Source organism: Halictus rubicundus, chromosome 10 (genome assembly GCF_050948215.1).
Source record: "Halictus rubicundus isolate RS-2024b chromosome 10, iyHalRubi1_principal, whole genome shotgun sequence".
Lineage (NCBI taxonomy): Eukaryota > Metazoa > Arthropoda > Insecta > Hymenoptera > Halictidae > Halictus > Halictus rubicundus.
This window is the reverse complement of record NC_135158.1, coordinates 15,025,737-15,524,214: the sequence shown is the minus strand read 5'-3', so window position 1 is coordinate 15,524,214 and position 498,478 is coordinate 15,025,737. Positions and strand designations below refer to the sequence as shown.

General features: G+C 41.0%; 5 protein-coding genes and 1 long non-coding RNA gene across 12 annotated transcripts; 3 read left to right on the top strand and 3 right to left on the bottom strand.

Annotated features, from left to right (window-relative positions):
- The first annotated feature begins 24,567 nt into the window (after positions 1-24,567).
- On the top strand, positions 24,568-39,033 carry LOC143358318 (diacylglycerol lipase-beta). Of its 3 annotated transcripts, none has more exons than XM_076795368.1 (14): positions 24,568-24,787; positions 28,304-28,402; positions 30,107-30,319; positions 32,920-33,236; positions 34,611-34,754; positions 35,173-35,341; positions 35,603-35,726; positions 35,797-35,940; positions 36,159-36,270; positions 36,629-36,721; positions 36,803-36,957; positions 37,579-37,728; positions 38,004-38,128; positions 38,619-39,033. In XM_076795368.1, exons 2-14 carry the CDS (start codon positions 28,308-28,310, stop codon positions 38,794-38,796), a joined length of 2,019 nt encoding a protein of 672 aa, XP_076651483.1. In that variant the 5' UTR covers positions 24,568-24,787; positions 28,304-28,307; the 3' UTR covers positions 38,797-39,033. The 3 variants fall into 3 exon arrangements, with proteins under 3 accessions (XP_076651483.1, XP_076651482.1, XP_076651484.1); XM_076795367.1 differs by having other exon boundaries at positions 24,568-25,243; XM_076795369.1 differs by lacking the exon at positions 24,568-24,787 and adding an exon at positions 26,857-27,384.
- Positions 39,034-58,331: 19,298 nt separating this feature from the next.
- On the top strand, positions 58,332-476,665 carry LOC143358319 (uncharacterized). Of its 4 annotated transcripts, XM_076795370.1 has the most exons (6): positions 58,333-59,300; positions 180,398-180,460; positions 366,586-366,669; positions 393,496-393,516; positions 422,119-422,184; positions 474,988-476,665. In XM_076795370.1, exons 1-6 carry the CDS (start codon positions 59,208-59,210, stop codon positions 476,650-476,652), a joined length of 1,992 nt encoding a protein of 663 aa, XP_076651485.1. In that variant the 5' UTR covers positions 58,333-59,207; the 3' UTR covers positions 476,653-476,665. The 4 variants fall into 4 exon arrangements, with proteins under 4 accessions (XP_076651486.1, XP_076651485.1, XP_076651487.1 ...); XM_076795371.1 differs by lacking the exon at positions 393,496-393,516 and having other exon boundaries at positions 58,332-59,300; XM_076795372.1 differs by lacking the exons at positions 58,333-59,300; positions 180,398-180,460 and adding an exon at positions 291,126-291,461.
- Positions 139,271-141,703, bottom strand: LOC143358336 (uncharacterized). The gene is made up of 3 exons (XR_013082943.1): positions 141,558-141,703; positions 139,698-140,024; positions 139,271-139,318 (listed from the first exon to the last, which is right to left on the bottom strand). It is a non-coding gene; the product is annotated as an uncharacterized LOC143358336 (long non-coding RNA).
- Positions 476,666-476,763: 98 nt separating the features above from the next.
- On the top strand, positions 476,764-481,112 carry LOC143358329 (uncharacterized). Its single transcript, XM_076795390.1, has one exon. It carries the CDS (start codon positions 476,764-476,766, stop codon positions 477,292-477,294), a length of 531 nt encoding a protein of 176 aa, XP_076651505.1. The 3' UTR covers positions 477,295-481,112.
- Positions 481,113-488,968: 7,856 nt separating this feature from the next.
- On the bottom strand, positions 488,969-492,191 carry Fis1 (Mitochondrial fission 1 protein). The gene is made up of 4 exons (XM_076795391.1): positions 492,002-492,191; positions 491,424-491,633; positions 491,247-491,352; positions 488,969-489,495 (listed from the first exon to the last, which is right to left on the bottom strand). The coding sequence occupies exons 1-4, from the start codon at positions 492,044-492,046 to the stop codon at positions 489,401-489,403; spliced, it is 456 nt and encodes a 151-aa protein (XP_076651506.1). The 5' UTR covers positions 492,047-492,191; the 3' UTR covers positions 488,969-489,400.
- Positions 492,192-492,508: 317 nt separating this feature from the next.
- On the bottom strand, positions 492,509-493,719 carry LOC143358328 (dTTP/UTP pyrophosphatase). 2 transcript variants are annotated; one of them, XM_076795388.1, is made up of 5 exons: positions 493,680-493,719; positions 493,470-493,596; positions 493,022-493,263; positions 492,801-492,947; positions 492,509-492,719 (listed from the first exon to the last, which is right to left on the bottom strand). In XM_076795388.1, exons 2-5 carry the CDS (start codon positions 493,557-493,559, stop codon positions 492,581-492,583), a joined length of 618 nt encoding a protein of 205 aa, XP_076651503.1. In that variant the 5' UTR covers positions 493,560-493,596; positions 493,680-493,719; the 3' UTR covers positions 492,509-492,580. The 2 variants fall into 2 exon arrangements, with proteins under 2 accessions (XP_076651503.1, XP_076651504.1); XM_076795389.1 differs by lacking the exon at positions 493,680-493,719 and having other exon boundaries at positions 493,470-493,632.
- Positions 493,720-498,478: the final 4,759 nt, after the last annotated feature.

Sequence of the window (498,478 nt, the reverse complement as noted above, 5' to 3'; positions counted from 1 at the left end):
GTCTCCCCCACCCCTCCCCCAACCCCCTCCCCCTCCCCTCAGACCCCGGCCAACCCGCCCACTCCTCCTTCCACGAAACTCTGTTCCGTTAGCAGGGAATCGACAAACGAGACGGATTTCCCTGCATTCACGTGCATTTTACTTCCAGTGGGTCCTGCAATTACGCAGCGCGGAAGCATTTTTAAATTTTAAAGGGGAGAAAGCGGTATTAAAAATGCAGGAACGACGACAAGAGCCACTCCTCCTCTCTCCGCCCTCTTTCTCTTTTCACCTCTCTCCCCCTCCCCCCTTTCCCTCTTGCTTCTTTCTTTTCCTCGCCTCTCTTTTTTTTTGTCTTAATCATTAAATCGCGGGAAAGACGGACCAATGGCAAATCTGAATTACTTACAAAGAAGTGCCGATCTCGGATGTTCTTAAAACTTGTATTGAAAGGCAGGAGTTATTAGAGATACGAGTGGAGGACGCCTCTCTTCTCTCTTGGCTCGTTCAATTACATAAATTAAAGTTCATTTACGCCGGAACGGTGTATGATATAATTCATGTACAGCAGGAACCGCTGAAAACGCTTCCCGCTGAGACAGGGCTCTGTCCTCGTAATCGTGTGTCTTCCTTGCAGCGTCGCGAGATCCTCTAACGACCATGATTCGCCGTTGATAAAATGTTCACGCGACGACACTGAAATTGATGATCAATTGAAATGCTACCGAGACCGGACAGCGATTCCGGTTAATACAACAAAAATTTCGTTGTCTTAGAAACGATAACATTTCTCGATTTACCTGTTCATTTCAGTTCGAATGCACAAAACCCGCGGTCTAATTATAAATTATGCCTTTGGCTTAGTTTAGCCCTGTAGCTCGAAGAAGAAATATGTTTGCAACGCCACAAGCGGCACTAATTGACTATGAATTGTAGATTAGGCCCAACCCAGGCGCTAGTCCAAATTTGACTGCTCTCCCCTAATTCAAGCGACTGCAAATTGCTTAAAAATGTTTTTCGAAATCCAAATCGTCATGACTTTGAAAATTAAGCTCTCTTCTGGAAGCTGTCAACGCATTGAATGCTCTTTAGTGTTACTGTATTGCGTAGCAAATGTTTGTATTGTTAAAATAAAAATAAATAAAAAATATGTCGATTGCGGGAAGCAGAAAAACTGCATAAAAAGATTTTTCTTTCTTCAACAATATGAAAACGTTGAAAATAATACTGTATCAATGTTTCCCCTGTTGTACCTGCTCTTTTTTGTTATAAACGAATAAAATCCGCAGTCTAGCTATAAAATTAATACCCCCGAATATCAGTTTATCAATACTGAAATTGACTACATCGTTATCAAGTAACTGACACAATTGTTATTGACAAAGCTGGTGGTCTCTACGGATGAAATAACTGAAACTTGTGCTAATAAATATGATTTTTGATTAACTAGAATCGGCGTCCGGCCCGTAGCGCATAACAGAAAAAATAAACGCCGGCGACTGTCGCGATTCAAATCTTTCGATTCGTTAATACTTTTCATGCGTTTTTGTCCAGCCACACAAACGTGAAACGTGTGCACGCGACACGTGTACGATTTCGCAGCGTAACGCTAATTAATTGCGTTGAGCAAAACCGAAAAAAAAATTCGGTGAAAATAAAATCTCGTGGGCCTCGACCCTCTAGTCGCAAGTAAGATTACGACTGAACTCCGGCGGAAGGGTTGGAACCCCATCGCTTGATTTTATTGCCCGCCCTCTCTTCCTTATCCACTCTAGCTTCGTCCTCCTGCTTTCCTTCCTTTCCAAGTCGGAGTCCCTCGTTTCTTTTTCTTCCTTTCCCTTTCGTCGAGTACACCGGTTACCGGCGGTAGGAAAGTTTCCTCTTCGTATTCGGTTATGTGAATCTCCGGTGTACGTACGCTCGCGTCTACGTGTTGGTGTCTCCGATCAACTGACCCGCGCAAGACTGACCGAAAGAAAGTGTTCCCGCGCCAAAGGTCAAGGCGCTGCACGGCCGAAATTAAATGGTATTAGGAGCAGTTCCACCGACGAGAATATTCGTCGATCAATTTCCACTTGATCGCTATCCAGATTTCGTTGAGATCCATCTCTTAGCAGAATCGTTACCGGAGATGGAAAATGGATTCTTTATCATAACATAAAGCGTTCGAAGCAATGGTTTTCTGCAAATCAAACCGCAATATCAACCCCTAAACCTAGCTTATCGCTTAGGAAGGTGTTACTGTGCATTTGGCGGGACTGTCCTGGCATAATTCACTTTGAGTCGTTGAAACCTGGAGGAACAGTTACTGCTCAGTTGTATTGTCAGCAATTACAACGGCTGTATTCAGAACTATCGAAAAAGAGGGCATAGAGAAGGTCCACAGAAAAGGTGTAACACTGCAAATTGACAATGCCCGGCTTCATACAGCGAAACTCACTCAGGAAAAAATCAAAGATATTGCTCCCTCCGACTATCATCTTTCCAGATCTCTGGAGCATGATACAAGAAATAAAACATTCTGTAGAAGATGTAAGGGGGCACCTCGAGTCATATTTTGCTTGACGAACCCTAGACTTCTATAAGAGGGGTTTTAACTACTTCTATAAGATTGTATAATAAATGAAGAAATAAAAGCTTGAATTTACTACAAAGTTTGTTTTAGATTCCAAAATAATTGATCACTTACGGGCCCCCCTAATATTTTCGCGCAGGGCGGGCTTCCTTTAGCGTGCAATGAGCAGGAAAGATGGCAAACTGTCCTCGATAATGATGGGAATTATATAATAAATTACAAAATAAAAGCTTGAATTTACTACAAAGTTTCGTTTTAGATTCGAAAATAATTGATCACATATGGGCCCCCCTAATATTTTATATTCGGCTTCCTTTAGCGTGCAATGAGTCGAAAAGCAAATGAACTGGTCCCAGCTCGGAGTATATACGAGCCATGATCCTGCAACGTGAACTGACCACCACTAGATTGCGCTGGTCATGGTTGTTTCGACTCCTTCTGGTTCCCCCTTCACACTATCTCCCTCTCTCTCTCTCTCTCTCTCTCTCTCTCTCTCTCTCTCTCTCTCTCTCGGGTCGGTATCCCAGCTTTTTCTCTTATTTTACGGCGGTCTTTCTCTCTCGCCGCTGCCCTCTTGCTCTCGCAGACTATAAACCCCCTTGTTCCCCCTTTTCACAGAACAGATTCTGGGTTGAAAAAGGAGGAGACCACGGGGGATAACGAGGGAGAGGGAGAAGGTGGACGACCCGAGAAAAGAGGGAAAACGAGAACGAGGTCCGAGAGGGAAAGTTGTGAGGGTGGGTGATAAATTGATAGTGGACGTGCGCCACGCGCCCTTCTCCAGGCCAACAGACCGACAGACCAGCAGACCGAATGACACCCTCACCCCAATGAACTGCCCCCGACTGTTGATACTCTTCCTGAACTGGAATTAAATGATCTCCACGGTCGTTCGGTCACGTAAGCTATCGCTTTACCCGCAGAATCGGGTATATTTGATTGAGAGCATCGTACCCGATAAGCTCGGTCCGTTTTCTTTCAATTGTTGCACGCCCAGCCATCGGATACCGTTCCGGAGTCAATCATATGCATTTATTAACATACCACGTGTTGAATGCCACGTCACCCGTATGTGGCTGACGGAATTATTTGTGCAGGTTTTCAAATGAATTTTTACGTTGATATATTCATTCTACTAAACTTGATTAGGGTCTGTAACATGAAAGCAAGTTGGAGGATTACTCAGTATCATACACAAATAACTTACTTTGATTTTATGGAATTTTTCGGGTTTCTAGTTTGGCGTTCAAAGTGTTAACGTGTCGACTGACACACCAGTGTTCGTAAAAGTCGCGCGATATCACAGCAATTTATTTGACACGTTGAACGCTGCAGGGGTCACTGGTAACCGGCACTGTTAAATCGGCAAATATGATTCTAAACAATTCTGTTACAGAATTATTTTAGCTTTTTGCCCAAGTTACCATTCGATGTAACTGGTGTCTAGTTGATTAATAAGATCCGTGATGTAGAGATACGACAAACTTCTATAAACACGTCTCGCTTGCGCTCTTTTTAGGGAGGAACGCACGCGGTGAATTCTATTCGATCGATAAATCGAAAACTTGATCCACCGTAATGGTGCTCGAGACGCGCTGGATTAATCGACCGTGGAAGATCGTAAAATTATGTCGTAAGATGCGTTACGCGTAGAACCAACGAAAGCTGAAGTTTATAGTCAGAAGCAAAGAGGGGTGAACGGGGCTGGAAAGGGAGAGAGAGAAAGTGGATAGTAAATCCGAGCCCAAGTTTCCGACCTTGTTCAGCTTATTTACATAAAGTATCTTCGAACAGGTGTATTGTTCACTGGGAAATGATTATCGCGAACGCAAAACGAAAAAGGCTATCGATTATTTACGACAGCTGTAGAACCAAAAAATGTAACGTACGGTAAAATAAAATTTGCTTGCCTTTCGTCAAGGAAATAGTAAAAATGGGACGTTGAATTTACTTCGCAAGCCATTTCAGAAACTTATTGCGAAATTACTGTGCATCTACGATCACAGACTGCCCACGTTTTCATCTGATCGAACAAAATATCCCGTTACGTTGTTCGTGTCATTAGAGCTGAAATTTCATATACCTGTGGCAATGTCACTTGTCCGATATGCTTGACTTCTCCTCGCAAACAAGTGTAATAACAATAATTATAATCATCTCTTTAACAATTGCTCGACATTCCTAATCCGACAATTGCAAACATTCCTAAACATTCTCGATTATATATTTGGAAGAATAGTCCACCGTCCTAGGGTTAACCCTTAGAATGGCGACTGTAAGACGTCACTAAAAATGGCTGTACCATTATTCTAAATATTTTTTACATTATTAATTTTTTGTTTTCGTGTTTAACAAATTACTAAACACGAGAAAAATATATAGAAGGAAAATATTCTAGGTCAGAAGAACTGTTTTGGAGTTAAATAAGCTGCGAGTGCAAACATTCCTAAACATTCTCGATTATATATTCAGAAGAATAGTCCACCGTCCGAGGGTTAACCCTTAGAATGGCGACTGTAAGACGTCATTAAAAATGGCTGTATCATTATTCTAAATATCTTTTACATTATTAATTTCTTTTTTCGTATTTAACAAATTACTAAACACGAGAAAAATATATAGATGGAAAATATTCTAGGTCAGAAGAAATGTTTTGGAGTTAAATAAGCTGCGAGTGCAAACATTCCTAAACATTCTCGATTATATATTCAAAAGAATAGTCCACCGTCCGAGGGTTAACCCTTAGAATGGCGACTGTAAGACGTCACTAAAAATGGCTGTATCAGTATTCTAAATATCTTTTACATTATTAATTTCTTTTTTCGTATTTAACAAATTACTAAACACGAGAAAAATATATAGAAGGAGAATATTCTAGGTCAGAAGAACTGTTTTGGAGTTGAAAAAGCTGCGAGTGCAAAGGGTTAAATTGTGCCGCCCACATATGGCCGACGTATTACTCGACAAGTTAGTTCGACTATACATGCAAACAGAACGAAAATGGCGAGAAAGTGTTGCAGCACATGATCCCGCCGTCTCTCTCGGCCGCCGCAGACGAGGAGTATAAATTAAAAAGGAATAAATACACAGCGGTGAAATATTGAAGTAACCGTGGCCGTAGCCGTAGCGGCCGAACGGAAGACGCGACTTCCGTTTTAATCAGTACGAATCCAAGTTATTAAAATTCCAGCGGAAATTTTCACGGTTGAATAGAGTCGGGGCCAGAGGGCGAAAACGGGGGCGGCCCGTGGACGCAGAGCCGCGTCGCGGCGCGCGGCGTCCAAACGAAAAAGAATCCCATTCATTCGAATCGACGAAAGATACAGAACGGCCGTCTTGGCCGCATCGGACAGAATATCGGCAAAACTAAAAACGTTAATTTATTCAATGGCAAAGGGGCATAAAGACATGAGAGTACTGCACCCTAAGAGATGAGCTCGAGAACGAGGAAGAACAGAGAGAACTCCAGAGGAAGGCTGACTGAGGAAGGACTTTCCCGAGGGTGGAACGAGAGGCGGGGAAGGGTGACTTAAGGGAGAGGGCGAACGGGGGGAGTGGGAGCCGATGAAGGGGTGAAGGGACTTTAGAGTCAAACGAAAGCCTCCGGCAGTTTTTCTACTGGCTTCGCCCGAACTCTTGAATTTCGCAAGTTTTTTCTTTCTGATTTTTCTAATTAATTATCGGTATTGATTGGTTCTCGATTTGACTGTGGAACGCCTTTGGCTACAGACCGAAGAGATGGAAATGACCGCATAGAATAACCGTAAAAGGGAGGAGAAGCCAAGCGAATTAACTGTCCATGATTTTCCCGGACTCTTGATTAAAGAGTGGCTTTACACTGAAAGCTAAGGAAAGGATTTTCGATATCCCAGCCTTTCTTTCTTCGTCGTCGTCCCTGCTACTTCGGCCAGAATCGTTCCACGGCTGCGTACACCCCTACAGATTTATGACTTTGCTTTTCACGTGGCCAATGCCGCATGTATCATTTATTCTCGTTACGCTCCTGCAGGGATACGTACAAACAGATTTTTATAAATATCTCTCATGTTTGATTTCGCAACGTAAGAAGATTGCATTAAACAGCATTAAATTGCATGAAAGCAGATCGTTGTTCTTCAAATTTACCAGAAAAAAATGTCGTTGACACTGGACGAAACTTTGATGGTCACTCCTGCAAGACACACATGTGGAGGAATTCTAACACTAAACCTACGAAGCATGAACAGTATCTGGTAAATATTGCCTTGGAAAAGTGGCAACCCTAAATTTATTGAATTTGTCCGTAATTTTCAATATAACAAATGCTTGGACAAGGAAATTTACAAGTGAAATACAAAATTGGTAATTTTGACCATGGTAGGTTTAGCGTTGAGTGTCAACAATATATAAAGAGGACTGGTAATAACAGAGTAATCTCTACTGGACACGTGGTTCACCCTGTACATGTGATTTTATCACAAATATCCTTCTTCAAATATTGTCAATCATTTTAACGATTGGTCAGTACTTGCTGACAGTTCCTTCGTTGCAAGAAACAACAACTTATTCACATGGATTATCAATTTCCATTCTTAAACTCCACAAAAATCAATTTCCTCAATCTATTGAATACCAGTTAACCTACAATAGGTTTTCGAAATTTTGATCAACTCCAACCGAGGGTAGGAGCAGAAAGACAGAGCTGTCGGTGCTGGGTGGTGACTCTCCCCCAATTATCTTGGAAATACAAAAGATGTTGAACATCTGACTGGACGAATGGAGACGAGAGATCAAAGAAATCGCGTCGTTGTAAAAGTGGAGCGGTCACTTTCCACGACGCACGGGGACTCTTCCCTTTCGATCGGTCATCGTCGGGACAACGTCGAAACGGAGGAAAATCCAGCGCACGCTACCCGGAGAACCGACGATTAACCATTCACGACTTTTTCCTCAAATCCATCTGGCCGCGAGAGCCCGGTGGAAGTTTCTCGGAAGGTGGTCAGTACGTTGTAAGACAGAGGATTGATTGCCTCCGAGGTTTCACGATGAAGCGGCAGGAAGAGAGAACGAAGAGAACGACGGAAGAACCGTGATGGAAAGCAAGAGAGATAACAACAGAGTTAAGCAGAGGGTGGGGAGAGGGTGTAAGGAAGGTGTGTGTGCCAGAGCGAGAGGAGGATAGGTGAAACGGTTGAAGGGGTGAGTCAAGGGTGAACCATCGGGCTGAGAATGCGGCCAAAGTACGTGAGCAGGGGAATGACTTGTGGTTGTGTGTCGCAAGATAGGGTTGCTATATACCACGTGCTCTGTTCCTGCGTCCGTTGGTCCGTTCGTTTCTCGCCGTACCGTCCGTTCCTAACCACTTCTCTTCTATCCTCTTCCTTTAAGGTCCTTTCCAAGACTGCCCTAGGAGAGGATGGACGAGGCGGTCGAGGGTGGCTTGCAGGGACCAGCGAGATGTTCTTGCACTTCGGACGGTTTACTTGTATGTGTGTGTGTGGGTGTGTGCGTGTGCGCGCGCGGCCGCTACCGTCCCGGTGAAATTGTGTGTGAACCCGCACGTGCTTCGTGTGAGTAGCCATACGTATGCACATGTGCACGTGCGCACGTGGCTTCACCTTAGGCCCCCGTACCGCGCGAACGTCTGCAAGAAGGACCAAACGCCGGCCAAGGAATTACGTACCACTACATAGCTCCGCCATTTATTTCGAACAAGAACATTAGCGGCGGCGGATCTATCAGGTGGCACGGACTGCTTAAACGCAACCCGCCGACACGGACAGGTACATATTGCACGGGCATACGCGGCCTATCCGTCTTGACCTATTCGAGCCGTTGAATTCTTACCCGCGAAGCCCGTCTTCGCCAGTGTCCTAAATCGATCGTTTCAAAACTGTTCGAGCTGGCTAATTCGAAAGGTAATTAACCGTTGACTTTCGATTCCGCGCGCTTTTAATTATAGAATGTTCAACGCGCTCTCCGTGTCGTTGCTCACGAAGAAGAGGATATAGATATGTCCTGGTGATCGACGAAGAGTTCACGGAATAATCTCCATTCACACGGAACGCGGATCGTAGAAAAGCTTTCTCGGTGGACGGACTCGCGGTCGCGGCTCCGCAACAATAACTTATTCGTATCTGTTCGAGGAGGTATAGAAGTTCACTTTACAGGATGACACCCGTTAAATGCCGTGCCTCGCTATAGGGACTATCGGACAAAGCATGTAAGGAACTCGGATATACACGTACAGGATCTTTCGAGGCGTGTATGCGCATTCGCACGCATACCACCGTCCGCGAAATCTCACGACAAATACACACATGTGAGAAGCACAATAATTACTATAGGTAGTAAGGAGGGTACCCCGCGGGGTAGCTTGGCCAGCAATCGATATATACACACACGCATAGGGGACACGCATACACACACACAGTACGCTCACGGTAGTGTGAACACACGCAGCAGAGTCGAGTGCGCACACCTTTACACGGTTTACATAAGTGAAGTTCCTTGGCCACCACCCTCAGTCACCACCTCTTATATACCCCCTTCCAGCCAGTACCACCCTCTCTATCCTCCCACGCTACCCTGGCCCTCTTCCTCCTGCTTTCTGCCCAAGCGTTTCTAATTTGCATTCCCCTCCGTTTGCACTCCTCACCCCTTCTCTCGCTTTCTCTCGCACTCTTACCGGCCGGTTCTCTCTCCCTCCCTCGGCTCCCTCTCTATCCATCTCGCTCTGCGTCCCCCTTGCAACCACCCCCGCCTTCTTCTCATCCTACACCTTCAAGCCATCCACCCAACAACCCCGTTGTCCGTCTTGCGAGGTTTCACGCACACGCGTGCTTTCGTTCGTGTACCACGCATACGATGGGAACTCCGGAGGGTGAGAAGTGCGGGGGCGAGGGGAAGGGGGAGGAGGAGGAGGAGGAGGAGGAGGAGGAGGCGAGACAAAGAGACCACCCTTAACTTCGGGCCAGGGAGTAAGACGGCCAGGGAGTGCGGGCAAGGAGGATGAGGATCGGTCCAGGGCTGCTGCAGTTAGGTTAGGGCTGCCGGTACCTTCTTAATTCCTTTCGTCGGGCTAGCCTGTATACCTATACGCTTTGGATCTTGATCGTTAAAGGTGCCGGGACGAGCCGCGTGTCTTCTATAATTTCCTGGACCGATCCTCTTCGTCTAATCATATTTTTCACAGATACACAATCTCCCTTTCGAGACGAGATCCTCCCACCCGGTTAATTCGTCGGATACCAAGATTGTATCGATCATTGTGTCGGACGTGTGCCACAACGGCCATACTCGCCGAGCTCTCGTCACTCGACAACACGGGTCGGTCTACCAGATTCTTCGCGCGCGCGACCCTCTAATATTTCTGATTTCTAATTAGCAAGTCAATTAGCGGTCCGCGAATCGCGTCCTCGCAAATTTATCGCGCACCCCCTTTTTTGCGGTAACTTCGCTCCCCGGATTATGAATACATAGATGGCGAATTTAATAGTAAGAGTTGCATCGCGCGCTGTCCTGCAGCAGTTCTTGATCCGGAGTTGAGATTTATGTTTGCATAAATTAGAAGTTGGCGATTCGAATTATCGCGACAATACCAATCGCGAGTCACGGAACACCGCCGAGCAGCATTCTTGAGCGACGCTATCTGCGCCGACCTCGCGTACAGACAAATATTTATGCACGCGTGGCTGCTCGTTACGCACCGAACCAATTAAAACCTGTTAATATCTGTGTGGTCGTATTGCCGGCAAATTACAATTTTCTCCGTTCGCGTATTCGAAGTATTTCTGAAAGTCTATTGTCGGAAACAAGTTGTTCGAAGCTAGATACCCTGTAATAAATTATTCGAATGAGTACAATGGTACATGTAATACGACGCTTAGAAAATGCCACAGAAACCCCTTGCTGTATAATAATGAGTTAGACTCGTGATTCTTTCGGGGCGAAATAAAACTGTTCTTTTCGAACAAATATGTAAACGTTGAAGCGTAAATTTAGGCGTGCAACAAATATAAATCTTGCTTTCTCTTCCGTGAAATGATTGATGAGGAATTTGTAATCGCTGCAGCCTTCGGCGAGTGGTTAATAATAACAACCCTTAAGATGGCCGACCACTGGCCTCAACTCTTCGAAGACGGTCGATCGTTGGTTTCTTTCTGTACGATTAACGTTGCACGATGTTTAGGGACGTTGCCGTAATCCGTTGGTGATTTGGATTTTTCAATATTTCTCATAGCTATTTTCAAATTCTACGAAGTAGCCACCAGTTGACCGACTGTAAACAATTCTTCTCAAATTTTTCTTCCGTCTTGGAATATTTCCATATTATTCGTACGAAACTGATCCGATTTCCACGTATAATATTTAAATATTTAGTAATCTGTTAAATACAAATTTTCTTAAATTCTTTGAAATAATGCCACGGCCATTTCTAGTGCCGCTTCAGAGTCACTTTGCACTCGAGTGCAAAGGATTAAATATTCATCGGAGGAACACGATTACCTTGGTCGAAGGAAAACGAAAAAATATCGAGGAAGAGCCGATAATTAAAGTAAAAGTGATACACGCGGCATTGGGCGAATACGGAAGGCCTTCGGATAGGACAATGGCAGCAATGAAGATAAAGAAGGGTCGTGGCGGGCATAATTCCGAAGTGCGTTAAGAGATCCAACTGACTGACGTATCTGTTAGGGATGGATGGCAGTAAGGGTTACGAGCATCACTCATCAGTAGCGGCCATATTGCCTGCCGGTACCCCCAACCCTTCGCGGGGAGCGCGAGCCCTGATAATTCCCCAACCCCGTTGCGCGTTCTATCTCCGTTTCTTGGGGCTGTTCTTCTCGCTCGCTCGGCTGTTCGCTCGCCTGCTCACCCTTATCGCCTTAGTCTTACCGGTTTCTTCTCCTTTTCTCCCTTCTTCTTCCAGCAACGCTTCTTCTTCTTATTTAAACCCCAGCGCGCGGTGCCCGGGCTGCTTAATGAGAACCTCCACCTCTTCGTACCACCACCACCACCACCACCATCGTCGTCGCCACCACCACCGCTACCACCGCCTCCACCACCGCCGCTCGCCACTCTTGTCCCCTTTCGGCCCCTTTCACCCCCGTTTCAACCCCCGGCAGCCAGCCTTCTCGTTTTCCACCACGGTCTCGTTTCAACCAGTAACGCGGGGTTCACCCAACTCCCGACGTCGAGCTACGACCCTTACACGCGGCCAGCCTGCCACACACGCGAGACACATTTTACACTTTTAATATTGATTATACGATGAAGATGAACGCTTCGGCTCGCCAACGATCATGATACGCCACCCGGACGCGATCATTCCGCGCGGCCTCTCTGCGGACCGACTACTCGGAAACCACCGGTCAGCCGACGCGGATGACAGCCACCCAAAGCCGATCGATGCTCGATCGAAATTCTAGTGCGCCGATACCACCGAATTCTTCGGAGATAGATCGCCGATCTCTTTCGAGAACGTCCTCGAGAGGCAGCAAGATTTTTCATTTCGCACCATCCTGGACGTTGAATTGGTGCGGGAATTGATGAGTAGAGTAATGTAAGATTTCGTTTTGTTGTTGATCAGTTTTGTCATTTTGTTTGCTTTACAACCCGCTTTTGTTAAGTATTCGTTGCTATCACCTTGCTGGAATGCATTGTTTTTTCGCTAATGTATCTCGATCTTCGACTTCACGAGCACGATAGGCTAAAGTAACTTTTACTTAGTAATCAGATTGACTTGTCGTGGCTTTTGTTTGTCTGGTGAACCAGGTAGCTTTTCAAAATCGTATAGCTATTAATACTCACCTGTTAGTCAAACTTTAATCAAACTAAATCGGAAAAATGTGATATTCCATAGAGTAGCCTTGAATATTTATTATGATGACTTATAATGAATTCAATCACAAGAATACTATATTTTAGGTTTTTAGGATGTAACGAACCTTGTCACTTTGTCAGAGAGAAAATTTGCAAAATCTTTGTCTCGTTTTCTTAATGTGCAATAAAACATCGCTTAAAAATTTATGCTGAATTTATCGGACGTAAAGTAATTTTTCTATCACTTGAAAATTCCCTTTCAAAATCAATTATTATCTTTGCTCCATTCTAATATGTACATATATGTAAATGCTAGGGAAAGTTCAGCAAGTTTTAGAAGTCAAGCTTTAGGCTCGTATCGCATTACATTTATGTCAATAACGACCCCATTGCTATATACAGCCGAGTGACGCGTATTTTAAAGAGCCAGGATCGTTGACTTTCGGCTTTCGTGACGTATACGGCCCCCCACCCCGTCCCCTTACGTTGAATTTGGTCTAGGAGGAGTTATTACCGTTTCGTGTGTAGTTAACCAAATCAGAGTTTCAATCTGATTTGTACGTCCTGACCATTGATTACATTTGAACGAATTAGGTCACATGTAAATGAAAGACATAAATCTTTCCTTTCCCTTTCTTGACTCTTTTCGAATTGTTTGGAAGCACACCGTACGGCACCGGCAGACACGACCAAAGTCATTCGCGTTCAACCATTCATTAAGCGCCACATGATAATGGTCATTCGATTTCAATCGCGCATTGCCTTTTACAACAGAACACGGGCTTCGGTCTACACGTTATATTAAGAATGTCTATCACCTTGCATGCATTGTTGCACACGAGCATAATGCAATATTCTTACGGTATAATCTTTTTAAACTTGTGAACAGATGAAATCCAAAATGAGAATAACTTTAGAAAAATTCGTGGATGCTGCTACGTAATTTTGAAATCGATGAAATAATTAAGAGAAGAGGAGAACGAACGTCGAGAAAATTTTCATTTCTTATAGATAGCCTACTCATCAATAATTAACTTTCGTTCTAATCCTGTTTATTTTGTCGATACGTTTGACATAAAGTTTACTATAGCGAAACGCAAACCCAAGTAATAAATGAACAAGTAAAATTTGATTTTATTTTCAGCAAATCATGAGCTGTCGCGTAACCTAATTGTCAGGCACACTATATATGTATATTTATAACACAGTTTTTATCAGTCGTTACACGTGACGCTAAGTGTATGGTTACCATTGTAGAGAAGAGTATAAAATAAGTACTAATCGATTCTCGAAGTATAAATATATACTCATATTATCTTATTGTATAACCTTTTTTGAAAATATCGCAAGTTCTAAATCCTTTTGATGTGCGCAGCATTTAATGCAAATTATATTTCATTTGTACGTTTCAAAGAAATAAATCGTAGATCGCAAACAGAAACGGTGTTTAAAACACGAAAATAAGTGAATATTTTAGCCTGAGGAACGTATGAGAGTTATGTTCCTCACAGGATTAGCAAAGCACACATTTTTGGTATTACTTTTGGTGAGGCAAACGTATGCAATATCACGTTCATCTTCGCTTGGTCGATCAACAAAATCTGAAGAGTATTAATGCCTGTTACATGGACACAGGGAAAAATGATACAGTTATGGGGGGAGATAATAGAATAATGTACACAGAATAAAAGTTTGACACAGATCTACAGATACAAGAGTCACGAGGAATATCTTTCTCTGTCCACCTACTTGCATAGCACAATATATCTAGGACATATTTACGACTGTTTTCTCTGTTGGCAATTGATCAGCAGGCTAACGGTTCATTGTATAGCATACCAATAAATAACTAACGTTTTTCCTTGGCTCAGGATCTACCTCTACAGTCGTACGAGAAGATTTTCGCTGCAGGAATGTGATCGATGACACGGACGAACAGTATGAAAGCAGTTATCAGACTTTCGACACGAAAATTTCTGCGAACTGCTTGCTGCCCATAAATCTACTCTCAATTGCTCTAATATGAATCCATCCTACAGAAACAATTCGATTAGGCTACTGCTCTTGACGGTAAGTACATGATTTAACTTGGAATCACTATAACGGTGATGTATTAGATAGCGATACAACATAATTTTATTGGTAATTCTTGCGCTAAGCGATTCGACAACTTACAATTCTTCATATACTAAATTCTATGGATTAAATAATAATATTTCTTTATTTCTATTTTAATTATTAATTTAATTTATCAGTTGAACGTATTTGTATTTACGTTTTGTTTTCAATATTATATTGGGGCGAAATTAAATATATACATTAATTATTTTCTTAATTTAATTTATCGGTGGAACGTATGTATATTTAAATTTTGCTTTCAATATTATGTAGGAGCAAAGTTAAATATGTAAATGCATAATTTTCTGGTCATTAACACAACGAAATAAATTCTCCTACACTTCTTAATTATTCAATTCAGCTATTTTTTTAATTTCATTTACCAGTGCGACGTATATTCATGTTACCGTTTACAATATTATATCAGAATAAAGTTAAACAGATAAATGAATGAAAGGTGGATAAAATCATGGAAATTTCTGCAGAGAAAGCAACAATTGCACGAGAGAGAACGTTTTAAGATATTATTGGTTGTTTATGGTAACGCGATAACAAAAGAAATTATGCTACATTCGTCAAACAGACACATTCTTTGTAGCTGCACTAACACGTTCATTGTAGCTCGCGTCGCTTCTGCGAAGAAACTATTTTCCCCGCTGTACATAGACAACAACTTTTCCCGCAGTTATGTTAATGTTCATTGATTCGCCATGTTACCCGGACAATGGTTACCGTCAGCAACAATGGCATGCGATTCAAACGTCTAATTCGACTGCGTCGCCAAGAAGAAAAATATAAACGATACAGAAAGATAATACAAGAGAGGCGATGGGCACGTACAAAGGATCGTTTGATATGGAGTTCGGCCGATCGATTCGGATGCAAGATTCAAAAGCCGGAACGGGGAAATCGTTCGCGAAACTGGTCGGGACGCGGAAAAATCGCTAACAAGCAACGGCCGTTTCGCAACGGTCCGCCAAAACCGCGGGAAAACGGTCTGGCCTGACTATAAGCGAGCAATTTACCGTATTAAAATCTGCGTAGCAACATCGGTCTACGTTCGCTTCCGGTCTAATCGCGACGCTAAGGCATCTCTCCCTTCCGTTCCCCCCTCCCAACCCCCACCCCGTCCGACGGTCCGCTAAAAGCCGGTCTCTGCATATATACATACATTCGCAGGCTATTACAGGGACGACATTTGTATTTCTTTGTGTCGGGCAAAGCGAATAATAGAATGAACGTGGATTAAGACTGTACGGATAAGATCGTTTCAAGGATCCACTCGAAAGGCAGGACCATTGTCCCGATCGAAACGATCTACTAACCGATCGTCTCCTCCTCGCTCGTCAACCCTCTCTCCGTTTCCCTCCCCCGGCGCAACTCTTTCGCTGTCCTTCTCTCTAGATACCGATAACCACCGTATCCCTCTGCCTATGGTCTCATCTCAGCCGTGCAGTCACGTCTTCGAGGGAGCACGACGAAGAGGGACCGAGAGAGAATCTGAGCCGAGATGAGGAAAAAGAGGGAGTAAGAGAGAAAAATGGAGGGAGATGAAGGGGGCGAGGGAGAGAGAGAGAGAGGGAAAAGGAGAAAGAGCCGGCGAAAGCTTAAAGGACAGAAAGAAAGAGAAAAGAAGACAGAGGGATAGACAGAGGATAGTGGACGGGGGTGGTAAGGAGCGAAGACAGAGGGGAAAGAAGCGAACCGGAGCGAGAAAGAAGGAAAGGGGGGAGTCGCGTTCGGAAGGAGAAGGAAAGACGAACGGCCGGTGGGTCGTTATTTTTGTGCCTGCTTCGTCTTTAATTTCTCCCCTCCTTTTGCGCCACGGCGCGGACGCCGCCGCGACGCCGAGCAGAGGAGCCGTGGCTGGTTGGTGTGCGGTTGTCTTAGTTCGTATGCATATCTCAGTGCCTCACATATTGATTCAGGGCGTCATTACGCGTCTTAGCTCGGCCCACTCCCACCACCGCCTAAACCACCCTCCTCCTCATCCACCTACTCCACAAACCTCCACCTTCACCTCTTCCTCCTTCTTCACCTCCAGTCCTCCTGTGGCTCTCCTTCGCCGACCCAACCACCCACCTACCCTTGCTCGAACCTTTACTACCCCCAGCTGGAAGAATCTTCTTGCAGACCGGTCCTTCCTCCCTCTTGCCCCTCCTTGCTTAACGACACGCAAATCTCTCTGTCTCCCTCTCTCTTTCTTTCTTTATTCTCCGCGTCTACGTGTCTTTGGCCCTCCGTTTCTCCCTCCCCTTCTCTCTCTCTCTCTCTCTCTCTCTCTCCCTCTTTCAACCCCCACCCCCGTCTCTCGCATGTTTGCGTGTTGTATTGTTCTCGCGTACACGTGTCCACGTACACACATGTGTTGCCCCCCCCCACCCCCTCTTACCAGCGACACACGTATCCCGTAAAGGACACGCGGAGCACGAAACGTGTAACCATAATCGATATCCGATTAATTTGGGTCGAGAGGAAATCTCTTAGCCGGATTTCTTTTTCGTGTGCAAAGACAGGCGGTACGTCTTTGGCGACCAGCGAGAAACTCGATCGCTTCTTGGGGCCGCGGATGCATTAGAACAGCGACGACAGATTGTTGCGCGCTTTTAATATCCGAGGACGACGATGATTACGTATACTAGACACTGCCATAGGCTCCCTCCGCTTTTTAGCGATAGATTGGACCTTCTGTTGCGGCCGGCTTTGAGGGCTGTGTCAGGTCGGATCGATCGGTGATCCAAGCCGAGCGAAAATCTGCTACCGTGTCGTGATCTTCCAGACAGTAGTTCGAACCTGTAAATGATCAGACCGGGAAAATCGGGACAGTAGATTGGGACGCTAACGGTGTTGCTGTTCCGGTTACTTGTCATTGTTTAAGGGTTCTAACAGCAACGAATTTATTGTAATTATATGTGCATAGTGAATAGACTGCGAATTTTCTGCATTAAATGATGAAAATGTGTAGCCGCTATTTGAGACAGTAGGAAGATTAAAAGAATTGATAAGTGTCGATATATAACTTTCAACGTACTAAAGTTATTGAAGAAAGAAAGAAAAAATGTTCTATGTGGTTAATAATGCCTTGAAATTTACACAGCTAATTTTTATTTTCTATAAATTCACAGTCTAGTATTTATATGCATATAGTAAGTTGACAGATTTTATGCATTTATGACAAGAATGGGTAGGAGAAACACAGAACAATAAAAACATTCGAAAATTAGTTTGTATTTTACTTTAGTTTTCTGCAAGCAAGCAGAGAATAATATAATAAGCGATAATAATAAAACAAAGTTTTAATTAAAGTAGACATTTTTAATAGCGTTGGAATTATATTTTGAAAAATAGATTCATTCATTCATTTTATTATTCATTAACAAACATTAATTGTGTATTAGCTAGAGTTATTTTGTACCAAGTTAGTAGTTAATATTCTTGATCTGTTGTTGTGACTACCTACGAGATAATTATGCGTTAATTATATAAGATTGATTATAAATGAATGCAGAAAACAGTACTTTGAGATCGATTTGTATAGATTTACATAACTGTTTTAATATTTGTCCGTTAAATTTAATTTCATCTCCTACGTTTCAATTTAAAATTGTTACTGGTCTCCGACGCGTTGTTTACTATGCAAACGTAAACGATATTCTAATTTATGTTATTTCCGTTTACGCGAACTTTCCGCCGACATTTTATAATAGCTAGCAACGTACAAAAGTGGGTATTTTAATATAAATAAATGATTTACATGTACCATGCACATAACGCCATCTACTAGCAATTCCTGCAGTGAAAATACCGTTCACAGAATCGGTATTGTCAGTAATGCAAATTTTTAAAAATGTCTACGAAAATAGTGTTTCTGATATTTGCAAATTTAAAAAAAATCATCAGAAATCATATTAATTCTATAACGATAAAATTTTGTTTCTTTATTATCATTCGAGCGTAAGCAACGTCACTTATCTTCTGGGAAACCTGCCACTTATCCCGTGCGTTAAAACTTTCAGAAGATCTATAGTACCGACAGCTTAAACAGATAGTGATTTTAACGACCTCTACGAATAACAATGCTAGTTCTTGAATTAAATTCCTAATGATCAGAAGCTACTCTAATTTTTTTCCTTAATTCCATAAGGTCACTGGCGTACTCCCACATATCGTCTGTGATATTAGTTCCACATTATTAGTTCTGACCGATACGGTAGGATGACACAGGAATGGTAAGGGAGCTCTAGTGCCCCGCGGCACCGACGAGAATATCTCGTCGGTAATTGGAGCCGTTACCGACCGCTCCCAGTACCCACCTGGGACCCACTTTGAGACTCGCAGTTTAACACGGGGGCTGGCAGCCTTTATATATATCTCGTCGGTGGCAGCTTTTAGCATCGAACAGAACCGAACAGCTTTTAGCATGGAACAGAACCGAGCAGCTTTTAGCATGGAACAGAACCGAACATCTTCTAGCATGGTTCTAGCTTGGATCTACTTTGCTCAGACCGGCTCTAGTATGCTTTAGCCCTCTCTCTTACACTCTGTCTCTCCCTCTCTCTCTCTTGACTACTTTAATCTGTTTCAGTTTATTCGAACTCGTCCTATCAAGCTTGCTATTTGCTCGAACCCGTTTCTACTCGCTTTAGTCACTTCAAATCTATGCGAGTCCGCTGTGGTTCGCTCGGACACGAACAAATGTTTCTAGAATGAGATTTCAATATAATTCGACGGTGGGAGTCTGGTGGCACACAGGTACAAAGATCTATGAAACCAAGTTTTAGTGATGAGAGCATGCTTTCTCCCACTCTAGCCTACTTTGACTTATTCGGACCTGGTTCGGTCAGCTCTAGTCCTTCTGCCCACGTCTTCGTGCTCTAAACACTTTGGACTTTGGACAAGGAGTATGATCGAAATGAATAACCACTCTACGTCTACCGACAGTTCTTAAAATTCCTGATTTAAAGAGTACCACCAATGTTAGACACGAAAGACATTACAAAAACATGAATCCTCTTGCTTCCACGAGTCCATTACTTATGATTAACGTCCACACACACAAAATTCAACACTTCAAGAAACTCATGGTAAACCCAGTTCGTGGTACTAAAAAGTGCGGCTTGCCTGCTGAAGTTCAAAAACCAATGAAAGACACAGTCGCTACCCGTGGAACAGAAAAATGGCCTAGACACGAGAATGGTACACAGTGACTGAAATCGTTGGTGTCCCGCCAACTTTAACTGTTTTTTTATGTTTCATAGTTCGAAGGAAGGTATGCACGTGCATACATACACGTTTATTATGGTAACGCAAAATGAACCTGATTTCAAATGAACCAACCTAAATTCATTCATTTCCCCGGAATAATATGCGCCTTTTGAACTGCGAAATAAAACACGGACTTCTGTTTACAAAATCGAAGACATGAAGATAGTCAAGTGTAAAATTGTGGACACATTTCAAAGGATTTAAGAATACTGTTGCGTTGTTTTCAACTCTAGCTCTAGCTCGTGTATCTGGCAATTATTTGTCATTTGCGTTTGTTTAAACTGTGGTAAACTTTTCTCGATTTACACGTTAGTTCCTCCTCTCCCCCGACCACCTTTTATTAGTCTTTGGTATGTTTTCTTTTTTTTACTGTATCTTTCACTCTTACAATTTTATTTTGTGTCGTCCTACATTCTTCTACCCGATGCTTCATATTTCCTAAATAGGAAGGTTGCAGTATTCGTATGGAGATACTAACACCACCACCACCAACCCTGTCCTGCTCTGCAATCCTGTTTTGCCTCTTCTCTTCTGCACTATGTACGGTTGTTGGCCATGGAATTATAAATACATGTGAATATATAGTGAAAGAAAAAGAAAACGTGCAATTCTTTTTATTGGATTCGCCTTTTCTCCGAACTCACCAAACAAGTTTTACTCTTCAACTTTGGGTAGAAAGATTACTCTTGATGCAAATATTGACAATTCCCCATGCACCATTAATTGCAAAAGAGGTGTTACAGTATGTTCATCAAACTGTATTTATTAGATTGTTTCTGAAGTTCCCTAATAATCAGAAATAAGAGAAGAGCAGGAAACATGAGAGATTCAAAAAAGAAAACATTGTGAATTAACAGAGGATGCAAAAATGTGTAATGTAAGCAAGCGAAAATCCTGCCGCTAGAAGAGTGCGTCACGTCGCACAGAGAAGCAAAAATGCAATAACAAATTTGCGGTCATTGCAGAGATAATACCTGTAGCCAATGAATATGTATCCAATTAAAATTTTTGTGTTATTAGTTGCAACTATTGTAACAATATTTTATATTATCTTTCTACATATCGTCGTTTCCTTATAAACAACATTTCGAAAATTGAGAGCGTTCTTACCAGAAATGATTCGTCTTAGAAGAAGTACACCATCCGAGTAGAGTCCATTGGACTCTGATTTCACATTCCCGTTATGTGAAAAGACTAGGCCGAAGACTTTCAGGCTAAGGGTTAAAAAGAGCAGCTTATCAGCTAACTAATTAAAATCTCTGATGAACGACCATAGACCTGAAACATCAACAGGAAACATTGTTACAGTGAAACTTCACACGACTCTGTTCATGACTCTCAACTTCAGCGAAATTTTCATTGCAGGCTCAAATTGTAATGATAATTTAAAATATAATTCTTCTAATTGCTCAAAAAAAAAAAGTCAGGTCGTTTGGACCAATTTAAAAAAAGTTGTACCGCTTTAAAGGGAGTTCGAATACTTTTGTGAGCCTGTGCAGTTGTTCACGTCACTCACCTGAATAATGTAATTATTCCTTGAAATCTACTTGTTTACACATGCGCCGCGTCGCAGCCTATACTTTGACCTAACGCGCGGACAAATAGACGTCATCAGCACGCCTATAAAACGAACATTGAAATATGTAAAGAAATATATGAAAAGCTTATGAGTGATTCATGCTCAGAGAGGTTAAAGGATCTCCTAATTTTACAACCAAATTATTTCATGCAAGTTGCGTCCTTTTTTTGCGGAATAATTAAAATGCCGTTAAACTGATCGCTCGATTGAGACAAGAAAATTGTACTGGAGGAAGATTATTTCTTCCTTAATCGTCCGTTTCGTTCTTAGAATGTTTAATATCCTTTTGTGCACGGTGCATGCACATTTCCATTTCAAACACAACGCAACCTTCAAATGAGCTTGAACAGCTTCACTTATGCAATTTAATCGTCACCAGATCTACAGAACTGTAAAAATGATTTCAGTCAAACCTGTTCTTGTGCGGTTCTTTTCTATGCGATTTGTTTTGTGCGATTTTTGATTTTTGTTTATGCGGTACATTAATGCCAACGGTGTTGATTAATAAATGCGATTATTTAATCTGTTTTTAGTAAAACATTAGACGATTTTTATTAGGTAAAATAAGCGTTTAGAATATGCATACTTTCACTGAAATATTCTCAAAATTGGTTCAACTATTGTTGATAGTGTACTGTATTCCAAAAGTGCTTAATAAAATTTTAGATTCAACAAATTTAGATTTGTCATAGATCACCAGATTTAGATTAATATTTTATCAGATAACAATTAGTGGGAAATTGTCTATTTCCTGGTGGGCCAGACTGCCTACAGCCTAAGGCGCTTTTAACATGTTTTTTCCAGCTCGTTAACGCCACATACGAAACCTCGACTTTGACCTTCCACGACCTTGATTTTGAGACGTCCTGCACATCGCGACGATTTAGAAAGGTGGCGATGACCTTGATAACTTTGGAAATTCGAGGAATTCGTTTTTTACTACACTTTTTCTTGTATCAACCTTATCTCACGGGAAATTAAAAACTTGTGCAAAACTTGTGCCTTGTGCAAAACTTGAGGTCAACAAAGATTAATTTATACACTTCACCAAGAAATAATTATAGTAAAAATTAAAGTCAGTTGTCATTCTTTTTTCATTTATGTATATTGATGTTATATTGTGATAATAAGTGTGTGTGTGTGTGTGTGTGTAAGTGTTCTATAAGTGTGGTTCGAAGATCAATTAAACATTAATGATAGAAATATGTAACTAAGTAACAACACGTAATCTACACTGAACTTAAAGGTTATTTTATTAACTAGTATCTATATATAGTATAGTATAGTTATTTTATAAACTATCGTGCACGTGTACATATGCTATCCATTTATATTATATATCGACCATTAACAGCGTAATTAAACATAGCTAGAGAACAGGTAGACGAAATCTTTAAATATTAAACAGGTTCGAATGTTACTGAGGAGTTTAAATACCTTCCTACAGTTGAAAACTGAGAAAAATTTCATGAATTATTTATGTAAAAAATTGTATTTTTGTTTAATCAATATGTACATGTTATTATATGACATTTAAAAATTGAACTAAATATCGTAAACTAGCAGGGCGTATAAATTGTCAAGATACAGTGGAAGGAATAGATAACAAAAGTATAGTAACATGATTAAGGGTGTTAGAGGAACAGGCTTAGGTATGTGAAAGGGAATAAAAAACATTCGCATACTGAGAATCGTGAGGAGAAATCTTTCACGAGAGTGGGGTAAACATTGTTTAGCAGAAATTAGAAGAACGGGTAAACGACAAGTTGTCTTTTGTTTCTACAGGCAAGGTTAGTATACTATAGTATGTTATAGAATGTAGAACTTATTCAATTTCATCATGACTTGAGTCAACTGCAATTAAAGTGTATATACATATAATGCACGTGTATAGCATTATATGTATTGTGTATATATAATAGTTTGCAAAAGCTGTATACGATCTGTTGTTTGTTGTCAACACATTAAACGATGCGTAGGAATCTGTTATGCTGACGATGTTCTTTTTGAAAAAAAGGCATATGATTGGATAGGTCAAGGATATTTCATTGACGATGAAAACTATTTCAATGAAACACACGATTACATATTGCCTTGTAACGATACCGCGGAAAATTCTTGTGCGAGCAATGAATCACATCAGTTAACAAAGTTGTCTACGTTCCAGAGGTCATATGAAAATTATATGCATTTATATGATAGCTTTAAGCAGGTTTTTATCTATTCCTCCTTGGAAACTACTGTCACGCTGTTAAATGGTAAATGCAGCAATTTAATTAAAAAAATAACGTCCTCCTGGAAAAATCGTTGGCAACGCCAAATGCAAAAACATTGTTGTCGCTGCAAAACGTTACTCTTCCAACAGGTTCTACATACTATCAAAACAGACTTCCAATTTGATACTAGAGGTTCATTCTCTTTACAAGAATTTAATCATTTAGAAGTATTAAAGCACGTACGCAGAGAATAATGATTACAAGTCTCTGTTGTACAAAACATTAATAAAGTTTCAAATTCATCAAATTTTAAGAAGCCTCACATTCGTGCGCTAAAATATGTCCTCATAAATTTTGACTTTCATCTTTCTCTTAATTATCTCATTCCGCTTACGCGACACGTATACGACATGTGAATATATTAAAAAATTGTTCGAACCGAAAGCACTATTTTAAAACCTTATCAGGAAACACAGGGTTAAAGATAACAAACGACATTTCAATCCATTATTTCGTATGAGAGTTCGTTAAACCTGAGTCGGCACACGCATATACTAACTCAATTTACGTAATCTGTCTGTAAAGTAATAAGGAAAACCTTGAGAGCTACTGATATTGTATATTCCTTTAAGATAACGACAGGACTTTTATTTTAACAGACACTCGAACAAACTAAGAGGTTTCTCGAGGAAACATTTCTACAATTTCATTTCCGTAATTGTAAGATAAAAATCCGTCAATCTGCCGGGCTTAATAATTCTTGATAACGGATTGATAGCGCCACCTGAATTGTTATCATAACCCAGCAGGATAAGATCGTAGGTGCAGGAAAGATTTTCCGGGTGACGCGTTCGCCGCGACGGTGAGATGAGCCTCGGGCGCACGTAATTAAATGAAAAATCTCGGTCCGCGGTTGAGTGGTAGCGGTGGCAACGAGGAGCAACCGTGACCAACGACGCAACGATAATCATCAGCGGCCAATCTCTTTTCACAATTATCGTCGTAAAGCGCGGAGCCGCGGAGGTTGGTGCAACGCGGCGGCGATGCGACGGAGTGCAGACGACGACAGGGGGCACCTAACCGGCTGGTTGCTCCTACCATTGGTTTTTATCCCCGCGAGGAGTCATTACTTTTTTCGTGAGTGGAGGAACGTGTTATCGAGAGGAACGACGAAGGGAAAGTTCTGCCGGCGCTGGACAGTCGCTGGCAACCAGTTCATAAGATTCGACGCAGGGTGCCCCGCGAAACAAGGTGAACGGGTTTTACGATCGCATTGTATGTATGTGGCAGACCTGCTGATTCGCGTGCGCGAGCCGATGCAATTTTTCCGTACACGCTCTCTCGGCGACCGGCAATTTCCGACAGACCGTCCGGGCATTCGCGAAAAATCAGTCACCAGTCTCGAGCTGTGTGCGTGTGCCGCTCGCCGCATTCCTCGCGAACTTTTCTTCCTCAGCGGTTTTTCGGCGCTGACACCGGTCCCAGTGCAATCGGCGACGTCGATCGTCGCGATTATCAGTGTCGGCGCTTCATGATACCGCAACACCTGCCCCCGCCGTAGCCGAAACGGTAAATACCGGGCCAGCATCCTAATACCGGGTCTGTCCGGCGACCATCCTCGGGCCTAGGGATCCTGCACGCAGAAAACTGGTATTCTCGCGAGTGGTTCAGAGCTCCGCCGGGACGCTGGGACGCCTCACCGATCAGGTAAATTCCTCGGACGTGGCCGTGCAAGCTGAACCGATTCGTTAACTATAATCGCGCACCACAGAAAACAGACTCCTTCGATCCAATAGATCAATCGGCTGAGAAGCGTCTGAATAGAGTACTCGATTTCGGTCATTTTCGCGCCCATTTTGTCCGGTGGTTGACTATACTAATTTGCTAGAGCGCGGGTCTTCGTGGAAAGTGTTCGATTCTCGAGAGACTCTCTTTTATAATTTTTATAATAAACAGTTTCTACTGTTTTAAATTACTCAATTTTCCCATAAATGTATTGAGTCCACAGTCTACTCATTTACAAGTGTGGTGATTCATTAGACATTTCACACGTTTACTAGATTCGACGGTAGGAACTGTCATAACTTTGACAGGCACTACCGCGACCTTTCTACGACGTTTTAAAGATTACGCTAATGAATAGACTGCGAATTGTACGAATTTACGGCAACAACGGTGCAATTAACAATAGTGGAAAAATTAAGAGAGTCTTTTACGATTGATAAGTGGAACACTGAAGTCGTGCTTTCTCTCGAAAATGCTACCAGTGGAGCGTTCCCAAAATATCAAAAAATTTCTTTCATATATAAATTTGAAGCTTGAAGTCTCCCCTTTGCAGTGACACAAAAAACCTTGACTTACGACTTTTTTTGAGTTGTTTTATTACGGTTTAAACGAAAGATGTGCAGCGAACTTGACAGTGACATAAGGGCTTACACCACCGAACATGGTCCTCGTGTTTGTTCGATGAAACAGTGAAAATATATTGTTTTTAATGTGTTTGCGGAGGTTTCTATTTATAGCATTTTTGAGGAAAAATGGCTCTTCAGTTTCTCATCTGCTGCATCGTGTAAAAATAGCTTAGAGGAAAATGAATAATGGTGTGCGAAAGTAGAATGTTCAAGCTTTAAATTAAGTCCAGTCTTGTCGCTGTATGAATGTTTTTTACGTAATTACAACAGGTTAAATGTCGTCAATTAAATACTTTTCGGATGCACCGTAGTTGTGCGAAATAGAAAAATTAAAACAAAAAACTTTCAACAGAATTTCAATAGAGCACAATATTTTAGAACAACATAAACATTTGTAGCTACAAATAGAGCGACAGTTATCTGTAGCAAAAATGACACGTACCGGTCAAACACCTGTTGCAATGAACGCTACATTGGTTCAACATGACGTGTCAGCATAAAGCTGTCCTTAACTTTATACGGAAAAACGTCTGCATATAAATTCGTGCGACCAATAACGCATTCTTCAAATAAACTATAAAATTAATAAAATCAAAGTCCCACGCCCTCTTCAATTTTTATAACAAATTATAAATCGCTAGACCGAAGTGAGAAAAATGTGTGCAGCATCGAAGAAACGGTTTCCATTCTATAAATGATCAGATCGTATATTAATTTTGCAAAAATCAAAATTGCACACGGCAGAACAAAGTTGAAATGTCTAGCAAGGCAATGATTCACGTTCCGACAGTGACTATTACAAATTGCAACGCTTATAACGATATTATTGTATATTACAACGAGATAGCTAATCTTCTCGCGATAGAAACGATGACGGTGTCTCCTATGCGCAAGACGCGTCTAATGCGAGCAAACGTAATCGTCTCGGCATGAAATTTCATACTGGCCTGTAAAACATTACTATGGAATCGTCAATAAACGTTCTCGACTACCGAGCCGCGGTATCTCGGAAGGGAAGCAACGAGAGCATACAACAAACACTCGATTAGCTCGGGGGACCAACGTAAGATTAATTGAAAGATACTTTTGTCGATTGGCAACGACGACCATTCAAGCAGTTTCGTTTATGAAACCAGCGAGCACACGATTCATGGGAAACGAGAAACGGGAAAGAGTAATGCCGGAAGAATGTAGGCCCTCGTAATAACGAGAGATGTGGCCGCGCGTGAAAGTAATTGTAGAATTCGGTGCAAAAACCGAATCTTCAACGTGGTCAGGTCCAGTTATGCGCAATTGCTCGGTCGGCGTGTTATGTCAATACGCCGAGATGTAGGATAGACAAAGACTTTCTCTCTCCCAGCGCTTTCTCTGGTCCGTAGTTCACGATCAAAGAACTGCGTTCGCAGGAACGGAGACCGAGGCGTTAAAAATCTTTTGGTAAGACAAAGTCTTATGGCAAGTGAAAACAAAAAATATCCGAATACTTGACCATTGTACCGTTAAAAACACTCCATCGTCCGTCATCGATTGGTCGCTGCTATGTGCTAGATACTCGTGAGAAAACGTCTGCCGATTCTGACATATAGAAAGTCAGATTCCGTTATTTGTTTATTATAAATGCAAACAGCTGCTGTGTCACTAAACTGAGATGAAACGGTTGGCTTCATCTGCATACATTGGAAATTCTTGGTACGAAACAACAATTTTGGTATTTTGGTATGATTGTTTGCAGGGCTTACTGTAAACAAAAAATACGTGTTAGCCTATTAATTATTTCCGCCGCTTCCTGTTACGCATTAGCGTGCTTCAAATTGCTTATCACCGCTGGACTGTTGATTGCATGTGTTACTATACAAATAGTAGCTTTAGCACAGTGCACCACAAAATTAAATCTAAGCAACATCTCTTTTGTTAGTTAAAATTTCCCAAGGTTAAAACTAGTGATTTGACTATTTTTTATATATATTTTTACATTCATTCACTTTTTACACTTCATATTTTATTCAATCCATTTTACTTTACGAGATCTTACATACGAGCATAATTTATGAGTGTATAATAACCTTTATTATACATGTCTATGTAGTAAACTTTAATATATTATTACAATATTACTATTATGTATTATCAATACATAATAGAGTTTAGTATATGATCAAGTATTAAACTGGTTACTACAAAAAGTAAATTTTTATACTGAAACTAATTAAACATACAATTTTTCTTATTTTTCATACTAATTTCTCTTTGATTCGTTGAATTTCCAAAAAATGTGTAGAATGATTTTTCTGTTGAATTCCGTTGACGTGTCGTTCGAATGTTACTGAAAGTACATATTCGGTTCTATTTATTACAGGGAAATGCCTGCGATAAAACTTTTCGGAAGGAAATGGCTAGCCGCGACCGATGACCTTGTTTATCCGGGCTTATTCGAAATTTTCATTCGCACAGTATGGTAAGTACCATTTCTTCTTACTTGCGCGTTTCAATTAGGATGCATTGAATCGCTATGTTTGTGTGTTTAACGCGAGCAAGATGAGAGGATACAGAGGAGAAAGATAAAAAATCATATCTTGCATTTTTCTCTCCTTCTTTAATAATTCAAAAGGTTCGGATATTACGACGGTGTTAAGTTCATTTATCCTTTTTGCTGTTTCTAATTACAACTACCCAGTTTTGTCATACACGTGTGCATAAAATCTACAGTCTGCCGGCGAAGACATGGCATGACGCTAATCTTACGTAAATTAAGTATTAATTTTATAATCTAAAATACAATTAAACGTAATTTAATTTTTATGGCGTGGCATTAGCAATCATAATTTCACGGAATTCCCTTACTTTTTACGTTCTTTTGCACGCAATGTTGGAATATGCTCGTGCATGTTGACATGTCTCGTCGAGTCAGTAATCTATTTTTCTAGAACATGCTATTGGTGTTGATTGATTGACAAATTAACGACGTTTATTCTATTCGTGCACGCGTAGGGAGTGAACATTTCTGCTGTTCATATAGCACTTCAAAGCAAGCGAACGATGATGCGTGAACCAGGAAGTGGTGTCTCTATCCCTAATTGAAATAGTGTCAGCAACAATTTGAACAATGCTGACAGAGACATTTATTGTACAGAATTACTTATCAAGTAACTTGAACATTTATCAAATATGTGTTTCGTCGTCTTTCTTCACTAAAACAGTGAAAAAAAATCGTACGTCAAAAATTTTTGAAAGTTTTTGGAAACGTTTGAAGTTACTTTTTTTTAGGAAAAATGAGGCTTCAATTTTTCACCTGTTTGTTTTTACGAAATTATCACAATTTGTATATCTGTCAATTTTCTAGAATCGGAAATGCAGTGTTTAGATAGTTTGTAGGTACACTGTATACAGTATTTGATAAAATAAAAATGATGCAGAACAAAAATTAATTCCTCTAGCATTCTCAACATCGACGCAACGATTGGGTTTGTTATAAATTTTGTCGGATATAATCAACGACTAGAAAGCAAGAGGGGAAAGTTGCTTGTAGACCAGAAACAATAATTTCGCAAGTCGAACTGCAATTATTCCGAACTTGAACTCCGCATTGATACTTTTTTTGTTATATATTCAAACAAAACCGACAAGTTGAAAAGTTTATAAAGGAAACATTCGTCACATCCATCTTCAGAACGATTCATGACTAACTTTCTCGGTATTATTCGGCGATATCAATTTTTCGAACGGACACTTATTTCATTTCTTGGGCGATCGAGACTTATGTCATTTCCATACATAATTGCTTCGAAGCTAATGTGACGTGATATGTCTAACAGTTGTCTGACTCTGATGCGTTTAAATGCAAATCAAATCTCCGACATTGTAAATACTATTGCAATTTCTTTAGATACATACTTGCTTCAGGAAAATGATTTATTGCTCACAGTGATCATCGGTGGAATCTATTTGCTAATTTCATAGTTTTTAATTCAATTTCATATTTTCGAATCTATTATATTTACCGATTTCTTATTTCCCAATTTACTTTTCTATTTTCGAATCTGTAAGCTCGCGTTCACTTTTCGGATCTATCTTATTTTCTAATTGAATGTCTCATCTGCGAATCTAATCGTGGTGCCTGAAAGTTTAATCTAATTTGCTGTAATCGATTCTGTTTACACAGGTTTATCCTAATTGGCACTGCCTGCGCTCGATACTATCAGTACACATGGAACTGTCGGTTGGGCGGCGATTTGGTTCGCGTGTTCCTTCTGGGACAACTGACATATCTTGTCCTGACCATACTTTTCATGCTTCTAATCGCCATACACAGTGCGAAAGGATCTATTATGGAAACGCAGGCGCGCAAATACGTGGAACCGCTTCTGACAGTTAAGTGAGTACAAGATTTTAATATGACACGGTAATTACCTCATCGAAGACAACGCGAACACATTACCATACTACACACGCCGGATATTTACTTAAATTGCTTATTGATTCGTGCAATTTGTCCGTGGATTAAACGCTGTGTGTGTGTCTAGCATTTTCGTTTCACCGGAGCACAGTTGACGAACGATTCGTTAAAATTCTCTTTACCCTCCTCCCTTTTTTTGTTTCAGTTTTAATTACACGTTCCAGTGACGTAAATTCCTCTTCGTGTTGCACAAATCATATTGGGTCGTTGCATAGGAAATTTCCGATTCATTAGTGGCTTTAAACACACACAATTTTCTCGAAATAAAGCTTATCGATTAACAGTAAGCATCATTGTAACAGTCGTAATGTTCTGTCAAAAAATGACGAGTTTTTTTTTATTATACTACGTTAAGTATTCCTTTTTTTAGTCGTTGAGACGATGTTGTCAACATGTTAATTTTCTCATTCGTAAAAAGAATACACGACTGATATTGAAATAAACTTTATTTAAAAATAAAGTTGGATTTAATAAGGGACCCAATTACCATGGGGGTACCAATTACTGTGCCTATGTTTAAAGCATAATAAATAAAAAAAAAGAGATGTATATGACATATATACCAACTGATTTGAATGAAAAAATGTAATATCTCTTTTTTAACATCCACTATGCTTTAAAAATACGTATAATTAATATAGGCACAGTAATTGATACCCCCACAGTAATTGAGTCCCTGATACTATGTAAATAGAAACTGAATATTAATAATTTGTTCTATACGAGGTGTTACCGTTCCGCGCATGCCTGGGTTTTTTCTCTCGATGTTTTCTTTTAGTTTTCTTTTCTAAATTACGCACGACTTTCCGCCTACGGCTAAACAATTTTAATCTTTTGTATTTAACTGTTACTTAACTGGTGTTACGGTCTTCTACGCTTAACGCATGAGATATACGTAATACGATTAAACAACTATTGAATACATTATGCTGTGAGCAGTTGCAAAACACATGGTTGATTTTAAAAGGAATACATGTAGAGCGTATCATGTAACAATGACTGACCATTTACTATAGCGAAATTGCCTCAATATGAAAAGAATTAATTTTACTTTTTTTTTAATTTTTATCTGTCACTAATATGCTGTATCGAAACTGTTGTTCAACCAAATTTGAAATAATAATATAAAAAAAGTTTAATAATATAAATTTGATAGTATTATGTAATATGCTACTTTGTTACGTGCATTATTGCATATTTTAATAAAACTTTGTCTTGTGCTTAAAAAGCCACCTAGTTCTTGAAAAGAAAATGTAGGAACCTATCAACGCCTTTGGAAAAACGGTAATTCAGCATACAGTAATATTTATGTAATAATTCTTACGCAAGATTTTATGAAAGAATGTTACAACCATTCTCATGCGCATAGATACGTATCGTATGCGTAACAGAATGTGAAACGCAGTTCACAATCGAACAGTACCGGTTAGCTTATGTTTCCTTAAATGTGTCTAAACTATTTTCACAAAAGAGGAAGAGAAAGAGGGAAAATATGCAAAAATGGCATTTTATATGGTAAGTATGTAAAAGCAACAGTGAAAGGTTTAGTCCGCACTTCGCAATAACCATTATTCTGTAAACGGGGACGGTTGGTAAATGGTGCCGAACTTTTTACCGACAATGTAGCTAATATTAGGTTGATGCAAAGATTATTGCGGTTTTTGTTCTTGAATGTTAAATTCACATATGTTGCGTTATTAGCCAATTTGAGCTAAACGTCGAATGACCGTTGCAAGATCAACTTTTCGTTCTTTCACAATCTCTCGAGATGTTTCTCGAGAATCTGCTTCGTTAATAGACCTTGGTTCATCATTATCAATTGCAGAAGGACGTCCACGAGCCTCTTCGAGACTTTCATCTCTGTCACGGTGTTTTCAAAACCAGTTCTGTGTTGCATTCATTAATAGTCCCTCGGCCAAACGCGTTGTTAATGTTAACGTTAACGTTGTTAACTACTAATCTGAATTCGGGTGATAACCATTTTCACTTTGACAGCAACATATCCTAATAATAAACAGTTATTAGGAAAAAGAGAACACAAATCGATAGATGATGCTTCACGCTTCCCATTGTGATGTACTATATCAGACCTGTTCAGCGTCTGCCCGTACGGGCAGCGATTATCTTGCCCTGGGCATGCACAGAACGAAGGGCACGAGGCCACGCCCCTACGAGCACGAAGCCACGCCCCTGCGGGCAACGCTGCATGGATTTGTGACACGCATTGCTCAGCTGTGCTGCGGCCTACCCCCACTCTGCTAAGTCAGTTCCCCGTAGGGTTGCTCGTAGCTGTGCCCAAGGGCATGTTTATCACCTCTGTACTAAAACACGTTACTTCAGAAAGATCGCTGACGTTTAAACTGATGAGAACAAAATGATTTTTGCACCAACCTAATACGGTAAAATATACATTATTCCGAACGTTGCTATTGCACTTTCGCTGATAAGATATTTAGAAAGTAAATAAAAAGACTTTTTTAAAATGTCTAAATGTCTATTTTATTTTCACGATTCCACAGGATATTGCTGCTTCTGCCGGAGATATCATGGAACGTTTTAGGAAGTATTTGGATGTTCGGCGGTAGCGTAGAATGCGGATATGATCATTACACCATGACCGTTGTTCAAGGACTGGTGCTATTCGACTGGATCCTGATAGGTCTGACTATATTTGGCCTGGCGTTGATCTTCGATCCGCTGGGCTCGATTGGGAACAAAAACCTCGAAAGTTTGGCTGAACACAGTAAGGTGTCGAGCATTTGGTTGCGCAGATTCAAGTTTCTCTGGTGGATGCGAAAAGACGAGAGCGCTAATGAGACCTTTCAACATATCGCTGGTGAGACATAGGTACGGCTGGCCTGGAAAGAGTCCTGCCGCATTGGAGTTGTAACATTGTTGCTTCTTGAACACCCTATGACTCCTCTCGGAATTTCTGGGACTCGAAATGTTACTAACCCTCGGGTGGCGATGCCTGAATTTGTTCGAATGCAATATCTCAAAGAGTATATCTAGAGTTAGTGAAAACAGACGTATGGAATAGATTCAATCGTAGCGTCCGCTACAACATAAACAGAAGTCTATTAAAAGTATTCCACAACGAGCCACGCCTAATCAAGTTTGAGTTTCTGTCTTACAATGTAGAGTTAATGTTTATTACATGATTCTCGGTATGGCAACTTCCGACGAATCCGACTATGCGTAAACAAAGACCTTGTCCTTATTAGAAGTTGAGGATCAGAGAAATTTGCATTCAACTTCCGACAACATGTTGCTTTCAGCATGTGCTTTTAACAATTGCTTACGGATCACCTACACTCTACTTTACACATTTTACTGTCTGTTTTAACAGAAACATGTAACGGCGGGAATAATGGTGACGGTTCCTCTGTTGACCACTCACAGTGATAGTGTATGTATTAGAAATTCATTCTAACCTGTTGCATTTTGATACCTCGAACTTTATCGTGTAATCGCTTCTGATGCTTGTTCGTCAGGGAATTCCTGAATAATCTAATTAATTCATGAACGACTTACTACCCACGTATAGAAATTCCATGCAAATCACTTCTGAACGATTTCTGAATTTAATCATATGCAAAACTAGCCATTTCTGTCTTTAGACACATCGATCATTTGCATTCGGAAGAAACGTTAAGCAATAAATCTGGTAGACAGTGAAAGAATTAATTGAGAAATCGAAATAGCATTTGTATATTCTCTTGATAGACTCTTGCATACCACGCTCTCAAATATGCAATAGTTTTCAGACAAACAGTTCGAACTTCAACGATGATTCACTATGATGGTATTTCCTTGCTGTTTTAAACTGTAAATTCCTCGTGCGTACCATGATCTAACATGTAAATTAATACACGAACTATATAGCACTCTCTTCCTTTAACTATCTTTATATTTCCTTTAAGGCTAGTATACATATATAAAACTAATGTTATGTGATTAATATATGCATGAAATTAAAAGAAATATCGATTTAATATTAAAAATGGCTCTACTACCTAACTCTGACAGACTCTTCTTAATGTATGTTCTTTAGTACAAACTCGTTAAAACGTTGTTCTCCTTAAATAACTAAATTTCGTTCGTTTTTGTATAAATTGTAAGTGTGAACTTTCACGTTAAAATTTTCTTCCATTACGAAAATTAATGATACGCCCTACTGATTAATATAATAATGAGTTCATTCTTTCAGGTATGGTTAGTGCTCTGTTCCGCGGAACAGACTTGGTTCCTTCGGACGTAGTGGCAGGATTCATTTTGCTAAGGATACGTCATAAACGAGAAATCCATGAATTACGTCGACTGAATCTCTTAGTCAATCCAGTAACCACGCCAGGTACGCATGCGTCGACATTCTCACTATGCTATACAGTGTTTTCTCGATATATGTCCAAAACACGGCTCTTGCCACCGACATATATCGTTCAGAAGATACTATTCTTTGATTCACGCCGAACGTAGAAAAGGACGATAATTCTGCGACTTTTATCAACCAGGTATTTGCGACAAAAATCGAGAAAAGACTGTACTTTTTATCACAGAACGTATAAATAAATTGAATACCAATGAATTTGATAATTTGTTAACCCTTGCGGTCCAAGGGTTAAATTTTAGACCACTAAAAAAATGCGGAAAGTTTTACTATCAGAAAGTTTGACTGTATGCCTTGAACATTTCTTTACGTGCGACAACATCGAACAAATGTACATGTTTAGTAGGAAGTGATGACGGTAATTTATATTTTTTTACTATAGATGAGTCTGTCATCTTCGCCGATACACCTAGTTGGATGTCCTTGGAGACCGCTTTTCATTACATAAAGCTATCAACAGCTTGTTACGGATGGTTATATGTGCTTTATAAACACGTATGCACCGGATGTTTTCATGTTATACAGAACTTAACCTGTTGCGCCTGTTTTCGGTAAATATGCGAAACGTTAACAACGTTTTTTATATGCCCAAAATCTCTTTTTACACGCAGCATTTCAAACGACCGCAAAAGAATGAGCACATTCGAAGCTAATTTCACTACTTTGAAATTTTTAATTTTCTTAAATTTTAATGAAAAATTTGTTCTATCCAATATATCGACATATGTTAAAAGTGCGGAGCTTAACGGCAGAAAAAATTGATTACAAAACAGTTGATTGGATACTTGTGTTAACTAACAATTCGATTACAGACGGAAACGAACGGCGATCATCGGCGATAATTGTTGCTACTGCTACTTAGCCGGTCTGAAATACTTGTCAGACTTATCCGTAGATGACATTTTGTACGCGTCATTTAAAAATCATTTATGCGAGGTTGGTATTTACTTTCTTCGATTGTAATACTTCGGCTGAAAGGTGTCTCTATCTGTTGAAATGTTTCCAGATACCATTCTGTGTCATCGTAGATCATAAAACAAACAATATCGTCATTGTTATACGAGGCACACTGTCATTACGTGATTTACTGACGGATATTGCCGCGGACTCCGACATTTTCGAATGCGAAGGCCTTCCACCGGGATCGATGGTAAATATTGTATTAAGAAAATCAAATATTTATTATTTGAAACAGTTCTCGTAAATCCATAGTTTTTTTCTAATACTATTTACTCGAATCATCGACGTATAGTCGATTCATTGGACAAAAACATTCATTGGAAATTGAGCAGGTGTAACTTTTTCTGTTTAATTTCGAGAATTTCAAATTTTTATTATATTTTCATATCGAAAAATGTTTATGCGTAGGCACACAGAGCTATGATAATAGGAGCGAAGGTAATTTTGAAGCAACTGAAAGAACATAAGATTTTGGAACGAGCATTCAACACGCACCCTAACTATGATTTAATGATTACAGGTAACTTTAAATATTACTTAGCGACCTTTCGTTACATTTTTCTTCCCTATCCAAATTATTATCAATATTAATAATTTTACGATCCTAAATGCACCAAGTCGAATATTTAAAAAAGAACTGTCACGTTTATATTGCGCATTGTTAACCTCATTATTAGCCAGCACTTTTACGATAAGTATAATATATAGTAAATTTTTGCTTCGTCATACGTTTCGTATTCTTACTGTATAGAGTGCGTTGACTCCTAATAAAGCAGGATGTGTTTCTCGTAAAATAAGTAATTATGCAACAACAGTTTTATGACAACATAGTTACCTACAATTGTACTTTTGTTTTAAGCACAGTAAAAACTTTTCAGGTCATAGCCTAGGCGCTGGTTTAGGCATTCTCTTAGCGTTTTTGTTGAGGCCTCAGTATCCAAGCTTGAAGGTCTACGCATTCGCTACACCCGGTAATTATTAAATTATTATTACAAATTCCTCGTTGGTTTTGTGAATTTTTTAACTAGAACGAAACGATATTTTCTGCCCAGCCGGCCTCCTCTCCCGAGAAGTTGCAAAAATCTCGGAAGAATTTGTCCTGACAATAGGAGTCGGTGACGATTTCGTGATGAGACTCAGCGTTGACAGTACAGAAAACTTGAGGACATCTTTACTCGCGACGCTCCGAGCATGCCGATTACCCAAAGTAATTAATTAGATTGTACAGTCACAACTAAACCGCGAATCTTTCTACACAAAAATTGTTTGCATCCGTTCTAATGAACACGAAAACATGTCATCAAGTAATAGCGTTGCTTCGGTTATAAAAATTTATTGATATTCATATTTGCAAAATAGTGATCGTGTATAAAATTCTTGTTGGTTTTTTCCGATGAATCAGGCGATGTAAATCTCATTTTTATGCAGATTTTTTACAAGCAAATTCATAGCACATAAAAAGAACAGTAAAGCTGTTTCGTGGGTACGCTTTTCTCAAAAAAAAAAAAAAAATGATGAATTGATGAAGACTAATTGACGCGATAATACATTGATGAAGACGTTTTTGCTATCATGACGTCTTTTATGCACGCGGAACGCGACAATTTACATTTACATGCACGTAATCTTGCTGAATATATCAACGACACAATAAGTAAAGGGTACAATCAGACATTATTGTAAGTTCTTACGTGAACGAGGTCAGATTATGTGAATTTTGTTACGTTTTGTTGATATGTAACGTTATGAAATATCGAGCTTTAACATTAATCTATAAATCTGAATAAATTCTCAGAATTAACACATCATGGAACACTTGGTTTTTCAGTACAGAGTGGTCCTGAATGGATTAGGCTATATGTTGTTTGGAATCCCTGAAAAGGATCTTGACAAAACTTGGAGTACATGCAACGTAATAACTCCGTCAGCCGGACAATCGCCGTTGCTCAGTGAACGGGCGGATACCATCAGAGTCGAGGTGAATATTTGCCCGCCATTTTTCCAGTATTTTTCAATATTATACTGTCCAGCGTATTCAGAAAACATAAGAGAAAAGTTGCCAATATAGAAAAGTTATTAAAAGTCTCCCACAAAATATGATTTCGGTGTCATAACGGCATGGAACAACAACATTTAGTTCGGGGATAATAAAACACAAATAAATATTTTTAAAATCTTGATCAGAAGGCTTAACTGCCCTCTATGCATATTTTCATTATTCCACCGACCATAAATTCTTTTCGACATGTGCAGGAACATAATATATACGATCCAGACATTACGAAGAGAAGGTTCTCGAAGGTGAGACTGTATATCGGAGGAAAAATACTTCACGTCACTAGGGTCAAGTCAGAAGAAAAAGAGTCGGAAGGAAAAAGGTTTGTCATTGACTTAATTTTCTGATCTGTAGTTCTGTTCATTTCTTTTTTGACATGCTGATTGCAGCAGTGGTAATCTGTAACCTTCGTCTGCCTCGTCATTGAGATCATGGTGATCAACATCATTCATTATCATAACACAGGGTGTCACCGATTAAACAATTTCGAATAACGCGAAAAGATCACCGTGTAGTATAAGAAAGTCACTAGTCGATAATTAATAATTTTTGCTTATCAATGAATAGAAACTATATGGAAATTAAAACTTTCATAGTTCACTGGATGTTAAAGTTTAGACCTTTATAAATTACAAAAATTAGATTTTGTAGAAAGCTTAACAGAAGATATAATTTTTAACAGATAGAAGATAGTTAAAGGGAAAACATAAATTATCTATTTAGAACTTATAAATATCCATACTGTAACTAACACAAAACTGTAACTAACTAACAATGTCTACATTTATATATCGCTTATTTTTTTGTTACAGCAAAAAGGACAGTTCAAAAGAAAAAAAATATGAAATGCGATGGGCGCAACCGGAAGAATTTAATGATTTGATTGTAATGCCACGGATGTTGCTAGATCATTTGCCAGACGCCATAGAACACGCTATCGAGACCTTATTGAAACAACAAAATGATCTGCCATACTACTTTGATCCATGATCGAATCCAAAGAATTAAGTTCTTATAACATTGACGAAAGAGACATGAAGTATTACATGCTCAAAGATCAACAAAATTTATTTAATTTCATCTAACTTACTTATTTAATTTTTATACGCGTATGTTGTCGATGTATTATAATGTAAGCGTCCAATATTTTGCCTTCAAAAGGATTTATGTATGTTGTAATTTATTTTACTTCTTAGACTGCGACGAAATAAAGTTTACATTTCTGTATTTACACTTCCATGTTTTGTTTGCAAATATTTCCTGACTATCCCTTCTATTTTAATCTAATTATTTCATATTTCACTTCAATTTAAATGTATTTTTTAAAATATAGTTCAGAAATACTGCACGTAGCAAAAATTTATACAATGCATAAAAATAAAAATTCATTTTCTTCTTTCTGCTACCGAATAGTTAAAACTATGAAATATTTTTCCAAAATCGTTATGCAAATCAACTTTCCCCAATTTTTTCTAACAGAATAATAAAACAAAATATTTTCATGTTTTAAATATTCTCTATTTAGATGTAAATGAAGAAGAATGTGAATACCTAGTAAAGTTTGTAATAAGTAACAATTGTAAACCGATAAATGTTTGTATTTTGATACCTTACATTTAATAGAAAATCATCAAGTTTTAAATACTTTATATGTATATATAATCAAGTAATGTGATAATCATAATCAATAACAAAAGATACAGGAGAGAGACATAGAGGTAGTAGTCGAATAATAAAAAATAAGTTTCCGCAAGACTTACTGTGACAGGCATAAGAAAATATTTTATATTTTGAAAAAATTTTACTTGTTAACCAATTGCTAGAGACTTAAATAAAAACTCTGCGTTGAAAAGTATTTTAAAATATGAAAAATACACGTTACCATTCATAGGTATAATATTTACCTACTGTCAATACATTCGCCAGATAAATACCACCGACGAGATGTAGTGATTTTAGTGTCTCCATTTTACTTACCATTTTTGTGTCACATCCTACCGTATCGGTCGGAACTAATGTTGTGGAACTGATATCACAGACGAGATGATTTTATAACAGGAGTTGAGGTTTATACAAACGGCGAGATGATAAGGCGGTAGATCAAGCGAGCTAAGAACGATGGTTAGCGATTTTGATATTTTGGAATATGGGATACGATGGGCCACGCGACAAGTATGACACCAGACATAAACAAAAGGTTTACGTCTCCGTTCGTTCACCCGAGGTCGGCCTCGAACTCGACCGGCTGAGCTATTGCCAACGCCGGGACACGGTCTCACCGAGACAGTTCATATATGGATGCCATAAACTTTTTGTTTGGTAATCCACATAAGAACTGTGGTCTCCCGAAATGATTTTTGCGTTACCGGAGTTACCAGTATGATAAATTAATGATTACGAATATTAATAGCTTAAAATTTATTCTATATCTCGGTTTCTATAATTTATTTTTATTAAATAATTAAATGGCATGATGGTCAAGCGAGTGCTTGTCGACATCATTGGCGAAAGCAATTGTTATAAACATTAAACAGCCAGAAATAATAAATTTAACAGTGAATTTCGTACGATAAATTAATGCGTGCGAATATTCATGGCTTAAAAGTTATTCTATATCTCGGTTTCTATAATTTATTTTTACTAAATAATTAGTTGGCAAGATGGTCAAAGGAGTGCTTGTCGACATCATTGGTGGGAGGAATTGTTATAAACATTAAACAGCCAGGAATAATAAATTTTACAATGAATTGCGTACGATATATTAATGCGTGCGAATATTCATGGCTTAAAAGTTATTTTATATCTCGGTTTCTTTAATTTATTTTTACTAAATAATTAGATGGCGTGATGGTCAAGCGAGTGCTTGTCGACATCATTGGCGAAAGCAATTGTTATAAACATTAAACAGCCAGAAATAATAAATTTAACAGTGAATTTCGTACGATAAATTAATGCGTGCGAATATTCATGGCTTAAAAAATATTCTGTATCTCGGTTTCTATAATTTATTTTTACTACATAATTAGATGGCGTGATGGTCAAGGGAGTGCTTGTCGACATCATTGCCGAAAGGAATTGTTATAAACATTAAACAGCCAGAATTAATAAATTTTACAGTGAATTGTATACGATTAATTACAGCGTGTGAATATTCGTGAATTAAATGTTACTCTGTATTTCGAGTTCTATAATTTATTTTTACTAAATAATTAGTTGGCAAGATGGTCAAGGGAGTGCTTGTCGACATCATTGGTGAGAGGCATTGTTATAAACATTAAACAGCCAGAAATAATAAATTTAACAGTGAATTTCGTACGATAAAGTAATGCGTGCGAATATTCATGGCTTAAAAGTTATTCTATATCTCGGTTTCTATAATTTATTTTTACTAAATAATTAGATGGCATGATGGTCAAGGGAGTGCTTGTCGACATCATTGCCGAAAGAAATTGTTATAAACATTAAACAGCCAGAATTAATAAATTTTACAGTGAATTGTATACGATTAATTACAGCGTGCGAATATTCGTGAATTAAATGTTACTCTGTATTTCGAGTTCTATAATTTATTTTTACTAAATAATTAAATGCCAAGATGGTCAAGGGAGTGCTTGTTGATACCATTAGCAAAAGAAATTGTTATAAACATTAAACAGCCAGAAATAATAAATTTATCAGTGAATTGTGTTCGATAAATTAATACGTGCGAATATTCATGGTTTAAAAGTTACTCTGTATCTCGAGTTCTATTAAGTATTTTTACTAAAAAATTAGGTGGCAAGATGGTCAAGGGAGCGCTTGTTGATACCATTACAAAAAGAAATTGTTATAAACATTAAACAGCCAGAAATAACAAATTTATCAATAATTACTATCGCGGCGATCGAGATCTGGCGAAGCTAGTTTGGGGTGGGGGAGTTGCGCACCGCGCACCGCGCACCCCACCACGGCGTCCGCGCTCAGTCAGTCAGTCGTAGTGCGCACTCAGGAGTGAGCGGAGGTGCTCCGGGACCAGAAGGGCTACCGACCTTGGAGTTTACCAGAGGTTCTCCAGAGCTACCCTGGCCCACCCTGGCCTACCCTCGCCTACCTTCGAGTTGACCAGGGATCCTCCAGAGCTGCAGTGGACATCACTGGTCAACCCTGGTCCACCTTGCGGTCAGCCCGCGGTTCCTGGAAGCCGTCTCCGCTGACCTTGGTCAACTTTCAGCAACTGGTAAGTGACAATACAAATATACATTTTCTATTTTGGAATACGTGTTTACTCAACAAACGCCGTCAATTGTTATTTCTGTATTTTTAATTCGAATTTGCCCCGGAATTTTTCAAGTTTCTTTTCTTGAAATTACATTATATTATATTTTTGACATAAAATTAGTACTCTGAAATTTGATTATATTATATTATATTTTTGACATAAAACTGGTATTTTGAAATTATATTATATTATATTATATTTTTGACATAAAATGGGTATTTTGAAGTTATATTATATGATATTATATTTTTAACATAAAATTGGTATTCCTCCGATCGGAGGTCCCTCAGGGGCTCACTCACGGGCCGGGCCGTGAGTGAGTACGGGTATTAGCGAACCCGGAGCGACCCTAGCTTGTTGTTTGTTGCGTCCCAATCTCGCTGTATTTATTTTTGATTAAAATTGTTCAACTTTCCAATTAAAAATTACTTCTGAACTTCCAAAAGTTCCTATTCTCAAATTTATATATCTGATTTAAAATTGGTATTCCTCCGAATGGAGGTCCCTCAGGGACTCACTCACGGGTGCGTCCTGTGGGTGAGTACGGGTATTAGCGAACCCGGAGCGACCCAAGCTTGTAGGTTGTTGCGTTCTAATTTCCCTATATTTATACCTGATACAAATTGTTCAACTTTCAAATTAAAAATAATTTCTGAACTTTCAAAAGTTCTTCTAAAATTTATTTATCTGATTTAAAATTGGTATTCCTCCGAATGGAGGTCCCTCAGGGACTCACTCACGGGTGCGTCCTGTGGGTGAGTGCGGGTATTAGCGAACCCGGAGCGATCCAAGCTTGTAGGTTGTTGCGTTCTAATTTCCCTATATTTATACCTGATAAAAATTGTTCAACTTTCAAATTAAAAATTATTTCTGAACTTTCAAAAGTTCTTCTAAAATTTATTTATCTGATTTAAAATTGGTATTCCTCCGAATGGAGGTCCCTCAGGGACTCACTCACGGGTGCGTCCTGTGGGTGAGTGCGGGTATTAGCGAACCCGGAGCGATCCAAGCTTGTAGGTTGTTGCGTTCTAATTTCCCTATATTTATACCTGATAAAAATTGTTCAACTTTCAAATTAAAAATTATTTCTGAACTTTCAAAAGTTCTTCTAAAATTTATTTATCTGATTTAAAATTGGTATTCCTCCGAACGGAGGTCCCTCAGGGGGCTCACTCACGGATGGGGCCGTGGGTGAGTACGGGTATTGGCGAAACCGGGGCGACCCTAGCCCTTATGTTGTTGCGTCCCAATTTCGTTTGATTTATTTAGGATTGGAATTGTTCATCTTTCCAATTGAAATTTATTTCTGAACTTTTTAAAAGTTCTGTTTCTTAAAATTGCTATGACCCTAACCTTTATGTCGTTGCGTCCCCATTTCGTTTGATTTATTTCCTATTGGAATTGTTCATGTTTCCAATTGAAATTTATTTCTGAACTTTCAAAAGTTCTTATTCTAAAATTTATATATCTGGTTTTAAATTGGTATTCCTCCGAACGGAGGTCCCTCAGGGACTCACTGCTGTGGGTGAGTACGGGTATTGGCGAACCCGGGGCGCCCCGAAGCGCCACCTCAGTAGATGGAAGTTCTGACTTCATCTACTCTTAGTTTCTTGTCGGGTAGGCCGTACTTGTGTACGGGGTTTGTTTGGCTCTCGTGAGCCTGTTAGATTTGCACTCTTGTGCATGTTAGGTAGGCCGTACTCGTGTACGGGGTTAGTTTGACTCTCGTGAGCCGGGTAGATTCGCACTCTTGTGCATGTTAGGTAGGCCGCACTCGTGTGCGGGGTTAGCTTGGCTCTCGTGAGCTGGTGTTAGGTTTGGCTCTCGTGAGCTGGTAGATTTGCACTCGTGTGCATGTTAGGTAGGCCGTACTCGTGTACGGGGTTAGTTTGGCTCTCGTGAGCTGGTAGATTTGCACTCTTGTGCATATTAGGTAGGCCGTACTCGTGTACGGGGTCATCATTTCTTCATCGAATACCTCGGTGTTCCTTCATTTTGTGTCTAATTATTATTAGTCTGTTTTAGTTCAATTACAACAGTTCAGCATGTTCATCGTCGAACGAAAAAAAGGAATCGTATGAAGACTCCTCGTTATTAATAAGTTAGTATTAGTTGTCGAGCAATTATTGTGTTCGATTTATTTTGTTAGTTTCGCTTGTTGATTTGGGTCACAGCCTTCTGCTGTGACCAGTTGGTAGCGTCACTCTCGAACCAGAGGCTACCACTCTGGTTCGCTTCTTTTATTTTTCTTTCTCGTAAATCTGAGCCTTCTGCTCCATTTTTATTTTCTCTGGAATTGTTCAGAGACTTGTCAGATTTAGTTTTTTTTTGGCTCACAATAATTGCTCGATTCGATTGCGTGCGTTAGTTATTAAGCTTGTTTATCAGTATTGTATAAATGTCGAGTAATTATTGCCGTAACTTCAGTTTGCTCGGTTCGATTTTTGATTCCGACACAGCCTTATGCTGTGTCGGACCTTGCTTGTATGTACCAGACCGGTTGGTACCGGTGCTCGGCGTAGATCCATTGAGAGGGATGGTTGAGAGACCTGTTCACTCGTGTAAAATCCTCTCTGCTGTAAGGCCACCCGAGTCGCCTCAACGCTAGTCGTTGCCTGGCGACAGGTGGGTGGGGGAAATGGGTATCGTTTGAACGCTTCTCTCGGCCATCGCTCTTCGTGAGGACACGTCGGGTATCGGTGCTGGCTGGAGTTGGTTCTGCAAGCATTGTACGCGTCGCGTCACCCTCGAACCAGAGCCTTCTGCTCTGGTTCGGTTTTGTTTCACTCTTCGAAAGAATCAGAGCCTTCTGCCTGATTCGTTCTTCACCCACCGTGGATCGGAGACTTCTTCTCCGACTCACACATTTTTTATCCGCAATAATTACTCGACATACGTTGCGAAATTTAGTTTGTAAAACTCGAAAGCGTCGTTGTAAGAAAGGGAGTCAGAAGGAAGCGTATTGAATTCCTTCTGGCTTCCTTTCGGGTCTCTCGTGCAGCAACCTCCTCGTGGTGAGACCCGGGCAATCGATAATATTCTCTATTTGTTAGATCTTCTATTATCTTGCAAATAAAGAATAATATCGAGCTAATGGCTGCTCATTTATAATTTGCGATAACATTGTGAAATAAAATTTAAGACGTACTGATAATAAAAACTTGTGTATTTAATTGAATTGTGTGTCTGAATTTATTTTAAACCTGCATGGGGTGGGCCAAGGGTCCTTCCTGCTTTCCTTCGCGCTATCCTTGTTTACCTTTGGCCCACCTACGCCTTCTTGGCACCTCCTATTAATTATTAATCGAAACACACACTTCTTGTTTCGGAATACTTTTTCATTCAATAAACATCGTACATTTTTTCTGGATTTCTAATTGAAATTTGCTTCTGAACTTTTTAAAAGTTCTGTTTCTTAAAATTGCTATGACCCTAACCTTTATGTCGTTGCGTCCCCATTTCGTTTGATTTATTTCCTATTGGAATTGTTCATGTTTCCAATTGAAATTTATTTCTGAACTTTCAAAAGTTCTTATTCTAAAATTTATATATCTGGTTTTAAGTTGGTATTCCTCCGATCGGAGGTCCCTCAGGGACTCACTGCTGTGGGTGAGTACGGGTATTGGCGAACCCGGGGCGCCCCGAAGCGCCACCTCAGTAGATGGAAGTTCTGACTTCATCTACTCTTAGTTTCTTGTCGGGTAGGCCGTACTTGTGTACGGGGTTTGTTTGGCTCTCGTGAGCCTGTTAGATTTGCACTCTTGTGCATGTTAGGTAGGCCGTACTCGTGTACGGGGTTAGTTTGGCTCTCGTGAGCTGGTAGATTTGCACTCTTGTGCATGTAGGTAGGCCGTACTCGTGTACGGGGTTAGTTTGGCTCTCGTGAGCTGGTAGATTTGCACTCTTGTGCATGTAGGTAGGCCGTACTCGTGTACGGGGTTAGTTTGGCTCTCGTGAGCTGGTAGATTTGCACTCTTGTGCATGTTAGGTAGGCCGTACTCGTGTACGGGGTTAGTTTGGCTCTCGTGAGCTGGTAGATTTGCACTCTTGTGCATGTAGGTAGGCCGTACTCGTGTACGGGGTTAGTTTGGCTCTCGTGAGCTGGTAGATTTGCACTCTTGTGCATGTCAGGTAGGCCGTACTCGTGTACGGGGTCATCGTCTCATCTTTGTTTCGTCGTCTTTTTTTACTTCGGTTCCTCCATCGTATCCTGTCTAATTATTATTAGTCTGTTTCAGAGTGAGTATTGCAGTCGGAGAAAATTGATCGTCGAACGAAGACAACATGAAGACTTCTTATTATTTGTAAGTTAGTATTAGTCGTCGAGCAATTATTGTGTTAGATTCACTTTCTTAAACGTGCTTGCTCATTTGGGCCACAGCCTTCTGCTGTGACCAGTCGGTAGCGTCAACCTCGAACCAGAGCCTTCTGCTCTGGTTCGCGTCTTTCATTTTTCATTTTCACAAATCTCAGCCTTCTGCTTTGATTGTTTCATTGTTGCCTCGCGACTCGGAGCCTTCTGCTCCACTTTCATTTGGTCTCACATTGTTCAGAGACTTGTCTGATTTAGTTTCCTTTGTTTTTTGTCCACAATAATTGCTCGACTTGCGTGCGTGCGTTAGTTATTAAGATTTATGTATCGTCGTTGTAATTATGTCGAGTAATTTTTGCCATAACTTCACTTTGCTCGGCACGATTTTTGACTCCGACACAGCCTTCTGCTGTGTCGGACCTTGCTTGTATGTACCAGACCGGTTGGTACCGGTGCTCGGCGTAGAACCATTGAGAGGGATGTCCGAGAGACCTGTTCACTCGTGTAAAATCCTCCCTGCCGTAAGTCCACCCGAGTCGCCTCAACGCTAGTCGTTGCCTGGCGACAGGTGGGTGGGGGAAACTTAGGGTATCGTTTGAACGCTTCTCTCGGCCATCGCTCTTCGTGAGGACACGTCGGGTATCGGTGCTGGCTGGAGTTGGTTCTGCAAGCATTGTACGCGTCGCGTCACCCAGTTTCTCTTTTTGAAAGAATCAGAGCCTTCTGCCTGATTCGCTTTTGATACCTTGTGGATCGGAGACTTCTTCTCCGATTCACACCTTTTGCCCCGCAACAATTACTCGACATACGCTAAATGGTAAAGTGACCTTTTCCGTCTGTGGAAAAGTAATCTTTCCCATTTAGCGATCTGCGAAATTTAGTTTATAAGATCGTACATCGCCGTTGTAAGAAAGGGAGTCAGAAGGAAGCGTGTTGAATTCCTTCTGGCTTCCTTTCGGGTCTCTCGTGCAGCAACCTCCTCGTGGTGAGACCCGGGCAATCGGTGTTATTCTCTATTTGTAAGAACTTCTTGTAATCTTACAAATAGAGAATAATATCGAGCTAATAGCTGCTTATTTATAATCTGCGATTACATTGTGACATAGAATTTAAGACTGACTAACAATAAAAACTTGTGTATTTAATTGAATTGTGTCTGAATTTAATTTAAACTTGCTCGGGGTGGGCCAAGGGTCCTTCCTGCTTTCCTTCATGCTTTCCTTGTTTACCCTTGGCCCACCTTCACCTTCTTGGCAAGCTCCTTTCAATCATTAACCGAAACACACAGTTTTTGTTTCGGATTGCCTTGTCAAAATTTGCTTCTGAACTTTTCAAAAGTTCCTGTTTTTGAAATTGATATTTTTTGCTTAAAATTGGTATTCCTCCGATCGGGGGTCCCCCAGGGGCTCACTCACGGGTGGGGCCCGTGGGTCGTTGCGTTCCAATTTTACTACATTTATTTTTGATTGAGCTTTTTCGTCTTTCGAATTGAAATTTACTTCTGAACTTTCAAGAGTTCCTATTATAAAATTGATAAATGTGGTTTAAAATTGGTATCCCTCCGATCGGAAGGTATATGGTCTAAGCTTCTCGTGGATCTAGTTGCAACATCTATCGTTGGTCAGCGTAGAGGGCGTAAGAAATCTAGTTGTAGTCAACGATGTCGGTATTTCAGATCGTGAAACACTATACCTCGTCTGTGTATTTAGCAAATCTACGAACTATCGGTAAAGTGGAATGCTACTTAACTCTGCACGGGCATAGACGAAATCCGTCTATGCTCATAAGGTTCTAGAACTTCGTTATCAATCGTGTGTAATATTCGATCATACCGATTGTAATTAACATTGCACCCGTGCCCTATTGATAATCAGAATTGAAATAAATAATTGTTGTTATAAATACACTTTCCGCGCGACTGAGAATGAATCGATTCACTAGCAACCGCGTTTTGACACCCAATGGTGTATTGTTAACGCAGTGTCAATATCGTAGTCACAATCTTATAAATAATTTATGTCCTACATCTGCTATCTGACCAACTGTGATCATTTTGCTTGATGTAATTTCCGAATTCTATGTTCTTCGACATAGAGGGCGCAAGATGATAAATTTTTAGCAACAAATTGACATTCCACATGGTGTAATGCAAAGCCTCGCGAGCTGATTGCGGTCCACTCTATGCTATTGTATTGAATTTGTTCTGAAAGCGATACTTCGAGGCGAATGGGGCCACAGAGAAAGAGGAAAGATTTTCTTCAGATTTTTTCTGAGTAGAGTTCTCTGAATAGTCATAGTTTCGTTACTCTCGACTTCAACGGAACCACAATAGGGTAATCACTCCTTATATTGTCTACTTCTACATCTCGTCAGTGTAACGAGACACCAAGCACAGACATAAAGCGCGAACTACGGACACGAATTACGAGAGACGAAGCGCTCATGAAATACCAAAACATCTAGCACGCGCAGATACCACGAAACAAGGAACGTAGAACACGATTCGTTAAAAACAAAGGGATGATTAATTCACGTTCACAAGATATTCTTTAGATAACAACTACACTGCGGATTTTTAAGCAAAGTAAAAGTTGCCTAGATTGATCGTATGACACACAGGATCTGCACAGACATTTAATTATTTCCTTAATAATCTTAACGGATTGAAAATAGTACAACAGCATCCGTCCCCAACGCGCAACTCTTGAAAAGTTTTTACTCAATCTTTTTACAATCTACTTATTTCTATCATAAATGCAGAAAATCCGCAGTCTCGTAATAAGATTTCTTCGGTAGAATATCGAATAAGTTATACAACGGGGTGTTTGATAACAATAATTTCATGAGCTCTCTTCCCTCGATGTTGAAAAGATATTCTTATAACATTTATTCAGATAAGAATACATTCTAAAAGTAGTATAATATTATTTGTGTAACAAAGTAGGATTTTTCTTTATATTTACAAATCAATTTGAAATAGTAGATTATTTTGAATAACGGAGACGTTAAAATAGTAGTTACTAATTGGGAATTAGTGTAGTGTTTGGTGTCATTTTAAGTAGAAAACTGTCACAAATGAAACAAAAGAGTTTTGTCGTTGGACTGCCTCGTCAATTTCTCAATTCAATAACCCCATTATTCTCAGGGATTTAAACAAATTCTTTTGCAGACATATTTTCGAAGACATGAGCTTTGAGATAATACAAAAATTCCATTTTTTCAAGTTTTCTGATTAGGAGACTCACTGAATGCATTGCAGGCGACGAAAGGTGCGATGACGGTTCACGTGGGCGAATCGTTTGCGAACTATCCTTTCGGAGGTTTACTTAGGAGTAGAAATGGTATCGGTATCGGTATCGGTATCGGTATCGGTATCACGCGATTAAACGCGTTGTTACGAAGTTCCGACACTCGGGGGGAACACGCGAAGCCCCGGTCTATCGGATCGATTGGAAACCTCCAGCCAAATTATATATCGTCCGAAATATTGGACAGTTGGAACGACTATTTGGGTCACTTGATTCGCGACCTGATCATTTTAAAGGGTTCACCGTCGATTGACACATTTCACTGGCACCGCGCGATCTCTGTTTGCTCTGCGCGGTGGGCGGCCGTACGGACCAGAACAGTTAATACTTTTTCTGTTCCTCCTCGCGACTCGGTATTCTGATGAAACGAAGACGATCGATAAGAGTCTCCTTTGAACACACAATCACAGAAATGCTTTCAGTAACCTCACACCGTCCATACATTTCTGAGATTGAATTTTTTCGCGGACCGCCCCGGAGTTCGAAATAAAACCTCCCTGTCCATCGAACAATAGTTAAAACGATTTTCTCGGAGCCAGACCAGATCGCCAGTGTCTCTCGAGTGGAAAGTTCAACCAATCTAATGTTTATGAATGCACTGCAATGAAAAATCTTAATTTTCTCCGTTAATTGGAAAAATAGGGGGCGAGCATCTTTCTTCCTTTGGTAATTTTTATAGCTTGAAAATAACATTCTTATAATCTTTGCACTACTTTGAAGTTCATATTTTCATATTTGTCGTAAGTGTATAAAATCCAACAGTCTGCTTGCGACAAGAACATATTGAAATCTGAACGGGCATGGATTAATTGTGTGCCAGCTGAATATTGATAATTAGACTAAGGATCTTGGTGCGAAATAAAAATTGCCGACCTAGAATTAAATAGAAGATTACCTTTACATAAATGTTGAATATTATCAGTATTCGATGCCGTTGTTTATTTGCTTATATTATGCAATTTCAGCATATTCTCCGTAGGAAACTACCGAAAATAATTTCATTAAAAAAGCGTTCGTTGCGCGAGTACACCAAATTAATTTTCGAGCTACATAATAAACATTAGCCGTGTCGCGATAAGTACTTCATTTATTAGTGGTTTCAGTGGTTTATATTTCCATTATTCGACGAATTATTGAATTTGGTGCGCCTGTTAACGCACACAAATCCTAGCCCCCGATAAATCAGGGAGTTGCGAATTGTTGCAACGACGCTTCGGTGCTTTAATTGCTCGGAAACTCGTATGAAAGTAAATTACATGTTGTCTTCTGTAGAAACAAAAATGGTTAATGATGCTATCAGTCTCAGCATTACAAGAACTTCCTTGTAATTAGACTGCGGATCTTCATGCAAAATAAAAACTTTTTACCTGAACTGCAACGAACTGAAGTGAATTAGACATTTATTTTTTTTCTTTCTTATTACGTTCAGCAGTTTGAAAACAATATAATAGCTACTTAAAATTGGACCTGCTAATTTTCGTGATAAACGCATAAAATCTGCAGTCTACTTATAACGATGGTATTAGAAATGGACGCTGAAACAATTGTTCCCTTCGCGGCACCTCGTCCGAACAAGCCGAGCATGATCGCGGGAACGATCGTGCATTCACCTCAACGAATTTCAGAAAATATTTCATAACGATACCGGGCTCCTTTCTTATCGCGTGTTTTACCACATCGCCGGATCCGCTGGTTCTAATTAAACCGCGTTGAATATATTTCGGCGAACATGAACGAATCATTAATTTCGTTGATTGCAAGAAGCACGGTAGGCAAAGACAGTTCATATTTCTCTGTGCTAGCCGGCCGGTCGTATCCCCCGTGGTGCGCGATACTGGCAAGTGACGAAGAAAACCAGTCGTTAAGAGTGTTCGCGTTTCTTTCGTACTCTTCCCGAGAACGAGCTGGCTACAAAAGCTGAGAATAGGTGGAAGAAGAAGAATAGGCGGAGGAGAAAGAAGAAGAGGAAGAAGAAGAGGCGAAGAAGTCGTAAGGGCGGTGGATGAAACAGCAAGTAGGGCGAGTAGTGAAACGTGTCTATGTGCGTGGGATACTTATTTAGCAGAAACTCCACCTCGCCGGTCCGTTCACGTCTCTCGTGCTGCCCCTCTTTGTCTCAATGGCTCCGTATATATCTCGGAATACTAATGACGTAGCAAGAAAATCCTGCTGGCGGGTAACCTTCGGGATATCCGGGCATCAGTGCCCAGCGGCAGGGCAGGGCAGGGCAGGGCAGGGCTTGGCAGGGCAGGTAACCTGGAAAGTTTTCCCTTCACGTGCCAACTCCCGAGGTCTTCGTAGTCGCTTCGAACGCGTCTCCGTAAACGGCGTAACGTCCGTAGCGTTTCATAAATTAGAAGGAACATTCCTCCAGAGAGACAAACCCTGGGCCGAAACTCGCCGCGGAAACAGAAGACGTACTCGCCTTACCCTCGGACCGGTTATGGCCGTAGGGGGAATACGATTGTTTCGCGATGGCATACGTAAAACCGGCTACGAACGAACCGCAGAAACATCGCGGACGCGTATACGCGATCCCCCTCGTAACGATACACCAAATTGCACGGGCCATCACGACCGCCCGCTTTGTATGAGCGGTTCGACCTGCGAATTAATTAACCGCGATACATTTTGCGGGCACGGATGAGAATCGGGATATGAGAAATACAACTTGACCCGGGAAACGTATCTATTGTTCTACCGGGATCCCAGGCTGTGCCGGTTAAACACTCTGCCAGGAAATATTGCAAAATATGCAGTGAAGATTAACCTTCTGTCGGATGGAATTGAAAGGGCAGCTTAAATATAGGTACGGATCCACTTTCCGGTAATTTTAGCAATAAAAGCCTATTGAAAATCAAGTACTCGATATAAACTTGTAAACAGATATTCGTGTCAACCAACTTCCGTGCTGTTTCGATAAATAAAATTTTAATATTGGAGCTACATACCCTTCGTGCCAAAGTAAAAAGGTAATAGCAAGTAATCATTAGAGAGATTAAAATGAGAATCATTCCTGTTGCTCTCAGTTATATATTTTGAAAATATAAACCTAAAGTATTAAGTATATTTGTGAAATTATTAACAATCTGCGACACTGTATGCACGTTACGCACGGAATTATTATACATCGTCTCTGTGCAATTCGGAAACATTTACTTAACGATCGACTGTTGCGCTGTGAATTTCACTCTGATGACTTATGTTCACGAACGTACTTTAATTTTAATGTTTATGATAGGGTTTATGGCGCAATTTCTGTTCTATGCGAGTTTCATGTTAATAAGTTCGGCCGTGTTCGCAACCCTTACCCGCTATGTACGTAGCAATAAAATATACATTATTTAGGTGTAGGGCCTCGCTGTACGTATAAATATTGCAAAATCACTGTTCCATGCCAAAGAATAACGTGATCACTCCTCGATACCGACCACCATCGTTAAAAAAAAAAAGAAAGAGTTGATAGGGTGTACATAAAAGTTTTCTAAAATAAAATGAAACGAAATCATCGAAATGGGTTAAAAATATGGCAGACAAAAACGGCACGCATCGACAGATGTTAGAATCGATGGACCTGTCGATCAATTGATTTCATATGCAATTTAAATATCGTATTTTTCATTTGAAATATGCATATTTTAAATTTTCATTACAGGCTCGAAAAGTTTTGGAAAGTGCCATTTTGATTTGCTCTTGTAATTCCTAGCAATTGCAATTTTTTCAAAATCTTTTTTCCGCGTCATTCGGTGAACCAATTCTTCTCATTGCTGAAAAAATGTCAAATCGTTCAAAATGACGGGTTCTAACGTTCTTAATTTAGGACGATTATTCAGATCCATCTACGTGCAATTATTCAACAAACTTATTTCGTTAGGTATATATTATTTAAAAAATGGCTGCAAACTTGGACAGGCACATTCTTCTTATTTTTATAAAGTAATATAAAATACTCGCTTTCAATGCTCCGTAAACCTAGTGTTAAGAATGGTGGTACCGTTTTGAAGGGCGTTCGAATGGTTTCGCGAGCCTGTGTATATTTGTCGCAAGAAGTTCGGCGGTATAGTCGCTGAAAATTAATGCCGTTTGGAAAGTTCCCTAAACCGGACTTAAGAAACGAATTCCGGCGATTCGTTCGAAAGGAAAGAAAAAGCGTATCTGTTCGGCGTAGCCCTTCGCGATTCCGCGTAAGTCGAGTTAACGAAACTATTCGGCCCGGGCGTAGTTAGAAAGTACATGCAGTTCGACATTCAATTTCTGTCCCCAAGACGATTTGTCCATCACCGGGAAAGGATGGAACGACGACTTCCTCGCTCGGATTCCATATCGTGCCCAACGACTCGTATCTGTTAGGTAAGTTTCGCTTGCCGCGAAAACTAAGTACGAAGTATAAGCGGGCTTTAAAAGCGAGGAATTGAACTCGAGTTGCGATGGGAACCTCTTTCGCCTAGCTTCAGGAAATCTGATACGGTTCTCGCGGTATCGCAAAAACTTCTCTCCTCTCCAAGTTTTCTACTTGCCCCCACCACCACCACCACCACCACCACCACCACGGCGAAATACTTTCTATCATCCGAACAAACGTTTCGGGATAGAATCCTGCACAGAGGCACACCGTAGATAAGCTACCCGCGCTCACCTATTATCTACATTGCTTATTGTCCGAAGCTTCCGCGAAATTCACTGAGAACTCTCGCCATTCACTCGATTGATAGCGTAATTGTTTTCCCATTCTTCCTTTCCGACAAGCACTCTCCCATTTCCTGTTTCGTTTTCGTCCTTTTTTTTTTTTCACGCGATTGATAAAAAACGGGACAGAGAAACAGATTGCCGCCGATTAAAGTTTGTCTTCCACGAAATCTGCTACGGTACACGCGATAAATCTCATTCGATCAAGTTCAGCCGTTTGACGAATCTCTATTGTGACCCCGTCGGACGGAGGATTGTTCATAAATCATCGCGAAACTTTCGAATTCCACTGGATCACCGAGATGTCCGAGGAGCGATCCTCGAATGAGAAAAGTTCCCGTTTCCTTTCGAGAAAATTATAGCGCAGTTATCCGGGATGCCGGGTAGTTGCTCGGCTCCCTTCCTGGATTCGTGTATCTTCCCGGATTCCCGGTTTCCCCTGTAGCCCTCGTCGCGTCAGCCGAATCATTTCGCCCTACTTAGGGCGCAAACACAAAGGGCGAGATGCAGGTCGTTAAAGTTGCACGCGCGGAGATGCATATTCCGTCGCAGGCAGCCACAGCACTGATCTAACACGCGCGAAATGCATACACGCTCGTTTCTTTTTTAACGATGAAGAATCGATCGGACATTCGCCTCGGCTCCGGCAAGTGACGAACGCAAAGAAAAGACGAGAATGCTGAACCGTAATAACGAGCAACAACGTGATAGAGGATCCAAAATTAAAGATACAGAACGCGCGCGCGCATGCATACCAACATCAAGACCGGAGATCGGGAGGATATTGCTCTGTCTTGTTTGCTGGAAATCGCTAATCAGAGCTGTCCCATGTAAGTGCGTTACCGGGAGGTCAAAGCAGTTTTAATTAAAACACGCCGTACGTTTTCATTAAAGCACCGCGTTCTGCGTGACACGTACGTGGTTTATGCGAGGAAAAAAATGAATATCGCGCAGCGGCTACGGTATCCTGTTCGTGATACCGGAATACTGAAAAACGAGGTGAAATTGAGAAATACCTGGAGGGATGATACGTATACGTCAACGTGTTTATTTATGTGTTAGGTCGCGCAATAAGTCGCTCGAATTTTCGTGACATACACACACACGAACACACGCGAGCGCCGAATACGAAAGCTAGAAAGCGCCGCTTATTGCTGCTCAATTTTCAAAAAGCAAACTGAAATTGCTAGTAGTAAAAATATCGCCACCGTGACGTTAAAATAATGTAGCAATCAAGGAAGTCAGATGTGTTTCGGTTAAAGTGTTCTCTAAATTATTAATTATGAACTATATATACACTGCAATATCCTTGGCATGCGTCATGTGAAAAGTGATCTCTCGTTGAAGCGAGTGGAATAAATCAGTTTCTCCAAATTTAAAAAATCTAAAATAACGAAAAGTATATTAAATAAATATTCAGTTCGTGTTAAGATACAGACTATTCGTTCTCGCTGGGCTCGGTTGAGAATTCGTATATAGGAAGGTTAGCATTAATTGATTCGTACAAAGGAGGTTCTACTGCAGTTAAGATTTTTCATTGAGAAACAGTGTTCTTGTAAAAATTTCGTCCCCCCGTACGAGCCGCGATTTATGAGGCCGTGTGACCCGAGCAGTTATGGCTGGGAGCCGAGAAGAACTGTAAAATACTATGGTTATTTGTGGAAGCGTGCACTCTCGTGCGATTTTTGCCTTCGCCTCTCTGTATACGATTCTTTTTCGCGAAGCCCTCAAAGGCGAAGGGGCTATACGTCTGCCGACGATAGCACGGGATCTGTTCTGTCGGGAACTCTCGGCCGTTCCTCTCCGCCCCCGAAGTGTATCCCGGCCTCTTTCCGCTTTCGCGTTAACCCTCCGTCCGCTATCACCTAACCGTACCCACCTATACTGCAAACCCTCGCCGACCCAAACACCATAGCGCTACGCCGCGCTATCCAAGGCCAGCCAGGGTCGCCTAGCTAAGTCGCCAAAAGCTTCGGCTCCCCGTGGAATTTAGCTTCCGTCATGCCGAAGACCCGGCGTATTGCGTGGCATCCCCTAGTGTCGGCGTTGCACTTCGATCCGGTGGGATTCAGCCTCGTAAAATTCGATTTGCCTAGACAGTGTGACACTTCACCGTAACTCTATGGCATTTAAGAACGCGCGAATCGTCCAACCATCATTAGACCAGTGGTCCTCAACCTTTTTTGTTTTCCTTTAACACTAGATTTACGAGACCCGTCAAAATGACGGACTCGATATTTTTAAATTTACAATTATCAAGAGTGCGAGGACGCATTTGAGAAGAATTGTTCAATAGATTCGTTTCTATCAGCACATATTACAATAAAAATGGCCGAAAATCTAAATAACTACAATTTTGTTATTTTTACAACGCAATCTAATGTTCCGTAAATGTAGTGTTCACTGTCCCCATCTGATGGCTTCAGTCACTTAACTGTACCATCTCAATTTCCTACGCGTTCCATAAAATGACATCTTAAAGGAGAGTCGTTTGACATCGAAGAAGGCATTGAATATGAATTTATTAACGTTTCGCGGTTTTATCGAAGTTTGAAGGTAATCTTGAGTTTTTACGTTTTCGTGAAAATCGAGTCTGAACATTCGGCGAACACGCGCGCCATTGAATAGTAATCGTGCGACGCGTCTGTTCATGACCTACCGATTCTACTTCGCATAAATGCTAAGCAGGCGAACTTCACGCATTCTCAAAGTCGATTTTCTCGAAAACAAAGCGTTGTATGAGCAAATGTTATTCCACATTTTCGACTCATTTGTTTGTGTAGAGTCGCCTTCTTTTCGGCCGTACCACTGGCAATACTGACAACACTCGAAAACCTACACTGCGCGGTGTACGTGAACCTCCGGACTTACAACTGATAAAAATTCGTGAAATATATTAACATTTCTTCGTAGATCAGAGCGTTCGAATAGAAACGTCCACGGTATCTCTGTTCCCGGCGCGGCGTTGGATATCGTGAAAACAGTGTTAACTCGGATTTGGGAATTCGTGGTTGGGACCATTAACTCGAAACTCTCCGGTTATTTTATTCATCGTGCGACAAAACTAGCCTGTTGTTAGTTGCTAATCGCAGCAACAGTCCCCGACGCAGAGTGCTCCAGGTCCGCTCTCGTTTCGGGCGCTTAATCCGAAGACGATTTTGCAACTTTCGCGGTGCTGCGGGGCACGGGGAAGAGGGGTTGGGGGGTGGGTGAGAGGGTGGACATTCGCAGTTTCAAAAGTTATAACGAGGACGCTTTGACTTTTGATGAGAATCGCTCGGACAACGCTCCGACCCTGGCCCCCGTTACGAAAATTGAAACGGGCTTTCCGCTAATTTCCATCGTTCCCCGTTCGATCGAATCTTATCATTTTATTCCGGTTACCGCCGTCGCCTATGTGTCGCCGCTAATTAACTCCCTACGTATGCTGTTCGCAAGTGGCACGGCGAAAAGGGAGGCCGACGGTTCGCGCGACATGCTCTTAGCGTCAGGGGCGACAGAAGTCCCGTAAAGCTGGCTGGTCTAAGCTACCTTCATCTATTACACGTCACCGGTTTTATCATCTTTCGATCGACCCGGGACAAAAAGATGACGACCAACAACGTCGCTAAAAACAAAAAAAGAGAAAATGCAAAAGCGATACGCCGCGATACAAATGGTCGGGTATGGGGTCGAGAGCCGGCGTGTGTGCGCGCTGCGTAAACTCATTTACATGAAAAGAATGTAGATCGTTCAGGACAGAGCAATTTAGACGATCGCTATACATAACTCCGGCGCGGCGTATCGGGCCGCGTTTTAAAAGTAGACAGCTCGCTCGACTTCCGTTAAATCGCGCTCACAATCAGTCGTTGCAATCGACGAATTGCGGTTGTGCCGCCCCTGGGATACTTTCGGCCCCGGGGGTGCAGAGGGGAGTAACCGGTGACTCCCCCTCCTCTACAGGCGAGCCAGCTTGTCGGACGGGCAAGTTCGCGAAGTTGTATACGTGCATACATCTATGCGAGCTGTCGGCTGTGGAAGTCGAGTGGTCGGTCGGTGGAGGGGGGCTGTGTGGGTGTGCATCTTCGAATAACCGTAATCAGTGTGCAGAATATACGAATAGAACGTTCGAACGTGTGTGTGCTCGCGTAGGCGTATAGTGCGACGATCGGTCGACGGCGGCGTTGCGATCGGCCCCATGCGTCTGACGACACAGACTCCGCGCATCCGTAGCGCCATCGCGTTTCGCTCTCGGCTACTTTCTCGGCACGGTGCGGTGCGGTGCAGCCCGTGATCAGGCGACGGCGACAGTTTGCCCTCCGTGCCTGGACGGGGCGGGTGTGATATTACATTCGTCGTTGCGCCGGACCACGTTCCCGAGGCTCTGTCGCGTGAAAAATATACAAAGTGACTTTTGACAGTTTCCGCGTTGCCGTTCCGTTCGTTACCGATCCTCGTTCTCCCTTGATCCTCCCGTGCTCGAACTCGACACATGAGGAGAGGAAAGTCGTCCAAGCCGGATCGGAAGAGGACGACGAAACAACCAGCAGCAGGACCGGCAGCCGATCGAGGAATGCGACCGCGCGACACCGCTGTCCGTAATCGCACGTCGGTACGCGCGACACATATCACGCGATGATCCCCGAGGTGTTCCTCCCATCCGTCTTGACTACGTTACACGTGAATTCTCGCCGTCCCCTGTCCGATAGCTGTTAGTGTGTATTGTATACGGTGGTGAGAGCGAAGTGTTTCGCGAGTCCCCGGTTGCCTGAAATCAAAATATTACCAACCCCCGGGCGAAGGGAAGAGAGTTAGTTGTTTTGGTTGTTTTGTCACGCGCGATCCTCGCACGGATGTCATGGGTGATGTGTGCAAGCTAGTTAGTGACCAGCTCGTGGAGGATACACCCGCGGACAGAAGAAAAATCGACCTGACCACACCGCTCGCCGAGGTAAGTCTCTCTCGACTTATCTTCTCGTTAGTTACGTTCACGTTGCCCTGTGTTTGTCATTCGTTCATGTACTTACCGCGTTCCGTGTCCCCTCTTCTTCTTCTTCTTCTGCTGCTGCTGCTGCTGCTGCTGCTGGAGCCAGTCTCTCGAAGGTTAAGGATTGGATCACGGCCGCAGGCATAGTGAGAGAGAGAGAAAGGGAGAGGGGGTATCATAACGGAGGATGAGAGAACGAGAGGAAAAGAGATGAACGCCATTGTGGCGTATCAATGCTTTTCGTTTTCTTCCTATTCTTCGTCGCTGGCTGTCCTTGTCTGGACCGTGCCCGCGCTTTCTCCTCGGCTTTGTAGCTATTTCTTCCTTTCACCTAGTTACACTGGATAAAGAACTTGCTGTCATTTCACTCGTTTTTCTTCGTACTATTTGTCTATAGCTCTTTCGTTCTCTTACTCCGTCTCTGTCCCCGTCTCCGCGGGGAAGATGACACCACGGAACTAGCGGTGAATAGAAACGACTAGCGTGTTTGGATGATACAATCATAGACTACATTTTCTTGGTGTTCCATTTAATGGATGCAAACAATTTTAATGTGGACGGACCAAGCAGGTTTCGACTACTATCTCCGTGGTTTACGGAAAGAAACTCAATTATTAAGAAAAATGGCTAAAAATTTGGGCAGCACATTCTTGATTATTTTAGAACGTAATGTAAAATAGTCACTTTTAGTGCTCCGTAAACCTAGTGTTAACCCTTAGCACTCGAATGGCGACTGTAAGGCGTCACTAAAAATTGCTGCATCATTATTCAAAATATTCTTTACATTACTGAATTTGTTTGTATTTAATGAATTACTAAACATTTCAGTATTGTACAAGTAAATTGCACCAGGTTCGTACGTATAACATGAAAAAAAAAATATATAGAAGGGAAATATTCTAAGCTGGAAGGAATGTTTCGTTTTGGAGTTAAAATAGCTTCGAGTGCAAAGGGTTAAGACAAATGCGTGGTAGAAACGTTATGATTTGGGACGGTATAATAGTCAGATAGTCAGATATATTTGGACACTGTTAAAGAGCGAATAAATAAACTTGCCACTAGAATTATTGGTACAAATTTCATATTTTAACGCGATGTGTATACAAGAAATTCCATTTGTGCATACTAAATGAAAATTACCAAATTAAGGGCTCGGTCTTCGTAGATTCGCGATAAGGCAGACTGACTACATTACCGTCAAAAAATGGTTTTACGTGGCTCAAGTTTTCGTCCTTACATAGGAATATTTTGTCGCTGGTAAAGGGCTCATTCAAAAGAGGAAGGTTCACTATAGTGCGCGCTGGTCAGGAGCTGCCGAGATTATGCAGATATTTGCTAACATAAGCGTTAGAAGTAGGCCAAAAATTGAATCCAAGCATTTTTCTGCCATTGGATGAGTTTTCTGGATGAAATCGAGAGCAGCGCGCTAGAAAATATCTCCAGCAGCAAATTGAGCTATATTTTGTCTTTGAATTCATAACACTAGATTTACGGGACCCGTTAAAATGACTGAATCTAATATTTTTAAATTGCGAATATTCAGATTGTAAAAATGCATCCATGAGCAATTATTTAACAAATTGATTTTTTCTTTGGGTATATATTATTTAAAAAATGGCTACAAACTTTATCGATACATTCATGTTATTTTTATAAAGTAATGTAAAATAGGTCATTTTTAGTGCTCCGTAAACCTAGTGATAATATCGATAATACAGAGGAAAAAATCTGACAAGTATAGTCAGAGACTTGAGACCCGTCGGATCAGGACCAAGACGGATCTTAAGTCTGTGTCTGAAGGCTGCGAATGGAAATTATTAATTAAAAAGTCGCGTGGCTATCTAGGGGCCCTTAATAGGGTGTCCTATATTTTTGTTCTCGACTGCGATAACGGTCGCGTTTAAATGTTGCGTTCGACTCGCGTGCACAGGGGTCAGAGATTAAGCCGGGATCGTCTTTTTTTTGGCGCGATCGAATTGTCAGTCGCGACGACGCGGCGGAGAGCGGATCCGTCGGTAAAAAGACTGCTCGAAAGTGTCAAACTCAGCTGACGTAGAGCGTGCTCGAGATATTCGATACGATTCATCGATCATCGAAACGGGCGATGTTTCGTAGCTTCGAACGAGGGAACGCTCTCTCCGTTCTTAACTTATTTTTCAAATTGCTTTTCTCCGATGGTTTTCTTTGTAAATGTGTTTTTCTTTTCTCACAAGTTGAAATGTTTAACCCTTTGCACTCGAGTGGTGACTCTGAAGCACCACTGGAAATCGTTGTGGCATTATTTCAAAGAAATTACAAAAAATATTACGAAATATTTTTTACATTACAAAATTTCAATTCAACAGATTACTAAACATTTCAATATTATACGTAGAAATCAGATCGGTTTCGTATGAATAAAATGAAAATATTGTAAGACGGAAGAAAAATTTAGTTTTAGATTGAAACTAGCGCCGAGTGCAAAGGGTTAATAAAAGGTTATGGAATTGTTATGATTTTCGAATTGTTGCCGCGGGCGAGTCCAAGAACGTTCTTTAAATTTGTTGATCGTGCGGTACAATATACAGTTACATATTAAATGAAACATTTATTTGTTCACTTATAATACGAAATAAAATTCATTGTTTTATTTCGGAATTAAACTTACCATCGACAATTGTTTAATACATGATGGAGTTTAATAGAGTTCAATAAATAAAAACAAATATATACGTTTTTATATTTGCTCCACGTATTCGACGAGCTTTATCATTGCATTTGTCTTCATGTTCCGGACTGAAAATGCGAATAACAATTACAGACGATTGATTTGTTTGATCGACTAATTTCTGCCGGGGAAGTAGATTCACAGTTACATCCGTAAGGAGCCCTCGAATCTATCTGGAACGCTTAATAAAAATGTCTGCATCCACCGTAAAAAGAACGTCGGCCTAACCGTAATTCGGTGTATTTATCGGCACTAATTTAGCAGAATAACAGCGTCGAGGCAATTCGTATCGCGGTAGTGTCGTTTCTCGTATTTTCACGGGGACGGCGATATCATTTACGTCTCCTAATCGTTCATTATACGACATTACTCCTCGATCCTTGATTCCCCACAATAGAGTACGTAGATCCCGGCACGCGGTGTACGTTCGTGACCGGTCGTTCAAAAAGCGATAACTCTCCGGGCAGAGCGTAAAAAGGCATAGTATAATAGTTTGCGCTAAGCGATCCGAGATTGCGAGGAAGCATGCGAAGTATCTCAAGTGGCCGGAGTTATTCGAGGCTTACGATTACGTTTTCAAATTACTGTACTCCGTTTCCTCTGGGGTGGTTGTCGCGCGAGAACAGAATGCGAGAGAAGAGAAGAGCGGAGCCGTCGGGGGCGGGTGGCAGGGGGTGGTGGTGGTCCGGGGGAGAGAGATCTTGTTTCTTAACGGCGCATAATAATTATCGCGTTGTCGCATACCGGCGTAGCTTCAAGAAGTTTATTATACCGGCGGAACGGAACAGCCCGGGACTCTCGTTGAATATTCGACCAGGATGGGGCGGGGGCGGGGGCGGGGGCGGGGGTTGCATTGTGAATTCCGCGGAGCGATCGTCAAAAATTGGACGGGCAGGAACAACGCTTCTCGCCCGTCACTCGGGGAACAACCCCCGTAATCCTGCCGATCATATATTAATCTGGATGATGTTCGGTGTTCGGTTAACAATAGCGCGGGATTCGTCTTGCGTTATATCAATATTAATTGCCTCATCACCGTGTTATCGGCACCGCGGAGAGTTCCGCCACGCGGTAGGAAAACGTGTACTCGAAACCTCGGGGCCACCCCGGCGAAGAATGTTAATTACAGGGAGGACGATAAGCATATTCAATCAGCCTCTGTGTGTGTGCTCGCTCCTCTTCTTTCCTCTTTATTTATTTCTTTTTTTTTTTTCTTTTTTTGCCCTCGTATTCCGAATTAACGAGAGCGCCGCGCGGACCGTTTGATCAACGCGAATCGAATATTCTCGGAGGTGTTCGCGTCGAGTGCCTTGTAAAAATACAACCGGGCGAAATTTGCGAAGTGCAAATACGTGATCCGTATCTGCGCTACGCCGGCAGCGGCCATTTATTCGGCAGAAGTGAACGAGAGCACCGTGTATCGCTTAGCTCGGTGATAAACACGTACGCGCGGTTCTGTTGGACCGTATACAGTGACCAGATAACGATTCACCCGGTACACGTACGTATCGTATTACCGAGTCCGATACAACTTTTCGGACAGTGATAATATGATCCACGCTTATTAAGCCACGTCCCCACCGACTGACTCTTTCGCGCGACGCAGGCTGCGTTGAAATACCGTTTTTTCTTTTCTGGACGTAATTCTACATACTCAACAATTATAGGTGGTACGAAAAAATGTTTCAGACGAAAGTGGTAGGATATGAAAGAGGAGTACATGATGATTATAATTGCTTGACATTGCAGTAACCTTGAGAAGCTCCGTGGAGATTACAATTGACATTTTGAGCGGACACCTGTATTTTTAATTATAAAATAGTTGGCAAATTTACAGAATTTGTGAACGTTGATTTATTATTTTCAAATTACATAACACAGGAATATTTCTGTTTGGCTTCTGTTTCTTATGAACAGATGTAGGACATTTTTACTTTGCATAACAACCTGCAGTTCAGTTATTTGTCGTTGCACTTTCGTACAAAGGATTCTTAACGAAAAATAAATTTTAACCAATATGGTTGCATGTATTTAAAAGGTAGAACTAGCTTTCCGTGATTCTGTCTGCGTTTCCAAATAAAAACGAGCTTTTTCAATTGAAACCGTAGTTCGAGTAAAATAAATACAAATCGTTCTTTTATTTAAATAAAAATTGATTTCTATTCCAATTCTGGCGGAACTAACGGGAGAGAGAGAAAAAAACACTCGCACGACGTTCGCGTAATTAAAAGTAGAAAAAATATACCATGACGTACGACTTCAATAGTTTCGACTTACGAGGGAACAACAGGAATTGATAAATCGATATCGCTGAACAAGCCACGGCATGTTATAGCACTTGAGGTACTAAGTAAGGACATAAACATTTTACGCGCGCTACCTCTCGGGTACAACAGAGAAAACCATCCCCTTAAGCTGACGTTAATCAGTCCTATATTGGCGTACACCTTCCTGAAGAGGTAATTAGAAAAAGATAATAGACTTTCTAAAAATTATTTGCATTTATCGACTTTCTCTATTGTCACATAACAAATTTTCAAGAAATTAACGTTCCTCTAACATAGAGCATTAAACTCAATGTGAAAAAAATAATCCGCTAAAAACATTTTACATTTGTCCTGCTTATACTCTGTTCATAGAATAAAATGTGTCTATATTTTAACTTTTTTCCATATTTGTATTTGAATGTCTTTTATTTTGCGATGTTCTTTTTATCTTCAGATCTATATACAGCCATTTTTATTTGCAAATTAAACAAATCAAATTATTTCCGCTGGTCTGACGCGAACTCTCTGAAAGGAACACATACACGAGGATTTAAAACATTTAAATTGAAAAAATTCATGTTCTTTTCGCTGAAAAATAGCCGCAGCAAAGAGATAGTATCGCAGCAGAGTAAAAGCTGTAATATACACGTGGTGATAAAAAAAGCAGAATGTGTCCGTATCTTTTACTGTTTCGTTAGAGGCGCTTAGATGGATTAAATTTACCACACCCTTCTCGGAAAGTATCGCAAAGAGAAGTGGAACTATCAACGTGTGTTCATAATTTAATTAAAAATACAGAAACAGCTAACATTTATGAGATCGTTCGAAAGGAAGAACCTATATCAAACTCATATCATAAAGAATTATAGTGCCAAATTGCCTTTCATGTATTCTGTGGATTGCTCTATCCGATAACACGCTGACAAAATGGTTCTTGTCTCGCTCATTACTTCCAGTACGATAACATTACCATCGACGTGTCAATACGCGAGGTTCCCTTGTTACTATAATTTTTTACAAAAATTTCTCATTTTAACACTACGTTTCCGAAGCACTAAAACTATTTTCCATTACTATATAAAAATAACAAGAACGTGCCACCCACATTTTTGGCAATATTTTAAAAATGATATATACCCAAAGAAATAAATTTGCTAAATGATTTCTCACGTATGCAGCCTTAGAATCTTAATAATTTTAAATTAAAAATACTAGAACCCGTCATTTTCACGGCTCCGGTAAACCTAGTATTATATGGTGTTTAAATAAAAGAAAATTGAAGGAAAGCCTAAAACTTTCGCGCACACCTAACATATCTAAAATCTGATAATCCATTCAGATATACATTCGTTCTCATGCTTTTCTGTGGACCATCCGATTACGACGCGCGCAAAGCAGCAGAGCGATAGAACGAACATCTGTCCTTTTTCCGCTTCATTTTCCTTCGTAGATCGGCAGCTGCATAGTTCTCGACTTTTTCTAAACACTTGTGTGCTCTGTTCAGCCAACAGCATGGTATTAATTCATTTGACAGTGACTGGCACAGAGTGAGTACGCGTGTATCAAACAATTTGACAACTTCTCTGCACTCTTATTGTCAATCTAGATTATGCTGCCAATCGATCTGTGGGCCGAATTAAAAAAAAAGTCTTTGGCTAAAATACGTGTTACCCTTAGCAATTGTACACGTTGATAGGGATCTATAATTTTTTCTATTCGGTATTACAAGATTCTAGACGTTCCAAAAGTTTGAAGTCGATAGCTGCCGTAGACTCCGAGAAAAAGGAACACAAAGTTTGCTTGTTTTCTGTGTACTGAAAAAAAAATGGCTTCTCCCCTAAAGCTCGCCGGTAATTACTCCATAATACGTATAATTAGTCGAAATTCCTGGGCAGCAGCCACGCAACTTTCAAACCCGTTGAAATCAGCTGCATGATACGAGAGGTCGTTGGAAAAAGTCGCATGATCAGAAAATCCAGTGGGGCTCGCCTCCGCACGAAAGCGGCGCGGTATGAACGCGGCTTTAGATTTCGAGACGTTTTCTTATCAGCTGCCGAAGGCCTCGCGCTTAACCGTGAATTAGGTTAACTGGGACTAATTTCTGCCCCCCTACACGCTAACACCGGGGATAATAGAATTAACGCATGGGAAGGGCTCCCTTCTTCTTTTTTTTTTCTTCCCTCGACCCGTTCCCTCCCGGGGGAAAATTACACCTGAACCTCAGGGGTAAATAGAAATGAAATGGAACGAAATGATGGCGTATTATCTCGCATTAACGCACGCAGTGGCACCCCACGGGGACGGGGTTGGTGCGTATGCCGCGCGCATATGTCGTTTATAAGCTTTCCGCATTGAAGATTCCACGTTTAAGACCGCACATGGCGCTCTCGTGATTGTCACTCGCGGGACCTTTGTAACGCCGGAATCGTAATTTTCGTAACGCGCAATTAGCGACCGAGAGCCGGCAGGTTGCCGCCCATCTGTTTAAAGGACGTTGAAAAATTACTCTGCGTTCGCATTTTTATACGAGGAAACCTATTACATTAATAACCAACGGCTAGCCTATTATGTAGTAGAAACCTTTAATCGCGTACACCTTACCATTAAAGCGACACCGAAAATTAACTGATCAATTTGTATTCACTTGTAAGAATGACAAGACCGAATTTATCGAGAAGTTATACTATTCTTTTTATAAAATACGTCGGAAGAAACGAGCCCATTTATTTTTCGATAATCCCGTTTGTCGCGATTAGTTCAACGATTCAGTGATGCGCCGTTGTAATTTACGGTTTCAAATGGTAATATAGATGCGTTAATAACATGTGTACACAACACGGTTATTCGACAGCATCGCTACTATTCATCGTCGAAACGTTGCCTGGGGAAGATTACCGATAGTGTATTACGGAGCAGTTTATTACGAAGTGGCAGTTTAATCGTAAGACTAATTAAATTATCTTACGTTAGTTGTTCGTCAACCTACACTCTGATAATCATTCGCATGTGGGTTATAAAAGTGGGTGTGTAAAGCGGGGATACAGAACGCGTTGATATTACTCGCCGAATATTAATTTGTAATGTTTTTTCCACTCGTACTTACATATGTTGCAAACAGATATATTAATGATATTGGAAAGCTTTTTTTCCAAACCTTATCGTATGAAGCTGCGTTTATAACCAGTAATTAACAAAATTTAATACTGTATCAGATTCGGGACATTGAGATTGGTTTCAATTTTTTCAATGAAATGCAAAGAAAATGACTGTGCAAGTAATTAGTTATTTCTGGCTGTAAAAGAATCTCAAAAAATCCTGAGATACTTATTGAAGTCTCTAATTCAGCGTACAAGTTAAACGAAATGTTTTCGAAATGTTGAAGGAAGAAATTAAACAAAGAAATTCTTGATCCTAAACGACCCATAATCTTAGCGGCGGGTTAAATTTGTAAATTTTTATTTTTTCCATGCTTGATAACTGGATCTTGTTTATTTATACAATTATAACAAGGTGTCCCCACGTAATGGAGTTTCAAGAAATCCTTCGAAAATTGTAAATCTCCCAATTTATGAGGTATCTTTTAATAAACAATACCTCTGCTTACTCAGTACATTTTACAGGCTTTCTATGTTATTGCAATCATTATATGTACACCTACCAGCGGTAAATATTTTGTTTGGTGAAAATTGTAACCTCGAATCGATTACAAAGAAAACGTTGACCATTTTGAAATACAATACCGGAAAGCGGCAACGAATAAAATTCAACGGGGCTTTTCGAATCTCCATTGTTATTGTTTTTCTGTCAACACGTGAAACGAATGTTTTTATATCATACATGAGGTTTTCTCTTACATATTTTTTTTCTCTCTGGCAGACTTCGCTCACGCAGTTTTCGACCACGCAAAAAAAAAAACATCGAATGAAGATAATGCTTGAATGGACAGACAAATACATTTGCAAAATTACTGTGCCTTATAGACGTGGAGTAGTACAAAAATATGAGCAAAGCTTGTTGAAACGAATTCATTAACAACCGACTGTTGTTCAAGTTGTTTTTTCCTTCAGTAATTACAATTCTATTGAAAAATCGATTTTTCATTCTATACCGATTCATGTCTGCCAATTTATCTCTCAATTCTGTACAAATAAAAAATAGTATTATACATTATATTTCAATCAAAATTATACATCGATAATGTACTTTTGAATTTGTCTTACAGAAAAAAACAAATGAAGTTTTCTTGAACGCAGTGAAAGAGATTGTATATTAAAATTTCAAAAATTGGCGTAGCTATGGTGCAGCGAATTGCAAAATTCAAGCTTCTTGGTACCTATCGAATGACGCCGTATGAATATTCTATCCCGAAATTTTTAAGTACTGATCATTGAAAGTACTTTCATAAGAGATTCGGTGCTCTTACGCCAAGATAAAGCCTGCAGAAGACATATTGCCTGCTTTGCTTAAATTTAGTCCAAATATTCAAAATACCTGATTACATTTCCTGAATTACTTACGGTATAATTATATAAATCTAATTGTAACAGAATCTAAATGTTCACTTTGGCGACCTCACCATTTGCTTGCTTAGAATACTATGCCGAACTGTGTGCAATCAGTCAAAAACTGTGCAATCAGTTACAAATATAAAGTTTGCATTTCAAATGTCCTTTTTCTTGACAAAGCTATGTGATTTGAGATAAACATAGTTCGATTACATACTCAGTGTTCCGATTCCCACGCACGAGAGTTCAGTTATCTAGGATCGACCTTGCGGCTACCAGGAATTCCTGAAAAAAAGGTACGTTCTGTTTCAAGTGAATGACCGCGCATGACCCCTTAAATGATACAATTACGCGGTCATTGAACAATCCACTCGGCAGGAAGCTTACCTTTCCCTTTGGTGTAGCTTTCCATAAATTAGGTGAAAATAGGCAAGCAGGGAATACTACGGTATCCGCGGCTACCGGCAGCGTGCATGCGAGAGTCAGCCTACCTACGCTACGTGTCGAAGTGCTTGCCGAGGACAAGCTAGACCGGTACTACCGCTTTTTCTCCTCCTTCCTCGTTCCACGGTCTCTGTTCTCTCGCGCATACACGGTGCTCTTCGCATACGTATCCATACGTCGTATACGGAGAAAAGGCCCCGTCCATTCTTTCTTCGGCAGCTCGGTCTCTTTTTCAATGGTTGCTCAGCCAGTGTGCAGAAGCTCCCTCGCTCCGTTCGCCCGCTTTCCTGCAACACCCGGGGCATAATAATTATCGCGGAACGATGATTTCGTTATGAGTTCGATATCGCGGATGCACTCCGCTGCACGCGCAACCAATATCGTTGTCCTCGAAGGGTAACGTCAAGATTGTACGCGCTTGCTTTCGCTGGTACGCTTAAACTTCGTCTTATCGACTTTGAACGTATCGTCTTTGACCCGTATTCGGAATGCCGAGGCCGAGGATGCTGCAACTTTTGAAACTGTGGCATTATTGCGGTTACCATTTCAACTAGACGCTATCTTGATTCCGCTCCAATCGCGATTTGACCTTGAACTTTTTCTTCGACTGGATCAGTCCGATCTCGGGCACCAGGGGAATGAAGTTGAAATTATTAACGCGGTTAGATGGTATTCAAATTAGATCCTGCCAAATCGCGCTATAGACACCTTTGTATGTATGTATTGTACGTATTCATATTTTTCGCCGTTCTTTTGATCACAACAATACGCGAAGAAATTGTTGAGTGATTTCTCGTAGATGTATTTTTCGAATCTCAGTGATCGTAAATCAAGAACGTTAAAACCCGTCGTTTTCACGGGCGCCGTTTTAACCTAATGTTAAAAAATTAGACGTAACTTGCGAAACAACTGTTTAATAACCGAGGCTCCGAGATACACCGCGCGGAATCAAATCCGAGGCAAGTTTCCCGAAGAACTTATGTTTCTTGTATTCCCGGTGGTTACGATAAACTTCGCTAATGGGGAAGCCAATACCGAATGAAGATTTATTGTCGGTGAGTACGAGCCGTCGCGTTTATGTACGTGCATACATATATACATACTTGGTGCCAGCGAGTCTGGAGACGTCGTCGAACGCCGATGAAAAAAGGAGAATTCGAAAATTTCAGATGGAAGTTATTAGACTTCATCAATATCGAATCCGTTCGTCTGTGTAAAGACTTTGCTTTCTCCCATTTCTATATTGGTTTCTCCCCAGACCCGGCCATTGGCCCGGGGTCTGAGGGCTCTGCGCGGTCTCATAGCGAGTAGGCAAGAAAGAGCAGTTGAAAAATTTGAATAGCTGAACTCCTGGAGCTCATAAATCTGGAACAATTTCACGATAAAGGAATTCCTCTCTTTTCTTCCTTTTCCCATCGATTCGCCTTTTTCCTTGCTCCACGGCCGGTTTAAGTATGATTCTGGCCGTGCGGACGCGAGAGGGGCATTCAATGCGAGAACTTTCGTTTGTTTTATAATGAACGATTGATTTCCGAACCCTCCGTTCCCGGTGGTGGTGATGGTGGTGGCATTTCAATTCCTACTTTCGCTAGGATCTTAATCCCGCCATGAAAATATTTAGTGGCACCTCCTCCTCCTTCTCCCTCCCCTGGATCAATATTCAGTCGAATAGCCTGACAGTTATCTGTCTCTTTGTTCCGTTTTAATTTTTGGCACGGACGGGCCGTCTGAAAAATAAAACACCGGATATATCTTCGAGCAGTTAATATAGATTCGGAAGGATATTCGATAACGCGGTGGCATTCGCGCCACGCGAGAAGACATAAATTCTGAACGCGCGGGAGCACCCCTCCCGGCGCAATCCCATTCGCGACATCATGAAGAGTATTCACTTTCTGCGCGGACATAAATTCTCCGGCCGAATATTTTCCTATTTACACCAATTCTCTGGCCTTCCGTCGGTTTAAACGCGCCGTATCTACAGCTCTTTCGAATAATCCCGCTGTGCGAGGGGCGAGGACGCCATAGGAACGCCGACTGTGCGCAGCTGCCTGCCGGAGCCGGTGCATCTACACGGATCATTGTAATCTCGGATAAACTGCGTTTTGATAAACGAGTGTCCATCAGGGAACGAAATACCGTGGCCTTGTAAACGCGCCGGGATTTACGGCGAGTCGCGGAAGCAAGTCTAAGCACCCACCATGACTCCTCGATTAAATCCCTCGATGAGAGACCGTGATCAATGTTGCACGAGAAACGGAAATCGACCGATCGGATATCGCGCTCCGGTGATCGTGGATTTTTCGATTGTCCGCTGACCGATTTCACCATCCTATACCGGGCGGCGCGTCGGTGAATCGGTAACAGTTATACAGGGTGGTCCACGCAATTGTTTCAAATCATAACTCCGTTATTATTGCATTTACGAGAGAATGATAAAGGAGAAAGATAAATGGTTCGAAGAGCACTAAAATATCTCGAGATCTAATCATTTCTTTGCCATGGTACCCTAATCATTTTTTACGTAGAATGAACGGAAGAATCGATCTGTGCAACAAAAAATATGCATTTCAATTTAAAGAAATGATGCAATTGTTAATTGCACATGCACTGCTGCATCTAAACAAAGATTTAAAGGCCTACAGATGTAGTGCTCTTCGAACCATTTATCTTTCTCCGTTATCATTTTTTCGTAAATGCAATAATAACGGAGTTATGAGCTGAAACAATTGCGTGGACCACCCTGTGGAAATAATTGTGAAAGTATAATCGATAGCAGTTCAAAAATTCATTTTATGGGATCACAGTATTACTGCTATACTTCCCTTTAACTCTATCTCATCTAGTAACCGGTTTTAGATTGTTTTATATAATTTGTTTGTTGGATTCCGACTTAAATGTCTCGAATTTTTATTTGTACTTTCTCTGAAATCGGTTTGCATTATCTTGGGTCCTGAAAAATACAGGGTGCGTGCATTTCCTATCTACAAAGACGATATGAAACACATAAGTAAAAAGCACTGTGATGCAAATTCAAACACGCGATACACGCTTATAGTGTGGCCAGCTTATGACACAACGCGGCTGTTCTTGACTACACATAAATTCCCGTAGTGCAAATAGTACGAAGATAATCAGAAAGGTAATCGTAGAGGTAATCGTAAAGGCAGTCACAAAGGCAAATACGAGGATGGATATTGTAGGCATAAGGGCGAATTCCATTTCTGCTTTCTACGAGAACGATTGAAATCACTTAAGATTAGATGGTTTTCATAAAAATCGGATAAACCATATAAACTCTTGTTATAGTTTCATTTTTAAGGGATTCATTTCATTCCTACACGAATAAAGACATGCAACACGTGTTGTATTTTCAATTTGTAATTGTTTTCAACGAATATGCAGGATACAAAAAATTCCTGTTCAACTAGTACTGTTTTCTGCTTTTCAGAAAATGAAAGCCTCTTACTCGCACGAAAAGGTGCGAAATAAAACGTTCGGTTAATACATTGTATATTATAACAGCTTTTTTCGAACAGAAATTGTTCACATTAGTTACGAAATAACTACTATAACAGTTTCATTCCACCGAATTATAATTTTATTAAACCGAACAGTTCTTGATTTCAACATGGTCTAATTGTTCAAATCTGCTTGTCCCAACTTTTCCAAAACAGAGTAAACATCACTGTTTAACTATAAAATTATATTCTACTTCCAACGAAAATGTCTGGGGCAAAAGTTTCGGTTAAAACGTTGCATTTTAGAACAGATTGCTCGGAACAGAAAACGTGGTAGTCATAAAATTGCAGTTATTTCCTGACTAATTGAACATTTGAGCAGTTTCGTTCGATCGTTGTTTTCCACGGTGAAAATACAGAATGTAGAAAGGTAGAACTTATTGAAGTTTCGATGTCGGGAAGAAAATTGGCACGTTCAATTATGACGCGGAGGCGGCTGTCGATGCGTCTAGTCTGGACGACACGTTTTTTCGGACTACAGCTTCTCTTTTAGCTCACCTTCTCCTTCCCCCCCTCCCCCTCCCCCTTCTTCTTTCATTTCACCCTTTTCCGGGCAGTGCGGCGCATGGAAGCGCACCTACATACGTACATACAGTGCGTGCACGTCGTTCTGGGAGCTCATTAATGTTTTCAAGATGGGGACGTGGCCCCTTTGACCTTTTAGAAAACGACTATACAGACGAAAAAGCAAAGCACGAGCAAGTGGAGCCCGAGGAGAAAAGTAAAAGCATGTCTGAAATCTCTGAAGGACACTACACGCCGCACTTTGACCCCGGCGCGCACGCAATGAAAGGGTACGTTTCCTGAAAATACTAATGACTGATGTTGCCTCCTTAATTAAGATGTGTCTCGTTACTGTTTTCCGGCTCCTGTCTGATAATATTTCGTGGGAAAGTATTGTGTTCAAAGTTCCTGGAACAACCCTGCCGCGCGCAACAACGTCATGCTCGTTTCAGTATAATGTCACGTGTAGATATTCATTTCTTCTTTTACTGAAACTAGTTTTATGTAATAATAAACCTAAATGTAATATGTAATACCACTAAAAATGGCCATTTTGGCCATTATAACATGAATATATTTAGTCAGATTTGTAGCGGCTTTTACCATAACATTTGCTCCATGTATCGAATAAATTTCCTACAAACGCATCGTTAAAATCCCAATGATCGCAAATTAAAAAATTTGAAACCCGTCAATTTGCTGGCACCCACAACTCTATCGTTAAATGTGAAAAGCTTCGAGTTGTTAAAAGAAACGTCAATAAAACAAAATGGATACCTCCGGCCCGTGCACTGGAGGGTGAATAGATTGCAGTAAAAATTGATTTTCAAGTTTGGTAAAAAAATGGTGTTGGTCATACATGACCTACGTTGCAATCAAAGCGTTTAAAAAATACGCAATAAAATTGTATGTACCGTGTTAAAAAGTCCCGGAACTTTTTCTCGCCGTGATTCCTCCGTCTAATAATTGAAATTTATCGTCCGCAGGGGGTTCGTCGTATTTTCCGTGCGATTTGTAAAGTAATCTGCGACGCGCGTTCCGCAACCGGGATTCGTTCGTCTTACGTAACGTGTTCTGAAGATACGGCGGGAATTCCGTGGAAACACATTTTTCTGCGGCCCCGTGCCCGCGATATTAAAGTTCGACAGGATACGGACGAGTTTTTCGCATCTTTGAATGCCACCCGCTGCGACCGCGCCATCCAGGTACTCTGTCGCCGGGACACGTTTATTTGGCCCGTCTGCAAACGAATTTCTCGAATATCTCCTCGCTGATGTCACCCCCTTGTGTCTGGATGGCTCGTTCTGTAACCCTGCTTTATGCGCCGGAACCTGGCGTGAGATATCTCGTATTTCGATCTCGAGCGACCGCAAATGTCCCGCAGCGTTGTTATTCCGTTTTCTCGTACCTTCAGTGTTAGTGCCTGGCCGCTCGCGAACACCGGGACCGCGGGATGTCTCGAAAGGATTGTGCCGGGCTCCGATTTTCTTCGGCGTACGAAAATAAAGACAACACGAAGCGTTTGTCCGATCCCCTCCCCTCGCGCGTCCCGGATATTTCTTCTGCACCGGGGAATGACAATACGCGCTTAATTCGGTTATTCGAGCACTTCGTACGGTGCTCTATACCCCCCGTGCCATATATCGATTTTTCGCTTAACCGGTGCTGCCTCTCTCGCTTTTCTCTCCTCCTCTTTCTCTCTTTCTCTCTCCCTCTCTCTCTCTCTCTCCCTCTTTGTCAGATAAGTCGTGTTTCATGCGCGACGTTCCCTCGATTGCGACGACTGTCGCGTTCCAGCGCGGATTTCCGTGTTGTCGGACGTATATCGCACAAATTAAGCGGTCCATTCGGTGCGCGGATCTTTGAACGTCCGAACAACAGCGTTCCCGGATCGATTATCCAGTCCGCGAGCGGTAACAACCACTGCCAGTTTGCATCTATCGTCATAACCACGGGCTCTATTGGAAAGCTCTATACCGGCCGGGAAATCGGTGATTCCGTACGAAAAAAGTAAGCCGGAAATGTAGGCTGCTCGTTTCCGTCCTCGTCCTCGAGGAAATCAAATTTTTCGTCGAAGGAGATTCCCAGAAATTGTTTCAACCCTTTGCACTCGAAGCCATTTTAACTCTAAAACGAAACATTTCTTCCGACCTAGAATATTTCCCTTCTATACACAGGGTCATCCGTTTTTAAACGGCCAAACGTCAACCAGCTATAGAGGACCCGAAATGGAACAACTTTCACCCCTAACACTTTTTTTGATTCGAAGTTATTTCGTTCAGTCTCCACGGCGTGCCCCATGTCAAAAAAACCAAGATCCAAAGGTTATACAAAAAAGTTGACTTAATAAAAAAGATGCCCCTATTTATTTTAAACCAAACAAAGGAAAAATCATCAAGATACATAATTGCAGTCCTAATATATTTAATTTAATAAGTGAACGCAAAAAATGACGGGTTTTTGCAATTATCTAAAAATCAAGAACGAATCAAAAAAAGTGTTAGGGGTGAAAGTTGTTTCATTTGGGGTCCTCTATAGCTGGTTGACGTTTGGCCGTTTAAAAACGGATGACCCTGTATATATTTTTTTTCATGCTATACATACGAAAATGGTGCGATTTACTCGTACAGTACTGAAATGCTTACTAATTTATTAAATACAAACAAATTGAATAATGATGCAGGAATTTTTAGTGCCGCTTTACAGTCGCCATTCGAGTGCTAAGAGTTAAAACGTACGGTGAACGATCAATTTCAACACCGCGTGTTTCTGTATTTTCCAGACTGTTCATTCAAATTATTTACCCAAAAGCAACGGTAACACGATAATTTCTACGTTTTGAACTTGATGCTTAGTTTGATGTTCACTGTAAAATATATCGTTACGCAAGAACCGATTCCGAGTGGAGACTACGCGACGCAATCGAGAGACGTCATTCTTTATTTCTGACTGCACCAATCGTTAGCGATTCCTCACAGCAAAGAAAACGAACAAAGTTAATGTTATCGTCCGACTAACGAAGTTAATGTTATCTTCAGTCCAACACTAGGCTCTGCACCGAGCGAACAGTCGTAAATCGTGTTCTCAAGCTGACGTGTTTCAGTGTTTCCGATATATTTTGCAATAAGCATTTTCTGGATATTCTAAAACGAAATTCAGTTGTACAAGTTGTTTTAGCAAGTTCTGAAATAGAAGATCAGCTGAACGAGAATGAATGATTAACACTAGGTTTACGGAGCACTAAAAGTGACTATTTTACCATTACTTTACAAAAATAACACGATCGTATCTATCAAAATTTGTGGCCATCTTTTTAATAATATACAGGGTGAGGCATTTAAATGGGAACACCTAAATATCTCGGTTGTTATTAGTCGTACAAAAAATCTCCACAGAATAAAGTTGTACTGTTTCGAGGGGCGAATTTGATGATGGTAAAAATTTTTTCTCGAGGTCATTTTTTGACAAGATTTCAAGGTCATTGTTATTTTTTTAAACGGGATCATATATTTTTATTATCGCTATGTGATAGCCGACGTCAAGACGAATCCAATGATCTGTAATATTATGACCTTCGTGTGACCTTATATCCAAAGAAATCAGTTTGTTAAATAATTCCTCATGGATGCATCTTTGCAATCTCAATATTCGTCAATTGAAAATACCAGAATCCGTCACGGTTCCTTTGGTACTTATCACGGAGAGAGCAATCAGTGCTGGGGAATTTCTTGCTGGGGAAGTCGACGGCATTGGCGGAGCAACAATCGCAGTCGGAGGCATCGGAGGTCGTCGTCGTCTATGCACTATTATCCGGCGTGAATGGTGTAACGGTTTCAGGTTCGTGATCGGTATCTCAGGTAAGGCAGGCGATTGTCTCCGCCTCTTTTTCGCCTCTGCCGGCGTTCTTTGCTCCCGCTCATTCCACGACTGATTGGGAGCACATGCCACCTATAACACGGCTGTCTCGGCTGTTAACAATTTTGGCACGACTCCCTGGAGGCGGCCCTCGTGTCCAGCTTCTGGCCAGACCTCCCTTTTCGTTCATTCGTTTCATCCGCCTCCACTGTTGCGGTCCGACGTCTACCTCGCTACCCAAGTTTCTCTCTTTCGGCCGGCAATACAAACGTTTGATACGTGCGCAGGTATGCTGTCTGTGTGCACACGTGTGTATGCGCGCGCGTGCGTGTTTGTGTGTGTTCCCAGTGTTTACGAGGTGGCTGGGGATGTTTCGAGTAATTTCATGTGTTGTTTCTGGACGTCATCGGGCAGTACGTGAGGAAAATGTTCGAGAAAGGTTATTAACGCTTTCGCAGCTATAAAGAGCAGAAAGGGAAAGAGAGAGAGAAAGGGTTGGTGTATCGCGATATCAAGGGACACATTTGCGCAAACATTCTGACGTTGTTCAATTAAGGCATTAACCGAACAAGCTCGGCGCCGTTAAAACTTGAACGCGTTTAAAAATGCCGTGTAGTTGTTTACGGAGGAGAGGAGACGTGCACTTACGCGCGAGCATTGCACCGTGTATATGCATAACGAATGTGAAACCTGGCCGGAGTTATGACTCCTTTTTATGCAAACATGAATACACGACAATCCGCGTTCATACATTTGCAAGACTCGGCTGTTCATCTTTTTTAATAGAACTATTTGTTTCCTTTGCATCGACTAATTAGTTCCAGACCCGCGTGCAAAGGGATTTCTATTTTTGAAAGTGCTTGGTCAGAGCCGAGAATTTTGCAACAAGCAGAGGTATCGCAGAAGTTTTACTAGGCGGACATGTCTATGGTCAGCATTACGTTATGTATCATGTATATTTTTGTGTGTACACGCGACGATGAATTTTTTCCTTTAATAATTTTCAAAAAGTCGAAAATACCGTAGGAACGTTCTCGAATTTTTCTGTTCGCCCGTTTTCCTCGTGAATGCATAAACTAAGCATGAAATAGCAGTCCACTAATTAGCTTTGCTTCCGTTTTTTCTAACGTTGGAAAATTGTTTCGAGCAATTAGTTGCGGTGTCGGAGGAAATCGAACCGTTTTGCGAAAACTATGGAACGAAGTTGTACCGTTTACAGGACCGTTGAATTTGTCCTCGTTAATAGCTTCGAAAAATCTCCGCGAACTTATAAAATGCGGGATGCGATGAAGTTTAGCGTAGTTTTTCTCTCTGCCCTCGAATCGCTGAAACCAATAACGGAGGAAACGAAGTTCCGTTTAATTTCAGTTTCTCTAAACTGCTCTATAAAAATGTAAATTTTTCGAAAGTCCCGCGATCCACGAATCAAAGATATCAGCGTGGGTTACGAAGTTAACAAAGATAAATTAAATAAGATAACGCAATCACGCCGAGGAATGTATGACTTACACCATGCCTTGCGCAACCCGTTTGCTCGCCCGTGACCGATCTTCGCGTTACGATTCGGTGTAGCAAACTGGATTAGCATAATGATCGTTATCGCGAAACAAATAGGAATTTCTGGTGGTCGAATCAATAAAATTTATATTGTAGAGCATCCGCTTCTGCAACGCGGATTCGCACGGTTCGTTGCACGTCGTTGGAAAGTGTTTCCCCTATAGTTTTTGTTTTTCGATTCGAGTTTCCACACGCGTGCGCGCGCGCATTTTCCGCGGGCCTTGCGAATCGCTCTGACGCGATTACCGTTTATTCCCAACAAATGCGAACAGTATTATTTACGGTTTGATTAATCATAGTCGCGGCAAATATATAAGCCGATAAGATAATTACGGGCACGTCTGCAATATCCCGCGTGTTGTTTCGATACCTATCCTCGGTATAGTAATTGGAGGGCGTGTTTCTAGGCCGTCGAAATTCACTCGCGCTCCCCGCAACGGCACGCTTCGCGATCGCGTTATAAATTAGTTAGCGAAACAATGGAGCCGCGTTTCCAACGGTTCGATCGTTCTTCGCTCGCGCGTGCTTCTGTTTCTGTGTGCTTTCTGTGTGTTTTTTTTTGTTCTTGTCGTTTTTGGAAATTGCGAGCTCGGCGGATCCGCCTCGTAACGCGAAATTAAATGGCCGGGGAACGGCAGGTTTTACCGTAACTCGCAGTCGACCAAAGTTTCGAGTGATTCATGTTACGGTTCCACAGATAATGCGACTCAAAACCGTCACGTCCATGCATTCCGACGCGTTGATACTCTCAGCTCCCGAGCTACTTTCCATAAGCACGCGAATGCTCTCTCTCTCTCTCTCTCTTTCTCTCTCCGAAAAACTTTTTACTCTTCGTCCCCCGGAGTTGAATTTAGTTAAAACTTTGAGACATTAGTCCGGTTTTTGCCGGTGACCCCGCCACCCAATAACTCGTGCGTTTCCAATTCTCTGGCTGGAACATTTCATCTTGAAGTAATTTTGTTTAACGATCTCTCCCGCCAGCGGGAATCCCCAAATTTTCGAGTATTCTTTCGTTCTCTTTCGTTCGTTCTTACTTATCATTCGTCGTTCTCTCGGAAACATCGATCTTCACTTCGGCGAAGAACAGTCGTTAACCTTTCGTGGCCACCGAGCGTTTTCGATCTCTTATTCGAAGATCTCCGCTGGAAAATATGTAGTTTCATTACCGCAGGAACTCGGCACTGCTGCGGACTCTTATGGAAAATGAAAATGATCTGCGTTCGTTGCGAGATACAGGAGTTACATGGACATTCGCTTCTTTTTCGAATAATTTCAGTCGGTTGAAAGTAATATTATTTCATCTCAAATGTTTTCACTGTTCTCTGCAGTTGATCTACTCGTTTTTGTTGTAAACGCGTAACATTCCCATTACTATTTTTTAATTCGGGAACATGTTTAACACTAGAACGACCGGAGCAGTCAAAACGACTGGTTCCTAATTTTTTCTTTTACAATTACTGAAATGAACCTCTTCGTTGAAGCACATATTACAATAAAAGTTGTATCAAGTCTGAATGGGCACAGTCTTGTCACTGTTACAAAGCAATATACGTCAATCAATTTATTGCTCGGTCGTTCTAGTGTTAAAGTGTTTTGTGCGACATTAGGATTGTATTCGTATTCGATGCAATTGTAAAATCAGTGTTACACGTTTTGAAGATTGTTAGGACATTTAATTTAACATTTAATAAATCACTATTTGTGATTTACATTTACATTTAATAAAGTAAGGACATTTAATAATGTAATATGTTAAAAATTGATAATGGACGTCGTTGCGAGCCTCCGACTCAGGATTTTAAGCATTTACGTAATCCGAGGCGAGAAAGGATCGAAAGGATCGCGACTACCCTTGAGCGGAGCTTAGTTTCGAAATGGGAAATCGTTTTTCGGGCCGTTTGATTAAAAAGTATTGGATTAAAAAGTTTCTTCTCACTTAGCCCCGGTATCGATGGAGCGTGCACTAAGCCACCGGGCGATATAAAGTTGGTGCGTGACCCGATGCAACCGATTCTCCCCCGTTATCTTCCGATACCCTCCTTCTCGGCGTTCTCGAGGTTAGCTGTGATATAACCGTGCACCATCTACATAGTAGGTCACTGCCTCTTGTTTTCCACGAATGATATTCGGCGTTACCGTGTCGCTAACCTCGGCCGAAACTGCACGGAATTAGACATTGGCATTGTTCCAGCGTAACGACTTCATCGTTCAGCCGCCGCGCCGCGCCGCGCAAGAAAATATTAACGGCATTACTCTTAACAAGATGACAGTAACTCGACGACGACTATTTGATCGGTTTTTATCCTGCGACGGACCTTATTCCACTTCCAGAAAAAGATTGACCCCGGGATTCTACCACGTAGACATTTATAACCGAACTACGGTGCTTTATGGAAATCACCGTTTTCGTGGATTGTTTTGCAAAGGATGGTACCGAGGAAACGCTTATTTCGGTGGCTGGAACGTTTCTTGGATCGCGGTCAAGTGAAAATGCTCTTGACTTTTCATCACGTGTATTTTTCTGGTATTTTATAATCAGTTCTGCGCTCTTAGCACAGTGTTTACTCGATACATGTCCGAAACACGGGTCCAGCCAGAGACATAGATCGGCCAGGAGGATTCTGGGACACTCACGGGGCATGCCCCGCCGCAGTGGGACTTTTATCGGCTAGGCATTTCGGACATATACACGGCGAATCACCTGAACGTTCGCAACCAAAGAAGCTTTGTTGTTTTTCAAGATACGTCAAATGTCTTAAAGACGCGACGCCATAAAAATAATTGTTTTTGGGACACCCTGTAGCATGTGCAAATTGAATAGCACGTGCTATCTGATGTTCGGAAGATATGCAGTATATTCGTTAAAAAGACGAGCGAATATACGAGCGGCAATAGTTTACAATTGCCTATAAATGACACAAACGTTCCTCTTGAAATAAAGAATGCTTTGCACGCACACACACGCTCGTGTTTCCTCCGACATTACATTACACGCAACAAGTGTAGGTATGACATAAAGAATAGTTTGGTACCGGAGCATGCACACATCTGCAAACGATAAAATCTAGTGATCTATTTTTTGGCTTCGCTTCAAAGAGTTCATTTTGTTGCAGGCAAAATATCGCGAATACCGACGTAATATTTCTTAAGTGATACGCGTCGAGGAAATACGATTCGTTCGAGTTCTATTGCACGCCGATTACGAAGAATTCGATTAAAAATAATCAGGTTGGAATTAATGCATAGACGATTTTTCCAGCGTGTAGAATTTTGTTTTATAAAATACGCGTACGTGTGGGAGATAGAGAGCTAGCAAACACACACAGGTCAATATTTCCACGGGCGACTAGCGAATGATGATATTCAGTAGGACGATAAGCTAGATTGTTATAAGCCACTTTGTGCCAGTAATTGATGTCGACTGTCACGAGGACGTATGTATGTTATATCAAGATAATCCGAAAGCCAACTTTTTAACAGCTTGCAGAGCGCGAACGGTAACTGTACACCTACCTCGCTCTCGTTAATCCCCGGATATATGGTTTTTATTCGTTTAATCGAGTAATAACGTAGCCGCTTTAACTTTATATCATTAAATCGTCAAATTTAAGTACTATATCACATTCTGAATTTAGTGTTTATACTGTTTATACTTAATATTTTCATACTCGTGAGGAAATATAAGTATTGGATTGTAACAGAAATACGCTGGGCTACTCGTGTTACGACCATACGCGGCGCATTCTCTTGAAACTTCATTTTGCATCTAATGAGAATCTTGGAACCTAAAAGACACAACCGAGTATGCTCGTACGTTTTTCAATCAAATTTTTACTTTCTCAACTTGAACCAGCATTGAAACACCATCCCGGTTAGGTTACGGGGACTAACCTAATTCGGTGACGGCGTAGTTGAGAGCAATAAAATTAGCGTGGTCGGAAGAAATCCTTTAACGAAACTATGATAAGGATACTTTAATGAAGAAGCTTAAAACGAGGTCAAAATAGTGATTTGAGAAATTAAAAAATACTGTCGCACTATTTCCAGCCCGTTAACATTACGAGGAAGAAAAGCAAATGTCTATTATATGTCGAAATTAATACAGACAATTTTTATTAAAGATCCGCAGTCTACTAATAAAAGATGGACACACGCATACGTGCACACTGAACGAATTAACTTTTTCACGAAGGAACGAAAGTGGCTAGAAATGTTCATCAGCGCAAACAGTCTAATCGGGACAATGATTCGACCGATTCAAACGTGGAAACGATGATCCATTGTAGACGGTAATGAACAAACATTACCCCCGCGTAATACATACTAATCGAAACCGTAGGCTAAAGAGGTCGAGTTCTCGTCGGCTAATTCAGCCGCGTTTCCGTAAATTTTCTCGGAAGCTTTTCCGCTATAATGATCGCCGTCGAGGAACATTCCGTGCCCGTTTTTTTCGGAACGCGTTCCCAGCAGTTAATCGCGATAGAAAGCAAATTTGATGAAGACACGGAAAGAGACACCAGGGCTGGTATGAGAGGGGGCAAGAATGCAACGTATTAAACGACGCTTGCAACGAGCAAAAGCCGTGCCCCGCCAGTATTGCGACGTTGTTTTTCTTTTTTTGCTATATTTCATTTTCCGGCGCAAAAAGGAAGCGCGAGAAAGGAAAGTCGGAAGCGGGCTGACATTGTTAGCAGGCGTTGTAGCGACGCGCGTTTCCCCTGGCAAAAATAATACCGACGCGTGTTCTATTCCATTTGCGTGTCACTGTGAACTTCTCGTTTCAAGGTTTCTATCTCCGCCAGTGCCGTACAGGGTGAGGCACTAACTATTGCCGCCTACAATAACTCCGAAAGTACGATAGTAGCAGAAAAGTTTTCGAAACAATAGATGCATGGGACAACAGTGGAGTCGCTTCGGAGATGCGAAGGTCACCTTTGTTTCTTCAAATGGAGTGCTATATTTTGGTACCTGTTTTCCGATGACCATTGCTGACCTTCAAAGACCTTAATGTTGCACCCCGTTGAACTTGTCTCAATAGCCGCTGTTAGAAAACAGGTACCAAGACATGGCATTCTATTTAACCCTTAAATGCATGACTGGGGTCTGCAAAGGACCCCAGTGTTGGATTTTCTGTTAACATTTTTAGCCGCGCCATTTGTGAACCGAGAGTTCAACTATTTGCTTCTGTCAATATTTAGGTTATCTTAAATGTGTTTACAGAAATAAATTGTTGCTGTAATCAAAGTTAGCAAGGAATTAGGTAAGTGGGGTCTCCTCAATGGACTCCGTGTATGCATTCATGTTTCTAATATTTAGTTTACCTATGCACTTAAGGGTTAAAAAAAAACAAAGATGACCTTCACATCTCCGAAGCGACTCCACCCAGCAGAAAAAGATTAACGCCATATTACAGGCCCTGCTGTCCCACGTATCTTTTGCTTCGATAAACTTTTCCGTTACTAACATACTTTCGGAGTTATCGTAGGTGGCAATAGTTAGTGCTTCACCCAGTATAGCGTATCGAAAACTTCCGACTGTGTACTAGCACTCTTCCACCGCTGCTCCTCGCGTCCTCTCGCAGTTTTGCTCGCGTGTGCGCGCCTTCGGTCTTGCTCATTATGCACCAATTCTCTCTCGGTTTGCAATCCGGCCGGCAAACCCTTCGCCTCCACGCGCTCGCTCCCTCCCGCGGGGGGTTGAAGAGGGGTGCGTGTGTCTCTCTTTGCATTTTTCATTCCCCCTACCGCCCAGTGCGGTGGTGCTCCCAGCCATCGGACCGCGTGCAAGCTCGTTCTTCTTCCTTTGTTTTCAACTTTCTCTGACTTTTCAGCCCCTTCCGCGGCACGCCCCCGCTGCTCTTCAGTCGGCTTCTCTTTCTCTGTCGTTGGCGTTCTTTGTGGAAAACCGGCATTAATTACGACTGTGCGGGAGAGCCGTAGACGAAAGTCCGTTACGTTGCGAGTCGGCGTCTGCGTCGGCGTCGGCGTCGGCGTCGGCATTCCTGTATCCGAAAGTTTGTGCTTCCTGTGCCAGCAATTAACAACACGTCTACGCGGGCAGACTCCGACCGGCCGAGACCAGGAACAAGCAAAGGGTGCGACCGGCAAAAGGGGGTTTGTGCACGCAGCCAGAGTGCGGCCGTTTTTCTTTTTTTTTTTTCTTCTTCTTCGAAATAGGATGTTCACGCTCGTTTACGTGCTCATTTTTCTTTTCTGTTACTACTGGCGCGCTTCGCTGCTCCGTTGTAATTTGACGACTCGAAACGTACACGCGGCTACCGTCTCGTCGAGAGCCTCTTCGGGCGATTGGTAGATCGAGCTGGAAGCAGGGGTGCGTTCGAATTTGACCGACAGGGACTTCCTCGACAATGTTTTCGTCGACGCTGTGTCCTAGATACAGTGGTTACTGGATATATGTCCACAACAAGGGTCTACCCAGGAACGTACAGCCTTTTCTCGATATGTGTCGCGAACACCTGGCGGATTAAAGTCGCTCAACTATCCCCACTACCGCGGGGTATACCCCGAGAGAGTCCTCGGAGTACTATTTGTTTTTATGTTATTTTGTTTTAGAGATCTCAAGGTCACCTTCACGTTCTTGTACACAAATATACTCGATTATGCATGTAAAAGAAATACGATAGAGGTTATGTAAATTTATCGTATTCCTGTTAAAACTCATTTTGAATTGGATACGTGTTGACAGTTGATAAGAGTAGAGACAAAAGAGAGAAAAGCGACGCGCATTGCAAAATCTAATTGATTAGGATTGTCACTTTCTTACATAAATCTTTGTGGAATAATAGCTTTTAATGTCGTTTCTTGTGTTTACAGGTAAGAGTGTAACCAATGTAAACAATGTAAATAATTGTAAATAGCGAATAAAACTTTAATCTTGTGTTTACAGTGAAACTCAGTTTGGTTATTATTTCCTCAAGATAAATTAAAGAACGAAAGGATAAACTTATTATATGCATAAATACTTCCAACTCTTTTCTTACACGGCAGATATGTTTCTCAAAAATCCGTGCAAAAAGAATAATAAGATTCGAAAAGTATTTGACCGTAAACTTTCTGATTCTCGAGAAATTGATATTTCGCACCATCCCGCCAAAATCAAAATGGATCTTCCACAGAAGTACAAGCTTTCGTAATGTCCTGCTGCGTGCACGTTTGTGTGTCCGAGTCAGAATATTTCTAATGCTAATGCGATAAAGCGATAAAATAATATTTTCAATACAATGTTTCCCGTACAACGTAATAATCTGTTTATTTTTTATTGCGTATTGCAGGACGAGGCGCAATCGGGGTCACCAACCGCGTGTCGTTTCCCTTAAGTTACCTGGAAACTGTTACACGCAGGATGTATCATTCGAATAAAATTACTTGAAAACATTTATGCGATAGTTTTACTAAACAGACAAGCCAACCGACGAAATAAAGAAACGTTTTATTCGAACACCCCGTGCATTATCCTTTCTTTTTGTTTTTTCGCTTATTTTCTCGCATCTCGAATACCACCCGTTTCTTGCCCGGCGAACCGAGACTACCCCGTTCGAGCAATTTCTTGAAATTAATGGAACGCCTATTTCCGACGAAATCGTTCTTGCACACCGCGGGTAGAACAAGGTTACGCTTTCAAGTTATCTAATAATAGGGAACCTGTGGTCGGGTGTTTTGCTTTTTACGATTCGACGATATCGTTGGTTGCGGGGAACACGTGTCGGCGTTCCTTTGAGCACCTCGAAAAAGCCCAGCGCGCGAAGTCGGTCCGTGGTGTCTGGGGCGTTTATATGGATAGAAAGCGCGAAAAACAAGAACCACGTCGTCCGCGTTTCACTCCCGTCGTCGTCCCCCCCCCCCACCCTCATCCCTCTCCGAAATGCACTTTCCTCCTATTACTTCTTGTTCCCTTTTTGCGTGACTGCGTTCTCGTAATTTGTGCTCGTGCCGGGATATAAACCGTCGTCTCTTTGACTGCTCTGTCGAACGAAACACAGGAAACCGTCGCAGCGACGAGGCCTTCAAGTGACGAAAAGTGGAATTCTCGTCTGTCCTGGAGAACGATACGCCTCGAACGCGGATTCTTAAACCTCCACGAGCGGAAAACACGCTCGCAGGCTACGGGCGAGCCGCGCCGCGTCGCGCTTCGCCTCGCGGTGCAACAAGCATTCCCCTTCCAGCTTTCGAAACTGAAACATCGCTGTAATCTTCGTTCCACGGCAGACGGGATAAAAACGAACGCGCACTGTCTTGCCATCGCCATTTTGCCGGCCAACCCCCTTCCCTCTCCAACCCTCGCGCAATTATAAATTCCTCACGGTGCTCCCGGTCTACTTAGGATTCGCCGACTCCTCCTTTTGTTTACCGGCATTGCATCGCTCTCCTTTTGCGCGATCGCAGCGTTGCGATTTTTAAGTATCCCGGAGAAATTGTAAGCAAACCGGATTCCCGTGCTGATTGATGCTGAATCTTTTTACTTCTGTTTACTTCTGTTCTGTTTGTCTTGAGTACGGCGAATTCTCGATATATGTCAACAACACGAGTCTTGCTAGCGTCATCTATCGTCCAGGAGACATACCCGAGCCGTGTTATGTCTCCTCGGCGTCCGAGGTCTCTCGGGGTATAGCTCGCGGTAGTGGGGACAGTTCCGCGACGTTTATCATCCAGGCCTTGGCGACATATATAGAGAAATCACTGTATTCTGGTCTAGAATTCTATTTTCCTTTCTCGTTTCATCACCGATCTCCGAAATGAACGGTGTTGGTTACGTCGGTATGAGTTATAACTAGAATGGAATACGAAACAGTGAAAGTATCTGTTGCGTTGTCTTTCTTTTGTTAAAATTATTAAGGGAAAAAATATACTGTTATTGAAGCCCTGCTCCTCGTAACTGATGGAGACAATTTTTATTTTGCACGAAGATCCGCGGTCTAGTTATAACCGATATTGTATTAGTCATATCGGACATTCGTGTCTTGCAGTAAATGAATGACTCGGATTCTTTAACACGTTCGTTAGCAGCATTCGCTTCGCTGCTTGCCTTGTTAAAATGTTTCATTGAATGCTCCATTTGAAATATTAAAACAATTTAAGGAATGTCGAGCATTCTCTGATTATCATGCTGCGCACTGTGACTGTAAACAACAAAGTGTGTAAAATTAATTTCGCTATGTTTAAGTAAAACTGCGACTTGTCAATTTTATCACCTCCGTATAAATCGAATTCAGTTACTTGTAAACGTGGGAAATACGTATGATTGATAAAACATTTCCGAATTTAACACACACAGTAAGGTTTGCATGTTTCACAGTGCAGAGAATCGTGTAATGAATATTTCTTATTACCGTTAAGTTTCCCGGGGATGAATATTTATTTGCTAATCTAGGTTTGCGGATATTAATGGAAGGTAGTATATTTCGTTGAGTCCACTGACACAGTGGACCACGGAATGCCTCTCATTCTTTCCAAGAGTTAATTTTGAGTCTGTAAAAAACCGCCGCTAGTTTATCACTCGACACAATGCAATATTGTAAATTACATGCAAACCCCCTCCACTTCCCTCTCCTCGGAAAATGAAAAGAAAATACTGAGGAAGGTTACGGTGACTGAGGGTTTGGGCCGTAATCCAGTTTATGGATTCGGTCTTGTTTGCAGAGGCAAGCTGCCTCTCGCGGAACAATACTCACGGGATGCAAAGTTCTTATGCATCATGCTGAAAGAAAACAGAAAGTTATTCGCCCATATGAATATTCATGGGGTTTCGTGAGAATAGGAATCTCCGGCGGGAGAGGCGAGAGGCGAGAGGCGAGCAGTAGTTGGAAACATTCTGACATTAAAAGCTGAAATTAGCTGCGGGGACCGCGTACCTCGAACGTAACGTTCAGAAGTAAATAGTGCATGCAGTCTGTAGAATCGCATAAGAACAAGCATCACCCGAAGACTGCAGTAAATCATCAAACAGCTTAAGGACTGGCTTCCCTCGGCTGCTGTACATATGAATATAAATTGCTGCACAGACGCAGGACCCGACCCCTCTTATGCTAGTTCGCGGCATTATTTTCGTACTTTCGGCGACAACGTGTAATCACAATAGCTCCGAATGAAAATATTACTTCTCCGACAACCCCTTAACATCGCTAATTTCTAAATCAGAAACTTACTCGCGTTGAATATAAACTTAACCCCTTGCACTTTATCGTCGAGCTAGGTCCACCAAATATGGATGTTACTAATTCGCTTTAATGCCAAATATAATTCCACTTTGTCGCTGTTGCTATACAATAAATATAAACTGACTTCTTCTTTTAAGAAATCAACTTAGTAAAGTAATAAAATTAATCGTAGTGTAAGAGGCAGAGCTGTCTGCAACCTAAATAATCATTTTTTAAATAGACTTTGTATAAACTTAAATTACAAGATGATAATCTTTGTAACATAATGATAATTTTGAGAAAATAATAAAAATATCGAGATTTTTGATTATCATGCAGTTAGAACGCAAAATGTGTTTGATCCAAGAGAATAACATTTTTGAGGAAACCCAATGAAGCTTTTAGTTTGCGTTCAAGCGAGTGGAATATAATATGTGTAACGAGGGAGTTGAATATTCATACAATTTTCTTCTTTGTAGATAGTTATTCGACAACATGAATTTACATAAGCATCCGTGGTCTAGGTGTGGTAGTTGATAATGGAAATAAAAAGCCATCCATTAATAACATTTATTTAGCATCGTGACTGTCGTATAATTGTTTGAAGATCAATTTTTACAATTTATTAAATAACCCGAATTTGATTAGGATTTACAAGATGTTAAAAAAATAATTCTTATAATTGCGGATTGTCGTGTAAAATAAAAATTGTCTAGATTGCTGGTAACATGCCAGATCAAGAAGAATATTCTTTCCTGTTTTTAATAATTCTATTAATTTAAAAATAATACAGCAGTAGAGCAGTTTTGATTTTCTGCGGCTTCTATAGGCATTGGTGTGACAGATAACGAGTGAAAAAGTGTTGGACGTAGTTCACTTGCTGCAATCATTGAGAATAAAGCATATCGAACCTCGTTCGCTACATTTATTGAAAACGGAGGATATCGAACTTTCCGTGTTTTTGGAATTTGTTAACGGACCCGTGGAGCAGCATATTTTTTCGCGTTTCGTAAACGTACCGCGGAAATATCGAAGGGTACTGCAGTCCGCGCGATCGGCCCTCCGATGCAGTATTATCCTTCTGTTTGCAATGCGCACGAATTGTTGTTGTACGCGCATTGTACGTAATATTGCATAATACCGCGGCACGGCCAAGGACGGCCGATAGAGAAGGTTTTTCCGAGCAGATTGTATCGGTTTCTTCTTAGCATATTCCGGTTACGCTTCTCGCTACAGTGCACTTCGGTAATTTGCGCGGCGGCGCGAAATCAATAAGAAACAGGAAACTCGAATAGACGACGACTTACCGGGTGTTTTCAACTGTAGCAGTAAGTTCCATTCACGCGCGCGCGCTTTTTACCCGATGTATATACATATACATATATATATATATACATCCCCCTCATAGATTTCATATTCCATCGCGGAAAGCTAGCGGGCGGCAAGAAAGAATTCGGAGCGAACTACATTTTTGCGCCCAACCCCCTCGCCGACACGGATGAAATATATTCCATGCCCATATCGGCACGATTCTATTCATATTCGATTCCTTCCCGTTCGAGTTTTATCAATTATAGACTGTAGTTGGAGCCGCGTTACTGTCATTACGCAACGCCGCCGACGTTTGTTTCTATTCTCGTCGCGATCGAGTCCTGAACACACGAACGGTCGATCGGTCGAAATTTAAAACCACATCTTGGCGTCGATCATAATTAAAATCAGTACGAAGTTGCTTTGCTTTTAATCAACCGCTTGGCACGTAATATCGTGACAGACTCGTCCTAACTCGTGGAGTTAGTGGGCAGCCCCACGTATCCCCGTCTCTCCCCCCAGGGATTACCACCACGTAAAAAATAAATTCAGGATTTTGAACACTTTTTACCGAGGCTAGTATAAAACTGTGAAGACGTTGAAACAATTTCAGGACCGCGTTGTAAACAAAAGCGAACAACCAATGGCAAAAATAGAGGCTTCAATATTGGGAATAAGACGGATTTAGATGGAACGTTTGTAAATGTGGGTCAGAATGGACCCAGATCGCGAGGGACAACGTCGCCTGCGTTCGAAAATCGAAAGAACCGATCTTCACGTTTTTCACGTATTATCGTACACAGAAACGCTTGGGGGTTGTGGTGCTCGAATTTGAGAAGAGCCAGTGTGAGGCACGGGGGGAGGAAATACAGATATTTCAGAAGCGGGGTCCTCCATTTTATTGAACGGTGAACGGAAATGTCTACGGATGCAGCTATTAGAGCCCGCGGCGCGATTTCCTGAATCTCTTCTGTCCCATTCCGTTCGCAGTTCGAGCGAGGCTCTGTCAGTGTCTCGTTTACAGATCGCGGCAACAAGACACGTCGAAACTTCTAACCGCCATCCGTTCAGAGGAAATAACATTAATTACTCGACAGACAAAACTCTCCGCGGCGCGGCGCGGCGCGGCGCGACGCACGCAACACCACGGGAGGCGGCGGCAGATAGTTTGCGCTTTCTGTTTAGCAATTAACAACATTCGCGCTGGATTCGGTCGCGAGAGGTGAACGAGAGGGTGAAAGGGTTGGAACCGGGGGTGGTGTGCGACGGATAACGCGGCCGGGGGTGGTTGTCGCAGCCCGACACATACCTCTCTTCCTTCAAACACGTTTTTATCCTCGTTACTTTTTCTTTTCACGCTTCTTTTCGCCGCGGCGTCTCCGAACCCAGTCCAGAGGCCGCCAACCACCCCCCTCCCCCCGTCTCACCCCTTTAGCGCCAGTAATTTACCCGTAGCACGAAATAAACCGCCGTTACCTTGACTACTCCCTTGCCGGGTATTTCCGTGAGTTTCCACGGTTGCGTTTTTATCGCATTGTATCGCGCCGTGCCATCGCGACGACGACGACGACGACGACGACGCCGACGACTTCTACTACCACGTCGAAAACACCGACCAACAGAGGGTGGTTTTCGTTCGTTTGTTTGTTCGCTTGTTTGTTTTGGTTCCCTTCCATCGCGACGCACCACCTTTTTGGTGCTCAGCTGAGACGGAGGTGCGCGCGCTCCATTGTACTCCACGATCCACGGAAGTTTTCATGTTTCCATCCAACCGGAGTTTCGAATATAGTTCACGTCTCCGTTCGAACCAACGATTTCCTCCTATGATAATGGTCGCGCTCGTTATCGTTGTCGATAACGGACGAACCGCTTCGGAACAATTAAAAGAGGCTCGATGCGCGCGGGTCGCGTGCGATACAGATTTTATTACGGAGTATAAATGGCTTCTTAACTCGATGAAAGCGGCGAGGGTGTTTGAAAAATAAGGGCAAATTAGGGCAAACGTGTAGGTACAGGGCGTCCCGCATACCGTGGATCACCAACTTATTTTTATCGTGAAGTCATTAAATCCGCAGTTTGATAATAACATTTGTAAGAACAATCGCCACGCGTTTTCTGTGAAATTCTATAAGTAATATCTCTTCAGTATTGAGAATTCAGTAGCTTTTTCCGTCGTTCCAACGTTTTTATTTCGGTGAGAAAAACTGTTCGTTAGAGCACGCCATATTGGATATAAATGGTAGCGTAATAATGAGGAATAATAAATAAAGTTCATGCATAATCACGATAAAACCTTAATAGCCACGGCGGTCATTAGCATAAACTAAAGTACACCACTTCAGATAATCTTGAAGAAGAGGTGTTTCCGAATGCACTAAAAATTTCAGTTAACTTTCTTAATATAGCTTGCGAAACGACGCTCTATACTTACTCTTTTATTCTCGATTAATGCAGCAAATTTTCGAGTTTGATAGAAAACTAAACAAAATTATAGCTGCACTTCGTTAATAATCAACGCATCGATTCCAGTTTGTTAAGATCGATCGAGAAAGAAATTTTAATTTTTTTATTCCTATGTAGAAATAATGCTCGCGACACGGTACCCATAGAACATGCGAATTGAAACAGGTTCCAGCTGTTTAACGTAAAAGCAGCAGCTTTCCCGGCGAGTTTCGACACTCGAAGCACAAAGAGACCGCAACAATGGCGAGTGAGGCGTTGTAACAAAATCTCGGGTTTAATCTGCGCGTTAAAAAACTGAATTCAGGCATCGCTCGCGCACAGTTGAACGCGTTATCTCGTTAGGGAGAGCTCGGCAACGCTCCCGCAAGATGGTTTCCATTGTCATATTCGTCCGCCGCGCCGGCAGGATGTACCGCGTTCCATTCTTAATCCATTAGCCGCTTAATCTCGCCTCGCAACATTTACATGTTTCCGCGGGACGGCCGAATGTAAAGTTTCGGCGGGACGCTATCGTATTTTCATCAGGCCTGGAAGTAGTCAGGGCTGTCTGTGTCTATCTGTTCCCCTCTGTCTCTGCGAGAGGGACCACGAAGAGGACAACGAGGACAACGAGGACAATCTCGCGACGTCGAGCTTCGCATTCGCGCGACACATAAATATGTAATTCAAACTGGAGAGACCAGCCTTTAGGCTCTACTTTTGTTATTTCCATCACGGTCTGCGACGCTCCTCCGACCGGGAAAACATCGCGATACCGCGGATAGCATGTGCACGAACGCATGATCGTTCGCTGCGAATCATTTTAATTTCCTTGATGGAGACGATTTATCGGACGGTAAGAATTTTCATTCTTTCGTAGACCGCGGATTTTATGCGTTCACGACAGAAACGAGTGAAGCGAATGCAAGGCAGTAAAACATTTAAATAATCTAGAAATAGTATTGTATTATGTCAAAATTTTCAACACTATCTAGAACACAAGTTAACGTCTATGTTCATCAATTTTTCTCAAACGAGCCTTTCAGTGTTTCATAAATATCTTATATGTATGGAAAATATTTCAAAACTGCAAGGTGTTAATAGTGTATACTATAGTCGATGTTTTTCTATGAAACGGTAGACACGGATAAACTGGTAAACTCATTTTTATTGGCTATATTGCGGTTTACTGCGTTCGCGTTTTTCTGAGTTTCGTGTGTTCGTGATCCGAGTATCTTATACTTCTCGTGATCTCGTGAGTTATGTCTTTCGCATCATTGTGGCTTGTGCGTCACTAAGTAAGATCTAGCAGCGTCGCCTTTATTATTAATTTAGTACTGTTCTGATTGGTTATGTTTGTGTTTACGTATCATATAAACAGAAACATAACCAATCCGAACAATGCTAAATATGAAATAAAAGTAGCTGCAAGGATGAGCATTTAGTTGATAAAGCTAAAAAATGGGTTCTAATATGTCTCCGATAAACACAGAGTAATTAAATTTTTAAATTATTTTATAAAATGTTTTCATCTGTTGCATTTGCACGCAACAACCTATCCTTAAACAACGAACACCGGGAAACCATTTGCCGATGAAAGTAACAGTGGCGAACGAACAGAGCGGTGGAACAGAGCTTATTAATGCCTCGAAATAATTATCCTGATAAGATTTTGCGATTCGCGTGCGTAAATGCGATTAGGGGAGTTAAATCGGCACTAATTCAGACAAATCCCTGGTAGCGTGATCAGCTTATTGCCTCTCGAATCACACGGTTTTCACGTGGAGGACAAACAGGCAAACGTACCAGAGTGATATATCCTGGTGTACGTGGAACTTGTGTCTGATCAAAGGCCGGAAGGTCGACAGTGGTACTTCGTTTGTTCGATTTAACGACGCGCCGTTAATTAATTCAGTCTCTTCGATGCTAACAAGTACAGAATGTTTGGAGGAACTGTCAGAGAAGAGAGAGAGAGAGAAAGGGAGAGGGAGATAGAGAGAGGAGTCCTGACACATCGGTGGCAAAACTACAATAAAGGTGAAACTACGACGTGAGACCGGAATCGAAAACTGCGGTGGAAATTCAACCCGCCACGGACTGCCGCTGATGCTTTCACTATGACGAGTCCGGAATAAACCGAGTTTCCGTCCCCACTCTTGTCCTCTACCGTTAATGTCGTACGCAAACTATGGCACTCGAAGACGGAACGCTTGCCATGGTTTCTTGTTAGGAAACAGGTGAATGGAACTGGTTATAATCCGAACGCCTGCCTTTCACACGAGCGCGGTCTTCAGATCGGGAATTTATTAATTAATGACTCTCGCAATAAACGTCTCTAAGAAACAAAAATCATTTTTCTTCTCGTCAGTTTAGGGCTCCGACGTCCGAAGTCTTCAGCATCCCAAACTGCTTCAGATGCGAACTGCTCAATCTGAGACAATCCGTACGCAGTATTTATTCCACAAATTGCTGGACAATGCTAGACAATGTGGTTTCTTTGTTTAAATCGCCAATTTTCTCCGTTTTCGAATTCGATCAGTTTCAAATCGAACACATCTTCAACGAACTGCATTCTCGCTGTTGCACTTCCACTGCAGTGTTCCCCTTTCCGTGCAACTATGCAGACCGTTTTGCGATGCGTGTTAGAAACCTAATGAAGATGTTGAGATGATTTTTTTCCAAGCTTCATGACACGAAGGGATCTTTTGTAACGCGTCAACGAAAAGTCGAGTGGCACTCCACGCGTCAGGAACGGCAACTTCAATGTTTTGCACTGAAACGTGGAGCGAAATTCAGAAACGGAAAGTGACTTTTTTTTTAGCTGGAGCATAATACTTCTTGCATCAAGCTCTTGCTGAATTCAGTAGGTACTTCTTGCGTTAGGTAGCGACAGCTTTGCTGGTATCCGAGGGTTGTCACTAAACTTTCTTGTTGCACTTCACACGATTTTACACGCCACGAGTACATCGAATTTTCAGTCCGGCCAAAACTCTGATCGAAGCGCCTAAAAATCTTTAAATAATTCTGAAAATACGCGTCGTAGTTTTATTTTGTTCCTATTTCAGTTGAAAGCGCTTCCAAGTTCTGCGCACATAATTGTCGTATCTCACAATTTCGAGGGATAATACCAGGAAAAAAATGGAAAGTCGAAAAATACCACCCTAATACCCATTCGGGAACTTTGTGATCCCGCGTCCCGAAAACGCCGAAGTTAAACATGCAAAGTGATTCTCACGCGTCGATTATAGCAATCGACGAGTACCTACCGAACAGAAAAGCATACGGTATGAATGGACGGTTGCATTGTTTCCCTCGCAAGCATCTATGACCGTAAACGATCGCGGCCAGCCTCGCAATGGATTGGCGTGTACAAGGCTCGCTGTAGGTGTACAGGTTAACGCTTGTGTAGAAGCGTTACTTGCGCCCAGAATGGCACTGGGAAGCGTGTCGGGTATTAGGTGGAAAAAATCGGCAATTCCGTAACGCGTGGAACGACGGTGACTGTTCCGGCGATAACAATTTGCCTGGCCGTGACAAGAATTGGCGTTGGCTGATGCCGGTGCTGCTGCAACAGGACGGCCAGGACACGAATCACACGGGCACTTGAGTGCGAATTGTTATCACCCGGGCAGTTACCGCGGTTGTTATCCAGCTGGGCAACAAATCTTTTTCGTCCTCTCCTGGTCGTCTATGTCGTCTTGGTCCGTCGTCTTCGTGGTCGTCGTCCTTGGCGTAGACGCAGCCACGTTGCGGCAAACCGCTTCGAAGCGATACGTATCTGAAAACGAGCGGGGGCAAGACGTGAGTCGAAAATCGTGTACGGCATAACTCTTCGTATTTACCGTGGAGGATGCAGATATTCACGAGCAAACATACATCAGTTGCGCATACAGAGGAGCACACAGACCTGTGTACGTACAAATATGCACGGGAATCGCCGGTGTTCCGTGGAAATCGGCATCCAGCCTGTATTCTTGACGACTCGATCATTCACCGAAATTCTCGTCGTCGTTGTCTGCGTTTCCCGCGATAGCTTAAGGGCACGTTCCAGTTTAGACCGCCATATTTTCAGCCGACCTCCTCCAGCTTTCTTACCGTGTAAAAACTGTAAAATTTTAGTATCGGACTCTGCTGCCCGTTGTCGTTCGCATCTTCATAAAATCCGCAGGCTTTTAGGCGTAGCGAAAATAACATGTGGAGCTTGTTATCGGCGGGTTTTATTCGTTTATGAGCAAAATTGGTAGGTCTAATTTGAAACAGTAAAAACATTAGTAAAAATACTATTACACCATTTTCGACCATCAGTCAATTTTTGAATTGTAAAACAGAGGACCAAGCTAAAGTTAATAAGCACCATGAAAAAGCAACGTTATTAAAATTTCGTTTATAATAAACGTGTGTTGGTAAAAATTATCATTTCTATAAAACAGATCGTCAAATTCAAACTTCAATTTCTAGAATCAGAATTGGGCACTCAGAAATAACACATTCGTTTTTGTTAAATAAGAAAGAAAATACGATCTGCCGTATATGTAAAGTAGCAATTAACATAAACCACCTAATAATAGAATGCAAAAAATATGAGAATGAAAGGAAAAATGCTAAGTTGCCTAGGTATCCTTACCCATTCTGTTAAGTTCTAAGGAGTATATCGCCGGTCTTGCCAAGTATATCAAGGATACAAATATGTATAATATATTGTAAGAAAATGTACCGTGTTGCTAATGACCTTTGATGTTGAAGCAACATTAAACAATTAAATTATATATATGTTATGGGATTCCAGAGATCCTACCTCGCTGGTCGAGGATTAAATAGAATTAATTTGTCCCGACACTGGTAGCGAGCGTGTTAATTGCACGGTTTAAATGAAATAAAGTGAAACAAAGAAGAGATAAGAAAAAAAAAAGAAGATGCTCCCCGTAAATAGAGGGTAACTGTCGCGAGTCTGGCGTTAATTTTTCCAAGCGGCGGTAGCGTTGTCTCGCGAATTTAAGAATTGTTAAGCAATCCTCGATAACTCGAGCCAGCGTGCCTCGTTGACCCCCCGAACCAGGCAATAAACGTTGACCGTTACCAGCCGACGACATATGAACGTAGCCGCGGTCATTTCGTACCGTAATTTCCAGGAACCGCAGCCTCGTCCACTCCCAACAGTAATTTCAAATCTCGACCAATATGTTCAGACCTCCCGACTGGCAGCGTCAATAATTCGCGAATTCTCACCGGCAACCCCTTCGCCGAACCACACTTTTTCAGATTTTAAGCGAATGCTCGTGCGCGACGATCAGTATGCCGCGTATCGTGCAAAACGTGCGAACTCGTAACTTGTACAAGGTTGTTGCGTAGGAAATGCTCGATTGTTAACGTTCAACAAACTTCGAAGAGAACTGATTAAAGCAAACGCACCATTGCAATTAACGCATTCGGGACCGGCGAATTTTTTTCCGTTTCTAACTTCTGAAATTCTGAAGCTGGTTGCCGCAAACTTGTATCGCTAAAGCAATAATTTAAATTTGAATCCAATCCCATTAGCGCGCCTAATGTTGCCTCATTCGGAAACAAAAATCGCAGGACGTGAATTCGTTGAAGAAACGAGCGATGTGATTATTTTAGTAAGTATAGTTTTCCAAAGTATCAGTCTCTAAAAAGTTTAGAAAACTTTCCGAATACTTGTGAAAAGGGAAGTGAAATGTTGTGTTGCGTGAGAATGCCGAGCCTCTAGATAATCAAAGTATCGTTCCCTTTAATTTCGACGTAGAGCAGATCCGGAGCGGCCGGGATGCGATACAATATCAGTGTCTACGTCAAGGAGAAAAAATATGTTTGGTAGACACGAGATGAAAATCGTGTACGACGCAAGTTTCCGTATCTAGCACGGAAGTACGGATATTCCGGCGTTCACATCGCTGCACATGGGACATTAGGTACATAGAAAATATACAGGTAGATCCGCGGAACACGCTCCAAGTTCATCCCTACGGCGTATGTTTCCTAACATGATCATTCTCTTACTGCGAGTGCACCTTCCCCGTCCGCCTTTCCATGCATTTTCTTTGTGCCAGACCGTACGGTTTTCATTCGGATGTTTCCTCTTATCAATGCACATCGATGATACACAGACACCAATGCCTTCAATTTACATTCGAATCGAGTTCGAACAGCATCTTGGTAAAATCTTTTCCATGTACGTACTCAGTCGACTGCCTGTTTAATAGTCGCCATTGTTATTCAGGCAAATCGGGTGTTTACAATCCTTGTAAAATGCAATTTACAGTGTCCGATCAAATTATTAAAACTGCGTAAGTGGATTTTACACGAAACAGACGATTCTGTATGGAAACAATCAATTTTTCAATGCGAGTATTAACGGTTGAAAATTACGAACGCACGTTTAGCTGCACTGTAGTATCCGAGGTGTTCCTTATGACGAGAAAATATATTAAAAATGTCATTAATAGACTGCGGATCTTTAGTAATATCTTTCACTCTATAAAAATTGTACAGAGTTGAAAATAATGTAACGACCCACTCATTTTACCCGCTTATAAATGTTGAAAATGTTAAAAATGTTCATTCATATGAATATTTTTTATTAATATAAAAAGTATTAATATTTATGAATCCGCAAATTCTATAAATGTATAAAAGTCTCATTATTATATTAACGCTCATACATTTCGCGGGATAGAAATTCTACCATTTACTATTTCTACATACTGCAAAAATTTGAAGAGTATTATTGAAGTATTTCCTCGAAATGTGACGTGACGAAAGAAGCATAATTTGTTGATTCAAAGTGTAGAACAAAGACGGATTGTTGTCCTAGTCTCATTTATGCAACTGTTATTGAAGAAGGTATTTAAGCAGCGCGTACATTATTGAAAATAATAAATAAATGACTTGATGCAGCGCGAAGTAATTTCAAGGGAAGTTTCGATGTAACATCGTGGAAAGTGAAAACCGCAGACCGCGAGACCTGTTTTTCCTATCGTTTGAAGCGACGCTGCCTAATTGATATGGGTAGTTGCACTTTTGTGTCAAAGATACAGTGCTTGTTCCGTCGGACAACGGAACGACGCGACGCGACGCAGGGAAGCATTCGAGAGCATGCAATTTAGGGGGACACATAAGGTGCTCGGCAAACAAGTTGCAAACTGCATCACATCGAGTTCGCGCGGTATTTACCATTGAGATGCAGATACCCGTATGCAAACACGCAGAACCTGTAAACAAGGTGGAGACACATGAGCGAGACTTCGAATTACTGGGTTGGTGACTAGCCCCCATGATGTACTTTTCCTAACTTCGTTATCCCCATTCTCATTGCGTCGCTGCACGGCTAACTTCTTCCTACTGATTACGTGATCCGAGGGATTCTGATGCGGCCGCGGACCAATAACCTAGCAATCGCATAATCATTTCCAGCTTGGTATCAACCTACATTATATTCACTCTACCTTAGTCAATCGTTCGTTCTAAATGCAAACCATAATGTTAATGACGCTGTCGTCCACCGTGATTCACTAATTTTCATTTTATTGACACTTGTCGATATTAAGTCATTTTTGACATACTTCAAATTAAATTTATTAACAATGTCGCTGGTTATTTATTGTATACGGAATAATCGTTTTGTTTAACCGATTCAACAATATTGTTTTGGCGACTGAGATTTAGGACACATGTTATTAAAGTTGTTCGACAATATTGCGAGAGTTAATAGTTTTAATGAAAAATCAGTTGTGCCAACAGTAATATGAAACGTTCGTACATACTTTTCCATGACGAGGTAAAATGTAAAGTTTTTGTGTGAATAATTGTAATTATTCGACGGTGCGTAATTTTGTCGTTGAAATAGGTTTAATGTCGACCTTCGGTTGCACTATAACCTCTTCTAACTTTGTTATGTATTTTTCTACTATACGTACATTTTTCACTCGCTTATAATATTTTTCGTCCTTTTCACTTGGAAATTAAAAAAACCATCAAATTGGATATTTCGTCACTGTTTCCTTCCTTTTTAACGAACAAAGGTGCACGTATAAGTTCCTGTTCGATCAAACTCCGAGGGTAGTACAAGGCAATATTGGGTAACATGATTTTCAGCCTAATTGAATTCCAGGTAAAGTGGGACTATGCGCTCGGAAATTCTGTAACCCTTATTTGTGAAATATTCGCGAACGTATCAATCCGATCACTTAAATCGAGTTTAATAATTAGGTCGTTTATTCTGATAACCTAAATAACTAAAAGATATCTCAGTAATAATGAAGGTAAATTTTACAATTTTACCTTATATCGAAAATATCGAATGCAGAACCAAATTAATAATGAGTCTGCAGCTTTCAGTCATTTTATTTTTCTAGATCCCAAAATAACTTCTTCAGCGTTCATTTTATCGTTTGATCTTAATTGCGAGCTCATTTCGAGAATATCGATTATAATTTTAAATATAACAACATACCTTTCCATGTACGTTCAACTGCATTGTTATACAATTTCTGTTTTCTCGTATAATCAAAAGTTCATATATTACTTGTCAAGATTTTACAACACCGATACCATAAAGCGTAAATGGTCTACTCTATTTTCGTAGTTGCACTTTTTCTAGCAGAGAGCATTTCGCAATATCCTTTAACAGCAGCTCTGGAACTTCCGGCATACTAACCGCACACGAAATGTATATCTGCATACCCATGATTCAGAAATTGTTTCGACATTTTCAAGATGGCGAACAATCATTTCACAAACCAGAGCAAAACTGAAATTAACTTCGTAGTGTATTGTGTAGTTTGCGGTTGTGCTGAATCATGTGCAAAAATAGCAAACATTCCTCATGTCAACACATAGCATAAACATTATGTGTCTCGCCTTATCAGATGTTGAACTCGCAATCAGAGAGACAGTGTTATGCTGCTCTCGTCGCGTATTATATTTTCGTTTCAACACACTCGTGAACTATTTGTGGGCTTTTCATTTAATTTAGGCGTTCACGACAATACTGAACGGGCGTGAAATCTAAGACAGTAGGGTTTTTTTTTAATGTACGTATATATTACCTTCAATCTGTTAACCCTTTGCACTCGGCGCTATTTTCATTGTAAAACTAGATTTTTCTTCCGTCTTGGAATATTTTCATTTTATTCGTACGAAACTGATCCGATTTCCACATATAATATTTAAATGTTTAGTAATCTATTGAATACAAATCTTGTAATGTAACAAATATTTTGCAATATTTTTTGTAATTTCTTTGAAATAATGCCACAACAATTTCTAGTGGTGCTTCAGAGTCACCACTCGAGTGCAAAGGGTTAAGATCGATAAAGAAGGAAATAATTGCTTATTTAGTTTCTTTTTTTTTTTGCGGGGGTGAAATCTAAGACAGTAGAGTTTTTTTGTAAACGTACGTATATATTACCTTCAATCTGTTAAGATCGATAAAGAAGCAAGTAATTGCATATTTAGTTTCTTTTTTTCGCAATTGATGCAGAAAATGCTTATTTTGCCTGAAGATTCAGTCATCCTCAAAATCAGAGGGTTTAAACCGTTGGATAAATTGAAAACATGCGTGCTTTGACATTTTTATAGCTGCAAAACCGAGAAATCTGTGTAGTTTGAAAAAGAGGTTGTTCCAGCACGTGGTCTTTCCCCGAGGAACATTTGCATGTGTCGTAACAAAGGGGGTTAATCCGCGGCGCAAATAAATCCGTAGCGGCAGATTGCGGGACGCGAAATTCGACGACTCACCCGTGCAATAATTAGGCGTGTCCGTTGTGTTAAGAAGACCACGTGATACTTGTACGTAACGGTGCGCTCAGTTTCCCCCGTATTTACCCTCGAGATGCAGATACCCTTCCGTGCAAACATGCATCACCGCGGAAACACGGCGAGGGCGAGGGGTGTGTGCACGTACATCCCCGGGATCCTTTCGAGTTTTCGAATCGCGTTGAAGAGCAGACTCCGCGGTGTACTTTTCCTAACTTCATTATACCGCGTCGCGGGCACCGGCGTGCTTGTTTGTGCACTCGTTACATCGGTTTGCTTGCACCTTTATCCACCCCACTCACGATTCTCGCTCTCTCGTCAGTATGCTAACGCATTCCGCCGTTCGTTCCGCGGCCGAAGAGAATGGTTGTAAGGGACGCGCGGGGGGGGGGGTGGTTTGGGTGGGACAGAAAAAAGAAAAAAATTTTTGCCGAATCGAAGCAGCCCCGGCGGCCTGGTATACATAATACATGCGAATAATATTAGTCTGCGCCGACGAAACGACGCTTTTTGACGAGGTCGTTGTTGCGCCGGCGCTACCGTGCGCGCATTTTCATGGGGCTTCTTTCCTTTCCGCCTTATTTTCGCAACGCAGCGCCGCGCCGATTTTTTTCCCCTTTTCCCGCGACCGTCAAGCGTATTAATTTTCGCGTCCGCGTCGCATGCGAACTTCTACCCTCGAGCACGCGATCTATGCCGCGCTCGCGCGAGCTTATCGTTATCACGGCCTCGCGACTCCCGGCGTCCACTCGGATAGCCGAGCATGGAGATCAAGGGAACTTGTAACTGAAATTACTTTTCATGCTCTCGATACTTGTCGCACGATAGAATCGCGATTATCGGAACGGTGCACGGTGTTCGCGGCTGTAGGGGATTTCGGGACAAAATTAATGACTCCTCAACTCGTTCATTTTTGATCTAATACTTTTTTCAAGAAGATCTATCAATCGATGAAAAAATTACAATAAAACGTTTAACCCTTTGCACTCGGCGCTATTCTCAATCTAAAACTAAATTTTTCTTCCGTCTTAGAATATTTTCATTTTATTCGTACGAAACTGATCCGATTTCTACATATAATATTTAAATGTTTGGTAATCTATTGAATACAAATTTTGTAATATTTTTTTCTATGATAATTTCTTTGAAATAATGCCACAACAATTTCTGGTGGTGCTTCAGAGTCACCACTCGAGTGCAAAGGGTTAAATGAACGTACCGTCAGTCAATGATAATCGAAAAACTCGTGATTGTTTCAATTCAGCAAGTTTTATTCAGAGAAAATTATGTTTCTTTGAAGTTACTGTTATGAATCATAGTATTTGCATATTTTCTACTCGTACGTCGGAGGAACTTGAGAAGTTTCAATGATAGCAATGGGAACATAATTTTATTCTAGGTATTCGTAAAATTTTGTTAAACTATGTCCCAGTTCGAGTCGTCTTTAAACTTCCGGTCGTCTTGCAAGCGCTATGCCGGCGTGGAAAGTGTGCATTACTTCGCGAAGCTCTCCATTTTGTCCGGATAGAGGCGGATGAATGCGAGGAATCGTTTTGCCAGTCGTTACAGTATGAATGGATCGGTAGTTATGATATTACCGCGAAGAAAGATTTCTCGGGAACGGTGCTCCCGAGAAATTTTATTGGACGATAGCGTTTATTGCTCCGCGCGTTATTGACAGTGTTATGAAACGAGTCACTGTAACTTAGCGTTTCTTTACGAAGAATTCGGTCTGAACGCATGATCGCGCCGGATACGTTTTTTACGTTCGCTTATTGAATAGCGTGGGATTTTGTTATTTCAGAGGGAACTGTGTCATTTTCGAAAAATCTGACTGACACGAGATTGATGCGGGCCATTAATTTGTCAGATCAGTGAACCGCATGGTGAAATGAAAAATAGAGAAAATTGATAAAATATTTTTATTTAATTGATCGATAATTAAACCTCATTTAGTTTAAATAGAAGAAGTCTAGGTTACACGGAAGCAGCATTAACCGAGTGCTTTAGCAGTGAAATGCATAAAATCTGGAAAGGTGATTAATCGTTTTGACCTGTGCATGGCTCATATCCGGCCGTATCATTAAAATTAGTCGATTAATATTCGTCATATTAGTCGTTTGTGTCTACTTGCAGTAAACAGACGACTCTAGTTTCTCTAGATCGAAATCGAAATAATCCACGAATATTGACGAAAGATGGAATCATAATTTATCAGATAAATATGAGAAAGAACAAACAGAGCAAAAATGTCAGTCGGATTTCTGCTAACATTTCAGATAGTTTCATTAGGGGTTGACACATACATATGTATACTATGTGTTCGAATATAATACTATGCTATTAGTGAATGCTGTAGCGTATAATTATGTATAACTGCCACTAATTGTACATGTTAATAATAGGAAACATAGTTGAACGCTCGAAATCGCAACATGGTGTCCGAATTAGAAGTATAATAATCAGATTGCGGAATTTTATACAAATCGGTATCGTTATCGAATAATTTGGGGAAACCAAATTAATGTCCTCTTTTATCGAATAATAAGGTAAATATCAAAATTATAAATATTGTTTAAACATAGCAATATTTCACACTTAAGTAAAGGAACCACTATGTTAATCATTCTTTTCGTAAAGGAGAAATTTTTCACAGAAACAGTAGCAGTCCTTTTTCTGGACAAAACAACGGATTTCGATCTAAAGTGACTGGGTTCACAAGGACCGAACTTATTGTGAAACTTGGCATTAATTACGATACGATCAAATACCCGTGTACGTTCTACATTAGATTCCAAGCTAGCATAGAATTACAGTTGGTCACGAACGTGTGCAAACACTTGCAATCAAACACGATAATGAACATCGCCTGCGACTGAACTTTTTAACATATAAACCTTGTGTTACGTTACCTGAACGACAATCAAAGTGATTTCATTAAACACCAACGATTATCGTAATTGGATGGTGTGTTCGCATTGGATGTGCAATTTCTCAGTTATTCACAGAAAAGAAACGGTCTTCTTGGTGGAATACTAAAATGTTAATTACATATGTATAACCTTCTCGTAATTCTTGATACCTTTGAACAGTAGGATATAATAATTAAAAATATATACACATTAATCTAGCAAATATATTAGGTTATTTCGACTGACACCTATTCGAATCTTGTTTGGTTTTCACATGAAATAACTAATTTTGTTTTTTCACAATAATCATTGCCGTCACGATACTTATTCCATAAGTGTACTCTGTTATGTTTACACTCCTCGGCGTATACCCCGCGGTAGTGGGGATAATTCCGCGACGTTTATCGTCCAAGCCTTGGCGACATATATAGAGAAACCACTGTACCGAGAAAATGAGAACCTCGGTAGAAATAACAAACACAAATTAATTACTAGTAATCGAAAGAGCGTGGAAAATTCTTATAAAACCGGAATGTTTAAGTTTTTAAAGTAAAGGAAAGTATTGTACAGTGAAAATCGACTATTAGTTTTTTCATTTTTTTTTTAAACGTTTAAATTTGACGCGTTTGCTCCGAATTATTTTTTATATCGTTAGCATTTCCCAAGGAAAACCAGTTCGACGAGTGAAACTGTTTGAAGGATACAGTAAACATTTCCGCGAGCACCGCACGCCAAATGCATCACTGTCTTTGCAGAATCTGATCAATTAAGGCTTCCGTATGCGCATCTCGGAACGAAGGAGGAAGGTGGAATCTGATGACGCGGCGCGTTAGGCTCTTTGTTACGAAACAGATCGTTCTCATTCTGCTCGCTAACGAGCCTTGGATCCACGTTTCAAGAACGAAACAGCAATACGACCGCGATTGCCGGCCGATATTTCCGAGCGTTGCGTTCTAATCGAACACGTTTTGCATCCCGTGGCATTCTTGCGTAACGATCGTTTGAATCTTTCATCAAAGACTTGGCACCCACGTTTTCCCTCCCTTTGACTGGGACAGTTTTACGTGCCATCACTCGCAAAACTGTCAGTCCTTTGCCTTGGCGTTAATATCCTGATTTTTATTACGGTAGCGTCTTGCAAATGGAATTTCTGCCATTTCCGATGGCAGTTCGACTGAATCGCATTTTCGCATTTTCGCTGATCGAACGCTTCGTTAAATCATAGCATACCTATGTAGACGTTTGATGAAATATTACATATTATTTATGAACTTTTTACATTTTCTCTTATATTTTTCCTTAGCTTTATTTTAATTTTCTTTAGTTCACACGCTCCGTGTTTTGCTTAAAACGAAAAAGTTCATTTTTAATCGTCGTGGTGTCTATCACTTTGAAACATGATAATGTAGTCCTGTGAATCGATATTATTGCAATTTTGTCAACGAAATTGCAGCAATCGTTTCCGGAATGTCTATAAAGCCATCAAATGAAATTCATGCCTGCATAGATGACGGCAATCTATCAATGTTCGCGGTACCGTATTTGGAGATTTTCGCCGATTCTGGTATTAAAGAGAGTATGGAATTACACATTAAACGCGAGTTGGCGCCGGACGAGCTGCGGCCGATGTCACGGCTAAATTAATATTATAAAAGACAAATCGAACGAACGCCGATTGTCTGTATCATGAATGCATGCAAATTCCTTCAATATTAAAACGGTACTTTCGACCGTTGCACTTGCAGCGAATCGAATTCCCGGATAGTAATAGTATGGTTACCAATTAACCTTCTACTGGGCGCAGCTATACCAAATTTACACATATCTGTAGATTAATCAAGTTTAGAATATTCTAAAGAATTTGTAATGAAACAAAACCGACGTTAATCCATACTGTATTGTCACTATTAGACTGTGGACGTTTGTGCAAAATAAAAATGTTCTGCGTAATTTCAATACGTGGGAAATAATGCAAAAATATTCTATCTTTATACGAAATAAAAATATTTTGTATAAATTGTAAAATACAGGAGATAAATATAAATTTACTTTTTTCGTTAAAAATTTGTATATATTGAAAATAGCATATCAGTATTGGTGAATTCATTGACTCTTTTTACTGTTTTGAACGTTCCCTACTCAATTTCACGTAAATTCAGTCTAGTAATAACCAAAAAATAATCCTAAACATTTGGACATGCTCCATATTGCATATTCTACGGGAAATTTCAAATTTTACCGAGCAAATTAAAATTCAACCAGGATAAATATATTAATACCGTATCTTGCTTGCGGTCTAATTGCACGGTTATTTAATTCACGTTTCGGGAGCATTTTGCACACAATGAAGACTAAAAACCATGCGCACGCGATTACCTTCTGAGTCGCATCTCTATCGAGATTTCACGGCGTGTCCCAGATTACGCGTCGCTCCATATTGCCCGCAGTTATCCTACGCTTGGCTAAGATATTCATCGCGTTTTTGCCGCTCGTTTGAATCGCGCTGAAGTGCAGGAAAATTTCATAAACAAACGTCGTCAGGTTTTGAAAACCGCGGGGCAACCTTGTCCCGGTTTCGCGCGAGTTCGTCGCGAATTGAATGGCCACGAAGAAATCCGAGCGGGCCGTCGGCTCGTCGACGGTAATGAATAGCTTCTTCGTGTTTCCCGGCGATGAATTAAAAATTAATCCCCCCCCCCCACCCCGCCTCGGACTCCAGTTACTTCCAATGAGGAGGATTATATTTACTGCGAGCGATTATTAACGCGGTAACGATGTTGCGAAACGACCCGGCACGCCGGACAGGCAAACTTTTATTCCCCCGCTGAAACCTATTCTTCATCCGGTAATATATCGAGGACCGAATAGAATCTTAATTTCACCAGCGTAAATTTTCCCATCGCGCGACTCAGTAACTTATCATTTTCCGGTAAGCTCTCCCGTTGTCGTCCGCCCCACCTCCCCCTCCCCCGTCCCCCTGTCGTTTCTTCGGGCACTTGATGCCGCTAATAACATTCTAACAGGCCTCGGTTACGTATCATAAGAACTTACCTTATCGCTCCACTCCACGTTTCTAATCCCGTAACACCGAACCTATTCTCGTAACTTCTAATCTCCACCTTTATTGTCATAGCCCGAGGCTCCGGCCCCAGCCGCAATATATTTTAATAAATTGCCGTTCTCCCTCCCGAAAGCCTTTTCAAATCCGCAGCCCCCCCGGTTCGGCGATATCGCCAGTTTTGCGAAGGGTTTGCCAACGTTTCCCCCTACCCCCGACAGAAAACAATAGTTAATTCGCCCTTTTGTACATGTTCCATTGTAATTTGACATGCACGGGGTGGGTCACTTCATTCTACCATCTTAATTTACTCATGCATCTACTTCAGAACACCGCTTTTGTTGCGTACAGAAACTTTTTCAATGAAAATCATTTGACCTCAAATATGGTAAATACACGAAAAAGATGGTAAAGAATAGAATTTAATAGGATATCTGTCATATAAAATTTAATAGGATATAGTGAAAGATATTTGTAGTTATTCTTTAATTAATCGTTTATGTAAATAATGAGCAAAATGCTGTTCACTACATTCAATAAAATATTCTTCGATGCATTGTTGTAAAGTCTATAATTTTGAAATATCGATACATCATTTCGAATTTATTAAAATTATTAAAGGAAGACTTCTGTTTCCTGCAACCGATGTAGAAAATTTGTATTATGCCCAAAATTCTGCAGTCTACTCATCGCACTGATGGGCCATTGTTTACCTATGAACATCTATCGGTAAAAATGCTAATTTGAATAATGCAGTCTTGTGCATGTTTTCGTTAAATAATGTCGGAAAATGTATGCATGTTCCAGTCAAATTTCAATTTTGAATGGATTTGAATGCGTTTATTAATGAAATTAGTATCTGCATATATTGATTATTAGGTGTACACATTTACAGGATTGACACGTCTTCTGTAACGTAGTACATATTAAATCGTTGCGATCAACGTAATGCGTTTAGACACGCTTGATATGTGTTTGACCGTGATTATACAAATTGGAGTTAACATGACACTAATCCAGCAACAAATTTAGCTAATCTGCAAGGTGTCAATTTAATTTTGGAGGTTTCGAGAAACCATTATCTAAGTATAAAGAAGTATGAAATGTTCTTTACTGTTAACTATTCGGGTCTATGAATGTCTATAAATATTCTCAAACAGTATTATGTGGTAGTATAAATATCCGTAATTTTTTAGAAATTTTATGGCAGTTATTTGTGCCCGTTTTCATTTCTCTAAAATTTCTCTAAAGATATGAAGCAAAGACGACTGTAACTATTAAAAAACGAAAATATTACAATATTTAACAATTCAATTTTCTTTAAAATTTGTTAGTCTTCTAACATTTACCCGTATACAATTCTACAAATTTTGTACTTTGAAAAACATGGATGAAAAATATTTTTAAATGTAGATTAATTATCTACACATAGCAATCGAGCTCATTAAAATGATTCATACGGTGTTATACTAACAAAGAGAGTGTAAGCAAAATTAATTAATTAAACTGTTAGTTTATAGACCTACTTTATCAGGAAGTGTTTTAGGACTTTCGATTCAGAAAATTTGATGCGCATGAATCTCGTATGCGTGCTGGCTACGTTCTCAGTATTTTCACTCTATTTAATTAATTATAATTTCTGTGTAGCTCCGACGGCACTGCTCTCTCTTTTCCGACATTTGTGTAAAGTAGAAGTATTTAGCCAGTTCGTTGAGATCTCTCTAATTAAATTGATTAAATAATTATTAATATAAAATTAATATAAAATAATTTATTAATAAATTTATTAAATTTTTTTTATAATGCAATTTGCTCACTATGGATTTCAGAGTTCAAAGCTCCATCGTCAATTAAACAATTTAATATCTCCTTCAGGCGTCCGTATAGAAATATACTGAATGCACCAAATTTCTGTCCTTCGAAATGAAACAACTTGTATTTCTGGAATATCAGATAATTACATTTATACATTGAAACTGGGGCACCCAGTATGCATGAAGTATGACAGGAAACGGCACGACTTCAGTATGCGATGACCTAATGTTTCTGGGAAGCGCACAAGAGCCAAACAGAGATATGAAACGTCTTTGCGACAAGATTTCTATTTATTTACACGTACCCTACAGTCGTGCGCGAACCATTTGTATCAAATTAAAAAAATGAACAAAAATTAATTTAAACGTTTTACCACTTTTCATCGCCATACTACGAGCACCCGCAATGTTGCGAGCCACCAATTAGGCTGCTGAACATTCTGCGAGACACAGGAATCGTTAAATAAAGAAAGACAATTGTACGTGGTTTCTGTTTCTCGCAATTGGCGTCGACAATTTTTGAAGATGCAGAAAGTCTGCTCGTTGCCATCCTCCGATGAAGTATCGTCTTCCAGCTGACTAGCAAAGTCACCGGAACAATCAGGAAAAAGTGTCAGCACATAGTTCACTCAAAAGTTTTTCACTGCCCGCTTGGAACTTTCGCCGTACCGAAAGATGGATGGAACGAATCAGAGGTATTGCACATCACGTTTCTGGAGATACTGACTGAACAATTGAGGAAAATTGTTGGCGCCTGGAATAACAGCCGGGTTGCAAAGTGACTCTAATCTCGCACCTTTTATAATCCGACCCTAAGATAACCGAGAAAATAATCTAGAGCGCGCTTTTAATACCCGGCGTTACTTCCAGGCCGAAAATTAGAAAACTTGAAATGGTCGCCAGAATTACTTCAGTTCGGCTATATATTAGGGGGCCCATAATCAATTATTTTGAAATCTGAAACAAACTTTGTAGTGAATTCAAGTAATTCGACATGACATGGTATTGTCTACAATGATCAACAGGCGTGTATCTCTTTGATAGATTTCTGTAAACCCTTCACAGTGTTCGGTTGTCAACGTTGTATGTGTTTCGTTATCAACGTCGATCCGTAGCGTCTCCGGTGACTGAGCAGACCACTTTGTGACGTTCAATTCTCCTTTTTCGAAAAATGTGTGCACAACATGCTGCATGCTTTCGGTCGCTATCTATCTGGTAGATTCAATCCCTAGGCATTTTGTTTTCAGCGAATGGAAGAAAAACTGGTGTTATTGAAATATAGATAACTCCCATGCAGCACGGTGAAAATTGCAATGTTACACGAAACTAAAAATTCTCACAGACAGCACCGGCCCGGTAGCCCTAACAGACATATGTTTATTAAATGTATCGGTAATTGTCGAAGCTTTACAATACCGTTAATTAATGCAGCTTCGCCACATGTGTCGTGCTATACCGGCTGTGTCCTCGATTCTCTAACCACGTTAGAATGAAATCGTGTTGTAGGTTGTAGATTTCGGTAGCTTTGCTGTTCCAGTATTAAAAATTCTTCGAAGCATTTTCTAAATAATAAATAAATAGCATGCAATGATGTTTCTTGGACAATGAAACGTGGTTATAGTCGCGTGTAATTCACAATTTCGCTGGAAAATGGCTAGAGAATTAGGGAAATCCTGCGTATAACGCCGCATTCGTATGGAGAGGATCATAAAATTCAAGGGAGAGCTCCACAAAAGTGCGTCGGTGGTCCATAGCACGAAATTTATAAAGATCTTTCTCGAAAAAGTAGAGAAGCAAGTGTAGCAACCTTCTCGAAAAATATGGAGCACAGAAATAAAGATGCTGCGGAGATAAGCTCGGAAGATGAATATTTTGCTTCGCAGAACATAGTTCCGCGCGCAGAAGTGTTCACAAATGCTGAGGAAGAACAAAATTTTAACATTTTTAAAAAACATCTTCCTAACCTAACCTCGATGTTGTAATGGTTCCCAGTTTCGTAGAACAGAAATTCACATAAAATAAAATTTTCAGAAACACGACGATCCGTATTCTACTGACAATACCGAACATTTTTCATATTTTTCATTCACGTGCAACTAGACCAAAAAATTAACCGGCTCGTAGAGAATTGTTAACTCACAGAAGGGAGCTGCTAATATTTGTTGGGTTATTCCGAATGAAATAAAAATTCTACACGAAATTGAAAGAAAATTCGATGGAAAATAAAAATTCTGTATTGATCGATCAAGATTGAAGCACCAAATGAGAGTGTACGAATGTAAATTGCAAACGGTCTACAATACTTAAGGATTATGTTTGGTACCAACTTAGTGGCGAGATACTACAACTTCGCGAAGACTGTTGGTAGAAGAAACGCCGGCAGCAAACCGGTTAAACCGCTGCATCGTTTCCGAGGCGTAGTATCGCCGATAGAGAATGTTCAAAGTTGCGCGGAGAAGCGACTATTTTTCGTTTCCCGTGGTTCGATCGATTTAAGTGCACTCCGGGTAACGTGCACGGGCACAGTGTGTCTTCTCCGTTGGCTGCACTCGGCCGTTCTCGACAACGAAGCGCATAGGCGGTGCACTGCTGTTACGAGGAAACTATTTAAACGAGAGAAATATTCGGCAGTTCATCGCGTCGTTGCGCGTACATTTTCGCGTTCGATCTGACCGGCCACGGGCGTAGCTCGTGGTCAAGATAAACTGCCGCGTATATTCGTAAGGGCCGACTGCCGACGTCTTCTGCTAACGACTCCGCGGCCCTTTCAACGCGCAGCCGTTTCTTAGAATTATTGACTCTTCGGCATCCGCGGCGCGGCGCCGGGAACTAATGCATCGGGCCAACTGTTTCTTCAATCGAAGATATACGATTCGAAAGGGTTAAATGGGACTTGGGGATTTGTGTGTAATCGCCGGACAGCAGAGAGAGAGAGAGAGAGAGAGAGAGAGAGAGCAGTCGCGAGAGACCGGGGGCCGGCCGAAAAGTTTCCGGGGGTTACTGCCGACAACTTTTCTATTTCCGCGTCTAATAGCTTCGAGGAAGAATTCCGCCTGGCCGGTGAACCTGCGATCCGCTCCGACTCTGACGCGAGACGGTATCGACGCGCGCCTCTGCGATCCCCGAATTGATTTTCGCTTGTTAGTGTCACCGTGAAACGCGATACCCGCCCGCCGTTGTTCCCGCTGCTAACAGAAACTGGATAAACCTTTCCGTCCGCTTGTCGGCCGGAAACGTTTGCGACAGGCTTTTAAAAATATTTGATTCCTAGACGCTTTGAATTTCAGTCTCCGCGTGCGACAACAGGCATATCATTTATACAGTGACCTCTCTGTACAGGGTGTTCCTTTAGAAAACTATCAGAGATATTAGAAAAGTGTAAAACACCTGTCCGAGGATTTCGAGGGGGAAAGAGGTATCAGTTTTTCATTTTGCGTTCATAGGATCTTATTGCACGCAAAAAGTCCAGCAATTTTTGTAGAATACTTTTTCTTTTGTCCGCGCACTAGGTTCGGAGATATCGTAATCGTTTGTAATTCATTTTGCTAAATAAATTGCTCCGATTTTGCCGAGTTTTTCTGGTGACCGAGCGTGCGACGAACGTGTTAACCGATTCGCGTAATGTCCCAGCTTTTTGTGCTACATTCTACGATCAGAGTTTAACTTCAGGTGTATACGGTGCTTATCCTCCGTCGCATTTAGCCCCGCAAGTGTAGGTACACGTAACTTGTAGAATTTGTAGTACCTAATGGTGTTGTACCTTCATTAGAAATGCAGCCAACAACAAAAGCCAGCATTTCAACTGTCGGAGTGCCGCCGCGCATTACTTTCCCAGCAATTTTCCAAATTAAGTTATTCAAGTTCTCGTTATAATTTTGGTTCAACATAGCAACACATCCCCGTAACAATCCTTCTGCACCGTGCCCCTCCTAAATAGTCGTTGTATTACACGGAAAATTTGCAAAGTCCGAACATCCCTCATCAGCACTTGGCAACGCGCGAGCAATACTCGCCGAGCATACTTCGCGCTTCTGGTACGTATAATGTCCCGTATTTTCGATATTCCTGCGAATTTCCATTCGAAATTTTAGGACGATACTCTCGACATTGTTACACGCGTGCGCATATTATATGTTCGTCTAGTACCATCGAAATTGGTTCAGGTAGAAAAAAAAAAAAAAATCCAGCTGCAATAGAAATATGCCGTTTTGCAAAATGTTGCCCGCTTTATTCATATATTCTGTTCCATGTAATTGAATATCTTGACTGGGAAAGTGTATGCAAATTTATATTTTCGTCGGCAAATTTGCAAAACGCGGAGTTCGATGAAATTCGATTTTCCCGCTGAAATGGTACCGGTAAATCGAATATTGCACGGAGGCTGCATTAAACGCGGTTCAAGTGTCGACTTGGTCATCTCGATTTTTCATATTTTGACACTATGAATAGACAAAGTCCCGCGGTCCCGTGGCTCCTTCGCCGGAAGTACCGGCAACAAATTAAAACCACCGAGTCTCTGGAACTATTTCGAATTACACACGAATCACTTTCGAGCTCTGTAAGCCAACTATTCAGCAAAATTAAATGAAGTCCAGACGAAGTCACGCGGAATTATTCACGCCCGAGTACTGTCTAATTAGTGCAATTAAACGAGCTTTTCATGTTAACGAAACTCCCGCTTCCGCCCCTCTCTATCTTCTTTTATTCTAACTAAATTATACAGTAATTAGAAGAACGATCCTTTTCGTAGCAGGCTACGCGTACCTAACACGCGCACTACTTCAAAGTAAAAATGACCGAAACACTGGTATAGGTACACACGAACGTGTATAACGCGGAAGGTACTTCCGTAAGGAGGAAATTTTCACTCATTATTTCCCCTTGTCCACCCACCCGTCTATACTCCCACGCGGACCAAACTCATGTTTACAAAGTGCATACTTATATTTCGGGTATCCCTTTCGATCCCCAGCCGCTTAACAACATATTTCCCGGAGAGCTAAATCGATACCGGACACTTGGCCAACGGCGTCGTTTAGTACCAGAAGAAGTGTCGTAACTCCTAATTCCGAGCAGCCATGAGCTGAAACGCACGTACGTCGTATTTTGCGTGGCGCAGATGCGTTGCCTCTTCTAGGTGACCCGGCCTCTGCACATGATCCAGCGAAAGTGGGATCCAGCAGAACGGGCCAAGTTTTGCGGCGTGTGTCTATCGTGCGTCCTCCCGACGCCCCCCGCGAGAGAGTACTATAATTGGTCCACGATGGCGCGTGTTATACCGAATATTAGCGCAAAAGTTAGCCCGGGTTTACAATGCCTTCTGCTGCTCTCCGCTATCTTCGGGATTCTGTTTTCGGTGCATGCATTTTGCACATCTCGTTATATCCTTTAGCTACTTCGCAGACCCATTCTCGACGACCGAACTATTTGTCCAGGTTTCGAAATTAATTTTTACGTTAATACATTCACTGTGCCAAATTCGAATAGGATCTGTGAAATGCAAGAAAGTTGTAGGACTCAATATTTTTTTCAATTTTTACTTCATTAACCCTTTGCACTCGGCGCTATTTTCATTCTGAAACTAAATTTTTCTTCCGTCTTGGAATATTTTCATTTTATTCGTACGAAACTGATGTCCACATATAATATTTAAATGTTTAGTAATCTATTGAATACAAATATTGTAATGTAACAAATTTTTTGTAATTTCCTTGAAATATTGCCACAACAATTTCTAGTGGTGCTTCAGAGTCACCGCTCGAGTGCTAAGGGTTAAATAACCTCCTTTGATTTTATGGAATTTTTTAGCATAAGCATACATTTGAAGAGAACAGACTGTATTTTTCGTTCATCCACACGAATCTCTTCATAAAAATTCCATGAAATCTAAATAAATTCAATCTCGTCACTCTAATGAAGCAATCAGTCGCTTTAAGTGCTCGGCGTGTTAAAGTCTGATAAACATGCCTTTTCTACTAGAAAACGATTGAGAATAATCAAGTTCTAATCGCATTAGCTCCGAGGAAAATAACACGGCGAAAGGTTAAGAATTTTTTCGCGTATAGTTATAGCAGAATCACATTCTCCCATGATCGGAAAATTGGCCAATTCAGCTTACAAGCTTCTACGCACAATCGCGCGAGCCAAGCCACTCGAGCTCGAGCATTCTTACAGATATTAATAAACGCTCGAAAGGCCATAGTTCTCCATAATATATCGAGTGGTCCTCGAAGTAACCGACAGCACCTTGTGCAATATTCTGCATCCAGGAGAGAGAGAGAGAGAGAGAGAGAGAGAGAGAGAGAGAAGTTTGCAGCTGCCGATCGGATCCACGAAATCTTTTTCGCTTCTCTCACCTGGCTCGGCGACGTAATTGCTGGGGCGCGATGCTTTGATGAATGAATCATTCGTTCGGTGCAGTCGCGCGCAACTGCAGCCTCAGCAATTCAAACGAGAGTTTTCTTGAGACGCGTGTCACAACGCGACGCGACGGCTATACTCGCGCGGAGGTCAGGTCGCTCTGTGGAATCATTAACTCGCGCGACATCGATACACACGAACACACGGACGCACGCGCACACAGAGGGACGCACACGAGTCTCGATAAAGCGAGTTCCCGTTATCACGCAGCACGTTTCAGCACGGCGTCTATTAGCGACAAGCTAGAAGCTTCAATTTATGCCATTAACGCTTCTTTTTCGCGCGCCGTTACGACCCGGCAAGCATTTCAGGCAGCCGCCCCTCCCGACCCGAGAGTTTACCCTCTGTTGTTGCGAATCATTTATTCTGTTTCAATGGCGAGCGCTCGATGCATCGAATTAACTAGGCGAAACGCGGCGACAAAAAGGATTTTAGAGCCGGGCCCCGTGACACCAGTCTTTTGCCATTTTCGATAAAAGCCCGGCCGTGCGCGCGCACCGGTTCGAAAAAATCATTTCGAGACAAATTGTCCGGCGACGAGAGAGCGCCGGCGAAATTCGATTTCAAGACGCGTAATGGCCGACGCGTGTGAAATGCGATTTTTACACGCGCCGGTACTTTCGCTGCGTAAGGAGAGAAGTTTTTAACGATGTCCATTTGTTTGCGTTGTCTGTGTCGCGTTGTAGAGGGGGAACAAGAATTTAGTGGATCAATGGAAAATTCGTGTTGCTGCGCCGTGATGCGCCGTCTCGTGCCTGCAGAATGATTGCTGTAAAAAATGGCAGGGGGTGTAAAGATTTATAGCAACCTGGTGCACTTCGGCTTGTTACTACTCGAGATAGAGTAACTCGGAAATAATTTACTAGAAATATTTGCAAATAATTAACCAAACCTTAACGCACCAATTAACAATTCTGAGGTGGTCGTTTTTCCACCAACTTTTTTCTTCCCTATATTCTTAAAATACAAAAGAACGTTAACAAATCTGGAAAAATACGCGAAAAAATCGTCGTTTTTAGACTAAAGTAATTGCACCTACTTCGCTCAACTTTTTTCGGGTGAGAGGAAATAAAGTAAAATAAAACTGTCCAACGAGTTTTTCCAATATTGTTCTATGGAAAAGGGGAAATAATTGAAAATATAAGGTACGCGCATTCGTGGCTTACGTGAAAAGCACAGAAAAATGATTTGGACGAAAGTTCTAAGCCATGACCGAGGACCTAAAAGCGTCACCTACCTGTGCCTTTTGCACGAGCCATTCTCAAGATACGAACTGTCAAAGTTCATGTACAAAGTTCGGCCGAACAGCCTTCCTCCGATGTACACGGGGTAATGTTAATGCCTGCGGCGTGTCAACTTTGACACTTTATATCTGGAGAATGGGTTGCGCGAAAGATGTAGATTGGTAGTATTTCGAAAACGTTTTAATGGCGACCGCAGAACTATGCAATAAGTATTAAAAGTTGAACCGAAACCTTTCCAAAACTTTCCAGATCCGTCGCAGGATCGAATGAACTTCGGCCTGATCTTCTCCGCGACTATAATTTTCCTGTAAAACATTTTTTAGATATTTAATTATTATTATTCGACTGCGGATTTGACGCATTTATCACGAAAATTGGCGAGCACAATTTAAAGCAGTGGACATATCGGAAAGATTTCAGTTTTTAGCTTACTGAAATAATTAAAAGGATAAAGAAATATTTTTTATTTTGCATAAAGATCCGCAGTTCAATTATTATTAAAGCACTACTTCTAACAGGACAATAAATACTCTTTGAGGAACGCTTAAGATCGCGTAACAAATATACACAGGTATATAAATCGCAATACTGTTATTCAGAAACCCAATAACTGGATCTAAACATGAATATAAGTAATTAAAACGGGTTTTGCGTGTGAGGTAACGCGTTAGACCACTCTCCGTTCGCAGGAGCTTATTATTAGACACGACATATTGTGTTTCATTGCGAGGAATCTGTTTTACGACTTCGAGCGTAATTCCATTTCACTCTGAACATTATCTGATACACTGGTCATTATTTACGTTCGTACAGTTTCCCGCAGATCCGTTCCTTTAAGTCTTTTTCGGAAACGAACGAACGGGAGAACACAATTTATCTTGAGTAATTTCCCGAACTAAAACATAAAGTATTTCTTGAAATATTACCGTTGTGGCGAACACGCAACTTTCTATACGCGGGAAGACGAAGTGACTTACCTTTCAAAAAAGAAAAAAAAAGAGAAAGGTTCGCAAAAAATGTAGTTTCATTTTGAGAAAGACTCGTACAGCTGCAATTTCGAGATATTTCGTTGCAGAGCGAATTTATCGAGAAAATAGCTGAATAAAACGACATTTCTTAGATTGTACGTTGTAATATCAAACTTTTCTCTTTCGTACACATTTCTGTCCAACTTCAATTTGGAGTTGGCTCATGTTGTGGATTTATCTACGTTCTATCGAATACTTTATAAAAACGTTGTATTTTTCATAAAAACTCTGAGCTCAGTTTTAATGGAAACGCTATTAAAATATTCTGAATTTTGCATATTTGCAAAATCGGGAATCTTAAAAGTTTTAATAATATCAGTACTCTGTAGTTTGCAAGCATATTATGCTAAGAAGATTTACATAAATAGGTATTACTTATTCTTCTTTCTATTATTTTACATTTACTTTTAGTTAGCGGTCAGTACAATACATTATTTCTTATTGTTACTAGAAATGAATTATCCAATAGTCAAATATACCAAAAATAGATAAACTTACAAGAATAATAGATTTTCATAGAATTTTAATAGAATAATTGATTTTCTATAAGAATTTCTAGAAAAAACAGTCCACAGAATCCTTAAGATAATAAGTGACACACAGTTGAAGTAGATTAATATTATAAATAGGAGTTTCTTAAAAATGTCGGTAAAGAAACCAATTTTTATTTTAACAATCTTATACATAAGATGAAATATTAATATGATGTAACAACTCGTTCTGATATAAGTATATAAAACAGAATTACATATTGAACTTCTGTTAGGTTCAGATCAGTCATCAAAAGACCGATCGGTAGGCTAAAAAGTGAAAATATTACTGCAAAAATTTGATCCGAGCTGATCCCCCAGCAGCCTCTCAAATATTTCCGGTACCGATCGAGGAAACTTCATGTCAAGAAAACCTCGATGAAACTTTCAATTATACGTTACCGCGAAAGGTACGTACCTGATAACAGGAACCGAGCTCTCCGAATCATTGTCGCAGAACCAGCCGAGTTAGCTGTTCGCCTAAAGCACGTATCGGATGATAAAGTTACGCGAAACAGCTCCCATAACGTAACCTTCGCCGCGCGCGTTAAGAGCGGAGTCGAATACCATTATGACAGCCGGTGCCATCAGTCGCAATTACGTGACACACCCTCTACACGCCACTTATCTTCCTCATAACTCAATATCTCGGCGCTGAGCGGTGTCTCGCTGTCATCGTGTAAGACGATTACAGGCTCATCCGGGGTTCTCCCAGCGGAGTCGCAGAACGTCGGCTCCAAAAAAAGAAAAAAAGAAGAAGAAAAAAGAAAAGAAGAGAAAAAGATCGACTCGATCAAAACTATTCCCACCCGAGTGTATATTCTACCCGATGGTGGTGCAGAGGGGGGGGGGGGTGCAGAGAGTTCCGTTCGTCTTGTGCATCTCTAATGCGACGTTACTTCCGAAGTGGGCGTTGCACACGTACGACAAAATTTATGGTGTAAGCTCCTTCGAATCGACGTGCGCTTTGCTGAAATTCTCAAGTGATCAGCGCGTAGGAAGTTCGCCGGATATTCCCGAATCTCTAATGCAATTCACGTAGAGACTAGTGCGCCTGTGGGAAATGTAGCTGGCCGGGGGGCCGGTGCTCTGTGTGCGTGCTCGTCGGTATGTTCTGGAGAGGGAGAGAGAGAGAGAGAGAGGGTTGGTTCACGGCAACCCCAGGCAAGAAAGCTGTAAAGCGAGGAATAATCATTTTCGCGGTAGTGATAGTCCGGGATCCCGCAGTAAAAAAGTTAACCGCGCCAGGACCGAGTTTCCCTCGTTGTTACGATCCCGTGCTGTACCTTGCCCGCGGAGTTATCGTCGCGAGGCAGTTCCAGAATAAAATACGGGTGGGATCCTGACGAGCTTCCGGGGCGCGATTCGGTAATAGGGTGCTGAAATATTGCTGAACCACTCGAACGAGATAGCGTGCGCACGGCTGCTCCGATAAGCGGAACACTTTTCCTCCTGGAAAACGAAAGAGAGAACGAACACGCAATTTGAAACGATCAAAACCCCGGGTTTCGACCCATACCTATCGTTCCTGAATCAAGACGAACGTTTGTGTTAACGGGAAAAACGCGATTCCATTGTCGGAGTCGTAAACATCGAATTTCTCTATGGTAACTCTTTAATAGGTTCGTTCATCGCGGCTGTTTATGGGTGCGCCTCTTTGCCCTCTTCGGAGCTCCCGTATAACTATGCTCCGCGCACCCTCTTTGCCAACGGGAGACGATATTCCCGTTTCAGTATAGAGCGCGAACACACGCGGGAGACGTCTATCATCGACTATTAAACTTCGGGCACAGAGTCGCAGCGACGTTTGCAGTAAAGTCGGGATCAGTGCAACTCAACCGAGTCTTACTCGTATAATTTTCTTGCTCGCTGCCTCGTCTTCGGCATTGTCGGTGTATCCGGGTGTCTCCCCTCTTACCTAACAAACGTTGAGGTACGTTTCGCGAATCCCCGGATTTCCTAGTTATCGCTAACAACGAGTTTGTTTCGGTGCACCGCACCGGGCGATCGGGACAATAGAAAAGTCAAATTTTCGATGTATCAAATCGAAAATAATTTCTCTTGCGAAACGAACGCTGAACATACGAAATTTACTAAACGTATGAATTTATTGTTGAAATTGAACATGGTCGAATATAAAACGACAGATTTTCTGGAACACCGTGTTACTTGCTGAGTGTTTAACTAGAGTTTGCTGAACAATTGTCTTCGTATATATCGTTTAACAAAAGTCCCCGAATTATGAAACTCGATCCTTGGGAACGTGAATAAACTGCGTGCGCGTACATAAAATTAGACGCTCGGTGTTCAACTCCTCGTTTCTCATATGGTCCAGACATCTTTCCTTATTTATGACGAAACGAGAGGCTGTTAACAGGATTTTTTGTACGCTCTGCCACACAGGAAACAGATGGGTGCCCGAGAAGTACTACTTACGTGAGAATTCGTTCCTTCCTCCACTTTGACACGGACGGTTTCGTATCACAGGAAACTGGCAGCTAATGAGAAACATTTGCCAAGTGTCCGTAGCACTACTTTCGTCAGGTTTCAATTTGTGGTACCATACTTTATAAAATCAGTGCGCTTTATTGTACTAACGAACACCCCTTCTGTGTCGGGTTGTTTAAGTCCTCTGCAGCGTTTCATTACAAAGTATTCCATTAACACTAGATTTACCCGTCAAAATGACGGATTCTAATATTTTTAAACTGCGAATATTGAGATTGTAAGAATGCATCTGTGAGTAATTATTTAACAAACTTTGATAGATACATTCATGTTATTTTTATAAAGTAATGTAAAATAGTCATTTTTAGTGCTCCGTAAACCTAGCGTTAAGTTGGAAATAATTCTCATCACGCGATCAAATTTCTTCCCATCTACTCGACAGCGACTGAACCAAAAAATCATGTAGTTTTTGCAAAACGTTTCGACAAACTCTTCGTTACTCTTCTCATTTATAAAATTGTAATAGTGGAATTTACACTGGAGTGCTCGTAGTCGAGGGGTTGAGAAAACAATTTTCAAAAACTCCGCGAAAGCGTTTCGAATTGTCCTGTTCCGACTGCTGAATGAAAAGGGCGCGACACCGTAAAACGATAACGAGGATCCGTTCAAAGTATCTAGTAAGACAAGACCCGGCTGAAACGAAACAAAACCGTTCGGGTCCTTTAAGGATACCCGGTCGTTAGTTAAACTGAAAGCACTCGGTGCGTTTCCTGTCGGTTTACTCTCGGAACAGAGGATTTACGGATGCTTTAAGTGGACGATCCGGAGGATTCCTTCCGTATCGATTCCCGCGGCTATCATAAAGGATCGAAGAGAAGAGAGGAAAGCAAGAGAGAGAGAGAGAGAGAGATACTCCTGGTGCACACGTATCCGCCGGACGTCGCTCTTGGAACAATCTGTTTGACTGACACGCGGCGGAATTGAGCTTAATGGATTTCGGGTAATTACTTTTCCCTTTGAAAGACGCTGCCTCGTAGGAGAAGGAAAAAAATGGCGCATAAAGGTCGGTTTACCCGCAAGCGGTGCGAGTGTTATAAAAGCCGTCGAAAGGCAAAAGAGATAGAGATAGAGAGAGGGGGGAGGGAGAGAGTAAAAGAAACAGGGAAGAGGTTCCATTGGGGCGTGTCTGAAACCGCGAGAACTGGATCCCGTCCCTAGTTACCCTAAAACATCGTATGATGGCGGCTTTCAGATGACTAGCCGGGGCCCAGGCAGGCGTCGCGACGGGAGTAAAAGGGATCGGCCGCGATGGCCAGGCTCGCGCACCCCGCAGAGTGGATATAAAGCGGGAGCACTCAGTGCGTTTCCTGTCGGAGCGCTCCGGAAGCGCAAGACACACATGTCGGGCCGAATACCGGCGCGGATATCTCGCACGTGTTAGTACCGCGTGGCCGCATAAAAGGCCGCGCGCGTTCGTCCTGGAGCCGTTTGAAAAGTCCTTAAATTTTAATGTACAGCTCTCTCTCTAAGTCTCGCTGTTGTGCCCGCTATAAGGGGATAAATGGGCGGGCAAGAGACGAGGGGCGAGGGCAGGCCCAGGGGAGGGGAGGAGGGTGAATGGATACCTCGAAGCATTATCCCCGCGCGCTGTGTCGGGTTTGCATTAAACGAGCAATAGTGAATACGACGCAACGAAAAAAAGAAAAACATAAAGGCCCCCGTCGACGGGAAGGTTGTAAAGCCGGAGGAGATGGGATACTGCTATTGCTATTGCCACTGTCGCGGCCGAGGAAGGGTCGTGCCGGCGAAGATGAGAACGCTATGAATGGCGATGAGTGGCGGATAAAAGTTCGGGATCTTGTAAAACGAAGCCTTGGAAACAGTCCAGACAATTCCTGACCGCGGATTCAGATTTTCACCGGAGATGCGTGGAGAGCACCGTTTGCGAAAACAGCTCTACGAACAGACACACACACGCACACATACACACAGAGCTCCGACTCGCGATTGCCGGGCTCCTCCCTTTAGTTTCGCGGGTACGCTTTTGATTTCACTTTTCCAGACCTTCCGGCCAATTATCGAACATTTCAGTCCTCTCTAATTAAGTTGCTCTCTCGTCGGCTACTACTTTTGTCCGTCGGTGTGCTCGACTTTTAGATCCCGCGTTTCGCTTGTTGTTAGTTGGACACGATATCGGGGAGAGAGATCGGCCGAGTTTCAGTGATACGAATCGTGCACGCTTCGTCCGGTCCCAGTCTCGGGAGAAGTCGAACGATAGCGAAATATCGTATTCGAACGGGGTCATATCCACCTTTCGCCGTCCCGATAAAATTAAATCCAATGCCAGGACGATTCCGAGCTGGATCCAAGTCGCTCGAATTCACCGTCCATAAAAATCGCATTCCCGCTAATTCTTACGGATCGAGGGTAGCGGAACGGCCGGGGAGAGAATCCTGAACGAGAAAGAAGCGATTCTCGCGACATTTAGCTCGCGTTTACGCTCGTTTATGGAGGCGTCTCGGCCCGGGGGCGCAGCCAGCCGAGGTATAAAAACTGGGACTTATCTTTATATGGTCTCTGATATCAACACCTCCGCCCCGGCCCGTCCGTATAAACCGATTACGTCCAGCTTTCGCATTCCGCTGCTCAGTTCCATCAATTCTCATTGTCGGCCCGGACTCGGAACTCTCGTACGCTCGATGGAAACGCAACTCGCGAAACACCGAAAGCTTTGCCCGTTCCCATGGACATTTACAGTAGTTTCGCGTTACGTGTACACAAATCTCCGTCCGTATTATTCCTTTGGAAACGAGCTCGGATAACTCGGCCGGAAGCTTCTTCAACGGTGTTTGAAACCCGCGGAACTTGACTGATCTACTGACTTAGAATTTTCATTTTTACGCCACGAAACATAGAAACGCTCTTTGGGCCTTGAGGACCGTTGGAAACTACTTAAATATAATTGAATATAATTTATTTAGTTTTTAGAATTAATTTTTGTTGTGGATATCGCGTGGGAAACACTCTGCATAATATTATATTAATTCGAACCGTAAGTAACGTCGTCTCTCATTTTAAGTGATTTTGTTCAGAGGAATCATCCTAGTTCTTTTTTCAATTTTCAACGAAATGTTTTACCCGAAGCAAATTAATATAGACACCGTTTGAAAAGTTGGGATAGTATCCAAGATGGTTCGTGTTTTTGATCTTTCCGGCGAACTTTGCAATATATTTATAATATATATCTAATATATTTTTATGATACTCCAACACGTAATATTTCAACAAAGTTTTTCTTTTTTTCCAGGTATGCCTACTGTGATCCAATTCTACTCTTGCGTGGTCAACCAAGTACCTGGGTAACCGTTAGTACACCTTCACATACAGAGTTAAGATCCGTCTTGGTCTTGATCCGACGTGTCTCAAGTCTCTGACTAAACTTGTCACATTTTTTCAATCTTTTGAAACGTGCTTCAAGTTTTTTCGGCTTTATTCCGCAGAGAATCAAGACAAAATATAGCTGAATTTCTAGCTGGAGCTATTTCCTAGTGCGCGCTGCTCTCGATTTCATCCAGAAAACTCATCCAATGGCAGAACAATGCTTGGATTCCACGGCACGCGCATCGTCAATTTTTCGCCTACTTCTAACGCTTATGTTACCAAATATCTGCATAATCTCGTTAGCTCATGACCAGTGCGCGCTAGATTGAACCTTCCCCTTTCGAACGAGCCCTTTACCAACGACAAAATATTCTTACATAAGGACGAAAACTTGAGACACGTGAAACCATATTTCGTCGGTAATGTAGTCACTCTACCTTATCGCGAATCTACGAAGACCGGGCCCTTAATCTCTCAGCGGCAGCCATCTTGTGACGTCATACTTGCTTCAGAATTCGAATATTCTGCCGAATATTACAAATTACTCCACGATGAGGTAGAAATTCGCAATTTGGGCTCCATACAGACGTATATTGGACTTTTAGGAAACACAATTGACCACTTCTAAACTGCTCGTTGCAATATTGAAGCGGCAGTTTGTCTAGATTTTGACCCTTGCATACGTATATGGATTTCAAACCATGCCGGCCCCCTTAAGTTGGATCAAGCCTACTTCTAACGCTTATAGTACCAAATATCTGCATAATCTCGTTAGCTCATGACCAGTGCGCGCTAGATTGAACCTTCCCCTTTCGAACGAGCCCTTTACCAACGACAAAATATTCTTACATAAGGACGAAAACTTGAGACACGTGAAACCATATTTCGTCGGTAATGTAGTCACTCTACCTTATCGCGAATCTACGAAGACCGGGCCCTCGCGAACCGCGCGGCGTATCTCGCCTATCCGCGTCTGGAATCCTTTGTTTCTTGATAGCGGCATATCCGCGCGTATATCTGTGCTACTAGCTTTTGTTGCGAAAATGTTAGGCGTCCACCTGCAGGTCTTTTATTTTCTTTTACGAGGATTTCCTGTAGCGTAACGAGCACGGACGGTTGACGTACGCCACCCTCTCCGCACCGTTTCGTCGGTTTATCCAGCGGGATTTTCGTCGGCCCGGCTACGCATCGCAACTCTTTCGCTCATATCTGCTGAAATGGGAACACTAGCAGCGCCGGCCCGACCCGACCCGGCTCTCCTCTGTACGAATATGCCTGCGTTCGTTTTTAATTTACTGTTCCATCGCCGACCGCCCTGACCTATCCTCTCGCCCACACATCCCTGCCTCCCTCCCTCTACCTCCCGACGGGCCCTCGACGTTATCGTTTCGGTTAGTTTTTAATTTGGAGAGGATAAGCGGTCTGTTTCATTCGGCAAATTTTGTTATCTCCCCCGACACAAACTATGTATAAATTGTTCCGCTGCCGCAACGGGCGTTTCGTACCAGTAATTGCTGTATTAAGCAATCGAGTTTCATCATACCGACTGCTGACGATAATTATTCACTTTGGCGCAGTGTTACCCGTACGCGCGTGCGTCGAACAGTCTCGAGTCGCATCCTGTCCTGTCAACCGAGTTTACCAGACGCTTCCGAAATTAGGGATCGAAGTATGTAGGTGTGACGTAGGAATTACAGTCTGCCCCCCCCCCCCCACAAAAAGCGCAATGGTCCCCGGATATATTAATTCCTCGCACGTATTATAATTGAGTCAGTCATTCCCCGTGAATGAATCTTTGTAATTTATATAATCGTAGAATAAAAAATCCGGAACCGTTATCTGACGGGCGTGTTGATTGGTTTAGCGTTACAAAAACGAAATCATAAATTAATCTTGATAGATTTGATGTCATCGATGACGCGGATCATTTGCGTAACATTGAATGCATTCTCCTCGAAACTTAGTTATTCAACCTTGTCCCGTGATTTTCTCAGAAGCCACGAGCTTCATCGGTCTGCCAATGACTATGCTACCTTGAAACATATCTGTCACTATAAGTAGAACCAAAATTATTCGAAAAGTTTACCATTAAGAAAAGGGAAGTGAAAATTACAGTGTCTTCAGACTGCGGATTTTTGTGCAAAATAAAAGTATTCTACTTGAATTGCAACAAACTGGAGTGAAATAGAAATTGACTTTCTTTCTTAAAATACTTAATAAGTTGAAAATAATGTAGTAGTATTTTACATTTCGTCTCCTCGAACTGATGCAGAAAATGTTTATTTTGCACGAAGATCCACGGTCCGCTAATTACGTTTCCCAATCGTGTAATAATTTTCCTTTTTTAATACGCAGATTTTGTTTCTGAAGCACAGTTGTGCGTTTATGAGTCACGCTGTATAAATTAGTTCTCGACCAGGACTAACCGGAGTTGGGTAGATGAGGGATGGACTGATGCGAGGAATTTGATTTCCTGGAAGTGATGATCCGTTGGGATTTCTCGAAAAGAGGACCCAGTCATTAAGGAATGCTCCACGGTCGAGACTATCAAATGCAGATACGTTGGATTTATGAGAGCCGTGCCGGGACCGACCAGCTTTATAAATTAGTCTCTTTGTTACAAATTATTCCAGTGCGTGTACACAGTCAAACAACAATCACTTAACCGGTTTAGCAAGGATTTAAATTCGACCGTCGAGTTATATTTGATAACATTTGATCAATTTTATTTACGTGCACCGCGTGCTGTAATTATTTTACTAAATGCAATTGTAAATTGAAAGCCAGCGATACAATTATAACGAAAAGAGCATTTCCGTTATCATGTACATATGCTCCGGATCAATAATTTTTAATCAAGAAATCATTCCCGAAGTTTGAATCTCAGCAAAGCTGTTTGTGTTTCGTTGATTCAATTATGACATTAAATAATATAAACGTCTATGAATTTTTCCTTATTCCTACGAATGAGGATCGATTAATTTCGTCAACGAGAAAGTTTGAACTGCGCAGGAGAACTGATTTTTAAAAAATCGCCCTTTCCAAAAACCCAGATTTTTTAGAAACGAAATAAATGCACTCGTTCCTAGGCGAAAGAGGCTCGTTAATTACGGTGGATCATATCTCCATTAGTACACGTTACATTTGATAAAAACACAGTCGCTTAACATCAAAGGACATTTCACATGCATCAACCTATCACACTTATTGGCATATTCAATCGGCAGCTGGGTCGAACTAATCAACAGGAAATTCCTTCTTGTAAATGTCATTTGCGAACCGATATTATCAAGTTTTCATCATAGAGACTATCGATAGGCAGTTGAACGCATGCATACGAGTGAACGTCAGCACCGAGGGACAGAGAGAGAGAGAGAGAGAGAGAGAGAGAGAGAGAGAGAGAGAGAGAGAGAGAGAGAGAGAGAGGGAGAGAGAGTCACGATATCAGGATCAAGTAGCGCCCGTAAAATCGTTGAGTATGTCGATGATCGTGCCGACGCAAAAATATGCTTCCGTTGCCGGTGACTGCAGTCGACACCTGTACGGAAGCGTACATTGAATGCCTCGCTATTAATATGCAGTCGTACGGACGATTAAACGTGGGTTCACGGCGACCCAGCCAATAATTATTTGCGGCATAGTTGCGTTGCTCCGATGCCCAAAACCGCATTCGACGCTCCATCGTCAGCTGCATCGGTAGCGTCGACGCGCGATTCGACAGGTATTATTCTCTGCGAAATATTCCGATTGCTCTTCTTCGCGCGATCAACCAACTCAAAATACACCGGTGAACTAAATTATAAAACATCCTCCGAATCTCCAGACTACTTGACATTTTCGATTTCGATCGAATTTCCAATCGAATTCTTAACATCACGAACTTCATGCGATCTTGATTCCACAGTCTTGACTCAACGTCGCATTTAACCCCGGATAACAAACACAGTGAAATAGTCATTGTAAAATTTAACACTAGGTTTACCCGTCAAAATGGCGGGTTCTAATATTTTTAATGCACGATTATTGAGATTGTGAAGATTCATCTACGTGCAATTACTCAACAAACTTATTTCTTGGATAGGCGCATTCTTCTTATTTTTATAAAGTAATGTAAAATACTCGCTTTTAATGCTCCTTAAACCTAGTGTTAAACTTTTTCTTGTTTCGCATTATGCAAGCCCAATTGTATTATTTTTGTTCAAACTGGAAGCTTGCTATACTGCATTCGATTTACGAGAAGCTCGATAACAAAATAAACGGTTTCGTTTCGCACAGAATGCTGTTTAATATGAACGCCATATTAAGCGGCCGCTCCGTTAATGTCCCGAATGTCTTATAATATCGTAGTCCCATTATGTCAGCGAATGATCGCAGTCGGTCGGTGTTTTTGTTCCCGTTCGATTGGTCGCGAGCAGTCGGCTTTATTTAGTTTCAAATATCTATATCGGCGAGCAAACGCGGAACACCGCCGCTTGATAACTATCTGATTCGATTACTTGGGAACGCGGTCGGCCGCGCAAGCCTGCGAGCGCGATTATTCTAAATGACGCGGCCGTCCCGTCGATTTCCATGATAATCGCGCGCGCGTGTCCGAATGCCGGGGACACGGCGAAACCAGAGAAATACGGCGAACGAGGACAATCATAAAAGCTTTTAATGATCAGTGCCCCTCATTGAAATGCTGGTTTTTTTTTTTTTGTCACGTGTTCAGAAATATCGGACGAGGTTCGACGAATTAAAACCGTCCCGGCCTCCGTGCTCCACCGACGTTGTTACAATTTCTTTCCGCGTAACAAATTATTTTTATCGCCACCAAGCTCTCCCGACGACGCGTGCCGTACACAAGAACTTTATAATCAATCGTTCAAGTATGTTCAACAATCCTTAACACGTTGATCCGCAGCTCACGACCTGCAGAAAATCCAACAGAACCGAAGTAATTTGGTTGATGAAACTGAAACCGGCAAAAATTTACCGAACCTCATGTGAAATAATATTGTTGTTCTTTGAACAATAATTTGTGTAAGATGGGAGTACTGCGTCGATGTTCCGAGCTTTCTGAAATACGTTAATATTTCATCACTGGATTGCGAATGTTTATGCAATTTTCCATTTTCGTAGAGAAAACTAGAACTGCCGAGCCCTAAACGTGACTTAGATTTATCCCTTTATAGTAACAGCAAGATTGAGTTTGCTCAAGTTTCATACGATTTTTATGGTAACACGTACTCCAAAGAAGAGATATATTAAAAAATTTCACAGTTTCACTAATCGTGAAAGAAAAAATCATCCACCAGTCATTTTGACTGGTTCGGTAGTTCTAGTGTTAAGAACCCGAAATCACATGAAATTTTACTTTCAGTGTGAACAGCCATTGTAGATCCAAAACACACAGAAATCGTACCAAATTCTACTGTATTTTATGTTCTCGGATTTTCTGAAAATGTTTACAAGTCACAAATGCATAAAGTCCCGCACTCTGTTCGTCACAAATCATAACGTCCGCCGGTAATCTGACCTTGTCTAATCAATTTCGAAATATTCGGCAGAGTCAGCGCAGCGCGCGGACGTTCACGAAGGGCTAATAAGTGGTCCGCGTTGTCGAGGTTCCGGTACTTCGGATTCGCAAATTCTCCGGCATTATGCCCGCTCTCGGGCCAGTTCTCATCATCTCGTCTAATAGATGTACAATTTCGAGCCACGCCGGGCCGCATCGCTCGGACAAAGGCTCATCAACTGCGCGTCCCGCCGCACGATTTGCATACAAGGGTTGCAAAAATGACTTCAAAGGGTGACGGCCGTTTCGCAGGCGGGCAGGCAGGCAGGCAGCCAATCTCCGGCATTACAAGTCCGCGCGCGCGGGGCTAATCCGCCCTTAACACATCCCGAAAAAAGGCTTACACTGTAAACGAGGCAATTAACAAACACCGTCCTCTAATTAGAAGGACTTTAAACCAGTACAGCCCCCCTCTTTCTCGTCGGTCGCGCGATACGGGCATTTCATAAACTGCCGGCGTTACTCGATTTAACCGGAAGACTTCGTTTACCCTTTCCAACCGGGCCGAGTTCACAATTGCAAACCCTCACCGATACACCCTCGGCTGGTCCGGCAGCGGGTGTCTCCTCGGCGACGGAGAGGAGCGCCGGCAAAAAATTTCTTTAAACGCTCGCTCATTGGTTATGCGCCAATGAGCACTCAAAGAACGGAGAGGCAATCCAGCAGACACTCGTTTCTTCGGGGGGAGACGGTCCCCGCGCCGCGCCCTCGTCGTCGTCGTCGTCTGTCACCTAAAAGAGGACGGAGAGGAAGAGAAATCTCCCGCGGAATGTCTCCCGCAGCGAGTTCGACGACGAGGTTTCCACCTCTCCTCGTCGCGGCTGCACTCCAGGCAACCATTCCGCGTGTTCTCCCACGGCTTCACGGTGCCGACGACACGCGGTGCGGCGCACCCTGGCTTCCTCGAAGGGATGCTGCCAATGATATCGCCCCTGGTTCCTCCTGTGTGTGCGTGCGTTCGCCACCGTCGACGCGGTGCGGCGCGGCCAGAGGAGGAGAAGAGGGCAAACGTGGCACGTACTAATGCCCCGACCGGCGACTAAAACGAATGATTTGTGAGGGTGGCTTAAGCTTCGTTACCGCCGCGGCTCGCCCTCGCGGAGAGGTAAATGGAGGTGCGCTGCTAGGTGGTTGCTTTAAAAGCTACCCGCGAGAGCGAGACGGTGAGCTGCGGCCCAACTACGTTCGGTATAATCGAGGAAGCGAGATACACGGGAACAGTGAACCATGGGGAGTGGGAGAGAGAGAGAGAGGAGAGGAGGAAAGTCGAGTCGTCGGAAGAAAGATTGGAGGGGAGCGGGTACACCGGTGAACGGGTATACGCGATAAAAGAGAGATCTGACGATTTTAAACCGAGGAGAGACGGAGACGGTTTTAAAGCCTGATAGGGGGCCACGGGGCTCCAGAGGGAGGGAGAGAGAAAGGGGTAGGGTTAGAGCGAGAAGCGAAAGGTGACGCGCGGAGGGAGGGAAGGTTACAGTCCCGTCTCATCTACTTGATTGCATCGCCCGGATTACAGCCAGGCTTTAACGCATCCCCCTCGGGACGCCTAGCGTGAAAACAAAAAGAGAACCCGACCGAGACACGAAAGGAGAAGGTCGGAAAAAAGAGGAGAGGCCGACGAACGGCTTCTTCTTCTTCTTCTTCTTCTTCTTCTTCTTCCCTAGGCTCTCCGCGCCACGGCAGCGGCGGCGGCGGCGGCTGCTTCGGGTGAAATTCCCCGAGAATAATTTTCACTTCCACCTTCAACGCCATCCCTACCCACCTTTGCCCCTCTTCGTCTTTTTTCCTGACTCCCCCGCGCTCCCCTCGCTCATTCGGTTCTTCTTCTTGTCCGCTGGTGTCGTTATCCCCTTTGAATCTCGGGGCTAAACCTTTTTCCCCGAACGGTAAGCAAAATCAGCTGCACGCGAAATCTTGCGGGCGATGCTAATATAATATGCGCGTCCCCGAGAAAGCTCCTTTCTTCTCGCCCTTTCCCCTCGCGAGATGAAAGCCATCTTCTTCGTCTCTCTCTCTCTCTCTCTCCCCTTTTCTCTCTGTGTGGCCATCGGCTCGAGCCCGAGGAAGTTTCGAAGTGAATTAATTTTTACTGACCAGCCCCGGCCAGCCGACTACCATCAGTTCACTCTCGAACTTCTCCGCGCCACGAGCCTGTTTAAATACCCCCGAATTTCAATTTATCTGTCACGGCCATATGTTTTAATTGTTCTCCTGTTCTCTCCATCGAACTGTTAGTTGACAGACACGCGTTCGGTTAACTTTCCGCGATTTAACGGGTCGAATGCGCACCAAGCAGCTGGTGTGAACAGGTTAAATTACACGTTGTTTCAATTATCGCGGCTCGCGTTCTTAGCGGCGACGACTCGCCGGGGAAATATTGAATAATAGAGTCGCGCGCGCGCGTGTGTGTTATTTTTATTTGTTCGCAAGCGCGCGAACGTTCCGAGGGAATCTAAATTAAATTTGCCGGTTTTAGTGTTGCTCTCTTGCTGGAGCAAAATTATTCTGACTATTCCGGGTTTGTTAAATTTTGTCCGAATTCCTATTAATGCGTGGTTCGTACAGCGTTTATCAGACTGGGGATTTTTATGCAAAACTGTCAGCTGTATTTATTTTCATTCTTAATCATTTTTCTCTGAAATTCTCGGAATCTTTCCTCGGTTTCATGTTTGTCGCAAGTTTGTATAGATCCGCAGTCTAGTGACCATTGAATAAATACACAATGGATTACACAATTCCGACAACGGACTTGGACAATTCTTATTTTACACAAAGATCCGCAGTCTACCGATTGTTTCAACCTGCGCCACGTTTGCATTGAACGACTATAAGATTATAAGTGATTATGCACGATTGATTGAACAAGACTAAAACTTTTCCGTACACCGAGTAGATGGTTATTGCGCGTATCAATTAAGTAATCATCGTGTACAGTCGGACACGCCGGACGCGAATGGAACAAGGCAGCAGAGAATCGACATTTTCACGTTCCCATTCTAGATTCATGCATTCGACCATTCGCGGAATTATAACCGAAGTGTTTCCAGCGTGTGCTCCGGTTCGTGCAAATCTGCCCTCTGTTTACGATCAGGAGCAAAGATTAAAACATTGTGTCCGTGCCAAGTAGGACGACATGCGCCGCACAATGTCGCACATGCGAGCAACAGTCTTGCTCGTTCTCCTTCGGATTCCGATGATAACAAGAGTTCGATTGTCGTAGCAGACAGACTCTCGCAATTGTATCGCAATATATATATATATCTGCGCATTCATTTGCGTGCAACAAATTAATTCGATTAGCATTACACGCGTCGACTGTGTTAACTAGGAATAAATAAGAGCGAACCAGGTGTGCGAACTGTACGTACGTGTACAACCGCTAATAGAATATCAGTGCGCAACGGTAACATGATTAGAGTACATACACGGTTCACTAAATGGTTACATACATCAAAGATGGAAGATTAAAATGTACAACTGTACGTTCGATTCGAAACGTAGAATTTTTTCAAATATTCTTTCCTTCGTCAAGCCTTAAACAAACTGTATTTTCTGTAACGTCGTGGGACTGTTGTTGGAAACAATTTTGTACAAGCAAAATGTCATAGTCTGCTAGTTATTAATATGCGATGCTAGTTGGAATTATTCAATCAATACATTCGATACCAAATATAACTTTTAATTCATCCAGGTCTCGGCGACATATATAGAGAAATCACTGTGCAACCGTTTGTGTACGGCGAATGCATGGCAGACTGCGTCTCCAACACATCGGTGGGTAAAATCGTGTTAAGGTCGTCGAGTTCGGTGAATGATTGACCTGTATAATTTGTACGAGAGGCGGCCAGTATTCTCTGGTCGATAACCCGATACACCATTCCTCGATGTCATTCTGTAAGCGAGTTCGAATTCCGAAGGAAATGCCAAGGATCGGTCGTTGCAAGTTTAGGAACAGCTGCGCCTGCAACCAACCTAACAACTGGATGAAAGCTTCTGCCAGAACTTAAATACATATATCATGTTCTAACGGGATGATGCACGCGCTTAATTTTATATAAGTGTCTGCCATCGTTCGATTTTACGAGGGCCGTTGAATTTTATACGCCGTGTGTTGTTTGTTCGAACTTACAAGGAAAGTTGAGGAAAGTCGTACAAAAAATCTCGAAACTGTGCGTACCATCGACCCCGTAATGCAACCCTATTTTTCGTTGGTGCCACAATTCGGTTTTAAAGACACGCCGAATTTTCTTTTACGCGAAATATCGAAAACAAAGTGAAAGCTTAACAAATGTATGGTTTTTGAGGCGTCTCTCACCACCCAATTTTTTAAATGTGTTATTCAATAATAAAGTGTTCTTCCCAATACTGAAATTTTCTGAAATTTCAAAGTAGTATTTGAGTAGTATTGATGTATTGCTTTATCGTGGACAACCGGTTAATTGATTGTAAACCAATGGCAAAGAAAGTAACATTTTTAATTAAAAACTTTGGTAAGACTTACTGTAAGAAGCATCCATCGATTTTCTTTACATCACAGAAAGATTAACTATTTCTGGTAAAGAATTGTTGCACGTGAACAGTATTTATGAGCAAAATTGAGCGTTCGGTCAAAGTGCTCGTTTAATTTAAATGATTAATTTCAACATTTTCAATCGCGTCGTTTATTTTCTCCTAGAAATCAATTTTCGTTTTAATATAACGGTAAACAAACCATTAGAGCGCCGTCGTGTGTGCAGAACTATAATAACAGCTTGTAAACGCCAAATTGAAGTTAAATATACCTCTAAGCGGTTCATGTTCGCGGAACTCTTCTCAAACAAGGAAGGCTCTAACGGCAAGCGTTTTCCATGATAACCACTTATTTTGGGATAAATCATTGCGGTTTCAACTTTTACACCACGAATTTTAATCGTGTGAAACTTTCAGTTGCGCCGACTGAAACTTCATTTAGCTTGCCACCACGTTTAATTCCTTTGGAAAAGTGTGCCTCGACGAACGGTGTACTGTATTATTACTATAAAATTATAGAACATTATTATTTGACATTTATAATCACCTGCTTTAACCCTTTGGACTTGTTCTTTCTGACGCACAACTAAAAATTACTATAATTCACAGAATTTCTACGTTACTAAATATGGAAGAAGAAAAATATAGAGAGAATAGAAAAGGTCGTATGTAACGAAAACATTCGAAATTAATAACGAATGGACAGGTGTAGAATGCTGAACTTCTGTAGTCAAAATGGCTACGAGCGCATACGGTTAAAATTTCATTATCATTTGGTGGGCTGGCAGGATGGGTCAGCTGCTAGGTCACCGCACTAGCAAGTCTCGATCAGCCCCTCGACAGACCTTTTCAACAAGGCTCACTTACACAATGCCACTCTCCTCACTCTTTTATAGCTTTGACTCCTCGCATGAATCGCAAACTTCGAAGTTTAGCTCGTGCTCGCGGAAGACCTACTTGGACTCGACTGACCTAGCACGGTCACTGTGAGAGACCTTGTGTCCTCTTCGCTAGATGCTGTTGGGTATTTTTTAAAACTCGAATAACACCTGCTGTACCGATCAAAGTAGCAAAGGATATCAATTCAACGCTCCATACAATTCTAATGTTTAATTGCCGAGGTGGATTCTGATATAACTGTTTTCTTTAGAATGCAGTAAAATGGCAAATGTAGAACTGTCACATTTTCTTAAGACCTGAATATTTAAATTCATTTCGATTTAGGTAATTAATGCTTTACTTAAAGCTACCCCGAAAGTCCAGGTTGTATGGTTGAATATTCAAAAAGTTGAAAACTGTCCGAATATTACTGTCCATCAATGGTCCATCATTAGCACAAGCCTAATTTTTCTAGGCAGACAAATCGGCAAGAAGGACGCCGAAAGGCGAGCAGAGATATGGCGGCGCGCATAACGCCCGGTTGTTGTGGCCACCATTGCAGAGCAATTCGAGGAGCTCGTTCGCCGGCTCTATTCATAGCTGAAATCACAGGGAGCGAAGGTGGCATTATGCGCGCAACAACGCGTATAATCATTCCTCGGAATCAGTACGTTTCTGTGTGTTGAATGTCCTGTGATAAAAATGCGAGGGATCGATCGGTCGCAGGTTCAGCAACAGCTGTGGCTTCGTTTCAGGCTGCCCTAACAGCTGGTGCCGAACCTCTCGCGTGTAGGCACGTGCACGACCGTGTTCGGCTCCTTATGCGCGTTTATGGCAGATGGCGAGCCGATCGTCGTGAAATGCTCCCAGCTCGATGCTTTCGCCGGGTTCGATGTCTTGCCGGTGGTAACGCGAACCGGCATAAAGTACAAACCACGTTACGATACATAATTCGGTCCCGATGCATAATTCGGCAAGCATATTCGGCTACCGCGCTTCCAACCAGTAGCCTGCTGCAACATTTTCACGGGACCGCCACATGTCGCCGCGATCATGTTACCACATTCCCGAAACGTTTTTTCGTCAGGACAACGCGCCGTTAACATTTGCGCTCCGTTCGGCTAGAATCGATCGGCCACGAAGAGTCAGCGTTCGTGACCACCCTTAAGGGCCCGGGATAGTCACGTCACTTTTTAATTAATCATTTCCATTCACAGCCTTCCAGATATTTTCTAGCGCGCGCTGCTCTCGATTTCATCCAGAAAACTCATCCAATGGCAGAAAAATGCTTGGATTCCACGGCACGCGCATCGTCAATTTTTGGCCTACTTCTTTTCGCTTATGTTACCAAATATCTGCATAATCTCGGCAGCTCCTGACCAGCGCGCGCTAGATTGAACCTTCCTCTTTCGAACGAGCCCTTTACCAACGACAAAATATTCTTACATAAGGACGAAAACTTGAGCCACGTGAAACCATTTTTTTACGGTAATGTAGTCACTCTACCTTATCGCGGATCTACGAAGACCTTAACGCTGCAACGCACTACTAATGATCTAGCGGGGAAAAAATCATGACTGAACTGTGGATCATTGTACAAAAGAACCTGTACAAAATATCTGTTTAATATGTCCACTGCTTTAATTAATCAATCATAAATGCATAAAATCCGCAGCCTAATCGTGACATCATATTTCACAAAAATGGCTAAACTAAAAATTATTATGATATTAACACTAGGTTTACGGAGCATTAAAAGTGAGTATTTTACATTACTTTATAAAAATAAGAAGAATGTGTCTATCCATTTTTTAAATAATATATACCTAAGGAAATAAGTTTGTTGAGTAATTTCACGTAGATGGATCTTCGCAATCTCAATAATCGTAAATTAAAAATACTAGAACCCGTCATTTTGACGGGTCCCGTAAACTTAGTGTTAAATATCAGACATACTTGGTTATATCGCTGTTTAAATTATTGGTGTTTTGAATAATGGATTGTCGACGCAAAGGTAAATAATAAATTAAGCTCCGTCCGTGAATATTTTAATTTCAAAATGAATAATAAAGAAGGGACGGACGGAATTTTGAAGAAATTTTCTTGGAAAATAGACTTGTTTTGTTGTGTAAATTTTTAATGAATTTTCCTTATTGTTCCCCGGTGAACATTGAACACATCATTAATTTTACAGTCTCCTGAAACGTTCTTTATTAAAACTGTCCGTTCTAATTTAGGAAAACTTGTTTGTAAAAAGTACAACAATATAGCGTGTGTACGTAAAAGAAATTGAATGGAATAAAAAATTCTTATGACACGCGGTTGGAGAAAGCAATTTGCTCAACATCTGGACGAAATATGGAGTGAACTCTTTTTTTCGGGCGGACACATTCGACTTGTACCAACAAAGAGTTACTTGTTCAGCCAAGATGTGTGGCTAAAAATTGAGTTTCATAAATTTCTATAACAAACGTACGAAGTTGGAACGATAAGACACAAGCGCCGGGTAGAGTAAATTTTATACCGAACGAGTTTCGACTGAGCTTACAAATTTTTATTCTACTAAGTTTTCATTCCTATTAATCTTTCGTCTCTTTTCAGTTCTAGGCATTTTGGAACGAACCTTTCACCCACTTAAACTTTCTTGCCAACTGTGTCGCAAAACTTTACAAGTGAAAGAAGTCAGAAGAGCCTGCAATAAATATCGGTTTTTAAAACATTTCTTTCTTTTAAAGTATAAATTCGAACTACCTTTGTAAATCCCTAAGGTACAGGTACGGAAAGCACAGTGGTACTTGCCCTTATATTTCTTTTATTGTGCACGTTTAGCTATCTGTGGAAATGTTTACCAACTAAATTAACGTTTAAGATAAAAGCTACAGTTTTAATAAGATCTGTTTAGACTTATCTTTGTCTAGAAAACAACTTAATCTTGAATCTGTTCTGACCAAGGATAAAAAAAATAACGTAATCAAAATGTCCATTTACTTATTCTTTAATATTGTTGTAGTACTGATCACGTAACAGTCTTCGGTATTCGTTACAACGACTTTGTTACAAACTGAATGCCTGCTATCGTTATAGAAAATTCTTTTTTCTCTGCTCAGCTTCGATAAGCTTGCAATGCGAGCAGATTTTTTGAAAAAAGTTCCTCGGTCCATCCTGTAAATAGAACGTATTAAAAGGTTCCATAGCTTTTTCGTTGCGAGGCTTTCGACCCGTAAGTCGTAAAACCGCGTAAATAAATCGGCAAACGCAGGGCAACGTAACCGTAAGTGGAAGCAATCACATCAACTATCAAAATCCGTTTGGGGTGCGAGCGGTTCTTTCATTTTTAAACCAACCGGCGAACAATTCGTTCCGGTAACCGGGCCAATTAAAATACCCCGGCCGTAATTGAAACTGGAGTGCCAGGAAAATTTCGTAAAACAAAGACATCAAACGTATTACCGTGCCCGGCGTGTAACACTTTTCCATTTAAAAGAGATAATCGCCGTCCGCGCTTTCACGAGCCCGTTTAAATATTTATATTGATCTCAACCTATTTCCCCAACAGCTGTGATGTTCCTGGGCCATGTTCACCGGCGGGCAGAGCCTATTTCCGTTGAAAAGGGCTATTGCATTTTAAATCCTCCGCGGATCTGTCGGCTTGTATAATTCAAGCACCAAAACCTACGGCTCTCGTGTCGATGATTGTACTTTCTGCAATTCGTTTAACCCTCTCACAGTTTTGTCCGACGGGTGGAAAGGTCGCGCATCTGATGTTTATCACACAATTCCGTTCGACACTGGTTAAACAAAGTTTCACCGAGTCATAAGAAGAAAAAATGTTCAGTCGATACAAAATATATTTGAACATTAACGCCAACTATAAATTGTTATATCAATATTAGTAAATAGGGTTTAAAAAACTGGGTAGGGCTGATAGGACTTTTATCGATCTCATTTCTTCTTAAATATGTACCTCGTATTATTTTCCCTACAATTATATCTTCCTAGAAGCTAATCGTTCCAATAGTTATTATTAGTACACTAAAATTTTATTATTAGCATATTAGTTTAGTTTTAGTATACGATTTTCCAAACGATTTATAATATAGGGTCATTCAAGTTGAAAATATCGAATAACGTTTTTTCACACGAGACTTTGTTTTCACAATCTTTTGTACCCTGTATAAATTGTGAACTGTATTTAGTAGTGCATATTTGTGCATGCAACATTATGACTGCGTCGTGTAACAAACTCTGTGAACATATTTCGTGGGTCTGTTTTACATGTACGTACATAATTGCAGCTGGTGCAGAAACATCGGCCCCATGCGGTCCCTTTCACTTATATCGTGAGCGAAAGTAATTTGGGGAATTGGGAAACAAACAACTTCTTTAATTGGTTCAAGGGCACAAGCGTTCACAAAATATTCTTTTTTCACTGTAAAAACTCGATTTTGTTCAATAATCTGTACTCGTCGAATTTTACTATACCAATTCGGTTTAAAGCAATAGTAAATAAATAAATAATTCTACTCGTTCAGTTTTTTTTATACATATTTTTATATTTTCATTTCGGGAACTCTGAAGTCCACTTTAAAATTGAACTATAAAACTTGGAGAAAACTTCGAAGAAATGTATTAAATAATCTTTGCCAATGATATCTATGCAATAGAATGTTTAAAAAATATGTTAAAAACTGCTTATTGATTGCTTCATTCAATGCTGCTCGGAATAAGTTAAATTGCAAATTCGGGAAATTATTCGTTTTCAGAGTGTAAGGAAAAGGCAAATAATATGCAGAAACTGTGTCGAAATTTACAGTTTAATCAAATCTCGCAGTGCAGTCTGGGACGGCGCTTCGACGGAATGTGGACATAAGGTGTGAGACTTAGTTGAAGATTCATTTATAGCATAACACTTCATGTGTCTATAATTTAAACAGTAGTTCGGAAACATAGAATTTCTTAGCGCCGTGAAACGGTAACGTGGCCAGCTTTAAGTTGAATCGATTATCAAAATAGGATAAAGTAGTATGTGCATGTGTGCGGCACTTATTCCAAATCGTAAAAAGGGGCTCCAAAGACATTCACCGCGAATTAAAAAGAATAATATTTCTCTTCATTTCGTTGCACGTTATATTCTTAGTGGACACATAGAAACCGTAATGAAAGTATTAACAATCAACGAAAAGAATGCTCTTCAATTAAAAAGCAACAAGGAGGACACGGAACAAGCGAAATAGGGTCAACAGGACATCTCGAAGAAGCAGTCTTCATCTTTCAAAGAATAATACCTTTAAAATGTCCAATTAATTTCTCCATCTTCGAGTTTCATATACATTTAAAGAACAATGCATGGAAACAACGGCAGAAGGAAAATGACTTCTTCAACAAAATCTTCTTTACTAACCCCTGTTTTGGGTAAAGATCGCTAGTGTAAAAAAAGGTGCCATAGTAAAAAATAGAATTTTTTTATTTTTCAATCTTTTTATTTTTTCAATTTGTTCTTCTTGTTTCTTATATTTCACTTACTTCGTTAAATCGCCGCTGCAACGTCCCATTCCTGCATCAGAAAATAGTATATTAATAATAACTGTATTTAACAGCTTAAAATGACTGACTACCACAGTTACCAAATACATTTAGTACAAATACACAGTAGGCAACATTATCCGTAACCTGGACAATAATTACCTTCCATCTTGGCTCGGACATGTGCATATACAGTCAGTCCCATAAGTATTCGTACGCTCTTAAAAATCGCATAACTTTGTCAATATTGGATTATACTACTTGAATTTTGTTGACAAGTTAGAACAATTGGATCACTACATAACGTGAGAAAAATGTTTGATTAAAATTGCAATTGGTCGAAATTCCAGAGAAAGTACTAAAAGTTGTATTTTGCAACTTTTTCATGCGGGCTTATATTAAAAATGTAAAAAGTACGTTTTCTACATCTGTATCAATTATACATATTCTGAATGTTTCATCTAAATCGGTCAACATTGCGCTGAGCTACAAACATTCAACGATGAAAACTTAAAAAAACATGGAAAAAGTTGCAAAATACAACTATTACTATTTTCTCTGCAGTTTCGACCAATTTTTGCAAAATATTTTGTTCACTTTATGTAGTGATCCAATTGTTCTAACTTCTAAAAAAAAAATTCAAGTGGTATAGTCCGATATTGAGAAAGTCATGCGATTTTTAAGAGCGTACGAATACGTATGGGACTGACTGTAGTTGCGTGCAAATAAACCTCACTAGACTGACATCACGTATGGATACCTAACGACCAACGGATACGGTCATCCGCATCGTTGTTTCGTAGGTTTGCGCAGATTGATTAGAGTTCACCGTGAGTTAACCAGTTGGTTGCAATTCGGATAGAAAATTTTTCGTCGCATGGATATCTGTCGCAATAAGTATCTCTGGTACTGTGACTCGAAAAATTCCACTGTACTAAATGGCGAAAGGCAGGAAAACCAGGTATTCTCGGACGATTTGGTCAGGAAGTGTCCTTAAATGGCGAAATCCTTCGGGGCGTCGCGTCGGTCCGGGGTGGCCACTCGGAGGAACGTACTGTTATAGCAAGCCTGTGAGATAATCAGTCGAACGTGTATTTACGATCAGACAAGGGGATCTTAACCCATTTTTCCGTCGATCGGGACGAGCTTACGGTAGCATGTACGTACGGTACGTAGAGTACGTAGGTGTGCGGGGGATAGCGTACGCGTGTTCGTAAGAAAGCAGCAGCAACCAGTCGTAGTCGAGAAAGCAGCGATTCGGTCTTCGAGGCTTGGTTCGAGGATCCGTCCGCTCCGGTGGAAGATCTTATCGACTAATTGGAGCACCATGCGACCGGCAATAGAGAGTCTCCTCCTCTCCCATCCTCTCCCGCCCCTCGACCCCACCGATTCTCTTTCGAGAACGGTGTCTCCTCAACTTTAATACAACACAGGAGGCGGCGTCTTCGTCCATCCTCGCGAGAAGCGACAGCTACCTAATTACGATCTCTTCTTTTCGTCGGAATTACCGGTCTAGCCGGATTTACGAGAGAGATAAAGGTATTCGGGCGAGTCGCATCACCGAAGCATATATGCGGGAACATGTCCTTGGTTTATCGTTACTGACGAACCTCTCTCTCTCTCTCTCTCTCTCTCTCTCTCTCTCTCTCTCTCTCTCTCTCTCTCTCTCTCTCTCTCTCTCTCTGTCTTCTTGTCCGTCTTCTGCCCGTGTGCTGGATACGAACGGCTTCCTGCGAGATCGTATCGACTAATTAGGGAGTCGGGCAAAGTGTCAGGCGGCTCTGCTCTGAAGAAAACGATACCGAAAGAGTAATTATACCACGGCGCCGCGCCGATGCCGATGCATTCTACTATTTCTGGTTCTTCTTCGGATCATCGAGCCAGGTTTTTGTTATAATAATTATTACATTTGGGCTCGTGCAAATGTAACCGAGCTTTCGAACGGTTCGGCGATTTTTCTGCAAGGACGCTTCAATGTCGGGAACAAAATTAAGTGGACACCCTTCAGAAACTAATTACCTTCCTAAAATCGAACCAAACGACTTGACCTTTTTCGAGATGCTAGCAGGATTGGTTTACTAGGTGATGTACGGAAAGATTAATTAGAAATTACCATAGGTCAAGATTCTCAATCTTTTTATCTGTGCCCATCATGACAATTTAAAATATGCCTTTAATACAGGGTGACCCATGATATGATATCATTTTGGATAGTAAAAACATTTTTTTTTAAATAATTTGAAAAGAGACTGATCGATTCGCATCGTTGAAGGTGTTGATTCCCCACATTCGTTGCAGCATACCTCATTCATCGCTATCATGATAACAACAACGTATTGCAATAATAGCATATTAATACAACCTACATTTTTTGCTACATAGTTCACTGCTATCAAATTCGGTCTTTATATACAAGTGTTAATAACTTAGATTTAAGAAGCTCCTAACTCGTTAAATGCTAGGTATTAAATTAGCTCAGTCTTCCTAATGACTGCTATAACGTCTTGTATCTTTTAATCTCTTTTTTATAATCCGGCTCAGTCTTAACCTCTCGCCTTTTAATAACGAGTTGCGTTCGTGATTGCGATCGCAATCAAAACTTAATTCACTGCTGTTAAGTCGTGTGGTTTACTTTCCTTCTGTGAAATTAGTAACGATAAAAAGATAACTGTTGCCCGTGCGGGTATCAAGAATACCGCGAGAGATTTTTAATAACATTGCTTCTTACATTTATGGTTTCCAAATTACTTCTTGGCGAGCGTATAGCTGTGATAATTGCTGGATAATTGCTGGATAATTGCTGGTAACATGTTTTTTATCAGAAGCAATATCAATGGTGGGTATCGGGCACTTTTAAGTTAAACAACGTTTTTATTTTCGAAAAACCACTTACAATCATTTGATAAATAGAATAATAATTTGTTCAGCGAACTATTAATTTCACATAAAAACTTGCACGTCGATGAGATACTTTGTATACTCGTTACAGACAAAAATAATATGCTTGTGTAAAAAACGTACTGATAATTCATTTAATTTTTAATCAACCAGAAACATGGACAAAGGAAATCGAATTTCTCTTAACTGTCTCTTGACCGAAACAGTTTTTCTTCATCGATAATAGTTATCGAGGAGGATCGAATGTTTTGGATACTAATAACCGTTATTTGTAACCAGAAAATTAGGATAACGAAATTAGGATTAGGTAGAAAATTTTAGGATAACCGTTATTTTCGGTCGCTGTGTTTGGCACGTAAAAAGAAGTCGGTTGTATTATCTCTGTGTCATGTCGACCAGTTTCATTGTTCCATAGGAGGGAAAAGAGTAATCGGTTTATCGCAACTGAATTTTCCCGCGCAAAACAGAGGGGCTTCGTTAATGAACAACGTGGTAAGCATGAAATTCGCCTCGGCACTGTTACCCACCTTTTTTCATTCTTTTCGCTTGCTCGTGCCTGTTCCTCTCGGTGCTCCTTGAATGCAAAAACTCCCTCTACTCGTTCAGGTATTACGAACCGCTTCTTTGCGCGCTTTCCGGAGTAACTTCGTGCATCGGTTTCATTGCCGTAAGTAAACAAACCCGAGGATTATCTCGGGGACTCGGGGAATTTGCACGTCGCTGCTTCTAATTCCGTGCGCTTCTTGGATCGGACATAGTTGCGTGCAAATAAACCTCACGCTAGACTGGCATCACGTATGGATACCTAACGACCAACGATACGGTCATCCACATCGTTGTTCCGTAGGTTTGCGCAAAGGATTCATTAGGGTTTACCGTGAATTAACCAGTTTGCAGAGAAGACTTCTATACTTCCCTCTGTAATTCGTACTGCGACCCACTATGACACAGATTAACAAATCACCGTGCACGGGGAACCACGTTCTCTGAACAAACTTCTGCGCAAGGCATATCGCTCATTACGCTAAATGTCGACTAGATTGTTGTTGTCGTGTCAAATGTCCGACTTTTCAACTTTTCTCTTAATAACATTCATCGATTAAACATGTTTATGGATCATTCGAATTCGTTTCGATTTGAATAATCTAGAGTCATTTGTGTTTACAACGACTCAGGAAATGAATAATTTACAAAAGAAATTTAATTGCTGTGTCTAGCAAATAGCATGGTTAGTAAACTGTATTACTGTACAGGGTGTTTTAAGTTATAGTAAAATAGTGATAAGTTCACACTGTTAGCAAATGCCGTACGAGGTTTAAAGCGTTTAAGGAAGTTGCAACAATTGGATTCAAACGACAGCCACGGTGGTCATTGATGTTGGGGTGTGCCATGATCTGTGAAGGGAATCTCTGATCTCTGTGTGCTCTTGTCATTTGGTGGTCAGCAACAGCTGATTGCGTCTACCCCAATCAGGTGCACCGCTCATGTTCTTTGACTCCTGCCCTCATGTTCCTCTCAGTTTCACCGATGTAGATTTTTCCGCATGAGCAGATTATCTTATAAACTCCTGCTGTTGATAGCTGCAGCTGCGGTCCACAGCCTGTGGGTCTTTCGCGGCGATCAGCATCTGTCCAATTTCGTGTCGACAGGTAGGCTTCTGTCCTGTTTTAGAATTGCATTGATCCTGGTCAACGATGCTCTTCAATTCTCTTCTCAAAGAGGCGTGTGAAAAGCACTCTTGGCAAAGTTCGATTTCAAAGTTATATTAATACATTCATTGAATTTATCAATCTATGAATTTTTCAAATGGATAAAAGAACCGTGAGGCAAAAGAATAGTATCTCCTGGCCGATATATGTCCGTGACTAGACCCGTGTTCTGGACATTTATCGAGCATTCTCTTCTCAAAGAGGGGCGTGAAAAGCACTCTTGGCAAAGTTCGATTTCAAAGTAATATTAATACATTCGTTGAATTTATCAATCTATGGATTTGTCAAGTGGATAAAAGAAAAGTATCTCCTGGCCGATATGTGTCTCTGACTAGACTCGTGTTCTGGACATATATCGAGAAAACAGCAGGATCGTTCGAAAGTCGTTCGAACACTTGTCGATATGATTTTTGAACGTTTTGGACACCGCGGGCTCATTCAAGGAACGTTTGGTTCCCCGGTGTGTGGAGCATGACTGAGAAAAGTGAGTGACATTCGGTCAGACTGTCATGGCCGACGATTCCGAAGCGCGGACACGTGCGCTCATAAGTCTCAATGCGGCATAAGTACCAATCTACCAGCGATCTTGCTGACCACCATGGAATTCCAGGGAGAGCCTGATATCTCACCCTCGAACATACCTGGAAGGTACATGTAGCCCAGGGAACGATATATGTACACGAGCACACGCGCCCATATATATATATATGTATATATATCTGCCCTACACTCATATAGATTTTTCTCGGCCGTTTCGGAACCGACGGAAAGAGCTCGTGCGAGGCCACCGTGAATTATCCGAGCTATCATAATTTTTCTGTGGTTTTTCCTGTGTTCGCGCCGTATCGACGAGACCATCACCCCCGATAATTTACAATTACGGCCGGAAGCGAAGCGAATAAAAACTTTTTCATAAACTCAGTTTCTTAGGCGGCGGAACCGATGAATTATTCGCTCGTCATAAATTCTGCTCGAATATTTCAACATGTGGCCATACGTTTTATCTTGAAATATCTGATAAATGTTATCGTTAAATAACAAACACTTCTTTTCGATCAGAATTAGTGGGGATAATTCCGCGACGTTTATCATCCAGGCAACACATACAGAGAAATCGCTTTAGATTTGCAACTGAACGAGTTTATGTTACCACCTAATATTTGAACAAGAATTTTATTAATGGTTGATTTTATCAATGCCCTGTAACTATTTTCCTTTCGTCATCCGACTTTGCGCGGCTAAATTTGTTGATCATACAATTTAAAGAATTCATAACATTTTCATTAACATGTGTTATTTTTCACCTGTCGCCTACATATATAAATAAAAGACCACTGGCAACGATTTATTGAACAAAATAAAATAAACAGAAATGGAATACGATGAAAAATGTGATTAACTGTTCAAGTGACAGCTCAATTTGCGGCTGACCCGGTATTTAAAGCGAACGGGATGTGAACTAACGAGTAAAACTGTTTGGATAATAAACCAGTCGTTTTCATTTTTCAGATGTTAAGCGAAAATGCAAACGAAATTACGATTATGGCACAATTAAACTAATATAATCAACCGTGTTACGTTCCTAATGTAACGACTGCAAGGAACCGCGTGTTAAATACTCGTAAAAACGTTAGAAACACGTGAAAATGTTGGAAACCCTCGGAAAGAGTATTCAGCGGTTACGACATGCGAAAAATAAACAGGAAATACGCGGAATGCTTTTCGCTAATGTAGTTTTTATGAAGAAACGAATTGTGAGAAACGGAGTAAACAATGAAAGGGCCGTGTGCTTTTCTCTGAAATTATTTTCTGCTTTCCCGAAAGTGAATTTGTACACCTACATTTTATAGTGTGTTTATGCAGCAGATTGCATTCTGATTACCGAATGTAAACATAAACCGTTTTTTCTCAGATCTTCGTATTTTCAACATTTCAGTGTTCCACATGTCTCTTTCTTATACTAATTTAATAAAAGTTAATTTACTTATAAAATGTACGATCTACAATAATAGTTACATTGGTACAAAGAAAACAAGAATTGTAAATTTTACAATAATGGACTCCAGTAAAATGTAGATATATTTTGATGAATAAGTGTATATAAAAATCCATTTGCACAGGAGTCAGTTACAAAGTTGGGTACATTTCGAATAAAGAGTATTGAAGATAGTAAGTGAAACACTTTTATTCAAATAAGATAATATTTCAAATCGCTTTCCAGTTTCACATACAAGAACATTTGCAAATGTTAAACATATATGAAATAATATGTTCTATAGATTCTATTAAATACATTTATTTGGAATAATATTCTGTTGGAATGAAGAGAAAATAAATTTTACAAAAATTTCATTATACGAAGAGCAGAAATATCTATTTCAATCGAAATAAAATCAAATATTCCAAACAGTATAAAAGTAAATAATTATGTAAAATTAACCAACGTAACGACAGTTTAGAAAATAATTTCTGAAATTATATTGACTTTTTAATTCAAACACCATTTTTTAGCCTACTAGGCAGTTATTACATTTTAGCATTACTTTACTTACTGTTCATCGACGAAGCGTTAACATAAAAATAAATCTATCGCGTGTAAACGATTTTCGTTCTTTTTATTCACGCATAAAAATTTATTGCAATTTTATATATAACACGCAATGTTTAAAAGCTTTTCTACCATAAACCGTTTTCATCTGTATTGCGCATAGTAGAAAATACGTATTCAAACCTTTTAACAGACAAATATGTGTAAAACCAATGCTGTTAAAGCCAATTGGGATTGTTTGATTCTGCGTAAACTGTAAAAAATCGTGACGAAAATATGAATGAAAAACACACGTTCTAATCCATTATATTATAAATACAATATGGAATAAAATTTGGATTTCATAGATTACTAAACATTTAAATATTATATGCGCAAATCTGATCAGTTTCGTATGAATAAAATTAAAATATTGTAAGAGGGAAGAAAAATTTAGTTACTAAGTAGTATATTCAAGTATATTCTTGTATATTTTGGTCTAGTCTGGTAAATTATTGTACATTCTGGTATATTCTAGTGTGTTCTGCTATATGCATGTATATTCTGCTTTATTCTAGTGTATTCTGCTATATTTTGGTATGTTCAAGTATATTCTGGTATATTCTAGTGTATTCTGCTATATTCTGGTATATTCCAGTGTATTCTGCTATATTTTAGTATATTCAAGTATATTCTGTTATATCCTAGGCTATTCTGCTATATACTAGTTTATTCAAGTATACTCTGGTATATTCTAGTGTATTCTCCTATATTCGATTATATTCAAGTATACTCTGTTATATCCTAGGCTATTCTGCTATATACTAGTATATTCAAGTATACTCTGGTATGTTCTAGTGTATTCTGCTATATTCTAGTATATTCAAGTATATTCTGGTATATCCTAGGCTATTCTGCTATATACTAGTTTATTCAAGTATACTCTGGTATATTCTAGTGTATTCTCCTATATTCGATTATATTCAAGTATACTCTGCTATATCCTAGGCTATTCTGCTATATACTAGTATATTCAAGTATACTCTGGTATGTTCTAATGTATTCTGCTATAATCTAGTATATTCAAGTATATTCTGGTATATCCTAGGCTATTTTGCTATATACTAGTATATTCAAGTATACTCTGATATGTTCTAGTGTATTCTGCTATATTCAAGTGCATTTCGGGTATATTCCAGTGTATTCTGCTATATTCTATTATATTCAAGTAAGTTTCGTTTAGTTTTGTTTATATTTAGTTTCCGAATGAAAATAGCGCCGCGTGCGAACAGTTAAAAAACGTTCGTAATTTCTCCATTTGTCCCTTGTTCCGCAATACTTCAACTTTAATCGAACAAAACATCATCTGATCTCTACGAAAAGTTCTTTGATATTGACAGAAACTATGTCAGTTTGTCGGACCGTGCGGCGCATCGTCGGAAAACCTGCGCGGCGGCGCCCGTTTCAAAACAGCTCTCGCCCGTTAAGTACTCGAAAGAAGTGAACGACGCCCCCAGCATTGTGTCAGCGACAAAGAGGTGCGAATATCGGGCCTGAACTGCCACGGAAATTCCTCAAAGCCGTAAGAAAAGGCGTCTGCCCCGAGTGCACCGGTGGCATGGCGGAGCCTCGAGTAAGTAACTGGCGCGCGTGCGGCCGAGCTCATGCGTCGAGCGAGCGAGCGCACGTCAGTTCAGAATGACAAAAGAGGCATTGTGCTCGCACGTGAGATTTCTGCGAGTCGGGGTAACGCCCCAATCACTATACGTATAACCCGCACGTATAGTTCCACCTAAGAGCGTGGAGCGAGTCAGTGAGAGAAGGAGAGAGAGAGAGAGAGAGAGAGAGAGAGAGAGAGAGAGAGAGCAAGATAGACATATATGTATAAGGTACGTAGGTCTCTTGCTTATCGTATCGGGCCACGACATCCAAGCCGGTGCTCACGTCGCAGCACCTTCGCTCTCCTTCCCGAAATTCTGAAACCTGTTTCTGGCTGATGTCGTCGGCTTGACCCGCCGCTCCTCCCGAAGAGGAACGCGTGATTCGTCGGGATCACTGTTCGAATCAAGTTATTCGAAGGCGAGTCGGCCGTCCCACCTGCGGGACCCCCATCGCGCCTTGGAATGCAACGATCGGGCTTCGTAATTACTTGGCGACACTTGACCCGGCACGCCGCTGCACCGTTGCTCCGCTGCAACGACGCAACGGTGCGCAACTTCGAAAAGTCCGATTCCTCGCGAGCGAGAAAGAGAGAAAGAGAGAGAGAGAGAGAGAGAGAGAGAGAGAGAGCAGAGCCGCCCCCGTCTTTCGGTTACGTCTCGATTACGGCCGCGGGAACGATATTTCTGCTGTCCCGCCGTGCTCCAGTCACGTGTACCGACGTTAAAAGCGACCAGGGATATTGAAAGACGCTCCGGAGCCCGTACCGTGCTAACGGTACCCAACCCGGCAGACCGTAGTTGTTGATAATTGAAGTTTTCTTGATAAATGCTCCCTGCGAGTCGCGATTTTTCAACGGCCAGGTCATCGGCGCTGTTCGCTCGGCCGATGCCCAGTCAATGAAACTGCGGGGAAAGATACCGGCTCTTCAGGGCTAGAAATCACTCGCCCGGAATGCAAACGTTATTACAGTCGAACCTGTTTTTCCGCGGTCGTTTTCTATGCGACTTGTTTTGCGCGGTACATGAATGCCAACGGTGTTGGCATTATAACACCCTTGTAATGTTCTCGTCACGTATTAGGTTGTGGATCTGTACGGGACATACAACTTTTCTGACTCACTAAATAGACTTCCCTTCTTCTAATAATTCTGATATATTAAATATATTCTTCAATGCCTTCTGTCTTTTTACGGTATTCACTCACTGTTGGAATTTATCTCATAAATAGAACAAAATGAATCTGTTATTTCTTTAGAAGGAAGGATCGTGCGAATCGGCTTTTGATGTACATTGTATCTGCAGTTAATATACATTGTATCTTGTCCCCGGCATGGAACCCTCGATCCCATTGTTGTTCATATTGGACTGTTGCCCCTCTGTTTTCGATTTCTTGTTTCATTCGCGACGTTCCTCTCAAACCGTAAAGACGTGTCTGACAACGCGCTTTTGGAGAATCTATTGAAATATAAATTCTATTTCGTATACAGATAAAGAGTGTGATTTTATTATACATACCTGTATCCCAATACTCACTCGTTTAACATCATTGGTCACCGTTCGTTGCGTCGCAGGGTTCGTCACGGATCGGAACAGATCTCGAACTTCGATCGATATTAATATCCCCGGATCTAATTGTGCTCGTTTACGTTCATAGAAAAGCAGTTAAGCAATACGCGGAGCAGACAAAGACCAGTTCCACGAACCAGATATGCAGTTCATCTTAATTATATGTTACTCGACCAAGTACGTGACGTATAACGGAAGGATGCCGCGCAGCATTAAGTTCTAATTCGGTCTAATACTCCCCTTACCCGAATTCCAGCACCGGCAAGCAACTGCCGCTTCGAGTTTACGAGAGCGGGTACAGAAGCAATAGTCCCCTGTAATCCTCTGTCTAAAGCTTCTTCAGTCAATATTCTCAATGGTTGGTTAAATAATAAGATTCCATGCCGAACAATAACGTTTCGTAAGTGAGCTCTTGCTATTCGCTCGTAGCGACGAGATTGGCAACCGCGTTGCCATGAGCCGGCGAGCCGCGGCGGGCCATCCGGTCTCCTGTTCCCCGACATTAAGGATCACACTTCACGGTACACTCAAAGTAGAGCTTAAAGTGTCCCTAGCCCCGGGCAAACCGCAACCGGTTACCAGGGGCGACGGTAAATCTCCGCGAAGAACTCGCAACAATGGTCCCCCGAACTGATTCACGCGTGTCGAATGATTCAAGGACGAACTTTCGATACACCGCTCCGCAAGATTGATCCTTCCGCGATTGCTCGGCTCGATTTCGCCCGGAAATAGGCCTTTGCCTCCAATCGTAATCATTCTTTCCGCAGGGTGGACCACCTAAATTAGTTTCGATATCAGCGGTCTGATCCAAACTTTTGCTGTCACAGTCCTCCTTCCATTTCCACTTGACGTTTCTCCACGAACCATTTCACGCACTCGACTAACTGAACTATTCGCGTTAAATACTATGCACCGGAGATATTGCTAATGATAAGCTATTTTAATATTTCCTGCGCTGTCGCGGGGTATACCCCGAGGAGTGTAAACATAATAAGAGTAGTATCTCCTGGACGATATTTGTCGCTGGCAAGACCCGTGTTGTTGACAAGTATCGAGGAAAACGCAACGCGTGTCCTATCGTTTCGTCCCACTCGAGGACTGTGATGTTACTATAGATGTCTTTCTTCGTAACATTTCTTAGAAACGGACAACGCGTGTAATATTACGTGGATATATCTACAGGTACGGGTACGATACAAGTGATTTATTATAATTTTCTTCCGATACGGTAGCAGAAAGTATACTATCCAGAATCCAGAAGAATACCGAGTCCTTTCGGCAGAAAAGCGCGCGATCGAAACAGGTCGTGCTGCGGGGGCGGGGAGGGGGTGAACAAAAAAAAAATTGGCGTGCTATTTGTTCGGCAGAGAGTTGCGTCACGTCCAGGCGTAATATTTGCCCGCGGCCGCCGAAAACTCGTCGCTGTTACGTCGTCGAACGTGTTTTATCCCCCCGCGTGGCGATAAATCACGGCGAATTTAACAAACTTCACCGCGCGGTCCGCAATAATACACATATTCCACGGGAAAATTTATATCCGCGTGTTGCGCTGCGCCCTGCCTCGACGGGCGGCGCGTATTCTTTTTTCTTTTTTTCTCTCTTTTTTTGTTTTTTTGTATTTTAACATGCAACGCCGACCCGCGTTCTCTTCTGGCCTTTAATTATTGTTTATCGCAGTTACGCGCGTGACATTCGACGCGCGATCTCTTCCCGCGGTTTTTCCATCTGCTGCTCTCGCCGTTGTTCCCGGCCGAGTCGATCATTCGACGATCGTAAAACAGAGATCACGAAGACATGACGCCGGATCGCTATCATCGAGGACGCTCCCGCCGCCATTTAAATTTCCATTCCCGCGATTCCCGCAATGTTTGTCCCCGTTTTACGGCGGCGATATTAGCCGACACACGTCACTCGAAACTTAAACAATTTCCCTGCTCCGTGAACATTCGACCGGTAGAACCCGTCCCATTGTCCGGCGCAAGTGACAGGCCCGCGTCTGTCGAATAATATTAACCCTTTACCAAGGTAATTCCAGCATATCACTCGGATGTCCCCTCTCATGGGACATCAAAGTTTATTAGCGATTACGGGGAATTAAGTTATTTCAGCGCAACTTTTCGAGACGTGCATGGTTCCCTGAAGTTTTCTCTTGTAATGGCGCAAGAAATCAAATCAAAATATAGTAAAATTACTAGGATATATAAAAAAAATGTCAGCGGGTTTTGTGTCAGAAGAGAACGCGAGAAGAGCGATAAGGAGAGTTTGTATAGAGGGTTTTATAGATATAAATAAACAAGTCTAAAACTGGAGGAAACGACTGTTGTGACAGTCAATAAGCCTGAAATGGATCGTGCGGATCAATACGCTTCGACGCGTATTGTTTTCTCCGTAAGTCGCTGAAATGGTGGAGGAAGTTACCTTTTTGGGGGTTGGAAATGTGTGTGATTAACTCCTACATTATTTACCGCGTCTCAAAAGAAACAAATAATCAAACGCCAACGACGCACCACAAGTTTGTCGAGGCACTCGTTGACCAGTCGAGAGGTGATTTTCGCGAATCGAGAACGCGTCCATCCACATCTTCTGCGGACAATAGATTAGATAATAAACTACGTATTCCCGATGTGAGACCAAGAAAACGGGATCGCATTGTTTGTTCTGACAGGAGAACACCTGGTGGCAGGCGTCAAACGACTTATTATTGTCAAACGTGCACAAATCAGCCTGCAATGCATATTGGGGAGTGTTTTAACCCTTTGCACTCGAGTGGTGACTCTAAAGCACCACTGGAAATGGTTGTGGCATTATTTCAAAGAAATTACAACAAATATTACAAAATATTTGTTACATTACAAAATTTGTATTCAATAGATTACTAAACATTTAAATATTATATGTGGAAATCGGATCGGTTTCGTACGAATAAAATGAAAATATTCCAAGACGGAAGAAAAATGTAGTTTTAGAATGAAAATAGCGCCGAGTGCAAAGGGTTAAGGTTTATTGCACTGTACAAAACTATAAGAAATAAAATATTGATTTATTTGCAAATATACATTTCTCGATGTCAACCAATTCTTGGTTCCAGAACTATACTAAATAATACGAGGGTCTGTAAATGCAAGTTTCTGCCACAAAGTAGCGCTGAGTAGCTGATAGTTAACGTCCAGAATGGTTCGGAGTGCAAAGGGTTAATAATAGTTCGTGATCAATCGTTATCGCGTTTTTGTTACCGGGCAATTCGCCGGATCGTAGGTGTATCCCATGAAAATACGCGCGGTTGGTGATGGCGAGACCCGATGCAACGCGACGCGACGCGACGGGTGCATCCAGAAACGTGCAATCCGCGCGGCGTATTTCACCCGTCCCGTTTTGCGAGCGTTCGCAGCGCTGCTGCTCGGGCGGCCAGGTTTTTTCGTTTTGTTCGCGTTAGTGCGGTTTAAGTGGAAGGCAATTCTCACGTGTCAGTTTTTAGGGTCACGGTCCAATTAGTTGAACGAATTTCAGAACTACGCTTGTGCCCTTTTTCCCCTGTCTTTGTTCCGCGCCGGCTATGCCGTCCGGAAACGCACCGGCGCGCACGCCTCTATTTTTAATCCCGTTTTGTGCTCGTTCCGCGCTCGTTTTCGATCCTCTTTCGGAGCTTTAATCGGTTTAATTGCTTTGCTTAAAACGTTCGCGGACCCCCAGGACTCTCTGTATCGGACTCCGCGCACCACGGTTCGGGATATTACGCTTGATTAGGAGATGTCCATTCGCCGCGGATTTTGTTTCCATTTGCGGAGTCGCGGCTCCGCGCGAAACTCTCCGGTTAATTCTCCGCTCGCGTTTATTAATTACCTATCGGGAAGACAGGTCCGTTGAAGCACATCGATATCGGTGAGACACGCGATCGATTGTCCGATGAATAACTCGACTCGATTCTTTCGAGTTTGTTGTACGGTGGCCAGGGATGATCGATAATGTTAGGAAACTCGGTGCATCGACCTTCGCTCGGTTAAAACTGCATCGTTGCATATTCAACAAGTTAATTCTATTTCCAGTGGCTCCGGTCGATGCGCACCAACTATTTCCCCGGGTAAAAATAATCTCCTCTCGGCGTCACAAGCTGTTATAGAAATCAATTGATCAATTCTCGAAGATCACGGTAAAGCCGCCTGCTGCGGCCACTTCGCTTTCGATCATTCTATTTTACGAGTACGTGTAGCATGCGAACGTACTGTGCATAGCTACATTATATGCGATGCACACGGTAAGATTCTCGTAAAATTAGATCAGATTAGAAATTAGATAATAATCAGTAATCTGCGTATCGTGTATCGAGCAGAAGATCGTTTATTTTGTTAAGAAGTCAAGTGATTTAATCTTATTTGTTTCAAAAGATTCACGGAGGTCTCCAAAGTTTGATCTACTTGGGAAAAAGAGAAGTATAATGTTGCACCAGATTATGTAGCGAAATTAACACTAGATTTACGGGACCCGTGAAAATGACGGATTCTAATATTTTTAATTCATGAATATTGAGATTGCAAACATGGATCCATGAGGAATTATTTAACAAATTGATTTCTCTAGGTATATATCCTTAACAAAATGCCTACAGATTTTGATAGATATGTTCATGTTATTTTTATAAGGAAATGTAAAATAGTCATTTTTAGTGCTCCGTAAACCTAGTGTTAAAATACCACGCTAAAACGTGGTTGAATGTGTTCTATTCATTGAAGAAGGGAACAGGAGGTAGTTCTAATTGGGAAACCGTGCATATCATTAGCCAGTACCGCAGGTGTTGAACTTCTTCTTATTAGTATGATGGGAAACCGACATTAGGTTTCTGTCGAATCAATAATTTCCTGGATGCGTCTCCTTACGGCCCACCGGCACACGTAGTCGCGTGTCTAATTAGAGTACACGCGTATGATTGCACGAACGGCACACATTGAATCAGTTCCGCGAATGATGCATGCTCACTCGGCCCGTTTGTCGAGGCGCATCGCGTCGCATAACATCGCATCGCGGCGACACGAGCCAAGTAATGCCGCATCCTGTTACACGTTTGATGCACTTTCAAAACAACCTCTTTGGTATCTCCGTCGGCGGCTCTTGCCGGTAACTCTTCGATTATGCTCCCCAAGGAGCAATCCACGAAATAGCTCTCGGTCGAGATGGTCGAAGTAGCTTGAACGACGGTTAACGGGCTCGTTTGCTCGCATTTAAATCGGGCAAAGCATCGTCCGATGACTCGGTAAAGTTCGAGGCCACCGTCGCCGCCGCTACATGTGTTCTGCTTGCCCACGATTTCACCGCTCGGAAGAGTGCATCCATCCGATCAAATTAAATTAACACTTTCGAGACCCTTGAAGCCCGCCAACCGTGATTTCGGGTTCCACGACGATCGCAGTTCAGATCTCGGAGACCTGGCCGCCGCGATCTCTACTTCCAGGGGTCATCTCTGATTTCGGCCAGTGGAACGAACCTATCACCGATCACTCCGAGCAACCACCTGACATAACAGCTCGACGCGATCACACATTCTCGCGCAACTATTCGAACCAGTCTCTGTTAAGAGCATGGAAATCGTACATGTATAGAAATTATACTGCGGTTACCGACCTGCTGACTCTGCGAAAGTCACGTGACTACCCTTGGCTTTTAAATACCACGCCCGCGCTATAATCAGTTAGTTCAGCGGAAATAAAAATTGGCCACGTGAATTGATACAAATTTTCTACATCACGAGGGTATTCAAACGCAATTTAAAACTGTATAAATCTTTTTAGAAGCGGACCAAACGACCTGACTTTTTTGTTTTAGCGATTCGAAGAAGTGGTTTACCAAATGACGCGCAAAAAGGATTTTGAAAAAATTATAAGAGCAAATAAGAAAGGCACCTTCCAAAACTTTTTTATTTGAGCCTGCAATACAAATTTAAAATGTTGGTTATTCACATACTGAAAATTTCATCGAAACGGCACACGCTAGTCGGTGGAAGGAATTATTTGTCAATATTGATTTTTATGAAATGATCCACGAACACATAAGAATTTGAATAAACATCAGTGATTTTCTAAATTTACTCGACTATGTAATTCGTCATTCTGCCATCTTCTCTTTTCATTTTTTATTTCCATTTCATATAGAAAGTGTCGGACCCTGATCTCGATCGTATAAAAAAGGTCGCTTCAATTTTGCTGACGATGAGAATAGGGAAACCGAGTAATAAGCGAGTGGGAGAGAACAAGCGAACCGACCGCCACTAAAATGATCGCAGAATTGTATCCACTATCCTCTGTAATCACCGGACCGTGAATTTTTATGCAAACATCAAGTTCACACCAGCTGACAAAAATGGTTACATACGGACTCATTTCTTTTACATCGTAACATACTTATATGTGCTACGTTATAGCAAAAGAAACATTGGTGCGTAAATAATGACCGAATACTTTCGCCTCGAGTTTTACAAACAGTATTTCGAATAAATCTTACTGCTTGTTATATTCATATTAGATATATTATAACATATAATATGCATGGGTGTTCATGCTATTACTGGCCAGCGTTTTTCTTCTAAATAGCAAATCTCGGAAAAAAGAATGAAAGAGGAAAAAGTAGAATAAATAAATTATATACAGGGTAATAAATTCTGGAAATTGACCTTTTCTTGCAGACGTGCATATATCCAAGGTTCGTTTCGGAATTCGAGTTTCACACTCGGTACAGTTAGAGGAATTCCTGCTGGAATTAACAATCATGCTTCGCAGAAGTCGGTGAAGGGTTCCGCCTTCCTGAACGAATGAACAAAGCTTACGTATAGCTATCGCGTATTACGAGAAGGTTGAATGAACGTGCCGTGACGGCGAATACGGATCAGCTTTAATACCCAAACGATTCTTCGTTAGTCGCTGTTGGAATCGGCACGCGCGTGCTCGTTCGGCTGCATTGTTTTTTTTTTGTTCTCGATCGGCTTGCTAACGAAACACCATTCAAACAGTTTTTATTTGACTGGTTCTAAGCGCATTATCGAACGTTTATGTAAGGTATTTCTGGGAGATTACCTTGATTTCTTTATAGAGCTTTCAATTTTTAAGGATTTCCATGGCGACAGGTTTTACCATACCGCGCGATCGTTCCCTATTCATCGTTATGCTTCGCTTCGATACTTCTGTTTATTTCCATGTAGCGTAGTTTGAAACGATTGTCATTGTCAAATAATTATTAACACTTGTCTACAAAAATAGCAAAACTCAATAAAAAGAAAAAAAAAGAAAAGAAAACATGTTAAGAGTCGAGTTTGCTCGTGGAACTATATTATATTTATATGATTAATAGCATTCATAATGTTAACTACAAAAAAAAAAAAAGATTTGAAAAATTTTCTCATATTTATAAATTCAATATTTCTAAAAGAAAAAATTAGGAGCAAGTCGTTTTGACTCATGCGGTGGTTCCAGTGTTAACCGGAAGCCGATAACAGGTTTATTGTAGGATTTCGAAACTTCAACGTTTTCTGAATAGTTTTCCTGAGAATCATGCTGAGGAAGCAGATCTTGTAACTTTACAACAATGTTTGATATGTATCCTTGGAATCGATCGCAACATTTCTTGCCCGAACACATCGACCTCTCGAACAGCCCGAGAAATAATGGCAAGCCTTCTGAATGGCACGGTCATAAAACCGTTTCATCTTTCTTTATCATACGTCTACGTACGTACGATCACTCGGGGGAGATTTAATAATGCAGCATCACCCCTTTTGTGCTAGGATCTTCGACACCAGACGTTAGGCAGCTATATGCAAAGCACCGGCGCGGCCGTAACAGCTGGTCGTGTTTGCTGATCACCTGTATGCATTTGCATGCACGCATACGTGGAACCACATTGAAAGATTTTGGCAAGGGTCAAGCCACTTGCTACCCGAAGAGGAGATTGCATGACGTTGTTCCTATAAAACTTTAATCGTATTGCCACATCTGGTATACTTTTCGGGCTGATTACGTCCTCGAGAGGAAACGGTATTGCAATGAACAGCTAACTAAAATTTGCATATTCCTCGTGCAACTTACAACAATAGACAAATTTAAAGTTTCATCGTGTGAATGAACGATTTTCGAAGTCACGAATTCGATGTTATAAATCACCTATGAGTAGACTACGGATTTTATGAATTTTTGCACCAATCCAATAACTATGCTCCGGTGGTTAGGGTTCTCTCGAAAATTGTCTGAACCTGCATTGTCTCAGTAGTGCACCGTAATTTTTCACTCCAGCAACGTAGGGGTCGTCGAACTGCGGAAGTTCGCACACTTCTTATCGGTTCCGGATTGATTACAGCACATATGTTGCAATCATTCTTTGTAGGGTTGTCGGCTTTTCCTGATACACAATATCACTCACTGTCCCCCCCCCCCCCCGGAAAAAAAAGAAACGAAGCGGCGCGAACGAGTTGGCCAGAGAATTGGCTCGCACAACCTAGCCACAGCCATCGATTCGGGAAGATTCTAGGAAGATCATGCTAGGACCGTACTACTCGGCGAATATTCAGTCGTCTTTTAATTAAATGCTGAGATTGTTCTACGCGTGATTCTCATATTCTCCACCGGAGTGTCGTGGCTTGTGAAATATCGTCCGATTATTTTTGTCACCTACGATACTGTGACACGAGTTTATTGGTCTGTAATCAATCCGAATGTGATAAGGAACGTGGCAGACGCCAGCAGCTTGCCGATCCCAGTCTTACGTCAACGCAAATGGACACCGGTCCAAGCACTTTTTGTAACAAGATTACTGTTTCACATCTACAGTGAGTCACCGAAGTCCGCATACACACGCTTCATACATTTTATGAAATCCGAGTAACAAGTCGGTTGAAATTCGGATGTAATCAAATACCGTTTGAAATGTCAATATAGTACTTTTCTAAAAAAAAAAGAAATGGATCTTGTTAGGTGGAGCATATTAATGGATGGAATGTTTACGAATGAAGTTCTTTCGTATCCGTGAGAACGATGAAGATATCGCAAGCAGTCAAAGTTAGTATTACACTGCGCAGTCCTTTAAACCAAAGGACGGCCGCGAGGTATTAAATGGGTAATTAATACCGGTTTCATTCCCGCTCGCTTCGCCACGACTGTCGTCTAACGACGAGTCACTCGTCGCCAGTGACTGCTATTAAACTCGGATCATGCAATCTTATCCTGATAAGCATTTACACCCGCGCAAGACACGCTTGGAACCACGTATCCCTCGGTCTCGCACGTCGCTTGCATTCTCCGAATCTCAGTCACCCGAAAATCCACCCTAAACCGTCACACGAAACTCTTCCGCCATGGTCCAAACACATATGTACATATCATTCGCACACAACATCCTGATATCTCCTTCACGCGCCGACAATCGCTCCTCTCCTACGGATGTTATCCGTTCGCGCTTCTCTATGGCGTCGGAATATTTTTTCAGCAATGTTTGCAATGTCAATACCGTGTAACGTTCGTTGATACTCGATCGGAACACCGAGCGATTGAAACATTCTGCCTATCTCGTCTGTCGTCTTATCGGCGTTCGATTGAACGACAACTCTGTTCAACCCCTGGCGACACTTCTCTCCTAAGAATCGTTTAAACCGGCCTTTCTTTAACGCTAGGTTCACGGAGCATTACAAGTGAGTATTTTACATTACTTTATAAAAATAAGAAGAACGTGTCTGTCCAAGTTTCCAGCCATTTTTTAAATAATATATACCTAAGGAAATAAGTTTGTCGAGTAATTACACGTAAATTTTTAGAGAGAAAGGAACCCGTTACTTTAAAGCAAACGAGTATAATTTAGCTAACTTTGAGAAGGGTGTAGACATGTGGTCTTTAACGGGTGACGGAAAAATAGAGCAAGCTAAAATTTTTAAAGAGTAATTCCACGCAGATGGATCTTCACAATCTCAATAATCGTAAATTAGAAATATTAGAACCCGTCATTTTGACGGGTCCCGTAAACCTTGTGTTAAATCCGTTTCTACCCACCAACATTTATAATAGGACACATGGAAAATAAATGTTTCCTCCGTGTCTGACCTTGTGTGATCTTGAAGGTCATCGTGTAGTCTAGACACACGCTTTCGCATGATATAAAAAAATATATATTCCAGTTGAAAAATTGTAGGTCACCTTCATTTCTAGAAGAGAAAGTACAAACACACAAAAAAAAAACGATCTATTCCTTTTTCCTCTTTCAACATCTATTATCTAGTAATGGCGCAAACACCCCGTATATCATGCTACTTTTTCATCCAGAAGTATACAATGGAACATGGAAATAACGTAACAGGAAACTCTGATCGATCCGAGCGTACACAGCGCGGCAAAAATTCGAAATTGTTTGCAGAAGGTTAGATTATTCGTTTCCGTGCATTATTGTTCGCTGTCCGGAGTTCGAACTACGAAAAACTCTAAATCATCGGAAGATTATTGCGACGTCATACAACATCGATCGTACAGAAAAAAAAAAAAAAAAAGAAGTGACACCGTCGTTCCCGAAGGGTTTAAATAACAATGCGTGCGCGAGATCGATCCAGGTTTTTGCTCGGAAGTATATGTGCGACGATTGCAGAGCCGGCTCGTCGAACACGTACCTTACAGCAGGGCGATTGATAAAAAGCTCGGGAATGCTGTACGCGCGAGTTCCTCGCGAGCGTATTAGTGTCTGCCGCCGCCGGCTCCATTGAGAATTGTTATTTGTTCGTGGAACCGGAAAAGGGATATCCCTTCCTAGAATCAGCGCTGCTCGATCTTTCGGGTATTTTTCCGGAGAAAATTGGGAAGGAATCATCGAGTCGACGGCGGCGTTACCCTTTGTGTGTCGCAACTGGAATATCGCGAAAGTAGTCGAATTATTCATCGCGCTTTCATCCTGCCTCGAACGTGAAGGGTCGCGGCGCTTGTCCGTCCTCCTGTAGGTTCACAGGGGGTTCTCACACGTTTACGGCGTCTGTCATCGGTATTCGGGAATTCAAACAGAAAGAGAAGCGAGACGTCGACGACTGCGACGACTGCGACGACGACGGGCGGAAAGTTTTATTTACTTCAAAAACGCGGCGCCAGGGATCCTTGAGCCAACGCGAAGGGAAAATAAAGTTTTGGCCCGGGCTAGCGAGAGGACGCGGTAAGATGAAGAATCAGAAAAACTGGAGGGAAGAGAGTGGTCTCGGGGCGGTTACCGTTCTCGGTCGGCGAGAAGAGGAATGGCAAAAAATCGGGAAGAGTTGAAAAAGTCAATTATCGTGGCGATCCGAGTTACTACTCCGGCTCGTAGAAGCTTGCCAGCTTAGCCAGAGCCGTCGAGACGTGTCGCCTCGGCGTGCGACGGCGCGTGCCACATGAAACCTGCAAAACCCGACATAACTCGTCGTTTGCGCACAGCTGAACGTTAAATTATTTCGCCAGTGGTTTATCCACCGGAGAAGAAGAAGGAGAAGCAGAAGAGATAGAGAGAGAGAGAGAGAGAAAAATGCAGCAACGAAGCTAAAAGTGACTTCACCCTTTCTGGGGCATATACGGCCGCGAAGCGTTACGAATCTCCATGAAAATTAAGTACCACTCTCTTCCCGTATCTATAATTTAGCCCCGAGGCGCAGAGGGCCGGTGAGATTCTCCCCGGTGTCGACCAGACGAGCAGTTCCTCTTCCGGCGAGAGCCTTTCGAATTTCGCAACCGGACCAGCTCTACCAGCGACATTCCTCGGTACGCGCTTTTCGCGCATTACCGCTCCCGGACACGGTTTAACCGGTGTAATCCTATTAACAGGGCCATTCCGGCGTGAAACCTTCGAAAATTCAAATTCCTTCACACATTTTTTTCGGAAACGGAAAGTACCTTCGTTAACACGTCCGCCGTGCACTGTCACCCATATTTGCCCGGCGGAAATATTTGTTCCGAAGTCTCTCGTTGTCTGCCGCGAGGATTCTCTGCGTTTCGCGAAACTTTCGTTCGTCTCGTTCACGGAAACGATCAACGTTATAATGTTATAACGTAGGTGCTTTCAGTTTTAATAAATTGATATTCAGCGGGATTAATTTCATGAAAATGATTTTGTTCGTACCGCGTGTTTGCTTTTGCAAAAATTGAAAAGTCTGGGTTCATTTATCTACGTACAATTACAAATGTATAACAGTAATAACCGTGGCTGACGGAATTATTTGTGCAGGTTTTAAAATGAATTTTTACGTTGATATGTTCATTGTACTAAACTTAATTAGGATCTGTAACATGCAAGAAAGTTGGAGGATTACTCAGTATCGCACATTTAGTTTTTTGCAATTTTTATTTCATTAACCCTTAAATGCATGAGTGGGGTCTGCAACGGACCCCAGTGTTGGATTTTGTGTTAACATTTTTAGCCGCGCCATTTGTCAACTGAGAGTTCAACTATTTGCTTCTGTGTCAATATTTAGGTTATCTTTAATGTGTTTACAGAAATAAATTGTTGCTGTGATCAAAGTTAGCAAGGAATTAGGTAAGTGGGGTCTCCTCAATGGACCCCATGTATGCATTCATGTTCCTAATATTTAGTTTACCTATGCGCTTAAGGGTCAAATAACTTACTTTGATTTTATGGAATTTTTCGGGTTTCTAGTTTGGCGTTCAAAGTGTTTATAGAATTCATCGTGAAGTATTTCAAGTCTACTTCCCACCAAGCTATTTTTCATACCAAGAGAAACTGTGGACCCAACATTTTTATTTTTCAAGCATAGAAAGGAAAATATTTATACTTCAGCGAAAATTTATTAACAAACTAAGATATAATAAACTCTGCCGTGTAAAGTAACTCCGGGAACGCTCACGATTCCTTGCGAGATCAAAACAGGAATTTGCATGCGAAGGGGACCAAAAGTGCACCTGGACAAAAACGGCACAATGCTTAACGCGTTCATTGTGTGATAAAAATAATAAAATGATTTCTGCCGCCATATTCGCGGGATTGGAACCAGTAAGTAAAAGTTCCATGTCCCTTATACGACGTCATTGGTCCGTTAATATTTGTGACAAGGATTGAGTGGCTCGCAGGAAGGAAACCGAGTTTCTCTAATCGCGGACAGACACAAAACTGATGCTACCGGTGCTCGCACTTTCGCAGGGGGTGAAGTATACTCGAGACGCGTTGGCAACTGGATCCAAGGAAGTTGGCAACTGGACATCTGGAAGTTTACGACACGTCAATCGCTATTAAGCTGGAAGTTGGGACGCTAAAAGCGCACGTGTTTACCGATATCGTGCGGCAATAAATTAGCTTTCGGGGGTCCGAGTCCGATATTAAGTTGACGAAAGTTGGAATCACCCGCTTCGGACGTGTTATCTCGGCGACACCGGGTTTTCCAGTTGTCGGTATCATAAACTCGGCAGTGTAAAATCTCCGAAGAGGTCGTGTTTGCACCGCAAGCAAGCGGTGCAAGTTTCGATACCGAGACCGGTGTTTATTGCGCAACGATAAATATTACACTGTTTCGATGAAAATGTTTTGCTGGCCGAACTACGGGCGGCGGCAGACAGTTCTCGGCTAACAATCGAAACGAAGAGGGAATTTTATTAAAACGCGTTAGAACGCGTATCGAGTGCGCCGAGCGAAACCTGCCGGTGGCGGGAGAAATGCATTGAATCGCGTGCACGAAACTCGCGATAAACCATTTTCCAATTTTCCGCTCGAATCTACCGGAACGCTTTCTCTTCCACGGCTGCTCGGAAAAATTCCTTTCCCTAAGTTGCAGTCCGCGGTATCGGCGGGTTTCGCTCCGCTATACCGCGCTGCACCGCGCTGCACCGCGGTGCACCGCGCTTGTAATGCACCAGATGCCACCCCGCCGTAGACGCGTTCGATTTTCCACACAATTTTCGTTGCAACGCGCGGACAGATGGCCCGCGAATCGTATCCATTGTCGTTCAACAATATCGGCCGTCTTCCATCGTCTTCCCCTTACGAGTCCCATACTCTCGAAATCCACTATCATCGGCTGTGGCAACACAAACCCCCCATTCACCTACCCGCGACTCGCATTATACCTTGTATACCGTGCAACTGGCTATGTAGAAGCCGGCGCAAATATTTTGCCTGCACGTGCATACACTTATCCACCCCTCCCCAGTGCAAGGTGATTACATACATATGTAGATGCCGCGGATCTAATAATGGAAATTATGTCCGGCGTATACCTGCCACGTAACATGGCGATCTACTTGCGCATACAGGCCCACGGGACACAATGGAAGTCGCTTCGGAGATTCTGTTTTTCCGAACTGGTTTTTCATCGAGGCCGGCTCGTCAAGGGAACGCAGCTTCTTCTCATTTGGTTTTAATTGGAGAAACGAGTGTTTTGGCACGCGCGTGTGTACAAATTTTGTCGAGAGGAAATAACCGAAATTACCGTCTCTGTACTTGATCGTCGTTAGTTGTTATTATTACTCGAGTGCCAGCTTTCGAATCGCTTCAGCGCGAACGACGTTTCATCGATTGTGCGTTTCCAATGAAATCGGTGCTGCCGGTCTCGTTTATGGTTGCGAACAGAAGACTGGTCTTATGAATTCTTTTATCCCTTTCTGGAGAGGATTTCAAACGTGATCTATTGAGCATGTTAACACAAGGTTTACGGGATAATATTTTTAATTTACAATTGCTAAGACTCTAAAGATACATCCATGAGAAATTATTCAACAAATTTATTTCGTTGGGTATGTTATTAAACAAAAAATGTCTAAAAATTTGGGCAGCACATTCTTGTTTATTTTATAACGTAATGTAAAATAGTCACTTTTAGCGCTCCGTAAACCTAGTATTAACCGAAAATAAAATCCTATTTTTCTGTTATCAATGTCTAGCCATCATTGTCAGCATCGAATTTTCCGTTTCCCATAGGAAATTACGGCTAACGAAGTAGTTCGAATCACTGCAACTGCAAAACAAATCCTAAGACAAGGGATTAAATGTCGGCCGTCCGCTTGTCAGGGAGGTACGCTAATCTGCCGCAAGAGCGTAAAGTCACGCGATCCCCTAATGACAACAGTTGAACGCCACACCGCCGCCGTTCAGCGTGCAACCATACCGGCCAAAACACATTCGTACGCACCCGGACGCGTATTAACATACTAACCCAGTTATGTATATATTACAATTATGCAATATATATATTATACATTATATAAACGCAATACATATGTATACACGTATCTACACAGGCAAGGAGACGCTGTCATACACGCGCGAGATCGTGGTCCACGAGTATATAAGCATCGGTGTATCTAATATTCAAGCCTCCGTAAATACATGCATAGCTATACGCGCGCGCGCGCGGGCAACGGTATTACGTGCAACCCACGACCGATATAGGTCGGTTATAGGTGGTGGGTAATATTCGAGGATGCCGAAAGCACGTTCGAGCGATCGATCTCTTAGTCTGGCCTTCCCTCTTAGCGAGTCTTAGTCCAACACAAGCTCTTTCGGCTCGCGGTGCCGCGCAGCGCGCCGGTTGCATTCGGTGCTACAGACTTCAACGTCGCCCAGGAGAGAAGCACGACTTGCTTCTGAGGGAAGGAGAGCGAGAGAGAGCGAGAGAGGGAAATAGGGGTAAGACAGAGTGACAGGGGTTCAGAACGAGGGTGAGAAGGATGGCAAAAGGGGACGTCGGCGCGACGAAGCGAGGGTGAAACGAGGGAAAGGAGAGGGCCAGCTCTCTGAGTAGGTATCTCAACTCACGATTGCCCCGGGGGCGTGCACAGAAGTGCAAAGCAATCGTCTCCTAGCCCCGACCTCGTGGCGGCGGCGGTGGCGTCGGCTATACGTTCTTCTGGAAACGGTAACGTATCGAAATACATGCACCGGAAACGTTCGGCCCGGCGTTACTCTTTACTTTCCGCGGAGCTCCGGTTACGCCGACGGAATCCTCAACTCGACGCGAATTCTAGCGTTTCTTTTTCTGCACCCTCTCTCTCTCTCTCTCTTTCTCTCTTTCTTTCCCCGTCGGGTAACGTTTAACAGCCGCTTCGCGAGCACCAGACGCCGGGCGTCTCTCTCTTGTTTACCGGCACGATGGATGCACGCGCAATTATGGCGGAAGAAATTGAAATTGCCCGCTCATTCCCCCCCCCCCCCCCTCCCAACCTTCTCTACAGATGCTTCAGCCGTTCGTCTGCCTCCGGGGGATTTAGGTGCGGGAAGGTGCGAAACAGTTGTTCACTGTGGATTTATGATCGGAGATCTGCTGCGGGGGCCGGTTTCCTGGTTGATATATTGCCCATCGGAAGAAGAGGGCGGCGACAGAAATTAGAAAGGAAAATCGGCGCACTTCGACTGTTTCTCGAACATTCATTTTTCGAAACACTTGTCGCAACAGAAAATCAATTTGCGTGTTGCGGTTTCCGAAAACTATTTCTATTTTCCACCGCAGCATCTTAAACTTCCGTCAGACTCCTCGTCGGTTATCTTTCTCTGTACATTTTTTAACGGTTCGCGCCACTTGGGACGGGCCGAGAAAAGTTTTCTGCTGAACGGATGATCTTTTGTGTCGCCTTTCGAAAACGTTGTGTACGGACAATGTTTAGAATATCGTTTCCGGAAATGTAGAGAAAGATCGGCGAGGTCGTAAATGTTCTCACGCGAGTAAGATCTCCTTTAACATCTTGTCTCGTAATTCTCTCATTGTCTCGAATTTGTTATGAGAAACAAGAATTCTACATTTACCGTAATGCACAGACGGCAACTTCTGTAACCTCCAATTTATTTTCAATTTATTATTTATTTTCTGATCAATTCCAGGGCTAAAAGTGCCGACAGTTGTAAAAGTAACGATTTTAACCCTTTGCACTCGAGTGGCGACTCTGAAGCACCACTAGAAATTATTGTGGTATTATTTCAAAGAAATTACGAGAAATTTTACAAAATTTGTATGTAACAGATTACTAAACATTTAAATATTATATGTGGAAATCGGATCAGTATCGTATGGATACAATGAAAATATTCTCAGACGGAAGAAAAATTTAGTTTTACAATGAAAATAGCGCCGAGTGCAAAGGGTTAACAATTCCGACGCGGGAATTGAAAGTTTTCTATTTATTTCGGGTTCGTGTCTTGTCGTAAATAATCTACGTACCTCTGATTACGAAAAAATTCACACATTTCCACATTTTCTAGTAAATTATGATCTTATCTTTCGTCAATGTTGAATCGTTGTTGGATCATTTCAATTCGTTTCGACGCAAAGACGATAAATTCATTCATTCACTACGCGACACAAATGACTAATATATTACAATTTTATCAATACCTAAAATTTAATATAGAAACTCCAAGAACATGTTCTGAAGATACAGTATTATTCATTTCCGCAGAAAAGCTCGACTTTTGAACCAATTGCACATTCGCGAGGTTGAATATAATAAAAAAAGAAAATAAATATGTTAGTTGGGATTACCGAAGGGTGGAGGTGGTGTTCAGACTTCTCGAAGTCTGCTTAAAATCTTGAGCACGAGTCTGGCACGATATTGTAAAGTGGTTAAAAGTGTCAAACTGGGGGAACACGAGGTTAGCCACGAGAGTAACTTGTGTCGCAATGTCGTCGAAGTGGATTCAGAGCGCCGGTAACCAGACTTGAGACGGTCGAATTCTCCGGGGAATTGGAATATCCATTGAATTTAATCTTATTACGGTTACCTTAGTTCGGTCGCAGTAGATACTCGCTGGAAAACAAAGTAATTGTCTGTCGACACGACCCCTTGGACTGTACGTTCTTCTCGTAACGTATCCGGATACATGGTTGGCAAAGGGGGGAGGGGAGCACCATTCTGCTACAGTTTCGGACTCGAATTACAGCCGGTGGATCCACAACTCACGGAATTTACGCGGAAGGGCTGCTGCTGGCTGCTTTCTTTCGATCGGCCGTTGTTTACAGGATATTTCGTTGCACATTACGCCGGGCGGGCCGGGGGCCGCTAGATTTACAACAATAAACTGGGTTAAGTTCAGTTAAATCGAGTTTACCGGCCTTGTAAAGGAAACGCTGACTAAACGGTAAAGCACCATGCCCGAAACTTGTAAACTATTCTTGATAGTTGCGTCGCGAGCACTGTTAACCGAGTTGCATTCCTTCCTCGAGAATATTTGAACGCTGAAAAATCAGCCTCGAAACTTTTATTCTTTAAACATTCGTATTTGTTCTCCTTGCCGGCCCGAAATTATACAATATGGAATTTAGCTTGTGCGCGATTTTTATCATCGCATCTTTCTGAATGAAGATTATTTATTCAATTATTTTACACGAAAGCGTATCTATAATTTGAATAACTGAAACAACTGACGTAGGTTGTTTCTCTCTCTATGTCCGAATTTTTAACCTAAAATTAATTATTGCAACGATTTTTCGTTCGCAATTAATTTCCAACGTTTCATCATCCCTGTTTCGTAACATATTTTATAATTTGCAAATTCTGAATAATAACCGCGAGCAGACACACGAATTAATTGTAATACGGAGATGGGTCCGCGGTAACGTGTACATGTATTATTAACGCGATACTGACGTCAGAGAATTTTGCAAGACAGACGTGTTGCGGTGGCAATTTATTTGTTGGTTTCTTGCAGAGAAATTTAATGGTTCGAGGTTTTCGAGGTTTTCGTCGTAGAATACATTTGACGGATGATTAATGTTGCGTAGTTCACTGCGGACACCCACTATGGCTGTTTTTTATGGCTGATACAATCTCAAGGCTTGTTTACTGTCAGGTTTGTCACATGTGCTACCGACATTAACTATCCGTTCCAATTGAACAAGCGACACGCCGCGGCACAGTAACGAAGAGTATACAGATACGGTTCTTGCATTAGGAGCATGCAGCGATAATGCATGGAAATGCATCTGTTGCGGTGCCGCTATTATCGCGAACGATATCTTAATCGTCGTCATCCGGATACGCAAGTCATTACAATAGCTAAAATAGCTGGTTGATTACTGTCACTTGTTATGTTCCGCCGTATGCCTGTACAAATCTGAAAAGCAAATTAACGAGAGCCATCGGTCAGGTGCATTCGACTGATTTTCAAAGCTTAGGGGCACGATGCAATTTTGTTACTCTTGATTTTGCCCACGTTTTGGACCTTTAAATAAAGACAAATTTAAATTTGTAGTTGAAAAATTATACAATGACCGAATACGTACTATTGTACTGCACTGTACTAAACAATTCTATTCTGGACAATTAACCTCATAGCGGTAGACCTAGTACCGCATAGTACAGCCGATAATATTATTAGGTAAACAAATACGTATTTAACAACATGAACAGCGTAATAACGATTTTCGCATCGAATATTAATTGGTTAACAAAGTTGACCTGTTTCCTAAGCAGAAAAGAAGGGATAGATAAAGTAGACCGTAAATAGAACTGTGAGGGTACCGATTACTGTGCCTATATTAATTATACTAAAAAAGAGATAACATGGATTGGATCTCTCTTTTAATATTCATTATGCTTAAAAAATAATTATAATTGATATAGGCAGAGTAGTTGGTACCCCCACAGTAATTGGGTCTGTTACCCTAATATAAAATGCCTTGAAGCATGCTCGTAGCTGCGTATTATGCTCTGTAAAAGATAGACGTTTCGCAGAATCCTTTTAGCTGAACCAGCTTCCGGAAGTTTAGTTGTACTGCATAAATAGAGAGAACGGGAATTTCGTTGACATGAGTTACGGGAATTTCCTTCAGGCAAATGGTTTAAATGCGAGCAATATAATTCAAGAGGAATAAACATTTAATTCGCTCGTAAATAAGTTCATTTACGTTGCACCTGAAACTTGGACTCCCGCAATGCAACGAGTCTCGCGGTTTTACCCCGTGGCTGTTGATCTTCTTACGAACGCTAATCTTACGGTATATATTAATTCGGGTAATTTCCCGTAGCCGAACAGTAGCCGAAACAGCAAACGTCAACTTCACGATGATTAAATCGTGAGCTGACGATAAGAATTTATTCCCCCGCCCTGTAACTTATTGCGTTTTAATTGAACCATCTTACTTTACTCGAAACTCCACCGCCTGTCCACACCATACGCAAAATTGCCGGATCATTTTACAACTAGACTGTGCGGATTTTTATGCAAATGTAAAATTGCACGCAGTAATTTCAAAATGCATGAACCACTCGGACATTCGTTTCCTTTCTCACTCATTTCAAAGAGTTGCAAATAATAAATTCTTAAATTCTCATTTCAGTTTACTTAGAACACATTGCCAGACACACAATTCAATTTGTAATTAACTAACAGCAAATCCACAGTTCTGTACAAATATTTTCTGCATTATGTTATTACAAACAAAATTAAATCGTTGTTACTGTTATTTTACGTTTAAAATTTGATTAACACTCCGCTTTCCACGAGGTAATTAACTTTCTTGTTGCTGTTGATCTGTCGCTTTTCAGACTACAAACAATCTGCCGAAATTGATTCGAATAATTATTAGTACCGTTGATATTAAACGATTTGGCAATTGTTTCAATGGAAGACATTTCCTGCAACGAAATTTCGATTTTGTTAGAAACATTTGTTTCGAGTTACGATTTAATGGAAAGCACCTTTCCCCGAAAATACCTATTCGCAATGGCTTTCGCCGAAGGAACAATTGTCGCGTGATCTTTGATACACTAAACGGTTTTAAAACGTAATCCTGCGAGAACAGATTATCCTGGAAACCTTAGATGCAGAGATACGTAGGACAATAGGAGGGGTACTCTCGTTACTTTCCACCCTCTTGCTCGAATTACGGGAAGAAAACATACAATTCGGGGAATCTCTAGAACTTCAGTGTCTTCATTCTTTGATTTCTATTTGTCTGTATGTGCGCTTTAACGTGCTGATTAATGAGGGACTAATGATTTCATGATCCGCACGAACGTACAATATTTATTTTCTACAGAGCCCACAAGTCATATTCATTATGAGTTTTCTTTTTCCTCATTAATTTCCGAAATATGTGTCAACGAAATGGACTCGATGTTAATGTTTCTCAAATTTTAACTAAGGGAGAAATAATTTTGATCTTGTATCATGCTCATATTGTTTATTTTTATACAAATGTAATGCAATGTCGCACGATGTAGTTTTTAATTAAATCTACAAAACGTGCTCTAACTATTTTGCTGGGAAGCGAAAAAGACAACTAAAATGTACATAATTTAATTATAAAAATATACGTAATGTTACTATACATTTATTATGCAAATATCTGGAATTTCTCAACCGAAAAGATACGTGATCCACAAATACTCACGTGAACTATGGGCACACAATTTTTTACAACGATAATGACAACTATCATGACAATAAAGTTTTGTGAATTTTAATACATTTCTGAATTATCAATTAGGTCGATGCAGGAATAAATACCGTTCCCATTGCTTTCACATTTGGCGTCTATTTAAAGCCGAATTGTCATTCGAATATGCTCGTGTTCTACACCAACGTAAAGTGCTGTTCACTCTATGGATTTGTGCAAATGGTTTCTGCTTTCATTGTTTCTTGATGTCCATTCGAAACTGTTCAACTGCAGATATAAAAATGCCATTTCGAGTGGTTTTATTGAATGCGTTGGAAATCTGTTATAAAATCATAAAAACTGCTTTCACCATTGATCGAAGCATTACGATAGGTTCTCGTGAAAGCGGATTTTGACTAAAAGAAGTATCTAAAAATATTGTTCAAGATTTCATTTGGTGCATAAACGATCATCCTCGAAACTCCAAAAATTCTATAGCTAACCCGGAAATACTTTATTCGAGGTTGTAGCACGTCCGAAACTTTTCATGGCTAACACGCCGCGAGCACAGTAACAAAGAATACACGTACACGATGGTTTAGAACAAAACGTCGCCCCGGTGGATCAACAGCGTATTTTCACGAGGACATACGTATGTATTGGAAGTAGTTCAACGATCGAACCGTTTCCGGGACACGCGAGTAATGCGCTTTCGAGACAAGAGCACAGGCGACGTTCCCCCGTTCAATCTTTCGGAGCGATTCGCTGGCAACGAATAGACACTAATAGTCGAAGAGGTTTGGTAAATTCACGGGAATCGGAATCGATCGAATGCCAGTCAGAGGGGAGAGATCGCCACACCAAAAATCCTCAGATCGTGACTGCCGCCACGCTCTACCTCTCTTTCTCACCCCCTAACTCTCTCTCTCTCTCTCTCTCTCCCTCCCCCCTCTCTCCCTTAGCCTCTGCCACCCTATATACCGAATACTTCGAATAGAATTCCGGAACATTCTTGACGTCCGTGACGTAGCTACCGAATTAACAGTGTGTACAAGCCCGGTGAAACGGCGGTTCCCTTCCGTTCACCGTAGTTGTCGGTTTCTCTGCGGCAGTTCGCTCCTACATACCTGCGGTGGTGTCAGTTTTGCAGGTTTCTTCGCCAACTATTCCGAACTCCCCCGACTCGAACAGACTTCGCTTCTCGTCGATTGTATCGGCTGCGCATCGGTCCCCGTGCTTTCTTTGCCCGTGGATTCCGTTGTCAGCGATACGTCCCTGCGCGATGCCACCAATCAGCAAGGGCGAAGTGGCCGAAACCACAGTGGGCGAAAATGCCAATCTAGGCGGACAAAATTATTTCAGCATTATTTCAAGACTCGAGGGGGCCGGCAGGCATTTGGTCTTGACTGTCACGCTATGTTACGCTGTGCCTTTTTTTCTAGACATTTTACGTCTTAAATAAGTAAGTAATCAATTAAAAATGCATACCACCGTGTTTGTACATGTCTTTGCTACGTCTGTATGGAGCCTTTTTTTCGATACGAACACTAAATCTCTCGAAATTAAGAGAATCTCTCAGCGGCAGCCATCTTGTGATGTCATAGTTGCTTCAGAATTCGAATTTTCTGCCGAATATTACAAATTACTCCACGATCAGGTAGAAATTCGCAATTTGGGCTCCATACAGACGTAGATTGGACATTTAGGAAACACAATTGACCACTTCTAAACTGCTCATTGCAATATTGAAGCGGCAGTTTGTCTAGATTTTGACCCTTGCCGGGCCCGGTCTTCGTAGATGCGCGATAAGGTAGAGTGACCACGTTACCGACAAAAGTACGCGAAAAATGGTTTTACGTGCCTCAAGTTTTCGTCCTTAAATAAGAATATTTCGTCGCTGGTGAAGGGCTCGTTCGAAAGAGGAAGGTTCGATCTAGCGCGCGCTGGTCAGGAGCTGCCGAGATTATGCGGATATTTGGTAACATAAGCGTTCGAAGTAGGCCAAAAATTGACGCTGCGCATGCCGTGGAATCCAAGCATTTTTCTGCCATTGGATGAGTTTTCTGGATGAAATCGAGAGCAGCGCGCGCTAGAAAATATCTCCAACTAGAAATTCAGCTATATTTTGTCTTGATTCTCTGCGAAACGAAGCCGAAAACTTGAGGCACGTTTCAGAATTCATAATATCGATAATACAGAGGAAAAAATGTGACAAGTTTAGTCAGAGACTTAAGACCCGTCGGATCAAGATCAAGACTGATCTTAAGTCTGTGTCTGAAGGCTGTGAATGGAAATGATTAATTAAAAAGTCACGTGACTATCCCGGGCCCTTAATAGACGAGGAAACACTTGAAAATTTCAAATGTTTACAAAGCAAATGGAACCTTCCGATCTCTTATCAGGAACACATAAGCTTGTCGAGAACATCAATTCTAAGTTATTTCGTGAACCGAAAATTTTTCAATTAATTTCTCCTATATCGAGGATATAGACCACTGTGCGCCACGCGGCTGTTCGTTGAATGCGTGCGCGTTGCACGCTGATACGCACGCAATAATACCTATATTCCAATGGTATAATATCGACAATATAATCCATTGACTACGTGGCAATGTCGCCGCTGTATAATGCGACAGTAAACGGCAGCATCTTAATAATGCGCTGTATAGTGGCTGACGTAATTCCGATGATTTGACGTCGCGCGTCGGCCCGAGTGAACCCGATCAACTGTTGCTACGCCCAGGCAAATTGTTTTTACCTTTGTTGGCAGTAGACAGCGGTTTGTTTATGCAAAATGAACATTTTCTACCTGAATTTCAACAAATTGGAGTGAAGTAGATATTTATTTTCTTTCTTAATATGTTTAATAGGTTGGAAATAATATAGAAGTACAGTATTTACTCGATACGTGTCCTCAAGACGGGTCTATTCACGGACATATATCGGCTAGAAGATTTACTAGTCTTTGATATACCGCCGAACGTAGAAAAGGACAGCGAATAGGTCGGGGACTTTTATCGGCTAGATATTTGGGACATGTATCGAGTCAGACCGAGAGATAGAGTGTATTCGGGAAAAATGGCGAGAAATGATATTTTGAAAAATTAAAGATAGCACAAGTGTTATTGTTATTGCACATAATCTGCAAACTACTGGTACAAGACAAATTCAGATTGAATTGTCGCATTTGTTTGATTCATGTTGAGCGCTTCTATTTATTTTAACGTGTTACTGGCCGCGGACATATCAATTCGTCTTTTGTTATCCGAAGGTTATTGATCGGGCACGTATTCAGAGGATTTTAGTGAGTGGTATAATTAAAATTACTACGCGAGGTTGTTACAGCTGAAAACTTGATACAGTGTTAATTAATTTTTATTATAACTGGCTACTTCCCCTATCATAAATAATATGCTAAATTAGGCCGAATCTTGGTAATCCCGGTCCGTATAAAAGAGAATTTCCATTAATTGTGTGCTTCCGAATGGAGAATTAAATTGGAAAAAACCTATAGAGAATTAAGATATAAAACGTGTATATTAAAGTGCAGTATGTATCCACTCGTAGAGTGGAAAACCTAATACCAATACTGTTTGATTATGTAACTTCTGTATGTATGTATTTTATGTATAAAGAAATCAGATTTCAATATCGTTACGATAAAAATAGGAAAGAATGAATGAAACTAATCTACAATTTATATATTTTTAAGCATTTCCGTATCAATAATAAACCTGTTCACAAAATGAACATTGTGTACAGTCGGAAAATGTTAATAATTCACAAGGTGATCAAATGTACAAATATTTGTCGATACGTTCGTTCGTTGAATTAATTTCATGGGTCTTTTGAATCTCAAAATTAGTTGTTTCTTTTGCGTATCAACATTCGAATTATTATCAGGTACTAACTACTATTATCGACTAATACCGTATCATGAACATAGTAAAAGGGAGAAATAAAAGAGAAAATGATAAAAAGAAATATAAAGGAAAGATGAAACAAATGAAATAAATGAAAAATAGACAAACAAATTAATAAATAATATGGTTTATAGGGAAATGAATTTGGGCTCCTACTTTATATTTCCAATGATTACAGTTACAAAAAATAATCTAAAATAATAAAATAATAAAAAGTTGCTTTCGGAAACACATTTTTTAATTTTTCCAGCTCAATCGCTCACTCTGTTACTCGTAATAGAAAATAATCAGGAAGACTTTATTGTGGATCTCGTCTGTTAATTCGAAGATCTTTGTCGCTCTCGCTTTTAATGTTTAACTTCTTTAATCAAACTCGTAACTTTCGAAAACAATCGTAAATTTTTCAACTTCTCGTTTCTATTAGTTACTTTCTTCACCGGGAGGAGGCAAATGTATCGATCGTCGAAACTTCGGTTCGGTTTAAACTTTCCTTCCCGGCGTTCGAAAAAAAATTTCCATCGCCCCGGCCATTGAAGTGCAATCTTTGTTGACTATGGACATTCGAAGAAGTTCGGGCAACTTCTTCAGCCTGTTCTCAGTTCGAAACAATAAATAAACGATAGGAGAAAAAAAAACGAAGTTTCGTATAGCCGTTATCCGCGCGCGCGTTTCATCTTCCCTCTTCCATTTTTTTTTTTCTAGCTCTACCGAGTTTCAACAGATCATTTGAAATCCCCCAGAGTAGTCAGGAGTCGTTGAAACATGATTCGTAGCACGACGAGTGTTTCTTTGCGCAGAAATTCGACCCTCGAAACGGGGACTCGGCTACAGGAAAAGAGACGACAACATCGTCCTGCAGATGTCATAAGAATGATTGGTCCGTGGCGTTTTGTTCCTCACGATTTTGCGTTCAATTCTTTTTTTTTTCGCCGAGTATTCTTGTAGTGGTAATCCTCCGCTGTTAATCGAGCAGCTTGCACTCCTCAAAGTGCCCCGCCCCTTTGCAAACCTGACAACCACTTCTTCTTTTTTAACATGCTAACTGCGCGAAATTAATGGTCATCACTTCCCCAAACTTGAAAATTAATTTGTCTGCTAATGTTACTAAATTAATCAAATTTAATAAATTTAAATGATTTGATCTGTAGGAATTATTTAAACTTTATGTTGAACAATAGCACGCAGAAAGATTTAACAGCGTATCACATGTACGCATGATCCATAATTCACTAGTGGAAACGGTGCCGATTCAAGCCATTATTACATATCTCATGAGAAGTATGTTCAAATGTTCAACTTTGATTGTCAAGGTTTTCATTAACTGCAACATGGAACTTCTAGACGACTAATTAAATGTACAATTTCCAACGATCGAAAGATAGATTGGCCACTCCTGGAGCAATTACTCTAGCAATATTCTGCAAATTATTGAAATATTATATCGATGACACATTTCATGCAAATAATTGAAATTGACGTGAAAGAAGTATCGATGAAAATTGCGTTCGATTGAATCAGCGGCGAGTTGAATACGAGTATTGTAATGGACGTTGAACTATGTATCTATTGTAAGATACCTTTTTCGTTCATTCGATCAAATTGTAAAGAGTTCGGAAAATCGATTATCATTTAGAAATGTCAAAGAACGATAATCGAGACCCAAAGAAAAAAATGGCTAACTATTCTTTTCAATAATAGTATACTTTCACCTAACTTTTTACGGTCGTAATTAATTTATTGTTAAGTATGGGTACCGCACTGGACTAAACGAGGACGAATATAACCCTGTAATACGAAAAAGATTTTTTCAATTTTATGCAATTTATATTTTCCTTGGTTTTGTTGATTAAGAATAGCCATAAGACTGCAAAATTATTCAATAATTGATTAAGAACAGCCATAAGACTGCAAAATTATTACGATTACTTTTTTCAGTCGTATGTCTTCTTTCATTCGTTTTTTTCATCTAAAATACTTTTCACATTAATCGTACACCACTAACCTCTTAAGCATCTAGCTCGTGAATCATGGACTACCGTGGCTCACTTATGTCACCTCCATGGAGTGACATATAGCTTCGCAGCTATTCTAAATTTATAGTTCTAAACCTGTAATACTAAACGTTGCTTCCAATAAGAGAAATCTTATCCTTCACATACAATTTCATTATTACTTTCTTCATCTCGAATTAAATAGCCGAAATAAAAACAAAGTGACTAAAATAAAATCACGGTATTGCGAGAATAACAATAACCATGCGAAGAGTAGAATGCCAGAATAATTTCTTTCAGTACATTCTTTTCACATCCGTGAAAAATATTTTTATTATTGATAATTCGCTCTCATTCGGCGGTTTTGAACATAACTCGTTCATGGACCGGAAGGACACTGTGTAATCATAATTCTTTTCTATTTAACCTTTCTCTACGTTGATGTTGAAAATATACCATTTGCGTTCAACAAACAGCTGCCTTCGAACAAATTTCGTGTAGCTTTCGTTACCCCAGCCGGTTGATTCTCTTGAGCTTTTCGATTTCATGATTATCGAAATTAAAAAGGTGTCTCCAGAATCGCGAGGATTCTAAATAAAAATTAAAGTCTTGTCATTTTCATAAGCCAACCCGTACCAGACACATTTTATGCTCGGTACGGTTAGTGTTAAAACTGATTACAGTGAATCCTCTATATATGTCAACAAAACACCTGCCAACGACATACATCGTCGAGGACATATACCCTAGCCGTGTTATGTTTAAACTCCTCGGCGCCGGAGACCTCTTGATCTTCACGGCCCCTAACGGCGTATACCTCGCGTTAGTGGGGATAATTCCGCGACGTTTATCATGCAGGCCTTGGCGACATATATAGAGAAATCACTGGTAGCAGTCGCAGAAGGGTGAAATGCTTGTCAGCAGGCACACGTCCGTGAAGGGTTAACACCGGGTGTGGTGCCCGAGGGGTTGAGGGCCAAAAAATTGTGGGATATCGAGAAACACGGCAGAAGGAGACGCGAATACCGTCGAAAACCGTAATTGCCTTGCGCTCCCCTCGCGGAGGGGTCACGTGCTCCCACTTGGGCGTACGCAACGCCTCGACATCCCTCAGGCACGAGATCCAGCTAACAAGCGCGGCCGTGGTTTTGTTTCAGATGAATCACCGGGACTCATTGGCTCAGCTCTCGTCGACCGATTCGTTGGCGATCTCGGCACGGGTAAGTTTCTATTTTGATCTTCGCGGCGGCTATTTGAGTGCGCGTCAGGCACGAAGGGAAGTTTCGGAAGACTGTGGATACCGGGGGGCGACGCAAAAGGGGGAGCGGCCAGCGGCGACGAGGGGTCGAGTTAGTTGACCCCTTAGCGTCTAGCGACCCCATCTCGTGGCTCGTGTGTCGGATATCTTGAAAATCGCGTGGGTCAGGGCGTGGTGGCGGAGGCAGGTCCGCAATCAGACCGGCTGGCTACCATGCTGCACGACCAACTTCCCTCCTCCTATCCACCGAATGCATCCACTGGCCAGACTCGCTCTTCTCTCTCTCTCTCTCTCTCTCTCTCTCTCTCTCTCTCTGCTTCTCTCTCCGTTAGCCCCTTCCACTCGTTGCCCGTCACGTACGCTCTCAGCCATTCTGATTAGTGGCAAATAATACCCGCAACAATAGCTACTGCTCGATACAGCTTGTTCGTCACACTTATGCCCAACGTTTGTGGTCGCAGCGCGGCGGCCGTGTGCCCATGTGCTTAAAACACGCGTCTGCGTGCGAGTACGTGTGTCCGGTTTATCGCGTAGTATGTCCTCACACGCCTGATACAACGTCGCGCGCACGGCTACAGGCTGTTAAGAAAGTAATGGCCGCCTGCGCTGGGGGCTGATTCCACACGGTGCACGGTGGCTCTATCACAGCCGGATGAACAGTTTCAAGGACAAGGTTGCACATCTGCGAGAACAGATTTAATTAAAAATATTGTGCAACATTTTTTGTCGAATGAGCCCGTTGCACTCGAAAGCATATGAAGTTCTTGGCCGTTTTAGTGCGACGGATGTCTGCACAAATCCTTCTCCTCTGCTCCTTTTGTCGTGCGCCGAGAATCCCAGGAAGCGTTGGCAACGTTTCTCTAATTGGCTATCTGACGCTCTAACTGAGATAGAAAGCTTACGAGAGTACAAACGGATTAATATAACTCGAGACCGTAAGACTGAAGACACGCTTTGACAAAATCCAAAATCCAGGTAGAGATGGGCTGGCACTTTGAAGCGTTCAACCAGGAGAAGCACGATAAATGCAACGACTTCTCGGAGCGAACAGAGTTGAAATCTTGTAGAATTTTAGAGATTTACAGATACCTTGTCCTGCAGATCCTGCAGCATTGATATAGTATGAAGGACCTACTGGTGGACGAGATCCATCGCGCAAAGGACACTGCAATAAGGAAATCAGCAGCTTCCATCTGTCAGTGCTAAAGCGTGTTGCTATCTCTTGGCTTCATAACCCAGTCCCGCGATGCCCAACACGCGTTCGCAGTTCTCACTGGGTCATTGACCACAGTGTCCCTAGATGATGGGCTCCTTTATCGGCGGATCCCTTTATGGCGTTTCAACCTTGCAGATCCGAGGGGAGGTAGTATCTCGCAACTGAAACCACCAAATCTTGATTATTTTGTTTTTAGTAACAGTACGTTTTCGGCAGCTGTTCCAGGACTCTCCCTCTTAGTCATTTTTCATTGTCGTTGCTGTTGAGACCCATAGTTTTGTGAGTATCGACGGCGTACCGCACAAGTTGCCGAACACCTGAAAGAAATATTAACGTACTATTCAAAACAATCTGGTCGATGGTGATATAATCTGTGTTATTATAAACAATCTAGCAGACGAAGCTCCCTAGAGGAGATCCCTGTTACTAACAGCGTAGAAGAAACAATTCAAGCCACATGGTTGTAAACCAAATATTTCCAATAAAACTTACTTTGTTTCGGGGAAGATGTCTTATGGTGGTCACGCATCTTTTCTAGGTGGACGTGCTTCCGAGAGTTCAAGGTGTGAATTTTGAACGGCACCGAATGACCTTGAATGACCTTGGAGGGAAAAAGTGTTATAGGTTCTTGAATCCATCTTAGGAAAGCCTACACACTTATTTATTTATTTTTTATTTTACCTAAAATAAAAACATACAGTTTCGTATGAGAAACAGAGGTCACCTTGAAATCTCGGATGCACGGCGACCTAGAGAAGACTTGCGACCGCCATAAGCAAACTTATGGGCCTGACCAGCGCGCACTAGACTGAACGAGCCCTTTACCAGCGACAAAATATTCTCATATAAGGACGAAAACTTGATGCACGTGAAATCATTATTTGCCGGTAATGTAGTCACTCTACCTTATCGCGAATCTACGAAGACCGGGCCCTTAATCTCTCGGCGGCAGCCATCTTGTGACGTCATACTTGCTTCAGAATTCGAATTTTCTGCCGAATATTACAAATTACTCCACGATGAGGTAGAAATTCGCAATTTGGGCTTCATACAGACGTAGATTGGACTTTTAGGAAACTCAATTGACCACTTCTAAACTGCTCGTTGCAATATTGAAGCGACAGTTTGTCTAGATTTTGACCCTTGCATACGTATATGGATTTCAAACCATGCCGGCCCCCTTAAGTTGGATCAAGCCTACTTCTAACGCGTATAGTACCAAATATCTGCATAATCTCGGCAGTTCCTGACCAGCGCGCACTAGATTGACCATTTCCCTTTCGAACGAGCCCTTCACAAGCGACAAAATATTCTGATATAAGGACGAAAACTTGATGCACGTGAAACCATTATTTGCCGGTAACGTAGTCACTCTACCTTATCGCGAATCTACGAAAACCGGGTCCTTGTGGACGGATCTTTCGGATGTTCGTCAAGTTTCCGACATCCCGTAGATCCGGCGCGAGAATGTGCGCAACGGATCAAGGGGGCTACGGGTTACGCGTGAATTACCATGCGTGGAACGTGCAGCCGGTATCTGCGTACTGGTCCGTGGCCGTGTCCCGCAGAAACGGAACGCACGTTGGTCTCTGTGTGTACCCGCGCTGTGTACTTTTGCACGTGACTTACTAAACGGCTGCGTTATGTGTGCGCGCGAGCGCGACGCTCGGTGCGCAAACCGCGCACGCATACGCACACGCGCCGTACGTATACGCGAGGGGAAAGGGGAAAGGGGACTCGGTGTGCGTAAGGATACGCGCGTGACCCGGGCGTACGGACGATATATCGACGCGACAAGTAAGCGAGCAGCACGGCGCGGTGCGACGACCGCGTGTTTACCCGCGCCGCGCGTCGTACGACCCGACCCGCACGGACTCGCGAGGGCGCGTTCGACGTGTGCGTGATTGCGTGCGCGCGTGCATAAGACCCTTTGTACTCGGGACCCGGACGAGACTGCCTTTGCACTGGCGCCGGAGACACGAGCCAATCAATCCCCATCTGCTTTCGGTTTCCCCATCTGCCTACGTGCCTGCTCGCCGCCCCGCCGCATCTACGTCTTTGGAATTTCGATGATCTTCGCCTGGAAACAGATTTATCTCGCCTGCTTTCCTTTCTCTTCGCCAACGGTAGCTTCTCGAGTCCGCCTCCACTCGTCGACCCTACATCGATTCCGTGGGGTTGCGTTCCCCGATTGCAACCCTATCCCTCCCCCCTCACCCTATTTCTCTCTTTTCCTTTCCTCGTTTCCACCCCCTTGCTCTCGCACCCAACCTCCCGGCGTGTATCTATCCCGAGGCTGTTCCGTGTGCAGGTAATTTTATTCCACTTGCACCGGATGCCTCGCGAGTTCCGCACCCGCTACTCTTCGCTCCGACGCTCTCCTCGAAGAAACTGTGCCACGTTCGATTATCGGTTGACGGGCCATTCCCAGTGCAACCGTCGGCGTCGCTCGCTGAAATAAGGATGCGTCTCTCCCGGTGATATGAACGTTGATACACTCGCCGTTCGATAAGTACGCGAGTTCGGGGCTCCACCGAGCGTATTCGAATCGCGGACACGGAAACGAAACTTCCATCGGGATCTCGAATGCTCGTGCCGCCGAATTGGGTTGTCTCTTCGTGTACGATATACACAGACACGTCGTTTCAGCTTCTTTGAACTCATGTTTTCAACGCCGTTTCATCGCGACGCGGATCGCTGCGATATTTGAAACGCGATATAGTGGGAAACAGTACGATTTCAATCGTAAACCAATAATTCACAGCCAGCAACGTAATCTAATCATTCCATTTGGAAGTGTTATGTATAGACTGTGGATTTTATGCTTTTATGACAAAAATTAGTACTTAGGTGTAATTCGAAACAGTGAAAAGATTAATGATGTCGATTTACCAGTTTTAACATGTAGAAGTTATTACTGAGCAAAATTAATTTTTACTTCGCTCCTATAGATTGCAATTGATGTGTAAACATTTTATTTTGCATAAAGATCCGCATGCTAAGTATGTGAAACAAGAATTTTGAACTTTCGTTTGGTACGAAAAAAGCTATTGAAAATCCTAATAGACACTCTGCCAGATACAGTCTTTTCTCGATATTTGTCGCAAATGCCTGGCTGATATGTGTCGCTGACAAGACCCGTGTTGCTGGCATATATCGAGAAAACGTATTGTGATATATGTAACGGAATGTTCAATTTTTACAGCTATTTTGCACGAGTGTATCAGGAAATTTGAATAATAAAACGCAAATATTCTTGTAACACGTCAGTCGTGCTTCTTAGCTCGTATAAATAATTTTGAGATTGTGGTCATGCTGTACTTTGTGTATGGATTTGTGTGACTGTATTCGTAACGGAACAATTGCACACTGGAAATTGGCTATCGAAAAATACTTCTGTCCTTTGTTTCGTGGCACTTTATCGATGCGCCATAAAATGTAGAAACCTCATTGCCGGACTAGCTGCCTAGTCTAGAAAATGGCGCTGCGTGCCGCATGATCATTGCTTTGTCATTCGCCCTGCGTTGGGGTCATAGTAGACGATGAGAAGGCAACATAGAAAATGGCCAGGGCGAGCGGCTGTAAGATATAATCTAGGACTTTCGGTTTGATTACCAATCCTGTTTTCGAGCCAAGAAAAGCCACAGTTGAACACGCCCGTTCTAGAAATGGTTATTGCCAGAAACCAGCTAGTTATCGAACGACCAATCACACGCTTGTTGTTCCCGTCTGCTAGTCTCCTCCCTAAAAACTTCCGATTAAAATAAGACCAAGCATATTTGCTTATACAATCGCCTCGATAGAGCCTCGATTATCCGATCCGAAGATGTCTCAGTTCTCTATTATCCACTATATAAACAGTTCGATCTAAAACGATTCATATTGTGGAACACTATCTATTATAGAAATAAATAAACATTTAATCTAGCACTGTAGCTGGGTAACTGAAATACGATCCAAATCGTGACGTGTTCGGCGTCATTTCACAAAAATGTCACAAGTACGTTGTTAAACGTTTCATAAACAAAGAATTAAGAATAAAAAAGTCTTGTCACTGAATTAGTATCGAATTATACGTACATACAGTGAATTCTCGATATATGTCAACACCACGCGTCGTGTATCGTCCAGGAGATATACCCGAGTCGTGTTATGTTTACATCGAGCTTCGCGGCCCCTCGCGGTGTATTCTCCGCGGTAGTGGGGATAATTCCGCGACGTTTATCCTCGAGGCCTTGGCGACATATACAGAGAACTCCCTGTATATCGAGACATCACTGTAATCCATGCAGGCGTGAAGTATTCTCGAGATTTCTTTTCTGGCTGTTAATCAAGTCGCCCAATATCGAGGGACCTCTATCGCGCAGCGATCTTTCGTTTGTCATCGCGTCAACAGCCGATAGATCCGCCGGTGGCAAACCCCGGTGGCTACTTTTCGAAAAAGTTAAATAGCTTTTTTGCTACTCGACTGTATTATCGGGCTTATCTCGGCGAGGATTTCGAGTTCAAAGGGAAGGGCGTCGTTAATCTTGGGGAAGCCGGATTGGGGTTAGCCGCGGGATGAAGGTGAAGGTCGAAATCTCGGATCGACGGTGGAACACACCGTTCACGGAAAATCGCCTAATTTTCACGGGATACCGGCGGTCTCCGATCCCTCCCTTATCTTATCTCTGGTTCGATGGGACGCGACGGGGTCCTTCCGTCCTCGTGGAAAACGTTACCGCCTCTGCGCGGTCGTCTTCAAAGACCAGAGATAATCACTGAAATTACAAGAGATGTCTGCGTGACCGCGCAGGTGTCTAATTGTCTGCGGTCGCGGCCAACTTGCAGACTGATGCGCGGTGCGCTCGAGTAAACCTGTCACCTGCAGCTTCGTCAGCCGCACAGATTCCCGGGAAAAATTAGACCTGGCTACGTCGACGTCCCTCCCGAGGGAATGCACGGTTTTTGTGGTCCCACGATCTGATTTTACCCCCTCGTGGATTTAAGTCGCGTTTGTTGCCGCTGAACGTTCCTCGACGCCATTATCGCGCAGCCTTTGTGCTCGAATCACGGCTGTGTGCTAAAAGTTAATACATCCGGTGGCGAACACAAAAAGATTAAGAATGCTACTAACGATACCGTCCACAGTTTTCGCAAACTGGGATTTTATTTCAAAGCATCTAATTTGTTTTATTTCAAAACTGTCATCTTTTTCTCGCTTCCATAGCTTCGTGACTTCATATAAAAATTTTAGAAGATTAACGCTGACTAATGGAACAGTGACCTTAAATATCTACATCCCACAAAATAATTGAAACAAGAGAATTGCGAAAGGGGATAGAAAATTGAAACAAGTGAGATAACTAGGTAGGCAAAGAAGTAAGTTCAGTTTAACATTTTCGTGATTGCAATTTTTATATCGAAAAATTTGATTAAATCCGATACTTTATGGGAGGTCCGTTATTAATTTGTGCACATGTTGTGTCAACACATTAAAATCTTCTCTTTGATTTCTCTTCTTGAATATTGGGCTGTACCAATTCGTGTTTGCGTAAACATCGTCTATCTACTTGTCAGTCACATGTACAGAATCAATGAATTATTCGACCGCCTGATGACTTTCACCGGAATACTGAATGCATCGATCTGTCATTCAATGACGTTTGCAATTGACGAACATGATACAGTGGAGCCTACAAAATCAGTTCTCCGAAGATCGACGGTTGCTGGGGACGCGGAACTCGATCGGGTCTTAAAATGTAAATTGCACGGACATATTTGATTCGTTCACCATTCCAGTTTCCGGTCGAAAGGCGGTCATACCTGGTTAACAATCTGAAAAAGCAGGCGAAACTAATTTCAAAGTGGAACCGATAGAAGTCGAAATTGAGGCAGAGAGCCGGGAGGAGCCGCAGATTTACGTTGGCTTCGCATTACCCCGAACTGCGAGCGGAGGTGTAAATTTCGCGGCGTCCGAAAAAATGTTGCAAATTCGCCATGTTTTCTGGAGAAACTGTACCCGGCGCGGAATGGAATGTTCGCATTATCTCCCGTGACTTCTCTCGAGTTGGAGTTCACAGTTTCCCGGAGGTTTCACTCTGTGCCGGTGCTAATGCCAGTCCGTGGCGAGTATTTAACGAGTCTGAACTCCACATTGTTTTGCGGATGTCTGAAAGCATTAATTATCATACTTTACGGGATCTCTGCGAAAATGTCGTCCATTCGGTCGCGGTTGAATTGTTTGTTCGAAACGGCTACGGTTCGGTTGCACCGGCCTGTCGATCCGATCGACGCGCTTAATATTCGAACCGAGTGGGGACGCTTCGAGGATCAGAAGCGTGCAAAATTTTTAATAAATGTCGCGGTTGATTGGCAACGACCACGCGATCCCCCGCGTCTCTTGTTAACCTCGTCGCGCGGGCCGAAAGGATAGAGAAAAGCGACGCGCGAACGTCGAACGCGTCAGAAGCGATTCAATTGAAATTTTTCGCATATAGAGGTAAAGTACGTCTTTCGCGGTTTCTCGGAGATATTGACGGGGGAAGAAGCTTAAGTCGTCAAGTTTCGAAAGGATCAATAACGTTTGGCACGTGAGCAGATGATATTCGGGATTTTTGACGGTATTCTTTCGCCTGGCCTAGATTCCACTCGTCTTTCACTTTATTATCCACACTTCGATTGTACAAGTGACGTCTGAGGCTGCTATGTTGGAGACCGGGAGGCATTAAGGTGCATTTGGCCTTATTAAATGCACTGGGTATATCATGCTTCACCTCTGTGCTCACTTTACCAAACGAGGTATCGAATGGATGTTGATATCACTGGAGGGATATCTTTATTGACATTCGATCACAATGACAACTCGCGGATCTCTGTGGAAACGCAGCGGCCGTGCAAGATACCTGGCAAGTCATATTAGCAGGTAATAATTGATTCCTCGGTTAGCAACAAATTCGGCTCGGTCTGCAGTGTGCAATATTATCTGTGGAACAGATGATGGAAATTATATAGCTTTCACTCATTCATTTAGAACGATGTATTAATTGATACAAATTACGTACGAGTATAGAACAAGTGTAGTACTATAGTCTATACAATAGTATGATAATATATAGAACTGTTTTACTGAATTCTGAAAGTTAGTAGAAATTTCTTTCGGTTCAATTTCAGTTTCCTGGAATGAAATCTTGAAAACGAAAATTCATCCAACTCTACACGCAACTGCGTCATTACGGGGTTCTATGATTTTCCAAAAAATAAAACTGTCTTTTTTTATACCTTGCAACAGTTGTATCAATATGCAGGGTGGAGCACCAGAAAATCGAAACAATCGAACGCTCGCATCCAAATCAATCACGAACAATTTCATACGTATTTTGCATAGGATCGTTTATCAAGTGTACCTACATTTAGCTAAATCCCGACAAAACATGCTCGAACATTCGTTCGAAAACAACGCGTCATATTTCAACATTATATCGTACAGTTTTCGTCTACCGCCTCTTTTTATATATATTTTAGTTAGTCGAGAGCGCGGATACTCGACAAACATTCGAGCTCGATTTAACAAGGTTCTAGCCGAACAAATTTTAAAATTTCCAACTGATTTTTTCGCTTTCAGCTTGCGCCACGGTTCCCGATGAAACCTCGTATGTATATGTATGTAGATATCAGAAAATATATGGCATTAATAATGTCCACCGACGGAGAGTTATGGGGTTCAAAGAGATAGCAGATTTGCATATAAATAGTACTTTCTTGGTAACAAATTTTAAGTAAATGGACACCGAATGAAATAATTGCATTCGAAAGAGTTACTGCAAAACCGTCCAAGCTACAGTGTCATCCTCAATAAGAAAAATATACGACAGAAATGATCTAATCAGTTTTCATTTTTAAGAAACTGTAATTAATCAATCTGTACTAAATGTTAAGCATCATAAAGTTCTGTACAAATATCAAGAAACCACATTACTTATGGGTACTTCTAATAAGTGGGTTTATTAACATTTAAATGACGAAACTAAATTTTTGAATTATTCCGTCTGAACGATTATGTGCTTCGTTCGTCGTATTTCATGGCAGGGAAGCTGTTGAACCATTGTGCGAAAGATGAAAATATATGTACAACGAGAAAGTTACACAATGTAACCTCAAATGTACAATCATACCGAATCATCAATATCGAGCTTATGGTAGGAAAACAGGCAAGCAGATTCTGACATCGGGCAGCAGAGCTACACGGTAACCTAGATTTCGCGTGATCACGCCGCAAAAACTTTCCGTGTTTAATCTACCATCGTTTTGTTTGCGTCTGTAATAATAAATATTAATACATTCGGCAAATAACAGATTACGGATGAATAATTTACTGTGCCCCAGATAGAGAACGGTGACGTAGAATAGATCAATGCTGCGATAAATGATCCAGAGAACATTCGGGATATCCCGAATTCCAAATGTGAAATAACAAAAAAAGAGCGAAACTTTTATGAAAGTTTTATTCGGACGTGTTTCGGAGAAAATGTATTTCGTTAGGAGCATATATACCACAAGCATATATACTAAGCGTAAGTACAAAGCGAAGTATATACTTCGTTATAGCATACATCTACATATATGCTTACAGAAAAAAAAATATTCATAACTTCTTTCAGGCGAATTGAACTCTAGCATCACTTTGTTACTCGTGTAAAATTTAATTCATTTACTTAATTTAATTATCAATGAAATGAATTAATTTCAAAATTTTGAGAAGCGTTAGTCTTGTTAGGCCCGGTTTTCGATTAATTATCGTTTCGTTTACTGTGAAAGACATTGTCGCTATAATAAACTGTCACAAAATAAAATGGAATAAAAATATTCTGACCGAAAGTTTCAGGAGTGAAACTCGATTCATGTTTCAACTTTAATTTTTAATGAAAAGGTAGCATCGAGTATTTCCACTAGGACAATTACGCCGTCTAAGTAATTGTGCGCGCAACTAATTAGCTCCGTTGCATTTCATTCTTCTGGCTTATTTTATATCGAAAGAGTTGCTTCATAAATCTTTATTTTCTATTAATTTGCACGCGTCCATCAGTCATTTCAGTTCTTTTACGGTATTATTAAGAAGGTAATAAATGGGGTAACAGCTGGTAAACATTGCATAAAATTATAATTAGATTATTATAATGCTGCCTAGAGTTTGTCATAATCTTGTTTCATCTGACACAGGTGATGAATATATAGAATGGGTGAAGATTAAAAATTTCCTAATTCGTTCAATAAAATTCTCTAGTTCCCAAGTATTACCAAATCATATAATGCTGCGTAAATTTTTAAGATACTTTTAAATTCCAAAATGTCAGGAAAATATTGAAATGAAAAATTTCAATAATTTCGTAATCGATTCAACGAAGACGCATCGAATTCATTTCTACAGTTAACGATTGAAAAATTGAGAAAGAGATCGACGCGAAAGAATAAGTTGCAATATTGCTTATCCAGGATAACCGAAAGCCATTAAGCGATCCGTTCACAAAGGAAGAACATTTCACCGAAGAAGAAATCCCGTCAATCAAACGGGGGCTTTCGGTCTACAAATTTTCCATAAATACATCCAGTCGCATATTCGAAAGCTATTTTTCACGCGAACACACTGCAGGCCATCCATTATATTTTCCCCGAGCTTTCAAGAAGCATCAAAGAATTTTTAGAAAATCGACTGGGCGGTGTGGGACGGTGCTCACGGTCGATGGAATCGATTGTATGGCGTCCGGGCCTGATGTAATAACCAACCGGAAACGATAACGCCCGTAAACTTATAACGGGCGAGCTGCGTGTTTTCTTCGATGTCATCCTGCGGGTTTAACTTTTTGAGGCAGCAAACAACCCATATTTCCCAACTAAAAGCACGTTCACAACTTTTTCCTCCTTTTTGTTTCGCCAGCTCTCCAAGTAGGGACCAATCGAATCGGCTACATTAGAAACAACATGGCTTAACTTGTTTGTTACATTCAAACGTTAACCGAACTGTTTCCTTTTTTCTTAGGCCTTTCAAAGTCCCGTTGCTTGCATGCAAATATGTACAACAAACGGAGAAAAATAAAGGAACACAATCGGAATTGATAAAGGGAATTTTAGGGCGACGATAGTTCGATTGTTAACACGCTACAAAAATTCACTTTGCCATTGAAATCCGACTAAAATAAACGACAGACTGCAAATCTCTTGACACATCACTTGACAATAACGCTTTCCAATTTTCACCTACTCATTTTTCTTCGCAAATGCATTAATTATTATTCGATTAACATATTTACGTGTTTAACAAGCTTATTACGAAACAATCCTTTTCTTATTCAAACAAGCAAAGTGATCACAGAAAAAATGGAAGAAGATAAACGGAGTTAACGAAGAAAATTTTTAGCAAAAAATATTTTGATTTTAAATCTGTTGTGCAATTCTCTTTGAACCTTATATGGCCTATAAACAAATAACAATAATAATACAATTCGCTTTGACATTGAAAGCTGCACGAACTGAGAAAGTAGAGATATTAATGATGTCAGTAATTATTATCCGATTAACGTATTTGCGTGTAAGCAATGCTCGTTATGCAGTAATCATTTTCTTATACTGTAGGAAAAACCGAACCCTGAAATGATGGATGATGTAGAACGAATGCAGAATTCGGTTGACCCGCAGTAGAATTTCTGTTTTATCAAGTTCCCACATAACACAATACACGTCATAAACATGCCAATGTATCATCCGAGTTTCAATACAGTGAATTCTCGATATATGTCAACAACACGGGTCTTGCCAACGACATATATCGTCCAGGAGACATACCCAAGCTGTGTTTAGGTTACTCTCGTGCTTTGCGGCCCCTCGGAGGGTATACTCCATGGTAGTGGGGATAATTCCGCGACGTTTATCATCCGGGCCTTGGCGACATATATAGAGAAATCACTGTATTTCGATCGTTTATTTAATAGAAGTAACTAAAGATAGTTTTGCAGCATACGTGTAAACAGTACTTTAGTTTCTGTAAAAATAGAAAAGTACCACACGTGCCACGTACAAGATAAATCTAAATATATGAAATAAATAACACGCGTCAGTCAGGTCCAGTGCTCGGTAGCTTTGGCGTTGAAAATGTGTCAGGTGATTGGCTCGAGCGTGTGTATTCCATTAGCAGAAGCGTGGTCTCAGTTGACACCACGCGCTATTCAAGTCTGCACGCAGTCTGAAACGTCAGCCAAGCGAGCGATTAGGATCGCGGTAGATCGATCTGACACTCCTGACCGAGTTTTCCTCTTTACGGGCTGGAAGGCTGCCGGGACGAAGAAATGTGAAAGCTGATTCCGCCCCCTGCGCCGTAAATCACCACCGGCGGATATATAAAAGCGATTATTGAAAGTTCGCTAATGCGATTTTCCTGCCCGTCTGCCCCGGGAATTGCTGCACTGGGCATCAGTCGGCGGCTGGCCAGATATAATGGATTGATTAGCGAAACACCCTAATTACACGGATGCCATTATTTACATACACGCCGCTATCAAATTCTACGCTACGTGATGTTGACAGGGACGCCCGTACAGTCTGTTTAGCGAATACCTGTGCGCCAAAATTTCCACCTGGCCAACTGTACAACAGTTGAAGCAAATGCGAAAAATGATTCTTTTCAATTGCTGAAAAGGAAATTATAGAAATCGTGTAATTTGAATACCGTGTTACTCGAGGATTAGCTTTCTTAACACTAGATTTACGGGACCCGTCAGAATATTATGTTCTTCAATTTACAATTATTATGGCTGTAAAAATGCATTTATAGGAAATTTATTTAACACGTTTCTTCCTTGGTACGTATATTATAGTACAAGCCGGCTAAAAATCTGCCTGAATATATTCTTGGTATTTTTATAAAATAATCCAAACTAGCCACTTTCAGTGCTCCGTAAATCTAGTGTTAATCATGTTATACGCGTGATCTTGATATCGTGTTTATCCTCCTTTTGCGATATGGGAATTAATAGTGACAACTTTCAAAGCATTGTTTAGAATTTAATCCTTCTCGCTGTAACCTGCTGTAAGATTTAACAGCCTCGTTATTTAATGATTTACTTCATCGTTGGATTACATCTCATTATTTATTCGTGCCATACTGAATTAAGATCGCTGAAACTTTTATACAAACGATATTAAATATTTTATCATTAGACTGCGGAAGTTCATGCAGGCACCACATGCAGCGCATACGCGAAGTGCATGCAACATGTATGGGAAGTATGCAACGCAAGACAGAAAACGTGCAGTTTGGCGAACTAGGAAAAATTCGTATAATTCTGTTTAATTTGTGCGTTCAACAGTAAAATAACGCAAGATAACGCGTAAATTTTAACTTATAAAATTGTAACATTGATAAAGTGCAGTGTACTTTTTTTAGTTAAAACTTCTGAATAATTGTATTAGTGTGGTGTATAAACTATTTTACCATGACACATTTATTATTAATAATTAACTGATTCCAGGAGAGCTGTTACTTAGTCAACGACGCACTGAATTGCAGCTCGTAACAATTTTATTGCATGAGAAAAATGGTTAATCGAAAAGGTTTCACTGAAAGCACCACAATCAAATTCACCTGATGCTTCGACTTTTTCGCTTAGAGTAACCTTCGATGACGCGAAACATCACGAACGTCAGTGTGCTCTGCAGCCGGCTATCGGTGGATATAAAAGTGATCACTGAAACTTCACTAACGCGATTTTTTGTATCGCCTCACTGGATTTTCCATTTCGCAATAAGCTAACTGTAGGATCAATTCTCTATTGAGATATAGTAGATTCAATTACCGCTCTGTTTGTTTCACTTGTTGTTGCGCTTATATTCTCTTCTAAATTAAAAACTCACGTTCGCGATACTTCTATTATCGAATATGACATTATTCTATTAATAACAACGCTGATTGCTCTCTCGCAAAAATTGGACGAAGTCGATGCGATTCATTTGATAAAACTGAAATCGAGAGGATGAGATTTCAGGTGTTCATTACTTTCTCAATCGTGTTACATTTCACAGACCACGAGGAATTTCGACACACTCTATGCATCTGTCACCGCAGAAATGAATTTTTAAATTCGATAAATAATTCGATTATCCAAATATGGATGATGTGGCAGTGAACGTGTGAAACACTATTTCGTGTAAATGTAGTGTATCTGTGTCTATTTCCAATTCAATATATTGATGTCATTTATGTATTTTTAATTACTCGTTCGAATTTCTGACTCTTATGCCAACTTTCACCTGCATGAGCGTTACGTTCCCTTCAAAGCTTTAATTTTTCTATTTGTCATTCCTATTTTCGCGATATTAGCTTTAAAAATATCGAGCAGCCAGAAGTTAATTAACTCCGTGTCCGCTGTGCCACAATTCCGTGTACACGTTGTATAGAAATATGTACGTTCGTTTATTACATTTCTTCCACTTGAGGTATCCATATCTGCGAGACTTTTTCGTTGTTCGGCAATGTCGGAAAAGTATTGTATGCAGCGCTGCATAAAACTGCATTCACGCAACGCGGTTGGATTCTAACACGGGCACAGAATCGGGGAAACCCGGTGCACAACAAGTGCATGTTCACCGAAAGAAGTAAAGTGTAAGGGAGGACTCCGCAAAAATGCGTCGGTCTATTATTACGAAATGCATAAAGATCTCTCGAGAATGAGTAAACGAGCAAAAATAGCAGACATCTTGAAAAGAAGTATAGCAGAAAAATAAGGATGCCGCAGAGAGAATCTCGAGATGGATAAGTTCGCGACGAACAAAACGATCCCGCTTAATTGTGCTCGACGGTAACAAAAACTGGCCCACTGACAAACCCTTTTCCATTTCGAATGATTTCTTTTGCGAAACTCTGTTACGAAACTTGAAAAGTGACGCTTTTAAATAAGCAATGAGAGAAGGAAGAGATTTCAATAAGCAATTAAACTATGCCTGCCTATACTTTCAATTGTGTTCGGTAAAATTTTTATAAGCAGAAAACAAAATGTGGAGGCATCTCTCGCAAAATTACCCTAATTCGGAGCAAGCTGAGAAGATCTGATCCACGTAAGGGTGAAATCCCTCGATGCGAACATCAGACGGTCTATTAGGTTGGCAAGAAAGTAATTTCGGTATTTTTAGGTGGGATAAAATCCGATTTTTTTATCAAAGCAATGAATTTTAATCAATAAAATATTTTCCATCTTGTTCTATGATCTTTTGCCATCTTTCTGGTAGCTTCATAATTCCGCGCTCATAACACTTCTGATCCTTTTCGGTGAAAAACTGATCCAATTCAGACCATCATCATTAGTGAAAGTTTTACCATTCAAAGAGTTTTGTAAACTTCGGAATAAATGATAATCTGGTGGTGGAATGTCAGGGCTATATGGTGGACGTGACATCATTTCCCAACCAAGCTCCAATAACTTTTCACGTGTTACCAAATATGTGTGTGGCCTAGCGTTATCATGGTGGTACACGATTCCTTTGCGATTTGCCAATTCTGGCCGTTTTTCTTTAATTGCTATGTCCAGTTTTGATAGTTGTCGATGATAAACATCTGAATTGATGGTTTGGTTCCTTGGGAGCAGCTCAACATACACAATACCTTTGTAATCCCACCAATTTGACAACATGATCTTCTTTCGGTGCAATTCAGCTTTCGGCGTGGTTTGGGCTGATTCATCACGCTTCGACCATGATCGTTTTCGAGTTGTGTTATTGCAATCAACCCATTTCTCGTCACCAGTGATGATTCGCTTCAGAAAAGGGTCGATTTCATTTCGTTTGAGATGCATATCGCATGTGTTGATGCGTTGCGTGAAGTGAATTTCTTTCAATTCGCGTGGAACCCAAATATCGAGCTTCTTAACGATTCCGAGACTTTTTAAACGATATTCTATAGTTGTATGCGAGACATTTAACCTGTCTGCAATCTCTCGGACAATAATGGCTTCCATTTGGTCATCGTCAACTTCAGATGGTCGACCAGAACGTTGGTCGTCTTCAAGTGAGAAATTTCCAGAACGGAATTTTTTAAACCAATTCTGGCACGTGTGTTCTGTTAATCAATCCACGCCATGAACTTCGCATATATCTTTGTGAGCCTCGGCAGCTTTTTTACCTCTACGGAAATAAAAAAGCAATATGTGCCTATAATGTTCGTTTTTGCACTCCACGTTCAAATTGGCAACTAACAATTTTAATCAAAATTACGTGCAATTCGCTACAAAAGTAACCTAAAAGATGCAGTTATGAAATGTCAGAAGGAAAACAAACGCAACGTTAACAGAAATCAATCGAACGAAACGTAAAGCTGTCTATTAGTGAAAACCGAAATTACTTTCTTGCCAACCTAATATTTTCGAGGCTGACGGATAGACGATGAAAATTCAACGTGGAGCTTCCGGGGAAAATTGAAGGCGACGAAAGAGTCCGAGGGAAAGCGCGGCATCCGGTTGATCAGAATCGGTTCGATTGATTTGTTATTCGCCCTCTAATTTCTCTGGCAGGATGCGGTATCTTGGTGCGACACGGAACACCGGGAGAAAACCCGATTGGCGTCGACGCCGTCAATCACGTCGCGTCGCGTCGCCGTGCGCCGGGTCAAATAAAAATGCGATTGTTCAGACTTGGGCTAACGTAATTTCGCGAACCGAGGCGATACCTGGACCCGTTATCTCCGCTTCGATTACCTGTCAACGATGACCTCTCAATAAAGGTGATAATGGCGAACGGTTATCGTGAAAGGATGGCGAACGCGTCGACGAAATGCACGAGTCTATTCGACGTGGCGTGGCGTGGCGTGGCATGGCGGCGAACGAGGAGGAACGCTGTGCTCAGCCATAAGTACGCGGAAGACGGAAGATGAGGGTTATAGCCTGCATTAAACATACATATTCATGCATTCTTCGGGCCGAGTTCAAAGCGATGAAAAAGTTCGGCGTTGAATTAAACATATTGTTTCCTTTGCAGAGAAGCGTCAAAGACCACACGAAATACTCGCATTGGGAAAATTGATCGTGAACGGTGCTATTACGTGTCATTTTTTTATGAGCCATAGCACCGCTCTCCTTTGTTACGTTCGAGAATTGCCGATCGCTCCGAGGAAGTAAGATAATTCAATCTTTTGCATTAGAAGCACCGGATGAGAATAGAATGTTTGCCGTTTATCGGAAACACGGGTAGTGTTAGAGCGTTTTTTTGCGTAGAACGAGTCGTACGAGTACTTGGGAGAAACATTGTTTATGGTAATTATATCTTCAGTTTGCGTTATCAATTGGTTAAGACTCATTACGAGAACATCCGTAACAGAACCATGCTTCGTTTATCAGGAGAAACTGACGTAAAATCTTTGACAAAGTGTGCCACCAATGCCAGTAATCTCCTTTCGCTTTAATCAATTAAATGTCTGCTATAAAAACGTGAACATTGTTCTAAATAACCTGACACATTTTCCCGATCACAACTGTCTCACTGGACCGCTACTGATTTGATGGAAAAGAGATGATGAATAAGAATATTGCAAAGTGGAAATTAATTTGGAAAGAATGAGAATATTTAACCGAGTTAATAAATGATTGGGGAACGATCCGATGATAACTGCATCCGGCGAAAACAAAAGTTAAGTTCAACTGTAGAAAGGTTGCACAGTTTCACACTTGAGATTTCAAAAAAGACGCAGAGTAAAGAGAGCACTGCGCGTTTTCTATAAAATCTAATTAAATTTTGCCAAGAGTACTTCATCAAACGAAGTGGCTTCGTTTCAGAAATAGGCCGCCAAATAGTTTTGCGGGAAATTGATAGGCAGAGGAACGGCTTAACTCCTCCATACTAATAATTTCCGCAAGCTCGCGAAGATAGAATTTGCACTGCGATAAAGTTCTGCCTCCACGGAAATAGCACCACCTTGAACTGTATTTACTTGCAAATTATGAGGAAAACAGAGAACTGAAAATTTAATTTCCCTCGTAATAAATAATTCTTGCTCGTAGACCGGAATATTGGCACGTTCGTTGTATAATTACTTACCGAAAAATTTGCCCGTTCTAATTTTAACCACTTCTTAGTTTCCCTGAATCAATATTTTCGAGCATCTATTTATTTCTGTTCTAACAACAGATTGCTTACTTTCAATCATTACAAAATTTTTCAAAGTTTTCACAAAAATTACGAAACTACAGGCTCCTACCTCTAAAATAAGTCCAATTTTTCGAGTTTCGCGGTAGTGGGGACAATTCCGCGACGTTTATCATCCAGGCCTCGGCGACATATATAGAGAAATCACTATATAAATATTCAAAAACCCCATAAAATCACTCTTTATAAAATCTCTATTCGAAATCACTATATAAATATTCTTTCGGAATTGCAGTTACAAATTTGAGAAGATAAATAAAGGCGGTGACTAACAAAGAGTGAAATTCCTTGTTGGAACGACATTTCCGAATAAAACCAAAACGTCTTTTCTTTGATCAAGAAATTTCTTCATTTTGGTAGGAATAGTTAATTCGATAAGTGTTGAACGAAGCAGAATCTGTTTCGCCGCAGAGATCGATGCTCGAGCAATGTCGCGCCGAATTGAATATCGAACTGAACAGTCGATCGGTGGCTATGGCGGTATCAATTTTTCTCTGGCAGGCACGGGAGTCGCCGTTTCCCGCGCTACAACGCGGAAAAACTGATTGTGTCGCAGCTGTCAATCACGAGCGGCGGACATAAAAGCGATTACCGAAACATCACTAATGTAATTTTCCCGGCGAGCAATCTAGCCTTTACGGTGTATCAGCGCCGCCGCTGACTCTTGCTTCGCTTTGCTCAAACGGTGTTTGAGGATACATTGAAGTTCGTCGTATCAGAACGCGAGACAGACGAGCCAGAAAGTCAAAAGGAGGATACAAATCAATTGATTTCTGTTTCCGATGCGAACGACACCGCGAGCCACGTATCCCGTGCGGATATACGTGCGTGCAACCTTCCGTTCAATCGCTGCCGCAGGGAAAACATTTTCCAGTGGATATCAATCACCCGTCACACGACAATTTTAATTAAATTTATATACGAAGCAGCTTTAAATAAGCATTCGACATTTATCTCTTCGAAATACACTTTAGAAAAACATATTCTCTTTGATGTTTCAAAGACTGCTAGATGAAACAGTGTTTCTATAAAAATTGCGCATTCTTTAAGCACAGTGTTAGTTCGTTTCAAACGTATTACATTATTTACATATTTTAATAAAAATTTCAACAGTCCGTTCACTGGGCAGGTCAGTCTATATGATCACCGTGCGAAAAATGGCCGCTGTGTGGACACTTAAGCGATGCTATTGCACAAACCCCAAGTTCTTTGTCTCGCGTTAGAGGTAAGTCAGTTATACGATGATATAATCTTACTTGTAGAGGCGAGTAAGCTAGTTACAGGTAACAACGGGTGTTGCTATAGATTTTCCGAAAATAAATGAGACATTGCCACGTGTCGCCGTAAGGTTGTCTACCTGCGTAAACCGTTCGATATCGCAGCGCGAAGATGATAGTTGACGGCTGCGTCGCGAGCTACATCCCCCGTTTAATAATTTCTCAGGTTTTGTGTACCTACCTTCAATATCAATTGTCACGGTGCACAGGTGAGCGTATTTTTTCAGGGAACGCAAGCCGGCGGTGACGTGCACAACGGAAACCGCTTCGCGCGGTTTCGATTATACATTAAACGGAAAAGTTCCGAGTTATTCGCAGACCGGTAAACTGTTTTTTCGAAACGTGCCGCGGCTTTTTTTTCCGGATGGAGTTTTAGCTATGGAAAAACACAGCTTTGAATTGCAAATGTCGTACATTTCAGACTGAACGTCGGGCTAACGTAGCAATAAAAGTTAGTTCGCTGCGTATTATTTTCACGTTGCCGTTGATGCCGCGCAAATCACGCTTATTCATATGTACGAATGGTATTGCATAATAATAAATTATGTCCTGCTTCGTACATGATTAGCTAATTTGTTGACAAAGTTTTTAAACATTTTATCTCGTTCACCACGAATGAGAATCATCGTTGGAGCGAAGTTGCCGATGCATACGTGAAACTTTCTAACACCGGTGATCAAACACAATACGCCTTATTTAATCGCCTCCCTGTAATTAGCGCGAGCATCGTTAATTGAAAGCGAGAGCAGCAAATATTACACCGTTACAGTGCCGAGTTTCGAGCGTAACATCCTGTAAATGACATTTACAGAGAATCCCCGATTTGCGCCGGATATACGAGGATTTCGAAAGTAATCATTTAATTATCGTTATCGGTCGCGTCGATTGCCGCTTGTCGCAGTAATAATCATAATAGTGGCGGAAGTGTGCGCGGGCATGAAAACTCCTACGCGTGCGAACCGCTCTTGAGCTTATTATTGAGCTTATCGGTGTATTACGCGACGCTTTTATGCCCGTAATTATAATTAATTGCAAACGAAGGCAGGGACGGTCGTCATTTGGAAGAGTGGCCATTATTATGGGCGCAAACCAGTGTCACTGTCAGTGCGTGCTCGTTGGTAATTGCGCGGCGTTGATAAGCGCCGTCCCGTGCCATTAGGTGATAGATTTTATTACCCGTCAGGACCCACCCCGGTTGATGATAATCATCGCGATCAACCGATCTTACCTTGCACGCTCCCCGCTGAAACTTCGGTGCGCGTGAACGCCTTGAAATCGACGCCAACAACCGCTGCATACACACACCTGTATCGTGTGCAGGTTGCTGGACTATACATTACATATATGTTCACCTTTTTAATACCGTTCAGTGCATATGTCAGCTTCGTAGGTTTTCCGAAAGATACCTCGAGTCTAATACTACGAAAAAGTTTGAAAGGAACCATACGTTGCGAACAAACAGTTATCGAGATATAAGCTGTTAAAGTTATATATTTGAAGTTGCAAAGTATTAAAGAAAACCGTTTATCAAATGTTCTACATACGAATACTGATCCTACGTTATAAAATAGTAATGTAAAGGTCACGACTTCGTAGAGAGTGTTGTGTAGTGTTTTCTCATTTTTTAAGTATAACTTTGTTTTCTGTTTTGCTAACTACCGACTATGACGGAGAAAAACGTATTAATTGGTTTCGATCCAACGTGGAGTTCGAAGCACGCATAATTTCGAAAGAATACGAAAATCAGCAACGACGAAATTCTGGTGGACGCTTCGTTTTCAAATCACTAACTATTGAAATCCTTCAATAGCGGCGCGTGAATTGGGTCAGTGCCTCTATCTCGCATGCGGTGACTGTCCTCACTCTTTTCGACCTAATTTCCACACACCACTACCGGTGAATTCGACATATTTTTAAAGGATTTCTTTAGGGTGATAGTCAGAATTTGTGACATTTGAAAATTTTTTAAATTCGTCACCCTTAATTCTTGGCTTACCTTGACTTTTAGAACCGCACCCTAAAACGAGTAATCAATCGATTGAACGCACGATTGATCTCAAAGTAGAAAATTGTTTCTTCCTAGTGGCTTAACATCACGCTTCATGCGGGGAGTGTCACGCAACTGCGACCAACTATATCCTTAACACGTTATCGACGTCACGCACGTGTGACGATCACGATCTTGCATAAAGAAAGTCAAATTAATTTTACGCTTGTTGTTATTTCAAGTCGCAATTTTGTAAAGTTGTATTTACGAAGATTTCTCGCAACATGGATGACGATGTGCATTGTGTTCGAAATTTTAAACACGGTTAGAGACATCTTTACGCACGCATAACTTTTCAACTAGTGATCTCCTGGGACTGAAACTTGCATTTACGGCATTTTCCCGCCAAAATTTACAGGATTACTTCAAAAAGAAGTTGAAAATTACTGGTTTCCTCAGGTGAAGTTTAACCGGTGTAAGTGTTAGTTCCTTCGAATCATTAGAAATTGAAAGAAGTGGCCCCTGTAACCTGCAATTCTAGTAACTGTGTAATTTTTATTTTGCATAAAAATCCACACTCTGTCTAGTTCGTCTTCTCTGCGACTTACATAATTATCGTTTTTGTAAAACTGTCAGCTTCGCATTCGTTCCGACATCGGATCATAATTCTTCGCATGGACAATGAACGCGTCGGTCGGTGAAAAATTCTACATATATAGCAGGACAAAGAAATCGAGTTCTGTATTTTGAGGAACGCATTGAAAGGAAGAAATGTTGTTTCGTCGGCCAACCCATAGTCCACCGGACAGGGACTCTAACTGAAACCTTTCGCTCGCTGGACGTCTGCTCTATCCAATTGAGCTCGCTCAGACGGATTCCTTTCCTCTGAGTCTAATATCGAAATGGCGCCGCCCACGCAACGTCTGCGACATTTATCTTTTTAAATGGTACAGCGTGTCTTTGTCAACGTGACGTCCCAGCCGACAAAAAGAAAAGGCTAACAAATTTGACAGTCTCGGCCCGCGCAAAGGATGGATAAGAAAATCGGGTTACCAGCTTCCAGTACCGGTATATCATGAATAATATTGCTCTTGCATGGCCACCGATACATCTGTTTTTTATTAATCCTTATGACTTTCTTAAGAGCGACTACATCTGCTCGGTTGATGTACGAGATATCACAAAAACACAGGTTCGTTGCAATATATTCGCCGTTCGAGAACATTATGTATGTATGTATGTGCCATTTTGCTATACAAAAGCGCGTAGTTATGCAAAAGAGTTATTGATGTATTGTACTGTTCGGAATATACGGTGTTCTTTCTAGGCTTTATTGCGGACAGACTAACGTCCTGGTAACCTCTTTACGCTCACTATGCCTACGTCTAATTCGACTTAAACACGCATAACTTTTGAGCCAGTGAATTGCTCGTCTTGAATCTTCGATTTCTGGCATTTTTTCGTCAAGAGGTGCAGGATTATGTAGAAAAAAGTTGAAAACTTCTGGGTTGCCAAGGTGAAGTTTGACCAAATAGAGTATTAGTGAACGTTTTAATTTTGTAAAAATTCAGAAGTTACTTTATCAAGACCGAATACCATTTGGGTGAACGTAAAGCTTCGATAACGAGCAGGCTAATAAATGTTTATACCGGCTTGGATATATCGTCCCTCGCTCTTGCGTTAAATTGTTGTTTAGCGAGAGTGGAACAAGGAACGGGTTTTCCGGTGGCAATTTACGATTATTCAGCACGAATTATGTACAATTTCGTGAGTCTAAGACAGGAGAGCTCCTTCGTAAATGGCAAGCTTGATTATTCGAGAGGGTTTTAGGATTTCCTAATCGAGGGTGCCTATGCATGTAAGCCTCCGTGTGCGTGTTCCGAGTGATTTATTACATCCTTCTCCGAATTAGGGAGGGTTAGCTATGGGATATGGACATTGGAAACAATTGTGAAATTTTTTTGCGTTATCCGCACGAAGAACTATATTAATACAGTTTTGATGCCGCGACCCAACTGTACAAAAGACAAGAAAATGCCTATATTAATAAAAATAAATATGTTTATTTGTACACACTCTGTTTTGCAAGCAATATTGTATACTGGTGTCCGTAATTTTTGTATTACTTTTTGTTGAAATGCAAGGTCACACAAGGTCAGAAACGGATTTCGTTTAAAGAATTGAAGGTCACCTTCATTTCTAAATAAACAACACGGATAAAAAGAAGTACAGACACCATTACATTGCTTGCAAAAAAATAACTTTTGCATTCTTTTCCAATGTTTACTATTTGCAAGAAAAACGCTGTGTTAGCGTTGACACCTCGTATGTAACGAAAATATTCTGGATCAGATGAAATGTTCGGATTCCGGAGTCAAAATATCTTCGAGTGCCGAAGGGTTAAATAATTGATTCTATATTATATGTTGTAGTCATTCCATTGTAAAGAGTGTGCGAACATGTCGTGCAGCGTTGGCATACTTTTTCCCGCGGTTCGAATCGAAAATTTTTCAGCTGCTTCGTTATGTATTTAGAGTGATATGTGGTTATGTTGACGCGGTCGATTTCTCATTATGCGCACGTAAGACAATACGTCGCGAAACGTTTCGGAGCGTTAAATATGGCGGCGGCTCGAATCCAATTATGATAATGTTTCGGTAAATATAAGGAACGTAATTACTACTCAGAGGCATTCAACAGAGTGGAAAGTACATTGCAGTTCATATTTACCCTTATCGTGTCCACGGTTGCCCATTAATCATAGGGTCAGGATCGATCATTACCGCTGCAGGAGCGAGGGTTATCACGCATTTCTAATTATAGCCTCCTAATATCTTCCTCATCAGGATAGTAATCATGGTTGCCAAATGTCTCCAGTTGATCGAGATTGTCTCCAATTTCGATACTCCCGTGTGTACGCGCGCGCGCGCGCGTGCGTGTGGGCGACAGAAGTAGAGCGACTCTAAGAAGATAAATGATTCGAAAAACGCAGCGATCGTGGAATCAATACGTGAACAAGTGTCGTAAATCCTTATCTCAGTTTCTTATTTCCGAGGACAATGGAAGATAAATCAATTTATTGCGATAATATTATAGATTATAGATTATATTATAGATTCGTCATTTTTCATGCCCGAGATTCTAATATCGGGTCAAGCTTGAGTAGAAATAAAGTTAATGAATTTAGTAAAGTTTGTAAATGTAGGACTATGGCGCAAGAACTATGCCACTCCACTTTTCACCGAAATTGTACTTGTCGAAGTTGTATACATTCTTATAAATGATTCCGAGACAAATTCAGAGAATTTTCAAAATTTAGATCGATTTCATTTTTTCCAATTGGAGGTCTCCAATTATGCGTATACGTAAAGGTAAATTTTTTATCGACAAACATTTCTGTTTCTGAACCAACATCGAATCTCGTGGCGTTGAATATTGTTCGAATAAATCGATACTCATTACTAATGAGTTACTAAGAATAATATAAATGTAACGCAATACATCATTACACATTCATATTTCCATAAATACAGAAATGTTATCAGATATCGGGCCCTCGAATTTTCATCTGCAGTTTTAACAGAATTGTATTATTATTTATTGATTACGATTTAAATATGTAGAAAATGCATTAAAAAGTTTCGTGTATTTTATACCAAAATTGAACAGGACTTTCTGTCGATAGAATTGTTAATTACTTTTGTTGTTTGTTTACACTCCTCGGCGTTCGAGGCCTCTCGAGTTTTTTGCAGTGGGGATAGTTCTGCGACTTTTATCAGCCAGACATTTGCGACATATATCGAGAAAAAAGTGTAGTAGCCCGTCAACCTTTTTCCATGTTTCAGATATTAACCGTTAACAATAGATATATTAGATTAAAGATTCATTTTCAAATGGAGAAATAATTACGTCACCCATACATGGATGACGTGACAGTCAACGTGATGGACGAGTTGTAATTTCGTTACATACTCGAATACGTTTCTAAAATTTTAGCAGCACGTATTTCAAACGCTGTACTTTCGATGTACACGGAGAAAAAAAAAATTGATTTTTTGAACCTGTCACGTCAGACTACCCCCTTAAAGGAATTGCGTTTTATCGCAGAGAAAGGAGAAGACGTCGCTCGTTCTTCTCGGCCCTGACACCGTCGTTCGAAATCCTACCGTAAATACATCGGGGCTGGTAAACACCCCCATATATCGTTAAGCAAAGGCCTTCGCCACTTTTTCCCCCCCGAGGGACAAAGTGCACGGCCTAGAAAACGATTGTGTGCGCGTGTCCCTGCTCCACACCCGTATGCTGAACCCAGCCACCGCGGCTGATCCGTGACGTCACTTCCGCCGCTCGCGGTGGTTCCCTCTTTCAAGATCTGACATAGATTGGGGAGCGAGAACCAGCTATTCGTGCACGGAGTTTTACGGTTCGTCTTTGTTTGCCGTTCTAACGGCCCCAAACGACCCACAAGGAAAGAAGCACACGAGAAGTGGATACACGAGAAAACAGAGACGCACAGAAACGAATTTCATTTCCGAAAATGAATAGCACTCGTTTCAACTTTCTGACGGTAGCCAGCTCGGTCCCGCGATTTTACACCGATTTCTCTATATATGTCGCCAAGACCTGGATGATAAATCTCGCGGAATTCTCCCCACTACCGCGTGGTATACCCCGTGAGGACTGAAGAACTCTCTGAATTGTATTTACCTAAAGATGAAATCAATAGTATGCGAAGCGAAGTATTTGCATAGGTGGTATTCGTGTATGTGAATTATTAGACTTACATATTAAATTGTAGATTTGCTTACGAGCGAATTAAGTGTTTTTTCCTCTTTTTCTTAATTCTTAATTCCTCTTTTTCATTCTTAAATATTCGATATTTCACACGCGCACGTAAATGTTTATGATCGTATAGAATAATAGAATTTTCCTATTTTTCGATTTCATTTCATACGCAGCCAGCGGATCTTTTTCATTTAATTACGCCATCTGGTTGAGAATTCGGAATAATAAAACATCCGATGCGGTTAAACGAGATTTTTATTTTATTTCAGCTGTGATAAAACTCTTGTTGCGATTGTTATATATGCCAGATTGTTATTTAATGCCAATTCTATAGCTTGATACATAGGTCCTTACATTATTTTACCTAATTGCTCGATGAGGTTCCACGCAGTGATACGTATCAACGCAATTATTAATCATCCTTTTTCTTGCGTAGTCCTCCCCGAGCGTATTGTTACGTCTTCGCTTCTCTTGCCAGTGACTATATCATCGACCCTTGCAATCCCTTCTGACGTAGACAACAAGCACTCTTTGCTCTGGTAGCGCCCTGGATTGCTTCAGGGGTTGATGCTTCGGGGCAAATATGTGATCAAGGAAAGAGACTCAATCTTGTCAGTTCGACATCGATGGCGACAGAACGCTATCTATCTTGCTCCCTCCCCCCTCTCTTTCTCTTATTTTCTCTCGTACTGCAGATTGCTTTCAGTAGGCGTGACTTTTTCTGACGTGGCCATTGGCCGTGCCCCGCAAAGCAACGTAATCTAACTTTTTACATTCCTGTACCATGACACAAAATACAATAACCTGTTAATATACTGGGCGAGTCGTCTAACTGTGCCACCTAAATTTGCCAACAATTTGTCGTACGTTCTAACAATTGGTTTGTTGATTTCTTGCCTTTTTATCGTGATACTTTATCCGAAAAATCCGCTGAACAATATGATTTACAGTAATACAGGTAAAAGAACTCTTTAACACGTTGAACGCCACGTCACCCGTACGTGGGTGACGGAATTATTTGTGCAGGCTTTGAAATGAATTTTTACGTTGATATATTCATTGTACTAAACTTGATTAGGATCTGTAACATGCAAGAAAGTTGGAGGATTACTCAGTATCGTACATTTAATTTTTCGCAATTTTTATTTCATTACCACTAGGTTTACGGAGCATTAAAAGCGAGTATTTTACATTACTTTATAAAAATAAGAAGAATGTGTCTGTCCAAGTTTTCAGCCATTTTTGAAATAATATATACCTAAGGAAATAAGTTTGTTGAGTAATTCCACGTAAATTTTTAAAGAGAAAGGAACCCGTTACTTTAAAGCAACCGAGTATAATTTAGCTAACTTTGAGAAGGGTGTAGAAATGTGGTCTTTAACGGGTGACGGAAAAATAGAACAAAGCTAAAATTTTTAAAGAGTAATTCCACGTAGATGGATCTTCGCAATCTGAATAATCGTAAATTAATAACATTAGAACCCGTCATTTCGACGGGTCCCGTAAACCTAGTGTCAAATAACTTACTTTGATTTTATGGAATTTTTCCGGGTTTCTAGTTTCGGCGTTCAAAGCGTTAATAGTTTAGTAGAGTTTCGACGGGATCATTTTGGGGAACAAAAGCTAACTATACTTACCGATCCCTGGATCCGAGTGAACGTCTAAATTCCAGGTCCACGACCGAGACAATTTTCCATTTACATTGGAAACTGTGTCGCTCGGTGATCGATACGTACTCGCCGCGATTAAATCGAGAGCCCTTAAACGTTGGCCCATAGTCCGCCATTTATTTCCTTCCGATGGCCGGGTATCGAGCCATTCGAACGTTCCCGCGAACTTCACGGAAACACGTACAGCAATACGTTCTATCGGGATAATAAAAGAACGGAGTAAAACGCGCGTCCTGCACAGCCGGCGCGGCGCGGCGCGGCGCGGCGCGGCGCGGAAACGCAACGATTTTATATCCGCATCTCGAGGTCTAGAAACTTTCCGGTTCCCGTAATAAAACATCGGGAATCGGATAGCGCGAGCGCTAGCTGTTGAATCCGACGATAAAAGTTTTCGGCGCGGCGCTGTTGCCGCGGGATGGCGCGACGGCCGAAAAAATTGGCGAAGAGTCCTCCGAGAGCAAATTGGCGTAGATCGCGTCGATTATTCGCCGCGAAACTTCTTCCGCCGAGCACGGCGCCCGTTGTTCCTGGAGCTGTTTCCCTTCGTTTCCCTCCCCGTTTCCCTGTTTCCCTTCGTGCAGACACCGAAACGCCGGCGAGTCGTTGCGGATGTTACGTACGTTTCTCGTTCTGACGTTTCACCCTTTCCGGGAGATATGTCCCGGAACAAAGGGCTTCGAAAATTGGAAGGAACCGGCGATCCTTCGACGATGAGTTACATCACTCCTAATAAAGAGCATCATAGCCCGGATGATCGAAGATGCCACTCGACAAACTTTAGAGTAACATTTTAACCCGATATCTCTGTCGGAGGGTACCTATTCGGTAAAACGGAACGATCAGTTTTTCACCTATATTCTCTGTCCAGTCGGATGTGAAAATTCGGAAAAATCGCACATGCGTCGTACGTACAGAGTTGCGCAGAATCACAATTGAATCACTCCAGAAATTACAATTACACAGTAATTGAATTACATTGTAATTTATCATTCGGATCTTCGTTCAATTGTGTAAGTGAATTACATTGTAATTTATAATTCAGATCTTCGTTCAATTGTGTAATTGAATTACATTCTAATTTATAATTCAGATCTTCGTTCAATTGTGTAATTGACTTACATTCTAATTTATAATTCAGATCTTCGTTCAATTGTGTAATTGAATTACATTGTAATTTATAATTCAGAACTTCGTTCAATTGTGTAATTGACTTACATTCTAATTTATAATTCAGAACTTCGTTCAATTGTGTAATTGAATTACATTCTAATTTATAATTCAGATCTTCGTTCAATTGTGTAATTGACTTACATTCTAATTTATAATTCAGATCTTCGTTCAATTGTGTAATTGAATTACATTCTAATTTATAATTCACAACTTCGTTCAATTGTGTAATTGACTTACATTCTAATTTATAATTCAGATCTTCGTTCAATTGTGTAATTGAATTACATTCTAATTTATAATTCAGATCTTCGTTCAATTGTGTAATTGACTTACATTCTAATTTATAATTCAGAACTTCGTTCAATTGTGTAATTGACTTACATTCTAATTTATAATTCAGATCTTCGTTCAATTGTGTAATTGACTGACATTCCAATTTATAATTCAGATCTTCGTTCAATTGTGTATTTGACTTACATTCCAATTTATAATTCAGAACTTCGTTCAATTGTGTAATCGAATTACAATGGAAATGAATCAGCACAACGAAAAGAGTTGCTGCAAAATCATCCTTGACCTTGAGTTTCACTTGAATTTCATTTGTCATGACGCGTAATGCAACGGCATGGCTGGAGACGATAAAATATCGGTCTAAATTACGCGCGACATTACGGACAACAAACGACGACCACTCTCCGCGCGCATTGTCCCTGGACATTGTATACAGACTGACTACAAACTGTCTGCAGACGATGTCTGTGAGTTTGTACAGGGTTTAACAGACTGGCGAAACAGCCGGTCCTCGGTCGCGTCCACCAGAGGTTGGCCCACGTAACATGGAAATACGTGGCCGGTAAATATTTTAAAGGTCTCCAGCGAAAGAATTGCGTAATGGCGGCTGGTGGCCCGGTGGAAAATCGGCCGGCCGACGTCGACGGCGTCGCCGACGTTGTCGACGTTTTCACGATACCTTCGCGTCGTTAAACATTTATCGGGGCCTGACTCTCGGAGGAGCTCGGTTCCCGTATTAGCGACGGTGAACAATTACGCGCCGCTGTTACTATTTGATTATCGTCTCGGGGTACGTTAGCGGGCCGATTTTCCTCCGCACGATGGCTCGGGGGCTGGTATCCCTCCGCTAAACGCGGAACGAAGAGCCCCTTCGAGCGCCGGCATTATTCACCGGAGGTAAAGAGTTTAGTCGATCGACCCAATTCCCTGTTTTTCTGAGGCTGCGAGATTTGCTTTGCCTCTCTCTGTGCTTTTATCCGGGTAAGAGCATCTCTCTATTCACGGATTAGCGTGGCTTATCGATGTAATTTGTTTGAGGAGAACGGTAATCAGTCGGTGGTAGCGCTCGTTCCACGCTGGTTCTTCTTTTTTTTTTTTTTTTTCTTTATCCGGCCAATAGTTCACGATGCGGCATAACGGTTCGGTCGGCTCTGTATGCAGATAGCTTAAACGCGCGCGCTCTTGTTGTTCCGCGATAGGAAAAACATCGGATACCCGAAGAAATCCTTCAGCTGGAATTCCAACTCCACTCGTTCGCGTTCAACCACTTTCCGGACGACCTTCTTCGCGGCTACGGTAATTGCGGCTTCTCCGTTTTTAATAGTTTCCTCCCGGGAAAAGGGAATTTATATTTTCGCGGTAGACGCGGTCAATTCGATGCTTAACACTAGATTTGCCGGACCCGTCAAAATGACAGGTTCTAATATTTTTAATTTAATATTATTAAGATTCTAAGGATTATTTAGCAAATTTATTTCTGTGGGTATGTATTATTTTTAAAATATTGCTAAAAATGTGGGTAGCACGTTCTTGCTGTTTTCATGAAGTAATGCAAAATAGTCGCTTTTAGTGCTCCGTAAACCTAGTGTTAAAGCCAAAATCGGGGAAACTTCAAACTGAACTTTACTATTGGAAACGTTTTAGATCGGTATGAATTTTTAAGAAAAGTATACGCACTTTGTCTGTCATCTTGCAGGTATTGTTTGTAACAGTAGGATTTACGTAATAGCGAATCCTTCTTTCACAGTGACGGTTGCCCGCAGCGAACAGCTCTTTATCGATATGGAGGATCAAAAGCGTTCGTACCGGGGAAAATGTTGATAGGTTCAGAAATTTCTTTCTTATCTTTATAGAATCGCTGTCAACGTATTGATAAATGGCCTATTCTTCTGCCACGCTAATCCTTAATTAAAGGAGGCGAAGGTGAAACGCTGCTGATTCATTTCTGGGCAGTAAACTACGTTCGGAATCTATTATTCACGTCGAGGAAATCAATTTTCAGGTGTTCTCAATTGTTACCATGCTCCAATAACGGTACAAACGATTGGCAGATTAACACTAGATTCGCGAGACACGTCAGAACGACGGATTCGAAATTTTTTAATTTACAATTATTAAGAGCGCATGGACGCACTTGCGAAGAATTGAAAAATAGTCACTCTTAGTGCTCCGTAAAACTCTTCTCGAGATTCTTCATTCGTATTGATATTTCACAAATTGTTGGAAATTTCGACTGAACTTTTAATTTACGAACAATAAGATTCACGAGGCAATATATTCTGCAACAAGAGATTTAACTCGAAGTTTCATTGGTTAGTTGTCTGTTATTCGATAAAAGTCAAAGAACGTGTTCATTCTTTTGCTTTCAATGTGACCCTACATTTTCAATTTTTCAGGTTCTACCGATAAGTTAGAAAGTAGCCCGTGCAGGGAAGAAACGTGTGTATTCGTAGAAGTGTTCTAACGACGATCAAGGGTATAATAAATTTAGTTTAGATTCAATCTGAAGGAAGACCTGTCGAGCCGGCCGAGACACGAAAATCGGCGTTCGCCGTAATTGGTACGATTTCACACCTGTCGAATTGATCTCGGAAACACGTAATATCAATGGGTTAATCGTTCGATGGCAGTTCTACAAGCGGGACGAACGATATTCCACTTACAGTTTCGTTCGCGCCGTGCCCCGCCTTATCGGGACAATTTATCAGCCCGTTCCCGGGCAGTACAATCGCCCCTGGCTCTCCCGCGCAATCGGCATAATTTACTCGCTTATTTTACTATTGGCCCGATACCGCGGCTCGCAATTACACTTTTCCTGGAGGCCGGATTAATACGTACACTTTATCGAGAATGATTTATCGGCCGGGGACGATTTGATCGCTGCCGGAGCCAGTCACGGTGTTCTCGGGACAATCAATTTTGATCGGGATCTAACCGCGACTGGTCGTCCATCCTTGTCAGACGGTAATTAACGTAAGCAAAGATCGTTATCTCCTTTGAAGCCGGCCTTCTTCTCTCCGCCTAAGCCCACCCCCCTTCGCAACACCCCTTCTCTCTTTTCTTCCTTGCCCTCGGTTCTTTTCGCCCTCTTGCATACACCACCGAAGGCCACCCTTCTCTACCGTTCTGCTTACCATCGCGCCCCATCCCCTTTTGCGCCTTTACACCCCAACCAGCCGACACTCTCCGGGCCCTTTTAGGCGCCCTCTTGCATCGGTCTTCTTCGAACAGTCAACGTCCGTCTGCCCCTTTTCCAATGCACCCCCTCACTCTGCACCGTCTTTAGTTCGCGTACCCGTCTACCCCCCCTATTTACTTCGTTTCTCGCACGCTCCCCGTATCTCTTCGCCTCTATTCGACCCACCCTCTTCCCTCGCGCCCTCTTCCTCTCGAAGCGGTCCCTGTACCAAATTTTTCTGGCATAACACGATACGATATAAACGAGAATCTTATGGTAACGTTAAATTGGTCTAATACAATTTATTAGACATGCCCTTATTTTATTATCTACTGAAAAATAGCCAACAATTCAAGTCCACTCGGGCTCACCCTTGTACAGGGTGTCAAAAAATTATATCTCACGGCCACCATAGCGTGGTTCTACACCTACGATTTGGTGGAAATTGACATAAAAAACTCCCCGGAAAATTGACCTTGACCTTGAAAATCAAGGTCAAAGAACTACAATTTTTTTGTTCAGTCGTGTTCTACTGGTCATAACGATCAACTTTGTGAAAGAAACCATGGCTCAACCGTTCTCTTAAAAAACGATGTTGCATTTCTTATAATTTTTGCAACTTCTTTCTTTCATTCTGTGGTTAGGGAAATAGGAGAATCACGATTATGATAATTTCATACCCAACGAGATAGCTTACTGATGGTACCCGCTGTACGATGGTACGCTATTTACTTATATAATGGCGCTGGATGTAAAAAATTTGCAAACAAAGAAGCTGCAAAAATTATAAGAAATGCAACGTCATTTATGAAGAGAACGGTTGAGATGCGACCCATGGTTTCTTTCACAAAGTTGATCCTTATGATCGGTAGAACACGATTAATAAAAAAAAAAATATATTTTTGTTTCTTTGACCTTGATTTTCAAGGTCAAGGTCAATTTTCGGGGGAGTTTTTTATGTCAATTTCCACCAAATCGTAGGTGTAGAATCACGCTATGGTGGCCGTGACATATAATCTTTCGACACCCTGTACAACGTGCGGAAATAAATGTAGAAGAGCAACATTAATTCCGGTGCGCGCTCAACACTGCTAGAAACATAAAAATGTGTCTGTTTATCGGTAGCTGATGGGAAGCGAATTTTGCGAATTTCGTCAGGTTTCCGCGAAGCTGCTGTACCGTTGCACGCGATCTCGAATTCATTCCGATGACGCGACCGGGAGCAATTTCCCGAGCATCGTGATTTTCATTGGACCGCGGCGAACGCCGCGTGCCGTGCGGTTCAACGCGCGGAAAAGTGAACGCAAGTATGCCGGTATTCGGCGGGGGTGGGACCACGCCAAGGATGTTTTCGAAATTTTTACGTACGCCGGTCCAAGCTTCGTTTCGAACGTCCGCTGCAGAAATTAACCGCATTCGTTGCCGTGTTGTTCCTATCGGTCGGACACGCATACGCGCAACCGCCGGATCGCATGATTTTTCGTTTGCGGGCATCGCGGCTGCTCGTGAAATGTTCGCGGACAACAATGGCCGTCGCGTGAAACGCGATTTCAACTGCAGATTTCTATGCGAAAAAATAAAATATCCTTGCTGCCAACCAGAAATATTTGGACGTGTTCTAACCTTCCGGCTTTATCGGGCTTCTTGAAATCGGGGACCAAAAGTAGCGGTTGTTCTAACATTTTCTACGATAAAAATCATTAATAAGATTTCAGATAATCTTCAGAAAATATAAAGAAACTCGCTTCCCTTGTTTGTACAGCCAGAAAGAGCAATATTTATTCATGAAAATGATGAAAAAGATTTGACATGTAGTCATCGTGAGGAGTTCTGTTCACCCGTGAACTGAAGGGTCAATGAAAAGTTTATTGACCTTCCAGCGCACGAGGCAGAAGTACTCAATTTGTCAATAATATTTCATGTGTAATGGCGATACGCAGAAATTCGTATTGTCGATCGTTACAGTCTGTGAAACCACTGCGAATAAAAGAAACCTTCAGCGAGGAATGCCAAGATAACTGAGAGACAATTAAAACCGAATTCAATTCATTGATCTCGCATACCGAACCCGTGCACTGAAGCATTTAATTCGAGTAGAGGTAACATTACATTTATCTTTATTTTGTGCTTCATTCGATTATTCCATTTCATTAATTTGTGTTTGATAGAAATATTAATACGGACATTGACAAAAATCTTTCTGACAGTATTATAGGAAAATAGATAATAATTGAACGATATTGCAATATTAACTTTTGGTTATCAGATTGCTGATCTAACCGTTGAAAATCACGTTTCCTGGGAAGATATTATGCACGTAGAGGACTTCCATTATTCCGCGCCGAATTCTGATATAATATCACGAGATAATGTGTAGTTTCCTGGTGCTTCGGCACTAGTGCCCTATTTATTATAATTTCTCGCTGTAATTATAAACACGTTCTAGATAAAGTCGTTTTAATCACTATTGACGGTTTAACAGCAAACTTACCGAAACTGTTCAGATAGAAGGTGTAGAATTACGCTACAGTGGTTTTTACCAACATTATTTCTACACCCTGTAGATAATTGTGAAGAGCGAGTAACAGATACTAACAAGATTAAAGTTCAAACTGGCGGTTTCAGATGCTTTCGCACGTGTGAATGCTTGCCCTTTTGTCAAGGGCCATTGGAACATTCCCAAAATGGCGTTGGTAGCGATGTAAATCAAATCTTGTTTTCGCTCCAGACGTCAACATCTGCGAAATTTCCAGTTTAGCGCAAAATATGCGAGACTGCGGCTCATATTTTGTGCAGTAGATGCGCAATTGAATATACCCCATTTGCGACTTATGTTCATGAAGAACGTACATTCAGTTTGATTTATACGCTTCCTGTTTACTTGTTGAGTACATTTTTGCGCATGTGCTTGAAAACGGAATGAAAATTCTTCCACATTTCAAGAACAAAGGCGGTAGCCTTAATAAATACGTTTGCGTTATTGAAAATTGTAAAATTGTAGAATGTTCATATCCGTTTCGCATCGTTCCTCCATTTCTGCCAACGCACATTTTGTGTTGCGTCGAAGTAAACTGTTTCATTATCACCTTTATGGTTTCGCCTCTATCGAAACAAATCCCCGTTTGATTTTGATAATTGTTTCGACGCTGTTGAAATCTACAAAATCCCACATATTCACGTTAGGTTAGAAAAAGTCTGAACGACACATCATCTACTAAAATTAGTGGACCACAGAATATATGCAAATTCCCAAATTTCGAGGCTAACTAATAAAAACTAAGGAGCAGCATTCCGTTTCCCAGACTGGGGGGTTCGGCCGTGTTATTATTAACGTCCGCGCGGTGTTAAACTTGATTAAAATCTTCATTTGACTGGGTTCCGCAGATTAGAAGTCGTTATAAATGCATGCAAGTCCCGGCAACCTAGAAATTAATAATGTTAGTGGTAGAGCACGACGCGTACGGGACAGAAGCGAGGAGAAAGCCCGTAGTTGAATACGGCCGTCCATTTTTTCCACCCCCGTCGGACGAGCAATTACCACCTAGCTGCGCATACAGCGTTGAAACCTGATTGCACGTACGCTCGTGTACACAAGAAGGGTGCGCGCAGGGTGTAATGCGTATAAATACAAACAGTCGGGGCCGTCCGCGGCCAGGACGAATCCAATGAATCCATAACGGATATGACAGAAGGGTTACCGTTTTTCCCATTACTCTCCCCCTGTATCAGAATCCGGAAATTACCTGCCGTCGTATTATCATACGAGGGTCAAATCGAGACCTCCTCCTCCCTTCCCTCCCCTCGTCGCCCCTCTTTTTCTCTCTCCCTCTCTCTTTCTCTCTATCTCTCTCCGTGGTACAGTCTTCTCCGGTGCACACACGCGAAATACGAGCTCGTCGTTCGCCAATCAATAGCTTACGTGCCCCGCAATCCGAATTTTCGCTGTTGCTACCGGCAATGAAACAGCCACGGAATGTATCCGCTTGCGTTTAAAATATCTGCCCATCCAGCCGAATCGTTCTCGAGATCTTGACTATAGCTTTCACTCAACCGCGACCAATCCTGCGTAATTTCGGCTTACTCCCGGTCGAGAAATCAATCGGCACTTGTGATGCCTCGATATACGGCAAGCAAAAGTCTATACAGTTAATTCTCGATACATGTCAACACAACACGGGTCTTGCCAACGACATATATCGTCCAGGAGACGTACCCGAGCCGTGTTATGTTTGCACTCACTGGGTATACCCCCGTGGTAGTGGGGATAATTCCGCGACGTTTATCCTTCACGCCTTGGCGACATATTAATTTGTGCCTTGGGTCACATAAGTAATCAATTATTTGGAAATCTGGAACAAACTTTGTAGTAAATTCAGGTTTTTATTTCTTCATTTATTATGTAATCGCCATCATTATCAAGGACAGTTTGCCATCTTGGATAGTCGAGGTTCTGCGGAACCGTCAATGGAACAAGCAAATATGCTCCGAATGATGTCATGTTTCGTCTGACTTTAATCAGAAGAATGCCACAAATATGTTAGTGAAAGTTTCATAAATAAATAGTTAGAACCAAAAAGGTTTTGTCTTCGCAGTGATATATCCCGTGTCATAATTACACTTCTCGGCGATTGAATTAGTAGGCATCCCAAGGCTGTAGTGGAGATAAATTCGTCAGGAATATTGCGTACATCCTTGTCACATGTATCGAGGCATTACTGCAGTTGACTCGAGGCTCGGTCGAATACTGATGTTCGGGTCACTCTTCTCCCCACTGGCTTCCATTAACACGTATCTGTGACCGAGGCGACAGGTGCAATAGGAACGTGAGGTCATCTCATGCACTTCTCGAGAATATTGGCTCAACGAACCAACAATCCACCATTAACACCTCGACTCCCGAAACAGCCACCATCAAATTCCGCAAACTCAAAGTAATTTGCAAAAACTGAAATGTTCAGATGCAATTCTCTCGCGTCTCTGAAATTCTAGCCTTTAGTACACTCGTTATACTAGCACAGAAATTAATTATGACAAATATTAAATCAGCTATGTGTACGTGGACAGGAAAAAAGAAAAAGAGAAAAGGGTATCAGATCGACGAATATTTCAAAATCAGTCATTGCAGTTCTATTCAAATAAATGTTCATTACCAGAAAAGTCATTCCCACATTATCAAATCATCTCTTTGAGCATTTTTAAGGTTTGGGAATGATACAATCTTCTGAAATCCAGCATAGTCACCACTTAGTTGCGCTCATCCTTGAACCCTGAAAATTCTCATAATTAGTTTCTCGTACCCACACCCTTCTCGCGTTACATGACTCACGACATCCTTTTTATGCTGCGTTTCAGTCACACTTCACACAGATGTAAAAGCAAACGGAATTGCACGCGAAGCTTTTTAAGGTTGTTGTCAAATTGATCGATGCGGTTACCCGAGATAGTATTGCGAAGCAGAAACATAGTCTTTATCGTGCTCAGTCTTCCGAGAAACTGGATCAATCTCTGGTCCCGGAGCTCCACCTTTCTCTGATTAGTATTCATAACTAGTCCCGATTAGATATACAGCGAGTCACGGTACTCTGCGCCGATAAGAAAAGTGGAAACACCTTTATCCACGGAATCGCGCTCAGGAAAGAGGAAGGAAAAGATTATGTGTGTGTGTGTGGTTAGTCGAAGAACAACTGCCAACAACGAAATGGCTCCTAAGACGTTCTGTACGATTAATTGACAGTATTAATTAAAAATTCTATCAACTGCCATCGAGACTACTCTCGCGTTTTATGCGCAGAGACGCGAATCCTGTAAAACGTGAAATATTCTTGCAGCGGGTACCATTCAGCGTTCAATAAACACGCGGTCATTGATATAATCATTTCCGAGAGATTCTCGGATCACTAATATTTAATAAAACGTATCCGCTTATTTCTCGAAACGTTCGTTTCAGCCGCGCAACGATAGAAGGCTTCAAACGCAACGCCTCGTGGTCTTTGAATATTTCGAATATCGAGGCGTTACGGGGCACCGAGCATGCTCAAAGCGAGTATTTCGCGAAGGATGAATCTTCCTCTTCCTCCTCTTCCTCTTCTGCCGCCCCTCTGTTCAGATACTAACAAATAGCAGCACGACCGGCACATCGGTTGCTCCTTACATGCTCGCGGATGCAGTTGCATTTCGACAGTTGCAAGAAATTCAGGCTGAAAATCCATGCAACTGTCGCGGCTCGTGCAATTAACGAGGTAACTCACCCAGCCGCATGAAATCTCTCGCTTCTTGTTACCGTGTCGCAATGAGACCGTCAGACAAGTATGATTGTACGAACGCAGCACCACTCGCTGATTTTTAGGCAACTTTGCGTAATTAACACGTCGAACGCCACGTCAGCCATACGTGGCTGACGGAATTATTTGTGCAGGTTTTTAAATGAATTTTTACGTTGATATATTCATTCTACTAAACTTAACTAGGATCTGTAACATGCTTACTCAGTATCGTACATTTAATTTTTTGCAATTTTTATTTTATTGAATAACTTACTTTGATTTTATGGAATTTTTCGGGTTTCTAGTTTGGCGTTCAAAGTGTTAATTACCGAAAGGGCCAAAAGTTTCACACGTTTCGTTAATTCTATTTTTTTTTTTTACTGTAGAAAATTAAGCCCAAAAATCATTCAGTCATGCCACTACAACGTTAGAGTGACGAACGACATGCAAAATTGTTTATATTAACCGAATTATTTTATTCTCGCGTTCGTAGCTCTATTTTCCGAAAAATGGCACCTGAAATAAGTTATGCAAAATCGAAATTTTCTAGCTTGCAACAAATTGGAGTGAATAGAAAGTTATGTTCTTTTGGTCAACTGTTAGGAAACTGAGAACCTTTTTTTTATTTTTCATCAGAACATGTCAAATAGAATGTACGGCCAGTGGAGTGATGAGAATCTGCAACAGGCAATTAAAGCCTGCCGTAATAAAGTATACGGGTTTAACACTTTGATTGCTATGTCACCCGAATTCGGGTGATGCATGAAGTTTCTAATGGACCGTGTCGCTCGAATCCGGGGGATTGGCATGATGGCTGGACAGAAATGATCTAGCAATAAGGTGGTATTGGAGAGAGTGTCGGCAGGATGTGGCAAATGGAGTAATAAAATATGAACACTGCAGATTACATTCGGTACAATACATGAAAAAATATTTTATCAGTTACAGGTTTAGTCTCTCGGTACAGGAATTAGGTAAAATTCAGTATGACCTAAAGTACCATTTACCATTTATCAACTGCGTAAGCTCGAATAGATTTGGTAGAATGTTTGAAAGGATATTTTAAGAGTTAAGGGTTAAGGGTTCGATACACGAATTAAATGAAATTCAATATGACCAAAAGTACCATTTACCGGTTATCAATTGCGTAAGCACGAGTAGGTTTGGTACAATGTGTGAAAAAATATTTTAACAGTTAAAGGTTTAATCCCTCGATACACGAATTAAGTGAAATTCAATGTGTCCAAAAGTACCATTTACCATTTATCAATTGCGTAAGCTCGAATAGATTTGGTAGAATGTATGAAAAAATATTTTAACAGTTAAGGGTTTAATCCCTCGATACACGTATTAAGTGAAATTCAATATGACCAAATGTACCGTTTACCATTTGTTGATTGCGTAAGCTCGACAATAAATTTTTCAATATTTCCTCGTAATATTAAACAATATTTGATGTCATCTTTATACATCAAGGGCTCGAACACGGAATAAACAAGTTCCATCTCGATCTATTTACAACGAAATGTAATGTGCCATTTGCTACAAAATCGACCTATTTTTCGAACATCCGTATCGGAACTATCGCGTTAGCCTTTCCCGAAAACACCGTGAAAAGCATCGCGCGCATACTCTTTGCCCCATCCGTGGCCCGTGAAACGCTTAATTGTTCGAGCTGATAATTTTTCACAGGAGCCGCGACGGGTTGCAGGCGCGTGCGCGCGCGCGCGCTTTTGTTGCGTTCTTTTGACGCCACCGCACGAGGGAAAAGCATCGGCATCGAGATACGCGCTGGCACCGCGATAAATAACGCGGTTAAGAATGAACGGCGGGAAGGATCGCGGAGAATTTAAGAAATGAGAGCGTTTTAGACCGGAGAGGAATTGAGCCGGCACGGCGCCACTTTTAGCCGGGAAGAATCGGGGATACGGTGTTTAGGCGCACTCAACCTAACGTCCCGTTACCGCTGCACCGTGTTGCGCTTATGCCACGACATACAGTTCGCGGGAAAAAATTTTCCTATTTTTTTCTTCCCTTCTTGGAACGGCATTCGTCCTCGTTGGAAAAGTGAAAAGTGTTTTTAATTTTTCAAAGCTGGAAAATGATATTTTTTGTAGGACCTGGAAACAAATTTATTTCAAATTGTGATCAACTATAGTTGTTAAGAAATCATTTCTTTTTATCATTTGTTTTTGTAGCAAGTCTTATAGTTTTGGAGCCAGTCTTATAAGAAAAATAATGTATGATTCGTTTAAATAATATACAGTATTGGTAATACAATGAAATTTACGGGATTGTCTAAGGCGGATGAAAAATATTAACAAAAGAGATGTGTTGGACAGTTACCAAATATAGCGATTTTTTTAATGAACTTTTCTAGTTTTGACAGAACGTGTAAATTCAGACTAAATTTACTGTCTTCCATAAGGGTGATAAGTAAGGTTAAGATTGTTTGCAGTGGAAAATATAGTTTTCCTTCCTTCTGTAAGATAATAATACTTGTTCTATGTTTATCGACTGAAGTGTCGGGTGACTTATGAACGTGAGTGTACACGAGGAACATCGATATAATAACGTGAGAATAGGCGTCTGGTCAGGCGCAACAAAGACCCTTCTCAAAGTAAACAAGGGATCGTTGTAGTGGATGATTTTATAGAATCTTTGAAGTATTAAGTTTGATGGGAAGATCAGGTATATAAACTTTATACTGCTAGTGATTTGCACGAACAGTGTATTATAATTATAATTGTTTGATAGAGTATTTTAAAGAAGTGACAAGATTCGGTGGGAACTTTTATGAAATTCTATAAGATTTTTCATTCCATTCGACAAAATTATGAATTAATTCTATTTCTGTTCATTTCTCACCTTTCAATGGACGTAATTGCTATATTCGGCAACGAATTCAATTTTTTTATCCATATATCTTTGACTTATTTAGTAAGAATTATTTAGTGGAAACTCCAAGAAATGTAATATGAAAGTTGAATATTACTGAATACTATTCAATAAATAGAACTGCAACAATATCAGGTAATTATCAAAATTAAACTGATATTCTGAATAGGTTATTTGTTCGCAATAATTTTGTAGACAATTTACAGTCGAAAGCACGTTTCTCGTATGAAACCATTCTTAACATGTTCACAAGTCCATGCGGACCAAACGACATCCACAATTTCCAGGTTAATTAAAGGTAGCCGAGTTAATTTTATACACTTTGTTGTTCAAAGTCATGGTACTAAATTGTTTTAATATTCCGTGAGGAATAGAACCTTGATAAAACATTTTAACGGGGAGGGTCAGCAGTAAAATGAGTGCTGGTAGCGAACGTATTAATAAACGTTCTAAAATAACCAGTTTCCATGGAACTTTTTTCAAAAAGTGTTCTCATGAAACAGACACTTCAGAATCTTCGTAACAAAAATTCCTAGGAGTGACATTTCTTACCACAAAAATGTCACAAAAAAGCTACAGTCTTTTCTCGATACGTGTCGCAAGTGCCTGGCTGATAAAAGTCGCACAACTATCCCCACTACCGCAGGCTATACCCCGCGGCAGTGGGGATAATTCCGCGACGTTTATCATCCAGACCTTGGCGACATACATAGTGCTTTGTAATTAATGGAGAAGATTTTTATTTTGCATAAAGACCCGCAGTCTGTTAATTACCAGTCTTAATCTGCGAGAATCTCCTCCGAAATAAGAAGAATGAAGTAGCGCACGTGGTTCGCACGGAATTTCAGAAACGGCGGAAACTCTCCGATACTGGAATGTGTGAAGAGGACGTAAAAATCGATAGTCGACGTACTCGATAGAGCCCGTATCTGTCCGGTGGCTAAGGATAAAGCTCCTTCAAAACGTATCCACTGGGAGGTTAAAATATCTGCGCGTCTACCCTACATCCCTGTTGACGGCCCTTCTGACATCGCTGCATTTTCCTACTCCCTTCGATCCACGTGTATTGCTCATACGTTCCGCCCCTTCTGTACAGTGTCCGGTGCTGAAGAAAAATTTCTATGGGGCCAAATGTCTCGGTGTAAGTCTCTTAACAAATTGGATTTCTTTACGTACTGTACCATCCGTAAATATTCCGACACATAGTTATAACTATTTTATGATGAAATTTCTGTTGGACGAACGATTTTTTATCTTTGATTTGATACAGAACTGTGATTAACCATCTCACAATAGAACCGAATTTATAGGCGTTCGAAAAATTGTTTTACCCGTTCAGGAGTTGATGTTAGGACTCCGTATGTTTCAAAATTACAACACACACTGCTTCTAAAAAACTGCTTCTATTGTCGCGATTCATAGTAGCCCACGAACAATAAAAATTGATTTCAATATCACGCAAAATTCAAATACACCGAATCGAATGATTCAAGGGTGTTACGAACGCATTGAAAAATATGAAGGTGGACGATGTTGTAACCAGGAGACGTAGAGGAATTAGAAAATCATATATTAGAGGAAGTGACATGGATAAGTACGGTTTAAGTGTCCGTGTTGAGACCGGGGCTAGGGGTTCGAAGCCTTTGTACTGTTTCTCAACATTTTCCGAAATTGATCTACTGGAAGTAATTCGAGAGGCTTTGTACGACCTTAAATAAGGGCCCCGGTCCTTTTCTCGTTCGTCTTTCTTCTTAACCGCTGATCCCAACAATCAAAACACGCTTCCGCTTATGGCTTCGTCGAATTTACTTCTTGACGGTTTCTCCGCGGTCGATTATGGGATCGTATTCTCTCTACCATCTACGAGAACCTCGAAACGTGGAAGCACTGGCCCCAACTACTTGAACCAACTGACAAGTTTTGATCCTTTCGTGAAACCTTCCGTGCCCATTTAGGATAACCTTCTACTTCCGTTGTACAGCCTCGTGCTACAATACGCGCACGATTTTCGGTGATCGAGTACTACCACTACTTCGAAAGGACGCGCGCGGTTCCTTTGAACTGTTATATTCATTGATTTCGATTAAGCTTTTTCTAAAGGCAGAAGTGCAATAGAAGAATTTCTAGTACAGTGATTTCTCTGTATATGTCGCCGAGGCTTGTATGATAAACGTCGCGGAATTATCCCCACCGCAGCGGGCTATACCTCGTCAGGTGTAACACGGCTCGGGTATATCTTCTGCGCGATACAAGACGCTGGCAAGACCCGCGTTGGTGACATATATCGAGAATTCACTGCAACCAAAATTAAGGAAGCGAAGCTTTAATTTTTCATTTCTCATTGTATTTTACATTACTTTATAAAAGTAAGAAGAATGTGTCTGTGCAAGTATTTAGCCATTTTTTAACTAATACATACCTAAAGAAATAAATTTGAGTCGGTAACGTGGTCACTCTACCTTACCGCGAATCTACGAAAACCGGGCGGTTACATGAGAATACTGAATGTATCGGAATAAATGAGGCACCGGCCGCAAGTGGTGGAGCCACCGTATTTCCGAAAGACAAATGTTCTTCTCGCCGTCTAATTTGGAAGAATTTTGGACAGCTGTTCGCGAAACCTGACACGGCTAATTATCCTCGGAACGTGGCAGGGCTCGTTCGCGCGTTAAAGCAGGCAGCGACGTCTCTGGTTAACAAGCTCGCCGTAACCTAACGTTCGCGATATTTCTCGTTGCGTTCAACCACTCGCGAATTTATCGTTCCGCGGTGCGTTTCGCAACGAAGGGGAATGATTCTATCGCGGAACAAACAGGCGGCCGGCGCGGCGTGCTCTCTCGCGCAGCCTCGCTCAACTCGCGCGTACTCGCCGAGCGTAATCTACGTGGAAACGGTGTTAATTATACCAAAGCGCATTTACGGCGCTCAAAGCTCGTTCGAACATTAGCGAATATCCGCTAATGCTGCGCATCGATAGCAAACCAGCTGGTACTCGAATGCGATCAAAAAATCGTAAACGTACCTGTACAACTAAGCCGCTGAACGTTAAGTACAGTATTCGGGTCTACTAAACTCTACCTATTTCCGTAGGATAGGTGCATGCTCGAGCAAAGTGCAATTAAAAAGCCCGAGGGCTGCGTCGCGAGACCGCTTCGAAGTAGGTGGAAACGTTCGATGCTCGACAGTTTCACCTGCTCGTCTTCTCTCTCTCTCTCTCTCTCTCTCTCTCTCTCTCTCTCTCTGATCTTTAATGTCTCCTTTCTCTCTAAACAGCAAGCAAACACAATTCAATATTTCACATTTGCCTGCATGCGCATTTGGAGGGCTCAGAAGCCAATCAGCACAAGTCTCTGAGCACGGAAACTAAATAATGAAGCGTTTTAAATTCTAACTCGCTGCTTACTACAACTCGTTCAATAAGTGTTTGGGTTATTAGTTGCACTGGTGTTTCGTATAAATAAAATGTTTAAATTTGCAATAAAATGTTTTGGACGAAGGTAACGTGGCAGATTTGAGGTAATTTATTTGTTATTACTTTAGATTTTGATCGTTCTGCGGCGCTGAGAAAATATTAAAAGTATCACTACACGTGTATGTAATCTCTGCGTTACAAATATGATACAGAACTAATAATTACCCAGATATTTACAAGTAGATTATTCCGTGTTTACAATCAGACTCGGTTAACTCGACTGTTAACATAGCGAGCACAACAACTGTGTTTACGAAGGTAGGTCATGTTTGTAAACACAATTCTCGTTAGATGTTAGACATTATCAATTTGAGATAGCCATTAATCTCAGTAAACGGCGCAGAAGAGGAAGGTACTGCATATGAAGATTCCGCGCGATATTCATTAACAGTGTAAAACGCGATAATCGTTCATTGTGTGTAAAACAATTCAAAGGAAACGCATTGAATTGCCTAACCGGTTACATCTTGAATTTTAATAAAAATAGAACGTTCCATTAATATATGGATTACTGTTCCCATTAAGTCCAATTGAATGCAACAGACTTTTATGCAGCATTTGATATTTCATCGAAATTTGAAAAGCAATATTTTCATTTAGAAAATTGAGGCCAATGAAAACCCATTATTTCATCTTTTATATTGCAAACTTCTGTGCACTCACTGCACGTAAAAATTATCAAAAAGTGTCGTGTGAAAAATTAAAATTGTCGTAGTCAACGGGAAAAATGTTACCCTTATTCTAATTTCCATAAAATAGTTAAAGAGTTTGGAATTTGCATAAAAGTCCGCAGTACATTTGTTCAAAACACGTTTTCGCACAGCGAATAATTTACAAGTAATTTGAAGTTGTCAAGGTAGGTGCCTCCGCCCTCTACACTTTACGACAAAAGTTAAGGAAGAAAACAATTAATCACGGACTGTACAACGTGTATTTTGTGTGTCCCTTGGGTGTATAATTATTTGATTGAATTGCAAAGTGTGTGTAGTAGTGGGAGGTTACTATTATACTTCCTACCCTGCAGCAACGATGACCTCCATCGCAACTGTTTTATGTTCTTAGCTTCTGCCAGGATCATGCACTATTGTCCATACATGTATTTTTTACAATAAAATATTTTAACATTTTACCAGCCGGATGTTCCTTTTTTTTTTAGAAAAAGCGTTTTTTAGCCAGAGATCCTTTCACATATAGTAAATACTTATATAAATTTTCAGACTATATACATCAATTTCAAGAAAATAAGACGAAATAGTTATAAATAATTATTGGCAGGATACAAACCGACAATGCAAGGATGCAAATTAGACGAATGTTATTTATTAAATATTCTACGCCGTCCAGAATTTTGAAACTGCAAATTATTTTTGGTTCAACCTAATATTCGTACTTTTTGTGACAATAAAAATAAAAGTAAGGAATAGCCTGGAGCTACACGTAAAATTGTAGTGACCTTTTCCTTTACTGCTTCTTGAATTTTTTGTTCGTGGTATATAAAGCCAGAATTTTGCAATCTATTTATACTTTGAGCCTCTTAATTTCTGTTTAAATGAATCAAATTTAACAACACTTCCGTCATTCGCCATTATTTTTTTGTTTTCTTTGAACACTTCTGTCGCAGTATTGATTCAAATACGCGAGGGCATACTTGATGAACGTCAACGTTGTTATCGCCGCACGCAGATCAGTTGAACGAGACTTGTGCTCCATTCATTCTCGTTATTTTCTTTTATAGCCGACTCCACCGGCAATCTTGATCTAAATTAGTATCACAGTCAGGTATCGTTGTATACGCTCTTTTAGTTCGTGTTGTGCATACAAAGCATTCCTTATCGCTAACACAAGGATCCCTAACATCGCTTATCTTCCTCGCTGAGTTGACTGACAGTAATCATCGAGGCAATGACAGTTAATAAAATGGCCGCAGAATCGTAACCGCTGCCTGTTGTAGCGACTGTGCTCGGAATCCTTATGCAAAGCATATTCAGTAGTCATTTCACAAAAATCAGAATGAGTGAAATGAAATGAACGAAATTTTTAAATAAAAATTCTCTCCATTCATGGCAAGATACAGACATCTATTTCTTTGTTCAATTATTTCACAGAGTTGAAAATAACGTAATATTACTATTTTTGGTCTCTTTGGAAATTATTTTGCATTCGATCGAGACCAATATTCATTCCATTGGATTTTGATCAACGCGTATAGATAATGCTCTGTAAGATCGTGCAGAAAGTTGATAATAATTGTTCAACTGTCGGTAACGTCGCGTTTATGTAAAATGTTGTGTAGAGCAGAAAATTGGTCGCGTCTCGTTTCACGTTTCGATGAAAAAATATTAACGAACAATGGCCGAGTGAATAGATGGCAGAGAAAAATAGAGCAGAAATTGAGAGACAGTGTAATATGGAGGACGAGAGAGAAATGATATGTGCTAGCCGAGACAGTCGGGGAAAGATTGAAAGAGAAAAATTGTGTGTGCGACTTATGGCTTACCTCCAGAGCAGTGTGTTTGTCGTTCCACTGTGCATTACGGTAGACCAGGCTTTTAATAACTACTCGTGGTCACGAGCTACGAAATAAAGTATCTCGCGGTCGGTTCCAATCAATCCGCGGTCGATTACAATCTGGTGAATATTATTCACACGCGCCAGAAAGTATCGCACGTGGCATAATCGCTTCGTCTCCCATCACTCAATTTTCACGAACCGCAGGATAATTTATTAAAACTATTTTCCAGTTTCCGCCTCGACGGTTTGATAAACCAAAGCTCGGTGACAAACGGCATTTTCTGGAACGAACTAACGGCCCGACACTTTTACAACGACTGGTAACTCTGCGCGCAGAAAACTGTCACATTCATTTAATTAAACTATGTCGCAATTAAGGGAATTGTGTCACAGGGCAGTTCCACAAATATAATAATGGCGCGCGGAAGAGGAGTCACAAAACGATATGAACTCGTAATTGCTAAACTTAAAATGAACAGCGTAACGCAATAGTCGTCCGAGTGAATGAACTTTTCTATGCCGCGCGTGTGCAGCGTTAATTTAGAATAAATCCGAGACGTGAGCATAAACAATCACGATTGCAGGAACTTGAACAGGTCGCAGCTGGTCCTGAGCGAACACGGGGACAGTTTTTCCTATAACGTAGTATTTCTCGATTCTAGTGGGACAACCACGGTACGGAATTGCGCGTTCTTTTAATGGAATAGTCGCGTCTTTAAGGTGAATCGCTTCGCCACTTATTCTGCATACGGAAGCGTCGGTATTTTGAAAGTTGTCGAGGAAACTTTTATGCTAGCAATTATCGTAAATCGATGGAACACTTCAATTTCGTTTCTGCTCGCTTCAGTTAAAAGAAATCTCCAAGAAATCGCCAAGGCCTGGGTGATAAACGTCGCGGAATTATCCCCACTACCGCGGGGCCCGTGAGTGGCCCAGGTATGTCTCCTGTACGATACACGACGCTGGCAAGGCCCGTGTTGTTGACGTATATCGAGAATTCACGCTAACTTTTTCTGCACACTAATTTTTGCCACTGTATTGCACGATAATTGCAAACATGACGTTTCTTTAACTTCTTTGGAACATTTGGGGCTTTCGATCTTAAAGTAGAAAATTTTAGGAACACCCCAGTGCGATACTTTGTAGTCTGAGCAAACGTGACTGCGGGTCTTGATGCATTTATGACAAAAATGAGTAGGTGTAATTTAAAACAGTAGAAACATTAATCAAACGATGCTTTTGAAAAATATGTCGACGGATTCGCGTGGTCCATTCCAGTGTTCGGTTTCATTAAAATCAGCGTGTCAGACTTCAATGATGCCCATTGTGTGGACTCGGACTATTGCATCGACTATGCTAATTCAAACAGGACGAAAACGCTTCAGGATACACGTTTAACACGTTGACTATCTCGAGGGCTGCCAACGCGTTACCACAATCATTTCCAGCGACGTCCGCGCGGTCATCGTTGTCCACCCCCATCGTGTAAACGAACCCTGTGTTACCGCCGGACGTATGGGCGATATTAATAAACCGCAAAGTGAATGCAAAGTAATTTGCTCGCATAATCTACATAACAAAAAGCCTCGAATCGTTCTTGCCAATCGAGGCGTGTTCTACCGAATATAAAAACCGTTATTTACAATAAATTAACGTAAATACATGATAAGTATTCACTTGCACGGTCCACACTTTGTTAATAATATAAACTTTTACGAGCTGAACGGCGGCTTGTCAAGCATTTAAAGCGTTACACGAGAGCAACTTCGAATAACTATGAGTAACTGTACTCACGTAAAAAGAAGCTGAAAGTTATGACTAAACTGCGGAACTTTACAAATTCATAACATCTTTAAAAGTTTCAACAAAATACAAACTTCAGAAACATTTCATACAACCTCGCCTGAATTTTATTCACTCTAAACATTTATAAATGGTATTTTTAACAGTTTCCTTAGCTGGTTGGCTGTCGCATTGGTCTTGTACGGTTGAAGCTATTTTTGGATCAGATTTAGCAATTAATTTTTACTGCAATGTATATATTCTATAATTTTATTACATCGCTTCTTTCCAAATTTCGATTGTAATCATTTTAATGTGGAATCTTCCATATTGTTGAAAATATCGACTTTTTCGCCAGCTTTGTAACAAATTTAAATTACTGAAAATAGTCACCCGTACTAAGTGCACGCTTGACGAATCGTTAACAAGAACTGTTAATTCGAACGAAAAAAAAAAATAAATAAATAAAAGGTTCAGGACGATATGAGCAAATCCTGGAAAATTCGACCGGTTGCGTCGGTGTTGACATGCGTTTGTGAACGATCTAAAGGCACCGGAAACCAATAGGACACTGCATTCGACAAACGGCTAGACAGCGAGAGCGTATCGTTTCGAAATTAGTTTTGTAGGGGGTGAGTTCCGAGTGTCGCGGCATGAAAATAACGATTGAATACAGAGACAATGCCGCGGACGGAGTTACGTGGCCGATACCCCGGGAAAGTGGTGAAATTGATTTCGATGCTTACTTTATTAAATACGCCGCGCGGCCAGGAAATCGTCGACTAACTAAATAACATCCCGGCGCTTCGTATCGATTATCCGCCATCGTTCATTCTCAGAGCTCATCGTCTCCGTTATTATCTTCTGGAATTAGTTTAAACGGGAGGAAGAGTTCGGCGGGCGCCTGTTACCCACGAGAGAGGACAATAATTTATGAACAGCTCCTGCGAAATTGGCTGTCGATGGAAATTAAATATGGCGACAACTTTATGAGATTAACAAATAAAGCCGTTCATCACCTATCCGAGAACAAACAGGTACGTGGAAGGGGATTCGGAAATTCCTGTCGCAAAATTTTCAAGTGATTTAGTCGCCAGTTGAAACAGGCCTTCGTAACTTCTAAACATTTATTTAGCGTTTAAGCATTCGTAGCTTCCGAAAATATTCGCGAACCGGTAAAACTGGCGATAAAATGAATTTTTCGCGTAATTATAAAACGGCTGCGTTCTCTGTTTCTCTCTGTTCGATGGTGACCACCGAAATTCACCAGCCAGTAATCCAACGAAACAAGAAGAACCGGCGCAACAAAGGAAAGAGTTTACCGGCGTCGGGAACAACGCAAGAATCTCGAAGGAAGGGGTCGCCAGCGAAATCGTTCGAGGAAATTCTCCCCCATAGTACACGGCGCGCGTTTCGACTCCCCAAGTACGCACATCGAATAAAGGTATTCATACGCCGGTGAATATATAATGTGCCCGCATTTCGAGTCGAGTTATGTCCTGTAATAAAATGTGTTTCGCCGTTCGAGAAGTCCGGGAGCAAGGAGAACCGGAACGCAGAAGAAAGACACGAGCAGAAGGTTTGCTGGTAAAAACTGACGGAAAAAGGAGAGAGAGAGAAAAGGGAGGGACAATTCGCGAAAGGGCCACGCGGATGCCACCCGAATTTCGACCGAACGAGTGTCGTTCTTTGTAAACGCGACGTCCACGCCCTCGCCTCACGATTCCTACGGGAGGCAGGGCCAAGGGCTAGAGAACTGAGGACAGAATGAATTAAATATTGGGTTGGGCCATCAATTTTATCAAACGAAAATAATTGACTGTTCTTCGTTTAAATATTCATTTGAATGTGGACCGATCAGGCATTGATCTATAATGTACGGTAGAACCTCGCTACTTCGTTTACTAGCGATTCCTGCCAGGAGGTGTTCGAGGTCCTTGATCTCGTGGTGGGGATTGTGGTCTACGTGGAAACAAAAGAAGACCAATATTACAGTCAGAGACAAAAGAATAGGACTATGTTAGGAGAATAATATAGGAGAATTTCGCAATTTATCATGGAATAATCAATGTACAAAGTATACAGGGTGAGTCACCTAACGTTTGCACCTCAACTATCTTTGTTGTTTCAAAAGATACGTAAAATATCTGTCTGTGACCTTGAACGACCTTGGAATAATTATTGTCACTGAATCCGTAATGAAAGGAACTATCATTGCAGGTGTTTAAAAAAGGGTGGTTCCATTTAAAAAAAGGTCGCCTTGATATCTCTACAAAAATTACATAAAAACAAATTTTTTTTGGCATCGTGTCACAGCCCCATTGTACCATTCAACGTTGTCTCTCCTTACCATATTTTACGTATCTTTAGAAACAACAAAGATGTTTGAGGTGCAAACGTTCGGTGACTCACCCTGTATTTAAGATACAAATATTGACTCTATATGTTTTATCAACCTGAGCGTATCTCCGTCGTTGCGATAATTTTTGTATTGCGGTGTACTTTTGAAGGACGAGACAGTTCGCGGAAGAGAGGATGGCACGCGTCCCGAAGTTCGAGGGGACGCGTGCCGTTCTTTGTAAACGCGACGGCATCCACGCCCTCGCCTTTCGATTCCTACGGGATGCAGGGCCGAGGGCTAGAGAAGGGCGAGGGGCTGGCGGGGTGAAGGGGCCAGAGGGCGCGGAAAGCGAATCGGAATAAAGAAAGGTACGTGTTCTCGCAGACGACGAAGGGGTTGGCACGAAAGGAATATATTGTTCGGTCTCTCGCGCGACACACGAGTTATCGATACCATAACTCGAAGAAGTTGGATGCAGCCGCCGGGCCGCGCCGCGCCGCGCCGCGTCCTCCGGATCGTTGTCGTCGCCCTGTTGTCCTCTCGCCTCTCCTTCGGCGCTCGCCCCTTGACTGTATAATACTCAAAGCTGAGCAACTTTTTTATTTATCGGCTTCCTTGGAAAATCTCTTGCCTGCCGTTTACTCGTTCGCGCCCTCGACCTCTCCGCACACTTCCGCGTTTTCCCCGAGCCACGTTTCCTGTTCTGTCGCAGCCAGCCTCCTCTCTTCCCTCGAACCTTTTTCCCCCGAGCTGAGCGACAACCTCTCCTTTTGTTCTCCCTGTTTTCACATCTTCATCCCTTTCCTCTTGTTTCCTTTCTCCGGCTTTATTGCCACACTTACCGACTCCCTACTCTCTCTCTCTCTCTCTCTCTCTCCCTCTGCTGTTGCCCTCTATTTGTCCCTCTTCAGGTTCTCCCTTTCTCCGGCCCGGCTGCTGGTCTTTGCTCTTGTTTTTCCGAGTCATTCTCCGCGCCACCTCCTCCATGTCCCACGCTGACTCTGACGCTGTCTCTTTCCCCGTGAAAGCTAATTGTACTCGTTGCTTCTTGTCGTCGCAGCGAAACTCCACGTCGTTCTTAGTTTCCGACCTGGAAACTGGGTCTCTCTCTTAACCGGGTGGGAGAGTGCAGGGTGCTCCTGTCCGTGTGAGTGCTGCTCGCTGTTTCCCTCGTGGGTGAGGCGTGTCGCAGCACGCGCTCCCATACTTGCTCGCGATTGTGTACACCCGAACGGGGAGAGGATGGGGCATTTAATCCAAGAGAGACAGAGAGAGAGAGAGAGAGAGAGAGTGGCGGGGTTCAAAGCGGCCGAAGACGCAACGCGAAGGACCCCAAGCTTCCCGTGAATTTAAGCTAACGTCTTCGACTGGAACGCCGCGTGAATTAATCGAGTTAATTGTTGTGTACTCTGCTCCCCGCTTGGCCGCTTCTTTGCGCTTAATTAGACGCGTTCGACTACGCGTGGAGAGCAAGTTAAACGGCGTTTAATACGATTTGACAGGGGGGAGGGGGGGGGGAGGAGGCAAGACCGTGTTTGACTTTCGGTATCGTTCCCGACGTTGATTAAAAATCGGTCACTCGCCCGCGAGAATGCTCGGCGATCTTGTCGCGACGACGAAGACGAAGACGAAGACGAAGACGAAGACCCGACGCTCCCGCGATGTCCGGCCCCTCGGAAATAAAGGGATGAAAGGGAATTACTTTGCCGATTTTAATTCCGACGAAGACGAAGTGGGCTTTCCGCCGAAGCTAATTTAGTTGGAAAGGCTGCAAACACTCCTCCGCGGCACCCTTTTAAATTCCCAATCTCGCGCCTACGACGGAAATACCGCAGACGCGTCGGAATTTATGTTCCCTTACGATATTCTTATATTATGCTCTGGACGCACGCGGAATCGTTGCTACTCCTCGGAGGATCTTCCTTCCTCCTCCTTTCGAAAAGTCGAACTTTTCTGTTTGTATTTTCTTGCGGTTTTAAGCTTGCGAGATACAACCCCGAAATACAACGGACAAACTACGACTGGAAAATTTAGTAGATTTTGAAATGGTGCAACTCTCGTATACTTTGCAACAGCGTATGAAACATTCAGGGATGGAGGGATGAAGTTTGCGCGCCACACCGACTCCGATGAACATTTCAAATTTAATTACACGAGATCAGAATTCTTGGCGCGATAGACTTTCGTGCATTATTATTCGCATTCTAGGATTTCAAGATGGCTGTGAGATATTCCTTTCTTAAAACCAGTTTTATGCTATTTTCGGAGCAGTATAGTCTTCTCTGTGCAGAGTATAAATGGTGTGGGCAGCCTTAATGGCTTTCGGACCACAATAAAACTATATTATATTAAATAATTTATATAATTTACTAACCACTTGACAGTTTTGTATTTATAACCAATCCATTCTTGTCACAAGTGTATAAAATCCACAGTCTATACACGCACGCACATTATGACAAGAAACCACGAATTTTGGTTTAACAAGAGAAGTTGAAAAATTCCGGGAAAGTTTGAAACTTTGCGCGAACGGAATTCGTGCGGTGCTAAAAAATCGGATTGATTTTTTTCTGCTGAAAAATGAACCTGGATATGAAAACAGCTTCCCGAAAGAAATCCTGACTTTTCATATTACCATGAATATCTAGGAAACTGTATAAGCTAGGGTGGGAAAGTTCACTTAAAAGTTGCAGTGTTTTCTGCAATCGTCGATGTCAGAAATACAAAAGAAAATTCTTTCCCCAAAATCTGCCCTCGCCGTCAATTCTTTCGAAGCTTTATTTTTCGCCACGTAGTCCATAAAAAGCCGTTGCAACGTTTAATTTAACTTTGTCGCTGTGTCTTATACAGCTTCCTAAATATTCTCGATAATATGAAAAGTTAAGATTTCTTTTTGGGGGGGGGGGTGTTCTCACCCGTAGGACCGGTTTTCTGCAGGAAAAAAATTGTTTCGAAAGTTCGTTACTTCCTTGTCGAGATTTTACGATGTTCCATATTACGTAGTATTCCGTATTACCCGCATTCGCCGTGATTCCTGTTTTTCCCCGCCGTGAAACGTCCAACAATAAACTAACTCTAACAAGCTCAGCGCTGAAAATATCATAAGGTAATAGATCGTCCTGTGATAAAGTGAATATACAATTCGCAATAATTAGCGATTTCGTGACTTTTTCCGGACGGGAACTTTTAAACTCCTCTAGACGTCCCGCGCTCACCCGAACTTCGGCCATAAATTTCCCTGGAGAAGGTATATGAGAATGAGTAAATCAAAAGCCGGTTAGTTATTCCCGCGCTGCTGGAAGAAAGTGGATTTCCTCGTGTCAGCGAACGTCAATAAAGATTGCCCTTTTAATCTTCGCCGTAAGCTGCGACGATACATCGTTATTAGCTTGTTCTCTCCGAGGTCTCTCCTTGCTTCTCTGCCACGGGATCGTCCAGATAAATCCGAAAAAGTCATTGTGCAACAATTCCAGGAAAATGTCAATGTAACACATCACTCAATAAGTCTCCGGTCTAAGAAGAACCAATTTTTTTATAACAAAGAATGGTCACGATCATTTCAAAGGTCCAGGTCCAGGTCCTCCTTGTCCATTTTCGTCACCACCTCCGTGACCTTTAGGGTATCTTTCACAGTAAAGGGGGTAATAGTAAAGGTAGTAACAGTAATAGTATAGGTAATAGTAAAGTAAAGGGGGTTGCCGTCGGGAGAAAGAGAAAGTGACAGGCAAAAGGCGTGCAAAGAGAGAGAGAGAGAGAGAGAGAGAGAGAGCACAGAAACGAGCAACGACACCGGCACACAGGGAACGCTTTAGCCGGCTATTAATTTTGTATTTCGCTTAAACATGCGACGATGGAACTGCACCAGACGTAAATTCATTTCCAACCTTCCCCCCCTCTCTCTCTCTCTCTCTCTCTCTCTCTCTCTCTCTGCATCTCTCTATATTTCTCTTCCTGTATCCCTTCGTTTCTCACTCGCTCTCACAATTAGTGCACCGAAGCGACCGCGACTCTTATTGGATTCCCGAGCCGAGAGGCCTCGGCCTGCTCTCTCGGTTACAGAAGCGGTTTATCGAAAGTTTAAATTATTTCGCTGCGCAACGTCGAACCACCGAGAACCGAGTGTTTGATTCGCTGTCAGGTTCAGAGCAATAGGCTGGAGCCTCGCGAAACGCCGGAGACAGAAGGATGGAAGGAGAAAGAGATGATTAAAGACTGTGATTCGTGTGCAAATCGAAGAGAAACAGTAGTACGTCTGGACATTTACTGCGCAGTTTCTGTCGCGAGTTTGTGCAGATGGAAATTAACACTTTCAACGTCAAACTACAAACCCCCAAAATTCCATAAAATCGAAGTAAGTTATCGAATGAAATAAAAATTGCAAAAAATTAAATGTACGATACTGAGTAATCCCCCAACTTTCTTGCATGTTACAGATCCTAATTAGGTTTAGCAGAACGAACATATCAACGTAAAAATTCATTTTAAAACCTGCACAAATAATTCCGTCACCCACATATGGCTCACGTGGCTGGAATATTTTGACACTAAACCTGCTAAGCATATTAACACTAGAACTATCGGACGCCTCCTTACCCGAATCTTGTCCTTAAAGGAAAGATTTTTTTCGTTGCATATTCTTTTTATTAAATTTGCTTATTCCAGTCATACCTATCTGCTTTATAATTTGATTGCGAAAGGTTCTGATTTTGCTTGCAAAGGATTTCGATATGTTTGCTGGTATCTTTTTCTGCTGGCAGTTTTTCCATATCATTTACATCGATATTTGTTCGTACTTACGACTTCGGTGATGGGAAAAATTGTGTGGAATTGTTCCATCAAAGACACATTTACATTCTTCTATAACGTTGTTACAAAAGTACACGATGTTCGTTCTTCTGATCCGTCCGTATCCGTACAAATGAAATAAATTATGCAAAATGCTTGATCGCGTGTCAGATGCACTTACTATAACATTCACGAAGGAACTTGTATCGGCAAAAAGACAACGAAGAGGTGGTTCAGATCGTTCGCAAAAAGATAATACAAATCGTTCGAAAACACGTCAGTTTCGAGCTATCCGTGTGCGATCAAGAATTGCATAAACTCGTAGATCAGAAATCTACGCGAGAGATGCACCGCGGTAACAACACAATTTCAAAGCACCTAATTCGCAACGAGGAAGGCGACTCTGCTCGTTCAGCCTTCGCGAGAACCTCCACGAAGAAATATGCCACAACATCCGACGAAGAATAATAAATCCGTGCAAATCTTTCGCCGCAACGTAATACCAAAAATTGTTTATAAAAAGTCTGGGTACAAACGAAGCCTTAGCGAATTAGTCCTGGAGGAGAACAAATGAAAGTGGAGAGTCGAGGGAAAGAAATGGGGGAGAGAAGAAAGAATTTTCAAGATAATAAGGAGTAGCATTAAGAAAAAGGGAAATCAAAAGTTAAGAGAGCCTACGGGAACCGGGGGGTAGTCGTCGGGAAGAGAAAGAAGGGGAGAAAGAGAGGGAGAGTAAAAGCAGGGGTGGCTGCAATAGAGAATTGGAAGAAACAACTGAGGAACACGGAAGGATGCAGAAGAAGGAAGGGGGCGTAGCGGAAGAAGGGTGGCCGCGCGGGAGAGAGACTTTCATCAAACGAGCGCGGTTGGTTTCTGCTTTATGTATGCCTCTCTCTGTCTCCCATCTCGGAAAATCGATGTTCTACGACCTGGAACGAAATTCCACGGCAGATTCCAGACGAAAGACCGTTTTCGCAGAAATTCTCGTGAGTTAATCGCGAATAACACTCGCGTTGCCAGGGATGCTGCTCGCTCAGCTATTTCGCGGACGAACCAGTGACTCGACGTATCGTAGGCCAGGCTCGGGGATCCGATAACGAGAAAAATTAAAAAGATTCTCGAGTGAGGGACGGGGACGGGGCATCGGACGTACGTGCAAACAAAAGGATCGAGTCCGTAGGGCAGGCACAATTATGCCCGTGTTCGATCGGCGGAATTATTGACGTTCGATGCGATTCCGACGACCGGATTCGTAGCAACGAGGACTTGCGCGCGCGCGCGAAAACGGAAATTGAATTTTCTCGCTTGACGAATTCGTCGCGGAAATTCTCTTGGAGGTTTTTACGCGCCGGGACAAAGGGACAGCGGAGCGTGGCGCGCACCGATGCATCGGCCGATGCCGACTTGGCCAGACGTTTAATTGATCATTTTCTGCCCGCTGAATGACGTGGAAATTGTTTGTCCGCCCCGGCCGGCCGGGAGTCGGTCCTCGTTATTGCCCCGGGAATATTGTTATACCCTTGGAACGCGGTCAGCTAATGCGATCTTGATCGTCGTCGCTTTGAACTCGCACCGGCGTTTGTCCGGCCAAGCCCGTTCAACTGCGGAACAACGCACCGACACTCGTAGGAATTCGCGTGCTTTCGGCCTTTGCGCGCTCGGCAGTGGGAGCAAGGTTTGTTTAAATCAATTCTACGGACTGCCGGCAATCGATAAAGATACTGCGATTATAGAATTACTCTGCGCTGCGCGCCGCACGGACATTGTTTTTGTACCAATCGCATTGTTTCCATATTTCTATAAACGAAAACTATCCTTGATACTTGGGCGTAGTATTATTTCAACCCTTTGCACTCGAGTGGTGACTCTGATGCACCACTAGAAATTGTTGTGGCATTATTTCAAAGGAATTACAAAAAATATTACAAAATATTTGTTACATTACAAAATTTCTATTTAATTTCTATTACTAAACATTTAATTATTATATGTGGTAATCGGATTAGTTTCGTATGAATAAAATGAAAATATTCCAAGACGGAAGAAAAATTTAGTTTTTGAGTGAAAATAGCGCCGAGTGCAGAGGGTTAATAAATATTTGTCCTTACGTCAGCTGCAGAATTGATTATTGCATTGTGGAGTAAATGGTGCTTTCATTCGCATTATTGACTAGATTTAATCTGTCGATTTGCGAAGATTGAATTGAAACAGTGATTTGTTGACAATAGCAAGAATTCTCTCTTTAAAATTCAAACGAAAGTATTATCAATCCTTTTTAAAATGTTTACCGTACTGATTTTAAACAATGATAATGTATGCTGTACACGCATAAAATCCGCAGTTTAATCATAACGTAAATGGAAAGTTATTTATCATATTCGTAATTACGTGTGGTCATAATTATGATATGATTAATGTATATTTACTTTATCTAATATCTCACCGAGCAGTTCTATCTTCTGAAATCATTGCACAGGTTTTTTTTCAAGATGTATAATTGTTTAGACATTCTGGTATCGTATATTTTACTTCTGTTATACAGTTGGCACAGTCATTTGGTTTTACTAATTACGAAAAGTTATGTTTCGACTGCCTCAACTTTGTGTTTCCCTCTATGCGAGGAAAATGTAGAATTTTTGGGAAAATATTACCTCTTGTGACATGTAGTTTTGTCTGTCTCGACCTTTGCCACTCTTGGTTCCACGTTTCTTGAATTTTCCAGTGCATGGTTGTATGCTTTCTTGTGACTATTGTGAAATGCTCTGAATTTTCTTCACGTATCATTATATGCATTTGCATTTCTGGCACTAAATTTAGATTGCTTGTTGAAAATTATTAGAGAAATAAATTACCGATTGCTCTTTGTCTGGATTGCAGAATTATTTGGAAAATAACCGATTTCGGTTTATCTTGTAAATAAATTATTTCTGGTTTTTCGAAATTTTTTAAATAAACTTCTCGATTCAAGCACATATTAATAAATCCAATCTTATCATTATTTTCAAGCAATATGCAATTTTAACTCTGTAGTTCCAGTGTTAACTAAAACATATCAAATTTGTAAAGATCTATCTTTACAACAATGTTGACCTTACAATTTTTTTTTTTCGTGTACTTTATCGATTTCGTTGTATGGAAGGGCCTATGCAAATTTACGTCGGATTAAATATTTTTCACTGGCAAATAAATCTGGACTTTATTTGACTTTACCCAGGGAAATATTAAACGCAAACTGAACTTTCTTGTTCAAAGTGTAGAATCGTTTTAAAACCATTTTACCGATTTATTTAATCGATTTGTAGGTTTAAACTACATACAAAAAGGTTTATGCAAAATAAAAAGTTTGTTCATTGATTGCAAGATCCAGAAGCCATATAGACTTCCATATAATACTTTCTTTAATACTATATAATTCTTTCCTTAATAATTTTAACAAATTGAAAATAGTGTATCGACGTTGTCCAGTTATTTTAATATTTCTACCGTTTTAAATTGCACCTACTCGTTTCGATTCTATTAATGGAAAAACCATTCGTATTCTAAGCAAGCCTGAGAGGTCTAAGTCTTTTTGCTTTACAGGATCTTCGTTGTTGATATATGCAGAACCAATATACATATATTTAAGACCGTCCCAAAGCGATGAATATTTCTCGGGTCAGTTGTCTTCTGAACTTGAAGTCCGCTTCCAGCTCTGCTGACGTTTATTGAGAATCAATTACTATCATGCATTCGCAACGCCAATTACAGCAGGCACTTGCTAGCATGCATTGCATTTGAAAGAAAAATGTTCAACTACAATTTTCCCAGCAAAACAGACAGAGAACACTTCAAACAGGTCGACCCATGTACATGCACATTAACCATGCACTTATTGTACACGGGAAAAATATTGATAAAATCACCTAATCCTCTTCTCTTCTAGAAATCATAAAGAAAAAAAATCTTGACAAATAGTGGGCGAAACCATGGTAATATTTACAATTATTCAAAAGAATACAAGCTTCGACAAAACCAGTTATAATATTTGTTCAATCAGTTTGCTTATTTACCGAAATATTATCATATTTACCCATTCAACATTTCATCAGAGACAAACACGGTGGATCCAAGATGTATTTAAACACTAAATTTCCGATTATCGAGAAAATATCAATATTTGAATTATGATAATATTATTAAAAAAAATAGTGCAACAATAAAGGACTCATTTTAAACCATCATTCATGTTTTGCTAGGATAATTGTGCATGGTAAAGCAGGTGAAAAACTGAGGACAGGTTTTTGGTCCAATTATATCGTACTGCTTCCTTACCGAAATGATCGCCGTTTAAATATCAAAAATGTCTCGAGAATGGGAAATTTAGTGTTGAAATACTATTTTGGAACCACTGTATCCACGTTCCTGTGTTAAAAACTGATTAACCTTGATTCGATCGGCTTTCTTCTCCCGTACGAAAATATTGTATGCTATGGATTTCACGAAAAAAAAAAATTTAATTCCGCAAAAACTGCCTGATCGGAACAGCAGCAAAATTTCATAGAACAACACCGACATGAGCAATTTTATACAAAACAAATCGAACTTGTTCCGCAGCGCGTGAAGCTAGTGCGCTCCACTACACTATCCGTGGGAAACGGTTAAATTAAGTTAACTTTCATTCAACTCGTGTGATCCAATAGATTCTTTTTTTTTTTTTGCCGAGACCAGCAGAGAATCCGCTTTGAACGGAACATCGGGTAAATCAAGCAGAATCTCGGCACGTGCCTAATAGAAACGTATTCGTTGTCTAGTGGCACGGAGTTTCGACGACTGGTTTTCCGCGAAGGGGGCAAATTACAATTTTTGTTTCTTTTCCCCTTTTGTGTTTTTCGTTTGAAATTGTTCCATTATTCGGAGGAAAATCAATCAACGCCGAATCTAGGGTGCAAGCGGTTCCGGGGTGCGTTTGCCGGCTCGTTCAATCGCACCGGACCCCTAATCGATATTTACACGCGTATCGGTCGAGCTGCCAACCAGGGGTACACGCGTGTCGCACGAAATTTCAATGAATAAAGTGACCAGTGTCACCCTAAATTTTCACACTGCGAGGCCGCGAGAAAGGGAAACCACCCGGTGACGTATCCCCTCTGCCCCTGCGAATTATCCCCGTTAGACTTTATGGCTTTAACCCTAATCCCCGGGAAGGTGACACAATATCGTTGTTGGAACAGAATCGCTCGCTGACAAAGGGGATCCGTTCAACCCTCGGATCACGGGATTTGGGTCCACCTTGACCCATTCCTGCAAATGTATCATATTACCTCTCATCGTTTAGCAGGCGTCTCTCGAGGGGGTTGAACGCTTGAAAAATTACAGAAATTCCACCATTTTTATTACATATAATAAAAGATGCGTGCGTCTCGTTGACCGATACTTGAGTAGTATTTCCTGGAAAATTGATTTAACACTAAACCTACTTAACCCTTTGCACTCGGCGCTAGTTTCAATCTAAAACTAAATTTTTCTTCCGTCTTACAATATTTTCATTTTATTCATACGAAACTGATCTGATTTCTACGTATAATATTTAAATGTTTAGTAATCTATTAAATTCAAATTTTGTAATGTAACAAATATTTTGTAATATTTTTTCTTTTTTCTTTGAAATAATGCCACAACAATTTCTAGTGGTGATTCAGAGTCGCCACTCGAGTTCAAAGGGTTAAAAGTATCTGATACATGTCGTCTTATAAAAATGACCAGATTGAATTTATTTCAATTTTGTCCGGTTCGTGTTATAAATTATACTATAACTTGTAATACATGCTCCACTAAACGCAGTCTTTTCTCGATATTTGTCGCAAATACCTGGCAGATAAAAGTCGCAGAACTATCGGACGTCGAGGAGAGCAAACATAATACGGGGCGGGTACGACCTTCAGCGTGGATCAAAGGATAATATCTCCTGGACGATATATGTCGCTGGCAAAACCTGTGTTGTTGACATATATCGAGGAAACACTGTATATTCATTTCCCACGAAAGCATCGGTAGAATTTCAGTAATTGTAAAATAAAAACTCAGGAACCGGTCATTTTCCGGCAAAACCATGTTTCCGGTGGAAAATTGATTTCCCCTGTGCTCGCTATCTTTGTTACGTCCAATGAAGAGAAAAGCTTTGAAAAAATAGTTTTTTCGGAACAACACTTTGCCCACCGGAAGCCTGTTAACACTAGGTTTACAGAGCACTAGAAATGACTATTTTACATTTCCTTATAAAAATAACACGAATATATCACTCAAAATCTGTAGGCATTTTTTAAATAACATATACCTGGAGAAATCAATTTGTTAAATAATCCCTCATGGATCCATGTTTGCAATCTGAATATTCGTGAATTAGAAATATTAGAATCCGTCATTTTGACGGGTCCCGTAAATCTAGTGTTAATAGGATTTTCAAGAGACGAACTATCTGGTGGACGCAATATCTTCCGCTGTCGACATGACGCCGTTGTCCTAATCGCTGGAAGGATCATTTCGGACGTGTTCCATGTCAAATGTCGAGCCCCATATTTCTTCTAATGCCGGGCTTGATCCTTGTCGTTTAAGGATTTCAGGAGAAGCCCGCATCCTCTTTAACCGAGCATTTTCGAAAGATGCTCTCTGTACGAAGGGACGCCTATAAATCAGGGACACTTAATGACGGCGCGCAGCAGGGTAATTGTCCGCCGTCATGGCGACGTCCATGAAAAAAAAAAAAAAAAAAAAAGAAATCCCTCCCGCCCGGCGATATGCGATCAAATTAATAGAACTCGGCCACGTTGATATCGTATTGTATAATACGAGGCCGGCATGAATTATGGTAACCGATATACGGTTATGCACGCATACAATTTCTTAATAAGCGGTTGATAACACCGGACGCGAATAAATCATCGCCGGTAATTGCCGCGTAGCAGCCCGGCTCTGTGTACTTAACCGAGCGGAGGAGATTGAAAAGCACGTTTTGTTTTCCGACGCTACGTAAGTGGATCGTGAATCGAGCGAGCGTAAAGAAAATTGTTTGTTTCCCTTTTTAACTCCCCCTCCCCCATGTCCCCCGCCTTTCCCCTTTTTGCTTGTTTCGCGTTAGGTCAGTCGCCGTGTTTGTACACTTTCGCCGATTTGATGGAAGTTTCCATAAGTCATGAGCAGACTTCGAAAGTTTACGCGAGACTCGCATACTTGCGCCCGGAGGAGGAGCTGAAATGAAAATGAAATTCTATTTTCTTCGCGAGCGGTTTCGGTAAATTGTATATAACCCGAAACCGTGTTACATTCCGCATTCCGTCAAATCTTCAGTTTATGCTTCGAAGATTCTTTTTGGCGGCGTTAATCGTATAAACTGTACAGATGAAATTTTGGCCCCTTTGGTCCGCCATGCTTGACGGGAAATGCAGCGTTTACACGATGCGTGTCCGAAACATGGGTCTAGCCAGTGACAAATATCGGACAGGAGATACTATTCTTTGATCCACGCCGAACGTAGAGAAGGACTGCAGTGAAAATAGGAAATAATGAAAATAAAGTCTGGGACTTTTATCGGCTAGGCATTTGGGACATATATAGAGTAAACACTGTATACTATAAAGCCACGCGGTCTGATTATGTCGAATTTCCTGCGGATAACTGAGAATTTTAATGGAAATTGACAGTTATGAAAATGAAATATAATTTTTGATCAAATGAAATACTATATTAGTAATTTTAATAGATTAATAATAATGTAAAAGTGCAAATTATATCGTGTTTAGTGTCATTTTACTCAGAAAAATTCCAGGAATAAGTTGGTGAAGGCAGCTTATGTGCATGTGCATCCACAGACAGTCAGTCGAATGATACTGGTTGTTCTCGGAAGATATAAATCAAAAATTATATGAACCGTACAGAAAGGGGTATTTCATTGTTCCTTCCGCATACTAAACCTCGGTGTTGAATTGAGCACCGCAGCTGGGCCCGCATGGATCATTTAAAAAAATGTATTTATTAAATTACGACAACGTATATTTGTCTGTATCAATTATACGGTTCGTATCATTTTACAAAGAACGATCGTGCATAAAGTATAAAAATGGCTTGCATTTCCCGTAACTTGTCGAGTTAAATTAATATTCTGTGAACATAAATTTTTCAATTGCATGCTAGATTGTGTTGTACGATGAAGAAAAAAGTAAAATCATTTGTTTGGCCAACATTTTGGTTTATAACAACATGTATTCACAAATGCTTTGTTTACGTGTGGTTTCTAATGAATAAAATGATTTGGAACTATAGCGACGGCTAATAGAATTGCAGCACTCCCTAAGAATACATTATTGTTCAACAAGAGAAGTTTCCACTCCAAACTAACAAAAGTCAACGATTTATGATCATAAATTGCTTGGAAATTTGGTAAAATTTATGTACAAAATTGATCTATATAAAAAATGTATGGAGGCTTGAATACATTTCTTTCGAGCAAACTGTTAAGTAAGCTTTGCAGCGTAGAATTGGCAGAGGGTTTTATAAATGTCCGAAAGAATAACGGGTCATACGTTTATGTAGAAAATTAGTTTTATGTGCGAGAATATGTGTAAAGCGTTTCATGAATCTTCATCATCGGGAATCGTTGAGATTTTGGAAATGGCGCAATTCCCGTGGTCGTTGTTCCACGCTTTTAATCGAAATGCCAGCGAAATTATGTTATCGGGACAGCACAGAGTGTTCATTTTACAATAGCGGATGAAAGTATTTTTGCGTACGGCCCGGAGAGCATAAGCAACAATAACAGCAAACGAAACGGGGATTTCGGAGAATCGCGCGCGTAATTATTCCCCCGGAATCGAGAGAAATATGAGCAGTTCGAATCGGCGCAATCGAAATTGCATTATCAATTGCAACGCGATTCACAATCAGGCCAGTTTCCAAGTTCGGCGCAAAACTGGATGGCAGAAATAATTGCAACATCAGCTGACGTTTGCTGTAAATTCCAAACTTTGGTCGCCATCTGTCACGCAAACTTGGCGCCATACGCTCCGGCGGTTTCTTACCAATCTACAGAGCGTTACCGTCGAAAGTTTTGTCCTTCCGTGTGCCCCCCCTCGGCATTGTGCGCTCCGCTGCAGAAAATATCACGGCTTATGTATCATCAACAAATAATTACAGGCCTCACCTTCTTTCATTGCGCAGGCAACAACTTTTTATCTTGGCGAAAAACTTTTAGCGCGTAAAGATGATACCGGGGAGTTTTCTAAATGGCTACGGGAAACTACGTCATAACGATATTTCAGGCACGTACACGACTCTTCTTCGCAGCCTCGCACCTAAACGGACCCCACCCTTCGAATATCACGCTCTTCCACTACGGAAACTTTTCACTTTTGCAAATTAAAAATACTTACCCTCGGTACTTACACGGCTCGGCGAAACAATCGACTTCGTTCACTTGCTAACATAAATACAGTGAGGATATTGTGCTAAAAGGAAAGATCGACACCCTTTATCAAATTGTTACCGGTACAGTGAATACAGATATTACGTCATTTGTATATGAAACAACAATTTTTCATTTTGTTGTGGACAAGACTCGAAAAAATTTACATAAATTATTCACAGACTCATATTAAATGCAGTGTGAACAGAAATATTGTACTCTAAAGGGAGACATGGTCTTTAGTGTCGCAATACTTCTTGGATCCATTGTAAGTCGTAATCCCTGAAATAGGGGTTCTCGTTTAAAATTAGTATGTCTATGTCCCTACGATCTTATGTAAAATTGCTCTGGAGATTTATACGCCACGATACGTGTCCCCTCCGATAAAATAATTTTTGTTCTTTTGACATTTCCCGCAGCGTAAAAAATAGCGGAGATATCGCGTTGTCACAGAGTTAGTGGGACACCGTATATATTGAGCCGTTGCTATCAGGATTAAAATCTGTCAAAACGTTAAAATAAATCACTTTATCTGCGCGTTTGCATATAGATTTCATGGTTTTGTTGTCAATATCGCGGTCACTTTGAGAATAGAATATGTGGCGTGAAATAATTTTGCGTTTTAATACCATGTTGCGAACTGAGAATATCGAAGATGAATACTGAGAAGTATGCTGCTGTGTGCCTTTACTGCAATGCGAATGACAACGAAGACAAAAGAGCAGAAGCTGGTGCAGTGTTTTATGTGTGAAATGGGGCTACGTTGTCACTGTGCTAGTTTTAACTTCGAAGTTACGCTTGTGACTACTGCAAGTAAACTGCAAGACTCAGAATTGACATTTACCCAGCATAGTTATTCTTAAGCCGTAATTTCTGAGTCTAATTAGAATCTACTCGTTAGATCAGAAGAGAAAAGTAATTTTATTATCTACTTGTTTCTCTTTCTTTACATTCAGTCGAGGAGACTATTTTGACCTAGAATTTATAAACATCCCATATAGATCACAAGAGAAAAGTAATTTTATTATCTACTTGTTTCTCTTTCTTTACATTCAGTTGAGGAGACTATTTTGACCTAGATCTATAAACATCCCGCTTAAATTCTAATTTTTTAACAGTCAATCAAAATTAGTAGCTACTTATACGAAGTTCTACAAGAGGGTTAACACCGATCTCAGAAAAAACGTGTTTCAAAATACGTAAAAAAATATATGCCCAAAAATTTGAATAGCTTTTGGAGTTAAAATAGCTTCGATTGCAAAGGGTCAAAAGTATAAAAATTTTCGCTAAAATTATGAAGTCTAACGACCACGGTGAACATCGTAAAAGATCTTGCCTGTATAAGAGAAGGGTTGAACAGACCGATATCCAGCGTGAAAGAAATCATGTTTCAATCGATCATTCGATCAGGCACAGAGATGGCAACAATATAATCTTCCTGCTCGGTACACTGGGCTGTGTCATTGCCTGCGATGATTACCGGAGATTATTCCCAGCTGAAAAGCCAGACTGGTACGAACGGTGTCCCAGACTCTCGACCTTCTTTCCTTTTTATATCACTTTCATCGGCTGATCTGAAAGCCGCGCGAGCTGCCTGCCTGGGCTGTACACTAAAACGTAGACTGAAGAATCCGGACGTTCCATGAATTTAAAACAGGAGATGCTGTTTCGCTGCTCATCAAGGAGTGGGGTTGGGGAGAGACAATTTCTCGAACGCTTCTTCCAATATTTGACGCCTCCCCCGCCTGCCTTTCGATTAGTCGTTCCACTCGGTCTCTCAAATCCCATTCCATCGAGGACACTCTCCTATCGTCCCGCTTATTCGAGCGGTCGTCTGCAGCTGTACGTGTATCGACGACAGCGCGGATGTAATTCGCGTTTTATGATCTACTCGAACCCAGGCCCATTCTCGGAAGATTCATTACGGGACGGGGTCTAATAAAGCAGCTACACGTCCCGCCTTCGTTTCCATTTTCCTTCGTGTTCCGCTTCTATTTTTCTTCTCTCCTCTCGCGAGCGCGAAAAGTGCCGTACTTTCGGCGCGACGTAAATTGAGCAACGTCGTCGAGATTCGCCGGAGCCGCGGAACTCTCTCTCTCTCTCTCTCTCTCTCTCTCTCTCCCTCTCCTCTCTGTCTCTATTTCTCGAGGAGGAGGAAGCGAACGACAGAAAGTAAGTAGGACGTTCCATGCCAAATCGATCAGCCATTCTGATCAAAGAGAGGGCCCTGAATGTAAGCCGGGCGCTCGCCTCGAGATTGCCAAGGAAAAATCTAATTTGAAACTTAAATGGAGGAATTTGTATCCCATTGCTCTTATGACGACTCCTTACGCGTAGGAAATGAAAATCACCGGGGACGAACAGGAGACGAAACCCCGTGACTCTTCCTTGCGATTTCCGTTTCGTTCCGTTTGGCCCGACATGGACCGCCGGCGTCCGTGGCTCTTTCTCTTTTATCGGTCGTCACCGATTGCATTCGATATGCAGCCTTCTTCCTTTATTAAGTTGTTGCATATGAAATGTATAATGAAAATTTTGGAAAATGAGTTTTGTCGACGTCTATAAGTTATCCGAGTTCTGAACATTTTATCGACATTGGATCGTTGAGTTACGAGTTGCAAACGATTAAATGTGAGAATTGCAGTTTTCCACGATTTTCGACTCATAACGTTCGTTTGATACTTAGCTTATGGTTGTTCAATCGATCACTATAGATACGTTCAAGAAATCGATAGGAATTTTTGCTCGTGAAACACACATTTATATTCTGGAAACAACGGAATTCTCACGAGGTTCTTCCGAAATTCTTGTTTTATAATTAAACTGCGGATTCTTATGAAGTACATGGTTTGCATTACATTTTTATATGTGTTCCCTTGACTCTCCATCATAGTTTATTGGGACTTCGCACTTCCTTAATTCTCCTATAAGAAATTTAATGAAGATGAAATTCTACGAAGACCGGGCCCTTAAGTTGGATCAAGCCTACTTCGAACGCTTATGTTACCAGATATCTGCATAATCTCGGCAGCTCATGACCAGCGCGCCCTAGATCGAACCTTCCTCTTTCGAACGAGCCCTTTACCAGCGACAAAATATTCTTATATAAGGACGAAAACTTGAGGCACGTGAAATCATTTTTCGTCGGTAATGTAGTCACCCTACCTTATCGCGGATCTACGAAGACCGGGCGCCCTTGAAGATGACCTCTCGCGGCAGATTTTCATTAAAACTTTCTTTTCGAGTCACTTGTGTACCGAGGGCTGGTTTATTTGTGACTTCTTTCAATTAGACATCCGACGCTTTTGAAACTAGCGTGGCACAGAAGTTCGGCTTATCGGAATTAGTTCGGCGTCAAAACGAACCTGCCGGTTGTTCGTTATCAGCTAGAGATCGAAATAAATAGTTGCCTTGTGTTTAACCCTCCGACGACGGGACGAGTCTGGGTCTATTTTGACCCAGAGCATTAACCCTCGTCCGTTGTGCCAATTTAACACATTTTTCACGTGAAGGATAGTGTTATTCTGCCATTCGTAGGCAACAAAACAAAAAATAAAAATATCGTTTGTTATAAATAACAATTGTTTGTTAAAATAGTTAGTAAAATATTGTCCAATATGAACAACAGATATTAACATCCCAGGGGAATATTTATTTGGAATTTATACGAGAATTTATTAATTAGCACAAATGATGGAGTTTGCAATTATCGTGAAATACTGCGACGAAAATCAGTGTACAGAAATTTCGTTGGGATCGTGAGTGACTCAGTATACCAGTTATGAATGAGTTTCCAATAAAGCTTCAAATATTTCGCTAAAAAGAGACTTTTGGTATTTTTAACAGTACAATATTTGTTTCAAATTGTTTTCACCCTACCAGTTCGACGAATTCGTCCGTGTTACGTATACGTACATGATTTAAAAAGTTCCTCGCACACTGAAATAAATTTGTGAAAACATGCAGTCTTTCTCGCATACTGGAACAAAGGCAATAAAAGTGTACTCGCAAAATATGTGTGCTCAGCTAGAAATTTCTTTTGTTAACCATCACGAAAGACACGTTTTCGTGTATCATCGACAGGCAACACGAAGTACAGAAACAGCTCCATAAAGGGGCGATTTCATATTTGTTTGAGCGTAATGCTCGTTAACGCAATAGTTAACTACGGGTCCTGTTATGCGCAGAGAATCGCACTGTTCACGTTCTACCGAGGTGAAAGCTCAATGCGAGGGAAGCTTTAAAAGCGGCGTTACACCTATCCCAAAACCAATTGCGAATAAAATCGGTATTAAACTCCGAGCGTTACGCTCTTGTACAAGAAAAAAAGAGCAACATCGAATCGACGCGTGTTGTTCTATTCAGATTTTATGCGTGTTCGTGCAAACTGGTCCGTGAGATGAACGAAACGTTTTACGAGCAATTGCAAATATGCTTGTCGGTGTTCTTTCTGGGTTACATCGAAGTCATACAAAGATCTCGTACTATTTTGATCGACAAGAATTCGCCCATAACAGAGTTGTCCAACAACGCCATAAACGGAGAATGACATTTGCCGGCATAGTTTCTATATACGGTCTAATTTAATTTTATGAATCCTCAAACTGGAACAGTTTTATGTTCTCATACACCACAAGGAGACAAAATTTATTTGAAGGAAATATTACAAAATATTATTTGATGGAAATATTACTTTTGGGAACTTCTTTGAAAAGTGTTCTCGCAAAACAGATTTGTAATAACTAGACTCTATTGGAAATCTGTGTCACGAGTCTGGCTCGTTGTTACAAGGCGAGAGGCTAAGAACGTGTCTCTATTGTTGTTGTTGTTGTTGTTGGAACTAATGTAAGAAGCTAGGAAAAAATTCCCGAGGAAATGTCTTATCGATTTAAACAAGAAGAAAAGTGCTAGAAAACTTCATTTTACACAAGATTCTCCCTTAACACTATGTTTACGGAGCATTCAAAATGAGTACTTTACATTACTTTTTCAAAATAAGAAGAATGTGTCTACTCAAGTTTTCAGCCACTTTTTAAATAATATATACCCAAGGAAATAAGTTTGTCGAGCAATTCCACGTAAATTTTTAAAGAGAAAGGAACCCGTTACTTTAAAGCAAACGAGTATAATTTAGCTAACTCTGAGAAGGGTGTAGACATGTGGTCTTTAACGGGTGACGGAAAAATAGTGCAAGCTAAAATTTTTAAAGAGTAATTCCACGCAGATGGATCTTCACAATCTCGATAATCCTAAATTAAAGATATTGGAACCAGTCGTTTTGACGGGTCCCGTAAGCCTAGTGTTAAATAATAAGACCGCGCCAATCGGAACGGTTAGACCTGAATGTATCCCGTGGCTCGCAGATTTCTAAAGCCGCGTCCAGAATCGTCTGCGCTCGAACGTGTGTAACGCTCGTAAGTAATATTTTCCGCGTGTGCAGCCCGTCGAAATTAGTTCCCCGGGTAAAGCGAGGCAGAGGTTGAATGAAAATTTCCGGTCGTTTCGAAATCGCTCAGAATTCGCCGGTTAAACTGCCAGAAACGAGTTAATAACGCAAGAGCGATCCTCTCTTTGGGCCGAATTCGCCGGTAAACTTGGCTCGTTCGTTTCCGTCGGGGATCCAACGTCCGATCCCGTGGCTGACATCGCGGCCCGGAAACCGGCGCCATCCATCAGCCCCCGGTTTTTCACCGAGACGGAACACGATGTTCCAACGCGCGGATCTAGACGCAACATTAATGATGATAACGTCGCGGGACGTTTTGTTAATTCTACACTTTGGCGAAACCGAAGTTTCGCGCTTTCGGGGCTGCACCGCCGACGTGAATTAATACCGTCGTATCCCGAGGGACACCGTTCGTCCCGGTTTTACCGGGCGCAACCGTCCGAGTCCTGCTTGCTAGGTTTCCGGTGCGTATGGATTAGAAAATCGTGGTAGTATCCATACTAACGGCGCGAAACGGCAAAACGGCCCCTTTCCGTCGAACGAAACCGCGAAGATATTCAACGCGCCGACAACGCTTCCGCCCTTTTGTCTGTACAACTCCATCCGACTCTCCTAACTCGAGCAAAAAGAGTCGCGTTGTTTTTATTGTCAGAGTCAGCAAGACGTGGCGTGCGGTCGCATGTTGCACAACATTATCTTCCGAACTCTCGACACGCGGCCAGACTTGACGTCCTCGAATTCCCTAGTCGTCCTCCGACGCGGAACTTGTTGCTTTCAGCGGAATCGTAACGAACAGGACAGGCGAGAAACGCTTCGCTTCGCTTCGTTTAGGGCTTCGTGCCCGTCTGTCAGCCGGAGATGAGCTTACTGGTTCCGCTGGACCCGAGAAACCGCGCCCGGAAACCATTAGGTTTTTGTCTAGGTATCGTTTGTTTTCTCTTCTTTTTTTTTTTTCGCTTTTGGTTGTCGGAAGTTTAACGCTTTGATGAGCGCACATTTTTCTTGTCGACTACGGCGCAGAACCTTGCGTGAATGGGCTGTTTTTTAAGAATTTCTTTTGAAAAATGTAATGCTTGGATTGATTTAAAATTTAAGGTATCATTTATTAACGTTATGACGGAAAGAAAAATATTTTTTATAAATTTTAATCGTTAATATCAATGGTGTAATGGCGGTTTGAAAATCATATGATACCGTGTAATTTTTGTTTGAAATGTTATTCGATAAAGTCAATAATTTATGAGTAATTGCAGGTCGTCGCGTTAGGTGACTCATTGTGCACACACAACGCTGGTTTGCTAACGTATATCGAGTGCTAATGTCATATCGAAGAAAGTCTGATCACCTGAAAGCGATAGTTAGCGACGCGTGAACGCATTCTTCTGGCTGTGCAACTGTATAAGGACCTGTTGGTTTAATGGCATAAATACTACATATTGCAATTTCACTTTCAATTTCAATTTCGTTTAACGTAGTATTCAATGGTTCCACTATATTATGAATCGTACAATTTTAAGGATTTAGATTTCATTAGTTGTCGATTAATAATGCGATTAAAGTTTCAGTCCATTGACAAGTTGTTGATCTCTCGCTAATAATATGATTAAATAGATGATTCAATAAATTCCGAATGATAAATTGTTGTCTTATTTCGAATAAAGTGTGTCTGATCCTGATCAGTATATGATATCACGATATTATAAAATATCGTCAAATATGAACAAAATAAAATCATACATGTGTATATATGTATTTCTTGGGGATCGACGGTTTTCAATATTGCATATTGGCATCGAGAGTAACGGATGGTATTAACTATCTCATCGGAGAAATTCAATCAAACGTTCGGGTGAAATGAAACAATATTAATCGGATTAGAATAAATCTTAATGAATTTTCGACGGCCGAATAACCAATTCAATTAATCTGCTTTACATTCCTCGATTAACGGATGAAATGTAATTTCCGAAGTGTTTAATACCGATATATTTTTCGCGTAATGCAAACAGCTTCTATTTAAAGGAGCGCGGGTCGCGCGCGGATGTGAAACATTAAATTTACAATGTGCCGGTTTATCAAATATCCACGAGCACACGGAAATTAATCAGTTTTATCTCGTGTCCCGTTCTACAGCGTTACACACGTACGAAATTATTTTTGACACTGTGCTATTGTATCTTTGAAATCAATTGTAAGACGCATCGCGCATTACCGCTAATTGATATCGTCCACGTAGCAACTGTTTATTTATTTACAATCGATCCGTGAACTCCGCGGCGTGTAAATATTCCATTTCCCGAAATATCTCGTTTGGATAATTGGTTCAGAATGGATCGGCACGGTGTAATAATTGCCATAATTAAGAAGAATTATCATTATCATCATTTACATTCTGACTCCCGCATTTTTAAGCGGGAGTAATGATTTCGGGGGATATTATTCGGTTGCTTTTATCCCCGGCCGCAAATTTTTACAGTTAACGAAAACATACGACCACGTGCTAGTAAATATTAAATTAAATTGAGAAAAATTTGCATGGCCTCTTTTGCACGAACTTGTTCGTGACACAGAATTTTTCTGCGCGAATTATGGGACGTGCTGGACAGCAATTTATGGCCCTACAATATATGTTTTCCAACTAATTCCCTACTTATATATATGTACAAATTCGTTTGTCAAAAATATGTCAATTTATTAACCCTGTCATTTTTTTGTTCCAGGTAAGTGAGGAATATGAAGATCCCTACTTTACCTTCTCTTGTGTAAGTACTAGTTTACACAGATTTGGGGTTGTACAGCGTCGACCCTCTGATGGATAAATGATCTAATTTTCAACATACAACAAAAGTGAATTCTCAAACACACAGTAGTGAACTACTAGTACCGTGCATAAATATATCCTAAATTTCGAAAGTGATTTTCATTTTTCGCCTGAATTGTTAACTTGAAATGCAACTATACATCGCAGAAATCGATTGTCGATTCTCCACACACATTGTACGTTATCTCGTCCCGTGCGTTACGTTTGTTGTCTGAACGAAACAGTGAAAAACAATCGGATATAACAGTTTTAATTTCGCGTTCTGTTGACAAGCGTTTCGCAAAATTGTAATTTTCGTCGGTGCACAAAGAACTTTGCTTTCATACAATTCGGGTGGCCCACGGAAAACATGTTACAGCGCGCGATAATAATTAAATACGTCTCGTCAGCAGACCGACTGCTACGCGATCCGATTTAACGCAGCGTTTGTCTCATCTGTCGCTTGTATTAATTTATTCGGTGTTCGGTAATGCGCGTGACACCAAGCGATTGATAACGGTTGCCCGGAACGCTGCCATTCTGTGATAATGCAATTCACCATTCGTCCGCTGTGTTCGTTCCCCACACACACGGACGCTGCTAGTCTTAAATTAATTCAGTGTACGCACGCTTTACGCAATAACATCTGAACTGTAGATTCACTTTTCTTTGTATCAATTTTCACGGGGTAGTTGCGAAGAGCAGGCTTCAATTTTCAAATCCATGGCAATTCTATTTACCAGAAGAATTTTTTCAAAGTTCCTGGAGACGTTTGCAGCATTTTTTAGGAAAAATATATTCAAGTGAAAATGAACGCTGCGTCGCGAAAGTAGAGGCTTCACGCGTCCATGTTGGTACTGTTTGTTTTTACAAAATCATCAAAATTTAAATATCGACAGTTTTTCCAGTTCGTTGCCAGCGTGCATTATGTACAACTTCCGAACGTATAATCCCAGCAGTTCTGCGAATTTGCAAATAAAACTTTGGCAGAATATTCCAGAAGAGCCGGGCTGAAATCCGGCATTTCTGAAAAATCGATTTGTGTAATTTCGCCAAAGGTGTGCAGCCTTTTAAATCCGTATGTGTCCGGATATGGACGAGTGGGTGTGCATTATAGATATATATATATAATATTTTGACAATTCATCAGAATTCGGTGAAGCCGCGTAAATAAAATTGGCGATTGTCTTGACGCCGCCGCGCCGGGACGTTCGGCACCGTGAATCCAGGCTTATCTAACGTATCGACCATTGTTCCTCCGGCCCGATAAGATTATCCACGTGCAAACGAATTCAGGGTGTCGGTGACCGGCTTATCGAGGACGCGCGCGCGCGCCTGTTTCGCGGAGCGCGGTTGCAATTGCACCATGGAAATTCGAACGTTCGATCGCATGAAGGGCGTTAATTTTGAAAAGCAGTCGAAAACAAGCGCTCGTTGGCTTAGACGGCGCCGCAAATGCGACGTTCCGCCCGTAAATTCATCAGCGATATTTACATTCCGATATACATAAATTCGTCATTCGACCTGACCGGACGATATTGATTTTAAAGGCGACTCGTATCTGATGACACTCGCCCGAAGACAAACATTGATTTATCGGCGAAGCTCGGGTCTTTTGTCCCGAACCAAAAATGTTACGCGTTTGCGCGTGCACAGTCTCTCGAGCGGTTTCTATTGTACATCTACACACATACATACCGGGGCGGCAATGGCATCAAATTGAAAACGTTCAAAGATTTTTCCGTTCGTTCGACTTCCTTTTTACGTTTATCCTACCCCCACCCCCCACCCCACCCACCTGGTTTCCTTCGTTTTCTTTTTTTCTTTTTGTCTAAATTGCGGACGATTCGAGTTACGCACGAGCTGCCACGCGAGATCCGTCAATTGCGAGTCACAGATTCTCGTTCGATTGTTCGGGCAACGGAACAACATCAATACCACCGTCTGACAAACATTGATCGCGATGAGGAACCAGGTTAAACGTGCAAACGCCGATACGAATCCGACTATGCATTCGGAAACGCTTCGCTCCCCGGTAACTGCATAGATGTGTAAAATAGTGATTGAACGAAGAGCTTTCTCCTCGGGCGGTACCGAACCGAGACCAAAGAATTAATTGAAACGAACTGTCGCTCCACTGGAAACGTTTCGTCGAGCCGTTGAAGACCGTCGATCCTCGGGGATACAAAAAATAAAAATATAGTTGAAGGGTTTGCAGCAACAAGGAAGCAGCTTCACTTTTTCCGCATTTTTCTGACAGTGAACCGCGCGAGCACTGGATTGACCAATAAGCACCGTGCTTAGGGCGTCAGGGGAAGGGGGAGGGGCACCGTAGAAATTTTCTGAAGTTTACATCTTTTATATATAGTAAGTAGAAACATGAATCAGTATATTATCATCAACTTGTTGGGATTATTAGCATCAAGCAGGGAACCAATTTTTATTTGATTCCAGCATCTCATAATCGATGCACAAAATCGTCATTTTGCATTAAAGATCCGCAGTACAGAGATTTCTCTGTATATGTCGCCAAGGCCTGGACGATAAGCGTCGCGGAAATACCCCCACTGCCGCGGGGTATACCCCGTGAGGGGTATTCTTTAGTAGATGGACAAAATCCGTACAAAATGGAAGCAGCTCCAATATTTGAGTAATATTTATTTAAACAGAATGGAGTACATGTCATGTTTAAGAGTAGTAGCTTTTTGTCGATATACTATAATTATTATACCTGAAAGTGCAGCTGCCTCTCGATTGCCAGCACCCTTTCAATTAAGTAAACAAATTCGACAGTAGAATGTTCAATCACAAGTCGCATTTCGATTCTTCGGTCGGAAGATTTTGAAATTATTTTTGTTTAGTTGCAATACTGTTTTAAAGCTGTGCACGATGTGCGGGCAGTGATGTGTATACAAGTTTGTCGCTGCGGCATCGAATTAGTTAACAATTGACTGAGATTTTCGTTTAAACTGTTCAACAGGTGATATTAAACTAACTTTAATCGTATTAAATTATGTAAATCCAAACACAATTTAAGTGAAGTGAACGAGTAATATGTGTTGGCGCTTCAGTGATACATGTGTAAATTATTTCGAGATTAAATTTTGCACTCAGAATAGTGCGACCGCATTTAATTAAATACGTTTTGTGGCATTCTTCTTTGCGTTCGCCGCACAAGTTTGATTTATATTTAAAAAAAAAAGTCCTGTCAAAGTGAAGTCTTTCCAATACCTGTTTCCTTCAACGATATTTAATTTTTAGCCTTAATGCCAGTTAAGATGATCATAACTATTAATTTTTTAAAAAAGATTTGTATTCTTGCCATTAAATCATACTGTTAGACGAATGCAAAAGTTTTGATGAATTTCTGTAGAAACCAGTTGTTTTAGATATCTAGTAGGAGCTATAAATAACGTATTTAGATAATTATATGGGCGCCATTACTCTCAATCACTCGTTTTCGTCATTCTTCTATACTGTAAAATTTGATTTTTGTAATAAAGACATGCGATTGTTAAGTGTTCCAGAATTAAAACTCTTCTCTGTCACAAAAACATTTCCATATACGTTGAATAGTTTTTACGTGATTATTAATTAAGAACCCACGAATAGTCAGATCACTAGGAACTGCGAACGCGAATACATAGCGACGAACTGAATGTCGGAAGCTTGTTTTGGGAGTCGTGATCCAGGATTGTCGAAGTTTCTGTCCAGACATAGTCCGGCTTATGGGTTTCTCGGTGTCCATATAGGTCAGACATGTGTCCAAGAGCAAACATCCTTACTACCGACAACAAGAGCCAATCATGAAATCTTCGGTAATCCGCCTTGGAGGTGGACGGCTCATCTGTTCCTAGCAGTATAGTTGCGTCCTACTTATTTCTAATGGAGATACGCCGTAAACGTTGCGGCGTCTCAAAGTGTTGCTACACAGCCTCTCACACGAACGTGAACTATTAAATGAACCAAAAATTATAGTCAGCAATGGGAACAATGTCGCACTTCCTTGAATGGGGCGAATCCTAAGAGCATTTCAAGTAACATTTTTCTTTGCGAAAATATATATTCTCCGCAGCTTCGTTGAGGGCCGGGTCTTCGTAGATTCGCGATAAGGTAGAGCGACTGCATTACCGGCAAAAAATGGTTTATGTCGGTAATAAATGGAATATGTTGGTACAAATGATTGAAACCGAAGTTTTCTCATTCGATTAGTATTATCCCAAGGATACACCGACGAATTCGTTTCCACGTTCGACAGGAGATCAAGAAGCACAGTGCGTGCAGGTAATAAAAATGACATTTCAAGTTTTCACATACATATATCGAGACGCTGCTGTACCGGCGTTCTCGCCCTATGGCTTCGCGTCGCATAACTGGTCGCCTTTTCGATTGGACCGTTCCCGAAGCTCGTAAAGGTGCCACTTGGAGAAAGTTGTTCCAGATTATGAAACCCACGTACCCAGTAATAATAAGACACGGATATTAAGGCTAGAGGACCGCCGGGACCTAGGAACTCGTCAGCCTAGCGCTGACGGTCTCCTAGGGTTGAGGTGTCCTCGGGATAGGGCCTCCAGCTACCCGGCCAATGAGAAGGGAAAAGTACTGTAGTAGTATAGGGCTGGTCTAGACTATGGATCCCAGGTGTTCGGTAATGAAAAGGGGGAGTATTTCCTGTCGACTATAGTTTGCGTTTAACCGTTGCGACAGTCATCGGACTGAGAGAACATGGGACGAATTTCGTACGGAAGACCGAAAAGCGTTGCAAACAAGATAAATGGATTACGTGTAGAAACTAATGACGAGCCAGTGTCAAATGTTGAATGTACGATAGCGCGTAACCAAAGACTATGATATCTGCAAGGTCGTGTCCAAATTCCAATTTTTTAATAGTCAGAAATGCATAACGTTCTCGTATAATTATAGTCCAGAGGGATTTTTAATAGGCAATAGCCGAGCAACGAAACAACGAAAAAGGTTCGAACTACAAGGACGACGATAATGCCTCGGCTTTGTGCAACGGTGTGCGCATTAAAAGGTAATTTACAAAATTTCCTCACGGCTTACCAGTTTCACGTTGCCTTCCACTCGGCCCCGCGTCGTTGTCCAGTAATCTTTTCTAACGTATACTGCGCGCAGACTCTCGCGCAGCGTACACCCCCCGATATTAATATAAAATCTTCCGGTAAAAAAAATCTCTGTGAAAAAAAGGAAAAACAGAGAAAAGAACGACGACCGAACCGCGAGTTCGGAGCCGGCGAAGACAACGCGGGCTACGCACGCAAAGGCGTACAAAGAAATGCTTCTGATCCATTTTCTCGCCGGGCGTTACGCGCAGAAAGCTTTGAAAAATCACTGGACCGCGAGAACAAAGCGACGGAAATTATTTCTTCGACCCCTGTTGGCTGGCAACGTCGTCGATCGAATTCAATGAAAGACCGCGGTCGAGCCAGATTCCTCTACCCTAACTTCGTGGAAACCACATAAAGAGCCAGAAGGTAGCGCCGGTGCATTCGTGTACGCGCTTTCTCTGCGGCGACCGCGAGCGGAAACGCGCGGTCGCGCCTCTTCCCCGAGCGGGCCCGGCCGAGTCTAATCTTTCATACTTGACATTACAGCCGGTAACGTAAGTTGACCCCGTTACATTACACAAAAACCTGCGGCATCGTGAATTCTGAACCGGCCACGACAAAGACAAAACCAGTTCGAAAGAGATGGACTGGTACACTCCTCGACAAAATGATAGCACACGACCCCTCGCGTTTACAGTCTCTACTCGATATTTGTCGCAAATGTCTAGCCGATAACAGTCTCAGAACCATCCCCTCCCGAGCTTCGCCGCCTCTCAAGGAGTGTACCCCGCGGTAGTGGGGATGATTCCGCGACTTTTATCATCCAGACCTTGCCGACATATACAGGGTGAGTCACCTAACGTTTGCACCTCAAATATCTTTGTTGTTTCTAAAGATACGTAAAATATGGTAAGCACACGGTTGAATGGTACAATGGGACTGACACGATGCCAAAAAAAAAATGTTGTTTTTATGTCATTTTTGTAGAGATATCAGGGTGACCTTCACTTTTTTAAATGGAACCACCCTTTTTTAAACACCTACGATGATAGCCCCTTTCGTTAGGAATTCGGTGACAATAATTATTCCAAGGTCATTCAAGGTCACAGACAGAAGTATCAAAGAATAGTATCTGCTAGCCGATACATGTCTCTGGGTAGACCGGTGTTGTGGACATATTGGGGGGACCCCTAAGTGATCAATTATTTTGACAGTATTTCCTAGACAGTTGCCATGATTTCTTACGTTGTATTCGTTTGGAGGTGAGATTAAAAGAAAAATAATATTTTAAATGTATTTCGTAAGAAGAAAAATGAGACTCGTTCGGTTGCCAAACAGCGTTTATTGAAATTAACGACTGGCTGACTTTCAATTGAACGAATGCCGAGAAAATGAACTCCTTTCAAAACACAGTCACGGTCTTCGAGGTACAGAACAAATCAATTGTTTCTGTCCGTAGAAAGTAGCGTTATCGATTGAATGACTGCGCACCAACCATTTCCAGAATTCGTCGATTTTCCCAGGGCAATGAATCCCGCACGTTTCCACGCAAACGCATTATACCGCTCGAACAAAATGACGTAATTATCTCTCGAACGCATTTGGAGACTCACAATATCCCCTGAGCAGCAAGCAATTCTGCTGGCTCCCCATCGGCGCTGCGTCGTTCACGGTGCTCAGAAATCAACAACAACGAAACACGCTCGACGCTGTCCGTACCGTGATATATCCGCATTTAATATGGGAACTTGGGCACGTGGGATACGTTTGTTCTGATTTCAATGATATCGAACAACATCGGGGGGCCAGGTTTTGATTAATGGCCCACGGCTTGCGCGGACATCTACGTCTCCAGATGAACGTTCGGAGTCCGATTCTTCCTAACTGCACTCCTCGACAAAATGACAGCGCTAAATCAATACACGGTTCAAATTCGTTTTACAAGTTCACAGTTAACACGTTGAGTGCCAAAAATCGATCCTACAGAATCTCGCAAAATCGGTGTAATGTAATTAATGGAACCGAAACTAGAAAAAATGTATTATAGGGGATGCTGTCTTAACCCTTTTGAATTCTAAAGATCCTAATAAAATTCGGTTTATCTGGATATGTCACAGTAAAAATGAATTTCTAAACCTAGTCAACAATCACTGTCAGTCATATGTCACTGACGTGGCAGTTAACGTGTTAACCAATCACCCGCCGACAGACTCTAGATGAACGTCAAAGAAATTCGAATTGTGTTTACTCGATATATTAGGGGTACCCGCGACATATATAGAGAAATCACTGTATTCCGAAATGTTCATGATATTGCTTACGCTTGTCCTCCTGAAACCATGAATACATAGAAAAATACAACTTCGTGAAATCGTTTCGTGGAAATATTATGTGGACCGTGTTGATGCACCTTTTCTCATAAATGCGCGAAACTCGCAGTCCAGTCATCAGTATAATGACAACTGTGGGAGCATCATTGTCCAGTACCCTTAACAACGTTTGTTTTAATCGTAAAATACATCGGCAATGGCTGTTTTCACAATTTCAATTCGCTTGCCCGTCAAAATTCTCCGCACGAACATTTACGAAACGCGTCCATTCACAGTTTAATCGCGCACGAGAAGGGGCGGTTATTAATATATTCGCGACAAGCGAATCGTTTATCAACGTCAAAATTTTACTTACGCAATGACAGGCTCCTCGGTACCATTCAACGGACGAACCGATTATGGTCGAATAAAAAATGATGCTCCGGTACGAATTTGACGAAGCAACCCTACATCCGAGGCGCGTCCCTCCATCCCCCAAATACTCGCACGAACGGCCACCCGCGTGTCGAATGAGACGCATACTAGCGTAAATCTGGGAACAACATAAGGCGACGGGTACTGAAACGTATTTGATAGGAGTAGATACAGTCTGGCGTGGACTGGAAATATTCTTCCGTCGATCGATTCGATCCGAAAACCGCCGGGAGATTCGGCGGCCATCTTGGGGGAACGATACAATCCGAAGATAATAAGTGTGATTTACTGGGACCAGTCAGCAGTTCTCCCGTCTCGCCGTGAATACACTTCTCGTTAACGCATCGGAATGCATAATGACGGGAAACGGGGATCGATATTAGTCGTGAAACGAAGGCATGCCTTCTTAATTAATGAGCAAATACTTCTCACGAGTAATTATCCGCGCAGTTTCGTCTTTTTCCAGCGAGGATGTGTGCGTCGAACCGCCCGTGCCGAATCACTCGAATAATTGCTAATTGAGAAGCTCCGTTTCGGCGCACGTGCTTTATTGGAATTTTTATTATGTTTCTTACTCTGTTAACCCGTGTGTTATTGTAAATTACAGACGGAATTCTCCTTTCCGAGAACGCAGTGCTCCGTTTTAGAACGCAATTGTTCCAGCTTTTTTTTTTTTTTGTTCATCGATGCAATTGTATTTTCTGCCCCGTTTTCCTTGCATGAAATCAGAATGTTCCGTACCTTTAGAACCCGATAATGTTGGTATTAACAATGCAATTTACAGGAATTAGAATCAACAGTTCTAGAACTGTTTAGCACGGCGATAATAAATAACTATTGTAGTTAAATTGATATTCTGAATATGTTAGTTATTTGTGATGTTTCTGTGAATAATTCAGAGCTCGGAGATTATTTCTGTTTCTTTTATATGAGCGTTAAAAGTTCTAAAAAAATTGTTCTCGTGGAACTTCTATTGTACAATTCTAAATGAAAATATGGTTTCTTTTATATAAGCGTTAAAAGTTCTAAAAAAATTGTTCTCGTGGAGCTTTTATTGTACAATTCTAAATGAAAATTTTGGTACCTGTAGAATGAGAACACCGTGAGTACACTTTTCGAAGAAAATCCGGAAACATTTCCGTCCATAAAAATTCCACAAGAACAGATATTTTCCGAAATGGAGAATAAAGTTTGAACCAAGCATAGCTTTCTTTTTACATGGTTTGCTTAACCACCACTGGTCACACGGTTCTGCTGATTTCATTTTAATGTCTCCTATGAAATGTTATTTTCGCACACGCGCACAAAAATATGCATTCGCAATTTTCCCTCGGCTGACAGTGTAGAAGTCCGGGGAGGGGGAAATAGACGAAAGATGAAAAGGGCGCGTCAGCGAATCTACTATACGATTCCAGCCGAGTGAAATCAAGCTCAATCTAAGGAATTCCGCGATTGGCCGTTCGTTTCAGGCTTCCATTTCTTAGGGTAGCGATGAAATTTCGTATTCCGTGTAATTCGTGATTCACCGTTTGCACGCACACATTCCCCCGGCAACCTAATACTCAATTCATTTCGCCACCGTAAACTTGAATTTTATTCAAAGTATATATACCTCGCAATTCAAACCGGCTTTGTTAGAACAACTGAGAGCAAACATTGCCAGATAATTAGTGGAGAGATTATTTTTTAAAAAGCAAAGTAATCGTTTATTTGTAGTAGCATTTTTATATCGTTAAGCTGGATTAAAATTCTGGTTTTATTCTGTTTCGCTGATTTTAAAAGATTATAAAAATGAAACTGCGGTTTCCTTATCAGAGAAGTTTTCTCCTTCGCTGTAAAAGGGTCTTACAAAAAAAAAAATCAATTTTTCTGAAAATATTATCGGAGAGAAAAATGGTTGGTAGAAAGTTTAAATCAAATTTTTCAGAAGGGTATTAAATCCTACGATATTGGTTTTGATGGAACATTTTTACTTTCTGGATTCGATGACTAAATGGTGTTCACAGGAGATTGAAAGTAATTGAAATTTGGATTACACCTACCGGGTTTGTCGCACGAGTAACGCAGAGTTAATGGGTTCAACGAGTTGCTATTCGTTTCTGATTGAGCGTAAAACTCTAACATCGTAGGAGCAACAAAAATCATGTTCCTCGAGTCCCTCGGGAGCAGGAAGGAAGCAATGTAGCCAGAAATTTCACCGCCGACCAGGACTCTCTGTATACCTCGTTTCCCCTGAAGACAAATGGACACGGTCTTTCGCTTCTTTGTGCAATAATGGCGTAATTTTATGAACACTATGAAGCTATGATCTCGTGCCCGGAACGGCTCCATTAGCGTGTTCCCGCTGAAAATAAACATCGACAAGCAAATGGTAGCTTTCAACATGGTCAAACAATCCGGCGCGCACAGCGGAATAGCCATACACAAAAATCGAGAGCCTTTACCCTACTCGCTGGACGTACACGTTCCATTTAACGTATTATTTCACGCGATTCGATTATGCCTGTTTTCAATTAACCGGTGTCCCCGTCCCACCGGCCCCGAGCCGAAACTTTCATATAAATTTCCACGAGCGTGCATTATTAATCGAATCACGCGCATCCTAATGTGACTCCACGGTTACATATGGCTTTCAATGGCCAATCGATCGGCGTAATCCGTTTACTCGGAAATCACGCCTTGGTTCCATCATCGCCCTGAGTTATTAATCCTCGGCCGCCGATGAAATACAATACAGTCGCACTGTAGCCGATTTGCCCAAAAACATCAACAAAATTCATATTTATGTTGCTTACAACTACACTGCCCAAGGAAATAGAATGAAATAGAATCCTATTCTACACGGGAACAGCCTCTGTGAATTCGAAACAAATAAAAGTCGTACCAAATTCTATTGAATTTCGTGTTATTACGTTTCTTTTGAAAATTTTCATAAGCCATAAATGCGTAATGATCCGCAGTCTACGTATAACTTATTATTATTCATCGCTCGACTGCAAATCCTCGTGGAAAATTAAAATTGTCTACGTCAGTCGCAAGAAACGACAACCGAGTGGGAACTTATTCTCTCGAATAACTTCAGTAAGTTGAAAATAGTAATAATAATAATTAGACTGCGGATTTTATGCATTTATGATGAAAACGAGTAAGCGCAATTCAACGCAGAGAAAATGACTAGAGAAAGGAATTACATTTCCATTTGGTTCGTACGTTAAATTCTGTTAGTCTTTAAACTGTGTTTTTTTTTATGTATTTATTCTGGTCATAAATATACAAAAGTCACGATCTAATTAAAAATCATGATTTTGTCGGTTTCTGTTCCACTAAATGAATCAACTCCGTGTTTATCTCCGTGGTTGTCAAACGTTAAAGTAAATATAGATATAAAATATAAATTTGTTTGTTCTTTCAGGAAATTATTAACCCTGAAATGCATGAGTGGGGTCCGCAAAGGACCCCAGTGTTGGATTTTGTGTTAACGTTTTTAGCCGCGCCATTTTTAGTTTGCAGAAATTTTACAGTTTTACAGAAAGTTTACAGAAATAAATTGTTGCTGTAATCAAAGTTAGCAAGGAATTAGGTAAGTGGGGTGCTCAATGGACCCCATGTATGCATTCATGTTCCTAATATTTAGTTTACCTATGCAGTTAAGGGTTAAAGACAAAGAAAGTCTAATTATTGTAGCTGAGTAGAAAATCCTGCAGCAAGGGTTTAACCTCTGATGGTGAACTTTCAGCTGGAAAACGTTCGAGGGTCGCCGCTAAAATCTGAAAAATGACAAGAAATGATGCACAGATATAACAGCATCGATCAGATTTCATGAACAGAAACAAAAGAATTTTGTTCTCCGATTACGGCCCACCTTTTGCGGAAAATTAGCTGTCGCGCGTCGAGCGGTGGGTTCACCATTGACCTGATCGTCCGCGGTCGTTCTGTCCGCCATCGTTCGATTCCCCGACAAACAAAATTAGCCAATGAACGATTGCCGATCCGTCGAGGCGAGTCGATCGCGATGATCACCTGGGGGAACAGGGGGCGTCCCTCTGATGGATCCTCGGCTGGAGGTTTTCTCGAGGAGGTGGCCAGTAATTAGGTAATTTATCACCGGGCTGCTACGAGGCTCTCGCTCGCTCGGACACGTTCGATCTCGAGAGGAGAACGACGAGAAAGAAAAGGAAAGGAGAAGAAGAAGCGAGACACTGTCGTGCAGTTTTCCGTCGTGGTGCTCGCGGCCGGTCGCGCATTGTCAACTGCGCATAAATGCAATCGCAGACCACCGCCATGCATTAGCAATGCATCTGTCCTCCCCTGTCGTTCCGCCGTGTCTGGTTTCTCATTCATGCCCCCTCCACAGAGTGGTGCCCGGTCTCCGTCTCGCAGCGAGCGTGATGCATTCGACGTTAATGCTCGACACTCGACGACTTTCGCCCGGTGCTACATCCGCAAAATAGAGGGTTGGTCGTACGTTTCTGTTTATACCTCGATAGATACGAATGGCTGGGCAAAGGATGAAAGAGGCGCACCCTAAAACCATCCCCCGCGGCTCTCTCGTCAGCCCGCTCGATCTCTCCTCTCCTCTCTCGCTCCCTCTCACCCCCCGACAACCCCCCATCCTTCCATCCAGCTTCGCGCCATCCTTCTCGCGAAACGACGAGCAGGAAGCGATGGAAAAACGAGAGATTTGTCGGAGGAAGGCTCGCGGAGAGCGGGTGAATGGTCGCTGGAGATCGGGGCGCGGCGCGAGGTGGAATACGCGCGGCTTAATATGGTGTAAAAAATAATAAAAGAAGGAGACGAGTGGAAGAAAGCCCGGAGAGGGTTGCCGGAAGCGAGCGGGATCGCGGGAGAGGGCGAACGTCGACCCGCCGGGGGTTGTCTGGAACGATATACAAATAGAAAGAAAGATCGACCGGAGGGGTGGGCGATTGTGGATTAAAATAATACGCAAAGCAGCTACGAGGAGAAATGCGAAACAAATGGAGGAAACGACCTGGTAGCGGAGGCCGAGGGGCCGGGACCCCGCGAATCGCGGAAAGGAAGTCGAAAGTAGTGGAACGGAAGTCCGAGGGTGGAAATCGAAAAGTGGCTAATGCGCAACCAGACGGGAAACTGTTGTGGAACGCAGCGGATCTACCCTTCGTTCTTAAGGATCAGTGAACAAGACCGTGCGCGATGATTGTAGCCAGCGTTCACCACCACCACCCCCGCCCCGCCCCCTAGCCTATTGCTACGCAGGTAAATAACAATGAGAATAGCTGGCTATTATCTGGAACACGGCACACTGTCCGACATGAATGAACATTACCGGAGCCGTACGCTGTTAGATTAACCTGCGATTGCCGGTCGTCGGTGTTTTAAACTCCGCTGATTAATTATAGATCGAACGCCGAGATAGCCTGTCGCTAGGCTCTCTAGCCGGAATAATTAATGAGAGTGAACTTGCTGAATATACGGGAATGTAGAGCCGAGTTACAGGAAGTTTAGAGATTTTCGAAACTGCGATCTGCAGACTCTGTACAGTGTCGATTGAAGCTTTCCTGAGTAGGTTTTGTGCATTTGTGATGCGAATTAATAGGTGAAATTTAAAGCAGTAGAAGGATTACAGTGTTTTACTCTGTATATGTCGTCAAGGCCTGGATGATAAACGTCGCGGAACTATCCCCACTACCCGCACGAGACTCGAGTGGCCACGGTCGCCGAGGAGTGTAAACATGGTATCGAAGAATAGTATCTTCTAGCCGATACATGTCTCTGGGTGTTGTGGACATATTGATAATATAATAGTATAGTATAGTTTAATATTATAATACAGTGTCACAGTGTTTCCAGTGACATTCGAACGCGTGCATCGTTCCGTCGCCTGGAGTATCAGAAAATTAGATTGAATTCCCCTTCTTCTTTTTTTTTTACGACAACAATAAACCACGCGAACGCCCCGTAAAACGTCTCGGGGAAAGGCGGAGGCACAATAGAATAGATAGGAACGTCGTTGAAGATAGGCGCGAATATGCGTGAACGGAGGGGTGGGTCCGGAGATAGAGATATAGATCAGGGACGGTTTTTCTACCGTTTGCCCCCCGGCCAACATACACCCTCGCGTGTAATTGCTCGTGCACAAGGGAAAAACGAAAATGAGATTGTCCTGCGACGCAGACGACGCACCTGGTCCGTTCTTACGTTTTTCCCGGTGTTTCTTTTACCACCGAGTCCGCTAAAACCGATTGAAGGATCTTCCACGGAATTGCGGGCAACGGCCGTGGCCAATAAAAATTACGGCGCGCGTCGTATTTTCCCGCTCGCAAAAACCGATTCGATTATCTTTCTTCCAGCGTGTTCGCTGATTAAAAAAAGTTACCAGCAATTTATTGTTAAACAGTTCTCCGAATCGAACGGACGGCTATCTCGCGCGGCACGTAACACCAGCACGTTATGATCGATTACCGCGCGCTGATTTCCTGTTAATATTTCGTATGCAAAACGCGTTTGAACAACGTCTTCCTATTTTTCCCATATTCTACAAATTTGCAGCTTTCATTTAAAAACAATTTCATCGCTCTACCTCATTCCTGTCGAAAGTTCCTTGATTTTGAATCCGATTTTGTCCAAATTGACCACTGCGTGTCGCGTGCCGGACAATGGGCAATTCGGACGAAATCGGATTCAAAGTCAAAGAACTTTCGATAGAAATGAGATAGAGCGATGAAATTTTTTTTAAATTGAAGCTGAAACTTTGTAGAATATAGAAAAAATAGGGAGATTATTATCATCCAATCATTTCAACGAAAAAATGACTTCGTTAGTTTTCGTCACAAAAATCTATTTTTTGCAAAATCCTGAGGTCGTAGACAAATTTTGAGACCAGATTTGAAATCAGCGTGAAAAAATCTATGGGAAATGATGTATGGCATGTCAAAAAAAAATTTTTTGCGCGCGTGGTATTGGAAAAACTAAAATTTTCTTGAATTTGTGCGCGTTTAACGAATTCTCTCGAGGTAAACAAACGTTCGTACCACAATCTCTCTATTTTTCCCATATTCTACAAAGTTGCAGCTTTCATTTAAAAACAATATCATCGCTCTACCTGATTTCTATCGAAAGTTCCTTGATTTTGAATCCGGTTTTGTCGAAATTGCCCACTGTGCGCCGGGGCGACGGACGAATTTCAAGTCGAGTGTTTCGCAATCAAACGCGCCAATTTCTTCTGTCAGTGTTTAAAAAACAATTTGGCCGAGCCTTTCCGGTTGCCCCGTTCCCGTTATAATAATGACAATGTTGTTATTTTCGCAACGGTCGCGTGCTACGAGACACACGTATCGTATATAATCCAACGACGGCGAAACGGAACGCGGTGCACGAGCACCGGCGCAATTTTTCACCGTCGAGATCTAGATGAAAGGCTACCAAGAAGAATCGGCCGTTGCGACCGTAAGAGAAACATATTCGTTAGCGTGTGTGTCCCCGCTCGAAAATGTCGAACGGTTTTCTCTCTTTCCTAGATATTGATCTTCGAACGGTGTGGATCGCGTCGACGGGCTTGCGCTCTCTTGATAGCACCGCCCATTGTCCTACCCACCCTCCAACTTTGTTCCGAATGATCTTCGAAAATTCGTTGGCACGATATTATGAGCCAGTGTCTAGACACGGTAATTATCTCTTCCTATTTACGCGGCTGTTTCCCTGTGAGCGTATACCTGGCCGAGTGATTAATAGCCCAGGAAGATTACGAATGATCCTGTCGAATAACGAAGATTTTTCAGCGAAGGCCTCTGTCTCTCTTACTGATAAAAAAAAAGAGCCAGACGTGCAAATCCTGCGAAGGATTTACTCGGACTGAATCAAGCGCACACTGAATGCTCGCGCGTTTTTCGCGTATTCGGTTCGCTTGAAATCTGCTCGGATTTTTGGTAGCAATTCTTCTTCTTTTTTTTTTTTCGTTCGCCCCGTCTCCGACGCTTATGATTTCGTGTTGATACTAGAACTTTTGCCGCGACATTTAATTTTATTCCACTAGCTAAATCATTTAACGATGTCCGACATATTTGCTACCGATTGTATTCATCTGAAAAACATTGTTTTTAACCGTATGATAAATAATGCACAGTGCTGCTGAATGCGCGTTTATAATTTGCAAATGTCGTTGCTTCATACGAAAATGATGCTATTTCAGCGTAACTTTCATTTTAAAAATGAAATGAATAATGATTTGATTGTTTTTTGTAAAGTCGTCGACTTACACAAGTTACAGATGTTTATAGTGTGATAAAATATAATGAAAGTATGTTATTATTGTGCTGAGTTTTGAAAATGCAACGAATAAATTTGCTAAAGATTGTCTATGCGAACTCTCAATGTTAAGTATTGATCACAGAAAAATAATAGTTCGTTCCGATCGAAGGAAAATCAGTAATACTCGATTTAATTAGATTGAAAATTCCTCGGCAAGACTGCTTCGATGCGATACTGCGAGGGATTAAGAATTATCGATGACGAAAATAAACTTCATGCTCTTGGGGTTGCAGTCTATTTCGAGAGAGACTGTGAATACGTCGAACCGCAAACAATTAGCGACGTAATTGGTTTGAAGAAAAATAGAATGTTCTCGCTTCGATCGTAAAATGTCTGCATCTACTTTGAATCATATAAAATTTTTCCAGAATAAATTCATTTGATTAACCTTGTATTTCGTAATATAAATAAAATAAAGTCGTACATAAAGTTGCCTGTTCACAGACGGAATAAAATATGCTCGAATCGAGCGCTCGTTTTATTGTGGGACTGAATTGTTTTGAAATGTCGGTATAAATGTTTATAAAACTGGGGAATATAAATTTGTTCGTTCCCATCCGGTATAAATCTTGAATTCGTTGAACCCATTTAAAATTTCTTACGCGTTCGTCGGAAGACACGCACACAAAGAGACGCGAGTCGAACGCAGACGGAAGAACTCGAAAGAAGAGCGACTACTTTTTCGCGAACTTTGTTGGTCCGCGGAATGGGAATGATGGGAAGGATATTGCACGGTTTTTAATCGTTCAAGCGCAATTCGAGCCAATAAAAAAGATCTTCGGCTGGAACTGATGCGACGCAAAGGGATGAGAAAAGTGTTGAAGAGAAGGAAACCGATTCCAAGGGGAAGATGGAATGGGCGGAGTTTAAAGTAATTAGCAGAGAGTAATTTCGTTTTTCTTGGACTCCATCGCTGGCATAAATAGAATTTCATTTTGACTTATCCGCGCGGTTTCTTAGGCTCGCCGTAAAAAGCAATCCGTTTCAAGAAAAAATAAGTTCTCGCATCGCTTCTGTTGCTTATTTTCCCGGAAAATTACTTTCTCCTCGTTAAATAAAACGTTGTCGAGGAAGGGTGCGGTTCATTTTTCGTACATCATAATTATAGTAGTTGGTCTCATCCAAATATACATAATAATTATACATAGAATTGATTGCAGTGTTTTAGGTAATTAAATTAATTAAAATACATAACGAAAATTACAGTTAACGAGCGCTCGGTAGCCAGCAGCTAATAATAAAACTAAAATGTTATATGTTTAGGTGTATTGTTGCATGTTCAGAAATATTTTAACAAAACCACAGAATGGTGTAAATCAAACGTAAAACACGAAGTAAACGCAGCAAGAATGTTTGCATTACACTATGTGTTAATTCTTCCAATTAATTCGTTTCTGTGTTGCAAACTTCTCCATTTAGAGTGGACCATAAATAATATTCAGAAAACGCGTATCAAACAACTTTACTGACTGAATTAACTTTGTACTACAGCATACGCTTCATAGTTGTGCGTAACTATCTACGAATGTAGGAAACAGAGTGTGGGGACTATTAAAATACTGATTGGACGAAACAAAAGTATACAATTGAAATAAATGAACGAAATTCACTAACGAATAACAAAGAAAAAGCAATAACAAAATCAATGTCGCTGTTGCGTCGATGTTTTAAAAACAAAGTATTTGCTCGTTTCGATTTTTGGACTTTATGTATACTCGTCCTCCTACGCTCTCTCTCTCTCTCTCTCTCTCTCTCTCTCTCTCTCTCTCTCTCTCTCTCTTCCCTTCGTTCTCTTTTTCAAGTCTCTTTGTCTTTCGCATCTAGAACCCACATTCACGTAATCACGTTCGCCTATTATCTTGTGACAATAACTCGGAAGGCCCTCCGAGTTCGTTGCTCCCGTCTAATTTGTTTATTTCTCGCACGCTTTTTCTAAAAAGAACTGACCGCATGGTCAGTTTGCTCCGGTCATTGACACCATGCGCAAATACAATGAATCGAGGCATGCCCGCTTCATATTCTTACTACAACTTTGTACCAAAGCACTTCCGGTTTCCCTTAACTCTAACTTCACATTTCAACATTCGCATTCGTTCGTTTAACTTTGAAAAATATTTAAGAGCGAATGCGAATAACATCAATCCTATCTTCATTTCTTAAATCGTTTCATAATGTATAATACACTTTTTATTTTTAATGTTGCACTTTTATCGTTTATTACACTATTCCATTTGCTCATTTCCGTCATTCCTAAGTGCAGAGTTAATGTTCCGAGCAGCTGCTGCTGCTGTGTCGTTGCCACTTCTCCACACGCATAAGAGTATGCGGAAATCAGGTTGACTCATGTTGGAAAGCAAAAGTCAATATGCGAGGTTAGGCGTACAAACAAAATAAGTTCAGGCAGCACCTGACAAAGGTAGGGCAATTTTTTAAGAAAACACCGTTTAAAATTAACCAAAATCGGACATTTCACACGTTAGAATTATAACTAGGAAATAAAAAACTTGCGCATCAATTGCAAGATTCAGGAGCTAAATACAAATTTATTTTCATTCACATATAATTCTAATGTGGTGAAAATAATGTATTAATCCTTTGACCTCGAAGCCATTTTAACCCCAAAACGAAACATTTCTTCCGACCTCGAATATTTCCCTTCTATATCTAATTTCTTCATAATATACATACGAAAATGGTGCAATTTACTGTAATATTAATTACAAACAAATTTAATAATCTAAAAACCTTTTTGAATAATGATACAGCAATTTTTAGTGGTACCTTACACTCACCATTCGAGTGGTTAACACTATTATAGTCTTCTAATCTTCCGACTGTTTTAAATTGCACCGACTAATTTTTGTCAGAAACGCCTAAAATCCGGAGTCTAATTGTAACGAATCTTTCGGATACGAACAATGAAAATGACCTTCAAAATCCTTTACACGCAATTGCAGCTTTCGTTTCGAAGCCGAACAAGACGAGCTCCGTATTCGAGTAATCACCGAAGAAGATAGCCAGCCGGCGGCTACTCGAACCTAATCCGGGATGTTCGAGCGGATACCCGAATCCGGATTTCGAAACCCAGGTTCGAGTTATAACCAGTATTTCGAGTAGCCGGATATCCGGCCGGCAAAGAGCTCCGCCATGAACAAATACAGAGAGACCAAGAATCAAATGTACTTGTTAGCTTCCCTTTTCGTTTCGGACGATCCTCGCTATACTATCCCGTCGGTTGATCCCCTCAAAGTAATCCCGGCGGATTTCACGCTGTCTCTCCCCCCACCCCCACCGCTCATAAAGCCGTACTTCGTTTACGGGAGCCGGTTTAACAATTCCGAATCGCGGCGTCATACTCCACGGATAACGAGTCGTTCTATCCTGCGATCGCAAGTCAATAAATTACAAGCGTGCCACGCGCACACACGTACACGATGCTAGCGTTCTCTCGCAGGCGTCGCGACGCTTCGAATCGCGTGCTCTTATCCTGGCGCGAGCCTCCGGACCTCGATTCGCCGTTGATTTTCTGTAATCGCCTCGAACGGGAAAATAATTTCTCTTCAAACATCAGAACCGCCTTCCGACCCTGTGGACATTCTCTCTCTCTCTCTCTCTCTCTCTCTCTCTCTCTCTCTCTCTCTCTCTCTCTCTCTCTCGTAGCTCCGAGCAATCCCCTAATCCGTGCCAGCCGATCCTTTTCCTCTCTCCTGTCCGGCTGAAATCGAGTTACCTGTCGGCGTCGATCGAAGTGTACCCACCGACAATTGTGTGTCCCCAGCCTTACCTGGCTCGTTTAATGCGGCCAATGAAATTTCAGGAACGTAATTGCCACGGTAATTACATAATTGTGTAGCAGACTTTACGATCCGTTCGACGGTGAATTCGTAACGAAATAATCGCCCTATAAAAGCCGGTCTCTGTAAACGCATTTACGAGCCCGGCGCCGGGGGAGAAGAGTTTCTCCGTGTTGATCGGTTCTTACATTGTTCCGCAAGAGGCACGCCAACCCCCCTCGGGGGCGGCGGAGGGCAGGGGGGAGAGTTAAAACCCCGAGAACGAGGAAGTAGTTACGCCAAGCGGATTGGTTAGGATACGATTGATTGAATTCACCTGCTTGGCAAATACGGTCCCGGCAATTTCCGGCGCCGTTGTTTTTATTAAGTTGCCGCCTGTGCTGGTTTAAACTACCCCTTCCTTCCCCCTCCTTCCGTTTCTGAATTTCGGGTGTCGCGATTGTTCTCGATCCTGCTCCGTTCGGCACCACCCGCACACCTTCCTTCGTCCGAAGAAAGCGGCTCGAATTTCATGCGGAGATTATATATTATCATTGTAATTAATTGTATATAATAATATTGCTTTATTCAGCCTTACGGCCAAGAATTGGACTCGGTTTACAGTAACCTATAATTACCACAAAATAACTACCTTATCCACGCATTCTCTCTCTCTCTCTTTAATTAATTATATATTATATTGTATACAGGGTGTCTCCCCCTGATAATATTTGCCCCTCTGAATCAACTAATGTTTTCCTCTAAAATATTCTTCTATCATAAAAAGAGATAACCTGAGTATTATGTATTATATGCTGCTCTTATCTGGACGATTTTCACCCTTTGCACTCGAAGCCATTTTAACTCTAAAACATTTCTTCCGACCTAGAATATTTTCCTTCTATATATATTTTTTCGTGCTGTACATATGAAAATGGTGCAATTTACTCGTACAGTACTGAAATGTTTACTAATTTATTAAATACAAACAAATTTGATAATGTAGAAAATATTTTGAATAACGATGCAGGAATTTTTAGTGGCGCCTTACAGTCGCCATTCGAGTGCTAAGGGTTAACCCTTTGCACTCGAGTGGTGACTCTGATGCACCACTAGAAATTTTTGTGGCATTATTTCAAAGAAATTACAAAAGATATTACAAAATATTTGTTACATTACAAAATTTCTATTCAATAGACCACTAAACATTTAATTATTATATGTGGTAGTCGGATTAGTTTCGTATGAATAAAATGAAAATATTCCAAGACGGAAGAAAAAATGAAAATAGCGCCGAGTGCAAAGGGTTAACACTAGATTTACGGGACCCGTCAAAATGACGGGTTAGAGGTAAGATTCTAAGGATGCATACATAAGAGATTATTTAGCAAATTTATTTCTTTGGGTATATATTATTTTAAAAATATTGCTAAAAATGTGGGTAGAACGTTCTTGTTATTTTTATGAAGTAATGCAAAATAGTCGCTTTTAGTGCTCCGTAAACCTAGTGTTAAGGAGAATAAAACATGTAAAGACGAAACCAATTAGGTTGCGGTGTAAAATGCTGTTCTAAAAACTTTGTACAAAAACTTTTGTAAAGTGAGACAGGCTATTTGTTATTTGAACTAGTATTTCACTTTATTTCTATTACACAGAAGCACAGTTTTGTAACGAAAAGCACAGATTCGCAACGTGTCGGTCACCGACCCCTCGCATGGGCATATTTTCCTGAAAACAAAGGTACAAAACGGTGAACGCGAACAATAATTCTATCCGAATATAACAGATTCCGCGAACGAAGTAGGCTACTCACGTCGCTACGAGATATAATCGCTTTCCGCTGGTGCGTCAAGCTTGATCCGCTTTTTCATGAAAAAATACGTTTCTTCCGCGCGAAACAATTTTATCTCTGTTTCTCGTTTCCGCATTCTATATTTCAACCACTATTTCAGAACCGTTCGGTGACATCTAACGTTTCACTGCTTGCGCGCCATATTTCTCCAATCAAGTATTCGCTGTTTGAATTTTCACGAAACCGTGCCACAGAAAGGAGATCCAGGAATACCGAACATTTACATTCTGCGAACGCGGCAAAATCCGTTTCGGGGCGATATTCGACGGTCGATTGATAGAATTCTCCGATAGCGTAATTGTTCTTTTATCGCGGCGAAAAAAAAAAAAAGAAAAAAGGAAAATAAACCCTCAAGGTATTTGCAGAACGACCGGATTCGGTTCATCGCGCGTGTACAGTGGGATACCGTCGGATTATGTCGCAAATTAAACGGATGTTCTCTGTCAACGATTCCTCCCGGTTGATCCAGATACGATGAAACAAAAACCTTCCTCCTTTCAGCTCGGCTCCCGGGGCACGCGCGAGCCGAGAATAGAAGCGGTTTTGTTTTTTCGTTTTACTTTTTACTTTCGTGTCACTCGAGCCCGCGATTCTTCTGCGTTGGCTAGCAAATAGAATTCAAACGCGAGAATACAGACCTTGCTTAACGCGTTCAATTGCGCGTGGCCAACCGTTTGCTTTTCTTTCTTTTTGCGGTTGCAATCATTCTGTGCTTTTTTACGGCCGAAAATAAGTGGAAGGATTTTCTGCTGTGCATGCGAACGTTTTACGAAACAATCGACATTCCGCCGGGGCTTCTCGAGCGTGGCAAAAGTAGTTAGTATTACGTTGCGCCGTACTCGTTAACTATTACTAAAGATCGCTGAAAACAGTCAGTGCCGGAATTTTATTCGCTAATTTTCTTGCAACTGTTTGTTCCTGACAAGAGACTTTACTCGTTTATAATAAAAATGATTAGATCGAGCGAAACGAAATAATGAGGTTGCCGGTTGTAAATTGAAGTTTGATTTCAAAGCAATTTGCCGCGTCTCACCTGTACGCAATGGTTTATAAATTGCAGCGAATTCGCTGCGGTTGCACGGAAACAATAAAATTACGTCGATGCAGGAATGTTCGAGATACTTCCGCTTCGGCTAAACTTAAAAGACAGCCTGTCACTGCTCTGGAAAAACCAGGACTTTCTCGGAACCAGTTCACCCACACTATCGTGACTCAAGACTGAACGTGTGCCGATCAACGTGTCCGCAGAACAACTGAACTATTCTTAGATCCTATAATTATTTGGGCAGTGGTAGCGTGCAAACTCCGGTATCTTGTATAACATTATAGTTATTACCCAAAAACCACAGAATTCAAAAGCAGAGCGTAAACTTGCACGTCAAAACTGACTACACTGGCAGACACAACGTACCAGCAATTACTATACATACAGCACTTCAGCGTCAACGAACCCGAAATACATCGTATTACAAATGCGAAAACACACTCGGAAATGTAGATTACGAATTATCCGCGGAGAGATCATTGCGAACGATACAGTTGCAACGACGTCACACGTATCAGCAAGAAGGGGAGGGAAATCTGTCTGATTGACATTGCAATAACGAATTATCAAATCATCGAATAAAACGAGGGGAGAAGGTCGAAATATACTGGTCCAACAATCGAATTAAAAGTGCTTTATTTATAAAAACGTGTTTGAACATACAGAAGCATTCATATCTGAAACCACAGAAATAGTAAAAGAGTATTGATAGTAAAGCACACGATAAAAATGTTTTAACCCTTTGCACTCGAACCTATTTTAACTACAAAACGAAACATTTTTTCCGGCCTCGAATATTTCCCTTCTATATATTTACTTTCATGTTATACATACGAAAATGGTACAATTTACTCGTGCGATACTGAAATGTTTAGTAATTTATTAAATGCAAATAAATTTAATCATGTGAAAAATATTTTGAATAATGATACAGCAATTTTTAGTGGCGCCTCACAGTCGCCATTCGACTGCTAAGGGTTAACACTAGGTTTGCGGAGCACTAAAAGTGACTATTTTACATTACGTTCTAAAATAAACAAGAATGTGCTGCCCAAATTTTTATCCATTTTTTTTTAATAACATACCCAAAGAAATAAATTTGTTGAATAATTTCTCATGGATGTATCGGTAGAGTCTTAACAATTGTAAATTAAAAATATCAGAACCCGTAATTTAACGGGTCCCGTAAACCTAGCGTGAAACAGCATACAAAATAGAAAATATACATAATCAAGAGGAAATGTTAGAACAGCAACACAGGGACATTTAATCGTCGCCGAATTATCCTTGATCGCCGGGCGAAACGCAGGATACACCGCGCGGTGCGGACAAGGATTTCAGGACGAGCGATCTCATTGTGCCGGGGTCCTCTTTTGATCTATTTTACCGGATCGATGCGATCACGCGGCCTCCGATACGCTTTTCCGTGACGAACAATAAAATTGACGGGGGGGGTGAGGGTGAGGGTGGAGAGGAGGTGGAAATAGTCTGCATATGGGGGAATGCGTGTGCGGCCATTACCATGGAAAATACCTTTCCATAAAACGAAGCGTGACAGCATTTCGAGTTACGGCCGCGTCCGTAATAATAGTCGCCCATGGCGTAGATGTCGTCTAATCCGATTGATCGAGCGCTAAAGCGCGTTATTATCGCCTTACACATTCCATACTGTGCGCCGATGCGGCCCTCAGACTGGTGTTGCGTACGGCACACGGGGGTTGCGTCGGGGTGCGTGAGGGTGCACGTATATAACGGTGCCCAGGACACGGCAGTCGATCCAACGACCTTCCATCACCCTCTCCTGCCCTCGGTGTCCATCCAGGACACGTCCGCCGTGCAATTCTGCCGACGATGTCCCGCCTCTATGCGTCAAGAGGCTCGAGTGTGCCGCCTCCGACACCCCGGACAATAATCAGGAGTTTTTCGACGCTTGTTGTGGAAACATTAACCCCTCGCCTTATAATGTCCTGCCACACTCGCCCGTGCAGATTCCAAACCGAATTCGGACACTTCAACCGCGCGATGACATGTACACCCCGCACGTCAATTGCTAGCCCTCGCAAATTGAGAGACGCGACACGGACACGAGGGCTGTCATCGCACCGAGCAGTTTTAGTAAATGTTCGCGAAAAGGGAGCTACAATGTCCTATTTTGAGGTTTTTTTTTTAAATGTCTTGTGTAGGGCATCATCCTGAACAGACATCAACCTTGCGAAGATTTGAACCGACGCGGTCGCCCTTTCATCAACCCTTAGCACTCGAATGGCGACTGTAAGGACATTTTTACATTGTTGAATTTGTGTGTATTCAATAAATTACTGAACGTTTCGGTATTGAAGGAATAAATTGCGCCATTTTCGTGTGTATAACACGAAAAGAAATATATAGAAGGGTCATTTTCTAGGTTGGAAGATAGGTTTTGTTTTGGAGTTGAAATAGCTTCGAGTGCAAAAGGTTAACTCTCTGTGCACTTTGACTTTTCTCGGATCGCAGCAGTTCGAACGCATTTATTTATTTGTGTTCCGCTTCCGGCAATGACCACACCGTTTTGCGTGTGATCTGGCAGAGAATTTCATTCGTACAGATTCTATGGAAATAATTTGGATCTTGTGAAGACTACATTTGTTATACTTACAGTCGAGTGCGAAAAAGCATTTCTTTAAGATAGTTAATTTAATTTTGTTCGATACTTTCAGTTCGTTCAAATGAGCAGTCTTTGATAAAAATCGAAACTATTATTAATATTGATATGTGTTAGTGGATGCTATTTTTACAGCGGGGAATATTCTAATTTAAATACGTTCTGCGCAATAAGTGCAAGCACTCTATCTGAATATTATATAGAAATCATTTCGAGCAGCAGCTCGCTGGGGAATTGCTTTGGGCGCGTTCGCCACGCGTACCGGTCAATCAACTGCCACCACAGGCAGTTAATGAACATAAAAATTATTCATTTCTTCCGCGTCAGTGTAAGATATACTATTTTCTGATATTCAATGCAGAAACAATTTTACAGAACATGGGATTTCCCGGTTTTCATAACGAATAACATTGTCTCTAATAAATACAATTCCGAAATGTTCGGTAACGTTAATAGTCAGGTTAACAAGAATCAACGAGGTTCACCTTCTGTCAAATGAAAAAAATATTAAAATTTGTCGGTTCTGCGTTTTCCCATTCGCTCGAAAAAAAAAGTATTAGACAAAATTACCGTTTCTAGTTAAGAGTTGATTCAGAATTGCTGTATGTGTTACCAGAAAGTATTCTTGTAGGCAAGTATGATCACTCGGAGTGTAATTAAACATGTAAGCATAACATCGTCGGTGAATTGAGCGGAGCAAAATAATGAAAAAAGTTGGTCCATGCACGTGTCTCATTTAACCTTGTTTCCCAGTTACAAGTATTCTTGTGTTTCAATAGTTCTCATTGTAACCGTAATTCAGAAACGGGTCAGAGCCATAATAAGAGACGGTTGGAACGTTTCAAACTTCCATTTTCTAATTTACATTTTCAAGCTGACCACTTCGGGAACGTGTTTCGTCACACTTCTTTTTTTTTATATATATATAAGCATACAGAAGATATTCTTTATTTCCCCGACACGAGGAATTCTCGGTGACACGAGGAGAATATGTAAATACACCTTTAAATCCAAATTCCCACGCATTACCATGGAACAACAGTCACAGAATTCGTCGGACCAGCTGCGCCTGAATTAAATTGTGTTCGGTTCAATGTCGAATGCGATTCAGAATAATATCCATGCTTCAATTAAATTTAATAAAACGCCGACTTCTACCCCCACTCGCCCCTCTTTTCAACGCGAACAGATTTGACGTTCGGCACTCGTTCGCGCGGATGAAAATGAAAATATAGTCGAGCGAACTACGCGCTAGAAAATCTTGGATGCTGGATAACAAAATGCAATGATAATTAAATCTAGATCAGAAGTTATCGGAAAGAACCCATTCGAAAGCAAACTCGTTTCAGTTACCACTTAATTATATTCGTCGATCCATTCGTACACGAATTAAATGAAATTCGACACGGCTGAAGGTACTATTGATTTTTTAATTTATCAAACAAATATGCTCCTGGGATGACAGACACATGGCTGCTAACATTTGTCATTAACGTCAAACGATATTTTACTCGAATGTTCCCGTAGAGATTGTACATTTTCGAATAAAACGTTTTCATTTTCGTTCGAATGGAAAAATCAATGGAAAATTGATTATAAAAATGTCGGTGGCGAAATTGCAGGAAGTGTTTACGCCATCAATTTTGAAAATTTCATTTTCAGGAAACAAGCTGTAAAATTTTTATTTGTTACTTTAGTGCTACGAGACGAAGACAGCGAATCGATTCAAAACCCATGAAATTCGGTTAGAGGCAATTGCTATAAATATTAGACCCTTGCTCTACAAATCGAACGTTAAAATGGGTCCTCTTATTATATAGTTCCTTTCAATGCGAAGTAAAAATATAAAAGTTTCATCTCAGACATCAAATTCCATGTATTTTACATAATACACGTAATTGCCAATCGAGAGTTCTATTGACAAATTGAATTTTATCTGTAATTGTCATTCTATATATACAGTGAATTCTCGATATATGTCAACAACACGGGTCTTGCCAGCGTCATGGCCCCTTGTTTTTTAAAAATAATTTAATTTCTAGTAATAGTCATTCTTGCTGATACAATTTTCATGTAACATTCGTATTTTTCCGTGTTTAACGACATATACACGGGCAGGGGCGCAATTTATAATTTTTCACGCGAAGGAATTAATTTGCAAATTGTTGTAAATAGTTCCGATTGTTTTAGCACGCGATGTATGCCTGGCTACATTCCCGAATTCTTTGCAAAGCAATAAACTGTGGTGTGCTAGCACTGTTAGGATTCCGAGTGGACGGTTAGGAGGTAACCATGCCAGAGTGCACCTCTGGAAAATCTGGGTCACGAGATTTCTGCTTGCAAATATCAATAAGGTTGCACGCATTATTTTTAAACAATTTCTACGTGTACATTTTGCTGACTCGAAAAAACGAAACGCTAATTAACATATTTACTGGTCGTACCAATGCCCGTAAAAGTCACCAAAAAATAAGAACTTATTTGATAACACCAGAACAGACGAAAAGCAAGATTTTGTAACATTCTCACAGCTGGAAGATCTTGACAAAATTTGATCTACTCAATAGATTGTAATATAAATTGTTTTCCAAGTTTGACGAAAAGATTAAGTCGCCCATGAATGATCGACGTTGCACTCAAAGTGTTAATAAGCCATTAACTTTGTACAAAGCGACAGAAATTCATGTGCAACTGCGTAAACACATGTAGAAGGTGCATACACACATTACACTCTCTCTCTCTCTGTAACGTTCTTGTTATTGTGACACTTGTGTAAACGTGGCAAATGTGAAGCTAAGCAAATGCATAATTAATTTCCGAGCATTAGAACGCTTACTTGCAGGCAGGGTAAATAGTAAACAATATGCGCATGTGTACGTTGTTACCAGAAAATTAATTGAAAATTTCCTGTAGCGCTTCACCATTTCCGATTAACACATTTAACTAGAACTTATTGTCTTAGATTTAGAATAGAATTTAAAGAGTATTGGTAAATCGTAGACAGTAGTGATGCTTTTAAATAAATTTAAATAATAGGGACTGAAGAAAATTGCTAAATTTCTTTCGTAAGTCAATATTTATAAAATTCCTTACAGTCTAGCTACATGGGAAAATAGATTTATCCGGATAGTGATTAGATTGACTCGGATAATTAACATTTTACTGTATATCGGATAAATGAATATGAAGTTTATAGATTGTCATTTAGAATAGTGTGTGAGATAAGGTATAGATTACAATAGACACGAACAAAACTCCGAGTATTGCTGGTTAAAAATAAAGGATTTCAAGGTATCGGTTGAAGCACATTGGAAATCAGAGTAGTTTCGAACTCTAACAACAGCGAAGGCGGTTCGATCCCCTAAACTACTATTTGAGCGACCGAGCCTCAAATCTCGCACTGTTACCGTCGAATTGTATTCAGTTTGTTACACACAAGTTATACAAGTGGTCCGCAGTAGATTTCTCACTGCGAACTATAGATTCCCCGAGTATTTCTCAAGGGTCGAATCGACGCTGATTCTATCATCGCCGGTATTGTCAGTGAATGCTGCGCGAATTAATTAAATTGCCGTCTAGAATGCGCGGTTGCCTTTTCGTTTGCCCGTATAAACACGAATTTCCGCGCGGCAGTTTAATAGTAATTAATGCGCGAGTTCCGAAAGCGTGTCACCGTTCATTTTTCGACAAATACACCGGTTCGCTCGCGAATGCTTTCGAAACTGCTTCGAAACGCGAAATTCCTATTATATTGTTCGACGTTTATAAAATTTATCGACGACAAGTAGAATGCTTGATGAACCGTGCGAATCGACGTGTTCGCGGGAAACTTGTACGGACGGAAGGATATTCATCGATCACTGTGCGCAATCAACGTGTTCGCGATTGTCGAGCGTGCGGCCCGAGAAATTCTCGAAGAGCGCACCAGTTCAATTTGAAGTGGTAAACGTAGTTGATGACAACTTCGAACGGGATCCTCGAGACTTCGACATTTTCCTGACGCAAAATTAATCCCGCCGCGCTCACAGTTCGACAAAATATTTCAATTTCTTGCAATTAGTTGTCTGCGGTTCGCAGTTCCTCGCTGTTTCACTCGTTTCAAAACCCTTAAGCACTATGGACAATGATTTAATTGGATCATTCATATGGACTGTTATCCAATTTCGTTCAGAACTATTTACTATTGACAAATGATCGAACTGAATTTTTATTCGGAAAATTGTATGCACAGTAGACCCAGGAAGTATTTGAACAATAAACTTGAACTCATTTTGAAGCTAGAAGTCTCTGGAGATTTTTTTTTTTTTTTCATGATGTAGCGGGCGAGAAAAGGAAGACGTTTCATTTAAACATCTATGAGCTTGTGACGACACTATGAAATTATAGCAAGTTTCCGAAAATCAAAAATGTAAAGGTTAAATACTTTTTGTAGCGACTGTGTAGGTTCCAGTGTGGAAGGGAGTAATACATAATTAAAATTAGACATTCTCTATTTTTTCTTAAGAAATTGAATCGGTTGAGGATAATGCAATAACATTTTTAAATTGTTTGAATATTTTTGCCGTTCTGCCATAAAACCATAAAATCCATAGTCTACTTATTGCTCGTGAAAGCTACCGTAGTCGTATGAACCGACTCTATAAACAAACGATTTGCAGATAAAAATCAGACGATCGCCATGAGATACGATACTGCTAATTGCGGAACCGAAGCGAGGCGCATTATCGACTGTCTCGGTAGATCAAACAGTGCCTCAGCATTGTGAAATAGTTTCCACGCACCGACGTTGTTCCGAAATCAGCAGTTACCGTTATTATTATATCTGATTGCGATAATCGATGTGACACGAATGCGCGCGGCAAACGCCGATAGAAAATACGGGCCGGTGATACTCTAACAGCTAATACTGGATTAAGTATTTCCCTTTTGATTGAAATCGGTTGAATCTGCAGCCGCCGCATAAATTAGCTGACCGGGGGATCGTGCGCGCAAACGAAAATTATACGCGAATACGGTGTTATCGTAATATGAATTTAAACTCGACCGGATATTAACGGGACAGCCCATCGAAAATTCGGTTCCGGTTAAATACGACTTAGGCATTGTGTTTATAAAGTTGTTAATTATAGACGGCGGATTAACCGCCGTAAGCGATGGACTAGATAACACGCCCTGTATTATCACCCGTGAACGGCCCGATATTTCTGCGCCCTGTCCGGCGGCTCGGTGCGCAAAACTAGAAAAAGTTACACACAGATCCACCGTTTTTATTTTCCAAACAAACGTTCAATATTTGGGTTTGCCGAATTTTCGCCAGATCTCGAAATACATCCTGAAGCGAAACTGTCGCTGTCGTCGACAAGCACAGTCAGAGAAAACTCTTCGAGGGCTTTCGAATTCATCGATAAAACGGCGCGGGTGGGGGGGTGGCAAGTGGGGGGTTGGGGGATGGTCTTGTGCGCACAGGATATAAACGCAACAGGACACCCACTTCTAATTGAAAATGACTTAGACCCGGTCTTCTGCAAGCGTTGGAAAACTGGTTTCAACTGCTGGCGGAAGGAAAACAGCGCAGCGGCGCGACAGACGGTCGATTCGAGTTAAAATTCAATCTGACTCCGCTGCTGCTGCTGCTGCTGCAGCTACCTATGCACTGTGGATGCATCCGTGGAATCAAGCCGGGTCCGCACCGGTAACAAAAACTACGAAGAATCGGAAATGTTCAGTATCTCATTGAGAATTTAGTGAATTCCCAAGTGTATTCAATTCGTCGTTTCCACCGCATTCCGCTTGATCTAACGCGCTCAAGCTCGTGTCGGCGTTACCGCTGTTTCAATGGAATTTTCACTGTTACGTTAATACGACCGACGATCCCTACAATCGCACTCATTTATCCAAATTGTTCCTTTCTTTCGACAATTACCTCGTAACCGGCGAATCTAGGCCATTTCAATCGTAGATGAACATATTGTAGTCTGCTCGACTCTAAATATCTCGCTTGGCAATCGATGTCGCGATCGACCGTTCGTTAACACGCGTGCACCGCGTGTCACAAAAAAATCTTATAATTTCGAATATTCTTCAAGAATTAATAGAAAAGTTTTAAATGAGCGAAGAACAACATTTTTAAAAAAGTCAAAAATTAACGGTTTCATCTTGTAGCAGAATAACATTAGAAAAATTGTGGAATATACCCTTCACTGTACAGGGTGTATAAAAAGTAATGGTCATCCGTCCTAGGGGTGAGAATCTACACCTCCGGATCGGTGGACATTTGTCAAAGAAACTTGCCGCAAAATTGTTTATAACAGAGAAAATTGCTGTTAAAGTTTTTCTTCGCATCTACGCCGTCTATACATCGAGAAAAGAAAAAGTATGAAAGGAATCGTATTTCATTAACACAAGGTTCACGGAGCATTAAAAGTGAGTATTTCACATTACTTTATAAAGATAAGAAGAATGTGTCTATCCAAGTTTTCAGCCATTTTTTAAATAATATATACCTAAGGAAGTACGTTTGTTGAGTAATTCCACGTAGATGGATCTTCACAATCTCAATAATCGTAAATTAAAAATATTAGAACCCGTCATTCTGACGGGTCCCGTAAACCTAGTGTTAATCTAAGTAACCTCTTCCTTATAACTTCAATCTGACACAGACACGTGAAGATATCGATGACGTAATTTCTTTCGTGGATCGCCGTCACACTATATGGCGAATGCGTTAATCTCGCAACACAGCAAACGAATGAATATTTGAAAAAGCAACGCCCCGCTCCATAATATGTCCAGGTGGACGATTTCTATAGTACATTTAGCGCGATTCCTTTTTATTTCGCGCGGCGTGAAAATCGTTCAAAGAAAAAGATTCGTCGCACCCAGAAACATTTCCCGGGGGGGGGAAGCGATTCACTTTCGCCGGTGAACGATCAAAAACATCGGGGGAAGGATATAATTGAAATAGACCGGTAATTGTTCGGTCAATACGCTTCACGGTCGACCTTCCTCTTCTTCCCAGTGGTTCGGGGGGTTTTCATCAGCATCCGCAGACTGTACATTTCCGTTCGTGCTGGCATTGTCCCACCCCCGCCCTCCACATTTATCGTCGACCAAAAAAAAAAAAAAAGAAAGAAAGAAGGGCGAGCCGAGATTTCGCCATTCTTCCCGAAGTAAAATCGACTTCTAAACGGTACTCCGGTCGAATCTACTCTCCGGCGCATTACTCATTGTTCTATCTTGACCGTCTAGGCGTCCTCCATTATCTTGCGGTATGGCCGGCGGCCGGATCCGGCAGACAACGACTACAAAGATCGGCTTTAAGGGCGATCCGTGGGCGCTGGCGAAACGAAAAATTGGTTTTCAGTTAAATTACGACAGTATCGTGATTCATGCACTACCACGAAGGAAGCAGCGGCTCCCGGCCGGAGGGAGAGGGTTCGAAATGTAAACGGATCTTATCTCGGTCGATGAAGCACGCCGTTCGATATTCCGATACACCGGCATCGCCGCCAGCTCCAAGGGTATCGAGAGCCCGGCATAATGGAATTCCTCGTTATATAAATTTCGGCGCACATTTTTCTGGCACCCATCGATCTCCCGGGTCTTCCATTTTCCCGACTTTTCTCTTTTAAAGTCGACGCATGTATATGCATACTCGACCGGGCCCCGATTCTGCCCCCTCCAACGGCCATTTTATCCGGTGACCCTTCCACCTCCCCTCCCCCCGTTTCGTTTGCCGAAAGCGTTTTATTCCGTCGCCGAATACCGGGACCTCTCTATTCCTCAGACGTTTTTGTCGGGCTCGAGCCAGAAGAAAACGAAATTCCATCGATAACTGCGAATCCGGCGTCGTTTCTCTAAATGATTTTATCTCGCCGAACAAAATGCTCGGGGGCCGATAAAAAGGGATCCTCGTCGATTAACTTCCGCTTCGCTTTTGCCCGGCGTTCGCGACCCACCGAATGCTAGCCGATCATCTCGAATGGTACTTAGGCGAGACCTCGAGTACCCGGATATCCGCGGGGCCGAATATCTGTATGGTGACGTCAATGGTTATCTGTGATATGGTTGTTCCGATACGATCGGATGAGACCTGTAAAACGCCGATCGTATTTGGAATACGTATAGAAGAACACGTATGCGAAAATCCTTCAAATAATCGATTTCCTTTGGCGCACTCGCACTCGTACCCGGTTTCTTCTGACAAATTTTTATACAGTCGAATCTCTATTATTTTACCGGGCTCTTTTCGAAAAATCTATTCGAGTATACTGTACCGTCTCGGCGAAAAAGCCTCGGGAAATATTCTACCGTGATCGAAAAGTATCGGTACTGAATTTATTGAATATTTCGTGTTAGGCTGTTTTTACTTGTTACGGTGAATGAAACAATCGGTCATGTTTTGTGAAATGCTACAAGTTTTAAAAAGGAATTATGGTACTAAATGAGGAAAAAGTGGGATTGATCGGTGGTATCATTAAATAGACCGAAAATTTTAGACATTTTCGAAAAATTGACTGTAACAGGTACTAGCTTTCTCTTTTAACTTGAACTTTTATGCCAATAATTGGAAACACAGGCTACCACTCACGTTTCAATTGTTTCAATGTTTCTTCCCAAAAGTCGGTGGACAGTGTAGATTTATAAGGGTGTATCATAAAGACGCCTGCCAAAAAATTTGTGTACGAAAATTTCAAACTTGACTATCGCCGTAGACAGATAATTTCGATTATAAACATAAATATACGCGTGTGGAACATGCTATTGCGTTCACAGGTATTTTAGTTATTTCGTCCAAAATGCCGGCGAATATTTAAATTCTTTAACGTGAACATTTGCCTTCGAGCATTTTCGGGGAAAAGTATAGTAGAAGTCGCAACCCAACTGACGATTTTTATTTTTAATAAGGGGTTCGAACCCCCTCTAAACGTGATGAGTGTTATGAACATAACTACTGGGTTGGGACGCAGACCCATGTGTTTCACGAGGACACGAAGAACAGGTAGGTTAGTTGCCTAAACTTCGGAGGTTAGTTCCCAACGCGCCTAAAGCGGCATGCACAAAGTTGGAAAAATTGAAATAACTTCAAAAATTAATTAAAAATTTGTGAGTTCGTTGAATTTAAATTTTTCAAAATTTGTGAAAATTTGTCTTGTTGTCTGATATACAAATGATTATAACAGGAGTGATAACTAAAATCTGTTTCACTCAGCGCAAAACTGTCTTCATTTTTCATTTTCCATGGACAGGAGAAACGAGATCATAAGTACTGTTACTATACATATGTATGGACGTTCCATCTGGACTAGATCAAACTACCATTAGTTTAAGTGTATTGATTTTCTCATCAGTGAAATTTTGCGTACAATGTATTGAAAATTTAATACTAATACTACTGGAAGATTTAAATTATGTACTGCCTTTTATTTCAAAAGATCTCGATTACACCTTCAAGGAATTGTCTTCTTAACGAATATTCTTCATCGATTTCTGTAAGTTACAGTGTGATAAAACTTTTTGATAAGAATTTACACCTTTCACTTTAGACGATCATCGCGGATGATTCATCGAAAAATATTGTCTTCATCCGTCTGCGTCTTTCATCTTCCACGTTCATTCGGAATGAATCATCCGCAACGATCATCCAAGGCGGAAACGTGGAAAGTCACTTTTAAGTCACTTTTGCTTAATAGTTACGAACATACTCATCAAAATATTTTTATTTAACGTAGTTGCAAGATGACGTCGGTAACATTCGCAGAAATCATGCGTGAAATACAAAAATCGCATTATATTAAACAATTAAATCAAGTTTTGGCTTCGTTATTATTTATTCATTATTATCATTATTACAATTCTTTTGAAAGCACAATCAATATTACAAAAGAAATACAAAATGTTTTTTCATGGAAGTCAATATTCGTTATAAAATCATATTTAATATTCATTATGCTTTAAAAATAAGCGTAATTAATATAGGCACAGCAATCGGTACGCCCACAGTTATTGGGTCTCTTACGCTACTAATTTTATATCATACGGTGTGTTGTATTAAATGAAACGTGAAAAGTCACTTTTCAGTCACTTTTGCTTAATAGTTACGAACATACTCATCGAAATATTTTTATTTAACGTAGTTGCAAGATGACGTCGGTAACATTCGCAGAAATCATGCGTGAAATACAAAAATCGCATTATTTTGAACAATTAAATCAAATTTTGGCTTCGTTATTATTTATTCATTATTATCATTATTACAATTCTTTTGAAAGCGCAATCAATATTAAAAAAGAAATATAACATGTTTTACTCGTGAAAATCACTTTAATATTCATTATGCTTGAAAAATAAGCGTAATTAATATAGGCACAGCAATCGGTACGCCCACAGTTATCGGGTCTCTTACCCTACTAATTTTATATCGTACGGTGTGTTGTATCGAATGAATTTCAGAAAAATTGTACATTCGTGAAATGATATCGAGGGCATGATCGTTTTTCAATGAAAAAATCGTTAGGTTAGCCCGAAATATCGGGTTCTGGACTGGAGGAGGCCGAATAAAAGGAATACAAGGAATGATCGAGGGAATCCGAAAAGGGACCCGGTACTTCTGGTTTTCTTTGTTGCGTGCCTCTCGCGTGCAGCCTCAGGATGCGTCGATCATGGTCGATCTCCCGCATCGATAGATGGCGGTGGTGTCGTGCGATCGCGTTGCGTTGGTGTGCGCCGCCATGGACCCGTTACTTGGAACGCGGTTCTCGTGGGGTACGCTTGTTTACGTCGAAGAAAGTGCTCGTTTCCGTTAGTATATCTGCTATCAGTGGGTATCTGTTTCACGTGGATAATCGTGGCATCCGAACGTCAAACTTCCGCAGGATTGATCCAGCTCGTTCACCTACCGATCAGGATATACGGGAGATGAGAAAATTCGATCTGAGTGGTGTCCGCACAGTGCACAACGTCTCCGGCGAGTGTCTTTTGTTCGAGAGTTCAGTTCGTTTGTAAAGTGAGTGCAGATAATGAGTGCAGTGGAACACTTCAGTGTCAGTTTTCTGCAGCTGTTGATCCCCATCGATTCACGAGCAGCTTACGGTGAGAACTGCTTCGAATTATACGATTAGAAGTAACGAGCCCCGTTTCAGGATTTACTCGGCACTGACAGAAATCATTAGACGAACAGTATCGTCCTCTGTGCACACCCCTGTGTGCGGGGTGAGTTGCCTGAACCGGAACTTATTAAGTTTATCATTTTGAGTTATGGGAACGGTCAACAATTTCATATTTTTTGGTAAGAACGGACGAGCTGTATCAATCAGTGCATCGATCAAACGATATTTCTTAAACAGGCAACTATCGATGTAAAATAGAATTGTAAATAATGGACGATTCCGAAATTTCAGGAACAGTCATTTAATCAAACATCTGTTTTGTAACAATGGTTTTGCCTGTTTGAAAAATAGTTTTTCTTCGAAATTTTCCCATGTTATTGAGAAAACCAAGGTTTTGGGATTTAGTGTTGGGTAACTCGTACTGTATAGTGGTAAATATACTATACATGTATACGTAGCATGTACTATGCAAGCGCATATCAATTTTTACCCGGTTGTCGGCAGCACTCGCTCATACATCATAAAATCTAATTTTGTTCTGAAGGGACACTTGATTTTTTGAATTTTCCTTCCTAATCAAATAATCGAAGTCCCGATGCATCATGTGCACATACACGTGAGATTTATCGTTGAAAATCGTAGCATACTGCATTGTATGATCCATGAGAATGCATCTTTATTTAATTCGTTTCGTCTTGGAGCAATATTCCGAATTTATCAGTGAGAAATGATTCCTTCTGGCAATTAAAATTTTCGTTATGTATATAAAATTAAGAGAATACGTTGAAAACCTCCAATCCCGAGAGTAATACCTTACTGACAACGTTGAAAAGATTTAAATGTTTTAAATGTTTAATTTTCATGTTTTTATATATTTTTAATCTTCAAAGACTTGAACATTTATTTCGAATAATTCCCGTTCCGAAAATGTGAATTAATCCGACGGAGTTGAACTTCATTTTAATCTGTTATACGCATCATGATAAGCTGAAGCATAATTAAATTCAATTTTCAATGTACAAAGTAGGTTATATTTAATATTACAAAGCTTCCTCAGGAAACGCATCAGATACCAGCTTCGCATACATTTTTAAATTGGTCCTTCGTTCAATTTTCTACATGAATTACCGTATTTTTTTTTATTGGGATAGCTTTCATCCGACTGAATAACATTTAAACTGCATTTTTTAATTCTACGCGATTAAAGAATTTCTCGCAATTTTTACAACTTGTGCTCGAACCAGGAAATTTATTTAATGATTTTTAGCGGAAGCCTCTTTGTAATTTTAATAATCATACAATAGGAAATGTGAAACCGGTTATTTGACCGATCATGGCTTAGTATTCACAAAATACAAACAGAGCTGAGAATAACATGGTTAATTGGTTCTGCGATATTTATAACCGTGTCAAGAGTTGTTGCAAATGTGTTGATTACGTTCCGTAAAAAATATTTCACACGCCGATTTTAATGAAATCTATACAGGATATAGTTTGTTGAAAAACATTTTACACGTACTTTTTTTTATCTCCAATGATCCATCTAGGGGGTGAAAATAGCCCTCATAGTTGGGGGTGAAAACCCTATTTTTGCAAATATCTCGAGAAATAGAGGGTCTAGCACACAGTGATTTCTGTTTTAAATTTGTGTGTTTTCAAAAAGATTGCAGAGAAAATAATTTATTTTCCAGATCCATCTTTTCTCTGAAATCTTTTTATACCATTACATTCTTTGATCGAAAACCCACAAATTAAAAAAGAATCATTGTCCTCGACTTGCAAAAATGGAGTTTTCGCCGGCAACTTTGAGGGTCACTTTCACCCCCTAGATCGCTACAGATAAAAAAAAACGTACGTGTAAATATTTTTCAACAAACAATATCCTGTACAAATTCAATTAAAATCGGCGTGTTAGTCTCGGTTGATATCCCCTGCTAGAATTGTTAGAAGGAAACTAGAAACCGTGTAATTGGAGTGCCGTGTTATCAAGGGTTGTCCGCACTCTATAATTTTCGACGCACCGAGATATTTATCGTAGCATGTCGATAAGAACACAAGAGTAAATCATAGGTCCTCCCGCGTCTAACACAGCCAAGAATTCCGAAAAAACGATATGGTTCTTTCGGAACGGTCGCCGACGGTTTTTCATGCAGTCGCAAGACGCTAGACGACGGGGAAACATCCTTCAAACTTTCATACTTGGAAAGTTTCATGAATGTCCCCTGAATACTTAACGGATACATTTTACGAACCTGAAACTTTCCGAATATAAAGATAGCGTCATAGATTTTTTGAAATTCAATCGCACCGAGGGAAAAGAGAATACACGCGCTTCTCTTTTCTTCTCTGCGCGCGCATATCAAGGTTCTCTCTCTCTCTCTTTTTCTCGCTCGCAGAAAAAGCTGAAACGTAAGGAAAGTGATACCGACAGGACAATCGGTGGTATCAGCGGCCGGTGATAGAATTTCAGGTTTGCGGAGTGTCTGTTTCGAAATTTATTGGCTGAATGTGCAAACGCGCGTCGGCCTCGAAAAAATACACACACACGCACACACACAGGCGAAAAGGAATAATCAACGAGAGAACGGAATTGCATTTCGCGTACGGTTATTCCAGCGCTATTTTTCTTTACGTTCTTTGCTTGTCATTCGAACGCGTGGATCCGTATACTCCGCAAACGGAGACAGATGTCGCTTTGTAACTGTACGCGCTCGCCTATTGGCGAATTTATTGACTTTTTATCGAGCACTCGCCGAACTCGTGACGTATTCTTCTATTATGTATCACTCCATTTTATTGGCCGCAAACCGGCTTTTCATGTTACCGAGTTTTCCTGATTGCGCCACCAAATCTATCCACCGTCGATGTAATTTTCGATCATCTCGAAACCTTATGTCAACAACTGGCTAACCGAGCCTCCAACGTACCCTTTAGATCTTTTATCATGTTCCTTTTGGATCGCTGCAGAGATCCCTAATCTTCGGATAATGTTACGTTGATTTACGTTCAAAGTAGAATCAGGGTAAGGTGCCTAATTACTGTGGGCGTACCAATTTCTATGCCTATATTAACTATACTTATTTCTAAAGCGCAATGAATATTAAGAAAGAGATATATAAAATATAGATTTTAATGAAAAAAATTTAATATCTCTTTTTTTTAATATTCAAATGAGTGATTAATAACACAAATTTTAACTTCTCAATTTCTTTTATCCAATCTTTGTGGTAAGTTGACGGTCAACCGGTTAATAATATCAACGTTTTTGACTTGTATTAATATAATAATTATTAATTCGAGGAATAAATAACTGTGCATTAATCTCGGATGTCTTGCTCCAAGTTGTCTCAAGATTGTTATTTCTGTAAAAGATTGCCATGACTTTAATTGTAGACGGGTGTCTTACCCGTTTACCCGATTATTTCCCAGCATTGTTAAAATATTTCTGTGATATTATTTATGGGTTTTTCGCGTGGCAAAGGTTTGGGGGATTTCATTTGTTGGTTGACGCGCAGTTTCGCTTGTAGCTTGATCGGTCAATTCGTTGCCTGTTATTCCCCGGCGGGATTGTAACCGTACAATAGCCACACAGTTATACTATTTTCCAATTCGGTGTAACATTTTCGTATTAGTTCGATTAACTGATCCGTAGTATTTTTTATTTTCAATATGAAACTTGTAACAATGCTAGAAATGTACTCGTCGAGCCAACGCGAATGGACTTTTCGATTCGGCATTTTTTCAATTGTTTTTCATTCGAGCTATTTCGTGGTATCTTGTTTATCAACGTAAGGGCTAAATTCGCCTATTGTATTGTATTTTCGACGGGTTCGAATAGTCGATAAGATGAAAGTTTCACATCGGGATGGTATTACGTTTCGATTTCATTTACAACTTTGCCCGTCGTTCGATGCAAATCCATCGCATCGGTCCGCCATTATTGAAATTATAATGCGGCCCCTTCGAATTTCGCGAGTCATGGAATTACGCATTGTTCGCGGACTTTAATTATTCTCGTAGAACGCGAAATCATTTTATACGGTTAATAGATGAAAAATCCAGGGTAACGATTTCGCTTCTTGTACGACGGTGGCTTTTTTATCGCGGTTTTGTGCCCGCCGCGCTTGTAATTTTATATTGTTAATTCAGAGGTTCGATGTACCATAGACCGCGGCATTTAAAAAGCTGCGAATATCAATATAAATTAATCGTGACTAATTAATCTCGTGTTTAACGACCAACGGGCTCTTCGAGTATCGAATCGAGAGAGTTTCGTGCTGTCGGATTCATTTTTCATGTTGAAATTATCGACGAAAATTGCATTATTAAAGGTTTCCTGCAACGGGGTTGTGTCAGCGAGCATTTTAAACAATACCTACTCTTCTAAATGTAAAATTGCTATCGGATGGAACCGCGACCGAAGAAAATGCTGAATGCGCTCCGATAAATTGCGACTGTCCTATTGATTTTGCAATACGTATGGAATGAAATTCAAAAAATATAACAAACTATCGTGCTCGGGATACTGTTTCGGAGTAGCGCGAGATAGAAATGGAAAAGTGGACGCGATCGATAGAAGAAAATTTGAAAATATTACATACAAACACATGATTTGTCAAAGTCGTGTTGGAATCCTATTAGAATTCCCTCGAAACAGAATATTTTACAAACAAGGAAACTTCATCCATTTCAGAATTAAATGAACCATATGTAGCTTTGCTTCCCTTCTGTTTGAAATTTTCAAATATATGTTTTGTCAAAATCTTATTTGAAATCTTATTTGAAATTTTCTCAAATAAAACGGTAAAAATCGTAGAATTTAACACACCAACAATTTTATAACGAAGCAAATCTCGATTTTTAACCCACTTAGTCCTGTCGTGCCATGTACGGTGCAACTCGTTAAATAAATTAACTATTGAAAACACACGAGTCCCTACAGTACCATACACACACAGAACAGGTGATTCCCGTCAATCCTTACAGAAATTTATTTTTTCAAACGACCTTGACGCCTTGACTTAATTATATTTGCAACGAAAATATAAAAATTCTGACTGCCTTAGCTTCGGGTGTTTCCTTTCGCTCCGGAATATCAGGCGAACGTGAATGTGTCTAATAACCGAGAAAATTTGCTTATTTAAAAAAGAAAAATGTCCATGAGATCCAAAACAATTTCCGGTACGTAGGATAGATCTCTGAATAGATCGAACAGCGACGATCGAAAAAATAAAAAAAAAACAAGTCGGGTGTAGAAGTTTTCGACGAGCAAAAGACGGATTCCGACGGATTGAATATTTCGACCGAGGGTTGTTCCCCGGGCCGACCCCTTAAACGACTTTTGGGCAAAGGTGAAACACGGAATCGATGCCTACTGCGAGAGGTTGCTTTTGTAAGAAAGGAAAAGAATCGACGGATTGTTGGTTTGCCGGACGGCTGGTCCACCAGGTGCGCTGTGCCCGGTCGAAAAATTCTTTTTCCCGAAACCTAATATTCCGAAAGTGACCATGTCTCGGCTATGGGCCCACCTGACGAAACGGACCGTTCTCGACCGCGCTTGTAAACCGAAAAATCGGCATAATACGAAAGCTGTGCGTGCAGAGGCGCGAGGACGACCGCCATTCTACACAGCTTCCTTCGACCATAAATCATTGCTCCGAGTTCTCTGTTATTTTTCTTTTCTGGGGTCACAAAGCACCTTTAACACCCCATTGACGTTTAGCACCGTCCGCTGCGACACTTAAATTCCACTTTTCCAGAAATGTTTATTGTAACAAATGTTCTTCGCAGAACGAAAGTGTACTGGTACACCATTTTGACGCCAGTTCTCTAGTGTTGTCTGATTTAAATTAGTCGGACGAATGGTGCGTGGTATCCGCAAATTGGGGTGTACATTCATTGGCTAAACGAGCGTTCGGATACTCAAGATTCCGACATTCGAAAATTCGAACAGGAGTAAGAGCGCTAATCAAGAGTGACCCGGTGCGAGCTAAGCGAGGGTTAACGCAATAAACGTCCACCACCACTCATTAATTCGTCAGCACCCCTACGTTTATTACGCGAGCCCCGTAATTCCAGACGGAGAAGACCGATCACGTTCTTGTGACCGCGTTCGCATGTTTTTGAACTCCTTTGTGCATCCGGAGTCGTAAAAGTTTAAAACCGAGTCTCCTTGCAGTTTGCGAACAACACTCCAGTGTTTTAAACGCTTTTATGTTTCGCTGATGGTTTCATTCTTGTCAAAGAGAAATATGTGGGAAATTAAATTATTAGAACGTATTTTGCTGTCATGCAATCCCCGTTAACGCTCGTTAACCGGTGGTCGTAAAGCCTGCCAGTTCTTTTAACGAAATTACAACATTTAAACAAGCTTTAATACGAACGGATTTCATTCTTCATTTAATGTGGCCAATTAAAAAAATCCGTTTACAAAGAGAAGAAATAAATAATAAAATTTATATCGATAAATCGTAAGGAAATTCGCAGTAATACCAGAAATATAATTCCTCGTGCGTTATCGTGTTTATTGGTATTTTATGAATATAAATACTGGACATAAAAATTGTATCAACAAATTAGGATTTATTTTTACGCGCGATGGAGACACTTCGTATTATATTTCCCATTTTTCCACAGTTGCAGAGTGCAATTTAAAAAACATATTCTACACGACATTCGAAAAAAACTATTGGCTTGGAGTTTTACATTGACAAATTTTCGGATACGCGGAACAACAATTTATAAATGGAACACGTCAAAAGTTAATGTAACAGATTGACAATTTTGAATAAAAACTAAAAAATAAATCCGAATAAAAACATCCTTGTTATTTTTATCAAGTAATATAAAATAGTTACTGCCAGTGTTCCGTACATCTAACGTTAAATAAATAAACTGTAAGATCGTCAAAGAAGCGTATAAATGTTCGAATAATCGTGTTACGTTTCAATGTTTCCTTGTTATACACGGTGAACCCGTATAAAATATTCACGAGTGAACCGACTGTGCATCGAAGCGTTTTTAATTCCTTTAGTTGTTGTAACATAAACAGGAAATTCGAACAAGTTTTTCGCGCCACTGCACGTAGATCCGGCGCAGATCGGAACAATTTAAGTCGGGAACGTGAGATCCCAGCTAATGTTTCCAAACGCTTCGATGGAAGTTTACCGTTCAGGAACTTCCAAACTTTCTTTCAAGCCGTAAAATCTGATGGTTAAAGTTGACTTTGACCATCCGACACGGGGGACACACGGATACGCTACTTTCTAATGATTTTAAATATCGATAGCGATCCAAATGGTACCACCGATAAAGTACGTTCCGCTCGGAAGTGCTGTAATGAGATAAGAATTCGTCGGATGCAAATTAACGGAATCTGTACAGAGCTGGCTTCTTAAAGTTCACGAATAAGAAATGCTATTTGAGATATTGAACACTGTGTGTACAGTGAGTATGTATGAGTATGTACTCGTAATTCAATTTTAAATAGGTAATACAAAATTTGGCAAATGAAATATTCTCATAGCAATAACGTGAAGCATACTTTCAATATTTTTTGGCCATAGAAATGTAGAATAATGACACCATGAAATCTTTGGTCAAATATTTTCGTGTAAATTAAAAAATTTTTAACTTTCAGACAACTCGTTTTGCTATTTCCAGTATCCTCAAAAGAACGATTTTTTTTTTTACAAGAACTTATTACCACAAATGAAATTACGTTAAAAATGTTAAAATGAACGTTAAAATGAAGTGGACTATTTATCACTTGAAATAACATTGTTTGCAATATTGAATCTTTAATTTGTAATCGCGTGTAATAAAGCGTGAACTGTTTTGTGTAAGATGAATCGTAGGTAAGTAGGTTCTCAGTTAAAGTGCCGATCAATTAACGGTTGTAAACTGCACGCAACATGTTTACACTTTCAAATTACATTACATTCAAGTCGTGTCGCGTCGATTCACGTCTGCTTTACGCGTTACATTACCCGAATGTGAATCCAGTCTGATCAATTTAACCCTTTTCGGTCCCATGTTGGGGCAGTCTCGACATCCAATTTTATGCCAATTACCACTGAATGTTACCATCTCAGTACTTCTCAAGTGTGATAAATAAATTAGTGGGTTGTCTAACCATGGCACTTCGTTCGCCAAATAATACAGCTCCTACGAAACCGTATTCGAAGGGAAAAATAATTGGAAAGTGTATCGATCCGTTATTCAAAGTATATGTAAAAGTGACAAACAGTAAAAAAAAGTATGTTTTATTATCTATAAAGTCTCGCTACACTTTGCTTATTTTCTGTCTATACTCGACTGAAAAAATCTCCTTATAAACCATAAATCATTCATAAAGGAATAAGAAAGCGATGAAGTACGTTATTCCCATAGTGAATCCCAGGATAACTATGCAGTGGTTATTCTGAGGTCTCTCATGATCCCTAAATATATTCTAAATACTGTATTGCACAAAAACTGCAAATATAAAACTTCTTTAACTTCTTTGGAATATTTAGAGTTTCCAGTGTTAAATTTTATACCCAACAGCGTATCGTCGCAAATGTTTGCGCAATTAGAGCTACGTAGACACGATTTTCGTTTCTCAATAATTGTAATAAACGGGAAATAATGCAAACAGTATATTCTTCAAATATTTTCACGTTGTTGCATTTGATCAACTAATTTTTTCTACAGATGCATAAACTTCGCAGTCTAGCGATAGCACTGAGGGGTTGAAAGTGTGTATTGTCCAAAGAAAGGGAAATTTGCCTTTTCGAAGTGAACTGAAGGGTTAAGAGGTAGACGAATAAAATGGCATCAATGCAATTCGAACACTTTCGGCCGCAAGGAGGGCGACGAGAGGTTGAAGGGACGCGTCCGACGGGAAAATAATGTGAAAATTTCAATGGGACGCGCGAGTCGAAGCTGCTTTTTCCGCCGGTGTGACGCCCAACAACCATATTTTTCACCTTCCACGGCGGCGATTAATTTTTTTGCTCTCGAGGCTCACCTTCCCCGCAAGGGTTCCTAACGTTACGGTTTTTTTCCCCGACCGGAACTCTTTACCAGAAGCGACCAACCGCTTTTCGCGACGCCAGATTTCCTCGATTGCTCGATAAATTTTCTTGGCAAAGGTTTGCTATTTTATGGTTGGTTCCTCGAACGCTTTCATTCCCAGCGGAAAAAGCACGCTTAAGAATGAGCGGGTAGACAGGGGAGAGAGAGGAGGAGGAGCGAGAAGGAGAGGGGAGGGGGTGGAGAAGGAAAAAAAAAGATTCTCGTCGATTAATCTTCGTTCCTTTTGCCCGTTGTGCGCGAGCTTTTCCTTTCGAATTTACCCAGGCATATTGTATCCACGGTCGCATCATTTTCTCCTTTGCGGCGAGTCGGTTTCCACCTCCCCCCCCTTCAACCCCTTATCCGGCTCTTGTATTATGCATTATGAGTTATTAATTATTTATAAGTGTACTAGCTAGTCGAAAGTTCTTCTCCATTACGCGCGCGCCTTGGAATATGATTTATCCGTCTACCTGACCTTCTCCTTTACCTTGGAGACTTTTATTTCAGGGTCGCGTGTAATTCGCGTAATAATGGTTTAACGAAATGAATGGCGGTCGTACGTATTTGCATTTATATTGTGTTGCGCCCAATATCTGTCTAGACTTATTCGATGGCTATTTTATTAATTTTGTATCGAGCGAAGGTCACGAGATGTTACAGATTAGACGCGACTGCCGTTCATTCTGTCCTATCGCTACGAAATTGTAACAATCGTAGCAATAAGATACGACATTGTTATAAAGCGAATCAGTTTTGTATCGAAAATATTACATTGTATTAATGCTCCATTTTATTTTCTGTTGCAGGTGAGTTTGACAATATGCAGTCCCTTCTCGAGGACCAAGCTGTTAAGTATAGGAATGACTTTCCTTTTAAAGCGCATTAACATTGACAAAATAAGCTGTCGAAATTGGCGCTCTCATCGAATTGAAAAATATTTGTTGAACGGTAGATAAGTTATCAGTTCGACCGTAATCTTTTTTGTAAGATTCACACGTGCTACAAATTTGGTCAGACTTGGATATTTCATTGGTCCTGATTGGTCTGTGTTTTTCGTTAATAACTCTTTGAAATGATCTCAGGAATTATCCCTTTCAAGGAAGTACAACATTTTTGGGACACCTTGTATGCAAATGTGTTTATGAACGAAGAAAATACACTAAATTGACAATACGTTTTTGAGATCCTTTGATCACGAAACACATTTCCGTGTAAACTCCACTTAATCCATTCCCATACAAATATTCATTTGCATAAACTTCTGCCGTCCAGTCATTACACACGTAACACAGTTAGCGAACGTGTTAATTTGTCCGCTATTAAATTTCATGAATTCCTTCGACAAACCGACTCTCCTCTGAATATAAAATCACTTATTGCTGCCAGTTGCCGCGTAACATTAAACTAGATTGCATTAAATGGCGATTGTGCCGGGCACGTCCGAGATCGTTTAATTTATTCGGCGTGATTTTCATCCGAAGCTACCCGTAATCTCTGCCCGTGTGATTTTTATTCCATAGCGGAAAATGTCGAAGCGTGATAGAACCGAGATTTTTCGAGATTAATTTTTCGCCTCTCTGCCGTTCCCCGTTCGCATTAAATTCGCCTCCATTTTCGCGTTCGTCGTCGGCCTCGGCGTTCTCTTGACACATAATTGCACTGAATTGCCCTTTTGTGTGTCTTAAATTGTTACAGCGGCGTTAATCTTTCAAATCGACCGTGCTCTGGCATTCACACTCTACTCGTTATTCCAGTAATCCGCGATTCTCAATTTCTGTTCAATTACGTTCCCACTTTGACCGAGTCTAATAATCAAATTCGGTGTCTCAACAAATTGTAGAATCAATTTACAATGAACTCTCGATATGTGTCAACAGCACGGCCAGCGTCGTGTATCGTCCAGGAGACATACACTAGCCGTGTTATGTTCGCGGCCCCGCACGAGGTATACCTCGCGGTAGTGGGGATAATTCCACGACGTTTATCATCCAGATCTTGGCGACATACACAGGATGGGGCATTTAAATGGAAACACCTAAATATCTCGGTTATTATTAATTGTACAAAAAGTCTCCACAGAGTAAAGTTGTACTGTTTCAAGGGGCGAATTTGATGAGGGTAAAAATTTTGTCTCAAGGTCATTTTTTTTACAAGATTTCAAGGTCATCGATATTTTTCTAAATGGAATCATATATTTTTATTATCGTTATGTCATAGCCGAGGTCAAGACGAATCCAACGACCTGTAATATTATGACCTTCACGTGACCTGATCTTCGCCCGCTGAAACAGTACAACTTTATTCTGTGGAGATTTTTTGTACGACTAATAATAACCGAGATATTTAGGTGTTCCCATTTAAATGCCCCACCCTGTATAGAGGAATGGAATACTGTAGGGTTTTTCTGAATTGAAATTAAAACACTCGAAGCTTTTCGGGAATCTATTGGACGAACGGTGACAAATAAACAGGAGGATTGTCGTTAAGTGCGTGTGCAGTTCTTTCCATAATCCTGACGTCGAACGAATAATAATCATTTGAAGTTGAGTGCGAGCGGTTTTCGCGTTCGACGCCTAATTCCATCGGCGACTCCCCCCGTTACTTTCGATCTGAATTACAAAAGTCGCGGGATTAGACGGATCGCTTAATTTCGGAATATATTATTCATACCCTGATCTGCATACCCCTTCGCGCATCTATCCGGGGATAGAAAATACGGTACAAGATGCAAATGTAATTTATGCCTGCTACCATCGCGAGCGCGGACCCGGGCGCGTACACGTGCACGCCACCAACACAGCGGAGGGTTGCCTCTTGCATTTCGCGTAACTGTGCGCGTATAATCGACTCGTTAGCCGGCCATCGATACGCTCGAGATCGTTTCTTCGATGATTTTTATTCCGACGAACCAAACGCGCACGAACACCCACGAAAATAAAAAGAGATTCTCCCCGCCCATTATTTCCGCTTCTTTCTCCTCCGCCTCATTCGTGTAAAACGCCTATTTTCAAGTCCACCGAACTGTACTCTGCATTCATTATTGCCTTTCTTTCTGCTCCCTTTACCCGGCGCGCGTGTCTCTCGATTACTTTCACGTTCAAACCTGTCGTTCGCTGCTTCTCGCATACGGGGTGTCTCACTTTTAACCCTTCCCGTTACGACAACGTGCGAGCCCTTGACGAAGGTCACCGGCTCGATTTAACGCGTTCACTGTACGGTAACGTCCTCCTTATTTTTTACTATTTTTCCAGTCTTACACCCCTAAATTGCGAGGCTTGCTTGCTTGCTTGGTGAGAAAATGATGCGTGCAAAATTTGGAAGCAATTTCTGTTACTTTAAAATAGCACACAAAATCTTTAAGTTTCTTTGATTCACCAATAAAGTGTGCAGAATCTAGGCAAATCTGTGCAGACCGATTTTGATGAAATTTTGGGGAGAGATTTGCGAGGGACTTTAGATCGAGATCGAAGTGAACACGGTCGGTGCTGCGTGCTAAGGGTGGTTTGATCGTAATTACAGCGGCGTGTTATAAATTTGGAAATGGGAAAATTCGAGCGAGATTTTGTCCGGGTTTGTAATTTTCCAGCACCGTGTACTTTTTATTGGTCCGTCGTGGAGTTTTCCGAGGCAGGGAAAATCGAATGTCGCGGCGACACGGTAAGCGATTTCACGTTCTCGCTTACCCTCGGGGATGAAATCACAGATTTCTCGTGCGATTTTCCTACCGTATGGCTACATTTTCTAGTCATCGTGGTCGTCCTTCAAACGATCTCTATCTCTGCGGGACAAAATGCCGGGGGTTGTTGGGGGAAAAAAGAGTGGTGGTACCCGCCGATTAATTTCCGTTTCTCTTTCATCCGCCCGTTCGTGCGATTCGCGCGCGGCTGTTTTCGAACTCGCCGAAGCGTATTATATTCTCGTCGCGCTATTACTTTTTTGTCCGAACCCGCGCCGCCGATATTAAATTATTTCAGACATTTTTTTTTCGCGGCGAACGCGGGATCAAATATTTAACGAATCAAACGTTTACGAAACCTTTGAACTTTCCGAACCGTTCGAAGCGACTTGAGCGTTTCACCTTTGGAAAGGACTGCTGCGGTTTTAGATCAAAGCTGCCAAAAAATGATAGGACGACAAAGAAGGCGTGACGTTCAAGGATTGTGCGAAAATTATGCATTCCGAGGGAATACAGATTCGAATTAGCTACGCCGAACAAAACGAATTTGAAACGCGCGAATAACGCGCAAAATTAAATTGTTACAACGAAAGCGTATTATACTTCGATTCGATATTAAAATGTATAATGCCGATTAATTCCATTCACGAGCGAAGACATTCTCTGCATTGAAATTTTCCCTATTAAAGGATTGACATTTCGCAAAGATAAAAAACCGGTTTTATCGATTCTCAAGCGCATTCACGCGATTGATTCATGCTGCGCGCAACCATGTTTGTGTGGAATCGGTGAAACGATGGAAGTCGAACGTTGAAAGTGGTCTCCCACTGTGGAAAACTACCCGGTGTAACGTAGAAATTTTTCTCTCGTCGATCATTCTGTTGCACATTTGTAGCCATTGTTCGATATAATAAAGATTCTGCACCGTGTAATTTATTTAAAAAATATTCCAACGGGTTCACGACTGTCTAACAAAGGAATAAATGAATGCAATGAATTGAAACTGTTCGGCTGATCTAGCGTGACGAAGCTTAAGAAAAAAAAAAATGGACCCATCATAAATAAAGGTGACTACCATTTATCATGTACAACTGGTTGCTCGTTCTAACGTCGTCGAGTGTAAATCGGTAAATATACGAAATGTTTCATCGTCTGTTTGAGATTGTTCAAGTACTGTTCTTTTTTACGAGGAAGTCGAATGTTACGCATAAATTTGTATTTTTCAGACGATCGTAAGCAAACATTTCATTGATACACGATCGCACAATTTATGATCAATGCTTCTGAATAGAAAGCATTGCAAAATGTCGGCAAGCGAAAGGGTGAGGCATTCGCGTACTTAAAGAATTATATATTCAACGATAAAAATGTCACTCTGTTTCATTAATTTACGACTCTGGGAATTATTCATGAACAATCAATAGGAGGCTTCTAAATTTTCTCGAACGAGCTACAGTCAGACAAAAAATCTCCATACATCCTTCAACCCATTTGCATCATAAGGAAATATGAAAAGAAGGCCGTCGTCACTATCGGATCTTATTTCAATAATTCGCCTTCGTTTCAGTGGCCTAATTCCAACAACACCTCTCATTTCTATTTTTTAGCTAACGAATAGTGATAGTGACCAACAAAGTTGAGCGTACGCGTACGGCTCCGGTGATAGTGACCAGGAGAATTGAGCGTATATACAGGGTGAGACACCTAAAATCTGCTTTCATATTCTAAGTCTTATACGTTTTATCTGTCCTTGACCTTGAATCACCTTGGAATAATATAGTCACCGAATTCCTAATGAAAGGGACTGTCATTGTAGGTGTTTAAAGGAGGGTGGTTCCATTTAAAAAAGTCAAGGTGACCTTGATATCTCTAAAAAAAAAATGACATAAAAACAAAATTGTACCATTCAACTTTGTCCTTACCATATTTTACGTATCTTTAGAAGCAACAGAGATATTTGAGGTGCAAACGTTAGGCGACTCACCCTGTATATACGCAAACGGGCAACGTAACGATGCGAATGGGTTAAACGTTACAACGTTCATGCGTGAAAGTCGGATGAAATGTGCACGAAATGTGTCAGTATTCTTGAAGGGGTTGAAGCACGCACGGAGACCTCTTTGAGCGACTGTACGCCATTTTGCCGGTTTAACTATCTCGTTGGTGGATGTATTATTCGAAATGGAATGCTCTCGGGGTCAAACTTGGTATTCCGCCGCAAGCGGCCGCGCGTTACATCATCCCCATTCAACGATCAGGAAATGTCCTTAACGTTTTATTGCTTTCATCGACCAGCGTGCGCATTATGCGCGTTACCCGGCCGCGGTCCATCTTGGGAATCGAGCGAACGATGCATCTATGGGCTTGAACCATTCCCGAGAACAAAATACTGAGAATCGCTTGGGAAAAAGAAGAGATTTCCGCGGCCGCTCTCTCCCCCATGGCACCCGGTTCCGTCGCGTCGTTCGTGCGAATCGTTCGCGGCCGTTTTCAGGTCCATCGAGGCATATTATATCCTTGAATCATCGTCCTCTGCCACCCCATCTTTCGCTTTCTCTGTCCGCGTGGCTCTCCGGTCCAATCTACCCTTCCTCGGTTTTACCCTCGTCCGGCAATCCCCGAATTCGTTATAACCGAGAGACCGGGAACCACGCAACCGTAGCTCCGTAGCGTACGATATACGACCGAGGAGAGAGCGGAGAGAGGGGGAGAGAAAGGAACGTATTCGAACGGAGAAAGATGGCTGAAATCGAATTGACAAACTGCCGCGCCTGTGTTTCCCCATTCGCGGCCTCCAACGGCGCCTAAATGGAAAAGCGCGTAGCGGGCGGCCTCGGTAAACGCTCGAGCCACGGGCCCGGCGTCGAGCGTTTAACGAATCGTTGATGAACCAGGCTCGCGCTCGGCCCGGTAAGTGAGAATCGAACGATCGCAGTGAACGGTCTTGTCAACGGGAACAACCCCGTGCGACATTTCCCTGTGCCGAAAACAAAGATCTCCGTTGCAGGAGTGGCTACGCTTCCAGCTGGAGAGATACAGTACGTGTGTGCTAATTTCTGATTTTGTGCGTGATAAAAATGAGCACGTAGAATACAAAGCAGTCGGAACGTTCAATGAATTTAGAAATGTTGTTGTGCATCAAGTTTCCATTCATTTGACTCGAAAGGTTGCAGTCGGAACAGACAATTTTTATTTTGCATAAAAATCCGCAGTCCAGCGACGACCGGCGAGGAGCGTTTAACTAATTGCTGATGAGTCGATAACGAGGACAAAATATATGTGCGACGTTATATTTGAACCCTTAGCACTCGAATGGCGACTGTGAGGCGCCAATTGCTGTATCATTATTCAAAATATTTTTTACATTATTGAATTTGTTTGTATTTAATAAATTAGTAAAGATTTCAATACTCTATAAGTAAATTGCACCATTTTCGTATGTATAGCATGGAAAAATATATATATAGAAGGAAAATATTCGAGGTCGGAAGAAATGTTTCGTTTTGGGGTTAAAATGGCTTCGAGTGCAAAGGGTTAAAGTTATTGCCAAAGCTGTGAATATCTGCTTGCGTCGATTGCGAAACAGTTGTACTGGACGTTTGTTGTTCTGTCCAAACTAACTCAAACATACTGTAGCGAGGACAATATGTCTGCTCCGTCGTGACCCGAATATAACCTCAAAAATTGCTTTGAGATGAATATTTTAATCTATTTGCTTGCCTTTTTCATTGCCTAATCTATTTGCTTTTCTGATTTTATTGTACGAAGGTCAGTCTGAAAATCGACTTAAAACTTTCGAAAGTATAGGGTGAACATCGGTATTATTATCGAACACTGCTCTATGTCTCTACTGGGTTCAATCTAAACTGTTGCCATAATCATATCAAAACTTGGCCTGCCTCGCAAGTTGTATCGATTAGTGCTCCAAAGTTGATTTCATAATCTGCCATGTCCAGAATGAAGCTTATAGTAAGAGCTTTAAATTCCTACAACAGCGAATATAGCAACACCGTATTATAGCGTTGGAAAAGACTAAAGGATTTCTAGAATCGGTTCTGAATAATAATTATTATAAGCAACGTGACAAAATATTCGAAAAAGAAAATTGCCAAAATTGTTATACGCATTTCTGATGTGTCTCGCCCGAAGAAACAAACATTTTTATATTATTCGATTTGTGCACAGAAATTGTCACGCTTAATTCTGCCAGCAATAAAAATATTTCTCAGTCTGATTACACGTCGGGTTCGATTGAACACTTTTTGCCAGGGGTTGCAGGGTGTAACAGATATCCCTCGTCATTTTTTTTTGTCTCCCATCGAAAGAGCATCATTTTGTCAAATATTTTTCACTACGCCGACAGACTGTTTCGAAGTAGATTTCGCGATATTTATTCAATGCGGAGCATGGAGGTGCACGCGCGCGGCGATTAACCGAACGCATGGATGGCGAAGGGTAATTGGTTTCAACCAATCAGCGTGCATTCGTCGGAACGTGCCGCTTATAACGCTTCTGTGTTTGTTGTAATTAGGATGTCAACGAATAATGCGTGTCCGGTAATTATCGATGATATCTGACTTTACCGACCTGGACGTTCGGATTAATTTCGATACCGAATTCGACGGGACCCGTTGGTAATTAGTTTACTACGTTTGTCGTCGAGCTTGCTCCCTTTCGGGGGTTGCTCTACGCAACGCGGAGTAAGATATCGTGCGTTCATCAAGGCCCGCGTATTAATGAATATTTAATATGGTTTTGAAAATCCGATACAGAAATTAAACATCGAGTGGTAGGGTGTTATTACGAATGTATGCGTTCACGGTCATTCGGTTTACTCTTCCGACGAAAATATTTCTTATGCGACACCTGCCTATAATTTTATTTCGATGCTTTCGACTTTGTTTTTCGAGCTATAGTTTGCGCTATAAGTTGCTATTGACACTAAACCTAAAGGTTTTTTCATTTTGAAATTATTAAAATTATAAAGACACTTTTGAAGCATAACAGCCGTACGTATGCTAAATGAATTAAATCTATTTATAAAGGAACAAATACCATTGGAGTTTTTAAAAGTAAACCCACCGCGGTCAAAATGACCGGTTTTATGGTTTACACATAAATTGACATAAATTAAAAGTGAGCATATGAAGACTAGAGTCCCGAAATTTTTTTTTATAAAAATCGATAATTTTCAAGTATACTTTGCGTTAGTTAGATGCGATGAATGTTATCCTGGAAAAGACATTAAATTTTCGCGGATTATCTCTTAGGAATAATCGAAGACGGCCGAACAAATTTTTTAGCCGTAACCGTATTCTCCCTCGGTATCAATCATAATAAGAGGATTCAATTTTCTATGGGAAATGAATTTTAAGCTTCCGCGGTTGCCGAGTGAGGAATTTCCAAAAAACTTTATGGAAAAAGTCCGGGGCGGAAATTAATTCCGAGACTTAATGAAACTGGTAATGAGCGAAGAAGATTAAGGATATAAAGCAATCGCCTTGAAACTCTATTGTCACGGGATTTTCATATTTTCCACAGTTCCCTCGGTTCTGAGCTCGTTGGAAAAAAGCGAAGGAGAAAAGTGCGGCATCCGTTTGTACGGAATTTAATTATTACATCATTCCTAGTTCGCGTATTTATTTCCATACAATTAGTATGTCTTTCCGTGACAAACAGCTACGATCCAGGATTTAATTAACTAAAATGTGTTCGAAGTAAGCGCCGATAATATTTCAATTTTTATCAGTAACAAGTCTGTGTTTTTCGCGAATAATTCCTCAATAAAGTGATGGAGGACATTCTCGCAAAGGGAAAAGTTATTGTAAATGATCTGAGGGATCACCTCTTTCAAGGTAGTACTTTTGTGTCAACCTTGTGCAACTCGTATAATGGGCACACATAGCAATCACAGTTTAACACTAGGTTTACGGGACCCGTCAAAATGACGGGTTCTAATATTTTTAATTCACGAATATTCAGATTGCAAACATGGATCCGTGAGGAATTATTTAACGAATTGATTTCTTTAGGTATATATCATTAAAAAAATGGCTACGGATTTTGATAGATATATTGATGTTATTTTTATAAGGAAATGTAAAATGGTCATTTTTAGTGCTCCGTAAATCGACGATTTCTCGGGAACGGAAACTTCAGTGTTCGAATTCCTCTCGGATCTACAAAGTTGCAGGTTTTCCGTGATTCTATCTCGTTTTGCTCGTGTGTTTCTTGCCGCGTTCGACGAATCAAACCTGCCGGCCCGCGAAGTCACGGGAGACCTGGCCGTCTCGCGGAGCGTTTTAATCCTCGGAAGCAGAAATTGTTTTGCGCGGGCTGCGAAAGCCGGTTTACCTCGCGGGCCCTTTGAGGCTGAAATTGCAGTATGCGAACGGACAACAACGTTCACTTCTCCCCTGTCCGAAGCACCAGAAGATCGCGTCTTCCGGATATAAGTAGCTGGGCGCTCGGTTCATCGCCGGACTTGTTTTTCTCATTAAGCCCTAAGGAGATCCTGTTTTCCCAGCTCGTTTAGCATAGATCATCAGTCCTCTTGTTTGAACTTGTTATCCGCCACTCTTTCTCTCTCTCTCTCTCTCTCTCTGTCTCTCTCTCTGTCTCTCGTATTCGCGGATGTTAAGACAAGGATCTCGCTCGCCGGTGGTTTATTAATTGTTATCGTTAATGGTACGGGAGACTGATCGACGAGGGATTTAAGGCCGACACACGGCTCGACTCGAAATCTGGGTTAAGTCTGGACCAGGTTGGTTAACAGTTTGTTAATAATTAAGCAGTCCGTTGCGAAAACCGGCTCTCCTATTGTTGGTTAAACCGATAAGCGCGGGGGATCGATGCCGCGGGACACGAAGTTCGCTGGCTTTTGAGATCGTGGCGAGATCCTCGGCCAGCCAGAAATAGAGATGACGGGGAAAATGGACGACGGTAGGAAAATTTCGCGGAGGGGGAGTCGCGTCGCAGATAATTGTAATTTATCGCCAATTATGGCCGATCTAGGCGGCTCGTGTCGAACGGAGTGATGTAAGATGTTAGATCTTTGCGCGCGCTGTTTACCGCGCATTTTCAACTATTAGGATGTAAGTATTCATCGGTCGTGACTATGCGATGTGACAAGAAACGCCATTTAACACGTCGAACGACACGTCAGCCATACGTGGCTGACGGAATTATTTGTGCAGGTTTTAAATTGAATTTTTACGTTGATATGAGGGAGGATTACTCCTAGGATAAGTTGGAGGATTACTCAGTATCGTACATTTAATTTCTTGCAATTTTTATTTCGTTAAATAACTTACTTTGATTTTATGGAATTTTTCGGGTTTCTAGTTTGGCGTTCAAAGTGTTAATTAAACGCTTTTATAATCAAACGCTATTCCACTGGAAAGCAAGGATGCGGGGAGGGTCTACCGTTTTCGAAAATTCTGTCGTGTACCAAATATTGTTCCCATTTCGTTTAGAAAATAATTTAATTGATATTTCCTGTGACCTGCGACCCGTTGTCTGGCTGATTTCGGTTCTTCGTTTTAAATATAACGGTTTGAATTTCGGTATGCTTAGAAATAGTAGTATTTTGTCCATTGTCGTTTTGACGAAGAACAAATGTCGAATATGTAGACCAGAGAAATTGTTGGAATTTGTTCTTATCTTTGTCCGTCCCCAAACGATACCATAGGAGGCGACAAGAGCTAATGTCTCATTAATCTCTATTAACGTAATAAAATCTTCATTCTGTGGCCTATTGTCGAGATAATAACTTGTCGTTTTAAACATAGAGCGATCGTTCTATTTTCACGTAATCTTGCACCGCATCTCTTCTTTCGCAATCCTGTAAACTGATTGATTTTCACTTCTTTGATTTTTCGCTGGAAAAAGAAGACAATCTTTGCTGTTTTTCGCATATAATAGCACAGTGGTTGCTGTTCGAGAATTCCAAGTTTCCATTTTCGCAAACCATTTATTAAAAATCAGACGAAGAGAATATTACTGGAAAGTGTTCATTCTTCTGATACACATTGTTTCTGGTACTTTTCAAATTCGAGAATGCCAGAAGCGCGTAAAGGTTCGAAATTCTCGGTGACGAACGAAAGCAAAGGTGTCCCCGATTTTCCTATCGGATTTTCAACGCGAGATCCACGAGATCCGCGTGATTTCCTCGGCAGTAAAATGGCGTGTCTGAAGTGGCGGAGGAGCCTTGACGGGGCGACCTCGCGGCTCTAATTTGCGTCGAAGCGCACGACGTCGTCTAATATTCATTACTCACGACGATATTATCTCGGAGAGCGGTGTTGTTGCTCGGGATTAGGAGAGAGGAGTCGTACGATAACGACCGGTGAAAAAGTCGAGTCACGAACTGTTCGCCGGCGACGTCAGTTTCCCCCGGCTAATAAGAGCGTATCGCAAAAAAGACGAAAGGCGAAAAGAAATTGGAAGGCCAGTGGCGAAATGGGGGGAGCCGCGTCGCGATATGGATGCGAATACGAGTGGTTTTCGAGAATCAAGATGGAGGGAGCGTGGCACGAAAGACGTCGTTGTCACGTAGTCCGCTGATGGCGCGGGAGAATTCACGGACCTCGACGGAGGCTTTAAAAGGAAGAAATATTAATCCAAGTTAAGCTTACATAACGATGAAACACGACTGTTTCTGCCGCCGAAGTGAAGTTCTCGCGGAGACCTGCGAACGCGAGTGCACTCTAACTAGACAAAGGCCGAGCGCGCACAGGTCACTTCTGTCTGTTTCGCCTTGCGTCTCTTTCTCTTTCTCTGTTAACGGCGCTTCGTTCGCGTCCGTGTGCACACGCCTGTGCGCTCCTGTGCGCGCCAGGGTCGAACGGGGGGAAATTTATTATGCCCTTAGAACGAAACGCGCGCGTGCGCGCGTGTGCGCATACGTATGCAGGTTAATTAGCCTTAAACATACAGCAGCAGGGAGCCGGGGAATTTTTGCGACGTGCGTCGAAGACGTCGTCGGAAGTCTCGTTGGTCATTGAGCCCGCGAACACTGGCAGAACAAAGTTTGTTATTAATATGCATTAGTGGTGTAGCAGAAGTTTGTTGCAGAAATTTATGGCTGCAGAAGTCTTACCACCCTTATTACGGGCTTATATATCTCCCTCGGTCTCTCGCACATACCCTGTATGTGTTCATAATTTGGTCCCCGTCTTGCATTAAATATGAAATGGCGTGAAAAGTTTGTAATATGCTGGTCTGCTTTGTACCCTGCAAATCTGGCACCCCTATTGTCTAATTATCATTATTATTTGCGCATCAAACCGCAACAACAAAAAAAAACCATATTTTTCTCTCTTCTCTTCTTTTCGAACAAACGTATTTAATTTTCTGATTGGCGTAAAAAATTGTTGTTACTCGTTAACCCCTTGCACTCGAAGCTATTTTAACTCCAAAGCGAAACATTTCTTCTGACTTAGAATGTTTCCCTTCTATAGATTTTTTTTTTCATGTTATACATACGAAAATGGAGCAATTCACTCGTACAATGCCGAAATGTTTAGTAATTTATTGAATACAAATAAATTTGATGCAGCAATTTTTAGTGACGCCTTACGGTCGCCATTTGTCGCGCCAATTTATCAATAAAAAATTGTTTGTCATTTAAAACCGAGTTTGCAGAAATAATGACATGTTGAGCAGCTTACTTAGATATGCATCATGGTTATTATCATGCACAAGCGTAAATGGGACAAGTGTTCTAGTCTATAAAAACTGCATGTCATCCGACGTTTATGCGCATGTATTGAATGGAGATAATCGCACGAATGTATAATAAATAATGAAGAAATGATTAATTCTGCAAGCATTCTGAATTTTAAAATCAGATTTTTCTAGTCCGTGCAAAATAATCGAAGCTATTTCATGCTGTAATAATAGAGGATTGCTATGATTAAATATGTAATATAAAATAACTTGTGGTAACCTAAAGATACAAATTTTATTTTACAAAATTCTACATTCTAGTATAAATGTACGTCTAAACGGCTAAATAGTTTTCAATCTTTAATACTATCTTCAAATTGATTTTGAGTAAAGGAGATTAATAAATTGCGGTAATAATTTCTGCACAGAAAAAATGATCAAAGAACCGCATAAAATTCTATTAAGCATTGTATTTTAAATCTCGATTTACCTATTTCTCAATATAATGTCTTGCCACAATTACATGTTTTTTTTTACCACACTAAATTTTTTCACGATAGCTGCAAAGAATTCCTTGTTTTGAAATCTGTGCCAGCCCCGAGCATTTGCATTCACTTTCTCGTGCAGCATGCTGCACATTACTCGGAACTGACCACTCCACTTGTAAAAGTTCGCGATTCACATAACTCGTGTGTATACTACTTGTGCAACTGTAAGCAAATTTCAAAAGCAAGAAAGAGCTACTAAACTGCTGCTTTATCTTAATGATAGCGATGTCAATTTACGATTGTAGAAGTATCATGTCTCATATTTAAATATTATTTTAGTCGCAGCTGTAATTACACCACTTGTCCCTTTAAACGTTGAATGATGCACTTAACCTGTTGACTGGTTGATTTCTCGCCCACGAATACTTGCGCGGATATAAGTAAAAGGAAATGATAGTATGCGCTTTATCCGGCGTTGAATTCAATTATTATTCAATTCACAGTCACTCGCAAGAGTCTACGTACCGCAAATGTTCTTATATATCAGCAAATATACTTAATTGATTGTATATTCAACGCTAGGTTTACGGAACACTAAAAGTGGCCAGTTTGGGTAGTTTTTTAAAAATATCAGAAATATATTCAGCCAGATTTTTGGCATCTTTTACCGTAATATATGTTCCAAGAAATAAATTTCCTAAAATTTTTACAATTGCATTGTTACAATCAGAATAATTTGTAAGGAATTTGAACAGACGGAAAGCATAAAATCATTTATTAACAACACGTCTGTCTCCGGCATCCGACCTGACGAGACTGCTCGTCGTTTTATCGTCTCGTTCGTTTTTCGTTTTTCGACGTTCGTTTTATCAATAATATGAACATATGAGTACTTGCACGAACAATATATACGGTGGCGGATTAAATCTTAGCTTGCAAATTGTAAATTAAAGAATGCAAAGAATGTCCCGTAAATCTGGCGTGAAAATGGGACAGCCCCTGAACAAATGTCCCTGTTTTATACATGTTTATATTTGTTAGAAATCTTCCACCGTCTTCTTCTAACTCGAATATTATTTTCTTCTCCGTATCGTCGAACTTAACGCCACGATCCATCCTTCAATATTTCAAGACGTCTAATTGCGCTATTTTGAACTCGTCTATCTTAGGCTTCCAATAGACACTGCGTTGATCTACTCTCACGGCTGGTCGCGTGCTGTCGGAAAAATGTTGTCCTATCGCCTATTGTCGCAGAGTGGCATTGATGCGACAAACGGGACCGTGATCCAGAAGGAGGCGTTCAATTGGAGTTCTCGAACGGCTCGGGCGATCACAGAGCAGTTGAACGGAAAGACGCGGCGAGATAACGCGGAAGATTTGCCGGGGCGGTACGCGTCAGAGCGGCCGATTTGCATAAATAAGGCGGGCAGCGATAGCGATGGCGGCGTCGGCGTCGGTGGCGGCGTCGGCGTCGGTGGTGGTGGTGGTGGAGTTCCATCAGGTATTATGCTCTCAAAATGCATCGAATACGGAGAGTAGTCATGCATCGGCGATGAATGCACCGGCCCCTCTGCATCCATCCGCGTATGCGTCGCGGTTATCCGACAGCCGCCGCCGCCGCCGCGCCGGTCGTCGGTCGTCGGTCGTCGGGCGTCGGTTGGGAAGAAAGAGAGAAAGAGCGAGGCGAGGGATGGGAACGCGAAATACCTGACCATGATAAATGCCCGACGCACATCACTCTCGCGACGCACGTCGCTTGAAACGGCTACAATGCAGCCCCTCGTGCCTATTATGCTAAAATGCAATCTCCTGATAACCACAGCGGCGTCATTGCGGAGCTTAATCTCACCTATCTGTACAATTCGGGGAGAGGGAAACAAAATGGGAATGGGAGAGACCGGGCTCACGGTGATTCGGGATAAAGAGGCGGGTGGGGATCGGTGATAGTAGCTGGATGAGAGTTCGTTCCGGGGAGAAACCGAGCGGCCAGAACGAGAAAAAGATACCCGGGGCCTGATGGGGAGGAATAGAGAGTGAATGCTCGCGCAGGGAGAAAGAGAGAGAGAGAGAGAAACGGGGGTGGAAAATGCTGGGATAGATAGAGCCGGACAATGCTGGTAGAGACTGAAGAGATACGAAAAGAAATAAATTCCACGATCGATAAGCGTCCGGTCGCAACGTCAAAGCGCGGCTGTGTGGCCGGACAGTGGTGTGCCTCGGATCTTCCGATGAAAAAAGAAGGGGAGGAACGGCAATCGACGTATCATTTCGAGGGTGTGGAACCAGCTTCGAATCTTTCTTGCTTACAAGTGGTCGTTTCGGTGTTCCAATCACAGGCCGAGAAAGAGAGAGAGAGAGTAGGTACGTGTAGCGATTAGAGTAACCAGCTCCCCGGGGAGCGTTGTTGATTGTTTTTATCTTGATTACCGCGATAAGACTCCGCGCTAGTTCCAGAGTTCCTCGGAACGACTGAGGGGGCGAACGACTTGATAATAGTAATTCCGTCTCGAATTATTCGATCGATGCTCGCCCGATAAATCGTTCGTAAAATGTTTGTTTTCAGCCGTTCCGAGCTGCGTCGGTAGGCTCGGGAAACTTCCTTCGAGTCAAAAATTATTAGGGAAATTTTTATATTAAAATTTATTTAGAAAGAAAACACTTAAATGCCATAAGTAGACGGCGGTAGGGCGAAATAAAAATTGTTCACGTCGATCGCGAGATACGGCAACGAGGCAAGAATTTGTTTCTTACGTACTTTGAATTTTTCTAATGTTTTAAGTCGCACTTACTGATTTTCACGTGAACACAGTGAATTCTCGGTATATGTCAACAACCGTTGTCTGCGTCGTATATCGTCGAGGACACATACCCGAGCCGTGTTACGTTTACACTCCTCGAGGCCACTCGAGATTCGGTAGTGGGGATAATTCCGAGACATTTACCATCCAGGCCTTGGCGACATATACAGAGAAATCGGTGTACATAAAATCCCGTGCAGGTAGTCTAGTCAGAGGTGAACTTAAATCGGGATCAGATTTGTTTCACCCACACAAACATCCCCTATGGTTCGACAGCGAAACTTTATGCAATTTTCCATTTTTATAGTTTACTTTACTAAAAATTGAATCGAGTGAAACGTCTCCTTCGCTGATTGGGGGATTTATTGTAGTGAGACGAAACTGAAAATATTGTCATACTTTGATAATATAAATTGGGAATTTTATTACAATTGCCACGTGTGTGCAATGAATTAGCAAAAACACATTTGACACGTATTTTTCATACCAGGTCCAATATGAATTGACCTCAGGGTCGGGTTATACAGCAGAATTTTTATGGTATCTGCAAATATTATTTAAAAGAGAATTGTCGAGCTTCTTTTAACCACAGTTTCGTCGTTAAAAAGCCTGTTCGACATTTTTGCGAAACGATTGACAGTAACAAGAATGCTTTTTACTCGACGTATGAAGAATATTTCGTTGTTCGATTCGGAAAATTCGGTGAATAACTAAAGGTCCCGTTGTCGCAGCACAAAACTGTCGGTTTGATGAAAGAAATTATCTATTGGTCACTGTCTGCCTGCTGTTTAGGACACTTGTTATATTTGCTGTTCCCGTTACGACATTGTCTCGCTGGAAATTCAATATAAATCCCCGTTCCGTGTTTTGTCACCCGGAAAGGCCATTTAAAATCCGCAGGTTTGCGAAATTTATAACGCTATAGCGTTCAAGTCGTTGCATTATTGCGGCGGCGGACGAATTCGAAATAAACATGTCCTTTCTGCCGCGGACCGCACGTACACTGTAGTATTTAACGTTTAGCTTTGTAAAATGGAAAAATACGCGAGTTTTGCGGCAACAATCGCGGCTTGTAACCTGGTTACGATTGATAACGCATCAACGGAATTGTAAATTTCGAAGACCGAAAACGCTCAACAGAGCGTTCATGATCTTCTTTTAAACATAATCGCCTTAGCCACTTGCTGTCTTGGCAAATTTTATCTACCGGGTGTCTGTACGCAAAACCAGTTGGCTTTGTTCAACGACCGTACTTTTCACGCGTGGCAATATTCAAAAGCGGATTTTGAATTGTTTCCGGCAGAACGACTTCGATTATCGTATAATTGTTTTCGATAAAATATCTCCGAGTCGAGAGCAATTAATGCTGAATATTTGATGGATCGTGTACGGCACTGCTAAAAACGAGGTGGCTGATAAACGCTTTGTTTATCGCACTGTACAAATGTTCGTCGGGGTTTTATTCGGGGCAAATGTATTCATTTTATATTTAAATCAGTTTCAGTTTCCGCGGTATTAATGAAAAAGATATTTTTTAATGGTCCTTTATTAGATGAAACTATTCGGCCGGTCAATCTTGTATTCGAACATTGTCAATAATGTATTTTTGTTAATTGTAAAAGGATCAGTTCGATGCTCCGATTCTGGCAAGCGTTGTTCGCTGTTGGTATTGTTGTTTATTGAATTCCGTGCACTAAATACGGAAACTCGAAGTACATTTAAGATTTATCAAGATCGCGATGCCAAACACTATTCATGAATCATTCAAGGGTATTTGCTATAGAATTGTTCTCCAACCACTACGCTAGTCATCCGATTTAAACGGCATATATTCTATTGGGCGAACGAAGAATACTAGAATACTATACTAGAATTCACGAAACTTCAATCTACAATAAGCGTGAACCAACGAGAGAATTAATTGAAAATTTCATTCGTACCGAATACATTTAATGATTTAAAATATGCTCAGACGCTTCAAGGAAGTAATCCAGTATGAAACATATGCGAATGCTATTAAGTTCTACATTCGAATTAAACAAAAACTATCGATTTAACACTAGGTTTACGGAGCACTAAAAATGACTATTTTACGTTACTTTATAAAAATAACATGAATCTATCGATCAAAGTTTGTAGCCATTTTTTTAAATAATATATATCCAAAGAAATCAATTTGTTAAATAATTGCTCATGGATGCATTTTTACAATCTCAATATTCGCAATTTAAAAATATTAGTCATTTTGACGGGTTCCGTAAATCTAGTGTTAAACAAAACAAAAAAAAATGCTCAAAAATTTAATTTTACACAAAGTTCCTTAACACGTTGACCGCCATGTCACCCATACGTGACGGAATTATTTGTGCAGGTTTTCAAATGAATTTTCACGCTGATATATTCATTGTACCAAGGTTGATTAGGATCATAGAATATCATACATTAAATTTTTTTCAATTTTTATTTCATTAAATAACTTACTTTGATTTTATGGATTTTTTGAGATTCCTAGTTTGCCAGTCAAAGTGTTAACCCTTAGCACTCGAATAGCACTATAAGGCGCCACTAAAAATTGCTGTATCGTTATTCAAAATATTTTTTACATTATGAAATTTGTTTGTATGTAATAAATGACTAAAAACACTTGGGTATTGTACGAGTAAATTGCACCATTTTCCTATGTATAACATAAAAAGAAAATATATACAAGGGAAATATTCTAGCTCATAAGAATTGTTTCGTTTTGGAGTTAAAATAGAAAGGAGAGAAAGGCATTGTGTTTGCCGGCAGAAAAATTTGTAAGAATCGCGTGTATCGAAAGTCGAAAGTCCAGATACGTGTTGAACGGTATAACTGCAGCGGCGGTTGCAATTTAGAATGCGTTTCACCGGTATCGCGGATAAAGAGTCCCGAGCGTACAAAGGCTTTCCATGGAACATTTTTTTGTCCCCCGAAATTCCGGCAAAGAGATACCCAAGCGTAGTTACGTTTTTGCTTCATTTCACGGTTGAAACGGGCGAGCCGATAAGCACAGTCTTTACGGGGACCCGGAAAAAATTGTATAGTCAACGCGGCTGATCGTCCGAGCCTGAGAGAGAGATAGAGAGAGAGAGAGAGAGAGAGAGAGAGAGAGAGAGAGAGAGAGAGAGAGAGAGAGAGAGAGAGAGAGAGAGAGGAGTTAGTCAATGGGTCAAAAGAAGTATTCCTTCTGCCTTCGCAGCTACGGAATCGTTCGACGTTTAGCTCTCTTCGGAAGAACATTCGGAAAGTTTAGATACCTCTTCGGGATCCTCTTCCAGGCGAGCGAATAAGCAGGTATTAAGGGCTTAGACCACAGATCGAATTCGGAGTAGCTATACCCGCGATCGTGCATCTCGCCTCTTCGTTCTTCTTTCCAGTTCCCGGTTTCCTGTCATCCCCGTTCCACCGGATCGAGTCGAGGAATATCTCTTTCCCTCTTTCCGCATCCTCCGTTGTTGCACACCCCTCCTCGCGTCCCTCTTTCTTCCGGTGGTTTCGCCAGCGTTTCTCCCGTTCGCCAACGCCCTAGACGGCAAGCAACCACACCACCGAGAACGTAGGGTGGTCGGACTAGGCGAGGTTAAGTATCGGGGATCGTCGAACTGCTCAACCAGCTTCGTGCCAAAAGCGAAAGGGGACTTAATGGAGGATCATCGTCTGATTTCGTGTAAGTTTCATCGGTGAGCGTCTGCCGCCCCCGCCCCAACCCTCCGGAAACCTTGTAATTACGTTCGCGCGGGATGTTCGATCGGTTTTTCGTTTTCGCCCGATCCAAGTTTTCATTGCGAGAATCGTGTCGGACAACTTGAGCCGCAATTAATTGTGCTCTGCCCTCGGTCCCGGACGTTTGGTCACTAACAGAATAATAATGATCGTACATGGACGATAATACTAACGTTTATGCGAGCACGGTAGCGATCACACCGGTGTTATGCTCGGTTTATACGTGTATCAATTTATTCGCAGCTAAGGGTAAACGATGCTCGTATTAATTGGTACGTACTCAGTTGTGCGATCTCTGTTTCGTTAAGCTGCTTCGACAGAGTTTGTGAGCTAATCATTTTTATACGATCTTAAAACTTGTTAAACGTGTTTATATAGCCACACAGCATTTGGCGCATATAGGTTGGATATATCTGCGAGCATTTTTCTATATATTGACAATGCGGTTCGGGAAAAATGCGATGGCTGTTCGGAAAAACGTTCGAGTTGTCAAAAGCAATAAATATTTCATCCCGCCGTGAATCATCGTTTCCAGAGCCGCAAAATAAATCTTTGCAACTCGAAGGAACCTCACTGACCAATAATTTATCGAATCTCCATGATGCTCTGGTTTCTTTGTCTGCGTTTGATATATATATATATCTGCGAATTTCCATCCCGAAATTTTTTACTATTTTTCGATAAAGCATGAAAAGTATATAAACATAAAAAATAATAAATATATAAATATAAGTGTATAAAGTATAAATACGTACTAGAATCAATTCTGGCTTTTCGAAAAATCAATTTTAAACCAGGCGACTAGAAAAAGTTAACGACGCTGTACTAATTATATTTAGTAACTGAATAAAATCGACTGTTGCCTAAGATTCTCGTATTAAAAATGGTAAGAATCGAAGAAATAATACAAAAATTTGTTTCACTACGTGTAAAATCTTTTAATGATGTGCTGATTTCTGTATCCCCCTCCCCCCCTTTTTTGTTTACCGATCGCGAACACACTCGCGAGCGTGTCAGTTTAATTTCGCGATTTTCAGCGCCAGCCGTTGTGCCTGCCTGCATACGTGCGAATATCAAACTCGAATTCGTGCCACACTGACCGAACCTCACTCGACGATCAATGCACCCGCCAGGACAATGGTACAGGATACAGAATGCTCGAAATGATTCAGGTTAAGTGTCGGAGATGGTAAAACTACTCGGAAAGTATGTTTATCAAGCATTACGAAACGAATCGAAGCGAAATTTCAAATGATCGTAAAATGCAACGTTACGCTAACGCTTCAACGCTGTACCATTGCAAACTCCATTCGTTAAATAAAAGATCTAGTCAAGCACTAATCATTGAATACAGATATTGCATGTTTTTGCACGTCATTAGCGTTGAGGGAAATTACCGAGTAATTTTCACCGTCATTTCACCGTTGTTTCTGTATTATTATCTTCCAGTAGTTCCATATTCATCTACACTGATAGCTAGACGATTGATGCATTTGTGACAGAAATGAATAGAGAAAGTAGAGAAACGGAGAAGACATTAAAAGAATTTAAGAATGTCATCACGGTTCTAGATCTCGGAATCGTGTGAAATTTGTTGTACCCGATCGATAATTGCCAATATTTTTACTAGATCCCAGATTCCAGTGATTCAAGCGGGAATTTAAAAACTGGTCGGCGGTAACCGAAAGCTTGATTATCGTCGGCCATTTCCGCGGGCTGGAAGAATGCATCCGCCGCAATCCGACGTCGAATTAGCCCGTTACCCGGCGATGAGCATCGGCTTAGGCTGATCTCGAAATTTATCATCGTCCGTCCCTGCCATCCCTCTTTTTCCTGCCGCTATCACTTTCCCTTAAACGGCGCATCAATACCTCTCAAATGCGCTTAGCGCGAAATCGTGGCAGGCGTTAAAAGAAGATGGCAGTGTTCCGGCCATGGTGGGATGCAGCTTGGCGACGATAGAGGGTGCGAGATAGGGGTACGACGGAGGCGGAAAAGGAAGCCGTGTGTCGAAGGGTGAAGTTTAAGACGTGGAACGGAGATGGGTTGCCGGGACGAGGTTACGGTAATCCGCAAAGCTCATCGTGTAATTTCCCATAAGACCACTGGAGCTTGTGCTTTGCTTTTGTCGAAAGTTTTCCGGGGGTGTGTTTTCGCCCTCCTTATATTCGGCCCGGTTTCCGGCGTTCGGGTCGTTGCACAATCCAAAGTGGCCTCGAGTCGCCTTATTTTTCAGTTTTCGATTTTTTCTTGTTTCAACCCCCCTAAGTCGGGGTTACTAATTCATGGCCGTAGCCGGTAAGCTATGCCCAACACTGAAGTTCTTGTTGTCTTCTTCTTCTTCTTCGTTTATTCGGTAAAGCCGGTCACTTTTTCAAGACACATGCAACGTTAGCTGAAAGTTGCTCGTTCTTGCTTCGGTGTGCACGTAGCTTTGGGTTTTAGAGATCGCATCGATATGTTTATTTCATTAACTTACTTTGATTTTATGGAATTTTTGAGGTTTCTAGTCTGGCAATCACAGTGTTAAACCGAACCAAAATTCTATTTTGGCGTTGTTAATGTACAGCTGTTGAAGAACGTGTAGGCACACAATTGATATAATCACTGAAACTGTAAAATAAATCGTAGCGCACTCTTTGACCCAGAGTTACAAGCATTCCATCTACGTTGTTAATGTACAGCTGTTGAAGAACGTGTAGGCACACAATAGATATAATCACTGAAACCGTAAAATAAATCGTAGCGCACTTTGACCCGGAGTTACAAGCATTCCATCTACGTTCTAATTTTTTAATAGCAAACTCGTATCGTTAGCTGTTTCTATCAGGTCGATAGAAAGATGAACGCTGATCTCAAAGTACTATATTGAAAAATATGTAACATAAAATTGACGAGTAAAGATTCGAATGGATCCAGCCACGACTTCCACGAAATTGAAAGCATGCGGCTCGCGAGGGTTGAAGTTTTACAGACAAGAAAAGTCTTGAAATAAATTCTTAAGTCCCATAGCTATGGACCATTCTATTCGTGGCGTAGCTCGACTCGCTGCCGCCGGTCGAAAGTGCATTTTTTCCCATTGCAACCCCTTCTGGTGCAATCGTTCCGCCACCATCGCCATCGCCATCGCCGTTTCACCCCTTTTTCTGTCGCCTCTGTTCGCTTTCATCGGGCCACTCTATACGGGTGTCACGGGGCTTAATTAAGCTAATGGATACCCGTAATTGATGCAACGAAACTGTCCACTGGTAGGCCACCATATTAGTTCGACGAACGTACCCCCCCCCCCGTACCGTACCCTTCGTGATAAAGATCGATTCGAATTTCCCTCGAGTCTCCGCGTGCGCCCGCGCGTTCTCCCGGCCGTGTAATCGCCTGTGTAATCGATTGGAATGGAATTTCGAAGAAATGTTTCAAGGCTTTAAAAGGATTTCTTTGTTCCGCCCCGCGGAAGCCCTTAAAGAATCCGTTGATTGATGTTTCTCGTCCTATGCCGGCCCGACGACAGCCGTCTTGCCGCTCCCGTCTGATAAATAATTGGAGAACGCCGATCGCACGAACGCCAAGTATTTTTGCTTGCTTCGGCGTTATTGGATAGTTCGAATAACGACGCACCCTTTTGCCCATTCCTCGCGTCAGTTTTAAACGGCGGACGGGGAATCGTTTGAATTGTCCCGCCATCATTTTCACTAGACGCTGACCAATTTCGGTGACGGAAACAACGCAGAGTTCGCGACACTCAGAATTCTCTGTTCCCACGTCATTTACAGTTCGATATTCATATGACTTCAGGAAACCACAACTTATTGGCGAAATGAATCAGACAGTATTTTTCCAATGATACCAAACACGACATGATTCGGATCATATTTGCTTGTTCAATCGACGATTATCCGAACCAATTTACAGTGACTTTTCTATATATGTCGCCAAGGCCTGGGTGATAAACGTCGCGGAATTATCCCCACTACCGCGGAGTATACCCCGAAGCTGTAAACCCCTTGACGCTGGCAGGACCCGTGTTGTTGACATATATCGAGAATTCATTGTATTGTACAAATCAGTCAAGATTAAATGTAACACTGTTGCTAAGTAATTATTCTGTTATCCTAACACTCATATTCCACTAATTAGCACGGTTTTCGAGGTTCTATTATATCGCAAAATTAAACTAAAAAATATCATCCAAATTGTGTCTTTACCAGTCCGCAGTGGGTATATCGTAGATTAATAATTGGGAATTGAAATCCCAAGTGATTAGCAATTATTGGTCAAAATTGTATATCTTTACGACCTATATTTCTTTTAACGTGTAGACTTTTTCTTTGGAAAGGATATAGCCCACGGTGACACAATCTCGCAAATAATTGCACCGAAGCGAATCAGATTATTTTTGTAATGATTGAAACGCATTAACTCCTAAACCACGCCGACCGCTTCATATACGTCAGGCATATTTTCCATCTAGCCCACGAACCGCGGTTGAACCGCGTGAACCGCATCTAATTTTAGCACGCGATCCCATTTACTTTGTATAGAAACAGTATAGTGTGTCCAAAATTTGCCTGGAAAATCAGGTAGAAACGTGTTTAGACAGTTTCTGATAGTCAGTTGGCTAAATAATACCATTGTCCCTAGAATCGAAATTTCAGTGTCATTTATCGATCAATCTCATTGAGAAAGCAACACTCGATATTGACCTAATTAATTATTGGTACCTATCTCCTCATCGACGTTACGCCAGTTTCATCCGCAGGATAATTTCTGTACAGTTTTGTTACAACAGTTTCCAAAATCTCTTAATCTAATTTTGACTGGATCATTATTAGACTACGGATTTTTATACAAAATAAAAAGTTTGTGCATCAATTGAGAGACACGGGAGCCAAATATTTATTTGTCACTAATAATTTTAATGTAGTGAAAATAATATATTAATAGCCTTAATATCTTCTAATCTTTTCATTGTTTTAAATTGACACTACTCATTAAAAAAATATATATATATATTTAAATACATGGAAGAGGAAGAACTTATAGTATATCTGATTGGCAACACGATAACCTATGTCCACTTTTTATATTTACATTATTTTTCGAGAAACAAAGGTGACCTTCAGTTTTTTAAATGGAATGCAAGACGAGTTCATTCGTATGCAACACAACGACTATCAAGGTCATACAAGGTCAGAAATAAGAGAATTATGTGGATTGAGAATTTGTTGTTAAATTAAAAGAGTTTCGTTATGTCCATGTTTTGAATTGGTGTCGTCGTTCCCATTCATGACAATTTAATTATCTGTGATTAAAATGGTATCGGCTAATTAAACAAACGAACATTTTTGTATTTTAAAGCGACACGATTAGGTGGGCTGCACTTGCAGGCATAGTTTAATTTCACGAAATGACTGTTACACCATTAAATAACAATTGTAAAGACAGAAAATCAGTTTATAATAATAAAAACTAATAAATATAATAAAAACAGTTTCGCGATGTACTGAAAATCAAATTTTTCTAGAAGAATAATTTTCGAAAATCAAGAGCGACACACACATGCCAGTAAATCATGCTGTAAATAGGTGCCACACTCTGACAGGTCAAACTGACAAAGCAGTCTGAGAAGATGTCAGCCGTTTGAAAAATTACATTTCCATTTAAAGTACTGTCCGCCGCGGTTTTCGACGGAGGTTGTGTATTTGCCCGCGTTAAACGAAAGAAGTCCCTTCCGCAGGGAAAATGTCGGCCATTTAAACGCCCATCAGAAAACGCATTCAAATCTTCCGATTTTTCCGCGGCAAAGTAGTCCGGGTCGAAGATTCAGTCAACTACCGCAGTTCAACTACAGGGTCGTCGAGGTAAATCCGGAAAGGTCATTGTATAAATAACAACAGCTGAAATTTCAGGAAAATGTCAATACATTCTTCCGCCAGTTTGTTCGAAAGTGATGAACGGCTATAAAAGAATAGAATTACTCAATTTATTAATTCCAAATTTTCAAAGAATCTTGAGCACATATCCTGTTATCGCACGAACCAAAAATTTTAAAATCCCTCTATTTTTTCTTACTCTTTTCACGGTGCTGAAGGTCGAAATATATTTGAGAAAATCAGCAATATTTCACTTGAAAATTCCGCCAATTTTGCAAATAAACAAGATTTTTCATTTCTTTCGTGTTTTCCAAAACACACACGTATACAGTGTTTTCTCGATATATGTCGGATTTTGCAGATACTATTCCATAGTATTCACTTATTATGTTTGCGCTCGAGCTTCTTGGCTCCTCACGGACTATACCGCGTGGTAGTGGGGACAGTTCTGCGACTTTTATCAGCCAGGTATTTGCGACATATATCGAGGAAAGACTGTACTTCGAATATCGATGAATGTGCGTGAAAAATCCCAATTCGAAAGGTTTAATAGTTTTTCTGTAAAAAATCTGAAAACTCAAAAATAAAAATCGATGCTACAAAATTGAATGGAAAAGCTTAGTTAATGCTTCGTGGCGGTTCGTTATGCGTTCGCTTAACATATCCGCTCGCACCGCAGAATGCTCGCGGCAATGCGCGAGACAAGAAGACCGTGCTTAGAACAAATAGGTAGGCATCTTGCGTGACAAACCGGGAAAAGGACCTCCGTCGCTAGACGCCCGCAGTTATGGGAAACACAATGGCGTAAACATATCTCGGTCGGTCTACACGCTGCAGATAAGCTTCGACTGTATCCCCCTGCGTTCTCGCGTGATGAGCTGGTGAAGTCGTCGTTCGCGGAATCGATAACGAAAACTGCTCCTCGTGTCCTCATCAGCACGACGGAATTGCGTTCTGTGGATTATCGTTTGCTGAGAATCGAATCGTAGTCATTTTTCCAAATAATTAGCCATTACCGCGAACCACACTCGCGACGAGACAACGGTAGCTATAAAGCTGAACACTTTATCAAATCGTTTTGAGATTTAAGACGCTTCTTTGCGAGTTTTCAAGACATAAATTAATCATATTGAAGTAATAATTTCTTTTGTTCTTCTTGCCAGTCGTACTCAACGCATTGATAATGTAATCTACTCAATCCGTTTATGACAGAACATTTTTGTTTTCCTTACACGACCTAACCAGTTAGCTGTTGCCACCTCTTTGAAAAATGTGTACCTAAGTTGCGGCGCAAAAATTAACCTGTTTGAATTATAGCTGTTTTGACGAGTATACTCGTCATGACACAAAATATTGCCATTTCTTCATGTCGAGTATACTCGTCAAACACAGTTAAACTCTGTTCAAACTTACTGTCTGTAGACGGTCTGTAAACAATGTCCATGGACAATGTGTGCGGTATTGTTCATCCTTTGAATTTTTAATAAAAATTTCTACAATGCATCTACAAAATTGCCGTGTCCCTACCAAACCATTGTTATTCGCGTTCGGAATTCTATAAAATAACAGTTCTGCAGTGAGAAAAAAAAAATTGAGTCCTCGAAACACGATTTATGAAATGCTTTTAATGAATCAAAATGGTTCTTTGTTATAAACTCTTTTATATTATCGACTGTTTTCGATTTCATCGTCTTGAATGGTCTCAATGCGCCGCGTGCCGTGACAAACTGGCAAACCGAGCGAGACCGTCGCGGTAAATAATTACTACCACCGTTCCAACGTGTTTATTCGAGGTCGGTGCAAATAATTGATGAACCTCGGAGATACTTTCCTTAATTGGTAGACATCGGTTCTCGGTTTCACTCTCGTTCCGTTTAACACTCGGCGCGAAAAGACTCTGGAGAACTGAATGGGTTTTAAATAATAGCGCCTGTCCTTCCCTTTAATTGTTCCAATCTCACGTTCGAAATAAAGAAATACCAATAACAAATATTTTGCGGAATTCGATCGTGATAACATTTTTTCTACGGTACGCTAGAAATTAGGAGCATGAAAATATTCTAAATCGCCTACTTCTCTTCAATAGCACGAACAATCCTATCTGCAATTCCATTCCATCTGCATTCCATCTATCTGCTTCCATCGTAATATTTAAAAATTAATATGTAAAAGAAAACAATAACTTGCAATGGCAATTGTTGCAGCTAAATTAAATTTTACATTCTACTACTACAGACTCGATCTTGTTACCGTTCCTTAATTATTAATTCAGTACGTACATTATAGTGGTTTCATAGTTTTGTTGCACCTGTTTCCTAAAAACAAAGGCGAACGAAATTTCTGAAAAACAACACGAACAGTGTCTGTCCTCTCCCGTGTTATCATCTCGGAGAACACCAGGACGCGGAAATCGATTTTGGAATAGCCTTGGGTAGAACTTGTATTATACAATACCCGGTGGTTAGTACTTGGCCTTCCTTTTTCAGAAATTTAACTTTGAAGTTTTGCATGCTTCTAGTAACTTGGTTGTAAAAAGCAGAAGGTAATTGCGCCCGCACCAAAAAGGTTATTATTCTACAGTAGAGATCCTGATTTCATATTCCACCTTGCCCAAGTGTGTACTTCTCTTCCTTCTTTCTTTTTTCACAAATATTATGCGTACAAATTAATTCACGGCCATTGCCTCATAAATTTCAACACGATTTTCCTATTTTTCTGTACGTTTCACTTAATTTTCTACACTTTTCATTCTCCACACATTCAACTTTTCTTTCGCGTTTGACCAGGATTTTTCTGCAACAGACCACTAGCAGTTTCTCTATGTATGTCGCCGAGGCCTGCATGATAAACGTCGCGAAATCATCCCCACTACGTCCTTGACGATACACGACGCTGGCAAGACCCGTGTTGCTGACATATATCGAGAATTCACTGTATTCAGTTCCACTTTTCATTGTGAACCATACCTTCGAAGCAAAACAGATCGTTTCCTTACAATTAGCCCAAAAGCCCTCTGTTCAATCGGTAAGCAAAAAGTTATGGAACATTTTTGAAGAATTTGGTTGAAGTTGCAATTGATTAACTGCGACGACCACGAATTAATTTCCGCTAAATACTTGTTTCATTCTCCAGTGAGCGTCACACTGATATGTCATGGTCTTCTGTGTAAAGTTTTGGTTGTTGACGCACCGAAGAGTTATGGGTATCGTAGCGCACGGTCACCCAGTGTATGCGTCTAGCAAACATGTTTGCAACGTTTGCTCGAGTAGCCGCGCACGCCCACGACGATCTACGGATCGTGAACGATGTTTTTCTTCGTACCGGTGAGGGGGAGGGGGAAAAAGTGAATAAACCAGTCGTGAACAATAGGTCACGAGGGCTAGCTTTTGTTTTTCGCGGAGAAAAAGCCGCGTCCTCGAACGACGCGGAATTACTGGTTTTGCTTGGTCCGCGTCTGAATAGAAGCTGACAGCACTTCGCAGCTAACGTGCACTCAACTACTTAATAATGTAACAGTCAGCCAACCACTATGCGCCCATTATGCTTCTATGCACGTTGCACAAGAAGCAGAGGTAACAGTCTGGGGGTTGTAATATAGGATTCGCATCCTGTATCGCGCGAGTTCCCCATAGTTGTGTCGGTGAGCTACGGGAAAACACGACGGATTCTCTCCTTCGCCATCCAGCCTCCATCCTGTGACCAGTTCTTGCGCGTACTATACCTGATCACGCCCTACCAACTAGAAAGGGACAGACCGGTTGCGAATGTCTTTGCTCCTCCTTCAGGAATCACTGGTGCGATCCCCTAACAACGGAACAGACCGAAACGACACTCGCTGATTTTCATGCAACTTTAACGAACGGCAAACTGTGTGCTCAAACTGTGTACCGTTCGCGTCTCACAACGTGCTATCACAGTATTCTCTCCGTAACTGTCGCACAGATCTCTACCGTAACTGTCGACATTTTATCCCCACCACTGGAGAGATCCCCCTTGGAACCAGTCATGCGGTAAACGATGACCGGGCCAGCGAGGAGTCGAGTATCGGCGAGACTGATGCAAGCCAAGCAGAAGAGTGCAATTTTTCTAATTGTTTATTTGTTTCGCGAAATTTTTACCGTCTTGTTCGTCTCGTTCTGCTGATTAAAATGACACCAAACACGATATAGTTACGATCGTGATGCATTTCTGACAAAAATGGACAATTTAGAGCAGTGGACATATTAAAAAGAGTTAACCCTTTGCACTCGAGCGGTGACTCTGAAGCACCACTAGAAATTATTGTGGCATTATTTCAAAGAAATTACAAAATATTTGTTACATTACAAAATTTGTATTTAATAGATTACTACAAATATTACATTTAAATATTATATGTAGAAATCGGATCGGTTTCGTGCGAATAACATGAAAATATTGCAAGACGGAAGGAAAATTTAGTTTTAGATTGAAAATAGGGCCGAGTTCAAAGGGTTAATACAGCAATTTTTTGCGGTCACCATTCGAGTGCTAAGGGTTAATAGGTTCTATTAAAAATGGCTGGACGAAATATCGACTCGTTTCTCGAAAAATCTCGCGGAGCCGAAATGTCGTCTCTGAGGTGTTGAAAGGGTTGGCGCATCCCTTCGCGTAATAGACGTACGAAAAACCGCGTTGCTTAAGGAGTGATCTCCGATAACAGTGTGCTTTCACAGACGCTCGAAAATAGCTGGTTAGGTATAAGTACCGTGCACCGTCATTCGAAACGGTTCCATTTCCTCCGTCGTGCGTTTTGTTTCATTCCGGGTCTGTGTCAACTTTCTACCGACGTGTTTTCCCACCTCTCCTCCATCATCCGGGATCGCGAAGAATGCGGCAAGAGATTGCCCTTTAAGCGGTCGAGTGACGCGTTCAACCCCTTCCCCATAACTTACGGTTCCGCCACGGGACACGTTCATTCTTCGCCGGTGAAATATAATGGACAGGGGTGGAGGATGATTGATGCACTGCCGCGAGATTGATACAGTCGCGATTAGTCCGTAACCGCTGTCATTCCACGGCCTCTGTGATTGAAGGGTATCTGTTACTTTTCGAGCTGCTAGCATGGATACCGATGTTGCATTACATACCACCCCCCCCCCCTCCATCACCTTTTGTCGGTAACCTGCAAAATTAAATGTGTCAGTTAACCCTTTCGACTCTATTTTTATTTTATATTTGGGTCTTCCTTTTTTCAGAAATCGCTATGACACATCTGGGGATATGTGTACTTCGAATCTAAAACTTGGGTCAAAGAGTTCATTTTTGTGAAAATAATGTTAAAATAGTTCCGTCTTGAATTGCATTGCCACAAAGACCACTTTACCTTGTTTCGCCTAATTAAAGCGAAAAGTATTTACACGTGGTACATCCGTATAGAATTGATTTTAAAGAAATAGTGTTAATTAAAATCGATTAAAATAAAGTGAAAAAGGCCCTTTTTGATGCTGTGTAATATTTCGTTAGCAGAAAATCGACCTATCGTGCCAACCGATTTCATATAGAATTTAGACGATTATTACATTTTATAACCGCTCGCACGCGCCTATTTTCACCATGCCCGACACGCAGCTCGTAATAACACTAATACGTGTTACGCTAAATTGAGACTTTGCTGTGTATGCGTTATTAAATTTTACCATATTAATACGTTGGTGAGCCGTGTGATACTTATGGAAGTGGATAAATGCATTTTCAGCAGAAATATCGAGGTCTGTGTGTTGTTCAATTCATGATTTTGCGATAATTAAAATGTTCATTAGTTATAACTAGTCTGCGGATCTTTGTGCATTCCCGTTATGCTTCTACAACATGTACAATAACAAGGTTATTCTGTTGTTATATAAAAATAATTTACGATAATCAATATTTGCATTGAGGTATACAAGCGAATATTACGGTATGCTACAAAGAATAAAATAATTACATTTCCGCAGCCGTATCACGAATAATATAGTTATTTTGAACATATGCTGCCATCGATGCAACATTGAAATGTGTCATTAAATACATGCTATTGTGTTTCTTCCCGAAATAAGAACAATGAAACAAAGATACTCGTCTTGTTCGCGAGAAGAATGAAAAATTAACCCGCGTCTCCGTCCACGCAATAGTCATCAACGAGGTTGACGCGACACGCGTGTCACCGGCCGTTTTCGTTTTAATTAGAATAAAAATTTAATTAAAATGGCCACTCCGGGAAAACAGTTCTGCTGATTTTATTAGCGCCGACAGCCAATCAATTTTTCAAACAAATTTCCGGCCATGACCACGGGAACAAGGCCACGGTTTTTAATTGCAGATTTTCCTTTCGAGACGCTCCACAGATTTGTTAACAAAAATCTCGCTTCGAGTTCTTGAAATTTTTCTTCAAATTATCGATACGTAATACTACCATATTAGTTAAACTGCATTACAGTATAGAAATAGTCGCTTTCTTTTTTCCTCTGTTAAGTAAAAATTTATAACCAGTTATAATAATAAAAATTAAGGGGTTGAGCAGAGTATGTTTATACAATTTTTCAGTGTAAATTTTGATTCTGGGGGGTATTGTAAACAAACTGAATCGGAGTTAAAGACGAATCAGATCGAATGACTAAAATACGATTTAAAGAAAATAAAATAGCGAGAGGGTAATATTAAAATCAAAATTTTTACTTCTTACATCATGCTCAGTCAAAAATTTAAATTCACAACTGTTCCACGATAAAAAAAGTTCCCGCTTTTTTAATACGTCGACCGGCATAACCAAGCAAAATGGTCTTTGTAGTCCGGCGGAATTATTAATACAATTTTACACTTTTTTATTCCTGGCGCGAATAAAAATTCTGTTCCCCCACGTTCTACGTAATTTAATATATGTTTTGTCCACGACGCCCACAGACCGTACATTGTTGCATTCATTTGCTCCCGGTATTTTCGTGTCTGGTTTTCTGCAGAAAATCGTTGTCTACGAATTTAGGTGACCAATGCACTTTCGGCAATTTCATGCTATAACGTTTAATAGCACGGCCACGGAGGCGACTCTAGCCATTTTTGTCACATAGACAATGGCACCGCAGGCCTCCGTGAATTTAACGCGCGTCTCGTAGTCGATTGCCGGCTTCCGATCCCCGAATAACGTTCTTTTCTCCGTAGGCCATCGTGAATTTTATTTTCTCGGCACGCTGGCGGAGTGTATGGGCCGATAAAAAAAAAAAAAAGAAAAAGAAAACTCCTAATAACTCGGCTTTGACTCGGAGCGTGGTTGGAGCTTGTGCCGGGGGACGGAGAGATCGATCGATCCGTAAATTGAACTTCTAAGACGGCTGCGCCTGAAGTGTGTGCACTCGGAAATTCGGGTTAAAATTGTCGTCGTTATGTGGACGGTACCTAAAATTGACGTCGTATCGGCGTCGGGTAAAAATTGCACAATAAATTTTACGAATGTGGAGTCCATCTTAAACCGATCCCTAAAAGTGATCGTTAGAACGACCGCTTTCAAAGCGGCGAGTGTATACACACACACACACACACACACACACGCCAGTCGGAACCGACTATATTCTCCACGATAAACTTTACGGGCAAAATAATAAAATTTTCTATGTCGGTCAGTGCTGTCGGCGAGCGGTAAATAAACTAAAGGATATACAGTCTTCAGGCTGGGGGAACGTGCATCATGTTTTTCAAATATTTTTGTACTGCTCACGCATCTTAGTGAACAGCGAGAAGATCGAACACGATATAATTTGGAGATGCATAATTATCGAAAGATGGAGAAATGAGAAAATTTTGATATACGCTTGTTTCTCGATCAAGTCGTTGGTCGGTTTTTCGAGTGTTGCAATGTTAAACTAAGATTTGTTGCGAGAAAAAACTGGTCGACCGTTCTGTGAATCATTGATATTCGAACGGAACTTTAATGGCCAATTAACGAAACTGCTGAGCGCCTGTTGTTTGAACTATCGCCAAGTGTCACTCGAGTTTTACGTCCGACGACTAAGATGCTAGCAGCGGGCTACAATTAAGAAATCTTGAATTAGTAAAATCTGTAGGGGTGAGCTTAATTTGCAGTATGTATCAAATAAATCTGTTTGAACGAGTAATTTATCGCGATGTTTATATCGTTAACATTGCCCATGATTGATTCAACATGTATATTTATTTTGTCCTCTAACACTTGCTTAATTTACCTCAATTACCTGCGTACCAGAATATTGATTTCAACGACAGCCATTAAGATTAAAAAATATGCGTATTACGAGCACGGTTATGAATTCATTGTTGGCCGGGAAGTTCGGAGTAGCGATTAATAAAACGTAGCAACTTCGAAAACATTTCCCTGTAAAATTACCGTCGAACGATCCCGGCTGTTTTACGGCCCTAATCATGATTAATCAGACCACGAATATTCCTCGGATCAGCCTCCTCCCTGCTGGTATTAATACTTCGTTCGATTGTTCCGTGGATGGTGCCTAATGTTCGATGACGAGCGAGCAACGTGTTTAATGATTCTAATATTTTTAAATTGCGAATATTCAGATTGTAAAAATGCATCCATGAGCAATTATTTAACAAATTGATTTCTTTCGGTATATATTATTAAAAGAATGGTTACAAACTTTGATCGATACATTCGCGTTATTTTTACAAAGTAATGTGTAATTACTTTATTATTTTTTTTTAATTAATTATTTTTAGTGTTCCGTAAACCTAGTGTTAATTTTCCTGCCCGTTGTATCGTTTTTTTCTTTTTATTTTCGGCTCGGTATATCCCGCAGAACGCCGGGCAAATTCTAAAGCTGTCTTGAAATTTTCATTCGGCTCAGCTGCGCCATTTTTTCCTACGGCCAAAATTTAAACGCGTTCATGTTGAGTCAATAAAAACCGGGGAGCGAAACATTTTCCACGATCGTTCCTCCGGAAATCTCGTCGCGGGAGCGCCGGAGGTTCTCGTGTTTTTCCCTCGAATTAACATATCGATCGATCGATGCTCATCCCTTCGGCCGTTGTATGTTTAACTGAAACAAAAAAAAAAAAAAAAAAAAAAAAAAAAAGAAAGAAAGAAAAGTGGCCATTTTCACGGAGAGGGAGACGAGCCGTATTCGATTGTACTCCATTAAGCGCGCGTCGTTCAGGCGATTCCCGTGCATTTAAAAAGGGTATAAACGTCATTGTCGATGGGGGCGGACGAATTTTTGGTGACGATCCCTCTACGTATGAGCATGACGATTGTGTGTGTCGTTTCGCGAGCGCGTATGTCGGTACGGCGAATTGTTTCTGTCAATTCGGAAGCTTTTTTTTTTTACAAGGGTATCGCGTGTGCGTGCGAGGAGAGGGGAGGGTGCGAATAGGGAGAAAAATGCGTGTAGACTCTGACACGGGGAACGGTAAAATAAAGCACGTGTGAACGGTACGCGTAGCATAAAATTCGTAACCGCGTATGGCGAATGTAAATCACGGAGGATTGGACGCGCATGAATTTAACCGGGCCGCATGTAAATTTTGAGTGGCAACAGGGACGAACGGGAGCATAGGGGAAGGCAAAGTGGACGGGTGCATGTAAATTTTATTGCAATCAACTATTGTAAACAGGATTAACGACGATGCGACGCGAAAACTATTTGTCCTCCCGTCTGGCTAGTCACGCCGTGCCGCGCCGCGCCGCGTCGCTACGAAAGTTGGTGATTATGCTAACTGGTGTATTACCTGCGCCGAGGTGTCACGCGGATTACTTTGCTCGAGATTTTACCTGGTCCCGGCCGTGATCTTCGCGTCCGCTGCGAATGTCGCTCGAAATTGTACAGCTGAATGCTCTCTCGAGGTTTCTGGTTCATTCATTTGCTTCGCTGTGCGATTAAAATTCAGATTTTCACGGCGGATTTTTATTTACAGCGAGCGGACAAATTGGAGTCATGCGGTTTGAATCGAAACAGATACATTCATGACTAGAATAGTTTCGTTTAACAGGCATTTTCGTTATTGTTAAACGAAATGTTCGTATTAACGCTTGGCACTCGAATGGCGACTGTGAGGCGTCACCAAAAATTGCTGTATAATTATTCAAAATATTTTTTGTACTATTAAATTTATTTGTATTTAATAAATTGCTAAATACTTCAGTATTATACGTGTAAATTGCGCCATTTTATATAACGCGAAAAAAAAATATATAGAAGGGAAATATCCTAGGTTGGAAGAAATGTTTCGTTTTGGAGTTAGAGTAGCATCGAGTGCAAACGGTTAAGTTGATATTACCCGAACAATTGAAATATAAGTATGAAACTAAATTCTCACAGAAATTTACATGACACGTTTTCCAATTTTTCTGTTTCTTTCTGTTTCAGGTACGTTTGGATTCTATGATCTGCAGTCCCCCGAACAATGGATAAGTAATTGAATACACGAACGGGTTCATTGTTCATTCTGCTCCTTTGTTCATTGTCACGTTTCATAAATCCCACAAAGTCTGGCGTTGGAAAATTGAAAATGATTATCGACCAGATTAAAATTTTTTAAACAAGCCCTCGGCAATACCTGATTTTTAAATGTTCTTGTAATTCTACTGCTTCTGGACTACAAGCATTTCAACGTATTAATTTGTAATTAATATAATAAATTCGTTTTCATTTATGAAAACTTACATTACAAAGCTTGAATTTATATTGATTTTAAAAAATTAATCCCAATACCCCCCCCCCCGAGCCGTTCGGTCCAATTTTAAAAAAGTTATTCGTTTTTAAAGAGCGTGCGAATACTTGTTACACTGATTGTAGGATTACCGAGTCGGTAACCATATTAAGTCGCAGGTTTTATGCATTTGCCTATACGCACAAAATCTGATTAATAAACGGACCAAGTTTCGAGCAATTTTTCTCGTTATAAAACAATGCAGGAAAAATGTGCATTTGCATAAAGATCGGCAATCTGGTAATCATGTATTGGACATCTGTGAACCAGACCGTGGAAATTCCAGGATTTTTATGGAAGCCGGTTACGGGCTACAACTTTGGTTATAGTTATTAGCGGGAGGTGTGCGACTAGGTGTAATTTCAATAACATATCCGAGCGACACTCGCGCGGCTGGTTCTGATTTATTTGAATCGTTTGCTATGCATGATAGTGGTACGTTTTCATTTTGATGGGCCGTTTTGATTATCAATTTCCGCGGATTCCCGAGCCGCCGCGACAAACGTTTCGAATCCCGGCAAAAACTGCCGATAAGGTCGAAACGAATCGACACCCGCCGCGGCCCGCGGTCGATTTTAAAGCCGACGATTTAAAAAATCTGCCGTCTGCCGACCAGACGGCCCATAAATTCGAGACACTTGCATCTAAATTGTTGGGGGCTGCCAGCCGCACGCAACTTTATTACGCTCGCGACCGCTCGGAAGCGTTTCCTCCTCCTTTTTTCCCCCTTCTTTTCCGTCTAAGGGACTGGGCGCACCACCGGAGGGCGGAGAGAGGGCCTGACCAAGGGCAATCGATGAAATTCTATTAGGGGGACCCATAAGGGGAATCTAAAACAAACTTTGTAGTGAATTCAAGTTTTTTACTTCTTAACTTATTATGTAATCTGCATTCGCCACCGTCCGAGGCCTGTCAGAGAGATGATAATCACCAGCAGCAAACCTTCTGGACCAATGTTGACACTTGTTGACCTTCAATACATCTCCGTAAACATCGAAAATTTTCTTTGTTGTTACATTAAATCCCGCATGAAAATGAACAAGTATGCAATGACGAATACGATCCTCGGAAGGTACGGACGCCGCCGTTTTATTACAGGGTTGTGAAAGAAATTAGAATATTTCGAATACAGGTTGCTTTACCGAAAACTGTAAAAGAATACGTGTTTCCTGTTCAGCGATCGGTGCAGAACTGAAGGCAAAACAAATTCTTTGCAAATAATTCATTACTTATGGCTACTCCTAATATTACGTTTAAAATTCACAAACGTTCAACCCGGCCCCACCGTGTGTGTGCAATTTGCATATCTTCCCGGTGCGGCCATTCGCCGGTCCCTTATAATCGCCATAAGTCCGTGACACGGTGCACCGCGCCGTCTCTGCTGAACTTACTATATTAAGGCCAGAACAAAGGGACTAACAGCGATCTCTCCTTTCCCTTTTTTCCTCTCTTTCGATTCGAGATTTTATAGTGAACTTTGAAAGTAAACCTTTGACCACCGAGACTACCGCCTCCACTTAGACCGCGGAACTTTTTTCAATTTCTCCATCTTGGAAATTAGAACGGCTTTGAATCGATTACTTTCCTCGAATCAGCCCGTTACAAATTGGAAAAGTTCTCTGTTAAGCGTTAACAAACGGAACTTCGATATTGCTCCGTGTCCCTGGCAAAAAGTTAATTATTCCAGTCGGAATGCTCGATCAGTATTCATACGATGCATCGAATGGTAATATTATGGCACGGCTCGCGATTGAGGTAAATACTGGCCAGGTCGATCCCCTACTGGCGATAGCGAAATGCTCGTTGGTAACTTAGTATAGCGGGGCTCGTTAGAAATGGGCGTGATGTATGAATGGCTGAATGAAACGACGCTTGTGTGTAACACGGTTAATCCTTGGGGGAGCGTTTCTGACTGCCGCACATTAGCGATGCTTAGGATCTATGTACGCAGATCCTTATTTCACCCCTTGCCGTGCTATTTTCTTCACAACTGCAATCATTAGAATTTCCTTGTGCTTAACTGTTTCTTGGTTGAAGAAGAAAACTTAGAGGGTGGCCAAATTATTATACTTCAGACTTATATTTCGTAAGTTTATGCGACGAAGTGCAGTGGATGTCTACGTTCTAATGTGACATTATCACTTTTTAGTAATACCATATGCATTTAAAAACACAAATTGAACAATTTTACTTTGGCTGACATTCTATAAAATAACAGAATTATTCAATATTCCGACACTCTGCTTTCAGCTTTTATGACGGCTTGGGTTCTATGAATCGAGTATAAAGGCAACCCTAAATATACAGAGTGTACCAAAAATGTGGTGTTTCCTCGAGAACGGTGATTCCTAAGGTCATTTGAAATAATCTTTTTCTTCACGAAACTGTTCACTGCGGCTTCGTTAAGGAGTCACAGTGTTTTCTCGATATCTGTCATCAACGCGGGTCTTGCCAGCGACATATATCGTCCAGGAGATACTATTGTTTGATTCGCGCGGAACAGTTCCACGCCGCTATCTTTAATCGGACAATTAAAATACCTTCGTTTGGTACGTTAACATTCTTCAACTGGCCGTGGAAAGCTGTCGGACGCAGCGCTTGCAAGTCCGTTTCGTCCCTCGGAATCCTTCGCGCATTAAATCATTAGCTCATTAAAACTACTGCTCGCGATTTCAAACCAAGTCGCGGTAATTCGCATCGTCCGAAATGAATGATTTCGTCGGTGCCGAGCGAAATCCGGATCCGAAGTCGGCCTTGGGAGAAAGAAGAAGAAGAAGAAGGCCTTCTTCGGTGGAAGAATTTTCACTGGCGGAGAGCAAAAGAATCATGCTCGGAAATCGGTTCGAGCACGATTGCGGGAGGATCGTTAAGCGAGGTTTACCCGGTGATTGGCTGCTCGCGATTACCTTTGATTAGACGATTGCTTGTCGCCTCCTCGAGTTACTCGCTGCACCAAACAAAGCCGCCTCTGCATTCTAATGCACTATCCTCCTCCTCTCTCTCTCTCTCTCTCTCTCTCTTTAGCAAATCTCAAAGATCTGAAAAGAAGAGAAAGCGATCGAAAAATTCCGATTCCCTCCGTAGGGAGCCTGGGGGTATTAAAAGGGACTCGGGCGTAGAGGAAAGGTGTATCGTTTCGCTATGTCAGTCGTGATCCAAGTCACGGTATTCTCTTCGTTCTCTTTCCGAAAGTTGCCGATTTTTTACCCTTTCAATCTCTGTCTCGCTCCGTTCGTCTATCTCACCCCCCTCGTCCCTCTCTCTCTCTCTCTCTCTCTCTCTCTCTCTTTCTCTCTCTCTCTTTTTTTGGTATTATCGCAGAGAAGACGGATGCAGCATTTGTACGGGCAGACAGCAAGGTTCGCCCGTTCAAAGCGCAATAAGTAAGCGAGGCATGTGATCGACTATCTGACAGTAAATCCTCTGTGGTGAATGTACACGGTTCCTCTGTGCCCGTATCGAGCCTCGGTTACCGCTGGATTCCAACTTCGTATTTACTGGTTTCTCTGATATACGCGACGATTGGTAACCGCGTCGTCATCGGTGTGTGTGTGTGTGTGTGTGTGTGTGTGTGTGTGTGTGTGTACAGGTTGACGCACGATGAGAACGCCATCCGGGGAACTGTTTTCACGTGTACGTATCCACTGTACGATGGTACGTCAGGGATCGTGATAGGGTGCAGTCATTTCGCAGAGAAACCCGTTGCTATTCATTTACCAAGAGTGCTTGCATATGCGCGCGTGCGACAACGGGCGAAAGAAACTTTCGAGCACGAACGATAAGGATTAAATGTTCCGATTTTACAGGAAGGAATTGGTCCCTCTTTTTGGTTAGAGAGGTATTGGGGTAACCGAGTTCTAAGCGACTGTACTGCACGATACGCTGGAAAGTATGAAGTTCTTCCTGAAAAGTCTGGTCGTTTGATCCAATTTAGAAAAACAAGTTATGCTGTTTTAAAACATTTATTTTTCGCGGATGTTAAAATGAATTAGTCTTACGAATTATCCTTATGAGACGTGTTTCATTCGTTTAAAAAATTATACAGTCGTTTATACGAGATTGAAAGTGAACATTTCAGAACGAAGAACCGATGAAAAATCCTCCGTAATTATTGTGAAGGTTTCTTTGAATCATGCTATGCCGAGATAAAAGAATTTGCGCGAAGGTATCAGGATTTTGTTGTGAAAAAGAAGAAACAAATGAGTACCTTTTGTGTGGAAAGATTTTAGAAACGGCATGGATTAAAAGGTTTTCTAGTTACTTCGTTAATTGCACGGACTTTGATGATCACATGTGTTTTCTGTTTTCTAACGGTGTTCAACTATTGAGGCTTCGGTGTATCCATGTGTTCCATAGGCATAGTGTTCGTTACGCGAAAAAGATAATTGGAAAACTTGAAAATTTCTACGCGAAAGTAATATTTTAGTCATTCGCGGGATACAGAAACAATGGAAATATGGAGATTGTGCCTCGCGGCGGGACGGAAACTATATTTCATAGCTACAATGAATATCTCATAAATGTGCGCATCATATAAAACAATAAACGCAAGCCAATTATGTATAGGTAGAAATGAGAGAATGGGTATTTTATTTGAAACAATGGAACACGTAAAAATACTAGCCGGATAAAAATTGAAATAAAATAATACATGTTTCTGTTGGAAATATTTGACCGTCTTTGGCACGTTGTGCTTTCTTGCCTGTTTAGTCATCTGTTTTTTTAAATTTTCAAGAAATTTTTTAATTAATTAAAGAATGAACTTGTACGTGTTCTTCTCCTTGATTGCCTTTTGTTATTTAAAATACAACTATAATTATAATATTTTTACAGAGGTTTCAGTTGATTGAATTTTTTAGAGAAAATTGGTCTCCAATTTCTCTTCTGCTAGATCGTGGAAAAATATCTCGGAGGAAAATAAATAATGGTGTGCGAAAGTAGAATCTTCAAGCTTTGAAACGAGTCCAAGTTTATTGCTGTACGATTGTTGTTTATGACATTACAAGAGGTTGGATATCGTAAATTTCTCGTGAATCAGTTATGTTAAAATATTGTTTGGATCCATTGTATGTGTATTCCATGTGAATGCAGTTGTATGAACAAAATTGTATCCACTTTGTACAGAGTGATAGAATACCAGCAATGTTGATGAACGCGATATAAATTATTTGGAATGGCAGTGGCTACTTATTACATTTAATTGGTACGTCGCTCACGAAAACGGGCATTTCACTGAAAAGTTGCGGGTCTCCTATCAGAACCAGCTTTAAATCCAATTAAACTTGTAAAGCATAACATATTAAGCGACGCGAAAGTGTGCGTTTAAAGTCGAAAGTTTACCCCAGATTATCTAATGCGAATTCCGCGGACAGAATTCAAAGCTGCGCAAATAGAGTACCGGGCCGGATATTGTAAAATTCTTGTTTCGCCGATGGTGCAACGTGATTAACTTTTAATCTGAAATACAGAAATAAATTGTAAGCGGGTTCCTACGTATGCACGAGATATCCTCGTGAAATGATGTCACGAACGAAACCGTGAAATAAAATTTTTCCGCCCGGAAGCTTCGGTTTCGAGTAAATCGATGTTAAAAATTCATCGGGTGCACGTGCGCTTTAGTACCATACGGTTCATGTGTCTGACCATTGCTGGTTATTTCCACTTGCATCGATGTTTATAAACAATACCGGCGCGCTACCGTAAAACTAGCCGAACCAATGGAAAACGGATAACATCGACCGCCGTAAATGTTTATTATAAACAGTGCTGACAAATAGCGTATTGATCTTTTGGAATTTTCAGTTCAGTCGAAATCGAAATTTTATTTTTAAAACGTCCTCCTCGGTTCTCAATTTACTTTTCTTTCACTCATTTCTCTTTCGATGAAAAAGGGGGGTTTATTGAAATGTAAAATAGCTTTTAGATTATTAGAGAAATAAAATCACTGCCGGTTCGCGTTTACCGTAATTTACATTTCTAAATTGCACGTTACACTTTTAAACGTGGAAGTCCGAAAAGCGAAATTAAACGTTTTAACAGATAGGCTATTCGGTTTTCAATATTTACGCTCCATTTCCAAATAATGCAGTAGGTTCACACTCGATTTCGAACCGTGAGGCAAGGCCGGTTTCAACTTTAACCGATTTAGAGGACATTCTATTTTTATCGGCGAGCACTGATTTATTTATGCGTCACGCAAGGTTGATGTTCTAAAATTATTCAGACAACTCGATATTTCCGATATGTCGTGGCACGCGATAGCTTGTAATCGAAAGAACCGCGAACATGATTCAACGATCGCTAAACTGCGGATACATCTGCATTTTTAATCAACGAGGATCTACAAAAATTAATAAAATGACAACTATATCGTGCACTCCCGTTCATCTTTTTATTACTTTACAAGTACCTTTAACGGGGGTAGGTGAAATTCTATTTTCAGCAGAGTTTCACGATAGTTTGCGATAAAACTGTAAATTTGCGTAAATATCGTAAAGTGGCCGGTCGGATAAACTTTTTAAATACCTCGATCACAATAGAGCCGAGCTACCTCGTTTACAGGTTAATCACAGACATTTCGGCCGGAGCATATTTTCTGTTTAAAACTCGACGGAATATCGCGGCCGTACCGGCGCGCAAAAGTTAATGTATTATTTCGTCGTGTATGTAGTTCCCCCGTAAAATAGACAGGTTTCGCTTTTGCACGGCGAAAACTCATTATCCGACAGTTTCGGACAAAATGGATTGACCAGTTTACAGAGTTTTCGAGCATGATTTTCATCCTACCGGCACGGCAGCGCGGCGGCGGCCCGTTTAACGAAATTCGATCACCAGAAATAAAACTTTATTTGTCGACGCAGCTTACGAGGATTGTCTCATTTCGCGGACAATAGAAGCTTATGCTGTTCTAATGAGAAAATTCAGCAATTTCGATCAAAAAATGTCCAGTGAATTCTCGATATAAGTCAACAACACCGTATCGTCCAGGAGACGTGTTACGTTTACACTCCTCGGCGTCCGAGTAGTGGGGACAATTCCGCGACGTTTATCATCCAGGCCTTCGCGACGTATATAGGGAAATCGTTGTAATTACAAGGACGCAGTAGGATGCAAGTGGTGGATCTGCTTCTTGCATTGATTCGAGGTTGCGGATCGCTATGCGAGCGTAATCTCTGCGTCGGGAGCGTTGTGGACAGTCATTACGTATTGGCGAGGCGTGTATGCATATATCCGGCGCATAAAACTCGACATCGGAATCGATTGTACCGATACGAGGAAGGAGCGGACTAATTTATTAAATCCGGTTAGAGCGTTGCCGCGCGATAACGCCGCGCGGCACGGAGCGAGACGCGGGAACTTTTGTTCGCTCGTCGATACGATTGCCCGTGGAAAAATGAAACGGGCCCGACAATAAAACGACGCCCGGAGGAAGACTCCGCACGGAAGACTTAATGCAATTTTAATCGCCGCGCCGGAGACTCTCTATCGGGTCATCAGTCAGCGTATCTGCGACATAAAGGACCGATAGAATTCACCGGCTGCAAAGAAAACGAGACTAATTTCTATGGAAGCGCGCGCGCGAGAACAGTTTTTATCCGCTGGTCATCGAGAAACGTTTAATTCCCGATAATAAACGTTTAGATGACATTATCGCCTCGCGACTATTCGAACGCCCTTACGAACTCCCCAAGGAAAATATGGGACAAGCGGAGCTTCTCGCTGTATTGTTCCCCGGGGAATTAACTTGGCTGGTATTTACGAGCGTTTCGTTCCTGTGGATATACAGTAAGGAGCAAAACTGACCACACATACGACATTTTAACAGAAATCATTTTTTATTCAATATTTGCATGTAGAATACAAAAGAAACAGAATACTTAGTATTGTCTACAATCTTTTGGCTTTTCAAGACAAACTTAACATCTGAGATATTATTATTATTTCGCTTCGTACAATTTTTTGTTCGTGTAGTCGGCCTCCTCACGGAGCTTTATTTTTCATGTCTTTTTTGCTAAATCTTGTCTTTCGAGAAGGAGACGCGGAGAAGATTTTAGCAAAATCGCCTTCTTCAGGGAAGTCCAACATTTCTGGGACACACTGTATACTCGAATTTCTTTACAGTATAAAAGAAAAAATGTATAGAGGAGGAAGAGAGAATTCGTTGTCATTACTGGGAGGACTCTCTAGAAACATTTGCCTAACTGCCGTTGTAACTAACATGTCGTTGCGACTTTTCTATATAAAATTGACGCTGCAGTCCTACTCTATTACATTATGGTCGTGTGGGAACATCGGGTAGCATGGCTGTGTCGATGATCATCTTACCGCGAGCGGAACGGACCCGATGAACTCTTTCCCAGGAAAATATTGGAGCCTGTCGTGAATAACAGTACCGGAATGTTTGTCTTGCGGCGAGTTCGATAAAATTCAATCGAGGAAATCACACGTTCCGCGTGACCAGGGAAAGAGGTGAAAGGGGTCGAGGAAATAGACGTGGAAACGATTCGGCTGCGTTAAAGGGTAATGGCGAGAGCCGTTGTGTTCATTCCCCCTCCCTCCTGCCGCCGGTAATTTATACGTCGTTTAGTTTCGCGTAATTAACTGGAAGGCATGGCACTTTTGATTAAACAAATCGCCGGAAAAGAAGATTCGCGCGGCGCGGGCTCTCCGACTGCGTTGCAAATTGCCACACAGATTCATGCTTGCAGCTGAAACGAGATTTCGTCGGACTTCTTATTCCGTTGAATTAGACGTTTCGTTGCGTCCCCGTTCGAGTTCGAGATCTTTAAATAGAATATTTATTGGGGCCAGTTGTGCGCATAAATCGACAGTTTTATTTAATCGGAAACCAAATTTCAATTTTAATCATCGAAATTTTGATCGTGGAAATTCTGTGGCACGGAGCGATAGATGAGATTTTAGGCTTAACCCTTTGCACTCGAGTGGTGACTCTGAAGCACCGCTAGAAATTGTTGTGGCGTTATTTCAAAGAAATTACAAAAAATGTATTTGCTACATTACAAAATTTCTATTCAATAGATTACTAAACATTTAGATATTATATGTGGAAATCGGATCAGTTTCGTATGAGTAAAATGAAAATATTCTAAGACGAAAGAAAAATTTAGTTTTAGGATGAAAATAGCGCCGAGAGTGCAAAGGGTTAATAAATATTTGTCCTTACGTCAGCTGCAGAATTGATTATTGCATTGTGGAGTAAATGGTGCTTTCATTCGCATTATTGACTAGATTTAATGTGTCAATTTGCGAAGATTAAATTGAAACAGTGATTTGTTGACGATAGCAAGAATTCTCTCTTTAAAATTCAAACGAAAGTATGTAAGCACCACTAGAAATTGTTGTGGCATTATTTCAAAGAAATTACAAAAAATATTACAAAATATTTGTTACATTACAAAATTTCTATTCAACAGATCACTAAACATTTACATATTATACGTGGAAATCGGATCAGTTTCGTATGAGTAAAATGAAAATATTCTAAGACGAAGGAAAAATTTAGTTTCAGAATGAAAATAGCGCCGAGAGTGCAAAGGGTTAAATTGTCTTTTAGATCTTTGGGTATCGGTACGCTTTCCACGCGTGACAGCGCAAGTGAGATTTCAAGAGCACCCTGTACACTGTCAGCACATTGCAACGTAAACATTTACGCGTTTTCACGTAGCCGTTATTAACCCGTGCAACTTTTGTTTGTCACGCGGTGAAAAGATATTCCATGTATGAAAAGTTATAACGATTTAAATTGCCCGCACCGAATGTCCCATTGTAACGGAAGCCAGGGGCGTAGGTAATGTCAGGCGTTATACGCGCGTGCTCGTTTCACCGGACAATTGATGAGAACGATCCTGTTGAATAACCAAACCGTTTAAAAATATATTCCGAAAGAAACAGACCGTATGGTTTAATCGCGGGGCACGACGAGGTATTTTATCGGTATCGAAGCGCGACGCAAATTTATGCTTACGCAAATGAATGCGCGAAACGATCCGGTAAAGAGCAATAATTTTTCGAAAATTCGGCTCGAGTTGAGGATCAACGCAGCCGTTTCACACAATATTTCAGGCAGCGTTGCGATTGGTTCATAACAGTCGGATAAGCACGGACCCGAAATATCTCGTTAAAATAAATTCTCATTAATTTATCACGTGTTTTCGGAGGAACCGAGCACGCGAAAAACGAAAAAAACAAAAACGAATATGTACGCTGTGGCAAACGCGAACATCTCTCGTCGAAAATTTGCATCATTGCGCAAGGAAATTCATGGGTCGGAGGCGTGACAAATCGATACTTTTGTCATACGGCACGCGGTAATCCAATGTTGTGTGCTTCCCGGTGCGCGTAAACATTATGCGGCCTTTAAATGTGGTATAAAACAAAGCGGTTGTCGATGCAATCCTATCGGAAAATTATAAAATATTATCCCGCCCGACAAACTCTCCTCATTGTTCACCGTGTAACGTGTAACTCTCCCTCTCTCTCTCTCTCTCTCTCTCTCTCTCTCTCTCTCTCTCTCTCTCTCTCTTGTTCGCGCGTGTTCTCTCTCCCTCTCTCGCCGGCATTGTCAGCTTTCAAGATGCTTGACGTGTCGATCGTGATTCCCGACGCTTACAACGTGACACGCGATGTTAGACTCGACTGGCATCTACTTCGACACCTTGCATTATGCTCGATTGTCCTGATTCCATCATGCAGTTTACCCGTCCACCCTGCTTGATATAATACTTAGCTCCAGTATACGAGGGTCTGCCGGCTGCGCGTCGACTCGTTTCGGCTACACCAGAAATTCCATAATACACCGACTCGGGTTGGCTTTCTTCGCAAAGGATGTTCCGTAACCCTGCGCGTGTCAGCCACGTTAATTTTGCTGTCATGGTTAAGCTCCTGGACAATTGAAATAATGGATTTGCACGGTGTGATCGCTTGAATTGGTAGTTGCGTGCTAATAAGTCGACAGAGGATGTCGCAGCGTGAAGGTCGGAATAATAAAGAGTAAGAAATATATATTATTCCATTTACAAAAATCTTCAGCAAAGATATTTAAGGAAATTGAAAGTGCTGTTATCTTCAACTCGCTGAAATTATTTAAAAAAGAAATAAATGTGCATGGAGCTCCGGTACGTTGTACTTGTCGCGGACAGTTATTATTTTGCATAACAATGCGCAGCGTGAAGGTCAGAATATTACAGGTCGCAGGGTTCGTCTTGACCGCGGTAATAAAAATATATTATTCCATTTACAAAAATCTTAAGCAAAGATATTGAAAGAAGTTGAAAGTGCTGTTATCTTCAACTCGCTGAAATTATTTAAAAAAGAAATAAATGTCCATGGAGCTCCGGTACGTTGCACCTGTCGCGGACAGTTATTATTTCGCGTAATAATGCGCAGCTAAACATGATTAACGAAAGGAAGAAATGTGTATTTGTCAATGTTTCATTATTTTGCAAGCTTTCACTCAACTGACCGCTTGTTCAATTCGAGACTATGCTAATTTCGCATTGTATCGCTCGAAGACGAGACGGTTTTGTTTCTACGTGAAGAGTCGATTTTCGATCGTTACTTGAAATTGATCGTGCGCCAACGCAACAAACTTCCCTCGCGTGGGTGTTAACTCGTGTGTGCAACGATCACGTGTGTCCGTTCGATCTGGAAACCGTGCGCGCGACTTTCCGCCCTAATTGAACAAATAAAATTAGGAATTGTTTGTCGATTACGGTCGAGGTGCCGTCGTCGGGTGCGAATTACGGCGATTGGAATTCTTGTCGGCAGTGTGAGAAGAATTGACCGAAACTGCGGCAGCCAGGGTGGTGGTTAAAAACAGGAGTTACGGCGATGAAAGGCACGCGGGGGCCAACCCGATAATCGTTTCCGAAGACACCCGGCCGGTGTAAAGCTTCTGCGATAACGTCTCCTGAATGGCAAGCAATTCTGACGACGAAGGCGCGCGCTGTCCTTAAGAACGAGTAATCGATCGTATTGCACGACAGGCTCGCGATGCGCCCCAGGTTCACACCCCCGCATCGGCAAATCTATTACATTATCGGCGTTCTCGGTGCTCGACGTGTCGATAGCGACACTGGAAATTTCGAGCGTGACCGGAGATACGCGGACTACTCGTTCACGTAGATTGATTTATTCCGTTCACCGGGATTCCCTGCATTTGTCTTTGAACAGTCCGGATTCCGCTCAAACACTTCTGCTCGCTTTCCTAACGTTGCGAGTCGCGAGTCTTTGATTGTCGGACTGCAACAGAAACTTGCCAATACAGCGTTTACTCGGTATACAGTGATTTCTCTATATATGTCGCAGAGGCCTGGGCGATAAACGTCGCGGAATTATCCCCACTACCGCGGGGTATGCGCCGCGAGGGGACACGAAGCTCGAGAGGCCTCGGACGCGCCGAGGAGTGTTGACATATATCGAGAATTCAGTGTAAAATGAAAAAATAATTGTAAAGTTTACTTTACACTGATGTATTGTCTATCTGTTCCACTGAAACCTAATAATCTTAGTGTTTTTATTTAACGCATGGTTTATGCTTTAGGTTGCATTGATTGGGATTAAAAATATCTTCTGAAACTTACGATTTTCTTAATAAATTAAAAACAGTGCTGCCAGGGCGGACTTCCCCGGAACTGGGGCAAAACTGCACCTACCTGTTTAAAAATTATTGAATCTTATTTCCTTAGGGCACTGCACCTTAATTATTTTTTTTTTATATAAGAAAGTAATTGTAATTGTAAAAAATGTGGAACAAGGAGGGTGACAATCCGAAATCTGATGCAGCACTTGAATTCGTGACCTGTGACGAAATAAATTACATATGGATATTTAACTGTTGGTAACATTGAGAAAAAGTTGATTCTCCTTTAATGAGTGGACGAATTGTTAGGCGGTGTCACTGTGTTGCGGACACGTGCGTCGAAAAGTTCGATTACACAGATAGTTTGGCGATGCAATCCGACGCACCAGCAGAATTTAGGGGAACGGTGTGAATCACGAAGCAGCAAACCCGAGTCTCATAATCTAGTTCCATATTGTGATGCAATGTACCGGCGGTGTAGATTGTTCCGTGATGATTTTACTTGCTAAAGGAACGGGGAATGTGTACCGCGGATCGAGAATGCGGGAGACATCGAGGTTACGAGGACCGCAAGCAGGCAAATAGATGCGTGTTGCGAGTAGTTTAGGGGAACGAGAGGTGTGCGATGAAGTATTGGTATTAATTTGCCGCGAAGACAGCGCGAATGTCACTATAAACTCCGGGAGATCATGCTATCTCGGTACACGATTAGAAACGCCTGGAAATTGTTCGTTGCATCAGTAACCTAGGTTACTAATTTCTTTCGTGATTCCAACTCAAACGCAAATCCTCCAAAATTGACATTTGCAGTTTTTAAAATTTTCCTACAATTTCAAATTCTATCTACTCGATGTTATTATAAATGCACAAAGCTCCGCAGTCTAGTAATTGGTAACCTAGGTTATCTATCTACTCAATGTTATTATAAATGCACGAAGGTCCGCAGTCTAGTAATTGGTAACCTAGGTTATCTATCTACTCAATGTTATTATAAATGCACAAAGGTCCGCAGTCTAGTAATTAGTAACCTAGGTTATCTATCTACTCAATGTTATTATAAATGCACAAAGGTCCGCAGTCTAGTAATTCGTAACCTAGGTTATCTATCTACTCAATGTTATTATAAATGCACAAAGCTCCGCAGTCTAGTAATTAGTAACCTAGGTTATCCATCTACTCAATGTTATTATAAATGCACAAAGCTCCGCAGTCTAGTAATTAGTAACCTAGGTTATCTATCTACTCAATGTTATTATAAATGCACAAAGGTCCGCAGTCTAGTAATTGGTAACCTAAGATATCTATCTACTCAATGTTATTATAAATGCACAAAGCTCCGCAGTCTAGTAATTAGTAACCTAGGTTATCCATCTACTCAATGTTATTATAAATGCACAAAGCTCCGCAGTCTAGTAATTAGTAACCTAGGTTATCCATCTACTCAATGTTATTATAAATGCACAAAGCTCCGCAGTCTAGTAATTAGTAACCTAGGTTATCTATCTACTCAATGTTATTATAAATGCACAAAGCTCCGCAGTCTAGTAATTGGTAACCTAGGTTATCTATCTACTCAATCTTATTATAAATGCACAAAGGTCCGCAGTCTAGTAATTGGTAACCTAGGTTATCTATCTACTCAATATTATTATAAATGCACGAAGGTCCGCAGTCTAGTAATTAGTAACCTAGGTTATCTATCTACTCAATGTTATTATAAATGCACAAAGGTCCGCAGTCTGGTAATCAGTAACCTAGGTTATCTATCTACTCAATGTTATTATAAATGCACAAATCTCCGCAGTCTAGTAATCAGTAACCTAGGTTATCTATCTACTCAATGTTATTATAAATGCACAAAGCTCGGCAGTCTAGTAATCGGTAACCTAGGTTACGGAAAAACTGAAGTCGTTTTGTAAAAAAATGTTATTGCGGTTTAAAGTACGCGCGCCAGCGATTACGCGACTGGCTGTAGGTGTACCAGTGAACGTCCGTAAATTTATCGTTAAACAATTCGCTATCGCCGGGCACCGGTGACCGCAGCGTCAGTGAACCCGTTAACAATTGAATCGCCGCGATGCGATAAAGCATAGCAACCGGGGGCGGGCCCCGTTCGGCGAGCGTTCCGAGCTGCACCGGGAAATAATGCGAGTTCGTCGACACGCGTGTTTCGATTAGGAAATTCCTAGCGACAAGAGGAATATTGCGAAGATGGTGGGAGGGAGGAGGGGGGCGGATGGCGGCTCCTCTAACAAAAGAACGAGGCAGCCAATCGTCGTTACATTTACACGTCGAGCGACAGGCAACGGTATAGCCAATCTTAGAACCGTAGAAAATTCGCCTTGTGATCGGCCGCTGACTCCTTCGGCGATAAAGAAGATTTAGATCGATTTAAGATTCCAATTTCCGGGGCTCCTCGTGGGAGCTGGGGAGGTACTTGGAGAGACGACGTCGACGAGGGTGGAGATGTGCCGCTGGCATATCGTGATGAAAGGACGAAGAAGCACAAGAATGGTTCCCCGTAGATAGTGCCCAGGTTTCGGTACTACCTTGGATTCAAAGTAGACGGTCGCTTCAGTCCGAATTACTAGGCTCTCTCTTTCGACCTCTCTTCTCTCCTCTTGCACTCCCTTCTCCCTCTCTCTCTCTCTCACTCTCTTTTTCTCCTCCTCCTGGAAGCTTGCTCTTGTTTTAAATCCTTCCCCCCGGGCTCCTTCCACTATCAAGTTACTTGTACCACTCCGCTTTCACCCCTCAGTGGCTATATTATTTCTATAATTGGGTTTATACTTATACCTCTCGTTTCCAACGGACTAGCCGCATTTTTTAGCGTAATCTTGTTAGACAGCTTTATTAAGGATTTCTTTTTATTGAGGAGCCCCGGGACCACTTCTTGAGCGACCTTATTTGAGAATTTCATTTTACGAGGTAATTCCAGCGGTTGATTCTATTTCTTTCATTATTTTTGGTTAGATACCGACCCGTTCCTTATGTATTATATACCTAACCGACCGTCCGTAATCCTTGGTGTTCCCCGGCGATCGTGCATCCCTCCGTGCACCGTCTATTTCTACCGTTTCCATTCCGCCGGCACATTATTCTTACCCATTCTTTATTCCTGTATCTCTACCAAAGTCCGTCTAACGGTCCTCTACCTAGCGTTTCACCTTTTCGCGGTGGCCGTTCTGAAAATAAGCGACATTCGGTTCTCCGCGAAGAAAGGTATCTCCGAGGAGATGCGTTCGCGAGAGCCGCTTCCCGATTTCCTGAAGCACGGGACGTCTCGCTGTGATATCGTCGAATATTTCGCAAAACTTTCGTCGTTCATTATTGCAAAGCCACGAGGAAAATAGGTCAAGAGGAAGACAGTGTACATCAACGGCGAAACTAGATTATGGGCGTATCCGAAGTAATTCCAAGGTCATGTAGCAATGTATGGTTGATTGTGTTGCAATGTTATCCCTTCCATGTTAACCCTTTGCACTCGGCACTATTTTCAATGTAAAATTAAATTTTTCTTCCGTCTTACAATATTTTCAATTTAGTCAAACGAAACTGGTCCGATTTCTACATATAGTATTTGAATGTTTAGTAATCTATTAAATACAAATATTGTAATTGTAACAAATATTTTGTTAGATTTTTTGTAATTTCTTTGAAATAATGCCACTACAATTTCTGGTGGTGCTTCAGAGTCGCCATTCGAGTGCTAAGGGTTAAGTCAACTAGAACGTTCCACTTAACACTTTGAACGCCGAACTAGAAACCCGAAAAATTCCATAAAATCAAAGTAAGTTGCGTAAACAAATTAGAGATCCAGCTAGCAGACCGCTGCAAACAACTACATTTTGCAATGTATTTAACCAACGACCTCCATTCTTCTGCCTGGAACAAAATCAAAGTAAGTTATCCAATGAAATAAAAATTGAAAAAAATTGAATGTATGATACTGAGTAGTCCTCCAACTGTCTTGTATGTCACAGATCCCGATAAAATTTGGTACAATGAATATATCAACGTAACAATTCATTTGAAAACCTGCACAAATAATTCCGTCACCCACATAGGGTGACGTGGCAGTGAACGTGTTAAAAAGACTGAAGTCCGTAAAAATCAATGAAATTTCGGGAGATGTGACCTTGAAACGACCTTCGCCTTATTTTGCCCTGAAAGTGCAATAACACCATCCCAAAGTGTTTTCTTATATCTTTGGAAATAACGAAGTAAATAAAGGTGAAAGTAAATAAGTGCTCAAATATTCATTTTTAATGTTTTCGAAAGGAATAGGTGTTCAAATATTTTGAATCGTATTTCTATAATTTCCGCGGTACTCGCGCAGAGATTACCACGCAGGCTTCTGCGACGGCAAACTACGGTCATGTTAAATTTCTAGCAGCGGCTTGAGTTAAAGTGGTCGACTCGGCAAGTATTACCAGTCTCCATTTTCCCTTCTTCCCTCTCCTCCCCCCTGCCCCGTTCCCCCCTGCTAGGAACCCTGTCGCTCTTTTTACTTGTCTTTTCTTTGCTTTTCTCGGAGCCTCGTCTCCGCGGTTCCCTCCTCTTCCACTTTCCGCCCCGTCCACCTCCTTTTGTCTAACTGCCTCACTTAAGTGCTATCTGAAAATTCCGCTTCTCCGTTATTACTACTTATTTGAATTTCACTTCCACTCCCATTTTACCTCCGTGCCCCCCATACAGCGACGTATTTATACGTTTAACATATTCAACGTCGGAGGACTTTGTAGGTTGCGCGCGATCATGATGGCCGAGCACGCCATCTGCTGCATCGTCCGACGAGGATCTCTCGCTGAAAAAGAATCTATCGCAAATGCAAACGTATTACGCGCTCCCATAATTTATCCGTTCGTACGTCCACATTAGTTTTCTTGGAGGAAAAATGTTTCTTTGCTGTTCGTTATCGCGAAGGCCGCGTCTTCGCATTAACCGGATAAAATGGGGTAAATGGGGGTAAAACGAAAGAATTTATTTTTTTTAAATTGTTCACTCTCTCCTTATGGTATACTGGCCTATAGTTTCAACGACAAAGATACATTTATCTCCAACCAAAAATGGCTGCCACGTATTTCCGGTTTAAAATATTTAGCTCTATCTTTCAGCAAATGTCTATTATTCAAATGTCACATCGTAAGATGTAAATATTGTTTTCATTATTATTGATAGGTCCCACGGTCACAGAAGTCCGAGTCCAGTTCAGTTAAATGAAAAATTACATAAATTGGCTAATCGAATAGTTTTCAAAATAATAATACTCGCATGGTTTTCACGTGACGCAGAATGTTTCGCTCTACTCTGAAAGTGAAATTTCCTTCGAAATCCGCGCGAAGCATGCACTCTAATTGTTCGCTGGTCGTTAAATCTTTTTCATGCAGCTTTCAACAGTTGATAGGATTATAATTCCCTTCGTTAGCATGAACTCGTCATTTTTCTTCATTCGTTCGGCAAACGGTAAAGCATAATGTCCATTTGAAATACTTATTGCCGTCCTTCGTGTCGTAATTACTTCTTTGACAGTAAATGATCAACGAGTGAGTGTCGGAAAGTTCGCGGCTCTAAATTAAGATGAGTAATCACTTCGACCCCGGAATACAAACTTCCCGTTCGCCTGTTTCGTCTTCCCTCTCTCTCTCTCTCTCTCTCTTTCTCTTTTTATCCATTTTCGTGTCGGTAGTTACGATCCTCTCTTTCCGTATCGAAGTCATGATGATTTTCGTTTATTTATTATGCAGGAAACCCGATCTTTCGTTGATCGTTACCGTTTCTCGAGGCTCCGTGTCTGGGGCTTGTTATTCCCCGCACGCGACACGAAAAAATTCCCTGCGTGTTCATTCATCTACCCTTATCGTTCCATCGTTTTTCCCCTGTTTCGCTCTGCCAACTTTTAATTCCATCCTCGGCCTGCTCGCTTTAACCTCGCCTTGCCAGCCCGTGTGCTTTGCTCTTTCTATTGCGCTCTCTCTCTCTCTCTCTCTCTCTCTCTCTCTGTCCCCTCACTTTCCGTCTGTGTATTCGTGTCCGAAACCCGCCGCCCCTTTTCTCTTCATTTAATCTCCGTACAAATGGGAGCAGATTAAACGCAGAATATTTCGTGTTTTAATCTGGCTGTTTAAACTTTACGCATCCATCTATCGTTGTAATCTTTTAGTCGATTGTTCATGCGAAGCACGAATGGGCTGGCCATGCCGGTGCGCTCCACGTGAAACGCGCCATTCGTCTTGCGACGAACGCCAGCAATTCGGGCATTATTTAAATTACAGCGAACCCTCCTGCGACGCGGTTTTCGTATAACGCGGAGCAAAAATTGCGATTTCTATGAAATTTAACCCGTTACGCTCGAAGCTACTTTAACACGAAAACGAAACATTTCTTCCGACCTAGAATACTTCCCTTCTATATATATATTTTTGTTTGGAAATGGTGCAATTTACTTGTACGATACGGAACTGTTTAGTAATTGATTAAATACGAACAATTTTAATAATATAGAAAATATTTTACAGCAATTTTTTAGTCGCGCCTTACAGTCGTCATTCGAGTGCTAAGGGTTGATTAATTCCGTCTGGTTTGTGCTAATTTCGAGTTTCTTATAACGCGGTCTCCGCGTAACACGTGTAATTGCGTCACAGGAGGACTGTACTTTCTTGTTGTTACTAAAAATCGGAACACGATCGTGAATTAATTTTAGAGTGTTAATAGTTCTTATCATAGCTTGTATTATTACGTTTATAGCTTTGTAGAATTAATTTCATAGTCATTGGTTAATTAATATCAGTATTTTTAAGAGGTGGGCTGTTGAAATATAATGTTTGGTTTATTCCGAGATAATGTCATCGAATAAATTAGTTTCTAGTGCGTGCGCAGTGTAATTTATAATAGGTCGGAAACGGTTTCATCCTTTGATCGTTAGATCTTCCGCTGTCCGAAATCAATTGACAATGCTCGACTGCTGACACTTTTAACCTTTTATTTGTCTATGATTTCTGTTGTAGATAGTCGACGTTGAGGTCGACTCGAACTTTTTAACAATGTTTGCACTACTTTTCCTGTGACCTGAAATTATAAGGTCAAACGTTATCATTATTATTATTATTATTCCAGTAGCTAGACTAGGGCTATCTATTTGTTGGTAACGATAACGAATAGCTTAACGAAAAACTATTGAATATTATTCATATTGTCAATATTGTTTATATTATCAAGTAGTATATTATCAAGTCCAGTAGCTGGACTTTAATTAACTATTCTAGAAGAGAGAGGTTCGTCCTTTAAGAGATTACAGAATTTTTTGTTATCGTTGTTGCGCAACGCACTTTTATCCTGGCTGATTCCCTTAATACAGAGAATTTTTGCAAAACCACTTTGCAAACACACTCTAAGGATTACAAGGATTAAAAATAGGTAAGGAAAGTCGTCTTTTGACCCGTATACCGGAAGTTTCCACCGAGGCATGAATATTTTAAAGTATAGTATTTTTCCTTCTTAACGTTCGCCTTCCAACGCTCTCGAGTTTTGGAGACGCTCGTCCCCTTAATTTTTGATTATCAAACTCTAAAATACTAATCAAGGTTATACAATTCTCTACAAAATAAAGTTCAAAGTAAATGCTGCTGTGAGGTTGATAAAAAAAATTATGGTTTCACGATTGTTTGACGTGTTAGCGGTTTGTTTCCGTAAAAATGTTTGCCGACCTTCGGTTTTTAATCTTTCTTCATTAGTTTTTGTTACTTTTATTCTGTCTGTTTGATCGTTCGCGCAATCTGCTTATACTGTTATTTAGCACGGCGAATTGACGGGGATGGTGGTATGGCTGTAAAGAGATTAATATGTCCGACGTCGCATATTTTGACCGACAATCTCGACAGTGTTGCATACAGATATGGAAAATTGATATAATATCGGTGTGATGGTTGTCGAACCAATTTCGAACAGCCGCTATTTTCTCTATCAGTTATAAAGACCCGAAATTGGTGGGGATATCGATTCCGATTACGGTGTACAATCTGTTCTTATATTGGTTCTGTATTGCTTCTACGCACACTACTACCGACCATACGATTGGAATCATTCGCCGATTTCGAGTAAAATTGCATTGCATGGCCAATTTTCTCTTAACTCGGAGCTAATTATCCTAGAAACTCTCCGTTCTCGCGGCCTTTAGGTCGATATAATTAATTTTAGTCACTTCGGTGAAACAACATTCGCATTAGCGGGCCGTGCAGATTTTTATGCAAAATGAAACAATCCTATGTCAATTGTAAGAAATGGAAACTAAATGAAAATGTACAGTTCTTTTTTTAATAATTTTAATAAGCCGAAAGTAGCGTAACGGTGCACTCAAATCTTTTTGATATATTCGCAGTTTTGCATTTCACCGATTCAATTTCGCAGTCCACTAATTAAAATTCGCAATTGCAGTTTCGCTTTTACAATTTTTAATATACTCTCTTTTCGATGGAGCAAATTTTTGGCGCTCGTCAAATGGATTTTATTAATATTTTGCTGATATTTCATTGCTTGCATTTTGCAACGCGTTCTCCCTTCTTGTAGAGAATGAATTTATTATTGAATGTGTACAGGAATAATTTAATATTTGCGAACTCGTCGACTCGGATCGCAGATATAAGATATAAACAAGAAACAACGCAAATTAGTTAGCGAAGCAACCTATGAAAATATACCAACTATTGTTAATTACCTCTTAACACAACAACATGAAACGCTTCACATTTATATCGAAGTTTCAAAAACATGTTAGCGACACTTCTACGGTGCAAGTTATTCTGCCTAATAATATCGCGTAATTTTATTATTTTATATCGTTTTCTGTACTTAAATGTCACTATAAAATGTCTAAACGTATGTGTCTCCACTACACGAACAATTTAGACCGAGACGCTTGTCGACAGTGACCGACAACGTGAACAGGAAGTTAGCGTCATTTCCCATCGATTGACACGTCGAAGAGCGTGCTAAGAAAGTGCGATTCTACCAAGAAGTTCGACTACGTGCAGTATATATTTTAAGGGATGATTCTACCAGCCGAAAGAAGACGAAAATGGAGAATGACTTGACGGAGGTCTCGCTTTTAAATTACTATATCGTTCTAGAATCAACATTTAATTTTATCAAAATGTCTCAGCATTTGAACGGTCTGTGAAACACTTGTAATTGATATTACAACTTTATACAGTGTAAATTCAGCCTTTATTGCTCACCTACAATTCTAAATTTATTACTAAATCGACATTTAAAAATGTAACTGATGTTACAACTACATACAGTGTAAATTCAACCTGTATTTCTCACCTATAATTCTAAATTTATTACTAAATCGACATTTAAGAATGTAACTGATGTTACAACTACATACAGTGTAAATTCAACCTGTATTCCTAACCTATAATTCTAAATTTATTACTAAATCGACATTTTAAAATGTAACTGATATTACAACTACATACAGTGTAAATTCAACCTGTATTCCTAACCTATAATTCTAAATTTATTACTAAATCGACATTTAAAAATGTAACTGATGTTACAGCTACATACAGTGTAAATTCAACCTGTATTCCTAACCTATAATTCTAAATTTGTTACTAAATCGACATTTAAAAATGTAACTGATGTTACAACTACATACAGTGTAAATTCAACCTGTATTCCTAACCTATAATTCTAAATTTATTACTAAATCGACATTTAAAAATGTAACTGATGTTACAACTACATACAGTGTAAATTCAACCTGTATTCCTAACCTATAATTCTAAATTTGTTACTAAATCGACATTTAGAAATGTAATTGAAAATACTTCAGATCAAGTGTTGACAATCGCGATATAAATTGTTTTGCGATGGTAGTTTTCGTAAAAATGGACCAGAATGGCAAACTTTGATGGTTCGCGTCTTTTAAACAATTTCGAAGATGGCGAAATGATGACTTAAACCTCCCCTATTTTCACGTGGACTTAAACATATTTCAAATTCAGCAAAATCCGAGACAATAGCCTTGATTTTCTTGTTATTTTCGCGTTTAAAATCACGCGATAAAGCATGGGATGAATCGCGCGAGTATGCAGCATTATTTTTAAGCTTCCATAAATAATTGATTGTCGAAAGGATATTGAACGACTCCATCTATATTAATATATTCTGTATCATTATTTACGGCTTTTTCGTAACATAAAACGTGCAATACGAACACAATGGTGTCGTGAAAAGACGTATCTTAAAAATGAGAATGGTTCGAAACTTACGATACAAGCCTGCTACATACACGTAGCCGAACACTCTGTTTACAGGTAATCCTGTATTACTGTAAAAGCAGTGAATCAAGCGAATGGACGCGCACTATAGTAGAAATTCAAGTGTGTTGGGTTCACGTACTTCGGACGTGGTCGAAATGTTGCAATGCTGTTTTCGAGGAAGTCGTAAATTTCGCTATTGACCTCTTCTTTAGACTTATGGTACGGCTGGCAATCGCCAACGGGCAGTGTCCGGTAATTGTCCCTGCCATATTGTCCACAATGGCAACGGCAATTGACGTGTCGTGGGCCTACACCTTCGACAATTTATGGATCCTTAGGGTACCTTCCTCGAAAGAAGTGCAATAGTCTTTTTGGTTGCGTCAGGCATTCTTTACGACGTGGGTGTGTTACACACGTAGGAAACCATAAGTTCCGTTGATTCCACCGAGACTTTACCTTTAAAAGAGACGCGCTACCATAGGCTTCCGTATGGGGAGATTAAAAATTTGTTTAAAAAGACCGTGGCAGTCAATGCTTCCCTGGTAGCACAGTATGTTTAAACAATTTTTTCCATACTCGCTGTACTTTTACTGTCACGTGAAATATGTATACTACTCAGGCTGTTTAAACAGTTTTTCGTGGAACGGTTTTAACTGTAATTCGGTCAAAAAAGTCACCGTAAACGCTTTAAAACGGAATAACTTTTTAAAAATCAGTTCAAACCACTTGAAACTTTTTGCGATACTAGAAGGATTAGTTTGCTAGCTGGTGTGCGAAAGGAACTTTGGAAAAATTGCGGAGCAAATACGGGAAATTGTTTTTTACAACTTTTTCAATATAGACAATTTTTTAGAACACTTTTTCCAGATCTGTATCAATTACACGCAACATGAAATATTCAGTATTTTAAAATTTTCGTCACAGACTCGGATAAAAAAGTTGTAAAATAAATATTCACCCTAGTTTTTCTAAATTCCCGGAAAAATCTCAAGTTGTGCGGTGCCCTTTTAAAAAAAGTTATACTCTTGAAGAGGGTGTACGGAGACTTTACCGACTGACTGTACATGCGCGTTTCATTTCTCTTCGAGTTTAATCATTTTTCATTTCCCTCGCATTTCGTCGTCACGGAGAAAAATGAAGGAGTGCGCGACTTCAGAAATGATTTTAAAAACCTGAAGACAAATAGCACCTTGGAAGTGGCGGGTTACGAACTGCGGAGGTAGCAGTAATACCTGGCGCCTTCGTCCGGATCTTTCATCCCCCGATCCGACCCTCGACTGGCAGTCGCACCCTACTTTTCCTCGTTCGATCTACCGGTGGATCTCTTTCGGTCCTACACAGATCCCTTCGTCGCATCTTTCGTGCCCCCGTCCCTCCATCTTCCTGTCCCCTTTCTGTCCCCTAATCGCGCCCTCCTTCGCTTTCGACATTGGCACGGTCCACCGCGAGGAACGTTGTAATTGGCCCTTCGACCACACCACCCTTCGGAGACACAGTCGAGTCGAATGGAGCTCAACGAGAAAGGGTCAGGGAGTCCGGTCGAGTTGGACGAGGAACGCGCATCCGGAAGAGAACGAGAAAGAGCCGACGAATTCAAGAAGGACAAGGAGAATATGCATGAAGCCGCGGAGGAATTGTATAAATCAAAGTACAGGGCAAAGACAAAGTTCGCTCGGTAACGAAGGAGCTTCGAAGTGACGAGAGAGAGAGAGAGAGAGAGAGAGGGAGGGGGGGGGATGAGCTGGGAAAGGAATTGTCCGCATGAATATGAAGACACGAAACGAAATGCAGTAGCACAAGGAAACGCAGAGGAAAAAGCTGTGCGGGAATCATCACCGAAGAAACAGTCAGCGGATCTTGTACACTCCTACAAATATTTGTTGACGGCTGCTAATCAACCTTGTTAAACGTGGCAAGCATGATTTGCAAAGTAAGCAGATACAGGAAAGAAAGGACAGAGGCAATTGGCAAGCGGAAATTGCATAAATTCGAGAAGAAAACCGGCAACGAACGATACCGTAATCGCGAAGATTAGAAACCGCGGCAAGAACAATGCGAAGCAGAGCGGCAAAAGTGAAAACACACCGGGGAAGTGAAAAGCGAACAAATTAAAAGTTAGGGGAAATTGCCAGTGAAAAAATAACCGCGGTGGTGGGCGAAGAGGGGGTGAGTAGTGGGGATGGAGGACGGCAGTCGATGAAAAAGTATTTATGGAGAACTAGATACGGTGCGGAGCGTAGGATAAAGAAAGATTATGAAGAGTGATAAAACAAAGGTCTTTATCGACGGAAGAGGAAAAAATACGATAGCGGGCTGGGGGGAGGGGAGTGGGGGTAGAGTCAACACACGGAAAGCTATGCCTAGAGAGAGGAGGGTGCGCGTAGAAATAGGACAACAACAAAGTGTAATTAGAGAAGCGAAAAGGAAAAACCGTCGGTCACGGGGCAGATGAGGGGGGGGGGGGAAACTATATAGACAAATGGGAACAAGGAAAGTATGAGGTAAAAAAGGAAACTTGTGTGTTGCCGGAGAAAAGGGTGGGACAAATAAAGAGAGGTCGGAAACAGAGAAACAGAGAAACGGTGAAACGGAACGGGATTGGAGGAGTGCAGGGGCGGATAGGTGGCGAGGGGGGTGCAGGGGCGGCGCGGCGCGGCGGTCGGAAAAAAATAGAAAAGCGTGGAAAAGTGTGTGGCGCGAGAGGAAAGGACGACAAGAGCGGAGAAATAGCCGACCGTAAGAGGGTGAAGAGAGAAATATGGGACACGGGAAATTATGTACTAAAAAGAAGAGAAAAAAAAAAGGAACGAAGGAAAGTCCTCGGGAACGGAGGTTAAAAATCGAGGAAGCACGCGAACACGCCGGCAGGTATGAAGAATTAAAGAAACTCGAAACTGTATCTATAAAAGAGTAATAGAAAAGAGCACGGTAGGTAGTCTCTCGGCGAGAAAGAGAGGGAGGAAGACTGCGTGCAGCGTAAAAAAGCAGGCGAAATTACGGGGGGGGGGGTTGGAAGGGGGATAAGTCCAGCTAAAAGATAGTTAAAATATTGAAAAGGTTAAGGGCGGCCGATACGCGTGGGAGAAGGGAAGAAAGAAAGTATGTAAAGTAAATAGGCGATAAAGAAAAATAGACCGGACCACCGGGTTCCTAAATTGAGGGTTGAGGGGGGTGTGAGAGGGGGTTGGACGACTTCCGAGAGGACTTTACTCTATATCACGGCGGGTTGCGGCAAGTACGAGGGATACGAAGCTTCCTTTCGCCCCCCTGGGAAAGGCGACTGCTCCGCCGAGCTGAACTTTAGCCGGGGTGAGATATGCAGAAATTAAATATTCATTTGAGCTAGCAACCCTAGGTCTCTCCTTCGCCTTCCGCCCGGCTCCATTCTCTCGCTCGCCTCCTCTCGGTCTGTCACAGGGTGGTACGCCCTCACTTTCGTTCTCTCGAAAATAATGCCTTGGCCTGGGGCCAGTTTCGCTGAAGGCTTTCGATGTTCGACCCTTTTCCCCCCGGCCGCCTAACCGTTGTTTCGCCATGGAAAAAGATGGCGAGTCCTCCGAGTGCACGCTCACCTTATAAAGTAACCCTATTCCCTCGTCCCACTCCCATCATCCCACCGCTTCCGCCACTTCATCCTTTGTCCCTACTTTTCTTTTTCACTCGCTAATTCCCGCGACTTATCCGGCACTCGCCCTATTCCACTTCGAGCGGTGTATCGTTTCGGTGGAGTGTACCTGTTGAGCGAACGGGTTCGATGAAATAATGACGAGTAGTTTATGCGCCGATCGACCCGTTGCCGGTTGCAGGGCGCCAAAGCCGTTGCTCCGGGACCCTAACCGACGCGGGCGTCGCATAGTGGCCCGAAATCGTAGACACACCAGAATGAATTCATAAATCCCTTGTTTGCGTCGCGTCGACTGCGATTAGCGAGCCGCCGAGGTACAATCCTCAAATAGGGACAATCAACGAAGACTGTCAGGACTCTCGCTAAGAACCATACGAACAACAAATCTTAAGATGTTGATGAGACTCTAAACTCCTCTTCAAAAGCTTCAACGACGGTGTTCAAACTGCGTTACAGTACAATACGTGTCAAGGTCTTACTGCATCCACAGTGTCTTTTGCTGGGGTTCAGTGAGAGAGAGAAAGGGAAAGGGAGAGTCATAGGCTTTTATGACTTGTAGACGGTCATGACTGTTAGGTTTCCAGCGTGGCCTGTGTATTTCAAATGCGAGGCTCGGCGACAACCTCGGATCTCGTCTAAGAGTCAGTCACTAGACCGGCGCAACTGACTCGTAACGAGAATTCACCGTGGTCTCATAGTGTCCAATTGTCAAGTTTAAAATCGCGCTTAAACACCATACCGAAAAGTGGATGTTGGTGAGTATTGAATAAAGTAATACCGACAAACGTTTATTATTACAAACCAAGCTTAACAAACTCTGCTTCATTAAGTCAACTATATTTAATTCACATAAAGTAGGAGACACACTCGCAATACATGTGGCGTTACAAGAACCAACGAACAGGAAGAAGCGCATCGTTCGCATATAAACTAGCGTGGATTGGCGTCTTATAATGCTTTAAGAGTGGGGCACCAAAAGTTTGGGGAGAGCGGCCGAAATCTTGTGGGAAAGATGTGACAAAGTCCGAGGTCCGGTTCTTGGGTGACTCTAACAGCGTTCCTCGGCGACCGTGACCGACGCGGGTCGTCGCGACGCGTCGCATCCTGCGATGCATCGTATGCGAGCGGAACATGGGGTTCGTGAATGTGGATGTGGATCCGCGACGGTGTTGCGCAACGTACATACGTTTCCTCCTGGCGGTTGATGAAGTGTTCTCTCGGCGGGGAATTGCAGAGCGCTTCCTTCTGCGCGAACACATCCTCGAGGACGGTTAGACGCGGAGGGCCGAGGGAAGCGCGGAGGATAAAAGGATTTGTTCTGGAGCTTTCCTGGCGGGAACGGGCCTGCGAGGCGAATGAAATTTGAATATCGTCGTTGTTGCCGCACCAGAGTTCCGCGGGTCGGAGAGCGTTGCGATAGCGGTTGGGGTTACGGAATACTTTGTACCTTAATCGTTGTATAAATAGTCATTAGACGTTGGGCTAAATATTGCGCGGAAGTATGCGGCCGGTTGCGCCGCGGCGGAACGCAATTTAATCCTAACTGGGACTACCAGTCCTGCGGAAAATTAGCAGTTAATTATTTTGGAATAGTGCACAGACAGGCGGATAAATTCGCCTCTCGCTTTTTCATTTTAATGATGTACGCCCCCGTGCTTGCTCGCCGGCTCGGCTCGGCTCGGCTCGGCGCGGCTCGGCGCGGCGGAAAGAAAGTTTATTGCGTTCGCTGACGTTGTTTGCTTTGCTAACGGTCTTCGTTGCTGCGATAGGTACACTCTACTTTGTTATTAAATACAATTTTTATGGACGAATTCTAGGATCGCGGAGTTGGTGTATTCAAATGAAATTCGACCAAGTGGAATTGCATTTCCTTTATTCGCGTCCTGATATACGTATTAAATAAAATTCAACATTTTCAGTGTCACGGCGATCGTATCTACGATACAATTTTCTTCAGCGCACTTGAAAATCTATCTTTACTACAATACAGTATTTAACATCATACGACGCAAATATAAAACACCAATAAACTCTTAAAAAACCCTTAACGACGGCCAAGAAATTGCAACGTACACCTCAAAAGCCATAGCTTCAAGCTTTCAGTTGAGAATATCGACGATTTGTCGAGAATCGGAAATACGATGTTTGAACATTTTTTCGGTCCACTGTAGGTAATGCGTGTACGAACAGCTTCGATCGTAAGTTATTCAGCGGGAATAGAGCAAGGGGATGAAACAGGGATAAAAGAGGGGGGGGGGGCGGCGGCGGCTGCGAAAACCCTTCGGGAACAAAGGTCACGGCGCACGTTTCCTCATGATTTGAATAAAATAAGGCTTAGTATCGCGTTTGCTCTTTAGCGAGAGCATCTCGAACGATGAATATAAGAGTAGTGGGAGGAATACGGAATGCCGGGGGATAAGCAGATTTGTTTCATTGTTTCCGGTTTAGAGGAGGCCGGGATCAAAATAAAATATGATATTCGAATACGACGGTCTTTTGTTCGTCGTTTCTCGCGAGACCGGTAAACGATAGGAATTTTGTTGGTTCTTTTGTTCTTTTCTTTTCTCGTGTCCTACGCCCTTATTCGGAGGTTCACGTTGTTCTCCATTTTTGTTTCAGGTGCCTGCATCCTGCAGAATAAACACAGCTAGTCGAACCGAGGCAACAGGGATGAAAGGATTTCTTCGGCTGTGTTGGGAAAGGGTAAGACGAGCTCAGAATGTTGTATCGTGCTTCCAAACAGTCCTTTACGTCGTTTTATCGAATCTCGAAGGGATTCTGCGCGAAACGCTAGATAGAAAATACAGAAATATTATAATCGTTTCCGTGAACCTCTTTCGAAACGAATCGCGCGCTATTTCGTTACTGCCTTGACTCTCGTGCATTGTTTCTGGCTCGATCCGACCGAAAATTATACATTAATCTCCTGTCTGTATACGTATGACTGCTTCTCTATTACATCGTATAAGACATTAATTTAATAACAGTTTATACGCTGTGGATCGAAAAAATACGACGTTCACATTAAATAGTAGTATTAACCCTTTGCACTCGAAGCCATTTTAACTCTAGAACGAAACATTTCTTTCGACCTAGAATATTTCCCTTCTATATATATATATTTGTTCATGCTCTACATACGTGCAATTTACTCGTACAGTACTGAAATGTTTAGTAATTTATTAAATACAAACAAATTTAATACTGTAAAAAATATTTTGAATAATGATACAGCAATTTTTAGTGGCGCCTTACAGTCGCCATTCGAGTGCTAAGGGTTAACAGCTCAGAAAAATCTTAAAATCGTGTTAGTAAAATTAGTAATTATTCAACGACACGTGGGTCGCAAAAATATTCGAACGTTTATTTTTAAACGATTCGAAGAGCTCTCTTCAATGAAAGACAACACAAATGAATGCTAATATAATGCATCGATTTAATAAATAACCATTTTCGGCCATCTGATCAGCATTTTGCATATAGTACCACCGCATGAAAAAATATTCTACAGAACGTGTTTCTTGCCTTTTATCGTATCAACGACAATAAACTCAGGATATTGATTACGGCAGGGGACGCTTGTAATCTCCCGGACCTGCAAATAGTTTGTTTTCCTTCGGTTGTTTCAGACATCGGCCGATTCTATCGGAGCGCCAGAGATAAGATCGCGTTTAATTGGAAATTAACGAAAGCTCGTGTCCGCGTTTGTATCGCGAGCAAGTCGATCCAATTTACGCCGCGAGCTGATTTGCAATAAAGGAAGACGCGCCCCGTTACGAAAGTGGCCGGCGGTCCAATTATGTTAATTAACATTAAAGGACTTGAAAATTTTGACAGGAGTACCGTTCCATCGGCGAAACGGTTCTTAATTAATTTCCACGATTGTTGCGTAGATAATTGTATTTTCGTCGGCGGGTTTAATTAACGGGCGAGACCTTTTGCTGATTCGTGAAAATTCGTCCGAAAGAAACGGTAAACATTCCGGCGAATCTCGCCGTTTCTGTCGCGCGGCAACAATTCGCCAGCGCTGAGCCAATTAGCTAGCGAGAATTCTGTTGCGACGCGACTCCAAATATCACGGATTTGATTTTTGGTTCTACACTCTCGCCGGGAACGTCTTTTTTTCTGACACTTTTCTCCCGCGGAAAAATTAACGAGCGAATTTATCATAATTGTATGCATTCCGATCTGAAATTTTACTTGGAAATTTTCTCGTTAAATATTAATTTCACGATTAGCATATTTTAATGGTTTCGGGGAATAATGAGGACCGGTCCGATGAAGTGAGAGGAAAATATTTAATTTCCACGCCGGTGCATTTCAGTCGAATTATCACCAGCGTCGCGGAAAAGGAATAAAAACAGTCGTTGATGCACTCGAATTTTCCTAAACGTTTTCTTTCCATAGACCCAGACCAGAAAGTTTGTGCCTGATCGAAATTCGAAACTGGCTCGAGAAACACGGAACACGTTTCTAACACACACGAACCATGGAACAGAGTAACCTCGAACACGGAACTCTAAGAGTATTATGTCCCGCGAGTATCTCTTTCGCTAACAAAAGACAGGTTCGAACTCTGTGATAATGGTTATGAAGTATCGCACGTGACACCGTTTGAAGTGGAAATCGGAGGGATAGCAATCGGGCAAAGTAGCGACACACTAATCGGTGGACTGCGGGTTTTGAGCATTTATGGCAAAAATTAATAGGCGAAGCACAGAACTGTGAAGACATTCAAAGAAAAATTTCGACTCATTAGTAATCGACTACAAGAAGATAATCATTTTCATTCAAGGCCTTAGACTTCGAAAAGTTTTGTTAGCACAGCTAGTAAGAGAATTCTTAATTTATGAAACAACCATCAAACCTTTTGTTTTTTTTTCCACAAATGACGATGTAAAGATGATGGTAAGAGATGTAACACGCTAATGCAGAACAAAAAACGACGTACGCCATCTTGTTCGAAACTGTTATGCAAATCTCCCTCGAAGATTTAAAAGGAAACACCCTTCTGACCTAATTATGCTCAACCCCTAATGCGCTAGCCACGTACCGACTAAAAGAACTATAACCTACTTCCAGCGATTGTCCGAAAATGTACAAAAATGCTCATGATATTTTAGGAATATTAAAGAAGTTTTTAGCAAAGATAAAGACTTATTAAAAATGTTTTTAGCTAATACAGTGAACTTTGGTCAACATTCGTGTTTAAAAATAGCTTATAAGAAATTGAAATGTTTCTGCATACTGGATAAAAAATACTTGAAGAATGTGTATATGCATTTCCTCATGAATTTGCCAATTATGTCGGTTAATTGTGCAATTATTGTACTTTCTGTGGTAGGTTGGAGAAAATATTCAGTTTTTTTGTCATGTTGGAATTTTAGCCCAATATTGCAACGAAAATGAACAGTCTATTCATTCGATGATGCTTCATCGTTTCACCATGTATGCATTGATAAACAAATACGCTAAATTCGGCCAAATTCTACATTTCTGAATTTTCGTTTTCGTCTTAAGAAAATCGTTCTGGCGTGGAGACTATTCCTCGCGATAGAGAAATCCCGCAAAACACCTCTTTAGGATGCATAGGTTTCAGGGCCGCGCAAAACCATGCAAAATTCGACGATAAATAGCTGTATTTCTACTGAAAAAAAAGAAAAAAAAATCAGATTTCCCGTGTGCGGGAAAGCGATACCGACGGAACAGAGGGGAAGAGTTGATAAATGGAGAAGGAAAGGAGAAATTGGTCTGATCCGGAAACGGGTGATCGTCATGAAATTGCGAATATAGGGGAAAAAGATTTGCTGAATCGAGAGAAACTGTCCTGTCCTGTCCTGCTTTTCGATTCTGCGTAGGATCAACGGCGAAACGTGCGGGGATGTTCATCGTGTCGTTGGATGATCTCGCGTGCGTGTTTCCGGCATATTGTTTCGGTCCCAACTTGAACGCGGGCCAATTTGCGGTATATAACTGCCTGTCAGCCGCTAGTTTCTCCCTTTATGAGGCAAATGAACCACGTCGATTCGACCGTAATACCACCGTATTGACTAATAACGTAACTGCAACATATCCGGAAAAGTCATAACCGCTTATTCGGAACCGATCGATTAACAGACGATAATGATTAACAGATAATAATGGTCGGAACTGTGGTCGCTGCAAGGATATGATTCTTACTGTCTGAGTATCAATTATTTTTAAAGATATTAAATATTTTTAATAGGCACAATAATTGATACCCCCGCAGTAATTGGGTCCCTAGATCCGACGTGGGAGCCCGTCGACGCTTAGCGATCAAAATGACGCTTACAAAAATTGTTTCGAAACTAAATGTTCGATTCACGAAAAATTGTCGATGTTTAAACTGTGATCATTTCGTAAAAATAAAGTGCAATAATAAATGTGGCCTGATTTTCAAGCCTGTACTTTCACACCCTCATTTTGGGGGTAGAAAATTGAATACACGTTTTGTCTCGAAAATGACACAACTTCAAAAATCTGTAAAGTCGTTAAAAAATTTTTTGAGGGCTCAATTTGCCGTTCCCCCTTTACATCGAACCTTCAGAACCTAATCTACGATTTTGTTTTTGCTGTTTCATAGAACGGAAACGAAGAGCATGAGACGATGCGTGAAAACTGTCTGATTTAGTGTACACGTTTATTGGAACAGTTAAAAGTGATTAAAATCTAAAATAAGTAGAAGATTCTAAAAATTCTGTTTAGTGTTACGAACAGTTTCAGCGGGTTAATCAGATGATTTCTTAATTATGAGTGGTGGTAACGTAGTTATAAACGCGGAAAAATGATCTGCGGTGATTTGACCCGTGATACACGTAAACACGGTCTAATTTATACGGCGGGGTATGCTAGAGCGGACTAATTGGTTCTAGAAGCTCGTTCGTTAGAGCATCTGTTCGTTCTAGCGTATATTGAAATACATGAATTCAGGGGTAATTTGTTCGAGATACACAGTCCAGGCGGAAAGTTACCACTCAATACACCGTTTCGAACGAGTAGCATTTAATAAGGAATGCAAATCGTTGGCGTTAAAATAAGGCAAAACTAAAATTCATTTACCATTACATTTGAGAAGCATCAGCAGAATTTTTCGTTTTTCTGGGCGTACGTATGTAACCCTTCAATTCTTTCGTCTAATAACTATCCAAGTCACGTTCAGCTAACTTTTATCCTCCTCTAATCAACTAAGGCGGTACTAACTACATCTTTTTAATTTATGCTTCGTTACCAGGCCGGACAAACAAAGCAACGCACAACTATGTACTGACCGCTGAGTTTTTTTTTTGGGAAAGCTGGACTGTACTACACAGAACACCAAACGAATTATACTTTGTTTATTTCTGCTACAATAAAATTGTATTATTCTAAAATGCTACATTCGTTGTTATTCAATTTATTTTTAAAAGTGTGACAACGTGTTCCGTGATGAGCAGGCTGCAGATTTTCTTTAAATAACATTTCCAGCTCGTTCGAATCATTAAGGGACGAATTAAATGTCTATGTAGCTTCTGTATTTTAATCCTCCGTTGGCGTGACGACATGTTAACAAATACAGTGATTTCCCTATATATGTCGCCAAGGCCTGGATGATAAACGTCGCGGAATTATCCCCACCGCCGCGGGGTATACGCCGAGGAGTGTGAGGGACTCCTGGACGATATATGACGCTGGCAAGACCCGGGTTGTTGACATATATCGAGAATTCACCGTGCGATCCAATAGCAATTTAATTGACGCTCAGAATTCGTAACAAAATTAATATTTGAACGTAGCATATTAAGCTACATTTTGTGCCAAAAGAAAGTGCAGCAAATTGTTACGGGTCGCCGGGGACCCAACGGTACCAACTGAGGGTCAAAACGAACGCTGGTAATTTTTCGGACGATATATGACGCTGGCAAGACCCGGGTTGTTGACATATATCGAGAATTCACCGTGCGATCCAATAGCAATTTAATTGACGCTCCGAATTCGTAACAAAATTAATATTTGAACGTAGCATATTAAGCTACATTTTGTGCCAAAAGAAAGTGCAGCAAATTGTTACGGGTCGCCGGGGACCCAACGGTACCAACTGAGGGTCAAAACGAACGCTGGTAATTTTTCGGACGATATATGACGCTGGCAAGACCCGGGTTGTTGACATATATCGAGAATTCACCGTGCGATCCAATAGCAATTTAATTGACGCTCCGAATTCGTAAAAAAATTAATATTTGAACGTAGCATATTGAGCTACATTTTATGCCAAAAGAAAGTACAGCAAATTGTTACGGGTCGCCGGGGACCCGACGGTACCAACTGAGGGTCATGACGCTGGCAAGACCCGGGTTGTTGACATATATCGAGAATTCATCGCGTGATCCAATAGCAATTTAATTGACGCTCCGAATTCGCAGCAAAATTAATATTTGAACGTAGCATTTTATGCCAAAAGAAAGTGCAGCAAATTGTTACGGGTCGCCGGGGACCCAACGGTACCAACTCAGGGTGAAAATGAACGCTGGTAATTTTTCTTCATTCGGTCGAATGACGGGTAATTTGAATGAAGATAGGAAGTTGTTCGCGTTAGGCAAAGTACGCTGCAATTATGGAGGAATTTTTGACACGAGATCGTCTCACCAGCGGCGTATTCAAGTGATCTCATGCTTGCGAACATTCCCTCGTTCTCCCGTCTGAAACGGGCGCTAAATGCGCGACGTTTTGCGCCGTGAGAGGCGATAATCGAGAAATCGCAGGAGTTAAACTTGATTCCGGCGGCCCTGCTTGCTATGTCACTTTCGGAAATTGAAAAGAAAGATTTTCAACAGCGCATGAGATTAAAAGCGGATCGCTTAGAAAATGGCGCGACGCAGTTCCCACGAACAACACGTTCGCTGCCGTCGCGAACACTGACGCTCACCACTTTAATCCCTACTTAAATCAAAATTATTGATTAATTATTGACTGACATTTCAATCGAGTGCCACTGTATTGCAATGTATACTCAAATCTTGGTTCAACTACAATGTGTACTCCATATATGTCCCAAATGCCAAATGCCCAAATTCGCTGTCTTTTTCTACGATCGGCGTGGGTCAAAGTATAGTATTCTCCTGGCCGATATATGTCCCCGGCCACAAACCCATGTTTTGGACATACAATCGAGCGAACAGTGTACTCGCTATTACGCGAACTTGAACCCGTTGGATTTGCAAAATATTTTTTCTTCGCAATTTCCGCCGCGACTGTTATCATTCCCTTAGTTTTCTCGTCGCATTAAACGCACCGTTTACCGTACAAAGTTTACTAATCGGAGTTTGCCTTTCGCTTCTCGAAAATTCGCTGTCGTCCCGCCGCCGTTGTTCAACGCAAACAAGCAACACTCGCGTGACGTTCGCAGTCACTCTTCCCGGGTTTACTCTAAAATAAAAAAATAAAAAATAAAAAAGAAAACAAATAATAGCGTTTTCTAAAGTGATATTTGTAGAACATCTGTCACTGATTACGTCACTGTACGCACGGGACATTCATCACGCGAGCCGTATCCTATCTTTAGAAAGTTTCCACGCCGCAATGAGAGCGAACGTTTTACCATGAAATTTGCTATTCGCTTCGTTATTTATGCACCGTCCTGTTTCCCGTTAAATGATATCGTAAATCGTGGCCAATGCACGACCCATTCGTGAAATAAGTCGATCTAATGATACTAATAATGTCGTTTGCATATAAAGGTGCAAGTATACTTGCTACAGAAGACGAAGAATTTACAACGTAATGGAATTGCAATTTCAAAACAATACACGTAATCGATTGGACAATGAAAAAGCTACAACGAAATAATATCTAATTAAACTAAACCTAATTTGAAAGTGTGATCGAACGCCGTAGTACTTCCTCTAACAGAGAACCGTACACAATACAAAGTTATCATAAATTGTAAAAGAGGATAAACGTAAGCGTCATAGAGGTATTTAAGATAATCTATTGAAAATGGTACGATATGCAATATTATGACTTTAATTTCATTCGATATGAGATTCGTCATCAGTCTAGGTAAAGCAATTCATTTAAGTATGTGCTCAGTAAAATTCTGTCCAATCACTTATGCAATTTATACGGACGGTAGTGAAACTCCAAGTAATAAATCTGTTGGATTAGCATGCAGATGCGTTGCATTAAAGGTAAAAGGGAGTATTAATCATAAGATCTCGGTATTCGCATCAGAATGCATTTGTCAGTGTTGAAGCTTTGGATATTGCACCAGGGAATAATAATCATTTTTATTTGTTCCGATTTCTTAGGTGCTTTACAAACTTTACAAAGTAAAACGACGTGCTTCGAAACGAGTAATTACATAGTAGTCATAATTATCCGATACTAAAAATTAAAACTTATCAAAGAACGTTAAATGAAATATATAGTATTTAACGAAGGCTTTATAATAATTCAATTGTAAAGAATTGTAACATTGTGAATATTTTATCGATATCGTCGAGCACTGAGAACGTTAAATAATATAAATTACATAATAGTAGGACACTGTGCTATAGTTCTAGTCGGCGAGACAAAATCGGTGGAGCATATCACAGTGTTCGAAACTTTGGACTGATGGCTAACCGAACTCTGTTCCTTGAATAAGTGTGCATAGCATATGATGTTAGCTTAATTATAGGCAACGGGTTAACCAATTGTGCCGCGGGTACCGATGATCATCGGAGCTCCTGTAAAGTCAGTGTTCCATAATTAGAGAGAGGATACACGGCCAAAATTGCATTCAGTGACCGCAAGAATCTTTCGCACCTTCGTCTAATTCGACGATTTCGAAATTGGTCCAGGATCACGAGAAATATCTAATTCGAAACTTTATAATTATTATTCAATTTTTAGTGGAACAAATTCTCTCGTTCTCGTGCTATCACGATTTGTAACGTTGACACTATATTTTTCATTACGACAATAATTTAGGTCATGAACTTCATGGTTTCAATGTCTCTTCCAATAAATGCACCTATTGTATTTGCTACATTGTATTCGTTATCGATAACATAATACTGTATCTTTTTAAAAGCTGCAGCTAATTGTCAATTACGTAACGTGAATTCGTTTCATATGACAACAGAATTCTGTTGTACTTTGTATCTTTTTGTTATGTATTTTATTTTATTTTTTAATACGTTGTGATATTCAGTAACAAGTGAGTAACAAGTGTAGTGGTGTAATGAGAAACGAGATATTTAAAAATTATTTCATGCTATAGAGTTGTATTCCATTGTATCATTAAAATATTTCTTTTATGCACGTCGTCCATTGCATAGTAATGCTAACAACGTGTATATTCTCTTTTAAGTCTCTTCAATGGGTATTTAAATTGCATTTCTTGGACCAATCAGGAAGTTATACATTTTATACTGAATGTAAACATTTGATAATAAGAATTTTATTTGACCATGCATTTACAGTACGTTTAGTGAAATTTGCTGATCTTTGATGCCATTTCACAAGGAACACTAACTTTGACTGTATAAAGATAAATTTTCTATCACTGCTTCGCCACGGAAATATTCATTAGCATTGTTCGCATTAAATCTGCTTAGTCTGGGCGCAGCAACGATTATAGTAGAGGGCACAAAATGAACGCGAACCGCCGACCAATGGAGTGATCGCAGAATTATGTCCACTACTCTCCGTGATTACGTTGTCAGTCCCGAGCGGTGCGGTAATAAGCAGGGAACACTATAGATCTTTACCGAGCGAATTTGAGATGAGCGTGTGCAACAAGAGCGAAAGTAATAAATGCGTTCGTTAATTTAATTATTCGCTCCGCGAGAAAAAATTAATATTAATCGAGGGGAATAAAAAATGCGGACAATACAGTAGCCAGAAATAGAACAAGAAATTGCGTATACACATACGAAGACGATAAATTTTGATAGATTCGATTTTTCACAGTCGCGCGCTTGATAGTAGGACTATTCTATTCCGCGAGGATGAAATTCCGAAGCGCGAAACTAATTTTTCGGCAACACAAGAATATCATTAGCCTGTCAATCAATTCGTACTGCCGATCCAACTCCTCGCGTCATAGCCAATTACCGTTTTTCCCGGAAGATTGGAAATTCCGTGACCAGAATCGATGTTTCTGCGCGCGCGCGCGTGTGTGTGTGTGTATTTTCTATACAAGCGGAAATTGAACACGCGCGGCAAAAAAGGAAAAAGGAAATCTGGTTCAATTTGCCGAATGTTATAGTGAAAGTAATTGTAATACGATCGTATTCGTGACAATTCTCCCACGTATAATTATTCGTTTATTTGGTCGTAACACGAATTTATGTTCATTTCAAGCAATTTATGCTCATTTCCGTCTTACGAACACGAGACATGCGTTTGCGATTTTGGGCCGGAAAAATTGAAGCAGTTTGAAACACAGTTCGCGAAAGTAGAAGTCTCTGTTGCAAAATTACACTGTGTGTTTTCTAACTTAAAAATGCTACGATCGAATTTTTGCGTAGAATGGATTTACGCGTTAATATTCTAAACGAAAAATGGATTGACGACGGAACATTATAATTTCAGATTGGCCGAAAATGTTTGGCGGCCACTGAAAAATAACATGCGATAAGCCGATGGAACCAATAACTTGGTCGACGAACAGGTTGATAATGAAATAAAAATATTCAAATTTAGCAATTCCGTATTTCAATATTCATTTCATAAAGTTTCGATGCAAACAGATAAAATTAATTTGCGCTTCGTTCTCATGCTTTCCGAGACGGAAAATTTCTTCCAGTCATTTACCATTTAACGTTGCCGGCTTTCATGGGCCCAAACATATTTTATTTGGCACAATTACTCGGCTATGAAAGTTCGTGCAAATTTACTTCGTAAATTTACGCGTTAAGCTTAAATTTCGAAGTTCTTTAGACTAGAACTTCGATCATCCGAATTATTTATTATTCGAATACGGATCAAGCGAACCAGATACATCACCATTTAAAGTATAAATCGGTAGATATGGAAAGATTTAATCAGATGACCGTGTTCAATTTAAATTCCACCGTCAGTTCGGATAATCGAGGTTCTGCTGTGTCGCGAATTAAACAAGTCAATGGAATCCAAAGTGTATCTTGTTGGGTATCAATTTAATCAGAAAACTGTCAGAAATACGCGGGTAAAACTTTCGTGAAATAATAATTAAAAGCAAAGAAGTTTGTTATTGATTATGCGATCGCTGTATCTAATCTCGTGTCGTGTTACACTTTTCTGGCGAGCCCTTCGGGGTATACATCCCACGGTAACGGTAATAAACCTTTCACAGATATCGTGCGCATCCCGTTCGCATGAATCTGGACATTACTATACGGATAACATTCCAGATAAAGTTCCTCGGTGCAATTACGAGGCATCAGAATACGAGCTGTCGCAAACATGGCGATCCAGCGATCAACTCTTTCGTTTCCTTTCTGTCTGCCGGGGGATCCTTGATAGATCAACGAGGACATCAACTATTTACGAGCACGTTACCCCGTCGCGTACCTCGATTATGCGTGCGGTTAAGCTCGAAGTTTGACACTGCATTCACAATTTCGGGGGGGGGCACTCGTTGCTGGGAAAAGGGTTAGGTTTTGATTCCGCTCGGAGTTCGCCACTTCCGATAAAGTCGAAATTATACAGGTCTACAATGGAAAACTTTTACCCTAAACCGCGAAGTTGCTTGTTCTAGAGCGAACATAAGTTCGCCGTTCCCTTTTTATTGTTCCGCGAAAGGGATGGATTTACGAGTCCATTAAGACTTACTTCGGTTCGTCCAGAAAACGCGATTTTTTCCCCTGTTAATGACTGAACTTCTTTCGCTGACAGAATCAAATCTTCCGCGTTAATGGCCACACACCAAAAGACTGCGGATTTTATACACTTGTATCGGAAATAGAAGAAACACGCGATGGTAAAAAGGACCTCAAAAGAATTTTACTTTTCATACTATTTTCGATTGATTAGAACTATCAGGAAATGTTTATTTTGCTCTAGTTTCCTGCAATTACTTATGAGCACCACTTAAATTCGCACTAAAAATATGAATTCTATTCTGTTCGGGTGAGTTCGAATTTGTGACGTTTTATTTTCATTCCTCCAAATATTGATAGGCAGACAAATTGATGAATATGAATATCCATTAGATTATTAATTCGACTTAGAAGAAGTTCGCAGAAATCGCGTCGCTTTTCGTTGCAGCAGCAAAACGAATCTCGAAATCTTTCGCGAGGAGGTCAAGTAGGTAGCCTAAATAATTTCGATAAAATGATTGCCTCTGGTTCGAGATTATTAACCAGTGGAAATTAGAGGAAATTTTTAGGGCACGTCGAGGCAGACCTCGGTCGTGTAATCGTTTGCCTGGCTGAGAGACGACCCAGACGGAAGAAAAAGAGAAGCCCGATTTTCATCTCGAGAGCCGTGCTCGTTCTTCCAAACGGGGTAACACGTTTACCAACGATTTCGGGCGTCGGTATCACGTGCATTTTTCGCCGCGTCGGTTTCGAGTTTCAGCTTGAACCGAAGCCAATTCGCGATGCTTCCTTTCGGCCCCGCGACGCGACGAATCATCCTGCCGCCATAAGGACGATCGTTATGGCTATTTACGATCGAATTCTTACGCCGCTGTTTTCACGCAGAAACGTTCTCCTCGTTTTACACTCAACCCCGTCACTGGTTGCATACATTAACCACTCAGTGGCCCGAATCTAAATTTTTAATTTCTCCGAAAATCTGGGATATTTTCCTCGCAAATTTTTAACCCTACTTCGCTAGCAAAAACCGTTTCGTAAAGCAGCCGAAACATTTCAATCTCGCGATATTGTATCATCTTTATGGATCAGATTTATTCTAAATGTTTTGGTGACTAATATTATGGTACATAAAAAAATTATAGATTAAGTTTTTAAGCAGTCGTTGCAAAGGGGAAGGTTCGATTTACAAGTCTATAATAGGTTCGTTCAGAAAAAAGATTTTTAACGGCGTTTACTCAATTTGTAGCATTCTCGGTTCAAAAACGTGTCCTCAGTTTTTCACCTGTTACGTCATGTGTACTCTTTAGACCCTTAAATGGTCGCAATGATCATTTCGCTTTACAATGTGGTATTACAATTTAACAGGTTGGTATTACAATATTACAAGATGTAATTATGATTTAGTCATGTGGTTTTTCATAGTACGTAATTGTAACACTATTTGCAACCGTTAAGTATATTCTCGTTCAATCTAGAATTTCCTGCAAGCTGTTTTGTCGACTAGTTTCAGAAATTGTGTACAACTGAATTTTTCTCTTAGTTCCGAAACCAGTTGTTTCGATCCTAACATGTAATTTCGTATCGTTCGATCCGATCACGTCTCCCCACTAGGTTATCGTAGATCTCGCAGAAATAATGCTCGATGGAACATTTTTCCGTAAAAATTGTAGCGTTTTCGACTAAACTCATCCAAAATAATACGTTCATTGATTTCCTCGAACGGGGTTTAATGGGAATTACAGTTTTATAGATTACGAATGTTTTTTTTTTCTTCTTCTAATAAAATGGTTATCGGTCACGAGTTGAAGATTTTCGACTAAAGAGGATCAGAATAATAATAGCTTCCCTTCCCATTTCCGAGAGACAATATCAAACGTAGTCGGTGATTTTAATACGGTACCTTTGAATCCGAATAATCGAGAATTCGAATAGATGGCTCTCCCCATACCATTAATCAACGTTGATCGATACTTTTAGGTAGTTGCAGGTTGCGAGAATTCTATTGAAACGAGGTCGCCGGGTTCTACACGGAACTATTTGCTCTAACAATAGATATATAGTGTAGAACGAAATTTACCGCACTCAAACCGATTTAAATAAAGGCTGTGCAAACATTTCATAGAATCGATCGTTCGCTGTTAACGTTAACGGAATTGTTGAACGAGAAAACCGATTCCAGATTTCCGTTTCCTAATTTCCATTATATCCCATTTCTCAAAACTAGTTAGCCTATTCAGCGAACGCTTCAAATTGCGCATCTCTGCACACGCATAACTCTTAACACTAGATTTACGGGACCCGTCAAAATGACGGATTCTAATATTTTTAATTCACGAATATTGAGATTGCAAACATGGATCCATGAGGAATTATTTAACAAATTGATTTCTCTAGGTATATATTATTTAAAAAATTGGCTACAGATTTTGATAGATATATTCATGTTATTTTAGCCTAGTGTTAAACTAGTGTAACCTAGTGTTAAACTAGTGATCTCCTGGGATTGAAACATGGATTTTCGGAATGTTCTCGCCAAAATCTACAGGATTACATAAAAAAAAAGTTAAAAATTTCTGGTTTCCTCAGGCAAAGTTTAACCCGATAATGTTATATATTACAATGTCTCCTGTTTTTCTATAAACACTGATGTCTATTAGTCTAAATTTTTACGGATTTATATGTTTGCATTACAAACAAAGAGGAAGAGGTATGCAATAAAGAGAAATACGAAGGGTGTTCCAATATTTAGTGTACTGCCAACATTTTTGCGTACTATTATTAAATTCGGGTATGGGAAGTTTCGAGATTTCTTCAAGAAATCGAGGAATGATTTTTCCGAATGATCGCAATGATTTGATTAGCCAGCAGACACTCGGCTCTGAACCGTAAGACGATTTTTCCGACTTAAAATCACGATGGCGCGGCGCGGCGCGGCGCCGGGAAAATATTCCGTTGCCGGTGCGGCGATCAAACATTACCCAAAAGTCTCGGAACAGTCTCCGTCTGCTCAAATACTCAAATATGTAGCAAGAACCATGATATTCTCAAATGGAAATTTCCGTTGGCAAGGAAGGCAAGGCCTTCGTTCTACCGTAGAGCCGTCCCAAAGCGGGTGATGAAACGTGTCGCGTTCGAGTTTAAATAGAACTTACCCGGTATAACGAACGTTCGTCAAATATTTATACCGAATACTTGGCTGTTATAGGGGAACTTCCGAAAACCTATCTCGCCCAACTTGGCGCATTGTTCCCGACGTTCATTCATTCGATAGTATGTCGCCGGGAGAATAAGTAATAACGGAACCTAGACTTGGACTTTCTGAAAATCGGAGAAAGATTCGGTACGTTACCGTCGCTTTCTGTTCATTTGTCGAAAATCGCACCTGTTTGCATGGCTCGCGCGAACAATGCTCGGACACTGGTGCAACGAGTTTGTTTATTCGCATTATCGCAGCAGTTTGTAGGAGAGACTCGGCTCGACTGATGCGTTTTTGTAAAAATTCATTTTCTAGACAAAACTGAATACTACCTCTGTCCCATGACAATAGTAGCAAGTGAATAAGTTTTTCTAATTTCATCCGCTGATCGAAATCAATTGTTTTATTTCAGGTGAACATCAAACCATTGTAAAAGTTAGATGAAGAAAAGAGAGTTTGAAGAACGATGGTTCTAATAGAAGTTTAAAGTGCAGCAACGAAATAAAAATTAGGAGTAATATTTTTAATCTATTGTTTAATTTAACCCAGTTTTCTTTTATAACAAATGTTGCGTTCTATATTTATTTTCTTTTGCCATTATTATGGGACAAATTGAATTCATCGACTGCTACTGTTACTATGGGACAGAGGGAGTAGTATTCTAAGTAGTAATTAGAATTTTCTTTGCCGTGCATAATTTTCTAGAATAAGAAAATTGATATCTATTGTATTCCCATAGGTTCTCCAGTTGACAGCAATAGAAGAATTTTATTACTATTGTTTGCATTTCTTTGATGAAATATTTTTCGTTTAATAAATTTGCTTGACACTATCGTAATGCTCCCTATGTTGAAGTGCCTACGCTCCCCTTTTGATTTTTATGTGATACAAATGTATCAAGCCTCCCTACGTATTGATCCTCCGCACAGTTACCCTACTCGAGAAACGAGATCTTGGAACCGAGCGAATTATTTGCACATGCTTTTCTCAACCCTCATCCATTCGTGTCGATTTCACACAGTTCTCGCTGATACTAAATATACATATAGATATTAGTGATGAACTTCAAGGATAAAGTTATCTTACCTTAGGTTAGCTTCTCAATGAAGGAATGGGCAATATTTAATTACTTATGTTGCCGGCATATTAATTTTTTACCATTGCGCTAATGTGACATTAAACGACAGATCAACCGTGCCTACCGAGAATTAAAAATGACTGTTACACGATACCTCATAAAAATGACACGATTGAATTTATTTATATTTGTATTGCTAACGTATCTTTATAATGTCAATAACTGTGAAATAAAAGATCTTGATGTCCAAAGATCGACTAATCTTTAAAAATGTCATAAATATCGTTATGACAAACGTCGTCTTTTCTATTCTTGTATTAAATAATTTTGATTTCACGTGAGTTTTGTATCATCGGTGCGGCACTGAACGTGTTAAATATTATTGAATGCATACAATACTCGAATATTTTTTCTCGGAAACGATCGTATCCCTCGCTGTACTCGCTATACCTGTTCGACAAGAAAGCAGGAACGAAAAATCGCTGGTCCACCGCGAAGACTTTCTACCGGGAATAATTTAGGGGTGAAAAAAAAAAAATATCGAGCGTAGAACTCGGTCGAAATGCATAGAACTTCTTTTACCGTGGCACATACTTTACGCCGTTACTCGGCCGTATATTCTGATATCCTAGAACTCAACCTTGTTCCCCGCAACCCATTTCAAAGCACTCTTGCGGTTACTTTGGTTCACCCAGCTATACGTGTATTGTGCATTCCGATATTCGCGACCGCAGCCCTCCTCTATCCCGTGAAAACGTATTTCCTCCGAGTATCAACTTAACCAAAAATCTCCGCGGAAAGTTCCTTAGATCGTTGGCCGATCTATCGATCTAACTGTCCGTCTATCCGCTTGATTATACGGTGTTTCACGGTTCGGATCGTTTCCCGGCTTTTTGCGGCGGACAGAAGCACCGCTACGGTTGCCAAACATTTTATTGTCCCCCCTGTGACGGTAATAGTCGTGTGTCCCGCAGTTTGCATTGTTCTTAATACGTTCCGCAACAATTCGAAAAAATTAAAACGTGATAGGTGCTTTAGCTGAAAATGTACATAATATTTTCATATTTAACAAAGAATGCACGAGGCATTATTTCGCGCAAAGTGGGTTTTAAAATCTTCCTGTTTCGCGTGGACGTGGAATAATTTGTTTAATTCGTTCAGGCATGGTGTACGGTCTAGATTTTTGTGCATAACTGGTGTTAATTGATTCTTTCCTCCTTCTTTTGTGTTAATGGCTGTGATTTTATGAAACAGAAAAATTGAGCAGAGTTTTACTTTGTCCTAGAAATTTCGTAAGCAGAATATTAAAATACAAGAAATCTTAATTTGATTCCGACGCGATTAAGCGTGAAAATGATAATTTGCAGAAAGATCCGAGGTCCAGTCGTATGTGTCTGTTTTAAGAAAAACGTATTTCGAAATCCAGTGCTACTATAATTAAGCGTAGAATCGCATAAATTTCCAGGCAAGAGTTCTATTTAAGAAATGTCAGATCATAAACACGAGAGCAGAGTATACCAAAACTGAAACGGTAATTTAAATGCAGGCACGGTAAACAAATTTTGTAACTGTATTCGCCGTAATTACGTTTCGCATGGTTCCATCAAAGGTATTTCAATTTTCCTCTCGCGAGGATAACAAAGGGACTGTTTTTGTAACATTTACAGAAACAATTTGTCGAGCAAGGAGCGTAAATACACTTCGCGTTAATATTCTAGTCATTCAACTGGAATACCTTTTGGGGGTAAAGCGACGAAAAGATGGCACCAAACATGGCGAGAATTTGTCAAAATACAGGCACTGCCGCCGTGAGCGGCCGCACGCATTAATTACTGTCGCATCTTTTCGACTACCGAATAGCAATTCGGTTGGCATTCATTCCCGGGGACCGTGTTATTAGGATAGTACGCTCGGTCATAGAATTCCCTAACAGCGGTGTCCGCAGTGCAGGAAAAACTGCACGCGAACTGGCAAATCGCATTCTGAAATTCTCTCCAAAATCTGAGCATCGGGTTTCTCATTTGAAAACGGCGAAAAACATAATAAGACGTGAAGTTGAACAACATTTAACCCGGTTTGGAATTAGCTTCGTTCAAACATTTAGATTTATACATGTATATTATGTTATATTTATTATACATTTGTACATGTTTCAAATCACAATATGTACAACAACCTTAATTTTTTACCGATAATTAGAGCATCGTTTGTCTAGAATGCGAGCTTAGTTTTAGCTTTTTACTGTCGTTATTAGCAAAAATCCTCTTTCGTTTCGGTTTCTAGAAAATAGCAGAACAAATTATGTTCACGGGAAAGATCCGCGGGCTAGTAACAATATTTAAAATTTTCAGTGACGACGGATAGTGGTACTAAAATCAGAAAAATACCGAATTCCAGACCCAGCTTTGTGCAACGCGACGCAACGCAGCACGCCGCGAAACAAAAGAGCACTCTCTTGGAAATGATGTTGCAAACTTGGTCGGAACGCTCACATTTCGTTATTGCCTCTGGTGCGTGCCGTGATTCCCTTTCTCGCAACGTGTAATTTCAGCAAACAAATTCAGCCGACGTTTGCGAATAAATTTCCAAATCATGCTAAACATTTTCTCGGCTATTTACGGTTTCTCGGTAAGAACGCGTTCACCTAATTGTGAGAACCTGTTCCACAGTTTCGTCGTTTACAACGAGTCCGGTTCGTTTTTCAATTGTAAATCGCAGAGTATTCCACAAATGTAGAACAATTACGGTCGCATTTATTTCGATTTTGGTTGGAAGTGTATTATTCTCGGAAGGCCAGAATCATCTTCGAAATCTCAATTAAAAACGCGACTACTGTATCTCCCTCTATTAGAATGAATAAAATCACGTCGCGAATTAAACAAGGGACTCTCAGGAATCATTCGACGATTTTTAATGAAATTTTCTCCCGCTGCCTTTCGGAAGACTTTCATTTGCGTCCAAGCGTCTCTTCAACTTCGCCATCCAAGTTCCGGGGGGGGGGGGGGGGAGTTTCACTTTTTAAATTCAAATGTTAATTCGTGCAATTAAACTTCCTTTTAATTTCGCCGCTGCTCGCCAACGTCATGCCGATTAACCGTGCAACGGGAACCCGTTTTTGCAAAAGTATTGGAATTCGTGGGAGCGAAACCATCTTGGATAAAGTTGAATGGAACCGTGATCATTTGCGCGGGGGCTTTATGTCGCCGCCGTCGCCCCTGCAAAATCATCGCCGCGGAAAACGTTCGTTTCATGGCGAGCTAACAAGTTGCAATGCTTCTTTTATCAGCCCCCGTTGAATAGAAAAATTCATTGTCAGAGGGTGTGGACCAAGATGGAGGGTTCGCTCGATGCAATCTGCATAATTAGATAGAAATCGTTTCATTTCCATTTTCCAGCATTATAGCTGTCTCTTTACCTCGACAAAAATGGCGTAACAGATTCAATTGAAAATCCGAATCGAACCACCTATTTATGTCGAATTTGTTAAGGATCGTAATAGATTAAAATCTATACAACGGTTGAATTCACCGATTTCTATTTGCACACGATTTATTGAGAATTGCGATAAGTTTAAATCTATAAAGAAGTGGAACCTTCCAATTTCTGTTTATATAGGACTTAATGTGATAAATTGAAATCAATAAAGAAATAGAACTTTTTCAGTATCTATGTACACAGAATTTAGTAAGAATCATGACTGGACAACGGATTTTGAGCGTTTATGACAAAAGTGAGTAGGTGTAATTTAAAACAGTAAAACCGTTAGAAAGTTATTAAACGTGTTAAAAAAAGAAAATAAATTTCTATTTCGGACAGAAAAATTTTATTTTGCATAAAGATCCATGACGAATTCTTTGAATTTCACTAACAGAACCAGAGAATAAAGGTTTGAACTTGAACAGGTGGAAATAGGTCTCAGAAGAATGTTAAACATGTTGATCCAGTAACACGGTTCCGTTATTCTCGAGGAGCGTATATCACTCAGGCGCAAGATTTATGGCTGGGAAAGACTAAAATTGCGAACGGCACGTCTGTTCTTACAGTTATTGCAGCTACTAAATTGCGGACCGAACGCTGCGAGATGATCTTTAAGAAGAAACTGATAACAGGGAAAGTTGAAAAGTGGACACACGAGCTGAACGAACCCCCTCTAATAGCTTCCTGGACTTAGACCGTCATAAATCTTGCACAACAGTCGCCGAAACCCTGTCCCATTGCCCGAGTCCCCCACTTTTCCTCCACTAATTACCCTACATTTTTTATGCCATCTGAACTTCCGCGTATCCAATCATCTTCTTCGGTAGTCTTCCCAGGGAACAGCTGGTTGGATGAGGTTTCGGATTTCGAGCGTGAGAACGAGTTTCTCGGAACAGGGTTCAAGTAAAATCCATCTTTCATTTTTCGCAAATTTTTTCGGAAATACAAACCACAATCACAATACAAACCGTTTATTTTGAAACTTCCATTTTTCGTTGATAAAAAATAGTGCAAACATCAAATACAAATGTACAAATTAAAAAATGGACTTACACCACTTTCAAAGCAAACGGTCCATATAAATACGTTACTAAATAAATATGAACACACATTATACAGAATAATTCAGTTGTTAATTCAGGTTCACCGTATCTGGTTACGAAAGAGATGAAAAACGTCGAACATTGCTGATAATAAAAATAATTATTTGCGCCGGAACATGATTCTTTAGACTCGCATAAAATTCAACTGTATCTCTATTCGAATCTGTACTTGACAATTGTACTTTGAGAATAGTTTAATATGTAGAGTTTATTTGGTCCGCATTTTGCGTGAAAATATTCTAAAAATCGCGGTTACATAAGAGCCAGTAATTTTTCACATTGTTATAAATTATAAATTGATCATTAGAGAACGAAGAAATTAATTGTCCGCCAGGGCCGTTCAACGAAACACAACAAGTATTTAAACGGATCGATATTTCCTATTCGGATTTGAAATATACAGTGTCCAGATTTATCACGTACATATACCCGCGGCCTCGAGATTTGAATGTTAAATTCACCGGCGCTCGAGCGTTTCGACGAACCTCGCGATTTTCGTTCCGTTCGATTTTTTCGCTCCGTTCGTTCAATCTGGTATTCAAAGCGAGTCCCTTCTCCGCGACTGCAACATTTTCGATATCTCTTAACCTTGCGCTCGCAACCCCATTTCGTATCACATTCTCCGCGGCACCCTTTCCCATCGTTCCTTCTTGTAGTTTATACTCGTTTGTTCCGACCAATGTTAGCGTAACGCATACTTTTCCTCGATGCTGTTTCCTCCCTCGTGTAACTGCCAGCAATGGGATCGAGCATACTCGTCGATTCACCTCGAATCTAGCGCAGAAGTTTCGCTCTGGCGACTCAATAATTCAGGGACGAAAAACTCAACGAAAATTTATCGTTTCGCATTGCTAGACAACACGTACAAACGGAACGATAATCTCTCCGTTAACCCTTAACTGCATAGGTAAACTAAATATTGGGAACATGAATGCATACATGTTACTTACCTAATTCTAACTTTGATTACAGCAACAATTTATTTCTGTAAACACATGAAACGTAACCTAAATATTGACAGAAGCAAATAGTTGAACTCTCGGTTCACAAATGGCGCGGCTAAAAATGTTAACACAAAATCCAACACTGGGGTCCTTGTGTTGTTCGACCACTGTGTTACATTTCGCATTTCGTAATTTGTTGATTCGAAACAAAACTGGTCGAATTATTATCCTAGTCTCATTTGTGCTTTTGTGAAGCGTACCTACAATATCGATTCACACTACTGATGAACAGACTGCGGATCTTCACGCGTTCGAAAATGTTCGAAAAATGCTATAATATTTATTTCAGATCTACGAAGGCCACTACTACCGAAAATTCGAATTCATTTGTTTCCACTTTCCTAAAATTTACCGCCGAAAATCGAAAATTGCCTAAACATCCGCAGTCTAGTGATTCCGGGTCTAATAAATATGTTTTTAGCTTCCTTTAACACTAGGTTCACGGAGCGCTAAAAGTGACTATTTTACATTACGTTATAAAATAAACAAGAACGTGCTGCCCAAATTTTTAGCCATTTTCTTTTTAATAACATACCCAAAGAAATAAATTTGTTGAATAATTTCTCATGGATGTATCCTTAGAGTCTTAACAATTGTAAATTAAAAATATTAGAACCCGTCATTTTGACTAAACTTAGTGTTAAACCGAAATAAAATTCTTTTTTGGCGTTGCTGATGTACAGCTATCGAAGAACACGCAGGCACACAATATATATAAATTTTCGCCCTTTTTTTCAGGAAATTACGAATTACAAGAAAGCTCTAGTTACCGAAACGGTAAAATAAATCGTGGTGCAAGGACTCACTTAATGAGTGAGTTACTTGTCCGAACAACATTTTCGTCTCGGGAACATAACATTTCGATGCCATCTGACACGTTCGCACGTTATACGGGGTAAAACTGTGCCCATCTCCGCCGCGGAATCGCATACCCACCCCCTGCCATAAACGTCATTTTTCGTTCGGCGTCTACTACAGGTGAAATCCCAGCACAACCGAAAACTTAACCCTGTTGCCGCGATCCATTTCACGGCTATCCAGTTTATTCTTGTCCAGTTTCCAGCCTGGCGACTCGACCGCTGCGCTTTTCCCAGATAATACGAGTATATAGCGCGACGCGTGACAAGTCCATATCGGCGCGGCGCGGCGCGTCGCGACGCGCTTTGCCTCGCCCTTTAATCCGATAACGCGCATCAGCCCCTGAAACCCTCTCCGAGGGTGAAGGTTCGGTAGGTAATTAGCCAGCCACCCACCGACTGCCTAGGCTCCGCCAAAGCACCGCGTGCTCTCACCCTTCACGCTCCGAATTATGTCATTCTCAGTTTTTATTGATATTCCACACGCCTCGATCTAAGGAAGCCCGACGCGAACCGAAAATCCACGATTTTGCGGAATTTATCGCAACTAACGGGCGGAGCTAATCTTTTTGAAATTTCCGGCCCTGTTTTATCACGCTATTCAAGCGAATAAAATAATTTGTTTCGTTTCAGTTTTGTTTCAGAAAAGTGTGAGAAACTTTTATTCCCTTTTCCGCAAATAAATTTGTTGGAAACTGAAGGTATCCCGGATTCACGGCAGCGTTTTAATGGAAATGGAAAAGCTCGAACTGCCTGCGGACCATAAAGGGTTAAAATTGCTAGAAATTTTTATTGCCAGGATGATTACTCCGGGGCGAGTGACGGTCCAATTATGAACTCCGCGGTATACACGTCCTTTGCCCCGATGTATTTTCGAAAAAACTTTCAATCCGATTCCATTCGAACTTCTTAGTTCGCCCAGGAAAGTTCGGATTAACCAGTAATCAATGATTGCTCCACTTTCTCTAATGTTCGAGAGGCGAGAGAGAGAGAGAGAGAGAGAGACGATCATCCCTCTCCTATGCACGTGTAACGGGATTTATGTTTCTTGCGAGGGTGGAATTTGTCAAAATAAAAGTACACAAAACCAGGGAAACAGGTTGTTATCCCAGTTAAAATTCCGCGAAACTTTTTAATGAGGAACGCAGTGGAAAGTCGCGCACGTATTTATTGGTTTGCCTTCTAGCTCGCGCACCTTCGAGAAGAAATTGTTGTTCCTATGTATCCCGAAATTTGTTGACTCTTGTCAGCGGAACGCTGCTACTTAGGGGTGTTCTTATAACCTTCTCTTTATTTTATCCTAAACATATAAATTCTTTTTCGAAATCATTTATAGCAAAAATTGTCTCCAATTCTCCTCAATTGAAATTTCGTATTAGCACTGAAAATATCGCTGCGCACGATTGCGTTTGCGTGAAAAAATATTAATCATCGTTGCAAAGTATTTGCGCCCGATTTCCGACAATAGCTGGTCAAAGAACTTTTTGCACATGTGTTTGCGCACCACAAGCAATCAGAAAAGCGAAATTCATTCATTATTTATAAAATATTCCATTCAACACTTCGGACCGAGGCACTGACGAGATTATAGAATTATTCGAGCATCGATGCGTGATTATACCTGGTTCCAGAATTTTTCTTTTTCAGAAATTTTCGATTCACCTCGATTTCAATCCGTACGTAGAAACGGTTCCCGTCGCTCTCCCGGAAAGCAAAATAAACTTGCACGCTCCCGAGGGAATAGAATCTCTTCCGCGTCGTGCTTGTTCTCTTCAAAGAACGTTGTCAACGGAAATTTATTCCCGTCGATATGAAACGCGCCAGTTAATTTTCCGCCTCGGTAAAAAGAAACGAAGCGAATTGCCCCGAAAGTTAAAACGTTTACGTGCCCGGCGTGAAGAACACTTATTCCGGCGATTTATTTAAATAGCAACATGACCAAATTTTCGAACTCGTAAACTCTATCCAATTGTTCCCTATTCCCAGAAATATCTAAGAAGTGACAACGAAGGATTCACTTAAAGGAAAAAATAGATTCAAACACGCAAAAAAAGTTTGAGTGTGCAGCATTTACACTTTATTGTCGCACGGTTATCTTCGAAGAAGTGATCACGGTATTTTTCGAGAATCGAGTGTTCGAATAATTTTCCGATCCGGCGTGTATTAGTCGAAGAATAAAATCGAAAGTTTGAAGACAAAGTGCAGACTAAGTGTAATAAATTTCCCCCCGATAACCTGTAAAAGAGTGTACAAAGTTAAATGGTGGTGCGCTGTTCGGTACAGTTCTATTTAAAAAAAAAAAAAAAAGTGATGCTTGTCTAAAGCGGACGGTACAAAGCCGCGCAAACTTTTCCCGATAGGAGGTAATATTTATGACCGAACCCGGAGATACATTTCTCTCGATCGTTCGCGAATGCAAAGTAATCGTATTCCGTAATAAATAGTTAGCCGGCGGAAGATTAAAGGTCCTCGAAAGACGAGCTACTTTTCAATCGTCTCTTCGACGGTATCGGAGGTTATTTCGTTTGAAGGGTAAATTTCATCGGGCTCGGACGCATAAATTTGACCGAAGCGCAACGTCTCAGGCATAAATTTCGCCCCCGGAGTCTGTACTCACCCTGTTCCACCCCGCCGAGGATCCCGGTATCCTAGAACTTAACCTCGTTCCCTTCAACCTACATCGAAGCACTCTCGTTTATTTTCGTTCGACTTTCCAGACACGCGGGATCCCACGGACTCCTGGGACCGAAAGCTGTTTGTTGGCTCTCAAAGGTCCTTTATTGCGAGCTATTCACGATCATTTCTTTGTTTCGTTAACAAATATTATTTCCTGACAAACCTTTGCCCCGCATTCTCCTCCGGACACGAGCGTTTTTCTTTCTTCGCGAAAGAAAGTTTTTACGCGTGGCAATCGGAGAGTGATCCTTGATTAAAATTTTCGATCACGGAAGCTAAAGAAATTTTCCGGATTCTTTTCCCAGCGGAATAAATGAGATAACAGTTTTTGGGTTTCGGTGAATTATGGAGGCCAGCAATTATTTTTTCAATATTTTAAATATCCAACGAGAGCTGTATTTGAGCGAAAGTTTGAAACGCGCTTTTTCACCGCGGTTTTAAACGTGTTTGCTTGTTTGAGAAATATTTTTTAGCAAAAGTACGCACGGTGTCCCAACAATATTGTATTTCCTTAACGCTTCGACTGCTAAACCAGAAACCTCAAAAATTCCATGAAATCAAAGTAAGTTATTTGATGAAATAAAAATTGAAAAAATTAAATGTGCGAAATACAACATTTTTGGGTATATGAAATATTTGAATTTTTATCTATCATATAAAGTGGCGTTTTAATTCACTATACGTAACTCCTGGAGTCCTACTTTTAACGTTACTATATTTCGTATCCACAAAAATTGTATTACTTTCACGTAAATATATAAGTAATTGTTTATTAAAATTTTAATTATTTACACAGTAATGAACGAAACGCTACCGGAGCTGAAGTTCACTTATGAGCCGCGCGTAATTAGTATGCCCGCTCGTAACAGATGCAACTGTCTAGGACAGTGTAAAACAACGACTATAGTGCACGGTAAATTGCCGCGAACTTTATTTGCTTTATCGCGTAGTAAAACTATCCGTTGATGTAAGAAGTTTTTATTTCATTCCTTGTTTCGTACATTAAATCGTAAACACGTCTATTGCATTAGCGCCTATGTTCTAATGTTTATGCGTCCCGTAAAATTGTTACTGTATCCGCAGTTTCGCAGACTGCTCAACTTACAGGTAATTTCGGTGTGTACCGGTATTAATCATTGATCTACCGGGAACGGGTTATTTCGAACTGTCGAAGCACCGGCTCGTGTATCATGCATAGTCATATTTTAGATATTCAGATAATTCTCCGTTCCATAAAATAACGAGCAGAATATTTTATTTCGTCAGTTTGCGAATCCAAGTTAATTAATCCTGTTCCTGGAGTGCTGTCAGTCGAATCAGTTTCAATTTCCAGTATTTTCACTTTTCTCTTCGGAGAACTATTAAAACGGAAAAGAGTGTAACAGTGAATATTACCTAACTCGTAGGTTTAGTACGGATTTATACTACTTCTATTATGCCAACAATAATAACACCAACTGTTTCAAAATGCGATAAATGTATGTATGAAAACGATTTAATTTGATTCTCTATAATTGTGAAATGTTGATACTAAATAGACAAATTTTTCAGGGCACGGAGTGTACTGTCAATAAAAGCATTATATTTTCGCTAACAATTGTCGGAACTACTGTAATAAGAAGGGAATTTTTAATTGAATAATGATTTAATTTCTACGTACTAAATTTAATGTTTAAAGTCAGCTCTTCAGGTTTCGTCAGTTTTGATAATTCTATCGGCGGCGTAATAAAATAGATGTTTTTCCATGGATAAACCGACACGTCAGTTTGTGTTCGCTGTAATATTTCTTGAGACTTGATTCGATTCCCGACGTAAAAGAGTAGACACTGGATATAAATCTCGGAATTCCTAAGGATCTCGGGATGTGTGTCCCCAGCCCATATTCCGTTCGCATCATGGGTTTTACTCTACGTATATGTCACACAGGATTCGAACTATTGGATTACAACAAGGAACATCTGTATGGACGTCAGAACAGACAGTATATCCTCGAAAGAACCACTCTAGATACATCCGTGTTTCACCAGGCTCACAGTTTTTGTTTTATCTCTTCTTCTAAAGATTCCTTTCAGAATTTCATATTTTTATGATAACACGCCCGTATATTTACGTATGTCCACGTACATCTCTGTCTGCAAGTTTTTGGAGAGAAAAATATCAAAGTCGAGTATTTCCATAAATATGCCAATTAAAATCGGCAGGTATACCGATCAAGTATGAATTTTTAACTGGTTCTAATGAATAGCCCGCAAATCATAAAAATTCCATACGGACAGAATCAAATAATCTTTTATCATAATGTTTGTTCTGCTTTTGTTATCACAAATGTTTAAAATATCTCTTTTCTTTTTCAGGAGCAAGTGAACGCCCGATTGGTAAGTGTTTGCATTTCGATTTAATTCGTAGTGACTGAAAAGTTCGAATAAACTATATTCTATTTTTTCGATTCAGTCGCTTCATTGAAACCGCTAGAATTTATATTTTTCGTTAAAAATATCGTCAGTTTTGAGTTACAAAATAGTTTCCTGTAGAATAATTTAATGCAAAACCGAAATCGCTGCACCATAACTTTCGCACATTTCATTTGCACTTTTAGCAACATACCATTGCAATCGATGTAACTGCGCGGGTTAATTGTTTTAATCGTTATCGTGGTAGCCTGAACAGTGAGTTAAAAATTGACATAAAATTAAACCATATAATTGGCCGTTACAGCGTGTCGTTAAATAATTTAATCTCTACAAATAGCTGGCGATAGATACACGAGGATCGTCGGCCACGTTACAAATGCGGTTCTAGACAATAGTGCTGAACAATTGATGACGTGATAGTGGGCAGCGAGAGAATGCCAAGTTAACTAAATAATAGATAATGCCCAAGAGCGGGCCATTCAAATTGCAAGTGGCTTTGAATAACCGGCTCTCGACAAAACATTATGTTCTAAATCAAATAATCTCACTTTTATCATTACGGAATCAAAATTCATGACTCTTCCGCGTGCGTAGTCCTGTTGCACCTAATCTGCGGATCTCTGCACAAAAATTCTAAGAAAAAGCCAAGTGAAAAGTATTGTCTTTTCTTTAATCATTTTAGCGAGTTAAAACTGTCGATGTTTTGAAATTGTCTTGCACTTCGGACTATTTTATACCCGTTTCTGTCATCAATGCATAACATCCGGTTATGTCTAACCTTTACCAGTTCCATTACGAAGTTAGAATCACTCAAATCATGCGAATCTGGTTCGTGTTCACCGCATCTACTGTGTACGCTTCCCGAAGCGATCCGCCGAAACAAATAAAGGAACCTTATTTCGAACAGCAAAACAGTTAGGAGCAAATGTTGTTGCAGGATCAACGGGAAGCCGTCCCAGAAAATACAAACCGGGACTGGTAATTTTATATCTATTCTTTTCGAAACTTGTACATACCTTGAAGTCGCGCTAGACTCTTTGTATTTTCTTTCCCGGTGTTCACCGTGATCCAGGTCCGATTCATGGACCAATACGATACAACAACACTCCGGGATGATTCGAGAGGGATCAGACACGAATACCGACGGAAATTTTGGTTCGTCATATCTGAATTTCGATGATAAAAAACAGTCTGAAATATTATTAGACGATCGCAAAAGTTCGTGCCCGTTTTGAAAATAAAACAGAATTCTTAATATTTGCAGTTTAAATCACAAGTGCCGATAACTACTGCAGTGCCGGCAATAGTACAGTCCACCCTACGACAAAATAGAATTTCGTATCAATTTAAAGGGAATTAAGGGCTCGGTCTTCGTAGATTCGCGATAAGGTAGAGTGACTACATTACCGACAAAAATAGGCGAAAAATGGTTTCACGTGCCTCAACTTTTCGTCCTTATATAAGAACATTTTGTCGCTGGTCAGAAGCTGCCGAGATTATGCATATATTTGGTAGTACAAGCGTTCGAAGTAGGCGAAAAATTGACGATGAAATTGCGCTACATTTTGTTTTGATTCTCTGCGAAATAAGGCGAAAAACTTGAAGCGTATCCCGGGCCCTTAATAATATTTAGAAAATTCTGATCGAAGTGTTCATCAGGAGTCTGACTCGATATTATAGTGCAAGGGGTTAAGAATACGCCTAGATTGACGTCATCTTTTCTATGCTGCAAACACTCTTGGCTCGTTGCTTAACCCTGTTTCCACGGGCTAGATGAAATCTTTCGCGGCTGCTACTTGATCCTCGAAAGACAACGGTGTTTATGCTAATCCGCGGATGTACTCGAGTTTCCGTGCTTTTCGGCCACTGCATAACGGAAATCTCGAATTCTGCATTACGTCCGGCGAAAGGCTGTTATACTGCGCCAACATGCTACATACATCACGGGCCGCGCACGATAACACGGAAGTCAATAATACCTGCCGACCAGCAACGCCGAGAACTATCGTGCGAACTGAAAATACCGAATTTTCTTGTCACGCCGTTCTCTTTTTTTTTTTCCTCCACTTTCTCTTCTCTCTTTTTCTCGTCGTCTCTGTTCCTTTTTAACTCTTTCCGTTCCGTCGCCATTATCTTTCCAATAACGGTGGCAGGGATGAAAGTGGAGCCGCGCCGCGCCGCGAGATCTAACATTAACGGGAACCGATAATTACTTTTTGGGCGATCTTAAATTCCCTCCTCTCGACCCGTGATAAACCATGATAACGCGATAACCGAGTTGGTCCTGTCAGTCGAATTTCCCGTCTCTCTCATTAGCAGTTTTAATTAACGCTTTAATGTCGATCGTCATCGGGAATCGAATTAATTGTTGTCGTTCTACGATCTAAATATGTTCCCCGGGGAACGGAAAGCTTTCGACCCGGACACGGGGTAGATTGATTGCGGGGAACGTTTCCATCGCGGGCTGTTCGGTGCTTTTAAGCTTTCGAATGAACCAAGAATGCTCTTGCTGATAAGTTCGTGTAAGCGGAAGTGACCTAACATCGAACAGCACTTAATGATAGACGCCGGTGTTTTATTACGTAATTGGATCGTACAGATTTAACCTGTGGCAAGCACAGGAAAAAGTTGTTGCAAGCACAGAATGAAACAAAGTTAATAAATCCCACGAAGTAAATGGAACCGATAAAATGAGCCTTGAAGACTAGTCGAACCTAAACAATTCTAGCATGCTACTAATGAAACTGTATGTATTAGGTGTGCGCAAAAGTTTCAGTACTTTTTTTTGCAATTTTCTGTCACTATAAGTTATTGTTTGTCAAGAAGATTTATTTCTATTTTGCGGCTCGCGTATAACACGATCAAAAAATTGTTCGAAAAACTTTATAAACTTGTGTACCTTTTCGATAGAAGAAAGTGGACAGTAAGGGGTCTTTTCAAACAATTTTTTATATACACTTACATTCGCTGCTACATAGCGTATACAGTCTTCTTGAACGGTTGTTTGCTTGCGTTATACCTAGAGTCTATCATAATTTAAAGAGGCGATTCTTTGATTTATTCGAATAAAGAGAAATTAACACGGTACTCTTGAGAGATAAATTTTCATTAGTACGAAATTGTTATGTACTAGGTGGCAGTGTTTCAAATTCATCAGGAAGTAGCACGAGCGTGTACGCGTATTTACAGCTAACAATTAATTTTCATCTGCATACTGAAACAAGTTGGTGCGTTCACCGACTTGCCTAGAAGTTCGGGTGGTTGCTCAAGGCACAAAACTTTGTTATATATATATATATATATATATATATATATATATATATATATATGTATATTGTTCTTGTTGGGGTTTTCGGCTGTAAGAATTCCTCTGCAAAAATTGTTCCAACAATTCGCTAACAACGCTTCAACGAAGTTTTATCGCGCACTAATATTGTATCAGTATCGGGATCCGCGTTACAAGGGCCGGGTATCGAAAATCTCAACGCGATCAGAACTACCGAAGAATTCCGATATCTAAAAAGTGAAGATCCATCGCTCACATCGCCGGTGCTCGGCCCGCCTAAAAGAATTCAACAGCTCCGATAGACGAACAGGAATTGATAAGAGATATTCGAGGGGTTATCACGAGATTTTTTAGCAGACTATGATTCTTTATTTCTTCGGTTGCTTCGAAGGTTTATTTTGTGATTCCGTTTAACTCTATGTTCACGGAGCACTAAAACTGACTATTTTGCATCACTCTATAAAAATACCAGGAACGTGCTACCCACATTCTTAGCAACATTTTAAAAATAATATATACCCAAAGAAATAAATTTGCTAAATAATTTCTCGTTTATGCATCCTTCGACCCTTAACAATTTTAAATGACAAATATTAGAACCCGCCATTTTGACTGGTTCGGCAGTTCTAGTGTTAAACATGTGTTACGCATTGTTTGCATCATAAACACTGTAAGAATTATTCGCCAAGAAGACAATTGTCCCGGGATGATCTGCATACAGTCGTAATTAGCCTTTAAATTACAAAAACCGAAACAAGATGGTTTATTAATATTACTATCATCCTTCAACCATTTTCAGAATTATAAATATTTATACACATGCATGTGCATATTTTCCGCAGTTCCGGAGTTAACGACATATGCGCCGAACATACCCCGGAAATTTAAATTTGATTGATTCGATCATTCGTGAAATATCGTGCAAGTTATTCGAGAGGAATTGCTTGCCTCCTGCGGGAATAATTACTATAATTGGTGACGACGGTCTCTGAACATTCACAACTATAGGTCAAATGTTTATTTCGGCGGTGGATCAAAGAATAGCATCTGCTACTCGATAATTGTCCCTGGCAGACTAGTGTTTTGGACAATTATCGAGTATGTATACGGAGACATAACCGCAGCAAGTGAATCATCGCTCCATTATGCGAACGTTGTTTCACCCGAGTTTGCGGAGTAGTATCTCGCGTCGCGGTGGATCGCTTAAAATTCCAGAAATTGCTCTTATAGACTGGATTGTGCTGAACGTGGTTCTTTCCACAATTTTATCGTGGATTCCAATATACGAGTATGAAGCGTTCCCGTAATCCACGCAGAATCTCTCTCGTTTATTCTGGTCCAAGTTACCCGACGGCTAGGGCGTGGTGCCCATTCCTCTTGGGAATGTATTCTCTTGTAAGTGCTTCAAAGACTTCTCGCCGTGATTCAATAATGCCGCTAGACTACCGGGAACGTAATATGAAAGACTTGAATTTCTAATTAATCGTCCCGAGCTGCGCCTGCGCGCTGGAAACTCGCGCGTGTAAAGACAAAGAGGAGAGACGGAGGACGGCTTAGAGACCATTGAAATCGCAGCTTTTTCCCGCGGCCCATTTAAGGGCCCGGTATTCGTAGATTCGCGATAAGGTAGAGCGACTACATTACCGACGAAAAATGATTTTACGCGCCTCAAGTTTTCGTCCTTAAATAAGAATATTTTGTCGCTGGTGAAGGGCTCGTTCGAAAGGGAAAGGTTTAATCTAGTGCGCGCTGGTCAGGAGCCGCCGAGATTATGCAGAGATTTGGTAACATAAGCGTTAGAAGTAGGCTTGATCCAACTGGGCCCGGTCTTCGTAGATTCGCGATAAGGTAGAGCGACTACATTGCCGACAAAAAATGGTTTTACGTACCTCAAGTTTTCGTCATACATAATTTGTAAATTATTTGTAAACAATTTGTGATGTAGCCTTGACAGGGCAATTAGAACTGAAAGATTGTTCCTAGAAAAATGAGGAATTCATTACATGGCGCAGGTATACAAACTTTAATGAAACAAATTAATAAATGTAAATGTAATTGATCTAATTGTAATAGAATTCAGGTACAGAACAAAAAGAGTTGTTTTTATAGAAGACAGCGTTGTATAGAATTTTCTTTTTAAGCATTCCGAACTTCACTTTGTTCGTTTCAATCATAAATTCTGGGGTACAGATATAGAAACTTTTGTTGTGACGTATACATTGATGGTAACAACAATGGTTGTAAATGTTATCACAGACTTTTCACTTCTTTTTTCAAAATGTTTACTGTGGTCTGTTTTCGCGGACTGAGCCCGCTACACTGGGTATCAATAGAATTGATTCTGTTCTAACAATTCGTATTCAGTCATTGTAAGAAATACGTGTATTGCATCGTATCACTGGTAACTGTATAAAAGAAAGTAACTAGCTCCGCTTCTTCTGTTTAATCAAATTTTAGTGCCGGTACACTTTGTTGATTCTAATCTGTTTACTTTGAAAACATATTCCTTTGATAGTTGTATTTTACGACAATAAATGTAAAAATTCACGGCAGTTGAACAGTTGTTATTTCAGAAGCTGGTTAACTCTATCCTTTGAATTAAATTGTTATAATCATATAAACACAAAGCTTATAAACATTTTTTATTTTGCGTACGGATATTATAAAATAATGTGTTCAAATCTAAATATTAACAAGATAATGTTTTATTAATATTGATAGTAACAGTGACAATATAGAGATCTAATCACATTAGTAGAAATGGTAATAATAGTAACAGTATCCGTTATATCAATATTTGATCGCGAAGTTTTCGTAAATAAGGTATGATAAGAAACTTAACTTTATTAATTGTCCCTTTAATCCCATATTTCATTTGTCAAGTCGATCAACTTGCCTGAGTAGTATTAATGGTAATATTGTGGTTACTAACATGATTTTAAATCTGTTAAAAATACAATAATAATATTTGTTGGAATGTATGCTCCAGGAAAAAATTGGAAATATAATGTCAACAATTTCATTAACGTGCTCACGTTTTTATTTCACGAAGTTACTTCGACACTTTCGCGATTAAATAACTAAAGTATGGACAGAAACGGAAGTATGAGAAATGTATGAAATGTTAAATCAAAATAGGAACGAATTTAATTCCCGCGTTTAATTCACATTTACGCGAGTCGCTTTCAGTTCTATTCAGATTACATCGTGACCCAATAATTTATACTTACCTGATCCGAAACAGTAATCGCTGCGGTCCTAAACTGTCCTTTTAAGAAGATTTCGAAATAATTGAAACGCTCCTCTCGTCTTTCGAGATTTTAATTTTCACCGTGGACAGAGACGATAGATTTATTGCTGGAATGCTGCTTCATCGTCAGCAATATCTCTCGTCTACCCGTAACGTTTTTTTTCCCCTTCTTCTTCTTCTTCTTTTTTCAAAGTATCCTCCGTATTCCGCAATTAAATTTGTAAATTAAATTCGCCTCGTAAATCCGAGGGGTGATGGTACGCGATGTAATTTCCAACGTATATCCTCCGGGGGTAATTTATTAAAATTACGTACTATCGGGAACGCGCGCAGGGAGTCACACCGTGGCCGTTTCGTTTTTCTTGTCGCTGTTATGAAAAAGAAGAAAAATCGCAACCGCGTTTTAATCATTCCGATTCGATGCCCTTTAAGGAAAAGCGGCCGCCTCTGGGGACCGCCCGCCATTTATCGACGTACCGAGGAATACTCGTTAAATCGATGACGCTTCTCGCCGATTTTTTTTTTTTCAGCCTTCGCCGAATCCACCATTCACTATTTACGGTTCGCATGTTCTCAACGGATCGGTTTTATGCTTCGAAATATTGAATTCTTTTCTTTGTCCTTTAGACTCGTTCCCCGGGGACAGAAATTTCCACCTCCAATTGTGTCTTTATTCCGTAATTGATTGCTTTCTGTCTGTGAGATGTATTTCTCTAAAATGAGATGTTACGGATGACACAAATTTTGTTGACGCGCGACGTGTTACGTAGCAACATGGCGGCGCCCATACCTGTCGAAAACGCTGAAGATCGGACATCTTTACACACGCGTAACTTTCGAGCTTGTGATCTCCTAGGATTGAAACTTGGATTTTCGGAAATTTCTCGCCAATATCTACAGAATTACAGAAAAAAACTTTAATAATTTCTGGGTTCCCGAGGCAAAGTTTAATCGACTGGATCACTACTTGAATTTTTGTGAGAAGTTAGCAGGATTAGTTCACTGGATGATGTGTACATGTTTTTCAAAAGTGGCACTAGTCGGAATCGTGAAGAAATCCTTGCTTTTTAAAATTTTGATCTGAGCCTGTATTGAAAATTTAAATTTTGTAAATTTGTGTCAGCTATATACAGTATAAAGTCTGCATTTTTCATTGAAATTGGATAATGCAGAAATAAACAAGTATCAAAAGATGGAAGAATCGTTAGATTTATTGTAGCTGAAAATCGTAAAAACGGTTTTTCGCCATCTTTAACCATTCGCAGCCATTCGATACAACTTTCGGAATAAAAATGTCAGTGATCCACAAAATATATTTTTTAAATTTTCAATACAGGCTCAAATAACATTTTCTAACGAGTAACCTGCAATCTTTTCACAATTTCTATATATATATATATTTAACTATTAAACTTTTGTTTCCAGCACCGTTTGGTAGTAAACCGCTTTCAACGATAAATCATCAAGGTTTCGAAACGAATGATTGTTTCTCGTTCGTGATAAGCTACGATCACACCTTTTTCGCCAATCAAAGTATGGAGGCGTATCGATAATTGCTTCGACGAATGTGTATCGCGTGGAGCATTGACAATCAACTTATCGGCAAACCTCTTTGAAACCGTCGTTACCAGGTGAAACTGGTAATAATGCGCATCGCGTGTTCAAAATAAACGGGCCGACCGAAAATCAATATTTATACGGTGTTTGTATACCCGTCAGAGTTTCGATTGAAGTTTGAAAATTGACGGGCAGAAATCCGCGACTTGAAACTGTCGGATAATATTTGTGTTCCTCTTTCCTATTAAATATGGAAAAACCGTTTCGCAAAAACGACCACGCTGCCAGGTAATTCCGCAAATCCGAAATTGTCTTTCGAACGGTAACGCAGCAATTACAAAAATGTGTATGTCACTTTAAGATGAATGCTGATATCATCCAGCGATGTGAACGCTGTAGAGCTTTGAAATTTAAAGAAAAGATTCGTGCGAATCGCCCGAAACTCTTGGCAAGATTGGAATCCGGGTCCAATTTTCCTTACTTCGCTGACTTCTTTTTTTTTTTTTTGCACATCCCCGGCGTTTCTTACGGAAGTAACCTCTTCGCAAAGACACATCGACCAGAGGGGTGGGGGTGGGGGGGCGTACATGTATTTATATTCGACTTAGCCGAGTTACGTCGGTTCCGCGATACCTTGAGATTCTATTTCCCTCGGGATCCCATAAGCCTAGCGGTCCTTCAAAGTCTGCTTACAGTCTGCTTTCGGCATTACCTGGAGCTCGCGCGCGGATCACCGAGTCAATCTTGTAGTCTCAAAGCTGTATTCTCAATTAATCTCGCGCCGCTCCGTCCTAGCACCGTTGTTTCTCCGAGCGTCGGTGTTTTAACCAAGTTAATTTTCTTCGGGACGAACAAAGGTTACCCCGGCGCCGCTCCACGAGAAAATTGAAACGTATATCCTATGACGTTGATCGCGCGCGCGCGCGAGCTCCTCGCCGTTCGAATTGTTGCTAGGCTATCGATGATTCCGCGCGTCCGAAAAAATCAGATTAGTTTTGGTAACGGCAAAAAGTCACTGCCTAAATAATTCGTGTTTCCTTATAGAAGAAAAAGTTATGCGTTAAACCTCGCACGACTTCCGTTACAGTGTTTAAGAATTCATGGAAAGCCTGGATCCAATAATTTCGATCAGTTCGATGGATCCAGCGTTAAATTATAAGCGGCGTCTACTAAAATCGGAAAGTAATGAATTAACTTTTAAGGCGCTGCGCTGGCACGAAGTTGACGATACCTGGAAGTATCGCTTATTCGTGTATTCTCAAGAGCATAGCAGGCTGCAGAGGCTTGCATCGTAAACTTCGCTGTGTAAAAATGTCTACAAGACCCGTATTTGCATTGCAACAATTTCGACTTTACTCTTCGATAGCTTCCCCGTGTACAGGGGAACCTGCTGTTTCGGTCGAACCCGAATTTTAACGAGGAAACCGTACCTTCGATTTTCCAGTGGAAACTGATCTGTTATCGGACCGGATAACGGATCCTATTACCGGAAATATTTTTAATTGGAAGATACAAAACCGAGTAGCGGATTCATACGAAAAAATTCAGTCGTGGTTTAACAGCGAGCTGACGCGTGATGTTAACAGCTTGACTCTGTTGTAACTGATACCGAAGGAGTTTATAACCAGTGTTGCTGAAAAAGATAAAAGAACGTTCGATACCAGACTGGTATACGTCCGATCATTTACACAGTTTTCGTTAATTAAATAGGAAATGTTTGCGTAAAACTGTTTTTAACACTAGAACGACCGGAGCAGTCAAAATTACTGGTTCCTAATTTTTTCTTTTACAATTACTGAAATTGTAAAAATGTTTTCATCGGAAATTTTTTAACGAAACTCTTCATTGATGCACATATTACAATAAAAGTTGTATGAAGTCTGAATGGGCACAGTCTTGTCGCTGTTGCAAAGCAATATACGTCGGTCGCGTTTATTGCTCGGTCGTTCTACTGTTAAGGACTGCTGTGTATGTATAAAACATTCTCAAACATGTTGTTATTAAAATTATTAATTCTAATAAAACCAAAACGTCGAAAGCTAAACATTGGATAAACTTCAAGAGGAATCTGGCATTCGTATAACAGATAAAAATTCTACATGACAAATTATAACTGAAATACTATTTATGTGTGATTTAATTTTTTATTTTAACGGTGATTTAAAAAATTCAACGGATACACATTAGAAAGTTTGCATACAGCACTTACAGTGAATCCAAAAAGTATTTAAACACTACATTCACGAAAAATTGTCGACATTTTGGATCATTTTTGGACGATTGGATCCACTGTATACTGCACAACGTGTCTGACTAATGCTTGACGTTTCTACTTCCGCAATATTTTCCATCTAATACAGTAACTACATAAATAAGTACATGTATGGAAAACAACGAGCTAAGGTAACCCATTTGTCAGCAGTTTCTGCGAATGTTAAATAAATTTGAAAGATTTGTATCGTAACAAAATGGCGTTTCCAATGGCAATTCTGAAGTGTAAACATTATTCCGAGCAGAAATAGCTGGTAGCAAAACCGAATCTCGTGGGTACCCGTGGAACATTCAAAATCGATTCTCCGGAAAATGAAATCTGATACAGAAGAATATTATTCGATTTATTTTCAGATGAAAAATATTTTTTCAGTGGCGCTGTAGTTGCTACCCCAACGTGCATAATCGCAGTGTTTTATTAATCACGCGTATACAATATCGAAAACTCGTGACATAAAAAAAGAAGGTAAATTATAAAATCTTATAATTTATTTATAGCCAGCTGCGTGTTTTCATAAACGCCACCACCGGTTTTATGAACCCCATTATTCATATCGGAGTTACAAAATTCCGTGACAGTAATTCAAATATCATCATTCGAAGTGAAAATTTTATAAACATTTATGCAAAATGTTAAAATGCGATAATAAATTGCAGATTTTACGGGGGATCGTACACACTGGGAATCGAGCAGGATATTGCATACCTTCGCATCGTTTATGCACATTTTCATATTGTTCTTTTAACCCTTAGCACTCGAATGGCGGCTGTGAGGCGCCACTAAAAATTGCTGTATCGTTATTCAAAATATTTTTTACATTATTTACTACGAGTAAATTGCACCATTTTCGTATGTATAGCATGAAAAAATATATATAGAAGGGAAATATTCTAGGTCGAAAGAAATTTTTCGTTCTAGAGTTAAAATGGCTTCGAGCGCAAAGGGTTAAATGTTATCGATCAAACCTCAATGCCAGTTTCCCGCTATAGGCAAACTGTCCTCGACAATGATGGAGATTATACAATAAATTGAGAAATAAAAACACGAATTTACTACAAAGTTTGTTTTAGGTAATTGATTACTTACGGGTCCCCCTAATGCATAAAGAAATCACTGGATTCCGTATGTTGAATCGGTATCGTACACCGTAGCGACGCGATGCGACGCTTCCGAGCATATTTACCGTGCATATTAGCCCATTTTACGCGTATTCTTATACGTCCCGCTTCCACGCTTCTCGTATATTTTTCGTGCATAAACATCCGGCAGAGTATTGATAATACCGACAATTAGATGCACTCGGCAAACCGTGGAATCGTTTCGTTCTTGAAGAGATATCCCCCGGCCGGGAGTGACTCTCGGAGAAGTCAAACCCAGCCTCCTCTTCCCGGGTACTTTTGTTGTACTTCCGCTTGACTTCCTACGGAGCTATAACGTGTTATTCCCTCGGTGGTCGGGCTCCACCCTCTCCCCGCTCCTCCTCCACCACCAAGTGTAACAGTAACGGGCCTTTGGAGTCGCGCCTGCAGCAGTCACTTTCCATCCGCGTCTCCGCGCAAATTCAAAGTCTGTCAGTGACGGAACAGAGAGGATGCCCGGGCTCCCAGCGTCGCGACGCCTTTTCGGCTCTATCTCGTGCGCGCGTTAGCCTTGCCCCTGGTCTCCCATGGCAACTAAATTGCCGCGTGCCCCTGCTGGAACAGATACGTCGCGGTTAGAAAATGGACCAGCAGCCGAAGCGCTCGTGTGTCTCGTCTTCTACCGGGCCGCAAGAGTTGTCGGACATTATCCGTCACGAAGGGATCCTCCTGAATCATCTTGACCCGTTCGCGTATCAAGATTTTAACCCTTTTAGTGCCGGGCGAGAAAGAGGTGCCTATGCGAAGATAACCGGCCGAATTTCACGATTTTACTAGAGTTTGGAAAAAGGCTCATAAAAACCTAACGAAAAGCAGTATATCCAGGACGAAATAGAGAATGAAACAGTGACGCTAATTTGTCTATATTCATTGAAAATTACATAAATAACGAAGGTATAAGTGATCATAAAGAAGAGAAAAATTGAGTTGTCCCTTTCAAAACGTAATTGTACGTACGAAAAGCCATCTTTTTATCATAACTTTATATAGACCGTTTATTACAAAGTATATACTTTGCATTTCCAATATATTTCGTAACAAAATAAATAATATTGCACAACTAACATAAAGAATAACTACAAAGTACATGGTAGGCGCCGGACGGATTATCTCATCCGAAACAAGTAATTGTTACAGGTAATATAACATATAGAATATAAGGGAAAGTTAAACCGAAAAACTATTTATTTTAATTCTCTCGTAATGAAATTAGACCATTTATAACGTACTATATTTTGAGATAGTGTTCTCTCGCAATGCGAAGAATAAAGCGCTACAATATATCGGCTACGATATATCGGCCTCCGGCACTAAAAGGGTTAAAGATACATGCACGAGGAATTATTCAAGAAATTTGTTTCTTTGGGTATATGTTATATTAACCCTTAGCACTCGAATGGTGACTGCAAGGCGCCACTAAAAATTGCTGTATCATTATTCAAAATATTTGTTGCGTTATTAAATTTGTTTGTATGTAATAAATTACTAAACACTTCAGTATTGTACGAGTAAATTGTACCATTTTTGTATGTATGACATGAAGAAAAAATATATAGAGGGGAAATATTCTATGTCGGAAGAAATATTTCGTTTTGGAGTCGAAATAGCTTCGAGTGCAAAGGGTTAACCAGTTAGCTGTTGCGACCTCTTTGAAAAATGTGTACGTAAGTCGCGTCGCAAGAATTAACCGCTGTTCGAATTATAGCTGTTTTGACGAGTATACTCGTCATGACACAAAATATTGCCATTTCTTCATGACGAGTATACTCGTCAAACACAGTTGACTGGTTAACCAAAAGAAAATGGATAAAAATTTGGGCAGCACATTCTGTTAGCGTTTATTAGAGCAGTGGAATGTTGCAGTATCGCGTGTACAGTGTTGCAGATATTAACGGTTGTGTGCATATAACTGTATGACTAAAAACTTGGTGTTACAGTTGGCTTGACTGACTGCTAGCGAGTGACTATAGTCCTCGCTTTCCCTTTACTGCAAGGGTCGCTTATACCTAAGGGCTGTAAACCGTCCCTTAAACCCAAGGTTATGGAAGTGCACACCAACACATTCTTGTTGTTTTTAGAAAGCAATGTAAAATAGTCGCTTTCGGTGCTCCGTGAACCTACCGTTAAATATCGATGAAACATTTTTACAGAATGACTATCGACAATTTCATAAAATATCGATCGTTTAATTATGCGTCAAACGGGTATTGACAGCTTCATAAAGCGTCGCGTGGCCATCGATCATTCCGTTAGTTATGAAACGATTGTCAACAGTTTAACACCAGGTTTACGGGACCCGTCAAATTGACGGGTCCTAATATTTTTAATTTACGATTATTGAGATTGTGAAGATCCATCGATGTGGAGTTACTCAACAAATTTATTTCTTTAGGTATGTGTTATTTAAAGAATGGCTAACACCTTGGATAGACACATTCTTCTGATTTTTATAAAGTAATGTAGAGTACTCAATTTTAGTACTTCGTAAATCTAGTGTTAAAGTATCAAACTAGCGTAATGCAATTCTATAAAATCGATACCGATTTGCTAAAATTTTGATACCTCCCGACGCTTCTCACGTTACTCTCAATGTATTTCAATTTGCTCTACAGAGCACGTGACGAATAGTTTCTTTCTCTGACGTCATGTGGCCCGCAGCGTTGCCCTCGGGGGCAATCCGGAGCGCTCCGAGGGTACGAAATCGTTCGTTGCTGATGCCTGACCTGTATATTTGATACTACTTGATGCGGTACCATATGTAGCAGATTGGAATCGACGGTATCGATCCGTCGCGCAGTGGTCCCAATCGACGAATTAGGAGGAAAAAATACTAAAATTATTTTTTCTGTTGAGCACAATACCATTATTTATACATTTTTTCATTCTAAATTGAATGAGACCATAACGAAATCGACGCGATTAATAGTTTTCGAGATATGGTGATGCAATTTATGATTAAAAAATTGATAACTTACTGGGGCAGATGATTATTTTTCAATTTAGCATTCCTCTGATGATAAATCAGTATTCTACTTGCCCGTGGCTGTGCCCGCGAGCATCGAAGGGCGCCCTTGCCCGGAGCCGTGCCCGCGGGCACCCGTTCCATTTGAAAAATTTTGACCTCCTGTACTTTCTAGCTGATTCTCTAAATCATTTACGAGCATATGACGATTCTTGGTCACAGTCGATTGCATAAGGCCCAATTTCTTCAGGTGAATAACCATGTCCCGCCGAGTGATAGCGCGCACTCTGTCTACAAAAAAAATTATTTCTCACAAAATGGCAACTAAAGGCGAAAAGCTATTGAATTTATATCGAGTACAGGAGTGTTGCTCTTGCTTAAAAATAGTTTGAATTAGTAACATTTAGTTACTTGGGTTCTGCACTCCACAAAACGTGGAATAGCTTACGAAAGAAACGAGGACCATGTGTATCAAGATGTCCCGAGGTAGAAATAATAATATGAGTCACTAAATTCAAATAAATTTGTAGTTTTATATTTACCTTCAACCGTGGAATTCATATTATTACGAATATAAAAGTATTTATAATGCCAGGTAATCAGAACACACGTTTTCACATACACCATTTCGCGACAAACGATCGAGTAACCTAAAACAATTATGCGTTGCGACCAGATATTCGCGTTCGTCGTTTCTTTCATTGCGAACGAGACTAATGCCAGAGATCACTTTGTGTCTCTGTGGGATGTGTAGTACATAAGAAATTCACTGATACGTGTTTTTCTTTACCTTTAATTTTGAACTTTTTCCCTCCTAATTCATCGATCAGGACCACTGTGCGACGCGATATTCGCGTTCGTCGTTTCTTTCATTGCGAATGAGACTAATGCCAGAGATCACTTTGTGTCTCTGTGGGATGTGTAGTACATAAGAAATTCACTGATACGTGTTTTTCTTTACCTTTAATTTTGAACTTTTTCCCTCCTAATTGATCGATCAGGACCACTGTGCGACGCGATATTCGCGTTCGTCGTTTCTTTCATTGCGAATGAGACTAATGCCAGAGATCACTTTGTGTCTCTGTGGGATGTGTAGGACATAAAAAATTCACTGATACGTGTTTTTCTTTACCTTTAATTTTGAACTTTTTCCCTCCTAATTGATCGATCAGGACCACTGTGCGACGCGATATTCGCGTTCGTCGTTTCTTTCATTGCGAACGAGACTAATGCCAGAGATCACTTTGTGTCTCTGTGGGATGTATAGTACATAAAAAATTCACTGATACGTGTTTTTCTTTACCTTCAATTTTGAACTTTTTCCCTCCTAATTGATCGATTAGGACCACTGTGCGACGCGATATTCGCGTTCGTCGTTTCTTTCATTGCGAACGAGACTAATGCCAGAGATCACTTTGTGTCTCTGTGGGATGTGTAGTACATAAAAAATTCACTGATACGTGTTTTTCTTTACCTTTAATTTTGAACTTTTTCCCTCCTAATTCATCGATCAGGACCACTGTGGCGTCGGCATTATTGCGATCGGTAACCTCCGGGCTCGTCTTCGACGATCAGTTTCGGGTTCAACAGACATTGAAACAGCGTGGCACCGAGGATCTACGTTACAGGCACGGACGCGTGTCGTTTTCACGGAAACGGCCACGTTTTCCTCGATCGTTATTACGAATTACCGGCTCCCGGTGATAGGTCCGTTGAGAAAAATACGTCTCGACGGGATCGCAGGAGAGCCCCGTAAAAACCGTAGACGCCGCTACTCGACTCGTCCACTCGTTGTCCTCGTCCCCGTCGTCCCCCGTCCTCGTCGCGACTCGCTTTTTCCTCCCGAGCGGACTCGATTCTTTTCGACGAGGATCCGGCCGCTCGTTCCGCAGGATGCACTGCCCGACGCCAAAGTGTCACTCGGAGACTGCGGTCTTCTGTTTCGCGGAACTTTCTCGGCGAAAGTGTTCTCGAGAGGAGAAACAGTTCCACGGTGACCGTCGTGAATGCAAATTGAAATCGCCGGACTCCCGCCGCTCGCGACGTTCAGATTCTTGCTCGCACGATTTTCCTCGCTCGGGCTGCCCGATTGCGCCCGATATTTACAGTACGGAGCGAAACCGAGTCCACGCTATTCAAAGCAACATAACTTCTTTTGAAATTAGATCAAATCACTCGAATGTTATCGAGAAGTTCGAAGGATTCGTTTATTAGACGAGGCGTAGAAAATTTGAATTGGTCGGAATCGCAAAAGAAATAGTAAAAGTTATGTTTTTCCGACTTCTTTATTCTGAGCCAGTATTGAAAATTTAACGAATAGATTCGCTCGAATGAATTATATCCATGCTGAAAATTTCACCGATATTGGTTGATTCGTTTACGAGTTATAAACGCTTGAAATAAAAAGAAAAGAATTAAATGTATGATAACGAGTAGTCCTCCAACTTCCTTGCATTTTACAGATCCTAATCAAATTTGGTGCAATCAGTATATTAATTGCCACGTATGGGTGACATGGCAGGATATTTTTGCCCGAGCTTGGCTAAAGACGAAATTAGACTAGGAAATATTGATGTATTAATAGTGACATCAAAGTTACACTAAGGATTCGAGAAGATCGGATGTTTAATGATGGATGTAAAACTATTATTTGATAAACTAACGACCACTAGAGCGATCGAAGTCCATTTACTGGAATCACAAAAGACAAGTCACTGGCGAGAGGAAAGTGCTCGAGGACTCTTCATCGATCAACGTTAGTGGGAATGCATTCGTTCCCGAGAGTTCGCCGTGAAAAGTACATTATCCCGGCCGAGAGATTTATGTTTGCAAGGATTATCGTTTATATTTCCTCGTTTGCATATTTACTGTACTCCCGTCTAATATTATCCTGTACGGTCGTTCACCGTGTACGGTGGTCTGCATCGATTTTCCGTTCGGGTCAATTTGATATTTTACCTACAAAAGAGATAAATAATCGTGGAACAGTTTACGATGCCGTGCGTGCGCACATAATTACCGGTGCACCCGCGTTCCGGTATTCGTTCCATGGATCGCCACATTGATCCACGCGGGATGAATCATTAATTACATAAAATCGGGAGTGACAGTCCAATTAACGCACGTGTAACCAAACTTTTACCCGGATCACGATATTACACAAACTCCGAAGGAATCATTTAACCCGAACCTTTCGCGATCGATTATTGCAGATCAATTTTTGATAAAGCACAACTTCGAAATACATGGTTTCTGTGATTGTTTTTTAACAGAGGCAAACACATCACAATTTTCGCATTTTTGTTAACATTTAAATATGCATGCAGAATATGAATAAAAAAACGAACAGCCGAGTTATTTTTGTAACCAAAAATTCTTCATTTATCGCCCCCACTAATTTTCGGAATGAAAAGTTATTTTAGAACTGCTGTATCTGTAAAATTTTCTCTATAACTGACAACGCAAAACGATACGGCGTCGTGAGAGAAGGAACAATACTGAGTTTTTGATCATTCTTACGAACGTAATAAGAAGTGCTTTAAATGGCACGCAATTTTTGCCGTAAACGGCAGTAGATGTATAAGATACACGATAAGAAACCGACCGGAGGAATTTCGTTTTACGGTCGAACCAGTCTAGGATCGCATAATCCCTTTAGGATCAGTCGGGACTGTCCTAGGAAATACGAGTCGATAGCTATAATTTTGTCGATTCGTTTCCGAGAAACTTGGTACTTCGGAGTCTCCGCAGACAGGTAGACTTTCTTCACCGATATCCGTCGTTATCCTTGTCCACGATTCACGGGACGGATACAGCGCAACGAATGGTGTAACGCAATTTCAGTGCATCATCGGTTAGAGACAGCAAAAAAGGGGTGGGGGTGGGGACCGTAGATATTGAGAAACACTCGGGAACCGCGAAGGTAACCACGTACGCTTATAGTTTTACCGGACACGTGTATCGCAATCGTAAACTTTGAAACGCCACGAGGGAATCGTCCGCTCGAAATCGAACTTTTCTTTCCGTTTCCCCTCGGTCGATAATACCATTTTACTGGAACTGCAGTCCGATTACGGTGAACCCGGTTCTTTCATTGCTTGCAATCGTACCTATTTGCGTACCGGCGCACGGAAATTTATGCGTGCTCGACGTCCACCGAAAATACACTATAGAGTGTTCGAGGAGGATTCTTCAACTAAATTGAATTCCGAATTTCAAGAAAATCTTTCCGCGAACCCGACATTTCCGTTCTTAACCGACTCGGGAAGAATAAAAATATCACTGCGAAATCCGATTCTGCTACTTTGGAGCTAAGTAAATTGAAGGAATAATTATAGTTTTTTTATAGCTTAGACCGATTTCGTTTAATTTAACACTTTGAGTACTCGAACCTTTGAAACAGTATAACCTTTTTTTAAATCGGACCAAACGTTTTGTGCATACACACTCCTCTGTAAATACCAGGCCATAATTGACCACAGATTTTCCTGCAAATTCACGGTTTTATAACGAAGTACCGAAAATACTGAATAAACGGTGGAAAACACTGTTCTACGAGTAATAAAATCGTGTTGTTGACTAGTCTTTTTTTAAAGTTGTTCAGAAGCTGTGCAAGCATTTCGATTACGCTTGCCGATATTTGAAGTAAACACGAAAAACTATTACACAGTGTTCGAGTGCGGCTCAATTAACGACGATTCTCGGTCGGCGCAGATCGTCTAGGACCTGTGAAAAGTACTTTTTTTACAAGTATCGAACTCGTAATTCCCCAGGAAATTTCGTTGGAGAAGGCAGCGGCCACGAGAGGCTTGCTGTTGAAATTCGCATAAATGACCTACATACAATGTCGTTCGGCTGTTATGAACCGTCAAATGTAGTTCAAGCATGTACTCTCGTAACGTGCCGCGTCCATGGATGTTTAGGCGAGCGTGATCAAGCCGACTCGGTTTGGTCCAGTTTTTACGGTTGTCGATCGGTTTTTCAGTCTTTTCGTCGAATCGTTTCGACGACTTTCGAACACTTTGAAACGGCGCTCCTGTGATCGCGCCGTGGCACTTTTTCGCCGCGTGTTTAGGAGCACTGTCCCGTAATTCGGCTGCAGACTTTTCATCGGTGGCACCATTTTTTTTTTTTTTCGAACAGATTCGACGGCGAGATAGGGCCGACACAGAGCCGACAACTGTCACCAATCACCCAGTATCGTTTCCGCGCGGAATCACGAAGCGCACCGCGCACGATTTTACCGAGATTGTTTCTGCCCTTTGCGATGGATTCGTTCGGAATGTTTATGTAAATCGGTTTATTCGAGATCAACGTGCCAGCAATGTTAACCGAGCACCTACGATTTTGGAGAAATACGTTTACATTCGCGGAATAAAAAATAGCATCCAAAGCAATTTGGGGTTGCAACCCCCCACCCCTTTTTTTGAAGGAAACTGTTAACCCCTTGCATTACAATTTATTTTATTATATTCTTATATTTATATTTTGTTCTTTTTATTAGTAACTAATTCTTATAGCCCACTACTTAACACTAGGTTTTGCGGAGCACTAAAAGTGACTATTTTACATTACTTTATGAAGATAACGAGAACACGTGCTGCCCAAATTTTTCGCCATTTTTTTAAATAACATACCCAAAGAAATAAATTTGTTGAATAATTCCTCATGGATGTATCTTTAGGATATTAATAATTGTAAATTAAAAATATTAGAACCCGTACTTTTGACGGGTCCCGTAAACCTAGTGTTAATATCAATAATAGAATAATATGTTACCACATTACCCGCTGTGAGGTAACAGATTTTCAGAGGTAGCGGATTTACGGAACTGTACACGAGTGACTGAATCACGGGGCTACCGAGATTAAATCGCAATTAACGTAATTACAATGGTCAAGAAGCGTACGCAAATCCTGGCCACTTACACGCAATACTTCATTATCGCGTCTTAAGTAATCTCGATAGTTTGTATCGTGTTAACTCGATTCTGATTAATAATTCTGATAAATCGCGGGTATCGTGCACTCGAAATTATTACTTGAGGTATTGTTAATGTATCTATCTAGTTATGACAATATAAGTCAGCATAAACCTGTGGTTTCTAGATACAGGGACATATATCGGCCAGGAGATAGTTCTGGGACTTTGCATTTGGGACATATACAGAGTAATCACAGCACTTCCCTCTATAAATTCTTAATTTGTGTTTGGACTTTGACTTTATCATTTACAAATTGACCTTTTCACGCATTGAAATGTGTCACGGTGTTTCTCATGTTTGTATTTATTAGCCCATAAACTGTATGATTTATATTAGACAATTATATATGTATGCGTATTCATAATGCATATATTAATTTATGGAGGCACATGTTAAACGAATGTTTCGCCCCTTATTGTTCTGTCCCGAGACCCAAATATATAGGGTGGGCTGGAAATGGTGGTACGAATGGGGTGAAGGTTACTCTCTGACTCGCAGGAAACCGAAACGGTGACATAAATTCTTGTCACTGGAAATCTAATTCTTCGGAAAAACAATACATTCTAAACGATTAACGCAATAGGTATAACGTTTGTTTAAAGTTTCAGTAGGTTAATATTTACCGTAGTTTCTCGATATTTTAGTGTTCAATGTTTTAACAGACTGTTAACCTCAGTGTGACCGTAAAAGAATTTTTTAAAATAATTGAAAAGCAAAAAGAATTTATGGGTATATTGTTCCCAAGTCGTTGAAGTGATTCGAGAAAGAAGAAAATTATCCCTTGGTTCCTATTTCTTGCAATCGAAGCGGACAATTTTTATTTCTTATCCAATAGAGAAGCTAAAGGAATTCAAGACTATCAAATACCAATTCTTAGTTGATTAAGAGAGGAGTATCTGCTTAATTTCTATTTCTTGCAATAAACCCACGGAATGTTTATTTCGAACGAAGATCCGCAGTATGTTAATATGATTGTCGCCTCCGCGAGACGAGATTACTTTGGCGCTCGCGTTCACGCGGCAAGATCTTATTATAAACGGGACGTTTTGACACGAATTCGGGTTAAAATGATCGACGAACGTCCTACACGCCGGGGGGGGGGGGGGAATAATTTATCCCGCTTATATCGTTAACTGGAAAATATAATTAAGCTTGTTACAAAGATCGTCGTTGTCGGATCGCGACTTCCACGTTTCCCCATCCGACACGCGAAACGAACGAAATTAATCTCCGGCGATTATTAAACTCGGCGTCGATCAGAAAGGATGATAAATGCCTCTCGATAATTTTATCAGCTCGTCGGCTCCGTACAGCGCGGCGCGGCGCGGCGCGTTGATTATAATCGATGCGGTTTTACGTCGCGGGAACACGCTTCCTTCCCTCCTTTCCATATAACGCGAGCCCGCCTCCTCCGGAGCTTAATCCTCCGATCCTGATGAAAACTCGTGTTGAGTACGTTTTATCGAGGCTAATCTTGTTGGCCGTTTATGAATGATGAAGTAGCGCGATATATCGAGCCTGCTCCGCCGATATTTAACGCAAGCATAATACGATCTCAATGATGAATGGTAAGCCGCTTAAGATGTGTACTTCTTGCGACGCGAGCGCGAACGCCAAAAACCACACACACACAGACACGGACACGTTCGTGAACTGAATTATCGGCAACAAGAGAGGAACCGGCTCCGTCGGAGATCTGGACAAAATGAACTTTCAAATAAAGAAACACTAACTGTGCTAATATAATCTAAAATAACCATGTATTGAAACCCTTGAATATTAAAGCTTAAAATTCTTTTGTTGTATGTTTACAGAGCGTGTAAACTTCACCTGAAAGACGAACACCTAATCTATAAATGAATGGGCACATTTCCATACGCGCTAGGAATATGTTAAAATGTACTGAGGAGTGTTTAAATTTGCTATATATGATGGATATGACATCTGAAAACATGTATTTTCACTTTAGTAATTCCAAATTGTCGATAACATTCCTCTGTTTTTGTAAATTAAGTGTCAAAGACGGTACTTATTTTTCCGCAGAAACGGCCATGTTGCTACTCTTCGTTAATGAATTAGTATATGCGACACGTCGGTCCACGCGATGATTTTTACATATAATGAAGTAGAGATTCTCTACTTTATTTTAATACCAAAATTGGCTTGCGGAACGTTGCAGAACTGTACTAATTTTTACAATGAAGTTACGTCGTTTTACGTACACGCTCGTGACAATCATGGCAAACCTATGGATTGGTCTCGTTGATTGTTAAACAATGATAAGATCACCAAGTTTTCCTCTGAAATTTCTTCGTATGAGAATTCGTTTCTTCAGTCTCAGAGCGATCAGCGTGCAGTATACATCTCCCTTGCGTTTTTCTTATATCTTTCAGCTTCGTTATTTTTATTGTTCTTTTATTGTTATTGTTATAATTACTGTGATTGTTGTTAGTGTTTTATTTGTTACGTTATCACTTTACACGTGAAAACGTTATAACAAAATCTTCCTTAGCTATAATCAGGTACGTTGAATCAAAACATTTCATTCCTTATAAAAATTATGAAAAGTTTAAATAGGAAATACACATTTTTAGATCAATCTAAACAAATTGGTATAAACAACACAAGCTTATACTAAACCAAAGAATAATTCTTTCCCGTTAGAATATGTCTGAATCTCCAAAAAGTAACATTTACTATAATTTTTCCAAAATTATGTTCTTTTTGTCCATAATTAAAAATGACGTCTTCTTTCACACGGTAAATACAGTGGACCCGCGTATGAGTATTCGAACGGCCGTCGAATCCGGAATAACTTTTTCCAAAATCGACCGAACGACTCGACTTTTTTTCCGCAATTGGGAACATTGATTTAACAAATGTTTCGAAGACATTGGAAGGAATTGCATGAAAAAGTTGAGGAGACAGCTTTCAACCCTTTGCACTCGGCGCTATTTTCATTGTAAAACTAAATTTTTCTTCCGTCTTAGAATATTTTCATTTATATTCGTACGAAACCGATTCGATTTCCACATATAATATTTAAATGTTCAGTGATCTATTAAATACAAATCTTGTAATGTAACAAATATTTTGTAATATTTTTTCTAATTTCTTTGAAATAATACCACAACAATTTCTAGTGGTGCTTCAGAGTCGCCGCTCGAGTGCTAAGGGTTAAAACTTTTTTATTCGAGCCCTTAACACTTTGAACGCGAAACTAGAAACCCGAAAAATTCCATAAAATCAAAGTAAGTTATTTGATGAAATAAAAATTGCAAAAATGTGTCATTATAGTAAATACGGTGCGCGCAAAGTCTGCCCAGTAGGACACTGTCCCGATTCCATCGAAATCGAGAGCAACAAAACCACGCCTACACAGGGCTCTGTACACACAAACAGAGAGGGGGGGGGGAGAGGGGAAGAGGGAGCAAGATAGATAGTCTTTTATCTCTTTTTCTGACGTCATTTGTCCCGGAGCATCACTCTGAGGGTAAAGCCAGAGCGCTTCCCGAGGCAGAGAACCCTCTCCCGATCTATAGAATCGTTCCCAGCAAGAACCGTTTGTACAGCCTTCACAGCCGAAGCGTAACACATTTTTCGAGTTGCAAAAAATTAGGTGATGGGACGAATTAAACAACGTCAACGCGTTTGCCGACAAATAGAACAGAACGGTTTCGTTCCACTAAATAGTGCGCGATATCTCCGAACGCAGCGCGAGTGAAACATAATCCATACCATATCAAACCAAGGTTGCGCCGAAATCCGAAAAAGCTGTGGTCCATTCAAATCTTCGCGAAAGAAATATCTTGACCGAGCGCGCGTGTGCGTGAAACATAATTGTTAAAGGCACAATCACGTCGAAATCCGAGAAAGCTCCGACGCGCTTAAATCATCGAAAGCGTGCTTTTTCCGCGGCGCGAGTAATCCTATTCTCGGGCGACGTTAAAAGCGTGTGAAACGGTTAGATGAAACGCGAGCTAAAATTCATTAATTTCCCGAATGTCTTGTTGCTCCGTGTCTTCATTCCCGGCTTCCGTTCGAGCGATTTTCTTGCGTTCTCGATTTATCTTCCCCGGGCGAAATGTGCATTAATTTGCCGGCGCGCGATAAACGTAAATATCTTCTCGGTAGCATTCATTAAATCCGGTCGACGACGTATGTGAAAGAGAGAGGGAGAGAGAGAGAGAAAGAGAAATCGTATCGTTTCGTTTTCATAAATCAACGGAGAATATTCACAGGTAGCCGGGAGCCCCTATTTCTGCTCGCTTCTTTCGAATAAAAACGGGATGATCACGTTCAGGCGAAAGTTTGACGGTTTCCGCGCGGAGTATACGGAGCGGCTCGGCTGATAGCGCCGAAATAGTTTCGGAAAGTGTTTTCGGGGGCTGGCCCGCTTTCGCGGCGCAGAAAAAAAAAAGAGAACCGACGGAAGAGCCGAAAAAACGACGACGGTATCGTCGAACCAGGAACTTTCGGGGGTTGGCGGAGGGGAGGGTAGGGGGTTGGAAAACTGTCGGGCACCGGGGGCGAGCGCGGACGTCGGCGAAAGCAAACCGGCCAGGTTTCGCGCTGGAAAAATTACGGACGGGGATGAACCGAGCAAATGAACCGGCGCTTTTTACGGCCCTCTTTTCTTGCTTGACCGACTTCGGCGGCTCTTCGGAAGCATATATCAGACCGTCTCGAAGAAAGACCTCGATAACGAAGACCTCGGGGTTCAGGGAACAATTCGCGCGGCACTATTCCCTCCGACTCTGCTGTGTCACGCCTGCGAACGGCTGAATAATTCGACAGGAAAAAAAGATCGCTCCGCTCCTGCCGCGTCGATGGTAATTCATTGCTAATTGTTACGTCATACTCGCGCGAAGACCTTGCTCCGCCATTGTTGGAAAGACGCGAGTTGAGTTTAGTCTCGGTTTCGCGATACCGACGTGACTTCTTTGCTATTAGGTCGTTGCATGTGAAGTAGACTTGTCGGTTGGCATAGTTTTGTGTTTTTTCTGTATTAACCCTTAAGTGCATAGGTAAACTAAATATTAGGAACATGAATGCATACATGGGGTCCATTGAGGAGACCCCACTTACCTAATTCCTTGCTAACTTTGATCACAGCAACAATTTATTTCTGTAAACACATTAAACATAACCTAAATATTGACAGAAGCAAATAGCTGAACTTCTCGGTTCACAAATGGCGCGGCTAAAAATGTTAACACAAAATCCGACGCTGGGGTCCTTTGCGGACCCTACTCATGCATTTAAGGGTTAACAAAGTATATGTTGATACACTTTTGTTGTTTAGTTGCTGAGAAATTGCGGTGTTCCGTGTTTTGGTGCTGTTTCAACAGTAAACCTACCACGGTCAAAATGACCGGTTTTCTATCTCACGATTATTGAAATTATATAAACGTTTTCACAGGAAATTACTGGATTCGCTTCTTTATTTATATGTTATTGAAAATCGTACAAAGTTTAAATAATCTGCCTTTTATAAGACGTTTCACTTTTAGATGTTTTGTGCTTGGTAGGTTTAGTGTTGTGTTACCATAAGTAGAAATAGCCTGTAATGGTCAGACATGTTAAAAGAGTATATTAAAACGTGATGTTTTAGACTGACTTCAGGTTTTTTTTACCGCAGAATTATAATGCTTCCCTGAATCGAACTTTTGTGTACAATTTTACTTGAATAACATCCACGAATTTTTGGACAATTGAAGAAACGAAATTGCGATTTATTCGACACAATAACTAGTCTAACTACAAGTCTCGTGATACACTTATGAAAAATAATCAGAATATAATAGAAATTTTCTTTTCTAAAAAAATGTATATTTACAAAATAAAAATAAAATTTTACTAATTTCGATCACTGTGAATGGTTTAACAAAATAAAAATAAAATTTTACTAATTTCGATTACTGTGAATGGTTTAACAAAATAAAAATAAAATTTTACTAATTTCGATCACTGTGAATGGTTCAACAAAATAAAAATAAAATTTTACTAATTTCGAGCACTGTGAGTGGTTTCTTGTGTTTTTAAAATTTGCAAACGCATTAGTTGGCACAGTGGTGTATTTTTTGGTAATTTTGAATATCGAAGACGAATGAACTCGTCCTGCCGAGTTGAAAGGTTAATTGTAAATGTGTACGCTCGGGCGGTGTACACAAACGGAGGATCGTTTCTTTGTGAATCCGTTGTTTGCGTTGCGACGACAGTTCAAACATATTGTATGGGAACTGGAGAATCACGGATTCTAAATATTGCATGAGAGTCTAGTCAGCGTGGGGAAACGGTAAACGAAGCACAAATAGTGTAGACGAGAGGGGACAGAATAGGAATTATAGTGACAGAGTTTCGTTTACTGATACAACATTTAGGTAATAGCAGTTTCGATCGTTCCTGTTGCAAAGACTCCACTCGGGGCGTATGGTAATTCCAAGATAAAGCGAAAATGTAGTATGAAAGCGGTCACTCAATTCGTCGTCGAATTACACGGTGTTCAAACCCTCCGCCTGTGCAATTATTGACTTTCGATCGAAACTTCAGCGAATTCGGTTGTACGAAATTGCCGACTGGTCCCGCGGAACAGAAATTGATAGTACGCGCGTGTAAACTAGACGTGCAACGTTTCATCATACAGAAATTAAAGGGTTGTTGAATACGTGACAAATGTAGTTTTTTCTTTTCCCGGGGTCGCGCGGAAACGATTGTTTCCGATGACATTATTTATCGAATACACTTGCTACCGCGTTACCGTGCGGTGGTAGTTTCGAATTAATTTTTCAACCTTTCATTTCGCGTCTTCGGTCTAAATGGTCCCTCGCGTGCTCTTCGAATCTATTTGAATCGAAAGAGAACCTTTCGCTCGGTTTCGTCCCTGTTCAGCTCGAGAAGAAATTTCCCGACGAAACCAACGCATACACAGTCGACCCAAAAACTATTTAAACACTGCGTTACCGATTCTCGCGAAATTGAACAATACAACCATAACTCTACCTTCGAAAAGCGATGTTAATTTTGAACCCCCTTTTTTCCTAAAAAATTAATTCTTTTTTTAAAGTAAAACTTGAAAGTAAAAGAAATAAACTGAAAACTGTTCTATTTGTAGATTGTAGACTGAGTACGAATAAATTTTGAAACGTACAATAGGCATTTTCTTTTGTGGCGACTCGTGTAAAAAAATGCAAATATTAAAAATTTCCCAAGCATTCACATGTGCCGGCGCATACTTTTTAATTGAATATTAACAGTGTAATCGGCAGAAGGTTACTGCACACAAAAATAAGTACAAAAACGCACCGCACAAATTTTTCCATTTGAAACTCGGATTTCGAGGGAATTCAATTTGGAAACTCATCGCGTATACCTGCATTTCAGCTAAATTTCGATGGAACGTGCTGTAACGCGATCTTTTAAAAAATATTTTCAACTTGCTTTTTACCTGGAGTTAGTTCATTTGAAATCGCACCTCAAGTTTTGCGGAAAATTCGCGCGAACGTTCAGCAGTATTTAACATTCGAGTGAATTAAAAAGTATTTAAGTAATTAGTAGGATAGAAAATCGACTTTATAAAAATATTTGAATTCCAGTGTACTAAAGTAACGGCATTAAAAATTTTATCTACAAATTTATCAGATCGTTGATGTTTTCTTTTTTTATTAGTATATCTACAAAGGGATTGCTCTTAATAAACATCTATTTCACCGAAACATATAGAGATAATTAAAGCTTTCAACGATTTTCTCGTACAAACCGTAGAATAGTATTGCGTCTACACAATATAAGTGTAGGTACACGTGACGGCGTTTGCGTTAATGTTATGTTAGAGTGGTGTGAACTCTGCTTTGCATTTCCTGCCCGTCTACTTCGTACAGTAATGAGTTTTCGAAACAATTACAGAGAAAATCTGTATGCAAATCAGTTGCTCATCGGTATTAAGCGATAGTGAAGTAGCGTAACATCCTCAACGTAATATAAACACAGTAAACAATAACAGCATCGCCACGCGTGCATATTGTTTAAGCGAAAATTTCACGGAAAATCTTCTGAGTAACTATGTTAAATTAGACGTTAATTTTTATCTACATTTATGGGTTATTTGTTATTTACAGGATCAATTTGGAAGCACCACGTATGAGGACAGAAGAGAAGGGAAATATTCGTGCAATAAGAAAACCGTGAGTACAATGATTATTATCATAATTGTATTGCAGTTTAATATGTACAACAAAGCCGTATAAAATGTTCCCCTAATCCGTCAAAAGTTTCTACGAAATACTTTCACTAATACTTTATATATAAATTAAATACCTTCATGGAATATTCTTCAATTGATGAAAAGATGCTGCACCACTGACAAATGAAAATGAACAAATGCAGTCAATTAAGACCGCTGTAACATCATACGTTAACTAGAACCTTCGGTTTTGCAGTCCCGCGTATTTCCAATTAACACGTTAAACATGAAATTTATTGCATTAATTATGTCGTTTACGATCCCTCTGATTTAACAAAATTATTTATCATTGATACCATTACATTGGTTTGAACAATCAAACGGATTGCTGATGCCTTCGTGACTACTTCGATAAGTTAATGAAAACATGTGGCGCGACCGCTAATCGCAAAGCACCCTCATGATTTCAACGAACGCAATTATATTCGAATGATCATTTCCAAAGCAACAATTTGTGGGAATTTTCACATCCATAAACCGATTTGCGAAAGCAAAATCTGAACTAAGCGTTCATTACAATTTCTGTGCGTTAAAAAAATACAGTTTACACTTTTTCAAACTTCCCCGCAGTGTTGCTTCTATTATTTTATTTCGTACGTGGTTGAAAAATTTACAAAATACCCGGATTAATGAACACCGATTTTAATAGAATAGAATAGACGCCAAATTACAACTCCGACTAATAACAGAATTCCACAGACCAAGCATTGATAAATCACGATCAGAATTTTGACTAATTAAGCTCCACGAATCACCTTAATATTCCCAATTCTTCGGGAAGTCTTAACGAGCACCGGACACGGCGCGTTTGTGGAAAAATGCGATGATATATTAATTAACTCGAGGAGCGTATGAAATTTCAATGGCGATTACGTGAAATTCCCAAGGCTTCGAGACGTACAAAATCAGCGAACGTTGAAAATGATTTCTCTAGTTTCCCGGTGTGCGCGTCGCGAAAGAGCAGAAGCTCGCTCGTTAATTTTCCGTTCTGCGAGGTAATTGTATTTTTTCCGTGTTGCCTCCTTTTAGAGCACGCATTAAAGAGCGCCTCTCGTATTTATCGTCTCGCCGTCCCGCTTTTTATTTATTGCATTTCACACGCAAAATACGAGACGCGCGCAGTTCATAAATAAACTGGTCCACCGAGCGGTGCACGTTATAAAGATGTTTGGCCGGATTTAATGGGTTGCCTCCGACAAAGGAGCCGCGCTCAGTTTCCTTTAATATCGACCTTAAACAGAGTTCGGCCACGCGAAAACCCGACTTCGCCCGAAAATACTGCCGGTTGTTGTGTCGGCATCCGTAAAACCGTGGAAAAGTGATTTTTCTGCAAATTTAACGTGGCCGATGCATGGTGTATTCACACGGGCAAGCACAGGTATACACGCGTTCAGTTATTTATCGTCGGGACTGCGCCAAGTTCGATATCGCGTCGTTCTTTAGAACAGCTATAGCGCCCGTTAAACACCACTGTTGCGAACTTATTTTTAAAGATCGACGACAGACTCCGTAACCATAATATAACCATAATGTTGCAACGAAAGTACGCGGTATCTTTAAAATAAAATTCGAAGGTGAAATTCAGATTCTGTAATAAGTTTTCGTCAAAAGTAATAACTTTTTGCTTTTTTTTTTTTTTTTTAGGATTCATGTTATTTAAATATCTTATTTTTTCAAATCAATATTTCCCAGCCAGAACGATGGTTAGTCATTGGTTAAACAGTGCTACCAGAGTTTCATTTAATATCTGGAGCGATGTCGAGTGCCTAATCTCTAATAGTACATTTTCGTAAACACAACGACGAAATCTAGCATTGCTCGAAGACTCAACTGAATTTGTGACCCCGAAGGCAGCCTCCTAGTCCCCTCGTTAGTCTCTTGCACTCCTTCGAGACTACGCACCACCTAAGTCCCTACTATAAATCCTTCGAAGCCTTGAATACCATCCTAACTTCGATTCTCTCGTCTTATTTAGAAACGTATTTTTCGATTAACTTGCATGAGCTGACCGCGGCTCTGCACGCAACTGTACTCTTTAAATTAAAATCTAGTTCTCTAATCTAGTTCTCTTGTATTGTACAAATTCTGTAGTTCTGTATCGCATGTTCTACTGATTTTCGCGAAAGTGTTTTTCTGTTTTTCTCCTCGGGTAAAAAAGTTCAATGTTTTTCCGCTTTCACTGTAAATCTGCCGGTTTCGGGGGAGAAAAAAAAATGGGGCACCAGCAACCGAGAGAGCCCTATCCAAAAAATTCACGACCGGCGTAAAATACACAGCCCCCGACAGTTCATGCCGCGGAATTATTACGAGGCATTTGGATTCGTTACGTGTGCGTCCAACTTTGACATCAAGCGTAACGATGCATCACGCTAGAACAACATAAATCGGCTAATCTCGACGTTGACTCGATCTGGGTTACGACGAGCCCGTAGAAATACAGCCCGGTGTAGAAAATCACACATGTACATATTTATACTTGCGTGTTTGCCTGTTCGCCCTGCGAGAGCTCGCCGGTTCTCCGCGATACGCCACGACGAAAAATCGTGTTCCCGAATTCATGGTGATATTTTTACTTGGACGCAGCGAAATAACAAATACCAACCCGGAGCACCGTACGCAAAATATCTGCGGAACCATACACGCCCGATTCGCCTGAAATTTTGAACCTTCAACGCGGCCCTACGAACGTGCCAATTCAATTGTTCAATCGAAACTTCCTTATTCTTAACCCTTGGCACTCGAATGGCGACTGTAACGGCGCCACTAAAAATTGCTGTAACGTTATTCAAAATATTTTTTACTTTATTAAATTTGTTTGTACGTAATAAATTACTAAACACTTCAGTATTATACGAGTAAATTGCACCATTTTCAAGGGACGTATTCTAGGTCATAAGAAATGTTTCGCTTTGGAGTTAAAATAGCTTCGAGTGCAAAGGGTTAATAACTTCACGGAGGAGGAAAGAAAATGTATAGTTATTGTATGGCTACGTTTGGTGCTTAAATATTTGTTACGAGAGAGTAGAATGTATTCCGGATTAGTCACGTGACATTGTGACACGTGCGCGAGGCGGGTCACGTGACCGGGCCGAGGGGTGGGAGAATAGCGTCGTAGCGGGGGAAGGGTAGAGTGGGGAGACGAGAATGTTAATCTAACGACTCTGCGCGTTCACAATAGCACCCGCGACGACGAAATCCGTGGAGAATGTTGGCATAAGCATCGAGGAAAGTCGAAGAGAGCAGCGGCGAATCGAAAAGTCCGTCGGGAATCGAACGGTGTCGCCGGCGTTATTCATTTACAGCTGGTTTGCGTCTAATGAGTCGAACGGGACCGGGGATGTGCCAATTCGTGACCGGATTATGCGGGTCGGCTCTGGGCGGTCGCATAACGAAAAACGTGGATCGCAGTTAGCGGTAACAGGTCAAGTGGCATGCTTTATGAAATTAATGAAAGGTTTTCGCGTGTGAGCGCAAGCCGGTCTACGGACGACGAAAGTCAAAGGCTGTGTACTCGTATTTTCAGTCTCGCGTGTGTGTCCCCCCCCTCCCCCCCCCGTTTAGCAGTTTGAATTCCCGACCTGGCGAACAAGAACAATACCCTCGCTTATTTTCTAGCAGTGCTTTCGGTAAACTCGTGAACCGGCGAAATTTCCGGTTAAGAAGCTTGCTAGTGCCGCGTCTACGATCGCGACGATCTAGAAATATAAGATCGGCGAAAAGGGAAAAGAAATCTCTCGGCGAAACTCGTTAAAACTTGCCGAATCTTAAATAAATAATATTTACCTCTTTCCGTTCGAAAACGTTGCCTTTTAACTTCTTCATCAAGCCGGCAATATCGCGAGGAAAATACACTGTTGACTCGGGCGGTAATTAACCACTTGCGATTCATTTTACGGTTCCAGTGATTAGACCTCTTTTGTGATTCGCGATCTCCTGTAAAAAGGAGAAAATTTGTGTCTATTATTGTTCCGCAACAGTTCTACGTTAACGACAGAATAGAATTTTATTTCGGTTTGTCACGAGTATGACTCGACATTGCAGGGCAAGGGTTAATTTTCGGGGATTTCTCCGAATTGCTTCGCAAAAATAGTCCACACTTTTTCGCCACTTGACGGTTAAACTCGTCCCCTTTTATATCAGAAAACTGGTGCGGATTGAATATTTTGTGTCGAAGGTTCTCCGACAAATTATTGAATTATTGTAGTAGTATTTTGCGTCAAGAATGGAATACTCTAACCCGTAAATCAAATGTAATAGAATCAGAATATTAACACGTTGAACGGCACGTCAGCCATATGCGGCATAACGAATTTTTACGTTGATATATTCATTGTACTAAACTTAATTAGGATCTGTGACATGCAAGAAAGTTGGAGGATTACTCAGTATCGTACATTTAATTTGTTCCAATTTTTATTTCATTCAACAACTTACTTTGATTTTATGGAATTTTTCCGGTTTCTAGTTTGGCGTTCGAAGCGTTCAAATAAATGTAAAGTCTTGTGCACCTTGAAATCTATGACACCCGGCCATAACCAATACACGGATAATGATTCGTTTCACTGTACAGGCTGTAAAGAAATGTTCGATCTCGGCTGCCATAGCCGTATTCTACGGATCGATGAAGATCGGCAAAGAAAAAGTTGCCGCAAAACGGTATTCGCCCTTGAATTTCGCCTGGTGACACCTAGAATATGATGCAATACAAAGAAATTTGACCTTGAAATTCAAAAGATGCCAGATTAGCCTAGAGATCCGGGCGTCTGGCGACACAACCTATCGGAGAGTTGCACAGAACAGTTTCGGTTCCGCCACGAACGCGTGCCCCAACTAGAACAATGCGCAACGAGCGTAGGCGAACGACCGAGGGTGGTATCGATTATGTCTATTGAAAAAGTTCCTCGAGACGTTGAACGGCGTCGGTGCGCGGCTGTTCGGTAGCTAATAACAGGCGAACCGGAATCGCGGGGCTGACATTCATGGCGATCGGTCATTCATTATCACGGTGGTTCTGGCGCGCGATAGGGAAACGCCCGGTGCCGAGACTGCCGGAGCTGAATAATACGCGCGGCCCCGTGATGCATAATTACCTTTCTCAGATTGGTAGCGATTGCGCGGCAACAGTACTTCCAGGTGTAATACCGTAATTTCAATGGGGAAGCGAGAAAACGGACGGGATGGGAAACGTCGTCTACGGGCTCATAATGGGAATCGTGGCCGTGGGCGGGGAAAGGGTGAAGGGGCAGGGTGGCGGAGAAACGAGGGACGGAAGGGCGGGAAAGGGCGCGAGGAACCTCGAGAAGGAGGACGAAATAAATTAAATCGGCACGATTCAAAGAACGCGGCTGCTGATCGAGCGGGGCATGCCACCGGAGCGCCGTGAGGATTAATTAATTAAAACCGATATTGCGACCGCGCCGCCCGTTGTTCGATTCCTCGAAAGTCTCGTAAATATTTATCGGTTCCCCCGCTTTATGGCCGCGACGCTTCCATAAACTCTCCGAGCTCGATCGGCGAAATCCCTTTCCTTGACGACGGCGGCGTGCCGACGCCACTGTGTTTGCCCCCGAAATCATTTTTACCTTTTTGCGCGCGTCGCGCAACGGTCGATTCGCGCTGAAACTTTTCACGCCGGTTTTCGAATTTCTCGCCTTTTGTTGCTCCACTCGACTTTTTCCTCGACATACGTCGGAACTATGAACGCGTTCAACGCCACGCCACCGGTGATCATCGGTCGCCCAGAAAGATGATTGACATAAGTAGATTCAGGATTTTTGCGTTTACGACAAAATCATGCTCTATTTTCGATCTTTTAACAATAGATTTACGGGACCCGTCGAAATGACGGATTCTAATATTTTTAATTTACGAATATTGAGATTGCAAAGACGCATCCATGAGGAATTATTTGACAAATTGATTTACTTGGATATACAGGGTCATCCGTTTTTAAACGGCCGAACGTCAACCAGCTATAGAGGACCCCAAATGAAACAACTTTCACCCCTAACACTTTTTTTTGATTCGGTCTTGATTTTTAGATAATTGCAAAAACCCGTCATTTTTTGCGTTCACTTAAGATTAAATATATTAGGACTGCAATTATGTATCTTGATGATTTTTCCTTTGTTTGGTTTAAAATAAATAGGGGCATCTCTTTTTTTGGATGGATTAATTTGAATTTTTTATAATTCTCAAGTTTAATCGAGCTTAACGCTAGATTTACGGGACCCGTCAAAATGACGGATTCTAATATTTTTAATTTACGAATATTGAGATTGTAAAGACGCATCTATGAGGAATTATTTAACAAATTGATTTACTTGGATATATATTATTAAAAAGATGGCCACAAATTTTGACAGATACAATCATGTTATTTTTGTAAAGTAATGTAAAATAGTAATTTTTGGTGCTCCGTAAACCTAGTGTTAAAGTCGTGTGCTATTAACAAAAATACGTCGAAAGGGGAATAGAATTTTTTATTTTTCTACTTTCGAGTTTTCGTTGGTCCCGCGGACTCTGCAATATCCTGCGTATAAATTAAATCGAATTAAATGAACGTGTTTCTTTGCAGATTTCGCAAAATGGCAAAATAATTGTAATTAACTGAATGCAGATTCAGTGAAATCGCACGTTATATTGTTCGTCGCTGTAGACTGTAAAAGAGACTAAAAAAAATCCGTCAACAGTTTTCAATCATTTCGTGAATCTCGTTACAACCCCGGGAATGCCGAATTAAAATCAACTTTGACCCGAATAGACGCTGAATGCAATCGCGAGGTTAATTGTAGAAACATTGAAAATTCGGCAGACGTTATTGACATGAGATTACCATCGGGATTTTCCTTAATAATTTCGTTGGCCGGTGAAAAGTCGAGTGCGCTGGAAAGTAATGCGCTTAACTGTAATATTGCAAAACATACTATGCACTTATGCAGCGAGCCTCTTCCCGTTGAATCAATGACAGCAAATAAATCCGATACGCCTGCGTTTCGCGTGGAAAAAATAGCATTACTCTTTTATTCGAATTCTTCAATAATATTTCATTGACGAAAATCGAAATCGAGCTTCACTTTGATCCTCGGATATCCGAAACGATCACGGATAAATACAATAGCGTAAAGGGCACGTGGATAAGTCAATTGGCTTCCTTTTGACATTTTATATTGTTACACGGTACCCAGCGTAAAACCGTTATTTAATTAGACGAGGGTGTCTAGGACCGTGTGACATACAGGGTGGTTCACCTAACTCGAGCATCTAAAACACATCTCGCTCGTTTCTTACGATAGAAGAAAATTTCAGAGGAAAACATTAGTTTTTCGTACTCGGGGTCACGCGAAGGTCGTAACATTACAGGTCGTTGAATTCGTCTTGACCTCCGCCATCGTATAGCGATGATAAAAATATACCATTTCATTTTAAAAAACTTCGAGGGGCTTGAAATCTCAAAAAATATTTGCCCCTCTGGATCAACTAATGTTTTCCTCTGAAATATTCTTTTATCATAAAAAAAAACAATTGGGTGAAACACCCTGTACATAAGTTCAGTATCGTGGAAAATCATACGGCCGTTGTCCGCCGGAAAAACACCTGAAACGGATAATTATCTGTAATTATTATTAGTCGTGCTCGCGGGCGAAATCTCGCTTTATTCTGAGCCATCGTTTGTAATCCGATTTAGCCGGTAGAGAGCGAGTCGAATTTAAAGCCGTAAATGGGAAAATACGAGGATATAGAAAGCACACCCTTATCCCCGTCGTTGCTGGGATTACATCACACGACAACGTTTTACATCGTCCGAGAGAGAACGATTATAAATCCACGCGTTTTCGTACGTTCGTTGTGCCCGCGCACGGCAAGAACCAGCCCTAGTTGAAAAATCGTTTCTTTCCGTTGTTGGCTTTTCGCAGGACACTTTTCACAAGGAAGAAATTCAATAATCTCCACGCACGTTTTAATTTCTCTGGCGACATTTCGGCGAGCGACGTTACCAGAGAACGTTCTGAAACGCGTCGCGCGAAAGTATTCGCGCCTACAACAAATAATTAGGTTGGCGCAAAAATAATTGCGATTCTTTAAAGCTATATATTTTGATATTTCGCTACAGTTCTCTTTCGATACAAGGCGATGCCTCGGGACCGGCTTTCGTCGTATTTCGAAATAAAAAGCGTCGTCTTACATCGGAATAAATAAATAGTACATACCGAGCTTACCCTCGATTTTATGGAATTTTCAAGGTTGATGCTTTGACGGTCAAAGTCTTAACCATACTGGATGTAAAAAGTATTCGTACACATTCTACAATTTTCGTTTCACATTTCACGTTATTTCTGCCTAATTGAAAGCAACATTCTACGCGACCGAAGTTGTACTTGATGTTCCCCTCTCTGAATTCTCGTAAAAGTGTCTAAGCTCTGATTCTCGTGGGTTTCCCAAGAAGAAACGTTTGTTCTTATTTCCCCGTGTGAAGTCGCACCTGAGATTGCATGACCCGTTCGGAGTAACACCGAGCACAATTTAATAATCACACGGGGAAGCGCTCGCTGCTATAATACACGGGTCCGCGTGCACAATCTCTTGAATATCACCCGGGCAGAAGAGAGGTTAGAGTAGTTTTTATCAAAGAGCGAGAGTCCTCCTTTCGGAATAGTCTCAAGTGACACGGGGAAATAGGCCAGCCGTGAAAAATCCTGCGTTTATGGAAAAAGGCTTTATCGTTTGATCGTCGAAACGGCGCGCACAGTGTCGGCAGTAATTGCATGTGGACACCCTGTACAAGATCACGGTCGCCCGATCAAAAATCGTATCGCTGTCACTTCGATGGGAGTGGATTTGTTGTAAATATTTATTCGCGAGCTTTATTGCTGACGATCCCCAGGCCCGCGGAGCTGCAATCCGTTCGATCCCAGGTTTTTCATTTTGGCGTAGCGAAGTTGATTGAAATCAGTGTCCCGAAAAGGGCGAAGGGTCGAGCGGAAGTTGGACTTTCCGATATCGATAGACCGATGACGCGAAGACAACGGATATTCGTTTAACTAGAGAGCTTTACGCTGCTGTAAATAAAATTGCAATACTCTCTCTCTCTCTCTCTCTCTCTCTCTCCGTTTGGCCGGCCGATAGCTCGCAAATGTGGTCGAGAGAGCGGTAATAAAAATGTAATTAAGTTTCCGCGGTTTCGTCGTTTCGACAATGTGTCATGGAAGAGGAAATGTATCTCGGGGAATAATGATCCGCATTGAGTAGCTGTCAAGTTCGAAGAGAATTATTACGGCTCGCGGAACGGTAATTGTAGCGGTAACGAATGGATTTTGTGGCCGCGCGTTTCAGTCCTGAGAGTCAGATATGCTCCGATTCCACAGCCCAGTGAAATATACTTTCCAGGAACTATTTCATAAATTCGAACTGGCCCCGCTTCGAACATGATAAGTATTCCGCGAACATGGCAACGCCGCCGATCGAAACAAACACAGTTGTCTTTCGTTCTCGTGCGATAATTCTGTCGGAATTTCTACGTTTACGTTCGCATTTATGTACAGTTTTCACGTTGCGTAAAAGATTTCGTTTCTTTCTGCCTTCGCCCGATGTACTTCTCTAACATTTATTGTCGCGAGTCGAGCATAATTTGTTGATTCAAAATGTGAAGCGGGTAAAGTATTAACTCGCAAAAATTGATTTAGTTTTAATTTCGACAAAAATCGGCCGAATTGAGAGTAAATTGTGACATTAACCAAGTTGAAAAGTATCGTTTTTTCATAAACACTTTGAAGTACCATTTTATTATTATTTTTAAGTGCGGCGAATTCTCGATATACGTCAACAACACGGGTCTTGACATACTTGACAGACTTGAGTAGTGGGGATAATTCCGCGACGTTTATCATCCGGGCCTTGGCGACATATACAGAGAAATCAGTGTAGTTTCTATTGTAGACATATAGTGCACCCACGTTTTGACCAAAAAGAATGCAACTACATTGACTAGCGTTGAAAAATAAAATTAGATATATAAATGAAAGCTTAAGATAGACCCGTTCAATATCATAAATGACACAAATGAAGAATTTTTTCGATAATGTCGGCGTGGACACCGTTCCTCGGGAAATAAAAAGGATTAAAATTGTACAAGATCACTCTAATCAATTAGATCCGGTGACATCTCGGAAATTGCATTCGATGTGCAGGACTATTTCTATTCCGGAAATGAAACTAACGAGCATCGAAGAAAGCTTGAACCTCCTTTCGGCCGGATCTTACGAAATGCACCAATCAACGTAAAATTTTAAAGGCAGAGAACTCTCTCGTTCGCCGTATTGATCATGTCCTTGAATCCACGAATTTTATCGACTCGACCATGTTTCCGGCGAAGCTTTCCCGGCGAAAAAAAGCAAACACGAAAATTCGGAAACGTTCGCGTCCGCGCTTCGGTGCCGCTCGTCGCTTTTTATTAATTAGAAATTCTTGGTACCTCTTTACGGTGCCCCCACCCCTCCTCCAGATGAAATAACGTTTTTCGTCGGTGCAACAAGTCGCACGGTGGTTTGCGCTGGTTTAAAAATGCACAGCGAGTGGGGAAAGCAGGTCGATCAAGCGCGCATTGGCGCGCATCAATATGCGGAGCAATTGTTGCAAGTAGGTCAGAATTGAAGAGAATCCATTTTTATCGTTGACTCCTCCCTTCGTCAAATTCCGGAAGATTAACTTGCTCGCGACGGACAAAAGCGGCCGCTGAAATGTCGAAACGGAGCGCAGTGGAATATATATCTGGAACAATAGAGAACGGTGTGGAGATGTATTACTAGTCAAATATCATACAAGCACTTTTCCGTGCGAGCTGCGCGACGCGCGACGGAAATAAAAACGTCTCTTTCGTGACCGTGTCTGGGAAACTGCCCGTGAAAAATTGTGTCAACCTGTGCGGATGAATTAACGATACCGCGATCGATTCCAACGGTCAGAATCTCCTGCGGTTGACTCTCGATCTCTTGATCCTGCCAGGAATTCGCGTGCAGCGAGCTGCGTCGAAAAATCCATTTCACAAGAATATCTTAATGAGACGAATAATGCCTCTCTATGAGATCACAACTCATAGTGAATCGTAGAGTCTCTGTGTTGGTATAACAATTTTTCTAACTTTTTCTTCAATTTTTCTGCACAACAATATTGAGTTCACCTAATTCTCAGGCGATATCGCTATCGCACCAACTTTTCATCCTCTTCAGAACCCGTTATGAAATTCGAAATATTCGGGTGTGACTCCTCCATGTTGGAATTTTCTTCTCTTTTCTTTTTCCGACGACGCAAGTGCACGATTTTTCCAGCGGAAAAATTTTCCGGGCTGAAGTAGCATAATCCTTTTTGACACGTTTAACATAATGTGAGTGAGGTACGCTTTATACTCAGCTCGCACTCTTTTATTTGTATTTCCCACCGGGGGAAAAAAAAAAGAAAATAGATATGTGTAACTCATGCGCGTGAAAGGTTTATGAAAAACTGCAGGCTTCCTAGGACAAACGAAATTTCATTACGAAAAAAGCAAAATGATAACGAAGACATTGCCAGGAAACGGCACGAACTCTTTCTGGACGACCTAAATTTGAGAATCCACGTGTAAAACGCGTTGTGCTAAAATATGTATATCATTTTCTGGGAAGTCGATTCCGCGAGCTAAATTGATGGACAAAGTTTCTACGCGCGTGTGTCCGACGAGATTCAATTTTTTAGTTATTATTTCTTTTTTTTTTCTACAACACCAGAGATATTGCGACAGGCTACATCTTTCTATCCGCCATTTTAATCTGACCTGCTACTCCACCATTTTGCGCGTACACACGTGTGGGGAAACAAACTGAACGCGAAAAATTCTTTGGCAAACACACAGTTAAATATATTACGGAAAAAAATAAAATAAAATAAAAATCTTGCTAATTCTTTTGTCTCTTCGACTATTCGCCATTTCGGGATAATATTCAGAGGATCTATAAATTCCCATTTCTAGTGTGCTAAAATAATTGTCTAAAGTTCTTGATTCTATTTTCCGTCGTTTTCCGGTAAAAGAAACACGTTTAACATTTAACAGAATCTTCGAACCGCAGAAAATGTTAGCGAGCCAGACGTTGGCAGCGAAAGTACCAAAAATGATTCACGAAAACGACCTAGTTTCGAGGCCTTGAAAGGCGGATAGTCCCTTAAAAGTTCGATTTCTGATTTCGCGGCGCGCCGGCTGGTCTTCGATTCCGTATCGGTCTCGCGTCAAATGAAAAATACGTCCGCGTCGCGTTGCGAGATTGCTTATCGGATACTTTTATCGGTCGCGTAGCTCCCACGTGGATTGTCCGTAGGTATTATCTCTCCGCGTAGTTTTCTCGGCCGAAAACTCGGACACCGTGTTCCCGATACTCTGAACGGCGTCCGAGGTCGCGGGCCGACCCTTTAACGGACGCATCGCACCGGGATAAGACGAGTAATCAGTCACAATTAGTTGTTCCACTCTTCTAAAACCTGTTTCACCCGTCGGTAGGCTGGTAATCCGATTATTTTCTGCCTGACGGCGGCATAATCGAATCCCGGTGCCATCGGACGAAAGCCATTAACCCTCCCTTAACGAATCTCGGGTCGTTCTGACCTGGAACTGAGCGTAACAGATGTTTTTTTATTTTCCGATCGCTTTTACGTAAACGACGACGCGACCAATTCGGCTGCAGTGGCGTAATAGTGATTCCGGGTGAACTAAACTTTATTGCGAGGCGCACACGACAGTTTCAGTCCTTTTGACACTTTCACTGCCAAACTAGAAACCTCAGAAACTCCATACAATCAAAGTAAGTTATTCAATGGAATAAAAATTGAAAATAATTAAATATGTGATATCGAGTAGTCCCCCAACTTTCTTGCATTTTACAGATCCTAAATAAAAATTTGTTACGACGAATATATTAGCGTAAAAATTAATTTCAAAACCTGGACAAATAATTCCGTCACCCACATATGGGTGACGTGGCGGTCAACGTGTTGAACGTTAAAAATTTTTGGACAGTGCTCACCTCGCGTCTACGGGACCTGGTATCTGTTCCTCGTGTCGTTATCCAGCGTGCATTGTTCTACAGGGTTTTTTTTTTATTAGGAAATCTCTTCTGAGATTTATTGTTACGCAGTGTTTAATACAGAGTATTGCATAGTATAATGTATGGTATAACGAAAACGATGGCAACGATATAAAAAGAAACAAAGATTCTTAGGCACGTAGGTTGCATGTATTTAAAAAGGCTATTGTATAGACGCACGCATTAATATTAGGATCAGCTATTAAGCAACCCATGTGCAATGGCAATTGGAAACCTGCTTTAGAAAGATTTTGGATAAGTTTTGTCCTCTGATCATTATACAGGTGTTCTGCAGGGTTGATCGAGGCTCGAACAATATAGTTCGCTCGCTTCTTTCCCGCTGTTATTCGAGTTTCCGTCGTTTTTCCGAAACGCCTAAGAAACTCGTTTGTAATAATGATGTTTGGGGATCGTCGTTGACGAGTGGCTCGGATGTCGTGTTTCGTCGAGTGTGTAACGAAGCGGTGGGCAGGTGGTAGGGCGATGTTGTTGCAAAAGGCAATTCGCTTATGTAAATCGCGAGAGGAGCCGGCCTGTAGGTAATAAAATTTAAACTGCGTCCTCGTCGTGTGCATGGAAACGTACACACTTTGTTTGCTTGCCTATTTCTGCGCCTTCTTATTTCCTCCTCTCCCTATTTCTCTCTCTCTCTCTCTCCCTTCTTTCCCCATGTTCTTTTTCTTTCGAAAAGAGAACCTTCTCCTCAATCGCTCTCCGAGATGCGCGCCGTTACGTAATTGACGTTCTAGAAACCGGCGGAAATATAGGTTTGCGTTACGCGATGAATACCTGTTCCTGAAGGGCCCGGCGATATTTTTCAGGCGAGCTCCGCTTGCCGCAATAATGGAAAAAGTTTGCCCGAGTGCGCGCCGCTTGAAAACGCGCGTCTTTCCCTCGCCAGTTTGAATTTCCTAGGGTCGGCTAATAAGCTACAGAACTGCGCACGGTGACTCCTTCAAACCGACGCCCCTCACCCCCTCCTCTGTCGTTCAATTACCAATCGGGGCGAATTTGAGAACGAAAAAAAAAAGAAATAATAACAGATCGTTCGGTATGGTTCGCTCTCGACGATCCAGACGCCGGGAGTTTAGCTCCGACGTAGACAATTGCGGGACAATCCAGCCGTAATGGAAGAATTGCGCCCTTAACCCCTTGCCTTGCTATTTCGTTCCAAGGTTTTGCGATTGAAACCTTGGAGTTATTTTTCGGACGATAGTTTATCACCGAAAATTGTAAATGAAACTGTTTGCTGTTAACACTAGGTTTACGGGACCCGTCAAAATGACGGGTTCGAATATTTTTAATTGACGATTATTGAGATTGCGAAGATCCATCTACGTGGAATTAGTCAGCAAACTTATTTCCTTAGGTATGTGTTACTTAAAAAATGGCTGAAAACTTGGATAGACACATTCTTCTTATTTTGATAAATTAATGTAAAATACTCACTTTTAAGTGGCAATTTCGGTTCCATGGTAATTTCAAAAAATGACGTAGACCGTCTCCGAAGAAACTTCACTGCAGAGAATTGAAATTGGTGGAGCGTTCTGTTACTCGGCTAACAATAATCTCCGTGATTATCTTTCGCTCGTAAGAACGCTGTTGAACGATGCAGTCTCTCTCTCTCTCTCTGTCTCGGATCTTCCATTTTGTACATTCGGGTTTCTATTTCAGATGTTATTGGATCCGTGTCCATCTTTCGTAATTCGATTGCCAACGTCGAGTTGCACGGACGACGTTCCGAGATGCGAATTTAAACATCAATCTTCGCAAATTGAGAAGAAAAGCAGAGGGAAATAGGTTTTCATTACTCTTCCACGCGGAAGAGACGGAACACGGTCGCGATCGCGTGATCTAATTTGAAAAATTCTCAACATGTTAATGCGTTCGCTCTCCCGAAGTTCTTCGGCTACTTGACTCTGAATCAATTTCGTTCTTGTCGCGGTTAAAATGGAGAAAGGAGAAACGGGGGAAACATTCTTCTTGACGGCTCTTGAAATCCAAACGAGGTAGATTCAATTTGCCCTGCCTGTTCGCCCGACTCGACACTTCCCGTTTCTACGCATCTTCGATCATTATGAACCCGAAGTAATTGGAATGAAATAAACAGCTAACATGGCCATTAGCGTGTCTCGTTCGAAAAACCGGCTATAAATATAGCATGTCTTTCGGGAATCGATTAATGTCCCCAATCGCAGGAACGTTTAGGCGAAGGATGCTGTCGATTAAGGTCATTTCTCATGGACGCCATTACCTCGCCCATTATGCTACCAGCTTGTTATCCGCTTTAAGGAAAACATTTAACCTACATCGCATTGAACTCGCTGAGAAAAGCTTCACCGAACGCCATTTTTAAATTTTCGATACAGGCTCAGATGAAAAGAGTTGTAAAAAATAACCTTTAACACGATGCCGACCAATTACAATTTTTTCAAAAAAATTTGTTCGCACCAGCTGGTATCCTTCTGACGCCTTGAAAAATTCAAGTCCATTAAATCTCAAAAAAGCTATCGTCTTTTAAAAATAATTGAAGCGTTCAAATACTATTGTGAATAATAAGGGACAATACTGTATCGTTTAATCTATATTTTCTTAAAATTTCGTGAATTCGTCTGTTTCTTTTTTTTTTTGCGTAACGCAGTATTATTTTCTGTTTTCAACCCGGACGCATTAATTTGGCGCTTGCATCCCTGATCAGGATGGTAGATTTTCTGGCGAGGGGTGGCGTCCTGGGGAAGATGGGTAAAGATCGGAGGGGTCGTCGTCGGGTACTTTGGTTGTCAGTATTAGGCCATTCAAGGTTCAATGTGCTCATACATTTCACTGTTACGCCATAACGGACGTTATCTCGGCGCTCCTGTGGCCACAGCCTTAGGCTACTTCGTGGCGTCGCTGGTGGTCACCCCATCAGGCGCCAGCTTGAGGCTCGCGCCAAATAAGACTGACTTTTTTGCTCGTTTTCGGATTATACAGTTGCCCCCGACTTTTTCGCTCTGCTCCGACCGCCAAATCGCCCCCGACACGCTATTCTCCTCGGTTTCATTTTTAGTCGCCGCCCCTCCCCCCCCCTCACTCTTCCTTTTATCGTTTTTAATATCTTTTCGCCGACTCTCGACGTAAAACAACCGAGGCGAATTAAGGACCCGGTCTTCGGAACGCGATAAGGTAGAGTGACTACATTACCGACAAAAAATGATTTTACGCGCCTCAAGTTTTCGTCCTTATATGAGAATATTTTGTCGCTGGTAAAGGGCTCGTTCGAAAGAGGACGGTTCAATCTAGTGCGCGCTGGTCAGGAGCTGCCGAGATTATGCAGATATTTGGTAACATAAGCGTTAGAAGTAGGCCTGATCCACAACTTAAGGGCCCGGTCTTCAGTAGATTCGCGATAAGGTAGAGTGACTACATTACCGACAAAAAATGATTTTACGCGCCTCAAGTTTTCGTCCTTAAATAAGAATATTTTGTCGCTGGTAAAGGAAAAAGTCACGTGAAACAATGAATTCTTTAATGCAAAGTACCTCGTAATCTGTTAAAAGTGTGAAAAAGTTATTAGTATGAGATCTGTTTTTAATCTTTTTACACAGAGAGTGCGGAAATTTTTTAGACTGAATGACTACTCCTTTTCCAAATTTTCTGCCGGACGAGTTGCAGCAATCAGCGCGAAAAATTACACGAAAAAATGTTCTCAAACAAAAACATTCTCTCACCCCCATCGCATCAATTCCATGCGAGTAATTTTGTTTTTTTATTTTCAATTGAGCGAAGGATTTCGACTGATGTGATTATTGGCCGTGACTAATTTTTTCACCGCAATATAAACCGGAACGTCAACCTTGTTTATCCGTTTTTTTTTTTTTAATGCAAACTGGGCTCGCAATTCCGAGTTATAGTCGAATAAAAAGTTATGACAACCTGAACCGAGTTTACCTTATCTCCGTTCCCGTTGCTCTCAGTTTCTTCGAGGCAGTATATTCATATTTTACAGTATATTACATATTGTAAAGAGAACAACAATTGTTACGGGAGCAGCGTAGACAGGCGCATTAATTGGAGGCGCAAAAATATGGACGAGCAAATTAACCAGGGCACGCTAATGTGTTCAAAGCATTTCTAAAGGCACGCCGATTGGGACGAGAGCACTTCCTTTTCATTTTAATTATTGTGAAATATTTTTAGCTGGGAAAGAATATTCCAATGAAAAGCAAGAGTTCGAGAATCGATATAAATGCTGAACAGACCAAACGAAAATCAAATAATTCGTCAATTCGTTCACGATTGAACAAGTCAGCGTGATGGCACAGTAATTGTGACAAGTATCCTAGACTGGCAATTTATAGTGCGCTACACGTATCGTCTGTCTGTGTTTGCGAGGATATTTGGTCGCGCATCTGTCTGGAAACTGTGCATACGTAACGCGAGCGTATTACAAAAATTGTCCATTGCCGCGGAGCGAATCGCAGCTCTCGCTTCGCTCAACCAGAAAATCGTAAATAATTCGAAACGACGCGACGCATGGTTCGTTTTATACTCGTACATCAGGCGAATCGTTGAGCGCTCGTTGCCGCCGTTGTTGAGGGCCCATTCAGGTACTTATGAATGAACACTGTCACTCGGGGACCGAATGACCTATAAAGAGGAATCCCTGTTTAATCCGACCGTGGTCCTGTCTGGATTCGCTTTGTGAAATCAACCTGTTTCGAGTATGAAGCCTTCGAATGTTGATTGACTGGGGAATCTGACGGTACCGGTATGTTACATTTAATTACGTACACGTTCCAATTACGGCTACCATTATAATGAAACCACGCTCGGACTCCCACAAATTCACATTTTTCTAGGCCAATGTGGACAAATAGAAATCAAACGGATTTTTTTCGTTTCATGCTATTTATTACATTAGTTATTATCGTATTATTTCTACATTGGTTTTCTGCGTTAATTATTCAACATCGCAGTTTTCACTTTACGTTACTATAACAATAAAATATTTGCATTTATAAGTCGCTCGGTGCGAAGCATTAATAAATTAATGAAAGTGAATATTCGTTGTTAAACATTTTCGGACGTTTAAAGTGAAGGCAATTTCAAGCTTTCATTGCTCGTCGAACAAGAAGCGAAACAAAGCTAATTACCTCATCGCATGATTGTTTGCGATAACAAACAAATGTTTGTTTGAAACATTGTTTCTACAAGCAGTGTATACGTAAATTCAAAAGGTGCGGTGACTACTCAGCATGTTTAACATTGATTTTCCGTTTTTCTCGAAGAAATGTTTTACCTCGGAAGAGTATCTTTTCGATTTTATAGATTAAACGAGGTCTATTCAGAAAGATGATGGATATCCTGGGAAGTGGGGTACATTAGGTTTCTCCGCTTTCCTGGGAATCAGCTCGATCGAGGACTGCCCCGATATCGCAAAAAAAAGTTCTCCGTTCAGATGGAAACATCCGATTTCCACGGTAAAATCGTTCCGCTGTTCTCGCGAGTAGCGTCGGGATCCGCGTTTAATCAGCGCCTTTTAGGCTGTCCGTAGATAAGATTCGTAATTAGTTATAGACTTTGCTTTGAAGCACCCTCCCCCGATCCCTGTCGAGGCTTCAACCCAGCCGCGTTTGTACGTAATTCGATTTTCCGGCTAGTGTACGAGCCGTGTCTGCCGTTGAAAGCTTCGCTGGCCGACCTGGACGCTACAATATGTCGATCTTGTTTGAATAATTTATCACACCGTGATTCGAGGACTTTAAAAATCCGATAATCGTTCTCGTGTAAAAGCCAGAAACCGTAGAACGGGAAGACTCTTTTGTGCCGGATCACTATAAAAACCCATTATCGGATGGCAAACGTTGATCAACTGTTACAGCTTCGTTGCCTTTCATTCTCTTATCGTTGCCAGTGCATCGTTTACGCTCGAACACGCTTTATTGGCCGCGTAAACGAAACTATTATGCAAAACCGACGCGAACTTCCTCGTCTTAAAACTCGGATTTTTGGCATGTTTCTCGTCAGGATGTACAGGATTATATGATAAAACGTTCACTATTTCTGGGTTGCCAAGGTGAAGTTTAGCCCAGACGGATATTGCATTTTTAAATTACGTTTTGAAGGTCCACTTGAAGGTTGAAAAAGGCGACATTTATGTTTCTAGGAGAGCGAAGAACGGTGACAGCGGCGTACTATGCACGTGGCGAATATTAGCGTAGTAGCCGCGACTGTTTGCAGTCCGAATTGCGATTCTTTTCGATCCACAGAATATTCGACGTGTCTCGCGGCCGTGCGCGCGAAATTCGGCGTGGACCTTCGTTAATTAGGCAAGAATTGGATGGCTAAACACGCTGTATGCGTTTGAGGAGTTCGGAACAGGAAACGAGCGGAGCGTATTTTTGTTTAAAGGGTTCTGGGGGTTGGGAGTGGGGGAAACTCGCGCTACACCGCCGGACGGGAAATTTGGGTTAGAATTTGCAAGTGATTTGACGGTGAATTTCGCTGGTTCTTTCTCTCTCTCTCTCTCTCTCTCTCTCTCTCTCTCTCTCTCTCTTCGCCGCAGTCTTCGTTTTCCCGGCTTTTGTGAAATGCAGTTCCGTTTGTACAACGACGAACCCGCTTTGACAAGCTGCTGATATGAGCACAGAATGCGCGAAACTTTTTTTTTTTAACAATACTCCGCTGTACTTCAACGACGCCGGACAGAAATTTTATAGTGCGATATACAATAACGTTACGCGGCTATTCTGCGGGCCGAAATTATTGTACGATTGCGTTTTATGCGGCGCTTTTTCTCGTCTCTCGTTTTCCAGATAAATTTTTTATTCCTTAGGTGCTTCGCGGCTCTTGTTGTTTTTTTTTTTTTTGCAGTTCTAACAAATCGAATCCGTTTTTATTGGTTTTTTCCTCGTTCTCAAGGTTCAAATGAACGAAATTTTGACGAGATTCGAAATTTTAACAATGCCAGGAAATTGCTATACCATTTTAAAACCGTTTTTCCGAAGTGATTAATATCGATCTGAAACTTTTACAAAACGTACATGCGTGCAACGTTTTTGTTTTGTCTGATAAAAAGCAATGCTAAATCTTTATTTTTGCTGTCTCGTTTTATATATATTGGGTGTTGTGTTCAATATTATTTAACACTAGATTTACGGAGCACTAAAAGTGGCTAGTTTGGATGATTTTATAAAAATACCAAGAATATATTCAGGCAGATTTTTAGCAGGCTTTTACTATAATATACGTTCCAAGGAATAAATGTGTTAAATAAATTTCCTATAAATGCATTTTTACAGTCATAATAATTGCGAATTAAAGAACATAGAACCCGTCATTTTGACGGGTCCCGTAAATCTAGTGTTAAAGTAAAATACCATTAAGTTTGATACTATTGTTATTTCAACGCCAACATATTGATATCATTAGCGGAGGGTGGCAATTTCTGTGAAACTGCAATATAAACTATGTGCAAGGATTTTCCATTTTGTGTATAGTTCCATAGTGTTGTAACAATGTAGGTCAATCCTTTCATATACTCTGCTAACAATGTAAATAACTAAGTTAGTTTCAGGTAATATTTCTCAGTAGCTTTTGAGGATTATGGCAACGTGAAATTGTTCGAAGAACATTATCGACCATTACACAAGTACTGTAATATTTTGATGTCCACCCCAGTCTCTAATGTCCGAACATTCCGCTGTAAAAGCACAAATTATGCAAACATAATGGGTCAGCGTCCACACATCAGATCCGTCGCTCTAACATTTCACATCTGTTTTAAAATAAATTGTTACTCGATTATCCTCGTACAACAAAACCGTAACAAAATCCTGAACGACAACCTTCACATAATTAATTTAACATTCACCATAATTTCTTTTCTTGTAATTCCTGTTTCACTTTTCACAGCGTAAATCTTTCGCTAAACGAATTAACTATAATTTGTAAGTGTTTTTCTTTTTTTTTTTAGTAGCAATATCTTACGATACAGCGAGCGGGTAACGAGTGAATTAGTTCGGAGTTTCGAGTACGTGCAGAGGTAGCGGGCAACGAATCAGCGAGGAGATAAATGTAATTTTTCATTTGGTTCGGTGCGTATAGTCGTCAGCCAGGAGGAAGATCGCCTCGTTTAAATTTCCTCTAAATCGCGAAGCCGTTTCCCGAGACGGGAGAAACTTAGTTTCCAAGTATAAATCGCCTTGATGCTCGCAGTTTTTACCGACAGACGGACGGATTGAAAAGACGCGCCGGGCGCAACTTTCCATCCAGACGTTTTTTCAGTTCGACAAGCCGGCTGTTTAAATTCGGGTTAAGTTGCGGATAAGCATCGGTCCGTCGGCGAAACTTCGTTTTAATTATGCACTATTTTAATAAAGTTCCCTTCTATCGGGGGAGGGCGGCGAAAAGTTCGTTGTCGGCGGCCCCGCCGAGTTTTTATCAAAGCGTCTTCGCTTCCGCGAAACTCTTGAATCCGGCCGGAGTCTTTTTCGGTGCTGATGCCCCTCGCCATCTTCTCCATCAATTCTCTTCGCGAAAACTCGTATTTCATTTCGCTTCGCGTTTCTTTCTATCCTTGAAGGCCCGGTCTTCCGTAGATTCGCGATAAGGTAGAGTGACTACATTACCGACAAAAAATGGTTTCACGCGCCTAAAATTTTCGTCCTTATACAAGAATAAGGGAATTGGAAAGACCAATTTTACCCTTGTTCATTTAATAGTTTAATTCGATCGATTCTGTCTTATTCGGAATTTCATAATTTTAAACAAATACAGCAAATTACCGCACGAAGAGAGAGAAAATTTTGCATCTAACACCGAAAATTGGGTGAATTCTCATCCAAGGAGAGGATTAAGTAACTTTTCGAGTAGACAATATTAACCTCTCGCGATGTAATATCGCGTTAGTCCAGTAATGAAAATTTTAAACGCAATTTACCAAATACGAAAGTTCTCCGCTTTTTCTAAACCGAAGTGAAATTCTGTTTTCCCATTGGCAATGTTTAAGCATTAAACATTTTTTTGTGTATGGAACTAAGAATAAAAAAAGTTTCAACCATTTTAACCGTGACTAATTTCTCATTTTAACCGCGAATCATTTCTCAAATAGAATGCTGCAAAATAACATTCTAAAGCACGCTCACATTACCTGCCTATGATGTTCGTTCAATTCTATTGAAACGATTTGTTTAGCGTAACGTTAATATGTTCATTAATTTTCTGATGCGTATCAATTTTTGATACTGATTTGCCGTCCTCTGCCATTCACATCATAATTAGATCTACGTAATTAATAATTTAATTACGCTTCATAATGACAACAATTAAGCTACAAACATTCGAACGCTTTGGATAGCAATAATTACGTACACTATAAAAATCCCCAAATGTCGCAGGAGTAATATATCATAGTTACATCTCAGGCGCTGTTATAGAATTTTCAGTTTAATTAGTATGCAGCTTTACAGACAACCAAATGATACATTAGTGTGTAGATTAAAGACATAATTACAGTATTTGTATGTGTATGTAAAATGTTAATTTCGATACCTAAAGTATAAAATGTGTTCTCTGAAGTATTTTCTTGTTCTTTTAAGGTTTCATAAATGTTTTTTATTTACTTACGAACGCGCCACTTGCTAAAAGTGGGAAAAATTAATGAATTGGTATATATTAATTTTTAAAGATTCCTTAAACCTTTGTTATTCTATGGTATTAAGCCTAATTATCAAGGAATTGTATCCTATATGTAAAATATTAAGCATTAATAAAAAAAAAAGAAAACTGGAATGGTAACGAAACTGTAATTGAAAATTATTAATTACAGTGTCCTTCGGTTAGTATTCATTTGTAAACGGGCACTCACTGATGCCCACTCACGCTATGAAAACGCATTTTCAGAATTTTTCATTAGTATTCAAATGCGCCTTTCATCGAAATTATACTCATAAATGCGATCCAAGAGGGGGAGGGGGGTGGTGGTGTAATTACGTAGTTGCGAAGGGTGGAACGAGAGAAGAGTTCGAATAGATCGATCGCGAAATTGAAGTTTCGAAGAACAAGCGTTCGGGGCCTTTTACCAGCGACCACAATTCGATATTCAACTTTACGCCCGAATTCCGACGAAACTCTTACGCGAGGGTTAATTTTCAATCGATCGAGATGCGAGACGAAATGAAACGGCTCGATCGAACGGAGAATTTCAATATCCTGGACGGCATAAATTTCTCTGTGGAACGTCAAGCTTTTCCGTCCTGTGACGGCGTTGAAAACTTTTCGGTAGTTTTCGTCGATAAACCAAATGCCACATCGATAAATCGGCGAAGGAATAAAATTCGTTTGAAATCTCCCGCTCAACGCTTTTGTCGAAAAGCGAAACGATGCGACGACACTATTTGCCGAAATTTCTAGCGGAAACGGGAAAACCGGGAGACGCGAAGAAGTTGATAGAAATTTTTGGAAAAATCCATTTTCTCGGCCCCGCTTTTTTCCACGCAGGAAGCAGAAAACTCGCTGGCTCCGTTTCTCACGAAAACGCATTAGGTCGGTGCAAAAGTAATTGCGGTTTTTATCCGTTTAAACTTCAGCGATTTTTCCCATTACATTCGCATAAACAGTACATCGATGAAAAGTGCCCCATTTTCGAGAAAAACCAGTTTGAAGATGCAGCAAATACGCGTGCTGTTAGATAGGAATCGACTGACGCGTCTGACCATGAACAACCGATTCTACTTCCTGCATATACTATAGCACGCGAATTTTCTCGGGAACGAGGCATCAAACGGAAAAATGTTATTCCTTTTTCTCGACTTATTTTTATATGTAGAATCACCCCCCTGCCCCTATGCACACATAATTCCGTCGCATCCTGTATAGCTTTAAAATTCAAGAACGAAAACCGCAATTATTTTTGCGCCAACCTATTAGTTCCTCTTTAATTCAATACCGCGCGATGTCGGATTCAGTTAACCATGAAATGATGCTTGAAAATTATTCCGTCATTTATGGAAGTGTTTCCGCTCGTCGCCTGTAGGCCCCGCGTTGAATCGCTTTAATTGAACGCGATTTGTAACGTCCGAACTTCGATGGACCGCGGTAGATCAATTAAAAATCGAGGTTGACAATGCGTTTTATCACCGTTTCCTCGGTAATTGTTTCACGGTGAACGTGATTTAACGTCGTTAAGCCAATTAACGTTATTGGCCCAACAGGTTTTTCATATTCGATTGTAGGCGTAAACCGACGCGTATGTTATCTGTCCGTTTGATTCAACTTGGCCGTGTAACGATTGCTGGTTACAAAATATAAACTTTTATCTTACTATTTTTAATAGAATACGTTCCGTTGTTAATTCATCCGGTGTCGTAGATCGAGTGCGGATTTTTATGCAAAATGAACGTTGATCAATTTCGGGATACAAAATCTACATGGATACTTGGGGCAGAATTACTGTGGGGGTATCAATTACTGTGCCTATATCAATTGTACTTAAGTTTTTTCGTTGAAATCAGTTATTATATACGTTATATATCGCTTTGTCAACCCTTAGCACTCGAATGGCGACTGTAAGGCGTCACTAAAAATCGTTGTATCATTATTCAGAATATTTTTTACATTATTAAATTTGTTTGTATTCGATAAATTATTAAACACTTCAGTATTGTACGAGTAAATTGCACCATTTTCGTATAATATAACATGAAAGAATATATGTAGAAGGGAAATATTCTAGGTGGGAAGAAATGTTAGTATTTATTATGCTTTAAAAATTAATATTGGCACGGTAATTGGTACCCCCACGGCAATTGGGTTCCTTCCCCTATCTGTTTCCTTTTAACGAGTCGAAGATGGCAGGTATCTATCAATTCTGTACATGTTTTTCCAGTTTTGCGTTCGATTTGCCCGAGTTTCGTCGTAAACGCGTAAAATCGGCAGCTCGGTGGTAAAAGTTGAAGCTACGAGGAGGGGGGTGGCGCGAACGATAAGTAACGGGGGTGGTGTCGAAAAGCGCGAGTCGAGCGAGGAATACGCGAAAGGCGAGAGAAAGCTTTCAGACGTACAACGGTCACGGTGTCCCAACACGGTGTTTTAAATAAATCGTCGGCCATCACGGGCACGGATCGAAAGCAAATCTCCCACTTCCGGCTGAAATATACACCGTCTTCCAATCTAGCGGCAGCGACTTATCAAAGTGCGGGCGGAATATGTGCGGCGGTGGCGTTTTCCACGGTGGAACGGAAACGGGAATACAAAAGAACCGAGACCGGTAGAGAAAGGGAGGAAAATACGTTCCACTGTCGGACAAGCTGCGAGCATTCTTTATCAAGATCCCTTAGATACGGAAAGTATACTATTTTTATTATCCCCGATAGATATCTTTGGCCAGTGCTGCTGGCATAACTTTTACCCCCGGTGTCCCTTTCACAGTTCCTGGTACAAGTCCGGCGACTTGTATCAAAATATATAGTGTCCCGTTTATGGCCGTCTCCGGCCATTTTCTTCTCCGAGAAGGAAGGATACGACCTCGAACCTGCCCCGTAACCCCTCTCGCCGCGTTGCTACCTCTTTGAGCCGAGGAAATCATCCTTCTTAGGCCGATCGGAATACTGAAAGACTGAATAAAGAACTGATCTGTACGGGGGATATACGCAGAATAGTCTCGCGTTTGTACGGCAACCATGATTCGCCGAACGGTTCCGTTCGAACGTACAGGGCGTTTCAAAATTACATGTCGCGACCACTATACCGCGATTCTGCGCATTTCGATCGGTGGAGATCTGTCGAAAAAGAACGCACCACAAAATTGACCTTGACCTTGAATCTGAAGGTCAGAGTTATTTTTTTATTGGGTCACCTAGTACAATCTGCCTAGAACAAGAGTCTCGAAGGAACCATAAAACGACTTTAAAGTTTCGTAAACTATTTTCATTCCATATGTGTGCAGAGTGTTCCAAAATGGTATAAACTCGGAGGGGGTGATCGGTCTCGTGTTTGGTCTCGTTTCAATCAGAAAAATGTCACAAATATGTCAGCAAAAGGTTCATGAAAAAATAAGAAGAAACTAGTTTCGTTATTGTTTTAAGTCAAATACTCTTAGTCTGAATAACTTCAAAATAAACACTGCGTGGCGGAAGTAGAGGCTTCGAGCCTCAACATGAATTCAGACGCACGGTCGTACCGTTTGTTTCCACGAGATTAACGCAATTTAAATATCGACGATTTTTCGGGAACGCAGTGTTTAAATAGTTTTTCGGATTCGCTGTGAACGCGTAAAATCCGCTGTCCATTATATAACCCTTGAATTAGCGAAAATGACTGGAGCGCTTTCAGCTTTTCGCAGCCAACAAAATGATGTCGCGGAATAAAAATAGATAACAGTTTTTGTCGCGCGTATAGAAAATCGGTGAGAGAGCAAAGCTCGGCCGGATCATTGATCCGAACAAATTAACGGATGAAAACACGAATGCGTGAAAACGCGTCGAGCGTGTTGGCTGCGGCGCACAGATTTTACATTGACATATATTATAGAAATGTTTCACAATTGCATCGGCAGATTCTCGGTCGGGTTACGCACACACAGAACCCGCAAACGAGCACACGGATGGGAAGTTACGAGTCGACGAAACCAGAGCGAGACCAATGTTTACATAGGATATTTGCGATATAGCAAAAATACTGAAATTCCGGGTCCCCGTAAAGAAAAGGGGGAAAGAGCGTTCATGCGCTTTGCCTGACGTCACGAAACAACGTGTGCACGTACCGTATGCAGGCGTGTGCGTTCTGCTCACTGACGGGAACGTTCTCTTTCTTCCTGTTTCTCCGCTTTCCACGAGACGGCCTGCGAAATGCAATCCTGCTGTCACATATTCTGTCACACTTTGACAACTGGTTGGTATATAAAAGCTGAAACGCGTTATACAGGCTGTACCAAAATGCGCACCGCGAAAGACAGGCGGTCCTCCCTTCAGAAAACAAATTCGAAATATCAAAGACAACTTTTTACAAAGACCGCGTCTGCTTCTATAATTACAACGATGCCAAATACGGGCTGAAATTAATCCTCGTGCACCGTTCCTGCCAATCTCATTTCGAAACGGATATTTCACGTTTAGCGTCTCCTTTTAGAAAAGATTCTCTCTTCAGACATTTTTAGATTAATTGTAATTTTCAGAAACGAACATTTAGTTTTATCCCCTGTCATGGAAATATTTAAATCGATTTTGTAACACCAACCTTTTAACCCCTCGACATACAATGACGTCTGGGAGACGTCATTCATTTCGTGCGCCATTGTAAACTTTGACGTCTCCGGCGGACTTCGTGCAGTGTATTATTAGATTATTCAATTATTTCGTGCGTGGAATCTGTAATAATATAAGAAGCGAAACAACTTGGCAGTGTAAAAAGTGTCTAGTTCCTCTACGTGTTCCAAAATGTTTTGAAACGTTTCCTACTTCACAGAACTATTCATTTATTATTTTACAATGTTACTCGATTATTGTCCGTTCAGCCAAATGAAATAGTATTTTTCGGACGCCTAAGAATTCCGTTTGTATTTCCTTCACTTGTTTTTCTTACTGGCAGATTTTAATCGGGAGAATGCGTTATCACGGGTCGTAACTACCGTGTGTAGAAAATTGGGTAGAATATTGCGCGTATCTTGAATTGAAATATTTGTTTGTCGTTAGGAGATAGCTTGGTGTAAATGATTAACTTGCGAATTCAGTTCCACGTTTGAAGCACACGGTAGCAGCCTGTAGACACTTGGCGCGAGAACAACCCGCAAAATTCTTACCGCTCTCTCGTTCCCAAAACTTCTGGAAATATTGAACAGCCTAGACCGTTGGAACGATATTTCGCCTCTCGATGGCACGAGGCGTTGTCATTTGTTTTATCGTTGCCCTCTTCTCCTCCCCTTGCCTTCAGACAGGACAAGCTGTCGATAGCCAATCTCTTTGCTCAGTTTTCTCCTACTCTTCCCGTCTTGGTACATTTGGTTTCAAGTTTCTTGCCAATTTTTCCCGAAAAATTATTACTAGAAAATCATCTACATATCCCAGAGTTTGTATAGATTCGTGAAATACTCGCTTTCTTGTGGATTCTTCTTCAGAAAAATTTGCCTGTTGGGGATATGACACTAAAAATTATATCGGTAGCTAGTGTAAAGTTTCTTGCTCGCGAATATTTTATGGAATATATCGCTTGAGAACGGCTAACCTAATTTTCTTGAAAACTCAGAAGTCCTCTGAGATTAACAAAAAAGCTTACCTGAAAATTATTCCACTATTCTAGACTTTTATGTATGCAATTACTCAAAGAAAACTTGGCGATCGTGCCTTAACATTAAAAAGATACTGAATTGTTATTATAAATTCATCTTTGTCGTCATCAGATAAAAAATGTCACTAGAGTCCAACATTCCTAATGGAAGATACCACGATAGAGAAACTTTCGTGCTAAATGAAAAATTAATTTGCTCCGTCAGTTTCAGAGATATATTGGCTCCCATTTCTGAAAATACGATTTCAAGTAACTGCTACGAACTTTGACTTTTTTCGTGACACCATTTCCTAAAATTTCAAATGAAATTTTCACGAAATAGTTTAACACTTCTGCCGGAAATTGGGTCAATTTGATCCAAAATGAAGTTACCAATTTTTTTCCTCTCTTCCCGCTTCAAGAGAACTTTTCCATATCCTGAAATGTAATAATAAACTCGGATTGCAAAAGTTGGAAGGAATCGTTCAAATAATTTGCAGGTCAATTAAAATCGAACATACAGACACTCTTGTTTTATACTCGTTCCTTGATATTGTGCTAATTTGGCCAAGATTGTTTTATTGATTTAGATTCGTGAATTAGAATACTTTTAGAAAATCAACTTTCACGATTTATCTAGGTAAATGCTTAACGCTCGATATGTTTTCAAATTTGTTTGAACACTCCAAAAAACAAACATGTTTAATCACACATATGCAAAAGTAATATTGGTCATTTTGCTTTCACTTAAAAATTCTACTATTCAACTCTTATTTCAAAAGGATTAGTTTCACTATTTTTTATCGGTCACAATATTGCGGTATTGCGTAATAGGTGCTGTTTCATATTAGGTTTCATTACTTTAAGTAGAAATAGCGCGCAATGGTCAGACACGTTCAAGAGGTATATTACTAGAACGTGATATTTTAGGCTAACTATAGAATTTCTTCACTTTTTATTTCTTCACTTAAGATTATGGTATCTCTCTCGATCAAACTTATTCGATCGAGTTCGATGCCAATGATCCTCGCGATCCTCGATCAGCGGTGTTAGATCGTAGTCACACATGGTTCACCGTGACAAGCTTTCTCGACGGTCGAGAAACCAACACTGCTTAACAATCTTTCCTCCGCGAGGAGTTTCTGATTCCGCTTGGGAACGGCGACGCGACGCGACCCGGTTCGAGCAGAAAATTAAACGACACAATTATTCAATACTCGCGATTACAACTGCGCGGGTAATAACTCCGTTACACTAGGCGTGCCACGTCGCACTTATAAATCCAGTTAACGTTCGCCGTTTAATTGCATAATAAATACCGCGCAACAATGCCGGCTTGTCGATACTACGTCATCGCATTCGCCGGGTGTAATTACGGCCGCTATTAATAGGACTCGGAACCGGGGTTCGCCGTTGCAACTCAAACTGCGAACACAAAAATCCTTTCGCGCTAAGCGGTGTCCGGATTACAAAGGCGCCGGGAAGGTGGCGATGGGGCAGACCGGGAAAAACAGAGAAAGATAGAGTAACAAGGCGTGAAAGAGAGAGAGTGAGAGAGAGAGAGAGAGAGGGGAGGGGCAGAGATCCCGGGGGATACGGCGCAGCAACACATTTCAACTCGTCGCCTGAATTAATAGTCGAAAGTCCACCGTGGCGTTCAACTGTTTCCTGTCGGGCAAAATTGTAACAGAAAGGACAGCGGGAGGACAGGGCCGAAGGGGATAAAGAGATACACGGAAAGACAGAGGGAGAGAGGAAGATACGCGGACGCGACTTCGCGGAGCAACTGGCAGCGACTTGTCATAACAGAATATGCGACGACGAACGTGAAAACTGCGAGAGTAATGAGAAAAACCGTGGGACAGCGAAATAAACCCGAAGAAATGAAGATGGAAGGAAACGTTTCGATTAGGCTGCCATTCAGAGGCCAGCCGTTACCGGATTTATTCGATTGCTATTGTTTTTTTTTCTTTTTTTTTTTTTTTAATAATATATACTTATGTAAGGAAAGTACATAAGTGCATTTCCTTAATTCAAATCGCGGCAGATGACAAGGAGACAACGACATCTACAACACACGACAAAACGTGGGAACCAGATATTCAGTCAGAATTATTCGATTCACAAATTAAGTATTATTCAGATAAAATTAGGGTAGAGAATAAACTTTAATGTCGTTTCTCTTTGTTGCAGGTAGGATTAGTAATGTAAATAGTGAATAGTGAATAAGCATTGTAAATAAGTTACGAATAAACTAATCTCTTTGTTACAGAAACTCAGTATTGTTTATTTGACCCTGTCAGTCCCGAAGACAGAACGATTGATATTATATACATATATATATATATATATATATAATTTAATTATTTAATGTTGCTTCAACATCAAAGGTCATTAGCAACACGGTACATTCTCTTACAATATATTATACATATTTGTATCCTTGATATACTTGGCAAGACCGGCGATATACTCCTTAGAACTTAACAGAAATGTTTATTGGTTTATAAAAAAAAATACAATAACTTAGATTATGGTACCGCTACAAACATATAAAAACTTAACCAATAAATCTATGTGTTCAATACGTATTTGATTGCATGGTAGCAATTCTCATACATAATCTCTTTGTTTGTGAATAGGGAATTATTGAACTATGTTAGGCTATGTAAATTGTAACTCATTGGTGTGAGAAAATGATATTGACGATTGTTGTTTTGGAGGGAAAAAATCAATTGCCATTTGGATTAGCAATACAGTGATCTCTCTATACGTGTCGCCAAGGTCTGCATGATAAACGTCGCGGAATTATCCCGTTACGAATGGTTCCGTAGAACCTAATTATGACAAAACCTTTTCGTTGTCGATAAATAAGCATTTTGACGTACACGCGCTCGTCGAAAACACTGTAACATGTGGGAAGATAACCAGTTATACGAATATCAGCTCGTATTATACGAACGAATAAACAGTAATGGAAAGGAGAATTAATGGACTCTTATTATCCGAATCGTATTGTCCCCCGACAGCTTCAGATAAATGGAGTCGCATTATGGAGAGGCAGGGAACACCGGCGCGTATTTAAATAGGAAAAATCGATTTCTGTCGATGTTCAAAGTTGAAAAATGCTTGTTTTCTAGTAGAATAAATACGGACGCGTACATCACAAGCGATAATACAGTATAGGTGTTGTGTGACGTCTGCAGCTCCACTATTCATTGAAATATCTATCAGCAAGTGCCCACGTTTCGTAGACACAGTCCGACTGATAAAGAGATTATAGCAAGTTGAATTGTTTACAATTTCCGCATATCGAACAGTTTTTTATGTCTCACAATATTATGCTTCCATTCAAATCCTGATGGAACTTTTATCCGATTACATCAATTTATATTTAATTTCAGTTAATTGGCCCATGAAAATGTATATTTGCATAAATATTCGCAGTCCCGTTGTGAATATAAAATTGTAATTACAATGTGAATGTACATAAATTTGTGAGTAAAATGATTTTATTTTTAATGATTTTTCAGTGATGTTTATTTAGCTGACGTATTCAGCATTATTAATGGAAGATGGAATTTATCTTCTCTTATTTGCAAGCCTAATTGTTCGATAATTCATTTTCCGCGGACTTCGAAATCATTTTTTTCGATCCTTAATAACGGAACGTTTCGAGACTGATTAACGACCAACATTTACCGATTAAGCAAAATTACCTTTAAATTAATGGTCAAAGACGGGACAGTTAATATCTGACATAATTTTCACGAATCCAAAACGTCTAAATTCGTCTAATTTCGGCGCGAGAATTTATAAAATTCCGTAAGTTTCAGTCGTCTGACGCATTTCCCTAGCAGAAAATGAGTTGCAAATTGGGTTAATTAACTGCTGCGTGAAGGGTGCAATTTTTTTTTAAAGCTTGCGAAAGTTGTCTCCTTTAATTTGTACATTTCTGTGACCAATATGTGAGTTTTAATTAAAACGAAACCGTGAGATGTTCTAGTTTTTACTTTCGACATTCGTTAATTGAAACTGCGACGAAAATTCGTTGGAAACTGTCATTTTTTACCCCGCGGTAATTTTGAACACATCGCGATAACCAATGCAGTATCGATCACTGATTAAACTGTCCAGTAAGTATAAAAAAAAATTTAACGAACTTTCATCATTTCCACTCTAGAAAGAATAGTATTTCTTTTCTAATTTTCAATCAATTTCAGAATCAAACGTTAATTTGACTTGTTTCTAATTATTCTGTTACACACTTGATCTCGTTTACAAACTTTCCTTTTGAGCCGCTTCTTTTCAAAGCATCTTGTAAAATTACTGCAGATCTTTCTGCAAAATGAAAATTTCCTTGTCGATTATTACCAACAGAAGCTACATAAAAATTGATTTCTTCTGTTAATAATTTCGACGCGTCCAAAATAATAATATTTTTGGTATTTTACGTTTCACCTACCCATTTTTATCGTAAACGCATAAAATCATCGTGACAAAGTGATAATTCGAAATTACATTTTCACAAATACAAATTCCAATGGCCTACAAACAGAAAAACTCGTTAAACACCATTACCGTGGTTTCCACGGTTGTACCTCAACATCTAGCTACAGTAATTTTCCAACAGTCCAATATTGCTGGGCAATAAACAGCTCATGGTCCTTTGCAACCGCGAAAAAGAAACGTGTCACAAGCGATAACTTAATAATATTTTATCATCGTCCAATTTCATTTCGAGAACGAACGATAGAAATTGCGATTCTGCTGGTTATCCGAAATATTTCATTCAAACGCAGGCTCCGTTCATTTCCGATTACGCCCGGGCATACCTCGCAAATTGTATAAATTGTTGAGATTTGTTTGCGTGCGTGCCACTGTCCGGCTCGCGTTATCATCGTGCTCGAAAATGGCGAACGACGTGCGACGTCGACGTCGACGTCGACGTCGAAGAGAGACGACGCGAACGTTGCGACAGGAACAGAGGGGAAAAAAAATACGAGCCACCGTCGTCGGTGAAACACATTCGCGTTTAGCATGCGTTCTCTGATGACAATACCAGTCGACGAAATTATAAAATACCGTAATAAGAGCTTAACTATTGCTTTCACGGGAGTCGGTCAAACATAAACCGCACTTTCCCTCGAATTTTCTATTTCAGTGGAATATTTTCAAAATACCATCGAGTTCTATGCTTTGCAACGGTCTACACACTTTTGCAAATATATTGAATCTTTACGAAAGTTCGTTTCTATAATTAAAATTTAAAGATAAAATCAGGATATTGGTTAAACGTCACCTTCTGGGACCAAAAGTTTTCAACCCTTTTTAAATATAATCGCGTAGATCTTGACAAGAAAATGCCAGAAATCGAAGTTTTAATGCGAGGAATGCACTGGCTCAAAAGTTACGCGTGTTTAAAGTTGAGGTATAGATATTTATTCAATCAGGTTTGTTCAATAACTGATGAATAAATCTACGAATAAACATCGTAATTTTACCTTTGAATGTTAACCCTTTGCACTCGAGTGGTGACTCCGAAGCACCACTAGAAATCGTTGTGGCATTATTTCAAAGAAATTACACAAAATATTACAAGATATTTGTTACATTACGAAATTTAATAGATTACTAAACATTTAAATATTATATGTAGAAATCCGATGAGTTTCGTCTGAATAAATTGAAAAGATTGTAAGACGGAAGAAAAATTTAGTTTTATATTGAAAATACCACCGAGTGCAAAGGGTTAACATTAAAAACGCTACTACAAAACGGATACTAGGAGATAATAACTCGCCGTGTTCGGTTAAAAAGTTAAATGCAATTTCTGTGGAAATGAAACGCGTGTGATTCTGGGTCAGAATGGACCCGGCACCCGAGGGTTAAACAGCAAAGGACGAAAAAGGCCCGAGGAGGAGAACCCGTCTTTTTGGAAAAGCGGAACAAGGATATCGTCGCGTCGTTTGACAATAATTGAAATGCTTGTCTATTGTTCGGGCATCGCTCGACGCAGACACTCCGAATGGAAAAATAGTACTAGTTCGGCGAGGAGGTGCAGCGTGCACGCGTTGGAAAAGATTTGAATGCACCCGCAACGGGGAACGATTCGGAAATTTACGCGCGACTCCGAGCCCGGGATAGGTTCGCTCCACGGGTTTCGGACACGTGGAAAATCGATGGCTCGTGTTCGATAATCACCGACGAATACGAGCCGCGGATTAGTCGGACAAGGACCGCTGAAAGCGAGCATTATCCCAGCCATAATGTAAGATTGATAACCAACCTGTCGATTATTTTTCACGGGTCTCCAGTAAATCAGCAATAACCGTCAACCGGATTTCCGATTTTCGGTCTTACTCGTTCGAAGCAAATCGGGGAAAAAAAAACAAACTGAACTCTCTCCATCTTTTTCAATGCTATAAAAATCTTTTTAACATAAAGATTTAATGTTTTAAGCTTAATGTTTTTTCCAATCGTTCCTCTTTTTGTTAATATTCGTCTATATCATTCGCTTCTTTGAACTACACCGATCGGCAAATTCGCTCAATCATTTAGGGGGGGGGGGGTCATTCGGGAGTAGAAACTGTCGAATTAGGATGAAAAGGGTTAAGATACCGGATGGACATTCGGAAGAATCGGCAGACCGTGCCGGTTAATTTTCCAGTTTTCGAAACTCGAATGTAAACTGCGTGTTCCCGGTATCCATAGGATTCGATCGCGTTGCGATTTATGCGAGCGAAAGCGTGGAGGGGTGGGGTCGGCGATAAAGGCGGCGACTCGCGTGGAAACACACAAGCTATCTTCGGGCAAACCGGTCGCAGGCGCGCGCGTAATTAAACATTTCGCCGAGCCACTTTCCACGAATTCGGCGTTCCGATTGATGCGGTATCGTAAAAAGGTCAATGGAGTGGCGAGCAAACAGTGAATCCCCATTAAACGGAACAGATTTTCGAAACGCTGCGACGGAGTAGTCTCGTTAACCGGATCGACCGGAAGAGAATCGGAAATAGTTGGAGCACACCGTCGCCGCACAAGCACCCGGTATTATCATAATCGTTCGACGAGGATCGTTACCGTTAACAATCCGATTAACAACGATACTCGATTTTCCGGGGCAACGTTTTCGGCTTTCCTACGTAATTATTTTTTCTCCGGTCGTCGTTGCGGTTCTCGCCCGGCCAACTCCTCGAAACGGATAGGAGCAAACAACGCGAACCATCATCGTCGGGCCGGGGTTGATTTTCGAGAGAGCGTTCGGGGGATATCGATGGGGTAATCGACTGAAGAGAGAGTCCAAATTGACTCCCCTAACCAGCCGGTTTAAGGCGATGTTATGATTGTCGATCGGTGCCGAACGAACGTCATCGGCGTCCGCCGTTGCGAGAAATAATCGCGTGCTCGTCAAACACGTCAGCCCCCCAGTTTCGAGTCAATTTTCCGGTTTTCAAAAGCTCGTGCTTTGGGACACGTGCAATTGTTTGTAATTGCTCGACTGCGGGTCCTTGTGCTGAATGAGAACTGTGTATTGGTTGCAAGAGACAGGAGCTCGATAGAACTGTGTTTCTACACGTAATCATTTTCAGAAGATGAAAATATGTGTATTCGTGTGTTCAATGTTTTACGTTTGATCTACTGATTTTTGTCATAAATGGATGAAATGTGCAATCCAGAAATTACTAGACTGCGAGTCCTTGTGTTGAATGAGAACTGTGTTTTGTTTGCAAGAGACAGGAGCTCGATAGAACTGTGTTTCTACACGTAATCATTTTCAGAAGATGAAAATATGTGTATTCGTGTATTCAATGTTTTACATTTGATCTACTGATTTTTGTCATAAATGGATGAAATGTGCAATCCAGAAATTACTAGACTGCGAGTCCTTGTGCTGAATGAGAACTGTGTTTTGTTTGCAAGAGACAGGAGCTCGATAGAACTGTGTTTCTACACGTAATCATTTTCAGAAGATGAAAATATGTGTATTCGTGTGTTCAATGTTTTACGTTTGATCTACTGATTTTTGTCATAAATGCACGAAATGCGCAATCTAGAAATTACTAGACTGCTGCTTTCGATGCGTTAGTTGCATCAGAAGCCGAATCAAAATGTATTTTCTCCTGTAATCATTCGCAGAAGATGCAAGTAACATATGTCGCAAATACCTGGCTGATAAAAGTCGCAGAGCTATCCCCACTACCGATGGGTATGCATATGTACGCAAAAGTATACAGCGTTAAGTCTCGAATAAACTCGCTGCAAGTGAAACCGACATTTCGTTAAAATCAATTCATACAATATGTACAATAACATGCAAAAGTTGCGGAACCAGTGAAATGCCATTAATTGATTCCATAAAATGATTAAACAACACCGAATAAAATATTGAGGGTAGACGTGGAAATATTGGAGCGGAAATTATTTCGAAATGGGATACAGTTTGAAAAAGATGGATTTTTAAAAGCTTGTTATAAAAAAACAAAATCCACTCGAGCATGCAAATTCATTCGATGCGATAAAAATCTTTAAAATTCGTATCACTTGCTCGAGGTTCAGTGATCTTGTTAAGTTATCGCTTAGTATAGAAGGGATGCATATTAAAGGAAACTGGAACTCACAATGGAAAAAGTAAGATTGAATTGGCCAATTCGATTTGTGCTATGAACTCTGATAACGCGAGAGCATTGCAAGTAGTATCGTCCCGCTTTGATCAGACTGTTCTCCCAACGCCAAGTAGCATTTAACCGTCCGTACCTTTTATCAGATAACATCGACGAATACAAATTTCCTTTGTAACCTCAAGTATCACAAACCGCATTTACCTTACGTCTATCAAGTAAGAACGTTAAACAATATCAATACAAAAATGTAAACAAAAATACGAATTATATTTAAATATATCCGAATAAGTTCGCGCAGGGAGCTATACGATCTTACTCAAATTATTTCTACTAATACACAATTCAATGTAGCGACAAGACGTCACGTTGTATAATATTTATATTTCACAAAAAAAAAAAACTTTTTTTATCCTTCTACAACGTTAATTTAACATATTTTTCACCGATTCGGAACTAATAGTGCGTCGCACGCTTCGTTCATTTATCTCGTTCTACCTCAGACTTTCACTGACAGAAAATTAAACACGGAAGAAAGATACTTTTCTTATACCCCGTGGCGAAAAGTCTTCGATCGCATTTAAAATTCGCATAATTTAACGTTATTTTCATAATATTGGAATTGATTAAGTCGTTCGAAAAGTCAAAGTTTACGAGACAAAGGGAACTCTGATTAGGAAAATTCAGCCGCCGGAAGTGCATTGAATAATTTACTGTCAATCCGATTTACTTGTGGACTCGTCCACGCTTTTCGACCTCCGAGCATATCACCTTTCTGCGGGCAGCGGTGTTAGGCTGGCACCGCGTCGTCCGCAACATGCAAAATTAAATCTTCTCATCTTAGATTTAAATGAGTTTGTGAAATTCAACACCGTCCCCTTTCCAGCAAGCCGAGCCCGTTTATGTCGAGGGCATGTGCGTTAAAGGGTTGATGCCGCAGCTACCTGTGTCAGATTTTTCGAGCTTTCGGATTTTGTTGGTATTTGCACAAAGGACTACCCTCGATAATGGCGCGGGCTAACACAACGCGTTGGGAAGCTCACGAAAATATTTTACACACAACTCCGTGTGTTTTCCCGTCGAGATTTACGCTGGAAAGGTAATAACAATGCTGAGAATTAAGGGCGGAAAACTACTAGAGAAACTATATTTGTTTAGTCGATAATTTACAGATGTTTATTAATATTTCGAGGGCTCCGCTACAGTGACTGAAGTTTATGTGAAAAGCAATCTATAATATTGTCGATCTCCACTGTTCTCAAAAAATCGGTTCCCATGAAAAAATGCTAGGCCTCTGAACAGTTTCAACGATTGCTCCAATTTAATTAATAAAAATACCATTTTATTAGTATTCTGTACCAAACTTCTCACACACAAATGTAGAGAAATGTACTAACGTTCCTCCAGTTTTTTAAAATCACCCCAGCCCGTTGCAATTCGAATAGAAAGTTTTTATTTCGCATGAAGATCCGCAGTGTAATGATGAGGAACGATCAACAAGAATTATTGGAGCCAAAATTGACATTTATTGGTACGCTATGAGCTAACGAGTGGCGCAAAAAAATTATGGTTCAGAGTTCTCCTTCGACTCCGTGCTTGGCGCAAGATCACTTGACCTGGATACGTTATTTGCTACCTTGATAGATTTATTTGGGTCCAAGGATGAAAACGTCAAAGTCGCCATGTGTGCCTTCTGATGTAGTAGAAAAATGGGCCACCCTTCTAGAGACTCGACGTAAGTTATTGGAGGACCACCCCTACGAAATTTCAATGCTGCAACAACTACTCACCCACGTCGCTTATGAGGGATATTTTCCCGAATCGCTTCCTTCCATTTTAATGAATCATTAGCACAGCATAGAACTTGGAAAAATATTCGACACGTATTTATACTATCGTTCCACACCTCTGTCTCTGTTCATTCGTTAGAAATTAATGCTCGTTCGCCATTTTCCGTTTAATCCTACGCCAGATTTTGTATACACTGGAATGTAAAAAAATGAACAACGACACAGTATTTTCGAAATGGCGATTAGCGAGCATTAATTTCGACAGACAAGCAGCTCAAGTGTTCGTTGATTGGTAATTTAAAACAGTCAGAAGAATTTAAAAATACTGTTATACAGGGTGTCCCGAAAATGTTCTACTTGAAAGGGACAATTCTTGAGATCATTTGAAGTGACCTTCTCCAACTTCTGAATCTTTCCCATGGCTTTCAAATGTACGGAGACGGCTTCTCGTGTCGCATTTAATTCATCCTCATCCAACAATGCTTGCAAATCGCTGTCTTCAAACATTTCAGGTGGTCTTCCACGTTCTTCGTTTGTCACCCAAAAATCGCCATTTTCGAATTCTTTAAACCACTCAGAGCACTGTGATTTGCCAAGAGCATGCTCACCGTAAGCTTCGACGCTGCATTCTATGCGATTCTGCAGCAGTTTTCTTCAAATGGAAACAGAAAGTCGATGCTGCAATCCGCAAATCGTAGTTTCCAGGCACAAAATTCCACATGTTTCACGCTATTAAAAACTGTGCTGCTGTATGAAACTTGTATGGTTGTGAGTTGGCGATCTTTAGCAGATGTCGAAACAAGAAAATGGCGTCAGTGACGCGGTTTGACGGTAACCACATTGACAGCTAGATCTACCTGTGGGCAAATTCCGGTTTCATATTTACAGACCTGGTAATTTATAGCGTTTCACGCGCGACGTCCCCGGACTTTTCGAGTAGAGCTCGCATTAGCGACGGAAAAGGCAGTGGTCGGGTATGATCGTTCGTCGAAGGCAGGTTCGTTAGGGGTCCTAGGAAAAGGAGACGGCGCGGCGCGTCGCGGCGCAACAGCGCGGCGGGCCAAACAGGGAAATGCCATCAGACGCGACTGATTTCCGATGCAGACGTGGATATCATTATCCAATCGACCGAGAGAGCTAACCGGGCCGGAGGCAGTTCGACTGTATCATTGTCGGATGCAGCGGGTAACACTCGCCTCACGGCCGATATACAGGGTCATCCGTTTTTAAACGGCCAAACGTCAACCAGCTATAGAGGACCCCAAATGACACAACTTTCACCGCTAACACTTTTTCTGATTCGGTCTTGATTTTTAGATAATTGCAAAACCCCGTCATTTTTTGCGTTCACTTAAGCTAAAATACATTAGGACTGCAATTATGTATCTTGATGATTTTTCCTTTGTTTGGTTTAAAATAAACGGGGGCATCCTTTTTATTCAGTCAACTTTTTTGTATGACCTTTGGATCTTGGTTTTTGTTGACATGGGGCACGCCGCACAGTGGTCCAAATCGAGAAATTCAGTGACTTTTTGTTATAACTTTTGTACCATAAGAGTTATCGGGATGAAATTTGCACTAAAATTCATTAAAAAAAATAGTCAATTTGAACTAAAGAAAAATTAATATTTTTTAAATTTGTTAAACAATAATTTCTTATTCATTTTCATTGATATTTTTCACTAAAAAAAAATTGTTTAAATACAATCTTCCAAACCATTTTTTCTTTCTAAGTGTGTATTTTATATTTGTTTCACACATGCAATGTTTAATGAATTGGGAAAAATGTAAATTTGAGGAGTCGGGTAAGGTAAAAACGTCACATAACTGTGTCAAAAGATATTTTTTATAATAATTGATAATATTTGTAATATTGTATATAATATAAAATAATTTAGTAACATTTTTGTAAATCTTTTGTGATAAAAATGTGATAACAATGATGGTTTTATAATATACTAATAATAACATGAAATATGAAAAAATAACATTTGTTTATACTTTGTCAGTCTTCATTCTCAAATGGTTTTGTCTAGCATTATTTTTTATAGTCCATCCATTTCAAAGCCTGCCTTTTCTATTATTTAATTATTAATAATTCAGCTTCTGGTTCTCTTTTCTTACATGATTTCACTCGCATTGCTGACATGTGCGGGTCCGATGTCAATAAAAGTCTATAAAATACATCTTCATTTGTTAATATTCTGTCTGATTTTCTTGTATGTTTGTATTTAAATTGTTTAAAGTCTTTGTGACGTGTTTCTTGAGCCTCCTCCGATAATTGTCCGATTGGTAATAATGCGTGTTTTATTACATCTGCACCATGCATTAATAACTTATGGACTGAAGCAGGCATGGGATACCAATCATAATCGTAACATTGTCAGTTTTAAACTGCTATAATTTGCAAAGGCGGAACAGTGCGGAAATAATTTTTATACGATCATATAGAGGAAGGTGTACTGAAAATAGTCCAATTTGTTAGAAACTGGGACTTCCTGGGACTTTAAAGATATCTCTTACCGAATATAAAAATTTTTTTTAATTTTCTCCATTTAGTCCAGCATTAACTTTTAATACATTGTGCAGACTAATTAATAATGTAAGACACGATTTCTTATCGCAAAAATCTGCTCTTTAATTTAAAAAAAAAAGCGCGAGAAAATATTAAATAGGAACGTCAGGGCATCGCATCAAAGTGAAGCAATTTTTCTCGTGAAAAATACTCTTCTTAAAATGTCCAACTTTCAATATTTATTACAACTATAATATTTAATAAATTGTACTAATTTCTCCATTTCCGAGGTCTATGGACATTTGGGAAGCAATGTTCATTGATCAGGTATCGATACATGAAAGTTCATTTTCGGGCCAAAAGTCACTGAATTTCTCGATTTGGACCACTGTGCGCCGTGGAGACTGAATGAAATGACTTCGAATCAAAAAAAGTGTTAGGGGTGAAATGTTAGAAGTTCCATTTCGGGTCCTCTATAGCTGGTTGACGTTCGGCCGTTTAAAAACGGATGACCCTGTATAGCGGACGCGTGATTGGACACGACGATTGCTGGACGGACGGACAGGCTCTTAACCGAGCACGGGCCGCCCTTTGATTACATAATGATCGGTCGGCTGCGAAAACGAAGCCACCGATAACCTACCTGCAAACAGCGTTTCGCCATTTCGATCCTGCCAGCCATTTCTGCCAGACGTTCACGCGATGAAGGACAACAGGCCGCCGGAGCGGAGCGGAGCGGAGGTTCGTCTCGATCCGCGTGTTTTTTGCGTCCGAACGCCACCGGAACGTGACACGTTTCGAAACACCGGACCAATCCCCGGACGATCTGTTTCCCCGCTAGGTGAAAAATTGTCCGCCGTCTTCTGACCGGGGCGAGCTTGAATTATTGCCACGACCTTTCCCCCACCACCCCACACCATCACGCCGCGCCGGAGATTTCGTTCGACTCCGATGAAGAAACTCGATTCATTAGGTTTGTCGAGGAAATTTAAAGCGCTGGATATTTCATGGAAAGAACACCTCGGGTTTTCTGCGGTCTTTCGGTCGTAAGAACCTCGGATCGAAATGGACAGGTGTCTCGAGGTTTTTCAAAAGATTCCGGCCCGACTCGGACGTTTCGTTTAACTCTTTGCAGCCCGAACAGTTCTTTCAAGTTTATTTCACAAGCTGCCACCGTGCACCGGCGTCGCCAGTCAGGGGAAATTCGGGGGAATATGGGTACCCCCTCTCTCTGCCATCACTTTGAATTGCGCGCGCGCAGCGCGTCACGTGACCGGCTCTTCGCCAGGGAGGGGGTCAATGGCGCCATGGAAGGGGTAAGGTGCAGTGGAAGCAGTGTCGTCAAGACTTGTTCCCCCACTCTAATTTCCCCTTCCACAGCGGCATTCCCCCACGCTTCCGACACGGCCGGGTCACGTGACTCGGCAAAGAGAGGGTGACATTTTCCCCTCCGTTCGTGCTCCTTCCCCTCATCCAGCGACACATAAAACACTCTTTGGATCCTGTGTTCCTATAAATTTTTAAATACTTTGTTGCGCACCCGAAAAATTTTTAATACATTCCTGTAAATGCTTCATTTCTTTTCTTTTCTACTCCCATAGAGACATATTCAAGAGATGTTCTCGTGATATGGAGCTGTTTTAAAACATTTGTCAAAGTAGTTTTGTACGAGAAACGCAATCAAGCTTTGAACTGTATTTTAAATATCGCGTGACAAGATGTACATATGGATTTTTTAAGGGAACACAATTTTGCAGGCAAAACAAATGGTTGAATATCTCTCGAGTTTAACCCCTTGCAATTAGAGTTTCGTCGAAACTGTGAATTAAAAGGAGCAGAGTGCCGAAAATGTATTGTGCGAAATCGACGGGCAGTCGCGCTAATTATACCCTTACCTGCGAAGCAACAACCGTAAGTGTCATGGTCGGTCGAGAAGCAGTGACGCGGAATTGAAAACTTCGAACCCAATTTCGAAGAGAAATGTGTTGCCCCGTGTTGTTATGGCTGGAATGAAATTTTGCCTGTCTGCACGGGCGGAACTCGTCGGGGCGAATGAATCCAAAAACAAGAAATACAGAATAGTGATATATCGGTTTTGATTGGATCCTCGAAACGATACGAACACGCGCCGTTTCTTTTACACGACAGAAATTATATTTCCCGGGGATTGAAACGGGTATCTAGTTCCGGTGGATAAACATTCGTTCTGATTGTCGAGAATCTTTCGGTGTGAACGATATTTATCTCATTTGTACGTTATGCACGAAATTAAATTTCAAGTCGTGGCCCTCGCCGTGAACGAATTGCAACTTTATTTTGAAATCACACTTTTCATTCTTACCGCACATTAGGCTCTGGAAGCTGCAATTCTAAAAATGGAAAAAAGCCCACATAATTTCGACGATGCTGAAAATATTAAGACATTCGGTATGGTGTTCTCTGATAACAACATATACGATCTTGTACTATTTTTGTGTTTGAAAAAGAAAATAGGAAAAGTAAGAGAATGTTTTCGAGGCTAAAGTAACGTTTAGGTTCGTTTAAACACACACGCGACCGGAATTCCGTTTCCATTCATCTTTCTGTTCTTTTTCATATTTGGATCAATTAAATGAGAGATTCCTTTTCGGAGTGTCACTGATACGATTTAATAATAATTGGACTGCGGATCTCTGTGAAAATTCTAACGTTCATTTTTACAAAAACCAGGACAAGGAATAACAAAATTGTATACGATAGCAGAGATGTCTTTCTTTTATTTCAAGAATGTGTAAATACCATAAAGATCTCCAGTCGAATAATAATATATAAAAAGATAGGAAGCAGTTAAATGCAATATATTGATCGATACGTGGAACAATTTCTGCAATTTCACAGCGAATGAGGATTGACTATATCTCGGTGTCTCCGTTCAAATAAATTAAGCGTTAAAACGATTACGGTTTCGCTAACTGGACATTCTTTTCAAGAAAACCCTTTTGTTCCGCTATTAATTCGCTTATGGGGCTTCACCGCACTGACCTCTGCTAAATTTCTCTTAAGCGCCGCGAAAATGCATAGGTGTGTTTAACAGTTATCGCTTAACAGATTTAGCACCACTTATCCTGCCTGCGTTCTGCTACCCGGAATAGATGGATATTTTAGCGTAGAAACGGATGATTATGAGCTTCAAAATAAATTGAAAGTACACGACACCCACGTTTCTACCCAAAGATTCATTTTTCGAAAATAATGAATCGCCAAGTAATAATAATAGGTAATTAATTGTAATACCTGTAGCGTTTTTCGAGTTCAATTTGCGTGGATATAAACTGATGGATATTTTTAACACGGTTCTAGATTTTTTGCTTGACAGTTTCTGAAATTATAAAGACGCTTTCACGATTCAACAAATATCTTTCGTAGAGCACGCATTGCAATAAGAACCGCGCAAAGTCTAAAGAAATGAAATCTTGTCATTTTTATAAGACAACATGTACCTGTTACATTTATAGCTCGGTTTAGCGTTAAATGTTTCAGATGATTATACCGCGTGATGTTCATGCCTTTAAACTGTATTTTCCATTTCGCGTTTATATATATATAGAATTTAATTGTTTAATGTTGCTTCAACATCAAAGGTCATTAGCAACACGGTACATTTTCTTACAATATATTATACATATTTCTATCCTTGATATACTTGGCAAGACCGGCGATATACTCCTTGGAACTGAACAGAATTGGTAAGGATCTAGGCAACTTAGCATTTTTCCTTTCGTTCTCATATTTTTTGCATTCTATTATTAGGTGGTTCATGTTAATTGGTACTTTACGTATATCGCAGATATATCATTGCTTTATCAGAAACGTTTTGTTAAGGGGGAAACGATGCCAAGCTTCGATTCCATCACATTTAAAGTTTCCGGACGGCGTCGTTTAACACCTCGGCCGATACGAATGTATAAAGTATCAGTTCGCACGCTCCCCTCTTTTATCCGACTTTACCCTACTGCAGTAAAGTGAAATTCAAACACACATTCTCTATATTTCCAGCTTTATACGTGGCCCAGTTCTCGACTGGCTCGCGAGCGTGTTAAATGATCGCAGCTTACGGGACGAGTTCGTTCGGTTCTACACCAAATTTTTCGTCGTCCGTTCCCCGAATATTTCGTTCGAACGAAGAGAGAGAGAGAGAGAGAGAGAGAGAGAGGGAGAGAACAAAAAAAAAAGAAGTATGGCGGAAACGTTGCGCATCCCGACACGAATCACTCCCGTTTCCAGAGTCTTCCCGGTAACCAGGTCCCAAGCGGGGAACGACGCAGGTTCAGAGATATCCTGAGGGGAATTTCGGGAGTTTGTTGTGTCGCGAAATCCTTAGGACAATCGTCTTAGCGGTTCGCAACTTCGCGCGACAAATTAACTTTCCGTGAATATTTAAATGGCGGCGGAACAGCGGCGAGGTGCCAAAGCCGCGCAAAAATTACTTCGGGATGTAATACCTGGTGATGATTGCAGATTTTATGCATTCATGGCGAAAACAATGAACAAAGAATTTAATACTGGAACCACCGAATGCTAAACCGCGACCGATGCACATTGCTTTATGGTAACAAGCTCGAATTTCTTCAGACGTCTTCCGAGTTTTGTTGTGATATGTGCTTGGACGAAGATGTTTATTCAAAAGTTTCTCATGAAAACATTTTCGAAATTTCGACAATTGTACCAGAGAAATTCGGTTCTAGTGTTAAGAATGTCGACAGACTGCTTTCAACCTGTTAAAATTGTCTAAAATTAAAAGAGACTTCTATGTGGCTCCTGTAAGACTATCAACATATTTGTGACAATTTTCTGATCAAAATGGCGCCAAACGTGCCATAATTCGGAGCACATTTGCTTGTTCGATTGACGATTCCGTAGAGCCTCGATTATCCGAACCGACGATATCCGAATTCTCCATTATCCGAACACGTGTTTCGCGTGTAAACAATTCAATCTGAAGCGATTCGTGTAGAACAGCGCGATTAATTGTATAAATCGATAACGATTTGATCCGGCACTGTAGCTAGGGAACTGTTCCATTGTCCGAACGCTCATGTTCCACTGGTCAGTACGGATAATCGAGGTGCTACCGTATCGCGAATTAAACAAGTTAATATGAACGAAACAGACACGTTGGTTAGAGATTCGTCAAAAAATCTTGTCACCGGATCAGTATTGTCTCATCCTCACGCTGGATATTTTGTTTACTCGTGATCCTTTTCTGCGTTCGATGCCCCAGCGATAAACAAAAATTAAGGAATAAAGTAAGGAATATAGTATTAGTGTATAGTATTAGTGTTAGTATTTATCTGTATTCCTTATATATATATATTAAGGAATATAGTCTGATATAAATGTCATTTCGGTCCGGAAGTTACATATATCGAGACATTACTGTACTTCCAGCTGCGTCGTTCAGGACAGTCTTGTTTCAACATTTTTAACTGTACTCCGAGACGAGCGTAACCCTTGTTCATTTATAATGACGACTAAGCAAATCTGCCGCGCGTATCGCGACCCCGTTAATGGACAAAAGGGTAATTTGCAATCACTAATTACATCCAGTTAAATCTGACGTGTTCGCCCCGAAACCAGCCCTACGTGTGACGTTATACCCTCTCTCTCTCTCTCTCTCTCTCTCTCTCTCTCTCTCTCTCTCCGCCGGGATTGCAGCCTGGACCGCCGGAACCCGGTATGATTAGTGCGAGCGATAAGTCGCGACGTCTGGCGTATTCTCAGCGCGTTATCTGCCTGCAATTAGTTGCGCGTAACGACGTGTAATTAAGACAAAAAGCTCTCGAACTGTCCCCTGCACGCAACACTGTCTCGGCCTCGGGGACCGGCACGCGTCTTACGTATGCAGAACTAAAAATCTACAGTTTCCACGAATGATCAGAAACTTGGAGTTCACATTCCAACACTTATATATATATATTTTTTTTTTTTAATAATTTGATACGTCGGAACGGTTGGCTGTTTCTCCAAGCAGATCTTTACGCAAAACAAAAGCGTTCTGAAGTCAATTGTCGGGAACGGAGGTTAAATGAAAATGTATTTCGTCTTTCGAAAATCATTTAATAACATGCTTAACACTAGATTTACGGAGCACTAAAAATCACTATTTTACATTTCCTTATAAAAGTAACATGAATATATCTAGCGAAATCTGTAGCCATTTTTTAAATAGTATATACCCAGAGAAATGAAATTGTTAAATAATTCCTCATGGATCCATGTTTGTAATCTCAATATTCGTGAATTAAAAATATTAGAATCCGTCATTTTGACGAGTCCCGTAAATCTATTGTTAAATTCGTAGCGGTGGGGATAAGCTCGAGCGACCGTATGTACAATTTTATTCCGATATAAGACGACGCATTTTATTTCGAAATAAGGAAATCGCTGTCCCCTGTTTTTCTTCTGTATCCGAAACACGACGAAAGCCGGTCCCGAGCCATCGCCTTATATCGAATGGGAACGAAATATCGGCGTGGGTCAGAAATGACTCCGGCATAGGCCTAGAACTCGCAGGAGCAAAACTTCACTGTTTCGTATCTCTCCTATCCATTTTGTAAATCTTCACACTATCAATACTATCATTAAAAAATATATTGCTTGTATAGTTTCATTTTCCATCGATTGCGTTAATTAACTACAAATTCGTCAAACGAAGAGTACCTGTATCTCCATTAAAATTGTTCGTCAAACGGACAACGGCAGATATTTGAGCAGCAACGTTCATTTCACTGTGGTTTTGATGGACCTATTGTCAATATTCTCGGGTTCGAAAGATATTAGCATTTCACAAATAATTTTCGCGTTAATTCGTTCGCGCAATAAAACTGTTCAATTACCTTTTTAATTGCTCTTGTGAAACGTGAATACAGTCTGAAACCTGACCTGGCTGCAGTTCGTTGTAGTTCGTTGCAAGTAACGACGTGCAATCAAGACAAAAAGCACTCGGAACTGTCCCCTACACGCAATGGTGTTCCCTATCTCGGTGTCGGAACTCGCCGCACGTCTTCGAAACACGAGATAGTTACGCACCTAAAGAATTTACCACCGAACAATTTTCTCACGCGGATATTACACCCCAAAGAATTTCACGAATTTGTAAATTGTTAGCCACAGTAATTACGTCCGCGGAAACTTGCATGCGCCGCAGAATTGATTTTCTGAAAATTCGTTTCGTCTAAAATTACACTTACAGGGAATGTTGGTCGAACGAAGCTATCCGATTTCTGTAAAATGTGGCACAAAACCCGAAAATATATACTATAACTTGTATTTCTGTGTGATTTTTAAGCGATTTAAATAGCCATGACAGTTAGGGGTATAAACCATATTTCTGTACACTATTTCTGATTTTTATAGATTTCAAAAATTACAACATTTCTGGGACACCCTGTATATTCCACTGACTGCAGATTTCTGAAACAGAAGCTTATCTAAATTTTTATAATGTATTAGAGCATTTTTGTTGTACGTGTGAAATTAAGTAAATTTTGTGACCACAGAAATATATTGTATTTTAGTATCAATCCTGCGAGTAATTGAATTTTTTAAAAATTAACCAGCCCGTATGACAACGTCGAATCAAAGTTTACCGAAACATTAAGTTCTGCATCAATATTTCGAAGAGCACGAAGACTCGGTAAAATCCACTGGAATCGTAATTATGGTAATTTTAAAGCGACAGAATTAATGGTGTTCGATACTGTTTGCCGACCGTGGCAAAAATAACAGAAACTTACACGGACGCGTTCATTATTTTTGCCTCGGTTTAATTTCAGATCAAATATTCACGATAATGTATGTCCGACCATGCGGACGTACATTAATATGAATGACGAGAGCAAACATTCGATGAACCTCGTAATAACGAGTTACGAGGCGTTTTCACGGATTCCATGGAAGATAACGCGACGGTTATCGTGGAATATGTCTCGTCCTTGACGCTAGGTTTATGTGTCTATAAATATTTTTGGCCATTTTATAATACATACCCGAGGAAATAAAATTGTTAAGTGATTCCTCGTGGATGCGTTTTTACAATTTTAATAATCGTAAATTAAAAATGTTAAAACCGCCGTTTTTATGAATCCCGCAAACCTGTTAAAACCGTAGAGAGAGAGAGGAGAGAAAGAGAGATATCCAAACCAATGAATTCAGACTGTCTCGAGGTCTTCAGGAATCTTCAAAAACGTATAATTTCCCGATACTTGATCGACAAATTAATATCGGCGAAAACGTTTCAGCAGGATTTCAAGGAATAACGAATTCCCCGTGTTGGGTGAATCGGCTTGTTGATTTATTGACAATGTGTCATAGCTCGTCTGCCGATATTGGATTTTTCTGCTCTTTGAGTGGTTGTGTGGATCTGATCTGCTCGGATCCCCAAGTTTTCTATTAAATTCTCTTTACATTCTCTACACTTTATTTTCCAATTGAAAATCTCATGTTTATGTCAATACGTATAATCAATCGAAAGCTTACTGTGAATTGTAACGAAACGAAATTATATTGAAATCGTGAAAATATGTTTTTCAGCGGCACAAATGAACAATACCGTAAAGTCTTGATCCAAGCCCGATCCTCGGGTCCTTGCTGAGACATAGATCGTGTAGGGTTTTGATCAAATCGTCACCGCAATTTGTTGCTATTTTGCACATCTCCGGGATTTACAGGAACGGAAGTCGACAGCACAGTTATGTGTCGTGTAGTCGACGTTGATTTTCACAGTTCGCGTTAACCACGTACAGTTCTACGGAGCCGTAACACCGATTACAAACGCGACTTTAGATTAACATAAGATAATTTAACCAAACACGGCAGAATAACGTTCACCGTTGTTTCCGTGACCGAAACAATGCGCTATTAGCATCCCAACGCCATCATAATTATATGCTTGTGAACTCACGCAAGAGCGAGTAACCGTGCCGTTATCTCGGCTAATCCTATTATAATTCGTATTAGGTCAGACTGCAAAACCGCTTTTAGCGAAAGGGAGTATCTCGCCGTCCTCCGCGGACCGGCTTGTAAATTTTTATTGACCCGCTTGCCCGCAATAAAAGCGTCCATTACCCTTATTAAGGACCCGGAACAGTCACGTGACTTTTTAATTAATAATTTCCATTCTTTATGAGTTATTTTATTTATGAATTTAGTTCGCAGAGAATCAGCACAAAATATAGCTCAATTTCTAGCTGGAGATACTTTGAAAACTCATCCAATGGCAGAAAAATGCTTGGATTCCACGCCACGCGCATCGTCAATTTTTTGCCTACTTCTAACGCTTATGTTACCAAATGTCCGCATAATCTCGGCAGCTCTTGACCAGCGCGCACTAGATTGAACCTTCCCCTTTCGAACGAGCCCTTTACCAGCGACAAAATATTCTGATATAAGGACGAAAACTTGAGACACGTAAAACAATTTTTGTCGGTAATGTAGTCACTCTACCTTATCGCGAATCTACGAAGACCGGGCCCAAAGTTGGATCAAGCCTACTTCTAACGCTTATGTTACCAAATATCCGCATAATCTCGGCAGTTCCTGACCAGCGCGCACTAGATTGAACCTTCCCCTTTCGAACGAGCCCTTTACCAGCGACAAAATATTCTTATATAAGGACGAAAACTTGAGGCGCGTAAAATCATTTTTTGTCGGTAATGTAGACACTCTACCTTATCGCGAATCTACGAAGACCGGGCCCAAAGTTGTGTGTGGATCAAGCCTACTTCTAACGCTTATGTTACCAAATATCCGCATAATCTCGGCAGTTCCTGACCAGCGCGCACTAGATTGAACCTTCCCCTTTCGAACGAGCCCTTTACCAGCGACAAAATATTCTTACATAAGGACGAAAACTTGAGGCGCGTAAAACCATGTTTTGTCGGTAATGTAGTCACTCTACCTTATCGCGAATCTACGAAGACCTTTGAAATAATTTTTAATTGTGCAAAATAGGCGAGTTCTTTAGAGGAACGAGAATAAATACTGCCGTGCCACTGATTGCGCAACAAGGAAAACGATTACTTGTAAAATCATGCGGAAACAGTTTACACTCATTAGCCCCGGAGAATCCGGCTTGAGTCAGGTTCAGAAAATGGAGGATCAGCTCGCGACCACTTTGCGAGCAAGGCCGCCTAACGCAAGATCCGTGAATCAGAAACAAAGCAGAGAAACGGGCAACGGGTAAGAACAGCGAGTGCAAATAAAAACGAGCAGCTGTTGCTCTAAAAATGTCACGATATTTACGCGGATTTAGGGCTTCCCGTAATCATGCTTAGTTACCCGCGGTGGTTGTGTCGAGAAATTTATTTAGCGCAGGCGGCCAGCAATTTGCCCGGCGTAGCCTGTTCATGCGCCCGGCAAATATGCAGAAATGCTTGAATAAATAATATCAAAGTATATTCGGAGGACCTTGATTCATTAAATCCTGGCTTGGATCTCTTAATACGGTTGAAATGGAAAATGTGCAATGGGGTCAAGCGTGCCGGTAACCTCGCGAGGAGGGGAAAGTAGGGGAGGGGGAGAGGGAGTAACTTCGGTATTGCGGGAGAGTGCATAATCCTTTCGTAATGACGTGCCCGTTTTTAGCTTTAATACAGCTGACACGCCGCAATCATTGCCGGGCGAGGAAAATCTATCCCGCGCGCGTGCATACGCTGCTCACGTTTTCTGCCTCGGATTAACATTTGTCCGACATTCGCGGTGAATCTTTCCAAAATGATTCCGACCCTCGTCGCAACTTTTCTCGAAACGACTCGACGCAGTTTTCGAGTCGCTTGACTTATCTTCCGATAAAGAGTTGGCCGTCGGTTCTCGATCTAATAATCTCTGCTACTTGTCAACTCTTTCATTACAAACGCTACGAGACTTTAAACGTCAATGGTAGGCTTAGTTTTCGAACTCTCGATATATGTCAACAACACACCCGAGCCGTGTCATGTTTTCACTCCTCGGCGGCCGAGGCCTCACGGGGTATATCCCGCAGTAGTGGGGATAACTCCGCGACAATTATCATCCAGGTCTTGGCGACATATATAGAGAAATCAGTGTACGTGTTATTGCAGTTTCAATAAATGTATCGTCAGTACTCTCACACGATGCGCGCACGTATTAAAATTTCTTCGATAGAGCCTTGCCATTTTAATTACTCCCGTAAATCGTGAACGAATTCTGAAACCTTATTTATGAACCGGCTGAGCGCAGCGGCGCGGTGTAAAACTCAACGACAAATAGAATGTTCCGAGGCATTCAATCTCCCAAAGCGGGCAGCAACTTTTCTCATTTTCGCCGGTTCTTCGGTCACGAATATGTCCGTAGTCTCCGTAGAATATAATTTATGCGTGGCAATAAACCTAGCATTAATGTAAATTACATTTTACGATAAGCCGCGCTCGGGGGAGCCCTCTTAATAAAGAGTTTCTTGCTTATTATTTTCAGACGCGGCGGCACGGTGGAACTATAACAACAACGTTTTACCATCTGCTCGTCCTGGCCGTTATGTTCGCCCTCGGATCGGCGGGGTTCTGTCCGAACGGATGCACCTGCGACGACGACAATCTCGTGGTGTCCTGCATAGGAGCGAATCTCGACGTGATACCGATCGCCCTGAACCCGAGCATCCAGCGGATAGTGCTGAAGGAGAACCGGATAAAAATGGTGGACGCGGCGGCGTTTCAATTCTACGGGGACCTGAAGAACGTCGATCTCTCGAGCAACCACCTCTTCATCATTCCGAACGGTAGCTTCGAGGCGCAGAAGCAACTGGTGGAGCTCCATCTGAGGCACAACAAGATCTCGGCGTTGACCGAGAAAACGTTCCAAGGCCTGAAATCCCTGACGGTGTTGAACCTGCGAGACAACTACCTGGAGAACCTGAAGAACGGTCTGTTCGCGTCGCTGTCGAAGCTGGAGGAGCTCGATCTCGGAAAGAATCGTATATCGAAGGTGGAGCCGGGCGCGTTCCTGAAGCTGGGCACCCTTCGGGTGTTGCACCTCGACGACAATCAGCTGAGAACAATCCCGTCGCCGGCTTTGGCGCCACTAAACGCTCTGGCCGAGTTGCACATAGGCTGGAACGCGTTCTCCTCGTTGCCCGACGACGCGTTCAAGGGACTGGAGCAATTGACGGTGCTCGACATAACCGGCGCGGGTTTAGACGACATCGGCGACGCCGCTTTCCGCGGGTTGAACGCCCTGCGCACGCTGGGCCTCGACGGGAACAAGTTGCGGGAAGTGCCGACGAAACAGCTAGCGACACTTCCACGGCTCGAGGAGCTCACCTTGGGCCAAAACTACTTCACGACGCTGAGGTCGGGCGCGTTCCAGGGCCTGTCCAAGCTGAAGAAACTCGACATATCTGCGGCGAAGCTGTTGACCACGGTGGAGCGGGGCGCGTTCTCGGATAACGCTAATTTAGAGACCCTCGTGTTGAACAGCAACAAACGACTGACGACGATGGAGGACGGCTCGCTGGCTGGGCTACCGAACCTGAGGCATCTGATGCTCCGCGACAACGCGTTCACCGGATTCTCCGAGTCCCTGGTCGCCTGGAACGAGTTGCGTCGCCTGGACATAAGCGAGAATCCTTTTGTCTGCGACTGCGGCCTGCTCTGGTTATCCGAAGTCCTCGCCCCGAGGAACTCCAGTCCCGTGATATGCGCGGAGCCGCCGGAATCAAAGGGAAAACCAATAAAGGGTATGACACCGGATGAACTCGGATGCGCTTTCTCCGATCCTGGGAAACAAGCTTTATTGGCCACGCTGTGCGCGGCTGGCCTCGCCCTGCTCACCGGCTTAGCTTTGATCCTCTACTACCGATGTCGTAAACGCGTCCGGGACGCGCTCAAGGACTACAAGTGGAAGAACCGTGCGATCTCGCGCAAGGAGCACGAGTACCAGAAGACCTTCTCCGACGACGAGTACATCGTCCGATCGGCTCATCCGCACCACCATCATCATCACCATCAGCCGCAGTCGCAGCAACTGCCACCGCACCACCACCATCATCATTTACAGCAACAACAGCTGCAGCAGCAGCAACAGCAGCAACAACACTCGCAGATCTCGAGCAACATCAAGCCTATACCGGTGACGGAACTGTAGCTAGAACTTCGGGCAGCGAGCCCTGGGGTCGGAGGCGTTTGGTTTCTGCCGCACGGCAGTACCACCCTTGCCGAAGGCTTCACCTACATCGACGGGGAGACGGCGCGACAGATGCGCCGCCCGGGAACGCTGCCCAACTCCGGTTCGTCCGGTCACCACCGATCTGTCGGTCCCATGGAGGACGGTTCGTCGCCGTTGAGCATCGCCGCCGACAGTTGCTCGTCGACCGGCGGCAGATTGCACTACTCGAACCATTCTCTGCGGCGCACGCCTCAGCCGCCGCACCTGCCTAACCGCGACGCCGAGAACACCTCCGAGAGAGGGCAGATCGACTCGAGGGTTCAGAACGGCGTACCGGGAGGACACCAACATCAGCCGCCGCCGCCGCTACCCTCGAGACATCAGGCCACCTGCGGCCAATCGTCCTATCCCACGCTGCCCATGAACGGCCACGCGGCCCATCAGTATCATCATTTCTCGCGCGAGAAGGACCGATCGTCCCGCGATCGGAGCCGCGATCGCGACGTCGCTGTGCAGTCCGTTCCACATCGGTCCGACAAGCATCGGGACGCCCAGATGGAGATGGAGATGGAGATGCACGACGGGATGGACATGGGCGAGATCGGCTCGTATCGCGCGTAAACACGCCCACCCGGGAGGAACGGAACGATGCGCGAAACGACGGTGTTCGAACGCGGGCTGGCCGAGCGAATTGAAATCGAAGACTGATTCCGAAACGTTGAACGCGACACACCATCTGGCAACGAGATTAAGACGGCGGACCGGGCCGGGTTCGCGCGTACAATGGAAAATCAAATTGAAGACTGATTAGGACTGGCATCGGTGAACGATATCGACGAGCAATTTACTGATACCGGCACACATTCCAATCATCCTGTTCGCGAGGCCTTGCTGGAACAAACGAACACCGACCCAGGTCTTCTAGGACGCTGTCGCTGTAGACGATACTGCGGCTCGTGCGATCCACGCGACGCTTAAAAACGGTGCTTCGCCGAGGGAATATGTTATTGGACTCGTCCGACGACCGAACAGATCGTCTGGAGCTGTTTCAACGAGGGTATCGATTGATTACGCGATGCCAGAGACGTCGCAAAGCTTCCTCGCGTGTTCCACCCGATCCGGAGACAGAGTTTTTGTCCGCGTGCGTGTGCAACACACGCTCCGGAGGAGGCTCCATAACGAATGGACGAAGTTTACAAGGCAAGACGGATCGGAACGGGAGATGAAACGGCGAAACGTTCACCGTTCGCGACGGTGAAGCGTTCTCGAGGAATCGCGTCAAAGAGGACAACGGTGCAGCACGGTCGTCTTCGTCTTGCCCCGGCAAAGGCGTGTGTTCGAGACGACGACGACGACTTTGAAGCGTGCCCGGGGCCGCTCGGAAGAAGAAAACGGAAGAAGATAAAATGCGCGCTGCGAACTTGCGAAAATGTTATCCGCCGAACGAACGTCCCGGCCCACGAGACCCAAGACACGCGTCGTTTGTAAATGTCACACCAGCGGCGGCGGCAGAGCGGAATCATCGAATCGCAATTCGAGCTGGCGGGAACCCTCTGTCGAGTTTCCACTTGCGTGCTGCGGATCACAGTTAGGCCGATAATTACCGAAAGCAAACGTCATCCCGACGCAAACACGAGTCACGTAAAATAAAAGGAGAAACGTATTCGGATTGCTCTGTCCAGAACTTAATGTACACTTGTATTTCATTTTTGAAATCATGCGCGTACGGCGGAGTTGCGCAGCATTACAATTGAACTACTCCAGGAATTATAATTACAAAGTAATCGAGTTACACTGTAATTCATGTTGTATTTTATAATTCAGGTCTTCGTTCAATTAAATTACAATGTAATTCGTGATCGCGATTGGAGTACAATTCACTGTGTATGAAAGAAAAGCGTAAAAATGTATTTCACAAAGTTCTGGGCTATTATTCAGAGAGCTGTATTTTAGTTATATTGCAATTTCAATTACACGTCTGATTGAAAGAATTAGTAATTGAATTAACTGAACGGTTTGAATTATGTAATTCAGTTACGACGTAGTTGAATTACCATGTAACTGAACGGTTTGAATTATGTAATTCAGTTACGACGTAGTTGAATTGCCATGTAATTGAAAAGCAATGTAATTGAATTGTGTAATCGAATTACAGTATACTTGAAATCAGCACAACTCTGGCGTACGGCGTATTTATTAGCAAACGAACATTTGCTTTATTGTCTATGATATTCCGTTGTGTCGTCCAACGATTTTGCAAACGCCTTTTCTGCTCGGTCACGATCTTCGAAGAGAGTACTTAATAACTGTAATTTTTTGGTTGTCCCATATGTCCTTGCGTGCTGGTGCTAACTTCTACGTTTGGCAGTAAATCATTTTCCTCGGTCCGCGAGATTGTTTATATCCAAGGCAGTTGGTACATTAAGCTTCGATAGGTTTCACGACATTCGCAATTCATTCTGAATACGATCCGTAATAAGACGTTCGCGTAGCACCGGCTGACATGGATTCGTGTACGTTTAAAACATACGTAGATCGTAGTAGATCGCTTAATTATGTCGAGACTGTCAAGTGCGACAGAAAGAGACGACCTCGAGTTTGATGACGCCTCGGTAGCCGAGCCACGCGACAAGTCAGACGGAATTTGCAGACGCGGAAAGCGATCTCGGTGAGTTCACTACCGAGTAATCGCTTAATTGAATATCCTAAGTACCGCGCTCCGCGAATCAGAAGTCGTCTAACGATATTTTTGTCCATTCGAATGGTCCTTTCGTGGAAATAATTGAAACGACTTGTACTTCGAACTAAATCGCAGACCGTTCAGTTCCCTGTCTTCTTTTGTACTTTATTGTCAACGTGCATTCGCAGTCCGCGACACTTCGCTTCTAATTTTGATAATACGCAAATGCTACATGTTTAGTTTAGGTTTTTTTTTATTTAGTTTACGGTTTAGACGCTAGTGGAACATTTGGTAGAATTATGTTTATAGTAACTTTTTTTTAAACGGGAATCTTATTCTAGACGGTGGAAACGAAGTTCTAATGTACAGGGGCACGATATGAACTTGATTATTATAATTTAAGATTATTTTGATACTACCGATATATAATTCACAGAAGTTTCTCAATCTACAAATGTATAGAAATTTCGTTTTCTTTGTTAGAAATTGATTTATTTGAGAAGACGCAATAACGATTTAAATATAATAAATACTCATGACCACAAATAATTATCGTGTCTGTTTTAAGACGTTGTTGACAGATATGTACGTCCAGAGATTTTCAATTTTCTAAGAAGTTTTTCTTCGTTTATTCCGTTGGCTAATTATCTTCGTCAATCATGTTAAGCACACTGTACAATGTCGAATATTGAATCTAATTTGCAGAGGAGTAGTTGAACAGAATCCGTTACCGATCGTGAATAATTAGCGATCGAATCGGCAGAAATTTTGTTCGTGATACTTCACAAAAATCTCGAAGTACCTCCGGCTTTTCTTAATTATATTGACTTGAGATCTGCGACGTTTTCATGCATAAAATGAACGCGACCACGGTCGTCCCGTATTGTGATGTTAAGTTATTCGATTCTCGCAGCCGCGTGAAATGTACTCGTGAAATCCGCGGACCACGTCCTGCGCGGTAACAATGCCCAATGTAAATAAATTCTCGCAATGTCTCTCGCGATCGCGAGGGAATCGGACATAATATTTAAAATCGAAAACACGGCAGCAAAGCGTCGCGGCGTAGACGATGCTCTACCAACGATACGACGCGACGCCTCGAAGTTGTAAATAATAATTTTTATTCTTTAAGATTTACGGGAGTTTCTCTTGATTATAAGACATGTATATATATTTTTCACGAGATCGAGAAGCTAATATATCTTTGGTATAAGTCGTATGGTGTAAATCGTAAATTTAAGTGGGTCGCCTTGCCACGGATTGGTCGCTATTGTTCACCGCTCGCTAACAAAGCGACTGCGATAACAGAATTTTTGCGGATCGATAGAATTCGTCCGACAGCGAGTCTTCGAAAAGAAAAACGCTGTCTCTCCCCTCCGTTCATTATCGGGAGAGTTCGACTCTCGGGCGATCGAGGTGCATCGACTTCGTCCGTAAATGAACCTGACGTCTCTTAACCCCTTTGCACTACGATTTATTTTACCGTTTCAAAAATGAATATACATCGTTTCGCTTAAGCTCGCTAGTTCCCAAAATAATATCACCATTTTGTCGAACGCTAAATTGAAGCAAAACGCGATTGAAATTTCGAAGAACTTAGCACTATCAATTCTCATATTTTGGATTGAGTTTTTACCTGCCCAAATGTATGTATCTACTTAACTGAATAAAGCTCAGCTCCTACGAACCCGTTGCTTTATGATTTATTTACTTTGGCCATGCCGGTAAGAGTTATTTTGTTATTTTATTTCACTCGCAAATCACACACACACACACATTCAGACGTGTCGCAGGTATATTCTTTCAAAAGAGTTAATAATAGCAAAACGTCTTTCTCGGTTCGATTGAACCCAGTTATTATATTTTCGAGTTCGGAAACAATGGAGATTCCGTGCTTACCAAATATTTGGCAAATGAGATCGCGTCGAAAACCATCAGGCCAGAGGTTCGAGAAGGTTTTCAGCAAGCTCGTCGGACACGAAGGAGCTGGAGAGCCGAGAAAGATGCGAACCTCGCGCGACGAGATTATTCTTCCGGCCGAGTGTACCCTGTGGAATTCCACGGTCACCCCGACCGAGAAAGGTGACTGCACCTTCAATCGACTTTCCTGCCGTTCCTGTCCGCGCAGGAGAGCTAGCTGAATTCCAGACTCCCCGGCCTGGACGAGGTTCGATTGCGAAATAAGTTCCGAATAGCAACCAGCCACCCGATTGTTTGCGGAAAATCGAGAAAATCCTACCGCGCGGATTGCGATCGTAACGTGCCACTCGATCGGCCGATCCGGCGAATTCGTTGCACCTCCGGAATTTCCGTTCTTCGGCTGTTTATTTGTTTAATTCCCGACGAACTTCACGTTGCGCCATCGATCCGATAATGTTAGCGTGTGAGCCGGGTCGCATGTCGATCGCGACGACTACTTATGTAAACATCATTCAGAACGCATAAACCTCGTTTAGCGAAGATTACACGGAATCTGTAATCAAATTAGAATATTATTAACGCTAGGTTTGCGGAGCACTGAAAGTGGAGTATTTTACATTACTTTATCAAAGTTACGAGAATCTATCTATCCAAATTTTTAGCCATTTTTTTTTTTTATAGTATATGTATCCCCGAAGAAATAAATTTGTTGAGCATCCTCGCAATCTCAGTAATTATACATTTAAAATATTAACCCGTAAACCCAGTGCTAATGTTATGTACTTTATATTGATATCAATATTATAATACTACGGAATGTAGGAGAAGTTTTTTTGAAAGACGAATGATCCCCGGTTGACAGGTTAATGTTATTGTTAGTACGAATATTATTATTGCTATGGCTACGATCGATATGATCGCAATAAATAATTACACTGACATTTACACTCGAGTGTTTTTTTTTTGTTTTTGATTTAACGGTTGCTCTTCTTTTCCGAACGTGACAAGACACGCATGAATATTGAATCATTTAAAATGTCAAGTTTGCATTAATTTCTCCTTTCTGTTGGATTTAATAATACTTGGTTGGATTTTAATACTTTCCTGCGGTACATTTTAACGAAGAATTATGCTGCACCAACTCCATTTGAATTTTTTAACTAATTTATCGATTGCGCTAATTTATGATAGCTAACGAGACAAGTATTTAATTCATTTTTGTCTCGTATAGAATTTGTTTAAGTAATCTTTCATTATTACGAAAAGAACAACCTTTTTTCTGCTGTTACTGAATACAGTGGTTGCTCGATAAATGTCCACGACACGGGTCTGGCGAGAGACATATATCGGATAGGAGACACTATTCTTTTATCCACGACGAACGTAGAAAAAGACAGCGAAGCTCTAGAGGCCTCGGTTACCCAGGAATTCATACCTCCGCCATTGTTTGTACGAATTGTCGTGTTTGAATTATTTAAATAATATATTTTAAACGCGAAGAAAATGCACACGTTGACAATTGAAAATCAATTCAGCTGATATATCGCGAACACGCATCGCTTGAGGAAATCACTCGTTGTTTGACAGTCTCTTCTACGTTTGCAACTGGATGTTTATAACAAACACTCGACAGTCTACATTTGTATACGACTACGAAAGCATCGCGTGGTAAGCAACAATAAACGCAGACCATTGCTTCGTGAGAAATGGACGTCGTTGGTCGACGAGATGAGAGTAACCGAGACATTTCGATTAGATTGTTAGGAATGACTATGAATAATTAAATACAGAGAGAATATAGATTCTGTTTCAGTTCTAATTATACTGCAATAAGAAATTTGTTAATACGATTTAACGTCCAATCATTTTCATCTAATAACCCGAAACACTAAAATTTAAAAATCGTTCAAGTGATGGTTATTTTTCATATAATTAATACTCAAATATTTTTAGATATAAACTAAAGTTTGTTACTAAGAATATCAAAAAAGAACGGAAAGCACATTGTCACTTTATTGATTAATTAACACTCGTTACTTGTTGACGAAATGAAGTTTAAATATTATTATTCCGGGGGCAATAATTTAGTTAATGATATTTATTTACTGCCACAGAAACACGTCGTAAGAAGCTTCTTACCCCTTTCAGTGTAACGTCTAAATTACTCTCCAACAAAAGTAATAGGTCTCAGAAAAATGTCCTCAAAATTAATTTGATCATCTTGTCGCGAATTAACGACGACCATTCATCTACGAGCAGTTAATGCAATAACTGGTCAGCGATACAATTAACATTCTAACAGGATCGAAATATTCTGACACCCTCTGTGTTCACAAGAATCGTCATTTCGCCAAAACCTTAGGAATAATTTAATCGCAAAATTCATTGTGATCTATCGTTCGAGTAAACAATGGCGTGCAGTTATTCGAAATCGAAACGTCGAAGAAGCAAGATCAAACGAAACGCGAATGGTCAAATATGTTCAAGGTTTCGGATAATTGCACCCGTTCCAAAGCACAAACGATCAACCGCGAATAATACATAGTGTACGAGTCTTTGTAAATTGTACAACGCGCGAAAGAAACTTTGATTTCTATCATAGGTGGCCTATTTAAATAATGTTCGTTTCAGTTTTGAGACCTACGATTACGTTTCTACGTATTCCGCTTATCGAAAAAACGATGTACAAAGCTGAAACACTTATAATTATTGTTACGATGTCATTCTCTCGCACAGGGTTATTCAAAAATTCAATAATTTCAGTTTTCGATAAAACAATACATATCTTCACTTTGTTACTATATTCAACCCTTGTAGTACTAATACGATTTGTTGCATTAATGTTTAAATCTAAATATCGAAACGCATTCATCTTGAAGATATTGAACGCGACATCGATATAAAATTATGGGAGCGAATCCATTTCGATTGTATAAATTTCAAACTGTGCGAACATTTTTGAAATTGACATCTTTCGTACAGCGTCGTGCGCGTTTCGAAAACAGTGGTGCATAACGCGTGACAGTTAACTGTAATTAACGTTTTGCGAGAGAACAGTTCATTCGCCGCACGCGCTTTAATTTCCCTGTTAAGTGGAATGCGTGATAGAACTTCGACAAATATTTCCAAATAATTAAAAAAATGGTTTTAGCACGCCCATGTTTTTCCGCCAGTGACGTTGGGAAACGTCGACGAGAGAGAGATCCGAAACCGCTATCTTTTTTACGCAAAGTGATTTTTAATGATTTTTTATCTAAACAGAAATTCGGGGCGTTCGGTTACCAGCCGTGTCGAACTTGTAATGTTTGTACCGAACGTTGTCTTTAAATAAACACACGGAGCGCACTATTTTTTATCGGCGAGCCTGAAATTCGTTTCGATGTTCAGCCTCGAGCGCGGAATGTCCAGTGAAACCCGTTGCACCGTGAGCCTGTTTCATCAATCGATCATACGTCATAACTCTATCAAGGGATCGCGCGGAACTTATGTAATCGGATCGAGTAATCGAAAAACCGTTTGGAGGTTTGTCGAACGGGTCCCGACGAGGATGTTCGCCGTCGAAAATTCGAGAGCGACTCGAAAACTTAGCGATAAGACAGGTTCTAAGTATATCAGATGTTATTTTTTAAGAGACGTGAGAGTTTTCGAGCGAAGGGGCGACGCGACGTTGCATTTGGAAATGGAGAACGGAAATGCAGCCGGCGAACCGGCGAGGAGGGGTTGCTCGACTGCGGATTCGCATTCGTTATAAAAATAAGTAAATAAGTCAATAATTTCGCCTCCGGGACAAAAAAAGACAGCAATTTTACAGGATTTTCATTTACTTGCACATTCTGACCAAAACTCGTTTCATTAACTATATTTCATGTTCGATGCGTGTGTTATTCTGTGTTAAGCTTTGTATAAGCATCAGCCGATTAAAATGATTACAGAAAGACAGAAGCTTCTGTCGATTGCAATCGACGGAAAGAATTTTTGCAGAAAAATCCGCAGTCTAGCGGTGACCGTTCCGCCTGCATTTTCTGGCGATCGAATCTGCGAATGTTCGTTGCACCGAAGGGAACCTAAAAGTAAAATATCCGATTGTAATTAGGTGTATCGTACGTGTACATGTTCGGGGTCAAGTATCGTAGGTAGTCGACGGGAGAAGTTGAAGAAAAAGAAGAAGAAGAAGAAAAGAGTATTACGTTATAGTAGGTTCGGCGGAAGAAAATTATATATTTTACGATATGACTGTCGTACTAAGCGATCGCGAGGAAGAATTAATTAATTGCATCGTACCGTATTGCTAGTCAATCGACACGCGTAGGGAAGGGTGGGGGGTTGGAGAAAAAGGGAAGAAGAGAATGCGAGGAATTAGAAAGTGTGATCGAGTAAAATGAATTACGTCACGAGATGTCAAATGATTGTACAAAATTGAATGCCGATAGTTTGTAAGGCCTATCATTTCTCGAAATCGACTTGTGTTTATATCGTACGATGTATCTCTTCTCTAAAGTACTACGCGCCAGATCGCACGGCGCCTAAGCTCGTATCTATGCACACGGATTCGTTCACGTTCCTTTCCCACAGGAGAGGCGGGTTAGAGTTCTCATTGGTTTCGGGATACCTTCAAAGTAGTTCTCTACAAAACCGTCGATCGAAGTAGTTTCCGGTTAACGCTGGTCCTCGCTTTTACAGTCATGAGACCGTACAACTATTTCAGCGCAGGCTCAATTCTCTTTTTTACCACTTTCCACGTTTCTTTTTCTTTTTTCTTTTTTTTTTTTTTGACAAGGAAACCAAGTACATTACGGCGGTTTCTTTCTTCCCTTTTTTGTTAACACTTTATCGACTGCGAGGTTCGATTAAAAGTTTTCCCAGCCTCTGGCGTGTATCAATTTTTCTGACTTGTTTTCGAATCAGAAAGCTGCGGTTGGAAATACTTCGTTTTTCTCGAAAGATTCTCTTGCATTATTCTCTCGTTGTCTAGTCTCGATCGAATTTATTCGTAGCGTTTCTGAACAAGTACAATTGCATATATTTTTAGAAAAATATTCGTGAAAGGATAAGGTGCTCAATTGAAAGAAAAGAAAAGAATTTTAAATTGAATTCCGTGGAGTGATCGATTGCCACAATGGATTACTAGCTTGAGTAATGGCTGAAAGCAAAGATTGGCAAATAGAGATGAATTTGTACATAAAATTTTAACAGTAGTGTTAATGATACGACGTTGAACCCCGGTTGAAATAAATATACAGACAACAATTACAGTTATACTGACAAAGTGGATACGTATTTCGCATAACGATTTCCAACGTTACGCGAGATCGGACTATTGACTTATGGACGCATAATCTGTTTACGAACTGACAGATGATTATCATGTGCAATTATATTGCTCCGTATAGTAACAGAAAGATTTTGTAAAACTTGTGATGCTTTCTGAAATATTATCGAGAAATGTCCAAGAGTATCCTGAGTGAAGATCAAAATTCAATTGAAGGGGTATATTATTTTATAAACATGTAATAACGTTAGCCACGCGTGTAAACTCGTCAAAACTAAACTCCTAATTCGATTCAAACTGAATGAAATTAGCGTAAGCAAAGGCAACCGATAAAGTGTTAAGAAACAATTTCAATTGTACAGAATAGCGGTCGCATAATCAAAATAATTCTGTAAAATGGCGAACTCTAGCTAGCCTCTGTAGATAGTAGTTGGTTGACTTCGGTGTCCATTCCCAGTTCTTCGATCTTCGAATTCAAAATCGTTTCCAATTCCAAAAAGACTAAAAGGACTCACAGGGCTTCACGAAGCTAGCGGCGTAACAGGGGTTTGAGCGAAATAACGTGTTTCAAAGAGAGAGAGAGAGAGAGAGAGAGAGAAAAAAAGAAAAGAAATAAGAAGAAAAGACAATTGCAATTTCGGAGCGTCAGTCGGCAAAGACCGGAAAATATGCTCGATAACACTGTACATTCGTGTAAAGCATAACGGAGCCTTATTGAGAAAGCAATATGCATCCTTAAAAACTGCTTAAAGTATTTTCAAGCTGCTAATTCTACACGAATAATTAATTCCTATACTAAGTAAAACGTCGTGGCATCTGAATCCTCGGAAGCTGCGCTCTTCTGGGATTTCGTCGACGCGAACCGAGGGAGCCTGTGTTCCGAGTATTAACGATACAACCCACGGATAGCATGCTCGATTTTTTCAAATCTATTCTACTCTAACGCACAATCTTCTTACTTGAACTCCTGAATGATTGATAATATTTATCTACCGTTCCCACTGCCATGTAAACCTTTTAGCCGTACCTACCTTTACGGGGAAAACAATTTTCCTGTTTCAATGATTTCAACAATTAAATAACATATCGGTCGAGTGTTCTTTACGGTTAAAAGGTAAAATAAATGTTCCGCAAATATCTGTTTCTCCTGGCATAGACTGCGGATCTTTATGCGAAATAGATACTTTCCAAGTTTATTGCAGGGAAACAGGAGGGGGGAATGTATATCTTCCTTCGATAATTTGAACGAGTCAAACGTAACGCAATTACTGTATTATTTACAGTATTATTTATTTTCGAAGCGCATAAAATCCGCAATCTACCGGCAACGCTTGCAACATTGAGCATATTCGGTAACTGTACAAAGAAAAAAATTATTTTGGTTTCGTTCGAATAAATGTTGCGCGTGCGTACACCACACAAGGAATCGATGCTATACCGTGGGCGACAGAGTCTTCTAGACTTCTTTGTAAATAGACTTCCGAAGATAGCGTGTAAGAATCATTCATCGCCTATACGATTTTCTCCCAACTTACTGAATCTTTACTATAAAGTAAATAATAATAATGGCGAGCGTGGTTCCGATTCCAGCGACTTTCTTTCCCTCGACGATTGCACTCGATCGCTAATTGACGACGGATCGAGGCTGTAAATAATAATTGTGGTGAACGGGGGAAAAAGGCCGACAGAAACACGCGACGCGTTGAAGAAAACAAAAAAAAATAAATAAATAAATAACAGTAGCGGCGCTCCGTATTTTGGCGTAAAGAAAATAAGCAAATAATGTCGGCTCGCGAAACCGCGAACAGGCAGACGAAGGTTTCCGGCGAGCCGTCGGGCCATAACATAGGTCATTAAATATAATATAATAATATTATAGGGATATTCCAGCGTTATTTTGTACATAAACAACTTTATCAACGGATATTAAGAAGTCATCAATAAATCTATATATAAAAGGTATAATCTACGTGTGGTTTTCTCTGTTGCACGGTACCCTCTCACCACGACCGTCGCGTTTTCATCGCGAACAGTATTACTGGGAGATAACAAACGGATGATTCAATATGCATGAATTGGCAAGAAATTTAATTCGCTGATTATAATTTGTTTACGGAAACAAACTGATTACACATTAACGCGTCCGCCGCCACCGCCGCCGCCGCGTTTATTTCGAATGACTATTTCCACCGTCGCTGCATGTAATTTTCATTAACAGAAATAATAATATACTAAATAATTAAATCGTATCATTAAACTGGACAGAACTATGACTCACGGGGCATTTAATTTACTGTCAGTCACCGGTGACTGACGCACATATTTAGCGTTGATTATCAATGATAGACGCGGCAGCGAACGCTTCAATACATTTTCATTTGTACACATATGTATATAGCACAATCTTCAATTTGCGAACACAAACGTTTCTCCGACAAAGCACATTTATTTTGATAAAAATTTTGTTATCGATACAAGTTGGATCGTACAATAGTTTTAGCTGTATATACAAATGATATAATTATATATACTAAGCAAACATTTACATGATAAATAAATATGTATATGTATATTATATATTTCTTCTTCCAACTAGGTTCCAAATAAATAAATTTGTTAACTCTACACACTGAACAAGTAAACGACAAGAAACATACAACATCGGAATGTGTGTTCCATAAAGTAACGCAATATATTGCTAGGAAAAAGTTACTTTTCTTATTTAAGAACTTAATACACGCACAATTTTGTAATACACAATTATATAATCATTAAGAAACTCTGAAACAATAGTATGCATATTGGGACAAATTTTTTATCTTTGGGACATGTTTGTTATCTTTGGTTTACGTAAAAATTTATGTCATTTTTTTGGTCATTGCAATACCAAGGCCAAGAATACTTGCAACACCGATAATAACCCCTCCTGCAATGGCTATGCCGTAGAGACCCTCTGTAAAAAAAATACATATAATACTAGTAACAATGTATGACACTCATATTTTTTCACTTTGAATATTAAGGCATTGCTATTAAAAATTAAGCACCATAACCAAAATGATTATTTTCAAAGAAAATACAAGTCGCATATAAAGTCATTAAATGATTGCATTTCGTCACACTATTTTTATTAAACGCAAACACTATACAAGAAGAAAGTGGAAATTATAGTACTAAAAGAATAAAATACCTGCTCTGATTCGAATATTTAAGCAATAAATATGGTCATTAATTTACAATATAAAATACATAGACGTGATATCTCTTATCACATACTAACCTAATTAAGTACATATGTACGCACTATTTAATGTAAATGCAGTGGTTAGTAACGAAATTGCTATGAACAGTTATAAAAAAATGTAAGATGCTCTATTTTGTACAAGCACATACAGGTGTATAGTAAAAATTCCGAAGCTATTCGCATTCTAATCCTAATCTAATCTAAAGACCAAATGAGAAACTAAAGTAAACAATAACTATTGTTGAGCATAAAAGCGTGAGTAAATATTTAAAGAATAACAGAAGTCACACTACACTAGGAAATTTCAAACAAGTTATCGTTGAATAACCTGTCATGATCAGTATATGTATATTATATTCATATATGTATACACAGCAATCTTTGCCAGGTCAATTTCTTTAGGTACTAAAATTAAACTCTGAGGTTCAAATACGCTTTGCATAGTCATACGCAATGCATCGTTGTTTCCTGATGCAGTCGTCATTTCCAGCAATGTTGAAGAGGTGAGAAATATACTATTAAGTCGTGACTTCCGTCTCTCAAAAAAAAAAAATGTATTCTATGAGAACAAAGCATTTTCTTGGTTTGACTGAATGTCCTCAGAAAGATCCTGTTTAGGTTCTATATCTCAATTGAAGAATTTAAGCAGACCATAAGTGATGCGGTCCACAAAATTCACCGAAGAAGTATATATAAGTAATGTGTTTAAAGGGACACTTTCCCAAACCAGTCAAAACTATCATTGTCACTATGTATGTAATTTCCAAAATTTGCCAAATATATATTGGAATTACTGAAGTAGACTGACACTGAGCATAGTACATCATATTTGAAAAGCGCTCTTAGCTTTTAGTTAATCGACTGTTAACTTTTTAATGTTGATAAGTATAATGGGCCTTTGATTTTGATAATATAGTTTGAAGCCTCCATAATAGCGGAGATCAGTTTGATTTCTAACCCTATTGACGTGATAGTCTACAGGAGACATGCGTCTGCTTTAGATTATGTCGAGTTTTCATGCCTAATTTGAAACCCGCATTTTCAGCTGCTATGATAGTTATTGATCATATTGAGAAGGCAGATTAGGGGCTACTCCCTAGCTGCCGTGTCCACTTTGACCATGCCTACCTCGATAATTGCGAAAACGGTGGTAGTCATATCCAATGCACTGTGTGATATATCTCTTAATTCTAGTTAATACAGATACATTGTATATTAAATGACAATGTACAAAGCGCAAATAGTTTTAAGATAAGAAAAAATTAATTGAGCCGTTAGTGATCATTCTAAACTAAAAGAAATGTAGTAACTACTAACCCACGAAAGTACTAATATAACTAGAAATAACATAAAATAAAATGAATGCCTAGTGATGCTATATATTGGACGCAGAAGCAGCGAAGCACTTTGCATAATGTTTCTTAGTTGTCAAAGCCAATAATAAGTTATAAAAAGAAAACCTTTTTCCATTTTTTTTCTGATCAGCGTCTCCAGATGTTGCACTTGTTTATTTCCAGGTTCAACTTCAAGAAATGCTCTAACATATTGTAAAGCCTTTGTATATTCCTATAAATATAATAAATGATTGATTAGTATTCAATTGTAAATCATATCCCATGTAAGTTAATCGATACTACTTTTATTCTAGCATTTCCAATGGCTAAATAATAAAGGCAATCTCGTCTCTCTGTCTCCGAATGATTGTTGTAAAGATCTTCCATCAAAATTATTCCTTTTCGAATATCCGCTGGATATTTACTTCTGACAAGGCACCATGCATACTCAAACTGTGCCTTTTGCGTCACAAATGATGTATGTAATTGTTCATGGTAAATGCGTTCAAAAGTCTGGAAAAAATTTGTACATACATATATATATGTAATAAACATATATATATATAACATGACTAGATTATTGCATCACACATCATGAATTATTATAATTTTAAGATATAGTTTATGCATCTAAATAACATTACTTAAACGCGTTTCACAATTTTATAAAACACAACTGACAGTAACAACTCTTAAAGCTTGAGGAATATTAAATAAACCCTACATAACCTCTAAAAATAGTACGCCCTGCTTGGAATTGAAAAATACGGTGAAGAAAGTTACTTAATTTTAATATCATGATACACTTGATAAAATACAGATAGAAAACTTAAGCAAGCTAATAATAGTAATCATATTCATTTTTTATTAGAATGACTTACCTTCAAGTCGTCGGAAGAAACAACTTCTTCTAAAACGTCCTCCATTTTCTCATACAAATCCACACGAATTACACGACGTAATAATTTATCTTGTTCTAAATTCTACCTTAAACGCAAAGAACTCATCACAAACCCATCAACTACGTTCCAACAACTTGGACTGTCAAAGGTAAAGAAACAATCAAGTGATCCGATACATATTTTCCATTGTAGATACACAGAAAGCTACTCATTGGTGAAGCAGCGCCGCGCCATAATAAGCACGGTTTAAACGATTGTACAGCCACGTAAGTACTAAACAACTTTTTTTTTTAAATTAGAACATCACTTTCTTTCTATTTAAGACTACAACGCAAAATTTTACGACTAATATCCACAACAATTCAAAGCGAATGCTTTGAATGTTTTATTTTATTGTTTTTCGCATTCTACTCTTTAAAAATGTTAATTACTTACATTTAAAAGAAACTTGAAATTTTGTGAGCATAATATGTACGAAGGTTAAAATTATATATACAGTTCTATCTTTTTTATCAGTGTTTATTATAAAATAAATTATTAACTTGACAATATTGGGTATTAGCTATTAGAGAAAAGTTTATTTAATTGTTTTACAATTGAATATAAAGGCATACCCATCACAGTATAAAAATCACCATCAATTTTTTCAACAAGACATCCACCGAGACCTTGCACGCCGTATGCTCCAGCTTTGCCGCTATACATAAAAATGATTGCATAGAATATGTAATCATTTCTTCTAAAAAGCAATATAAAACTATAAAGCAATACCACTCACAAAGGCTCTCCTGATTTTATATATGCTTCTATTTGTTCTGTAGATATATCACCAAACTTTACTTTTGTAGATTCATAAAAGTTCATTTCTGTCTTCGGTGTTCTTAAACATACTCCTGTATAAACTATATGTTCTCTATTCGCTAGTCTAAAGTACAATGAAATTTTTAGTTTTAATTATGCAAGTACATTAATCATTTACATTTAAATTATTCATTTCACCTTGATAACATTTCAAATGCTTGAGGCTTATCTTTTGGTTTTCCATAAATAATATCACCGATTGTAACCATAGTGTCTGCACCAATTATTAAAGAAATCGGTTTAGGATCTTCTTTTAGTCTGTTATATACTTCTAGTACTTTATACTTTGCTATGTCTTGAACATACTTTCCATAATTTGTATATGTAGATCTATCTAGATTTTCATCGTACAATGAAGGTACTACCTCTGCGTTAATACCCTGATAGAAAATCAGAAACCTTTTTTTGATAACATAGTATGAAAATGTCTTATCTATTATAAATATTATTACTCCAAGCATAGCCTAATCATAAACTTAATATAAAATAAGAAATTACAGCAGTAAGTTACATGTTAACATAATTTCCATAAAAGTATACTCAATATGATAACAATATATACATATAATATTACAAAAAGAGTTACCAATTGTTTTATTAATTCATGTCGTCTGGGAGAGCTACTAGCTAAAATTACTCTGCCCATTGCTAAAGTTTGCACCGTTTGTTCCAACATACTTTTATGTTTAAGAATCCTTTACAATGTCTAAAATCTTTACAATAATAATAATTATTATACGTATGTTAAAGTTATCTTTTATGCCGTACTCAAATATTAATTTTGAGTGCTTCTAAAGTTACGTTTCTGCACACACTTCTTATGTAACGTCTATTTAATCTTTCTAGATGTCGCTACGTATAATGACTTATGTCGTACATATGATAAGAATGCATATAAATCTGTTTGCCTCCATTTTCTTAACACTAATGCTACTTGTTTTTAGCATTTTTATAATATTAATATTGATGATAATCAATATGATCAATATGATCTCTCTGTAGATTGAGCTATTTACATCTGAAGAAGCACGTTGGGATGCTAAAGGTTTCCGACATTGGCGGTTCGGATAATCGAGGTCCTACTGAGGTGTACTGACGAAATTAGTGGAAAAGGGTCGCGCATAATGAGCGCCAGCTATACTGTACCGATCTCATTAAAATCTGGGATCGCCATCAAAGGGCGAATACTTTATCGGGTGCAACCCGGTAGAAGGGGGATGGGACATGTGTTTAACAGATCTAAAAAATATTAGAGCGAGAAGGAGAACTAGTTTCTAGGTTCAGAAGGCTCTAATACATCGTAATCGGTAAATTACGTAAATGCCGCATGCCATGAACGAACCTAAAGGTCAGTCAGTCCGAGGTCTTACATAATCGCAAGGCGAAAGGTTGACCCATCTTTACACCGCAGCCTTCTTAGCTGAACAAAGATTTCGCGGTATTTTTTGCCATGCCTCGCATTGTTTCGACAGTGCAATGCTCTTAACAGCTGAATTAATTAATTCAGAACGGGCTCTCAAAGGAACTTGACACGGCGCATTAGTCTCGTTTCACTCGTGACTGTGGGAGGAGGTTTCTGATAACAGCCGGAGAACACGTTCCTTGAAACCCGTTTTCACTTCAGAGACGAAAATGAAGAATTTTTTAAACGAATCGTTCAACTTTTATTTTATTTTATTAAAAATAAATTGATTTGATTTGATTCGATTTTCAAAATTTTCATTGAAATTACAAGGATGTTCATTTATTCTCATAGAATAAGTGCGCATACATGCATACGTGCAAGAATATCGATAAATTTAAAACATGCAAATTTGCAATGGAAAAGTCTCATGCCAAACAATAAATACTGATACGAACAACCTATTTACACGTCTTATCATTTTTTTTCGCTCAAGTTAAATTATTTTATCTCATCTATGACATTTGTTTTAAGATAATCCATAATAAGTAGCATAAACTGTGCAATCATATGTCTGCTGCTTGACAATTAGAATATATAAATATATTTTGGGTTTTTTCTATGTATAATTGTATTCGAACTTGCAATAAGATAACTATCAAATGAATTTGTTTGTAACTGTAATTTGTAAACTAAGCGTGGATAGAAGACAAGATAATGGTGTTATGCCAGTAGATAGGTTTGCCCTTCACAGCCCTCAGGGTCTGTTAATTGTTGTTGGAAGCTGAGAACACCCATTTTCACTAATTACACGGTCAAATATTTCAGCACGGAGATTGTTACTGCATACATATATGTAAATCATTAACATAATGTTTAACTTCTGAATAATTATCTTCTTTATTATCCTGAATGTTATATATTTGCAGTCACTTCTGTTTCAAATAACGACCTTGTTGTGGAATTACTAAATTGTAGATTTTGTGCATTTATGGAAAAACTGAATCCATAAAATACAAGAGAGTGAAGACATTAGAAGAATTTGAAAGCATCATTACGCTATTATTGAACTATCAAAATTATTAAAAGAGAAAGTACATATCTATTTCATTTCTGTTTCTTACAGTCAACTTCCAAAATTATTATTTTGCATAAAAATCCGCAGTCCGGCAATTACAGTTTTAAAGTTACGTGTACATTTTTTACATCAAAGGAGTTTTAAAGTAAATTCAAGTAACAAAAAATATATTTTCGCATTCCTCTTTCTTTAAAAGTAGAAGAAAAGTACACATTTTGTACTATAGTAACATCTGCATATAAAGTGTATATAAAGTAATAAAATAAAATAGTAGAATAAGAAAATATATATAAAGTATGTATAAAAAATATAAAATAATAAAATAGAATAGTAGAATAAGAAAATATATGTTGCATATACTGCGAAATGTATGTTACAATATTTTACATTATTTCCAAATTTTCACGTGAGACGTTGCGAATAAAATAATTGCAACTCGTCTGTGGATGAGGCATTCTAACAATCATTGATCAATCCCTCGAGTTATTTCATTGAAGATTTCGTCAAGTTCAAAGCAACAGGAGGTTGCGGAAACATAATTGTTGCAGCAGAAGATGCAAATAACATGGGATTCTCGAAGATTCCGTGGAAACAAGGCGGGTTATCTGAAGATCTACATAATCAAAGTCTATGACGAGTAGGATATTAAAAACCAGTTATTAAAGGGTATGCATAGACAGCCTGCCAAGATAAACGTAGATGATGTATGCTATTGTTATTTCATACCTTCGCCTTTTTTACGGAATCGCTAATTCACAGAAACAGAGATTAGTGAGATCATGAAAGCATTCTTCGAAAGAGCAGGAAGTTTGCTCTAAGGTTAACGTAAATCGCGATAAGTGTACGCGCTATGAATTAACTATTGACAATTTGATTTCATGAAAGTTTCTACACAAAAATGTCAAAGAAACACATTTTTACGAATTGTTCCTCTCCCCTTCTATCTTCTCCATATTTTGATCTTATTTTTCCTAATATTTTCGATTTGTGTAAAAAAAGAAAGAAACACAATATAGTATGTGGAATAATTATATTAGATGAAATATTTTTAATTGTTGCATAACATGATTAATCGAGTATTTCATTGTTATTCCACTCAATGATTTGTTCCATCTGATGTAATTATTTCACGCGTTGTAAATCAAGAATAACGAGCGCGCGGATTTATTCACAGATGGAAATTAGTTTGAACGGCTCGACGTTATAATTGGTGAAATTGGCGATCTTAGCTAATGTACACTAGTGAAATTGCCGTTAGAAGAAGCAACTTCTATTTCCACGTGTGTGATGAAACGTTGCGTGTGGGTATCGTAAAAATTCCAGTGATCCGAGTGACCAAACGTGTTGAGTAATTACAAGGATATTGCATTGCGCATCTGCATCAGACATTACATAATAATATTATGTATCGAGTGTCAAACGTTGTTAATCACGATACAAATTTAATGCGCAGCGTCGATGATGTTCAGACATTCGGCTCTTCGCAGAAAAAACGCGTGGGAGGATTTCCACATATCGTTGCCATCATTATTGCCACATTTATTTCTCTGTTCCATTTTTTTGGTGACCATCGATCTTCCGAGAAATCTGAAATTTTTTTCGTTTCAGTATTAGTATCTTCTTCGCCATTAAAATATTCAATGGAATAAGTATAGAGTACACGAATGGAAGTATAGTTTAACTTATAGACTTATAGGTAGTGGATCAAAGAATAATAGTATCTTCTAGCCGATAATTGGCCGTGGCCAGACCCATGCGTTGGAAAATTATCGGGTAGAGATCGTACTTATTAAAGCATTCAATTACTATAGACGGAATAATTTCTACCACATTATTACAGGATACGATTTGCAATTTTATTATCATAATAAAGCAATAAAATGTTTCGACCGTAAACATCCACTGTACGAATGTGCTGTGGTTCTAAATACTTATTCCCTTATTCTAAATGGTTTCGTACATAAATACATATACAACTTTCCAATACGTATTATGATTAATGCGACGATAATGAACACTATTACAGCCAATACATCGCAGCAGTAAATAGTGCCAACAGCATTTAATATTGAATTGATTACTTCTTAATTTACTTGCTCATAAACATTGGTTTACTGTTCATACATCATTGTGGCTCGGCTGAAATACTGTACCAATTCGCCCTGCAAGTAGTAACTAATGTACTTTACTTTAAACTCTTCTCTTTGTCATAAATATTGCAGCTACTGATACTGAAAATATACTGGTGTTTCGTTCTAAATATTTTTGCTTACTTTCGCTAGAATATATTCAATTAAAAATAAATTCCCTTTAACATCACGCAGAAGGGAAGCATTTCACGCTTCTGATTCTTAAAATATTTCATTTTCCGAAATTTCATTTCACAGTTGAAATATCTTTTTCTCTGAACGGTGTAGCACTTGACAATTTTTATTCCGCTATAAGATGGCGGTTGTTATCTAAGAAAATCGTTATCCCTTCTTCTTCATCCGAAATACGACGAAAGCTGGTCCCGAGTCATCGCCATCGCCATCGAAAATAGTGTTCTAATTGTAAATTGAAAATAGTGATCTAAATCCGGTAAGACTATGGTGCTCGGCAGGGCCTTTTCAAAATGTCACCTGCCGCTTTCGCTAGGGTATCAGGAGATCGTGAATCGGTTAATTTCGATTATAAATTCGGCCGTTGTTTCGCGCGCTCATTGGTTTCGTTGGAAACAAGATGGTCGGGGTGGGGGGTGGCGGGGAGTGTATTTTGCAAGAATCGGGCTGGTCGCAGGAATTTGCAATGATTTAGTTCGGCGCCGAAGCCGTGAAAATTCGCCTCGCGACGTCCTTTAAGGCGCCATAACGTAAAACCAGGTAAAATCGTGGCCGACGCGACGAGCCGAGGCGGCGGCGGTAATGGCCAGGCCGTCATTATTAAATGTGATTACACAACTTGAAAAGCAGCTTCAAAGGACGCGCGCGCTCGCGCGCATTATGACACTATGGCACGTAGCCGTTTCTATGGGGCGCTACGTCATACCTCCGCGTGTCCGCATTTAGAATTGCAGTTGCAACTTGCAGTTAATACGCCCGCGATCAGGGGCGTATTCGAACGGAACTCGATCCCG

Excerpts from the sequence above, each read along its gene's own strand:
- LOC143358319 (XM_076795370.1), top strand. The coding sequence starts at position 59,208 with ATGGGTGATGTGTGCAAGCTAGTTAGTGACCAGCTCGTGGAGGATACA. Across the intron at positions 59,301-180,397 it reads TGACCACACCGCTCGCCGAG|ATGAATCACCGGGACTCATT; the intron begins GTAAGTCTCTCT and ends GTTTTGTTTCAG. Across the intron at positions 422,185-474,987 it reads ATTCGTGCAATAAGAAAACC|ACGCGGCGGCACGGTGGAAC; the intron begins GTGAGTACAATG and ends TATTATTTTCAG.
- LOC143358329 (XM_076795390.1), top strand. The coding sequence starts at position 476,764 with ATGCGCCGCCCGGGAACGCTGCCCAACTCCGGTTCGTCCGGTCACCAC.
- Fis1 (XM_076795391.1), bottom strand. The coding sequence starts at position 492,046 with ATGGAGGACGTTTTAGAAGAAGTTGTTTCTTCCGACGACTTGAAG. Across the intron at positions 491,634-492,001 it reads TTTCTTCCGACGACTTGAAG|ACTTTTGAACGCATTTACCA; the intron begins GTAAGTCATTCT and ends AATTTTTTCCAG. Across the intron at positions 491,353-491,423 it reads TTGGAAATGCTAGAATAAAA|GAATATACAAAGGCTTTACA; the intron begins GTAGTATCGATT and ends TTATATTTATAG.
- LOC143358318 (XM_076795368.1), top strand. The coding sequence starts at position 28,308 with ATGCCTGCGATAAAACTTTTCGGAAGGAAATGGCTAGCCGCGACCGAT. Across the intron at positions 35,727-35,796 it reads TTAAAAATCATTTATGCGAG|ATACCATTCTGTGTCATCGT; the intron begins GTTGGTATTTAC and ends AAATGTTTCCAG. Across the intron at positions 35,941-36,158 it reads GCCTTCCACCGGGATCGATG|GCACACAGAGCTATGATAAT; the intron begins GTAAATATTGTA and ends GTTTATGCGTAG.
- LOC143358328 (XM_076795388.1), bottom strand. The coding sequence starts at position 493,559 with ATGTTGGAACAAACGGTGCAAACTTTAGCAATGGGCAGAGTAATTTTA. Across the intron at positions 493,264-493,469 it reads ATGAATTAATAAAACAATTG|GGTATTAACGCAGAGGTAGT; the intron begins GTAACTCTTTTT and ends ATTTTCTATCAG. Across the intron at positions 492,948-493,021 it reads GCATTTGAAATGTTATCAAG|ACTAGCGAATAGAGAACATA; the intron begins GTGAAATGAATA and ends ATTGTACTTTAG.